This window comes from Gymnogyps californianus, chromosome 3, assembly GCF_018139145.2.
Source record: "Gymnogyps californianus isolate 813 chromosome 3, ASM1813914v2, whole genome shotgun sequence".
NCBI lineage: Eukaryota > Metazoa > Chordata > Aves > Accipitriformes > Cathartidae > Gymnogyps > Gymnogyps californianus.
The window spans coordinates 67500670-67965918 of record NC_059473.1 but is presented as its reverse complement, the minus strand read 5'-3'; the positions used below and the strand labels follow the sequence as shown (position 1 = coordinate 67965918).

At 39.3% G+C, this 465249-nt stretch overlaps 1 protein-coding gene across 3 annotated transcripts; it reads right to left on the bottom strand.

Annotated features, from left to right (window-relative positions):
• Positions 1 to 3049: 3049 nt before the first annotated feature.
• Positions 3050 to 420016, bottom strand: PTPRK (protein tyrosine phosphatase receptor type K). Of its 3 annotated transcripts, XM_050893028.1 has the most exons (33): positions 419856 to 420016; positions 328886 to 329008; positions 279617 to 279888; positions 226970 to 227051; positions 225019 to 225134; positions 210653 to 210827; positions 173837 to 174130; positions 98601 to 98903; positions 88075 to 88184; positions 86634 to 86835; positions 83599 to 83704; positions 75321 to 75594; positions 72305 to 72341; positions 39296 to 39434; positions 32335 to 32495; positions 30148 to 30183; positions 27103 to 27114; positions 25748 to 25932; positions 23893 to 23980; positions 23016 to 23092; positions 22804 to 22821; positions 20329 to 20365; positions 18499 to 18596; positions 17661 to 17777; positions 16747 to 16901; positions 15492 to 15627; positions 13465 to 13614; positions 12719 to 12892; positions 9581 to 9712; positions 9228 to 9353; positions 7096 to 7259; positions 5633 to 5768; positions 3050 to 3191 (listed from the first exon to the last, which is right to left on the bottom strand). In XM_050893028.1, the coding sequence occupies exons 1-33, from the start codon at positions 419965 to 419967 to the stop codon at positions 3138 to 3140; spliced, it is 4401 nt and encodes a 1466-aa protein (XP_050748985.1). In that variant the 5' UTR covers positions 419968 to 420016; the 3' UTR covers positions 3050 to 3137. The 3 variants fall into 3 exon arrangements, with proteins under 3 accessions (XP_050748985.1, XP_050748983.1, XP_050748984.1); XM_050893026.1 differs by lacking the exons at positions 22804 to 22821; positions 27103 to 27114; positions 30148 to 30183; XM_050893027.1 differs by lacking the exons at positions 22804 to 22821; positions 27103 to 27114; positions 30148 to 30183 and having other exon boundaries at positions 39296 to 39431.
• Positions 420017 to 465249: the final 45233 nt, after the last annotated feature.

Here is a 465249-nt window from a genome sequence, read left to right as displayed (position 1 = left end):
AACCTATGGACTGCTCCAGGGCAGAAGCTGCCGACACATTGCGATACTGGTGCTGGTGGCTTTTCACTGCCTCAGACAGTAAAATATTTCCCCCTTCAAGTGCCCAAGGTTGGGAATACTTCTCTCCCTCCACTGCACACTCGCTTTATGAGAATACCTGTTCTCCCTCTGGGGCAGGTTTTCATAGTCCCCCTACTTCTCTCTCTTCCATCTTGCACAGGTGTAAGAAAAGGATACCGGAGCAACATCTATCCAGGGGAACAGAGCTGGTGCTCCCAGAAAACAAAGCCAGCATTTGCTGCCACTGGGTGAGATAAGAGAGGGGAAAGAGCTGCTACAAGGAAAGCAAACTGTCTCTTCCTGATTTTATACTAAAAGGCCGATTCTAGTATTGTCTTTTGCCTAAGAGACCCCCAAGATATACCACTACTGGAGAATGATATTTCTGATCTGCTTCTCACACATCGTATTCCCTCTGCACACTTTTCCCTGGTCTTGCAAGGAAGAATGTCCCACAAGTTTTTCAATCACGAGCTATTGCAAAAGCTCATTAGGTCACCACAGTCAGCTACAGTGACAGAGATTACGTGACTCTCAGAGTACTTGAACAACATAGGCAGAGTTCCCATTTGCAGAATAACCACTGGCAGCTATAATACCTCCTAGCTGAGGGGGATGCTCACACGGAGGACTCCTCTGCAGGCACAGTGTGCTGTGACGCCAGGATTCATACTGGCATTTGCACCAGTCATGCCTAATGTACAGGGGAAACTGGACGCAAAGATCTTACCAAGGGTTATGAAGTACTGACAGGGATGGACCCCACCGTCCCCAACACACGAGCTCTCCCTGAAAATAACCAGTCATTCAGCCTAATGGTAATGCTACATTTTTGATCAAGAAAGAAAAAAAAAACCAAACCCCATAAAAATCACTCCGTCAGTATGGAAAGTGGCTTTTGCATTCCACAACCCTAACAGCTACTCATGTCATCTGTCAAAAAATTAATCTAGACTTCTAGACCAATCTTCTCAACACCCTTTATGGACAACAGAGGAAAGTTCTTCCAGAGTCCAATTCATCTACTCCCAGACACACGCCTAACAGGCAGGATGCATCAGTCTGTGGAGATGTTTCCACAAAAAGTGGTGATCAGACAGCTAGCTTTAAACGATACATCTAGCACTTTGACTGCCAAAGCTAGCTGAACACCTTGGCCTCACAGAGAAAGCTGGGAATGTTGCAATTCTGTTGCAGGCAGCCTATAATCCCCTTTCCAATGTGGCAAAAGAAAAAAAAGGCAATTTTGAGTATTAAGAACCCAGACCCAGTGAATGTTTTCAAACCTGATTTGTTTACCTTGCTGTTCATAGGTAGGAACTAACAATGGGGGACAAAAGAAAAAGACTTTTTTAGATCTGGAAGAGGTGGAGCTATGCAATACAGATAGAGGCACTGAAAAAAATCTTGAGAAGTAGAATTTCTCTAAGCATTTCTCTGCCATTTATAGTGTTGGATGGGTAATTCCACGTGTCTGAAGTAAAGGAAGAAACTTAGGGCATACAGATGACATGGAGTCTTCTCAAATACTCCCTGAGACACTGAGGTGAAAAATAATATAATTTCCTCTTGAGATTTTCCTTATCCAAAAATATCGGTCTTCCGGGCAAGAATGACTCCTTAACAAGGACAGTAAGTGAGAGGATATCAAAATAGGAAATAATATAAAATAATCTTTAAATAAAAGTTTAATTCACTCTTACTTTACAGATTATTTAAAAGCACCTTATCATTTTACTGTCAGTTCTAAAAAAGACCAACAAGAGACTGGACTGATTTTAGCTGGTAAAATGTCGGAAACCTTGTGAACAAATGGATACAAGCTAAGCAAAAGCACAGTAATATTCTGTACACCACAACTATAATCAGAATCTGGCATTGGTTTATTCAAATTTTGCTTTCTTGGAAGCAAAGCTTACATGTTCGTAAACATCAAAATAAACATTGCTTAATTTTACAGTTTGCTAAACAAATACTTTTTTACCCTGAAGGGCATATGCAGAGCCATCTATTTGTCTGGCAGTTCTCCTGTTGACCTGTGCTTCAATATTTTTTTAAACAATTGGTTCCCTTGCAATTTTAATGGTGCTTAAAAATTTCTTCCAATATTGTGCAAGTCACAGGCAAGGCCATTTTGATGTGTGCCCTTCCTTACATAGTTTTTTGATCAGTACTTAACTAATGCGACTGTGAAAAACTATACATTTTCAGGAAAATGTTTTGATTTTGGTCCTGTAGTTAAAGACCTTCTATAACTGAGTTGTTTACGTGGATTTGAATCACAAGCATGTACACAACAAAACCACTATACCAATGTTTCCTGGTCTATGCATAAAAAGTATGTCTTCTACTTACACTAAAACATACAAAAAATAAACTACAAAAATTGTTTACACTTGATTTCAGCAAAAAAAGCTTTCTTCAAGAAAAATGATTCTTCTTTTTTCAGCCATCAAAAAAGGAATGCAAGTAAACAATAAATACATGTGCTTTCTCCATATAGACATATTTACACTTGAGTCTTTGGCTTATGTTTAAGTTTCTTTATAAAGATCTTTATGTGATCCAGCCATCATTGCACATTAAAACAAAATAAGCCAGGTTTTTTTTACTATATATAATATATATATGCAACACTTGAAACGTATAAAGAATGAACCTTACTATCAATTTGCACTGTTATTGTACTTTAACAATGTATCAAAAGAAAAAAAGAAAAATTAATACCATATAGGAAATATTGATACATGCAACAGATAGTCGCTCTACTGTAATTGAGAGACGGCTGCATATACAAACACTGAAAAGTCCTAATTTGAGCAAATCTCTTCTGACTCTGGTTTTCATTAAATAGTATTTATGTGGCACTAAATGTTGATACTGTATACAAGCATAGAAACAGATTGAGTTCTTTTATTAAGATACACAACTTCATAAGAAAAATACTTTGCATTTAAAATTTAAAATCCCGCCCACCCCCCTCTTCCCCTAAAATCTTTCTTCACAGGATCAAGAACTGTTGTCAAAACAGCTTATTGAGATTCATGTATTTAGTGAACTTTGTCACATCCGTCGGACTAAGAGGATTCCAAGTACTCCAGCGCAACATCGTAGCAGAAGCGATATTGCTCCTTTTAGGGGAAAGAGGAAAAAAAAAAAGAGAAGTTAAATTAAGATTCTAAAGTATTAGCACCGATATCTACAAACAAGAATAGTCTTTGCTAACTACTGTGCAATTTTACCTTCAAGCCTGACATGCCTGAGTTTTCTTTTTTTTTTTTCCCTACTACACAAGTAGATTACCAGCTCTGATTTAAAAACTCACCCTAACCAACGAACTGGAAAAAAAACCTGACCATGAAATGCAACGATTTGCTTCTCTGATTTTTTCAGCTTCTGAACTGGTTTATCAGACATGAAAAGTTCTCCTATCAGTCAGAGCATTCTTGCAGTGAAAGCACCTCGACTCTGACATACCATTTATATTTAAGTTAGCTGATACTGAGCAGTTAACCAGTGCCTGCTGCTTGGACGGCCAGGGAATGGCTCGGGAATGCTGAGCTGTGATACAAAGCTGCTCTGGGCCCACAGCCCATTTGTACAGTTGTGTCGATGTAACATCCAAGAGATCAGATGCACATTTAAAAGAGAAGTTAAAGCTCAAAATTTCATCATGGTTAGTATTTCTCCTTAACAAAGCTGCTATTCAGAGCTGATACTGGGGGAGAGGGAGGAGGAAGGAGAGAGGAGAGGGCAAGAAGGAAAAGAAAACCCAAGGAAATTAATTCAATCTCTATTGTCCCTGCAATCTAACAAAAGGAATCTGCTTTTCTGATTTATTTTTGTTTGCAAAGGAAGCCAGTGTGATCCATTAGCAGGAAGTGGTGGGGATATCTTAAGGGCTTTATTGCGCTGCTCATTTTCGTTATCTGATCATGTTGCTGAATGTAGGGCACATGACAGTGTTATATATTGGTTTTCCTGGTTTGTTTTCTAACTAGCGACTCAACAGCTGCTGCTGTTCAAGAGTTCTGAATAAAAACCCACACAACAGAAACACCTAACTACAGAAATTCAGTAACTGCAGATTAAAGCTACAATGGAATTCAGGACTATTTTGAAATGAAATATAAGTTTACAGACCATTTATCAGAAACACACACAATCTACCTTGGCCTCCCTTTACAGTGACACAAGTAATTTTCCATGTGATCTGACCTGTTTTCTTCACAGCAGTGAACTGAAATCCAGGCAGCAATTCAATACGTTGTGTCTCAGACATCCATGGCACAGCAAACTGCAAAGTATTTGCGGCAAAACCAGCAATACCTAGCCCAATGTCACTGCTGCTACCGGATGCTCTGTCTGTTAACATTTTAACCATCTTCTTAATTTATGTGGTGGCAAGGGATGGAAGTGATGCACAATAATTAAGCAAATCATGCCACAGAAGCTACTTGATACTAAGCAAACACCGACACCTGGAAAAAAGGGCAATATGGGAAGAGGCAGCTACAGCCATTTTGCTCAATATGCAAGTTCACAAGGTCAGAAGCCCTTTTCACTATGCATAAACTGCAAAATATTTTTAATTTCAATCAGCATCCCTGATATTTATGCTGTAGGCAGCCATCTGGCTGAAAAGTGACACTGGCTGCTGACAGTGTGATAGTCAAATGGCAGAAACTCCCAAACACTGTCCAACCTGCTTTCACATTCACCTACAGGAAGGAAAAAAAACCTATTTGGGAGAATTTTTTTAAGGACTTCCCACAATGTTCAGTTTTCGTGACTGAAGTGATCACACGGATGGATATGCACTCATACTGTACGCATAAAGATTGACCAGAATAGTGAAGGTTATTTTGAGTTCTGGCAAGATACATACAAATATTTAGTCTTGTGGTTTTGCTAATTCAGGCTCATATTGTTTATATTAGTTCATTGTTTGTATTGTTCATTATTTAGGTTGACTGTTGGACTCAATGATCTTACGGGTCTTTTCCAACCTAAATGATTCTGTGATTCTATATATTCATTTGCAATGTACTAGATCCAAGTCTTTGATTTTAAAGTTCTGAGGTATCATTTTGACTACTACAAATCTGAGCAACAAACATTATCATTATTCAATACAGCTTCCAAAGCAGCAGTTGTTATTAAGAAGCAAAATATTCACATCTCCAGCTACTAATCTGGACTTTACAGCTTATTCCTACCAAGAAGAAATGCCTTGCTCCGTAAAATTTCAAGACAGTTTGTGTGAGCACAACCTGCTGCAACTTCTCTTCAAATAGACCAGGTTATTTTGGGAGATTAAAGTGCATTCTGTTAACTCAGAATGTTTTCTGTGAAAAGCATGGTACCACTACAAGAAAAGTAGCGTAAAATGCTTAGCCTGGTCTCTCATGATGCTGACCTGTGTGTACACTCAATAAACGTCCCTTTCTTCTTGTGGCCCAAAACAGGTTTTCTCTGTTTTGTGGGCACAGGATTGGGAATGCGGCTCACAGAACAAGAGAGCCTCTGGCTCCCTGGCTGTTTGCAGTAACCCCGACGGGCTGGTGCTTACCGGAGTTTCTACCATGTTGGGCTTACTGTTCCGCAAAGTCTTCACGGCGTGGAAAACGTCCACCACGTTCTGCCTTTTTACCATCTCAACCACAATGCCAATGGCACAGAACATCCCGCTCCGGCCACCGCCGTTTCTGTACACAAGGAAAAGAGTTGGTTAAATGTCACTGTGGCGTAAGAGAGCATCCAAAACCCATTTCTGTTCTTTCACTCTGTAAGCACGAGTGATTCCCAAGTCCCACAGGGAGACCAGGCTTTAGCAATCTCCTTGCAGCTCCAGTGGGTTTGGTCTGAGACATTTGCTCTTTCTGACCTTCCTATCAATTACTTCTTTTGAATTCTGCCCTTACAGCCCACCATGCCGCCCAGCTATGCTATAGCCTAATTTACATAGGCATTAGAAACAAAAAACTAAGTTCAATGGCAAGTACAGCATGAGAAATCAAAAAACAAGTTCAAAATAAAAAACCAGGACACAAGTACAATATTTTCCACTTAGTTCTGGAAAGAGACTCACTTAAATTATCCTATGGTATGAGCATTATCTAGTCAGAATAATGCCAAGGCATCACTGATTCAATACCTTGTTGACCTTTGGGGACACTTCTGAACTATTTTAATCTTCATTTCAAAGAAATTAAGGTAGGCATTTCTTCTTCTTAAGTTTAAATCAGTCAGAAGGTTCCACGGATAACGAGGAGGGGTGGGCAGAAAGGGGCCACAAGTTAATTCTGAACATTTAAACAGAAGCTTTTTTTTAAAAGTAAGGAGAAATGCATAATTCAATTTCTAAGTTTTAAACTTTATATTTTAATAAGGTAGGAGAGAGATTGGTCATTCTCTGCGTAGGGGAAAAAAGATGCTGCCTTTTCAAAACTCCCAAACCAGCTCCCACTTAAATATCAGGCTCAGATAAGCAGCCAGCGGTCATTTACCAACAACAGTTTTAGGATTATGTACTGCATTCTAGGACTTTTCTCTGATTTCATATATCCATAGTTTTCAGTCTAAAACCCCCAAAATATAGCAGGCCTTCTGGAAAAAATGCAACACACGATATGCAAGAGAGACACAAAAAATAACTATTTGGCACTTAACATAAAAGACTTCCTTACAGAAACCGTACAGAAGAAATTGTTCTGTACACATTTTATACCTGAAAAACATGCTATTATGTACAGGAGACAATACACAGTATCACTGTAGCATCATGTCCAAAATACTCATTCCCATGGTACCTTGACCTGACACAGACAAATCTGAAAGCTGACCAAAAGCCAACCTACAGTAGCAGTGCTATTTTTTTGTTTGGGTTTGGTTTTTTTTTTTTTTTTAAATAAAAGAAACAAGGGCATGTGCAAAAGAACGTAGCCATAAGAATACTGCTTGAACTTAAAACAAGAACTAATTTATAAGCATGTTTTTGAAGAGCATCAATTTGACTTTCTCCCAGTTACTCACAGGCAATGGATGATGGTCCGGCCCTCCCCTTCTTCACATTCCTCTTGCCATTTTTCAACCTGGAGAATTAACTTCAAGAAGGATCTCTTGGACGCTGGCACATCTCTGTGAGAAGCCCATCCCAAATACTGGAATTGCTGCACCATCAGATAGCCCTCTTGTGGCTGAGGGAAACCAAAGAGGTTTAGGTCAATATGGCACCTTTACATCTTGGTTTAGAAAACCAAAATATAAAACTGTCATGAAATCTAAGTGTTTACATTATGGACAGATTCCAACGTGTATATACATCACATGGTTGGGCCTCCATTAATTTGTATCACTTGAGCTCAAAGATGATGTCAAAAAAAGAAAAAAAGGGAACTACATTGAAGACAACATCATAGTTTATCAATCCACAGTTTATCAATCACTAATGTAACCTATCCTGACTTCTTCTAAATGGACAAATTCCCTAGATTCTACGTGTCAAGGGTTTTTATCCTTAACATCAATAATCAATTAAAAACATCACTGTTAAATTCTTAGACCTACAGAAATGAAGAGACATACCTTTGGCTCCCTTGCATGAACTGACCCCATTATAAATAAACAACAAGTAATATTGGTGCACAAATATGACTATTTTCCTTGAAGTCTTCCCTTTTTGCAAGACTATGATAATCATGAGAACCTTGCCGCCAGTCTTTGAGCCTTCCATGTGCTAGATGCTACACAGGGAGAGCTTTGAATAGAATTAGACTGTCACAAGAAAGGCCTCAATAATTGGAAGAATAAATAGTCTGTTCTGTTTCTTGGAGCTGAAGAAGACGAAAAGGAGTAGGAATGTGGATTTTAGAAAAGGAAGAACACAGCAGAGAGATATTTAGAAGCAAGATGTAAAGACAAAAAGGCATGGGAGACAAAGAGAAGCAGAGGAGTAGAAAATCAAAACATTGTAAAAAAGAAGAAATGGAAAAAGTGAAAATAAGAAATGAAACAAAAAAAAAAAGAGGAAGTCTCAAAATACAACAACAAAAGCGCTATGGCGTAATATTTGCCAGTGTGCCTACACCTTAGCTTCCTGTAGCTTCCAAACAAGGTATGAAGAGCTGAAATTGTTTTTCTTAGCTCTGAATACAAGCAAAATAAAAGTTTGGATAAAATACTGGCCACACGCAAACTGATCTCTGCACTTTGAAAAATGAAAATGTGACCAAAATAGAAAAAAATCTTTTTATACACAGTAATCAGTTTTCCCCACAGCTATTCTTCAACATTAATGAAAGTTAAATGTATACTCCAAGTAGCAATTGGTGGCATGTAAGTTCAGTATTGGATGAAAGATATGAAGTAGTAATGGTAAGTAAAATAGGGATTGCTGGTTAACCGTACATATAATGATGGCACAAGCATCTGTAACTCTTTACGTGTAGGCAACATAAATAAGTGATTTATAGAGGTGAGCTAAAGAAGAAGACACTGTGTGGCAAACAGGGTTTGAGAAGATGCTGCGATAGTGCGAAACGCTATGGGACAGCAAAAAGACAAGATGGTGCAAGGTGTGAAAGAGCTGACAAGAATGCAAGACTAGCACTGCTACTGAAGTTGAGAAAAAGATGATAAATGTAGGTCGAGGCACAGTGGTGCAGAACCCTTCAGAGGCAGAGGAGCTTTCAGAGTTTTTTCACACCTCGCTTTGCAGGTTGCCACAATCGTCCTTTTATGTTGTGGTTCTCGCATCTTAGGCTGAGAAGGTGCTGGCTGCATAACCAGCCTCAGCACTCCTGTTCCTGATTCACCACAGAAAATGTCTTACAGAAGCTATGAATTAAATACCTGTCACTACATGTTCATTACAGGGATATTTCTTTCACTGTACACCGATACACAATACTTCTCATACATCTTTTACTCACCAGGGAGAACGCCACAGAACAACAGTCATTTACCTTACTGCTCTCTCTGCTTAGTGTGTAGCTATAGAAAAGTACTAGAAATTAGTATTAGATATCGATGCTTGACTGACTCTTTTCTGGGTAATGTCTTAAGAACATTAGTATTTTACTATTATTCAAAATTAAAAACCACAAGAGCCTAGAGAGCGTTAAAAATGACATTTTTCCATTACATATTGTTATGATAATGCTTACTCTTGTTAGATTGCATATCCTGAAAATTCGGTTTATGACGTCGCAGTCCATTGAACACGACATGCATTCCACTTGGATGGGACCGTACCGCAGTATCCCTTCCTCGGGCCAGTATTGCGGGCAGCCCTGCGCCAGAGCAAAACAGGCATAATTAAATGGCAAGTTACAACTTGAGCATTGCCTTATTCCACTGCAGACATCTCACCTAATCTTTACTGAGCAACTAGTGTTAGTTGCTGTAAAGCAGAGAATAACTGTAAAGTCACTGCACTGCTCTACATTTTGATCATGTAGTGGATCCAGAGTGATTAAAGCATGCGACAGTACATGGAAAACTCGAGCCCCAAACTAACCTGTGCTAAGTCGACTTCATTTAACATCACAAGAGAAGTACAGCCGTAGTCGTACACTAGTCGCCAGAAATCTTTCACAGTGTTTGGTAAAGGATGTTGTGTGACAATAAAAGCTGCTGGCTGCCTGTAGCTCTGTAAAGGCAAACGATTTGATTAGCACTGGTAAAGGAAGTACTTCCAGTCAAACACTGCAACAGAAAAAAACATATAAATAGAACAAAGCTGTGATATCAATTACACCAGATTTCACCAAAGCTGATGTTAAAAATACATTATCGTCTCCAGTAAGAACAAAGAGGTTACTCTGCTCAGGTCTGCCTTCTGCTTTGTTACAGGCCAAGCCCTGTTTCAGTTCAGATATGCATGGGGCACTGAAGATGCTCTTCAGGGCTCTGCTGAGCTGAGGCTCAGGCAACTCTGTTCCAGGCACTGTGTCCAGGAGACTGAGCAGGAAACCTTCTCCCTGTGTTGCAGAGAGGGGTGCAGAGGTCTCAGGTCACCCCACCCACAGCAGGTTACACATGAGCTCTGTGACTGAACCAGGGACTAAGCTCAATCTCAAATTCTGTTTCGGTGCCACAGCCACAGGGTCACCCACAGAACTAACCTTCAGGATTACCGGGGCCCATCTCCAGCAGAAAGCAGAACTTAAACAGCAAAATACTGTTTCCTGTCATGACAATAGATTCCATTTTCTGTATGCTGCATTATACACAACTGCAAATAGGGATTTCCAGCCTCGCACAGCTTAGCTGAGATGCAACTAATAGCAGAGGGGCTAATTCCCTGCAGCACATGTATTACGAGCAGCAAGCAGAAGAGGAGAGACCAGAAGTTTTTTGCAGGCAATTTGCAACTATGCACGGAAGAGTTCTGCAGTGAAGGAATACAGATATGAACTGGCAAGGAAGCACTGATAGGTTAATGTGAGAAACAGAGTAAGATGGTGAATATCCTTGTAGGCGGATGGGATTGTAAGTCACCAGTTTGAAGATGAAGTGCTGGGACTGCTGTATGCAACGCAGAGATCCCCATGTTTAGCATCCATGCTGGTACCAAAAGCAGTTTGGCTGGTTTTTTACTGAATTAAGTAAATTAACCTAGGAGAAAGACCTGGTTGGGTAGCTAAACCACTTTTGGTATGGAAGCTTGCTTGTTTGAAGATTGATATGAAGGATCTTCATGTGCAATATATCGACATATCCTCGAAGAGCATAGTGTGAGGCCCAGAAGGAAAAAATACAATTCTTTTCACCCTTCTACTTGCTGTAAATTGCAAAGATAACAAATTAATGTCTTTAGCATCAGTACTTGTTTGACAACAGAATAAGGAGGCTGACAATTTTTTCATCTATGTTTGCTATCCTTTTCTAATGCAGGAAGCATATTGGGGTAGTAGTGGCTTGTGTCCTGCTTCCTAGATCTGCCCAGGGAGCAAAGAGGAACAACCAATATGAATTCTTCCCTTGTATTTTTAAGAAATAAAACAGGTACTAGCTGATGTCTTCCTAGCCCTCTTCCCCATCATTTCTGGTCTTTCCCGAGATAAGAGAATGTACAGAGTCTGAGATGATCAGGTTTTCAAAAAGAACAGGCAGGAGATCTGCTGTCACACTGGGAATCAGACATCTTCTTGTGGGAACACAGGGACAAGTACATTGTGGAAAGGGGAAAGATTCCATTTCTGTTTTGCTATTGAAAGTTCCCTTTCCTCGCCCAGCAGTAAGGTCCTCCTCTCTGAATAAATCAGTCTTAAAAAAAACCAGAAGAGAAAGGGCAAGAAAAAACTTCTATTACCCAAAGTTTTAACCTTGTACTTATAGCCTTGTTGTATGCCTTAATTGTAATATATTACTTTTTTTCTGCTGCTTTTTTCCTTTTATTACTACCATTTCTGTCTTTCCTTACTCGCCTCTGATTGCTCATCCATTAATACATTGCTTGGTTCCTGTTCCCGCCTGCCACACACTGTTACACACTCAGAGTTCTCCTGCCACCCAGCCGTTCAGCCTGTGTTGTCGTCCTTTCTCCCCAAACCACACTCCTCTATGCAGCTGTGTGGGTTGGTCCATAGCACATCAATTTTATCCAGGTGCTTAATGTAATTTTAACCGCAATTCTAAACAATTTTGGTTGCTACCAAAATTCTGCTCACTGCCGTAATTCATCCATTCAGCCCCAGTGACTCCCTAATAGATTGGTCTCACACATGCTACTCCTCTATTTTTCTGGCACAATAGCTAATTGTGAGATTAGGGACTGCATTTTGCTAGCAGTTCAAATGTTTCCTGCACTAGCTCAGGCAGAACTCCGGGATGAATATACCATTGAGTCCTGATGCTTTCTGCTGCTATTTGCCATTTTATTCCAGCATCTCTTCTTGACACTGCAGTTTCTGACAGCGCTTCATTTTTGAGGAAGGGGAGATGCTCCTAGAAATCAGGCCACTTATTTAGTATTTACTGTAAAGGTGGCTTTAGGGGCCTAACTTTGGAAATGCTAATGGCAGGCAGAGGCAGGTATCTGACAGTACATGTGATGAACTGCTTTATCGATCAGACACCTATAAGCAGGTTCACCTCCATTTTTCCCAGTAATTCAACTTTTCCCCTGACAATACTTCTGTCACTCAAACTTCAACTTTAGAGAGCTGCAATTCAAAATATGAACAAAAAAACCCCAACCCTATCCCCAAACATGCCAAGGAAACAGGTTTTTTTCCTTCTTCCCCTGTCTCTCCTGCCTCGATATACATAGCCTGTTTTATAAAATAGCGATAGTAACCTCATGCTCAGGTAGGTAATATTTACTTCCCAACAAACAGCAGATTTTTGAGATCCTGCTGAGATTTGAGATTTGGAGGGCTAGAGGCTAGAGCTTTATATAATGCTGTTGAAAAGGGGAGATTTCCAGTGGGTCCCACAAGGATGCAAAAGACTAAAGGTAACAAACCTTCTGAACAAGCAACACAAGCTGGTGGGGTTTCTTACCCATTCCACCCACCCTTCCTCGTTAGGACTGTTTTAACTGGGCATTACAGTAAGAAAGAATTACCCTTTCTTAAACCAGCAAGTGGTCTCTCTCATATTACACAGCTTTTCACAGCACACTACGCAGACAAAGAAGATAGTCTCTTACGTCCATAAGAGCAGCATTGATGTAGTTGCTGCTCTCCCCATCAATAGTAATTAAGAAAGGCAGACATCTGTCAGGTGGCAGCATATCCATGAAGCGGTTCTTGTCGTGGTTCCTTGGCAAGCAGGCTATGCTGCAGTCCTCCGCTTGCAGGCGAGGGGTCACAGAATTCAGAGTCTAAGGGAGAGAGGATGATCGCTTTAGCACGCTGAACTAACAGACAATGGACTCAAGATTCCCCAAGTTTTAATTTAAAATATTGCAGTATGGGAAAACGTGAGGCATTAGCAAGAAGACATTAGCAAATAAGAGCTCCTATCTGTTTGATGGACGTGCTGGGGCTTTTCAAGGGGGGGTTAAGCTGCAGGTGTAAAAGGCACTCCGTGTAGCACTGAACACATTCCACATGACACCATCCCCTCCGAAAGGAATAAAACAAAGAGGATCCTTTGGAGCCCTAAAGAGCTATGCCTTAGCTGTGCAAATGCAAGCCAAAACCCTCTGCGGTTCCTAGTCAGTGCTCTTTACTCCAGACAGATATTTACTGAAATTTTATTCAAAGCAGGATATTCCATATTTAAAACAACTTGGCAAAGCACATAAACACGGGTGCTTTATTTTGCGGACTAAAAGTAAGGGACCAAATGCTATAAACATGATATGAAAACCCTTTCCCTTAAAATAAATTAAATGTATCCAGAGGCAAAAAAATCATTGTCACATGAAGAGTTAGTAGGAACTGTGAATACCTGAAACTCATCTTTGAGATGCGAAGAGTTTGTCTGAGAGTCTATTCTAATCATATCAAAATAAGCAGCTTTGAATTCACAGACAGGAATGGCAGTTTCTCCACACAGGCAAGCTTCTAGAATGGCATCATGAATAAAGATGTACTGCTCCTAGCAAATTAGGCAAAGAAACAAAAATTATAGCCATTTAAAAACAATAGATCTTTTCTTCTTTTAGGATAAACAGATCTCCTGCATGCTGTAAAACTCATTCAAGGTAGTGTCCATCAATCCATTAAATAACGCTTCAGTACAAACACATTCTTGTCCTAATTGGGATGCAGTTAACAAGCATGTTTTCTTCAAAACCAATTTAAATTCAGTAAAACTTAACAGAACAGGCATAGCAATTTATTTAATGGGAAGTTTTCAGTTTTCTTGTGGTGCTTGTGGGTTTCTGCGTATATGCCAGTGACTTGTTGGCTTTACTCATTTTGTTTTTTTAAAAATAGCTTTCAGTCTTACAATACTAGCAGAAAGTGTAAATTGCTTCTAGCACTACTAGTGTGATTAGCAATTATTTGGCACGCTGCATTCTGCTTATGTGTGTGCAAGCTAGTACACCAATTGTCTGATAGCTGGCTCTAGGCCAGTAAGAAATTCAAGTGTGTCCCAACAGGAACAGCATTTCTTCCTGTTTTTTTTCCTGACTTGCCTTGAGATATCCTGAGTCCTAGACAACTGCATTACTATTTCAGTCAGGCCTCCTGTCAATTTTTACACAACGCCTATTATATTTACTCACCCTGAGCGTAATAGATGTAAATCATGTCTATACAGCAAAGTGCGAGAACTGTGCCAGCCTCACCTAGCTATTGTGGACACCGATGAGGTTATTAACAGTACAAACTTTAACATGTGCCCGTAACAAAAGCACATGTCCAGGGTCCATGGTCGTATTCTGGCTCTACAGCCTGTGCTGCCTTACCACATAGCTATGGAGCTATTACCATCACTGTTGTCTAGATGACCATCACAAGAACTTGCTGCAATTACAGCTTTATTTTGCTGTGTAAGTATGAACCTCTGAGAGAAGATGAGAGGTAAGAGGCAAAAGGAGAGAAAGAGAAAGGAACAGCTGTAGGGATGTTAATTCACATGCAAGAGCAGATTAAACTGGGATGGTTGAAGCAGTCACACTGAAACACTCCACCCCACGCACTTCCCCAAGGTTAATGGCCCTGTAGCAGGGGTGGTTGATCGGGAACATTTATTTGTTCAACTGCCACAGGTTGCAGCATGGAATAAAAGCTGCACCAAATTACATTGATATGCCTGGCTGCCAACTGCAGAGATTTGCACATGGTCACAGGTGAAATAACTTCTTAGGTAGATGTCCACTTAGAGGACAGGAGAGAGAAGTGGCAAACCACTTCAGGTAACCTACCTTAATATAAATCAATAACCTATGTTTCTGTGGAAGCTCAATGATACTCAGGTGGCAGAATGGGAGCTGTTATAGCTTCATCACTAAGGCAATTGTTTTACTGTGGAGTTGCTGAAGGCATGATGAAAGACAAAAAGGGTAGAAAAGGAAAAAGGCTTGGCAATGAGGTTAATAAAGCAAATAAAAACAGAGTTGAAAAAGGAAAGTGAAATTCACATAAAGTTCCACAGGTAAGTTCAATTATGGATTGATTGGAGATAGTCTAAAACCCGTGGCAACCTGATGAAATTCCAACTTTGGGTTCCTGGAATTGGTAATACCAGAGCTGGAGAGAGACGTGCCAGACAGGCCTACAGTAGAGTTTTCCCTAAAAAATCCTCCTTGCTTTCCTTTTGTTACAAAGTTAGGCAGGCACTTGTTTGTGTGAAGTCTGAAAGAGCTGGCACCATCCTGGCTCTGGGTGCTGTTTGCATTGAGCAATGCTGTGCAATGGAGATAACCCCTCAACAGGGCCACTGCCGGCTCTTTTCAGAGTAACAGTGAAATTCTGACCTAATATGTTTCAGAAAGCATCAGGTGCTTTGAAGGTAAACTGCCGTACCTCTGTCTGTACCATGTTGATGCGACGGGACCGTAAGGCTTTGACACAGTTGTAGATATCCACAACACCTTCTCTTTCTGCCATATCTAACATGATATCAATCACAATATAACAACCTGTCCGTCCAGCACCAGCACTAAAAAGAATCAGTAAATACTGTTAGGAATAGCCCCGTGAGAACACATACAAACTTTATAAACCCATTACTGAGAGCATTTTTATAAAGTCATTCAGTTCTTTCATCACAACCACTATCTAATTTTTATCTTCTCTCCTGTTCATAATGTCATTTAAATCTTTTGATGTGCCCAAAACAACTTTTTTCCATCAGATTTGATCCACTAAGTAACAGCAAAAAAAAAAAAAAAAAAAAAAAAATTGTTTCCTCCTTTTATCACCCAGATCAATACTTAAAGTAAAAAAGAAAAGTTAGCTAAACTGAAATCTGGAGGATGATTAAGCTTATGCTCTTCAAAATATGACAGATCTTTTTTTTATTTAAGAAGACTAAGGATGATTTTTAAGTGATATATTACAATAAGAAACTCAAGTGTATGTTTTACCAGCCAAGCTTTAAGCTGGTTCAGGCAGCATATTTAACAGTATCCAGAAGAATCTCTCTTGATTTATTTTGATTTTATATAAAGCTACGGACAGTTTTTGCACAGTGAATTCTTAAAATCTGTAAAGGCTGAGTAACTTTATCTATAGAATGTAATTAAACATTTCATGGTGCTGAAAGAAAATTCTATTTGTCAAAGGACTGTGTCCCAACAACACAAACCTTGCAAAACTTGCACAGGAAAAACAACATTCTGTATTTGTTGCCATTAACCTCATTCCATCTTCCTTCATCTACTTGTTTACTTTCATTTAAATTAATAATCTGTTCAGACGTTATCTGCAACATCAAGCTATCAAAACAGCTGTATCTACACTTATTCTTGAATGCTGTCACAAAATTGTTGCAGGCTACCTAAAATGATAGCCTGAAGTATCATATGATTTAGCTGGTGCAGCTCTTGCAGGAAAAAGAAAATCTCTGGCTATTCTATTTAGGAAAAGTGTACTAGAATCTGGTTATTTCCAAACATTGCTGTAGACAGCCAAATCCTACTGCAGTGTGAATTAGGCAATTCAAAAAGGGAACAACAAAAACAAAACACTTCAAAATGATGGATGCTTCACAAGAGACTACTGTAAATAATCACATACACAGCTGTGGAAAAAATCAATCTACCTCTTCTGTACACACCTGCAATGGACAACAATAGGCCCTGCACTAGGAGGGTTAGATAATTTGACTCTCCGTATAAAGGAAAGCAGGCCTGTGGCATTGTAAGGAACTCCATGGTCTGGCCAGCCAGTGAAATGAAACTGTTTGACTTCACGGATTTCATTGTAGCCCCTCTGTAAAAGGGAAGGGGAAAAAAAAAAAAAAGTTTATGAAATTCAAAGTATTTCATAGACTAGATATTTTCTGACTCAAATAATGATAACACACACTGATAGAATCTACGTGCTGTTTTCATCATTTCACCAACTATTTAAAGCAAAGACCATACGAAGCTTAGAGATGTCATTTTTTTTTCATTTTGAAGTTCGTAATTTTTACTGTTGCCATTAAGTATGCTAGTTTTGCCTCATTAGATTTTTTTTTATAGACTTAGATGCAATTCGCATCGATTTTCAGAAGTTCTGCTAATTAAGACAATGGCACGCTACATTTACAGGGAAGTATAATGATTTACCAGAAGACCACAACTGTATCACATATATTGTATTCACAGAGTTTGTTCTTTGATTAAGTGAGATTGACTCAGCAGCATTCAGGTCAGAGTGAATGGAGATGAATGAGAGGCATGACTCATAACCCGGTACTTGAGCTCAGCTCAGAAGTGTGGCTACAGAGAAGAGGTGACTGTCAGAGAGGGGAGGCTAGCAGTCAACATTTCTGGGGAAATTCGAAATCCCACAGTGAGACGTGTGTTCGGATAGCACTGATGCAATGCATTACTCCCATGGTGAGGTAAGGCTGCCTACACTGTGGACCTGCTAACCAGACAGAGGGATTTGGTATTGTACAGGAACACGCGCAAGCATAGCCTCCTCCATACTCCTTGCTACCAGGGAAGAGTATTTTGCCGAGCCCTTTCAAAATGTGCTCACCCTTCCCAGAGTGAAGGTCCTGACGACGTACTCTGCAAGGGGCTCCATCTCTACACAAGTCACTTTGAAGTCCCCATAAACTTCTGTGTCGTCAGGCCAGTACTTGTAACACTTGACCTAAATACAAAATGGGAACGCATTTTACATCAAAGGAAAATAAAAGCTTGAGGATATGTTACTGCATGTATGGCATTACATCACATTTATTTCCAAAATGACTATGCACTCATGTGGCTTGTCATGGCTAATGGCTGTTCTGTCAAGTTAAGCGCTAGCTACAAGGAGTTTCTGCTGCTTTACACAGCTATACTTAGATGCCAAATTCATTTCTAAATGAGCATTTATATTTTTTTTAGTGCTGAGCCATGGAATACATTTCCACTTATGTTACACTGGGATGCATCTCATATCAGTAATCGAACTGTTGCAAGTAATCTCAGATACTTTATATTACTTCCTGAGGGATGTGTTACTGCTAAACTGTAAATAATTTGCTGATTTCCAGCCACTGCTATAGAAGGACATTCGCTCACTAGTCCACTTACTCTGCTCATTTGAGTGACAATATACAAATCTATTTTGCTGAAATATGAATTTTGGATTCAGACAATTTTTCACTACTCATGAAAGCAACACAGCATCAGTCTTCTTCAGAAGTTAGCTTTGGTTTTACACAATACCGTAACTGCAACAATGTCTGGACTCTCCCCCTTCCCCTCCTCTCAGGATGCAGGGTTGTCCTTCACAAGACTCTTCCACATTCTGCTGATAGTGTGTCTTGTCAGCAGGTTTTTCTTTAGGCTTGTAGCATTACAAGAAAAACAAAACAAAAACTTACTCTCCCAACTTCCACTAAATTTGTGACCATCACAACACAAGCTGATTGCTCCTGCCATATCATTCTCCAAAAGTCATACACAGTCTCATGAACTGGACCTGTAAGAAAAAATTCCAGGTAATACTCTGCAAAAAAAATAACAGTCAAAGCAAACGCTAAAAATAAAATCCAGTGCTTTTCAGAGCTGATACACATGAACACACTTGCTCAAAGATGAAAGCTTCGTGAAACCACATCATCATTCCATCATGCCAGTTTCCAGACTATATTGTTATTTCTAACCAATGCTGAATCTTCTCAGTTTAACTGAATTACCACTTGAAAGAAATTAATACCAGGTGTTTCACATAGCAAAATGCCAGAAGTTGCTTGAAAACTACAAGGACACAGCAATGTGTGACTACATCTATAGTTACATTTCTAGGTTTGTTTTACATGTGTTAAATATAAAGTGTTGAGTGTGAGTTTCTTCAGATGTTCACCGAGGAGATGCCCACACCGGAGTGAAGTATCAGTCAGAAGGGCCCGTGGTACAGAACCTGTGCACTTACCATCTAGCTCCCAGCAAAGTGCGCAAGCATGAGTAGGCGCTGAGCCACAAACTTCCCACTGAAGGGTATTTAAACTAACTTAACTACTTTTCTGTGAAGCAAATGAGGAGCACTTGTTTAAAGCTTTGCCTCCTACTCTGTTGCAGAGATAAGACACGTTCAGTTGAGTGACAAAGGCTTCTACCCTGTTACAATCATCTCAGAAACAGCTCCCTGACCACAGTTCAGCAGTAGTATAAATATTACTGTATATAACACACATCTGAAGACTCAACCATATCCCTTCATATGCTAGACCGAAGGCTGCATACTAAAGCAGCAATAAATTTTTGTGTCCTTTACACACTATTATGTGCAATGATTTACATAGTAAAACAGAAATAAAATACAAATGTAGACTTAACTGCCATAGAGAGACCTATTTAGACAGCACTTACACAAAAATAAAAAAAATGTGAACAGAAATTTGAGCATTCTGCTCTAAAACAAGCCTTTAGCTTGTCTTTCCTGTGTGCAGCTACAATCAACCCAGGGCACAAACAACAGGATATTTCCAGCCAGCTACCTGATTATACTCACAGATAGAATAATGACACATCTAAATCTAATTATTTTTACTTTAATTCATAGCCTCTGACATTTCAATGCAATCTTAGACTAATCTATTTGTTTTTCCTCATTGTGAGGAGTTTTATCAGAAATAGAAAATTAATAATTTCTATAGAAATTCAATTTTTTCCTCTAACTCCCCTTTTTATTAGCAGGTTGTTATATGATAAAGATTTCCCTCACTTCTTCCTACAAAGAGGCTTTGTCCCTCTCTGGCCTTACTTTACTCAGATTTTCTGAGATAGCGTTTAATTTATCATTACTATCTTCACTGTCTGCATCCTGGACTAAATCCTAGACAGTAAAAGAATACATTGTAATATGGAAAGAAAAATGCCTCAAGGCAGATTGAAACTGTTCTCTTCTCTGTCCACGTGCCTCTTTTCTCTATTCATCTTCATAATTGGAAATCATGGTAGTAGCTTCTGACTTTATCAGCTGAATTTATCACTGAAAGAGTTGCTCAATAGCTAATTAACATGATAAATTAGTGCAATTTTTGCATTTATTCACATTCCACCTGAACATGCTATGTTAATTTACCATAACACAAGATGAGAACTCACAATGTTGGATATGCTTTATTATCATCTACTTCCATTTTACCAGAACACTGCTGGACACTACAGACAACACTTGTTTGGTTTGATTAATGCTGGCAGATTCTTACCTTGGGTTGCAATGTAGTGACTTGGTCTCTGATATCCCTAAAACAGCAATACAAGTTGGTTTCAGTACCATATTACTAACAGAGAGGGTAAAATAAAAGCATAAGGGTACTACAGAATTCTTATCTCTAGACAATATTTTCAGAACAAACCAACATTTAAGAGCAGCATGAAGCTCAAAACCTAAAAAAAAGTGTTAATACTGAAAAGGTTCAAATGACAACAGATAAAATGGAAATAAGAACATCTGACTTGAACAGACATTGTAGTGTACTGGGAAGGAGTATTCTAGACGGGTCCCTTGGGCCTAAGAATTAGTCCTCTACTGACATTATGTACCCAGTTGAATACATTGGGGCGTTTATTTATAATTTAGTAAAAATTGTCTTTGCCACCAGATTATCTCAATACTTGATCTGTGTTCCCAATTTATCCAATATGAAGAAATACACACCTTTTGTCTTCTTCTAAATAGAGAATTACTGAAAGGCACAGAGGTATGTACTCGAGCCATAACTAACAGGGACAGAGCTGGACACTGTGGTGTGTGCACAGAATCAAGGTCCTACTGCAGTGGAATCTTCTGCAAAATATTTTGCGCTACTGCACAAAGTGTGCATCAGTTATACTGGACATGATACACACAAGTATATACACATACATATATATATAGATAGATAACCCTACACGACTAAGCCTTTCCAGTTAGCTGGGTCTATGCCAATGCTAGCGGTACTGTACAACATCAATCATCTGCATACAAAATACAAGACAAAGAGCTGCTGCTTTTGAGGAAATAATTCAGAATATATTTTGACCGGTGCCAGCAACATTAGCTACAAAGAGGAAGGAAACTTTATTATTGCTGGTGAGAAGACAATACAGAATTTCACAATGTGCAAATGTTAAAGAAATAACTCCAATTATTTTCTAGGTTACAGTTTTATTAGGCCACTTGATTCAAGTATTGTGTTACAGGGGAGCACGAGTCCTTGGATTCTTGGTATTCACAAGATGCTACTAAAGTGAAGGATTTCAATGTACCCAAGGAGTTTATATTGTTTTCCACAGACTGCTTCATTATCCTGTCTAGAGTGAGAGCACCTTCCTCTGGGGCTTATGAAAAAACTTCTGAGTATCTTACTCTTGGCTTTACATGAGACCAAGATTGCATCAAATGATGCAAATGCCTAAAAAGTTTCTCCTGGAGTCCTTAATATCAAGCCCAAACTTCAAATTATGAAAGTGGAACCTGTGCTACACTGTTTTACACTCAGTAATGCTTTCCAGAAGAAGGTAAAAGTGTCACTTTAAAATTGCAAAGTGCCAGTTTTAGCTTGTAGCTTTCCTGTCTGGTTATAATGAGATTCAATTTACTCCTAAATAAGAGAAACAACATCCTCAAGGAACTGGAATTATTACAAATCTGGGAGAGTTTTCTTGTTTAAGGCCCCAGGCAAAATATCACAGGCCTAACACTTCACAGAGATTGCCATGTTAAAATATCAAAATAAAAAGACAGCAATACAGCTGGGGCTAAATCTTTATATCCTGGAAAGTCAAGAGGTTCTTAAATAATTTATCAACTAACAGCGGACAGGAAAAATTAGTAAGGTGCAATTATAAAGAAAAGTAACCAAAGCCATGTATTTTAAAAACACTTGTACTAGCTATTCCAGTATCTTTCAAATTACTTTGGAATTACTTTGAATACAACAACTTGTTTCTTCCTAAGGCGTTAATTAGATAAGTTATATTTTGTTAATCAAAACACCTGGCAGAATTTGTTCAAATTTCCTGTTTGTATAAGGTTTTTTTAAATTTATAATTTAATTTGTATTTTAATCAAAGTATGGAATTTCAAACTTTAGAGGTTTTCTGCAGAGAGGAAATTTCTACTACGTTAAAATATTTATATATATCTATATATGTTTGTGTATATACTTTGTAACACCTAAATTAGCACCTTAAGACAAACGTCAGCTAAATATTGTTTGTCTAAATCGTTGTTAAAACCAACCAACCAACCAAAAAAACCCCCCACAAAAGGCCATCATCCCTCCCTTTTTGCCAAACATATATTACGGCTACTTCACAGGTACATTTTCAGACGACTACAGTACAGCATACTATCCAGCTTCTCACATATAAATGGGAAGGGGAAAAGAAAAGCTAGTGGCCAAAATCATCATAAAAAAAAGTGAACAGCGAATTCTCTTTAACAGACAGGTTCACCTGAGTTATCTAACAATATCTAATAATATTCGGAGCTATGTTAAAAGGCTAAACTATCCTTTCAAAACAGGTACAAAAAATATTCACACAAAAGGAAATTTTTTAAAGGAACAGATGAGATAAATTAGATGAGGCATGCATAGTTATCGACTGATAAAAATAGAAGAGGAAAGTAATTAATAACAATATCTATATTAAATATTTACAATAGGATGCCGTTATTCACATAAAGTGGTACTTACATCCCTGTACAGCCAAATCTACAGCCCAAACCAAAGTCAGATGTGAAAGAAAGCACAACAATGTCAGTGAGTACTAGGACGTAGAACAAGGGAAGTGTACATTTTGTTCTTAATAAAAGAAAGCTTTCAATAAATTTGTAGGCATAACATGCAATAGTTTCACATAGAGAAGCTCGCAAATTGAGAGGGAGAAAGCTGTGCAATCCACTCACATCTATGTAGTTGGCATTAATGTAATCTGAAGATGGATCATCTTCAACAGGTTGCAAAATCACCCTGGAGTGGTCATCTGTAAAAACCAAGCGGTTACAGTGCCTTTTTGAAGTGTGATTTTTAAGTAAGATATTATGGTAAGTCATCTAGAAAACCAAAATCAGCTGGCATAAGCACCTCACAATTTACAATCCTTAAATAGTAAGTGTTTACACGGAATTACAAAGAACCATTTTGTCTGAGGTCTCCAATTACTTCAAAAACACTCACTAAACTTCATTAAGTGTAGCTGAAAGGTATCACACTGTTACACGTGTTTACAAAGACACAAAGAAACCAGGTTACTTGCTCAAAGTCCCTTTCAACATCAGCTCCACTGATGGTAATCTAGAAAACCAAAAATCCTGATTACTGTTTCCTTACTTCCGTCCCCAGCCTGCTTAAGTTCATGTTGAGACATTAAAAAAAATAAGGAAGTCACAACATAGGGGTTAGCAATGCACCTGGGATTTGATGAAGAGGTAACTCTACCAGTTCATGGACTTCTCCCGTAGCTTCATTCCTGCGTGTTCAATTGCATTTGTAAAACAATAACAAATTGTGAATTAACAGAATTAACATCCAAATGAGTGCTACCTTGTCGCTGTTGTATGCTTACCACAGCTTGCACAACAGAGATGCAAATACGAAATTCAGCCTGAGTTATAAAACGAAGAAAGTTGAACTGTGAAGGACAAAAAAAATGCTGGAAGAGGCACTGTCCTCCTTCTCCACTTGGGGTATTAAGCAGCTATGTCACTTGTAAAGAAAGAGAGAACACAGCACGAGTAACACACGACTATGGCTACTGCTCAAACCAAGCACACTGATACTCACATGCTATAATGTTTCCATAGCGGTTCTTTGTTCTGTTTTGATCCTTCTTAGCGACATCCCAAGAAGCTGACTGCCCCTCAAAGAAACTCTATAAATAAAAATGTTCCGAAAGAAAACATTCTGACCATTAATTTATCTCCAAAAATAACAGTTTAAAAGAACTGCCCTACCATAAAGTAAGCTCAGCTTTGCTCGTCCGCTTTGGTCACCCAGGCGGTACCATGGTACAGAAATATATCTAGAGAAGAAGGGAGGCTCTCTCCCTCTGACTGCTACAGGTCAATGGGCAAGTCACTGAGGGACTCCAGAGGGATTTCAAATCCTGGAATCGCTGGAAGGCTAAACTTGCTCAGACATCCTTGCTATGGAGGAAAAACAGTAAGCTGAGAAAGCACAGGGAGACCGATCACCCTTCTTACAAGACACCATAATATACAGCCTGTTCACTACAGCATTACATTGCTTTCCTCATATTGCTTAGTAAAACAGCTTTTCTTCCTACAGAGCCATCAGGAAGTCTCCTTTGCCAATGTTCATTGTTCATGTTGTTTTTCCTCATATCCCTCCCTCTAGCCACTAGCAAAATTATTCTACATTTTTGAACTCTTCTTAAGAGTTTGATCTCTCAGTAGTGATAGAAGCAGCTTTTATTCCTCCTCGGCTTTTTCTTCATTGCCCGTAGATATTTTACAGCTGTTGCAGGTCTATGCTATTTCCTTCCGGATGTTCTCTTATCCTGATCTGGGTAAATTACCTCCAGAAATTACACAGTAGCCACGGAAACAAAACTTTAAAGCACACTCAGAAGCCCAAGCCAGGGCAAAGATGTCCTGTATGGTAATAGAAGAAGTAGCAGGTAGGAAAACACCTGATGTGGCATCAGGGACCACCCTCCCCCCCCAGCAGTGGCTGATACTTGGGCTTAGCCCTGAAGTTAGGCAGAGCATAACGAAGCGTATTTAAGTAAAAGAGAGGAAAAGAGAATAATATTCTTTTAAAAACCACAAATTTATTTATTCCAGTTCTTATGTTACAGTAGAGACAGCTGCAGAAAGAAGAGAAGGTTGAAAACTGAGTCAGAAGAGATTACTTACTCAGAGAAAACTCATTTAAACCCAGCTGTATTGCGAGCAACCTCGGCAGTACCATTCCCATCCTTACTGTGTGTCCTGCCTGATATTCTAATCCCAAAGAATCACAACAGATTCAGAGATCAGAAGCGAAATGAATCTGTACTCATCTTCTACCTCCAGTGCTGGGAATTTTTTGCTTCCATTTTAACATCAAAGTTGTAAGTAGACATGCTCAGGCAGGTCTAATTAGAACTTCAAGATGTTACTACCCTCGGCACGTCTTTACTGCTTCTCAGCTGGAGTGTAGTCCCAGTACTGCCCTACTGAGGTGCTATAATAAATCATGACAGTGCTTCCAGCCAGTGCTTCTTGTAAAACCAGCCAGGTTAAATCTTTACTTTAACCTAATCCAGGAGATCTGCACTGAAGATGGCTCAGAAAGCTCACATAACTAATTACAGCATTTCAACTAAAAAGCAGCAACAAAAGGGTGGCAACTTCTTACAGTATGACGAAAAGATTCAGCAGGGCATGTCTTCTTATACCCTAAGGAACACACATAGTTTTTTTTCCAGGCACTTGTAAAGGCTCAAACCATTGGACTCCATTCACTATTTCACTTTTGGGTTACATGTATAGGAATCTTATGCCTGCTTATCTTTATCTGTTTTTCACTTAAACCCATGACATTTAGTTGCATCCTTTTGCAATGCAATGCAAACAAAAGGCTGCCCCTTTCACAGGGATTCTTCCTAGCAAAAACCCACCACTGAAGATCTCACCTCATACTCCTCTTTAAATCCATAGCTGTCAGAGGTCTTCATTAGGTTAATATGCTGCAGGAGATCAGCCACCCTGATGGCAGGGTGCAGCTGCCCAGTCTGGTATGGGGATTCTGTGCCTTCACAGAGGTAACGAGGGACATCCAGGAGCCGGCTGGACTCTGCTGTCGCACTGTGATTTTCATCTGTATTCACAAGAAATCAATGCATTAGGTACCCATGGGGCAATAACACCTGCTGCTATACATATCAACATCTGTTTTCAACCTCTTCCTTCAAAAACATGTCTAATTTCTGAGAACACAAAGCACTTACTCTCCAGCACATAAATACTGTGAAGTACATAAAGGAATTTAACTGCAAACACATACAAAAGTTTGCAATCCTTCATCCTGCAATAAAGATGTCTGAAGGGCATTTTATTTGAAGCTACAAAACTTTATGACATTAATGTACTTGGGAACTCCAGCCTCTATATCCCAAAGTAACTTTTTTAATGGCTAATATGTATCAACAGCAATACTACACCTTAAACAATAAATTAGAATAACTCTGTAGTGGTATCAGCACATCATTTGTCTAAAGCCAACAAACAGTAAATTGAGATCCCAGTAAAAAAGAGAAGCAATTATGCTACCGCTTCACAACACCACCTCCATTTGGGAAGATGAATCAGCACTTCAGAGTGGTCATTTTAACTCAGGTCTTTTAGTAGAGAAATGAAACTGTTGAGTGTGCTGATTTCAGCCACAGTTTTTGCTCTGTATAAACAAAGAAGTATCCTTTCATGCCCTATGCTACAGCAATCCTCATATCAAAACCAAATGTCAAAGCTGCATCTTGTCACAATCCCTTCTGTGAAATAGTTTTTGGGTTTTGGTTTTGTTTTTTTTTTTTTTTTAAATTAGCAATCAGCAGTTCAAATGAATTTACAGAGAAGAAAAATCCTAACTGAAACCTTTCTGGAAAGTAGCTACTGAAATGAGAAGTGGGTAGCCGACCCCTCCTACACTTCCTTGAAATCAGTTTACCATTTTCCTTGCAAAGGATCCATATTAGGAAGTAAAACACTCCAGGAAAAAAATGAACACCCCAAGGGTTGGATTTTCTACAATTCCACCAAAATGCAAACCCCGTTAATGCCTTCTGAAATGAGATCTCCTAGTAAGAAACCTGATTCTTTGAACAGCCACATAAGTTGCTAATTTCAGTACATTTATGCCTCACTAGACTGCCTAATAATGTGAGTGACATGCAGCAGTCACTTTTTATTGTAGTGTTACCCATATTAAATCATACACATTTCAAACCACCTCAGGATTTGTAGTTCTCCCCATTCCTTGCAGTACACTTACCAGTAATAGGCACTTTAACCCATTGAAGCAGCAAAAAACAATGAGTGAACAGAACATAAGAAATTTATTTCAGGACTATATTAGAAAATGACTAAAAGAAAATGACATTAAAAGTTGTTAAAGCTTCACAATAGGCAACAATGAAAGCCGTTTTAAAAATATAAGGGCCACATTATTATGCCATCAATGTAATGATAGGGACTTGAGAAAAGCAAAATTGTCATACTAACTTAGTGCTAATGTACACAGAATGGAGAGTAGCATTAATAACCCATACATGAAGAAAAAGAAACCTAGTACAGCTACAAAATAATAAGAGCTTCATATAAAACAACATGTTCTATAATTTAGAGCCCATAAAATTTTGCTCATCTCTAAATAAAACAGAGGAAAACTTTTGTGATGCTGGGCCAAGCAAGGGCTACATGGAGATGCAGTAGGCCAAATGATCTAGTTCCAAAGGAACAAGCTTACAGGTACCCACCCCCTTCTACATGGTGTGCCCAAAAGCTTGTCTACTTCTCTCCACTATTTCAGTCCATGCAATGAAAAATATTACCTCTTCCAACTAGCATTGCTTTGCTTATACCAGGAGACTATCATGCTCAAAACACCATTACCAGTAGATGGAAATGCAGACAGGAGCTATTAAACTGTTCTTCAATTAATCCCTTGTCCTCGCTGTTCACAGCTGCCTGTGTCTGTGTGTGCCACAATGTAGTGGCAACACATTGACCTTTGGAATATGCTTATAGCCTAAATGAGCTATTAGGAATAGCTTGACAAGTATCACTAGATAGTATCTATGTAGCTTGTAAGTGTCTGACATAAAGCTAAAAGATACAAGACGATCTTAGAAGAATTTTAGGAAAAGACTCATTTTCTATGACTACAAGTCCATTGACCTAACTTTGGGAAGTATTCAGAATTACTGAGCCTACCTCTTTGCTCTTTCAGGCAACGGTGCTATTTCACCACCCCTCATAAACTTCTTAAACCACCTGATTAGGTTTCCTTGGGCCCAAAGTGGAAGGCTCCAGCATCTAACTGCTCTGATGGTTATAACCTTTCTAAGACACTACTGTAGTCAAGAGAATGGCATTTACAACATTATGAAAAGGAAATGGGCAGAATATGACTTGATAAATCTCCCACATGGTGAGTAGACTCAGCTTGACAAAGACCAAAGACTACTCACAAATAGCGATTTGCTGTCACTCTCAAAGGACTCTACATCAAGATCTGCAAAGGCTCCTTCTGGGTATACTTTCTATCAGTATTTTTACCCACAACTTGCATAATGGGACAGAAAATACCCTGACAGTATGGGCAGAGGGCACTGAGGGGTAAGGCACCACAAGCACTTTGCAAGTACAGGATCAGATTTCAAAGTTATCTTGATTATTTGGGAGACAATGCAAAAATCAACAAGGGGAATTAAACAGTGAATGCAATGTACTGTGTGCAGGAAAGGGAAGTCAAACATGTAACTACAAAATGGAGTAATGGAGTGGGTAACAATAACAGGGATTTCAGCAGGTAACTCAATGCAAGTCAGCAACACAAGCGCGATAAAAAGGGCAAAATACAGTTCCGGCAGCAGGAACACTACAAGTAGGGCATGGGGGTACCTATTCCACTCAGCTCAGCATTGAGACTTCTAAGAACTGTACCTGATTTGGGGCACCACAATTTAAAAATTCGACCTACGAGTTGGAAAGTGTTCAGAGGAAAAGAATGATAAGTTTAGAAAACATCAGGTACAAGACAAGGAGTGAAAGAACTGGGTTTAACTCAACTAGAAGAGAGACAATTGAGGACACGTGAGCCTTTCAATAGGTAAAAGACTGTTTTAAAAGGACAGGAGTGTGTCAGTTCTCCGTATTTTCTATGAGTCTCTCAGAAGGAAATGGCCCAATCCACAGCAATGAAGATTTAGTCTAGATTAGTCTAGTTAGGAAAAACTAGGAGTGAGCAGTAATAATATTCAGTAGTAACACACAGTTAGTAGTAACTAATACTCAGAAAATTGAGCTTTGGGTCCCAAATAATACTCATATGGATCTGAATTTTATTTCTGTTTAGGAGGAGTGAGGCACTGGAACATGCCACTGCAAGAGCAGAATTCTCTTCACTACAGATTTTAAAAACACAATAGACAATCAATTGCCAAAAAGAGTCTATATTATACATATAATGTCCCATCTCAAAACAAGAGGGATTAAATTGCCTCCAGTTCCCTTTAAGCTTTACTTCTAGGAATCTAATTTTCAACTTTTGTTTATATTCATGTCCACTTCCTGATATTTGTCTTTTATCCTAAAATAACCTCAGCAACTGACTGAAACTCAATATTGCACATTGTGTTTATCAAACCAAGCACTTGGGTACAAATTATACTTTTATCTTTATATTTTTAAAAAATACTCTAAAACATGCATTCAGTATTAGATGTGACATACAAATAAGCAGCCTGGCCACTCCCAACATCTATTCTTCTTTTTAAAGTAAGTACAAAGTTGAAAAACTTACTAGTTAAGGTCAATTGAAATACGTAATTAATATAGGTATACAGGAATATTTGTAGAGAACCTACAAAGTTGTTGTTTCTTCTTGGATATTACAGAGGTTTTTCCCTTTTCTATTTTTCTTTTCATTCTTGTTAGTTAGAAAATCAAGCTTTGGGTGCCAAATAATGCTAATATGGATCTGAATTTTATTTTCACTTATCTCTTAATAGAGTTCTAGTTTCACACGTCAGTTCATTGGAACTCCGTTTGAATGCTCTGGGGAGAAAAGTTTTAGTATTTTCCATTTACCTATTTCCTCATTTATTCTTCAGTTAGCACTGACTAGGAATAACTTCTTAATGAGAACATAAAATAATTTTTATTCTAAAAGCAGTGTCAGTTTAATTCTGAGTGTAGAGGTATTTTCTGACAACAGCACAGCTATCTTTTACATAAAACAAGCTGTTTCAACATTCAACCATGCAAGGAGATGAAACTCATGCAGGAATGGATAATGAAGGACTAGGGTCCTCACCTAACACAGCTGTCGGCACAAGTGGATCATTGGGCACTGTAGGAAAACAAAGCTCATGAAGAAATACATTACCCTCAATTTGTGTATTTTTAAAAATAAAAACAATATTCTTCAGAGTATAACCAACTGACAACTAAACCCCATTGATTTTGTTACAACAGAAAACCAGAATGAACACACAGTTCCAGAAAGCATCCTGAATAAAAAAGGAATGAAAGGCAGTGATTTTGGACTTCAGAAATGTAATGATAAAGGCAAAGAGATTCTTACTGAAATGAAATAAAGAAGACATTACATGCAATTTAGTTTTTGAAAGGGCTCCTCCTTCACTATTGTTCTTTTGCTTCACAATAAAGGCTCACTTTCATAGAACCAACTCCTTTCCTTTTAAACCCATTCTCTCATGTAATACTTGAATAGCTCATCTCAAAATAAAATGGTATTTCTTTAAAGTCTTCCAGGTAATTTAAAAAAATTATATACATATTTACAGTTAATAGCTTTTTTTATGTGCAATGCCAAAGATACTGCTCTTAATGAGTATAGGAAAATCACAGATACACAGATGCAGATGTTTGAATAAAATTCATAGAATTTTATCATTCGTTATCACAACTAGAAGCGTGCAGAGACAAATGCGCTGTTTCGGACAGAAATGGTGGAATCCAGAATTTGGTTTTGTTCCAATCTGGAACAAAAATTCAAAATATGAACAGCTCTGTGACAAAATTGAACTCCAGTTCTCAAACAATCTGCCTAAAAGTTTGTCGCATAGCAGGAAACCCCGGAAGCTTGGAAGGTTCTTTGCCTCAGCACAGACGGTGGTCAGGAGAACTGAATCCTCCAACACCCAAAAAATCACATACCTAGGGCACCGGAAAACAGTGATGCCAAACTTCTTTGCCAACCAACCAGGACAGCTGTGGTGGCTGGGGCTCATGGGCTCTTGGCGTCACGTTAGTCCATCTAGAAGGCTGCCCAAGTGCCTAGCAGCCCTGGCACACTAATAGCCATGTAGCTTCCTGATGAATACTTTCCCTGGGATCCACCATAACTTAGTCCAAATCGAACTGTCTTTGCAAACCTGCCTCCACAAATTTCAATGCCAATAAGACATCAAACTTGGGAGAATTTTCAAACAGTTCCAGCCAAAACTGTGCAGAAAACCTCACAGGCTGATACTAAACTCCCATTTATAATTGGTTATGAGACATTTAAAATGTTAGCACTCTGCAGTTTGGTAAGCTTCAATAAACTGAGCAATAAACCCTCCTCCAAAATCCATTTCCCTTACAACAATCAGGAAAGAAGTTAAGAGCCTTAAGGGATGTATTTCGCTCAAGCATGGTAAGCAGTATGGGAGCCAAGAGAAGGGAAATGGAGTGCCATTCCCAAAAGATGGCAATTCAGAAGCAGCTCAGGCTGCTCAGATCTGTTTAAAGCCAAGCCACAAGTCCACGTGGCCGTGAGAAGGTAAGGTTCCTGCCAGCTGCATGGCAGAATTGTGTCCCTTTGGTAACTTACACACTAGTTTTGAGGTATTCAGAGTCTGCCAGTGGAGTATCTTGCTTTTGTGCAGGGCGTAGTGCAGATGCTGGGAGGCAGGCGTGCTGGACAGCGGTAGCTATAACCCAGACACTTAACAGTCAGAAACCCAAACTGCCAAACTTTGTCAAAACCAGACAGTTGGCAAGTCTACAAAAACGGAATACAAATATAGAGCAAATTTGCAGATATATTAACAAGCTTGTTCCTAAACTTCACAAACAGCAATGAAAATTGTCAGTTTCCTTCTGTTATAACATCCTTACTGCCAAAAGAAAGAAATTAATTTGGACCTCATATTATTATTCATTACAGACATGGTGTTATGCAGTAATATTTAACATGTTGGTATTAAATAGCCTCATGAGGGAAAACTCAATTTCAGTTTTTAATTGAGATATTCTAGAAGTGTAATATTTTCCCTAGAACAAATATCAACGCATACTGAAAGTACATGTAAATATTTAAGTAATTGGCCACATATCAATAATGATAACATACGAACATCCCTACTCAACCTTTGGGTTTACCAGTGTCCCTAGAAAACCTGGAGCTTGCAACAACTTTCCTTAAAAAGTAGAATTGTTTTCCGTGTTTCTATATTCACCTACACTCCAAAGTATCTATCACTGTTGTACTTACATCGGGGGCTGAAGTTATGAGAGTCCATAAATGTGATTGAAAGGGGATCCTCTGCATGCAGGGTGCTCTGGTCAGCGTAACTCCTATCCATCGCATTCACCATGTGTGTCATCTCCTGGCGGGTGGTCCCCATGGCATCCTTGCGCTTCTTCGCAAGTTTGCTGCCCAGCCAAAAAAAAAAAACCCAAACCACCTTAATATTTGATGAACACTGATGTCTACAGTAATCATTATCTATAATCCTGAGTGACTGAAAAGTTTGGCTGATTTTCCTGTGTACAACTTTTCCAGCATGAAATTGATAAAACTATGCACCCTGCTATGAAAGAGTCATGATCATGTGTTTTCTGTACCCTGATAATATTTTTTTTCCCTGTGGAGTAATTACACTAATATAAACAAATTAGAGAATATAATTACATTTTAACTGAAATGATAAATAAGAAGCATCTGTGCATGCAGTTTTATCAACCACCTCCATTTAAATCTGTGTTTTGATTTTATAAATGGATAATTCATTCCCTTTGCTTGCCTTGTTAGGAAGAAATCATTTAACCTTCTAAATTACTTTGTTAGTCAAAAAACCTACGAAATAACAAAAGAAACATAATTATTTGATATGGATTCATATTACCTTTTATGACAAAAGTTGTTCTTCCCATTCAGTACACAAGATACAACATGATACCACACTTTGCTCCTGATACTGAACTTTGGTTCTTTAAAAAACAAACCAACCCCTCCTCACCACTCTGCCCTTTCATGCGGTTTGGGAACATCTTAAATTTTGACATTAACAGTCTTACACTCTGAATGTATCACAGTTAAACAGCAACCTAATCTGTACAACTAAACCCCCCAAATTAACAGCCAATGCCCTTGAAGTGCACACTTCAGAAGTATCTCTCAATTCTTTCCTTTTGATGAAGAACTGGAAGTGATTTTCACTGTCTCCAGAAGTCAGATGGAAGCAGATAATACATTTTAATTACCACTTAAAAGCCTACTACTCCTAAAGCATATATCTCAAGTAGTAGGAAGTATGCAGAGCAGCATGAAGTGCACCTTGGTTCTGCAGGAACCTGTGACATACATTAGACTGTTCTGAAATCTCCCTGTTTTCATCTGAAGCTGTGACTGCAATATAATAGCCAACCTGCTTATTTGGATAAATCTGACACCATGTGGGAGAGACACAATCATCACTGAAAATATTGGGTTCTTGAAAATGTATGTTTAAAACACAGCTTAGCTTCACAAGCTTTTTCTGCATAAAATATCAAATATCCTGTTAACTGTTTAGACAGTGTTTATCTTACATTTCTCTGACTAAAAGGACTGCTTGCTCTTCCTCTATTCTCCAATAACTTCTAATATTCTGTGCCGCACTCTAACAGCAGACAAAAAGAGTATTAGTGTAAATTATCCATCCATTTACTTGTTAAGTCCTGGGAACATCCACCAGAAAGGACCTACACCACTCTCTAGGGCAGGAAGCACTTCATGTTTTTGCATATTTAAGAAGATCTTAGAGGACTGTTTCTTAAGTTAATAGTCTTGGTTCACAATAAGGGGCCACAAAGTAGGATCTAGATGGACAAAGCACTCCTGAGAATAACAAAGATTCGTTCACCGATCAGACTCATGTCCTTATTTTGTTCCGCCTCCCCCTTTCTTTTCCCCATTTACAGGTAGACTAGTTGGAAAATTACTACTCAATAACTCCCTCGCTACAAAAATCCTAAAGGTGGTCTCTAAACCTATCATTTTTTCATCAAACCCTTGTGGTGTACACGAGGGTTCTGTGTGTATCAGTTGTTCAGTGAAAACTAAAAAACCAGTGACAGCTGGATGTCCTGCCTAAAATGCTGTTTTACACATTTACTCCACACATTCCTATTTACTTAAGAAAAGATGGTTTAAATGATACTCTGGTCAAACAAATGAAGACCATCAGAACTTCCAGAAGTGAAACTGCTTGAGCTTTATAGCTGGTTCCCAATACTATCAAAGCTTTCACAAAACTTGCATTTCTAGTTCAGACTGGTTTTTTAAGTTTCAAAGCCTTTCAGATAGTCTCTATACACTGAACATCGCCTTTTTCTAACACCACCTCAGAAATGGAACAAAAAGACTATTACATCTCATCTCTCGACTATATTAAGCCCTTCTTTGAAGCATCACTTCGTAACAAAACTTGCTAGCTACGCTAAATGAATCAACAGCTATTAAGGCTTTCAAGTTATTAGCTTATTACAGTAGCTACTTTCTAATTCTTATGCTCTGCTTCAACTCCTAAAAAGGCCTATTGTGTTGTAGCACTGCAACCCAAAGCTGCTGGAAAATGGGAGGACAGCTTTATTGTTCAACAGCTCCTGGCTCCCTCGGGGTTTGACTTCTTTTTCCTTTCCTTTTTTTCCTTCCCTCACTCAGCTAAAGGCACATGCAATCTATGCTTCAAAGCAAATCGTTAGGTTAAAGCACTTGAGGCTGACAGAAAGTGTAAATGATTCTCATTATCTGCTAAAGGATCCAGTTGGGTGAACCTGTGCAGGTGGGTGTTTCAGTGGGAGCTGGAGGGGAAAAGTGCTCCATCATAGGATGAAACTGTGAGGTTAATTATCTCAAGCTGAAGCAATTGTTATTTAACAAGGAAATTATAATTTGTCACAATAAACTGGAGAATGGCAGTTAGCTAAGCCAGCTTAGCTTTTTTTTTTTATTTTTAAGTTTGTTTAAAGAAGTCAACTAATCTGCTTAAAAATGTGGAAGAGCGTCATTATCAGACACCACTGGTTCATCAAAGCACTTGAGTGCATTCGTAGATCGCCTCTGAAGTCAAGGGCTTTATGCATTTATTTAAAATTAAGAATGTGTGTAACTGCTTTGCTCAATCACAGCCAAAACTGCTGCAGCCCTCACAAAAACTCATTTGGTCAACACGTATAAAAAAAGTCAATTTTGCTTCAATGAAGCAAAACTTTATGCAAACCAATGTCATGAAGGAAGATCCACACTTTAAAATGTGTGTGCAAAGCACCCCACAAGCAATAGATGCAGACCACTTCACAAAAAATATCTCTGTTAAAAAAAAAAAAAAAAAAGATTGGTACCACAGAGGCAGATGTGTTGCTCTGCCATTGGTAGGGCAGAGACATATTTATAAAGGTCTGGCATCTGCCTACAATCTGCGTAGGAAAAGTGGTGCACAGGATCACTCCTGGTAACGAATAGGCTAAGAAAGAACAATTTGTGATTTACAAGCACAGTTTTCTAGCTAGGAAACGGGAAAAGAATTTTTTTCCTCAGTGTGATGTGTTGCTGTGAATCATAACGCAAATTAAATTATGATTACAATAAACTAAAATGATAGTTATGGGAAAAACTGTAGCAAAAAGCAAAAGTCTCAATATACAGTTAGAAATACAATATCCCTTTAAAAAAACCACAGGGTAAGAGTAACAGGAACAATGATACAAGCAATTTTTCAAGCCTGAAAATAAAGAAAGGTAACTATCAATAAAACTTTAGGAAAAATACAGAGACTGTTTTTCTTTTTTAAAAAGGGATACTGCATCTTTAAAACATGTAAAATAGTAAGTCACCCGCATTCTACTTACAGATAGTAGGAGTAAGAATAGTAGCTCCTCCTGGCAAGCAAATCACAGACAGTGGAAAAAGAGAAGCAATGGTGAATGAAAAGCGTGACTCTGTCACATTCAATAAAGCAGAGAAATGTGCGTTTAAAAAAAAATTGAAAAATTCATGTTTCTTTGGTTAGCATTTCAACTTGCTCATGCACAAACTAGCCTTACTTTGCCATGCAATTAAAAAAAAATACACTAGCATATAAAAATGATTTGTTTTGTAGACAGATCACTTGAGAAAATTACATGCTGAGATTTCATTTATTGCCAAAAAAAAATTGAAAATTAAATGGATTGTGTATTTTCAACATGCAGTTCCGCATAATATGATTACCACCTAGATGTCATGACAAATGAACAGCTGTGTACAAATCTTGTGCAGTAAATATGCTTTTTACATTTCATTTACAAAAACTAAAGATTACATTAATAAATACATTTAATCAGAAAACAAATTTCATGTCATTCATTTTAACATCTTTATCGGTACACAGGTGTATACGTATATGTTTGTATGCATACTATATGTAGCTATATGAGCACACACATTTTAAAGAATGCACGTTTACAACAGATATGTGTGTACTGACATATATACCACACATTTCCTGAATGCAAACATATGTTTTCTATTTTAAACTTTTACAATTGGAAATGCTGATGTAGTCATGCTAAGCATTAAAAATATGGAAGGTAAACAAATGGAAGGAAATGAAGGACATTTGGAAATAGTCCAACAATGACTTAGAAAATAAAGATGGCATTGCTTGTTAAAGATGCAGTATCCCTTTTCTTAGTTCGTTTGATTACTCCAGTAAAACTCTGTAAGAGCTGTTAAGAGCTTCATTCGGAAAAACTTCAAACCAATTTGTAGAAAATGATCAGGCAAAGCCTAAAACATCTCAAGCTCGTGAACAAAACTGCTTAGTACTCCATTTTTCAATAAAATGTAATGCTGCATTTAATCAGATTGAGATAGCGATGGCTGTGCGTATGACTTAATAAACCAATGAAAATGCAGAAACCATTGTTTTATTGACTTTTCCGTGTAATAAGCTGCGGTCAATTCAGGTACCAAAAGGGATACTACATAATGGATCACTGCATATGTACACTACAGAAGATGATACAAACGGATCGGTTTTCAGTCCCACTACAACTAAGTGAAGTGTGTTTATGTACGTGTGAATGTGTCAGGGTTTTTGCAGCTGTTCCTGGCTTCATTATGTGGATTGCCCTGATTCACTAGGTGGACTGAGTTAACTCAGGTATACAAAGGTTTTCTATGCTTTTTGCAAGAGACCTTGACTAAAGCTGGTACTAAAAAAAACCTGCCCACTTTCCCTAAGCGGGGAGGGAGGGAATGGCACACCTATAACATATGCGATAGACAACCAATTAAATTATCATGATGAAAAATTGCCAAACATTAAAGATTCATTAAACAGGTTAATTTCTCACCTATTTTGAATAAAAAATAGTACATGAGTTTAGAAATGTTATGTGCTTTAGAATGATGATCAAATATCATTCCTAAGAGGGTACTGACTTCACAGGTTCAGAAAAGGGAAGGGGAAAAAAGGGGAAATTTTAAAATATCATTTCACAGACATGATTAACTTACTTTTATCAAACAATTCAACAGGGAAAGTACGAGTCTAAAAGGACTCTGAATGCAAGAGGTAAAAAGGATAGGAAAAATGAACACATGGAATTTTAAGCTTATTTTTTTTGTTACCTGCAAAACTAGTCAATCCCATCTGGAAGTGACTGACAATATATAGTGGTAGACAGTCTCTCTCTCTCACACACACACACATGCACACACACAGAGTCTTCTATTATACATAAGGGGACTACTGCAACACGCACTGAGAAGATGATACTCCCCAGCACATACCTTGCAATAAAGCTATAAAATAGAGATTTCTTCCTGAAAGCTGAAAAACAACGGGTTTTTTTGTTTTCCAAAAGTTGTGTAAATAAAGAACATTGGCTGACTGTATGTCTTTTTTGCATATGATGAGTCGGACCTTTTGCATATGTGTTAATTCTCAATCACAGAGGTAAACAACAGAGAAAACTAAAAGCATTTTTGGGAAAAATCACATATGTAGCTAACTAACACAGAACACTATAAGCATACCTAATGTTTCTAATGCAGACGTTTCTTCTCCAAGTTATATATCTCCAGGGATAATTGTAAAGAGGCAATAAATTAAAAAAATCTAATGCAAACCAGTAATTATAACACATAGAATGATTTTAGGTACAATTCTAATTTTTTTTCTTAATCTTTAAAAATAATAGCAAGTTGCATTTCAGAGGAACATTCACAACATTTACAAATATACTTTTCATTAAGACTTCTGCAAAAGGCAAGGGAATGCAATGCACACACCACTGGAAGACAAAGGTCTCGTTCTACCCAAGAGAAATCAGCTTGTGCCCTGCGAAGGGGACCCACCAGGGAGGGGGTGCACAGGAATAGGGGAATTGGTTTCGATGCTATAACTACGAATTTATAGAGCCACATTATGAGCTTTTATGCCAGGTTAAAAGAGTTGCAACTACTGGGAAGTCGAGACTTTTCAAAACTGACCGAGCAATAGGGTAGCACAATTTACTACAGGTAGGAGCATTTGGATGCGGAGTTAGCATTGTACAATGCCAGAAGATGGCGATATTGCTTACTGTCTAAGAAAGCACTGAAAAAATTAAAATTCATTCAAATTAATACACTTTTAAACAATTTCATGCACTAAGGACTTGCTAGATAATTTTACAGTGATGTGGTATGACTTTTAAGAAAAAACTCCAGGTTTACAAGAGCATAAATAGAGGTATAAAATTACATTATTTTGCAAGTTGGATAACACACAGATACAAATAACTCATTAGAGCTGCATATAGAAAATCACATTCATTAGGTGTTTACAACATGAAAAGTGCAGTAAGTTATTCTTTTTTTCTTTGTTTAAAAAAAAAAAAAGGCTCCATGAATTTCAATTCCACTCATTTTAATATTCTATACACTCCAACTGCAACTTAAAACTACTTGGAAATAAATAAATATGGGAAAATGTATAGCTATTGGACCCCAAATATAAAGAAATCCTCTCTTTAAATCCATCATAAGAATCACAGCAAAAACAACAGGAAACACAAAGAACTCATCCAAACACTGATGTGAGCTACTGGTCCTGAAACCCCCTTTTTTTTTTTTTTTTTTTAAAGACCTGTAAAAAACACCCATTTAGTTATTGTTTGATATGGAGGAAAAAAAGAGGGATCAGCACAGATTATTTTCTTACCTTTTTTTCACAATCAATATGACAACAAGGAGAAGTAGGATGAATACCAGAATTCCAGCACTTATTCCTGCTATTTTCACCACTCTATCTGTTTGTTTAGCCGGATCCGGAATCACCTCAGGTTCTTCTGTTGCTGCTGCTAAACGAATCAAAAAAGAAGTTGCTTAAACGTGTAAGCACTAGAGACAAGAAAATAATCATTGGTGATAATTTCCAAATACATGTGTGTTCTAAGACAGTAGCCAGAATATAGATACTTGCATCATGTGTTTATACATCTACACATATGTATATAGACACATCATAAATTTCAACCTATATGCCATACATTTGCAACACCAAGTATATAACGATATACGTGTGTATACAGGTGCATATATATATATATACAACTTCACATATACAGAAGTGTATATGTATCTGGATTTCCAAACAAGTTACTGTATTACAAAGCAGAAGACAAAGCAGAGACAATCTATCAACTAAATCACCATTACTTCCTTTAATGTTATTTTTTCAGATACTAAATATGGAATATTTAACATTGACTAGTGAGATTACGTTAACTCACAAACAGTAAATTAAACTCTCTTTTCCAAGCTGCAGCCAGCACCCTAAACTCTAGTCCTTCTCTCCTTCACCCAATTTCAGTCCACCTTTGTATATTAATTCACCTTACAGCATCTGGCCTGAGATCTGCATTCTACTGGGAATTTTGATTCTCCAAATAAGGTCATCCACAAAGCCAAGCCTAAAGTCAGCAGTAGTTTTATTTCTGTTTATAGGCCCTAAAAAAAAATAAAAAAAAAAAATCGCTGTTCTACAGAGAGATGAAACCACTCTGTAACACAGCTGAGTGGGCTGAGACCACAGGTTACAGCAGAGAGGAAAACAGAATATACATGAAAGCACACAGCCATTCAGTCTGCACCTCTTTGCATCACAGCCTGGCGTACAAAGGATCGGGAACGTGGGGTTTTCTGGCCTGGCAAAAATATAAAAAAATATAAATAGGTTTCAGCCAGGGGTAAAATCCCATGAGGTGTTTACTTGTAAAATAGGAAACGGCTCTTCAGTTCTCTAGTTCTTACTTTTTAAGGCTGTGGCTTAGCACTTTGCCTTTCCCCTGCTCACAGGCATGGATGGGTTGCTCTCTCTCTGACCCTTCTTCTTTCACTCTCCACCCAGCATGCAGCAGATGCCACTTAACCTCTCCTCCCTCACAGCAGCTGCATGTGGAGTAGTTACAAGCTGTTGGTATCATCATGCCTATGTCATTACACAGAAAATGTCCTTTACTCTGAAACCAGGATGCTTCTCAACAGACCACCAAAACAAGCAGAACGAAAAAAGAGGTGAAGCCACACCAGAGGAAGACTACCACTCCCCTGAAAATCTGCTCCATAGGCCTTTCAGAAAGCCAGTGTAGTCAGTACTAGGGATAATTAGTATCTAATACTTTCTGGTTTTAACCATATTACTCAGACCATTTCTATTCGGGTTCCATGTGCAGAAACCCATATTATCTTTTGAGGGAAGGATCATGTTGTTGTTTAAAATCACTCTTTATTACTTGTTTCCGTAACCTCCATCTCAGCAGTATATGAACCACTTACAAACAACTTACCCTCAGAACAACCTTCTGAGTTAGGAACGTGCTCTCTTCCAGACACTCATGCGAGAGCTAGGCAGACAGTGAGAGATCTGGCAGTGCTTTAATCATAAAACTTAATCATCATCATAAGACTTCATCATCATAATCATCTCTCTCCCCTACAGCTTGAACTCTATCTGCTGAGAAATACTAAATGCTTCCTCCTTTGTGTAAATACATGCCTGCCTGCACACTTGCATACACAACCTGCGTGGACTCAGTACTATATATTTTGTTTGTATTATGTGTGGTGTTGAGGTGTCTAGGGGTAAGAGTCAGGATCAGATAAGTGGTGTGTGCATGTGTAGCACTCACACACAAGCTAGAATTAATGCGGGATGCACATATGATGCTGTCTCACAGAGGAAACGAGGGGGATGACTTTTGAGGTGGAACTGGAAGAAGGTGTTCAAGTTCTCAATGCTTAAAATGAATCAACTCCCAGTCTACTGTTAGCTGGGCTGGATATGACAAATATGAATGAACATTTGATAAGCAGTAGAGCCAAAAGGCCAATTAGTAGAGTCAAAAGACCAATCAAAGCTAAAATACAAATGGCTTTATATGCCAACAGGAAAAAAACTCATGTTTGCTGTATGGGGTACTGAGAAACAGCAAGGATATGGGAAGGGTAGAGAGGGGAGCATGCAGGAGTGGGATAGTCGCTGTGTCTGGAATTGCCATGAGTACCACATGAGCACAGCTGGATAGCTCTGACCTAGCAAAGGTAAGAACTGCTCGAGCTGCAAAATAACTAAGGCTTGAGAAAGAGATTTAGTTGTGTGGATGGAGATTTAAGGCCAGGTCTTTGAGAGATTTCAAAATACGAATCACAAGGATTGGATGTGACCTGAAGATGCACTTCAAAAGTTGAAGGCTCAAAAATACATCCAAAAGTATAGGCTTTGAGCCTTGATCAGCATGGTGGTATTTTCACAGGAGTATTAGTGAGAGATGAGAGAGTAGAGGGGAAAGAATAAGACCCCTGTCTCACACTTCCCTGGAGAAAGACAGGACCCTTATTGCTTGATAGAGCAAGCTGCAAGGTGCTTCTGAGTCATGTTTAAAATTATTGCTTGGCCACTCACAATGTTATTTCATTCAGAAAAGTTAGCTTGGAGAAACAAATATACACTTCTCAGAAAATCTGAAGGAAAGGTTACTGAGGGAGTTTACTTATTTGCCTAACTTAGGCACTGATGTTCTATTATATATTCTGTAAGAAATTATTGAGTTTGGATCATCAGTAACTGTTCAAAATGCAGCTCTCTGTCCAAGTTTTTTGAACAACAGTGGAAAGCCAGGAGGATATCCACTGCTTGTCCATTTATTCTGGTTTCCTTACACTAAGGGGTTTGAAGTAAGAGCCACTAACTCATTCCATGAACTTTAATGCTGTTTATGAGATAAAGCTGGTGCCCACTAGAAATGTACCACAGAGTCCTAAATTAGTGGAGAAAAATTATATTGAATAGTCATAGACTAAGCAAGCATATAACTAGTGGTTGAGCCTCCTATATCCAAAATGCTAAAATCTATGGGCAAAATGCTACCCCATCTCCACTATCAACAGAAAAATTGCTTTTGACTTAAATGAAGCCAGGATTATTATACGTATGTTTCCAGCAACAGATAATATATGCATTCTCTAGACTAAATGTTACATTTGGGGACCATATGAAAACAATTATAATTCACACTGTAATCTATTATTTCGGTGTATGTGCTTTGCATGCAATAAAGTATATTATTTTGAGGAAGCCATTGAATGTAGCATAGAATCACTTAATGAAACTTATGAATTTGAAAGTATTTCATATTACTTGTGTTTTAATTTTGATAGTTCAAAGTGTATTGTAATAAGCATGTGTGAGCTTACACATACACAACTAAAGGACAAAAACACAGCAACCTTGTGCCTATGTGTTAAACTTATGTGTATAAGCCAGTGCCACCTGGTTGCTGATTGCACAAGGACTACAGCAACAAGAGAAATTCTGCTTACTCTGAGAATTTACTCTATCCTCTAGACTACAAGACTGTCAGGATTTTTCTTTCTCTGAAGTGGCTCTTCTATAGGCTGAACTGCTGGTTTTGCCAAACAAAGCAACTCAACTAACCAAGGCTTCACCAAGACTAACCAACATAGTGGCCTTCTATGATGGAGTGACTACATCAGTGGACAAGGGAAGAGCTACTAATGTCATCTATCTTGACTTCTGTAAGCCTTTGACACAGTCCCCCGCAACATCCTTCTCTCTAAATTGGAGAGATACAGTAGTTAAAAATTGAATTACTTCAATAATTGGAGTTAACTACTGTATATTTCTAAACAAGGTAAAAATGGTCTAAAATTATTTAAGTTATAAAAAAACCTGCTTTACTAATTCCTAACATTCCTTTTTAGCAATCTAGTCCTGCAATCCTTTCTTATATCTTGAACGGCAGACTGTATTAAAAGGTAATTTATCGATTTGAAAAAGAACCTTGCGTGGTAACAGAATGATGATCATATGAAAATGGACTCTCTATTGGCTATTAATTCCTTTGGTCAGCCTTACTCTAATAGACCTTCAATTAAGTGTTAATTTTTACAATATCCTTGCATATTACTATATTTTTCACAGTTTGACCCTGTAAGTCTTAGAAGAGATAATCCTACAGTTTTCAACCAGTGCAAAGTCATCTTGCATAAAATTTGCAAGAAGAGTTTCTGATCTGAAACAGAGTTAACTACTTTTTTCCCCCCATAAGAATAGCTGCCTATACAGAAGATTTATGAACTAGATTGGGAGGAGAACACTGGATTTAGCAACCTATCCACTCGCCTTTCTTCTGAACTAACGAACAGTAACAGCAATCGTATTCCACAGTTCTATTCACAAAGTTCATAAAAGAACTCGATCCAGTGATTCTGGCTCTGCACATTGCCAATAATAGTCACCATAGAAGAAGTCGTTTTCCTTGTTTTCATAGATACTTAAGGACAGCTGACTTCCCATGATCAATAGCACGAAGTTCAACTGTGAACAGCACTAAATTAGAGTAGGATTGCTAACACTCTCAGGGACAGTAAAATTCTAAACAGTTGGTGAGGTAGAGTCCATCTTATTCTCACAATTTCCTGATGAACTTAATTCCTCTAAATTTTTTTATCATGTTTTTAATCAAATACACCTAAAAATCCAACACCCACTTCTAAAATTGAGTGTATGCATAATAGTCATACTTAATTCTTAAAGTATACTGTGGCATAAGGAATCCAGTCACGGCACATATTGCGTTCCTGTCTTCTCCTTCCTTCTGTGGTTCAGAATTTACACACAGCCTTGCAAAATTGTCAGAGAATTTATGAGACTCAGCACAAAATCTATTCACCTATATCTTCCTAAGGAGATGGTGTTGGAATCAAGATAATGATATTCTACTCGCTCATCCAAACAAAATTATTCAAGCAGAAAATTCTGGTAGGATTTTGCAGGGCTGCTTGTATGGTACCACTTAGAGAACAGCCAGCCTTCTAAAAGACAGCTTTTAAATCAGAGGTTTTGAACAAGATTTTATACGTAACCTTCTCACCATACCATTTGACTCTCTTAACATTCACAGCATTTTATGCTGGGTTTCCTTTGTGTGAGGGAGGGAAGAAACTGTGTTTTATGCATCATTAAAGCTGCTATTTTATTACACTGCATTTTCTTTGAATGTTAATTTCTGTTTATGGCAGATCTTTGAATTCTCACAAACTGGTGTTATTGCTGCATAGCTTGATATTCAAAATAGCTCTGCTCAAGATAATCTGTTCTGCACCTTTGTTATGTGGCACTCAAAAACTTTTAATTAAAACCAGGAATGACGTCTGAATGAGTTCAACAAGGTAACATCAGGATAACATCAAATGAAACTGGAGTTCCAGTGAGCTCTGGAGATATGTCAGTCTACCACCCGAGAAAAGGGCTCTTTGAGAATCTAAGCGAGATTCTCTGATGAATATTTTCTTCTAGACTGGTCTGCCCTGTGTTTTAACCATCTGCCCAGAAAGACCGTTCTGTCTCCATCAGTTTTGTTGTGTTACTGCTTTGCTAGAATGATAATCATTGTGCAATTAAGGAAATTTTTAGAAGTCTGAAAGTTAATTAATAAATTCAAGTTCAGAGAGAAAAGATCCATAACCCCTTTTAGCTTAATTACATTAAAGAAAAAAGTCTCAGCTGATTCTATTTGCTGAAAACACTTGAATGTGCTTTTGGAGGGATGGGGGAGACGGGATGTGCAACTTGTTCCAGCAAACTATGCACACAATTCATGAGGTCTTACAGATTTCCTCATGTGAGCCAGTTTGGTACACTGCTGGCCTATCTTTAAGACTTTTCTTTTTCAGGTTGAAAGCTGGAGATACATTTACTGGGAAAGGAATTCCCACAATTCTCCCTTCTCTACGTCTTCCAAAGAGCTTCCCTCTTGGAGCACAGCTTCTGGGAGATGAAGGCATGCCAGAAATTCACTAGGGTTTGGGTACATCTAAGCTGTTGCTTCCAGGACTCTAAATTACAGCTTTTTAGGATAGCATTATTAAAAGGAAAAATTGTATTTGATTACGAACAGAAAACGTGATTCCCCGAGCTGTGCTTTGAAGTGTCAGGTTCATCCCTGTCACCATGGCAACCAGGGTCCATGGCTGCCCCACGGAAAAGAGTTTAACAGGCTCTGCTGGTGAAAAGGGGGATGCCTGGCACCACCAGCCTCTTCTCCACACCCATCCTGAAAGAGGAGGGTAGTGAGGTGATGCTTAGATAAAATCTGCTGCCTCACTTTGTGTTGCAACATACTGTGCCCATCTTTGTCCTCACGTGTGTCCCTTGCTGGGGGAAAGGGGGAGGCATCACAGATGCTACCAGCTATGCCTAACAGAGGGGGTTCTCAAGGCCCCAAAGCTTTGTGATATTATAAGTTAAGCCCTCATACAAAAACAATTAGACACCACTGTTCTCTACATAAAAAGTCATTGCTGCAGAAATGGACAGAGACACTGTTTCACAGGCCCCTGTGGCTCCTTCAGAAAGAGCTTTTTGATCCCTCTCAAAGGATGGCTTACGTGCAAAAATGAAATAAATACAGGTTCAGGCTAACCTCTAGTCAGATTTGGGATAGCATAAGATGCTGTAGAAGTTAAGCACAGAAGTCCCACAGGTGGCTCCGCATAGAAATATGGTACCAGGTAAACAGGTGACCACCTGCTTACACATCCTGCTTCCAGATAATGCAGAAAAATATCCTGAGCTTATGCTACTGGATGCTTTTTAAATGACAAACATGCAGCTTATAAATATTTATATGCATTTCAATTAATTAAACAAACTAGCACAGCATATCTTGCCATACAATAATGAGAATGCTACCTGGAAATTCTAGTATATTATATACATTTACATATAAAAGACCATTTCCTGACTGGTACTGTTAAGCCCTCACAAGTGTAGATACATACTGTTTTTATAAGTCATATATAATTAAAAAAAAAAATAAATCTATCTCATCTTTATTACTCTCCAGGACTTTCAGATCAGTCCATTGACTGCTACTACTTTGGTAGGAAACTACAAGGAAACAGAATCAGGTGAACCAAGTGTCTGCTGCTACTAGGGACTGAAACTAAAATTAATGAGGACTTACTCTTCCAATGTTCCACTGAAGCAATTTAAGTTCACAATGACTACTCTGAAAACACTAATGTCTATGAATTTATAACCAATTATGAAAGAGTTGACCTTAAAAGACTCAGAAGTATCAAGTGAAGAAAGTGCTGAATCCGTTTGCCTCACTAGCTGTGAAACCTTGGACATGTGCAGATGAAGAGAGCCAAAGTAGGAACAATGCTGAGGAGACAATGTTCCAGCAACACTCTGCCCTGCTGTCCACAGGTCACATTGAAAGAGCAGATTAGTGCCTTCAATGCATTTCTACTACATCTGCCACTAAGACATACTACTTGTGCGTGTACTTTATAGGCACTTTACTATCTTTCACAGTAAGGCAAGGATAGGGTTTTGGTTATAGGGAATGAAGATGCTCAGTGCATCTTATAATCTACAGGTTGTACAGCTTTTGATTTGCAAGTTATTATCCTCATGCAAGAAACAGCTGTTTATGTAGAGGTAACTAAGCTAGTTTTAAGCGAGCTGGCTCAGTGATGCAACCCTGTCCCCAGGACACAAAAAGCTCTGGGTGAATGCAGATGGCAACTGTGACAAGGTATTTTACACACGGGTATAAGTTGAAGTTACACTGTCAGCTTCTAGTTCAGTTGTTTTAACTGGGACAGGACACAAGATAAAAATGTGGGCTAAGGCTTCTGAAATGGCATCTCTCAAAGCAAAGAGCAAACTCCAAGGTCAGAGGAACATGGCCCTTCCCTGTCTTGCAGCAGCACTGCCCAAGAAAGGGGAGACGACTCCTGGCTGCAGCCCGTGATGAAGTCCAGGTGGCAGAGCTGTGCTTGCCTCTGGAACTGTCAACTCCAAAACATACAGAACAAATGATGTTGTTGGGTTTACACAGTGGAAATATATCCCATGGCTAAATTAGAGTCTATTCATTAGTCTATTTGACACCTGAAAATCCATGACACAACCTTTTTTTTCCCCTCCCCTTCTGGCCTGCCTTACCTTCAAAACAAATGAGAACAAACATTTGAAAGGAATCAGAATACTGTATTTCGGGGGTTTGGTACTGTGTTTTTTCAATCTTTGAAGCTCCCTCTCAGGTCATCATTTCAAAATTGTCACCAACAGTGCAAAGGCTAGAGACTTACCCGGAAAAAATCCTAATCTGTGCAAGCACTCAGGTTTTAGAAAGCCACAGGATCTCCTAAAATATAAATTGTGGACAATCCTAAGTGCTTGTTTCAAAATACCAAGTCTCATCCTGTAACAGCTGCATGTTTGAAATGCTGGAAAAATTAAGAAAAATACCTAATGCAATCTTCTATTATTTTGAAATATGGTTAATTTTCTGTGTCTTGAAAAAAAAAATCAGTTTTTAGAATAAGACTTTCTTAAGCCACTTGATGCGCTTCTTTCAGTAGCCGATATGGAAATAGAGATCTAAAGACTCAAACCAAATTTTTTCATTGCATGTGTACTAACAGACCTTGAAAAGGGTATGTTAAAAAACAGTTGCAGAAATACATAACATACATGCTGTAAAGTATCGGACTGAAACAATGGAATCTAAACCACTATTTCTCCCTGATATTCTGGAAAGGGATATTGGTCGAGAATGGTCCCCTAACGCTCTGATCCACCTGATCACAACCATTTAGCAATGACTTGTTGGATGGACTGTTACCATTTCTTAAGGTCACTGTGATTACTTCCTAAGTACAATGGGTCTATTGTTAGACCTGTTGCAGCATTGTTTCCTGAGAACATATAAAGGCAGCCAGCCTTCTGGTAATGAGATCATTTATGAAGTTTTTTTAGGGGGGGAGGGGGAAAAGGTGTTAGTGTCTGGCCACTTTACAAATTAATCAACTTCCAAGTTGTAGTCTGAATAAACAGCCTTCTTTCAAAAACATGTGTTTTTAAAAATAAATTCTCACTTGATGTTACTTATAAAATTCCAACTATGCAAAACACTGCATTAAGAAATTATCTGGTTTTGACAATGACTCCTATAGTACCTGTTAGCTGAGAATTAAACCTGAAAAGAAAATGACTATAAAAGCAATGTTTGGTAACAAATATACAAAATTCCTCATCTTTATGTGCCTTTCCACCAGGTAACATTTAAGAAGTTTAGCAGAGAAAGTACATTATAATGATCGTTATCATTTATATATGCACACAACATGGTTTATGGGGGCAAATATTACTCTCAAATGTCTGAAGTTCCATTTTGCTATATTTATGGAAAATAACATTCTGTGAATAACTTCTGCTAATTTAAGCAACTATAAAATTGTAAGTGAGAATTTACTGGTAGTGTAGGACTTGCAGAGTTATTGCAGACCTGTGCAATTACACTGAAGGCAGCAAGGACAGCTTAACTCTCCTCCACCACAAAACTGCAAACTCTCAACCCAAACTATACTCACACAAGCTCAAAATACAGAAATTCCCAACAGCCTTTAGCTGACTGAAAGCTTTGACATCTTCTGCTACACCAACCATTTGCAACACAAACATGTTACCTAAGCCTTAAACTCTGTGTAAGAAGTTACAAGCCTGTTTATAGGCTTGTTTACCGCATTTGACATCTAGAAACGCAGCCGTAATGGCACTGCAACAACATGCAGCTAATGCAATGACAACTGTATGAAAAAAACCACATTGATGTTCGCAGCTCTGGGTTGATTGCCATTGACTACCGAGTTCAGATCAGGACCTGTAATGACATTAAAAGCCTTTCATATTGTGTCATTGCCTCTCTTTCTACATATCCTTATATTACTAATATTTCAAAGAAACTTTCAAGCAGCAGGAAGAGGTGGCAGTCCTGCAGACTACAGGACAAAACATGCCTGCAAGAAAAAGGCTGTTAATGTGTATTGCCACTTTCTGAACCTTTGGCTTTACTTTTTCACATTTTTTTTCTTTTCATACAGAAGTCTTGTTGCCTTCAAACCTTAAACTCTAATCAATTTCTCTCTTCTGAAAGAAGTAAGAGACTTTTTGTTATTTCCATTATTCAAGTAAATACTCACACAAAACTGTGACGGGGGAACCAGATGTAATAAAGAGCCTCCATGATTAAAGTTAGATGAACTGTTTATATCTGGTATTACACTGGTTCATAAAAAGTAAAGATAAATCAGTTTTTAATTGCACAAAGCTTACTCTGACAGAAGGCAGCCAGGCTGCAGGAAAAGTAGTACTGGGTTGTGCAGTATGCAGAACTAAAAGGTATCAGTTTGAAAGTGGATTTGTGGCCCCCTCGGCTGCGTGTTTTGTGGGTAGTGGAGCATTTAGTTGTTTTTATCCAGAGGATGAAATTAGCTGCTCTGTATTGGATACGCCTTGGGCTGTTGCTTTCCCAGCTAGCTTCTCCAGGAAATACAACCGTATCAAAGGAAAAAAAGAATGTAGCTAACAAAAGCTTCAAATTCACACAGAAGTCAAAATAAATGAAGCCAACTATAACATGCAAATATTGTATTATGATTTATGTAATGGGTTGCTGGCAAAGAAGATTACTGTACTGGCATTTATGCTTTAAATCTGGTTTTAGGGTTTTCAGTCAGTTGTGATCTGATTAAAATGTGACTGATTTGGAGGAGAAAATCACCTTAAACTGAAGGAGTGCCAAGAACTCTTGCACATGAGGTGGCAAAAATATCTATACTGAGGCACCGGGCTTTGCCTAACAATGAGCAAAAACAAATTTGCATTTTAAAATAAGAACAAAAATTGAATTAAATAGGGACTGACATGAAAACAATGTGGTCTAGTGTTCAAAGACACAGACTAAGGCACACCTAGATGTATCTCACTAAAATTGTCCCTTTGGCAAAATGTGATTTGCAATTTGAAACACACAGGGCACTCCACAGTGTGAGCTCCCATTTATAAGTGAGTATTCCTGACCATCCACAGCGAAAATGGCCTTTCTTCTCTTCAAGGAAGTGAAAAATGGCTTTACTCAGTGACGAACTTGATATGAGTTTAATGAATGACTCACTTCAGCTTCTTATTCCTTAAAACCCAGGCAATATTATCTATCAGCTTTCTTAGAGACAGCTAGCCAAAATTTTCAAACTTGGGTAGACGAAGTCACCCTGACATATTCAGACAGCACCAACACAGGAGATGACTTTCAGATGGCTTGAGCACCTCTCATAAATCAGATGTACTGCCATATTTTAAATACTGTTTGAAAAGAAACGTACACCTGGGGAAACATATTAGCCAATCAATGCAATGACAATATCTCCAGATAAGACCTCCTCTTGCCTAACTCTGGTGTAATAACAAGACTAGTACTACACAAAAACATAGTGCAGTCCTGTACGATCATGTCTACTACTTACAAAATATCCCAGAAGTAAAATTAAATACAAAACTGTTTGCATACATCAAGCATTTAAGAAATAGAAAGTGGAGAATAATAATGCATTTCTGAACCAAACATTAAACAACTTGGTACTACATTAAACTTCATAAGAAAACTATAAAAGCATTTTTTGATCACTACTACACTTTAGAAGGTAAATGTTTATCTAACAGTTTTTTCAGCAGGACAAAATGCTGAAAAGGAAAAGCAAGAAATAAAAATGTAATTTGATCTAAAATCACATATAACACTAACTTGTTTTCACCATGCAATAAATACAAATCTTAGAAAACCTATAGTATTAACGGTCAACTGTGTTTGTTATCTCACTGATCATTTAGGGGTAAATATACCTACCATCACCCTACTGAGAAAGGAGAAGGGACTTAGGAATCTTTCAGTTTTGTAGACCCAGGGGTTTTACTCAGTGTAACTGCTAAAAATAAATGTTTGATTCTGTGCTCCCAATCTTGCACCAGGGCTGATATATTTCCACTCAGCTACACGTGATACTCTCCACGGAAAATAATTTCACCTTCTTTCACCTACAAAAACAAGTGCAATACCCTGTACTTGGGATGGTAACAACACACCACGGTACAGCCTGGGGGTAGAAAGCAGCTTTGCAGAAAACAAGGAAGGAGAGAATTGATCTTGTTGCCATCTTCGGCTACCTCATGGGTGGGTGGATGGATGTAGAGAAGACACAGCCAGACTCTGCTCGGAGAGATGCACAGCAAAAGGACTAGGGGCAACAGACATGACTTGCAACAAGGGAAATCCCAAAGCAGACAGCGGGGGGTGGTGGAAATCACAATGAGGGTGGTCACACACTGGGACAGGTGTTTAAAGAGGAATCTCCATCCTTGGAGACATTCAAAACTCAGCTTGACAAGGCCCTGAGCAACCTAATTTAACTTCCAATTTAGATCCAATTAAGCTGCACCTGCTCTGAGTAAGGGTTTGACCAGACGACCTCCAGAGGTCCCTTCCACCCTGAATTATTCCAAGATTCCTACTTCATACATGAAGACACCAACTGAGACTCTGTTCATCTCATTGCTCTATGCAGTCATTATTGCCTTGTTTTCATAAATAAATAAATAAATGCGTGAAGCAGTATTCTCTGAAACACAAGAAATGCAATTTTCACTTTGTATTTCTTCCAGTTTCAGTACTTCACTTAGATTCACATGAGGCTTTTTTCTAAAGGCTGTTGCAATTTCAAAAACAATCCCCTAAGATTCAATCGGAGCTGGCTCCTAGGCACTTTTTAAAGTTGGCTGTAGCTTTACGCATCTGGCCCTGAGTATTTAAGAAAAAAGCTCATGCTCTGCTTTGCTAAAAGATTCTCAGTGGCCACTGATTGCCTATAAAGATGAAGACTGCTCTTCAGATCCTGCCTCTCAACCCAGCGGAGAAGAGACATTAGATGAGTTAGTCCTTGCTTACCAGAAAGCATCTTGATCAGCTGATGTTTCATTAACTGAGAAAGGGGATAGAAAGTACCCTTTCAAGCTGCTATTAACATGGCTACATACTGGGTAAAAGAACTTACTGCCTATAGCATGTGATTGCTTTCCTCCCTGAAACGCTCTCCTCATTTGCTTGTGGACCTCTCCCCAGGGGCCCCCCATGGCTGGAGAAACCTTGCCGTAAGAAAGAGTGTAGAGATAAAAGAGGGGTGATTCAGGGTTTAGCGGCAGAAAGACAGCTTGTGGTTAAAGGAGCTGCCCTAGGTCTGACAGGAGAATGAAAATACAGAGACATGGCAAGGGAAATGAGAAATGAAAAGAAAAAGAGCCTGGAAAACAGATATGCAGAACAAGGAAAACACGACGAAAAAAGAATTGGACTATTAGGAAAACAGAAAAAGAAAAAAACAGCAAAAAGGAAAACAGCAAAAGAAAGCAAGCATAAAATACAAAAAAGAAGAAAGGGCAGTGGTTGATATAGAAAATCTTTAAAATTCTTTAGTTATAAAAATAAGTGATTTTTGATGAAATCAGTGATATTTGGTTGTAAACGTTAAACTGATATTGGACTTGAATTGTATTCCCTTGCTACCTGAATCTGAGCGATACATGCCAATGAAAAGAGGAGCAAATGCAAACGTGGATCTCTGTGAGCAGAAGAGGTGGCTTCTTTCTCTCCCTCTTTCCAAAGGCACAATCCCAGACCTGTTACAAGCATTACTTTGTGCGCTCTAGAAAGGCCATCCCCCATGTTGGTCAGCAACAGGAACTCCAGATGCTACTACACATACTGCCACCACACAAAACTACCATGTAACTCTGCATAAATTGTCTGCCTTTTTGTGAGATGGGCAGAACAAGAACATAAACAGCATTACAAATTATGACTGAAATGCACTGTCAGATCTGCATGGAGTGATTTACAGATCAACCTCCTTGTGATATGTATTACCTTGGGTCACTGCTACTAAGTCTTCAACTTTAGTTGTAGCAAATATGTTCCTTTCTATTTCTTACCATGCAGGTAAAAACAAACCAACCAACCAACGTCACTGAAATGAGGGAAGTGGTGTTACCTTCTACTTAACAGAAAAATATCAACGCAGACCTCGTCATTTAACCTTCCTTTCCTCCCCTCCAAATCAAACAACTCCTGCCTCAAACTATTGCACTGCTTTGACCCTTGATGCTTCTTATAAGGTTTTTAAGCCTGTATACTTTTTTCTAAGCATACAGAAATTATTTTGAAAGTAATCTTTACTGACCAAATGAACGAATCAAAATGAGATTAAGCATAAATATAAGCAAAGCAAAGACCAAATTTCAGAGTCCATCTACTCTTTTTAAAATTTTTGTTATTAGTATTGTAAACACAGAGGCATTTTTTAAAAAGTGTGAACAGGTTTTTAAATTCAAAATGTTCCACTTTGCTTCAATTATTCTCTACATTCAGCTACTCTCTCGAGATCTGGGAAATCAAACAACTCCATATGCATCTGAGAGTGGACCATCAGTGGAAATCAGCAGGGCTATGCCAGTATGGACAAATGGAGGAGTGGTCCTACTACTCTTAATACAAACTACTAAAACAAAAAAAACTTATTTCAAGTCTCTTCATCTTCTGCTTCATCAAATGTAGTGAAAAAAGACAACAGTTTACATAAAAGCAATACCTGCTGCAAAATTTTTTGACAATTTGTTAGATGTATTGGCTCTAAGCTCCCAGCAGAATCACACACAAAAAAAAAATCTTATTTTCGTTCATTTACAGCAAAATGTATTTATGCCCACTAACCAAAAAATACTTTATTAAACATTCATAGATATCGTAGGTATTTATTAAATCAGTTTCATCACCAGAAGATATTTTTATATAATATCAATTTTCTATCTGTTCATTGAAAGCTTGTAAAGCCTTTTTCAAGAAACAGTAAAATACATGAAATGTTTTACTGCATAGCAATACACTAACTAAATTTCATTCTCACTCAGCTCATTGACTTAACAATGTTTACTTAGTGAACCTGAATTCAAAACAAGTTTCATTGCATTGAACCATCTTACACTGATCTTGACTTTTGGCAAGGCTACAAAGTACCATTAATATTTAAGAAACTTTAATTACAACTGCTGATTGAAAACCCAGTGACAGCAACAGCCAAATTTAAACTCTCTTTTTTTGAAGAAGCCAAATTTTCCTCATCCTGTAGCCCTAGAAGAATTAGGTTTTTATACTGGCAGATACTCCCTCATTAAAACCAAATATCCTTCTCCCATAGCATTGTCACCACGCCTGCACTACTGCAGGTGGGTAACAAGCATAAGAGATTCCTGCTCAGTGTTTTGCAAAGACCTTTCTCACATGTTTGGCCCATCAAATACTCTAGTAACAAAAGATTTCAGCTTGGATTTCATTCCTGTCTTTAATGTTGGATGAGGAAAGATTACAGCTGAGATTAGGGCGAATTAGGTTCAGAGCTGGGTTATCCCTTCCTTTTCAGACAGGGCTCCTTGTGCACAGGGGTCTGTTCCAGTCACGATGAAATGAACAGGAATGGTTTGAAAAACACTTCTAAGGTCAAAAGAAATCTTTTCACCTTGGCTAATATCTTAAAAATTTCAAGAGGGATGCGGCCAAAACAGTAAGAGAGTAATAAACAGAGGCTTTTCAGGGAGGTTGAACTCAAGGAATTTGGGGTAAATGCAAGTGTAAAGTAGTAGCTCTGGAAATAATATTTTTTCTCCTTTTCCTTCAAAGGCTCTGTTCTTAAACTCCAGTTAGTTTCAGATACCTGACAGGGAAAAATAAACAGCTCATCCCCCTGTGCCCATTGGTATTTTCTTCCAAATTTAGAGCCAATGGAGGATTTCATTAATATGAAACTTCAGAACATCAAATTTGAGTCATCGCTGTAGGCATACGTAGAGGAAGAAATTTTGCCCAAACTTTCTCCAATCTTCTCCTTGGAAAGACAGTACGCTGAAAAGCATGACCATAAAATGTAAGCATTCTTAGGAAATGTACTGGGTCTGGCTGGGATGGATTAAACTTTCCTCACGACAGCCCGTAGGGTGCTGTGTTTTGGATTTGTGACCAAAACAGTGTTGATAACACAGGGATGTTTTAGCTATTGCTGAGCAGTGCTTGCACAGCATCAAGGCTTTCTCTGTTTTTCATGCTGCCTCCCAGCAAGTAGGTTGGGGGTGGGCAACAGGTTGGGAGGGGGCACAGCCAGGACAGCTGACCCCAACTGACCAAAGGGATATTCCATGACATATGATGTCATGCTCAGAAATAAAATCTGGGAGTTTCATTTTTCCAAAGTAACCATAGCTAGGAGACTGGCCGGGCATTGGACTGCCTGTGGGAGGTGGTGAGTGACTGCGTTTGTATCACTGTTTAAAAAACAAATAAATCTTTCCTTCATTTATTAAACCATCTTTATCTCAGCCCACAAGTTTTCTTACTTTTACTCTTCTGATTCTCTTCCCCATTCTGCTGGTGAGCAGAGTGAGTGAGCAGCTGGGTGGGTGCTTAGTTGCTGGCCGGGGTCAATTTCCCCACCCTCCAAAAAGTATACAGAAAGGGGAAAAAAAGAGCAACAATGAAAATAGTTTGAAATCTTATAAAACAAAACAAAAGAAAACAAAAAACAACTTATACCATTGGCCATTTATATTCAGGTTGGTCATCTAAAACCAAAAAAGTTATTTCTTCCTCCCCAATTAAAAAAACATATTTAAGCTGCTCTATTCAGTTAATTACTACACTGCAATTTGCATGCCATCTCTCCTTCTAGCTGAACCTTTACAAGTCTTTTCAGGTATTAACTTGAGACAGAGCACTCCTATTTAACAGCTGAAAAAGCTGAAACAGAAAATAAACAAGCCTGGGGGTAACAAGGATCTCACACTTGAGCTATAAATGTTTGCAGATAAAGGTAATGTTTGGCATAACTCGTACTTTCCACCGTGTCTTTTTCCCCCTCCTCACTCTGCTGCTTTTACACCAAGGTAAGATAAGGTCATATCAGGTTTAGCAACCTAAAAAAAAGCAAACTACACTTACTGGCACTTCTTAACTTTTTGCTATACCTATCCTTCCTCTGTTTTTTTTTCTTGATTTTTTACACAGTATTTCAGGCAGCTTAAGATTAAATGATTTGAATGACAGACTTGAAAGGTAAAGCACTCCAGTTTACCACTACTTTTTTTTCTCTATAGCAACAGAGGATGAATGAAAAGGGAATAAATGACACAGTAGTCCTTTCATACTCCCCCCTTCTTCCAAGAGCATTCTTTTTTATTCCCCTCGCTTTCAATTCAACCCATTCACAAAGGATTAGCATAACACATCTTTTTATGCTTGTAAAGGTTACAGCTGTAATCGCTTCACCTCATCACTTTACTTAGAAATCCTGTCTCCAGAGGAGTAATTCGATTACTCACGACAATCCAACTTTTGCCTAACCAAATAGAAACTCATTATAATGCTCTGCTGGTGCATCAGTTGACTATGAGTGGATGGGAAAGTAAAACCCAGCAACATGAATAGTTGGTGTGAAAGGAAGAAAGCAATTGTCGCCTAACAAAAGGCTATCAACAAAAGACAGGAGGACTAGCAGAAATTCTTAGTCCCATGGGCAGGGTAGCCTCCAAACTAGTAATGACCTGTAGCTTTTAAAAGTCGTGGTTTTCAAATGGGCATGGAAAGCCTATAAATTGATGACAGCATCCGATTGCTTCCATCTGACTAGTCTTCAGCAGGTACTGGGCAAGTGTGTATAAAAACCTGAGACAGAACTTTTATTCAGGCTGAGGAATCAACACCATCTTCTGTTGGTGGAAAATACCTGTATATGCACACATGCTAGTCCTTATGATGGCTTCTCTTGCTCTCTGCTTCTGAAACTCAAAAATGTGCATGAAGCAATCTGACCACATACTGCTTCGGAGTAAAACTAGTACCATTCTTAGCAACTGACAGTGGATAAGAATAAAAGAAAAAAAAAAAAGAGGACAACTGGCATCTCCAAATGATTTCCCGTTGTCCATATGCCCACCAGCATAAATCTAAGAAAAGCTCATGCTGATTGTGGCACAGAAGGACAGCACTTGGGGCAGAAGCACAGATGCCAGGATCATGCCTTCTATTTAGAAGTAGAGCATTTTATTTTATTTTATATTATTTCTGTAGAGTGATTTAAGATGCCCAGATATAATGGGATAAGTTCTCAAAGGCAACGTTTGTTATGCCAAAGGTTTAGGAGCATTAGGATCCAGCTGACAAATCGTTAGCTGTTAGATGGGCTCAGGTCTGTTTTCAGCTTTCGGAGCTGAAAATCTTTTTGATTTTTATTTTTACAGATTCCTAAGGATTTCAGCACAACATATGGGCAGCATTAAGGGCATTAAGGATTTATAAATTCGTATCATCATTATAAAAACACACAAAGTCTGAAATATATTTGGGATTAAATGCAATACATACACTACTCGTGGTCAAATTAAATATTGATGTGTTCATGTCTGCGTTAAGAAGAAAAAGAGAAAACAACCTGTTTACAGTAGCCTTATGAAGAAAACATTCCAGACTTACTCATAAAGAAAGTAGTTCACTGCATTTACTTTAGTGTGATTTCTTTTTAATCTGGAATTTCTTTTTACTTAAAGTTGCTCTTTTACATTCTTCTAGGCACTTAACCTTTATTGTGATGTGTGTGTACTTTACAGTGACTGGAAATCAATAATAATTCTGATACCAAGTCCTTTTTGTCTTGAAAAACTTAAAATATCCCTAAGACAGCATCTTTCTTCAATACTACTCATGGGAATTTACTAATAATCACATTGTTAGATACGAGTGGAGAAATTGAGTACATGAAATAAAAGCCAGACTTTAAAATGGAAGTAAGTCCTCAGAGCATAGAAAAAACAGTTCGTTATTGTTATCTTGCAAGTTACTGTTCAACATATACACAGCTGCAATAACGATGCTCACTCTATACAGGCAAAGTATCTGTATTTTTTCCCTTTACTCCATAGTTAAAAACCAGAGGAGAGCAATCCTCCAACCAAAATCTCATGCTCTGATCCTAATGAGACATCCAGTGCCAAGAAAGAAATCTACAGCTACACAGAGAAACGGGGCAAGATCCAGCATCCAGGCTTGAATCCATAACATATCTCAAGAAATGCAGCAAATCGTTCAGGTACAAGAACATACATTCTCTTTTGTCTCCTGACATTTGCTGATTTGCCATTGCTTGTTTACCGAAAATTAAGTTACAATATTAATTTTTATATGAGTGTGCTGTTACAGAAACGAGCTATTCTGTTTGCAGAAAAGCAGCTCTGATACACTGTGCAGAGAGCACAGGCATGGCTAGGAAAGGCAACGCTGTGTATTACAATGGAAACAAGACCTTTCTCTTTAATAAAGAATTCGCACCAGAAAAGTTGAAATACCTTATATTAAACTGGACAGTAATAATAATAAAATGGAAGACAGTGGAAAGGCCTCAGCACAAATATGAAAGCACGCATTCATTTCATATGCCCTATCCCAAACCAGAAACAAGTCCTCAAAGTGTTTAACCAAGTTAGAAGTACATTGTGGGACTGTAAATATCATAAGCTAGCCATCATGCTTACAGATAAAGTAAGGATTTTTTTAGCGTTCCTTATGATGATATCTTTTTTCACTTCGTTGTAAAAAATCTACTTAGACATTAAATCACAAGACAAAGACCACATAGTTCTCAAAATTAATGTTACACAAACACCAGCAGGATAGGAAAATGGCTGAGTATCTGTTCTCAACAAAAATGAATTTAAAACACAGTAGCCAGTTTCAAAGCTGGCAAAAGAAATGTACCTTATATCTGTACTTAGCTTCCGGTTTAGGGATGTTTCATTTATGTTTCTATCTCAAACATTTATACAGCAGTATAAATTGGTTCTAACTACCTTAACCATGTTCAAACAGGGAACAGCTACATCTTGAGAAGGGAGATAAAAAGAAGACTTACAGTCAGCTTACCCTGCATGATTTTATTTCCCCTTTAGCCTAACAAATGTTAAGAATTTGTTGCAAATCTTGCATTTCTTATCATGTTGTGGCCAGCGATGGCAATGACAAAATTTGGCTTGATGAAATACTTCTGTATTGGGTAGGGCTCAAGGAGCCTCCATACATGGCTGAATGGAGTATGCCGTAGAGCTGATGTGTTCTGCTTTGAAGAGAGGTTGAGCAAGCAGCTCAAATGTGGAAGGAGTAATATTTTAAGAAATTTTACCACTTGATAAACAGCAGCTGTCACTTGGTTTTATAGTTTTGAAAAACTAGTCAAGTGTCTTGTTCAGCATACAGACACATTCTAATTTTCCCAAATCTCAGAATGAGTAATTATAGCAATCAGGGCTCCATTGTTCTGGCAGCATGACCCCACCCCAGCAGTGACAGGGGCTACACCCCACGGTCAGGTCCCTGACAGGTTTATTGTGTGGGCCCAGCTATGCACAATGTGCTACAAATCTGCCCAAACACCTTATCACCTTGACGGGCTGGCTGGTGGCAGACGAGGCAGTACACATTTGATGTAGGCTCAGGCAGCAACGGTACCCCAGGTGGCTGTTCCTCTTCTCCTCCAAGCTATAGGCACTAGTTCATACAAAAGTCTATCAGGTTCAGGTCCAACAGCTGGGTCAGCAGTCAACTATTAAATCTAGAAGTCCCACATCCTCAGACTATACTCGAAACACAGCTATGCTATCTCTGAAGAACAAGGGTTCTGCTGAGCTTTTCTAATCACAAACACAAGATGACTCAGGAGACCTGCCATGAACAAATGAACAGGCCTTCTTGCAGCTGAGCTTCTGCAAGTCAACCCACTGTCCTCCAAACGCTGCAGCGCTGTGTGCCTATGATCTATCACATTACATTATGATCTATCCAACCACTACAGACCTCCTCCTCCAGCAAACCAAATTATTTTACCTAAGTAATTGTTTGCATTCATCCAAAACAGTTCCTTGAATGGGTTACTCAAAAAAAAAAAAAAAAAAGTATAAAAGGTTTGTACTTCCCAAAACGATTTGGAAAAACAGTTTCAGCTGCTTCTGTTCCATGGGTATAAAATTCCACTGTCTCAATTTCACCACTACTCAAAAAGGGACATCCAGGAAGTTATGATTTCTCTTGCTTGATTCTCTGCATGCACAAATTGATTTCACTTTCTGAGTCTGAGAAAACTCTTCAGTTCAGTTTGAATTCAATCTCTATTAGTAAAGCTATTTGATTTGGCCAAGTAACATCATTCTTCAGAGCTTATGCCGAGTAAGCAATATCTTTTTATACAAAGGCAAGCAGATTATCAGCTTTCATATTTGGACAAGCATATAATGAGATTCAGTTTGCCATCTCCAGTCCCTAAACTGCCAGCTACTTATGTAGAATGAGGGTTTCTAAATTCTGTTCAAAAGCAAAATAAGAACTTGGTAGATTTACAAATAGGTAGTCACTGCTGCAAATAGCCACCAGCCTTTCCCATCTTAAGTGTGCGGCATGATCTAGGCTGAAACACGTAAGTGGCTGGTAACGGCAATGGCACGCTCCACAGTCCAAGTTACTGATCAAAAATCCAATCTAACCCTGACGGTTAATATCTGACCACTATTCATGGGGACTTGCGACATATATTCCTCATTAGACAGAGTATTCCGAAAAATCAACCTTCCTATCTGGTATCTATAGCAGAATTTTCTGTAAATGTGTAAGTAGAAAATGAAATGTATTATTACATACAGCAATTGTCAGCTTTGATCACATTTGAGATATAGAGGACAGAGGCTTCTTCCAGATGTTTCACTGAGCAGATGAAGCACCCAGTGCCCAGGTTTCACAGTCCAGTATCTTAAAAATGTTTACACTAGGGCAAGGAATGGTAACCCTTTCCATTAGGTGTACAAAAGGAAGTACTATGAAAGATGAACACATGGATGTAAATCCCTGTATATACATTATGGCTCACTGATTTCAAGCAGAATGGGAACTAGCTGACAACCTTTCTAAATTTTGGAATAATATCAGGTACTAAGCCCTTCAGGATTAAATCTTTATGAACTACCAGAAGTGAGAAACACTAAAGAACCACGAGAAAATCTGTTTACATCTACAGAAAATAATGACAGCATGTTCAATTACTAGTCCTTATAAAATTTGTTACGAAATTCTACGGAATGCAGCACCGTCATTTCAAAACAGGAATGATAGTCTCAATTCAGCAAAATCTGAGAAATTAGAAACAGATCAAGGATTAATTTGAGATTTGCTTGATTACGTATTTTCTATTGTAATGGGTCAACAAAACAAGCAGACAATTCAGATAATCTGGATGGTGTTAGTGTACATAAAAATTAAGGTTCACATTAAAAAATGCCTGTACTTGTGCAAATCAACTGCCTTCCATACATTGAGGCAATCTGAGTGCCAACTACAGTAACTGTAGAATCCTACCCTCTCTCTCTCTCTCTCATATGGAAAACAGTCATCCTTTTACTGTTGTTAAAAACATGGATATAATAGCAAAAACTCCTTCAACAGTTCCAGCAAATAGTCAACAATTTGGTTTTCCTGTCATTATCTAACAGTTCCAACAATAAGATGTACAATCAGAAAAAGTTTTAAAAATTTGTCTTCATATCATAGAATCATAGAATAGTTTGGGTTGGAAGGGACCTTTAAAGGTCACCCCCCTGCAATAAGCGGGGACATCTTTAACTAGATCAGGTTGCTCAGAGCCCCGTGCAACCTGACCTTGAATGTTTCCAGGGATGGGGCATCTACAAGTTCTCTGGGCAACCTGTTCCAGTGTTTACAAAAAATATGATTTACATCTTCCATAAGTAGCCCTTTGAAATGGCAAAGTCAGAAATACAACAGCACCAGGGATAGAGAGAGAGTGATTATGATGCCTGTTTTCCATCAGTACATAAGGACCTGGTTTTATTGTCCCAGAAAGACACCCATTTTCATGATACTGTGAAGTGTAGATATAATCTGTTTCGCTACCATATTCACTTATATCATACAGTGCCATTCTGATTTTATTTGCATGTTATGATGGCGTAAGTACCTATTCTTTGCCAGAGCAGAAAATCTTCAGATGTAATTTCCCACACTGTGAAACTGATGACACATAACTGAGGATTTGCCTTAAACTTGCCCATTAACCACATCATTATGCTACCTCTAAGCTTTTCGCTGCATTTCAACTGCCCATAGAAACCAGCTTTGGGCAGTCTGTTGTCCAACATGAGAACTAGGTCTGGCATAACTGGACATCCTGTACTCTTGCTTCAGTGCTGACAATGTGACAGCAATTTAGGAGTGCGGCACTCAAGGTAACATCCCACAGTTTTATGGCAGCAAGGGCATGAAAGCAGTGCATTGGAAATGGTTTGGATGCTCGATGTGGAGACCATAAACGGTCCAAGTTTTGTAGCCATACAAAGAGTGGCAACAACTAATGCATAATAGATGTTTACTTTTATTTGAAGCCAGATGTCTCTTATTTCAGACATGCTGCTTTAACGTCCTAAATACTATATTGGCTTTTGCTATTCCCTGCATGACTTTGCTATTAACTGTGGTGTTTTGAAAAAAGTATGCTGCTGAAGTAGCACTGCTGTTCTCACAAATTTCAGTAATGTATTGTCAGCACAGACTACTGCCTCAGGATATTTTCCACCACAGCAAGGTTAGAGCAGGACCTCTTTTTCCTCTATGCTAATGGCCTGGCCAAACCACTTGGCAGAGGGGCTGAAACAGTCAATAATATGTAGTCTGCTTACATATGTGTGAATAACCAATACTCGGTCATCAGCAAAGAGCAAGTAACACAAGTCAGCAGATATGGGACCTCTGATTTAATGTTCAGGTTAAATATTCTGGCATCTATATGGTATTGAATGTGGTTACCTTTCCTGTTGACTCAACAAAGTAAATGTTAATCAGAAGTGGCAAAGGATGCAATCTGTTTCATGACCTCTTTGACAGTAAAGGGTTCTGGAAGTCCATCCTGATCAAGAACCTCCATCACCACGTCACTGTGAAGCACAGAGAATATTCACAGTCCTTTCCAGACTGCTGAATTCGCACAAAAGCCTCCACACACTTCCAAAGTCAACAGCATTGAAAACCACACACAGGGTCATAATTCTGTTCCCTATGCTTTGAATTTACCTGGCTACAAAAAGTGCTTTAATAGTGCCTGTAACTGCCTCCTGCTCTGACAGACAGATGTGCAATAACCACACAATTTCTAGAAAGATCGTCCCTCCTGCGAGGTTCATCTGCATACCCTTCTGGTCAGGATCTTTCCAGAAATAGTGTGGTTAGCACACAACTTCCCATCAGAGCAGAAAGCAGTTTGTGCTCCTGAACTTCAGAGCCATCGTCTCCTTACACAGCTGACAAAGCATCAATCTCTGTATTCAAGTAATTTGGCAGCAGTGCCAATCAACCATACTGACTTGCTCCGCAACACATTTGACAGTGTTTAGGAAGCGCTACTACGCTTGGCAACGCTGCTCCTTGTTTCTAGATGACTAGCTGTAGAACTTCACTTAGCACTCTGTCACAGATGACAAGCAAACAGTTTAATAAACCCTTGTAACGTTCATGACAACGAAGTGGAACTTCTTTTCATTTAGTTAAAAGTGTTTGATCAGATACAGAGAAACACAGTGATGCTGATTTTAGGGCCATAAACAGCTTTCATAAAAATCAATAAGCACATTTCTGATTTAGATGTTGCTGAAGTTCTGCATTCTTTGGGCATCATCCTTTTCTGAAATTAAGCCCTGCTTGTCCTTCCTGCCCAGGTGCACAGTGAGCAGCTTTATTGCTCAAAAATACTTTCTTTTCTATTCAAAATATCTGTGTTAGGTAGCTGTTAATACAAGGATGGATAATTGCAAAGGTTATCACCTCTGTGCTAAGGTGTCGCATATCGATGTAACATTTTATGTTTGTTTTTCATAGTTGGACTGAAGCAGCTTTGACCTTGAGGTTCAATTTCTTCAGGCAGTTTTAAACATGACCTCAAGACCTTTTGGTTGCAGCCGAAGATGGTGAAGACTACCTCCCCCTTGCCTTTCACCACTACTCCAGCACATACTGTCATTTCTACCCTGCTTTCAGAACTGCTCGTGCAATTGTTCTAACCTAGGAAACATTTAAAATTATTTTGACTATGTTAAGTTAGTTTATTTTGGCAAATCTGAGTGAGATCAGTCATTTGTAACAGGGGTAGCAATGTGCTGCTGACAGGCACTTTTTCCACCAGCTCTGTGACCACCAGCCATACATACTCTCTAAGAATTTGATTTTCTATCTGTGTTGGCTTATGTGTGACCTACTGACATCAACTCCTCATTATTAACGATCATATAAATCTGCCACATAAATGATTTTTACTTCACCAGTGCTAAGTTGTAGCGTAGGAAGGAAGCTGCTACTATTTCAACATTGAATGCATCCATGATGTCTTCTGTAACGACAGCACATCAGAACTACGGGACAGCGATGACCAGCGAGGGCTCAGAACACACCATCACTACTGTAGTGCCATTCAAGTTTTCATTACCACTTCCAAAACAATGTAGGACTTTCCTACAAACTCCCAAATCCAATAGATGTGTGTATATTAAAATCTCCCAATCTAATGCACCATTTCACGGAACCGGTTTCAAGCATGACTGATTTTGACCTCATCAGTTTGAACTGTAGTTTCTGTCCTGGCACTAACAACGGTGGTAAGATACCTGTATGTAGGGATATTTCTAGCATCAGCAATTGGTTGCTTTATTGGGTACAGAATTCAACTTACAAGTCAACGATGTGTGTGGCAAAACCTACTCTGGACTGTCAGTGTTGACTGGCCCACTAATGTGGAGAAAGCATCATTTTGGCTGAAGACTACTGACTGGATGTAAAAAGAATTGATAATTCCTAGAGACCCCTTTCTCCTCCTTTCTTTGAAAAGGTGAAACAGCACTATCCCTTAATGGGGCTGCTCTAAAGCTCCACTGCTGCACAGATAAGCCAAACTCGTGTCGCTCCTGGGCCAAACGTGCATGTGAGATGCCTGCGACAGACTGTTAGAGGCAGCAATCTCTGCCTGTTCCACCTCACACACCCTTCAACTCCAGGCATTGCAAGGGGCCATTTTATCCAACGGTACAGTTATTCACAATATAAAATGAAAGTGGATACAGGCTGTCTGTGTGAAAAGGGGCTAATGAGCCCAGTCCTATCAGGTGATGATAGAGTTTACCTTCTCTGAACACTTGTAATTTTACAATGACACAAGGAAGGTAAAGATAGAAGAAAAGGCAAGTAAGAGATGATGAAAGAACAGAAAAAAGGGGAGCTAAAATAAAAACCCGCTGCATTGTTAGCAAATGGTCATTTTAAATGGTTATTTTAATTGTGTATCTATTATAAGAGGAATCAAGGATTTTCTATTGCAGTTAAAAGTCTAATGGGCTTTGTAAAAACAGTATATTTCTACCTTTATGTCTCCATATTCTTTACCAATGAATGCAAAACATTCAATGCCCACAATCTGATTCATGAAATAATATTCATAATAGCCAAAGAGACCTAAGAAACCAGGTACCTACTAAAAGAGCATATATGCTAAGATGCTGATCCTTCACCTAGAGCAGCTAAGGTATCAACATCCATTCTCTAATATTTAAATATAAACTAGAATCCTCTACCTGAATTCTTACTTTTAAAATTCTTATTCTTTAGGAAACCTTTAAGGTTCCCAAGATTTCAATCTGCTTATAGCATCTGCACAAAGTAAATTGTTAAGTATCTAGGCCAAAAGAAATACCGAAACATTTCAAAATCAAGGAAAGCTAATATTTATTATATCTTTGGACTCAAAATTTCTTCATTCTGATGGTTGATTTTTTAAAAACACTGAAATGTATCGCTAGTGTTTCCTCTTATAAACTTACCGATTTAAAAAAAGCTAGTTTTCAAAACCAAACTAAATTTAATAAAAGAATGTTTGCATGTAATACATTTATTCACTAAGCAATGTATTTAAAAATAAAGTTCTCTAGTAAAGCGATTAGACTTATTAATTGTATTTACTAGATTTACTCATCCATGAAACTTTTCTGACCCAAAACAGTCAACTACTCTTTCAAAACATAGTAATAAACCCATATGCCTGAAGACTTGGGAAAGGGGCCAGAAACTAGAAAATACTTCTGATCATAATTATTCTCAAATACAGTTAAAATAAATGGTTCAGCTCAGGCAATGGCATAAGCATAAAAAAAATTAGGTAATTTAGATTTTTTTGCTGTTACCCTCAGAAGGGACCCTTATTTCTTACAGATGTCAAGCAACAAGCAGAAAAGAGTACTTCTCTTTGGGGCCTTATAATAAAGAACAGGAAAAACATTCTCTGAAAATTGTTGTCCCATGTGTATCAATCAGGTAGTTTCACCTAATAAATCCTCTTGTTACATTAAATTCATTTTTACTCAAATCAAATTTTGGTAATTGAATTCCATGATTTTGTTACTCTCCGCACATATATGAAAATACCCACTTTATAGGTTTTGTGTCTGGAAATCTGGAGGTGTCCCTCAGTTAACTGCTTTTTTTATAAGCATCATCAAGTATTCCATCAAAGGACCATTCAATTTTTAATTTACAACCAAAGACATCAGAACTGGCGGATGTGGTTGCTTGGTGAGCCACTGCAATTTTGCATACAAAAGAGGAAAATATGCCATGCTAATATTCTGTTTCCATCTTTGGAAAGCTCAGCAAGTCAGTTAAAATCTCCTCTTTGTGAGATAAAAGACATTATGCAAAAGACCACTGAAGTTTAAACATATTAACAGCTTTTCCTATGAATGACTGAAAAGAAAGATGTGTCTTAGGCAACATCTCCATCCTTCTCTAAATTTATATTGCCACTTAGGTCTCCAGTGCCTATTACGATGGTACAGCTAAAAGTCATTGTAGGAGCATTGATCCAAACATAAAAACAACAGTGAGAGAAGCTTCGTTTCATATACATTTAGCATCTGACATCTTCCTTCATTTGTGCATTAATCAGTAACAGACATAGCTGAGCATCCTGCTACAGGAGGTGATTCGACTTTCACAAATTTCCCTAAGAGCAGAAACATCATCAGGAACAATTTCAAGGAAATAATTATCGTCTAGACAGATTTATGACTTCTAAAGACCTAATCCAAAGCACATTAATGTCAGTGGAAGGACTCCCATTGTCATCAAAGGCCTTTGGATCAATCCCCAACTGCTGTGGGAATGAATTCAGAGCAATAATGATGGTGGACTAAATGCACACTTGCAGTTGAAATGTTACCACCCAGACCTTTTTATTCCTCAAATCAGATTAAAAAGTCATTTTCTGCTATTTCACAATTACTTCCAGATGCGCATCATCTCAAATGGCATTTTCATCCATCTGTATGAACCAAACGTGCATAGAGATAGACAAGTTCTATACTGCCTGAACTAATAATACAAATTAAAACCACAAGGGAAAATAATTTTGGAGGTGAAGGAGTTCATGTTTTAAACGCAGAGTGAGGAACCTTGGACTTCATTTATTCCTTCTAACCATTTTGGGATAGAGCTCCCAGGCCCACCACTTCTTTATTTACTGCCACAGTAGATTTCTTCTAATTAAATTTTCAATATTTTTCTCTAGTCCCCTAAACAAAACAAAAGAATACACGTAAATCAGTGTTAGCCTCAAACTTGGCAGCCTAAAAACTGTCAGAAATGTCAACTTCACATACTCTCTGCTTAATAACAGCTCTGCTGTCCCTTCTGTCCTCTTAATGTCTATTTACATGCTAAATAACTTGAAGCATCACTCTTCTCTGACCATGTTAATCTGGTTTCATTCCCTTAGCAGTTGATAACATTTTAGACTGTAAAATGAAATGCCAACATTGTGTGCAAGTGGTAACCCATTCAAAGTTTTACACAGTCAAACTCAACTCCAAGATGTGACTGATCAGTCATCACATCGTGTGTTACTCTGAAGTGCATGCCATGGAAATCACGCATCTTTTATTCACTCCTCTAGCAATACTTTGGTTAGGCAGGTTCAGTTATCACGTATTCATTGTGATATGAGCATGTTATGGATTGGCTGAACTCTGCCTTACCAAATCAGTTTTAGGAAGTTTGAGAACTTTCTTTAGGAAATTGTATCTAACACTTTTTTGTCAAACAATGCACATTTCCTAGCATAATTCTATCTTTGCGTTCCTAATGAATATCTGACCTATTACCTCAGCCTCTGTAGCCTTCTCTGTACTTCAGAAAACAAGATTTTTTTTCCTCTTTCTTCAGTTACTATGTGTGGGAAACCAGATTATTAGTGACTGAGTAATGCTACTACCTAGATTCAAGAAATAATGAGGTACAGAACAGTTAACTGTTGTGTTTGTTGGTTTTTTGTTTTTTTTTTTTTAAATTGATGCTGATCACTGATTACTAAGAGGATCTGAATGGGAAGGGAATTCAGGTTGACAGAGGAAGGCAATATTGGCTAAAAGTATCCAAGGAATTAAAATGATTCACAGTTCATACATTTTCTGGGCTACACTTGTAATGGAAATGGTGCTTTAGGTATGTTCTACCCGCCACCTGTGTCACAAGGAGTTATTTTTAACCTGGTTTCCTCAAGAATCAAAGCTTATGTGAACAGACTGTGTACACATGTGCAACTTTCATACCCTCTTGCCACATGTAATAACTTGGGACTCTCTTGGCCAATTCAGTCCAATCTGCAGAAGGGCAAAAATAATGTCATTAAATTCTTACAAGTTTTGTGGAAATACGTGTCCAGATAAAGGAGGAATCCTATTATTACCCTAAATCAGGGCCATCAGAGAATCACTCTGGCATTCATCCTTCATCTGCAAGCACACAGGAACTGCTCAGGAGACTACTTTTTAATCTGGTGCTGTTCCAATATTTTCTTCCATGAAAAATTAACTCAGTGTATTTTAATACACCAGACACTAGTAAGCCTCTCAGATTACTCTAAAAACATTTTTTTCAAGACACACCAAAAGCAGCAACATACTTTAGTCATGATTTGGCACCATCTGTTAGATGAGTTCACACTTCAGTGCATGTTGTTATCAGAAGCACATGAGAACATTGCACCTGGAATATATGGACTGAAAAGGTATGAGTGCTTCAATTTAAATTTGCTGACTTCCATTAGTCTGACGCCAATAAACAAACTATTCCATCAATTCTCAAAGGTAGACGGCAACCCATGGGAATGATATGTGCAAAACCCCTTATATATTAAAATACATGTAAATTACGTTAATAGGGAACTGCCCAAGCAAACAAAAAATTAGTCTGGGAAATAACGCATCTAAGAAAGTTAAATTATCAAGATTATAATTTCAGGCATATGAACTTCTCCAGCACTAAACCATGACATTACTACCATATTTTTTTTCATCTTTACATCTTATCGGTGTGAATATACACAGTAGATAACACCAGACCCTTGAATGAGATAAAAATGAGAAAGTACCTTTGCTGGTAATACTGAACTTCACTACTAGGGAAATTTTGTCTTGCCTTTACATGCACCTTTAATGTCATTCCCCCCTGCCCCCTTCCACCCCAGCTCTTTATGATTTTTATTGACTTTTCAATATCTTCAAGGCAAAATTCAGTTTGGCCAGCTGTAGGCTGCTTCAAGTCACAAGAGATGACACAGAACTACACACTACTTTTATAACTGAATACATATTTCAGACAATTTGCTGGATTTTAAAAGGGTATGTTAGCTTTACTGGGGTGCATTAGGTAAGGTGAGCAAACTTACACACTACGAAAAAAATCAGCATAACCAGATGAACATATACACAAACCAACATATTAAGTATACTTTTCTTCAAGTACAACAAATTGTGGTATTTTTACAATGAAAACATGGGAAAAAAATTTCAGTATCAGTTTTTAAAAAATGAATTAGAATACCAGTATAACTCATTTCAGAGGTATGAATGTACGCGACTTTGAAGTGATGATGCCCTATTAAGTGCATTCCTTCAGAGCAAGAGAAAGCATTTGCTCCTAATGTTGCCTCCCCCCACATTTCACATCTATCAATTACAATAAAGTCAGAGAAAACATCTTCGTTTTTAATTCCACATTCAAGGAGTATAGTACTGACTTATCAGGCAATGCAGTTAACTCAGGAAAACTCGTCTCTAGCCAGAGTTGCAAAGGCAAGATTTATGGCATGATGGTAAGAAACCTGCTACTCATTTCCCCTTTCCCTCAGACTACAGCCATTGGGGTGAACGTGACTGTTACAGCAGAGGAAGGCATACAAGCAACCACCAACAGGACTACTGCTCCCATGAACGTTGCTTTGAGATCAGTGAACTGAGTATGGTTAAGTAAAAAATAATTTCCTCATAAGCCAGGTGAATTCCTTCCCCGTTTTGTTATTACTATCCAGAAAATTTATGATGAGAGAGACCACTGCTTTCCCCTTCCTCAGTCCTGCAATATTTTAGGTTGTTTTTAAGCCTTTCAAGACTCTCCCTTGACTCAAATCCTAGCAATACATGCTTGTGGTACATAAATATTTGTTTATGCAAATATATTTTAATTAAAGCATTTAATCTTGCCAGGTAAACATAAGAAAGATAATGCTGATGTACTTTTCACAGAAGACTTAGCTCACGGTTTTAATTTCCTGTTTTTATTAGCTTACCTCACTTGACGAAAATATTAACATGTCTTGAGAAGTACATTTTATTTTCCAGTTTCTCAAGAAAATGTTTGGTTGCTACCACCTCATTAGAGGCACCAGCTTTTAATTGGAACAAGTTTTAAATTGAAAGAAGCAATTGAAAAAATGGTGCTGATGTGCCACCGCAGTACTTTAAATGCCCGCTTGCTCATATCTGAAGGGTTTTTTATGCTGAATATCAACATGCACTTAGAGAGAGACAATATAAGTAGTGCTGGGCCTCTGCAGAGTACTCTTTCAGCATTTGTAAGCTGCTTTCTTGTTTATGCTGCCAGAGTCTTTCAAACAACTCTCATGTTGCCACAATCAAGCAACCAAAATGAATGGCTATAAATACAGTCAAAGCAAGAGTTAACAATAAGCAGAACAACTAAGTCCGCATTTGAAGATGAAACAGCATTTTTGAGTGAGCAGTATGTGATTAACCCGCTGTATGTGGGGTCAATATGATTTATTCTCACAGTTATGCAGTCAGTCTTAGCCCTGGGCCTCGCTTGCTATCAACGACAGAAGCCTTCCTCAAATCAGCCCTCCCCTATGTCTAGCTAACACTCGGAGCTCTTACTTAGGAAAATTAACTATCGTGTCCTTCATTTAAATTATTTCCACCCCTGCTTGGAAATAATTGTTAGCATAACAGACAGTTTAACTAAGTGCGCTTTCTCGTCTCCAGTCCATCTATCTGCCACCTGCAATGCTCCAGCAGCCTAAAAGCAGATCCTGAAAACCACAGACAGAGGAACAAAAAAGGAGTGCTTATTTTGTCTAAATTCTGAGTATTGCTAGAACAGTAGTCTCTTGGCCTAATACCAAAGAATAAAAAGCAGTAGCCCATTACATTTTAAGACAATCATGTGGTTCAAAATAGAGGGATAGTACTGGCTTTGGTTCAAACATTTAAAAGAAATGCCACATTTCATTAAAAAAGCTACTTTGTGTGGAGGGACGAACCTCTTACCTTTTGTAGCTATTCGGACACACTGAGTTTTGGTTTCCTGTTGAGGAGGGAAAAGTAAAGAAAGCAGTCAGATCAGGTTGCTTTTTCTTGCCCTCCCTGCTCCACACATTCGTCCTAGATCTGCTGATCAGCTGGGGCAACCCAACAAGGTGGCTCAGGGCTCTGGGCTTAGCAGAGGAGGAGGCTGGGTGATTTTGCCTTTACAAAAGCTGGATGAAAGCTAGACATTGGTCTGTACTATCCAGGATAACGATGGGGTGAAAAGGTGCAGGACAGCCCAAATGTAGCAAAATTTCAGATTATTCAAATCAAATGGAAATCATGCCATAAGAATACAGAGAGAGGGTGCAGTGGAAGAAACGGGGAGGACTGGTGCTCCTATTTATGTCATGGCACAGAAATCCTGAGCCAGTGTTGACCTCCAACAGCATCGTGCAGCAAAGAAGGTACATTTGCTCAGCAGTGTCTCCAAATTTATGTCTTGCTGCAGCCTGACAGTCTTGAACAGTCACCTGAAGCACATCAGCAACGCGCTCCCTCATGCTTCTGAGTGTGGAATGAGCACAGAAGCAGCCCAGGTATCCCTTCACATATGACACAGTTAATCTACAACCAATATAATCTGCCCAGGAAAGACAGTGATTTGACAGCGATGTGCTTCAGAAGATGTTGCACGTGCAAAGACAATTTGTATGTATTGTACTCCCCCCCCATCCCGAAGTTTGGTCAGCAATTAAAACAAATGAACAGAGAAATGACTTGGTTATGCACAGTTTGGACAACTTGAACAGACAAGCGTCACTCATAAATGGGCTTTCTGACCTTTCTGTACAATGTGCAGTCATTTTAAAGGCAAACATACTGAAATAGCATAAGGTTGCATGAGAGGATGCAGCTGCTGTTGTATTAGATCACTCTAAACAACATTAGCATGTAATTAGAAAATATAATAATGACAGTTTCATTCTATAAAATATGCTCCCTCTCGTCCTGCACCTCCCCAGCACTCCATCCCCAAATATATCCCCTGGGATTTCTCTCCTCTTGAAGATTCCTGAGGAACAGGTAAAATATGTTGATGCTGTTTTGTAAACACAGCTTGTAAAGAATGAGTGAAGTTGTGAGTTGAGGCTTCCCATAAGTGTTCCATAAAGACAATTTTTCAATCTAAATGAAAGCCCCGTAAAGTTTATCAATATTATCTTCCCTAATTAGCATTCTCCCCAGTTACTGGATTTACCTGCCCACTTTTGTTCAAAATGTCTGTGAGGATCACAGAGTAACCCTCATCCCAACCCTACAGTGTATTTCAGAGCATACTTTACTTCCCCTTGACTATTTTGGTGATCCCACTAGTTTATAGTAAAGCAACTGTTTAAATACTCTGCAGCTCAGAGGTTATCTTATAACCACTAGATCTCTGTCCCGGCAGAATGCATTGCAATCCCCCCAAAACCTCCCCCCACATCCCTCTAGGAACAGAAATCTGATCCAAAGTTTTAAACCATACCAGAGAAAACCATTTTAGGATTAAACTCCCTCACAAACTGAAACCAGGTTAAAGTGAAAAATAATGTGTTCTTCCCTCATCTTCTACTTATCGGTCAAAATGTAAAAGTCAAAATAAAGATCTGTTTTCGTATTTAATATTTTTATTTCACTTTTTCCTCCCATTCATTTCTTGGGGAATGAAACAAATTTCCTTACAATTTAGTCTGCTGGAAGCCAACAAAAGCAAAGGGAATTATTTGTAGCAGGTGAGGGAAATATGGATGAGTGTCTAGCAGTTACCTTTTATTTTGCTTTGTTTGCTTCATACAGGTCTACAGATAAGAACTAAAAAGAGGGAATGGTCTCTTCCATCAGAAAAAGCATCCAGTTCTCAAGCAGCTCCAGTACTGTTTCATTAGCTCCTGCTTTGTCCCCATTCTGACTTGATGCATACGCAATTTTCATAACCATAGGTAGAAGGTGAGATTTTCTTCAAAAGGCTCCAAGGCAAGGCTGCCTGTTAGCTAGGATTTGTTTAGTCACCGCAGAGACCCAAACGTAAGGAAGGGTAAACATGGCTTCTGCTCCTTTCCGATGGCTCTGGTGCGTCTCAGTGGCTATCAATCTAGCTATCCTTTCTAGTTCCTTTCTGACCTGCCTGGACACTTCATATGGAGATTCCTATGGACGTATTACTGCAATTTCCTTCAGTTTTCTAAACCATAAATCAAAATTTTAGATTTTTAAATATCTGAAGCTTCTGTGTCTACCACATTTTCCTTCCTCACTGATCATTTCCCCCTCCCTCATTTCTCATTTACGAGAGGAAAAACTGTTCAAGAGCAACAGCACAGGGCTTGCAGAGCCACAGTTGTTCTTCCCACCTGGAACCTCCCTCCCTGGCACCTTTCCCCCTTCCATATGCATACAGAGCCAGCATCAGTACTCAGCAACAGAGTTAAAAATGAATCACCAAGGAGGTAATGAAGGTGAGCGACAGCCATACTTCTACTACTGCACAGCAGTGGAGCAAGCCTAAAGTACAGCTTTTCAGAAAGGCTCTTGTAAACACACCGTGGGCCTGGGGTTACTTTTGCTCACGCAAATTTTTGCTTTTTATTTGACATTCAGGGCATGAGTCTCAAAAAGTTTGTAATGTTTTATTAGCCCACTGAGCAGCCCAAATTCTGTTTATCCTGCAGTAATTTAATCTTCTGAAGTGTGCAAGTATTGAGAATTGGGGAGAGGGCTGTGGATGTTATTTACCGAGGAGGCAGAGTCACAGCACTGAAATTACTTCACTCAGACGATTACTACGAGATGTATTAAACTCTCATCTAGTAGCAGTTACTATGATACAAGGGTGGTGTGAAATGTGAATGGCATGCTGCCATGCTGTCACAGCATGGAAGGGATTACAGCAGTGCCACTGCCAACACCTACTATGTCCAACTCTGACAGTCCTAATTGTCACCACGGGCATGTCTTTGACTCCCTCCAGGAGAAAGGTGTGGTTGGCACTTACCTTCTCAACACTGCTCATGGCCTGGAAATAGATGTTGTAGCCTTTCCGAGGAGCCAGCGGAGGGTTCCAGAAACCCTGGTAAGTCCTGTTGTCACCCACGGTAAAGGGTGCTGGCTCTGGCAGGTTTCCTGGGGGCAGCTCAGCAGCAAAGTAATACGGCGACCCTCCGCTAAGAGCAGTCTGATAGGTGACGGGGATTTGGTAGCACTCCATGGCACCTGTTTCTCGCTTTGTTCGGTGCGGGTGCAACTCCTCAACAACGATCTGGTAGGCACTAGTGAAACAGAGGAAGACCAGCATATCTTCAAGGTCACCTGCTAGGATCAACTCTCTAGTCTCATAAAAATATTAACGCAATGGCTTTGTGTAAACTCAGAAAGAAAACAAAGAAAAGAAAAAAGGAAAAGACAGCAGATGCATGGATGCAGAGAAGAAACAAAGGCTTGAAATATAGCAAAGTTATCTAATTCAGCCACTGGAAAGAAGCAGCATTCATTTTTTTCAGGAAAAACAACAATACAAATCTATATACAACCTCCTAACAATGATTTTTTTTTTTTGAGTTTTTTTTCCTTTTGAAGAAACACAGGAATGAATCTGACTTTAAACTACAATAGATTAAACTCTTGACTAATCGGAAGCATCTGAAGTTAGCATTTTCCTTTGAAACGATATTAGAGAAAGCTGAGCTTCAAGGCCCAACATAATGACTGCCTCCAGGTTGTGCTTGAAGCACCAATTTGCAGTTGTCATATCATTAGAGACAGAATGTGCTGACAGGCTTCTCCACCTCTTGACCTTGCTGTGGCTTCTATCTTGGCTCAGAGCTATGCAGATCTAAAGTACAAGTGACATGGTGTAATACAAGCACAGATGGACAGAAATCTGTCCATTCCAGCAAAATAGACTGCCTCATTCCTCTACATTTGTCAATGATAAAACGTTACAAATTGCTGAAGCAGATGGCATTCGGCCTATTAAAACGCCATCCCAACCTCCCAATACCTCTCTTGAAATGGTCCATGGCTTGGTCACTTTTCAAAATCACCTGCTCAAAATAGAACAGGTAATTATAATTCTTCTTTCTCCTTAAGGGGGACTACCTAACTGCAGGATGTTACCAACTCATTATCAGCTTCCTCTGCTCTGCAGAAGTACAGAACTTACATACTGCGAGCAGGAGGCAATTCTTCAGTTTATAAGAAAAAAAGAAAAGAAAAAAGTTTTTTTTGGTTTTAAGAACTGTATGTACACGTACACACACGTATACATGCACACAGTTCCTCATTTATATGCAGATACATTTGAAGACCTTGTGAAAGATTAGTAAGAAAATATGCCTAAGCATGTAGACAAGACCTGAAGGTATTCAATTAAACTGGCAGAATTGCCTGTCTTGGTTTTGTTTTAAAGCTTTCTAAACAAAAAGTAAAATTGAACGGAGTTCTCAAAGCGTCACTGCATTGCTGCAGGGACTCTGAAAGGCAAAGACAATCCTCCTTCTTTCAGAACTTATGGGGCAGCATTAAATTATTTTGTCAATTTTCTCTGCTACTACTGCCCAGAAAACCCAATAACTGTAGTGGCAGAGATGAAGTATGTTACTGGGGAATGGAAGAAAGGAGAGAAGAAAAAATAAGAAATTAGTTTCAGGTCTTTCTTGAGCTGAAAGAAAAAGTTAGCATCCCCTTTTCCTAGCACCTAAAAAAATTAAGGAGGAAAGCCTCTTCCCTTTCAAGTGTCCAAGAGGAATATACAAAGTAACCTCATTTTTGAAACTCTGGGTAAAAAGAAGAACGTAAACAAAAAAAGTGATGAGTTAGTTCCAGGGATCTCTGTTTCTCATAAACTGTCTGTGAACTGAGCTTGGTTATAAATCACCTCCTGTGGTAAACTCCATGTATTAACCATGTCCAGCTAACGCGGCCTGCACCAACAAATCACTTCCACAAGACCCCTGCGCACCCAGAATCTTTCTTTATGCTTCAAAATTAATGTACTAGCAAAAAACCTAAAAGCATTGATATTTTACAAACTTGACAGGATGTAAAATATTAAAAATAATTTTTGTTTATAATGCCCCAAGGGAAGAAACGACTACTGGCGTTCATTCCCTCCCTGGCCTGGCCCTGGACCCAGGCAGGGTTAAAACCACCGCTCCCGAACTGGGCGGCCAACCAACTGGAGGGTACTGGGAACACAGGCACCGTGTCTCTGCTCCCTCCCTTCTGCAGTCTTCTCTCGTGAGCTGCCAAAGGACTGGGACCGACACAAATTCTGCTCTCTGAAGTGCCAGGAGAGCAGGAAACTTGTCATCCGTGACACCCTGCCAACTTAGGAGGAGAAAGCCAGCAGGGAGAGCGGAAGGACAGTGCAACGTCTGCACGTGACGGAGGCAATCGTCCCCTGGAACAGCCCGGTTTGGCACACAGCTCAGAAGCTAAGGTCCACCACAGTTATCAAATTAAATCCTTGTCGTGGTTTAACCCCAGTCAGCAACTCAGCACCACGCAGCCGCTTCCCCCTCCCCTCCCAGTGGGGTGGGGAGGAGGAAGGGAAAAGAAAGTAAAACTCGTGGGTTGAGATAAGAGCAGTTTAATAACTAAAGTATAATATTAACAATAATAATAATAATGAAATATAATAATAATAGTAGTAATGAAAAGGAATATAACAAAAAAAGGAAGGGGGGGAGGGGAAGGAAAAAACCCCAGTGATGCACAATGCAATTGCTCACCACCCGCTGACTGATGCCAGAGCCACGATCCGCCCCTCCCAGCCAACTCCCCCCTGTTTATATACTGGGCATGACGTTCCATGGTATGGAATATCCCTTTGGCTAGTTCAGGTCAGCTGCCCTGGCTGTGCTCCCTCCCAGCTTCTTGCACACCTGCTTGCTGGCAGAGCATGGGAAACTGAAAAGTCCTTGGCTTAAGATAAGCGCTACTTAGCAACAACTAAAACATCAGTGTGTTATCAACATTATTCTCACACTAAATCCAAAACACAGCACTGTACCAGCTACTAAGAAGAGAGTTAACTCTGTCCTAGCCGAAGCCAGGACACCCCCCCATTTTAAAGACTAAGGGCTAAATGAGGCATCTTTTTTTTTTTTTTTTTTAAAAGGCACATATCTTTTTTAAAAGGGCAAGTCTCTTTGGAGACCGAAACAAATCAAAAAATCAAAGACGAAGCGCATTAGAGTTAAATATTGAGGTAAATATTTGGTTAGTCCCTTTTAATAGCATTCTTTAAAAATATGCAGTAATTTTTGAATCTGATACAAAAGGTATGACAAAATTTTAAGCATGAGATCACATAAAATGTGAATGTTCTGAAAAATTTTCAAATAATTTACATAAAATATGCTCTCTTTCAACTAAAATATGCTTCCAAAAATAATGCTTTTTGGGCCCCTGATCGGAAAAGCTACAAAATGTGGAAAATAAGAAACAGATATACACATTGTAGCCATCTGCATTCATACAATTACTTCTAGTTAAAGAAAGAATAGCAAATGACAGAAAGTCTTTAAAGTCTCCAATGAGGCTTATTTATTTGTTTATTTATTTAATTTTCACGAAGTATTTTTTAAATAAAAGATGTGCCTATCCTCTTTGGAAAGGGGATCTGGCAGTATTTTTCATGCAACATTATAGGCTAACAAGACGGAGGAATACAGTCATTTACCTCTGGGCCCTTTGTGATACCATCTGTTCAAACCCATTTACTAACACCACAGTGTCTCCAAAGCAGCACTGTTACTCTATGTACACATAACAGTGTTCGGAAAGGACACCCTGCTGTAAGATGTTGTCCTGGTTTTGGCTGGCATAGAGTTAATTTTCTTCTTAGTAGCTGGTACAGTGCTGTGTTTTGGATTCAGTGTGGTGGATCGCTGCTTGGGCATCGGTCAGCGGGTGGTGAGCAACTGCATTGTGCATCACTTGTCTTTTCTTGGGTTTTATTTCTCTCTTTTTTTGTTATATTCCTTTTCATTACAATTATTATATTATTACTATTATCAGTTAGTATTATATTTTATTTTACTTTAGTTATTAAATTGCTCTTATCTCAACCCACGAGTTTTACTTCCCCCCCCCCACCCCCCGATCCTCCTCCCCATCCCACTAGGAGGGTGGAGGGGTGAGCAGCTGTGTGATGCTTAGCTGCTGGCTGGGGTCAAACCATGACAGATGTGAAGAAAGCAGCCAAAGTGAAATTTGCAACTTGAAAAGCAGGGTGTTCACTGGCTGCAAATGTGGTCTGATAATCAGGCTATAAGTGGAAGTTTAAAGGCTATGTACACTGCTTATCCTTGCATTTTTACATATTACTAATCCTAGCTTCAATTATCTTACGTTTTCTACACATTTTTTGTGTAATGGTGGGAATTCAATTACTGAGAGAGCTTTCTTGTGACTGGAGCTGCGGGAATTCCTACAATAGCAATTTTTTTTCCAGTATTCCCATACAGCAAAGAAGGAATAAAACAGAGAAATACAGATGGAGGAGTGGAAAACCTAGATGAACATACTCCTTCTCACTGATGACTAACATAAATTCTGAGCTACTCTGAAGAGTAATACAAATTCCAGAACCTGCTACATAAGTCGTCAGGATCATAAAAATTATTTTCATGTCAAAAAGCTTTTTTTTTTTTTTAACTTAAGAAAACCTGCACAGTACCTCCCTATTGACCAAGATGATTACAAACAGCCAAAAGAGGTCCCTGCCAACAGATCTTCCTTTTCACCCCTCCCTAAAAACTCAGGCTCTCAAAGAGGTACGGCAGTGATGAACACGTTGTTCATACTTCAGCCCTATTCTGACTAGGCTTTAATATCAGCTAGAGAGTTCCTTCTATGTGCCTAGTGGAGACACACAGTCCTCTCCTCTGACGGGTGCCAGACTGACTGACAGCCCACGTTACAACCCCAGCTCTCGGAAGTCCGACTGACAACTAAGTTTTAGCTGCTCCCTGCCATGGTCCACTTAATTAGTCTTGTTGCACAATGAAAATAACCTCTTTTCGCATATGGAGGTATAAGAAAAACACTTTATCAATCAAATAAAAGAAATTTAATCATTAAAAAGTTGTCTATGCTGATTCTGATATATGTGCTTTGTAATCCTCATCTGCAGTAGGATTTGAAAACAAAAGATCGTTTTCCTGGCACTCAGTTAGGATCCTTCAGAAAAACTACAGTGACAAATCATATCTTCAAATGAATCACTGGAGCACCACTGATGCTACTGACTGGGATCTCATCCACAAGATTGATGGTGAAACAGTACACGGTTCACAGTGAGCCTGAGCCATCCAGCCCTGTAACCCTTTGCATTTCTAGTTTGTAATCTGGTTTAAAACTTCAGGAGGTCATACAGAATGCTAGGGATTACACGATAACACTTGACAGGGAAGATATGATTAGAGTCATGTTTAAACTGTGACGACTATGGCATGTGGTGTCTTAAAGAAATGATTGACAGCCGTGCATAGATTTCAGTTGAGTTAAGGAACATCTGTTTCCTGGGGGGCTGTGCTGATGGAGAGGCTGAGGTACAACAAAATCTGATCATAGTATAATTGTGTTTGTAAAAGCAAAAGAGTATCAGACTAAGCTTTTTTTTTTTTCCTAATTTTTTTTTTTTTTTTTTTTTTTTTTTAAAACATGGACCTACGGCTATTAAATAAAATGATGTCTTGACCATCTACAGCTCCAGGGATTAGAGGACGGGGTGCAAACAAATCTTTTCAAAAAGCCAGTTGTATTCTTCAGTGTCAGGCTAAAGAACAGCATTTGAGTCCCTTCTACTCAATCACAGCTGCAGGCACGGTGATGCATTTTTTCCTGCCTACCTAGTAACACTCATTATGGCAGCAAGCCAGCTTGTAGTGGAAACACAACTGCAGTGTGGATGGAGTGAAGCTTCACTAAAACGCATCATAAAGTTTAGCGAAATGCATTGAATCAATTCAGAATTTCAGTGTGCTACATTTATCTCCCCTATTAAGAAGCTGCTGAAAAATACCTGACTGCAATATGCATAACTTCAGGAAAGGGAATGGGACCATATTTTCTGCATTCCCCTGGAGAATGCTCCTCATTCCAAGTAAGGAATAAAACACCTGGTTTGTTTTAAGAATAAAGCCCAGCTCTCTGGTTATGGTGAAGGACTTACTTCCTTAGCCTCTTGATGTCAGAAATTTAATGTAATCTTTTAGGTTTTAGAAATTAATTAAAATGGAGAGGGAAGATGGGAGACAGGAAGAAACATGTATGCTTTTTTAAGAGCATACTCAAACAACAGTTATTAATAGTCTATCAAACTATCCCTATCAAACTATCTATTAACATTTAGTACATAGATCCTTTTTGCCACCTTCATAGGCCACAGTGACAAGTTCATGCCATAGAACTGAGGATGCTGTAAGGAAAATCAAGAGAATAAATGTGAGGTGGTGTGCTGCAGGTTTACTCTGCAGTGAGTTACTCGCCTGCCAGTACAGTGCAGCGAAACCAGAGCTCCCTGAGCTAGGTACGAGTAATCCTCTAGCCACATCGCATCACACTACCAGTTCACGAAAGAACCCCCCCCCGGGATGCGAGAATGACCCCCCTCAGGGTGAGCGGCGGGACTGAAGGTGGGAGCTTGCTGCTGTCTGCACACATGTGCCACAGACCAGCTGCTGTAGAGAAAATGTGCACCACCGTCAGCAGATCCCAGTGGTGACTGGCAGGTGTGCTCTGGGCGAGCCTATGCATCAGCCCCTTGGGGGACCAGGCACAAGACTGAAAGGATTTGGCACGGATTAGATGATAGACAGATACCACATTTCTCAAACAGGGATAGCTTTGGATATGGCCAGTAGCAGGACACCTGGAAGGCTTTAAAAGCACCTACAAAAGGCGTATAGTGACTTTAAGCACCTGCATAACTTAGGAGCATTTTCAGATCGCAGGTCTGGTTTCTACTGTATCAATTCAACAAAAACCCTATTTTAGGAATCCAAGTCCTGTACTGAATGTAGTCCTGTACATTTTATCATTCTTCACACCCAAAAAAATCCTAGGTTTGCTCCAGGGCAATCTTTCAGAAACTAATGATGCATGGGGTTACAATTTTATTTATGAATGTAACACATCAATATCTCCTATAAAGGGGATGAATCTGGATTATCTTCTATGCCAGAATATAAATAAATAACTTGATCATATTAATCATAAAGGTGACTATATGATAAGCATATAAAAATGCTTATAGGTACATGACTGATCCCCACAAAAACCATGTAAAACATACATTCCTCTTAATGGAAACAGACTTAGGAAACAGTTAATTTTCCTGTACTTTTAGGGCTCAGGCACATTGCTCAACATCAGCTGAGCCACGGTAACCAACTTAACGTAACACGGAATGAAATGCATTAGCCCGTATTTCTCTAAAATGACACAAGGGTAAGAGCATGAAAAGGTTCTGATGCTCAGTAGCTAATTAGCCCCCAATTAGTCAACCCTGTCCCTGAATATTGCTGATGCAGCCACATCAGTAAAACACAAACGGAATCAAATAATATCACAAAATTTTTGCACTAACAAGTAGAAGTAAAGAGCAGGATGTGGACTAATCTTTGCAAACAGAATTAAATTACCTCTCAATAGAGAGCAGAAAGGGAAAGACCCCTCGAAGTTAACATAAATGAAACATTTTAATATGATTATGGGACACGCCAAATAAAATTTAATAGCTTGCTACATGATTTCTAGTAAGAAGCACTCTGAGAGGAAAAAGGTCAAATAGTTTGTATTCATCACTATTATTCTCCCATCTCCTCTGAGCTTCCAATTTTCCAATCATACATATATGCTATAGAATAGCTGATTTGAAGCACTGGAGAGGAAGCGTTATTTTCAAATCCACTTTCTGACAAACACCTTTCAACCTCATATTTCAGAGACACTGTGAGAAAGTAAAATGAAATGATAATAGATAGGAGGTGCTCCTGGGGACCCTAAATCAAACAGGATAGACAGCTGGATGATTCAGGACATGACTATGTTTAAAAAAAATAAAAAAAAATTAAGAATTTTTTCTTTTTAATTACAGATCTATTGGCAAGCTCAGTCTAGCTAAGAAAAACAATAGTAATGTCAAATGAATATCACCTGGAAATGAACAGCTCTATGAGCTGTGAGACAGCATATAATCACCTAAAAAAATCTCCTCTTGATTTTTTTTTTTAAATTTTATTTTATTTTTTAATTTTTTTTACCTGATAGGTGCACCTTTGGCCTGTGCTGGTCTCAAGAGTACAGTTATTGTAGTAGCAGTTTCATTGAGAGATGCATCGACTCCTTCGTAGTCCGGTAAAGTGGGAGCTGATTAATGTTGAGTGGGAAGGAAAAGAACGAGAAACAAATCAGTGAAAACATTTTGAATTTTCATGAGATTGCAGCTGTTCGCAATATAGTACAAAGTCACAATCTTCATCAGCTAGGTGAGTCTTTTTTAATGGTTTTCCAGTCAGGCACAATCTTTTACTACAGCATGAATGGGACTTCACCAACAATTGATAACCCCATCCCTAACTGCTCCCCCTCAAATCATTATACCTATCAAGTTAAACAGGTCTATTCAAGAAGGACAGAAATAGATGGAGGATGTAACTGCCAAGAAACTCTAAGACTACAAAATCCCATTTTGGCTTTGCTCTTTCTACCTTACAAACAACTATATTCACCATCTTGAAGACCCAACCTCTACCACCTCTTTTTCCTCCTCCAACAATTTAAGAACCTTTCACATTTCCTCTTAAATGTCATGGGAGACCACACCAATACCAACCAGAGTGCAGGAAAATTGGGCTTGGACAGACATGCATCTGTGGACTAGAACTGGATGGGGGAGTCTATTTCCATGCCCATTTCTCCTTCCATTTCTAAAAATGGATGGCCAAGTTGCTCATTAATCAGTTTCTGAACCACTGCAGTTTTCACACCAGGGTATTAAGAAAAAACAAAATCAAAGTCAAAACTAGGAGCAGTTCAGGAACTGATTCACCAATGGACTGGCTGTCAGGCCTTCATGGCAGCGTTATTTGTTGTGGGTTGGATGGCTGGTGTTGGTGATTACTTCAACCATCCAACTTCAATCTGCTGCCACAAACCTGTTACAGTCCTCACTGGTAATACTGTTGCTGACTTCAGCTCTAGTGCAAGGAAAGAAACAGGATTTCCTGTGACTCAGAAAATAATAGATTTCCATTAATTACTAATCTTTAACAAGCTTGAAAAAATATCTGCATGGGTTTTTTTATATGTGGCTGTATCTTTATAAAATTGTTAATGATGCCTGTATATTTCAAAATGAACCTTCACAAAAAAAGATGTTTCCTAGCAGGATGTCAATCATTTAAGTCATAATAATTTTACAATAATATATCAATAGATAGAAGAGCACTGAAAGATTAAAAGCCTTGCTTCATTAGTCCCAGATCCTGGATGAACATAAAAATTGCTCTTATTTCAGGAAATATTATTTTATAGAAATAATGTTCATTTAATGTTCATTTATAAATTACTGTTTACGTCATGTTCACTAGGATCGCGGCAACCACTTGTAAGCTTGGTTAAAAGGAATAATTTCACTCCTCATTAAAATAAAGCTAGCATTTCCTGAAACATATGCGTTGCTTCGTAAAAAGTATCAGTTATGCAGAGTGAAACTAGACAACAGTTCAGCATAAAGCAAGATAAAAAAAACCAGGCTGAAATTCAGATACAAAGGGTGTCACAGCCTGCCTTTAAGCTCTCCTATTATTAACCATGTTTTGCCAACTAACAGACCCATACTGTGTCTAGAAAGTGTGGTAGACTGGATTCTGGACAAAATTCCCAAAATTTCTGGGTGGAAAAATAGGGTATACCTGAAGAAGCCTGAACACGCTGTAGTCCTAAAAAATCCAAACATGTTGAGGTGCTTATTTCTGAAGCACTGTCTGGGGGACACACATGCTAGCAAGGTATTACACAGTTAGACCTTTTTTTTTACTGCTCCTACAAAGAGGTTAGAAGACAAGTATGCAAGTACTACACCACCGCTATGCCTGAAAATTTATGAACTGGAATTTGTTGTGAAGAAACACGTTAGACTTCAAAACAACCTGATAGCTAGATAAACAGAACAGAACATGTCATTTGGGTTGGGGTTTTCTTTGGTGGTTTGGTTGGGTTTTTTTGAAGGGGCTGGGGTATGAGGAGTGCTAGTGCTTATGTGCTGGGATGGAATTCAACAAATTGTTCCAGTTAACTATGACGACTACAGCATTTCACTTGCTACATAATTCAAGGAGCTCTGCCTTGAATTTTCTCACATTTTGATTTATGTGCATGTTTTTGGGAACTGGGTGAGGAAACTACGTGAGTAGTTTCCCATAGAAACGGTAGGTGCATTCCAATACATTATTAACTTCCCTTTACAGGACAATATAAGTTTCATTATGGCAGATAATAAAGAAAATAGCCTGCTTTGTGCTGTTTAAATTTCTAAATGACTGACTTCTTTGATCTCTGCCAAGCTCTGAAGTCACCATGTCATAACATCAACAGTCCTTTTGTCAATATAGCATTGACTTATCTTCTGCTATCAACTGCATAAGCTACTGTCTTATTTTTTGAGAATAATACTGGAATTTAAGAAAATAAAAATACTAAAGCATTCCATCTGACGTTACTTTCTTCTAGAGTTTGCAGTGTGTTAAGACGAATAGTGTCAATCTTGGTGCGTTGCAGTAAGTGAATAAAGGCATGAGGAAGCAGATCTATATGAATCTGGCAAAAGAAATTCACACTTCCACCCAACCGCCCCAATTCTGTTATAGCTGTGTGCTGCTAAGTGGAGTCACCTTGAGTAAGTCAGTTAATTTTCTGCGTCTGACTTTACTAATCTGCAAAACAAATACAGTACTTAGTGACCTATGGAGTGCTGTGAGGCTTAATTAGTTAAGGTTTATACAGCACTTCAGAATCTTTAGACGAAAGTACAAGATTACACAAAATCAAACAGTTAACAACTACAGGTGTGCAATTTCTACCTCATGCAAGGATTTATCCCTGAACTTATGCTACTGTTTGGCCAACACACTCAAAAACATTTTCAGTAATATAGTTTCACAACACGATAGGAATTTTTTTGTGTTTTTTTCCCATTTCATGATTTTTCAAGTCTTACAAAAAAAAATCCAAAAAACATTCCTCGCCCCCTTTCGTTTTTATTTTTTTTTTTTTTGCTCTTGTTTTTTGTTTTTACCTGAGATGTTGGTTGTTACATTGATTGTGGTTGCTGGTCCAAACCCTTTGACAGTGCTTGCACGTATGAAGAACTGGTAAGTAGTACCAGGATGCAAGTGTGAGAAGATGTGGTGTGTGCTGTTCCACAGCTTCGACACAGTTTGTGGAGGTCCTGCGACCGGAACTGCAGGATCAAACGACCGTATACTGCTATAGCTGACCTGTGAAAACAATTATTTTTGTAACAATTGTTACAGTTTTTGGCACACGGGGATTAGGTTAGCTTGGCTGGAAAGGAAACAAAAGACACATGCTCATCTAGCTACCCAGCTATCTTGGGGATACCATAAGGACTTGATGTGTATTACTGTAGAGTCTGCTTCCCTTGAAAGGCTATGCAGGTGCCCTTCATCTCTCTCTCTTTGTGATTTTAGTTCATGTATGGAAAATTTCACCGTTACATTTAAGTTAGGACACCCCCACCATCCTCCCCATCTCCACCAAAACCCTTTATTTTTCACTTCCTGTAATATATTTCCCTCTCCTCTTCTAATAATCATATTTAAATGCTGTCCAAACCAAGCTAACATATTTAAAGCCAGCAATGATATCTTAATGTACTGGTTTTGACTGGGATGGAGTTCATTTTCTTCACAGCAATTCGTACGGTGCTGTGTTTTGGATCTGTGATTAAAACACAAAAGCTTGCACTTTTGCCCTTCTGATTCTCCCCCCATCCCACTGCGGGGGAGTGGGCGAGCAGCCGAGTGAGGCTGAGCTGCCCACCAGGGTTAACCCACACTATTTAAAGAACTTTTTTAGCATTAAATAGATAAACAAACAGATTTAAGGGGTTTTGTTTGGTTAGTTGGTTTGTCTTCCTCCTATAATTCACTAGTACACAAAATTATATCCTCTGTTCCTCTAAAAAAAAGAGTGCTGGAGAGGATGGTGCTTGTTCCTCAAATCAGCTCGTGTTTCCTGCCAACCTCCTGTGGAGGTCCCCAGAAGGCTCATATATTAAATATGGAGGTCTCCTTGAAGGGTGCTATCTAAAGATCTGACAAAGCTAAAAAACATTGCTCCAAATTTAATAACCATCTTACTTTTCACGTAACCTTCTCTTCCAACAAAGAAGATATCACAGATCATGGCTGCCATGGCTTTGGAAGGGTGTATTGTAATGATACAAGATTTTTAAAACTAGCACCTCCCACGTGGATTGTAATATTGTTATACTCACATGCCAAAGCCACTTGACAGGGCCAGCCAGCCAACAACATATGCACCATAATTATGGTTTTTGAATATCTAATCACTACATAAAATCCCGTATTCCGTAAATGAAAGCAGCATATAATTGAATAGCTGCCTACAGAGCATAAACACCCACCGTCAGCCACCGCTCTTGCTGCACTTTCCTAGCCCTATCCTATGCTTGTTAGCTGTTTAGTGATTACCTCATACTGAGTAATGATGCCATTTGGATCCACAGGTTCCTTCCAGTTGAGGAAGATCTTATCTTCAAAAGGAGTTCCTTTCACCGACTTGGCAGGTATAGGGCCTGGCACTACAAACAAAATAGAACTTTTAAAAATAGGAAATTCAAGAGACAGAAAAATTAAAGAGATGACAGAACATCCTATTAAAATGAAAAGTGAGTGCGGGTCTATTTTTATTAACATTCATTCGCATGCAGAAGGCAGCGGTAGAGAGCATGAAAAAGCACTTCAAAGCGTATTTTGTAATTTGCAGTGCAGAGAGAGCATGAAGTTGAAACGTTATCCCCACATATGGTTTTCAAAACTTCATGCAAAGTCAAATTGTCTCGTAATATAGCCAGGGGAAACAGTTCAAGCTAGATTACAACTTCAGGGAACATCACTGAACTCTGTAATAAGTGTTTCTTAGGACAAGGACTACATGGTTTTAAAATCCTTCTAAAAAGAAAAATCAAAGGCAAGGAAGAGCCTCTGTTATACAGCATCTTCCAAAAGAGAGAAATGCTTACAAAATAGTTTTCAGTCACCCTGTCTTAAGATTTGTTGTTTTAAAAGAAATCCTCGTTTAAAGAGGGGGCTGGGCACGGGGCAAACACACCAGCTCAGCTGCCACTTCTTTCAGCCACTGACACGCTTGTGCTGCAGAAGGATCAAAACTGCTTACTTCAAATCTTTCCAATAAGAGACATTTTCAAAGCTTTGAACTGAGCCACACTAAGATGACCCTACTTTCTTATTTTAAATGGAACCAATATCCCTGGTGTAATAACAAGTCTGAAGTGTCACCTCAGGCCTCTTTGCCTGAGTGATTCACAGCACCTGGTAATCCCATCAACATTAGGCAGGAGTTCTTAGTTATCTCCCATTTCAGCTTACAAGATATTTTTGCCTACACATACAGTTCCTTTTTAACCACAGCAGCTCACCTAGATTTGAACACATACATGCTGAAAGAAGGGTATGAAGATAAGAGAGCGCCTGAAGAAACCCTGAACGCAAAGAAACACCCTCCCCCCTCAAAAAGCCAAAGTTGCCCAAATCTGCAGTCTTTCAAGCTAAAATGTTACTTCTATTTAATATATTCACACATATTTCTCTCCCCTTCTTAACCAGCCTATTTTCTTCAATGCAACTTTCAGTGAGCCTCACGCATGGCATTTCTTGGGTATTAATTATCAAAGCAGACTGAAGTTTTACAAAGAGTAAAAATAAATTAAAACCCGCTGGATCAAAGGAAGCGCCAGGCACTGTGCTAGCAGCACCAAGGAGTGAGTGGTCTGTCCCAATAATGGGATTTATTTCAGTCTACATGGAAGCCATAAATGATGATCTGACCCTTGGTACAAACAACATAATTTGGCACATTAATAATAAATTCATGGAGTCGAAAAAGCCCACAATTAAACAGATGAGAGCTTCACAGAAACTGTTCATCCATCTGTCAAACGAAGACTTAGGAGAAGTTAACTAAAATCATACACTGCTGCTTTGCTTCAGTGTCCCGATACAGACGGAGCAGTGGATGAAGGCTGACATGCCATGACAGCCCCTGTGTGTTGTGCATAGCATTGAGAGACTTGCTGTGATGCACACGACATTTTCCTGGGGGGAGGCTGGGGGAGGCTGGGTGTGGGTGTGTGTGTGGGTGTGTGTGGGTGGGTGTTTGAGAGAGAACACAGGAATGCACCAGGGCATGTACACAGAATATGAAATTTGACATTAAAGCAAGTTAAAGCATGCAAGTTAAAAAGAAAACAGACACAATTGCTCAAAAACCTGCAAAATACTTTTTGCGTGGTGCTTTTAAAGAACATGTTTCATATTCAATTGAAACTGGGTGCAGGGCTCTACGTTTGAGGGTTGCATAAAGCTTCCTACATTTTCTGTTTAAACACCCAAGTGGGAGAAGCTTCTAAGCTCATCACATTGCCTGACTGTGTTTTCTTCTCCTGTAATATAAAATTCGTTGCTTGTGGCAGCAGCAGCAATGTTAAACTGACTGGAACTACATGATCCCAGTTAGTTTCATGCTTCTCTTCCCACTGGCATGGGAAGGGCACAAGAACAGAAGCTAGCACAGTGATGAGCAGCTTGCTGGGAATCCCAGTAAAAATAAGGTCAGAAAGTAAAAGAGAGCAAGTGTCTAGAAAAAGAGAACAGTAATTCCCACGAACCTCACCCACCCCCGCAAATTCACCAAAAATGAAGCTTGGGATCATCTTAAATTATTTGAAAGCTCAACTGGAGTTAAAACAAAGAAACACATAACAGTTCAAATGCCTAGAAAAAGGAATATAAATTAATTTTAGTTTCAAGGAAATGTTTTCATGGGTCTGAAGTTATTTTTTCCCTTCCATTTTTCAGTTCAACCACAGTAAAAACGTCTTTTAACTGCACAGCTTTACCAAAGGTGCAAAGGGAAGCGAGGAAAGAGAAAAGCAGGAGCAAAGGAATCTGCTTAAAGAACAGAGTATCTGTGAGCAGGCCCATAGATTCATCAGTCAGGTTAGTCAAAATAATGCTTAAACGTCCTCATTTGTGCTTTTATGTCTTTGTTCTCAGGTCAGTATTAGTTACAAACAGAAATTTTAAAAAGGCTGAAATTAGTAAAAAAACCCCAAGCAAACAAAAAACCAACAACAAAAGAACAACAGCAAGGTAACCTGTTGGTAACACTACTTTGAAGACTCAAACTGCATCTCTCCATGTAGGCAGCCATTGCTGTCTTTTCCCTACAACTCCCAGCAGGACTCTAAGGACTTAGGAAAGACCTTAAACTTCACCTTTCCAAAGCAGTGTTAAAAGCCTTCCCTTTTATATGATATTTAACAAGGACTCAGGTGAAAAACAGCCAGGTAAACATAATCTTTGTGCTGATAACAGCTTTTGGAAACCTCCTCACAAACAGCCCAAAAGGCTTTCTTCAGGCTTGCGTGTGCATCTCCAGAAGCCCCACTGGCTCACCTCAGTGCCTCTTTACTGCCTTCTCAACTCCCATTCTTCTTCCTATGCAAGCCCTCGCTCTTCCCCTTGGACTTACGGACAGTCTATACTAAATCAAAATACTCAAGACTATTACAAGTGTATATTAAGGTGAAGTACGTCACTTAAGATTCCCTATCAATGGCCAGGTATCTGAATAATTCAAAAAGTATAAGTAGCTGCTAGAGGAGCTGGACTCAGACCTTCTGACCTCTGCACCCTCTCTTTAAAAAGATTCTGGTCCCATTGATTTTCTTTCCATCTGCTGACCTTGTGAAGTGCGACCCCACTATCTCTCAGTGACAACAGTAAACACTCTTTCTTTCACATGCATTATTCTACGCTAAACTTCCAACAAGTCAAGATTTACACTTATCTGAAGAAGTGAAATCCTTTAGGTGGGTTTAACTGTACGGATTTCAGAAGCGATTTTTAACTTAAGCAAAAAGAAAATCATTTTTCCTATTAAAAAGTATGCAAACATAAAATGCACACATATATAAAAGTAACAAAACAAATTCAAAGGGAATTTCAGGAAGGTTTTATAGTGGAAACATCACAAGCTCTTCGTTCATGATTTAAATGCACCTCCAGAGCCCTTTTAATGAAGCTATATATTCATACAGTGAATAGCTGATAATCTTTTCTCCTATATAGACATGGGATGGTGGACTTTTATAAATACTATGCATAATAAAAGTACAAACCATCAATCTGACATCAGACCAATTCATTTTAGAGCAATATATTTGCATTAAATTATGTCAGTCACAAATAAATTGTTATTCACAAATAGCGTCACCTAAACCTTGTTCCATACTAACTTAACGGGAAATTTGTGTTACAATACATTACTTCTGGAAGAAAAATGTATTAACTGACACCAACCACTATAAAAATGAATTTATATTGCTTCAGTTTTCCTGCTACAAAATAATGAAAGTGCATGTAAACAGAGTATTTTTATTATTATTATACTCTGTGAAAGCTGTGCAGAGTATTATTAGGCTATATGGTAAAGCCTATGTGCAGATATATGCACGGTTATACTGGGAAAAATTCCTTTGTGGTACTCAAAAAGTAAAGTGTATCAGTAGCAAACTTACAGCCTTTCTCTGAAGGTGGATGCTCATTTGCAGGAGATGGTGACAGTCAATCTCTTCCACTGTTTCAATGTTACAAGCAATTAAAATGGCCCACCTTTCTGTTGGCTTTTTCTGAGGGATTTACCATTTTAACTTTATGCTTTGTTACAACTCGAGACTCAGGCTTAAATAGGAGAAAATTTTATATAATAAAAAAAAGGAAAAAAAAATCAGAATTGCTATTACTAGTCTTTACCATAAGAATATTTACACCGAAGGCGGTGACAAAAATGCTCAAGTTGCATGATTTGCAGTGAAGAACAAAATGCTATTTAGTGCATAGTGAGAAGAAAACTGGTTGCATATTAATAGTCTCCTTAAGTGCACATGCTCTTTGGTTAATGATCTCTCCTCCTGGAGAAGCAGGGCTGGCGTGGGCTGGGGTGCTGCCCTCCCCAGATGGTGGGCAGCAGGGGGGCACTGGGCCACGCTCCCCGGGGCGAAAGCCCACAGCCCTGCACAGGTCTGCGTCACCCACCCAGGGCCACTGCTGGACTGCACGGGCACTGGCCCGCTCACGCCTGCGACAGTCCCCATACCTTCCAGTCTATATAAAATTACTAACGTAACAAACATAAATGCTTACAATCAAGCTACTAAGCAAGGCGACAGAGGCTAATCAGTCTCAGCGGAGGTGGCAATCACTGTAGGTATTGGCGCAAATATCAAATGGGGTTAAATCCACGAGTTCTGGATTTGCTGAATTCGGGGGCTCAGGCACCTAACGCGGTATTTTGTTTAAAGCCTTTTTACACCAAATGCCAACTCCAGTACTCCTCATTTCTGGGATTTGGAAACATTTCTCCATGCCAGGGTGAAATAACGTCACATACTCACATACCTTACATCTTTCTAAAAATATGCAAATCAATATTCCGAGAGTGCTTTCAGCTAGCGCATGGCTTGGGAATAATGGGAACTCGTGGGCCCAGGTGTAAGCCCTCATGCCACTGCAAACTGCTGAAATAGTCACTAATTCTGACCTATTTGCAGGCATCATTATGTCAAACACGCTGTTTCAACAAAGAATCTCATATGCAGTATCACTTTTTCAGCTATAAAGCTTCTAATACAGGTATCTAGAGGAAATGAAAGTAGGAAGTTGTTTCGACCAGGGTAAATCATTCTGCGTTTCAGGGCCAATTTTTCCTGAGCTATTAATATAAAACCTAGCTTATATGTCTAGTCTCTGCAATAGCTTAAAACAGCTTACTTAATTTGTTGTTTGTTCAGTGTCAGCTTAAAATAGATCCCTGCTAATAATTCCAATATTTTTCTTACTTTCTCACAAATCAACTTTTCTCATGTCTTTAATAAAAAGTGCTCATGAGTCTTTCTGCAACCACTTTTTCTCTCTCTCGATGATATGCTGATAGCAAATCTTACCTACCATCTGAAAAAAAGAATTGGAGTTATTTTCACAAGCTGAAGGACAAATAGGTTATCCTAGGCTCCTTTTATCAATGGCAATAGGTCAGTTATAATCAGTTTCAGTTCACTGCTGCTAAAGACATAAAAATTCCTCCCTTATTTGACTATATTGACACTAAATTTTGCCGCTGCTCATGACATGTATGTCACTAGTCTCCCTTTTAGATCAAGGACTGAGGTCAATACCTTTAGCAGCAGCATTTATGGACAACTTCACATTGAAACTTTTATCTCTTAGTCATGGGTTTCTCTTTATTAACTGCAACCATTTGCCAATTTTTTCCCAGTACAATTAGTATACTGGGTTCACTTGACATCCATGCACATGTCACTCAGCTACATAAGTTACACATTTTTTGAGACAGTTTGCCATTTCAAGCAATCTTAGCAGCATTGGACATACTGCCTACTCATCTCACTGCATTAACTTTTCTCCCAGGTGGGCTATTTTTGTTACTTTTACAATGCTACTAGTAGAGTTTTATATCTATGTTTTCCAAGCTCCTTGAAGCACTGTTTGTTTGTTTGTTTGTTTCCTTTGATCGAAGCATATTTTCTACCTCCTCTTCCCCCCCCCCCCCCCAATATTTTCCTGGGGTGCCAGAACAACTTGAAAAAGCACAAAGGAAAAGTGTTTCTCATATCAAACAGTAAGTGGAGAAAAAAATACTTTTTTTTTTTTTTGGTAAAGGCAACTTACAGCCTTACTATCAAACACAGAAAAATACTAAATGCCAACTATTTCCATAAAATCCTCCCTCAAAGTTGGTGGAAGGTATTTCTTCTTCACACATTTAGAAAGTACATGAAGTATTTAACTTTTTAAATTTTTTTGCTCCCTAATTATAACATTTCTCCCTTTCTCTGCTGTTTCCCAGAGTGGTGAGCCTGCTGGAGTCTTCCCAGGAGCATGAGTAACGGCTGGACAGTTGGTGGCTTAACTCTGCATCGCAGCTCTAGATATCTCTGCATGGAGCTGAATGAGCCACACTCTCTGAAAGATCAGGGGGCCTCATTTGTGTCCAATGAGCGTGTCCTCTGGCTCAGATCAAAGCTTTGGTATACTTTAAGCCCCAAAATGGGTACTTATCCTATTCCAAGTGATCTTTTTCAATTAGTTGTTTGCCCGCTGTTAGCTGACACACTCCCTTACTAGTTATAAAATCACCATCGAACACTTTGAGCTTCACTATTTGCTTTCTCTGTAGCTGCTCTTTCAGAGCTAATGTCACTATTCCTGTTAATCCACTGCCTTTTGCATCTGTTTCCAATTAAAAATTAAGGAAGCATTTATCTGCTTTAATCCCATTCACCATCCACTGCTCTTAGAAGGGTCCCTCTGAGTTCGCAGCACCCTTGTGAACAGGCAGCTCCGAGAATGCGTGCATGCTGCTGATTCATGCTAAGAACCAGAACTGCTGGTTCTTGTACTTTGTTCGAAATGGCAAACATTATTTCTGCCCAGCATGTATGCATCCCCAGATTGTGCGAGCCTTCCTCTTTTTTCTTTATCAAATCCTTCACTGTTCATCTCTTATACAAGCCAAGTGAAGCAGTGAGTCCCTGTCATGGCACAGATAACGCCGAGTGCCCGCCTACTCAGAAGACCTTTCTCCCAAATCCTAGTGATGGTGTGATCTCTCCCCAAAGTGAAAGATGGTATTTCACCCATAAAACACTGACAAATTTCCTTGTTTTCATCTTCTTTTTGCACAACTTGTTTAACAGTGTATTGCTCAAGGGCTTATTTTTTCCATGGAATACAGCTCTTTGCAAATTACTATAATATAGTTTAAAGATTATTTCCATCTATCCAAGTTAAATAGATATACTTAAAACAACCAAGTATTCAGATCTAGCTCTGGTAAGAAAGGAGGCTATTTTCACACTGATATTCCCGGCTTTGCTTTCTTGCAGATACTGAATTACAAGCTATTAAAACCTTCTTCATTTGTCAGTCACGGCTCTGAAAGTCTGAAGTGCAGCTTCTGAATCTTACCTTGTCCTTCTACTAATTGTTTGCTGAGTTAATTCTGCTCCTCGTACCATACACTGCTCAGTTATCACTCACCACTCTGGGAGGTCTGGCCCAGCTACGCAGCCTTATATAAATGTGAACCTTTGTGAAAGACAACCAGAGATCCTCACTGTCTCATACCAGAGCCACGCAAAAGTCTGAGATCCTCTGCATTTAGGGAATCCCAGAAGTTCAAATATGTGTAAAGCTCCTAGCAGAAGGGAGGAGGTGAAACGACAGAAGAAGAGAGATGAAAGGAAAGATTAAAACAAAATAACAACAACAAAAGAAAGAGTCAGAGAGCTGGAAGCATAGGGAAGGTGGACAAAGCACCAGAAGATGAGGGCAAAATAGTAAAGACAAAGAGAGACAAGAAAATGTGGGGGAGACACCTTTAACTCCAACAGTCTACAAAGTTTATACTTGATTAGCAGATCCTTGTAAGAAAGAATGGCATTGGAAAGAACGCTGCACTACAGAAAAGCTAACAAAAAGTTAATTATCTGTTTTTGTCATCTGGAGTTTTCAAAGTTTCTATCAATGAAAAGTACACAACGTAAGTGGACAGTTTCAGATAATCATGTAATCAGTGGCTATTTCTAATTAATGTTATTTGCAAAAATGTAGGAAAATATTGTGATCCCTCTATTTTCCTTCTCATAAACGAATCACTGATAATGCCCCCACTATGTAATTAACATCATGCTCATTCTACAAAACCTGTAAAAATCATCATGACAATCAGGCTACTTCGGACCACATGTGAAATATGTGGGGCACAGACTCATGTATCTCCCTGTAGCTCTCATCATCTTAGTCTGAGTCCTGCTTTAGGCTGCAAACTATGTTTTAAAACAGTTTCAGACAGATACTTGATCACTTGGGCATGGACTAAACTAGCAGCATACACACAGGCAGTCAACTACAGACTTCAGTTTACTTTTGCTATGAGAGCTCAAGGGGAGACGCAGGTGTGAATAGACCTTTGATCCTCTGAGGTGGCTGAAAGCCCTCTGTATTGCACATTGCTTGCATGCTCTGTGTTTTGAAATACATGACAAAATGGACACAGACTTTCAAGTCAATCAGTAATGCACAATTAAAAATCTGCATTTCGTTTCCAATAGTATCACTGACTAGACCTCATAAGAGGCAATTTTCAGGTCACAAGCATTATTACCACCAGTGCATCTAAATATAGGTACCTTTTAAAATGTATTAATCCCTCCTTGAAAACAACTTCTGTTTGAAATAGCTTACCTTAGCAACTTCTGTTCACTGGGTGAGGCTTCTTCTACACTATGGTACCTCTGACACCAAAGCTGAGTCTAAACAAGTTCACTGATACCACACTGGCATACTAGCTTGAGACCAAAACCTGCCTTGTGTGCATCATTTTCCAAGAATAATCCACAACAAAACCAGAAGACAAAATATATGCACTTGACTCTGCTCTTGACAAGCACCACTATAGCGACCAGCCAACATCTCCGCACATCCAACTAGATAAAGGCTATCAGAAACCATAACCTTTCTTGAAAACTCAATTAAAAAGAAAAAGAAATCAATTTTCTATGGACGTAACAATATTACTACCACTTTTTTTTTTTTAACCTCAAAGAAAATAACAACCACAAATATCTATAATATAAACACAGATACAGAAATAATTCATCATGGATTATATTTATAATTAACTTTTTAAAAAAGTAATGCTAAAATTTGAATTGCATGAAATATTCTAAGTCTGTACTTGTCAATAAATCTTCATTTGATGCACCTATGTCTCTATTCTTTACAGCTCCTTATATTCTACCTATTTGATAAGCTGTTCTCTCTTCTTTATTGCAACAGTAAACATATTCCTCTTCTATTTCTTGTAAAATTGAAAATATATGGCGAAAATGTGCTACCAGAGTCTAACCTTGATTGCTATCCATATATAAAGCTATACTCTCTCCTCCATTTTACAGGCAAACACACTACCTTTTCCAATTTTATCTTCTTATGTATTTACACTCTTACATTAGTCCAAGTATTCTTTTTTTGTTACTGATGGCAGTATCTATTTTCATATCTATTTTTGTTGTTGTCAATATTTAATGAAATCTAAATATAAGAAAAGGAAACTAAAATTGCTCTTTACTACCACATTTTAAATACTATTAGGGAAAAATACCTATTTTTCATTTAATCTCTTTCATACCAAGATTCATAACCTAACCACTGAATGTCACCATTAACATCTACATCCATTCTTTATTTCTTCCCAACTAAGGTAAGTTCAACTGTCTTGTCAATGAAACTTCATCACGAGTATTTTAAAGAGGAATCATAGAATATCTCAAGTTGGAAGGGACTCTAAGGATCATCGAGTCCAACTCCCAAGTTGTCAAAATAATACTTTAATCTGATGGGTGGCTTTCAAACAGTTAACAGATACTATATACTGTAACCCGCAACTTAAATTATTGCTCAAATATATTTGCTGAAGAGGTCTTAAATCTTCAATAGAGTCTTTAAGCACTGAACTCAATATTTAAATACGAATTTACAGAATTAATTTAATTTTCAAATACTACACCTAATACTGTGAAGAAGCCTTCACCTAACACCATCACGTGTTTCTTGTCACCCGTGTTAGCACATTTTTTGAATGACTGGGAAGCCACCCTCCTTTTTCTTGTGAGAGAGAGATTGAGTTTGACTTGCGCTACGTGGACAGTTTGGGCTATATATGCAAGGTGGCAGCTATAATACTTTTAAGGCTACTGTTTTAGGGCTAATTAATACATTAATAGAAGAGAACTTCCATCCTTTGGGACACGTATTGTAACACACAAAGTCATTTCCTTCCACCTGCCTAGACTGGACTTGGATGTAATTTCTGTAACGGCATTTACACATACCGTCTTCGTCTGTCTGGATAATGGTCTCCTCGCTCTCCTTCCTCCCTTCTGGGTTGGTTAAGATCATTTTGAGGCTGACATTCGTGTAGGGAGGCAGGTGATCCACAACGTGCTGGGGTGCTTTGGGGTCCATGTCCAAGCAGTCGGCCTTGCTCTCATTGTGTCCGCAGAAGTAGTGGTAGCATATAGTGACATTGAAAGTGTGGCAACGAGTGATGTTGTAACCCAGAGATTCCCAATCCACAGCGATGTGTCTGGCCTGGATCTCAGCAATCTTCAAGGTTTTGGGTGTTCTCATAGGTTCTAGAAAACAGAATATAATGAAGAAAAACATTGTTAATGTTCTTCATCTTTGCACTGAACTGTAACTGGTAGATGATGCCTCCAGGAATGTGAAAGCAAAGGAGATACCCAACAAACACAGACTTATTACTGGAAGAAGTATCATCCTTTGTACAAGTACCCTGAAGGGAAAAAACCTGCCAGTCTCTGGTTTTTTTACTTCATTCTTCTCCGGCCTCTCTTTGCAGGTTTCAATCAGTGATTAAGACTTAGCAACAGTGAGAAAAAGAATTGTTAATTAACAGTGCGGCGATTGAAAGCAATTGAGAATACAGGCAGCAGATGCAAGAAGAGTGACCAAAAGGCCACCCAGCTGTCACCACTGCCTTCCCTTCTCGATTTCCCCCTTACCTGTGTAAATTAGATAATACATCATAGTGGTAAAGAGTCAACATTCACTACACTATGATTTATCATGCCACCAAGCAATGCTGTATACTAATTATACTAATTACCTTATTAAGCTAGTAGTTACAAAAATGATGCAGATATTAATTAATGTTCATTATTTTATTAATGAAGCTATTCATTCAAGCAAAACCCCTCAGAAATATTACTTTTGGATATTCCCATTGTATCCTGCTTCTTTCGGATCCCCAAACTTTGTCTGGACATTGCTCTGAGCTGGTAATCTCTGACCTGCTACCCAAGCTCAGCTGCTCTCCACACATGCACTTCCACCAGCAGAGTACATGATGCTCCCCAAGCTGTCATCAATCTTTCGTTGTCTCTCTAGTGCATTCATTCCTCATGCAAGACTAACTTTTATCGTTGAACTTAATTAAAATGATTACACAATGAAAATCATGACCATGACTATATATACTAGAGTTTCACTGGAAATATACCAAGGGGATCTCTATACCCTGCTAATACATCCTTCCTCACCAGAGAAAATAAAGCCTGCTGTAGGTACAGCTTCAGCCTCGTGTCCTTGCTGGTGTAAGGTCAAAATAGCTGAGATTATTCAAGGAAGTGAAATACAGGATTTCTCTTTCTGGGCATAACAGTTCTTTGTAACTTGCATTTATGAAACAAGAGTCCCAACCAGGCTAACAACCAGCCAAAAGCACAGATGGTATATTGAAATAAGGAAATGTGAATCAGTGTAATCTATTCAGCATGCAGTTTGCCAGACAAACTGCAAACATTTAGTTTCAAACATCAAAACAACCAAATTCTAAATATAACATAAAGGTATTTCTAGTAACACGATGAGTGTTAAGGATTAAAAATTGTCGCTATTTGTTTCCATGATCTATCCTGCCCTTTCTGGATTTTGAACAAGCATGTTCTCTTTGCCCTTAAGTACTGATTTATCATATATATGGCAAAAATTACAAATGAGTAAGTAGACTTCCTGGGCAGTAGCTTTCTGAACATATTGTATACTGTGACAATAGAGATCTGAAGCTGAAAGATAGCATTGAAAAGGTCTTTGAGAGATAAGAGACTTGAAGAGGAGGAGGAAAAAAAAGGGTTTTATAGAGTAAACAATGGCTGGTGCTTTAGCAAGTACAGACAGGTGTGAAGCAGTCATTTAAAAAAAAAAAAAAAAGTAGCAACACAGTAGATCTACTGAAGGAGCTGGTAAGAGTCTTCAAAGAATCAGTATTTCCTTGGCTACTGCAAGCACTTAGAAAAAACCTGAACAGAGTCAGGTGTCACAGAGGAAGAGAACTGCCAAAAGAGGAAAAAAGTATATATTATCAGCCTTCTCCTCATATGAATGACAGTGAAAAACCCAGTTATACATACTCTGATTTAGAGTTTGAGGCCTAAAAGGGTAAACATGTCCTTCACCAAGGAAGTTTTGTATTATAGGCTTATTTTTCCTTCTAAAATGAAATGATTCTTCTCATTTTATTAATTTCCTCTTTATTCTACTAATGCAGGTTGTGCCTTCAACCACCCACACCAGAGACGGAATTCAAACCTGAATTTAAAATTTATTGGAGCCTCTAAAATAAACACAACATAATACAGGTTGTCTGGCCATGAAGGTTGAAACTATTAATGTTTGAAGCCGACTAATCAGTAACAGAAAAGGTACTCCATTTTCATCTTGCTTCTTTCATGACAAGACTTAAAACTGCATTCACACTATGCTGCACAGCACTTTCAAAAGAGAAGAAAAAAAACCCCAAACCTTTGTTAAAGAAAAATTATTTTACAATTCTATGCAAATTTTACAAATGTGTCACAGTATCAGAGGAGATACTGAAAAGCATCCTTTATTCACCTGTCAAAAAGGAAAGAATGAAAGACAGAGTGTGATCTCGCTTTCTCACAACTATTCCCTTCTTTGGCAGAAATTAAACAACTTCTGCAATATTGAGATGGTAATTAAAGTCTGCAGAGTCTCTCAACAGCTTTAGTAAACTCTGCCAACTGTCCCACTGCTCCTAAAATGATGCTTTAAAAACACAATTTTACTCTTGCTTCTGGGCAGCATTCATCTCAGGGATCTCTAGAGGTAAAGACCAATTGTTTTAAACTACCACACCACAAAGCCTCCATCTGTAACACCTCAGTAAAAAGCCATCTTTGAATAATTATATTTCTCAGACAAAACACTATTGAATTTTTGAGTAGGCTTCCCAAAAATCTCAGCATCTCATTAAGAATAACTTTGCTCTCGATGGAGGCAAAAAGAAGTGCTCATCTGCCGTTTTTCCCTTTCCCCATCACACTTTAGGGTTTGCATTTCACTCAAACATTTCCTTAATCCTACTGGGATTTAATTTCAATTTATGCATTCTCTTCTGATCTCTGGATACTTTTTCAGTACTGCTAATCCCAGTAAATCAATTCACATCTTGTCTTCCCAGTTGTTTTCCCACCTTTCCTCTTTCAGTCACATCTAGAACTTTTATCCAAAATACATGGACATTCAAGCCCATGACTTCTCACTTCTTTGTTGAATTACTCATGTCAAATCGGCACCCTATGTCAAAGAGGGAAGAAATAAGGCTGTCTCAAAATATCTGTTCATTCCTTAATCTATCAGCTGGAGTTTCAATCATAATGGCAGAAAGCACTTAATATTTTCCAAACATTAATCTACCAATTACCCCTGTGAGACAGGTAAGTGGTATTAATCCTTTTCTGCGAGGAGAAAGAGACACAAAAAGGTTAATAGCTTGTTCAAAGCTACAAGGTGATTTACTGCCAGGGCCATAAGAAAACTGAATGGTACCCAGCTCCCGGTCACCGGCACTCTGGCCACCAGACAGGACCAGCAAGCAGTAGCAATTCAGAGAGCTCATTTACACTTTATTTGCCAGTGCTTCCCCAGAAATGCTAACTCTACTCCACAACTCTAGTTCTTTTTTAAAAGAGTTTTTGCAGATTTTCTTAGAACAAGCTTGAAAAAGCATAACAGTGCCCAGACACTAAGTGAATATCTGAGCATAAGGACAAGTTACTTGAATAGCAATAGTTTGGTTTATTCATTTTGAAAGATTTCTTGATTGAGAGCTTGGAATTTGAGTGAAACAGCATATTTTTTGCATTAAATCTTGTATTTAAAATTAAAATTCTGGGGAGTATTCATAATTTATTTTTTCAAGCCTTTTTCTCCAGCAGAAAATATATTTAAGACTGGAGGAAGTTCCTTGTGGTGACAGCAGAAAATTCTCAGGGCTTCTGCTGTTGCAGGAAATTCAATATCCTGTGATTGTATCAAGCTCTTAAACGTGAATATCCTGACTGGCAGAGTCACGTCTTCCAACAGAAATATGGCAACAAGGCATATGGAGGATTTGGTGGTGGTGGCGGCGGCAGGGTTGACCTTCAGATCCTCCTGAGCCCCTCTGCTGATGGCAGGCTCCCTTCTGCCAGACCCTTCCTGCCCATGGGCTGCTGCTACGACCTCCACTCCATTCCCACCTCTGCTTATGGCCAGCTTCTCTCTCTGGCCATTGCTCTCAATGCCTGGCAATACCCAGCTCAGTTATCTTCCTCCTCCTCACCCTCCATTTATCTCTTGGCAAATGAATACTACCAAGCACTCGCTGACTCAGATCCATCATCCAATCTGACTGTATTTACTCTCACTGAACCAATTAAAACCAGAGGCATTGGGAGAATATCGAAAGAACAGAAAAACCAGAATAATAAAAGAGATATCTACACTTATACAGATTACTAAGTCCTCATGCCTTATCAGAAACCGCATTAAGTAAAAGAATTACATGCACTTGGCACTCACTCACAACAATTTATGGATCAAGAAGATTTAACCCAACTTTATGGGATAAAATAAAGAACAGTTTTAGTAATTCTCCAAAGGTTAATAATCCAGGGATAGATGGCAAAAGAGACAGAACCTGTTGACCCCATACCACCGCTCAACTGCAGGATGATTTAATAAGACACTCCAGATAACAGATAAAATGAAATTCAATTTCTTTAGTGCTTGATAAGCAACACGTGATACGACAGGTCAATATCGGAGCCTCTTTGTAGAGATTATCTTCACTTACACAGAGATGGCAGTGAAAACAAAAGCCTTCACAGTTGCAGAAGCAGCAAGGTGAGAGCATGCATTTCCTCAGAACCTATTTTTAATGATAATATGTATTACCCCTGCTGTCAGAGACAAACAGATGTCCCGAAGTTGTGACAAAAATCCCATAAAATGAGGCTAGTAAAGCATGACAAGTCCTTTGCTTTTGCTGCCTTTCCTCAGAAATCCTAAATGTTGATTGCAAGACACAGTTTCATTTCCATTTACCTGGCAGGGGAGGGGGAGTGAGATCTTCTGACGAGCAGACAGAACACACATTTGTTCACATGAAACGGAAAACAATCAGAAAAATTTTGAAGCACAAATATTTCAGATAGAGACGGTGCTTCTTGAACACCACCATATACTGCCTATATACTGTCTGTGTATACAATTCTTTAATTGGGGTTGGCTTTCGGATCCTTCCCTCCCCCTTGAACTCCTTCTGGTACGGCATTACACTGAGGAGCCGACTTCAAATTTCTGCTTTAATCACACTGAGTGAAATTCATATCAAGTTTAAGAGAGACCCAGGTTGCCTTCATTGGTGACACAGAAGGCTAAAACTAACTGGACTTGGAGGGTGAGATAACGCAAAAATTTGCATAAGGTTTGAGGGAAATGCAGAGAGATGTGGGGCTTATATTAAATAAAAACTCTGACATACAAAAGCAAATGTATGACCATTATTAAAGAAGTAGAGTAAATTTGGTTTAAGATAGTAACCCTGTAATTTAAACCCCAGTGTTCCTCATGGAGGCTCCTTTAATTACCTTGCCCTTACTTTTTAAAACAAAAATGACATAGAAAAAAAAGTCCTCATTTTTCTGCTAATATTCTCAGGCTGAACAGCCACTGGAATTCCCCAAACTTTTCTTCTATGAGAACATGAGCCTCGCTGTCCTGTGGCTTCTCCTGACCTTTCCAGGATAGGTCTCTCCTTGGCATGTGGGAAATAAAAGAGGATTATTCTAAGATGTCACTGTGGCTCCTGCTGCTTCCTCGGTTCATGCAAGGTCCTACAAAAACAAAATGTTCCCAAAACTCCAAAAAAAAAAAAAAAAGTTACAGTCCTGCTGGTGTAAATAATTCTTCTAAAAAGACCCCCGATAAGAGCATAGAAGAATGGTATGAGTGAAAAACACTGGAGGAAGTACAACCCAAACCAGAATAGCTGTCAAATGTGCAGTAAGAAAACAATAAACAAAGGTTCCTCACTTGCTCATTTCAGTTGCATTATTCTCAATTATTACTTGATGCATCACGTAGAAAGGTTTTATATAGAAACTAAGTTCCCTCACATCACAAGCTTGGTTAAGATTACTGTATATAAAAGTGTATCACTTATCGAGAAGGACTGGACTAGAGTTACACATTTCAACGGACAACCAAAGTCTGAGCAAGAACTATGCGCATCACCTATGATCACTTCTGCACTTCTGTGGGTGATCTGCTCCCTGTCAAAGAAGCATCCTGTAATTAAGTTATGTTATGAACAAAGCTAACAAAAATCCCTAGGTAAGGCGAGCTGTCCTAGAATATCCATGACGAAACCCTTGTGTTTCAAGGATTATTAATCTACAAATCCAAGAGAATTTAGTTCAGACTAACTCCCAGTAACTCCATTATTTAACAATATGATGACAATACAGGAAGACCCAATTTATTCAGACATCCCAAGAATGCCATGCATTTCAGTCTGATTTCCTTGAACCAGTCTGTCTTTATGACAGAATAATCCTTGTAAATTCCATTCAAGTTTCTTGTCTGTAACTCTGACAGATTTTTGACCATTTGTAAGTAGAGTTAAAGGCCAGCTTAGAGTTAAAGGCAAAAATCAATTAACAGCACTGGCCTCAATCCTTTAACAACTACTTAATGATAGTTCATGAACTACTTAGCTTCAGTCAGGCACTCTTTCCTACCTACTTATGTGTATTCCAAGCCAAACCCACACAACATCATATTACCAACTGGATCAATATAGACTTTTCATATGTTATTGGAATAAATTATTATTCCAGATATTCCAGTGCTGGAGTATCTGCATTCCCTCATACTCAGAACACACAAAAATCAGGACACCCGTCATGTACGTAAATACAGGTTGGAAAGTCTAACTCAGTTTTGTTTTTTTTTCCCCCCAAATGTTGTTCCATGTCAGCAGTTTAGAGGCCTGACTTCAGGCCACCAAATTTGAAAACTCACGCTTTGAACCTTTTTAAACTTAGAAGCATTATGAAATAGTGAATGTCAAAGAAAAAGAAATCAAATGAAGTTGACAGAAGTCGTACAATTTGAAGTCATTTCAGCAGTCTGACAGAAAATGAAAAATTAACAGGTACATATTCCCACAATAAAAATCGACGGGACTACTGGGCATCTCCTTTCTCAGATGTGTAACACATACAGAATACAAAACAAACATGGATGCAAACATAAAAAGAATCCACTTTGTGTACATTAGTATGTCCATCTATTAGTCATGTGAAATATGAACCCAGAATAAATGAAACAATGGCATTTATACTGTACTAGCACTACAGATTTATTTTGTTGCAAACAAAGGTTATAATGCAATTGCATGAAAATCTATGAGCTTTTTCTCTTTTCACTTCATCTAGTGACTGACTTATTAAGCCAGCTTACAAATTTCTTATTGACCACATACCTCAGGGAGCTGAAGAAAACGTCTGAATTATTACATAGATAATCAGCTGTACTACACTAGTTTCAGTAGCAATGAGGGGATATTCAATATATTTTAGGACGTATCTTTTTGGATGCAAAATATAGCTGTCCCTGCTTCAGAGATATAGTAAAGAGATGAATATAACTGCACTACTGACAATTATTTGCCCGTTCCCTCTTGATAGTATGTTTATTCTATTGCCTCCATGCATGATTAACAGTTTGTGCATGCTTAGCATGTAATCAATAGCTGTGAAGTCTTGTATTAGCTTTAGAGATTAGACATCCCTTGATAATAAATTCCATTGATTTCTCCAGTTTAGCTTAGCTGCAGAAATTCACTCCCCCCCCCTTCCCCCCTCCCCCCCGAGTTTAAATTAAAGGGAGATATACAGTCTAGGAGTAGAGAGGAAAAGCTGGCATGACCTCTTTAAGCTCATTCCTCCAGATGAACAAAACCTATCTGGTGGTGTAAAACATGAATCAACATGTCAACAAGCATCAGACTGCAAGAGTAAACACAAGGAAAGCCTGACATTACAAAATTCCTAGGAAACCTGTCCAGGACTGAAATGGTGAAGTTTAATTGTGTAAAGTCAATTACAAAATTAATAGTGATGGGGAAAAAAATGAACCTTTGACTTAAATATTAGTGGCATGGATATATTAAATCAGAATGGAAGACTCATCATCTAAAACAATAACAATTACATTATAAAGAATATATTAAAAAAGAATGTATAATACGAATTTACACACATGAATACACTTTTTACCCACCCTAACAGTGAATCTAACCATTCAACACTATGAAGAAAGCATTTACAAACATTTATTTGAATATAGATCACCAGTTTGCTTAGATGACACATTTTTCGTTTCTCTCCAATGCACATTCATAAACACCTTTTTTGCGGTTTTGTTTACAAACAATGTATTTAGGAGCTTAGGATGTTATGAGTATTATGCAAAATGCCTAAGTTGGAGTAGTGTGAATAAGCAAAACAAGAGTTTTCTATGGATATCATTAAAGCTTCAGTTCCTTTCTCTTGTATAAAAAAATTTCAGTCCTCCAAGCTAGGAAGCATAAATATCACCATATGAAATAAAGTGACCAAATGTGGAACACAGTCTCTAATAAATAAATAGCAAGCACAGAAGAGAGACTCAAGACTGTGAAAAAAGTTAGGGCCACATTCACCTCTGATGAATAAGAACTGAAAACTGCAAGCAGCAATCACGATACCCACTTAAAACTTTCACATATATACGTGCGTGTGTATATACACACACAGATACTTGTGCACATACGTGCATTTCCCCCCATGCAGATAAAACACCCATCAAAACGCATCCTCTCTCTCTGCACACCTACTGAAATGTTCTCAATCCGATTTGCCCCCGTTCCCATTTCACCCCACCTGGTTCCCGTAGCCCCTGGGGCCCTGACTGAAACCACCTACCCTCCAGCCCGCTCCCTGCAACCAGCAAAGCCTGGAATTTCAATCCAGGTCACAGCCCATGAACTTGCCCTTCCAATGCTGTGTTTATATGGTACAACCAAGTAATAACTATATGTTGCACTTCGCTCTGGCTCTGCCCCTTTCACAAAACCAATATATACCAATATATATATCATACTACATATGTATCGTATAGTGATATATATCTGTCATATAATGTATACGATAAACCTTGGCTGAAACAAAAATTCATGAAGTGGCTTAAACCCAGAAATGACACTGTATCATATAATGCATCAGTTGTCTGTCTCTTGTCCTGCCAATGAAACAATTCTGGTATTTATTTTTTTTTCACTCCAAATATCCAAACTTGGGGATTCAATTGTACAGAAAAGTTTTCCTTAACCACTTAGAAATGTATTTAGTAAATTGGCTTAATTTTCTTCATTGGTTCATATAAAGTTAAGAACACAAGTTGAAAATATAGGAAAGCTTGTTTTCTTTGTAAGTGCAGTCAAAAATAACAGAAGTGGGCAAAAAAGAATTCATCTGACATTAAAATCTTACAGAAAACCAGAAACCATTTTCAAAGGTACTTTGAACTCTAAAAATGCTGTACAGTGGCAAACAGGCAAATTCTTTTTTAAGTTAGATACCTGACTACCATGAATTTTTACCACCTTTGAATTTTGATGAAACTTTGTTACTTAAGTCACTCAGCCACCTGCGAAAACCTGACTAAATACAGCTACAAAATTTCTCAGTCTATTTTTCAATGACCAATGCCAAGTAACTATCAAAATGTAATATCTGTCCCTGTGTAAGGAATCCTTTTTCCTTATGCCTCCAGCACACCTTAAGCTGCTATTTCTTTACAAATATTTCATACAACAAAAAACTTTTGTGCATTTTAAGCAACCCGATTTCTATTGAACTGTCCCTTGATGTAACTATGAGAAAAAAAACGTATTTTTGAGTAAATGGGCAAAGTACTGTTTATAATTTTCTAATGGAAAAGTCATGAAATATTCATTAGAAAATACAGTCCAAAGTTGTTAATCTTCAGAGGAGTTGGGTTTTTTCTTTTTTTTTTTTTTTCTTTTTTTCCTGAAAAGTTCTTTAAAATGTTTGTTTTCAGAAAGGAAAATGATGACTAGGAATATTTGCTTTTTATGTTGACTTGTGCTGTCTGGGCAGAATTCATATGGTATCAGATCTCTTTCCTACCACCATCTGGCTACGAAGGTTTGCAAGGCCATTTTGGGAACTGGAACCTAATCCTGCAAACCTTTTGTTCCTGGAGCTGCCTTTGCTCAAAGGAGTAGAAGTGAGCTCAGGAGCACCTCTTCTCTACCGTGAAATAGGGTCCTTGTGACAAAGAATGCAAATGCAAAAATGCCTTGCTTGCAAATGGAGGCACTAGCAAGCTGGGGAAGTGCTTTCTAAAACAGGCCATGAAATCTAAATAATATATTTCTATTTAACATTTAGCTGCATAAAATACCCTAAAGAAATTGCCCCGCTGCTTTACTTTTAGCCAGCTAGTGTTTCGCAAAGCTATTGTTTCCTGTCTAAGCAGAAACTTGGAAAACATAAAATAACTCACCCTACAGTAAAACAAGGTAATTTATTTTAGAAACAATTTTCTCTTTGCAAACTTCCTCTGGACACTTCTGGTTTATTCCATGATCCCAAGACATGGAATGCTCCTGAAAAATGATCACAGAGTATTTTCAGTCGACAGTAAAGCTGGATGAGTGATAACAGAAAAGGGTGGCAAACCCAGCAGCTTACTGGAAGCAACAAAAGAAAAATAATTTTAGATGTTGTTGATAGTAACTTATTCTCCTTTTAAAATGAGGTGTTTTTTCTAAAATGTGATTAATTAATGAGCAACTGATCTTGCTTTATACAGAACAGATGGTGCAAAACCAACAAACCTAGTTTTCATTCACATGCAAATGTAAAGGATTAGTTCTTCATTTACAGGAGTCGTCACCACTCTTTACGTTGTGTTTTCTTATTCTAGATACCCATCTAGAGATCTATCTAGTTCAAGCTGTCAATCATATTCAATAATTTTGCCACGTTTTGACTTTGAAAAAGATATTGTACTAGCACAGTTGTCTTGGCTTCGCTGTTACAGCAAAGCAACTGCCGATGTGCTACTCCGACCAGCACTACTGTACCAGTCACCCAAGAGAGCGTCAATCACGCCTGCTGAGTAAGTGGAGCATTAAATTATTTTTTTATGCCTATGTTGTACATGCTGAATCACTGTCATCATACAATCACAAAAGAATACAAAGGAAAGGCAGCCAATTAGTCAAGTCAAGGCCACACAGGCGAAAGCAGTATTAATTTGGAAGTGCAGGCTAATTGCTGGACACCAGCATTATGTCACTTAAACCAGATTTATTGCTGAGTGTAATAAATGCTTAAGAATAAAAAGAACAACAATCTCTTCCTCCCAACTTATTACTGAAAGGCTTTAAAATTCTCTTGACTGTCTGTTAGGCAATTTTAGAGCTAGCTTCTCTCTTCTATAATTTTTTTTTTTTTTTTTTTTTTACACTTCATCTAACTGTTAACCTTTTGGAGACTGGCATAATAAGCACACATGCAATCTACTACCATCCCCTCTTGTCACCACAATCAACCCACTAGCTCATAACCTTTATCGACAACCATGATAATTTGAAGGAATAAGAATCTGCTGTAGAATGTCTAGAAATATAAAATTCCTCAGAGTTGGTTTGAAGACTGTTATGACTGGTAATGAAATTATTTTTTTACTTACATTCCAAATATACCTGATTCTTGACAGCTTTTGCATTCCCTTTTGTGGTCATTCTGTTCATATTCATACCCATTTATACCAGCTAGTGATGCCAGCCTTAATCTCCCACTGGCCATGTTCTCCATAACCATCTTCTCCCTTCCTCCTTGATTTGAACCTTAAAGTTACGGCAGCTTTTGCCTTCCCAAGTTCACCTGCTACTTTAATATTTAGGCAAAATTATAATATCATTATTAATTTAAGCTGTAACAAGGACACGTGCTAACAGGAAAAAAAACAACAACCAAAAAAACCAAGCACATGTTTGCCTTTCTCAGCAGCCCTTCACTTGTTGCTTTTGACTTTGATATCTGGAAGACAGATTGAATCACGGCATCATAGAACAATCCAGCTTGGAAGGTACCTCTGGAGGTCATATAACCCAACCTCCTGCTCAAAGCAATTATATCAGGTTGCTTAGGAACCTGTCCAGGCTATTTCTGAATACCTCCAAGGAGGGAGATTCTACATCCTCTCAGGACAGCAGGCATGGAAGATATATAAGAGATATAAATGCAACTTCAAGGCTTGAGCTTATTTCTAACTATCTGGTGTTTGGAACAAGACAGAAGAGCAGAGAATTCCACAATTCTCTTAAAAACCTCAGAATTTTTTGAATCTTGATTCGCAGCATCTGGCACTGACCTCCGTTAGATGGCAAGACTGCAAGCACTTAAGTTTCACTTTGCTTCACCTTGTATGACATACAACTCTGCAGTTTGCAGAACATCAGAAGCACTGCTTCCTATAAAAAAATATTTTTAACTGCAATATTTAAGTTAAATGTGCAAAAAAAAGTTGAACAGAAGAATTCAGCTCTCCTCTTTGCAAACCACTTAATGCTAGAGAACAAACTGATCAATCTACTGTACTCTACTCTGCATGTTTTCCACCATTATTTACAGAAGTTTGGCAAGGGGCAGCTGTCTAAACAAAATGGGTTGGGGTTGTCCTGTTTAATAACCCTTAGGTTACCACACATATCTAATATAAATTTGTTGCTGGGCGTTTTGTTTAGAGGGATTGGGTTGGATTTTACTTCTACTGGACATTATAATAGAACTCAAGAACAGAACTCAATCATCACAAGTGTGCAGTGATGCATGTAAGTACATTGCCTTTGCTTCTTAATAAAATCAAAAGGAAGATGGGAAAGGCCAGCAGTTTAAATCTGAACGTACTGGGCACGGAAGCCAATGTTTTGACATCTAGACAAAATCATGCATATTGGAGTCTTGTAAGAAACTGGCTAATATCCTTACACTTTTCTGATCTGTACTGTCATTATAAACACCAGTATGATTAATGAAATTTATGCTTTCAGTCTCTGTTCTAACTGCTATAGTACCATGGCAGTGCAGTGCTCTTTTCAGCACTACAACAAAATGAGTAATCTGTATTAACTGGTTTTGAGCAAAGGCTTTATACAGCGATTGAAGAGGTTGATAGAATATATGATTTTCACAGCTAAGCATTTAAATCAAGCCAGTTACTGAGAGGGTGAAATAGTTTATTTAATAATGAGGTCTATCATCAGATATTTCTGCCAGGGCTGCAGGACTGGCTTATCTAAGTGACACATAGTCTGCAGTAAAGGGGGCATATACTCTGAAAAGAGAGTGCTTGAAATACAACCTGTGCACAACTCCTGAATGGTTTCAGAGAAAAAGTCACCACAGCTATAGAAATTTCTAAGCAAAGAATGTAATCCATGCTCTACTTGTAGTTTGGCTCCCAAGAAATGTGTCCTTCAAGAAACACATCCAATAGGCATTCATCCCAAAGGGACAACAGACTGCTTGTCTTCTTTTGGACACAAATGCTACTGCCTAATTAAAGCAAGGCGTACAAAATGAAGTTTCCTTCATTTGCTGAAGAGCTTGGTGGTTTTTTTTTAAGCTACACTCCATTTAAATTCAGATATTTTTTTCTAGACACAAAAATCCTCAAGGAAATTTATATGAAATGTCTAGTCGGTTTCTTTGTTGTTGCTGGCTCTGAACTCTCATTCTTGCCTAGCTATCTTGGTCAGGCCATGACTGAGTAGCGTGCTAGGAAAACGGCTATCGATCTTAGAAAGGATCCAAAATACTCTGAGTTGGTTTTAATTATTTTTATCATGATTAATAGATCCTACATCAATTCAAATTTACCTAAATACAAAACATCAGAAAAGGAAGTTATCCACAGACTCCTAAGAAATTAATTTAAATAGCCCAAAAATGAAACAGCTTTGTCTTTAACAGAACTGGTTGGAAACAGAGTTTTACGCAGCCTGCTGTTTACACAGTGGTTTAAAAGCCCAATTATAATAATCAGCATTTGGCATTTGAGAAGAACATGTAATAAAGCCAAAAGATACCAGATGATACTGACTCCTTGCAAAGGTAAGTGAAGTTGTAAAATTTGTGTTACCCTCATCTCCATTTGAGTACGAAAATCCAACAACTTTCATTTCCTTAACATTCCTTGAAAAAAGACAAGAGGATGAGAAATCATTTTAGTGATACTGTTATGAAGTAAAAACAAATGACGGAGCTGTAGCTACGATTATAATTATGACTATGCTTTGGTACCGCACAGCTGATAATATCCTAGCATTATGTGGCTTGTGCTACTGTTTGAGTTCAATTTCCTTCAGATAATGTATTTGGATTCCATAATATACCTCTTTGGTGAAACCAATAACTGAATCCAGTGGTAATTCCTCAGGGAGTTATAATTTATGGCAATTGTCTGTTCCCACCATTTTTCTCAGTAATTTGTTCCAGTGATTAATAGCCTCACTGTTAAAGATAAATAAGTGTGCCTTACTTCTAATTTGAATGAGTCTGACCTCAGCATGCAGCCATTTGAGGTTCTTATATTTTTCCTCCTCTAGAGAAAAGAGGCCTTTTGTACCCGGTATTATTTTTCCCCTATATACATACCGTATATTCACCTCCCCCTTCTCTCTGATAGACTTAAATGATTGAGATCTTTAAGTCACCTTCTGTAAGGCTACATCTTAAACCATGACTCTTTTTGTGGCACGTTTCTCCATTCCTTCCAAATCTTCATCAGTGTGTTGAAAGCACAGACACCAGATGTGCATGCAGTATATCAATACTGGTCATACCTACAAAATCACATCTTTCCTCCTAGCTATGACCCTGGTTCTCGTCATAGCACTACACAAAGAACTATTGCTTATTGCTGACGTATATCCCCCGAAATTCTTTTTGGGTTTCTGTACTACTTCTTTCAAATACGTGCATTTATTTACAGTTGTGTGTAGATAGTAAGCCATATTATCTATACTATCTCTACTTTAAACTATCAGAGGAGGGAAAAAAGCAAAAATCAAACCCCAAATTTAAATCTCAAAGCAAGTACAAAATTCTAACAAGTGTAACGTCATAAACTTATATAGTGAGCTATCTTGCCTTTGCAGATTCTCACTTCACAGGTCAAAATGCAATTTTGATTGATTTTGCAATCAAAAGATGCAAAAGATTAAAGGTAAACACAACAGGCTAAAGTGAAGGGCAGCAAACCTTATCTACAAACATCTTTACTAATTTACTTTGCTTGTCGCCCAAAATGAAGACTATGTCTACACACATTTGTCTGAATTAAAATATGACAATTATGTCATATTATCAACCGCAGAGAAAAATAAAACAAAACCAGAAAAGAATGCCAATGCAGCGGGAAAGGAGGTTATGCCGTCTCCCTATATAAACAACACAAAAAAAAGAAGTCATGCCTGACTGCAAAATCATACGATTTTTTTCTTAAAGACTAGTGTCTCACTGAAAGTCACTGAAGCTTCCCCAAGGACAACTTGAATTAGAGTCAGAGGCCAAACGTAAAGACACCTCTCTGAAACATAATCCTCTTGCCCATTTAAAATGCTCCTGCAGCTTCTGGTCAGGAAAACACACCGCTGGGATTGCACTGGCAGTTTTGCTTGTTTTTCTTTAGTGTTTTCAAAACCAAATAACTCAAGTATCTGAACACGTATCAACACAACTAAAATACAAGCAGATGGGTTCAGCTAATCTCCTTTTGCCACTCTGTATCACATTTTTTCCCTTCCAAAAAACTATCTTCTGGCATTATCAATAGTGTTTAAAAGACAAAAATGCATTAGAAATTTAAGTGTTACTTCTGTGGATTTATACGAAAGAGGACTCCTGGTTGCTTGCTTTTCCACCATCCTTCTGAGATACTCCTGTCCAGGCATGAATTTAGGTATAAGAATGCACCCCATGTCTTTTCAGACTTAGGCTGAGCCTGAAAGCACAGCACATTTGTCAACACCAGTACCCCATAAGAACCAGCCAAATTTGTTCACAAATTAGCTCTACAGAAAAATCTAAGCAGTAATTAGAACAAGGCAAGCATTTATATGTCACCTGGATAGAAACAAAAAAGTCTTCATTCAGAAAACCATTTTACCAGAGTCCTTGTCCATCACAGAACAAGAACTGCTCAGGGTTGTTCTGGACATGTCCGACAGCTCGCCAGGGTCTCCAGCAGACTCCATGCTGGAGTCCAGCAGAGTCCATGCTGTCTCTTCGCTTTCTCCTTAAACACTCCTCCTCCCCGTGCCCCACCTGGCTCCCTTAATCCCTATACTCCAAAAATGCTCCATCTTAAAGGCTTACGTGTGTTGGATTCTCCTACCACAGCTGAAAAAATAATTCCTGCTCTTGATTTGATCTAACAATGTCACCAGCAACTCCAAATACAGATACAGCAATTCCAGATACTTGTGTCCCACACCAAGGCAAAAATCTAAGACATTTTGCATTTCATTACTTGCAAACAAGAGACACAGAGCTGAGGCACTCGCTGTGAACATAAAAATGTCACAAAATGTGTCTATAGTCTTCACAACAATCAGAAAAGCATTTTAAAAATCAGCATTAATATACTTCAGACTCTCTACCTTCTCTCCACCAGTGCCAAGACCTCTCCTACCTTGTCTGTGTTTCCCAGGCTTCGACCTGAATGGGGCATCTCTGAAAAGTTCATGTCCTGTACGGACAAAAACAGACGGGATGCAACACCACCCAAAATTACGACTGGGATGCCAGTCTCCCATTCCCTTCCGCCCACTTCCCTTCCACATCAAAACGAGACATGCTAACAGAGAGGAAACATTTCAGGTCCAGACAGCCTTAGGCCTACGCTGCGTGAAGGAGTGGATTGCCTCCTCATCCATTTTCCTTTAGTCTTGCAATTGAATACTATAAATCAATAAACAAGCTGTTAAATTGACTTTTTTTTTTTTTTTTTGGTCAAGACATTAGATGCTGAATTAACTAAGCCTTAAATAAAACAGAATTCCAGCAGAGGAAATTTCACAGTCTGAATTGAACTAACACAGTCAAAAAATTCCCCACGTTTTCACCCTCTTCTACTTCACACTAGGAGCTGATGTCTGGGTAAATCAAGACAAAATCTCTAATAACAGCACACGACAAAATTCCCAAACACCTCAAGGAAAATCCTACAAGTTATGGTTACAGCTAATTCATAACACACTATACAAGTACCTTAAATTATTCTTTGTACTTTATTTCCTGCCCATCTTTAAACTTCATTTGTTGATATACTGATAACTAACCTTTAAAAAGCAGCTTTTGTAATTCCTCTGTAGATAATCAGTATATTGAACACTTATTGTCACATTTATTAATTATCACATTTCAGAATCAACTACTTGCCATATGAAGGTGAGGTATGTATTTCCATCCGTATCTTTCAGCTGTTTAACAGATGTGTCTCATGTCACGGTTATCAAATGTCCTGGAAAGCCTCCTCCAACACACTTTTGCATTTGTCACTGGCAACATCAACCCCCAGTTTTGTGTACAAATATTGTACAATCAGCTTCCTTCTCAGGTGTGCTATACACAGGGTAACTCAGTAAATAAGGAAAACATCCGAATTACTTCTTTCTTCCTCCCCAAACACACAGAACAAAATAATACTTTGTAAAAAGAATGTTTTGATAAGAAAAATCTAAAGATTTTTTCACAAATGCAAGCAGGTTAGAAGTTTTGTAATAGCAACAATGTACAGCACAGACATAGCAATCCATATGAAATAATAGTTACAGAAAATTAATTAATTCCCTGTAATAGTGCCAGAATTAGTAAATCACTGTTAAAGCCCTGATATTGTATTTCTAAAACTGGTTATGTTTTGCTAGCCAATTCTGTCTCTGAATACCAGCCCAATAAACCCAAACAAGTAAAAGGTTGAATGTTATTTTCTATTGCAATGAATCTCTACCTAAACTTTTTTTTTTTTTTTTTTTTTTTTTAATAATTACTGGAACTATAAAAGAAGTGAAACTACAATCTGTATAAGACAAATACTCCAGTTCAGGACACACAGTACTCAAAATTAGTAAAGTGCTTCCTAACCCTGAAAGTGGGTTCAGCAGACTGACTCAATGCTGAAACAGTAGGAAACAATTGTCACTTAGCACTGAATTACACAGCAATCGAAGTTGCTTAAACCAAGCTTTAATTGATTAGTTCTACTATGTACCCACTGCATAATAAACCAGCTGCCCTCAACAGTTTATTATCACTTATGATAATAAACGAATAAACTAAAAAGGCAACCCAAATATTTAATTTCATACTCTCTTAACAGAAAACAGGAAAAAAAAAAAGAGGAAAAAGCTGTATATATTTTTAATTTTTTCTGGTCTTTGGAATGCACCTAGCATATTTTGTTTTAAAAGAATTCCTTCAATTTTTCTTTTTATTTCATACTGCCCTATACTTTCAGGCTTTGTAGTACATAACACACAATTCTTTCCCTTCCCTCAACCATACGGGATCAGGTCCGCAGCATTATTTTATTTTCGCGTATATGACACTTCTGTAAGAAAATAGCAAACTATCAACAATCCTGTTTGCCTCTAATGTATAACTGGTAAGTCAAGCAGCATTTGTCAAAACTGTTCCAAGAAGATCGAATTCTGTATGCTCAGGACAGCCTTTCAGTTTGGAAGTATGTCACGTTATAAAACCAATTCAGTATAGAACGTCTTTTTGCTGAAATGGTACATTTCCATGCTCTTTAGTCAGAATAGAAATTGAAAAAAGAGTTTTTTGAAGGTTATAAAAGAAAGAAATTAAGATATAATCAGCTCACACGTTCAGAGATTTCAAAACTGTCAAAAATACATAATCAGCGATGGAGGAGATGAAACAGCTGCTGTGGCGACAGAGGGACTCAAAATGATTGAGCGAGCCAGAGCAACAAACTCACAAAGTGAAAAAAATAAACCTCTTACATTTCTTTTGCATAGCATTTGTTTTGCATTTGATATTTACTTCCCAGCTACTCCACGTGAACTATTATTAAATAAAAGCCTTCACATTTGATATGCCATGAAGCTGCTACAATTACTCTCTGATAATCTTGACAGCTTACTGCTGACCTTTTGCCATTTGCTACGATTTTGCATAACAAGAATAATGCATGTGATATTTTTACTACAGGAAAACTTACAAAAGAGATAAACATTTCAATGATTAGGAAGGTTTCTTTATGCTCCAGGTCTCGAGATTCGAGCAGCCGTCGAGACGGACATGACTATGGCCATGCAACCCATACCATGCCCTGTGCAGGCAGCAGAGCCCATAGCTTGAGTGCTGCACACCACCCAGGCCCTCTCAATTCTTATAAGCATCATAGCAGGCTTTTATACTGCACAAATGTATGTAACCTGTGCCACAGCATTCAGCTGGTAGTGCTTACAAACATTAAGGTTTCCCACTCTATTTCAGTTTATATCAGAGAGAAGTTCCCAGACTCGTTTCCTTCCCCCCTTCAACACCATTTCTGCTCCCTCTCCCCTAACATGCATCTTCTGGCACCTTGAAGAGAACCACTGCTGTGACCCCTGCCACATTAATTTAACATTAATTAAACATCAAATTGTTTAATAAATAGTAATCTTTGATGCCAAACAAATAAATTAGGCTACAAACCTAATTGCCTTAATCAAAATCATGCAGTGCTGAAATGATAATATTGAAATAAATCTTAGGTTTTGATAGTTCTAGGTAGCAAATATCAAGAAAGGTGAAAATTAAGGATCAGCCTTTGCTCTTGGTTGTACACCTTATCCCCTCTGTCTGTGGAAATGGTAAAATTTTATTAACTTCCTATTTATCTGCCAATGAAAAGTATTTCATTTTCCATGGATTCTTTTAGTTAGCAAATGTTAAACGTAAGGCACAAAACAAAGAACCTTCAAAAAATACAATTTATTGCTTCTGTAAGTGTTCTGTATATGCAACTTATCATCTTTGGCAAACTTTATTACATAAAGCTTACAGTGAATTAACACTTTTTGGTTCTATTAAAAAAAAAAATCGGTTACAAAATGAGCATAAACTTACAACCTACTTACTCAGTTTTGCTCTTCTGGCCACAAGTCATCACAATCTGTACTAGAATCCAATCCAAATTACATGCAATTTACTCTCCTACATATGAAAAAAAAAAAAAAGTAATTTTGAAAAAAATCAAAGGAGTTCTTCGTACCAGCTGTCTCTTCCTCCCTGAATGCCTGCCTATTTGGACTTTGCATCTCTCAAACGTCAAAGTGAGTTTTAAACCCATTGTAATGTTCGGTGGCTTTTTCCAGAAATCAGATTATATAACACCTGCTCATCTCTTTCACTCCACATTCTTAGATTTGGTATCAGACCGAGGAGCTGAATTTAGCTTTCCAACACCACATGCAAAAGGAGAGCCATTAACCTCCTTGTAAGTTCATAACCACAAGTCACTTTGCAGAGTACCTCTAGTGTTTAGAGACACCTCGTTTCACAATAAAGGGCAGTTAACACCTGTAAAGTAATTATATCTACCAAATGTTGTTGGCCTGAAATATGAATATATAATTGTTCCTGCCATCTGTTAATTATACTAGTTGAATCACTTATTTAATCATATACATTTACTTGACATCTACAAACTTTTTAATAGCTTTCACAAATGCTACCCTGGCGCCCAGGCAGAACTAAGTCACCGTTTATGTGTCCCACAAGGAAATGACACGGTCATACACGAGGCCAGATTTTGCAGCGGCTTGACAAGATGAGAAGGCAGTTAGTGCTAGGCATCTCCCCAGCCTGTCCATGCCGGCTAACAGCTGCAGGGACCAACAGGGGGTTACCAGCGGGGGGAACGACACGACACATCGTTCGTCAGCAACAAGAATGGCTGGAGTGAAGACCCAGGGGAGAAGGAAGGAAGCTGGCGTGTTGGGATGTGGAGGGAGCGACAGTACAACCTGGCTTACTAAGAAAGCCGCCGAAGCGTTCCTCAGGTCAATGACTGCAGCTTCTGAACATCTAAAGATAAGGAATCCATGCAAAATGTTGAGCGGTGTGCCCACAACGTACAAACCACATCACAGCTTTGGCACTGGGCTCGCTCTGTCCTCTCTAGTCCTTCTAAAGCACCTACCAGTGTTGTCCAGCTGAGGCTGCTTTAAAACTTTGCAGAACTGCAGGCAAAATTGAATTTTGCTGTTCTCCAAGGATACAAGGAGATACAACTTGCAGTGCCCTTGCTGTAGTGGTGGAGGGGGCCTTTGGAGGCGATCTCTGATGAAAACACCTCCCTCACACCTCAGAGCTAGTCCCCTCAGCCCTCCTAGAGCTTACTGACTCGACACGTGCATCCCCCAGCCCAAACAAGCTCCATTCTGCCTCCCCCTGACTCCCAATGGTACTAAAAGCATGAGCAAGGTGGGAGAAAGGAAAAGCAGACCATGACCTGTCTACCTCTGCTCTCAGTCTAGGAGGGAGAAATGAAAAGAGCCGGAGGTAAGCCGAGGTTCCCCTTATTAACACAACTCATGCTCTCAGCCTTGGATAGTAGCTGAAGCAGAGGTGGGAACAAAGACAGTAAATCCACAACCACACCAGGTTTTCAGACATTTTACACAGCTTCCTCCTGTGCCTGCACCTGCAGCCACCTTGTCGCTAGCAAACTGTGTCCAGCTACAGTAAGTCTAGGAAAAGTGAAATAAGGAAAATAAAACAACTTACTGGAACATGTAGCATGATTTTCCTAGAAATTGCTTTAATATCAGGGACAGGAGAAAATGGTGCTGTGCATGCATATTTTGGAGATCAGCAGCCTAAATTACTCTGAAACTTTTGATGCAAATGTCAACGTCTCTAAGATTACCTCTCTGAGTTTCTGTTGCAAATACAGAACCATTACAATGCAAACCAAAGCACTGCTGCTAACAGAGCACTGCAAGAAAAGCTGTCCCCAGGTAAAAAAAAAAAAAACCAAACAAATAAACCAACCAACAAAAAGAACACTCACCAAAATTTAAGGCAGGTTCTTATCATTTGCACATTTAAATAATTATTTTAATAGGTAATATTTTCACGCATATGGACATTTCCTCTCTTCTTTCTATCTTGGAGAAAAAACCCTGAACTCTAATTAAGGAAAATTTAACTTTTTAAAAAAACCCTTTGTATCAGTATATCATTAAAACTAACAGTAGGTAAGAAACATGCAAAAAAATTCATGCAAGTGTGAGGACAGCTGTCATCTCACAGAAATCAATTTATAACCTGGTACATTAAAGTGAGCCCCATCTTATCTCTCCATCTTCACAGCTGGTTATATTCCACACTGCTCAAAACTGCTGACCTTTCCTAATGCTGCCTAAAAATTTCCTCTGCTGCTTGAACATTAATCCAGAACTCACAGTTGAACTCTGCTGGTGATCAAGTTCAAATAGCTGGGACAATGTTTCTAGCCCGGTGTGGTGGTGGGGGGATAGCAGCTGCACAGGCACAGGGAATATAATCTGGTTGGCCCCAGAAGCCTGGGAGACACTGGGACAGGTACAACTCGTGGTCATCTCTACCCTACGAGACAGCAGCTCTGCCTAACAGGGAAATAATGGTACTTCTCATGTGACAAATGCAAGTACAGCTTGCAGAAAATCAGCAGCACCCTTATGTTGGACATAAGTTGAGACATTCTTGTAACATAAAAGTAGTTTTTTCTAACAATTCAATTCAAAACCGAAAGAAACAAATTCAGAGAAATCTACTTACTCTAATCTGCAGCTACTTTGCATATCCCCTGGTTGAAGAATAGTATCTATTGAATCCTCTAGATAGAAACTGCAGTGAGTTATTTTATTGTCCATAATACCCAGAAATGGGCTACAAAAACCAGAACCTTGCTTAGATCAGAACTACAAGCGCATTTTTTGCTTGGAAAGGCAAAAGGCATATGGCATGTGGTGTCTCCTTCATTTCTAGTGGAGATCCTGTATTTCTCAAGCTTCCCCACTTCTCCTGGGAAGCAGCTGCAATACACCATCGCGCTTTCCAGGCAGAAAGTCAACGCATGGGGCTGGAGCCATGGGTCAGTTGAAACACACATCCATCCTCCTCCTTCCAGGAGGAGGAAAGGGACTAGAAAAGGCAGAATGGGGTACGTTGTCTTTGAAAAAAGTCAACGAAAAGCTACCAGTGGTCGCATCAGGGTGTTAGGGGGTCTGGGGGCTCCCAGGGGGCTGGGAGCGGTCGGGAACCCCCAGGGAGGGCTGGGCAGGGCCTTGCAGCTTGGGCCCCTAAGTATGCAGATGCTATCTTTCTGTGCACACCACAGAGACCTCAGATACCTTCAAAAACTTCTTTAGATAGGCAAACGATGTCTCTATAGAAATTAGGAAAAAATTAAGTACAATTGATTTGAATCAATTATGATTAACTCAAATGTTGCAATTAATAAAGAGGTCAGCAAGTAACTTAAAAAATGCTGAAGGGATGCCTGGGTGTAAAACAAAGCCCTAGACCATAATTGTCTCTCCCCATCGCTTGGAGGTTCCCTATGTAAAGACAATTTGCTAAAATGTCAAACTTTCTCTAGAGAAATGAGAAATAAATTGAAGTCACACACTGTGACTTTTTCAGCAAGGATTTAAAAAATTAAGAGGATTTCATCGGGTATCACAAATACATCACCAAGAGCTATGGGGTCAAGATCTAACATTCTAGCTATGCCTGTATTGATCTTACCATTTATTTTGATACTAGTTTTCCCTTTTTCTCAAGCAAGTGTCACTTTAAAAGCATGCGAATGGTATTTGGTGAGGACAAGCACTGCCGGGCAATCTGCCAAGGACTATGAATGCTCAGAGGCAGCCGAGAAAGAGAAATAGGCAACGGTCTGAACACCAATTCAAAAGGAAAAAAAAAGAAAACTAGCCCGAAACTGGAGATTCAGGGAAGACATTGGCAAAAATCAGTGTGGCACGGATAGAGCCAAAGGATCCATTTAAATACACTTACAGTACACACAAGTAGCTCAAGTGAAAGCAGACAAGTTTTCATTACCAATCACCATAGGAATTTTTCATATTGTTAAAGACAATAAAACTGCAAATGAATTCAGGAAAAGCTATCGAGCTTAGAATTGAACTACATTCTCTGCTTAGACGTCTTGGTAATTAATAGCTGAATTTGATGCTAAACTGCTTATTGCCTATTATTTCCTTCCATATGCCAAAGCAGATAACTATGCATTATTTTCACATTTGCAAGTCACACAGGCACATAACTAACCATATCAATAGTGTATTAAACATGCTAGAGCAAAATTATTAATTTTCTATGTCGAGAACTCCTTTTCCCCCAGCATACACCTCCCTCACCCCTCGTGTGGGCTGAGCCATGCCTTTCGCCCAGCCCGGTGAGCTGCAGACAGTCCAAGGGCTGTTCTGCAGACAGAGCCATTCATTCTCAGCATAGGCCTATATGCCCTAAAGTTTGCTTGCTTTTTTTTTCAGGTGTACCACTGGGTCTAATAAATTATATCGTTTTCCCCCATAAAGCTACCTCCCTACATCATTGGCCGTCACAAATACAACAGTGCTACTATTCCTAAATATTTTGCAGGGTAAAGTTCCCTTTGACTCCAGTTGTAGCTGAGAAAAATGAGTAGTTCTGTAGGTTGCTCCCCGGGACCCCAGTGCAGGGGCCCAGGTTAAATTCTATCAATGGCTATTTGTGAAATATCTGGTTTAATAAGACCTACCTAGAATCACCCCAAAATTTCCAGAGAATCTAGGGTTTTGAGAGCAGAGCTCAATTTCTTTCATCAAAAAGGGATTCTTTCTCTTCCTGAAGTCTTTTGCCTCGTTTGCCAATGAGTTTCAACTTTCTACAAATCCAGTAAGGGTCTTACTGCCAAGAGACCCCTTTGTTAAATAACTGATTCTTTACAAGACACCCCAGAGCACAATCATCCTCTTCACTGAATGAGCTAAAGATTACTGCTAACGAGACAATTGCACATTATCGTTGCGTACGCTGAAGAGGAACAAATAAGGGATTGCACTGGCAATCAAAACCTGGCATTTCCTAACTAACGAAGGCTTGACTTTGACACCTGTGTACAACTTCTTTTCCTTCACAGAACAGTTTGTGCAGATATCCACCAGAATCATCAATAGCTTTTGAGCTTTCAAGTCCCCAGCAGAGACACCTGCAGCTTTGAGGCAATGGGGCAACAGGGAGGGATTGACAACCTAGTGCAGATACATGGAACATCACTTTGGAGGGACGACATACTTTGTTGTCAGTTTTGCAGTTTTATGTTGGCATTTAATAAAATAGTGACATGCAGTGATCCTGGACTACATTTCAGGCTCGCTTCTCAGCTTTCTCTAAATCTGATCCTTTCTTATGTATCTTCTAGGCTGTCCACGATCCACGTCTAATTTTCCCCCGACTTCACTTCTCTTGCCAGTAGTACTTCTCCCACATAGACTCTTTTGTTTTGACCCCAGGCTTCTCATCACAGTGCTCGCTTTCCAGTCTGCCCTACTTGCAGAATCACACAACGGCTGAGGTCAGAAAGCACCTCTGGAGATTGTCTAGACCAACCTCTCTGGCTAAAGTGGGGTCAATTGGAGCAAGCTGCTCGGGGCACTGTCCAGTCAGGTGTTGAATATCTCCACAGATGGCGACTCCAGAGCCCCTCTGGGCAACCTTATCCAGTGTTCAACCACCCTCACAGTAAAGTTTCTTCTTATGTATTTCCTTTATTGCAGTTTGTGCCCACTGCCTCTTGCACTTTCAATGCATACCACTGAAAAGAGCCTGGCTCCATCTTCTTCATTCTGCTCATCAGGTATTTGTACACATGGATAAGATCCCCTTGAACCTTTTCTTCTCCAGACTAAACAATGCCAGCGCTCTCAGCCTCTCCTCTTATAGCAGATACTCCAGTCTTCGTGGCCCTAGTCATCCCATGAGCTTCCTCTTTCTAGTCCCATCTTTGCTGTCTGCCTCATCTCTGTAACCTTTTTTTCCCTCTTAGCAGATCCCAATCCCCTTGGCTCGTGCCCAGCTATTTCCAGCCCCTACTCTTGGCTCCTCTGCATTGCTGCTTTCCAGATCCTATTCAACCTGCGCTCTGTTGAACTGACCTTCAGTCTCTGTTCTCTCCCTCATACAGACTTTTTGCCAAGTTTCTTCCCATTTTGCAGGTTCACCTCTTTTTTCTTTTTTCACTCCCTTCCCACGATGCCAGGAAACTACCAGACTATGAAGAGCACGGGGACACACACGTGTGTCCTACTCTGTTCCAGTGTCTAGATGGCAACTGCTTTTAACAGTCCAGAACGACAGCAATAAAGATCTGCTCAGCCTCTTACAGTACTGGTCAGCAACGTGCTAATGTAGACAGAATCTACGGGGAATTAGACTTTGAGTTCTTAACAAGTCTCTGCTGAGATGTGATATTTCAAAGGCTTACAACTCTGACAGGATTCTCACAGGAATAGAAAAAGCCACTCCCTTGAAACAAATTCCTTGCAAAGAGTCAAGTCCTTGCTTGAAAGCTTAGAGACATCATACTGTTTCTGTATTTTTGATGCAGACAAAACATATATCCCTTAGCCCTCACTTTCAAAAATCTCTAAAATCTTTTGGCTGATTTTTTTCCCATGCAAAAGACAAGTAAAACTCTAAACATCTGGCATTGAAAATTTCAACCCAATGTTATATGCAACTGAGAACAGGGCAAGCAATAAACATTTCTGTAACTAATGGGAAGTGGCAGCCAGCTTGGTAAACACTGCCAATCCCACAGAACAGTTCCTGCACACTTTTACTCTTAGTCTTGAAAGAAACAGTTTCCATTTATAAAATTGAGTTTTATCAAGTTCAGTCAAGACCTATAGACTTCTCAAGCACAGATACTACCAAATATAATCCTAAATTAAATTTAATGATCTTGAGTAAAAGCCAGGAGTGCTAGGAAAAGCCTGTATATATTTTAGGATCTCTTACAACTCTTTTGCCCACACCTATCTTCCCTTTAGTCTTTATGTTTTCTGATGTAAGACAAGTTAGTTGAGTACATTAATCATGTTCACACTCTGAAAGAAAAAAAAAACCACCATCCAAGGGAACCAATGAAGCATTTCTTCATATCCTTTTATGTGTAAGGGTTTACTGAGTGTCATCAGATAATGCCACATGCAGACAATTGTCTTGCTAATCCTGAATATACAGCTCGACATCAACTGCACTACCAGAGGTTGTAACAATTCAGTACTTCTTTTTCAACACAGTACGGTTTTTAACTTAACTTTACATAATAAGTTTCTTGAGTATATTTAGGAGGATAGGAACTTTTTTCGTCTGTCTGTTTTTCATCACCACCAAGGATCCATTTCTAACTAACCCACATCACAGCCCAGAATGCTGCTTTTTGTGAGTATAATTTGATCAGTGGAAAGATACTTTCCAGTATCACCATTAAAAAAAGGTGCAGAATGGATTATCCCACAAGTTACTTTCTTAATTTAGTGTCAGAATAAATTGCAAAATGCAAGGGAAAGGAAGAAATTTAGAAGTGTGAGAATATACACCTAAGAAATAGCAAGGTGTTTATGAATATTTGCCACCTTATATAATCTTACAGATTCATAAATCAGTGTTATTCATGGGACTGCAGGTGGAAGCAGTATTTAAGAACAGATGTTGCACTAACTTTCAGTTTTCAGCGTCCTTCAAACTTGCATAAATAAATCCATTTATACTTTTCACTAAAATGGACCTCAGTAGAGTCTTACTCACTCAAGCTACATTTTGGGGGATTCAATCCTAAAATTAATGAAACAGCAGGGGTAATGCATCAGAAAATATACTGTTCTCACTGGACAAATATAGCATAGCTTTAAATTCCTCAGGAAGTTTGTAGCATATTTTGGAAGAGCCAGGAAATCTTGCAATAATGGGAACTTTCATATCAGTCATCCACCGTTAAATCTTTGCTCAGAGGTAAGGACAGATTGCTACTCTGCATGGATAAATTAGGAAATACAGTGATGAGTAAGACCTCCTCCTCTTTGGAGAAAGTCCATGCTACTTTAAAGTAGAAATCTACAATGGATATGCTATGCAAAAGATCAAGTAATCACAGCAGCCTTTGTATAATTAAAAGCAGTTCTAATTCTGGCATTCTTTCAAGCACTGGAAGACAAGCGAGTGTCTATAATTATGGCAGTTTTCCAAATCTGAGATGTGCCTGACAGGAATAACTCCTTGCCTTGGTAACTAAACATGAACTACTAATGGTGGGAGTTTGAAAGGAAACCTGACCTAACGGAGATCAATAGGAAACTTTGGCAGATTAGGTATGCATTGTGCTCTGTCTGTGCACAGGATGGAGAGTCATTTAGATGCACATAATCAATTAATTAGGCATCACTGTTGAAATTCACTGGTTTTCTCCTGAAAGCTTCTCTCAACACTGACCTCTGGAATAGATAACAGCATTCCTATCTCATTAAAGCTATAGCTGAAGAGCTTCCAGTTACTGGGGGATAAAAAAAAAGGAATTTGACAGGAAGCACAATGTCATCCCTTAGGCACCACAGCACAATTTTGTGATTAAAACCCCCATTATAGTGTATACACAAACAATATGCATGCAAGTAACTGAATTTTGTAAAAAGGAGACAATTTCCTTCCTCTTCTCTTACAAACGAAGTATAGTTAACCATTTAAACACAAAGAATATATCTCTACCACTTTTTCATTATGTCAAATTCGTGGTAACTAATGCTGCAATGTTTCATAATAGGATTCAGAAGTTATAAGTGGTGTCATTAGCTGCTCTTTTTTACTCTGATCTTTTCCCCAAAGTAGATGACTACCCTGTGTAGTTCATACACAAAACATTTAAATAAATTACTCATTTATGCATATGCATCCTTTCTTTAAAGATAAAAATAGGGCTTTTCTTCATTCAAAAATGATAAAGCACTTCCACTGTTATAATTTATTACGGTAATTTAAGACAATGCAAAAAACCCCAACAAAACCCCACAACAGAAATTGTGCACAGTTAAAGGACAATTTTACAGATGTTTAAAATCCTACAGTCTTAAAGTGTTTTTTTTCAAAGGTATATTTCCCCACACAGCTTGAAAAACTAAGGAAAAATAAATCATGACTGCATGATTTTGGATAGGGGTAATGAAGGACAGAAGGGAATGCTGGCTAATATTTAAGTTCACCCACTGGTTAAACTCTATACATGTGGTTTTCCTGAAAGTTAATGTTTGACACCAGACTGCTCTAAGTTTTAACATGGATTTATTTTCAGTGTCATTGCATGACTAATGGAGAAGAAACAGGTCTATAACCAGATGCAGAGTCAACATGACAAGAGTGCAGACAGAAATAACTGAAAAACTCTTTGCTGATATTTACAGTGCAAGTATAATGAGTCTAGGGTTGATAGATATGTACAAATAATATTTGTAATTATTCTGACCAGAGCAGACTTTCTACTTCATTACCTCAACGTTCTTGAGAAAAAAGGCAGATTTTTTTAAAAGGGCCATTTACATTTTCACCTTGGAGTCCCACCAATCAGCCAACAAACTGCCTTATTGCTAAAATAACAAAGAGCTAGGAAACAGTGATATTAAACAAAGGTCCATAAGAAAGAAGATGATGATAAGATTTGACCCTCTCCCTTAGCCTGCTGTTTAGGAGGCAAGTGTAGCATGTGACATTTGAAGTGCCTGTGGAGCTTTCCCTGTTGACAGAAAACATCAACAAACTATATAGCTCTACTACATTTTGAGCAAGCAAAATGCTGCCTTCAAAGGTCTTGTTACAAGATGATACAAAAATACAGTTCTTTTTAATGAAAATGTGACCTATAGGAAAAGAGAAACAGTGTTTCCTTTATTAACTTTCTTCTCATTTTCTACTCACCAGGCAGGAAGAACTCTTTCCATGTAAAAACTGACTCATCACAAGGCCAACTACAAAATCTAGATAGCTGCTAGGCTTCTAAAAAAAGCTAATGCCACATAGCCCAACAGATTTCCATACTTGTTCATATCAGCACCTCCACCACGGCAGCCCCTAGTAGCTATGGAGGGATACTGAGTCCCTTTTATTCAAATATCCACCAGGTAAGGATGTTTGCTTTCCTCAGAAAAAATGTGTGTCGTCTCTTCAGGGGATAAACATGAGTGCATTGGGAAAAGCAGAAACCAGACTCATCCTTCTCTTCACTTTCAAAGAATATGCACGGTGTTGTACACATGCTTGTACAGCAGGTAGCAGGGCAGACAACCTATGATCAGGATTCTTGAATGCCGTGGCTGTGCAAATGATACATACCTGCCTGCAACTGCCATCTAGCATTGGCTAATCCAATTTAGTTTCACGCATTTTCAGTTCACTCTCTCAAAAGCTTTGTAATCCCCAAAAGGCTGCTCACAATTTTACTTGAAGGCCACCAGTATTTTAGATTCCTAGATTTCTAGAAGAAAAACTCTGAGACATCTTCCCTGCAGCCTGTGTCACGCCCAATTTATTTTACCAACAGCTGTGGAATTTGTTCTTCAAATTCTACACATCTGCTATTAGAAGGTGCAAGTCACCAAGGGTATAAAAAGGGGAGCAACATTGGAAATGTCCAAGAACTAACACATCTTCTTCCTACTAACATATGGCATGGAAAGCAACTGGTAGCCAGCAGCCAAAAGGAAAGTAGGAGGGAAAAGAAAGCACACCATGACTGTGGACAGCTGGGAAGGTCACAATGATGCCCACTTGATTTATTTAAACTTTGGAGAGCGTTTCCTTTCAAAAACTTCTGTCAATGCAGAGTGCATAGCTATAGGCACATCCTATAACCTCTCTGTTTTTCTTTCAGGCATGCTACTGTTCTGTCTAATCAGGATAAACAATTCACTCTAATGAAACTTAAATGTATTAGTGACAGTTGAACATGTTTTGCATTATATAGCTAGGAAAATTACATCTCTCTCCCATATAGAAATTAACTTCAATAACCCCATGAACAATAATTACAATCAACTAACACGAAAACACAACATGACAAAATGCACCCTGCAATTTATCTCCTCAACAAAATTATGCTGTACAGAAGGGAAGGTATTCCATCACTTAACTCAGTACTGGTGCATCAACAGGCTAATGAAGTTCCTTCACTTACTGCAGATTCCTTCAAATCATTAGCCACTTAAGATGAAACAGATGCCATACACATGGCCTCTTTTAGGCATTAACATGAATGTAATCCAACTGATCTCTATACCATGATTTTGCATCTTTTTATTTTCTGAAATGTAAGAGAAACCCAGAACAAGATAGCTATTACTTGCAGCTCAAATAGAATGGTATGGGTTTCAAATGTGAAGGGAAAAAAAAAAATCCAACCCCACCTTTGAACACATTAATGGGACTAGTACTAAAACAATAAGAAATATACACAAACTTTCAAGAAGTGAAGTTTAAAAGGGCACCATCAAATGAGTTAACATTTGATTAATATTGCTTGCTTTCATCTTGACATGACAAAAAAAGGAAGAACATCACTGGTCATCATATGCAAGTGTATCCATGACTGTAAACCAAGTTAAATCACTGAAAGAGACATTGTTTGAGCACCAAGATGAAAAAGAAGGAAAACATACGAAATTAAGATGAAAAACCCAAAACTATCTATGGTAGATAAAATCTGGGGTCAAGAAACAAAAGCAGTGTGTTTGTGTAAGAAAGAATTGATAATAATTGTCAAGAAATGTCTTCCTTCTTCCACCTTTCCTGCAAGTACAGGTAAGGAAATAGTTGTACTAATTCCACTAATTCCAATAAAAACATAATTAAGTTACCCTTCATGATAAGTAGCTTAGGTCATAGTCAGATCTGTATTTAATACAGCTTTAGATGTGTTAAAGAATAACTATAGAGAATATAAAAATAAAAATAGCATATCCATTATTTTGAAATATATTTGAGAAAACTGGAAATATAAAGCCATGAAATTTACCATGTCAAACCATACTGGACAGAATATTTGAAGAGAAAATCACTTGTAGTTAAACAAAAAAGCAATTATCTCTACCTCTGTATTTCATCAAGATATTACAATTTGCTATGAAAAGAACTAGATGTTAACTATGCACGTTTCATTCTCATAGTCTATCTTCTCCCCGTTTCTCTCTGCCCATCATTTTATAAAGTGTCTCCTAAGAGTTAATAAAAGTGTCTTTTTTGACCAGAGAAATCAAAATAAGGGACTAAAGAAAATTTTCTACTTCAACACCATCCTCCTTTACGTTACTTAAAATTTCTGTAGGAAGAAAGGCATCCTCTAGTCCACAGGAGGAGCAATAGTTTGCAAATACTTCTTTCAATATTGAAAGGGTGGTGAGACACTGGAACAGGTTGCCCAGAGAAGCTGTGGGTGCCCCATCCCTGGAAGTGTTCAATGTCAAGTTGGATGGGGCTTTGAGCAACCTGGCAGGGTGGTTGGACTCGATGATCTTAAAAGGTCCCTTCCAACCCAAACCATTCTGTGACTCTACATTCACATAAAAGGATGACCCAAATAGATGTTTGACTAACGCTCGCTCAATGAGGATCAGTGTTATAGCAAACCATGCACTGAAGATAATGATTGCAGCTCAGTTATTAGATTGTAGATGTTGAAGAACAGCAAAAAATGTTTTGTAGCAGACTTATCTCTCCCTTGCTTAGTACACATTGACTGGAGTGGGAAACCCCTTCACAAGCACTAGGAAGCCCATCCGAGTAGAAAAGGAAGTACCTGTATTCCAGTTCTTTAAGGATACAAATCCAAGTTCTGGACAGCTAGCTAGCAAGTTAGACACCCTTGGAAAACAAACAAAAAAGCCACCCCAAAACCAAACTCCCCAAAACACCATCAAGACCCCAAGAACAAGCACATGCTTCTATTACTGTCTTTGTAGCCTTAAACTTACAGAGTGAAAGATCAGGATAAATTAGTAGCATTTTCCTAGAATATATATACTAAAAAAACAACCCAACTCCTTAATAAGGACAGTGTAACACGGATATTATTGTCAGGGCAAAGAAAAAATGTTTTATGAGTCCCATTAAGTCATATACTTAACATACAATTAGGTTAGGCAGAGAAAATCATCATACTAAGGAACTGTACGTACTGGTTTGATTAATTATTCCTTTCTTGAAACAGCTGATTTATCAGGAAAGGTACTTCTCCGCTATATGCTGTAGAATGCTAGAATATATACAATCTCTAAGATGTTTTAATGATGATTAGCTTGAGTGGATTACAGTACACTGATAAGTTAAAAAAATTTAATGCATTCATAAATTGAATTTGACTTGATTTTAAAATCTGATGTTATCATGACTTTACGTGTGCCTCGTAAAGAAGGTGCAGAAACTTAGGCTACCAATAAGAAATTCCAATTATGTTCAGCAACTTCTTAAACACCTACCTGACTTGGAAGCCAAGAGTGAGTTAACAGTCGTCTTACAGGATAATAACGTGAATGATTTATATGAACATTACTTGTATACTTGTGCCTGGACTTTGATTCTGTCTAAAATTAAAAGTAACAATTGCTCTTGTTCTTCGTGATGTCTTTATCCTAGCCAACAAATCTCAAGACTCTCTCATAAGGGGAAAGAGGTGGGGGAGTGCAGAAAAAATAATAGTAGAAGTAGCTGCTGATCAGAATGAAATCATAAACCCTTCAGCCAAAATCAACAACAACCTACAAGCTTGATATCCTCCAGTTATCACACCAATAGGAGGGTGCAAGAGTAGCTCTGTGCAAAAGCTCAACCAGCAGCACAAATTCATTCATTTTCAGTTTTAAAATTCAAATTGAGCTGCCTGCAGAGAAGCTGATAAGCTCTCTAGTAGAGTATAAAGTGTACACAGACCTTAAGATCTAGCACAGGTGGATTATGTGTAATGAAGTAAAAGGAATAAATATCATCTAGGGTGAACGAATCCATCACAACTCTTACCCATGCAAGCAAAACAAAGCACAAAATGCAGGCAGAGTTATGAATATAAATATCTCAAAGAGTATATATTATATTTACAAGAATGTGCCTCAGAGTTCTGTGTTAAATGTAGTTCTACAGTACACATTATGTTTTTAGGAGAACATAAAGCAGAAGGTAAGGAGTTTTGTTCTTCAACTGTTGGATTAACAAAGAGTGACCAGAAGCAGGAAGAAAATTTTTAAAAGGAGGTAAGTTGAGGAGCATAAATTGTCACAATTCTCAATATTTCTTTTAAGGAAAAAAAACCGAGAACCCAAACATGAGAAAGAGGTGGTCATCCTCCCTTTTTTACAAAAGGTCTGTTAGCCAATCAGCCATAACACTAAGCACTATCATACCTTCTGCACAGCATTTATCTTTAGACCTGTCACCAAGATAAATCAGTCATTTATTTCAAAACAGTGGGTTTCTTCAGAATTACTGTTTACATTCACACTTTATACATGACTTAGTTGAAAAATGAAATAAAAATGTGTTTCGTTTTTTGGGTGGTTTTTTTGTCGGTTGTTTTTTTTAAATTACAGCTAACAGGCAAGCCCACAGCAGTTAAAGAAGAAACATCAATATTCATTCTATTCAGTTGCCAAGTTGCACACATGATAACCTGAAAATGTCCTAAATTTCTTTGCACCATGAAAACATGAATGTTGAACCAGAGCTTAGATCTGAAAAAGACCCAGCATCCCAGGCACATGTATACTACTGCATATATATATGAAAATGTTTTAATTTGGACAAAGAGCTGCTTCAGCATTTGTATTTTCATGTATTTATTTTCAGTAATAGATTACAGTTTGACAATAGAAAAATATGTGATGTCCCTGGTAAAAACTGCAAAAATTCTGGGGGAATTCTGATTTATCAAGTAATGTCAAGAACATATTACAGGTTGTAATCATCACTGTCAAAGCCAAACCCAACAGTGTCTCGCATGACATTTTTCAAGACGAAAATAGTAGTTTTAATGATGGATTTCTCACTTTAAATCAACAAATACCATAATAAACACCATTTTTTGTTCATTTGTCATAGCACGGCAAGAAGACTAAATGTTAACAAATTCAAATTTTTCTAATATTAAAACAATGCTATATTTTGCTATATTTACTGCTATTGTCTTTCATCCGATCAACATTGGAGTGAAATGTACTACAGCAAGCTGCTAACACACCAAAGTGTAATGGAATCAAGGAATGAACACTCATACCCACCTCCTCTTCCATAAAACTGACAGGAATTCATAAAAAGCTGTCCGAAACTACGCCATGTCGCAGTGCTGCTTTGTCTGCTAAACACTGATTATATTGCAAGAGTTTTGGGAGCTGGCATCAAACCAGAGCAATTACACCTCTATGGAGGTGGTCCAGTCTAATTTGTCAGAAGGACTGGAGTTTTACAAAGGTGTATTTGCCTTCTTATCTCCCCTCCTCATCTCATCCTGCCCCTCTCCAAATGGCAGCTTGTCCTCTCCAATCTTTTAACCAGCACCAGCCTACCCTCACTGCACACGCATCAACCACAGCTGCCCCCTCTAACCCAGCACCACTGCGCTTACCAAGGCCCAGGAGGTGTAAAACAGGAGAGGAAGAGGCAGCTGAGACTTATCCCAAACAGTGAAGTTGCTGGTGCTGCTGTTGAAGGTGGAAGGGAATCAGGAAGGCTGCTGGGGCTAGAGGAGGCTGCCCTGACAGCTCCACTTTGGTTGCAGAAGCCCCATCTCGGTGCTTGTTGGTCTGCACCTCTTCTCCCAGGACAACTCCTCCAAACTAACAAAAGACTCTATCCCACTCTGGCCTGCTTGAATAAATGCTTATTTATTGCAACTCATGTACACATTCAAGGTTGTCACGCGCTTTCACGTAACACCTCCATCTCTGACAGGGCCACAGCTGTGAAGCAGGTACTAGTGTTATCCAAGTTCCTGGGTGCTTTCTCCGGTTGGCTTTGGTCCAGTTCCTCCTGAAGAAATATAAGGCTACTTATTCCTTATCTAAAACCTTTCCTGACCACAGTTCCTCCAAAAAAAATGACAACCATTAAGCTAAGGTGGCTAAGCCAACAAAGCCCCATGTTTCCTTGTATTTTGACCTCTATCTCTGTCAGTCCCTTGTTTTAATCTTAGCTTCTAAATTATTTACAGCAAGGACTGGCTTTTTTTCCCCCCTCACACTTGTACTGGGTACAGCAGAGAGGAGTCCTATGTTATTTCAGAGGAAAACTGATGATTTTCTGCAACACTGAGGAGACAATTTTTAAATCTCCTAACATTGGAAGCAAATGAGTTAAAAAGGAAGAAAAAACATGTATAATTAGTTAGAATAAACATTAGTGAATGTTGTTCACTGTGATAATTCACAGCATATTAGCAAATATTCTAAAGTATTTTGATACTCTTAAACCATTTCAAAAATAGGAATACATTTCAAGAAAAAATTATATGGTAAGTGAGCTGGAGTGTAAATTAGCATTGGCTGTAATTCTGTTCCATTAAATTTGTTATTTTGGGCTCACTACATATGGGCAAATTCTCAGAAAACTAGTGCTTCTTTACTGCTGCATTTGCAAATGTGTACTGGGGCAATGACAAGTTGTAGAATTAATACTTTAATATTCTTTCTTGAGCAGTGAAATGAGTTTCATATCTTGTTTGCAAAAATCTACACGCAATGTGCAATTGCTTCAAACATGAACATTTTTCAATACAAATGAACAGCCTAAAAAACATCCACCAGAGGGGCAAAATGGAAGCACTCTCCCCGTTTTGTTATAATTAGCAAATCATTTACTTTAGCTCAGTACCACCGTTATCTTTTGAGATATAGCTTCCACGTTCCTTCAATCTAAGCTGAATTTTAACTCTTGCATACAAATGAGCAAACATGCCAGAAGTTGACTGAAAGAGCAGATTTGGCTTTCAGATTCTCAGCTCTGAAGCAATTCTGTTTTAGCATATATTCACAATTTTCATTCCCCTCACCAATTGCCCCTTCCCCCCTCCAAATTAGACATAATTTAGTGGAAAGGTATTGGCGATTAAACTTAAAAATACCTGTTCTAACATTAAAGTCACTACCTTAAGAACAGCTGATTTTAAAATTCAGAATGGCCAAATAGTAAATAGATGCAAAAAGAGTAATAAACACCAAGATAGTTCTTGCATTGGAAAGCAAAATGTTGGTGAGTGTGATAGAAAAGACACTTTCAGGATTTGAAGCTGTGGATGGAAGATTAAGATCGCAAAATTTCTTTTAGGGCCTCAAGTTATCTTATTAGTTTTCATATAAAGCATTAATAACAACTCATTTTTAGTTGAAAGCTCAGATGATATCCATGCCACGGTAAAACATGTGATGCTGCTTGGCTACATCCTATTTTTATGCTAACAGCACAGGTACTTATGTAGGAGCAGAGGTGAGGCAGCACTGAGCTCTGCAGGCAGGGACCCTCTGAGCTTGCCCAGGTAGGGTTTTCCGCTTTTGCAGAGCTCTCTGCTCCTTTAGCAATACTCCTACCAGTACATAAGGCGGTTAGTTTAAAACCTGCCCAGGTTTACACAGGTTTCAACAAGATTATGTATGTCTGCCAGGCAGATAAAACCTGAATAGGAAGCTGGAGAGAAATCCCTGAAGGGATGGCAATCATACTTAAGTATGTATATTACTTAATCATACTTAAGTAAAACATTGATTTTAGCATGTTATAGTTTCCTTTAATATGAAGGTTAAGAACTTCTCTCTACTTAACAGTCAATACTTCTAAGCATTCCCAAACCTTCAGACTTTCTTAAGTTACCCTGAAATATGGTGTGGTCGGTAGGGGCACATACTATGTTTATGCCTTGGATCCAGCCTTATCCTTTCTCTTCTCTCCCAGCAAGTTCGGTGTTCTAATATACTGTTTGCACAGGATTTTGGCTTAACTAACAGCTCTAGTCATGGTGAATACAGCTCTGTAGCTCAATCAGCGAGTGCATCCATCCCCTTCGGTGAAGCAAATTACTTGCAGGTGCCTGTATTCTGCAGAGGGGCACATGGGTTGCGCTGACAACCTGGCAGCATTTCTCCCTGATTTCTGAGAACAGAGATCCATCATGCCCTTTCCTTGCAGGACAACTCTAGACTCCCACCTCCACATCTTACGTGGGGCCAGGATATCCAAAATATTACTCAAAGGCATAAGCTCTGCTTGGCACCAGTTGCCTGTGTATCTGCTACTGTACAAGAAAGTTCATTCTCCCTAAAGTGACCTCAGTCTTTGTTTCTGCTTTCCCTTAAGAGTCCAGGTCAGAAGATATTGATAAAATAACTTAAAGTGTAAACCCAAGAACTAGGTGACACAAAACTAGGGGAGTCACCAGCCCTGGTTGTGATGGTGAGGCAAGGCATAGGTATTTCAGAGACTAACGAGATCAGAAATCTGTGTTTGCCAACAGCGACAGATCGTGGGAGGTTTGGCCAAAGTTGGGCTGCGTGGTGGTCTGATCTGACATGCATAACTAGCTGAGGTTTGTTACGCACAGCCGTCTAGAAAACTGTTACTTACAATATACGAAGGAAAAAGAAAGAATGCTAGACATCATGAAGCAATTCAGTGGCTCCCCAAATGTTATAAACGTAACAAAATAGAAGGACAAAGGCTGCGGTGGAAAGGGTGTATTTTGCAAGGGATAATAAGGGAAAAAAGGAGAGCCTACCCTGTCTCAGATCTTTTTGTAGTGGTAGTAATCATCATGAAAACCATCAACACTTCTGAACAAAGACTATGCCTGATTCCTCCCTGTGGACCTGTTTGCAGCTATACAGTCCAAAGCATGACCATAAACGGTATTCCAAAATAACAAAAAGTGCAAGAGGGAAGACGGGCTCAAATTACAGATCTCTAAGACAGAAAATTCTCAGCAGTCAACCAACAAAATAGGTTAAATAGTCTAAATATTCATTAAGTTCCATATTTCTTTCCCTATTTTCATTCTTTTTGCTCTTTAAGCTGACAGATCGGGACACTCAATGTAAAACATAATGTTAAAATCCTTTGTATAATGTCTTTTTCTGTGCCCAGTGGTATCTGAATTTACCCAAATGCCACACTCAGTAACAACTGTATATATTAAAAAGGTTGTTTAGGTTTTACATCCGGAAAACTATAATTCTATCCTTTATGGATCATCCAACCTCTGTAACATAAAATTTCATTCTGTTTTCAAACTCTACTAGACCAGAAACCACCAAGCCTGCTGAACCTTAAGCCTGATCTACAGGACTGTTAAACTAAAATGTGTAATCCAAGTCAGGCATGACTCCAGCGCAGGAAGCTTAGCCTTCCCTTGGGTCTCATTTCCTCCTCTCTTGCCACAACAGAAGCAGCTTGCTCATTCTCCTGACTCTCACTTCACAGACTCATTAGCCTATTAACCAGCTGGATCTGATAAGCGGGCTCCAAAATCACAAAAAAGCCAAGGGCACTCTGAAGTGGGGAGGCGTGCTTCGCCATGTCCCTGGCAGTAGCCCCGCAGCACGGCTTTTCCCAATATCCAGTGGAAAGGACAAGGGGTGCTGTGTAATGGATGCTGGGCAGGCAGGGCAGACTGGAGGGGAGTTTCCCTCCCAACCCCACGCTCCGTACAGCCCCCCCAAAGTCTGACATTGATGCTTCAAGTTTACCTGGGCTACTTCAACAGATTTAGGAATAGTTCAAAAGACATTTTAAAGCAATGATGAGCCATGCAATTTGGGGCAGAGGGGAAAGAAGTAAGCATGCTCTAGATGTTCATTTCTGACAAGCTAGGCATAATGTCATTTTATTTCTCATCTGCTATACTTTCATAACAGTATTTTATCCCTTTGAAGGCTGAAAGAAAATACTGAAATACCATGAAAATAAAATGAAATGAATACCATGAAAAGATTGGCAAATCCAGAGAAGACCACCCATCTCCTCCTTTTCCCATGAAAACCTCGGTACAGATGTTCTGTTCTCTGGTAGCAGCAGCACAGGAGGCAAAGCAATGGAAAAATCCTATGGGCTTCTCCTGACCCCCTGGGGCAGGCTGTGCATGCTCTTTCCTGTCTCTCAAATACCGCCCACTGTCTTCAAAAAGTAATGACTGTTAGGATATTTTAAGAAAGTAATGTTACAAAATACAGATCTCATGGAAGTTGCTACTGATTAGTCACCATTTTAGGTAACTTCAGTCACCATTTCATGTGCAAAGCAGAACCATGATAAAACTTGTCAGTTTGGCATGTAAGGATGGCCAAGAACCAGAACAAAAAGTCAGTGTTGCAGCACGAAAAACAGATTAGGAACTAACAGATACTATTAGTATCTACCTTTCCTTCTTTTGTTTTGTTAAGCATGTCCGTGTTTTCTTCTTTACCCAGGTTGTTATTCAGACAACCCTGACAGGATCCTAAACGAAGGTTTACCCTTTCAGAATTCATTTCTCGGTCCATAAAATACTCCCCTCAACATGGCTAGCAACGTCTTCGGTCTCTTTGGTCTTAACCTTGCATGCAAACACAGTTCAGCTGAATTGCTGTAATTCTGCTGGGACTACTCAAATGAATAGTTACAGACGTTTTTATTTCCAGGGCTGGGATGTAATGATAATGCCACCTGAATTTTTAGAATGATCAGAGCCAGCGCTAGAGAAATTCTGACAAACGTGTGAAAAAATATTTCAAAAGCAGTTCAGACACTTGGGGTTTCGGAGTCACTAAGGTGCTTTTTCAGCTATCCTACAGCTTTTGTATTAAATTCTATGCTTTTGTTTTATACGACAAAGACCACATCAAAGTTGCCTCCACTATGAAAAACAGGATCAGTTAGTGAAGGCTGAGATATTCAATAACAAACAACACAAAAGAGATGTCACATCCCTGTAGTCTGTACCACATTCAAACAGGGGTTTTAGAGTGACTTTTTTGCAATATTCTTCTGAAGGTTGTCAAAAACACGGCCCACTCAAGCTAACTGTTTATAATTAAGAAACATGAAGGGAAATAGCCTGTGGAACATATCAGCTAGCCTAGTTTCTCTAACATTAGCAAATACTCAAACCACACTGATGGTAGCCTTAGAAGTAGCCTGTAAGAGCCAAATAAATGACTAAGAAGCTACTAAATCCTATTCAAAATCCTGCTAAAGGCATTACGACTCTTGACACTCAAGTAAAAGGTTTTTTGGGGTTTGGGGCTTTTTTGGTTGGATTTTGGGGGGGGGTTGTTTGGTTTTTTTTTGGGGGGGGTGGTGTGTTTTTTTTTTTTTTTTAAACAGAAACTGTTTATGTGTTCCACCTTTATGTCACAGCTTTTCAAAGTCTCCTCAAAAGATTCAGCAGAGAAGGGGTTACACATTTTTGCACCGCTAAGAGTCTGACTGCTCAGCCAGAGGGGGAGCAAGAAGCAAGGAATTACAGGGCAATCACCCTTAATAAAGTTACAGATGGAAAGATAACAGAAGCATGTTGGAAATGAACAGTCACAGAAAGATTTGTAATTAAATTTGTTCGGGGATTTTAAGGGTTTGAAATAGCTGACAACCTGACAGGGGAAGATCTACCATTAGAACCAGACTAGAAAAAAAAAATTTTAATTTTTACAAGGGCAAACTGAAGAGAGTGAAAGCAGCCCATACTCACATTCCAACAAAATCCAAAGATTTAGTAAGGATGAAGAACACATTATAATTTTGAAAGACCATTTCTTTCCACGATCAGGTTGCATGTATTGTAAATCACCCAACAGGATATAATTAAGCAATAACACATGCCAGGCATTAGTTTTTGAGCAGTCAGAAAACACTATAGATTTCAGTAAAAAAAAGAAACCAAAACAAAAACCCCCATGGTTTACTTGTTATTTATCACAGTTTGTACAGCTTTCCTACCGCTACACTCAGCACGCACAATATATATTCACTCTGCTGTAGAGTTGCATGAAACTACGCCAATCATATCCTATAAATCCTTAATTACTTCTTGTGCATAAATCAAGGCCAGTTCTGAAGACAATCCAAAAGGCAGAATCTTCTCTGTTGAGATCCCTGTAATCTTTATATTAAGTTAAGCGTTATGGGTGATAAAAGTAAACCTTAGCTTTCACTAAACATGTACTGACACATTTTTATGGTTGAGAAGTCCTCTGTCCCATCCTGTAATCATTTTGTGATTCTCCTAACAGCAGACAGCCAGCCGACCACACCACGCACAGGAAAAAACACCACAGTGTTTTCTCCACAGGTCCAACTGAAAGAATGAAAACAACAGTGAGACATCTTCTTCTTAAAATATGCTCGGTGCTATGCCTTGAGGTTTCATTTGTTACAAGTGAGCAGCAATTGTTCATTATAACTCAATCAATTTATATTCTACTGCAAAGTTATTACTCTGTGTGTTGCAATTTAGATTTAAGCTTCCGTACCTCTGGCACGTTCCTGAAGAAAAGTAACTTCTAAGCAGATCAAGATCAAGCAGCAGCAATATTGCAATAACAACAGATGAACATGTGCTCTTAAATAAGATTACACTCCTCTCAGAATAAGGGACCTCTGAATAAAACAAAACAACAACAAAATAATAGTTTTGTATACTGCGAAATACAGTTTCACTGGGCGTTTTGGTGAATAATCGCTCTGCAGGGACATACTAAAGGTTCATTGTTCAGCTCAACTCCGAAGTCTTCACTCACCTGAAAAAGGCAACATGAGATACCCACCTATGTAAATAAGCACTGCTTCTGGAATACTAACTAGGGTTTTTAAAAAATGACTTGTGCTATGTAGAATAACTTGTAAAAGCTAGTTGTGAAAACAGCAAGTAAACACCTATAACGATTTTCCCAGTCTCCTCCCTTCAGAGCTCCTCCCTGCCCAACAACTCCCTCTGCCCACCAGCAAGGCCGTTTTACTTCCAGGAAGGGTTTTGTAGCTGTAACTGAGATTCTGTAACTCAGGTTGTTCTTAAAACAGAAAACTAATTGGGAATATTGAACATTTCCCACTTCCTTCCCTTTAAAGGTCTGTTCCTGTTCTGTCCCTCCACGTTTGGGGTGAAATGCTACATGGGCCTCCAACCTGATGCAAGTCAACAGAGATCTTTCTTGACTGCACCTGTGGCCACCCACCATGGCTCCTGCGTTTCAGAAATCACCCCCACAGAGGTGTTGATATAACTGTGTTTATGTTGTGCTGCAAACCCAGTCAAGGAACTCATCTGGCTTTCAAACACCAGTAAGCAAAGATCTCCACTCCTATAGCTTAAATAGTATTGACACCAAACACTTTGCTATGAAACTCCACCACCAGGCTGCCTTCTGCATATTTGTCCTTCAATTAACTTTTGCTCAGATGTGTGTGATTACTGAACACAGGGATAATTTTTATGCTTTCCAATTTATGAGCTTCCAAGATATGATTTTTGAAGCTAGCATATGCATGGGACATACAAATCCCTCAACAATCCAGCACAGTATTTATATCACCTGGGAGATCTTCACTTTTATCTCTCTCTCCAAAAGCAGCAATGTGCAGAGGTTGGATTTCATAACGGTTCAGACAAGAGCACCAAAGTATTCTTTGCTCCACTGCTCCTGGAGTAGGTGACGGGCTCCTTAAAATACACCAGCCATCACAAACAGAAGAACAACCTGTAGCTGAAAAACTGATTTTTTTATTTGCTCACTATAAAGACCTATCTATTGACTTACAGCTCCCCACTGACTTTGCCTATTCTACAGTAGAAACACAGGGCTTCATGTTGGTCTCAGGACAGAGCATACAGCTATAATAATGGAGAAAAGGCTTTGGTTCTCTTGGGCAGAAATTTGCACAAATACCACAAGGGTCTGAAGGCAACACTAGTTTTACCTCCTGCCTGGCTGTCCTATTCCTACTGCTTCAGCCTTCACCCCTTCATCACACCCCCGACAGAATTTACCTACATTTGTAGACTAGCTTCCAGGCTTAAAAAATGCTTCACAGCCATCATCTAATGGGGATAACAGCTTGCAATTATAAAAGATTTCTCAAAAAAATTTCATACTAGCATGCTTCATGGATGAAGATACATAAGAATTACTGCGGCACTCAATTACGCTACAGCCAGCATAACTGATATTGCACAATATGGGCTGAAAAGTCTCTAGAAATAAACAATACTTTTATAATGTTGCCAGCCAAGACAGTATTAAACCACTGGTGGCCCCTAAATTCTGATCCTGAAAAATGTTTCCTTGTGAAAACCACAATGTCATCAAAATTTTGCAGACTCATCAATAAATGCTTGGATCACTGTGTCAGAGAATAATCACTTAAGATGCAACTGCAATGTATGGTAAAGGAAGTAATTTTCTTCTGCTGATTTCTTCAGCAGTTTGCACCAATATACAGTGTGTATCAATTGGTTGGTTTGAAGTCTGACCTCCTTTGGTAGGGGCAGAATTCCAAAAAATAGTGACGAACGCCGAAAATTAGACTGTGTTGACAACTTCAAAATATTAATTCTTTAGCCATGCTATACTTGGTCCCAGCACACGCTACTAACACAATGCAGTTTCACAAAACTTCATCCGTATGCCAAGAAACCCACCGAATAGGTGGTCCCCCCCTCTCCCTTGGAGGAGGGACGAGCCCTGGCAGACCTCAAGGCAGTTCCACTTGGACGAGCGTGTGCAGCCATGAGCAACTGACCTGCCTTTGATCCCGGCTTATGCTCTTTTCCTCCTCCCTGCTGAAAGTTAGAGATTTTTGGAGCAACTACCGGGGGAGGGGACACCTAATAGAGCATTCAAATAATATCTCCATCTAAGGAATCTGTTGGAAACAGATAAGCTAAGAACTTCAGAAAGATCAGTTAAGGGAACAGCATATGCATATTTAGAAATTACAAAGCCACTTTAAAAAATCATGGCTGTGAGCCAGGAACTCACCACAAGTTCTTCTTTGCTCAGCTCAACATCAGCAGCCTTCCAAATAAGACACGTACGCAGTACACTGCACTACTTATTAATAAACCCCTCAGTTCCACAAGGGAACCTCAGAACCAAAAACATAAAGCTAGACAAATGCCTTCCCAAAGAACGTGGGTTACAGTAACTGCTGCTTTGCAAACAATACAGGGTGCCTGCTAGCTATGAAGCAGTTTTAATAGTGGCATTCTGGTCTTAACTGATGTAAAAATGGCAGCTTGCTGCTGCTGCTACATCAAACACATTGTTCATATGTATATAAAATATACAGTGTGCCTAATGTTCGTGGCAGGACTAGGAAAAGAAAGTGCTGTGTCTGGTTTTGCAGCAAGTGAAATTAATTTCCTTCCTTTTTTTTTTTTTCCCAAATGCAAGTAATGTAGTCACTAACCTTCGAGCGCCCTTTTTTCCCCCCAAAAAAGCAGAAGTTTTCACACTTGTGTATCCTTTGGTCAAAAGCAATCAAACAGATGAGGACTTTTTTTAAAAAGAGGAAAGGCAGAGGAGAACTCTGAACCCCCCTGTCCAGCCAGGTGCGGCTGCAATCCCCAAAGTACACATTGTGGATTGTGATCTCTGGATGAAAGATAACATCCACTTGCCAAGTTCTATTATAAATCTGTGCTTTTATGTTAGAAACTTGCTCTAAGCTCAATTTCTGCTACATTCAGCCTTTATGTATCTTCACTGAATAAGGAAAGAGGCAGGAAATACATACTTGAGATTATGAAACAAAAGCAGCAGATTTCTACACTGTACTGTCTCTGACCTTGCAAGTTCCCCATGTATTTCTTACTCCTCAGGGTAGACATACAGGGTAGGGCTCTGAAACACAATACATTCTATTTTGGAAAGAGGCACCAGCATAACCAAAATAGCACTTTTCCAAGGCTTAATAACCACAGTTTACAAAAGGGTTATGTTCCAGTCCTCCTCACTTTTAGAACTAAATAAGAAAAAAGAAAAATGGAAAAAAAAAAATCTGAGGGAGGCTCAGTATTCTGTATGGCATCCCTGCCTTCCTACACAAGGAAAAGAAGATTAGTCACTGTCACAAAATTCTCTTTCAAATACTGGTTGTGCCTCCACCCGTGAGTCATTCACATTAACTTTTCAGGACAGAAGGTAGTTTTCCATTATCTCTCTTTATTTACACAGAGCATCTCTTGTGGGCAGAGCAAATTAGGTTCTCTTCTCTTATGACCCTTTATTCACAGCAATTCCCTGGCTGGATAGCAAGAGAGATACACAATGACAAAAAGAACAGGGAGGGAAGGGGACCTCACGAACGGTGCAAGACAGGCACTGCCTAGGAATGAAACTGCTTACTGAACCAAGTCTGCTTGGGAACAGGTGCTGCCAAAAAATCACCACCGAGATTTCTTCCACACGCTACTAATATCCCCGTGAAGGTAGCTTTGCAGTATTTATCTGTCTCTTCAGAAGTTAGTTCCAACATGCATCTCATGAGGCCATCACCCCGAGATCAGCTTCCCACAACACACAGACTACCCCAGAAATTCCTGACTGTGGATGTGGCACGAGGAAATGATCAGCAACTATTCGAGAGAAATCACAGCTGCGGCTACCTCTTTCCAAATTTATTCAGATAGCTGTGTATCTTTGCGTCATTTAGTGCCAGATTTCACTTTCCTGCATTTTTGTCAAATGCTTGAGACTAAGAGGAAAGGTTTCCGGATCAGATTATCCAAAAGAACCCCTGGACTCTTGCAGGGAGGAGACAGGGGACAGGCAAAAGTCTACAGACTGCTTTGCACAGTGGTGCTGCTAGGGCTCCTGCTCATTCTGAAATGCAAAGCAGGCTAACCTTTGGGTATTGCTGCTCTTTTCTGCTTTTGGATTTTGTTTGCTAGCCTGTGTATGAGGCAGCACCTATGTATATATGGTCTCATTTCCCTCCTCTATTTTACTGTTAATGTCTGGAGTGCTCTTTGCAGTATCCCACAGCCCACCAGTGCTCCAAAGATAGGTGGGAGAAATGTTTCAGAATGTCTTCACAACCATAGTTCTGGTCTACCACTACATTTACAGGTAACACCTCTTGCACATGACTGTCCTTGCTTCTTCTGCGGATTGGAGTTGAGAGCCTGCTTGCCTTTCTTTCTCAAGAGTGTAACTACTTCGGGTTTTCTCTAGCACTCACCGTCAGAGCTTTATTCTCCAGAAGTTTTGGTCTGCTCACAGTATCGTATTTTATTTGACACATTTCCTGCTTTATCTGGGGTTAATTGCAAGTCTCCTAATAGTTTACCTGTGTAAACTGGCCATGGTCTGCGGTTTCTAGTCAAAGCCCTTTTCCATCCTGTGACACCCACCTCCACCATGAAAACAGAAAAAAAGTAGACAGCCAAGTACAGCCAAATTTTCCACACTTTTACCTTCCTCCTGAGCTCCCTTTTGGAGATGCATCACATCTTATGCAAGTGCTGTGTACTTCACGTTTCTTCTCCATAATTCCCCAGCTTCTTTATGACTGTTTTCTACTGCAACTCTTTACTGCAGTTAAAGAACAAGGTGCTTGAAAACTCTGTTAGTTGTCCCCATTTCCATTAGCTTTCACCTGGGCTGGACTTCTAAGATCTGAATTCTTCTATTGCTAATGCTGACTTAGTTCATTCATGCTTTCCCACTCTATTCAGAAACTGCTTGGAATCAAGAAATTTGGGAGAAACAGGCATCATTCAATGCTGAACTTTAACTGAAGCCCTGCCTAACATAAGACGTCATATAACATGACTAGTTCTAGCCAGTTCTCTTAAAAGCCAAACATCATTACAAATCATTAATATTTCTGCTGACTCAAATGCTGACTAGCACTCAAATGCACTAGCAAAGTAGTTAATCATGTATTAAAAGTCACAAACGAATGCACAATTAATGCTGAAATTCCACTATCTGCTCATGTTAAAAATATAATTTAAAATAGTTAGAATCGGTATTATATATAACACTAAAAATCACACGTGGAATTTAAATGCAATGAAGTTTTTAAGAATGCAAAATAGTCACCCTAATACAACACTTCTGACAATCTCTTTTTCCCCTTCTTCATCAAAGATGTTTTTTTTTTTTTTCACCTCTTCTCCCTTCTGAATCAAGTCGACAAATGCAGAAAGCAAGAATTTCTGGAATACCCTTCATTTCCATGGCAATAGATTGAGAGATCAAACACAAGATTTTCAATTCCCAGCTAAATTTACACAGTAGAAAAGACCAGGGTACTAAAAAACCTCAAACTCAAACCTAACCTAACAAAAACCTCCAAATAATAATAATAATAATAATAATAATAATAATAATATAAAAAAAAAATCCACAAGCCCCCTTATTCAGATCCAGCATTTTAGAATAACAGGATAAAAAACAAAGACTATGATAATCTAATCAACTTGTGATTTTCCTTTTCTGTGTGCGTGAGCAGTAAGTCTTATGATAAAAGCCTTCTTTTGAAGGCTGACAATTGGTATGATAGATTTAGAAATCCCCAGTTTGTGCACAAATGCAAGCAAAAAAAATTTTTCCCAGTTCTCACTCACCCTACTTCTCCACGTATGCCTACAAGATAATTATGTGTTTTATGATCATAGCAGGAAGCAATTTAAAACAGTACTATATTTTAATTTTTATTTAAAATGATGTAGTGTCCTCATTGCTTACTGGGTTGTCTTATAATTATTTAGCTTAGTAACAGCCATTAAAAAAGTGGATCCATTACTTACTGAATGACATGAGACACGTGGTTTGTTTGTTAAATATTGTTTCTTTTTCTAACTTCTTCCTTTTTTGTTTGTTTTTGTGTTCACTGTCATATTGTTCTTAAACACTAAAGTGTTTGGCTAAGCATGAAACAATACAGGCTCATGAGCCTGGCATTACAATTCGCATTAATGCATGTCTTCCCATATAATAAGCAGATTTTCCCAAACTTTCATAACTTCACATAACAAACAATTTTAAAACTAACATACTAGAAAGAACTTTAAAAAAGGCCTTTAGAACCTCTCGCGAAGCGGTCAATAAAGTGGTACATACTGTTTAAAAATACTGTTTCTTTTCAATATGATACAGTGACAATTTTTGAATAAATCAATGACTAGGCAAAAGCAGATTTGAGATTTATGACATAAATTTCCTTTCTGATGACTACCACTTTGAAAATGGGCTTTCACTGTTCTTGGTTCACGTGACTTTTTTTTAGCAGCTGTTAAAATACTTGCACTTAAAAATATGGCTTCTTTCTAGCAAGCAGCAGTCCTTCACAACAATTTAAAGTTCTAAGACTTCAACCAAAAGGTCTAAGATCTCTGCAGAGAAAAGCTGCAAATGTTAAGACCAAATTTCCTTCTGGTCAGAGTCCCTTATCTCACTTGCCAGGCTATCCATACCGGAGTCATAAAACATCCTCAGAGGTATGTCAGATGAAGCTACCAATTAATTATCAGCCAGAAAGTGATACTAGATCTACATGGAAGCACCAACTTTATACTACCAGTTAAACACTGGTTCGGTGGTCAGAGACCACTGATGGAGCATCTCCACTGAGTTAGCCTGTGTACAATCTCTGCAATTGCAATAAGGTTTATAAACATAGAGCTATGAGGAAAATGAGCTAGTTGGCTAACATTTTAAATGCCTAGGCTGAATGCCTCAGTCCGTATGCACCTTTCCCCCGGGTACATGACTTCTGGTGCTGAAAAATCTTCTAAGCTTTAGAATCCCCAAAACTCCCCCTCCTGCTGCCCCAGGGTCTTCTGTTCCTACCACAAGCCTCAAAATCCAGGTTCACGTAGGTACAAGCAGTCCCCTGAAGCACACGGCAACACCAGAAGCAAACACAGTGCGATTCTGCAGGCAAGCTCAAGAGTTCAACGCCAAATCGCAACTTCCCAGCCACAAAACAGAGGCGTTGGAGAGGGACCCACTAACTGGGAGAGCTGTTCTGCACTGGCATGGTTCCCCAGGGAGAATAAACCTTGCAGGGCTCATAGCAGAATTACCCAGGCACAAGTGAAATGCTGAATTTGGGGGGGAAGCCAGCAGACTTGTGAAGCATTTCTTCGGTATTTTTGTGAAACACAATAGGCAATTTCCCCCTTTCCTTTCAAAAGGAAAGCACTACTTCACATAAATATCCTCTTTGGATATAGGTAGGGCTTTTGATAGCAAGTGGCAGGTGAAATTTTCAATCAGAAACATGGAGAGGCTTGGCCCTGAATTAGAGGATAAGGCTTCCCTCCGGAGAAAAGTACTCATTCTCCTCCTCTGTGTTTTCTGGTCCCCTGAAAATTACCAGTGGCAGTGAACTATTCCCTGGCTGTGAAACACAGGGGAAGGAAACAAGGTACTGAGATGTAAAATGAAACAATTCTCTGTATGACCCCAAGGAACGCTCATGTACAGAGCTGTGAGGTATTTTCACTTCAAAAGACAAAAAAAAATGACGGGGGGGGAAGAAAAAGAAAAAAGGGGCGAAGGAAAGACAAAAAAAGGAAAAATTAGTTTCAGTAAAACTGAAGTAAAACTTTTTCTCTGGATGTCTCACAACATAATTGTTGCCAGGTAGTTTTTATCCTTTTAAAAATTTAGCTTAGCTCAATTTCAAAACAAAACATTGTTTCAAAATCAAAGAAGTGGAGCCATTTCATTTTGAAACCACTGAAAGGAAATATTTAGGCTCCCAATATTTCTCCTCAGCTGAAACTACCGGATGAATTGCATCAAAACAAGAAAATAGCTTTGATCAGTACAGCACTGTCTTTCACTTAATACACTATTTGCATAAACAATTTCATCAAGCATTACTATGAGTGCCATCGAGACCACAGAAATAAGTCAATCTGCCTACTGGGTAATCTGCTGTGGGATGCAAACTACGCCGTTGCTTGAATTCAAGGACGAGATGGAGTAGCCAAAGAGAAAATGACATTCCCACTGGTCCCCACCCACCTTCCCCCCACCTGGTGATGTGGCACTGCCACCGGTGTCTGCTTTAACTGACTGAAACAACAGGACCAAGAGTTTTCATGCGGAAAATACTTGGGATGTATCTGCTTTTTCTTCCCAGAGAAGGACAAAGCTAGAGCCATCACATATGGTTGGAAGGTCCTGCTACTGAAGACTGCCCAGACCAGCCATGAGGATCAAGGTTAGGAAGGGCTGAAAAGGCACAAAGTCACAAAGTATGCAAATCCCTGGAAGCATAACCCAACCTAAAACTGCATCACCACATTCCTGCCCCACGGCCAGTTTCGCATTCCTTCCCTTGGGTCAAGCATTAACCCCAAGCTACCAGGTGAATCCAGCTGAAGCCGGGTGAGGCAGCACGGCTAGTCATTAGCTACATCACCTGGGATGAGTTTCTGCAGCCAACCAGCCACACCTTAATGGAAACAAATGCCAGGATGGAACGACGGGACCATCTGCCAGGAGGAGCAGTTGTCTGTTTTGGATGGAGGGCAACTTTGCTCAGAAGCAACAAAACGAGCTCTCGCTCCCCGCAGACAAATAAGCCGAGTCTGCACACCCGCCCCGGCACCGGCGAGCGAGCAGCACCACGCTCCGGTGCCCAAGTCCTGGAAACAAAGCGAGGGCGTTCTGAAGCAATTGGTTTCTGGCATGAAATTTCTGCAGAATAACAAATGGTGGTTGGCTTCATAATTAACAGTTTCAGGGGCCTTCTAGAATATGAATCAGAAGGAAACAAAATTTGAATAATGCATTAGTGAGAGTTCATGTTCTAGCAGCCCTATGTGGATTGTCAGTGTGCATTCCAGTAGCTCGTTATGATTTATCTTCATCAGCCATGGGCTGAAATTACCAGATTCCAATTACTTTGCTTCCGTGTTCAAGAATAAAAAAAAATAATGTCAGGCCTACCACAGGAGATGGTTTAAAATGCCCGAGGTAAAGAAAGTAATCTACTGTTCTCTGACATTCGCTGCCTGAAAGTCATTCACATTAACAACCATTCAAACCTGTTTAGTGCAAACCAATTGCTTCTATTTTCCTCTTGTCAGTAACATTAGCTTCAATTCAAATTTAACTCTCTGAAAATTTCAAAAAGTAAAATGAAATTCATTGAGGCTTGACAGGGACATGTAAGGGTCTTGACAGAACATACTGCTACTGAATTTGTCTTCCTTAATCTGTTAATTTTGAAATTTCTATTTTCAAGGGAAAAAACCTGACGATCTGCACTTCTTTCTCTATCTCAGGGAAGGTAAGAGATTTATGCTGATGTTTACCAGACTCGCATTTTAATACTACTCCTAACACAACAAGGACGACGGAGGCAGAAAAATAGATGTGCTCAATTTAAACTAACAAATTAAGTGATTATTTATGAGCACAACTTGAGGTTTAGTTACACAGCAAAATACATTTAATAACTTAATATCCCATCACTATGAATGCTTAGACTTGTATAACAGGTCATTAACTTCTAAATACTTTGGGCTTATAAGGTTAATGTCTACAGTGAGAAGGGGAAGTAGGTTAGATGGTTAAACAACAGTAGCTGTCACAGACTGCTCAGATAGACACTGAGACCAGCTTTCATCAATACTCTTTCTTCATACGACACCCACTAGTAAAATGCTTTTATAGTTTCTCTTATAGTTAAATTAAAAAAAACCCAACACAACCCACAAGACATCCACCCAGCCTCACTTTTTTTGGTATACTGTATTTAAGAATAAAACACACAGTAGGTTGTATTACTAATATGAATTTAGAAGACGCTCTGAAATATGACTTTTCATATGGGTTGGGGAGGGGGAACTGCAAGAACAGAGGGTGAAAACTAATTTTTATTTTCTTTTGTATTTGTGAAATCAGGAAAGAAAACACATACAAGCTTGTGCTGGCTGTGATAAATTCAACCACATTTCAAGCAAATTAGTACTGTTACAGTCCTTTATGGCATGGCATAATTCAACCCAAGAAAAAGCCAAATCATCTCCTACATGCTACAGAAATGAAAGTAGTAAAGCTTGGTATGACATAGTTAATTGTTTCTAAGCACTGTACATTCATTATTTTTAAACTAGCAGTAAAAAAAAATTACAGACAATAATTAACTTTGAACAGTTTGGGGGGCAGTAGCTGGTTTACAGGCTAAATCAGATGGGTTGATATGAGCCTGATGTCTACAGCTTAGACATCAGATCCTGTTACACAAACATGACATTTCTTTACCCAGCCAAATAATTTTCTGGTTTTTGCAGTGCATGTCAAGATGCCAGCTCCCTTGGGAAGACTCCACTGTTACTTTAAGACAGGAGGCTTGGCATCACCATAACACATCAAAACCCCAACACATTAGTTAATGGTTATGAACGAATTTGACCTACTGCCTTATATTAACATTAATATCACTATTTCTACTGGTGGATTCAGCATGAAGCTGGGAACTAGAAGCTCGACTTACAATTCCAGTTTTAGTGTTTGTGCCAGTTGGCCTGTACCGCTCTCTCTAGGCGGTTTCATCACAGATAATTTTAAAATATTCACATTTCGTGACCTAGGCAGAATACACTTTTGCAGACGTATGTCCAAGGTAAGGAGAGAGACAGATAATCAAAACCTTGGTACTGCCCCGAAAGTATTAGCACTTCAGCAGTTAGTTAATTAATGCCTGTCAGCCAGCAATTCTCTCCCCAAAAATCTCCGCCAGTACAATGAGCAGATCTCATTTTCTTCAGTGAAAAAGTCAAGCAGCTCCGATTAAATTGCCAACAAGGGGGATTCAAGTTGATATGCATGACTGGCTTCACATGGCAGCAGGCAAAGAGGCCTTGTGTGATCTTTTCTGTTCTCCCTGCCAAAGGGAAGGCTGGGGAAGGTAAAGTGGTACCATCCATGAGAGGTGCAATGGTAAGAAGACGAAGGACAATAATGCCTCAAGCCATCTATATGTAAAGCAAAGTTTGCAGCCAACATACAGGTACAAAACAAGATAAAATTATTAGAAGCAAGTTAAGTAATGTACAACCTTGTTTGGTTTTAAGGAAAGAACTCACCAGTACTCCGAAAAATATTTCGAGATAAAAACACATTCAGGAATGCAGTGGGATTTTCGGAAGTCTTAAGACACATAATTCTAATTATGTCCATACAATTGATGTACCTCCACACTTCTGAAAATCACACTTGGGAGGTCCCTGGACTGATTTTATTTTCTTGCTCGTCTGAGTTAGGCTGTCTCAAGCACTCACGTGGCAAATCCCACATTACTTCTTGCATTACAGAACTCAGGGACCGTTTTATGTGGCATATATCACGCTGCTGTCATAAAGCTTTGCAAGCACTCTAGCTCTTTGGGATTGGAAATGGAGAAAATGAGAAGAAAATATTTTTGATTATAAAGCTCAAAATATTAGAGTATTTAAATTCTCAGACATCAGATACATTGGTACAATAATATCATACAGTACTTTATTGCTGATTTCCCACTCTTTCTAGGCATCAAATATTATTATTACTTGTTATTTGGTACTGGTAATAACTTGGAAGTTGATTATTCTGACTAATTTATTTTTATGACACTTGATAATTTGTTTTTTCATTTTTGACAAAAGGGAATACGACTCAAAGAAATTATTTAATTTTTGCTATTTTCACTTTTCAGTAGAATGAGCAAACTTTGTCTTTCAAAAGGCAGGCTTCTTACACAGGAAATGACTGCACTCATTTATTACCTATATCACATTTGCAGTAATTCAATCTGTTCTCTTTCAGTCAATCTGCATTGTTAGCTTCTTGAGTTAACTGAACTTTAATGTAATTCTATACCCTTGTTTCAGCTCTTATTTTCTGTGGAAATTGCACTGCAGCGATAGGAACTTTAGGAAAAACAAACTAGTTATCTTTATGATTTTCTTTCAGCTGCCTGAATCGAGTTATTTAGAAAGGCAACACATGGCTTTTCGGAACGTATTAACTTGACACAAAGATTTTACAATTATAAGTAGCAGAGCCAATGGTTTTTCAGAAGCATACTGAAGCATTCTTCATTGCATATATATGGAAACAACACAGAAGCAAAATTCATATCATTATAGAGTATCTTCTTCCTAACAGGAAACATAACATAATACCTCTCAAGAATAATCCCGGTGGTGCAGCCTCTACGTTTTGAGAATGTATGCAATTTCCTGACCCAAGGTTTGCATGCTGAAAGCTGAACTGCCAAACATTTTTGAATATTAATAATAAATCTGAAGCGTCAGCTGAACATTCTACCCAAGGAATGCAATATTCTCCAAACACTGAGTTTTCTAGTGAGTCCAAATATAATGAGATGGTATTTCCAAATAAATTTTCAAAACAAACAGGTCATACCTGATGGCACTGTTATGCACTGAGGTCATCCCAATTAGCTAGAGCTTTGGTTACACCAAGAATTCTGTGGCCATTGCAGAGCATAAAGTGTCTGACAGGTTTATGTCAGATTTTAAGCCAAGCATGCAGTTTCATTCTATTGATGCTTAAAGCAAAGGACAAAAATCATAAAAATCGTGTTACCAAAAGCTCAGGAAGTTGTGCCTTGGGAGCCCCTTCTCTTTATTTTCAACAAGTGCTGAACACATCCTTTAAAAATCGGGCACAACTCAAGATACTCCGCCTGAATAATAAACTGAAACGGTCAATCACTGTTCATTATTTTATTTTGAATATGGTCATTTCCTTGTTTCTTTTGCATCAGAAGTTTATTAACAAGAAGGGAAAGGGTTGGCCTCCCATCTTCTTCCAATAATTTGTTTCTTCTGCCTTGTCAGCAGAGGACAAAAAACATATAAAACCAAGAAAAACACAACTGTAAAATTATATGTATTGCTAAGGCAGTTTGGGACAGGTATTACAGAGAAGAGTGAATACAAGGGGAATAAAAGCAGACGCTGATGCCAGTAGGACAGAACTACAGCCTTCCTTTGATTCACAGTAGTCCACATCCATAGATGTATTTCAATTTCCAGGTTCAGTATCAGATACTTAACTGGAAATTGAAATCCTGAAACAACAGAAAGGTGGAAAGTGAATACCCGAGGGTCGGACAGTTGATGTGAAAAACATGTGAAGTGGTAAAGCACATCCAATTCATTGCCATCAGCACTAGGGAAAAACGGCTGAAAGGAAGAAAATTAAGTACATCAGCCTTGCATGCTCTGCCTTGTTTTATATTTTCAAAAGAAAAAACAAACAAAAACCCCACAACCTCTCCAAAAAACCCACCAACCTACCCATCACAAAACACCTTAACTTTTATCTTCAAGAAAAAAGGGACAAAGGACTGGGAGTTTGGGATAAGACCTTCCCAAAGACATACTTCTGTAACTCACTTCTAAAACTGGAAGCTAAATTTATGAAGTGAATAAATCTACTCTTAAAAGAAAAAGAAAAGTATATGAAAGCAAGCAATGTTGAGTAAGAGGAAAACGCTGTGTGGTAACATAAATGCTTGAGAGGAATATAAGGTGAAACAAAGTGCAGACGGTTTTATCTTACATCCCTTCACTTTGGACCAGATAAAGTTGAGTCATGTTTCAAATGTGGAATATTCCCAATATTGTAATTAAAATTACAGCAACAAGGAAACAAAATCTATATAGAATTACTTCCACTTAATAATAAAATATATAAAGCTAAATTACTTTAGTGCCAATTATATTAGCATACTTGGTAGCAAACATTTTTAAATTAAATGTGCTTTTCAACTTAAACACTAACTGCAAGAGTGCAAAAAAATACAGCCTTATGGGCTGTCATAAGAAATAGCTTGAAGTTAGCACTTTACTTAATTATACAAAAGTGTAATATGAAATCGATTTCTTGTGTGCTGTATTAGTGCCTCGCTTATTACAAAATACTTTTGTATTGCCTTTGTCAACATAAATTAGACTTGCACAATTTTTTCCTAAGAATACTGTTAAATTAAATTTAAAGTAATGCAAAATTGGTATTGCGCTTATATGCTTTGCAAGTATAATACTAAACTGATGAAGTAAATGTATAAATGCCATTAAACCATTGTATTTCCTTTCTATTTTATAATGAAACTTTAAAAATCAAAATAGTTCTTAAAACATGTCTTCAATAATCTGCACCAAGAGCAACCGAGCGATCAATTTGAAATAAAAAAGAGCAAATTTGCATCCCATCTATAAAAACTTTAAAACTTGCAGCAACTCTTTATTCATTAAAAATCAAACAGCAGAGAGAATGCTACCAGCAATTAATTTTCGGCACGGCTTGCATTATCATTTCAAGGTCAGGTTTCACTGGCCATGCCTCAGTGGGAGCTTGGTTTTGAGGAGATCACTAAACACCGCTCGCAAGGGAAACATCATTAAACATGTACTTGGAACACTGAAATTACTTGCAATAGCAACAACTGAAAAACTCTGCTAGCCTGTCTCGACCCATTTACCCTCCAGACAGAAGCAAGTGCCTTTCAGTAAGCGTTCACGAGCTACCAGATATACCACCGATTGAATACTTCAGTCTACCCTTAATAAAAGTTTGACCTTCTGACCACAGATCCAAAGACTGGCTCAGTCCTGATGATGCCAGATGGGAACACAAAACCAGTGACCAATACTTCTGGGAAATATTAAAAGCAGAACACCTAAAAGGCAAACTATGCACCAAGGCGGGCTGCGGGGAGGAGAAAGGGCAGACGCTCTTGGCTCCAGCAGAGATCAGCAGCAATCTCGACACACGGGATTACTACAACACACGTATAACGCAAGAAAATCCGATCTCTTCGATTATCAGCAACTGGGATATCCAAACACTCATGCCACAAGCATAATTTTCCATCTCTAGCAATTCTTTTAGGTTTTCTCAAAAATCCATTCCATAAACTTTAAAAAGATCTTTAAAAAAATAGTAGGTTACTTCCCTCTGCCATCTTTAATTGGATTTTTTTTTTAACTTCCAAACTGCATTTATTTATAATCTATATGACAATTTTTTTTTGTTTTATTTTTACTCCTAATGTAACTCTCTGACACAACTGTTAAGGTTAAGTAGTCCTTTCTCTCACCACAACCTATCCTTACGACGCAGGGGTTTCTAAATAGTAAAGTGAATTCAGGTTGCTGCAGATTCAGGTAGCTGGTGTAATTTATCTACCCCACTACCATGACTGACTGAGACCAAGACATGACTATGATGCAGAGGTGACAATTTGGAAAAATGCACTGAAAATAAGTGGCCACTTCTTTGCAAATGATACCTGGCAGGAACATACAGTTTCGTCTATTTTTTCAAATTCATAAAATACTGCAGATATGGATTTTTTCCCTTCAAAATGTATTGTAATACACTGGAGAGAGAAAATAGTTCTAACCATCTGACTAGTTATTAAAGATGATATAACAATGTACAGAAAAATGTTTCAGTAAGCTGAAACCAATATTTTTTTTTTAAAAAGCTATCAGAATATTTTTTTTTTTAAATTTATATACATTTCAACACATCTGTGTGTTTGTGTGTGTCGTGGCTTCAGCTGGGACAGAGTTAACTCTCTTCTTAGTAGCTGGCACAGTGCTGTGTTTTGGATTTAGTGTGAGAATAATGTTGATAACACTCTGATGTTTTACTTGTTGCTAAGTAGCGCTTATCTTAAGCCAAGGATTTTTCAGTTTCCCGTACTCTGCCAGCAAGCAGGTGTGCAAGAAGCTGGGAGGGAGCAGAGCCGGGGCAGCTGACCTGAACTAGCCAAAGGGTATTCCATACCATGGAACGTCATGCCCAGTATATAAACAGGGGGGAGTTGGCCGGGAAGGCACGGATCGCGGCTCGGGAACTAACTGGGCATCGGTCAGCGGGTGGCGAGCAATTGCATTGTCCATCACTGGTTTTCCCCCCGCCCCCTTCCTTTTTTTTTTTTTGTTATATTCCTTTTCATTACTATTATTATTATATTTCATTATTACTATTGTTAGTATTATATTTTACTTTAGTTATTAAACTGTTCTTATCTCAACCCACGAGTCCTGCCTTCTTTCCTGATTCTCCTCCCTATCCCACCGGGAGTGGGGGTGGGGAGGGGGGGACGGGGAGTGAGGGAGCGGCTGTGTGGTGCTTGGCTGCTGACTGGGGTTAAACCACGACAGTGTGCATATACACGGTTTTAAATCTCAAAACAAAGGTTTCTCTATTTCTTTCAAATCTTTTTGCAGAAAACACTGCGAGCAACCCCTACAAATGGTGACAGATATTCGCAAGCAATTGCTGTAAGCAATCAGGGATCGCAAGGTTTCAATTCAACACTGAAGTCCAAACAAATCTAGATCTTTTCCTGTCCTTGAACACAGAACAGAATACTGGTCTGCCTTCTTTTATTTTTTTTAAAGCAGCTAAGCAAGAATGACTGATTTTGAAACATGTATTTCACCATGACTCCTTCAGGAACTGTTCATGTTGGTTCTTCCCTCTATGCCTCGGACAATTTCCATACAAAAGGCAGATGAGAAAACATACTGCCCCTCACTGCCACATGCTGTTTCCTGACCCCAGCCTTCAAGGATGAGCTGCCCCTTCTCTACTCCTGCCACTCAGTTACAGCAGTGCATGTCAGACTTTGAACAGCACAAAGGCAGCAAGGATTTGCAAGGCATAGGTTGGTTCTCATGTCCTGCAATGCCTTGATCTCTTCCCCTGCTTTCCAATACAGTAGATCTTAGCTGCTAAACCTGGGTCTCACCACCTTAATCTCCTCTAGTTCCTTCAGCCCATACAAGTCTGTACCCTATGCATCTTCCCCTGAAGGACCTGGGAAGCCAGGAACTGCCTCCTCACTTTAGTGCCTCATGGAGGAAGAAACAGAGTCCACCACCCTGCCAGACAAGATGAGCTGAACTACATGGCCCAGAAGCAGCTGGGAGAGGAGAGCTTCAGTAGCTACGTGATGGTAAAATCTATCAACTAGTTCATTCCTAAGAAAACGTAAGATAGCAGTGAGCATTTCAAGACCTCTCTCGCTCTCCCCCTTTTTTTGTTTTTAAATAGGAAATGCTGTCCTCTTTTATAAGGACTTCAGTTGATGCTGACATAGTAAAGGATGGGGAGGAAGGGTTTTGGTAAGCAAACGCTGGCCTCACCACTTCTGAGATTTGCTCTGTCAGTGTGTAACTGTCAAGGGAGCAGAAGGATCCTTCAGACAAAGCAAAAGGCCTGAGGGCCAGCAGCTACAGAGGATGCAGTCTGTTAACTCTTCACACACACACAGCAGTACCACCAATACAAACCCAGAAGCTACTGATTGCTACAAAGAAATTGATTTACTGATGCTCCAAGAACACCACAAAAACAGCAAAAAAAAAAAGTAGGGATCAATGAGGTGGGCACTGACTATGCAAGTCCAAAAGATAAGAAGTCACAGGGAAACAGACTTGGTCGTGTCTGGCTTTACACCCAAGATCTAAATAGGATGGGGAAAGACATGTTGATGACAAAAAAAATTTCTGTAGCCTTCTCAGTGTTGGAAGGCTACTTCTTCTAATGCAATTTAGCTTATGAAACAAAGGTGAAGCTTACTACAGGGAAACCTGCTACACATGTTTTAACTTAGCTAATAAACATCAGTCAGAGTAATGCTCTAAAATGCACAAGCTCAAGCAATTTAAGTGTTTGCATGTTTTATGCATTTTAAGGCAAATAATTCTCTTTTAAATGTCAAAACATATTTTTTATTAATTTTCTTTTTCTCTAACTGCCAGCAGAAACTTTCAAATGAAAGAATTTGAAGGATATTCTTGTCTGTTGTTGTTGTTTATAGCAAATTATATGCACAAAAGCTGTATTACAGTAAGAGAGCAAAAGTAAGTATTCAAAAGTTAAGTAATGCCACCTTTGAGATATCAGTAACAAGCTTAGTTCAATTTCCTTATACATATGCATTATGATATTATGTTTAAACACATGATTTTCCTTAAGGCAACATAGAAAAATCTATACATAAAAATATAACGTCAACTAATGTAGGCGGCACAAGCTGAAGAAAAGCAATAAATACACCTGTGTATGTATTTCTCCTGTATTCCTTGTATACAGCTTTTAAATAATCAAACTAGGTCGCAAAAGGCATATCAGAGAACACACATTACTGACAGATGTAGGAAAAAGTAAGTACAGCAGCATTGGTGTCTTACTGCATGAGCCCTCACACACATTTTGTAGGTAGAAGCACATAGTCCACTAGGCATTCATCAGAGAACATCCTGAAAGGTTTGCCTGGCCTGTAAGCTACTGATGTTTGCCATAATATTAGCTTCACAACATACCATTTGATTCAGCAAATGCTAGGGTAGTTTATCTATCAGTTTTCTGTATTGATGCAGTCACGGTACAGAAAAAGTGTCCTCAATTTGCTCTGTAAAACTAAAAAAATCCAGTTATCCTAACTCTTTAACCAATGGATCTTGTAATTGCAGCTAAGAAAAGCTTACACTACTGCTTTAAAATGAAAAGAACAGAAACACAGGCATACTAAATAGATATTAGGTTATTAGAAAAGTTATTCTGGTTATGCATAAGATATTGATTTTTTAAAATTTTGTTGTATCTGACTCAGATCAAGTATTTTAAATTTTCAAATCCTTTAGATATGGAAGTAGTGGGTTGTTCCACCACACCACAGGTTAAGAAAAAGCAGCAAGTTCCAGGATGGCATTGACTGTTACTGGAGGATGTTTTTTATTTTCCCCATTTTTATAGATGATAACTGAATTTCTTCCTACATATACAGAAATCTAACAGTTGTAACAGTAGTATCTATTAATTCAGAATTAAAGCAAGTTTACTATAAAATGTATTTCATCAATATGCAGAATATCATAATGACAGTGAATATTGTCATTAAAAGGCAGGACTTGACTGATACAGAAGATGTAGAGGCGCATCTACAAAATTCTGCCATAAAACCCAGCGCACACACACACGCTGCTGGGAAGACAGCGGAAAAAGAACGATCGCCTCTCTCCAAGGTATTATGAGAATTAGTACACAGCTACAGGCTACTTGGTTTAGACTGGAGAACGGACTCCAAAAGAGGAGCCAGTTTGAAGAAGGGCTTGAGGTTTCACAGGTTTCCTAACCGACAATAACTTACAGGCTACCAGAAACAAAGTCTCTCTCTTCTAGCATATTCTAGGCACCTCCATGGCCAGCTTCAAAGGAAAGTGGATAACTATTTCCCCATTTCAGTCAGTATACAAAGCCCATTCACTATATATTCTGAGCTCCAGCAGAGAAACAACTTGACAAGTCAGAAGCTGAAGCAATATGTGTCAAAGAGATTGAATTCCACTTTCATATTAGTACAGAAGACGACAGTGCATGATTATTGCTTGGAGCATGTGGTTGTTTAGGGGATAATGCTAGCACCTTAACACTGAGAAGTAATGGAAATTGTCTGTCTTGTTCTCATTTTGAGACAGTCACTTGTGATATGTCTTGTTACGCTGCCAGGTCATTTCTCTCTTCAGGCTCCTTAAATATCACCTGTCCAAGTTGACAATACATCTCTGCAATGATGACATTATGCTTTGTCCCTTGCTAAATAGCTAGACACTCACTTTGCCAAGGATGAAAAGTTACACTTTACTTGCAGAAATTAAAACATTACAGGCCGGCCACTATGTTAGAGCTCTGCTTCCCAATGCTGCCTCTCTGCAAGGACACTCAGCCCCCCAGCATCAAGGCATCTTACTCTGCAGCAGCCCAGGCTCGTGTCCTCCTTTATGTTCTTGTTCCTTATAAAGCAGACTATTCCTGACATGGCTAAACTCAAAGAGATGGATTCAGTTATTAAAATTTCAAACAACAACAAAAAGCATACACAATGACTTCCATGTTCTTTTAAATGCCATCACATCCACTGAGAGAAACTTCTATTACAGAAGTTGCACTGCTTTGAGTACCCCATTTTCTCTCACCAGCAATTGTTCTGTGCAGAAGACAACTCAGCAAACCCCGCTCCAAAAAATAGACCTTCAGCACCAAAGACAAAGGAGTTTCTTCATAAGCTGTCAGTGCTATGTGATACTTAACCCCCACTACAAGCCCACACCAGACGGAGTAAGGCATAGGATGAAACACAGAAAGAAGGATGGTGAGAGTAATAGTAGGATATTTAAAACCAGATTTTTGCAATCCAAGGTTGAAAAACCATATTGTAAAGGCTACAGGTTTTTTGTAGTTGTTCCTTATTACAGTTGCTGCATATTTTTTTCCTGGCCTGAGTTACTGTCTAGACAGGTGGAAGGAAGCATGCCCATCACACCTGAGAGCCTTACGCAGAACTACCAGTGCAGGATGGCTGCTCTTCAGAGGCTGGAAAGAACACACATGGGCACATGGGTGTCCACTGAGAGAACAGGTGAAGTGTCTAAGAGATTAGTTTTAGGAGAACAAAGTGTATAATGGAAGCATGTGACATTTTCTAATTTAAGTCTGTCCACAAGGCAGACTTTCAGAGTGCGCTGAAAGAGCATGGCTTCCACAGAACCTGCTCCCCGTGGGGCGCAGCAGCCCAGCTGAAGCCCCGCCGCCTTGGAACCCACAGCATATCTATTTCCAAGAGATATTTAAACCACCTAGAGTCATCACAGAAATCATTGTACAGACTCAGAATTCCCATCTTAAACTTGCAAATCCTTTCTTAAACACGGAGACAGTAAGCTGACTTGTGAAGGCAATATTGAAGAGTGGTAGCACTTTTGTTTCCACTATGGGAACCAGATCAAATTAACACGGGGGGGAGGAATCTAAGTTTGTGAACTGACTTTATTTAAAGCACACGGCAACTAGTAAATTCAGGACTAAATAATTCACAGTAAGACATAAAGATCATGGTTATATATGTTTATTGATTTCTATACAATAGTACTGTTGTATATATTTTTTTCTCATTGTAAAAACTATGGGTATATGCTCTGAATGTGCCCATCAATAAAATGACAATGAGAAATGTCTGCCATCTTAATTTGTCTTTCATATATGCATTCACCACCTTTTCCAATTACTGCTAGGCAAGATAAGTCATATCTATGAAACTTTTTACTTGTTTCTTTTCTGTATAGGTTCTTATTCTATATTCATCACTGTATGATCTGCGAACCTTCTACAAGCACATTACCCAATGTGAATAATTTCTACAACATATTGTTCATTCCCTCATCCATTGTTTAGACAGAAGCACCTGTATTTTTGCTTCTAACTTTTAAATTGTGTTTCACAGCTGAAGGGAAGGAATAGCTGGGGTTGGCAGGGGGAGGGGGTATGGCTGTGTTCCAAAAAACCCAAAAAGCTGAGCAACAGAAAAATAGAAGTTGATAATGGCAACCTAAGAAGTCTTAGAGGTAAAGCGGCACACACACACAAAAAAGAAACATGCTCAACTAGCACGATCCTGAATTATGGCCTTTCAGAGGGTAAGAGACAAGTGCTAAGACAGCCAAAAAAAGATTAAGTTCAGGAATAAATTGATCTCCACTGATTTCTATACAGTATGACTGCTGCATTCTTCCCACACTCCCTACCCCAGCCCTTACTGTATCAAGTGAACACCAAGAGCAGACTCTGCATGGACAGCCACAAAGAAATTTTGGTCACACTAAGAGCTGAGTGCAGAGCAGTTGCACTTGTTTATTCTCAAGTGGGGTCCATCCACAGGACCACAAAAATTACATCAGTAACAAAATTTGTCACTGAAGGAATAAAAATTTCTTCTCTAACATATGATCTTCATTGTACTAAATTCTAATTACAAACTATTTATCTGTGGAAAGAATTCAGACAGATAAAACCAAGATCTCATTGCAGCCAACACAACAAAAGTAAGAGAAGTGTTTGCTCTGAAAAAAAAAAAAAAAAAAATCACATGAGGTAAATGAACATGAGAGAAATTGCTGGGGAAAGATGCATATTAACCCTGCTTTCCAAATGGCATCGAGATGCAAAGTGAACTGATTTGTCAAAGGTGACAGAACAGCCACCAACAGAAAGCAGGTTTCTTGAACTGCAGTTCAGCGCTGTCTTCGAAGGTCGTTACTTTAAGGAAATACGGTGCAACTGAACTAGTTTACTTATTTGTAATCATGTAAGCTGCTACAAGTTGTAAACTGTGAATGCAGCACATTGCATTCCCAGTGGGTGCCCGTGCTTTGACATTTCAGCCTAATTGGTAGAGTTCATTTTGCAGACAAAAGAAGGTACCTTGTCAAACGTATTTTCACCAGTCCCTCACATTGAGCATAATTCTCTAAAAAAAAGGTAATAAACTGCAAAATGTGTGCTTATGGTACTGTTAGTATCTGAAATGTTTAATTATCTGAATGATAATTAAACATGTTGCCATTTCCAAGAGTAATGAAATAGCTTTCAGCAATTAATGACCTGGAAAACAAAATGCATAAAATGAAATAGTTTTGAAAGGTAATATGAAATGAAAAATACTAGTATACAAATGAAATCCTAGGCTGTTTATGCAGTGTAGTTGGAGATGTGAAACAAGGAAAATAAATTTCAACCACATGAGAAATCATTGCCAAAATCACTTCTGCGTCTCTAAAATCAGTATTAATTCTGGTCACGTCACACCTTAACAACAAGATTTTGTTTCCAGATTTTAAGTTTCTGCCACAATTCTCTTATTTTGGTTTCCTAATCCTCCTGACAACCTGTTGTACAACACCATACCTTTAATTCTGTAGAACAGGATGCTACACAGATTTGGGGAGGGGTTGGAGAGATGGAGATGAAGGGCTTGGGTCAGAAGGAAACTGATTTGGTAAGCAATTTCAAATATGTGCTTTCAAAAGCTTTAAAACATTCTCCAATACTAAGAAAAGGGTGAGAAATTTTGCTCTGGTTTACACAGCCAAGGACTACAGGAGCTCTTTTAGTTCCAGTGCCCAAGCGACAGCCTGAATGGTCACTGATCCCCACGTCGTGTCAGCCCATGCCTAGGGCCTGAGCCCCTCCTTTTCCCACTCTGTACATATGGACTACTTTGTTTTTATTACACTGCAGCTGGCCTACCTGAAACATAGATTAGCATCACTCTATTCAAACCACTGTAAATTAGTAACCCAATTCTTTTTTGGAGTGGGTTATTTCTACCACTTTCATAATTTTTTGCAATTTGCCAGCTTTATTATAGTTATATTTTCTTTATAAATTACATGGAACTGTTCCTGATAGGACCCAAATAGAAACGTTTATTCAATTAATCCAAAATTATCAGCGGTTTTGGATATATCAGCCAGTTCTTCTCCATTTGAGTTGATTTTATTCTGGTTTCTTAATCAAAATGTTTCATATCAAATTAAATGCATTAGAGAAGAATAATATCGCCTTTATTAACCAAATCTGTAATCTAATTTTAAAAAAATCCAGTTATTCTGACAAGATCAGTATTCCATAAACCTGTTGACTGTCTCTAATTATATTACTTTCTTAATTCTTCATTAATCAACCCTTGTATTGGCTGTTCCATTATTCTGTTTAGAATTAAAGTCAAGATGACAAGCTTTTAATTAAATGGGTGATCCTGATCCTTCATGTCACTATTTTTAATGTTTGTTTTGAAGTCATCTGGAACTTTCCAGGACTGCTCCAGGTTTTTTTTTGTTTGGCTGGTTGGGTATTTTTAAAACAGCAAAGAAAACCAGGTAACATTAAGAGTCTTGACAAGCCATTTTAGGATTCTGGACCTACTGATCACCTGAGGTGTAACTTGACATCAGCTGCTGCTTAATATGCTCCTCAATTTATTGTTATAATGGAAGCTATTTCATTATCATACCATACAAAAGCATCACATGGTCCATTCCCCCTCAGCACCAGCAGGAGGATTTACTGACAAATAAAATGAAGAAAGTGAAATTCACTCAGTTCTGCCTCACAGAGTCTAGGTTCAAATTAGGAGGAAAGAATTATGCTGTCCACTTTTAAAATGAAGCAAAGTTGAAAAAATAAAAAAAAGCAAACAAGAATTAAATGAAAAACAAAGATTCACCTAGCAGAATAAAGCCCAAAGAATCAATGCCAATAAGAACCAGGGCTTTTGGGAAGCCTGTCCTAATCCTGGGAGGACGTTAATCTGAACTTTATCCAGATCTCACACTAGCATGAATGACATTATATTTCTCTGTAATGGCTTTGGAGGAGAAAGACATATCGGGGAGAGAGAAAGAATAGTGAATACCTTTGGGAAATCTCATCAACATCCCTCCCCCCAGCACATGCTGCTGGTACTGCTTTCCTCTTCCACCCTTCCACATCACCACTCCTGCTACTCACAGCCCTCCCTACCTACTCCACACTACTTCGCTGACAGTGCCAAAGTAACAGTGAAAAATTAGTGTGCTTCCAAAACTGTACATAAGTGCTGCAACGATCAGAGCAACTTTCAAAACCTTATTAAAATTTTCCCTGTTTAATTTTTAATAGATAAATGAAAGTACAATAAAAGCCAGTCCTAGAAAAGTTCGTTTTATTTAGGTACTTATCAATTCTCAAACACTATAAAAGTAATATTGCACTCCTAAACAGTTGAGACACCTTAATTATGAAAGCAAACTAAAGTATCAAGCACACTAATGAATCATACTAAAAAATTATTTATTTCAGTTGAAATGAAAAATAGAAGTCGCAGTTCAAAAAAGAGCTCCAGTCTTCTGAGAGGGTAAGATTGTCTCAACCTGCAGTCATGTTCTTTGGAAGCGAACACAGACCAAAAATCTGTGAATATCAGTCCCCAAACTCTGGAGAAGCTATAATCAGGCTCTGAGTTATCTGGCCCGGGTGCACCCATAGCATTTCCAAGTGCTGCAATATGAATTATTGCCCACGTCCATTCTTTTACAGCTGGAATGGGCGCCGTGGATTAATGTACTGCAATACATTTTCTTGCCACAGACAGTGCTCCTCTCGGAAGTGTGATCTATTGACTAGTTACATGCACTTTGGATAAATCACGACAGTCTCAGTGCTGTGGCACGCTCTGCTCTGGGAAAAGCTGCCAAACAAGCTGAGGTGAGACAGGAGATGGAGGAATCGCTTGCAAGACAGGGGAGCTCCGGGCAGGGTTGGCAGCTGCTCCTTTTCCTCCTCCAGCCTCCGTCACACAGCTGAAGTGGTATCCTGACCTAGTGTCCTTAGCCAGAAAGAGAGCCACTAACTTCATCTGAAGGACTTCCCTCAACTTGGTGGACTTTGCACTGAAGCCCTGACTGGCCAGCACGTTAGGTGCCAATGACCATAACCACATCTTGCTGTAGGTAACTTGTCCCACCCTGCCCACTGGTAGAGACTTCGGAAAGAAGGCAAGGGAAGTGGTCACCACACACAACAGAGGCTCTGAAAGTGGGTGGCCATGCTAGAGGAACCCACCTACCTAGGTCTGCTACCCTAACCCTAAGTGAAGAGCGTCAGTGTGATTTACTGCCAAATATGACACTATACAATAAAGAACTAGCCATGCTTATCCCAAAAACGAAGCACGAGAGAATTCAGGAAACCCATGTCTCATTTTATAACATGGCACTGGCAGTGTCGCAGGAAGAAAGTTCCCAGTTAGCACAGAGGGAGCTTGCAGCTGCAAATACCAAAGAAATGATACTAAGCAAGGCTGAATATAGTGAACAAAAAAAGCTGAAAACTAATTTAGGGGAGGTCAGTGTCTGAACTTGCAGTTTACTGCCAATTCAACTGAGTCATCAGCATTGGGCTCCTTTGAAAAAGAGGATACCATGCTTAATTTACAGAATCTGACAAGAACTTGGCTAGGCAGTCTGCCTGGTCTCCTGCTAGGTAACTCAGCTGCACTACGGTCCTTTCTTATGGATATAAGCATCATTAGGATTCTGTATGTGGTATGGGTATCTGAACAGTGGCAAGCAGCACAATAAGCAGAGTATGGTCGCCTGTGCCAGCTGATGGTCCAAATCAGATAGCTCTTCTACAGGATGCTCTCTCAATAACAATTCTGGTATTCATTCCTAAAGGGAATATGATAAAGTTCCTCAGTCCAGACTTTCTCCATTGTTTAAATACCTTTTTTTTTTTCATATCATAGCCAACTGATAAAGCTATATGGAACAAGAGACTGGGGCATTTAGTATCTGATAGCGAGATCTTAAATGTTTCCAATTACTACCTGACCAAAAGCTCCGAAACAGTCACGAGTGTCAAACATTTATAACAACAACAGCAACTTACAAATATTGGTGTAATGTGGGCCCTTCTGCAATGACAAGTATAAAATAATTTTTAAAAGTATCACATTCATTTAGTTTGAAGTTGTTCATCTTTAGTTTATTCTAAAAAAGTGTTCAACTTGTAAAGAACAAAAACGAGTAATAAAAATGTAATTTAAGCGCTCAAACTGTATTTAAGCTCCTCTTGAAGCTATATTGTAAGTCTCTAACAATATCTACTTTGAGGGGAAAAAAGGTAAAGATTCTGTTTGAAACATTAAGATAACTGCCTTGCTGTAAAGGTAAGTATTTTCTCTCTGTCCACTTTTTAAAAAATTTAAATGATTGAAAATTACACATACATCTGTACTTTTATTAGTTTTCAAAGACTTAAATAATAATTTAAGATGCACTACTGCAAGAGACACAAATAAAGAGCACAGCTTATCCTTTCAGTGCCGTATTTTCCAGAACCCTCCTGTGATGTTGACTGTACCCAATTTTACAAGCCCATTGCTTCACATACCAACACCCTAAATTCTCATGTACAGCACACAGCAAAGCCTATAAATCCAGCTCCCCACCTTAAACCCTACACCTGTGTCCTGGTTTCGGCTGGGACAGAGTTAACTTTCTTTTTTAGTAGCTGGTACAGTGCTGTGTTTTGGATTTAGTGTGAGAATGATGTTGATAACACTCTGATGTTTTAGTTGTTGCTAAGTAGCGCTTATCTTAAGCCAAGGACTTTTCAGTTTCCCAGGCTCTGCCAGCAAGCAGGTGTGCAAGAAGCTGGGAGGGAGCAGAGCCGGGGCAGCTGACCTGAACTAGCCAAAGGGGTATTCCATACCATGGAATGTCATGCCCAGTATATAAACAGGGGGGAGTTGGCCGGGAGGCGCGGATCGTGACTTGGTTTTTTTCTTTCTCCCCCCCTTCCTTTTTTTTTTGTTATATTCCTTTTCATTACTATTATTATTATATTTCATTATTACTATTGTTAGTATTATATTTCACTTTAGTTATTAAACTGTTCTTATCTCAGCCCACGAGTTTTACTTTTTTTTCCCCTTTCCTCCTCCTCATCCCACTGGGAGGGGGGAGGGGGAAGCGGCTGCGTGGTGCTATAGTTGCTGGCTGGGGTTAAACCACGACAACCTGCAAGTGTAAAAGGCAAACACCACCAACCGAAGTAGCACTGTACGCATCCCCACATCGGCACAAGCAGATTCTATACTGCACCATCCTTTTCATTCCACTCATTTTAAAAATCAACTACAATTTTTATATAACCAGAACAACATTTTAGTTCTCCAGATAGCCATGCAAGGTCACTTTCTCAATGGCAACATCGCTGGGGTCCCTCCGTGAAAAATCCCAAGAAAATGAACAAAAACCTTAAGATTGCTTTTGTTTTTCAATGTTTCCCCACGTTTTGCTTTTTTTTTTTTGCTAGAGGTGAATTCAGGAGTATGGTGTATTCTGTGTATATTGTTTTCAAAATTAATAAATGTGCAAATTGAAAACAAACATTCTGTGCTTGAAAAAGGCAGGCAGAAAGCAGCCCAGCTCCCAAGCCTTCAACTGCAGGCGATCATATGCCAGCATTGCACCGCTGAACCAGCACCTCTGCTATCGTGCCTTGAGGCTGACTGTTAGTGATAGCTAGGTCTCTGTGATGGATAATGGTTTTGAACAATGAAATAATAATAAAAATAAAATAAAATAAAACAATAATAATAAAATATCATCAATATGTATTGTTCCATTCCCAGCTCTGATAAAGCTATAAAGCTTCCCCTCCCCCTTACTCATTTTATTATCAAAACCAAATAATACAGGCAATAGTTTACTAAAATCAAGTCATTTGGAAAAAACTGAAAACACACAGGACTCCTTCTCCAACTGCTCTACAATTCTTCACGTTTTACTGAAAATCACACCCTTGCACTGAACTTCAGTAAAGTAGGAGCGAGCACTTCCACTGTGTACATATATTAAACTCTGGACAGGCTGAACTATTGACCTCCTTTGCCACTAAAATATCAGTTAATCATAAAACTGAGCTGTGAGCTGTTAATCAGAAGCAGCAGCCAATGTAAGAGAATAACTTCTAACTTACAGTTGATCAAGCAGGCTAAGTGGACAATTTTAGATTACCACATATTTTCTACACCCCTCCAAAGGAAAGACAACCACAACTCAGAGGATACGCTCAGGACAACACACCCCAAAGCCACAGAAAACAGCCTTAAGGATTACTTCTGATTAAAGTGCTACCCTCTGCCTTTTACTTTGGTTTTAAAATGCTTGAGAAGTGAATAATTTGAGCAATGACACCAGGCAAGAGGTGTAGTCCTGCTGAAATAAAGCCCAGGTGCCCCGTGAGGATTGATGGGGAGGAAGGAGCCTTCAGCATCAGCAGCTTGAAATTATTTGTGCCTAACCACGCGCAGCCGGGAACACAACGTCGTGCTCAGCACCGACTTCAGCTGTGCTTAGAAACAGAAATACAAAGCATACATCTGGCTATTAAGGAGGATAATGTCAGAAAATAATGTTTTGCTTCACATGTTTTAGTCTTACTTCAGCCGTTTAAAAACACTCAGTGGTTTCACATATTTGACTGCTCAGCACTATCTTTAATTGCAGACTGATAAAAAACATGCAAGTTTTCTAGCAAAATGCCATCACTCAGCTTCAGTACAGGACAGATTACCTAGGAGATGCCGGGTAGACAAACAGGCTGTTGGAGGACTTTTAACTAGTGGAAGAATTATCTCTTCATTAGAAAACAATTTTGTTTAGCATTAGCGGAAACATTTACTAAATGAGTCACCAGACACTGGTTTTTCTATGAGGAAGATGGAAAATAATCTAAATACCTAATAATAAAAGTGCATGTCTGGTACAGAGATTAAGTACAATCGTCTCTCATATCATTCAGAAGTAGGATACATCTCCAGCAAAGCACAGGCCAACTGATCAATAATATGTTATTAAGAAATGTCAGGAAATTATAAATACTGAATGAATTATGGAAAAAATCATTTTCAATCTTCATGTGAAAACAATGCTAATATTTGCTTAGATATTAAATAAACAGAAAGCAGAATACTAATCTATTCTTATTGATGTGTCAGTGAGTTTGCTATTGCTGCTACTTGGAATGTAAACATAAAAAACTCATCAGATCAACGTTAGCTAATGTGTGCTTTTTAATCTGTATAGAGCGCAGTCAAACTTCATGCTGAAAATTCATTTATTTCCCGCCACTCTGTTTGACGCTGAGCAGTTAATCAATTATAACTTGTTTCAGAATTTGAACTAATATGTACAAAACTTATGGAAAGACAAAATTGACAAAGAACATCGACACAAAAGAGAGCGTCTGTCTGAAAAATAAGTGATCTTGTCAGAAACAAGAATTAGGAATAATTGAAGAATCTCCAGAAAGAAGATATTGCTGCAGAGATGTCATATAACATAGCACGGTAAATCACCTGCCAGTCACTTGTGCAATACGAGCAGCAGCAGAGACTGCAGGGTGAGCTATTCCATTATTACCTTTACCTTTTCTTATAAATCTTCTCTTTGGAAAAGACTAATTTTTATGTTTATAGTTTGCCTTCTACGAGCAAAATATTGAAAAAAAAAAATCATATTGCCTTGGGCTTGCAGTTATCTTACAGAAGCCTTGGGAAAACACTGCAGAAAAGGAAGGTCTGTCTTCATTTTCCAGACAGGTGAGGAGGCAGCAGGGCAACCTGCCGCTCAACCCGGTGCTGTCCCTGACTCATCCCTGATGCTGGGCACAATCCTTCAGTCTCCACAAACCCTTGCTGACTCACCTTTTTCTAACTGAAACTGGTTAATAGTAACATTTACTCGCCTTCACTTTCATGGACTAAGAAGAACCAGTCTTACTGCAAGGTAAACAGCTCAAAATTTTATTGTTATTAAAATAATATTGTCATGGAAGTTCAGGTTTTTCTTTTTAAGTTTTTTTTTGATCTGATTAATTTCATAGTAGATTAAATTGAGTTGAAAATTTGTCTCAAGCCAGACTAGATTTTGGTGCCTTATATGTGAGTGTTAAGTTAAAAACAAATTAAAAATAAAATCACACCCACAACGACACTGTTTCCCCTAACTGGCTTCTAAAAATACGTCACATAAATCATGACTTCCTTTCTTTTCCTTCCCCATTAAAAAGCTTCAGTCTGTCACAACCTGGGTAAATGAAATTATATTTTTTCAAGCACTGGGAAAAAGAACCTGAACATTCGGGATTTGTTAGTCTCAGCTCAGCCTCTTTAAAACAGAAGCTGTTTTCAAATTCCTACTTTTTCAGAACAATGCTAAACCAATTCAGTACAATAAATCAATGCTTTAACCTTACTTAGATCTCAATGACTGTCATCTTAACTGAGATGGACACAGAGACCTTTTTACTTCACAGGAAATACAGATTAAATTATAAATAAGATCACAAGTTCCAAAAAATGCCTTCAGTTTAGTCTTGCTCCAGCTGTGTGCCTCAGCTTCCGACAGTACTATGCCCAATTTCAAAAGAGACTGTCTAATTTTCTGGGATTCATACCTATTGACCTAGTCCGCTTGAAGTTCTGGCTTCTGATCCAGACCCTGACCCTCTTCCTTAAGTAAGCAAAATGAGTGGTCATCCATGCTTAGATGAGAACTTGAATAGCTGTCCCACTGAGGTCTGTCACCAACTTGTGAAAAAAATATTTCATTTCTATTTCTGTTTTATATATGCATACATACATGACACATGGAAATCTGCAACTGCAGCTCTTCTTTATTATTTTAATGCAGTTTTGAATAGATGGTTACCAGCACTCTTTGCTAAATCTAATATAGTGCAAACTTTAAAATACTGTCAGGCCCTAAAAGTCCTGAGATTAGGGAAAAAAACCCCACGATTTAATTTCCGCTTATTTGCCTCCCAGTCTGATGTTCAAATCTATAATTTTTCTCCTCTGCAACTATGAGACGTAGGTATTTCTTTTTATGAAAGCGGAGATTAAAATAACTGTAAGTAGCTTTAGAAGGAACAGCATATAACACAAGTTGGCAGTGCTTAACATTCTTGGTGCTGGCCATGCAGGGGCACTCTAAAAAACCAGAAGCAGACTGCAGGATTCAGCAGCATATGATTTTGGTGGTGGTAGTCAAAAATGGAGAAAACACTCTATTAATATTTGCAATTGTATTTTAGAAGTTAGAGATTTTAGTAGTTGTATTTTAGTTCTTGGAGATTCTGGCAGGCCATGCATATCTGCTTGGAAAAAGAAAAGTTACACAAAAGTACACTACATTTTTTTGTAAAATTCTATTTAACAGATTTTTTTTTTTTTTCCCATGCAAGTTCCTTTATGTGCAAGTTTACTTAAAATGTAAGTGAAAATATGGAGGCGAAAAAACAGGTGGTTTGTCCTTTCCAGAAATGATGAGGTCTCCTTCGTTGCATGAGAAGCAAAATGTTTTCTTAGCTTTCTAAAATCCCGCCTTCTAACCTACCCTCCCAGTGTTAGCAAACAGCAACCCAGACAGTGACCAGGCAAAGCAGGGGACACAGCAAATCCTTATTGGCCCAGAAACTTGGGGATCCTGTGGGTGCCAAGGGAACCCTTAAGTTCTGCTACAAGTTAATTAGAGCCAACAAGCCCGCCAACAAATTAAATCATTAAATAGTTTTGTTTGTTTGCTCGTTTTCCAAAGCAGCACTCACCAGCACATTTTGTCCTGGTGATGAGTGGTGGTCCTGGCTGTCCAGTCCCACCTTCGCCCGGTCTGGTGAGCAGGACCCGAATCTCGTATTCGGTGTCAGGGTCCAGGTGCCAGAGCTTGTAAGTCGGTGCATTGACAGCATGGGTTTCGGTCCAGGTCCCAGACGTCATTCGGTACTCCACTTCTTTCAGGATAATGGGTCCATCCCCAATGATTGAGTTGGCATTCAGCTGAATGAGCAAGTACGTGGGCCCAACGCCCAGCAGCTGCGGGGGTGCTATCGGCCGAGGCGGCTCTGTAGGGGAGACAAAAAAAAAAAAAAAAAAAAAAAAAAAGCCAGTGATAAAACAAAAGCTGGAAAATCCATTAAGAAGAGGGCTCTTTCCACAGAAAGTTGTCAGGTTTTGGTCAGCAAAGATTTCAAAACTCGAAAGCAAAATCAAACTGACATCATTGAAGAAGAGTTGAGGAGAATTTTGAGCTGATGGAAGCGAGTGGTGCACCACTAGCATCTGCCCAATGTTATTTTTTCCATTTAAAAATCTCAGCTAGGGACCACAAAATCCTATCTGATTTATATATTGCTACTTCTTAATATTTTTTCTGAAAAAATCTGAATTCATGCTCATGCATACAATTTACTATACCAATAACTTGAGATTTTTAGAAACATAACTAATTTTCTTTTATTGTCAAAAGCCACATATGTACTTTCCTTAAAGAAACAGTTGCAATAGTTGATACACTAGCCCTGCGCAGAATATTCTTAAAAATGAGCATCACTGCAGTTCATTTGAAACCCACCAGATGCAGTTAGGGTAAAAGATACAGATGCCTATTACAGGCATTCAGAATACTCAGAACTGAGCAAAACTGCCAGGAGAATGACAAAATAAAGATGTATAACAAAGACATATTTTATTCTTCAGTAACTTACTATTGATTCAGAAACTCAAACAACAGGATGTACGTTGCCTTTTGTCTTCCTCTGTTCTCATCAGCTTCTGCCTGTCTAAATGTTTCAACACAGCTGCAAAGTGAAAAGGTAATGGCGGACCAAGCAGGGAGGTGAGGTCCCCCTTACCCTGAGAAATGTTTACGTAGAGGAGCAGCACATTGCCTCGGCGTGGTTTATTTTAAGAAACAAAACACAAGCAACATGTACTTTTCTAATAAAATGAATCCACTGATAAACACGGAAGGTTCATTTTCATTCCAGATGGCTCATATTTCAACTAATTTGTTTCAGTTAATTAGGCAACAATACTAAATTCAATGCACACAGGGGTTTCACACAGCAGCAACGCAGAACTAACAACGCGGCAGCTCTGAGCAGGTAGAGGGGATCTCATGGCCAGTACATTAAAAATAACATTTAACCTGAGACCGTAAGATTTCCCTAGAAGGGGGCACTTCTCATCACCACTCCCCCCACTCCTCCACACAAGAGAAGTTAAGACACAGAAGCATTACACATATTCTGCTTCCCGGGAATGACCCCACCAGTGTCACTGTCAGAGCCCATGGGAGGGAGTGGTGATGGAGGGGCTCGCAGAGGGCCTCCAGATCTCCTTTGACATCCCACCCTCCCTGCCTGGTGAGGTTCAGCTAACAACTCCCTGGTTCTCTATGTCCAGCAGTAAAGTTTCCCCTCCAGATACCAGAGCTGGCTCCCAACAGTGTATTTACCAGCTCTGTAAGCATCCAAGTTTCCCACATTTTGGCACAAAAGAATTTCTTGCAGACTTTTTTCTAAATTAGGTGCGTCTCAAACCACTCAGTTTGGAGACCAGAATCTGTGAACGTGCCATAGCGGCTGCAAGCAGAGCTGATTTTCTCCTCCTGGAGTGAAAAGGTAAATGCTCTAAGGTGTTCCCGTTTCTGCTTTGGGATATATAAAACTCTAGAAAGTATCTCAATTAATTATTAACATGTTTTACCCTGTTTTGGCAAGAAATGTGCATATGAACTAATTTAGATCCTTAACGGCATCAAAGCTCAGAAATGCAGCCGGGCTTAATGAGGGCAGTTATTTGCTGTGGAACTAACACATTAAATGTCAAACTAATGAATTCTAAGGTCAGTGTATATTACGGCAGAAAACATAAACGTTGATGAGCATGATGCACTACCAATTCTGAATTATAAACCTCTAAAACATAAGGCTATGTTTAGAAGTATACACTTTGATTAAGAGCACAATTATCACAAATAAAACCTCACATTAATGAGACTAATATACCATTGGATATTAAATTTTTATGTTAAGAGGTAAAGCGTATTCTTATATTAGCATATGCATTTTGTTTTTAAGCTCTTGAGGACAAGGAGACTTATTTATAAAGTCTCTCCCAGTTCCAATAAATTATGCATGAATTTTAATCAGTTAGCAAATGAACAAGTAATTGTTCTGCAGCATTATTAATATTCTTCATAATACAATATACTATCAGAACCAGAGGTGAGGTTCAACCAGAAATCCCAAAAGTACACTAAGTATCAACTGAAGCATGCAGTCCCAATATACCAGGATAAACTTTTCTGATGTTACCCAATTAACTTTCTATTAATTATTCTCATTCGTTATTCTATAACCAGATCCATCAAATATTCCCCAATTATAATTTGAAATCACATAATTTCCTTTTATATATACAGCAACCTGAAACTTTTACAGTTTAAAAATTGCCATTGATAACTAGAAGACAGAACAAAGCCATTATTAATGTTTTGGTTGCCATTCCCGGAGCAAATATCACATGTATCAACAGTACTCCTCTTTCAGTGGGTTTTTAAACATAATTTACCCCCTTCAAGGAAGTGATGTTGCTGGCTTTTCACTCTAGCAATCTGGGTCCACCTAGTAGTAAATAACACAGTTTCAGAGTGTCCTGAGAAGACAGTCTGCCAAAAATGAAAAATCTCTTATATGAGATATGAAAAAAAAGGAGGTGCGTGAAAGGGAACCCCAAAGAAAATCACCCTCAGAAGTCTGGTCTGGTTTATAAACAACATAAAAACTCAGCTTCAGCCAAGCCAAGCGACAGCTTTGGAGCTGGGAGCCTGGATCGGAGGTAGCGTTGCAGGAAGCTGAGGCTCACCAGCTACCCATCACGGCAGCCTCCCTCCTGCCGGTCCCTGCCGAGGCACTCTGCCTGCAGACGGCCACCACTCAAAGGCATTTTGTGGCTTCCAGTCACCCACACCCGCAGCCAGGTCAGGCAGCACGGTGACCTCCCTCCATCCCCCCGCTGCCCTGGTCACTGCAACCAAACTGGGGAACTGTACCCTTTATTTCTGCCAAAAACCAACCCATCCCTCTCAATTATTACAAGCAGATGTGGCTAAGGCACACAGTGTTCCTAGCAAGCAACTTTCATTGAGCACGGCTCCCCTTTTCTCGGCCATGAATCCTCTGTGGATAGTCAAAAAGGTTCTAAACAGCATTTTTATGAAAAAATATTTCAACCCATGGATGGTTTATTAACTCATCAGTAGAATCACGATTTCAATAGGTATTTAAGACACACTAGACAGTTTGAACGAAGACCCTGCATGGTGAGTTTCATTTCTTCCTTTGCTAAGCACAAAATTCAGAATTCCTTTTCCAGTGTAACTAGTTTAATGCCTGACTCATTTTCTGACTATATTTTTTAGCCACTGCTTAAAGGTGTTAAATCTGATGAAATCCCTTCCAGTATGCATGGCCATTAACATCTCTGAAAGACCACATAAAAAGACCACTTGTACATCTGCAAGACATTAAAGAAATGAAAGTATTTTCATGCACAGCATTTTGCAGTATTTGGTCAGTTCTGGTTTTGACATAAAATGCCTACAGCTAAGTTAATCAAAAATTAAGACTGACATTTCATCAGTACAAAGTTCCCATTCTGCTGAGCTACTAGCAGTACATTATGCTCACATCAGTATGTATATGACATTATATATTAAATGTACTGTGATATTTAGACACCAACGACTAGAATAAGCATGCAGCATCAACCCCAGCTATAAATCTTCCTACAGTTAAGCAGTTGTGTCATATTCTTAATATTAAATATTGTATGCAAATAATTACGTATTCATAGACAGAAAAAAGAACCAGAAAAGGTCACTAGTGTTATTAGTACAGTAACTAGTATGCATAAAACTTCCTATATTCCCAAGTAACATATGCATACTATGTTGCTTAATACTATTTACCCAGACTGGGTGACAATAGCACTACTACGTCGCCCTCCAAGACTAAACACCTCCTAAATTTAAAATAAAGGAAGGGAGTTTCATTAGTATCTTAGTGGTAATCATATACTGTTAGCGATCAGTTCAAAGCAGGGGAAAAAAAAAAATCAAGCCAAACCAGAATCCTACAAGTTGTTCCACTTTGGAGGAAAAGCTGATACTGGATGTATATTTGATAAAATCTTATTTATTTACATGAAGTCAGGTTTTGCTGAGCATAACGTACCAGTCACAGGAGACTGTTGCCTTGCTCATGGCAGAAGGGTTTGGGGAGGTGGGGAGGAGAGGGCTGGCCACCACATAGCCTGAACATGGAAGACAGGTGCATGCCTTCATTCTTGCCACTCTCCATCCCACCCCTGCCTCGTATGGAGCCTCCACACATTAACACTCTGCATTAACAGCCTGCAAGCTCCCTCTGCTCACACGTGCAGTGTGCGTTCCCTCTGGTGACGGCATGTTCAGCCTTCTCTGTCAAATACCTTACTCTAAGCTATACAGTTGGTATGCTGATGTGTATCAACCGTTTAACCCGATACATACAACAGGGGTAATCATAAAAAGCTTAATTTTTACAAGTATAACAAAGCATTCATTTATTAAAAGAAGCCAAACATCAGCCTCACCTCTCCAGAAATTAAAATCAGTATGTCTTAACTATGCATAAACTGTCAAGAAAGCAGGTAAATCAAAAGAATACAAATTTCCTTTAAAATTTTTCATAATTCAGAGAAACAAATAAACAAATAAATCCACATAAATACAGCTAATACTGGATGTTCTGGGGAGTACAGCAGAGATGCCTCCACAAATGACTCAAGACTGACTCAGCTCCCACCTAGATCAAACTCATTTCCTCTTCTAGGGAAATTTCCTGCAAAGCTGTTTATGTCTGCACATTTATTGCAATTACTTTGGGTTTCTAGTTGAGGTTCAGTGCCTGACCCACACTGGCTACGTATAGTTAGAGCACAATCTTTGCCATACGAAGCCCCCTGGGACCAGGGGCCCTAGGGATTGCAGTCTGAGACACCCAAGGCATACAGGCAAGTGGAAAATCCCTGCTTGCCAGGAGCTGGACCTGTGCAGAAGCGTGCTGGTGCCTCTGCACTGGCCTCCAGATTGCACATGGATATGTCGTGGCAAAGCTGTGTCAGAAGACCCATGGCACGGAGCCAGAAAAGCATGGGGAAGCAGGCTGCTGATCCCATGCAACAGCTATACTGCTTCAGTACCCTTCCTGTACTGGAAGATTACATACAGATTTAGGGATTCACATGTTTTAAAAAATATTGAAAAACTGAAGAACCAGGAACGTTCGTTTAAAAGTTGGAGAAAATGTATGAGATTTAGCAGAAAGAATTACGGCAGTCAAGTACTAGCAGGGAAATAAAATTCTTGGTCTTAAAAGCTGCTTAATCCAATGGAAAAAAAAAAAGAATTAACAAGATGCAGTGACTGAAAGCTTAAATTCAAATACGGTATTAAGCCACAAATTTAACTGTGAGAATAGTAACTGAAGAACAGTAACTGGTAATACTGTAGGAAATTCTTCATTCTCTGAGTGTTTTCAGTGAAGGCTGAATGTCTTCTTACAAATTATACATTAGGGGGAAAAAAACAGAAGATGATAACAACATGTAAGGCTCTGAAGAAGTACAACTGAAAGAAATTACGTGGTCATGAAGGTGGTCACAAAGTGAGCTATGAAAAGATTGAGAAAAAAAACAAATCATGGAGACTTTCAGCACAAATACTGGGTTCCTTTTATTTTTAGAAAAATCATTCCACAGGTGGCATATCTTTAATATGAACTAGAAATACTTTCATTCAACTCTCCAAAATGGTTAGGAAGTACTGCTCTGCTAGGAAAAAAATTCAGAATTTAGGACAAAAAGGTTTATTTTTGACTTGTGCCTGCCTGAAAGGACACCTGGCTGTCTTCTATGCTGACAGCAGCCTGACAAGACCTGTTGCCCTCAGCACCCACAAAAGCTGTATTGACACAAACAGGGAGCTTTGCCAAGGGGAGAAGCATTACAGACAGCAGTACATGCCTGATGAGAAATTCTTCTACTCAGTTAAAAAGCCAGGTTAATGCAGGGGATTGAGGGATCCCAAGCTGAAAGCACAGATCTGACTAACAGCAGAGGTATCATGAACCTCAGAGTCACAGAAAGCCTCTGCAGTTTATTTTTAAATTTCCAACAAGATCTCAAGTTTTCACTTTTCTGCATGACAGACTACACTCACAGCTCAGTCTGTCACCCTATACATGCCATCTCTAGTGAGCAGTTAGGTTCTTAATGGTTTTGTTGTATAACACACAGAAGACAAATAAAAACCCCAACAGCCTATGCATCAAAGAGATTGCCCAACGCACTGAGGACAGTTCATTAATGGGAGCTGAGTAATCTACTGGGCTTCTGAAAAGAAAGAAGAAAAAAAAAAAGCAAAAAAAAAAAGCAGTCACTCTTCTAACTTATATTTTATTTTTCTGCATCATTAAGAACACACCTCTAGATGTACATTGCTCTGAGACCTTCTAACCACTAGCCAAGACTTCACTTGGGAAGTCCCATAAACAAAAGTTTCATCAGAACAACCTTAACTAACCAACTCAAAGATGCAGACACACACGCACCCTTAAGTAGAGAAATGCTGTTGTTATGGGCTTAGCTCACGGGATTCTTGCTTGCACACTGTAGAGCGGTACTTGATTTTCTCACCTGGGCAGCCCACCTTATTCTCGTGGCAAAGGAGGAGAGTAAGTGTAAGCCTATTCTCGGCCAGACATACTATGCATCAGCTACAGAGATTACTCCTGCCCAAAAGACACGATGCATCGCAAAAACATCAGAATAAAGGAGCAGGTGCACAAGCAAGTCTTCAATTGCTGTAGGGTTGCCCATGGAAAAGGGAGGGGTTGGAGCGAGAGGCAGCTGCCACAACAGCCTTTTCTGTTCCCAGCCGGCTCCCAACCTCTTTTTTCCCCAAGGGTTACACTTTTGTCTACCACCTTTCTAGCTCCTCAGTTGGGCAGACTGTACCAGTTACACACCACCAGCTGGGCATGAGCCACCACTGCCCAACCCATGCTTGGTCCCGTGTCTCACCTTGAAAGATACCCAGGCACGGTGGCAATCAAAAACAGGCTTCAAGCAGGATGAGCTCAACTGCAGGCTGCGCGTGTTGCACAGGCTGCAGGAGGGCACACTTGCTTAAACTAGCTGTAACGCTCAAAATAACATACAGAGACCTCACAAGAGTTTTAGAATCACCTCCTCTACTCCAAGACCAAACGCTGGTTATAGATTCATACAATAAAAACTCCACCAGCTGCAAGCCCTTTGGAGTTCTCACAAGCCTTGGCCATTCTTCAGGTTTAATTAATATTTCCCTAAGCCACTGCTTGACTTCTCTATTTGTTCATAAACTCATTTACTGGTTTTGCAAAAAATTTTTTTGTTTGTTTGCTTGTTTTCCCCAATGGTCAAAAACGTCTCTCTGCTCATCAAGTTTAACTCATTTTAACAGCTGCTTTATTTTTCTACATTGTTATTTTTTCCGATATAAAAGTTTCTATTGCTCCCACCTTTGTCTTCTGCAGACAGCTTGGAGGAAGCATTTATTGTAGGTTCCTGCTGCTCATGCAAGTTAACAACATCTCCCCCCAAAAGCATACTGAAGAGAAAGCAGCAAAAACCTTGTCAGCAAATAACTGACTTTAACATATTACGCCATGTAATGATTTCATGTAGAAAATCATGTAGAAATCGGTAGTTTTTTACAGTTAAGTGTTCCAAATAGCCACAAGCCTCCCTTTACATTTTTTCAAAAAACAATCAAAAGCTAATTCAGACTTATCTCAGCTGCTGTCCTGCGACCATAAGTGATGGCGGCTGCATGGAGAAACTTGAACAGCTTGTGATCTAGTATTCTGCCAGAAACCTTTTTCCCCAGCTCTTTTTTTTCTTTTTAATGATGCTTATGCAGACTTAATTCCTGTGACTCCAGAAACATTCTCTCTGTGACTTTAAAATACAATTTATCACAACTGTTCAGTATCTGGCACTAGTTGCTAGTCCTGAGGTTGAGACACAATACCTACAAAATGTTACATTTTAATTAAGAGAGTTAGTTGTCTGGAACAAAAGAACTCATTCTAAGCAATAGCTTAGTGACCAGGTCGTATGAAGTGATTTATCCAACTCACTTCAGAGAGTCTGCAAGACCATTTTCATCGTCTTTTATTACTTGGAATGGAAAAACTGAAAAAATCTATTTTAAACAAACATTCAAAAGAAATATCTGTAATACAGTGAGATTCAGGTTATTACCTAGAGAATCAGTTACTGGAGAAAAACCAGCAACAAACAGAAATGGCAAATTGAACAGCAAGCTCACGACATTGGCTTAGGTAGGATACTGACATATTTCACTGTAATATCATCTCTAATTTTGGGTCTGCAAATGGGGATACTATGTCACAAGCGCACCTCAAACTACTGACTTATCTTTGAGCACCTGCCTAGTATATCAAGTCTGTGTGGTAAGTACAACAAAGTCTGCAAGCTCGCGCAGCTAAATGTATTTAATTTAAGTAACGTGGCAGTTACTGACCACCTAAAGTGCTGAAATAAGAATTATTTCAACAGTGAAAACTGCTAACTTCTGCATAGTGATTTTATGTCCTATGCATCACTGTGGCATTTTATTCACCTTGATTTGAAACACCACTGCATTCATTTTATTATCTTCCTTTAAATAAAAGGAACAGTGTGCAGCTTTAGCATTGTCAGCAGAAACTGTAAACAAGGTTAAGCTCATGCCCAGCTTACATGTAAAAAAAAAAAAAAAGTCTTTCTAAAAACTGGAGCATGTCATCCCTCTGCACAATTTATGAACAGAACACGTATCTATTTATTGAATGATAGTAGGCCATGCTACTCTGGGAATCAATTAGAAGAGTATGACATATTTTGTCAAAAAGATTGCATTGTGTTAAAGACATCTATGCATTACACTCCTCCAGGAAAAATGAATACATGTAAGAAAAAGAGGCGCCTGTAATGAGAAGACATTCAAATCTAAAAAAAAAAAAAAAAAAAAATCTCAGTATAAATGAGTCAGCTATAGAAATGTCTCAGGCAAAGACTTCATCACAATGACTTCATTATCCACATGTATCAGTAATTCCCTTGAGATCTCAACGTTGAGATTCTTGTTGGAAAGAAGTATTTTATCTGTTTCATTGTCAGGAACCAGCAGGTTAAGAACAAAATTGAGTGCCTTCTTCAAAAATTGGTACTTCCCAAGAAAGAATTACTCTCAACTCTACAAGGCTTTGCAATGGGATATTCGACAATACTGCATTCCGCATGCACATCCACATGCTGTCAATGATGAGAAGGAATAAAACTAGAGATTAGGGAAAGAGTGCCTGAGGAAGGACAAAATACTATTTTAGGGACTCCGGGATTTTCTTTTACATAGTTAAGTAATGAGAATATAATTTTCTTTTTCTTCCTGCTTCTCAAGTACTTGATTTTTTTTTTTTTATTTCAAGTTTGAACTGGCCCAATAAACTGATATTGCAAAGATTTTTGCATTGTTGTTATATCTGTTGATTCTATAGTCACACTCACATTCAGTTTACTGCCTAAACAAACTAAGCGCAGAAACTTTCTGTTGGACAAATGTTACAGTGACATATTTATAATCAAACTCAAATATTTCAAACACCCTGCAACAAAACTACAGCATTTCAGTAGAATTCAGTGCCAAAAAAAAAGAAAGTTTTTTTTTCCTGGAGTTCAGTGAAAGCCATCTGTCCTACCTGCATGAGGCTATCGATAACAACTTGGAATTACCTACACGCAGCCCAGCTGTATTTCTTAGGTAAGGTGGAGCTTTCAACTGATGACATGACTGTGCCACCTAGGAGATCTGCACTTTCCTGCGTACTGACTGACCCTCCTGCCAGGGTGTTTGCCTGTCCTAGAAGACTCCTGTATGTCACACTTTGGAAATCACATTATATCCAGCCAACAGTAATCCAAATTTTTATCATCAGCTTTCCTGCATGCCTTTTAAATGACAGAGAAAAATGTTTCACATGCTGTTGGGACAGTGTCATGGCCAGGCAGAATTCAAAACTGTATCATGCTGTCCTGGTTTCAGCTGGGACAGAGTTAACTTTCTTTTTAGTAGCTGGTACAGTGCTGTGTTTTGGATTTAGTGTGAGAATGATGTTGATAACACTCTGAGTTTTAGTTGTTGCTAAGTAGCGCTTATCTTAAGCCAAGGACTTTTCAGTTTCCCATGCTCTGCCAGCAAGCAGGTGTGCAAGAAGCTGGGAGGGAGCACAGCCGGGGCAGCTGACCTGAACTAGCCAAAGGGGTATTCCATACCATGGAATGTCATGCCCAGTATATAAACAGGGGGGAGCTGGCCGGGAGGCGCGGATCGCGGTTCGGGAACTAACTGAGCATCGGTCAGCGGGTGGTGAGCAATTGCATTGTGCATCACTGGTTTTTTTTCCTTCCCCCCCCTTCTTTTTGTTGCATCCCTTTTCATTACTATTATTATTATATTTCATTATTACTATTGTTAGTATTATATTTTACTTCAGTTATTAAACTGTTCCTATCTCAACCCACGAGTTTTACTTTTTTTTTCCTTTGCTTTCCTCCTCCTCATCCCACTGGGAGGGGGAGGGGGAAACGGCTGCGTGGTGCTGAGTTGCTGACTGGGGTTAAACCACGACACATGCTCTTTAAGTGCAATGAGTTGTACACACTGCTGTACCAGAAGGGTACTGAAATATGAAGTACCTGCAGCTGAGAGGAACAGCTGGCATGGCTTTGGTTTCCAAGCATTTACAGTTTTATTTCATAGTAATTACAGAAACTTCAAGCATGGAAGAGGTGAGTCATGGACATCTCACCTTCCCAGCCCTCCCCATCCTCTGTAATATACCTGCTCACTTGGCACCTGAGATACCATTAGCATTCCCAGAACTGCTCACTGCCTTGTAGTACCTGTGCAGGTTTTTATGTATGACAGCCAAGTGCCTGCAAGCCGTTTGCATGCCTACAGGGCTACGTGCCAAATCACTTGCTTGGGGTTGCTCCTACCCCACCGCCTTGCACTGTTCTCCCTCAACTTTACCTGCCCAGCAACACCCTGGGGCCCATCTAGGCAGCCCCAATTCCTCCTCCTGTGTCTCTGTGTCTTTCCATTTCTGGTTATTTGATCCATCAAATGAAGGAAGCTACGTACTTTAAAGACTGATTTTACTGTAAGCATTAACCCAAACCATGGACTTTGATGCACAGAGGTGGGAGAAGGAAGGAAGGAAAGCTGCTCACACACCATATTATTGAGGCCAGACCCTTACAAATGCACACAGGACAGAGGTGAGCTTAAAACCCTCCCCTTCAGACCGGCAGGGCATCCAGGAACGCCCGTAGAACAGGATAAATAATGTCTCCCTTCTCCAAAGCTCTTACTCAGGTATCCCATTTCATTGACGTTAAAAAGTTTCTGTCAGCACTTCAATACTATCATCAAAGGAAAAATTGATACAATGTAGTATATGGGTTACACATTAATGATTACCTAGAGATTTCGTGTGTGCTCAGACTATTCAAGTCTATGGGGAAAAATGACAGAATCCATCACTTTGGAGCAAACTTATTTTTGAGGGACTGTTTCCTTGCTCAAATCCCTCTATTTCTATTCATAACCTTTTCCAAGACACATTTAGATGTTCCCACCAGCAATGTCTTCACATTTCTTATTACAGCATGCCCAAATATTTCTTGCCAAAAATGCCAGAAGGCAGCCCTCTGGAATGACAGGGAAGGGGGCTAATTTTAGGAGGCACTGAGACACTTCCCTCGATCTATGCAATGAACCAACAGAAACCAAAATGGAAACCCACTTGGTTAATTTTTACACCACAGTTTTACATCACAGATGTGAATTACACATCATCTAACGCCTACCTGAAAGGGCAACCCTGCTCCTCCGCTTCCCACCATCAGTGTCGCTTGCAGTGCCACTCATCTACTCTACATCCAAGGCAGTTTAAAACTGATCGGGGGGGGTGGGAGGTACATGGAGGTTTCCTCCTTTCCTTGGTCCCTGAAGCAGCTCCCAGTGGCTTCGGACAAGAGCTAGTGTCAGCACAGAAGCAAGAGCACAAGTCCAGGTGCTTGAGAGAGAGGAAAAGGGAGGGCAAGGATCGAGACTGCCTTTTCAGGACGTGCTGGCCATTACATCTGCTTAGCTTTACCACGAAAGCCACCTTCAGAAAGGGGCAGGGGGGATAGGGGTAGCCAAAAGGAACCAACACCCTTGCCCCAGCACCTAGTCAGATGGTAAGAAACACCTATGAAATGATGGGAATAGGTAACAAAGCAGCTGCCCACCTTCTCATTGCCAAATGGATTTTGACAGTGATGAAAAGCCTGGAAGAGCTTTCTAGAAAAACAGACCAGAACAAAAATCCTCACCACTTCTTCTGCATGCTAATAAGAAACACATTATGATATATGTTTCTTTAAAGGAATGAACAGAATATAATGATTTATTAAGAGTTTTGATAATGCAGTGTTGTGAAGTAGAAATGGAAGAGTGAAGTTGGTGATGAAATTCTTACATAGTCAACAGAGAGGGGTGATCACTTCATTTATATCATGAGAACAGCTTCACTCCTGAGAGGCCAAGTTGGTTTAAGGGCTTATTTTTTAGCTGGTGCAACAAAAATGGGGAATGAGAATATCTGCCTTTGAAAGAGAAAGTAGCACACTAGATTAACGGAAAATAGGGTAGCTTTTTGACCTAAAAAGTATTTAGGCTGGTTTTATTGGGATATTTTCATAATCTACTTTTCAGGTGGAGCTGTTCTCTTAAAGAGTTTGAAAATGTGTATATTGTCAAGTAAGGTAGCATTGCTATGAAGAGGGTGTCCTTGTAGTTAAATTAACACCCGGTGCATTGAATTCCAAGTTCACTACAGGACATAAAAGCATAGACAGCTTAAAAATTAGTATGTGCGTTAGATGATATGGATTATGAAAATATGTTCTGAGGAACAGTTCGTAGAAGTTTTTTGTGAGTTGATACTATCCTATTATCTTTGTTTTGTTGCAACAAAGATTCAAAGTATCAATATGACAAAAAACTACCAATCATTTACTCTGGAATAGCAACTCCCTGAGTACAGTAACAGGGTCTAAATTTTGCATCTCATTTCTACAGACACCAACATTTGCTTTTCTGTAGTAATATTTATGTGCTTAGTGTGACCGTTTACACTGGGAAAAATCTGACTAGGAAGTCACCAATTGTCTTTCTGATTTCACGAGAAACAGACCCATTCAATCATAACCTAACTGGACAATCAATAAAGGCCAGCTCAAGTGTCTGTAGATCTACAGCACAACTAATCCACAGTGCTCGATGTTCACTCATTAGCAATTAAGAATTAACCGTACCTTAAGATATGGGCTGCATACCTTATCCATACCACTGATCTGAGAGGCACAAGCTCTTGCACTCGAGTTTGTAGAAACGTTCCCTCAGAACAAATGGACAACATGATGGCAGACCACTGGGGAAGCTTGGCTTTGAAATCCAGTCTGCACTTCCACTGGGTGGGAGGATGGGGCAACACTGTTGTTAAATACTGTGCTCATCACCTAAAGAGTACCATCCTGTACAACCCTCCAGATCTGCCTGTTTATGTCGAGGCATCTGCCTATTTATGGCTAGGTTTCAGTAAAGGACAACATTGGTGACTGAAATCATGGAACACCCCCAATATGAGAAACAGCTCAGTAGGGTAGGGATGTTCATGTTGGAAAAGAGATGATCTAGGAGTAATATTGTGACAGTGCTCTACAAAAATCACACACCAGAGAGATGTTAGGATTCAATTAATCTTTGCCTTTTCAAATACAGCAAATATAGGTCATCAAGTGAAGCTAACAGAAGGCAGGATCAAAAATAAAGAAGAAAGGAATGGATCTTCATGCCGAAAAAGGTAGCAGTCTCATTGCCAAATGGTGCTGTGGGCAAATGAAGGCTACGCCTTACTAATCAGACAACCACCAGGCTCAATATCGTTGCTGAAGGAATGAGATCCTGAGAGGGTATCAGGTATCAGCTTATGCTTATTAAGCTCTTTCTCCTCCCGAGAAGTCCTCCTCTGGCCACTGCTTAAGAATCCTGATTTAGTTGGATCCTTGGTTTGAACAGTTGTGATTGTCCCTTGTTGTGCCCCTGTATTCTGTTAATCTCCCTCTATTTAAATACAGGAATTTTGATATTGAATGGCTAAACTGAAGACAGGGGTATCATATATGGGGCAAGATAAATGGTAATTTTTTACACGCTGCCCTAATTCAGGCAACTGAGCTGATTCCCACCTCATCACAGCTTTAATATCTGAAATAAAATATGGCTCTATAATAGTCAAATTAAAAGAAAAATTTCATTCTTTTTTGCTACCTTATTTTAACCTCTAAGTTATCTTATTTTTTGATGAGCAAACCTGAGAACGTACAGCTTCTTATGCTACTACTGCATGTTTTAATTCTTGAATATGATGCTAATCAACATCTCTTCAGGCTGAGCTAGCACACTGAAAGTTCAGTAACTAGCCTTGTGTATTCACGTAAGAAAGGCAAACAAAATCAACAACACTACAGAAATAATGAGAGAAATTACTACAGCAGAAATTGGACGGTACAGCTTTCCTCTCCAAATACAAGATCCACTGCTAATAATATAGTTCATAATAATATACACCATTATGGAGATTGCTACCTTCAAAGATTACACAAGTAAACTATGTTATTTATTAAATTCAGATTGCCTGTGCATACAGGCATTTTGTCTAAGACTCTGTTTGCTGGTTCTGCACGTTGAACCAAGCTGCTAAGAGCACATTACAATAGTACTTGGAGACAAAAATAAATCAGATGTCACCGTATTACCCGTTAAACAAATAGGAACAGTACCTTAAAGAAGCCCTTACATTTCACATAAATATTGGTAACAAAAGCATGTAACCATGGGGAAAAAACGTTGCATAATTTTATCAGCAAGCTCTCTTGGCCCCAGTACACAAAGCTAGTAGCACTTTTTCAGGAATTTTAAATACTGCTTTTCATGACGACAAGGAAAGTCATGACTCTTCCTGCCAGATCCCAAAATCCTGCCTCAAAGTTTTGATGTGTTCTTTGAAGGATTTTTGTTTGTTTGTTTTTAAATAACAGCAAGCACCAGGAAACCTCTCTCATGGGACTCGCTACCCTTCTGATAAATGTGGTTTCAGGGAAAAAAAACCAATTCTGTCAACTCAGTCAGAGGACTGGTGAAGTTGCCCCACTGAACTCTATTTAGGCTTCTACCTCTGGATCCAAATAATTACCTTGCCTGCTTTCAAGAAAGCCTCTGCCTGTTATTCACCCTCCTCCCCACCTTGCAATGGGAAAGGCAAGCTGGGTTTACAGAAACATTCAGAATAGGTGCACATAACTTTTTTCCAAGCATAACAAGCCACAACACAGTATTTTGACATTTTAAAAAATCCCCTAAACCTTCCCATTTTATTTAAAATAGTTTTTCCTTCCAAAATTCACTTGAGTTTTACTTTAACAAGTTAAATGGTTTGGCCACTGAACTGAGAAGTCAGCGATCAGCTAGATGTGTATCTCCAAGCTCTCCCCACCGACACGCTGGCACAGCCTCTTTTCCCAACTTCAGAGGCACATTCTCAGGGTGCAAATCCTTCTGCTTAGCACCCACATCGAGCCAGTGAAAATTCAGAGGCTAGGCAACTCTGAGCACAAAGCCAATTCTGGCTTTTTCTCCAGTCCTCAAATAATTCCTTTCTCAGGGCCACACAAGTGGAGGAAACCTATTTTATAGTTAACTTTGGTTACAGTCAAGAATATAGAGGTACCACAAACCAATCTCACACACAGATATTTTATACCTTCCTAAGTGCACAGGCTTAGAAATTGAAAACATAATAACTCCACATAAAAAAATCTTCCTTCTCCTTGGGAATGAAAGGGGCTAGATAGGCTGAGGTTGGGGTTGGGTTTTTTGTGGGGAAGGAGAGGGTGGGGGTGTGTGTGGAGGAAAACACTCAATAAAAGTTCAGAGGGTTAAGATTAAAAAATTGAATAATTCATCCAAATTCAGCAAATAGCTGCATTAAAAAACATTCACATTAGCATTTCCAAAATGACATGTTTTGACTTTTCAGCTTAGTTGCCTGTGGGGCACTAGATAATAACATGGGGCATTCAGAGCGTAGTTCAGGATTGTGTCTATAGAGAAGTGGCTTATTCAGTCTCTCAGCATAAGGACGTTCCACATCCATTCCTCTTGTCTGACTGAAGTGGAGCAAGGATTTGAGCAGAGAATTCCCATTGCCCAGGACAGCGCCTTAACCTACAGGTTCAGGGATTCTCAGAAGAGTCTCTACATCCCTCCTTTTGAAGCTTTACCATTTTCTGCAACACATTCATTAAGTCATATGTCTACCTAGAAGGTTAGCAAGAAAACATGGTTTTTAGTTGTGGCTCCAATTAGTGCAGCAGTATTTTTATCTGTGGTGGTAGTATTTTGTGAATAGAGGCATCCAGCTTATCTCATTCGCCTTAAGATACTAAAGAATTAAGAAATAAAATGGCAAATAAAGTCCAAGCTGATAAATATAAAGCAGTGGATGTGAGGGGAGGAATCCCTTATGGATCAGTATAATCAGAAAGGAATAATATCTCTGTGGGGAATTTCATGACCGTATCACCTCAATTCAGACAAAAAGCCAGATAAAATATCAGTGATCATTAGGAACAGAACACAAAAGAAAGCATAGTATCTTGCACTACTGTGTAAACTCACACTGTTCTCTCATCTAAAATAAAAGATATAGATCTGGTCTTCCTATCTCCTGCTGGATGGGCTAGAAGACAAGACACAGAAAAGGCCAAAGAGAAGTTATCAAAGACCTAAGAGATGTGGAGATATTAAATAAGTCTGGATTACTCAACATGAAAGAATGATGACTGAAGGAATACATGCTAGATGTTTATGAAATTACATGCGGCATGAAAAAGGTTAATATGGAATGACTTTTGCTATTTCTTGCAATGGAAAAAGATGGTGCATAACAATTTTTAACGAAGAGTAGCTTGCAGCTTCAGAGGGAAGTACTTTCTTCTCTAACTTAACTGTGGGAATTCCTTGCTGCAGGATGATGGGCAAAAACACAAGTTCAAAAATTATTTGACAACAAGGTTCATCAAGGATATTACACACAAATATGTTGATATAGTCTCTGGCCTGATAAATCTAAGCTGTAGATTGCTAGATGCTACGATGATGTATGAAGGGAGCATATCACTGTGTGTCTGTCCCATTCACATCTTCCCCTAAGCTTATATATTAAACTAAGTAGATTTTTGGCCCAGTAGCAGTGTTTTCTCAAGTTGCTATCACATTCTCCAGAGGAAAAAAACCCAGCAGTGGTCAAGTTACTGATTGAATGTTGGACAAAGAGACAAACACAGGCTTCAGTCCATTCTAGGTGAGTGCCCTCTGCATAAAACTATAAATGCTCCAGCTCACCTCTTCTTTCAGGGTGTGAATGGTGCATGGCTGCATGGCCACATTTCCTTCCCATTTTATTATAAACCATCAAGTGTCTTTTTTTCTGATGCTTGAATAGAAAGCTCTTTGTTTTAAAAGAAAAGCTACTTTGCAGAGCTAAAGCAGTATAAGCTAACCAACTGAAAAAAAAGATTAATTTTCTGTTGATTCACATCCCTGAATGGTTAACATAATACAGCTATAGTAAGAAGAGCATAATTATGTTGTACCTGCAACTAAGTCATCCCACGTACATAATATCTTACAAAAAAAACTTTCTCCCATCCCATCATCCCTTTAATGTGTTGCGGAAAATAAACAGTGAAGCTAAACAAAGTAAGCAAGTCAAATAGCTTGTTTGAACTCCTTTAACTCTTCCTCTCACTGCAGGCCAATCCATGAGTATTACTGGGGCTTACAATTGTTAAATACCTTAAAAGAAGATAAAATTACCACTTGTCTACACAGCCTCTCCTGCCAAGGCAAAATGTTTTGCCCTGCTGTCTGCCTTTGTTTCACAGTCAGCATAAACAGTTCCCCCACTGGTAAGTATTCTAACCCTGTGGTGTTTATACTTTCCTTGGCCTGAATTATTTATCATTTCTTTCTCTACAACACTTAAAAGAAAAAACAGGTAATGGAAGGGGGCCAGTAACATTGTTGAAGCTCAAAGTACCCTTTGAAAACACGAAAGCGACCTAGGTATTTTCCCTTTGATATGTTGTCTAATTTTTCTCAAGTTATTTAATAAAGTGTTTCTGTTCATGCCCTGTGTCATTTATACCATATATTAACTGAATATAAAAAAATCCCCACCCACCTGTAATTCCACCTAAGTCTCTTTAGTGGCACTTTCCTCATCCAGGTTCATAATCCTTTGCTCTTCAGTATACTACTTTTGCCGTTGTATTGCCTTCTCTCTTCTTCTCTGAATTATGAACACCTTAACAGGGCTCTCTGGTTGCCTCCCTCCTTTTAAATGTCTTGTTGAGCAACTTGAATTACTTCTGATATCGCAACCAGACACTTTTTCTTCAGCAGAAGAATATTTTTAATTCAGCCTCAACAAAACATTTGACGAGTGCATTTTTTCCCCACTTCTTTTCTTTAAGGGTTTATTGTGGGTGAAAATTTCAAATACACTTTATAGCAGTGAAATGATGTGTACATAGCTATCTTATTACTCATTGACTACTACTGGTACAACAACTACACAGATATGTTTGCTTTTCCACACTTTAATTATACTTACACAAATCATACTAGCTTACTTCATTAGGATATTGTGGAACAGCCACTCCAGGTGCTATTGTATTTATGTATTTAAGTGTCCTGATTAGCATTCTGAACTTGAATTGAATTGGACATTCAGTTTAAGAGAGACATTTTACTTACTTTCCTTAGCCTTTCTTTTCCTTTTTATGTACTTTTTTTTTTGGTAGATTCCTGCCTCTTCTATACCAAGTCCAACTGTTCTTTTTCTTAACAATCCGAAGATGAGGTTTACTGCGGGTTTTTCTATTCCAGGCTATTACATTAAGGCCCATCATTCTGGTATCTGGTTATCTCCTCTACTATGACAAGATAATGTGGGCTTGAGGGAACATACTAGTACCTCCTGTCAGCCCTCTTCTGTTATATCAACTCCTCTTGTATGTTCATACAAGGAAGCTGCTACAGGAAAAAAAAAAAACAAACCACAAGACAATGGTGTTTATCTCAGGAACCATTCCACACCACGTTGCCCGGTAGGCACAAAGATTTTTGTAGCATAGTTAGGATGCGGTTTCACATTATAGCTAAGCCAACCTAAGATGACCACATCGTCATGGGGAGTGAACTACCACCTCTTCCCTGGTCTTTCCATCTTTTCCAGACCAGTGGTTCTACTGTTAGAAAACTATCTTGACATAAAAATACCCACTTCTTTCTACAGTGTCTGTTTTTTGTTAGTTTAGCTCCCCAGTCAGCTCACTGCAGAGAGGGACAAGTATGGTTCTGGTGGAAAAGAAGCAGGAATAGCATGTCGCAGGGAGTGGGAGAGGGAAAAGAGAAGTAGGACCATGCCTTTTGGCGCACCTGCTGTAACATCAGACACTGATGCATGTATACAGCCCTTGCCCATGCCTACATACGTATTTCAGGAAGGGTCCAACAAGTAAACAAATGAATAATCAGTGTATGAACCTGTTCATGAGGCATAGAAGCAGTCAAAAACAAAACATGCAAAAAATTCCTTCACAGATTAGGAAGCTTCATTAATTATGGCAGTACGGAGATGCATCTTTCAGAAATCAGGTTGAAACCAGACCAAACAGTGACTGATAGGCTTCAGCTCTTTACTGAGTGCAAGTCCCTCTGGAAGGCCTCCTCTGTACCCCAACGCTGTGAGTCAACACAGGATTCTTGCCATCAAAGGATCGCTTCAATGATTCCCTCTCAATCGCTTAATATTCCAGAATCCTGTGAAATTTTTAATCCCCCACAGGAATCCTGTGAGCTCTGCTAAGCAGGTGATAAATCCCAGTAAATTTCAATAAGGAAACCTCAGGTGCCAAACCCCTGAAAGTCAGCAGAGCTGGAAGTGCAGGAAGCGCAAGGACACTGAACTGACACCCACAGGAAACAGACTGTAGGTACCTGGTCCATTAATTTCTGTTAATTGCCTGAGAGCTCAACTTAGTTTCATTTGCTTCCACTTGGCATCTGCTTAGTCAGTTGGCCAGAAGGCTGTCGTCTCACTGAAATATAGTTCGTCTTAATTATCAGAAGTCCTAATGGTGCAAATGTCTTAGGGGACAGTCTCCTTAATAAGGTGACAGTTTGCACGTACCATGTACTATTTGGCACACACTAAACCCCCTCCCTCCCTTTTTTAATGTAAGCAATAGCAGCTGTACAAAATATTCAGCTTCAAAGCAAGAACATTCTCCTCCTTTCATTACACATTTTTAACAAATTCTTTGTTCCAGCCTGGAAGCACTGACGTACCATTAAATTCCTATTTTGGGGTTCACTTTGTTTTTACATAAAGGGCAATAAAATTTGGTCAAAACAAAACATGAATTAAACCACTCTTATCCATCTGCAACTCCAGCAAGTTGCTTGGTGAACTTCTTGAAACAGCCACTTGGTTTGGCCTGAATAAAAAGCCAACCTGTGCTCTCTCAATCAATTCTTTAACCTTTTATATTATTCAAAGAATAGGCTAAAGCTGCTCCTGGAACAACTGGAAGTGAAACAGGAGGATCACTTTGTTTCTAATTGTGAAAATGTCACTGATAACGAGGGTAATTTGGATGGAAAAGAAGTGTCACTGGGGCACAATTCTTTCTGTTGCAAAGTCCACATACTTAGAGGTCAAGTATTGGAAGTGTTCCCAGGAAAAATAAAACTCATGAAATATTTCTTTAGGCAGCCATGTTGAATGAAAAATGCAAGAGGAAGGTCAAACAGATTCCTGAAACGGCATTAAGAAATAGCTGAAGTTAAAGAACTTAAGCAGTAAAAACTAAAAATGAAAAGGTGGAGGCAGGTTCTCATATAAAACAAAGACAAATCTCAGGAAAGAAGAGAAGTCTGTAAGCCTAAACTCAAAATATATCTTAAACATGTCTGCAGCCAGCCAGAAACTTGGCATAGTCCAATCTTTTTCTTGAAGTGTCCAATTATATTGCCTTTACAAAACCTTTTGGAAAAGGAGTTACTCTTTCTAGTGAAATAGACTTTTTAACCACCTTTCAATTACCTCATTGTCATTTATTGGCACATTCAACCTGACAGCATTTTCTCTGCTCCACTGATAAAAGTAGCAACCAGCAGGTAGGGCACAAAAGATGGCAGAGTTAAATCACATTGCAGAAAGTCCAGAGGGTCTATTGGTGCAAAAATGAAGAAATAGAGAGAGAAGGCAGTGGCAAAAGTGAGGACTGCAGCATGCCATGGTTGTGAGAACTAGTAGAGAAGGGTATTAATGGCAACCTGTCTGTGAGCGTGCAACACATCACTTTGTTAACTTGCTGAAGGACAGCCAACGCAAGGAGTTAAGAAGCATGAGAAAACTGGTGAGACAAGTCCCTTCCCTGCAGAACCAGAGAGGAGAGGTGCATACTCTTGATGCTGCATTAATGTGATGCCAACCAAAAATTAGTAGCAAAGCTGATTCAGTTATACTTTCTTGGGTGGGAGCATAGGCCAAATGGCCTGGTTTGAGAGGATGACAAAGTGGGACTTTGTGGGCAGCAGTCAATGAGTCGACAGTCATCACAGGAGTAAGGCTTGAGTCCCTTGCTTCAAATAACAGGCTAAAGCTGCTCCTGGAACAATGGGAAGGAAAGTATCTTTGCAGAAATACTGATAGCAAGTTTACAGCAAGGTTTTTTTCCTCACAGTTGTCTACTCTAAGAGCTTTTTGGAACACATGCCATGTTTCACCTAAGTAAAAGCAAAATGGAGAAAAACCTCACAGACAAGGACTCTGGCTTATCCACTATCAAAATGCTGAGCTCTGTTGATTTCATCCAAGCTGCTTTAACTTGTTCAAGAGCAGGAGTTGTTGCTTCAGTCATTATTATAATTGGAAAAATTGTGCTGGCTTCCCTCACGCTTTTGTCTTCAGACACCGCAGAGATCAGAAGTTGGTTTGAGGGCATAGGAGGGTGATCTGCAGAGATGCTGCTTTTCTTCTCCCTATATTCTGAACTCATGCCTTTCCCCTTGCCCTGGGGCAGGGGTGGACTAGACTAGAAAGGGACAAAAAGACACAGAAATACCAGAGGATGTTTCTGGCAGGCTTTCAAGAGGAAAACTCTAAACTGTAAGATGACCCAAGCCTTCAACTACAGGAACACGAGAGATCTCTCCTCCTCTTCAGTCCACTAAGGTGACCAAGTGCTATGCTGCATACGTCCAAAGGAAGAACTGTGCCACAAACCCACATATTAAAAACAAAACAAAACAAAACCAACCCCACCCTACAACTGTACCTTGGAAGTGTCTGGCTACCAACATGAAGCAGTGCTTCATACACTGCCAGACAGCTGCTCCTTTCTATACCAAATAAAGAGAAGGGGAAAATATTCCCATGGCTGGTGATGCAACCCATAGATCACAAACTTGATCACACTCAGTATATCTTGTTTTCTCTAGGACATGCAAGTGATCCAGTCCAAGAGAAGTGGAAAGTCAAAGAATAAATCATTAGTCAAGACATTTCCAACTGCTGTCAACGCATTTCAGAGTGAAGTTCAAAGCAAGCATTAAAAATCATGAGACTAAAATCTCAATTTTTAAGCCAAAGAAAAGTATTTGGTTTACTCCTATCTCCTTTCAAAAGCAGTAGCCTTTACATCTCCAGTTGTTAAAAAACACAAATTATGTTACCGTGAGGATGTCAATGTAAGAATAAAACTGAGATTTTCACATAAACTGTGAACTGCAACTTGAAGTTAAAAAAAAAAACAAAGATTTTTATTTTTTTAGATTTAATCCTTAGTAGATAGTGAAATAGATCAGATAATCAATATAATACACTAATCTTGATTTTCTCAGGAAATGAGTAATCTAGTCTATAGACAGCTTTACAAAAAACATGTATGGCATTGACTTTTTGTAGTATTCTTTCTTGTGTCCACAAACAGGTACAGTTCCATATGGCTTATGGGATCTACCACAAAACAGACACAAGGAGCAAAAAGCTAATATAAATACTCAAAAATTTGAATAAAACATTCCACTAGGTTACAGAAATTATCTTATAAGATGCTTGGCAATTTCAAATAAAGCTTAAATTCAGTTAAGTTATAATCCATTTATTTGGGGAAAAATCTAAACAAAAACTCTAAGTTGAGCGAAGTATTTTTACTGTTATTTATTTATTCAAATTAAGTAATTCACACAAAGTTAGGACTACCATTCTTAATAATACTAGAACTCCTCATCAGATGTCGACCCTACTTTATAGCCTCGAACCCACACCATGCAATGTCTAAGCCTTTCAGATCATATTGGTTAAGAACATATTTTGTACTTAAATCCTCGTTTCTTGGAGGATAAAGGTAATGCATGTAAGCTGACTGTTGAGAGATTTTTTCCCTATCATCCTCCTTTCTTGGAGGATAAAGGTAATGCATGTAAGCTGACTGTTGAGAGATTTTTCCCTATCATCCCTGCTAATAATTTTTATTAGGCTGTAAGGTTTCTAATATAAGTCAATTCTAGGCAATTTTTGATTCCTAAGAAGGTAGTCTCACTTTTTTCTAACGCTGTTCACTGAGGTTTCTCTCTGTTTAGTCCACAAGCTCATGAGTGGAAATTTTCTCTTTCATTTACTAGTAAAGAATCTAGAAAGTGAAAAATTGCACTTATTACCCTGTATAGAAAATCAGCTGGCATGGTAAATTCAAAATGTTTGGCAGTACAAGATATGCTACAAGTTTTAAAAGTTAAATGGCTAAGAAAAAGGGACACAGAATAACTACATGAAATGTTACAGATGAGGTCGTGGACACAAAACAGTTTAAAAAAAAAAAATAAATAAAAATCACAGTTTAGGGAAGAGCTGAAAATTCAAACTTCGGTCCCAACACAACAATGTAATCCTCTTCGAGGAGACAGGGCACAAACTCTGTCATTAGCAACATGCACATACCTGGGGAACAGGGGAGAGAAACACATTCATTTTCCTTATAACACTCCTTAAATCTTCTCCAAGACATGCCTGTTTTCAGTTCCATATCAGTCTCAATGACAAGCTCTCTAGCAAACCAGCACATCCAAATTCAACACTGCATCTCAGCAGGAAGAAATTTTCCTTTCTGCACGTAGCTAAGCTTCCCTCTTCTTCAGGAGAGGCAGATATGTTTCTCACCATTTTCTATGTAATTCTGCAAATATACTGTCTTCCAGCAGTTAACACTGCAGGATAATCCTGCAATATGAATTATTAAACAGACAAATATTTAAAACTCTTTAGGAAAGAAAAAAAACTTCTATCCAAACTATTCCGAGTAAACTTTTTGTAATTTCTTTAAAATTATCTTCAAATAACTCCCCAACCAAAATGATTAAAGGTCACTAGTACATTGCAAAGCATATTTTAATGAGATAAATTCCATTATAATTGCAACAACTATTCCAGCCACAATTTAGACATAGAATCCAATTATCCATTTCATTTTCATTTACACCTCATGGGCTAGATCATTTATCATGTTTCATGATAATGATCAGAAGGCACATGGAAAGTGATTTCTGGAGGTAACAAATTACCTACCATATTAGCATAGCTTACAAGATCCTGTCAACAAGTACTATGCATAAATATGAGGTAATTAAATTTACAATGTGCAGGAGTGTTTGATACGCTACTTGCTTTTCTAGCAGCTGCCAAAAAATCTGGGTTACTAAATTCAACATACCAGTTTAGTTGCTTAAGTACAGTAATTTAGCTCTTCATAACACATCAGGAATCATTATGCCACTAGAACACCAACAGGTAGACAGCATGCAGTGGGCTCAAGATCTGGAGATGAATCTCTCATCATCTGGTATTATTGCTTCTTGCCACCGAACCATCCATCATGTCTCCAAGACAGCTTGGAATGATAGCGCTGGACCCTCACATTACTGCTCCTTGAACTCTGTCTCATCCATCTTTCGCATCATTCCCCATTTGCAGCTAAGTATCATCTCCCTGCTGCAAAACTCAGTGTGAACCTGTAATGCCTTTAACCTTCAGTGCCACTCTAATAGTAATTGATTTCTTTTCATCGCAGAGACAGTACTCAGTAAGACTATGTACGGCTGCCAAAGCTGGGAGATGGCCAGGACAGCACTACAATGCAAGCATCTTATGCCTTTAGGAATATGACCCATTTCCAAGGAAATATTCCTATATTTCCATAGCTAGCTATTTTATAATGCCTGTATATTTATCAATATATAAAATTGGTATAGGAATATATATGCAGTTTGCGTTCCTGCAGTTCATCTATAATTTAATAGCAAGATTCACTCAAATGCAGTTGAAAATTAATGTCAGGAGTGGCTTCACATTGTATTTTTGTTAAGTGATTCAGTATTAGAACACTATCAGATTTTTAAATACATACTAAAGCACACAGGTGCACCTGCATTCAAAAAGGAACTTAGATTAACTCTACATTGATCATGGCAAGACTTCACTAGCATGATGACTTGTGTACCATAAACCACCCAAGACTAAGCGTTTTAATTCAGCTTCATCTGAATGCTGTTATAAAAGTTTAATAAATCAAAATGATCAAAATGCCCCCAGTGGCAGGTTGGGATTCAGTTTCCAATTCAAATTCCCTTTAATATATGGCTTCTCTGACATACTGCATTTTCTGCCATCTATGTTGAATTCCAAATGCACTCCTTTTCATCATTACCATGCATCTACTCATCGGCACACTTTTTAACAACCCTGCACAATACACAGAGATGTCAAAACCTAGAGGGGTTTTCCCCTCCCCCAAACTGGAAAATGATGGCAGGTAAGGGAACTTTGTATACCCTTAAGTAAATATTTTCTTAACCTCCCCTCTAACGTCAATGGCATTTAAACTGAGACAGCTCATCCTGAGCTGCAGTATTCAAACGAAACATTTGATTTAAATAAGTGTAGAGACAGATCAGATACTGGAAGGGAAATTATCCAAGTAAAATACGGCACTGATGTGGTGGGGCAGTCTGGAGACATCTCTAATTAAGATGAGAAAAATCATGTTACTGCAAATGATCTTCATGTCATCGCACTTGGATAAAACACAGTTATAACAAACAAAGAAACCCCCTTATTTCCTCCCTGAAGTGACACCTGCCAAGAGCTTTTTCCTCGCCTCTTTCTTGCCTTTGCACTGCCTCCCATCAAGTCTAAAGGCAAACAGGGATCCCACTATTCAGAGTGATTATATTTTAATTTCCCAAATGCTTTATTTGCTGTTTGGATTCACCTATGTACTTTCCCAATAAAGAGGCACATGAGAAAATGACAGAGGTATAGGACAACACCTAAACGGCGAGACCAGGCTCACGCAATCAATCATTAATGCCACATGTGTGGTATCACCAGCAACACAATTTTGAACTGGGCTGAGTGAAGCCACATCATATCTTGGCTTTGCTGGATTAGGCAGAGCAGGTGACACCCAGCTTATGCTGCCTATAAGGGGGCTGATAATACCTGGTCTGCCACAGAAGGAGAAGACCCCAGAGGAACGTTACCTAAAGCCGGCACTAAGCCTGCTGGCACAGAGCTAACTCCTCTGCAACTGTGAGCCGCCAAGGCCAAGTTCATCCCAGGTCACTACTTCCCATTATAGGCTTCCACTGATTTTGATTGACTCTACAGCTGTATTTATTTTACTGCCAAATCACAGCGAGGTCTCCACAAGACCTGACAAGAACAAGTAGCAGCCCATTGCCTGGCAAGCAAAGGAGGGCCCTCCTACCCGCTCTGGGCTCCTGACCCTTGGACCACCTCTGGTGAGCTGATTGCACTCCCCAGTAAGGCAGAGATATCCCAGTCAGGCTGAGAGGGAGCAGCTCGATGCCTGTTTTGTTTGTTGAACCAGCCACGGAAACGACCCAGCTCTAGAGCCAAGAGAAGGAGGAGAGGGATTGTGTGTGGCTAGGGGCATGGGAGAGGACCAAGGAGAGGACAAAGCCTCCCTCCCGGCCAACAGCTGCCCTTTCACCCTCACTTTACCTGAACACTAAACACAGCAATCCCTTAAAGCCCTGCCCAGGCCCAGCCCTCCCCGGCTCTGCACTGCTCCCTCTTGGGCCAGCACAGGCATTCCTCCTCCACTTGGCAAGAGGGATTGGGATTACAAACCTAACTTCAAAAGTTCTTTTTCTGGGTTAATCTTGGTGGAGAAAAAAAAACAAATGCTTTATGAACTGATGGGATTTCCCTAACACTGCGCTAGCAAGTGGTGTGGGACAACAGGAGCAGACCTGCAGTGCCGAGGACCCGGCAACCCTTCTATGTCCGTTTCAAGTAGTTTTGCCTGGGATGAGCTTTAGTCATTACTGAATGCCTACTGGCAGCTGGAAAGCATTACGTGCCTACCTTTTGGTTCACTTCCCTCTGAAAGAAGGGTAGTTCCCTTGTTCTGACGGGAACCGAGGGCCAGGAAGTGGGGACAATCCGGACATTTGCTTTGAAAGCACATTCCTGTCTGAATGTGTATGTACATGGTCGAATACGACCGTCAGAAAACCAGTCAGGCCTGCTACATGTTCGTTCCTGGACATAAAATAGTGTTGCACCTAATGGCACACCTAATAATTAGGAAAGATACATGAAAAATTATTTGTAGTTCTAAAAGTGATCAGACACCTAGAAATGTATCAGCTTCAGACAGATAAAAGCAATGCTCAGAAAGAAATAAAAATAGCCACGTAAACATCGATCTGGCTAATTACCAGCATCCCCAGCCTTCCTCCTCCTCTTTTTTTCCTTTATCCTGCTGGTTTCCACCCAGAGCCTGTGGAAAGAGAGTTCTCATGATTTCCAATGAGAAATGAGTGGAAGAGAGAGAAGATAACAGGACTTCCACTGGGTTTGCTATCCCATGTGCTCTCATACGCATGGGATGAAGCCTTGCAGGAAACGTAACAGGAACTGCTGGCAGCTTGGACTCATGAACCAAAGTGCCACACAGCATCAGCATCCACCACGGATGTCAGGAAAAAGTATACACCAGGCAATGAAAACCATAAATAGACAATGTCCCTTGCACCGAATTAGTTAATTAGTTAACCGTGAATCTGTTTTGGTTCCTTCATGGTTATTTTTTAATAGGTGATTTTTAAGTTAACTATGATGATTATACAAAGATATTTAGCAGTTATGCAAAACTCTACAGGGGTTATAAACCTATACTTTGACACAAGAGGTTATACGTTATCCATTCCTACCTGTGAGTGATAACAGGATTCAGTTTGATTGGTTCAGAGGGGATCTAATAAAAATAAAGATTGAGAAAAACCACCTCATATCAGCTCAATCACATTGCATGGTCACTTCTTTGATGTAGCCATTAATCTTGTATTTTGTTAGTATCAGATAAACTCTTTTGACAGGCTCTGTGGCTTCACATGTAGAGGAAACAGCATACTTTCAAGAAGAAACAAGTTAAGACGAGCAGTATTCTCCCTCTGCCTCTGTACTTTGCCCCTCTGCTCTACACTCACACGTCCTCCCCCTGAATGAGAAACTAAGGCATAACACTAACGTCCAAGCTGAGAGGGTATTGCCCCTTACTTAAAAGATGCCTGAAGCACAGACTCCTGGGAAGGTAAAATCCTATGCCATCAAGGGACACCTCTACATCTGCTCTTCTCTGATACTCTGCCCCAAATACCAGCTACTGAGCCCGGACACAGGCAGGACATGGGGCTACAAGACTTTGGTTTTTCCTCTGATCCAGATCAGTCACCTTAAAGTTCAGGGACTACAGTAAGAAGATGCGAACCAGTGCTGAAAAGGCTGGCTTTTGCCTAATGAGAGTATTAATTTAGACTATATCAAGTAGTACAAAACTCATGTCTTATAAGATAAAAGCAAAACGTCTGCTTTACCTTACATGTTTCAGATCTTCCTGAAGAACAAATCACAGAACTACAATAAAGCAACAGTTCACATTAAAAAGACTTCAAGAGGATTATAAGGAGAAACACTCTCCACCCAAACTATGCCAACAGTGCAATGAAGCAATGCACACCAAACAGGAGAGTAATCTTTGTCAAAAATACAAAGTTCTACTTTTAGTGATAGTACCACACAAACTTTAAAAAAATCATATACACATGAAAAGACTTCGAAATGAAAGCACCTTGATTCTCCCTTAAAAAAAAGTAAACAGACTGATTGCTACAAAGCATTGTAGCATTTCACATTTAACATGTTCATTAATGATCTGGATGATGGGGCAGAGTGTACCCTCAGCAAGTGTGCTGATGACACCAAACTGGGAGGAGTGGCTGATAATGCCAGAGGGTCACGCTGCCATCCAGAGGGATCTCGACAGGCAGGAGAAATGGGTTGACAAGAGCCTCAAAGTTCAGCAAGGGTAAGTGCAAAGTCCTGCACCTGGGGAGGAACAACTCCAGACACCACCATATGCTGGGGGCCACCCAGCTGGAAAGCAGCTTGGCAGAAAAAGACCTGGGGGTCCTGGTGGACACCATGTTGAACATAAGCCAGCAATGTGCCCTTGTGACAAAAAAAAAAAAAAAAAAAAAAAAAAAAAAAAAAAAAAGGCTAATGGTATCCTGGGCTGCATGAGGTCAAAGTATGCCAGCAGGTCGAGGGAGGTGAGCCCTCTACCCAGCACTGGGGAGGCCACACCTGGAGTGCTGGGTCCAGTTCTGGGCTCCTCAGTACAAGAGAGACATGGACATACTGGAGAGAGTCCAGTGAAGGGACATCTAAAGATGATGAAGGGACTGGAGCATCTCTCCTATGAGGAAAGGCTGAGAGAGCTGGGACTGGTCAGCCTGGAGAAGAGAAGGCTCAGGGGGGATCTCACCACTGTGTATAAATATCTGAAGGGAGGGTGCAAAGAGGACGGAGCCAGGCTCTTCTCAGTGGTGCCCAGTGACAGGACCAGAGACAACGGGCACAAACTGAAATGCGGGAGGGTTGTCTGAACATCAGGAAATTATTTTTCACTGTGAGGGTGAACGAGCACTGGCACAGACTGCCCAGGGAGGTTGTGAAGTCTTGATCCTTGGGGTTATTCAGAAGCCATCTGGACACGGTCCTGGGTAACCGGCCCTAGGTGGTTCTGCTTGAGCAGGGGCATTGGATCAGATGACCTCCAGAGGTCACTTCCAACCTCAACCATTCTCTCATTCTGTCATTTCAAATGTAACCCTGCACAGTCAAGATTGCTCAACAAAGAACGACGGAATTGAGCCTATTCCAAAGACTCTGCATTTCTGTTACCTCCTGCAAATCTAAGTCTCTTTGGCTTCTTTTAAAAATCCAGTTAAAACTATTTTCTCCTGCTTCTCCAGGAAAAGCAACTTTCCCATGCTTTCTGAAGAAAATGAGCAATGCCTCTATTAATTACATAAACCAGAGACAAATGTTGCCTTAGCAAAGGAGACGAGCAGAGTTACTTGCACAGAAGAGTTGCCTGAGGAGAAAGCAAGGCTGCTACTCTTTCTGGTATGGCAGATGTATGAAGAGCTCAGGACTCCTATCTGGCTCAATTTATTAATTATGAACATACAGACTTACTGAGGTATTTTCCTATATTCTTGTTTCAGTCTTCTTATGTAAAGGAGACAGGATTTGACTTCAGGGTGACAGCCCTTCTTTACTGCTGTAGGAAACGGAGGATTGAAAATCGGAAGATTCCTGTGTTAAACCCGCTTAAAGAGGATAAGATCTTAATATGGTAGAGAAATTAAAACCAGAGGATGCCACAAAAAGATCAAGTTAATTGGATCCTGGACTCTCTGAAGGATGCTTACATCTAAATACACACCCAAAATATAACTTCTGTTTTATTAGTGAGGTTTAGAAAAACTTTACAAAATCATTTCATTATTTTTCCAACTGCTGCAAAGTCATTAAGACATTGTCATCTGCTTTTTCTACAGGGATAGAACCATGAGAAAATTAGGCTTCAACTAATGGGAAAACTTGGAATATAAAGTAGTTTTGAAGGGGGGCTGAGGGTCCAAAAGAGTATCAGTATTAATATCTGTACTCCAGGAATGCACCTTATGAACCAAGCATAGCAGCCACATGGGTCTTCCGACTCACAACTAAAATGTCTGCCTACTCCTGTAGAAGTCTAGTGATGGTTCAAAGGGGCACTTATCTTGGTTAAGATAACGATGTAAAGCCCACAGATTTCAAGAACTTGGACTGTGGAATCTCTCTCCCCAGTTTCCCCTCTGCTCTGAAATTCAGTGAATTCAGAGAAACACACACCCAAAGACCCAGCTCAAGACTCTTCAAAGATATAGTCCAAAGCCCTATTACATATCACCACTGTCTCCTGGAGACTGATTTTCTGAACACATTCCAAAGTATCACTAATAACCAGATTTGTCTAGCATTTATGATGGTGGGTGATATGAACAGAGGTGCAAAAAAATAAAATCTACTATTCATCAGACAGAGAACTTAATAGAGAATAGAGATATGGGCCATTTTGCAAAATGGGTACAAAAAGAGTTAGCCTATTTGCAAGCAGGCAGTATATATTCAGACTACCTGATGCATTTATTTCTATCTGCCACCTAGTGCTCTCCTTGGCATATTTTTAAGTCTGCTATTAAACTGAACAAATAAACCAGGTGGCAAAATTGAGGACACAAATCTGGAGCAAGTCCAGAAATTTCACTTTTTTTCCAGACAAAACAAGTACTAGTGAAATGTGGAAAGTGAATTTCGGTCCACAACTCAAATGGAAACACTTCAGAGTTTTCTTCTAAGAGAAAAAAAATAATGCTCCTATGAGAAGTACTTGCCAGGGGCAAAGTCCATCTTCACAGTGTTCTGGCGTCACCGGGGACCAGCCACATTGCTCGTTTTCCTATATAAAATCCCTAAAGGGATTTCAGACAAGAAAGGCAGAAATATCCCTGCCAGACTTACTTACCTAATAAGAACCGCTCCTGATGGCAAACTAAGTCCAGTAAGGGAAACAAAGACAACTATCATCACAAACCCTACCAAAACTTGAACCTAATGACTTAAGAGCAGAGACTGCTTGCCATGTCAAAGCAAATACAAGAAACAAAATAGCCTTTTTCATATTAATAAACTCAAACAAACAGGTCAGTTTACCAGAACTTGTGATTTCTGGAAGAACAGTCAGAAGACAGTAGAGGAAAACATGTGGAGGAAAACTGTCTTTCTTTTCTATTGCTAACTTGGATTTACCAGGGACATGAAGACACCTCACTATAAATCAAGGTGTAGGCCTCCCCTTGCTTTGACCCCACCACAGAAGAGCTGTTTGGGTTGGGTGAAGAAATGTTAAAAACTACATTCACCTAGTAAAAACATTAAAAATTGTTATAATTTATGACTCAAATAAAACTTATTTTATTGTACTAAAAAAAGTACACTGCAGCCAAAGAAAATGGTGATTTTATTCATGGTCCCTGCAGGACTGCCTGAGTGTAAGACATTCCAAACAGGGACAAACTAAATTTGGATTATTTTACAAAGTTTTGCTAACAAACCAGATCAGAACGCAACATCAGCTTCATCTCCTCCTGACAGCCACTTTTAACATGCCAGGTCAACCAAGAAGTTGATCACAACTGCCGTGATGAAAACTACCTCGTTTCTTGATGCACAAGATCACTTTTCTGATAAATATTGCCAACTTCAGACAAATATTCCAGTAGTTTTTTAAGAGCTCTGAACAACGACACAGTACAAGAACTGATTACAGGGCAAAGTTCTTTACTGACTGAAGATCAGTACATTTGGTGCTATAACTTGGAAAGTCTACACAATTGTATATATCAAGTATACACATGAGCTTGGGCACAGGTGATGTCTGGGCACTTAATTTCTACAATTCCATATTAAGAAGCAAAAGGAGCAGAAAGACTTTGAAAGCATGATACACTTGTTCTCAAAATCAAGTAAGAAACAAGTAAAAAGAAAGAAACTATCAGTGTTGTAATGTTCACTCTTACTTACATATCACAGCTACCGTTCCTCCCAGCATCTCCCTCAAGTGCCAGTGCAGACAACCCTGAAGACTTCAAGAAATTACCTTCCCAGAAATTGCCAATTTACCAGCCACCAAGGGAAAATAGAAATAGATGATTAATCAGATGGACCTGTTCAGGAGGATAAGTCAACTAACAGTAATGACAGCACCAAGCTTCCTGTAAAAGGAAGGGGAAAGGGAGAGCTCCTTCTACACATATCCAAGAATGACAGCAATGGCATAGAAACCATGTAAAAAAATCAATACAACACAGCCACTGAGCTGGGAGCTGAAGACCAGCTCTAAGCAAAGGTGAGACATTAAAGCATTGACTGGAACTACTTTTGGTAAAATGTCATAATTGAATTACAAATCCTATCCTAGTCTGATTTTTCATCAAAAAATTAATCAGAGTAATTGAGTTATCCTTTTCAGGGTCTTTAAATGTATACCATCCCTCCCAGGTAACTACATTTGTAATAAAGTTCAGAGCTCCACTGAAAGTAATTCTTCTGTTATAGCTCAAAATGAAGTAATGATGCTTCAACGTGATGTACATTATATAACCGGAAATTTTCATTACCAAGACTGACTTATGGACTGCCGATCAGAAAAGTATCAGATGCCTCTACACCTATATTATGGTACCACATTTCTGTACAGATGTGGAATATGTAAGGATCTCAGCCATGTACCTAAACGCCCAGGTTTTGAGTTACTGGGCAACAACTCCTGTTCCTCATCCCTCGCTCTCTAATAACCAGTGTTGTCAATAAAGTTTGGCTTCTACAAACTGAAGACCTTATCATTACTCAAAATGATCTGGAAGCAATACTAAAGCCATGACAAAGTAAATTGTGTTTCATCATTTTTTCCCCTCCTCTGGCTGTAAGAACACACAGATCAATACTCTTCAGCATGAGAATTCTGCAGCGAAATTTTCATTTGTTACAAACAGCAACAAAAGGGCCCCAAGCATGCCCTGTCACTTCCAGTTTAGAAGGAAACGCACTAATAAACTCTTCCCCGTGGGTCATCTTTGACAATGGGCAATACTATGCCAGCTCTTATTAAAGGCAATTCGTATCAGTGGCCCAAAAATTTCCTTTAAAATTATCATCTTTTGTATCCATGTAGCAGGATGTCAGCTTTAAAGTGCCACTGAGATATAGGACCTGTCATTATGGTTAATTTTCAGTACAGTTTTAACACCAGGGTAGCTGATCCCTAAGGGTATGCTTTTTTGGCTAACAAGATTTATTTAGTGGTTATCCAGACAAACAAGAAAATATATTACTGTATATTGCTTTTCAAATATAACAGCAAGCAATAAATCGTACTATAAAACATAAATCTTTGTTCTCTACCATGATGTCAAATAGATGAGAATGTTTTTAGAAGATTAATCTTTTCTTTTTTTTTTTTTTTAATTTTTTTTATATATATGTGCGCATGGGTGTATATACACACACACGCATATATATATATATTTAAAAAATAAAGAGTTAAAATTCTTGGGCTGCCAATCCAAAAAGCACACAAAAAAGTAAAATGAACCTTAAAATATAAAACCTATATAGATGTTGTATATATAACTAGATATCAAGTTTATGTTTCAAGCCATAAAGATGGTAGTCTCTATCAAATGACCTAAGCTTCTCAGCAGGACAATATGCTGCATTTAAAAAGAGAGTACTATGACGTTTGATATTGTTACCTTATTTTTTGAGAGAAATAGTGCTTTAAACACCATTTTATTGCTCTATTATACTAGGAAAAAATAGAAAACTTCATTTATTGGATAAATACATTGATTTGCCCTGCTTTTCTAACAACAAAACAAAAAGTCTGTTTTCATGCTGTAACAGGGCTAATTTCATTTTATTAGGATGAAGACCATCTTGCACTTTGCTAGACAAAAGGTATGTCTAACAGAATAAAAAAAAGCTGTTAACATACTGTCTAAATCCTCATATGGTCAGCAAAGCCCATTTTTATTGATGTTATATAGAAGGCATAAAACCTAGTTGACCTCAATCAACTGGTCTCCCAGGGAAAAGACCTCTGCCAGCAAATGCCAGATACCAAATATCTTAGAGCATTTCCTATGCTACTTTTATTTCTACAAGCTGAGGACGAACTTGCTTTCCCTGTCCCAGCACCAGACAGTGGCTGACTCCCAGATGTCGACTGACCAAACAGCCCATTGCTGGACCACCGAGTCAAGCGAGAGCCCATTGTGCGCCTGACCCCTGCACTTACCCGGCCAAAACAGCCCCTGCACCAGGCGGCAGCACCACAGACAGATTTTGTACTCCACCTCTTTTTCCCAGTTAAAAAACATTTAGCCTCACCACAACTAAGAGCTAAATGGGCAATTTTGCAGGTGGCACAATTAGGCAAGGAGAGGCTTAATAGCTCATCCCAGGCCAAACAGCAAGTGACTTTTGGAAGTGAAAACTGAACTCCTATAATCAGCCGTATCCTTTGCCAGTCAAAATTAAATACTTCCAGAACATAAAATGCATAAATAAAAAAATCACCGACCCAACAGTGCCACACACAAACTATGGTTGTACCCCAGCAGGCTTCTGAATGAATTGCAACAACAACAAAAAAAAAGTATTTCAAGTGGAAAAAGCAAGTTTTTCTTTTTCTTCCTCCTACCGCAGAGGTCGGAAATCATCACAGAACATCTCCATAATGCTCTCAGTCCTTGGGTAGGTGAAAGTTTACAACTATTTTTATATACCTGTCTCCCAGGTAACAGAACAATGTATTATTTGCCGTACTACCAGTCTGCTCAAAGCAACAGATTTTAAAAGGGAATGTTAACTAAGTACAGTGGAATCTCTCTTACCTGTAAAAGCATTTATGAAAAGTTAAGCAGTTTTCACCTTAAGTTCAACAAATAGCATCCACAGAAAAGCATACACGCATGTTACACACATTGCAGGATCAGGGTTTTTACACAGATGCATTCTATGGAAAGCAATTGTAAGAAGTTTTGCAAACCAATCTTTCATTTTATGACAATTTCAGAAGCTTCACAGGGCTATCTTTGTATGATCATTTCAGATCAAGGCATCTGTAGACTAAACAAAAGGTGTAAGTAGAAAGCACTGGCATTAAGAGCATTTAACTGGATAAAATGAAAGCAATTAATACTTTACCTCGAACAATAAGTTGAGCAAAATTTGACACTCCAGAACCTCTCTCTGATTGAGTTACACAGCGGTATAAATCCTGGTCAGTTTTTGTCACCTCTTGCAACTTAAAGGTAGCAGCAAATCTTCTGTGATTGATATTTTTAGTCTGAGCAACTGGAATATCTTCCCCATTTCTTCTCTGAAAATGAGAGTAACCAAGGCAGAGTTATCTCATAAGAATACAAAAGACATTTATCATGTTCATCATACAAAGAGTACATAAAAAAATCCCAAATGCATTCAGCCCATGCTGCACTTCCATGGTAGAAGAGCTCAGTGCTGAGGTCCCATCAAGAGACAAGCAGTACTCAAAAGCATTTCAGAATCAAGTTTGGAGGTGAAAAGCACCATCAGGTTTTCGCACTGCCACAAAACATGACCATGACATACTCAACTGCCACTGCTTCATAGCTGGAACCATCCTAGGAGAGCCCAGCAGTAGCAGTTGTACTCCTAAGAAAACTCATTCAACTTCAAATAAAATTATAACAGATGCACTGGGTGTATTGTAAGAAATATTTAAACAAACCTGGCACTGAGAGATTTCACAGGTTTTCAACAGCTCTTTTTCAGCAACCAGCCAATGTTTCCTTTTTAATGCTACCTTTTATCTGTTCAAATTCAATACCTTCTAAAATTGTACCTTTGTTATACTAAGCACCACCTATCTACCTAAAGCTAGTTGAAATAAAAAGGGGAGGGAAGGAAGCTGCTAAAAGAGGAATAATGTATATCTCATTTAAAGGAAGGAGCTTGAAGAGTTCTGAAAAAATCATAGCTACCACAAATCACTGAAAAATTTAATCTGTCTGGAGCTGTGGGGCAGGGTGAGAGGTCAGTAAGGTAGAAACAGTTTGAGCTCTTTTGTGATCCTTTTTCCTTATTAACATTCACATTAAATGCTCAATTTTGATTTTAATCATAAAACAGACCCTCCACCAAAAGTTAGCATTAGAAAAAAACCCCAGAAACATGCACCAAGCGAACAAACGACGTCACGGCTCTCTCCCATGGATCAACCACATGGTATTCCTCAACGAGGATACAGTTTCTGAGCACTCAGCTTTGCTCAGTCCCCAGAAAGACATCATCATTTTCTTGTAACTGCATCGCCTGCTGTGCTTGATACGTAGCAAAACGTGACCTCCATGGACATTTTTAGCTCTAATCAACCCCTGGAATGAGAAACTTCATTGAGGTCTTAAACTCCGAGCTTTCTGTCTAACACAAGAAGTGCTACTGCTGAGCCACAGAATTTAATAACCTGAAAGCCTGTAGCAAAATACAAAGGGGAGAAAAAGGAGATGAGTTAATGCTGCATGTGTATATTAGCCAGCCTCCTATCACAGGCTGTACTTCATAATACTCAAACACTTCATTTTACGTCTACCCTTCGTGATCTTAGCATGGGTTAGTCACTCTCTAAACAGTTTTGCAGTAGATTAGCTGGGGGTTCAGCACTGCTTCAAACTCACTGAAACAAGTATTCATTTTAACTATTAATATGTTTAAACAGATGAATTTTAGCTTCTGCTATCTTTTTTGCAGCAGTCGAAGCACCCATTCCATGCTTCACTGCAAGCCTTGGGTGAAAATGTTCATTTATACCAACCCGGCAGATTCAGTCACTGGTATTCCACTACAAAGACCACGCCATCACCTTTATCAACAGCAGGTTTATTGGTATGACTCTTCCTCATTTCATGAGGACACCACCCAGGTTTTCACCCCCCAGCCACCCTCTTTGCCATTACTCTAGAAACGGCAGGGAGTCGCTACCCAGGGGTAAGCTCAGCCTGCAGGGCCGGGCCAGAAAGTACAGTGAGATGCAAAGAATGAAACCAGATCTCCAAAAGAAGATGGCGCATGAGACACTTCCAAAAGGCACTCTCACTGCTTCTCCCTAAAACAGTCACCATCCCGTAACCACCAAAAGCCTGCTTATCACATGGATGCTATCTGACAGGGCTTTCACAGGGCAAAAGCAACAGAGGTTGGGCACTTGGAAACCTAGATCCACTGCAGTGCAGCCGAGTCGCCCTGCGGCAGGCAGTGGCTCCCTCCTCAGCTCTGCAAATATCTGCCTCCGATTAAGAAGAATTAAGGAAGTTTGCTGATGCTTGCAAAGACTCCTATGAATGAAAGGCCTTATTGAACTTCAGGGATCAATGAAATTATTAAATTCCAATATCACACAAATAAGGGGTGATGTTAAAGGCTTTATTTTGGTGCTGCTTAAGCAACAATAAAATTATTTTGTGGGAGGTGCACCTCCCCCTCCGGTTAGCTGGCTTCTCCTGATAGCAAAAGCTAAATCCAAAAGCAGGATTTTCAAGCTGCTTCCCCCCCCCAGTTTTGACCAAAGGCTTGAACTCTCTGGAATGATAACTTAATATAAAACTTGGATCTAGTGCCTTGAAGTAACCAAAATAAACAAACCTCATGGTACTTTCTTCCTCTTGTGCTTGTCTGTGCCCTCCCACAGCACGGGCTCTCATCGCCACACCACAGCAAAGGGAAGTCAAGCTTCCCCACTAAACGCAAACTTGCCATATAATTCTTAAAATGACCAGGCAGCATATAATAAACAGAAGGTGTATTTTTAAAAATTATACGATAACAGACTTGACAAGTAACCCATGTAATGTAGTCATTCTTGCTCTGCTATGAAGGGAAAAATAAATATTAGCGAGTTTTCTAAAATGAAGGACTCCCTTTAATATGTCCAGTGCTTTAAATTTGAATGCCAAGCTCTCAGTCTGCAGCAGAGAATCACATCCAAGCTTGCTGTGTAAAATAATTTACCCTCGGAAGCTCAGAACTTGCTTACTTAAGCTCGCCTGCACGCTTCATGTTGAGAAACAAAGTGAATTGGGCTCCCGCTTAAAATGAAATATTAATGCACTTTCAGAGCAATTAATCAAAATGAAATTTAACAAGCTTTACGGTTCTACTCCAACAACAAAAACTAGGATTTTCTTTTCTATTTACATCAGTGATTTCCTACCACTATCTTACAAGGCTTAGAGTAGTTGCTCAAATTTCTCTGTATTAGGATTTGTTTCTTGGGAATCCAACTGCACAATTACATCTTTGAAGTCCACCTGCATGTACAGCTTATCATTAAAATATTTTTCAGTCATTAAAATGATAAAAAGTTCAAACAGAAGAGAATTCTCACTTAAAAATGAATGTTAAAGAAAATACCCTGCATTCATTTCAGTGTGTATCCCTTACACCAGTAAGCCATTAGCCAGTCAGAGTTCAGATGCACTGCCATGATCTCTTAATTAAATTCTTCTTTTTAATGTCAGGGCATTACTACTGATTTTAAAGAAGAGGTAAGAAAGGCAGCAGTGCTCTCTGCTTATTAGAGGGTTCCTGGTACATACTGTTTCAATTTATGTCCTGCTCACACTGAACAGAGCTTGAAAATGCTGCTCAATTAGGTTTTAAAAATTCAATTTAAAATTAATGTGGAGTTATACTAATAGGTAATGGCTGTACCCTGTGCGATCCTTGGTTCCTCCAGTCCCTTGCTGTCTGATTTGATAACCCTGAATTGCTCATTTAGGAGAGGTCACCACCAGGCAGTTCTCCTCCTTTTGTGAAAATAACTCTGGGCTTCACAAAGAACTACGCTCTATAAACACTTGATTAAAAGAAATATAAGCATGTGGAAAAACCTCCTTAATTCTGGCATTTCAGGCATTTAAAATTATGACCTTAAATAAGTCTCTATGACTTCAAGGTTATTTTTAATTTGACAGGAACATGATTTTATTAATTTTTTTTTCAGGCAATGAAATGAGATCATCTCTATTTTAAACAAAGTCAACAGTAGTGTCTACGCAGCTTAAAAAACAATCATAGGCAAATTAACAATTAGCCTTAAATTTCCCTTTTCTGTCTCATGAAAGAAATCAAGCATTTAATAAACATGAAATGAAATTTTAGTGGATCTTCCAGAACCTGAATGGAACGAGAAGCATCTAAACCCCAACATCTTATTTAATTGGTAGAATTTAGGTGCATTTCTAATTTTCTAATACAAATTTAAAACTTATCTGCATTTCTCTCTCAACTTTTCAGTGTGTGGTGGTTTTTTGTTTAAACAGCAATAAGATACCATAAATTTCTGTGGTGACATTCCCTCTAAATTTTCTTTTTTTTTTTTTTTCATATCAGTGATTTTTATCAGCCTGGACAGCTCAACCTTACACATCCTCATCCCTTTTTTAGTGTAAACACCTTAAAATAGGTCCACTCCACTGCTAATAATTACAGTCAACTCTGGTTGCTTTCTCAGACTCTCGGCTGGATGCCGGGATGCCTCCAGAGATTAGAAGATGTCAACACTTCGGCTGCAGTGACACACACGTTACTCAGGCAGCAGCGCCCACTTCAGTGGGCCCCCCACTCATCCCCTCCTCGCCTTCACTCCCATGCTCATGCAGAAAACTGACCCAGAATAAAAAAAACGTTCCTGGAAAACGTACTCTCTCCCCATATATTATCATCACCAACCGGATTAGCTCATGATCGGATTCACTGCGTGGCCACAGGGAGCGGAGGAGAGGGTAGGATCCATGCGGGGAGCAGGGCGCAAGCCGAGAGTTTGTCTAAGCAACTCGGATCCCGAAGGTGCAATCAAAGCTTCACTGGATAGCAGAAGGGCTGGAAGGATGCCCCCAGCAGCCCAAGGAATTACCCCTCGCTGCCCCAAGGAAAAGGCAATTTGTAAATAACGTGCTCCAAAATGTTCCTGGTTTTACTCATTGCGTAAAGGGAGAAATGTCATTTTTTGCAAGAGGGAAAAGGGTCGAATGTGGATAGTTTGAATGCCAGCAATAACGCGCAATCTCTGCCAAAAGATGTTTTCAAAAAATAAAACAACGTGAGGGGAATAAACAACACAAATAACTACACTTTTAAAATTTTACTTACATATAGCTGTCTGGCACTTTTCAGCACACACAGCATATGCTTTTACATCATTTAGGACACAATTTCCAAACGGAGAAAAAGCTATCTTTTAAAAAAAATTCTTTATTATTATTTTCATTTTATTCTTTTACACAAATGTCTCTATATTCTTGGGACTTTAAAACTTATTAAACATACTAGAAACATAATAAAGCATGATATCTATTTATCATAAGAAATGATAAATAAAATTTTAATTTTTCCCCACTCACAAAAGAGCAAATGACTGAATACATGGGATTTTCTTTTCAGTCGATTTGATATACAAATACATGATTTAAGCCTAAGACATCATTTTTTTCAAGCTGAACATGAATTGGAACTATAGCTTAAATAATAAGCCTAGATAGCCCTATCTTCTTCTTAGTATACAAGAAGGTGAAGTAGCAATTTCTTTTGTTTGATCGATTTTTAAAAGAAAGCATGTAGTTAAACTTTTTTTAGTAGGAAATTAATACAACTTGCTTTAACTTGCTGGTCTCCCTACATGCACGGCAAACCAGACTAAGATTCTACTTTCCAATGAACTACGCATTCATTTATTAGCAGGAAAAGCAACACAGCTTTTCCCATGCAAACATATACTGAAGATCTTGAATAAATGTGACAAGCCAAGTTTTATCCTGTGTGCTGCACTGCAGTACAGAAAAATCCATGATTACTTTAAATGTCTTGGTTACATGCACTGCTGTTACTCAAATTTGTCCACTTTGAAGTAGCTCAATTTCTCTCGTGTTGCATTGAACCTCCTACTGAAGAAAGCAAGGGTTCTCATGAAATAATCTAACTGAGAACCATCTGGCCCTTCAGAGGTGGCAATCCTAATTTATTTTATTATAATAAAATCCACCAGAGGCAAAATAGCAAAAGTCATATTACAGCGTCCCTGGCCGTTCCACTACACAAATAAAAACGACACTTGTTTTCTCTGGACATTTTAAAGCCTCTTATTTTGAACCTAATCTAACACATGCCACAAAAAAAATCTATATTTAAAAAAAAAATAAAGAAGCTTTTCAGAAAACTATAGTTCTTGAATGCAGTGTTGTTAATTTAAAAAAAAAAACCAACCAAAAACATAATTCACAGAAATACGAATTCTGGGCACAGTGATTAAAGATTTGTATCACCTTGAGCAGTGTGTGCTGAACTACAGTATTCATCCTGCAGCTCGAAACAAAAAAATCTGATTAGTTAGGAGAAGACAATGAAGGAAAAAAGTTGCAAAAAAGCCCACTACTGAAGACCAACACCACACGAGACAGTTCCTCAAACACTTCTCAGCAGACGATTTTACCCTTTTCTAGAAGCAGCCAAGTATACCAGCTGCTCTTATTCTTCTGTCATTCATTAAGTCCTGCAGCTATTTGAGGAAACTAGGGCCTGGGGTATTACGCTACCTACCGCATGTCACACCGCTGAGGAGCAGACAACCTCAACGCAGGCGTTAACAGACAAGACTCACAGGACTCAACGGTCACGGAATTTATAACAATACATGTTTTTATAAACATCATCTTAATTTCAGGTGTCTCATTTATATCGGTTTAAGCCACTGGCTGGCTGAAGAAACACTACCAGGACTACACAGAGTGACCAAACTGCCACCACAGCTGGCCTAGCTGTAAACTGCAGCGCAGCAGCAGGAGAAGGCGGCGCCCGGTGTAACAGGCGGTCAGTGAGCTGCCCCCGGCACCACCGCAGGTGCAGGCAGCGGCAGGGCCTCCCCAGCGCCTGATGGCCCAGCCGCCGCAGGAACGGCAGCGTCCCCAGGGAAGACCTCCAGGGACGACAACCCCAAAAGGCTGCCGTGTAAACTAAATGACTGGCAGCTACGCAGGCTGGAGGACTTAGTTAACTGGGGCAGAATTAAATTAAAACCAGGAGGATTACAGTATTTCGTGTTGCTGAAACCTAAGATGACCGGGCATCTAGGGAGAACTCCCATATTTATCCAAGAAGCTGATAAATTGAGGAGGGAGAATGGTTCATTCAGGGTTAAATGACATAGATAGCATCAAAGGTGAATACAGAGTTAAAAGACAGGAAAAAAAAAAACCTTTGTGAAACAAACAAGTTAGAAGGAGAATCTCAAATATCAAGTTATGAATACTGTATTTTTCATTGGTGAATATTCTTTATAACCGTGTCAGAGTCAGCAGTGTGTGATACAGAACAAACTACAAGTCAAGTCATTTATAAGGAGCTTGATATATCACTTCAAGGCAGCTTTTCACACATCTTTGAAAAAATGTTTGGAAAACCAGAACGTCTATCACAGAACATAAATATGATGAGGTGAAAGTGCAGGTAAAATAGACAAGTCAGTGCAGAAGAGGAGCCCTGTCCTCTATGCTTCCCTATTCTGTTTCTCACTTTCAAAAACATCTTTTCTGTCAGTAAAAGCAACCAATGATGAGACAAATGAGGGACGTGAAGTTTCCATGCAAGCCTCAAGTGCAACAGAAAAAGAACTTATATGCTGCTTGGCCATTGTCAGTAATCAAGATAAAGGTAAGATGATGTAGATTTGAGTGGCATTTTACCAGCTGAGGAAAGAAGGTTTGGTATAAACAGCCCAATTTGCTGTATAAAGTAGTACTTGTTTTGGGCAGATGACGCTGATGATCCAAAAAGTCTGCTGTTTCCCCGGAGGCTCCTCAGAAGTTCACCCACCTCTCCTGCCACCCAGGGAGAAGAGTGAACCCAGAGCGATTGGTCCTCTCTCCTCCCGCAGCCTCCACACAACATCATGGCTTCGACTCCTCCTTAGGGCAAGCAGGCCTGACTGACCTATTTCTGTTCAACACCAAAAAACATCAAAGTTGACAGTTGGCTAAAACCAAAAAGGGGACCAAAAATCTCCGTCACAGTTCCACAGCTGAAACCCTGCGGGTGCTAACAAAGCACCTTCTCTGAACTTTCTTTAGGCCCCACAAAAGAGAAAGCAAAATAACAAAGCTTCTCTAACATTCAGAGTGTACTCAGCTCCCCTTAATTTTCAGGGGTCATAAAATTTGTGCAAACCAACAAAAACCATTCTTCAAATGTAATGAAAATGGTGAATAGGCAGGTGCACTGTAACAGCAAATGTTTTATCATCAAACTAAAGAAACGGTATCTTAACCAGTTAATTAACTGTATCAAAATGCAATGGGATCTCAAAAGGCAAAGTTACATTAGAAAACTATGAAAAATTCAAAGTAGAAAAAACATGCAAACTACGTAAAACAAAGTTAAATTTGATGTGACTCTCCTATTATAGATACGTTTTTTTCTGAGACCACGAGCAAGCCTCCCAACACTTCACTGCAGCTAAATGGTTTACGCCAAAGGCCCACGGCCCATACTCAAACCCTCCTGCTGAATACTGATCCATGCCTTCACCTTCTGGGTAGAGTGGGAAGAAAGGAATTGTGTGGCACAACTTCTTTCCTCTGAGAGGAAATACTATCCTTCCAAAAAGCAACACAAAACAGTCAATGTTGTGTCCCTCAACCTCCTGCCAGAAGCACAGGTTCTCATATACACTCTCCAGTCTAAATTCATGAAATACTATATTGGTCCTGCACAATGATCTGCCCAAATGCATCATCACAGGATACCATCTGTATGTGCCCAGTCCAAAGACTTCTTAAAGAGCACTCATACACAGTATCTAGAAGAAAAACGAATGCTAAAAATCAAATCATGTTCTGTGGCAACCAGCGCCAAAACCCAAGATGCTGGTAAACAGGGGATTAAGGGTTATGGCAGTTTCGTCAAGAAAGGGAGCGGAATATGGCCAGTGGTATGAGCCCGAACAGACAACCGTGCAGATGCTCGTTCATCCTCCAGTAACAGTTGGTACCGCTGGGAGGTCAGCCCGACTCCATTGTTTTTACAGCAATTTGCATTTTATTTTCCATAATGCTGTTTAATTTCACTTTTTCAATTATTACTCTCAGGCAATTGCTTTAATTATCTGTTATTCCACAAGGAACGACATTTTCCTCTGGCGGAGAGAGGGGCTGCATCAGACCGCATTAACGCTGACGAGCCTCTCCACAGGCGAGAGCGGGGCTGCCTTGCCAGCCCTGGCAGCCCAAGTGGAGCGGCGGTTAGCCAGCACCCACAGCTATTGCTGACAGATTGGCCCGCTCGCCACCGCTCTGACGGCAATCTGCACAGGATTACCAGGCGCGTATTAAACTTTTAAATGCGTGCGGTACCCCCTTTGAATTTCAGATTTGCCAAAGCAAATGGTATCACCGCAGACCGTGGCAAAACACATCCGACTGCAAAGCCAGAACAAGCCGCTTTCCCTAATCCAATGCTATGTTAATGCAAAGCTCAGCAATGATGGATGGACTCATTAGTGCCACAGTTATCGCCATCTGAACCAGGTGCCAAGACATATGGTTTAACAGATGTTCTAGCAAAAAGCTCTATTCTCCACACTGTGCGAGTGTCCAGTTAAACCGGACATCGATAAGACACTGAAAATCGTATTGGGCTTCTGGGAGCCACAATTGTTCCCAGCTCAGGAAGCCGTTAAACACAGCCCGATTATGCAAAAAACCCTATTGCTCTGATATCCCAATTAGAGCCACAGAACAAATGCTGGACAATACGTACACCGCTTTCTGGAGTCTTTGTGTACCCAAACGTTATTTATTCTATTCAGTCAACTCTATCTCTCCACTGTCTTAGTAAAGAAACGAAGCTTAAAACCGTGGAAGCTTTCTCCACACAGAAATCTCCAAATCAAACGGGCAAACAGACCATCCCCACCCCACTCCTGCATTTTCATGTTTAGAACGCCCTGTGTGCGCTATTCTTTCGAACATTTAATACTTCACACGTATCCATCCTGAGCACAGGATTAACATGCAGAAATGACTTGTTTGCAAGGTTATTTACTGACGTAACTCCACTGGAATGCATGTCATTTCACAGAGAAAAAAATAGAATAAAAAGGGGGTCCTATTTATACTAATTCAGCAGATCAATGTGCACAAAGCAGCAAGGTGCATCAAATGTTAATAAACGAAAGAATCCTCATTCTTGAAGTGTCTTTTCAAAGAAAGACAATTCATAGGCTTTAGAAAAAAGAAAATCAGCAGACGTGGGCAACAACTGATCAGTTATGATGTCTATACATGCTATATTCAGTCTTTTAAGATTACACACACACTTATGTTCACCTCCTACAGGAAAGAATTTTTCAGCAAGAACTTCTGCTAACTCCTGAAGCTTATAAGATAGAGCATACCAAAGCATAACAGGTGGAAAAGCTAGGTTACCACCTTGGGTTTGGGCACTCTTATCACACAACCCAACTGCTTCAGTGTATATAGTGGCACCAAACTATAGCTGTTGGGGTGTGACATATTACAGTGGAAATTTTAAGAGGAGGAGGAAAATCCTGAGAGAAAAAAACCCACAGCATTACATTCAGAAGGGGATGACAGGCAAAAAAGATAATACACACCAAGACTGAACGTATTTCAGCAACAACATCAATGCTCACTTTAAACAAAAACTAAGGACTTTGAAACTCTTTCAGAATTTGCTAATAATTGCAGGTCATAAAGAGAATCCTTCAGCTCACAACCGTAATAGATTCGATAGTAGATTAGGTTGAAAAGGTGAAGAACAAAAAAATTTGAGAGCTGCATTTCTGTCCCGCTCCCACACCTACCATACACACTGTCACAAAAGGTGTGTTTCAGATCATCTTGTTCAACCAGTTAAATCTCTTTATCTGTGCAAATATTTGCTCCGTATTAATGCAGCTGCAACTTTTAAAGACTTCTGTTATCTTTACTGCTTATCTGTCAATGCCAGAGCTCTGACTGTCCCAGACCTTGGTCCAGTGGGGCTGCAAAATGCAGGGGTGGGAGGGAAGGGGTATGAAAGGGGACAAGAGACCAGATATAATCTAAAACAAACAAACAAGAGCCGAATCTGCAGCTATGAAAGTCAGGAGAAGTTCAATTCAATGTTAATTCCTATTTGTCTGAAATGCTTACAGACGTAGATTTATAGAAAATGGAGTTGATGAAAAGACTGTCATTACAGCAGTAAACACACAGGAAACAGTGTATTGAAATGCTGTGCCTATTTTTATCCATTTTTATTTTCAGAGACACAAAGGTATGTGCACTTAATTATATATACACTGAGAAAAACATAAGCATGGAAATGTGCATGCACATAGATCATCTACTATATGATCACGGCTTTTTCCCAATAACTGAAAAAAAAAATTAAAGTTTATGTAGGACACTACAACGAGACACACTACCGAGATCCACTTTTACTTCAGTCGTTATAATCTTTCCCTCTTCCCTGCTTCTAACCAAACATCCCCATCTTTTTCCACCTGCTGGCACTATTTATATAGGCAATTCAGACATGAATTAAGGTAAAAAATTAAAAAAAAAAATTAAGAAAGAACAAAGCCAAAATGAACTGTCCTCCCCATCCCCAACAACAACAAAAGTCCAATTTGGGCCAAAATCTTTTTCAGCCAGATAACTTTCCTGAACTGACTTACTGGCAAGCTGCAAAAGCTCCAGTGTCAGTGCAGAGAGGGACGAGGAGGGCAAAGCTGAGACTGCGGCAGCTCAGGTCGAGCCTGGCTGAAGCAGCTGCGGGACTGCATGACTCTGAACACGGAGCAAGGTGGCTGCTATTTTTTTTTTTCCTCCTGCTGCTGAATTTACTGCAGCCCTTCTCCGAAACAGAGGGCTGGGAGAGCCAGAGAGCACTGGTAGAGTCTGTTACGAAATCTGTGCCTGCACATCTCTATTACTTCAATGCAAGCAAATGAGATCTTAGATCATTTCAGATACAAAAAGCCCTAGTGTCCCAGATTGCACCTCAGATCTTTCCTTATCAAAGAATGTGCTTTAATAGCAAATTGTTTGCTGCTTTTTCTTTTTTTTTTTCCCCAAGGAAATATCTTTTCTCTTTCAATAAGGACATAACCAAAAGCTATTTTCTCTAACACAGTGTACTTGGAAAGTGTCTTCTTCCCCCTCCTCTTCCATTTTTCATTTTTGCACTTTTTTTTTTTGTTTTTCCAATGGCCTTTCTTGTTATGAGAAAAATACATTCCTGGAATGTTTCAGCTCAGGGCTCTCAAAAACAATTACTTAGGCATTTGATTTGATCTGCCAGTTCTTCCTTTCTGGGTATTTGGGCTTCCTGAATCTCCGGTTTGGTCAAAGGTTAAAGTGAACCTTTTCCAAGTCACACTCCGGAGCCTCACGAGGCCCATACATATCCACCCCGGGTGTTAAGGAAAAGAAGTAAGTTCACTATTAGCTGCGCACAACAGCAGTAACTTGCTGTGTTATCTAAGGAAGAGAATTCAGAGAGGTAGAGTTGCTGATTCATGCATCTGTTGGGCAAGTAGCATGGAGGGATGGAACGATGAGGGAGGAAGAAAAAAAAGGGTCACCTTTAAATTGGTGAAAATTTGGCACTGTTTAAGGGAAAACGAGAAGTGGAACAGAAGTTCAAGTATATAATTTTAGTAGCAAGGTATCTTCAACAATATCAAGGCACTTCATAAGCACAAGCAATCAGAGTTATAACCTCAAAGGTACCTTATCTTTCGCACTGTGAAAAATTACCACATCTGTCATCCACATACAAAAAACCCCCAAACAAACCACCCATGAAGTACATGGAGGGACAAAACATATGTTTTCTGAGTTGTTCTGCCTGCTAACTGGGCTTCTCAGGGGAGTGAAAGTTAGAAAGGATAATCTGTCAGAGTTATCTGACTCCAAGGAGTGAGCGACAGGGAAGATTTCCAGCTGGCTGTCTCCATCGGGCCTTTCTGACCCATGATCAGCTCAAGGTGGTGCTTCACGGTTTGTTGGTATGCTCCTATTGCTGTAGTCCTGCCTTTGATATAGCAAAACCCAGCTCAATTTCATTTTGTGTGCTTTGTGCGCTCTATTTGGCAAGTCTCTGAAATCAAACTCCTCTTCCTCAATGCATTTTATGTTTGCTCAATTTAAACAAGTTACTACTCAGAGACATGGAGTACAAATTACTCCTATTGCTGTGATACCTTTTCACTAAATGCAATGCAGTTACTGCTAGATTTGTGTTCCTTTTTTAATGTTGTGGCATATTTGTCCAGTAATACATTTTGCATATTGGATTTTTTCTGATCTCATTCTATCTATTAAAAAAAAAAATCTCTTTAAAATTTTAAGTTTATCACATGCCTATATGCAGCTGTTACTCAAGGTTTGTCAGCTCCACACTCTATTAAAAGAAAAAATCAAACAGATTGAAGTAACTGATTATGGTTCATTTCAAAGCACAACGCTTGCCAAAAAATAGATATTTTAAAGTTCTGATTATAGTTCATTTCAAAGTACAATGTTTCCAGAAAGTATATACTTTACAGTTCTGAAAATATACAGAAATACACATTTTAAAAAAATAAAGGTTTAAAGTGCATATTTAGAAACCTTTCTAAAGGAGTGTTGGTGCTTAAAGTTTATGTATAAACTAAAGTATACACATAAAGGTACACATACAACTAAAGTGATTTTTTTAATCCTTATTAAGTGGCAAAATTTTATTTTTTAAGGAGCAACTGTGAAACTTCGCCATCCTGCTACTTAATCAGTGGTCTTAACTGTAAGTAACCCCATCCCCACACCACAAAGCAAAGCAGCTGTTTTGGGGTGATGGTAGTGTTCATTTCTTCCTTTTTCTTGTTTTTTAGTGAGAAGGGTTATTTTCTGGTTTTAGTCTTCTCTTAGATTCTAACATACATACTACTCATAATTACACACAGATAAAAGTTGACGTCCCTTCTATTATGGAGACAGAGAAAAAGGACATGCAACAGTCCTTTTATGTTGTCCCATTAAATATACCGCTAAGTAAAACTGATATGCACACAGAGGTACAGCCACATCCCTCCAGCCACCTGCTTGGACAAAGAATTAGTTGTAATTTATATGATAAAATAATCCTCAAAATTTATGACAGCTGTGTTACATCTGTGTTTTACTAGATCCCAAATGACAACTATGTGCATTTAATAATCATAAATTTTGATACAGAGGAGCTCATCTACAAGGAGAGAAGGCCCTCAGTGCCTTAAAGACCAACCTTCCTCCACTGTCCACACCAGTTTTATTTTTTAATCTAAGCTTTTTAACATTACAAAATTGATTACAAGTTTCTCCATTTAACAGAGAAAAAATTGTATTTAAACTAAATACTTTACATGCAGAAGAAAAAAAGGCTTAGGAATTTGAATATTTCATCTCCAGAAAGCAGCTTGTCCTCTAGCCAAATAGACTTGCATGAGTTAGCCTTACCTGGAGCCATAACTTGTTATTCACTGCATCTCTCCCCGTAGCAATGCACTGAAATGTAGCATTCTGACCTGCGTTGACCTCTACATCCCCCAGCCTCAAGAAATGTGGAGATTTATCTGCAGAGGGAGAAAACAAAAATTACACAAATAATGCTTATTGCTAAAAAAGGTGCCAGCAACATTATTGTCTCCCTGAAGATGCATATTATAACAAACTTTGGCTAAAAAACAGAAACAGAAGAGAGAAGATGATTTGTTTCATCTCTGTTCAAGAAGATAGAGTGCTTTCAGTCCTTTCCCTTCTCCCCTGGTAATTCTACTAACTTTATGTTATACATGAGTTATAACAAAGTCTTTTAAAAATCAAAGCCAAGGGAAGGAGATTCAATGCCAAAATGTCAGGAGCACTTTACAAAAATTATCCCGAAGACTTTCGATTGCATGAAACCCATCATACTGAGAAAAACCCAATTAGCAGGATACCGTTCAGGCAAATACAGAGATACTATTCAGATTATTTGCAATGTAACTCAGAGCTCTGTTGTTTTACTAAAAGAAATCATTTGTGCCATTGAATATAGTATTCCAGGAGCTGACAAATCTATTTCCCGCACTGACAAAGCCCCCAGGAAAGCTCAGTGGCACAACCACCTGAAGGATTTATTAGACGTAAGAAAGCCGACAGACACATTTAAGGAATGGGTACATTACACAGCTCTCGCCTATCCCTTTCTCAAGAACTACTAACGAAAACAGTAGCTGAACTGTTACTTCTTTGTGCTTACTTAAAAAAAAAACCCACCACACAGGAAAAACCAGCAAATTGGAACAAACAGGGTTTAAACATCAGTAACAAAAAAGAGCTTATCTGAATACTGTATCATGCTGATAATCTGCCATCACGGCTGTGCCCAAGTGCCTTTTGTTTTGGCACTTAAAAAAACATAAAGGAAAAAAAAAACAGAAATAAAAAAATGAAAGCCAGATACTGAATCTGAGCAGAGCTTTGCCAAGTACAGACATCAGATAGCTGGACTGGCTGAAATATAAAGAGGTTACTCACTCAAATATCCTGTAAGCTTGGTAGCCCCTGAGAGCTATGGCCTTAACAGGTTTGAGGTAGAAGAAAACAAAATGTGAGGTTGTCATTCCAACTTTACTATTTGGCACCATTTTGTAAATTTGGGGGAGGGGGTTGTTATATCTTGATCATTTCAGAAAGCAATTAAATTATCAGCCATGAGGTACATTACAATGAAATCACATTTTAGAAAGGGGATGTCTAGGGGAAGAGCTGAAGAGTTGAACAGAATCAAATTACCAAAAAATGTGATAACAAGTGACAGAAATGCACAGTAATAATTTCTTCCTCACAACTTTTTATTTGTAGAATATTCTCATTATCGCAAATTGTATTTGCATGTGTGTAATTCCTCCCCAGGATTAAGCAGGGAAAGGCAAACATAAAAGCCTGAAGTCTGTCCACAAAAACAAAACAACAAAACCCAATCCTTCAGTAGTTCAACAGCCAGAAGCCTTTTTTTTTTTTTTTCAAATCTGTTGTGTCCGTTTGAAAAAAAAAGAAAAGAATAAGGGCATGAAATCTGATAAACATCCTACATGCATCTGCCAATTCAGTTTTCTTTAATCAGTGAGTATACACATTAATATTAAAACCCATTTTGATTATGCACACCAACTATGGTATGACTAAAAAGACACTGAAGAATTTCTGCTTTTGTATTCCTGTATACTTTACTTCTGGCAGACAAAGATTTTACCCAGGTAAATCACTATTACAAAACTACATTTTCCCCTGGAAGCTGCAACAAAAATACTATTGAAAGAACAAAGAACATCAGTGATCAAGTGACGAAAACTCAGCAGTCTACAGCAATATCAAATATGTCCTGAAAAGACAGAGAAAAATGCAGCTCTTAATCATTACTTACCACAAGGGTAACTCAGAACCTGGATGTCATCAATGGCAATGTAGCCATTTCTCCCATCTGAGACTTCAGCTTCAAATATTACCTGTCAAAATGGAAGAAAAAATGTTTACAACACTCATTTCTACAGAATTCCCACAGTGGCAAGCGCGTAGATATAAGACACATTGCCTTTTTCATTTAGTTGAAGTCCCTACAAGGTTTGACGACTAAATGGAATATTTATTACTTAATGTATTGCAGTTCCATACCCATTCATATACATGACTTGCTTTGGATTTGCTGCTTATGGCACACCAGAAAAGCAGGTTTATTACCTCAATTAACAACATATTGCTTTCACTCCGCTAAATGTATAAACATGATTCAATTCTGAAAAACACCATTACTTTCAGACAGGTTCAACATCACAGCACACAACTGATCAACCAATTTTAACAAAATTTATATTCTTGTCGAGGGTCACAGTATAGCCCACAGTCTCCTGTAACCTTCTGCAGCATAATTGCACAGGAAAACATGCAGCAGCACAGAAATAGTGCAGCACTCCCCAGTGGCAATGAAAAGAACAGCTGTAGCATGAGATTTATGTAGTAGTCGTTAACTTCATTCATTCTTGCAAGGCAATGGGGAAATTGCTGTGCATGAAGGAAAAGAAGAGATTGTCTTCACATCCAACTTCTTGTCCCACCCAAAACAGGCAGTAGCAACAAAGAATTGCTCTTGGAGTGCTCCAGAGCACAGAGCTGGTGTTTTGCTACATCCGTAGCTGACCAGAACAAATTTATTGTCAAGATTCATGCTTCCATGTATGGACGAAAAAAGAGAAAAAAGTAGAATATGGTGAAAGTAAAAGGAAAATAATTAGAAGGAAAAAAAATAAAGGATGAAGCATGAGTGTCTAAACTAAAAGGAAGATATGAAAGAGGAAAGCACACCAGTAAAGACTGAGTCAAGTGATATGATATAAACTTGCAGTCGTGATTGCCCAAAATAAGTACCTGTTGGGGTCTCCTATGCAAGACAGGCTTAGAGCAAGTCATCTGCTCTATACATAATCTTTTCAAGTAGTTAGCATCTCTTATTCTTGGATACAACGTAAAGGAGCAGCAAAGGCAATGGATTAACAACCCGACGTACCCGGTAGGTGAGCGTGAGAATACTGTCCCCATCAAGCACCTTTCTCTTAGGTGAGAAGACCTTCTCTAAGGTCTTCTTACTGGGGATCCGCATGGCACCTTGCTAGGAAGTAATGACCTTCACTCTTCAGCCTCAAGGGAGTCCTGGGAGCAAGCAGCTTCCATCTACCTCCAGAGCTCCTTTTGGACCTCTCATTCACAAAAACTTCCCTCTTCGGCAAGATACCTGGCATTTATGCAACTTGGCTCTGAACGCTGCATCAGGAACACTTCTGTGTGCTTATGCTCCACTCACTACATTTCCTCACCCTTATATCCCACCCAGACATGAAGTGCAATTTATCTTCCCACCAAAGGAGGCAGGGACCCCAGGTGGCCTGTTTATACTCAGAATTAATTCCACAACCTCAAAGCGGGAAAAATAAGGAAAACTTCCAAGGAAAGGTGGATATGGGCATGTTCATGATGTGGTCCATAGGGTCGCCCAACTTGTGCTTTTACTGCAGAAAGAGGAAGCCTGTGGGGCACGTATACTTTGACAGCACCAGGCTACAATCCCTCTTCCAACTTCTCCAGAAGTTCTTGCTGGGTTTCTGGCTGCACTTCTCTCCACTTCCCTTTTTTTTTTTTTTTTTTAAATAACTTTATTTGCACCCCAATGCAATTAAGTTGCAGAAACCACTTTATTCTCTGCCTCCTCCTCCTGCCTTGGCCAACAACAGCTTGATGGAAAGGAATTTAGTGTCTGGGGGTCCTACTTTCAACTCCCTTGTCCAATGACCCTTCTGACGAGAGCACTGTTAGACAGTGCCCACGATCTCCTCAGGCATCTTCAGAGAGCTGGCACTTGTTCCCAGTAAGGAACATCAACATGAATATCTTCAATTCTTTAACAATTTGGATTAATCCTCTTTTTTTTTTTTCCTTTTTTTAAATGGTTGTATGGTGTGGAAGACAAACAACTCAATAAGAAATAAAGATTATATTTAAAGCCCTTCTGACAGACCAATTTCTTTACCACACAATACAGTTCTATCACATACACAAACTCTGAAAGCACTTTGTTTCTCAAAGTGCAGTTAAGAAATTTGAGCATCAGTGTTAAGAGCTGGACTAAATTTACACCTCACTCTGAACTGGGTTGTTATTAATTAATTTGGAAGTAACTTAGATCCAGTTCCCAGGGAAGCTTGGCCTCATGTAAGTGTGTCCTTCCCCTGTATGTTCATACCTTCCCACACTGGGGGCAGAGGGGAGAAAGTTACCTTTCTTGGGACAGAGCTGGGAATGAATTTACTTGTTTTTTTTCTACTTCTTCCAGATTAATTTAATTAATCCCCACCCTCCAAGCACAGGAAGTTATCAAAAAAAGAAAAGTTCACAGGAAAGAGTAAGATTAAGATACGGAGATCCATAAGAAGAAAAAAAAACAACACAGCAAAACAAAAACCATGAAGCAATACAGAAATGCAAGAAGCCTATAAAAATGTTACAGGGAGTAATGTTTATGAGGTAAGTAAAGGAAAAATAAAATTATTAAAAAGACAGATATTAGAGAGCTGAGATTTCATATATACAGTGCTGAATTATTTTTTATTTACATTCATAATTCGTATAAATACAGCTATGAAACATTCATAACTATAGACACTATATAGCAAAAGGTGCAGCTCAGTTGAAAAATTCTTATCAGGCTTTAATTTGTTAACATCTGTTCACATTTAAAATGGGAAATGGAAACAGGGAATTGCATATATAGGTGAAAACAGCAATTTAAAATGCTGACAAGTCAGACCAGAACCTGAGGTAGTTCTTTTCCTCACATACGCACACACTGCTTGAGAAAAACCAGACTGTTGAACTATTCCTTTTATCAGAGAAGGTTTATCCCAATAAGACACCAGTGCTTTGGGAGTGAATCCTGCACTTACTCTGCACTGCTGTTCAGTTTACAGTCCTAGAAAGAATGGCTTAAACACTTTCATTTTAGCTGAAAAATAATGCAGATTATCACTCTAGCCAGAAAACATTAGTTGCCTGTGCAACTATAAATGTCGTTCCACTTATTACAATTTAATTGCATGCTCATCTAGTGCACTTCTGAGAGATGCTCGCTTCCTTTAATGCAGAAGAGAGACTGTTTTCGGGGGATGAATCGGGCTTGCACAGAGCAGGGCCGTGGAGACAGCTATCCTGTCTCGTTTGTACCAGTCTCATCGCAATGAATGAGAACGGGAAACGCTGAATAGCTCAGGTAATTCAAATGCTACTCAAGGGAATTAGATTTGATCCTTGAATTTTCTACACAGTTCCAAGGTGATACTCAAATAGTTAGTTACTTCTCCAAATAAAATGGCATGTCCTTGTTTATGAAGTGCCTGCATTCAGATGCAAATGAAGATACAGTGTCAGAACTCCCTGAACTGGACATGCTCCTATGTATTTACCCATCCCTAATGCATGTCTTGTCCATCTATTGGTCCATTTTCCCCCTAAAACCACGCAAGCTTTTAGTGAACACTATCATTTGGGAAAATCCATACGTCTACTACTGACAGCATTAAGAGCCTTTTCCATTTGTCTGTTTTGTACCTGGCTTCCTTTAATGACCCAAATCAGTGAAAAATTGATCCCAATCATCCTGCTATATTATTCACAACTTTGTAGACCGCTATTATATGTCCCCAAGTAATTTTGTCTCAAATTTGAACAGTCCCAGATCATTCAATCAATCTCATATAGAAACCATGCCCTTTTCTTTGATTATCCTTCTCATCCTTCTCTAAAGCTCTTTAAGAGCAGAGCTGGCACACAGTAATCAAGATGTGGGTGAGTCATAATTCATACAACAGCATAATATCATTATCTAATTTATACTGAACTTCCTTAACCATTCTTAACACTTCATTTACTTTTTTTGACCATCATTGGGCTCTAAGCTGACATTTTTATGAACCCCACGATCTTGCTGCCGAGTGCCAATGGCAAGCTTCGAGTCCATCGTTCTGTGTGTGAAATTAGGATTTTATGCAGTGTGCATTATTTTATATCTCGTTATCCACACTAAAATGTGCCTGCCATTTTATTGCCCAGTCACTCACAGTTGGTGATATTGTGATGGTCCTTCTACAAGTCCTCACAATCACATATTATTCTTGCTATTCCAAAGTAGCTTTCACCTACAAACTTTTGTCTTCGCACTGTTCTCTGGCCCCCACTCTGTTCCCTTATAAACATGTTGAAAGGCACAAATCTCTATAGGATGCCTTGGTGACTACTTCTGGGCATGACTGACAATTTATTCCTTCCTTCTCTTTTTCCTCTTAAACAATTATCTATCTATGGAAGTATCTTTCTTCTCACAGAATGGCAGCTTAGCTTCACTACAAGCTTTTGTAGAGGGACATGGTCAAAAGCCTTTTGGAAACCTAACTAGCCTGTATCAAACAGATCACCCTTATCTATATGCTTGCTGACCGCTCTAAAGGGCTCCAAGGTTGAAAATTAAGCGTATGACATGCAACATACAGCAAAAAAAAGAGAAAAAAAAATTCTAGTTGTTTTGTGTCAGGCACAGCAAAATAGCACATACTTTGTTTTCGCATCCCAGCTCTAAAATGCAAACGATGACCATCACTCTTCACTTAATATTATTCCAGAAATAAATGTTTTTGAACGACTTAAATACTCAACAGTATTTGAATGCAATGGAAAAAGTAGTAATTATTACAGCAGAGACCCCTAAAGGGATTCAGTTGCTGAAGTTTAATGCTTAAGAAATACTCAAACCTTCACATTCCTACACAACCCTAACATTGCATCCTGTAATCACTATAAAGACTAAGCCTGCACTTGCAGGAATATACAAAACATACATCTTAAGGACTGGCCCCACCAAATTTTTAACTCGTCAGGATCCAAAAATCTAGGTATCCTCATTATTAGCTCATTTGAGGCACTGATCAAAATAAGCATTCCCAAAGCATGTCTAGTCAATTAAGTACAAAATGCAGTCAGGAAAGAGGGAGAACAACTCTGTAGCCCAAAGCCTACCCTTAGAACATAATTCTCCCTAGGTTTTGTAAAAGCCTTTTTCTTGTAAACTATACACCACCACCACCACCAAGCAGGGTATTTTCAGTACAGATTGAGACCTTCCTTGTCCTTCCTCCATTTGACTAGTTCTGACTACTCGTGGTACTGAAGAAGGCGAGAATCTCCCACAGTTGACAGCAGTCCTGTCAGACCATCATATATATGAAGTAAACATCCATATATCAATTAGATAAAAGTGAGTATTAAAAGGTTTAGTTACAACAGAAATGTAGTATTTCACTGACTATTTTTTCCTGCTAGGCTCTAACACACATCATTAGAGAGAGCTGAAAAGGAATTTGAGATGGAAATGGGGGGGGTGGGGGGGGTGGGGGGGAGAAACAGTTAGATCTTGTAATTTCCACAAAGCATTCAACTTGCAACACATTTTTGTTCAGCTATAGGACAGCTTCTACTAGCTCAATTATCTGAAATCAAACTTGTAAATAGATCAATTCCAATGCTTGGTGGAAAGGTGCATTAGAAAGCTGTAAGCAAACAGAAGGAATCATGTCTGTGATAAATTGCAGTACAAAGAAAAAAAAACCTTCAACTAGAGTTCAGAATTACTGGAAATTTTGTGCTCTTTCCTCACTGTTCCAGTACACACAATCCTGATGGTGTGCATATTGACTTGTTTTTGTTTTGGCACCTCCCACATCAATTTCTATTCAACTTGTGAATAAAACAAATGAAGAATAAACTACTTAGAACCCAAAGAAGCAGGAGTTATACTAATTAACGTCACCAGATACGAGTTATATTAACCTCACCAGATATAAAGCCTTAACGTCTTTCATAAGAATATAAAAAGAAAACATTTTAAATTATTTTTTTCTACTTCATACACATCTCCTTCATTGATTCATTTTAATTTTTGTAAAAGCATAGTAGAGTGACTCCAGATACTTGAACCTAGTACTTATACTAGAATTGGTTAAGACTAAACAGCACATAGGAGCAAGTTTGTTTTGTAGTAAAATAACTTTCTGCAGATGAAGAGCCACAAACAGCAAGACCAGCTATACATAAGATAAAATACTAATGAATCCTATTTGCTGACAAGCTTCTAGTTCTATCCAATGTTTTTGCAGTGTTAAAGGCATTTTTAAATACTAAAGCAAAGGTTTTAATTACCAAGAAACTAAAAATTAATATAAACATGAAAATAGTATCATGTTACAAAAGAAATACTTAACGGAAGCTAGCTGAAAGAAAGGGACAGCTAAGCAAATTTTTACCTAACATAAAAATTTTGTTGACATAATAAAAAGCATTTCCCTTGTGAAAAGTATAGATAATTTTACTGAACTAATTTAGAAATCATGAAAAACTAATTACTTCCATATGAATGCTCCTCAAAGTCATGCTGTGAGGCAGCCTTTGCTGCTGACAGGGCCCATGAGAATTTCCAGCACAGCAAATCAAACACTTGGGTGAAAACTTTGGGATCTCAATTCTGCCAAGTCAGCTAACACCCTATTACTTTTTTCCTCAATAACACACCTCCTGAGATTGAAAACCAAAGGAGTTAAGGCTATCTTCTTGCTTGTATCCTTACTAGCAGAGCTGGTCAGCTCACAGATTCTTCGACCATCTCAGAGTCACCCACAGGGAACCTTGACATACACACCTCCCCTCATCCTCAAATTCGTATTTAAGTTCCACTCAACATGGGAAAGCCTATACTCCGGAGATTCATCTCAGTTCACGCTCTCTGGTGAGGAACCACCCAGAAAACATGCCTACCAAGGGTCCCAAAGGGTAATCCTTCAGAGAATTTATTAGTTGTAAATAAGCTAGCTCCACTACTCAATCCCAGAAAAAAAAAGAAAAAAGAAAAAAAAAAAAGGGGGGGGGGGGGGGGGGGGGGGAAGGGGGGAACCCAAACCCTAAAATTGTCTCTTTACATGTAAGCAAGAACTGTAGGTGAGCTTTAGGTGAGCTAGACAATTTAAACATAAGGAGAAATAGTAACAATATTTTACCTCCACAAACAACGTACTTGTTGCAGGAAAACACATAATTAAGATGAAGCATAATAAACCTTTGAAAGGGCCTGTATGACACAGTTATCTGATGCAGGGGAAGCTAGAGACTAGACTCAGTGACCCTGGAGACCCCTATGTTAGTTAGGAACACCAGGAAAAACCTCACATCCTTCCACTTATCTGTGCTTATTTCTCTGAAGTTGCTTATGCCAAATGCTTCTAGGCTCATGCCTAGAAAATGTCTGGATGAAGCACCACACACAGAAGAGTTACAGCTGCTCTGGCTTTGGAGCAGTAGTGGTTCATCATCTGGGAATACTTACAGTCTTACAAAAACCCACCCTGCTCTTGACTGACTCAAGAAGTTGAAGAAAAAGCATCCTTACATAGTCTGTAAACACAAGATCTTCAATAAACCAAAACATTTGTTTAAGGGTAAAAGTTCTTAAATGATTGAGATTTAGAAATAATAACACTGCATGCAAAGGCATGACTTTTAACCATGGGAAACAAAAACTTTGATAGCTGATACAGTAGCAGTAAGAGACATGTTAAGAATCAATATGAAATACTTAATACTTCACTTATTTTTGTGATAGACCAAAACTTTAAGAAAATACTTTCCAGTAGGACAGAAGCAGTCCTTCTGAACATGGGTAGCCACTAGAAAATGCAGCAGTACAAGTCTGGCATGATACCACTGTACTTTTCTAAACCTAGAGCAGAGGTCAGTCCTTTCTGACTTTCAGTGACCCTTGGGAATTCCCTACCATGTGGGGAATTTTTTTTTTTTTTTTAAATATGCTCCATCTCAAATTATATATATTCCCATCCAAATTACTGATACATTTGAACACACTCAGTAATCATAACCATTATCCCTTGAAGTAATATCTGCATTAATACTATACAGATAAATAAAATTCTCAGTTTCCCAACCACAGGATCTTTTCCATATTCAATTCAAAAAAACAAAAGACAACTTCATAGAATTAGTCTATGAAGAACTGCAAAAAACAAGCCAAGCAGACAGACTAAAACCAGCAGACAGAATTCATAGGTTCACGTTGCATCCTACATATTGCTTTCTAGAACAACTTTTTCCAGTCAATATCAGAGAAAAATATCTAAAATTGCTTATTTTCAGAACAGCAGCCAAAACAATTTGAAGCAGCTATGCAGAGAGTCAAATCCATATCCATGCATTTGCTAGCTTCACAAAAAGATGCCGTTCAAAACCACTTTTTAATTCCAACAATCACCAATCAAGGTGCTGACAGGTACCTTGCCTCCTTTCCTCTCCCTTTTCTTTTCTGCTCCTCCATAATAAAACTCAGTTGAGCTATAACTGAAGCTATCACCCTCTGCCACTTCCTCCAAAAGGGTTCATACTCAGCCTGCTTGAAGAACAGCCCCTCCCAGAAAGGAATTAAAGTGTAAAAATAAACAGTGAAAAGATACAATTTTGAACGAAAAGTCATTCTTGTGAGGGGTTCATTCACAGCAGAATGCAGATGAGTATGAGCCTTTTTCAGAGAATAAAAACAGTACCTGGCATATTTCAGAGACGTATCTTGCAAAAATACTTTAAAAAATTATTTTAAAAAAGCCCTGAACATGGGTTCTTGCTAATATGAGAACAGAGAACAGTTGCAAGCAGAATTCCGTGGCCAAAGACATCCAATTGTCCTAAATTACACAGTTGCTAGTGTCAGGAAGCAAGCAAAAACCAAAAAAAGGTAAAACTGCACAGTATCTCCTAAATCTGTGTCACCATGAACAGAGTGTGGAATAACATCAACACATCTTAACTCAGGAAAGTTAGGACAAAATATGTTCTAATACAAGTGGAGGGCAGTTTAATAGATACAGTTTAACAGATACTTAATAAATACAGATCAAATACTGCCAAGGAAAAAATCTAATAAAAAAGAAAAAGCAACTCAAAGCAATGGACAGGTTATATCAAACAGTACTGTACAGATATTCATTGCATCAGCACTTGCCTACAATAATACTGAAACTAGCACTGTTTGTGTAGGAAATTACTCTGACGTGTTCTCTCCACAACGTACTTCAAGATGCATTTGCAATAGTTCTGTCTGCAAATTCTGTATATCATGTTATTTTATCCTCTCTATTTTTGCATTAATCACAACATGTTGGTGCTGGACAAACACAGAAGATGACAGCCATCTGTACAAACAGCTTATGTCTAAAGACACAGGAGGTATGACGTCAAAACATTTCCTTGCTCTCAGTCTTGCACAACACCCACTAAGCTGAACTGAATCTGGCAGAGTTCAATCTGGCAAGGGAAGTCAAGGGCAACAAGAAGGACTTCTGTAAGTATATGAGTAGCAAAAGGAAAACTAAGGAAAATGTTGACCTGCTGCTGAATGGGACAAGGGCCCTGGTGACACAGGACATGGAGGAGACTGAGGTACTGGTTGTGTTCGTCACCTTAGTCTTTGCTAGTCAGATCAACCTTCTGAAATCCAAGGACCCAGAGACCAAGAAGAAAGTCTACAGCAAGGAAGACGTGCCTGAGGACCAGCATATACTGGGGACCACCCAGCTGGAAAGCAGCTTGGCAGAAAAGGACCTGGGGGTCCTGGTGGACACCACATTGAACATGAGCCAGCAATGTGCCCTGGGGGCAAAAAAAAGGCTAATGGTATCCTGGGCTGCATGAGGCAAAGTATTGCCAGCAGGTCGAGGGAGGTGATCGTTCCCCTCTATTCAGCACTGGTGAGGCCATACCTGGAGTGCTAGGTCCAGTTCTGGACTCCTCAGTACAAGAGAGACATGGACATACTGGAGAGAGTCCAGTGAAGGGACATCTAAAGATGATGAAGGGACTGGAGCATCTCTCCTATGAGGAAAGGCTGAGAGAGCTGGGACTGGTCAGCCTGGAGAAGAGAAGGCTCAGGGGGGATCTCACCACTGTGTATAAATATCTGAAGGGAGGGTGCAAAGAGGACGGAGCCAGGCTCTTCTCAGTGGTGCCCAGTGACAGGACCAGAGACAACGGGCACAAACTGAAATGCGGGAGGGTTGTCTGAACATCAAGAAATGATTTTTCACTGTGAGGGTGAATGAGCACTGGCACAGACTGCCCGGGGAGGTTGTGAAGTCTTCATCCTTGGAGATATTCAGAAGCCATCTGGACTCAGTCCTGGGCAACTGGACCTAGGTGGCCCTGCTTGAGCTGGGGGTTGGACCAGATGACCCCCAGAGGTGCCTTTCAACCTTGACCATTCTGTGATTTTGTGAAACTGTTGACCCTCCAAAACAATCTGATTTCACTGATATTAAATAGAAGGGCTAATATTCAGTGTTGACTATATTTCTTCCAGACATTCACTGTAGTTTGGATTGCATATAACCCCCTCCTCTTTAGAAAGTGTGAACTGAGAATTTTCATGTATGCATTTTACAATTATTAATTGTAAAATTAATATTAATTGTAAAATTAAGCAAAAGAACAAGATGGTTCTCAAGAGTATGATGCATTGAAAATATAAGAACCTGAAGAAGAAAGTGCTTAAACCAACTTGTGCTTCTGTCTGCATAAACTAATAACCCTTTTAAAAAAATCAGTTTACATCTCCATAGATACACAATGGTATCCACAGCTTTTTTCTCTTTAAATTTAAGATTCTTTTGTAAAGTAAAAAACAAAAAAACCACCACCCAAAACAAAAAACAAAACAAACAAACAGAAAAATAGAATCACTAATTGAATCTTTCAGAGTATATTAACTGACATCCTCGTACATGTCACATCTAGAGTGTACACTTGGGACCAAGTTTTGGCGATTTTGCCTTCAGCGAGACTACTTAGCAAGACTACAAAGAGAAAGACCTTGAAAACGCCTCTAGATATACCAGATATGCGAGACCTCCAGATACTCAGATTCTATTTCAACAAGTCTCTCTGAAAATTATCTTCCTACTTCTGAAAACATTAGACCAGTAACGTTGAAACCATTTAAACTGTCACTATGACTTGGTTATATGTAATATCACATGCCTTGCTTAATGGAACCAGGCAAGTCAGACTAATTTCCTAGTTAAAGCAGAAACTTGCATTTGAGATTGTGACAGTGAAATATTTCTTTTTCAAAGTACTTCTACATCAGAAATGGGTAGTAAAGATGATGAAGCACCAAAAGTAATGGCTGTGGAATCTGTCTTGTGATATTGCTAAGATAAACATTAGTCAGGAATGATACAGATCTAGTTTACCCCACCACTGGCCAAGGCCAATATGTTACATTAACTCATAAGGGATTTTCCAGATATATTTTTCTGGGATATTTTTAGAGCTTTCAGGCATTATATCATTAATAAGAATTAAATACAGAATCTTTGCAGTTTCTTCCATTTATTTGGAGCAGAAAGCTATAGCTATTCACCTTACATTCTCAGTTTGCAGGGACAAGTATGAAAGAGCTACATGCTATTAAGGAGCTGAACAAATGAAACTGGATCAGAGTGCAGAAGACAAGTTTCTGACAAGTCAAGTCAGGCACATCACAGGAAGATAAAAATCAACAAGACAGAGACTTGGGGGCAAAGAACCTCCTCTGTCCCCCTTAAAACCCTTACCTTGAATATACGTACTAAAATCTTATTAGTCCTTTTCCCTTCTACCTTCCCTCTATTGATCAATCCGCAAAGACATCTGCTACATTGACTGGCCTTTGAGCAAACAAACTAAAAGGAAAAGTCAAACAAAGGAATGATGGATCCTAAATTCAAGAGAAAAGGGTCTCTCCATTCTGAAACAAATCCATTTTCATTTTTTAAGTGTTGAAGATTAATACTGAAGCAGACATTCTTTGTTTGTTCTATAGGTGTACTGCATAAGCTATTTCAGTGATTTTGGGTACCAAAATGAGTAATGCTTATGGTCTCTGGTACTGCGCATAAATTTATCATTTTTCTCCACAGAAAGAGGAAGGCAAAATACTCACTGCCAGAATGAATATTGTCTCTTGAAAGACAGAAATAACCAAGAACCATTCATAGTCACATTCTTTGAACTTTTTCAGTATAAAGCACCAACTTTTTTTTAAATTGTTCAGAAAAATAGCTATGAAGCACCAAGCAATTACTATTCTTGAAACAGCTTAGGTTTTATAACTAGCAGAACAAACCTTCTACCACAGCTCCTTTTAATTTGAGACATATATTTTTAACGTTCCTATAAAATAATTTTCTAACAGATGGATTATTAAATGGCAGAAAAAGATTACATAGATGAATACTAACCTTTCACCTCATAAAATTACAATTTTTATCTACAATAAGCAGATAAGAGAGAAGGACGTCCTTACTAGTAACCTTCTGAAGATAAATTTCAATCCCAAAACAAACACATTTTACAATCTCTGCTCTCAAGGTTCATCGTCCAATATTGTAAGCCATTGTAAGTTATTAAAGAATGTGCCACTGGCAACTACAGGAAAGTCAAAACCTGTATTTAAGCTGCCCTTTTTTCCAACAGGGGGGCAGGGGCACTGTCCCACCAGTGGATCCAGTTATAACTGTATCACAGCATGCTGCATTATGTTCAACATTGCACTTTTCGCTTACATGATATTTTATAAAAGATGACAAAGGCGATTCTTAAGTGGGAGTAAATCAGGGATTGCGACTGAAACTGTGATTCCCTCCTCACCAGATTCAGGCTTCTGCAGTCACAGGCAATTATCATCACATTCAGTTCACAAAGGTTTGCAGATCATCTGTTACACTCACCACAGGCCACAAGAAATCCCCAACATTTAAACACAACTTTAACAACCACAGAGAAATCCCAGGCAAAAGCCAAGAGTACACTGCTCCACCACAATAGATACTGAAGGCAGCGCCAGTGTGTCTGCAATAAATTCTCTACTGTTTCCTACTGGAAAATCCATGTAAATTTAAATTAGCAAAGATCACCACTGAATACACATTTACTTTATGCTCACACTTAAATACATATGCAAAAATACTTATTTTTACAATTCTCAAGACGACCTACAAAAATCACCCCAAATCCATCTCTGTGTGAAAAACTACAGGCCTTCATCTCCTTACAGAATTTCTTCTAGATACCAAGTCTCACAAAGCTTTTAAATAACATCACAAGCCTAAACTGTAATGCAAAGTTCAACAAGACATATACACACAACATCTATATACTAGAAGAGAACAAGGCATCTGATTATAGCATACTAAAACATTTCCGCATTTAGCAACTGATATATAGATGTATGCATGCATGTGCTTACATGTACCTACTTTGAATTTGGACAAGGTATTGATCACACACAATGAACAGGGCATTGTGTCCTAGCAAACATTAACTATGTTTATCCAAAGAATGCTGATAAACTGTCAGACTGTTGGATGCCATTTTTAGGTAGCAACATTTTCAGATACTCTTTTATACATTCAGCAACACGGCATTTCGAGCAAGTAATCTGGATTGCATAAAAGCCTTTTGCAAAGAGGTGTCAAAATCAAGCTTTCTCTAATTGCTCAACTGATCCACACAGAATTATCAGATTCCCCTCTCCTCTCCCTCGGTTACAGCAGATCCAGTTCTTTTCCACCTAACCCTAGGCTCTCCTCCCCACGCTTCCTGGCAGCTTTGGATTAATGGCTATTGATTGCATGGTTTTATACCTGCACCTGACCTACAGCACTGAGTAAGCTCTTCCACTCCACAAAAGAAACGCTCACTTAACCCAAAGGTACACTGCACAATATTCTACCAAAATAAACACGGAGATCCTAAAATAACTTTCAATGCATGCTTTATATTAATATGTCCTTTAATAGCTCCTCAATATTTTTTTTTCAATGTCAGACTTCCCAACAGTCTTCCTAGGAAATAAAAATAAGAGAATTTCAGGGAAAAAATTAATGTGCAACTTTCTCCTTATGCCAACTTTACTTCTCCTCATTTTTCCTTTCCTTATCACAACATTCTCTTCTATCAGACATTTCTTGACAGCTTTGTGTTTTCCAGACTCTCTCCTCATCTGCCTTTACTTGCTACCTCACCCATCTTGTCCTCCTCACTCTTTCCCAACACAATACACTCAGTTTGCCCATCTGAAAACAAGGCCCCCTCCAACTACAGCTCCATATTCCTTAATTCTCTCTGTCTCTCTTTTCAATGAAGTTGTCTCCAAATGCATAATTTCACTACTCCATTTCCTTGGTTCATCTTTCCCAGCAAAACTACCATCACCAAAATCTATCCCCCAACAAAGCTAAGATTCATTTCCATCCTCATCTGACATGTTGACTTACTGTCCTCTCTTCAAAAATTGAGTGCAGTTGGCTTCTCTAGCACTATTTTCATTTAGGTCTTCTCTTGGGATGTCACCTGAGGTTTCTCTTGTCCCTGTAGCATTGGGGCTTCATAGGAGCTTTACTAAGCCTTTGTCTGTCTCATTCTTTCCTTTCTCTTTTTTTTTTTTCATTCCCTTCCTCCCCTTGACAGGGGATGCCTGTTATTTTGCCTCAATCAAGAGAAGACAATGGAGAGTCCAGAAGTTAAGTTCTTTTTCCATTTGGATATTAACTTGTGTAACAGCGTAAGCTCCTGAAGTATTTAAGTGGGAACAAATGTCTTGCCTCTAAGCATAAGTTGTGAGATGGAGCGCAGGACTAGCAGAGCTGAAGACAGAGCACCTTCGATGAGATACATACAACCTGGACAGCTGCAGCACAACTTGCTTCTTTTAACATCCCTTCCATTTCCTACCTTTGATGGACCATACTGATATGGCGATGAATCCCAGAAATAAGTGCAGAAAGTACACACTGACTGAAAAGCGATTTGCTACCTTCTCTGAGGAAAAAGCAGCAAACTAGTCAAAGTGCAGAGCTCCATCAGAGGTGTGCTCCGTCAGTTGGACCACATTGCTGAGAACAACCAATGAAACAAGTGCAGTAACTGTTAACAGTACTGACACCCTCAGGCACTAAAATAGTTATAAACTGAAATGTATTTCTACTACTTTTGAAATAGAAAACTAAAATGGTGGGGAAACTTCCGGTGAGTAAGCAAGCTTTTTCCATCTCAGTCAGCTGAGTGAAAGGCCAGTGCATGAATAAAATAAATGGGACAATGACACTGGAAACACAAACACTGAGGCATCACAAGGCAACAAAGACACCAAAGTAAGATGCAGTTAGCACTAATCCCAAACTCCAACTGGTTACTCCGTCACATCTGGTGTGATGAGCATCACCATCACATCTGGTGATGCCCATTGCTGTCGTGAAAATGGGCATCACCAAATAAGGAGGAAAAAAATACACAGACAATGCCTCCATGTCACACTATGAATAGTCCAAGGTTTTACTTCGCTTCCAAAACATCCATTAATATGACAGCCAGTACCTAAAGAATTTTGGGAAGAAAATAGCCACAGATTTCACCAGTTATTTGTATTGTTCACGTTCTTCAGATTCTCTTCTAATAATCTGTCTCTAATCAGTTTGGAAATCAGAGTGCTTCCTTTTGCTGCTGCTTCTCGAACGCTTTCTCAACTGATAGTACTTTTCTAAGTTATTCTGCCCATTTCCATTTCACCCACAGATGTAAATTGAACTCACCTCCCCCCACATACACACTTTACACTGTATATAAGAAAGGCAAATTCTACTCTCACTTGATATGAACAGACCGCAAGGATAAAACTTAACATAGCACAGTAGTCTGAAAAAACAATTTGATAAACAGGATTTCCCTTTGCTTCCAAGTACTTCAGCCATGCGTTTCAGACCCTCTCTCCTTGCAGTTGCAGACCAGATATGCCAACCTCGTTACCCAAACCTCAGCCTGAGGTTTCGCAGCTTTCCAGTTACATCCCCCAGCTCTTTGGATTACAGAGTTTCCAAACAGATCTTATCTCCCTGAGGTGTTTATATAGCACCAACAATTATATTCTCTCAGTGGAGTGTGTCAGCCCTGTTTGTGTAGTCACCATCCTGTTGCAAACCAGGGCTTGAGATGTGCCAGTTGCAGAAGGCTGATAAAGTCTCCATTATTGGAAACCAGATACCAGAACACACACAGTCACATGCAAAACATGCTGCCTCCCGCACTGCACTTTTTCCTCAACTAGCCTGACCTGAAATGCCAAACATTAAATTTTGTATTTAATCACTCAGGCAGGTAAGTTATATTTTGGCTATGGATACATAACAAATAATATGAAGAGTAACCAAGTACTTATACAATATTAAATAAGAAGCACCTGGGAAATTTAAGAAAACTGGTGTGATTAGATCTTCTGTCTCACGGTGGTGTAATGCTCCAGACAGGTTCAGTCAGTCATATGTCAGCTAAAGCAGCAAGACTTTATTACTTCTGAAAAGCAATCTGGAACTGTAAACCTGAACAATAGATTTAGCTCGTTGCCCAGGTTTACTTTAGACCTCAACTCCTGACATTTGAGCACAGAAGCTCTACCCAGATTTAATTCTTTTAAAACAAACACCACACAAAACCTATCCTTTTTAATTTATTTCATAACATTTGCTAAAATTACTTTTGCTCACCTTGCTTAGAGAACCATAAATATGATTCAATAACTTTCACGGGCAGCTCCTTTATAGGAGGTAAAGAGAAAATGTTTCATTAACTAAGACTAACACCCCAAAATATTACAAAATATTCAAAGATCACCTTTATATTATCAGCATATGCTGAGAGCTATAACCCAGTGATATTCCAGAGGATAGTTTCTCCTCTATAATTTGAATGGGAAATAACCAGTGTACCTTGGCAAAAGCTGACTTTCATTTTGATCATGGCAAAGAGTGATAGGACAGGGCTGTTCAAAGCATTTCTATTCCCCTCCCTTACAGTGATTACTGTTTAATAACGGCAAACACGACATATTGAGTAATAGTCATTTTGTCCTTTGGCAAAATAAGCTATCCTTGGCTTAAGTTTAGTCAATCCTGTGCACAAAAACAAAGTCAAACATCACGGTCCTGACAAAAGTAAGTGATGAATAAGGACAATACAAACTAGAAGAAAAAAAAAAAACGGTGTGATCCATCTCTGTGCTGTAAACAGGTCTTTGGATGTGAAAAAATTCAAAGTATTTATAGAACAATAAATTCAGTGGATGTCAGAATATCTAGGCAACTCAGGTGCCATTCATCTTGTGCCTGAAAGGTATGTAGAACAATCCCTTCCTAACAGTCATGACTTCTTTTCCTCCTTCCTCTTTATCTTTTACTACCTTACTGTAAGTTGTTGAATGCCTCAATTCTTAAATTCAGGATGCACTTCTGAGAAAAATGCTTTCATTTTAAGCTCAACAATTTATTGCGTACGTGTCCGGGTCTTAACACACACACGTGTGCATGTGCACACAGATATTCAAGTACAGTTTATTCATAGTGGGACATTTTAAAAACGTCTTAGTTCATTCAACCCTCAAAACGCTTTATATCTTGTATCCAAACAAAACTTTTGATGAGCACCAGAAGGTAAGACGGAGGTACACAGTTAATGCCAAAAAGTTATTAAGAAGTTCCAGGGCTTTAAAGCACACTTCCACAAACTGCAAAACCCAGAGCTTTACCAGCATCTCTCACTATGCCTCAAATACCACCCTGCCGCTATTATGAGTTAAAGAAATACAAAAATAAATAAGCTGGACATACGTTGAAAGGCTAGTTTTGATCCTTATGAAAGAAACTAACTAAACATATACTTATCAGGTACCAAAACCAGACAACTGGTGACGTAGAATAGTACTTAACTGTAATGGAAATACATAGGAAATACAAAAAGAGCTGCTTTGTAATTACCAAACATTTTAATTTAAAAGGCGGAAAACCCAGAAGTATCATTAAAGGGAATGCTCCTGACACAGACACAGCATGCTTATTTCCACACAGCTTTTCTTCAGCAGACCATTGTGCCTCTGCATGGTTAAGTTACTACAGCATCTCATGCTTTTACCAGTTTACAGAGCTCTAACATAAACCATTACACTAACCAGCATGCAAAACACGGCTCATTCATTCTGAAGATACTCTTTGAGGTGCTTCCTCCAGTGCATCCTCAAACATAGGCTCTTAAACATCCATACATCAAAAACTGTAAATATTTACTATGTAGTCTCAGTTGTTCAATTTTTATTTAGTTTCAAACCCTTCTTTTACTCAGTGAACAGAGGAGGAGCTAATCAAAGGATAAACCAGAAAAAAAAATCAGGGTTTGGCTTTTTTGGAGGTTGGTTGGTTTTGGGTTTGTTTTTTTTTTTTCCCATTTTCCAGCAGTGCTTTTACTGAAATGATAGGATTGGATAAAAATTGTCACTGCAGCAACAGTTCTTAAAATTGATGCAATGTGAAATCAAGCTCACAGCAGTTAGCTGAAATTAAGTTTCTTAGTGCACATGGCCTGAGGAAAGCGAAAATGAAGAAAAAATGGAATATTACACCTAGATTTTCACGTCATCTCTAAAAACTAACCAATGAAGAGTGTATTCCAATACTTACACGTGAGCAAGACTATTACTCATGTTAGGTAAGAGTAGCTAGACAAGCACATGCTACGCTTTATACAACATGTAAAAGTTGAGAAAAACACCATTAATAGCCTTGTTTATAACAAGGGCTACCACCACAGATCGATACAAATAATTTTACACCTAAACTACATGAAAGTAATGACTACAATACTAACAGACAGATTTACAATGTTCTTTTAAAATTTAAGCAAGATCTAACATACTCAAAAATGAACATTTCTTATACTGAATTCACATAGTCTTTAATTTGTTGTCTCTTTTGACTTAGCTACCTTTTTGACCAGTAAGACCAAAGTGAAAAAAAACCACCTAGGCCATTAATGAATAGTTTTGGCAATTAAATGAGGTCAGGTCACTTGACAATTTGTTATCACTGACAAACCAAAGGGTAGCGTCCCTTTTCATAGGCCAAACTAGTTGTAGTAAGTCACTTCATGAGAAAGACATTCCATTAAAAAAAAGCCATCACTATATTCAAGATGATGTCTTCGTATGTATGTTTGCTCAGTTCAAATCAAATCAAAGTACACATAAAGAGAGATGTAGAATTATAGAATCATTTAGGTTGGAAAAGACCTTTAAGATAGAGTCCAACCATTAACCTAACACTGCCAAGTCCACCACTAAATCATGTCCCTAAGTGCCACATCTACACGTCTTTTAAATAGTGGGATGGTGACTCCACCACTTGCCTGGGCAGCCTGTTCCAACGCTTAACAACCCTTTCGGTGAAGAAATTTTTCCTAATATCCAATCTAAACTTCCCCTAGCACAGCTTGAGGCCATTTCCTCTTGTCCTATCAGTTGTTACTTGGGAAAAGAGACTGACACCCACCTCGCTACAACCTCCTTTCAGGTAGGTGGAGAGAGCGATAAGGTCTCCCGAGCCTCCTTTTCTCCAGGCTGAACAACCCCAGTTCCCTCAGCCGCTCCTCATAAGGCTCGTGCTCTAGACCCTTCACCAGCTTCGTTGCTCTTCTTTGGACATGCTCCAGCACCTCAATGTCTTTCCTGTAGTGAGGGGCCCAAAACTGAACACAGTATTTGAGGTGCAGCCTCACCAGTGCCAGGTACAGGGGGACAATCACTTCCCTAGTCCTGCTGGCCACACTGTTTCTGATACAAGCCAGGACGCTGTTGGCCTTCTTGGCCGCCTGGGCACACTGCTGGCTCATATTCAGCCAGCTGTCGACCAACACCCCCAGGTCCTTTTCTGCCAGGCAGCTTTCCAGCCACTCTTCCCCAAGCCTGCAGCATTGCATGGGGTTGTTGTGACCCAAGTGCAGGACCAGTGCCTAGCCTTGTTGAACCTCTTGCAGTTGGCCTCGGCCCATCGATCCAGCCTGTCCAGATCCCTCTGTAGAGCCTTCCTACCCTCAAGCAGATCAACACTCCCGCCCAACTTGGTGTTGTCTGCAAACTTACGGAGGCTACACTCAATCCCCTCGTCCAGATCACTGATAAAGGTATTAAACAGAACTGGCCCCAATACTGAGCCCTGGGGAACACCACTTGTGACTGGCTGCCAACAGGATTTAACTGCATTGACCACAACTCTTTGGGCCCAGCCATCCAGCCAGTTTTTTACCCAGTGAAGAGTACACCCGTCCAAGCCATGAGCAGCCCATTTCTCCAGGAGAATGCTGTGAGAAATGGTGTCAAAGGCTTTACTAAAGTCTAGGTAGACAAATGTACAAATTTATTGTATTTTTGTTTTAAAGAAAAGATTACTTCCCCAAACCACCTTTTTCTTTTTCTCCCCCCCCCCTCCAAATTTTCCCTGACCATCTCCTCTCTCTCTCTTTCTTCCCCTTTCTGCAAAGAATACAGTATCTTTTGCTATCCTCTGAAAAGATCTTCAAGGATAGTAATTCGATTGCCTCCATTTAAAGTTTTCCACTTCATTCATGAAAAGCCATGAGACTTCTATCCAAGGCTACTGATATATTTTTCAAACAGATATGTGAAAGCTTCTTACATAGACAATATCTTCATTTGTAAGCCAGTACAGTAAAAATAAAGCCAGAAGCTGAAAGTGTCCCACAGCTGGCAGCAAAAGTCTGGAATAGAAACTTAAATTACTTAAAGCCAAAATAAATCAATATTCTTGAGTCACATGCTTATCTGAAAATATCTGTTTTAATGTCCCTTTAATTCACTGAGGCTGGAGCCTGTCTATAAATGTTAAGCATCTTTGCTGAAAAAGAGCATGAAATCCTACTTCTTAACTACTATACCATATTTTCTCCTTGGAAGGTGGGGAAGTCTTGTAATTCTTCATTTGTGGTTGTCCTTGCCAGCAAAGAATATGCCTTGTCTGGTCGAACCAGTAAGACCAATTTACCTTAAAGTCACTTTTCAAAGACACGTGTTGTTAAATACTCCACTGAAATAAAAAGTCTTCAGTGTTTACGGGGCAAATTTCTCAATGACTGAGCAACCAATTCACTAAGTGACTTCAGCAAATCCAGCAATTACATACATCTCCAAGAACAAAGCCCTTAATCCACTCCTAAAAGACAAAATAAAACATATGCAAAACAAAAAGCCACGTGTACACAGTATGTCTGAACAGTGGGCAAGCATTTCTTGGCAATCTCGCTGTGCTGTTAATAAAAGCATCTTGCTAAGCATAACAAACTTGTACAACTACAGCAAAGTCTCAAAGGATGTGAAACAATTTTTTGCCTTCTCCTACACTGCCTGTTGTGCACCACCTGTTGACATGACACAAGGATGACTATGTTCTCCACTTCCTTCTCAGAGTTACACAGTCACTTATTCAAAACCTTCATTTGCAGTCAAATCATATGACCCTTTGCTCTTGTCCTGGATGTATTTGCAACCATCACTAGTTTGTTTTCTAGTCCCACCTTCCTGAACTACACGTCTCTGCACATACAGGACCTTTCACTTAGCTTTTCTGCTTCTTCTGATTTTGCATTTATTTTCCGTGCTCACATTCACCAAATACGATAACGCTTCTTAAGACAGGTCTGAACTCTGACTTTCTTAGCTGGATAGGGAGCAGTTTCCCAGGCTAAGGCTTGAAAATGCAGCCTGGTACACTGCTGCTGATAGATGCAGCAGGACTTGCTAAAGGAGCAGGTTTGCTGCTTTGCCCACAGACATGGAGAACATACATGATTTGTACTTGGAAGCATGAGATTTGTTGTATTCTGGACCATGAAGCCTTCCTGCCTCCTTTACTAATCCTAACTCACTCTATTTCTGAATTACAAGTTACACAAAGACTGTTTCATCTCCTCAACTATTCCACTTGCAAGTCAGAAAAAAAAAGTGAGATTATTTAACAGTTATTAAAGAAACCTATTATCTCACATATATATTAATTGTTAGGAATGCACTTAAGTCTTGATATGACAAGTGAGCAGTTCTTAAAAAAAGATTTCAGTCTGTGTTTCAAAAAAAAGCATTATACTACAGGCAAGGAAATACACTTTCTTAGCCTAGATCTAGCGCATTTTGCCAACTTGAGATAAAGTACTGAACTTAGCTGTGACGCTAACTTAATACTGATTTTTTTAAAACTCTCTTATACACAGGTTAAAAAAATAAAACAGGGTGTGCTGGTTTTGGCCGGGATAGAGTTAATTTTCTTCAAAGTAACTAGTATGGGGCTATGTTTTGGATTTGTGCTGAAAACAGTGTTGATAATACAGAGATGTTTTCATTATTGTTGAGCAGCGCTTACACAGAGTCAAGGACTTTTCTGCTCCTCACACCACCCCACCAGCGAGTAGGCTGGGGGTGCGCAAGAAGCTGGGAGGGGACACAGCTGGGACACCTGACCCCAACTGACCAAAGGGTTATTCCATACCATATGATGTCATGCTCAGCATATAAAGCTGAGGGAAGAAGAAGGAGGGGCAGACGTTCGGAGTGATGGCGTTTGTCTTCCCAAGTAACCATTATGCATGATGGAGCCCTGCTTTCCTGGAGATGGCTGAACACCTGCCTGCCGACGTGAAGTGGGGAATGAATTCCTTGTTTTGCTTTGCGTGCGCGGCTTTTGCTTTACTCATTAAACTGTCTTTATCTCAATCCACGAGCTTTCTCACTTTTACCATTCCGATTCTCTCCCCCATCCCACCCGGGGAGGGAAGTGAGCAAGTGGCTGTGTGGGGCTTAGTTGCTGTCTGGGGTTAAACCACAACACAGGGATAAAGAGGAAGTGGTCAGATGATGTCACTATAGCAGCAAAGACTCCAAGAAGTGCCAAATTTCTCCCATTTAAAATGAAAACCGAACTGCCAGAGTTATTGGGTTAGGGACCCAATATAAGTAAAATTGTATAGTCTGAAAAGATATACAGAACTTCACTATAATCACTACAAACGTATTTTTAAAAAAACAGCTAGAAAAGATGAAAAATACAAGGCAATCACTTTGATGTGAAGCCTTTCAAAAGTAGAGCCCGAGTAAAAATCTTTAAAGAAATTAACGTTTGATGCACGAAATCACCTATGTTACCAGAAGTACATAATTATTCTTGAAAATAAAGAGTATTTTTATCATAAAAGAATTCAAAATGCCTGTATCTAAGAGAGCAATTATTTTATCTGGTAACATTTACCTGTAAGTGATACAGTTTTTACAGTGCTATAAATATACATATGCATATTAATGACCACATTATCAGTTAAGTGACTGAAGTCTGTTCAGTTAAAAGCAAGAGCAAAACCAACAAATCTCAGAACTGTATTCTTTAAAGAATAGTTCATAATCTGTCTGGAGTACCACCTACCCAGAATTATTCCTCCTTACCTATGAAGGACCAATGTGTATGCTTCAGAATATACTGCAAGCAAACAAACTAGTGTTTATTTTACTGGCATCATTTTGTTTGTTTCAGTCTTTACTTAGCAATATCAGGCTGCTCATATTTCTGTAATGCTTCTTTTGATTCACTGTCATTTACGTTATATATTTTCCCTTTGTAAATAAGCTGCTTGCTGCTATAACAACATGCCTGCTATGAATCAATAAAATATACATCTATTTTATACAAATCAAAGAGCCATCACATGTCAATGACTGTGAAGAGCACTGCCTAGCATTTCTGTTTTCAGTCCATGAAGATCACACACAACTTACACTCTGCAACCTCATACAGTGCTCAGTTCAAACATATGTGTTGTAAACTACTGCTTTTTAGGAGTCAGCTAGTGCTTTGCACCTCTTTTTCAATTTTTACATTCCATACATAAAGAGGTTTTTCTGCCTTCATTATTTTCCTCATGCCTGTCTATGTTTCAATCCATCATGCAAGCGAGGAACTCGTTCATTCCTTCTTCCTTGAAAGCTGCCTTGAAAGCCCCTGCAGGTTAAGAGCAGCTGGTTTTGTTCAGGTGTTGAGAGTTGGCTCTTGCTTTTACAGGACAAGCTGTGCTTGTGAAATACGTCCCAGAGTGATATACTGCATCCGTACGGTCTGGATGGTGTGCAAAGTGGAGACTGGGAAATCAATAAAGTTAAATATACAAATGTTGGCATGAACATAACACAAGTCTAGAACTGAATCACTCTGATGCTAACACAGTCCCATAGAGAAATGAATGGGATTATTTCTGTATGTAACCATTTCATAAAGATTCCTCCACTGCTTCCAACCATACAACCCTATATAAGCATCCCCTTTCTAGCTGTCCTGGTTTCAGCTAGGACAGAGTTAATTTTCTTCCTAGTAGCTGGTACAGTGCAGTGTTTTGGATTTAGTAGGAAAATAATGCTGATAACACACTGATGTTTTTAGTTGTTGCTAAGTAGTGTTTATACTAAGTCAAGGATTTTTCAGCTTCTCATGCCCAGCCAGCAAGAAGGCTGGAGGGGCACAAGAAGTTGGGAGGGGACACAGCCAGGACAGCTGACCCAAACTGGCCAAAGGAATATTCCATACCATATGACATCATGCCCAGTATATAAACTGGGGGAGTCGGCTGGGAGGGGCGGATTGCTGCTCAGGAACTAACTGGGCATCGGTCAACGAGTGGTGAGCAATTGCATTGTGCACCACTTGCTTTGTATAGTCTAATTCTTTTAGTATTACTATCGTCATATTATTATTATCATGTTTTTCATTCCTTTCTGTCCTATTAAACTGTCTTTATCTCAACCCACGAGGTGGGTTTTTTTTCAATTCTCTCTCCCATCCTGGTGGGTGGGGGGAGTGAGCAAGCGGCTGCGTGGTGCTTAGTTGCCAGCTGGGGTTAAACCACGACACCAGTTCACCCAAAACTGAGCAGCCAAAATTTTCTGCAGCAAACAGTTGCCCTTGGGTGACTCCAGTAGCAGTGCATGAGACTCCATACATCAAATGCTGGGACAATATAAGGACTTATTCCACCTACAAACTTAGTCCGTGAAAAGGCAGAAGAGTGACAATATTCCCTTCTAAAAGATTCCAAATACAAATCATAGTTGCTTTTGAATATCCAAGACCTTGCTTAATTAAGAATGTTCTACAAGAACACAGTACTTCCAGGATTACCATTTCGTTTGTCACTGCCTCCTCCCATAAAAAAACAACTCAGGTAGACAGAGGTGCTGTAAGTACACTTGTTTCTATGGATTCATAGAATAATGTAGGTTGGAAGGGACCTCTGGAGATCATCTAGTCCAACCACGCGCTCAAAGCAAGCCAACTTCAAAGTTAAGGCCACAAGCAACCTGATTACACAATCAAGTTTTTGGAGATACTCCACCACTGCTCCACGCTTAACTACTCATTTTCCCCTACATCCAGTCAGAAACTTGTAACTGCTGCCTCTTATCCTTTCACCATGCACCTCTCAGAAGAATACAACTTCATCTTCTCTTTAACATCCTTTAGGCAGTAGATTCAAGGTCAAAACTAGGAACTTTAGATACTTACATTTATTTGGCTTGCAGCTTGCTTTTCCACTTACTTTTTGAAAGTATGCTATATATCTATATGCTTATCCACATACACATATACTTCGTGAAAGCCAGTCACAGAAAGAGGAGGAGAGGGTCAGAATCCAATTCTACCCACAAGAAAAAGGAAGCCTGTCATCCAAAGATTTCTGATTATTAGGAGGAGAGATCTCAAGCTCTATTAATTTTTTAATAACATGTGCCCTTTTAAGCAGCAGTTCAGTGGTTTCCATCTTCTAGCTAATGAGATATATGTTTCCTTAGCCAGAAGATGCTGTCAACAAGATGACAGTGAGAAAAGTTGATGGTATCTCTACATTTTTTTCCTTCTTGGTATCATTATTTATGGGACACCAAATAATGGGAACCTCCATTTTATTGCTTGCGCTTTCAGGGTCAAAGATGGTTAAAACAGAAGACCAAAAACTATAGTCCTCAAGAAGACATCTTCTTTAATGTACCAAAGAAAAAAGTTAGGAAGAGAGGATGACACTTGGCAACATGGATAGCATTTGACATCTGAAAAACCCTTTATATTAGAACTTATTCTGAAGTATTTGAAAGTTGAATAGATTGAGAGTAGACAACTTTGCCTTTCCTCTACGTGGCTTAAAACCAAAAAAGTACATTAAACTATTCCTATTTGTACCACTTGAATACTTACAGCATTCGTCTCTCTTGCCTCTGTAAGAATGTCAGAAGTTTATAAAAGATGGTATCCTATTAAGTACTTTCCAAAGCAGAAGCTCCAAAACTCTTGTATTTTGATCCAAAATATAATTGTCTAAATGTGAGTTCCAAAATGAAATATAGTTCTAGCATTGCTCTTCACACTTTGATCAGTATTACATTTATTCATAAACCTATGAGTCAATCAACTGGTGTTAAAGTTACCAAATATAAAACAGACAAAAAAATAATTTGAATGAAATTATTCTATATTGTATAATACTACACAAAAAAAATATTTATAAGAGAGTTTACCTGATGTACATACATGGTAAGAAAATACCCTTTTCTCCAACTGTTGTGAAACATACATTTCATGAAACCACATATTCACCATATTTCCTGCTCTTTAAGGATCTTTTCCTATCCTGAAAGTTTAGGGAGTTGTTTTGCTTTGTTCAGTTGTTTACTTCTTTTTTTCCTTTTAAAACCACAGTTTACATAGGTGCCATACAGGCACCGTTTCAGAATAGTCAAAACCAGATGCTATTAGAACTATTCCCATAGTGCTTTCTGTTTCATTCTTTATGTATTATTCCTCTCTTAGCAATTCCTAATGTTCTGTTTTTCTTTATGATTACCTTTTTGAGCAATGAGATTTCACAGAACTGTCTATGACTCCAATAGCTCTCTCCTCCCAGCAACAGTTTCTTTGCCATCATCCGTGATCATCATGAGATACAAATTATTAGTTGGAATTCCCCCTCAAACCCATCACTTATTCTGTAATATTTTTATTATTAAATTTATCTGGCTCACTCTTGTCCTGGAAGAGACTCTTTCACATCTCTTCGTAGACAATTTTAGTTCTGACTATCCAAAATAATTTTGAATGATCTGAAAAAGATTACTACTTGCTTAACCATCCATTTTCTAATTCATTTGTGAACATGCTGAACGGCACAGCTTCCAGAAGAGATCTTTTCAAAATTTCAATATCAGCTTTTTTCTCACCTTCCCAATCTACGACCACGAATTTTACTCCTACCCATAATTTCCTATTTTATAGGCAACTGACTTGTAAGTTGTCTTTTTGACATATTTCACAAGCAAATTTAAGCCTTGGCAAAGAACCTTTAGTCAAAACTTTTCATATCAAATCTCTGAAAATATCAACTGAATCATCCTTACACATTTCCTCACACGATTCTTTTCTAGGAACTCAAGGATCTATGAGGAACAACTTATTTCCATACAGTAGATGAAGGCTTCAGTATACTCCATTTTTGTACACTTAATTCACGTCTTAGCTATTTGTACTGGCTTCGGTGAGGATGCAGTTAATTTTCTTCGTAACAGCTCATATGGTGCTGCATTTTGGATTTGTAACCAAAACAGTGTGGTTAACACAGGGATGTTTTAGCTGCTGCTGAGCAGTGCTTGCACAGCATCAAGGCCGCCTCTGTTTTTCACGCTGCCCCACCAGCGAGTAGGCTGGGGGTGGACAAGAGGTTTGGAGGGGGCACGACCAGGACAGCTGACCCCAACTGACCAAAGGGATATCACATGTCATATGACATTGTGCTCAGCAACAAAAGCTGGGGGAAAGGCGGGGGGGGGGGGGCGGCAGGGCGGAGAGAGAAGGGGAAGTGGTTTTATTTTTATTTCAGTCATTAATGTTTTGGGCCTGGTATGTTACTGTTTTACATTCTTGCTCCCTTTTTTTATTACTCTCATTAGGACATGACTTGCATTGTTTAAAATATGTCCTCTTCCTTGTAATAGTCACCTTCACTCTGGTCTTAAAACATAGCAGCTTTTGGTTTTAGTGGTGTTGGGATATTCTTGGTCCTCTTACGTTTATTCTTCTTGACCCCTCTTACACAGGAGGGTTGTTCCATGTTACCTGCAATTGCTTTAACCTTTCAACTGCTCCTTTCAATGTATTTTTTTGTTTCGCTGTAGAAAAGTCTCACTACTGTGAGACTGGTCCTATGGAATGCAACGGGATCACTCCTATGGAATAGCTATAGCGATAATCATAATTTGAATTTTCCTCTGCTAGATAGAGGTTTTTCTATCTAGATAGAGGTTTTGATAGGTTTGATCTAGATAGAGGTTTTGGTAGGTTTCCTAACTAGCTACCTCAAGGAATAACCATTCATAGAAGTGGAACCTTACTCTCCACTTTGCACCTCAATATCTACCCCACCAACCAGTATTACTGGCTTAGTATATCCCATTAACAGTAACCATCCTGGTCAGGTCAGGAGTACAGTCCTAGGATAATATTTCTCCTAATTTGGTTCACAATGTCTTTCACTTTTTGAGGGGGTTTCTCGGGGCGGGGGGGGGGGGGGGGGAAATAAATCACAATTTTCATGCTTTTATGGGGCTGACAATTTAAGAGCCTGATGCTGCCCTGTGAATGAACTGGTGCAGAATCCCTGCACCCAGTTACACTCCTTTAGTGAGTTATTTGCTTAAGAGCAAAAGATTCTTCCAATATCTCCATAAGACAGATAGAATATTACTGGAATATTTCTTCAAGACTTTAATTTTTTTCCTCTTCTGCATATCTTACTCTTTATTAAAACTTGACTAAAGGAAATAAAAAGTAGAAATTAATCTACAGATTCAGCAGAATAGAAGATTTTGAGCTTGTCAGAAGACTCAGGGAGAAAAAACCCTACTCTCATGTGAAGTCACACTAATTAAAAAAAAAATCCCCAATTAAGTATACTTTGCCTTCATTTTAACAAAAAAAAAAATATTGCCCAATTAAGTGTACTTTATCTTCTTTTTAACAAAACCCTTAGCAACCAAACATTGTACGACTTGGTTGCTATGACAAAGATTATTATAATTAATATGGTTGGAAGCGAAATAAAAACTGCTGTGCACTGGAGAAGGTATCATAACAGGCCACAATGATAAAAGGTCATTAGATACTGTAGCTAATAATAATTAATGATAAAAAATGATAAATGATAAAAAAATGATAAATGATAAAAAAATGATAAATGATAAAAAATGATAAATGATAAAAAATGATAAATGATAAAAAATGATAAATGATTAAAAAATTAATAATAAAATAAATGAATCACAAGTGAAGCTTAAACTAAACTATGGACTTGACATCTCATCTACCACAAGCAAGACAAAACAGCTGTCTAGTGCAAAACTCCGGTTTTCAATCCTTCAAGTATTCTTCAAAGAATAGGAATGCAATTTCCCCATATTTAACAAACTGGCTTCATCAGTGGGAGTTGTCTCTCTTTACATTCTAATATGAAAAACATACTTAAAGTTGTCTTTTGAAAACTTACAGAAGCAGATGTTAATGATAGCTTATTCCATTTCAGCTTTCCCATCTTTACTACAAGGTAAGTGCTACTTCCAAATACTTTTAAAGGTTTTCAGGTTTTTAAAAATAATTTAAATAACTAATTTTTTAAAATAACCGTCCTTAGATAGTAGTGGTTACTATGAGGGTAGTTACTAAAGGGTAATGATAATTTGAGTAAAGTGGAAAGTGAAGACTATGTTTAGAAACATACAGCAAAAATTATTTTTCCAGACCAATATACACAATTTGGTATCAATTTGACCCAGCAGATCTAAATGAAATTTTTTTTAGAGTAACCAGTCAAACTGCATTGTGAAGCCCATTTAAACAGTAAGCAAGGTTTTGAAAGTGAGCACTCTAAGATAAACAGTGACTGACACTGATTGATTAAAGGGATCTCTGTGACACAGCACACATAACAAGTGACTTTTTTTTTTTAAGTTAACACAGAATACTTAGTTTTTAATATATAAACCCATGAAATCGCATTTCCTTTTCTTTTAGAACCCCAAGAACAGATCCCTACTTGTTCCAAAAACACTGTAAAGTACTAAAAAATACAGATGCTATTTATAGAGTTATTGTCAGATCCCTCATATACTTGGTTTTTAACAAGCGTCTGTATTGCAACAATTTGTAATTTTCAGCTTTTGATCATGTTAAGAAACACTCAGGATTCACAGATAAGTAAAAGTAAGTGTTTTAAATGGACTAATAAATTATAACACACAAACTTCAAAGACAAAAAAAAGATTACTTTCCTGAAATTTGGATAGCTTTGGCAACATTTTAACAAGCGGCTGACACCATTAGCACTTTCCCAGCAGCAAGGGCAGGTTTCCCTTCTTAATCTCACTGCTCCTGCCTGCACAGTCCACATCCTGCCTTCTGCCAGCAAAGCTCATCAGATCCTTCCAGAAGCCAAAGCAACTCTGCTCTACTGACTTTCATTGCAGGGTTAGGTTTTTCTGCCAGGCTAATGGGTTAAACCAGCTGGTTGGTCCAACGAGTCCCAAAGCGTGCAGGGCACAAGCAGTAGCCCTGCACAACCACAAACAGGGGACAGACCCTCATGGGGCTCCGGGGCTGGCAAAAGTGCCCTCTCCTCTTCTCCAGCCCTGCTTTCTTTCAATGCTCATGCAATACAGGTCTACACATGAAGGAAACAACTACGTTCAATAAACTAGAATTGTAACGAGTTCACCTTTTCCGGGCAATAACAAAACTAAAATCACAGATGAAGCAGCTTCATACTTTCCTGTGACCAGGTAGTATTTCCCCTACTAAACACTGGGAAGCTGTCCAGGGCCAAGGGGACTCTGGCTGACCCACACTGGGAATGGTGGGGAGAGGAACACGTTTATAAACTTGCGTGAAACTGCAGGCAGGCTTGAATGCCTCGTTTTACAACCATGCCCCAAGGGTGTTCCTACTCCAGTAAGTGAAGTTATTTTATTGTCTCCAGTTCAAACTGCAGGTCCTGGAATTTCCAAATGTCAGTCTTCTGACAGTTTTAATCTGTCTGTACCGCTCTCCTGTAGATCCTACCCACAAGGTTTCCTGCTCTTTAGATGAGAAAAGTGGGTGAATGAAGTCTTCCAATGGAAAAAATAAAGAGTTACTTCTCTGAAGATGTGCTGTAATTCAGGCAAGTAGCTTATCCAGTATCGTATACTAAACTCACTGTTAACCCTAACTTCAAATGAAAAAAAGAGTTATCATGAGGAAAGAATACTAAGGTAATATAAAACTGAAACACTTCAGAAAAAGCAAACGAATCCCCAGTGAAATGGAGAAATAAAAACTACATGGAAGCCACAGGGTTTCCAAACCTCACCTCTGACAGCTACGCCATGCACCTTGCTTAAGAGTAACTGCAGCTCACGCTAACTTAACAAGATGGCAATAAACACCAGAAGTATTTGCCCTTCCAAATTACTGTCACCCTTAATTCCTCCCAAATGTTTCTTATTAAAAAAGAAGCACTTGTACTTCAAAATGACCAACGACCTTAGATATACTTTGAAAACAAAAAAAAATTCCCTAGTTCTTTGCTGGGACAGATGTTTAAAAAAAAAAAAAAAAAGGCAAGCAAGCTTCCAAAATTGTAGAGGATTTCATTCAATTGCTGCAAGGTACAGAAAAATGACCCTTTGGGCAGAGTAACTAAGGAGGAGGTGTATTGCTCAATACACTTCAAGGAAGGAAGGTTTTCCCTCATCTTCTTACAAAAATAATTAGGGGTTCAAGATTCAGTAACTCCCTCAAAATTGTTTAAAAATCACTGTTCTGCACAGCAAGTTAAGTATTTTAAGACCTTTATAACATCAGCAGAACTAAGTACTTCTCTATTCAAATAGACAAAAAAAAAAAAATCACTTCAAATCCTGACTGACATTCTGTCTTGCAAATATCTGTGTCTGCTCTAAATAGATGACAAGGAGTTGCTATGATGTTTTTCTCAGAACTGTTATTTAACATTTTCCAACTCTGCAAAGGCATGAGAACATTAAAACTCTTTTGTTGGAAGCAGAGTGTTTGAAAGCTCATTGGCAGAGCAGTTACATCCACTTTTCAAGAACACATGATAATTCTCTCTCTGGTTTCCCCAAATAGAGGAGGAAGGAAGAATGCAGAAAGAAGGAGCAGCGCACACAATATGTTTTTACTTCCATCTGCCATCTGCTAACAGTTTCAGCTACTTGGATAAATATGTATTATACTCATCAGATACTCATCAGGAAAGATTACAGTCTTGTCTACATGCAGTTACTCAGTACAGCTGTTCACGAACAAGTCCAAGGTGAGGGCATTCTTACAGAACCTGTAGTTAAGAGTGCACAGAAATACGGTATTTTGAAATGAGAATACCCAAATAAAGAACTATTCTATAGTGGGTGCTTATGAATAACTAAATATAAACCAATCCACATGATTCATCACAATAGGGTCTACTTAGGTGCTCACCACTATTACACAATGCAGAATCTGCCAGCACAGCCTTGTCCTTCAGAAATCTGAGGGAGAAGGAGAAATTACATGTCTAACAAGCGTAGCTACGTGGACAGATGCAGAACCTTTTTCCTGTTATGTTTCATATTAATTTAGGAAGTTGGATTAAACCACATCTCTATCAAAAGGTTCTTTTATCTTGAGAAAAGTAATTGCTTTTTCACTGTAGTTCGGCTGCCTCTTTGGCAGACAAACTGTAAAATCTTCGCAGCTTCGATGAGCTCAGTTTAGCACCACTGTCTTCTCAGATCCTTCCTGCCTTGGCCTCTTGAATAAGTGAAAATAATCTGAACTAAGATGACATGATAGTACACTACCTATAACTACACACTGGGAGTAATGATCTTTTATTTCTGGTGGAAGTGATTTTAAGATGAAAGATGGCAACTGCAGCCTTGTGAGAATTTTTTCAGTTTTCTCCTGAAATTGCCATTCAGCAAGAACAACAAAACCCACAACGCACAGGGCACTGCTGAGGTAGTCCCAAGTAGAAGCAAGTCAATACGGCCCTGACTCGCAAAGTCAGCTTCTCCTGAAAGCAGCCCAGAAACACCGTATCTGGACTGGAAGGCTAACTATTTTTAACATGTGCATGTTCAAAAGGCATGCAGGAATACCAGACTACATAGTGGTTTAAAGCATATACCTGCTAAGTGTGAATTAAGTTTGTCTCATGTTCATACTTGGGGAAATTGCAGTAGTAGATTAACACAAAGAAAGATCATTGAATATTTTTTTTTAATTCTTGCATTAGAAATAACCACTGAAGACACCAAAAAAAGTTAAGCCTCAGCGCTGCTAACTGACATTACATATGGCAGTACTAGCTTAGTTCCATGGACTCCAGTTCCATACAGCACCTAAACACACAAAACATACTCACCGTGTTATTTTCAAGCAAAACATCTCATTAATTCTCATTGTTTACTGTATGAAAATGCTTGCTAAGTGAACACCGTGTCTATCAAAAAACTTCAGCATGCAGGCTGCCTTAGTATTATGAATAATTCCTTTATTCTCCAGCTGCGCACTGCACTCAACATCTGTATTTGAGTCCTTTGATAGACTAAGAAGGGCGTAGCATGGACCATGTCTCCGTCTCCGCTGTGATGCTAAGCAAACTGGTACGGCTGACTGCGTAACAAATTTGAACGTGAGAGGCTGAGCATGGTTAGCACAGTGGACTTTGGGGACTTCTTGAACTTGCAGTTCCACTGCAAGTGGAATGACTGTAGTTGTCTGTCAGCGGTCACACTGTAGTGCATTCTGGCTGTGTTTTATTCCTGACTTGGGCTTATACGCACCTAAGTTGTCAGGTTTGATTTCACTGGGAAGGTGCTGATAGACCACTTTTAACAAACCCGACGCAGATCAGCTTTAACTTTATAGTACGCTGCTCACTTAACAGATCTCATCCTCTTTTCTGTGTAACACTGACAACCTAGAGCTGCTGCAGTGACGCACGTAGATACTGAATCTGTGTTACCAAACACTCTTAACAGGCTGATTTCAGTGATGGATATGTGCCTGCAAGACATGACAAAGATGAATGGTGCACAAAATATCTAAATCAGCTATCAAGGACCAGTTCTTAAAAACCGTTTACATTTCACTTCAGGAAATGCATGTCCTGGGATGTTGCAGCTAACCAGAAGAGATAGACCAATTCATGTTCAAACTGAGTTGTTGTTAGCTGTTTTCAGGACCACCGTTTTCCTTGGTCTGCACCAGCCTTGGCATATTAGCTCAATGTTAATCTTTAGAAAAGACAGCTTACAACCAGCATAATACCAACAGCACGTTTACAGGAAAGGAAACAAGTCTGAAGGAACAAATTACTCCTTTGAGAAAAATAGCAAAGATTCATTTGTAAAATTAAAATACTGAACACTGTAATATGGGTGATGAATTTGCAAATTAGGTAGATGATGACTAGGAAGACAAGGTAGAAGAAAGTTGCCAGAAGTTTGAATCTTCCATAATTTGGCAGAAGAGGCGTTTCATGCTGCCTACGAAGCTACCACCAAGCACGGTGGAAGAGAAGAGGTAACACAGCAACACACGATCAGGGGATGGAGGGGAGGGGAGTATTTTTTATTTTAATTGGCTTGGGAAAGAAAAAACTTGAAAGAGAAACTAGAACACCATCTTTAAAGTTGCCTTTAATTACTGCTACCTGCCATGGCAATAAAAGTAAATAGGAAATACTATTCCCACTGCTTTGTGGGAACTTGCATTCAATGGCAGCCACTTGATGTGTCTTCCTAATACTAAGAAAATCAAAGCTTAAGTACATTAGCTAGCAAAAGAAACAGCAACAAGTGAAAACATATTAAAGCCCACTAATAACCACATCTGGATTTACTAACAAAACCCGCAGATCCTAGCTTTATTTTAAATAGGGTGTGTGAAAATTCTCACTGTAGAATGTCAGAAGAGTATCAACCCCTTACTGAAAAATTTTACACCAGAACAGCATCTAGACTACAGACTTATTCAGCACCCTTTCTTCATGATTTATTTGAAAATATTGTACACAAAAAATTCTACAAAACTTTCTTTCCTGAATACTTAGTATATTTCTGCAGGCAATCTGTATCAGTTTTGCAACCGAATTTTATTCCTATTCTCTACACAGCCAACTTCACTTTGTAAATATATTAAAGCAGAGATAAAACAGCTCCTACAGCTCTAAATTGTAAATTTATAATTATATCTTAAATATCATCACTGTGGAACTAACGGAGGATACACCGGTAAAAACCTCAACATTAAATAACATAGGTAAAAATTACTTATCAACTTGAATCACAATATTTATATGAAACTAAAGAATTTAGAAAAGCAATTAAGATCTGCTATAAGCTCCTTTGTACACCATGAAATTTTACTACATTTAAATTACAGTAATTGAACTAATGAAAGTGAAGCAGTCAAATGAAGCCACATTTTAACTTAAACACAAACTGTGTCATTTTCTTTAATAAATTAATCTGAATTTGAACTATATGACTGCTACCAATGGAAAATGGGAAGTCCACCTTCTATGCTTGGTAAGTTTTCTTAGATCATTTTTCAGATGTCCAGCTTTAGCTTCATCTAGCACTTTTGGAGAAGTGCTAGGAAAAAAAAACATTTCAGCTTAGGGCTTTTACACAAACAAGTTCCATTTGCAGTTGCACACCTCCTCTACGTGATCTTTGGACACATGAAGTTTCTGGCCCTATTCTCGCTCTGGAATAAATCGACTCTACCAAACAATACTCAAATTATTAAACTTCCCAATTTATATGGTTTGAAATTCACCTGTTTTTCCATTTTTATGAAAACTGTACTTGATTTTTTTGTTACGATTTAAAAAAACATTAATCACAAATTTTTTTTTTTTTTTTTTTGACAAATAAACACACTAAACCTGTTGACTACACTTAAGGAAGCAGATCCTGCTCTCATTTTGACATATATTTTCTGAAAGCAAATATCTAATCATTAACAATTTTTGCCAAAAATAAATTCTCCCTAGAAATGCTCGTGCATTCACTTCTTGTCGCCATCAGTGCTCCAGAGGCAACTTAACTGGCCATTAAATAATGCCTCCAGAAAGATTTGCTGCCTATTACCGATGTCCCAGCTCCAGAAAGTTGCAGCTGAAGTGACAACTTTCCATCATCCTCCCCGCCTTTGCCTTCTGGTGCTGACTGCTCCAGCAGCTTGTGCTCTGCTGATGCTCGCATTTGGAGCATCAAATCCCTGCGATTTATTCCTGCCATGTCTGCCTGCAGATTTCCAAGAAAAAGGCCCTACAGCATTTTGTATTTGTTATGGGTTCAGAAAATTCCCTTCCCGAACAAAAAGGCTGGAGACCTGGCTTAAGTAAAGTCAAGTCTCCAAACAGCGCTGGTGCAAGCTTTTCTCCCAACCGCCCCTGAGAAAACAACCTCCCAGATCTTAAATGGAAATACAGCCTTTTGTTTCCCCGCAAATCAATAGGGCTGGCTTGCCGAGTGCAGCGTCAAGTTACAAGTCCCAAATAGTTTTGTTGCAGCCCGGATTAAGCAAGCGGAGGTCACAGCATCAAAGGCAGCGCCACGCTGACCTAGGGGCTAAAAAGTGCTGGAGCCTCCTGGTCCCCAAACCGCTCCCTCGCATCGCCCCCCCTGTCCCCGGGTACATAACCCTGCCCGCTCTCCCACACCCACGTGGGGAAGCATCACACTCTTCAGCGACCATAGGCAACTCACCAGCCTCACATGCAAAGACTTTATTTTTGCTGTGTGGTTTGGTTAGGCTTTGTTTGGGGGGGCTTGCAATTTTTTAGGTTTTATCCCCCCCCCCCCCCCCCCCCAATATTGCAAGAACATGCTCAGGGAGGAAGCCAAAGAGCAGCAAGGGGAAGAGGCAGCATTTGCAAAATGACACAACTTATTTTTCATGTGCTGTGCTTTGCCCCCATCCTGGCCCAACCCAAAGTATTTTTCCCTCAAACTTATGAGAAAAGATTGTTGTGAAAGTACAAGGATTTGGAACGCATTAGCCAAATATTGCCTGTTAAATGAAGCTACCAAGGTGGTTTCCACAGAGGTGTTCTGTAGCAGGGAAACTGCTCTGCAATCTCAGCCATACACAGCACTTGCAGAACTGGTTTTAACACTACAATAGACTTACTGTAGCAAAATTACTCTGGATTTAAAAATGGACAAGCTAGTTTTCCCAATTTAATTAACAATCTAATAAAACTGGAGAAGAAAACTACTTAACTTCGTTGTGACTTTACTTTTAAGTAAAATATAAACCCTCTATGTGGTTATTAAGAATATCTGTACCTGGATTACATTGACATTTTCAGATTCACAGAAAAAGAAACTAAGCTTATTGCCTGTACTACTGATCCTGCCACTCCTTTTTGAGAAAGAGCAAGACATACATATGCTCAAAATAAAACACTCACTAACTTTAGAATTAGAAATATAAAGACATCTGTATTTCAGCAGACTTCCCCATTACAGATCGGACCACAGTCAACAAGGTCCTGAAGCATGCACATTTTTCAGTACTATCTTACCACACATAATACCCTTGACAAGAGAAAAGAAAAAAAAAAGGGGGGGGGGGGAATAAATTTCTGGAAAATGAAAGCTCTACTGTTACAGTTTTGAGAAAGAAAAAAAAACCAACCTCTTTCTAATTTGGGGGCAGTTTTATCAAATATATTGAACCTAACTGATGGTTCTGTAAAGCTGCAGCCAAAGAAAGTGTGTCTAGTTTAACTGTTTTGTTGTGACAAAATACCCACTTAACACATTTTTCTCTTTCTACGTGCTATGCAATATTTATCTAACATATGTAAACAAATAATACATTAAAATGCATGCCATGTTCTATTTCACTAGGATTTCTGAATCAAGACAAACGTAAAACTGAAACTACTCACATAGCTTTTTGAAAAATATTGGTTATACGACATGTTATACTTCGGACAAATTAGTAATAAATCAACACTTGAGAAATGTAATTCAGACTGAATTCAATGCTACCGAGATAAGTATATCTGACGTTCCAGCTCTTTATGGAAAACCAGACACCTGCTGTTAAAACTGTATTCCCTTTTATTCTTCAAATCTACATGGTGTTAAGATCTCATAATTACGTCCAGGACCAAAAATGGTACTTTACTTTAGGGTTCATTTTTATCCTTATAAAAACAAAAGAAAAAAAACCCCAAAAAACAAAAAACTAGGCACATGCAAACACATGGTGATATACACACAAACCTCATCACATGTACACCAATCATCACATTTGGTGTTTGCCATTTTTGGTTAAAATAGAAACATGCCAACCAAGCAAATTCCAGCTTTGTTCCGTGATTTCTATGTTAAGTTGCACAAAAAACCCCAACTGGTCTCCTGTCAAGGTCTATGACAGAAAATGTTCTTTTGTAACCTGCAAATTTGACTGCAACGCATTGCAAGCTGCTTGATATTTTAACCTGTATCGAAAAACCACACCACCACATTGTTAACTTATCACAGTTTTCAGTACATTACAAAATAATTTAATAATTCAGTTCATATAGGAGAGAAATTTGTTCAACATGGTAGACTCACTCTTCTTTCATTAAGAGCAGTAGCAAACCAAACAACAAATTGTTACCCCACTTTTAAGGTTTACATTAAAAAACACTGGAAACATGGTAAGAGGAACTTGTTCCCTTGGCTTACCATTATAGATAAAAGGGAAGTGGGTTTCTTTTGTTGGTGATATTATTATTCATTATTATTAATTACTGTTTTATTTATTTTTAAGAAACTTGATGTTCTTTGGGTTTGCGTGTTCTTCACAAGTACAAGCACAGCATAAAGGGCAGCACATATTCACTCTGCCAAAGGAGAAGACCAAATATCACACTGGAAGCCTGCGATTACACAGCAGGGTAGGGACCTGTGCCAGCGCAGAGGGAAGACAGACACCGACCTCCCCTAGACCCTTTCCAAGGGCAGCAGCTGGGAAGCCTGGAAAAGGGGTGGTGGCAGGGGGAGAACCAGCGTCACAGTCCTCTTGCCTGCAACCATGGGTGCAGCAGGAAAGGAAAGCAAGGACCACAGTGCTGCCACCCTCCCTGCCCTTCTGAAGGCAAGTCTGAGATTAAGGGAGGACCTCACTGCTCCTTGGCTTCCTCTCCAGACACGCAGCCCAGTGGCTGCGCTGTAATGAACCAAAATTAGAGAAGCGCCAAAGTTCAATTCATCAAAGCTCAACATGGCAATTCAAGCACATCACTAGCTGAAACTGATTTGGTTTGGGTTTTTTAACTACAAAAGCTCTGAAAGAGTGAGCCGATCAGCAATGCAGACACACAAGGGTGCACTTCTATTTGCTACAATAGGTAACACAACTCAAGGAAAAAAAGGGGGAAAAACCACAGACTTACACAGATTGCAATTGTTTCTTAATTCATTTTGTGAAGGCTAGAAAGTTTACAGTAATCACCTAAGCATGGTAGAGAAGATGGGGGTGAGAAACGGGTTCACTCACATGTGAGAGGGTGAGCACGTGAGCATGTGTGTCTGCCTTTAAATTCACAAAAGGAAAGAAAGAAAAAAAAAAATCACAGAAAAGAAAGATTATCTGTTTCCATTCCTGCCTTAAAGTCCACAAAGTTAGTGGACTTCAGTTTTTGTGAGGTTTTTGGGGTTGTTTTTTTTTTTTCATTTTCAGATGAAATCCAATTCTGAAGTTAACCAGTCAACTACAAATTTTGAAATCAATCAGGTCCAACCAAGTCAACTAATGATCAAACCCACCAAAGTTACATGACATGAACATAACACACACTCACAGGGCAGCAATCAGTTGCCACACACACACACACACACTAGAAATAAAGTATTTTGCTGCTGAAGTTTGGCAGCTGGAAGATATGATACTCTCACTCATTCCTTTCTCTTTCTCTTCTATTGCTTCTTTTCTTGTTCTGTCTTACAGCTCAAGACCACCACCACTTGAGTGCCACCACAAAATCCCTAATATTTGATTCCTCTTCCAGAACTTCAAAAGTGCACTGGGAAGGCCGGCATTATAGGATTTTTTTTAAATGGCTTATGGGCCCATTTTTTTTTAAAGGCTTATGGGCCTTATGGACAATGAGTGGATTGAGAGCAGCCCTGCAGAGAAGGCCTTGGGTGTGTTGGTTAATGAGAAGATCAACATGAGCCGGCAATGTGTGCTCCCAGCCCAGAAAGCCAACCGTATCCTGGGCTGCACCAAGAGAAGCATGACGAGCAGGTCGAGGGAGATGATTCTGCCCCTCTAATCCGCTCTCGTGAGACCCTACCTGGAGTACTGCGTTCAGCTCTGGGGCCCCCAACATAACCCCCATGATCCAGAGGAGGGCCACGAAGATGATCAGAAGGCAGGAGCACCTCTCCTATGAATACAGGCTGAGAGAGCTGGGGTTGTTCAGCCTGGAGAAGAGAAAGCTCTGCGGAGACCTTATAGCAGCCTTCCAGGACCTAAAGGGGGCCTACAAGAAAGCCGGAGAGGGACTTTTTACAAGGGCATGTAGTGATTGGACAAGGGGTAATGACTTTAAACTGAAAGAGGGTAGATTTAGATTAGACATAAGGAAGAAGTTCTTCACTGTGAGCATGGTGAGGCACTGGAACAGGTTGCCCAGAGAGGCTGTGGATGCTCCCTCCCTGGAAGTGTTCAAGGCCAGGTTGGATGGGGCTTTGAGCAACCTGGTCTAGTGGAAGGTGTCCCTCCCTGTGACAGGGGGGTTGGAACTAGATGATCTTTAAGGTCCCTTCCAACCCAAACTATTCTATGATATGATCATAAAATCATTCAAATTGAACAGAAATGCTTTCCTTGCTTGTAAATTATTTCATTCCATAAATACCAGCAAACCTCTACTACCCCCAGTAGACTAAACCTTCATAAAAGAAATAAAAACCTGCAGCATTGACATTTCAGTCACCGCATGCAGCACAATAATAAAATTTAAAAAAAATAATTATTTGATATGTTTAAAAAGAAAGAATTAACAAGTTATTTTCTTCCAACAGACAACACCTACTGAGGAATGCACAACCTGTGAGATAAATTCATTGCCTGGCAAGCATAGTAAAGGCTACATTTTGCCGTAATTGTCAATTTTGTTATCCAAGCCAAAAAGTTGATCACTCAAGACTAATTTAAAAAAAAAAAAAAAAAAAAAAAAAAAATCTATGCTACAAAATTTCTAAAGGTAACAACTCACATAGGCACCAAACAGGCACACACCACTACCCCTGGTAAAAACAACAATCATCACACTGCAGCAGGAAGTAAAGCGACACTGCCACAACCCCATGAATTCCTCTGCTCTACATTAGCAGGGATGCCCACACGATCTGCCCCCTCCACCAGCGTGGAAAACATTTCTTCACTCTGTCTTGCAGTTGTCAAGCACTAACACACCATCCCGGCTCAACACAGAGGATGAGCTACAGGTTGAGTTCTGTTTGCTGTTGCTTGTTTGAGACACCGGCAGAGACGCGGTAATCCTGGCTTGTGCATCAATGAAACCTCAGCGAGTAACTGTAAACCCTAAAACCAAAAAGGTTTCCAGCTACAGAACCTATTCTAGCAAATGATTGGTACGCAAAAAGGTCTTGTGGACCACATGCAAAAGACTCCAGAAGACCCTGAGGGCAGGAAAAAAAGAAGAAAGAGGGGAAAAAGAGGGCAGGAAAAAAGGGGGGGGAGGGAGAAAAAAAAGGGGGGGGGAAGAGGGGGCAGGGAGGAAAAAGAGGGGGGCAGGGAGGAAAAAGAGGGGGGGAAGGAGGGGAAAAAAGAGGGGGGAGGGAGGGGAAAAAAGAGGGGGGAGGGAGGGGAAAAAAGAGGGGGGGGAAGAGGGGAGGAGGGAAAAAAAACCACCCACACCAAAAACAAAACACCAGGAAAAAAAACCAGCCTGGCTCACAGGATTGCACGGTTTCTTCTAGGTAGCCAAAGTACTTTGCTAAAGTAATCCACTCCAACAAGTTTCATACCAATTCTTTAAACCTTCTCGGAGTTGCACATACAGACATTTAAAGAAAATAGTGAAGGAGCTCCACAACTGACCAAGAATAAGAGAGGGAGCTTTCAAAGAAGAAAATAATATGTCTGCAAAGACTACAATGCAACAGTTCCTGGCTCTGAGCCCAGAGCACTATCTGCCTGACTGTGCCATCGTCCTGTATCCCACAGGGCAATTATTAGTTTGCAAACTTCCCATCACTACCTTAAAGCCAGAAAATTATTCTACTTCAGATGGTGTCTCAGAATATCCAGAATAGGGGTATAATTTACTTCACTGTGGCAGGAGGGGGCAAGGAGGGTGGGAGTGTCTTTAAAATGCTTTGTAATATCTTTTGGGCAAAGGGGAAAATTCAACAATACTGGTTTGTCTGTTTGCTTGTTTATTTGTTTAAATACACAGACCTTGCATAATTGATCAGAATGTGATCCTAGTGCAAAGTAATTGATATACTTCTTCCCGATCTTTGAATTTTGAATATTTTTTCCTTCAGAGCAACCATCTCGGTTTTTCAATGTCACCTCAAACAAAGTCTAAACTAAAGAAAAGAAGTATATACAGGGTAGAGAGAATTATAAAGATATTAGGCATTTATTTCCCTACAAGGGGGTCATCACCAGTCAACATGGGATTCCTATTACATACTACTCTGGATAAACAAAACTTTTTGACTTTACTCCAAGCCTCAGGTTTCTTCACCATTTAACATTAGAAAAAGAGAAAATGTTCAAAAAACGCATCAAAACAATGAACACATTGTAGCATGATGTGCAAAGACTCAAAGAAAAAAAATCTTCCAGAGCATTTCACCTTGCCCTAAATCATAAAAGGCAGGAAAGGACAAAAAGAAAGTTAAGTGGCTGCATAATTCTCAGTATTACTTTCTTTCCAACATAGGCATTATTGGGGGGGTGGGGGGTATCGGGGAAAATCCAGATATCTAGCAGCATACAATGCTTCACAGCAAAAATTACCTAACAATACATCTTATCAGTGATGAACTGATGAGTTCAGACTTTTACGTCAAAGTCCCTGACTCTTCAAGGCCTATAAATTTGGAGGCTGATTGGTTTCCAATTTTTGAATTGCAGAGATTTTAGTGAACTTTTTGACAATGATTCAATATTGCATTACTATACTTTTTCTCTTATTTACTTTCACTTAGGGTAGTCTGGAAACCCCTAGAAGAGCACAATTCATTACTTAATCTTTTCAGAACCTGTATAATGAAATAAAGTATTATCAGCTTCTGCTTTCCTTTAACCATCTACTTCAAGCATATATCACTGATTTCTGCCATAACCCTCTTTCATTCATTTCACTTTTCATGTGAATAAAAACGTATTTTAAGAGCCAAGGGGAAGAGTATATCATTGCCAGGTCCTTGATAGCGTGATATTCACAATTTTTCTTCGAAAGGGATGGGATCTTGCAGAAGCTGATAAAAATACGACAAAATCTGAGCTTCTTACATAACAAGTAATTCTGCTTTCCAGCTATAGACAAAAATCCTAAAAAAGAAAAATGTTGACAAAAGGAACCATCCAGAATTTCTTTATTTACACACCATGATTTAAGTCAATCTTGTATTTCTGAAAAATTGAATCGGGCACTCCGAGGTGGCTGATTAGCAATAGTGTGTTTTCCACTTCACTGCCTGACAGTGCTCACTGCATGACAGGGAGGGTAATGCTACAGGCTTTTCATAATCTTGGTAATCAAGGTTAATATAAAATTTGCATACCACCTTGCTGATGAGTGGAATGTTTCCTGGAAGAGCACTGAGGTTAAAGCCACATATATTTCACCAGAAATTAAGCACTGGCTAAAAATATTACATATTTATCTCAAAGTAAGTCTTCATGAGTTTACAGCCAGTCAGTTTTCCACTCAAGACTTTCAGGTAATTAAAGATAATTTATAACGTGGACTCATACAGCACATTAACCTCCAAATCTTTCATTGTCTTTGGAAACACCAAGCATCTACTAAATTTTCATCACCTTGCCCTGAAGATATCCACTATCTTGCAGGGAATAGTGAAAAAAGTCAAAATGCTCATCAGCTTCATTGACACTACGTTAATCAAAGGAAAGAGAATTGAACATCTGTTATGTATAGCCATACAGTTCCTTACAATACTCCAGTGCTTCAAGTATGACACTTCTACCCTAGTTTTAAGTTCAGATCATACATTTAGCAAAGGAAACCCAGAACATGGTAAAACAAAAGAAAGCTACTCACAGACTGCAATATAACAGAAAGCAAAGCAGTGGAAAAGACAGAGTTAAAAAATTTAAAAAAAGGAAAAGGGAAGGAGTAAACTTAGAAAAGCGTGTTATTTTCTGAAGAGCTACATTATTGCTAAAATTTCCTTTTTAGACATACAAACACTTTAGCCTCAAAATTCTGCAAATTCGTTTTTTCTTCAGCACAAGACTAAGGATAGAGCAACATAAGTGATTCCTCAGACTCCATAGTTCCTTAGCCTGTAAAAACCAAGGTGTCCAAAGTGATTTCTTCTACACCACTGCTGGAATGGAGTTCTCAGTGTTTTGTGAAGGCAGAGCCATCTCTGCTTGCAACAGAGAAGTACGGCTTGGGTCACTGACTTAGACAAGCTTGACAGATTTTACCTAATTAACAATAATCTCTGTTATTTTTAATTGTAAAAATTCTTTGATACTAATTTATCGCATTTGCCTTTTTTTAAGGTAGCAGACCCCAAAACAAATTAGGTAGCTCCAAAATAGGCTAACAAAAATTAAATCCACCAAGCTAGGAAAGCTATTATATACACCTCCATAGCACAATTTAAAAGTTCTTAAGAAAAAAAAAAAAAAAAGGACACAACACAACATATGGGGGAGAAGACAACAGCATATATCACCACTTTTACTTGCTTTCCCACCACCATCATTCCCTTATCCCTCAGGAAATTCCTGTGCTCATAAATGAACTAACTCTGGATGAAAAAAAAGCACGTTGTGGCTAGTCTGTAGAACATACCCTGCTGAAACAATGCCACAGACCTGAACTAACAGTCAAAACCACCATTGTCATTTCTAAGAAAAAAGAAAGAGCTTCCATGAAATCTCCAATACTTATGGTGGGACTGAAAACCTGGAGGCTGGGACCTCAGCCATGGCTGGGCTTGTCTGGGCAACGCTCACTTTCACTCTGTGCACTATGATTTTTCCAGTCTGAAGACTGCAATGAGACAGTATTTGTAGAAGTCCTTTGAGAGCTGTAAGTGCTTTGTGATCTACAGAACGAAATTATTAATATGTTGCTGGTAACCACTCTGCTGGAACTTAATCTTTCTTTGTCCTCACAAAATTGATAAACATTTCAGAAGAAATGAGACAGAAATGTGACAGATATGCTTGCACACTTTCATGTTTATCCTAACAGTTAAGAAAAGATGGTGTTTTGTTTGTACTAACAAGTCTTGGAGAAGCAGTAAGAAAGTTCATTATAAAAAAAGCATTTCTCTGAGTAACCCTTCAATAAACTGTATAAAGAAAGTCTTTTGATTAAGTGTTGTCTAGCAAGTAACAGTCAGGAGAACACTTAGGGGTTTACAAAGCATTTCTGACAAGAAAACAACATTGTTTCTATTTGGAGATACTTCCAAAGGGGTCCAATTTTCAACCATTAGTGATAGTGGTAAGCAGCGAGACAGTTAAAAGTGCTTTTAACTGATGAAAACTATGGAAGAAAGAAGAAAAAGGAAAGAAAGAAACAGATGTATAAGCCATTTCATTGTGTATTAATGAACTAGGAACAAAATAGTTTATGGACAGTTACCCTAAATTCTTAAAAGCCACCAAGTATTGTCAAAGGAGTTATTCCACAAAACGAGCGCTAAAGAATGATGCACCCATACGAGGAGAATTTCAGTGCCTTATACTGCCTACCAAACACAAGCTGTTGCAAGTTTAAGGAAAAAAAGCTATCTGTCTCAGTTTAATAAATATTAAGTTAGTTTTCATTAATTATAAAGCTAGCCAACCTTTTACTAACACATTTTACTAAACAATTTTTATATCTCTGCTAGAATAGCAGATCCACTCACCAAAACAAAAGTTCTAATTCATACTTTATTTCTGTGAATCCTTAAAAACTGGAAGAATTTAAAAGGCTTAATTTGTAAATTCCAATTTTAAAAAGTCTAAAAATGTCTGTTACCCCAAGTTAGATTGAAAGGAGGTGACAAGGGGAAAAGAGCCAAGACAAACGGGCACACGGCTGGTAGTGGCAGATGAAGTTAGTTTTCATTTCTACAGCCAGAACAAAAACTTTCACAGAATATGACCAGACTGGTTTAGGTGACCACACAATATAAAAGTTACATTTAGTCTGCCTAGGAATACAGAAACAAATTAAGTACACATCCACTTGGAGGTGGGGGAGTGGTAGGAATAAAAGGGGCCTTTGCTCTTTGTATAAAACTTAACCATGGCTTAGCAGTTCAGGCCAAAGGTCTACTTACTCCAACACCTTTTCTTTAAACAGTGGTCATAAGGAAAGGTAAGAACAGGGCAAGAATGTACATCACTTCTCTGTGCCCCATTCTCTGCTCCTCCAGCTACTTTCAACTCATGAGACTTACTGGACTTGTTTGCCTAATTACTGATTTCTGATAGTTCTCCTTCAAGAACTTGCCCAGCGTCTCCTTAAGCCTACATACTCCTCTGGCATCCACAATGGCTACTTCTGACAGAGACTTTCACGGGTCTACAGCCTGCTGTGTGACCCACCTCCGTTTGCTTCTTTTCAGCCTGGTTCCCCCACAAGACCAAAAAGGCCCCCTATTCCTGAACTGGAAGAAGATTCCCCTTCATGCCAGCGATGGTTTTGCAGAGCTCTATTATATTGCCCTGAATTGTGTCTTTTTCCAGGCCAGAGAAACTTAGTCTGTTTGAGCATTGCCTCTCATGCATGGCTACAGACCGCTCCTCTGGCACTGAACTCTTGCTCATGCTGAGATTTCCACAAGATGGCTTTCACTGTCTCGCAACTCAACATCCAAGACTTACACAGCAAGCTTTAACATTAACTGGTTGGCTGCTTATCAGTGTTTCTTAAAATTTTCAAATGTAACACTTTCTATATTATATTCTCACCTTTAGTCAACAAACTTACACTAGGTCCAAATTTTATTCATGCAGTATGTCTGTTATATTATTTTAAGTAATTTTCTATATTCCAATATATTTTAAATAAAATCCTTTGAAAATATCAGTCCTTTGGAATGCTCACTTTTTTTCAAGAGCTTCTTTGGATTTTCTTGATGCTATGTAGTGTTTCAAGGTTAGAGACCGTATACAATCAAGGACATCTGTCTTATAAATAGGAAGTGGGAGTTTGGGAGGGTGGGCTGCTTCTTAAGTTGGCCTATAACTCAGTTTTATGCAGTTCACACAGGTTGTATGTCCTTCTGTATTTTCCATTAGCATTTCACTTGTTGCTTTCCTTTCTCAGCTGTATCAACTGACTAGATCAAATCTAATCCCCTGCTTTCCCAAACTTTTCTGCATGCAGCTTGTTTACAGTCTCACATGTCTGCAAGTTTAGAATAGTGATCTGATATCCAAAAAGGCAACAAATTCTCATATTTCACAAGCAATCTGTTTCTCACCTTATCTGGCATATGGCTCAATTGTACACACCATTAGTGAATCTTCAACCAGTCTACCATCCTCCTGTTATACCTCTATTACAGTTTCCAGACCTTTTAAGATCATAAAGGAAAATAACTTTCCAAGATCTTTGAGCAATTTAAACTTTTATAAATCCTATAAAACATCAATCTTAAACTAAAGAACAGATTCATTATCCAAACCAGGATTCACAATTCAGCAAGAAAATTATTTGGCTTTCTAGAGTTTTCCTGCACTTTTTTTTAAATGCTCACTGTCGTGGTTTAACCCCAGCTAGCAATTAAGCACCACGGTGGAGGTTACTCACTCCTCCCCCCTCCTCCCAGTGGGATGGGGAGGAGAATCAAAAAAAAAAAAAAAAGAAGTAAAACTCGTGAGTTGAGATAACAACAGTTTAATAACTGAAGTAAAATAAAATAACAACAATAATAATAAAATATAATAATAATAATGATGAAAAGGAATAACAAAAAAAAAAAAAAGAAAAATAACCCAAGAACAAGTGATGCACAATGCAATTGCTCACCACCCACTGACCGATGCCAGAGCAGCGATCCGCCCCTCCTGGCCAACTCCCCCCCACCCCGTTTACACACTGAGCATGACGTTCCATGGTATGGAATATCCCTTTGGCTAGTTTGGGTCAGCTGTCCTGGCTGTGCTCCCTCCCAGCTTCTTGCACACCTGCTTGCTGGCAGAGCACGGGAAACTAAAAAATCCTTGACTTAGGATAGGCACCACTTAGCAACAACTGAAACATCAGTGTGCTATCAACATCATTCTCACACTAAATCCAAAACACAGCACTGTACCAGTTACTAAGAAGAAAATTAACTCTATCCCAGCTGAAACCAGGACAGTCACGCATCATTAGTCTTCCTGAACTGATAAAAGAACTTCTGCTTGGTGCAGCTCAGTATTTTTACTTTGCTAGCTATACTTCCAAGTGTAACCATCACTCCTATCAAGCCAGCATCCTAGCCAGCCTCTTTGTTAAACTACAGAGCACCATTACTGTATAATGAAGTTTTAAAGAACCATAAAGAAACCAAATAATTTTTTACAAGTTTGAGATTTATGGTTCCAAGTCAAGAGTTTCTTTATCAGTTTCTGATCAAAGGTTACAAAAAACAGAGAGATGTAATATAAAACCAAAACCACAAAGCCCATGGTTCACATTGCAAAGTGGACCTCACATGTGATCAAGCAAGGATGTGACCCTGTGGGAGCAAAACAAATTGGGGGGGGGAGGAGGAGGAAGGGGGGCAGGGGGAAGGGGGTGGACACGGACACAAAAAATAGGAAACAAGGGACTTTTGGGAAACAGTGTTTGAAAACAAACAAAAAAAAAACCCCAAAAATCCAAAACCCCAAATTCAAAAAGGATGACATGGGTAGCAAGAGAAGCGGAAAATGACTGTGACAGAAGCAGAAAGGAAGAGACAGCCCTCAGCAGTTGGATAATTCCTACTGTGCAAAGCAGGAGAGAACTTGGGAAATTAACAGAAGCATTAGACAAAGCAACACATCCAGACAGGAATAAACATCTCAACTAAAATAAATTAATGAGTTACAGTAGTAACCAACACAGACAACAGAAAGACAAAACTCCCAGACAGTTACAAAGTTTAAACAACAAAAAATCCCAAAATAGTTTTCCTTTGAAGCAAACTTGAGGCAGGTCAAAGGTGGCATATTTCCAACGGAGTGATAAAAAAAGATTCCAGAACTAACAAGGATAAAAATCAAATCATATCCTCGATCCCAAGGGATTCTCTAATCAAACCCTTTTCCTTGACAGTTCATCCACGTGTTAAACAAGCAGAATAGAAGATGCAGATGCATTGCTAGCAGGAGAGAGAAGACAGATCATATCATTACAGGACTGCCGAAACTCCCCAAGTGCAAAATATGACAACTGAAGAATTACAGGCCCCATGCTTGGAGAAACCCACAGGAATGGTCCTAACATGGAATTAACATTAGAATTTCATGTCATTTATACTGTAGACACTAGAAGCTTAAATCTTTGCAAAAAACTCCCATGGACTAACAGGAATATAGAAAGGCACTACCTTGGTTCTTAAGCTCAAAGTTCTTGAACCACAAATAGGCTCAAGGCTGGAAGTGTATTCTGGGGGAGGTATGACCATGAGTTTGTCCTGTTCATGAACTCTTCAACAAGCTTCCACTGTTATCTGCCATCAGAGACAGGATACGAAGCTAAATAAAAATTCAGTTTGATCCAGTAAAGCTACTATAATAAACTGCACTACGTTTTGTCAGAAAATAAAGAATTTAAAAATTAAAAAAAAACCCCATCACTCAACAGAATATGGTTAAAAAAGGCAAATAAATGGATTATTTGAAAAAAAAAAATAACCCCATAAGTAAAAGGAAACATTAAGTCCATCAAAAATGCATAAACTGTATCTATACTGTGTACTAGAGTGACACGCAAAAACCCTCTGCTGGTTTTGAACAGGAAGCAACAGAGCACAGCAGAGCACAGAAATACTATTTAGGAGCTAATTAGCCTAGGCGCAGCACTTTATTAGTACTATTAACGTGGCCATCCTGCTAACTTCCAAGTCACCATACAAGACTTCCTTATAACGTAACCTGTGCTATTCAGCCCCTGCTAATCTCTACTCTCTTCCCTCAATTAGAAGTGAAGGAAATGGCAATGAAGTTGACCTGATTAACAAAGTACATGCAAACAGTTGCGCTCCGCAGTGATCTTTAGCAGTGACCTTGCTTGTACAGGCAGGGATCCAATTCCCAGTTTAGTAAAGAACTACTTCCATCTTGTTATAAAAATCAGTATGTATTTCCCTCAGTGCTAGCTAAACTCATCGACCAACAGGTAGATCAAAGTGCCAAAATCATGAGCTAGAGCTCTACAGCAAAGACCTCCTATGAGAAAAATGAAAAAAGATTTCCATGCCGAAGAATAACTCAACTCAAAACTAACACTTAAAAAAAAAAAAAAAGGAAAAAAAAGAAACAATGAAGAGTGATGTTGACTGAGGCCTCTCAAAGGACCACTTAAAACCACAAAAATACCAGCCCTGTTTGTGCAAACAAGCAGGCACGCACACACAGCATGCAGATTTCCCCTCCTGTTCATAAAAGCAATTGTGCAAGGCATACACAAATCACAGCAGGTTGCATTAACAGTTCGCCAGTCCTGCTCCAGATTTATTTTTAATTTAAAAATAAACTGTGTTACACATTATTTCATTATTCTGCTGGATGACCAAGGAAGGGAAAGAATGAATTTAAGCGCAGTCTATAGAGAGATAATGTGAAGGCTATAACGTAAGTGAAAAATGGCCATGTTGCTAAGATAAGGCTCCAACCACCAATCTCGTTGTCAAGCCTGGCCATCTGTCAGCAGAAACCTGATTTACTGCATATAATACTGCTATACTTGATTACTGCTATACTGCTATAGAAGGCTCCTGGTTTTTTTAAGCACACCAAAAGCTACTTTCCAGCAACATAAAAGGGTTAATAAAACACCTCCTCAGAAGCCAAGCTTTATGAAACCAGGTTTCAGAACTTTAAATCAAATTTCACCCAGTTTCAATGTCACTGATAGATTAAATTCCTTTATAAATAAAAACATTAAAAACAGGGAAACAAAAACTGAAGAAAAAACATAAAATGACAGTAAATTACATCAGTTTCACCATATAAGTAAGGCTGCTTGCACTGATGCTTGTTTTTTATGGAGATTATTTTGATAGTGGGCAACTGCAAAGAACTTTAGAAAAGGCACTTTGAAGAAACATTCCCACAATACTACTATTCAAGAAAACCGTTAATAAAGAGGCCACTTTGCTTCATTTGATAACTAGTCGGGACATGCAAACTGTTTGCAAGAGCACTATTGACCTGAAGCGTCCTTAGACGTGGGCCTGTAAGCACTACATACAACAATGACATGACACCTCATGATGTAACAACTCAGATGAGTGCATCTAACCCAACTCTTCCCCCTCCTACACACCAGGACAAAAATGCCTGTGTATGAGATTCATCCTTCACATCAAATACACACTGAGCAAAACAGCTGCAGGTACTTTCTCAGGTTAATCAAACAAATCAAATAACAGCATCCAGTAATAAAAAGACGATTTTTCTCTCTAAACAACAGCCCTACACTGCAGGTGGTTTTGTCCCATAGCAAGCAAACAGGAGAAAACACGTCCTGAGCAGCTGCTCATTAGGTGAGCACTGTTCTGCCTGCACAGCAAATGAAGGAAATGTCATGTGGGAAAAAAACACAGTTTACGGTCATGTAATTAGACACAGTAACACAGGCATATCCAAAAGAGGAGGGAAGACAGGTACAAATTACAGTTGCACAGGCAATTTATTTCTGGGTGTTTATAATTTTTGATGTTCTTGGACTTTAACCTTACAATTTCTTTTAACGAGGCTTGTTTCCAGCTTATTTTTTCCCTATTATACAATAACAGATAACTTTGAATGATCAGCTCCTATAAAAAATACCCATCCCCAAATAATTATTTATTCTGAACAGAACACTTCAAATAAAGACAGTGGGAAAATACTCTATCAGAACAGACCAAAACAAACACAAACTGTATAGGACCTTGCCATAAATGTTCTAAAGCAGTGAGAATTTATTGCAAGCTTACCTGATACTCGTTGGGCCAGAAAGTGCTGACAGCCAACTCCGCTCGAAGCCAGTCTTTGCCAGTGGAGCCGGTAACATTCCAGATGGGATTAGCCAGTGGCCCTTTGTTCACCCTAACCAGGATGTTCAAAGTGCCCGGGTTTGCTCCGTTCTTGCTGTACAGAAGGTAGCTGAAATCAATGCAGTGAGTATCGTTTTCTTTCATCGTTGGAAGCTGGAGTCGAGTCTTTTCTCCGGGATCATGGTCTGAGGAAATCACTATCATATATGATCCTAAAGAAGCGGGGGAGTGGGGAAGGAAAAAACCAAAACAGTAGTAAGGAAAAAGATAAATACTAAGAAACTGATTGTTCACTATGAAAAAGGATGGAATGCATAGGTTTTCATATCCCAAAATCTCAAAATTCAAGTAGCAAGAAATCCAGCAAGCTATAAAATGCCTAGAAACATCACTGAAGCAGTATCTATAGAAGACATCATATATCTCTGAGGACCTATCTAGATACTTCCACCTACAACCTTTTCTCTCTCCTATTTTAGGATCAGGTAATTGGAAATAGGATCACAGGCGGACTGAATAAAAATAATGAGAGGGGTAAAGGATCATCATTATTCTGAGGTCACTGAGGCCAAAATTCTCTCAACTTGCTCCACAGGTTCCCTGAAAATGAAAAATATGGAATAATAAGGTCCACATTCCTCAATGCAGCTTTATCACACCTTTTTCTACCCAGAAGAAGAGGCAGACTTGAATTTTAGATACATTAGCAATAGAAATAGCTCACTTAGGACACCAAGCCACATTTGTCCTGAAAAGTTGGGTTTGCTGCTCCCTTTGCCAATGGATTTGAGGGGATAACAGAAGTTTCTATAGCTGGAAGAGAGACCATCTTATAAATTTATTTTACAAGAATGCAGAAGACAGAACAAGCTGAGTCCGTCTAGCTACAAAGGCAGAAAGCAGAAATCAGATGTTTAAACAGGTTATACGGACATAATGCTGAAACAGTTTGTCCTGCTGTTGTGCAGAATGGATGGTAAAGACAGGGCTACCATCTATCCTAGCTCTAGAACAGCCCCATTTCTTCAGGAGCAACAACCCCATACAAGGTACTATCCAGTGAATGAACCCCACAGAACAAAGCTTCTGAGACACAGCATGCCAGGCAAAACTTTACGACCAAGTGAGAAAATCCAACTCAGTATACAATCTGAATCCTTCTTGCAGGAAGGCTTCCTAACCTGAACTTACCTACCCTCCTGCTTAATGATTCCAGAAGTTTCATCTTGACAGATTTTCCTTCTACTTTCAGTCCTAAAGAGCACCACAATGAAGAGCCCTTCCTCCTGAAGAAGGTTCAGATGAAATCCATCAAAAATACAGTTCAAAAATTAACTTAAATTTAAAAAAATCATAGATTTGTGAGCATTTGCCCAAATGAGTAGTCTCACAGAAGTCCTGAGAGTATGTACATGAATGAGCATTTATTGGTGAAAAATCTTCTCTGAAGTATATATTTGTATAAATTATTACCATTTTGTATGTCAAGTTTTGTCCTTTGATTTTTAGGCAACAAGGAAATATTGTGTTCTAGTATGTCCTAAACAGTGGTATTAACCATTCTGAAAGTTTTTGACAAGCTGTTGCTCAGGAGAGGATGAAAATTTATGTATATGGATTAAGTCATCTGTGTGACACACTAATTTACTAGCCTGTAAAGCAATTCTGTGCTAAAAAATTTATAACAAAAAAGAAAGTAATACTATAGAATGAAAGCAGCTCTTAAAGTACAGTGCTGAGATCTTTATTTTTAATACTAATCTTTAAAAAAAAGTTTAAAGAAAATTCTACTATAATGTAACATGAGTAGTTCATATTGAGAATTATATGTAGAATCCATTATTGGATTTATTTTTATTAGAGAGTTTGGCAAAGTATCAGTTTCTGATCATCTCTTTATCATTAATACTCATTTATAAAGACACAAAGGAAACATATTATACTATTTAGGTCTGCTGTTATTAGAAGTCTTTAATGATTATGGTCTAGAATCAATTGACAATCGCAGAAGAGCCGCTCAAAAAAGTGTTTGTAAACCACGTCCACTAGTGTGTAGTTTTTATACCCTTTGACTCTAGAATAAACTTAGCAATATGCTTGTTTGTAATCTCTTTCTTAATAACACATACGCTCTTATAAGCATCTGATTACTCATGACCGACACACTACAGAATAATATTTTCAAAGTTTTGTTAATAAATACTATGCATGTGGTGGGGGGAGGCTGTGTATCAGCATTTGATTTTTTTTCCTACAGAAGAGTTAGAAAACTGAAAAGGATCAGAGAAAAATTACAAAGACTGCTTTCCACACTGTTTGCAGATTCTCCATAGCTGTCTACATTGCCTCTTAGCCTTTGTTACATTTATCTTGCAAATATTTTTAAGCAATACACAAAAAGCAAACCATTTCTTCCTACACAAAATAAACATTTATTTTTAACATTTCTAAAGCTAAGATCAGGAAGCAGATAAACCTTCCAACTTTTTCTGAAGGGAATCAGGGAGGGGGGAGGAAGGAACAGAATATAAGAATTGACCTTTGCAGAATTTTTGAAATGTTGTTTCTTTCAACTTATCTCAAGACAAAACCATTGAGAGGAAAAGAAAATCACAACCAAATTATAACAAATAAACTAGAAGTATTTCAAGATCTTGTTCCTGTAGTCTTTGGAAGCTACAACATACATTTTTCTGCATATCAACACATTTTTATAGTACTCTACTTTTTTCAGCCTCATTATTCATCATTTAAAAATACTCAGCAGTAAATCTGCTTGTATCTATCTACATGTGTTAGTCCTACAGCATTTCATGAAATGCTCCAGACAGCATTCATAAACCATTTATCACAAAGCCAAAGCATCTGTTCAGCACCTTGCAACTACTTCCCCTTGCCTCTGTTTTTTAGACTTGGATGCTATATCCCAGTGAATGTACACAACCTCGCTCCTTCCTCAGCCATCTACCTACTCCAAGAAAATCAGAAGCCAATACCAATTAAACTATACATTAAATGTATATCTTTGAAAAACACAGAAAATATTTTCTTACAGCTTTTAGAAGAAAGTCATTCTTTATTTGTGAAGAAATACTATAGGATTGAAAGAGCTGGGCTTTTTTTTCCCATTTATACATGCTTGTAGTATCTTAAGTCAAAACTTAAAAACCTTAAGTAAAACTTAAGCCCTAGATACTCTCTCTACAGTTTCTACAGTTTTTTTTAAACAAGTATTTCCTTTAACATTGAAAACTGTACTTTGTAGTACTATGCATGTAGCACAAGTTTCTGCACAATCCATTAAAATAAATGAGGCCACACAAATAAGAATAATAGAAATTATAGAAAGAATAGTGTTCAAAACAAAAGATTTATAATTAGATGTCCAGCAAAGTTTGAGGTAGCATAGCGTTGATGAGACCAAGCTATAAAGTTTTCAAATTTGAAAGGTATTAGCTAATGCTAGACTACTTTTATAAAGCAACATACACTGGAAGAAGGATCACAGTGGGGATGCATCGTTATGAAAATAAGTACTCACAGTATTAGCACCAAATGCCCCTTCAGGTACCAAAACAAATGTACATATTTCATAAATGTTGTTAGAGAGGAAGTAAAATGTAAATAGGCAGATAGCATTTATATTTATGTACAAACGATGAAACATAGGCATAACTGCATATGGGAAAAAAAAAAATCACACACACAGGAAATAATAAATCTGTAATACTGTATTATCACCAAGTAAAAAGTTTTCAATTAATAGATGTATTTAATAAAGGGATGACAAAACAGCCAAGAGGCCACTTCGCAGAGCTAACCAACAACTTGGATTATTCTTACTGGTAATACTGGCAAGGTACAAAATCAAGAGGTGGTATGCAAACCTCAGCAAACTTCTTCAAGCAACAGGGAACAACTACCCACATATTTAATGTTAAAACAGAAACGACAAGAGGACAGGTAATCACAAGCTAGACGGTAAGATATTATTGGACTTGGCAGAAATGTGAAGTATAAATGAGGGAAATGCTCACAATCTTATTAATTCCCAAAATTAACTAACTACTTGAGATTTTCAATGAGAGTTTAGACCAAATGTTAGAGCTAACTATTCACAACGGTGCTCCAGGCTGGAGCAGGGGAACAGGGTGAGGAGGAAGGAGCAGCAGAGACCAAGTGCAATGGATTGACCACAGTCCCCAGTCTCCATCCCCCTGTGCTGGGGGGTGGGGTGGAAATTAAGTTAATTTTTCCCCAAGTTGAGTCTGTTTTGCCCATGACAGTAACTGGTGATTTACCAGAGAAGTGATCTCCCTGTCTTTGTCTCGACTCGTGAGCTTTTCCACCTTATTTTCTCCTCTTGTGCTGTTGAGGAAGGGAGCGAAAGAGCAGCGGGGTGGGGGTCTGGCCAGGGTTAACCCACCACAGTTGCCAAAAAGGTAAAGAGTTAGATAGTGTTAGCTAACTGAAGTTAGATACTGCATGTACTAGCTGTTTTATTAAATCCCAGTGGAGACAGGGTCTGTGATTTTTTCCATCGTTATTGGCCTAACAGATCGAGCACAAGCAGATGTAAAACACCATATATACCTACTTCCCTTGCAGACAAGAAAGGAAAAAAACCAACTGACTTGTGCTCTGTTTCCACTAGGATTTTACAAGAACAAAGTCAATGCAAGTGAGTTACCTCATTAAAACCCAAAATTGTTAAAAAAAAAAAAAATTAGAATTCTTATTTTGGACAATGAAGAAAGAGAAACTTAACATGAAAGAGCAAAAGTTCATTTTTTCTTCTTACAAGACAGAAAGGATGAATTTCATCTTTGGATGATGCTGTAACAAATTAGAGGTGAAAAGTATCCAAAGTCATCATTTACACCTGGACAAAGAGCCATTGCTCTTAACTATTCCTTTCACTGTCTATTTTTCATGATGCCCAAGCACAAAGTCTTCAGTTACAATGGCAGTAGGGCAGTTACAAAAAATGCATCAGTAACATTTTTCTTGAAACACATAGTTTGACATGGATATTGCTTCACCCTTCTTTCAGTAATTCCGAAGAGTCTTCCCCATCCTTGCAAGTTTACAGTCTTCAAAATTCATAAAGCATGTTCTCTTTCCCCCAACACACTCAAGTGTTAATTTTTCCTACTTATATGTAGTTTATATTTCTCCAAATCAAACTCCACCCTCTCATTTTTGCTTTTCTTCTCTGAAGTGCCTTCTACTTATTTGCCAGTTAATAGCTCCTAATATTATTCCTGATGTAAAAGGTCAATCCAATTCTCTCCCGCACAGAATAGAAACATCAGAGTATGAAACACCTAAATGGCGCTGCCTCCTAATCCTTTACCTAGCTCATGCCAAGAATTCAACTTTAGAATCTGACTTTCAGGAAGATTTTGATGCCTACTCAGCACTTATTCATGAACTCGCTAAAAGGAATCTACACACATATGGAGTAGGAGACATCAGACTTTTCCTTAGCCATATTATTAAATATACCTGTATATTCCTCATAGCTTTCACTATGTTTTGTTTATTTTGATAAGCACTGAACTTGATGTCCTAGCTCAGTGGCAAGGACAGATCATTTCACAATAAATGAATTCCTTAACTAATTAGTTGTGAAAAGCCTTATTTTTTTATCCCCTACTGAAACCCAAGCTTTCTTATCATCTAGCAGTTAATTGCAGGCAAGAAATCATGCTAAAATTAAAAAAAAAAAAAAATCCTGAAATAAAATATGCTTGATGTAATGTACCAATGTGGCAGATCAGTTTCCCGATCAAATTATTTTCTCTCACTTCATTGCTGCCTGAAAAACGGGCTTCTATTTGAAGTGTGAAACTTGTAATTTTCAGCAGGCTGGTCTTCGACTCCTGCAAATCCTCCTTCCTCCAAACAAGTACTAATCATCAAACCATCTCCATTTCGAGGGCACACTGTGGTAAACTCTCTGCCCGCAAGTGTGCTCCTTCAGTTACTAGCACACGATTATGTTATCTTCAGGTGAAAAAAAAATATTTCAGAAAGTTCTGAATTTCATATGCAACTAGATTTATGGGTACAGAAGTGGATTCAACTTTGTGGTTTGCTGATGAGGAAAAAAAACCCTGATATACGTCCCATTGTAGTAGGGAATAACGTGAAGATGCTTAAATAGATTCACAGAAAAAGATCAGGTAAAAAGAAGTCTTCCCCACAAAGTTAAAAGAGGAGGTTGTCTTTACTTCATGATAACGTCAATGACATGAGGTAGAGAGTCAAGGTACTTAAGTGCATTATCCTAAAGCTCAGCACTATGTGACTTTTTTATTTCATTTTTTTTATAACGACTATATAACGTTATAGTCCCCAATTAGGTTTCAGGCAACCTTTATGAGAGACAGTGGGCAATGAACTGACACTGAAATACAGAACTAGCCTTGCAACTGGAAGTAGATTGCAAACAGAAGTTCAGAAACATCTATATTAATTCACAGAAAACTTACATTTCCCACACACTAGTATTTATGCTTATTTTGTTCTTCAGAGTAATATCCCTGTGATCATTTCACAGAGGGCCCTTTACATGTATTTCTGTAATTTGAAAGAAGGGAAAAAGTAAAGGCTAATGAGAAAACCTCAAAGCTATTAACTTTTTCTTCTTGCAGGAAGGATACTCTTTTCAAAAGAAAAAAACAAAGCCAATGAATAAATTAAATATAATCCAGGTAAACCTCCATCTGCTGGGGTTTAAAAAAAACCCTCAAACCATTATAGCCTCCTCTTCCTCTTTCTCCTTCCATTACCCAACACATAGTGAACATCTGCCACCCTAGGACAGAGAAAAAACAATATTAAAGAAATTATGAAGAAAAACTAGAGACAATATTAAGCTTTCTAATTTTAATGCCCTGCCCCATCAGTTCAGTTTCATGTCTTAAGGAGTGTGTCTAGAACTAAATGTAAAGATACTATAATCCCACTTAAAATACATTACTTGATACATGCACAAAATATGCAATATCATTATACCCTGATTTGCCTGTCAGTCAGCTGCTTTCATTTAAAAAAATTCAAAAATAATGTTATTGGTGTAAAAAACACAAAAGTTCTCCACAATTTCTTTAAATGGCTACAATTCAGAGGTAATCTTTCCACACACTTCACTTGCTTGCAGTATTATTCCCTACACAAGACTCAAATTGTTGAAGGCTTGTTTCAATTTCTTTACAGATTGTCAAAATGAAAGTAGAAAAAAAATCAGGATCACCAATTTCAACTTCACTGCATAGCTCACTGCCAATGCACCACAACTCAAATGCAAGTCAAGACAAGACTCTGAATTTACTACAAAGATTAAAAACAACAACAACCACCACACAACATGAAGACAGGGTAAATTTTTCTGGAGAATGCAACCCTTTCCCCCCCCCCCCCTACTGCCGATAGAGAACGAGAATTATTAAAATAACCAACCCGAAACAGGTCATTAAGCTACACTGTGTAAATAAAAGCAGAGTACTCACTCATTCAAACAGAAACTCAGCTTAATGGACTGCAATAGCTCATCAGTTTTGCACAGACACTGCAATTTCATATGACGAGAAAAGGTGACCTGCCCTCCAGCCTGTACTTGATGACGCCAAAAGCACTGCTCTACAGCAAGGTCATGTAACTGGGATTCCCCCTTTTTCCACACCCACAGAGGTCAAGCAACAGGGAGACAGTCTGACACGGCAGCACAGAATAAGACCGATCCAGGCAAGGTAAATAAAAGCAGCACCAGGTCAGCCACAGAATTAGTATCACAGGCACCGCAACACATTACCAGTATTCACACCTATGATACTACTGGCATGATACTACTAGCACTCATGACTCGTCTATTCCATAACAACAGGAAAAATGTTTGCCAAGTAAAAGGAAAAAAAAAAAAAAGAAAGAAAAAAACCCCATGTTTCAAAGGTATGCCAGTATTTGGAGCAAAGTTTATGAAGAAGTTTTGACTGAAAATCATTCCTCAGGCTGTGAGCAGCTACAAAAGTTCTGTTCCTGTTATCAACATTTTACGTATGAATAAACATGAAAAATTTACACTTTTGAAGTGTTTGAATTCCTAGTTTTCTCATACATAACACCAGCTTCCTGTGGATTTGTTTGTACTGATGCAGAGAAAGAAAACATCATGAGATACCAGTTTCTGAGGTATGATAATTTAAGTCTTTTCACCCTGTTTTTTTCTTGTGATGGATCCTTAGCAAATACATAGGCTTTAAGCACTCCAAAATCTGAGACAGAAAAATGTCAGCAACTGAAATTTGTAATGCAAGCTTACAGCGTCTGTACAAAAGAACATTTATCTAACGATGTGCTCCTTTGAACAGTTTCTTCCAACAAAGCATTCAGAAAATGACATTTGATATGGTGCATCAGGCAAGCTTATAAAAGGACAGTGTTACTGAACGGTAAGCTGCATTTAAGTAACCAAAAGGCACATGGAATAGTTTTGTATTTATTTGGCAATTAAGCGAGGCACTGGGTCATGAATTTGTAACATCAGCATCCATGAATGAATGGCTAAGATGAAAGTAACAAGAGCTCTGAGTTGTCTGAAATTCTGTTGTAAACCCATAAATATCCCACAGGTGGTGGCACAGCGACTGTAGGATGCTTCTCAGTCACCCAGGGGCTGACCTGGCTGCCCAAGAAGCAGCATACATTGGTCAGCTATCTGTATGGAAGAAAATGTACTTTCTAAGCAAAACTTCCAAGAAACTTCCAACTCCAGAATAATATCAACTCAGTATGAAGTTATCCGATTGGGATATCAAATAACTTGGTACCATTCGTGCCTTCACAGCCTGAAGCCAGTAAGGTATTCCAACGTGCAGTTGCTCCCGGAGCGGCAGCTGACACTGCCAAACCTCAAGGCATTCTGCACCTCCTGTGGAAAATTCATTCCCATGAAGACACAGACACCTACAAACACCTGCAACAACTTCACTATATGAAATACAGGTGCAGAAGAGAGTTGAAATCCATTTTGCTTCACCATTGCTGTAAACTGCTCTGATACTGCTTGACTGGATAAGATGAGCAGTAATGCACAAACAGACTTTTCCCTGCGCTTTAGTTTTGTTCCACCCATTTTTGTGGCAGACCTTCCAGGATGAAAGACCAGTGTTGGTCATTCTGTGTCCACCTATAGGACTGCGATAACACCATATCATCACCGCTACTGAACATAAACTGAACTCCCAAACAGAGCCTCAAGCCAAGAGGCATTTAGATTTTTCAAATGCTGATTAAACAGACACACTTTTCTTTACTGAGAAGGTTACAAGCAGACAGCATTCAAATTATCCACTTCCTCTGCGGGGTATTATTTATTTGGAAAGAAATTAAAGTGAAATTTGAAAATATTAGAAGTATTCTAAGGCAGACAGTCTTACAGAAAATGTGAGCGCTAAGCATTTGCTTAAGTCTTTGGTGTGCTGTGCATTTGCTGTGGTGCACAAAAACAAGTTCGTGGAGAATGCACAAATGTCAGCCAAGGCGACCTGAAAGCTCGCTGCTGCTGAAACACACAGGGCTTTTCCTCCCAGCACACGGATACACCCATGTCCTCCTCCATCTGTGCTCATTGGACCCCTGCATGAGCCAAATCAACACCCAAATCCAGCAAAAAAAGTGACCCAGGACTCCTGTCCCCCTCTTGAGAGAGGCAAGGGGACAGCAAAGTTTGATTTCTTCCCAGGTGAGGGAAATGAACTGACTCCTGGAACAGCCCAACAAGCACCAGAGCCAGGTCAAGATACAAGAGGAAACTGAAGCTGTAACACATACACAGACAAAGGGGGTTTTTCCCCAGGAAAAAAAAAAAAAAAAAAATTAGTTAAAAGTAACTTCTTTCAAGTAGCTGGAAAGTCTTTAGAGAAAGACAGCTCAGAAATAGCATTAGGATTATTTTCTCTTCATTGCCAACTAAAAAAAAAAATCTTGCAAACTCTTTAGGTTTTTTTCCTCTTCTAAGTACTAAGTGGCATTTAGATTTTAACTGAATGGGAAAAAATAATTTTTGAAGCAGCATTCATATTCAGAGTGTCTTTAACACACTAATCATTCTTCCAAAAGCAACAGTATTTAACGTGCATTGAGAAGATACTTATTCCTATCAGCTTAAGACACTAAAATTGAAAATAGAAATTAAACTGGCAATTCCCTGGATGAGCGTGTGACAGCAGAAAATAAGAATTAACAATCTGTTGAGAATACCACTCCCAAGGATCACCAACAGTTAAATAAAGGCTCAAAACTCGTAATCATTACCATACACGACAGCAGATTACAATTGTTATTACAGACCTTTCAGAAGAGGAAATTTATGCCCTGTATTTCTTGAAAGTAGTCTTAGAATTTATTTAAAGCATGGGAGATTTATAAAATAGTTTCATTAATTTTTTTTTTTTTGGTAACTGGAAGAATATTCATTCTTTTATATTGGACTACTGTTGCTTGGCACCATATAATAATTTTTCCTGCTATGAAAACAATTTTCCTCAGAACACTGCTTTATGCAACAGCGACCTGAAGAACCATCTTTTACTTTCAGATTTTATTCCTTTTACAGGGATACACAAGGAGCTGTATATCCCTTGATTAAATGCACAACATGAATTAAGAACCAACTACTGATAAGAGTTACCACTGACAAGAGTTTTGAAAAACAATATAGAATGCTATTTAAATCGTGGAAATAATACTTACCTGTACATTCAGAAGATAGATCTAATAGCAAATTGTTACCTCTTCTTCAAAATATCACCCGTCCTCCCCTCTGAAGTAGGTACCTTACTTTGTAGTGATTCATGTTCCAGTTGAGAATAACCAGGAGTTACGTCTTTATCAATACAACTGCAGTACTATTTAGTGAACTTAAGTACTCGCTTAAGGAAAAAAAACGCTGGAAACTTTGAGGTTTATTATTTCCAAGGAAGTCTTCAATCTGTCTTCAGACCATCAACTACACACGGTTATGCATATTTGTAAAATAAAATCTTAAACAATTTAACAAGCGTGGTACATTAACACTGAATGCCCCGTAAAGCTCTGGATTTTACATAGATGGAAAGGAAAAGGCAAAAAAAAGAAACATCTACAGACAGCTACTTCTGGAATTTCTTTTGATTTTCCAGTTACTGACTGTGATGTTGATCTTGCAAGCGCAAACAGCCCTATAGTGCATCTCTATGATAACCATAATAAATAACTCAACACCACCTAAAGAGAACAGTCAAAATCCACAGATCCTACATATCCAAAAAATGCACTGAGGAATCCTATCCAAGAATATGAGGATTCATAATCCATCATATTAGATACCATGGAAACAAGATTAAAAACCCTAAATATCTGCTGTGCACCAGAAAAAATTCATACAGGCAATAAAGCAACAAAAATAGACAAAAACCCACCCAAACCAGTTAAAACATTTGTCTTGATACTCTAGGGAGGCTTAGAAAATACATTAAAAGCTTAAGTTCAGAAATTGAAATTAGAATTCCTTTCTCTCCAAGATGCTGGAGCTCACAGTTAAAACAGACGCATGGGTTTCATGGCGTGTGACAACTCTCGTCATGCTTCACCTCTTCCTAACAGCCCTCCGCTCCACAGACGTCAACTACTCTTCTCTCCCAATACTTAAACTCATTAGCATTAATACATTACATCCAGAGTACAATAACCTGTACTTAGTTTGATGTTTGCTGCATCTCCATCAGACATGGAGGAGGCTAGGATGCCTGAGAGGTCATAATATTTTCCATGTGAATTAGTTGTTTTAAAATAAGTGAATAGATAAATAAATAAATAACCTCTCCCTATAAACCCTTGCCTCTCAAATTATATTAGCAGCTCAATTGGTTTTACACTCTAGTACACACCATCTTTCTTCTACAGGGAAATACTTTTGAGATGGATGGAAACAACCCTATCTATTATAAAAATCACTCATGCTAACATACCAGCATTTTTTTTTATACTGTTTTGAAAGAAATAATTGGGCTCAATGTTTAGCAATGGGAAGAACAGCAAGGAGAAAGACTGCATATAAACTATGCTGGTTTAGAGAAGACTTGAAGTTCACAGCTATTAATGGGGTTTGGTGGTTTTCCTTGTTGTTTGGGAGATTTTTGTTTTGTTCTCAGAAAACATCTCAGTTTATGAAGATCAGCATCTTTCCTCTTGACACCACACTTTCCAATTAATATAAATCTGAAACAGCTTTTTGCTTCCAAATAGCTAGTTTATACATGCTAATGCTATTTAAATCCTCCTTTATTTTGAATACTGAAGTTCACAACCCCAACAAAATACACTAAGCATATTCATCCACGCCCATAAAACATTCCTCTACCTGCATGAGGTTACTAGCTAATGCTTGGCATCAACTAATGTGATTAACCTAAAGTTCTGAAAAATACAAAACTGAGAAATCTACCAAAAGATGTACCATATGACAGATGAGAACCTAGTCTCTGTTTCAGACAACTTGTGAACTTTTAACACTAATATTCATTAGTCAAACATTCTACTTAATTATTAGGACTAGGAATTGAACCCATGTTCCAAATGTAATTTCATGCAAATTTCTTCTGTGATTGAGTTATTTCACATTTTGGTTTCTCCAATGACACAGTACAGATACCAGAGTACCAAGTCATCCAAGGAGCTATTTCATTTTCTTTTCTTTTTTAAACTGCAATTAAGCTTTTAAATAAAGTTTTTGCACTTGTACGTCCTAAGGGGCTGTGTAATTTATCCTAAACTAAGAGTATAATTTCAGTCTCTGAAACTTTTCTTTCAAAATTACAATTTGCCAAAACCATAGAGGAAACCTGAAGTTGTTAACGACTATGAATCATAATACTGCCTTCACATGTTCTGAACGTCTGTTGTGGTTTAACCCCAGCCAGCAATTAAGCACCATGCAGCTGCTCTCCCCTCCCTGCTCCCAGTGGGATGGGGAGGAGGATCAGGAAAAAAAAAAGGTAAAACTTGTGGGTTGAGATAAGAGCAGTTTAATAACAAAAGTAAAATAAAATATAATAATAACAATAATGATAATTATAATAATAGTGATGAAAAGGAATATAAAAAAAAAGAGAAATAAAACCCAAGAAAAGACAAGTGATGCACAATGCAATTGCTCACCACCAACTGACCAATGCCAGAGCTGAGATCCGCGCCTCCCGCCAGCTCCCCCCTGTTTATATACGGGCATGACATCCTATGATATGGAATACCCCTTTGGCTAGTTCGGGTCAGCTGTCCTGGCTGTGCTCCCTCCCAGCTTCTTGCACACCTGCTTGCTGGCAGAGCATGGGAAACTGAAAAGTCCTTGGCTTAAGATAAGCGCTACTTAGCAACAACTAAAACATCAGAGTGTTATCAATGTTATTCTCACACTATGCTGCTACCTAGCCCTCTGTCATTTCTACTGCTTTCCTCTGAGCTTTCCCAGAATGGGAATTCTCCTTCCACACTCCAAACTGAATAGAACTACCTATTCTTCTAACCGCACTAAGAAAAAAAAAAAAAAACCGAAGAGACCATTTTATATCTTTTTATACAGAATATCCTATACAAAGCAATCACAACAGCTGTCTTTTTCACAACAGCATAACAATGTGGACTCGCATTTAATTAGTAATTCACAGCAACCGCAAAAACCATTTGTGCAGATCTACTACTTCATCTTGCACTCATGCTGCTGATCATTCCACCCAAGTGTAGTTACAAGCCTGCACAGTTTCACCAAATCATTTCTTTTTCATTGTTTTTCAATTCTTCTTGTTTAGTAGTACCCCAATCCATCAATCATTTTGAACCCCAGATTACCCTCAGATAGGCTCGCAGGCTTGGTAACCTGGATATCCTCAGGAAGTTCAAAGGACACTTATTGTTCCATCATCCACAGCACTAGTGAAAATGTTAAGAACGACTGGACACTTTCAGTGTTTTCCAAGCAGCTTTTCACCCACTATAAAGCAGTTTCAGTTTCATCAAGACATTTCTTCCCTAAGCTTAATAGAGTAAGCATCACAGGTTAAGACGTGGTATCTACTGCTTCACTCTCTTCTCCTTATATATTTAGAGAAATAAATTTGCACATCATTAAGTATTATGGAACTTCCTTCTCCATACTCCCCAGCACATGCACCTTTGCTTATTATCACATAAAATATACTCTCATGTTGAGAGGTGGTTATGGGGCTCAAGATCATCAGCTCTGCTGGACAGAAGACCGTTTCAGTGCCTACCCCTAAGCTGTCCAGGTCAGCAGCAGAAGCAGCTACTCCCTGGCCTGCAGGGATCAGTGAGGACACCTGCCCCCAGGGCACTCACAGGTAACTCCATCCAGGCCATCCAGGCAGCCTCCGCACGCCTGGCTCACTCGCCCCCGAGCCCTGTGTGTCACCTCCACAGCTGCGAGACACAACCCTCCCTACACCCCTCCTGGTGCGTTCTCAGTTCAGAATGTTGGGGGTGGGAAAGGGGGGGAAGCGGGCTGCGCTTCAGCAGCTTTTGTAGCACGATGCCAAGGCTATCACTGCACACCTCAGGCTAGCCTTTTGGAAGGAGAAGACGTGCTGAAATGCTGGCGGACAACCTAAGGCATGAACTGGAAGAGAGTGCAGCATCCACGCTGCCAGCCGAGCAGTGCCCAGAACTGCACCTCGAGGACTTGGGAGGCAGGTAACACCAGCCCGGCACAGAGGGCTGCACAACCAGGAGCCACAAGGGAACAAGGAGATCAGCTGACAGCATAGACATACCAGGTTTTCTTTAGGTGCATCTTATTGAACTACAGACTATGGAATGCAAGTGAAGAAACCCACAGCTCTGGAAAATGTTTGCCCCTATTGAAACAAAGTTTACTGCAACACAGCTATTTCCATTTTGAGTGTTAATTCATCAAGCAAAAATTGGAGACTAACAATAGAAATTATTTACACATATTCTCATAATCTACTTTACGTAGGAATCAGCTGTTTGGGTTTGGGGTTTTTCAGTTGGCTGGTTTTGGGAAAGCTGCTAGTAACCAAGTGTGTGACTGCAGACGGAGAGAGGTGAAGTGGAGATGGATTCCAGTGACTACAAATGCAAAAAGCCACTCTGACTCTACACATCTGCAATCTCAATTTCCCCCATTCCCTTCTCCAATGTTCTCATTATTACACAAAACACAAATAAATAAATAAGCAAGCCCAGAGATTTAGGGACCCACAGGAGCAATTAGGTTGTAGAACTTGGGTTGGTGTAACTGCTTTGTCTGAACAAAAAGCAAAACAAAAAAAACTTAAATGCCTTCAGAAGCTAAAAATAATTTTGTAAAGTCTATACAGCTAATAAAAACCATTCATTTCTTTCATTGTCAGGTACTAATTACCATTTTAGTTGTAAATCTACTAAGAAACTTATCGGAATAAAAATAATACATTGAGAGATGTAAGATATATTTTGAAAGCAAGTACTTTTTTTTTCTTTAATATAATCAAGCTTTTTTGTAACATGCAACATAGCAAGGGTGAGGCAAGGCTTGCAGCAACCGTATGGCTCAGTCATTTAGCAAAACAGGAATTAAGGCAGTGCAGGTGGCTATGGAAGTATTCAATGATGTTTAATTTTAATGAACCAATTTGAACAATGTGTGATAAAATCAGCATATAAAATGATGCACATTGCTAGAAATATCAAGAGAAATGCCTCTCTCCTGCAAGGCTCAATAGTTCTACACAAAAGGCACCTTCAGAGATTGTGGGTGTACAGGGATATGGGAGGGTGAAGCCAACAGAAGTAAACGAAAGCATATATCTAATGCATGTAATATCTACACCTATGTAATGCCAGACACCTGTAGTTTAAAACAATTGCTCCAAACTCTGTCCTTAATTTTACGCTTCTCTTTTGCCAGAACTTATTCAGTTCTGTGTGTCTCATAGCAACTAATCAATTGTCATAGTTTATTTTTGTAATTTATATTCAGAGAATATATTAATTTTTGGCAAATTAGCATTTGCTTGAGAATGCTAACGCTTTCATATTACATGATATCCAATGAATCAATAGTTTCCATGAAAAAGGGAACGATAATGTTATCTAAACCATGCTACTCAATTTCAAAATCACAGATGGGCATAACTTTTGGGAAGGAAAACTACCAACAGACCATAATTTTTAATATCTGCCACAATTTCTCCTTTAATTCAAAGGTCAGCAAACACATTTGCTACTCTGAGTGATCAGTGCCTTACTGTCTTTATAAGGTACAATTAGTTGGACTGCTATTTATCATCTCTAACAATTAAGAAAATTGCTCCCATCTTCAAAGAAGCAAAGGTTATAAAGTTTCACCTCCAGTCAAAGCCTTAAAAATTTGATTACTTACTCCAGACTGATAGGGGCATCACATTGGTATGATAAGAAGATTCTATAGTGATAAATCACAACACTATTGAAAGTGCCGTGCTGCCAGAGAGACTCACTTTAAGCAGCATACTGGAAAATTTCCATTTGATGTAATAGTGAGTCATATAACAAGGCTCTTACTCTTACCTTTTCATTTCAGACTAAACACACACCAGCCTGTGGTACCCAAAGTAATGAAAAGCGCTGGAGTAATCCTACATCACCTCCAAACACGTAATTGTCCCATCAGATTCAACAGAACCATCTTCACCTTTCATGAATCATTTTGTGTGCTGCATAATTAAGCTGAGGAAGGAATGAGACAATAACATACATACCTACACACAACTACATAGGCAGACACTTCAATATTGCTCTGAATTATTTCTGAGAGTTAGCCAATTTAATAGACAAATTTAATACCACACATTTCGCTGTTAGGTTTATTAATTTCTACTCAGGACCACTCATCACTCTGAGATGAATAGGCAAGAAATTCTTCTCCACATTTAAGCCCTATTCTGCTAGCTAGTTCACACTCCTATGGCAAGAACCTTATTGCCCAGAACAAAATAAATGGGGGTGGGGGGGTGGGAGTGTTTAAAAAAAAAAAAAAAAAATCAACAAAGAGCAAATTCAGTAAAAGCTAACATATAACTATGGCTTTCATCACCCTGAAACTCTTCATAAAAATCACATCAAATATGCTGGTGGAAGAAAAGTATCACAAAACCAGATGAAACAGCAGAGATGAAAATTAATATAAATATGTGAAAGCAAACCATAGCTAGACAAAAAAAAAACCCACACTTTGTTAAAAGGGCCATCATCAGGCCGCAGAGAGGTTAACAGAGTTCTACAGGATCATCATAGTACAAAAAAGCAGTACAATTCTGCGAGACTGCTTACAATACAATGCTGGGAGATATCTCAAAGTAATGGAGAACGAGTATTGCAAACAAAGGAGTAAAGGAAAGGAGAGTAACAGCTGAAATACAGTTGTAAAACATGAAATGTCAGGAATTAAAGACTTTAGATGTAAGACTCCAACAGCTTAAAAGACAGAGATGCAGGAGAAGAGGGGTTCAAGAGAGAGATAGCTGTAGTTCAAATAGTGCTAAGCAGTGTACAACTTCACCAAGTCCAGCTACACATTATGGGTGGTTGAAAGATGATGCTACATGATCCTAAAGTCCTCTTAAAATAGAACTTTAACTAAATGATTTTGCACATTAAACCTGAGGAGGATCTTTTTCCCAAAACTACATGTCCTTGGAACATTATTTCAAGAGTTCCAGGATACGTTTTTGTTATACATAGATCTCACACATGTTTAGAAAGCAAAACCTTCCACTTTTAGGCTACCAATTCAAGAACAGGACTGCTGTTGTAGCAAATATCTGGCAATATAATCCTTCAGTAGATAGCATCAATTTAGTGACTTCAATACACTTAAGGCCAGTATCTGCCTCACAAAAACCACTCTCTATTACTTTAATTTCAGTAGAGACGTCATTAAATGAATAAGCAATAAAAACAAAGTACTTAAGGGTTTTTGTTCTGCTTAAGTAGGCAACACAAGCAACACATAGAACACTAGACTGGGAACAACTCTTCCAGTGTTTGTCTGTGGATAGCTAGATATTAGGCCTCCAGACTACAAAAAAAACTTCAAATATTTCATGAGCAGTGAAAATAGCCTTTAAAAAACCCAAACAAGCCCTGCTTGGGGCTCTCCTCGACCTTCCCTGAGGAAGGACTGAATGGAGGAGAATGCACCCATTGAGACTGATGCAGGTTTTCTGAAGCTCTCTGTCCCTCTCCGAGTCCTTGCGGAAAGGCTGTGGAAGTAACTATTAAAGGGCTGCCAAGCTTGCTTTGCAACTTCTCATTTGGAGATTAACATAACATTTGGATATTTTCTTTTTTATTATTTTTCTACTCGCAAAACTGTTCCTAGTTCTCTTATGAATCTCTGATCTGCTTGTTCAGATACAGATAAGCAAGGCCTGTAACATTCCTGTGGATTTATTTCAGAGGCACACATGCAAGTGACAAATTTTATTACTTATTCCACTTGTAGCTCCATTTTAGGAATAAAAAAAACCTCAAACAATTTCCTATCTTTCATATTAACTGATGTTGTTACATATTTCTGTAAAGGGCTTAGCTACAGAGAATATATAGATGGAGGGTATGGATATCTTACAGAGGAGTAGGGGAGGTACAAAGAGTTTAAAATTGTTGAAATCAAATCACAAGGATTCCCAGTTTGCCTCTCCAGTGTCTTATGTCTCTTATTAAGATTTGATAATCATACAAAATAAAACTAAGTCCAAAATGTAGAGGGGCAGAGAAAAGAAAACAGTGTCTAGTAGGTAGAACAGGCTGGAACAGAGGGCAGAGAACAGGAGTTAACTGGATAGTTGAAGAGAAACTGTCACTTCATTCAGAAATAATTCTGAGTATTAGGGGTTTTAATAATAATTCTGAGGTTTTAGAAAGACTGTTCACCCTTTCAAGTGCCAAAGGAAAACACAAAAAAAGACCCTTTTCTCACACATTTGATGCAGTTGTAATGTGTAGTATTAAGTGAATGTTATGAAGCAAACTTGCATGCTACTGTATGATGACTATTTTCCTTAAAAATGTGCATTTATAAATTCTTGATTTAAGGCACTATAATAAATCAGATTTTGAGGAACTGTCTTTGTTTTCTGGGTTTGAGGGGGCAAGGGTGTGAGGTGAATGAAAGGGGTTGTTTGTTGTAAGTTCTTTAGATAAAATATGCCTTATACCCAACCCACATTCACAAGAAATCCCCAGCTTTGGATGGGGGGTGGGGGTGATGAAAACTCATTTTTCATTCCTCCAACGTCAACCAATCATACTGAAACACTACCAACCCTTTAAAATATGTTATCATTCACCTTCTACCAAGAAAAACAAATCTCAGCAACTGTGAGACCAGCACTAATAATGAAATACCTGAGAACTGCAGTTGGAGAAGTGGACAGCATGGCCCAGCGAACACAGCCCTGGTCCCCTTAACGCTGTTTGTCACCAGACCTTTGACTATTCATGGGACCTTTCCCACTTATGCCTAGATTCCCTTTTTGTGAGACAGAGATAAAACCTCTTCCACCACTGATGAGGTATCAGTTTTATCTTCCACCTTCTTCCTGCTCTCCAGCATGTATATTCTGCTGCCATTTTTGCCAAGCAACTTTTTGCCACGCCGCTGAAGTGATTCAATATGCCACAGCTCCTTTCTGGTTCATACAAATTGCACTAGGTCTTTTACAAAAAGATTTTGTCCATGCACATTGCTTCCCTAATACAGCCTGCTCAATACACAGTGCTTTTCTTGTGAAGGCAAATGCAACATGGCACTGAACTGGGCCCTATGTATTAACCTTAAATAAATCAAATTATTAATATATCTGAAAAAATGCATTTCACAGGAAACTAGACAAATATTAGTCCATATCCGTCCTAGCCATGTAATGCATAACAGACTACTCACATGAAACTTTAAGCTGTTTTGCCAAACCTGAACTCCCTGCTGAATTTCAGCTTCTTCTGAAAAATATCTAAGAATTTGCCCTCTTAAGAATATCTAAGAAATTGCACCTCCCTGGGAAGTGGAGACAGAACAACACCAACAAGGGCTGGTAACAATGCACTGAAAGCAATTTCAACGTGTATTTCATGACACCCCCCATTGATCAAGTCTATAAAAACTTTGAATCTAAGAGAAGAACTGATTACAGCTTAATTTTATTACTGAATAAAGTCTGTTTGCAAAAATAGCAAAACTAAGAACCTGTGAAATTACCACTTGTAAAAAAAACAGTTCTTGTCTAGCATGAACACCCTCCAGACTACTACAAATGACAAGGAAGGACAATGCTCAAGTTTTTCCAGTACTCACTGAATGCAAAAAGCTATGTATTTTTTTAATTTACTTTTTCAGACAATTTAGTACTTCCAATTGGCCAATCAATATGTTTTAATAAGCTAAGAAATGAGACAAATCCTTCAAAACACACATGCACATATCTAAAAGCAACGAGCTGCTTGAGCTTATATGTTACTGAGCAGACTTACTAGAGAATCATCTCCAGTGAGTTACCGTTCAGCTTGCTAGTTCTATGCTTAAGATGTTTGCTAATAGTTAACCAGGCACCCTCTCCAGTCCATGCAACTCAGCTTAAAAATATTTATTTAGAAAATGAATTATATAAGAATCTGAGTGGATATGCCAATTCTGTACATATAAATTTGTTCCTCAACCTAAAGAAACTACAGTCTAAATTTAGGGAGAAACATAGTAATGGGGAAAACATGTACCAAAACAAAGAAATAAAAATGTTCTTTAGGAAGACCATATACCTTACAAGGGAAATACATTAATTTTTGTTTGTTTGTTTATTTTCTCAATGCAAAAGAACAGGTAGTATATACACAAAAGACTTGACCATTTTTCAAAGTCTATAAAGGGAGATGCCTAAGATTCGTGAATGAGTCAACTCCGCCGTGCACAGCCTCCTAGAAGCTGGCTACCACATTCCTCTGCCTTGTTAGTGCTCAACTGCTGACAATGCTGAGATTGAAGATGCATCTCTCTGACATTCCTAATTTCAGGACCTGTCTGCTGCTGCCTAAATTTTCAACAAGATGGAGAAGATACTCATGGGCAGAAAAACAGCATCCAGAGTTTTTTCCCATAAACTCTTTATGAGACTATCAAATCAAATCTTCTGTGTAGTAGAAAGGGATGCAAAAAACACGATTGTCCGTTTACAGCTAGACAGCTTGTCAACACTTTTGTTTGTAATTTTTTTATAGAATATTTTTGTCTGAACCAAAATTCACACCTTAAATGAACGAAAACCAAAGCTGAATGTTGCTTTCCTGCTTTCCAGCGCAGAAAAAGGAAGAAAAGCAAAAAGAGAATGCTCTTAAATGCACTTTAAAAATTAATTATGTTTTGTTTCAATTACATCCTGTTACCATAAAAATATATTTTTAATCAGTTCTAGACAGAAAACAGTACTCTTGACTATATAAAGATGCTAATCAGTGATTCATACTTTTCTGATTACTCAACAAGATTTCTACTAATTTGAAGACACCACAGAACTACACATAACTTACCACTCAGAAAATAAGTGACAGGTTGTTTCATGAAATGAATGCAGCCTCACAGTTGCCTTCTGAGCTTCCTCTAGTTCAAGAATCTCTAATCCAAGACGCTGAAGGTGTGATGCAAATTAACCATCACTAAATCCCAAAAGGCCCCACACCTTTCAGAAGGTGTATCCGAACAACAACAGTTCTGCAATAATCCAGGTTTCCTCTAAAGAGCAGAATCTGAGTCAGTTCTCCTTGCTTAACAGCCAACCTTTTCAGCAACATCCATGACTACAAGCTAGTTCCTAGCACACCTCTTCCAGCTGCCACTAAGCCATGCAGCATGAAACAGAGAATATTCAGGTCCTGTTATTACCCACCACAGAAACAATCATAGTTTTACAATAATTTCCATCCCTATTGTTTGGAAAAAAGCAGAACTTGCAGGAAGCTAATTAGAGGGGCAGTTTCACAAGCCACTTTAAAGCTATTTTTAATACCCTTTGATCCATTTGTGGGCCACTCCACACCAGGTCCATCTCCTGGTAAAATCAAAAGTTGAATACTAATCTATCATGCCAAGGCCTCTGCTTCCCAAAGGTAGTTTAGAACCAGCCACTTTCTCTCCAAGTCATGCTGGGATAGAGCTGGAGAAAGCAGTAGGAAGGAGCTTCTGAAATCATTTCTTACATTCTTTCATGAAACATTAAAAGAACATAATAATTGTGACACTGGCCATTTGGGATGTTTAAGGAACAGCACAAGAAAAGGACTAATCTTTTCCCATGTCCATTCTTCCAGCAAGCAGATCAGGAACTTCCTGAGCCACACTTTATAACTGAACTCTTGTGCTAAGAGTCCTATCATTCATTAATTCATCCAGCACTTGTTTTAATCCAGCTATACTTTTGTCTGTCAAAAAATATTCATTATGCGCAAACATACGTATCATCCTTCATTATGATGTGCTGCTTGTTTTCATTGTCTCACCCTACTACTGGTATTCTAGGAAAAACTACTCTGCATTCATGTATACTGTTTGTTTCGTGGTTTTATGTAATGTCTAACATGCATGCTCTCTCACTTCTCTTGTCCAAGCTGCTCTACACTAGTTGGTGTTTTTCAAAATTCATTGCCTTCAAGTAGAGGTAGGAACTGAGCCATCACTCTTTATCCCTTTATCATTCTTTACGCTGTTTCTTTATCTTTGTAGATGTGTTATATCCTTTCAGATAACACTCAATTCAGTCCTGATCATGTAAAGAGATGAAAGCACCATTGATTTATACAACCAATTTGGTAAAGAAAATTCCATTAACCCAAGCCCACCACCTGACCACACTCTCCTTAACCACATAATACATCTCCCACGTGCACACAATAACGGAGCAAATTAGCAAAAACAAATGCTATGCAAGAAGGTTTACAAACTACTGCAAAGCTAAGGCTCTTTCAAAGAACAGTATTTAACAGATCTGTAACAGCAGTATACATGCCAATGTATGTCCGCAAAGTTAATTCTACTAAAACTCAGTTGAACTGGAAGATCATGCCACCTGCGCAAGCATCAACCATGGACGTACTGTCATGCGTCGAAGAGCTATCTAAAATTGCCTAGGACAGAGGAGTGCCAGCAATTATCAGGTTTTTTTTCCCCCCATCTAGCACAAGAATTTCTAACAAGACCAGTCTCTCTATTGCATCTACCCTGCATTTGGCAAGGTCCACATGCAGCACAAGACTCCAATTTTCTTGTAGCCTACAAACGCTTTCCATTTTCCAACTCAATAGCTTTCACCGTAGCACAATATTTGACTATTTGCCAGGCACTTTTTACAGTGAACGAAGACTCATTCCATAGTTTGGATAACTAAATTAGCACATTGTACTTCACACACTTTAATACTTTGTTTGATATCATCCAGCCACTCAATGAGAGTCTTCTGCAACTCTCTGGAATAAGCTACACGTTTAATCATCCTAAATATTTTACATGGCAACTTTTTAGTCCCGGAATCCGCCCCATTTCACAAAACATTTCTGAGGTGGAACCGCAAAGGTCACAGGACATACTTTGGAAATCCTACTGATAACTTTTCCCACTGTGAAGACTGGCTATTTTTCCCACTTCCTACTCTAGTCCTTTTCAAAGGCTAGCACCAGAATTGTCACCTTGTAGTGTCAGCAATGGTCAGGACACCAGCTGATACTTCCACAATTTCACACTGGAGTTTCTTTCAGATGTCTGGAACGTTATTCGCTGCTGCCAGCGTTCCTTGCAATGGACAGTATCTGCTATGGGGACTTCCTATAAACACAACCATAGATCTTCTCATGCAGAAAAGTTCCTCTACTGTAGATATACAGTTCAAATAACACATTCAGCTTCCCTGTAATAAGGTGACCTGGAATGTTATTTTTAATCCTTAATATCTGTTCTCCCCAACAGCTCCCTCCAAGCTCTTAGCTTCTGACATCTCACAAAAAGTTGGGGTTTAATTAAAGTCTAAGCTTTTAGCAAGTTCCTACTAAAAATCTATCTTGGACAGCCGTATTGCAACATTGCATTTAATGTTCCAGGGTTTGTACTGTTTCCTGTTTTCCTCATTGGTACATAATTCACACTCCTAATACATTTGATAAAAAAATAAGACCTTGGGCATTACCGGTAACCTCATTCTTCAATTATGGCTAACAAAGCTTGAATTTGCAACTCAAGCCCTCTGTCAGCCTGTCAGCTTTCTTTCCAGCTTAATTCCCTACTTCTAAAATTATCAGAAAACCTGATGTCACCATTTTATGCACACAGACATATGATATAGCAAAGACCACACTTATCAATAGCACTTCTCTTCATCTTATTGTAAATACGCCCTCATTAGAAAGATGGGATAGTAAATAGTTTTCACTACTTATACTAAGTAACGCTTATGAATCTGGACTCCGGAGTATTAAGCAACTGCTTGTCCTTGCCATGGCAGGAATGTAAATCCAACAGTTCTGTGACATTAGTAATGACCTTCACAAATCACACTACAAGAATTTTATGCAAGACTCGAACAATTTAAGCTCCACTGGTTTTCCAAGCAACTTACACAACTCAGTCCTTGCACATGTGTGAAAAACTGAAGGGTTAAAGAACTGAAGACACACCACCATGGAGTAATCTGAGCTGGAAGAAGAATTAAGTACACCCATGTTGCTTGTTTGTTAGTCAAGAAAAACTTGTCAGCCAGTGAGCAAGGCAGTGCTCCAAGTGTCACGAAAGCACTTAATTAAGCTGGGATGACAATTTCACAGTTTTTGAGATGGGCAGAATGACACCTTACCTCAAATATCCAGTGCCTTGCCACAGCTCCTCCTGGAAGAAATTTAGAGGGCTGAACCTAAGCATGCCTTTGGAACACTTTACTTTCCTTGGGTGGTCTTCAATATCTTCACACTCTCATCAAATAACTGAAGTACCATCTTGCTTCAGCCCATTTGATTAAAAAAAAAAAAAAAAAAAAAAAGGCAAGTTCTGGATTACAGCAACTACCTTCCCTTATTTGTCTCATCCCCCTTGCACAGATGATGCAGGAAGTTCTCTATATTACATCAGGCAAAAAAAAAGGTAGAATTCTGCTTTACTCAAAAAATAAAGCCTAAAATGAGAACAGCCTCAAGGCAAACTACACGTATGTCACAGTATGACCACTCCAAGGTGGCTTATAAATAGTAAATGCGTAAGTCACTATTACTTTTATTATGATTTGATCAAACTTGGTAAATGTTTATACCAAATCTTAACAGAGTGCTATGGCACAGTAAGTTCTTAAGAGACAAGAAATAGTCATAGAATCATTTAGGCTGGAAAAGACCTTTAAGATCAAGTCCAACCATTAACCTAACACTGCCAAGTCCACCACTAAACCATGGCCCTAAGCACCACATCTACACGTTTTAAATACCTCCAGGGATGGTGACTCCACCACTTGCCTGGGCAGCCTGTTCCAATGCTTGACAACCCTTTCAGTGAAGACATTTTTCCTAATATCCAATCTAAACCTCCCCTGGCACAACTTGAGGCCATTTCCTCTTGTCCCATCCCTTGTTACTTGGAAGAAGAGACCACCACTCACCTCACTACAACCTCCTTTCAGGTAGTTGTAGAGAGCGATCAGGTCTCCCCTGAGCCTCCTTTTCTCCAGACTAAACACCCCAGTTCCCTCAGCCGCTCCTCATAAGACTTGTGCTCTAGACCCTTCACCAGCTTCGTTGCTCTTCTTTGGACGCGCAAATCCTGCTATGAAAAAAGCTCATACTTAAAATTTTTCTTCACTCTTGGAAGAACTGCAACTCTAAGTCTATTATATTTAATTTCTCATATCATCTATTACATAGACTTTCTGAAAAACTTGGCTTCAAGAGGTGGCAAGAACAAAATAGATTTATTCTCCCTTTTGGGACAATTAGAGCAAATAACTACAGTATGCATTCTGGTTATTATTTCTGCATGATTTCAAAGGTTTTCCTATAAATTGTCCCAAGAGAGTAAACAGCATTATTAGCTTGATTTTAAAAAGTTAGAAAAATCTGTGATTTAAGTCTAAGCTAACAACTAGTACTAGGATTTATATCTTTATATCTGTTCTGCAGGTTTAAGCAAAAAAAAAAAAAAAAAAAAGCGTTGGTATCAAAATCATACATAGTTTTCCTGTATTTTAGTTTTTAGATTTATTCCATTAAGTTTTATTTTGTTGTTCACTGTAGTTCTACAGAAATGAAAATATACAGGCTTTACATAATCATTGAAGGAGTATTTCATATACTGAATATTTTAGAAAATATTTCAAGATTTTTTTAAAAAAATTTGAAGAAAAACACATAACAAAAACGCATTCTAGTTAGGATTGGCAGCATTGTTATTATGTAATTATGGGTCTAAAATGTTAGTTGCCATAACAACTTGGAACAGTTCTACATCCATTATAAATCTTTTGCTCTCTTCATATGTATGCTTATTTTTAACCCTGACTTCCTCCTGATGCACTTTTTGCTAGGCAACTTCATTAGCTAAACTCCTACTGTGTCAGACTGGCAGATACAATTGCAGGCATTCCCACAGCCAAACAAACATATTATCTTCACACAAGCTGCCAGATGTGCCATATATCTTATAAATGTGTGTTTGCGCCTCCTTTAATTATGTTCTCTCCTCTTGGATAGCAAAAAATCTCCAATTTCTCCATCCCTTTATAAAGTGCTTAAAGACTTGAAATTACTGTATCGTGCCAGTTAACGGCACAATGCACTGCAATTTATGCATACACTTAATACAATATGGCAAGTCATAAACCTCAAACTTTAAAAACACTAAAATTAAATTATACCTACCTCCTGCATTTTACAAACTTGTACTATCTCAGAGTAGATGAAATCTTTCAAAACGATTTTTTACAGCTATATTTAAATTAAAAAAACTTAGACAAAGATTGAAGAAAATTTGAACAAATCTACTCTTCCCTCCTCTCCCTCTCTCACAAATCGCCGATATTGACATGCATGCTACTTATTTGTAGAATTTTCATTATAATGAAAAGCCGTAACAGTAATAAAACTGTCTGTATTGCCCCAGGAAACTGTATATAAATTAACACTGCCAACATGAGAAATCCACCAGAAAAATCATGCCAAAGTTGTGATTATTAAAAAAAAAAAAAAAAAAAAAAGGTGGCATAAGATGAAGACGTTTTGCTTGAGTTACACTTACTGTGAGCAATGGTGCCTGTTTCAGGCACAGGCACAATGGGAAAAGTAACACAGGAATCATAACAGCTGTGTAACACTTAAGAAGGGAATGGTTTTTCCAATGATCTTCTAGTTTTTTCCCAACAGAAGTCTAGACAAAACCAAATCTGCCTCCATATACACAGACCACAACAATAAGAGAGCTCGGCAATACTTTCAGAGCTGAAAAGTTCCTTTGTCTTGCTGTTCAGGAGCAGTAAATCTTATTTTTAAAGTATTCCACAGTTACAGAAAATAAGAAAATCAAATTCAAAGATTTCACAGAATAAGAGAAGGTTGAAGTTCGAAGGGGCCTCTGGATGTCATCTGGTCCAAATCTCCTGCTCAAGCACGGCCACCTAGAGCCGGTTGCCCAGGACCGTGTCTCCAGATGGCATCTGAATAGCCCCAAGGATGGAGACTCCACAACCTCCATGGGCAACCTGTGCCAGTGTTTGGTCACTCTCACAGTAAAAGTGTTTCCTGATGTTCACACAGAACCTCCTGTGTTTCAGTTTGCCCATTGCCTCCTGTCCTGTCACTGGGCACCACTAAAAAGAGCCTGGCTCCGTCTTCTTTACACTCTCCCCACAGGTATTTACATACACTGATAAGATTCCCCAATTTCCTAGCTCACTGATGTGCAAGACTATACATTTGGCCAGATTTAGAGAAAAGTAACATAGTGCTAGTGTTAGGCATGGAGCCTACCAGATGAAAGAAAGCCCACGACTTAAAATGAAGCTTCATGTAAGAACAGTATATTTAAGCAGGCCATCAAGAGAAAACCCTTGGGTAGAGGAACTCTTAAAAGCAAAAATATCTGCTTTTGGTAAAAACATCCAATAGTTTTCATTGGTGATCTAGCCTTTTATTTCATTCAGACATAGAAGATCAGCTGTGATCTTATGAAGCTCAAAGCATCAGGAGACTTGGCCTTCATCACACCAATTTTACCAGAACAAAATCTGAGTCAGAAAGCCATACAGTGTCTCTGTTCTCCCTCATTATGATAGGACCACAAATTCCAAATCAAACACATTCGACCTAAATTTTGCCATATACTATGGCAACATTAACCCTCTTTATGGTCTGGTTTGTAAAGCAACAGGAGCAATTCTTTACCATTATATGTTGTTAAATTAGTCTTCTGTAAATAAAAAGCAAACAAATCATCCTGCAAACTCTGGGTCATTTTACATACTCCTTATTTACATTGCATTCCAACATGCCCACCTACTCATGAAGAGTTTCATCTTCAGGACTTCTTTTCAGAAGAATTGATTTGGTGAATAACTCCTTGATTTATATTTCAAAGGTCAATTAAGAATTCTGCAAATGGCTGGCATCTCATCAAATTGAGAGAAGATTAAAACTTGAGTCATTAGGTTTTTTTGATAAGCAGTGCAAATATTATGATAAATGCTTGCTTGTTCTTTTGCCTCAGGCTTCCTTAGTGCATCACTTAGTCTCATTTAGCACATAGGAAGGTACTTGGGGGAGGGAAAGACATGAAGGGAGTAGTAGAATCCTTAAGATCTTGTGCATATATATTAATGGAAGCAAACAAACTGTTGTAAAACACTGAGGTCATGTTGCTGCAGCTTTGGATGTCCTTTTATTGTATGACCTTGTGCCTATGTACGTAAGGGTAGGTTAAAGCATTTCAGGAGAGTGGGAAGAGTCAGAGCAAAAAGGGGAAGGGATGGCTAGGAAATGACAAAGTACAAAATCAACATTTTTCATCATTTAGGTGATGAAATAAACTAGTTACCATTTTAATTAACATGGAAGGTCAAAGACAAACATCATTATATGTAATTTTTCTTCCTATTATAAATTTCAATCAAGTATAGAGGCATTAGAGAAGCATGCAAATTACCATAGGTTTTTAAAAATATTAAAATTAACTTGCTTATTTAATGCAAAAAATACTCACTATCCTATCAACTCCAAACATGGGAAGAATTAGTATACGTATTTCAAGTTCACATCTTTGATCAGAGTTTGTTTTTTCAAGATCTATAGCATTTTAGATCTTACAGAAAACTAATATGCTGATGACATTACAGAACGACGACTTTGTTGTGGTAAATGATGAATTAAAAGCAACTTTTGGTTAATGTTTAGCGTAAAACATTCCCTAATACTCTTGGAAATTATCTGAGGGCAGACTGGTATAGGAGCTGAATTTAGTAATGGAACATACAAAACTGTAGCAGTCCACATTAAAAAATACTCTTATTTTAGATTAGATCATGCCTTTGTTTTATTTCTCAAACTTTATTTCAAAATATAAACTTTTAAATAAAATTATAAAGTATTTATGAAACCTGCCAAATAATTTAAACATTCAGTCCATCAGCTTCAGACCTTATAATCTTGTCAATAAAATTCCTTGACTATTACTTCCAGTTTTATATTAACTTTGGATTTTCTTTTTCTACGTAACTGTCCAATCTCACTTAGAATTTTACAGAGAAGTAAATCACCAGACAAGGAGTTTTTAGTCCCACATTTACAGTTTATATTTGGAGGAAGGGATGGAAGCACATAACAGATCTTATTTTCAGCTGATACTTAGTCTTCTGTTCCTTTAAGTCAATTTTCCTCATTGTAACTCCCACGTACCCCCAAAAGATTTCAGTACATTTCTAACAAGTCATGCTGAGTCTTGAAGTGAAGGAAGACAAACAGATCAAGGAGATGTAACACCCTCCACACCCCCAACAAAGCTTTTATACCACTAATTTAGGGATAGTTGTTTTCGTATTTTTTCATCTTCAACAGGACTAATACAGTGACCCAAAAAAGAAAATCACATTCTAAAGGCTATATGATCTCTTCTGCACACATGCTGCAGTATCCTGAGCAGTTATCTACAGGATTGTGGGTAGGTAAATTATAAAAACCCTTATGCAAATCTTTAAAGAAATTATCATTTTCTAGGCTATTCTGAAAGTATCATAGGTTTTACTTCCACAAGATTCTGGCTTGCATCATTTTCTTTTCTTTCCTTCCAACAAACAGAGGGTTTTCTTCATGATTTTTACAACTAATTCGGTTTTTTTCTGTTTTACTTAACTTTGTAAGTAAAAACCCAATGCAGCACACCTGAATAAAATACAAAAAAATGTAACCTACTCCATACTAGAAGAACGTTAAGATTTGTAATAAACAAACTTCATTCATCTCAAACTCAGTACCTATTCATTATGACAACGATGCATCGCATTACATCTCTCTCCAGTTCAGTAAAACACTGTTGAATAAAGGTGAATGCTGAATAAATACTTTTCTATTCTCCATTTACACTCTTAAACATGAAATTTGATTCCCTGTACAGATCAAATCTTTATTTAAAAAAAAAAAAAAATCAAGTAAAACTTCAACTTTACCTTTTCAAATGTTGCTGTAGTGATGTTAGATCCTATATGAGTGATATCAGAGTTTACTTGGGAAACAATCATAAATGCTGTCATAATTAGGATTTCAGTTAAGGATCAAAGAGATGGAGCAGATGGGATGCAAGAGACAAACATTTAAGTGCAAATATCTTTGTTAACAGGAAACTTGTTAAGAGGAGCTATCAAAGCACATGGAAGATAAGTGTTCATCTATTTAAGTCAGATATATTTGAAAGTTTCTCCCAGCAGGAAAGTCAGCTAGAGTCTCCAGCAATCCAGTAACAGTCAGCACATGACTCAAAAAAGAGCAGCAAAGATTTTTCCCAGTTGCCTTTTCAGAAGTTGATAGGAAATACTTAGCAAACATCTGTACGAGTACTGCTTCCCTCTTCTTTTAATGCTATCACTATTTGTTGCTCCCATTAAGTAGAAAACACAATGCTGCATTGCGACAACATGTTGCTCTCTCCTCAAAGCTACTATTTCTGGTTTATTCATGGAAAAATTACAACCCTCACTAACCCCTAACTGCAATTTTCACTTGCTTTCTTGTAACCCATTAGCTGACCCTGGGAATCCTACCTGAGGGATCGGGTCAAATCCCTGGCTTAACGAAGGCCTGCTCACCAAAATGCTCACCAAAATAAACACCTGCCACAGCTGTCATGATGGCAAAGAAAATACTCCTTTTGCTCCCCTGTCTTAAAAAGGCTGAAATTGCAGAATATTTCTACTCCTAAAACAGACTCTCTATTGTACATGAAGCTCCAGAACCAAGAAGCTAGCAGTACTGCAGCTTTGTATAGTTTAATAAGCAGTTTCATATGATGTTTCTTTATTAAAACCTTATCAACGCATACCTTAAATATATAGATATTATACAAATAATATATAGTAACATACAAATATCACAGGTCCCTTGAGGAGGCATGCGTGTGTCTCTCCAGCACTGCTGCAACCTTCCACATGTGGGGATCACACCTGTAACAGCCAGCTACACCGGCCACACTGGACCAAGGAGAGAGAGAGGCTGAAGTGCTATACGGTTTTCAAGCTATATATGGTTTCAAGAGTGACCACAGCTGGAGCATTTGGTCCCTACTCCACTCTCAGGAACCTGCTTGCTGGTGCACGTGACTGAGCAGGTGGGGGAATCCCCTGAGATCTCAAACCTGAATGAGGCTTGGAGCAAAGGGAACCTGTCTCAGTGAAGTGGGGAAGGAATACAAAGGGGGTGGATGATTTTAGGAGATGGGAGGGACAGGCTGGCAGAGTGGAGGAGTACTGGGCTGGTGAGGGGTGATCCTCGCCTAAGGAGATGGTGCTGAACTCTTGGCTACACCACAATTCCCCAACTTGCAAATCTGAAAGTTTTGGACATCCATGGTACAGACTTTAAAACGCTGCCACACTCTGGGGGGGTGGGGAAAAAAAAAAAAAAATATATATATATATATAAATCTTTCCACCAAGCAACTTCCTGGAAACTGAATAAACTAAATTCTCCCCAAGACAGACAAGGACAGGCCTATCTGCCTTCAGGGTTTTGCATTCCAGCTCGTTGCTCATTTTGCACCTTCATAGCACACATCCATGCAATCACTTCTCCACTTCAGACTGAACAGATAGTTCTGTTTTCAGATTGCACATGTGGAAACTAATAAATACATACAGAAGTTACAAAACCAAGATCTGAAGTAGGCCAATTAGAGTCACTGAAAACTAAGAATTGACAAAACAAGCAACAAAAAAATCTGAACTAACCAAAATTGTTTTGTTGTTAACTTCTCTCACTGGGGAAAGAAATATTTAAAATAGGGCTGAGGAGAATTTATATCACTTCTGCTTACAATAGCTACATACTACTATGTCTTTGTTGGCTGGGTTAAATAGCTATCAACAATTAAACCTCTTCCTCATGCAGCCACTTTCTGGCCATCCTCACAGGAGCTGAAATTTCTTTCAGATCAACTGAAGAGACCGTCACTCTTCAGTCTCACCGAGAGGCACTTTCTGAATCCTTAACCTTGCTCGCTGCTCTGTTCTCTGTTCTTTCCCATTTGTCAGCATCTGGTTTTGAAATGGACAATATCACAAGGGCAAACACTTACTGCAGATGCAATTGCATCTGCTCACCAACAATTTATACTCCAACTGTACTTACATCTGTACATGGCTGTAAGATTGCCTGTGACCCCCGAGATCTTTTCAGTCATTGCTTTTCAAGCTGCAGTCCCACAAATACACTTAGTCATAAATAGCTGACTGAACACAGGTACCAAAACAAAGAATACTCTGTGAATAAAACATGACCTTCATAAAGAAAAATTAAAAATTCTACTTATGCTACCACCTTTAAGCCTCATTCATCCCATGATACTGCTCTGCTGACAATATCATATCAACTGCCTCCCAAGCAGATTATTTTAAATGGCACCAGAAGTTTTGCTTCATTTTTAGTCTTCAAAAAAATCCTAGCTCATACAATGACAACATCACATCAACAAGCTCACAATCAGATTTAAAAAAGAAAAGCACAAAAACTTGGAATAATCTGTAGTCTTTTTTTAAAAAAATCTAGCTCATCTTAAAAAATTAGTATCAATAGCCTGGAAAAGTCTTGAATCAAGGGTTTGATTCAAAGGGTACTGCATGCAAATTATACCATCCTACAGATTTAACATGTATTTACTTTTCAGCAGTTGCCATCTGATATCCCAATTACCAGTGGGAGAAGAAGGTATGTTATTACCTGAGTAAGGAGTGTTGCACCCTGCCTATTCCTGAGCAGAATTCTCAACTCGTTCAGATCTGTACTACCATTGCCTAGTATTGATTTGCAGCAGGCAGAAACCCACATCATTTTCCTTCTATTTTGTTCAACTCGCTAGTCTATTTTTCCTGTTTAATTTTCATCATATTAATTTTTTAATCATTGATTTACATTCATTCTTAATCAGCATCCTCATATACCTGCTTTCGTGGAGTCACAGAGTGGTCCAGGTCAGAAGAGACCTTTGGAGGTCTTTCTAGTTCAACCCACTGCTCAAATCAGGCTAAACTACACAGCAGGCCTATCAGGTCTTTAACACCAAGGATGAAGATTCCCACACTCTCTCTAGGCACCTGCTCCAGTATTTGACCACTCTGATGGTAAAAAATGTTTCCTGATATCTAACCAGAATTTCCCATATTCCAACTCACATCCACTGCCCCTCATCCCATCACCATGAGAAAAGATATGGCTCCACTTTTTCCGTATCTTCCAATCTGGCAGTTCTAGACAACAAACAAGGTTTCCCTTGAGCTTTCTCTTCTCCAGGCTGAAGAGGCCCACCTCTCTCAGCCTCTCCTTGGATGTCCTGTGCTCCAGTCCCTGACCAGCTTGGTAGCCCTTTGCTGGACTCCTTCCAGTTTGTCCATGTCTCTCTCGTACTGGGGAGGCCCAGAACCAGACACAGCACTCCAGATGTGTCTCACTAGTGCTGAGCAGAGCGGAAGGATCACCTGCTGCGTACTGCAGCCCAAGAGGCTGTCAGCCACCTTTATTGCAAAGATGCATTGCTGGCTTATGGCCCACCATGACTCCCAGATTCTGCAAAGCTGCTTTCCAGCTAGCTGGCCCCAGCACGTGCTGGTGCATGAGGTTGCTCCTCCTCCCCAGGGTCAGGACTTTCCATCTCCCTTTGTTAAACTTCATGAAGTTCCTGTCAGCCCATTTCTGCAACCTGTTGTTTCTGCAACCTGTCCATGACCCTCCGAATACAGCCCTGCTCTCCAGCATACTGAAGACATTAAACTGATCACCAGCAGGACTTTGCACCCCTGATCACAACTTTCAGTCTGGGAGTCCAGCCAATTTTCCACTTACCATCTACTTGCAGAGCCCATATCTCACCAGTTCAGTGATAAGTAAACTATGAGAGACTGTATCAAAGGCCTAGCTAAAGCCAAGGTATACAACATTTACTATCTTTTCCTTGTCCATTTCACATCACAGAAAGCAGTGAGGCTGTGCAGGTATGATTTGCCCTTTTTGAACCCATGTTGGCTGCTCCCACCAATGCCTTTCTTGTCCTTCATATGTTTGGAAACTGTTGCTATAATGATCTGCTCCGTCATCTTCCCAGGGGAAGGCTGCAGACCACCCTGTAGTTCCCTGTATCCTTTTTCTCATCCACCTCAAGGATGGGTGTGATACTGCCTTTTTCCAGTCCTGAGAAGCCTCCCCCAAATGCCATGACCTTTTGAAGATAACAAAGAGCAGCCTTGCAATGACATCAGCCACCTCTTGGATGCTTCCCAGCTGGTCCCACAGACTTGTGCATGTTAAGTGATCCCTAACTCTGTCCTCACCTCCTGCAGGTATGGCCTCACTCCCACAGACTCTGCCAGGTTTGGGGATAAGCCTTACCTGTGAAAAATGATGGAAAGAAGGCATCAAGTACATCCACTTTTCCCTTGTCACTAGGTCCCCAATCTCACTAGGCAATGGGCCCACACTCTCCTTGGCCTCCCTCTTGCTGCCAGCATACTTATGGAGGAAACCTTTCATGTTGTCCTCCACCTCCCTTGCTAGCTTCAATTCCAGATGAGCTTTGGCTTTCCTGACTCCATCCCTACCTAAGCAGGCAATGCCTCCGTATCCTCCCAAGTAGCCTGCCCTGCTTCGGTCTCTGTGCACTCTCTTTTTGTGCTCGGGCTAAGGCAGGATCACCATGTTCATCCATGATGGCTTTCTGCCATCCATGCCTGCTCAACTCTCTGCACCAGGCAACAGTCCATCCCTGTGCTCTGAGAGGCTGTCCTTGATCAACCAGCTCTTCTGGGCCCCTCTGCCCTTCAGGGCACCTCCTGATGGGATCCTGCCAAGCAAGTCCCTGAACAGGTCAAAATCTGCTCTTCAAAAGTTCTAAGGTTGTAATTCTGCTGTTTGTCTTGGTGACTCCTCTCAAGATCTTAAACTCAAGTCTCATGGTCATTTCAGCTGAGGTTGCCCTCAACCATACTCCAACAGTTCTTCTGTGTTTGTGAATGTAGCACCTCTCAGAGTCTGTGACTGTGAGGCTTTCACCAGCTGCACAAAGAGGGCTTCATCTATCTCCTGCTCTTGATAGGCTGAGATGGCAGACACTCTCTGCAGTATCACCTGTGCTGATTTATCCTCTGATCCTTACCCATAAGCTATGTACTGTTTTGTAGCTTTGCTTCTTTCACCCTCCTTAATCAAAATCTTTATATAAAGTCTACATGAATATTACATGAATATAAGTTTATATAAATATAAATTATATATGTAAATTAAATTGTGTATAAGTAACATGAATTTTATACAAATGCAAGTAAATTTACGTGGTAATTTTAAGGAGGTTTTTTTCTTTTCATACTAGATCAGCTGATCAGATTGCAAAATTTATTTATTCTAGAGGAAATAATCTGATTTTTTTTGTCTAAAGTTCCGTGTACACTTTTGCCCATTATTGCTTTAAGCTATGGTACACCGACCTCTTTATTGAGTAGGCTGCATTTGCTTGATGCAGCAGTTCTCTCTGTGCGGTTACCTGCTCCTAGGTAACCATCACTTTTTAATTGGTGAAAACCTCATCTTCCTTATACACTTAATGAAGTTTTGCAACAATGTGCTATCAATACACTCAAAAAGTCTGGACTATATACCTGACTGAAACCTCCAAAGAAGCTACTTACATGATTCTCCACATTTGGAGAGGGCACTTAAACACAAATGCATATATCCACTGTCTGACTCACAAGATGAACGGACTCATCTCTTGGTTTCACACAAGGGCATTGGCAGGACCACGCAATGAAAAACTTGGGGCTAACAGGGTGGAAATCAGATTATATTTATCATGAAACTCAAAATACAAGCTGCTGTTTACAGCTTACAGGTGGCATGACCTAACAACTCCCTGCCTGCCTCTCCTCTCATTTTTATGCCTCTCCTCCCTCCAGCTCCTTCGTTCCCTTGTGCTGCTGGCTCTGATGCTTGTCAGACCTTTCCATGAGTCAACTCAATTCACTAAGCCAGCCGAATCCAGAAAAACAACAACAACATTTTCTCTGGGATAATGAGTTATATCAGCTCTCAGTAAGCTCTGATGAGTAAAGCTAGCTAGGGAAGCTAGCTGAAGCATGAAGACAAGGGAGGAGAGGGAGTAAAGAGGAGCAGAATAATCCCATTACTCAACAGTAAGGTATCAGGCTGGCTCACTGTGACCTGTGAAGCTGCAGCCTACTTGGAAATTTATATTGGCTTAATATCTACGTGCAACTGCAGTCTAATTAGAAAGCAGAGCTGTTACTGCCAGTCAGGAGGAAAATGGTAAGAGCCCACCTAAAAAACCTGGAGCCAAAGCAACCTGCTCCCAAGTCACTGTAAGCAACAGGTACAAAGAGCACGGGAAGCCATCTCTACTGCCTGCACAAGGGACACTCGCTACTGACACTGCAGATGTCACTCAGCTGCATGTTTTCTTTATTTCTTTTAAGAAAGTCCACAAGTTCAGAGATATCAAGGCGATCCATAAGCTTGGCACAAACACACACATAGTGGGAGAAGCCGACGGAAGGTAAAGGCTGGGTTAGTAGATGTCAGCTATACCGAAGAGGAAAAATCAATGACAACAGTTTCTTCTGTTTGAACGCCACGTGCTTGCTGATCCCTCATTCATGGGAATTAGTTAAGAGAAACCAAATGCACAAGAGAAATGGTTAGTTCATACTGTTTGTTCACTTTCTCTAAAATAGTATGGTATGTCTGATTTGTATTTATACATGGCTAGGTTTTCTTCCTCAAGGGAGTTTGGTTTGACCCAATATAGAGTAAATAGCTGTTACATCCTGACAGTTGCTCTTTAGAAAGACAAAAGAAGAGGAGGAAGTTTTTATTTGGGTGTTTTTGTGGGTTTTTTTTAAACCACAAAATACTGAAGCATTGACAAAGTACTCGTGAATCCCTTGGTAATCACCATTTTGGTGCATACATGATTCCACAATATATTAGGGGCATGAACACAAGCACGTCTTCCCAGCGCTGTGCAATACACATGTCCCTGAACCAGTAACAGCTGCCCCAGTGCAGCATACAACCAAGGTAACTCAATAACAGGTGGAGAGCTGGGCCATTTCTCCTACCTCAGGAACACAAGGTTAGCTGGAGTATCTCTGGATAGTCCAGCACTGTACATTGTAAGTGTACCTGTAAGTTCTGCACTTTTATCCATTTTTTTTTTTGAAGCTGTGATTATACTGTAGAATAGACCGAGAGCTTTAAAAGCTATTTCCTCTGAAACAAAATAAGAGCCAAATGCATCTTCCCTTCATGAAATAAAGAGCAAAACCAAAAGTGCACCAAAGAAAAGAAAATAGAAAAAAGGAAAGGAATCCCGCCCTTGTGCTTTTATTAGTCCAGAGTATTTCTTAATTACATCTCCTCTGACAAAGTAGGGTCCTGATACCAGGCATTTTTTTTTCAGGTCTGGTAGGACATGTGTAAAATGTTCAGTGAAAAAGTAGACTGGCGTTTTCATAGCTGTCTGGTAGGATACTTGTCTTCTGTATACTTTTCCACTCATGCACAGACTCTGCTACAAGCAATCTATTTCAAGACCTACTAGAAACCTCTGTTCTTTCTGCTTATACTTCGATAACTTGACCTGGGTAGAGTATCACTGTGTCTATCCTGCTGTTGTGGATGGCAGGGGGAATGAACCTTAGCTTCCGAGCTAACTGGTGACAGCTGGCTTTGTCCATGTAGGCCAGGTTCATCACCCTCTGGAGAGGACAGGCTCATACCTGGCTCACACCTACGCCTCATCATACCTAGCCCAGCTCTCCTCTGGAGCCCTGCTGACAACCGCTGTCCACGTGACATTTTTTCTTCAGTTCACACTATCAGAAATAGCAAAAGGGACATTCTGCGTCCACCCAAGAGATGTATTCATAGCATAACGCCTCAGGTGCAGCACGTGCGTCGTAAACTGCAGGACATGAGGGGACACTTTGGGACACAAGCACAGCTGCAATAGCATTAGAAGACTGCCCTATTTGGGAAGCAGTAAACTTGAGGCAATGTGGCCACTACTTAAATATCCAAAGTTCTCAGCACCTAGACCCAGGTTTCTTTTTGGAAGAAACTCGATGGCTTGCTCCAGCAACAGGCCCTGAAGAAACCAGCACGTGTGCTGTGTTGATAATGAAGAGGGCTCAAGCTCTTGCAGGAAGTGGGAGTAAACCAAACTGACACTGCAAGTATATGAACTGAAAAGAGGGGATGGGAAGAGGTGCATTTCCCTTCCCAAATCACACACAGGCTGCCCTGTAGAACACCCATCATCTCCCTTTGGATAGACACAAGTGCTGGCCCTCCCTACAATACGTACTCCCACTTGTACCTCCTCAAGAAAGGAGGAGTTTGGGGTTTCAAACACCTCCAGGAAAACTCAACTTCTTACCAAGTATTATAAAACACATATGTTGCCTCCACCAGAGGACCATGTAACTTTTGATAGCTAGGCCATCTGAGCCTGTGACGTGGCTGACAGCTCTGGTGAATGGCTTATTGAAGGAGACAAGAGTCCTTTAAGAGGAAGGGTACAAGGGAAAAAAAAAAATTACTTTTTTATTTTCCTTCTCTAAAATAGACACTATGTAAAATGCAAATCAAAGTTAAAAATGTATGATCTAATTCAAGTTGTCTTGCTTGCTAATTTTAACTACAGTTTAAATCTGATTAAAATCCACCCACCTTTGGACAGAAGCAACACATTTTGGAATGAAAAAATGCACTACATTTTAAAAGTAATATTTTTTTCTAGTGGGTCAAGTTCTTCATGGATTTAATTTCTGAATAATATTCTAAAATCTACACTAAAACATATTTAAAGGAGGTTACGCTTTCAAGTCCAGGAGGAGATGGGAAGAAAGGAAGACAGCTTTGGATGTCGCTGTATCTGTGGCAGCAACATTACCCATGCTAATGATTAAGCAAGATTCAGAAACAGACACAAACATCACATATGAGGCAAAGCAACACAACTGAATCTGTTCCCATACCTGACATAAACCTGCTCCTTCTCTAATATATCCACCTAAGCAATTGCCTCTTCACAGCCTACATACTTGTAAATGAGGTTTGTGTGACCCCCCACACGACGGATTTGTCTTTTCAAAGTATCTCTATATAGAAAGGTGGGAAAGGGAACAAAATAATCCCAGCAAGGATGGAGAGGGGGGAAAAAAAAAGGGAAAGGGAAAGGGAAAGGGAAAGGGAAAGGGAGGGAAAGGGAAAGGGAAAGGGAGGGAAAGGGAAGGGAAGGGGGGAAAGGGGGGAAAGGGAAAGGGGGGAAAGGGAAAGGGAAAGGGAAGGGAAAGGGAAGGGAAAGGAAAGGGAAAGGGAAAGGGGAAAGGGAAAGGGGGGAAAGGGAAAGGAAAAAAAACCCAACCCACAAGCCTTACTGATCATAATTAGCTTGATAACAGCAATTTAAACAAGTACCCATACAAGTAATGATAGAAATACCCAAATCAAAAATCTTACTGTTTTCTGAATACAGTTGTTTTATTAGTTCACCACAACCTAAGAAAAACGTTTGAATCTTCTCAGTTGACTCAAAATCTGTTCTGTAAAATAACATAGTTTTATTATTACCGCAGCTTTAGTCACTATTAGCAAACATCAATGACTGGCTGCATCAGCATGGACTTGCAGCAAAAGCACAAGGGAACATAAATTACATACTGAGCAGCAAAAGGGTTAGAGCTCAGAAATCAATATTTAAGCAGACAGGAAAATTTCAGGCACTGTACACGAAAAAATGTGGAGGAAAGCATCGCTTCCCTTTGGTTTCCTGCTATTATGCAGCTTACTGAATTTCACCTCATCTTACTTTAAGGTTTTTTGTTTGTTTTTACAGGCGTTGCTTCTTCTGTTGTTAGGGTTGTCATTGCTCAGGTTATAGATAGGTAGGTAATTCAGATATTAGTTTCCAGGTGCATAATAGGTCCTGTATTAAAAGTGGGATTGGGAATGCCCTTACTCTGCAGTGAATTCAAAGTATCTCACAGCTTCACTTTCACTACTAAGAGGCTTCGTCTCTGATGTGACAAAAGTGAGAAGTTAGCACGTGGAAGGGGAGATCGTCCCTCAGATTGTGAGGTACCCATGCACAAAGGGTTACCACAGCACCTTGACAGCAGAAATACATGGTATTTCTGAAGCTTACTACTTCAGAAATAATAATCTGCATTAGCAACCACTGTACATTACTCATTCTATTACAGGGCTTTTTTCTGTCTTGTCTGAACACCATTCTTTTTCACACACCATGGTGTTTTTCCTTCACTCCCTCTCCCAAATAGTTCCCAAGCCCTGTTTTTATTTTCCCTCTTCTAAGTAGTAAAATTATTTACTTTCCCCCCCCTACTTCTAACCTGGCTGCTTCTACATCTTCTACAGGACAGCCTGTAGTTATATTGTTGCTTGAATCTGGCATTCATTGGACTGCTAAAAATTGCACACAGGTGAGTGGGAGTGGAAAGCAGAGCAATAAGGCTTCCAGTCAGGGCAACCTACAGAAATGTCAAAGCTAAAAAGGAGCAGCCAGAAACATGCAGAAGGAAGGGAAGAGAAGGGAAGGGAGGAGGCCACCTACACTTACAGCAAATTGAAGCGGCCATGTAAACATAAGTTCACATACACTAGTTGTCCGCTTTTTATCTTTTCTGTGAAAGGGTCCAGCCAAAGGGAGCCAAACAGAGAGTACAAAGTCACCAGATGTACTGACCCCATGCCACGCTCTGTGGGCAGGAGCGTGCGAGCTGTGCTCATGCTCTGAGCCAAACGAAGCCACATGAGAAGCAGCAGTATGTTAGCTCAGGTCTGGCCCTCCACTACCCTCCAAGATAGCCAGAAAACTTGAAGGCAAGGCAAACTGTTGTTATCTCCAGGAGGGAAAAAAAAAAAAAAAAATATATATATATATGTACACACAAAAGCAGGCTGAGAGTGAAAATGATGGTAGGACAATGGTACAACAGGCAGATACAGTACTCAAAGGCAGAGCTGGCTTGCTCCTCTCCATGCAGGGAAGCAGCGAGAAATCAAACAAGCACTACTCCTCAGTTGTGCTTCGGACTTCCAGCCTTGCACACTCTGAACACTAAATGCCTCAAATAATCTGGAACACCTTCAGGCTACCAAGGTGCTATTCAAACCCTGTTTTCCCTGCAACTCTGAAAGGCTAGCATAGCAACATTTTGCTTTTTGTTCACCCTTCACAATGCTACCAAAATAGCAGCTTCAGGTAATGCCTCTTACTGACAATCAGAGTTCCCCAAGCAGCAGCTGACTTCATATAAGCAACAAAACACTTCCACTTACAGCCCAGGCTCCTGACTAACAGTGGTAAGAGCTGACAAGAACTGGTCATTTCTCCCCCCACCACCCTGACAGTGCTGCAGTGATGGCCAATACCATTTGAATATCTCGTGATACAGGTATTGGAAGCTAGAAAACTGCAGCACGCAATAGAAGGCTACATCACAAGCAAGAATACTATTATGAATGCTCTGATGGTACCAGCATGGTAAAGGTGGATTTGCCCAAGATTAACCTACTGCTTCGGAACTCTATCTATAGCAAACAGATTTCTCACCTTGCTTTAATTTATTACTCCAGATTCAGAGTAATAAACTAATACACTTCAAGTACTGAACTAAGAAAAAAAGAAAAAAACGAAGAAAGAAAAGGAACAGTTTCTCAGAAGGCAGCATTTTATACAGCTTCCACTGGAGTTTGGTTACATTATACTCAAAAGAACAATGACAGATTTTCTGAAACGTAACCAATATCAGTAAAATACACTCATTTGACACATACAAGTCAGTAAAAAGATAAGCTATTCAACAACAAATGAGCTTTTTGGAAATCCATATTGCATGGAAGAGGTATGGCTGAACAAAATAATATTATAACTTTAACAAAAAAAAAGCACAACCAACCGAATATCACTCCACATAAGCAGGTATAGCAGCTGGCCTTGAAGGTGAAGTATATGTTGTACAAATACAGCAATTAATCTTTTTTAAGTCTTCTGTCTTTCACCACTCAAATGAAACAGAATAAATCCATCTGTGTCAATGAATGAAAAACCAACACATAGATGTTACTCATATGTGAAAGTCATTCCTATTACTACAAAAACCTTACTTTTACTAACCCCGTGCCTAAATTTCCTGATAAAAACATGGCTTATCTGAATGTACAAAAGCACTGCTACACTGTGCATTGTCTATAAAGCCTTCCCTGAACCCCTCTTCACTTCATACCACGTGAAGTGTGCTTGAGAACAACAGGGAATCCTTGGAATTAGTCAATAGATTGATTAGTGCACTGTAGTGAGCGAGCCAAATAGGATCAGGATGTTTACAGGTGTTCTTTAGCTAGACATTAATTGCACTGCACTAACAAGGTAGGCTTCTTTCTGCTAAAGATGCTACTAACAAATAATACAGACAAGAAACCAACCACAACGCTTACTGAATAACAAAAGCAGTAAAATACGCTTTTCTGATCAAGGAAGTACTTCAAATAAATTCAGCTCTGTAGTATATTGACAAATTAAACAGGAAACAAGTATCAGTTAACTTTTGGGGCCAAGGAGCATATGAAGACTTAAGTATGTACGGAAGAAAAACAAACATAGTCAATATATTGTCAATAAATTCCCTTGCGCACAGTTTCTCTGATCTATTACCTTTACACTGGCCATGCGAGCCATACAGCAGCAAAACCTTGAAAAGTCAGTTCTCAACTGCTCAGCTGACTGGTAAACTTTGTTAGTCTGTCTATTAAAATAAAGAGACCGTCCTGGTTTCGGCTGGGATAGAGTTAATTTTCTTCCTAGTAGCTGGGGTTAAACCATGATAGAGACCCAGAAAGCATTCTGTTTGAACTTCACCCTTCTGTAGTGCAAAAACAGTAAGCTGGTGCATCATGTGTGGAGCAGCGTCTCTGTGGAAGAGCTCAGTAACCCAGGACGTGGTGAGGGTTCACCTGCTGCTCGCTCAGCTCTCACCTTTCCAATGACTCAAGAAACACCCAGCTTTCACCAGATAGTGCTTCCCAGTTAACTTTCGTCTGACTGTACCCACATACATATCCACATAATTTATATGTATTCATGGGTAGGTGGTTTCATTTCTACAGGAGAAAAATTCAGGTTTAAGTGAAGTAAAAGGCCAAAAGTCTCATCTATATGACCTCTACATTACAGCTTTCTTTCCTGAGCCACACGCATATGAGATCTATATTAAAATACAAATTTCATGACCTTCTGGCTCCCCTCTCTCATTTATACACTTCATAAACACTTACATTGGTCCTGTGCTGAAATTCATTTTGGGTCACGCAGGTGACACAAAAGCTATTTCCTTTCTGTACAAGGCAGAACTTAAATAGCACACAACTGACCTTCCAGATCGCAACAAATACTCAACGCTATTTGTACAGGAAAATTAAAGTTGCACGCAAATCTAAGGGTGTAATTTTCATATTTCTTTCAGGTGCCCCAGAAGGTTTATACAAACCCTGTACCCACCCACGCCACCGGCTCCCATGGTCCTCATCAGCTGCACCAGCATAATAACTCTTTTTACAGCTGCACAAAGAACTGGGTTAACGAACTGACCCATGCTACACACTTCCCCCCCCCCCCCCCCAGGTTATTATTTTCAATCCACACCAGTTCACAACCACATGCACATCAGAGCAACTGAGAAGAGGCAGCAACGCGAGAATGCCTCCGGGAATGACAGGACACGGGAATGAGCAGCCAGAGACATTCTGCATAAAACCCATATATAAAGAAGAAATTACCATGAAAGTGTGGCCTAAGATTACTTGTCAACACACTTCCTCCCATGTTCATTGCCTGTCACCATGTATGTTCTCCATTCTGAAATAACTGTGCAGTCTTCCATCAGGGACCCCAAAACATCAGCCTAAATCAGAATATGTAATGTTTTACTTTTCAGGACTGTTGCGTTTCTTTTCCTTTTTTCAGAGCAGCAAATTTAGTTTTATCCTTTAAAGTGGGGCAACATGTAAGGCCATATGTAATTTCTGCAAAGCAAAAAAATCATTTCTGCAATACTCTTCACTGTAAAAAATAAAGTTTACATTTGCAAAACACACTCTAATACTAAGGAACTTCTTTAGAGATTTAATCTGTTCTCCTTTAGTCATGCTAGATGACAAGTGCAACTAAGGAAGTCCCCTGCTACTGTTAATTTATTTTCCTCAGATTTCTAGAAAACCAATTAAAAAAAATTAGCACACATCCAATCCGGGCACATTATCCATCTGAGAGATCAGAAACAAGATGTCCATCTCAGCACATCACTATTGTCCACTATAATTTAGACATTCTTCAAACTGCATTTGTATCCAGGAGGGTAATAGCCCTTACATTAAAAAAGCCCTTCATTAAGTGTCTCCCCATCACACAGCCCATTACAGGCTCTCATGCCCTGACCCTGTGTAGCCTCAGAATAATGCTGCTTTTAACAGGCAAATCAAACAGGGTAAATAAACTATCTTCTCTATCTACGGGTAAAAACATCAGTAAATGTATTATTAATATGGATAAAATCACCGCTTTGCACATCCCCAGTGATATAAGAAAGCACTATTATTTACTTTGTCTTCTGCAAAATGACGTTATCCACACACAATGAATAGTCCCCTAAAATAACTGGAAAAAATCCATAGCCAAAATTGGATTTCATCTTAATAGAATTCTCTAATTTCTATCCTGTATAGTATAATGTATAAAAATCATACACCTGAAAACATACCGCATGCTCTAAAGGGTTTGCTTCAACATATAGAGGATGTCTTTCTTCAGAGGTACAAAGACTATCAGGTAAATACTTTGACTTCATTTTTGTCGCTATGTCTACAAAAATTTAACACTTGGTTACCAACCTTGCCTCACACAAAATGCAAATCCAGTTGTGGAATCATTTTTACATAAGGAACCACTCAATAGTCTTGGACCATTCAACCTAGAACGATGTCAGGAGAAGGGTGTGTATTTTATTTAAAAGGTACTTAAAAAAACTGAATGGGTTGAAGAAGGTGATTAGGAATCAGCTTTGCTCACTTCCTGTACAAAGAGGCCAACATGTGTTGGAAGAGCTGCATCTTCCCATGATTTGTAACAAAAGCTGGCACTCTGTTATAGGACACAGCAGATACTAGAAGGCTTCAAGGAGCCCACACACAGTAAGACAAAGCTAACAGGGCAAAAACATGAATTCAGTGAGAACATCACAAATAAAGATCGCTTCTAGTTGAGGAAATTCCTAAATGCCAGACAGCTGGAAACTGGGAGAGCATTCAGGGCACGATCACCACTCATTTGTCCTACCTCTGCATTCTTCCCTAGGCAACTGCTAATGGCTACTCTCAAAACTAGCAGACCATTAGCCTGATCTAGCACAGTTGCTTTTATATGCTCTTAGAAACCTAATGTTGGACATCAGGTGTTCTCCAAGGTTTTAATAAGTAATCCAAAGGTTTTATCATGTAAGCTGCAGTTCAAACAATTTACAAGTTGGTATTTAAAGCTGTACACAAGCACCTGCTCTAAGTGTTCACTTTATTTTGAAATTAATCATTATGTACTGCATTTATTTTTCCCATAACAGAAGATAAGTGGCTTTTGTCTCTGCTCATAATCTGAGAAATACAATGTAGGTCAGTATAAAAAAATTCTGAATTTGCATTAATTACTCAGAGGTAATTACACTTGCCTTACCAACAGTGTTTACTATTGGTATACCTGCAAAATGCTTTCCATTAGGACAAGTTTTCACATTTTCATAGCACTCCAAAGCATGTGCCATTAGGTCTCAAATTTCCCATGATTTACCCTTCTCCAAAGCACAACATTGAGCTAAACCTCTCCCTGGAATCAAGTAAAACGTGAAGTCAATTGTCAAATTTTACCCGTTTCCTATTTTTTACATGTCCTTTTCTATTTTTTTTTTTTTTTAAATAAGACTTTCTGAATCTACTGAAGACTAAAAATTGACATTTGAAGATTGAGTACAATCCTTTATGACTACAATGGTTCTGGGCGAATCTGGTAAAGTTAGAGCCCTGAAAGCCACATACTCAGCGTAAGGGTATTATCTTTTCAACATACTGGTAAAACAGTGCTCCTTCTGAGACAAAACTGTACTGGAATACCGAGGCCAAGGCCAGGACACTATATTGGATTCCAGAGATATGTAAGAGACAAGGGCTCCAAACACTACAACAGGTGTCCATGGAGAGGATGTCAACGTGTGCATTAAGGAGCTTTGTGCCTAGCTGAAGGATTATAAAGCCTGAGAAGAAGAGATGTAGAAACAACAATCTCTATCCTAGCACTTCAGTTTCTGTGCTGCTCAGTTTTTCTGAGTGTCCCTTCTCTCCTCTCATTCTCTGACTGAGCAGGAAAAAGTGGGCTGACTCTGGTCCCTAGGAGATCCTTGGCTTCTACAGGTTAGAAAACCCAGCATTTTTCAAAGTGAAAACAGCAGCAGTTTAATTTTACCTATACCTTCATTACCACATCTTATTCTACTTGGATAACTTCTTCATGAGCAGTGGACTGCTTTCTAACCTACAGTTTCAACAGTAATCAGGCAGGGTCAACAATGTTAAAAAACTGCACGGCAGATGACTGCACACAGTTATTTCCCTTCTGCTTTTGCCTGAACCTCTTGCTGCTCCACTTCCTGCAGACTCACCGGAAGAATTCAGTGCTCCTTTTAGAACTGTGTTAGGTTCTTAGAGTTAATTTAAAATCACGCTATTTCAAACACAAAAGAGCTTAAGTATTTAGATACAGCATAGATCTTCAGAATCTGAAGACTGTGAACTTCTTAAGGGCAGCTCATCAGATCAGACTGCTCACTTTTAGTCTGGATCTCAATTACCAAACATCAAGCTTTTAAACAGTGGTCCAAGAAGTCTAGAATTCTAACCAGAGGAAGGAAAAAAAATAACAATCAGAGCTTCTTCTGTATCTGTTTTGGACTATCTCTGAAACTTTCCTTTATTCTGCTAGATTTTATTGAGCAGCCACAGTTTCACATACAGATGTGAAAAAGAACTTCCTCCAGAAGAGTTCACGTGCTACACTCAGAGGAAAAGGGTCTGTAGCAGAACTGAACAGAAATCAGGTGCCAAAGTCAGAGAGCACTGTGTCATTCAACTCTGAAAACTGTCTAAGGATGACAGGTATGTTATTTGGGAGAAGCAAGAAGAAGTTATCTTGTCATTTAGATTCATTCAAAATACAATTCCTCAGATTGCTGTTCTTCCTATACAAGGTGTGCTTGAGGTCTGAGAATACCATCACGAATGCCGAGGCTTCAGGGCTTAAATTTACTCTTCCCTATGCAAACTTGAAGCACCAAGCAGTCCATTAAACGAAGTGTGGAACTTGCTTAATTAACCTGTTTTGTAAGATGTGGGGCATGGTAACAGCTGCTCATATCAGTGACTCCAAAGCAGGGTAACCTAGCTAGTTAGCAGTTAAGAAGTAAAATTACATACACTAACAACCATTAATAACGCACAACAATATATAAAAAGCAGGGGAAGGAATGATGCAGAGGTTAGGTTACTTCTGTGTGGCAACATTTCCCACTCCTTCTCCACACGTACCTCACTTCACAAAACCTTTTAGATACAAATAAAATAGCCATGACCTTTTTTCCTCCTCTGCATGATTAATTACTTAATGTATTATTAATTGGAAAATGTCGCTGAATTTCAAATGCTTTCATTTTCTCAGCATATCATGCTGTCTGGGAAGCACCGATTAAGCTGTTCATCAAAGGTGAGCAGGCAAGGTCATGTAGGCTGTACCTCTTCAGTTATTCATTACCTGTCCTAAATAGTAATTAACAACAGCAATATTTCCATAAATCAAAGCTTTTCTGATTACCTTCAGATGATGAGCGGTTGGGGGGAGGGAAGGAATCAGTGTATGGGTTTTTGCACGTATCCTTTTTTTCACCATCCCTTCTAATGCATACCTGAGTAACTCAATCGATACATTAGCTGTCGTTCAAGGTGCGGATTTTCACTGTGAGTCAACAGGAATTCCACACAGAATAAAGAAGAGGTTATGGCTTCCTCTCTCCCTTCCATATGCCCCTCAACTTTAAAGGGGGATTTGATCTAAGAAGGTTTCTCAGTTACCAAGACTGTTATATTTATTATTTTTGTTTCTTTTTATTACCTCCATTATCAAGGTTAAAGTGGAGATCACAGAGTACGGCCTTGAGGCCATATGCAGTAAGGCTCTGAGCTTCTTAATAGACTTATCCCTTCAGTATCTGTGGGATTTCTCACCTTGAGGCATCTCAGGCGGCAAATAGTGAGGCTCTTGAGCACTGACATGTACCCAGTCGAAGTCATCGTACAAGTCTTGGTGGTAGTCACAGGGTCCAGGACCATCGTCGAACGTACATCCCCCTAGGGAAGAAACTTATTATTAGTTTATTTAAAAGCAGAGCTCTTCCAAGAGTCAAGCAGAGGTGTTCCTCCTGGGAACACCATAACTACGGAGCCCACGCAGCCTGTGGCACTGTTCACAGGCTTGCCTGTGCAAAACTAAAACCCACAAGCAGGTCATCCATCAGTGTTCCCCTCTCTTTTTTAAAACATCTCTGCTTTACACAACCAATTTCCCCCAAGAGCACCTTCTGTCAGAGCACGAGATCACAGGCTGTCACTCAGCCCAAGTGAAACCTGGCCCAGTGTCTGCGTGACAAAAAGCAACACGCTATCTAAACTAAGGGGGAAACAGAAAATAATGGACTAGGCTCAAAAACTGAAGGTGTAAATCAACAACTCTGATGCACTGAAAGCGTAAGTATCCAAACACCGATGAGAATAAATACTGTGCCCAAAACAAAAACAGTCAGACAAAATAATTAAAATTACTTAGAAATGAAATAATTGCTGCAGAATGAATTGGATAATCTTGCTTTATTAAATTGATCTAGCATAACAGAACACAAATTAAAGGCGCTTTTTCAGGGTCACACAAACAACGGATAGAAAAACCTTACAACAAAAGTTGTGTGGAGAAGTGACAGGGACAAAGAAGAAGGGGAGGAATGTAAGAGATGGGGGGGGAGGGGGAACCCAAAAATTCCTGTGTAACACAGTAATGGCTGCCCTATTTCATTCACTAAGTTTTTTATTATGTTCTTCACTCAAGGCAATTAAGTAGGCCGGGAAAAGGAAAGAAGAAAACACGATGATCACAGAAAGAGATCAAGGTTTGAGAAAGAAGAAATAAAAGAATCAAAAGAGCCTGGTCAAAGACAAAGTAGAGTGTAAATGCAAGAAAATACAGAAGTGACGCATACAACTCCGCAGCATCTGTTATCTCCATTCATGGCCCACAGTCCTTGAGTTTGCTCCTCCTGCTCAAAAATAAAAGGCAAGACCAGGAGAGAGTGAAAAACACAATGCATTCATCTTTATTTAGGCAGTATTTTTTAATCCAGAAAAGAAGTTATATAAGAACTCAAGAATTAGATTATAAACAACTCTTGGAAATCAGGGGAGATATTTCATGCATCCTCTTCTCCCTGTCCTCAGTAGTTAGGGCATATAAATCCAATTAACAACTGTCGTTACAACAAAAGTGCCTCTTGTTAAGAAGACACCTCTAGAATAACAGCAGCATTTGTGTTGACTTCATTGTCTGACTTTTTGAATACAAAATATGGGACAAGTACTGCAAGTGCCAAGAACAAAAGAAAAACCCTTATTATGACAAATTCTAGTGTCACCGTAAGATGAGTCACCGCCACTGCATCAACAACGAACACCCTCCCATGCCTACCAGGCTCTCACCAGCCCACACTACACCCCAGAGGAAAACGGGCTGGAGGTGGGAAAGGGGAGATAGAGGACCATGAAGAACTACAGCCTGTGCTCATTTCTGCCCTCTGTACAAGACGTATCACAGCCTGGAACTAGGATAGGCCAGAGGATAAGGAAAGGAGGAACGGGCATGTATGTCACCAAATTGAGGATAAAAATATTTTTTACCTACCCAAAATGGACTATTCAAATGTCACATAAGAGGCAGAGAGTTTGTAAAAACAGTGTTCATGTTTGGGGAAGGGGAAGTCCCTTTTAATAAATTTCATCAGCAAATCTAGAGTGTGTCCCAAACTGAGATTATGTTCATCTTCAGTTAGAGACAACTCAAATAATTCCCACAGTTCTGCCTAAGTATTTGTCATTTTGAATAAATGACAAAAACAAGTTTTAGTTAATTCTAATTCACTAAAAATCATTGCCAGATACTCATTCCTGGGCACTCCCAGAACCATTTGTTAACCAGCGTTTTGGCTGGCAAGGACAACACTAGGAGAGAAAGAAAATTCTACATTGTAGCAAAATTTCTGCTAAATCCTTGTACCATAAAACGTTAAAACTTAATATTCAGCTCCACATTAGCAAAACCTTCTCAAATGTTACCCTGTGACAACATAAGCACAGCATCAACAACAAAAAAGCCCCAACATTTCATACTCTGTACTAAGCTGGTTACTATATCAGAGTCCCTGTCAAAGACTGCAAGGCACAAGAAGAGAAATATTTGTGCATGAAAGAAACATTTATGCCTTAAAAGTCCCAGCTCCAATGCCCTATTACCACCGAGAGACTTTTCTAATTAACATCTATCATGATAAAAGCAGAAAGGCTTAGAACATAAATCTTGGGGTTTGATTTAACTTACAATACACTGCTATGATCACTCTACAGCAAAAATGTACATTTCCTTTGACATTTAATTGATAAATGAATAGCAGTTTCCCTTAAAGGGAAGTTATCACTGACTGCTGTCCCAGCACCAAAATGACATATGGCTTTGAAGCACATGCCTGCAGGGCACCCATTACCCTGTTTAATGGTTTAAGTGCCCCCAGTATATAAATTTAAACTACCAATGAATCTTGTAGACTCATTTGGAAGATGAATGTCCTTAATTGCTCGTCTTTGTGCCCACTATTAATTTTAGTTATCACGGTTCTGATTAGCAATAACAATGCACCTGTTAATACACAGCAAGCAATCCAAATCTCCTTGTGCGGAGCACATCACAGCTGCATCCACAGAACAAGCAAATGTCCATTTATCGCATACACACGAACAAAGTTTATCAGGACAGATTATCAACCCACTACAAAATCCACCCTGTAACAACTGCTTAAACCAATGGCTTCCTCTCATGGAGCACACCACCTCCTCTTACCAACATAATTGTGACATTTCAGGGCAAGTAATGTAAAAGTCAAAGCTGTAGTGATTTATCCAGTATAACACAATGAGACAGACTAAGCGTTTTAACCCCCCTGCAGACTGCTCCTTATGACTTAAAACATGAGCAAATTTGGATCTCCCCTTCTCTGTTTTAACAGTCAACTGCCTGCATGCTGTTTCAGCAACTCCGGGTACTAAGAAGCAAACCTCGTGTAACATGCTGTGTGGAAAACACAAGAAGAGATGGTGGGTGAAACATGCAGTGATATATTTTGTTCCTAGTCATTTGTTCAAAACTATATACATTTTAAATCAATCTTTAACCACTCAAACATAAAACCACATCTGACAGAAGTACACCGTAAGTCAGGACTTGTTAACAGCCTAACTCAGCTACTGGGCCACTCTCCACGATAACGTAACAGCACTGTTCAGGGAAGAAAGTGGATCAGCTTGATGAATGTTCCATACCTTCCAGTGAGGTTCAGCAGCTGAATTCAAATACACATGCATATTTGTTGCCTAACATTTTGACAACAGTCTGCTAATATCCTACAAATGACAAGTTAGTAGTCTCCAGCTCAGCCACTTGTAACTTCCCCCAAAACTCAATAAAAAGGTACTTCACTACCAACCACTGTCCCATTACATATCACCACCACGTTCCTTTAGCTACAGCTGATGTATAACCTCCAATTTATCTTCAATACTACCTCACCAATGGAATTTGTGCATACCTACCAACACACACGCCATGCCATAAACAGTGATTTGTGCACCTCTGCTCAATCTCCTGGCTGGAAGCACACAGCGCTGACATTCAAATGCTCTTGGACCTTGCAGTACCTAAATCCACGTTTACCTTAGATTTCTAATATCATGCTTCAGAAAAAGGTGGCAGCAGCAGCGATCAAAGCAATACACCAGACTGGTCCGACCTCAACAGCCTGATCTGGGCTTGGGGACTGGCACGCAAGGCAGCATCTCCTCCCTTCAAAGGATGCTGCCATCAGGACATGGCCTAGAAGGGCTGGATGGGGATGAGCAGCATGCTCTGCTGAGGGGCAGCACCAACCAGAGCCATGACTTGTCACACCTGCGGTGGTGGCAGCAGCCGTCAAGCCAGCCTCAACGATCAATTTAACAAAAAGAAAAATCAGGTAGTCCATCACAAACAAACACCCTATCAACAGCTGGAACTTTAAGCTAGGAAGACAGGAATTTTAAGTCTGGATGGTTATTTTGTCAAACTGCTAACTGTATTTTGGGTCAATCCAATTTGTTCAGTTGCTGAGAAAGTATTTGGGAAACTTTTACGTTCCACAGAAACCAAGCAAATCGACAATTCACTGTTTTCCATTATCTTCTCCTATAAGCTTCACTATATTATTAACTTCAGCTTCAACACACTTAGAACTCTCACACATTCCTCTTCAACAACCTTCTAAAAGATAAGTGATAAATCATGCTAGCCTCATAAAAATTTCCTGACTACATGTCCATTTTCATTTATAAAAGATAAAGAATCTTAAATGTTCATTATAAAAAGAAAGATATGAATATCCCACACTGAATTCTCAGAAAAGAAATTAAAGCTCCACTAAATAACAAGGTCATTAAGATTAACCTAAATTTAATCTTAAAATTAATCTTAAAATCCCAAAGATTAACCTAAATTTAATAAAGATCACACCTAAATTTAATAAATACCCAAGGTTTAAACATCACCTGTTGTGGTGGGTTGACCCTGGCTGGATGCCACGTGCCCACCAAAGCCGCTCCATCACTCCCCCTCCTCAGCTGGACAGGGGAGAGAAAATGAAACAAAAGGCTCATGGGTCGAGGTAAGGACAGGGAGATCACTCAGCAATTACCGTCACGGGCAAAACAGACTCCACTTGGGGAAATGAGTTTAATTTATTACCAATCAAATCAGGGTAGCATAATAAGAAATAGAACCAAATCTTAAAAACACCTTCCCCCACCCCTCCCTTCTTCCCAGGCTTAACTTTACTCCTGATTTTCTCTACCTCTTCCCCCCCCCGAGCAGCACAGGGGGACAGGGAAGGGGGGTTTGGGTCAGTTCATCACACGCTGTTTCTGCCGCTCCTTCCTCCTCACGGGGAGGACTCCTCACACTCTTCCCCTGCTCCAGCGTGGGGTCCCTCCCACAGGAGACAGTCTTCCACAAACTTCTCCAACGTGAGTCCTTCCCACGGGCTGCAGTTCTTCACGAACTGCTCCAGCATGGGTCCCTTCCACAGGGTGCAGTCCTTCAGGAACAGACTGCTCCAGCGTGAGTCCTTTCCATGGGGTCACAAGTCCTGCCAGCAAACCTGCTCCAGCCTGGGCTCCTCTCTCCACAGGGCCACAGGTCCTGCCAGGAGCCTGCTCCAGCATGGGCTTCCCACGGGGTCACAGCCTCCTTCGGGCATCCACCTGCTCCGGCGTGGGGTCCTCCATGGGCTGCAGGTGGATATCTGCTCCACCATGGACCTCCATGGGCTGCAGGGGGACAGCCTGCCTCACCATGGTCTTCACCACAGGCTGCAGGGGAATCTCTCTGCTCCGGCGCCTGGAGCACCTCCTCCCCTCCTTCTTCACTGACCTGGGTGTCTGCAGAGTTGTTTCTCTCACATCTTCTCACTCCTCTCTCCGGCTGCAATTGCTGCTGTGCAGTAACTTTTTCCCCTTTCTGAAATATGTTATCCCAGAGGCGCTACCACCGTCACTGATGGGCTCGGCCTTGGCCAGCGGTGGGTCCATCCTGGAGCCAGCTGGCATTGGCTCTATTGGACATAGGGGAAGCTTCTAGCAGCTTATCACAGAAGCCACCCCTGTAGCCTCCCTGCTACCAAAACCTTGCCATACAAACCTAATATACCTATAAAAAGGTATTTAAAGATGCTTGAACTTAAAGACAAATTACATTTTTTAAAATTTTACCATTATATTTACTTAGCAGCAACCCTCAGTACTGACACTGCTCTGTGACTTTGATTTATCCTACCTCCTTTCATACGAACCCAGGAAAGAAGAGCTGAACAGATTTTTGCCCACCAGGTAAAAATATAAATAAGCTTAAGACTAGGAGAAGCATGTGTCAGTAACTCCCACTGATAAATGGACGTCCACTACAACTTTACAGTGGCCTCCCAGCTCATCAGCTCAGGACAGAAAGGAAAACTGATTCAGATTTTGAACTAACGATCTTTATCTAACAATTCCAGTGTTCTCACCATACTTCCTAGAGATCATGTCACTTTTACTATTTAGAATAGAAACAGTCAGTTGCAAATATTACATTAAATTTAAGATATCCAAAACATTTATTATGAATGGCATTATAGGCATGCTATACTGGAGATAGACTGACTTCTATATAAAAGACACTATTCCCACATATCACCTAAAAATTCTGTATGTCAGTTTTCATATTTAATTAGACCTTAACAACTCCAGTGCCCTTTAAAATACACTCAGAAAAGCAATAGTAAAAAACCAATTCAAAATGTTCAGAAAATTACTAAACTGCGATAAATTAAATACCTATTGATAAAACTAGCTGATTAAGAATAACACATATTTACTGGCCATGCATACCATCTTTACAAAAAAAGATGACCTTTAGCATCAGTGGTAGCAGAAGGGAACGGCTGGCATTCACTTTTCTAAATCCAACAAAGAATATTTCTTTGTCTTATGTCACACTTTCTACAGAATTAAAAATAAAGAAAAAAATTAGTATAACAAATTATACGCAACAGGAACAAGGCACTTATTTTAAGTCTGCTATAATAACAGTATCTGTCTGCTAGAACTCCCAAGTACATTCTCACCAAAATCTGGCACCAAGTTTCAGAAACTAATAAGGGAAAGCAATGAAAGAAAACTGCATCTTCTGGATTTGGGCAGGGGTAGAGACAAAGGAAACTGGAGTACATGATTAGGTTTCTGAAACAAATTGATTTTAGAAGCGTTCTTCATTACCTATTTCTATAACCTATCAGCATTGCAAAGGATTTTTTTCAGCTATAGAATGGCAAAAAGGACAGTTGAAAGAACACAACTTTACCGTTTATTTCTGAGATCTGTTCTTGCATCCACCTACTTCTGGTGTTATGCAAAATACACTAGTAACATCTTAAATTTCACACTCCTCAATTTTAAGGAGCTGGTTATACGCCCAGAAATTCATCCACTAAGAACAACCAGATCACCAATACAGGAGAAAAAAAAAAATTCCAGCATGAGAGAAGAGTTGTACTACAGGCACACAACAAACTTTCGTCATCACAACTTTGCCCTTACACAGGGCTCAGTTACCAATGGTTTCTTTGGGGCTCATATGTACAAAGGTGTCACACCAGGAATGAAATACTCCTTTCTCATCCAGCTCAAATGACTAGTTGGAACAATCTGCTCCTTTTATTCAACAGCATGCTTTTATTTTTCTCCACCACCTGCTGTAAAAGCACAATGACGAGTTCTAAATCTATCAAAGTAGATAGCTCCCTGGTAAGAACCCAGTACAAAATTATGTTTATCTGGGATGTCAGGTAAAAGTCCTGTGAAAATTGAATTTTTCTCCTCACATTGATTGGTCAATTCAAAGCATGAAGAGTATAAAGGCACTATAGCAGGTCTCTTGTCAGTCATATATCCAAGAACAGGTTCTGCTTTTAAAATCGCCCACCTACCACATTAATTTACCTGTTTCTATCACAGCATGCCTTGAAGCACAGGATGTTTTCACCTTCTAAAGGCACTACAGTATTTCTGCTACGAGCATTTTAAAACACATTGATTGCAGAGCATTCAGGCACCTATTAAGAATATACTATGAATTGCTGTTAATGCAGTTTGAGAATAATTTTTTATGACTTATGTTAAAATGCTTATGTTCAGTATTACCTACTGAAATGTAACTCTGAAATAACCTTAATTAACCTATGGCATCTAAAAAGGCAGAAGGTCAGAGGCACTATTTAATTTAAAAAAAATAACCATGAAAACAGCAGCACTTAAGGAAAATGACAGATTCTCCTTCACCACAGGGAGAAGTCATACTAAATACTAAGAATATTTATCTTCTTTGCAGTAGTATCTTATTTTGTAGTACTAGAATTCATTACACAAAACACAACTGATTACAGTTAAGAGCAATAAAAGCCAAGTAAACTCAATTACCTACAAACGCCTTTTAAAAATTTTCTAGCCTTCTTCCCACTATGAGTATGTTTTAATCATCCTCTTAGCTTATTAACTTGAACATGTAACTCCAAGTTTCATCTGAAAGCACCAATGGAGTGTAAACACCAACAGCTCAACAGGAAATATGGCCGATTATTCCTAAATCAGCATTGTTTTATTTTCACTATAGGGCTTTTGTTGGTACTGCTAGAACAGTCAAATAATCTAAATAACGTATTTATTTATATACGTAAATAAACGTAAACTTTTCAGAAAAGGAAGCGGACTAAATCACTCCTAAATCACTACATGCTATAAGTCACCTTGACATTAAAAACCAATCCCACCCCCCAATAGTCATGGAGTAGTACCATAACCAATGGGGGGGGGGCCGAAGGGGAGAGGGGAGGGGGAAAGGCTAAACAGGTCATAATCAAGTCCAATCTATGCATATTTTTTTTCATTTTGCATCTGTCTTCCATATTCCTTATTAATAAAACATAGTGGCTTATTTTAGAAAGGAAAGATGGAAACTTGAAAAATGTTAGGTACAAGTTACCAAGAATGCAGGAAGCCTCATGTGGACATCCTTTCCTGTAATCTTCAGGGAAAGATCTCGCTATTAATCCCAGCATTTATCCTAACCCTAAATTTTGGGAGAGCATGAAGATTCACAATTAGATGTGGTCTACCTGGCCATGCCATTTATTAGATTTCTTCTATTAAATTAGGTTCCTTCCCTCTGTACCAGGCCTGGAAAAGGCTTCTTATTCTCCAGTTTCAAAAAGCTTCATATTGACAGGCAACAGGAAACCTTTCAATGCTTTACCAGCAGGAAACAGGATGGAAAAAGGAAAGAGATGAAGGAGGGAGAACATCAGTCTCTATTACACTATCTGTCCTTCTGTTTCCAAACTAAGCAAAATCTAATCTAAACAAAAGTGTTTTTAAATTTCCTCCTGTTCTCCAGGGAAAAGAAGGTTTTCTGTTCTTTACTGGAGAGGCGACAACAGGTAGCTGTGAAGAGTCACAGTTGCTTAATGTCTTTTTCATGTTTTCTTCATCCTTCCTTGGCACGGGCAAGGCAACAGAGAGCAAATAGCCCCGCATATGCAGATCACTTTATATAACTGAAGCTACCAAGACAACTTCTATTTCAGTTCACAAGATATTTCTGAAACCATGAAGAGATTCAACAGTTTCATGAAATTATGAACAGTGTCAACATCCACAAAACACCAAAGCTATTTCATAGTTCAGCTTATAGGCTGTAAGCTTTAGTATTCTTCAGGTGCACTGAGCAGACTTCCAACCAATTGCACTGGTGACAAGGAGTTACACCATTTGAATACAAATAACTGGGGGGGAGGGGTGGAATCATGTACTTGAGATTAGTAAATTTCTTCATGACCATACCAATAGTAACTAAAACACCAGCAAGCAAATTCTGTGACTTCAAGGGCACAACTGAGAGCTCCAAAATGAAATTAATCACTTTATTTATGGATATGTGGTCTTACAACGCTGCTTCTGAAAATAATACCTTTTTCCAAGACACTGTTAGTGCTTATTTATAGAAAATCTTATGTAGATATCGCAGTCTCTGGCATTTCTCCTAAATGTTCTCACAATATGCTGTTAAAAGTTAATGGGTAAGAATGCGATTAAACTCAGTAGGAATGCTGAATGAAGACAGTCCTACAACCATTACATTAAATCACAAAATTTTCTATAGATTCAGAGTGCTAGGTTATTTTCTAACCTACTCTCCAAGAAAAAAAAAAAAGCTGAAACAAGGACTTGGAAGAAAAAAGTTTATAGCTAAACTTTTATCTCTACTAATCACGTCAGCAATTCAACCACAAAAGCAGGCCTAGCAACTACACTAGCCACCCTATTACAACTTTGACAGTTTAACCATAAAACAAGGTGACAGGGGAAAAAACAGTTTATTTAAAGTTTGTTCTAAAAACTATCTCTTTTTATATCCGGTATCAAAATTTTGTTCAACAGACAAAAGCAAGAGTTTCCAGCTGGACAGTAGGAGCAACCATTCAAAAAAAACCAGGAGTCTCATTTGAGGACAACAAATGATCACAAGTTACCACAGCATCAGTGCAGAAGCCAGACAAACAAATGAGGACATGAGGGAAGAGTGCGTAAGTTATACAGACTAAACTATAAAAGGAGCTCAAGGAACAGGGGGGCAAAGAGCTCAAAAGGAATATGGCCAACATGAAAACTGAGAACTTCCTAGGGGGAGGTGAGCATAAGACTGTGCATAAATTTTAAATGGTCATGCAAAAAGCAAGATCAAATTAAATGCAAGGAAATGGAAAAAGCTCTGATGTCGAAAATGACAGCAGCTGTTACAGAAGGTTATTTCTGAAGCCACAGAAGGAGGTAAGTCCAATGAGGTGGAGAGATGATTGAAGAGTTCGGTCATGGTATAAATCCAGAGTCACAGGACAATGACAAGAACCTCTCAGAAGAGATCTTTCAAGAAACAACATCAAGGTACTTTAAGAATTAAGCTGGCGGTGAATCACAGAACTCAGGCACATGAATGAGAGAGGTAACACGCAATATTGAGATCAAAAATATATCTTCACACACAGAAGCACTGCTAAACTAAAAGCCAAATCCTTTTGTATCAGAAGTGCAGTTACTGCTCTAGTTTCCCATTTTATAGTAAGAAAACAGTCATAGGCATTTTAATATCTGGCATATCTTTTCATGCAATCCAGCAATATTCTCATGAAAGAAAGGCTAGAAAGAAGAACAATGTAAATGTATTTTGAAAACACAGTGAAGGTTTCTATACCCATAGGAAACAGCCAAGCTCCCCAATCTGGAGAAAGACTTGCTCAGATACAGACCAACAAATAACAGATTTCAGATATACTGGCCCCCAATCTACAGAATCAGAGAACAGTTGAGTTTGGAAGGGACCTCTGGAGGTCATCTGGTCCAATCCCTCTACTCAAGCAAGGCCACCCACAGATGGTTGCCCAGGACCACATCCAGACAGTCTTTGAATATCTCCAAGGATGGAGACTCCACAACCTCCCTGCGCAGCCTGTGCCAGTGCTCAGTCACCCGCGCAGTGAAAAAAGTGTTTCCTGATGTTCAGAGGGACTCTCCCTGTGTGGGAGACAGTGTCAAAAGCCTTACTGATGTCTAGGCAGATGATACTTGCTGCTGTTCTTCATGTGCCTGGAAATGGTTTCAAGGATGAGCTGTTCCATTACCTTCCCAGAATCAAGGTTAGACTGACCAGCCTGTCCTTCCCTGGGTTCTCCTTCTTGCCCAATCTCCTATTAAATATTGTCTCATCTTAAACTTTTCTCAGTAATATTTCATATTTTCTCTGGTATCAAAACAAAGCTCTGCACATCCTTACAAGTTTTAACACCTTTTATTCGATCACACAGACAAGTACAGCATTGCCCTCTGCAATATCGTGTTTAAACATGGACTATAAAGTATCAGAGAAAAGCTGAGACAAAAAACAGAATTGTATGAAAACTTTTCATATTAAACAAGCTGAGAGCAGCAAACACACAGAAACAGAGAATTATCTTTCTTTCTGATACGTCTTTTACTTTTCCTCTTTAGCCTTACAAATCTAAGTCTTTCATTAAAGGTGCCCTACGGAATCAAATGAACTTCAAATGGATGATTCATTTCACATGCTACTCTTTGTATTAGTTGTTACTTCATTCTTCAGCAAAGTAAGATTTACCAAAATATTTCACAGACTCTCAGGAAAATATTTTAGGTAGATTTCATTAGGAAAGAGTTGTCTGACAGCAAAGGTATTTAACACATTCAGAGCACACATACAGAAAAAGAAGATGCTAACAACTCACTCTCTTCCTTTACATCTTGTGGGTAAGTCACTGCTTACTGCTGAACTGATTTAACACATATATTGTGCACATAAGCATATAATGTGTCTCTTATCACAATTAGTCCTCAACAAGACCTCTGATGAACAAACTACACAAGTCATCACATCATTTTGGACAAAGCTTACTGATATGCCATTACTGATATACCCTCTCCAGACAAATTTCAATAGGCGTGTAAAGCTCTACCAAGAAATCACTATTTTAGGGTAGAAATATTTACAATCAGAATTGTATTTCTACTACAATTTAACAAACAAAGAAAACGTTATTTTGTGACTCCCCAGGCAACTGAACTCAAGGATTTGAAACTTATATTTTTATCTGCAAATCTGCAGTTCAGTTTCAATAGAAGTAACTATTAGAAGAATACTTAGCTGTATTATAGTATTTTTCAAGCGGATTCAAGTTGTATTTAATCCCTCCACTTCTTAAACGGAGAAGTACTCTCACTGAGGTGGCTTTGTGAAATGGTGTAATAGATAAGCCTGAAGGTTAGATGAATCCTACTTTAGACTGTGCAACAAAGTTGTAGCATTTTGGAGCCAATCATCTGTCCGTGTCCTGAAGGCATACTGCCCAAAGCACAGTAAGGAGAACAGAGAAACATGATTCCTACAATCTCACAATTTCAGCACACAAGTGAAAATGTATCGCTTTACGTTATACATTGCACAGAAGTCAAGTACAAGAAAAACTATGGCTGAAAACTGTGCTGGTAGGCACTGATAGGGTACCAATAATAGTCTCTGAGGAGATATTTACTACTCAGTCTTAAGGTTTTAAGGCTGAATTAGATATTTTCATGAAAACATCAGCTTGATGCTAAATAGTAGTTAAAAGGTAATTCAAAAGTTAGAAGTTAAAAGGAAAAAAGTTTAGAAAAGAATACTGAACTTTGCAACACTATAAGCCACATCCAGACATTATGTGTTGTTCTGGTTTCCATCTCCTAAGGGTTATAGCAGAAATTAAAAAGGCTTAGAGAACATCCAATAAAGATGATCATAGGATGCTTAAAGTATTACACATAACTTAAAAGACTACGAATTTTCAGCCAGAGATGACACAGGAAATAGGACAGGGGCACCCTTAGTGACATGAAGAGGAGACAAGAGATTAACTACTTTTTGTGTGTGTGCTAACATTACAGGCCTTCAAATGAAGCTATGGTGTGTCAGGATCAAATTAAACACCACAGTGCTAAGCTGTGGGACTTCTTGCCACACAATGCTATGGCTGCTACCGATATTCGGGGCGGGAGGGTGGACAAAATCACTGGTATCAGCTGAGAAAGACTAACTGAGCACCTTTGGCTCAGAAGACCACATGCCACTAAGACAGTATTTTGGGAAAGCATACCTACAGACTTGCCAGTGACTAGAAGAGAGTATAAAATCAGGGCATTTGGAGAAAAGATACTGAGCTCTATCAACCTTTGGACCAACACATTGTACTGAATAAGAAGAAAATGTTTAAGATGTACAACAAAATAAAGCCATAACTGACTATTTGATGTAATTATGAGGCTAAGCTATCTCAGAAAGCAAAAATGGGACACTAAGAATTAAGGAGGGAGAGAGGTAGGGATATTATATTGAACGGAAAAGAACGAGATAGAAAGAGTAACAGGAGGACTACAACACAAATCAGTAGTGAAGAAGTCTGAAGAAATCATGTCCTGAATACGCATTGTTTTAAGTAGCCTAATAGCTGAAGGTTGGTGCTGGTAACTCTCCATCACTCTACTCTCTCCTACCACGTGCAATCACCGATGGGCTCCATTAGTCAGAGTATCGCCCAGTGCAGGGAAGCGTATATGGGTCTCTGCAAGGAAACAGCTATACACAGCTCTGAGAATGAGTTAATGATGCGGATGTACTCCTGATGTAATAACATAAAGTTAAAAGATATACATGCAGTAGTTTTCTCAGCAATTGTCAACCACATATGTATAAACCCCCAGTAACTTTTTTCCTTAAACAGCACTTGAGAGCTTAGCAACTGAGGCTGCAAACTAGACTCTGGAAAAGATGCTGCATTTTATGATTCACTCTTCAGAGGACTAAAGTATGGTCTGTACTCCCCATTCCTAGCAGAGAAAGAAAAAGGGAAAAAAAAAAGTCTTAAACTTCACTCTTACACTAGCTTATCTATTTCAAGCTCGACAAGGCATTTACACATTCAACTAGAACTTGCGCAAGTATTACATGCCCATGTTTTCAGAACATCTTTTCAGTCATCCTTTGCTAGTGTATTCACAAAAATGTGTATATGACAAAGTATTCACTTTTTGGTATGCAATTACCTAAAAAGGGGCAGTTTGCTAGTGAAAGGAAAGAGAGACGGCAGCAGGATAAGCTTCTAAAAAGTATCAGTTAAGTTAAAATTCATACTATATCTCATCTGACAATGAAAACGTCATGGAAGGAGGAAACATCTGAAGAGTTTCAAGTTCGGGGTTTGCTTTGTTTTTTTAAAGCCAGGAGAATAAATGTTAATTGTTTCATTGGGCAACGTGTGTCCTGATGCTTGCATCACTTGTCACTATATATACCAAAAAAACCAAAACAAAACAACCAAAAACCAACCAAACAAAAAAAACCCCAAACAAACAAAAAAACAAGCCACCACACCAACCCCTCCACAAAAGAAGCATTCTTCTCTGACTATTTTTTTTTCTGTACTATAACTTAAAGAAAGCTAAAAATTGGCTCTGCACTACCAAGTTATCATTTTAAAGTTAAAATACAGAACATAATGCAGAGCAATACAGTCAGAAGAAACTACTTCATAAAGACCAAAAGCCAAGAAAAGCATAGAAGTGTTTAATACAATATAAAAATCAATATTTACTAACCAACACATAATCTGGATGCAATGAATAAAGCAACAAGCATAATAAAATTTTGCTGATTTTAAATTGAAACACTTTAGGACCAGAAGAATAGATGTAATTTGTAATAAAATAACAGCCTCAAGGTGTTACCAAAAGCCCCCCCCCGCCCTTTTTGCCATATCATAGTCCACCCCACAAAAATATGAGACAGTGGAAAAACAGAAATGTTTTGTTCATACCACCCATACCAGTAGGTCAATCACAATTTCATAAGGAACAAGAAGTGACAGGTATAGACTATTCAGAATTGCTGGTTTAAGCTCAAGTACAAATTCATGTCACCCACTGGCATGGTGGAGTTCTGTCCTCTTGATCCCTGTAATTGTGAATATTTGCATACACTTCAAAGGGACAAAGATGGACTCCAGGTCTTCTCATTTGTGTCTCGTCTCTGTGTATCCTCATCTACAAATACATTTGCAAACACTTTCTCCGCAGGGTTGACTCCATCATACCACTGATCTGAAGTGGTCTCCTTCTGTCTACACTGAACCTCAGCCTGCCTTTCTGACAACATCTGGCTATCATGAGCAGCGCAACACAGTTACAACAACCCTTTTCACTCTAATCTTGATCTCAGGTCAGCACCTCTTTTCTCAAGTATTACAGACACCATCATCCATCATTCACATCTGCATTCAAGCCTTTTCTTGTGTCCTTCACTGCAGCTATGCCTGATTTTTGAAGGGTAACTAAAAAGCTTCTCCGAGACACACTTTCTCTGTAACTCTCTTCCAGCTTTCATCTCCCCTTAACCCAATCACTTCGGCATCTCCTCTCTGCCCTTGACAAATGTGTCTTCTCCCACTCTTATCTATTCACAGTACTGCTGAAAAGACTCTCTTTACAGCCCATCGCTTTGGCTGCCTTCCACTTTCACTTCCTCTCTCTCCATTTTCACAGAACAAACTTATTTTTGTAACCATTCACTGTTTATGCCCACTTATGGAAAGCCAGCCAATTCAACTCAACAGAACTTGTAGCAGCAACTGGCAGAAACCTATTCCTTTGTTGTTGAATTTGCTTTCCTCTGGTTTAGCTGGTTAAAACAACAGGCGCCAAAAAAAAAAAAAAAAAAAGGAGATGACAAAAGTCCCTTGCTAGAATAAGGAATAAGGTAGATGTGTGTAGAGGGAGATGAGAAAGCATGGAGTGTTGAGCACGGGCAAGCAGACCATTTGGTTGGCTAGGTTTCCTGCTTGCGGCTGCCCCTAGGTCTCCAACTAAAAAAAAAAAAAAAAAAAAAAAAAAAAAATCAAAATCACACACCATCCCACTCATCTAAGTTGCCAACAACATCTATTTAGAGTCAGAATGGCCCACCTGGCAAAGGCACAAGTGTTGTATGTACCTAACAAACTGCAACTGTTCTTTAAAGAGAGATTTTTAAGTATAGCTGCCCTGATACCATCTCTGGGGTTGAGCATGAAGAAGTGCTAGTGTATCTCAAAACTCAGAGCCAAATTGAGAGGCCAATAGCATTATTCTGCAGTCTTGCACTGCGTGCATCTCCTACCAGCTACAGACCAAAGGGACCAACTTTGTTAGCGCGTCTTTCGCTAGCCGAAGAAAAGAGAGAGATGCTGTCAGCACCTTCTCGTACAAGACAATTCCTTGTAATGTTTACATGCATTTAATGCCCCCATATCAGATTTCAGGAGAGGTATAATTCAGCAGTGATTGGTCTATCCTTGGATGGCAAGTGGGGTCTTCTGTCTCGCAGTGACTGTGGCGCCCATGCACCATTACACCTTTGTCTTGTTCTTTATATAGTCCAGTTATATGGAAAACACTCCTCATCTTCCAGTCCAAATTAGTCTCACCTAGAGTTAACTTGGCAGACACAGCATTACATATGCAAGCTCTGAGAGACAGCCTTCATTTTTGTGATCCAGGAAGGGATGTATGCTGCAGGGGGGCAGGGGAAAGTTGAGCCATATCAACACCATTTTGATCCCATTATCTCAACTTCTTGCTTGTCCATAGCCCTCTCACTAAAGTGAACAATCACCTTCTGGTGACAGAAATAATCACCTTCAAATCAGGATAAAGATCAGTTATATTTTTTAGAACTAAATCACCGCTCAGAATTTGCTGCAAGGTACTCTAATAATCCATCTCATGGAGTAGCCAACAAGACAGAGCTAGTTTTTAGCACTGGCTTTATTCTGAAGGTCTCAATTTGACACCCCATTTTGCAAGCTTATAGTAGAAAATGCTGATGGCAGATGCCATGTTGTTCTGTTTAGAAGGTATACTAAGACAGTCTACCAACAAACCTATCCAGAATAACTCCTAAGTGATCCGTTTCTACTGTGCTACGCCCTTGTAACCAGCCAGTTTCCAGTGTCTACAGGAACAGTTCAACTGAACAGACCTTAAGAGTCAGTATGAGTACTAGTGCTCCACATTTTCAAAGCTCTAATCAGTGTTACCCTTCCATCCATACAGTACAGTTATCTATGCTGACGACATCTGCCTGGGTACCTAATCTCAATCCTTTTCTAATCCTGAGGGAACCACGAATTGCAGACTGGCAGTTACAGCAGACTCTTACTGCAGTTGGCATATTTTCCATCTCTGGTAATGCTTTTGCAACGCGGTAGCAGAGCGTTTCCAAAAAAGAGCTCTACCAAAACAATCCACATCTGTTCTCTCTCAGCATCACTCTCAGTAGGTCTCTGACTTACCACAGCCATCTGATAAAATTGGATGCAACACCCTCCCACCAAGCCCAAAAATCATGATAATAGTCTACACAGCAGCAATATTGAATCTACCCAGGGATCACTCATACTCTCTGGACATCTGCTCTTGAGTGCTGCTACTCCACAGCCTGAATATCACGTATCACTCTGGGCCCACCTACCTTACATGTAGTTAGCTGTCATGCAACTCCGCACTACTATGAGCGTCATTTCAGACTACAGATGGCATCTCTACCCCAGCTGCCACTGCTGAGTCACAGTGCTCTGCCATGTGCTCACTTTGAATACGCATTTGCTAAAATAGTCGCAAAGATTGAAAGCTCATCTGACTTATTGTACCCAGATCTGTTTTGGTATCAAACCTCAATTTTTTCTTACTGCCAGCTTTGTCACGTTGCTGTTTGTCAGAGGCAACTCACTAGAAGAGGATAAGATACCACTCAGCAACCAGGTTTTCTCTGCCTCGCTACTTCAGGATGCTCCTGAATCGCCTGTGTGCAGGCAGAGAGGCCCCTGGTGCAAGGAGGCAGCGCGGGACCCAGCTAGGTTCCAGCTGAGCGGAGGGGCCGACGCATCTGCATGCAGATACGGCGAGCGGCAGCCTCGCAGAGGACAGGCTTCAACCCAGAGCAGTCACAGGCTAATGCAAGAAATTTCATTTCCAAAACTGCTGTGGCTTGGTTTTTGTACATACATCAACAACAGTAGTAACGAAATTTGAAACTTGATTACTGGAAATATTTTGCTACTTCCTCCCTTCTAATCCATCTACTTCAACCCACTCAATACTACTACATTCAATCCATAAACTAGAGAACTAGAAAATCCCAAAGAGGAAAAGTGCTAGAAATAAAAAGTATTAATTTGTTAGTTAACAGGGAACACAAAATGAAGGAGACTGACTGCCAGAAAATACTTTAATTCCTTCAGCATTCAGTTAGAAAAAGGCACACGCCCCAACCCATCGCCATGCTTTGTAAAGAAAACATTAGGCAAGATAAGTGTTCTCAAATATTATTCAAGACAAGTGACTACCTACCGCATTATAGTTACGCAATTAATAATACTAAGAACAACAAAAGAGAGAGAGAGTCTTCACTGACTCTGAATCAAACACCAAATAACAACCACTAAAAGTTAGGATCCCACCTAATCCTCAAAACTCATTTGCCACAGCAGGAATAGCACTACTAGGATACAGTGGGTTTTATGAAAAGGAACTTTCACCAGGTTGATAAGGCGAGGCAATTCCCCCCACCTCTCCCCATCATCTTTATATCTGTACATTGTACAGAGGAAATGTAAAAGAATATACTAACTCTACACCACCAATACCAATCATACTTTTTAGAAATACTGAAAGACAATTAGAAGCAGTTAAGATGGCAGGAGACAAGAGAAAGAACTAAGGGCATTTTTCCTTAGGCCAAATAGTTTTTAGTATCAATACTACTCTGATGAGGGTTCAAAATTTTGTGTTTTCCTGCCCTCAGGAACAAGCAGACATCTTCATCCTTTGATACAGTCATTTATTTCTTTGCTGCTTTTAGGTCTAGCAAACCAGAAATTCACAACTCCAATTTCAGAAAGTAAGCAGAGGAGGATCTAATTTGAGTTGGTTTTAAATTATACAGCCATAAACGAATTAAGTTTATTTAATCAACATTCTCAGGTCACCTTTAAACCTCCTGCTACCGATTCATATGCTAGACTAATTGCTTCAGTTTCATCTTTCTTTCCTCTGAAGAGGAAATTCATATTTGTTGCTGTAGACCTTGAAGAGCAGAACGAGGATGATCTTACTTTTTTGGTTCTTTTAAAGTCTCAAAACAGTGTTCAGTTTGTACTATTTCCAGAAAAAAGCTAGGACCTTAAGTTTCTAATTTTTCTATTCAATCCACAAGTTGCAATTTAAAAACTTACAGTCAATTTATACTTTTAAGCACTTTCAAATATTAGATCAGACAAGATGAATATCAGAAATCTACTAAAGAACCTGTCATTTAGGAATTGCAAATGACATCATCATCATCAAAGCCCACACAGTAAGCAGTGACAGATAAATTATTCCAATTGGTCAGTGACTATGTAAGACCCCAAAACTGCCACCTCACTGACATCCAAAACTCATCAGTGAATTATCACACAGCAGTCATAGTCTGAGGTAACCACAGGAATACCTCTGATTTAGACCTTTTACCAGCTGACATCTCACAATGTTATTTCATGATGAAAATTAAATGCTCTTACATTTCTACAAGATGCAAATACTGGTGCTCTAATCTGTAAGCAACTAGCTGACAGAAAGAAAGTAGTCGGAATTTTGAACAAATATACTACTTGGCCTATGGGAAGGAGCATTGAACATTGCTGCTGATGTAAAGAATTCAAGAAGGAGAAAGTGTCAGTTCAAAGAGTAAGAAGCCAAGGACCAGCACTGGAGTGACACAGTTCTGCCCTAGGACAGAACCCTGCCGCAGAGTCCTCTCGTCAGCTGTGCCTGAAATATGTAAAAGCAATGTGAAGTAAGCTTTAGCTGTTACTCAGGATTAAATACAGTAGGAATACATAAGTGCAGATTGATGCTAAATTTACAAGAACTTTTTAACACAGATTTTTTTTGAGTCGAGATGTTATGCATACAGGGGCTGTTTACACACATGTTAATGCTTCTAATGCAGCAGCCTTCTTCAACTCAGGCTGTTAAAAATAGAAGGGAATGGGGAGGAGGGGAAGTGTTCCTCTGTATCAGCAGTATCTTACTTTAAATGGATAGGATGAAAGGAAAAAAGGAAAATTAAGAATAAGTATTGAAATGTGAAAGAGAAGGATAGCAGTGAATAAGCATTAGATGTTATACTACAATTTTTTTCCAAGAAAAAAAAAAAACAAAAAAAAAACCCAACCTGATATTGAATTCTTTTTATATAAGCCATCAATTCAAATCAAACAGAATGAATACTTGGGAAAAAAAAAAAAAAATCAATAAATATTTCTAGTTAGAATCACTGTTGCTAATTACTTCATGACAAATTATCACGATAAAATGTCAAACTTCCAATTTAGGGAGCAAGCCTTAAGTCATTCAGTGCCTAAAGATACCAATTACAAAAGTAATAAATAGCTTTAGTCAAGTTTAGGTCAACTCATTTATACAAAGAAGTCTTCAAGTACTGTTCTGCAGAAAAATACTTTATATACCCTCCTAATACAAACAGGGGATGTAATAGCTGTAAAATTCCTGCATTTCTTTTGTTAATCAAATATATAATATTAGAATTAGTAAAAATATTCAAAAATATACTTACAACTAATATACTCAATAAAACAGAACACACTCAGGGGCACTGACAATAGGACACTTTTTGTAGCCCTGACAAATGCCACTGCTCGACGTTTCACTCCCCTTACTCTGTTACATAGAGTGCTGGTGATCAGACAGGAGCAGCTACTGCTTTGGTGCAATATGGCATTACTCTCTTATTTGGGCTTTACTGTAAAAGGCTTGGAAATTTTCACCTACCCTATTTGAAGTACTCTGTCCCAATTCTTTCTACTCTATTTTATTTTCATGAGAACCAAGTACAGTAAAAACTAGAACAGTTCCAGCTTTTATTAAGCACTACCTGTACCACAGTTGTCTGTCTTCAATAATATAGCATTGTGCTTAAAAAACAAAGTTATTCTTACAGATCCATTCGTTTTCAAAATCTCTCTTGAGAGATTGGTAGGCAGTATCTGTGAGGAAGCTATAAAACAGGGTGGATTAACAATTCCTAAACAATCAGAGTTTTGTCTCACAGTTCATCTCTCAGCTCACAATACATCATGAGGTTTGCTGCCTTTAACTACTGCAACAGCTCCTTGCAGGGCCACTGCTGTTACTAATCAGTTTTTCTGGAGTGTCAGAACACTAAATTTCCAGTGATGATGGTCACTGCCACGCTTTCGGCTATGCATCAGTCATTTATTATAGCTTCACAATTTGCTAGCTGAGAAAAGAGCAGCAGATAGTCAGCTTTAAATTAATAGAAAGACAGTACCAAATTTTTAATTTATATTTTTATGGAACTATATAAAATTTATTTATATGTTCTAGATGCTTAGGATGCTTGGATATCGTGTCACAAATACAAAACCTTCCCAGAAGAAAGTGAGAACATGAAGCTTCTACGACACACAGGAGCATCAATGTAATCACCTACTTCACCACCCACTCTTCTGGTTAGTAAGTCAAAGCAACTGACTGGTCATTAAAGGACTCAGACCCAACTTACTCTACACTTAGTACTTCCTTCTTGCTTACTAAGCAGAGAGAGGAAAGCACAAGTCTGGAAAGGAAGCGAGCACCAGTGAGCAACTATTACTTTCTATCAAAGTTCCACAATCTCTCCTCCATAATACATGAGCTGAGAGGGGACCAAAAGAGCTTTGACAGCATACACGTCCCTCTTACAGATTTCTCCAATTTGACTTTTTCTTCCCAATGGAGCACTTGTGATTGTCTTTCATCTTATTTGTCTGTATGCTAAGAATTGTAATTTTCCTTCTATAATTTATTCTTCAAATAGCAGCAAATGAAACGCAAAAATACAAAATAGAGAATTCCTGGGGCTTATTCTGTCCTACAAGCAAAACGTGGGCACCCAGAACAGCAATTTCTCATCCTAGACGATGAGAGGATATTAGCAGCTGGCATTACCTTTTGATTAAAACGTTAGTATAGATTCAGCCTAGAAGTGAAGATACATTGACCTACTGCTAACACATAGCAACGAGCAAGAAAGAGTTCTCATGTATGACAAACAAATGTGATTTTATCTACACAATGTTTTTAAGACTTTTTGTGAACTATAAAAGTGTTTACTGATGTTTCTCTCTCCTCTCCAGAAGATATTTTTGTGCTTTGTCCTGTGATGAAAAGCAAATTCAGTCTCTCAGCAACTGCACGTTAGTACTTTTCTAACTGTAAAAGTAAAGCTTAAAAATTTAGAGTTTTAAGTAAGGGGGGGGGGGAGTGTTTCTAAAAATTTGCCAAAAAAATCAGAATTCTAAATCTAAAAACTAAAAGCACAAGAATAAGTGTCCAGTACAAGAACTGTAGCTATGACTTGTTACGTTTTTTTCTCTTTGACAGTCAGTGTTTAAGGAATGAGACAGTCTGAACAGCTTAGCTGTTTTGGTTTCTGAGGCTAGAACTTGGCTAATGGAGTAAAGAACACTGGGCCTAATTATGTCCTTTATTAATTAAAATGCATATGCAGATAAAGGTTTGTCACCATTACCTGAAAACCGTCTACTCTCACATCGATGTGCAAATCCCACTAATTACTGAAATCTACAGTCTTTTTTTGAAGAAACAAAGCCAAGTCCAGGAAGAACAGTGAAATCTTTCTCTAACAAACACAAACATAAAAGATTCCCTTTTCTAATATGAAAAACTGTCTTCCCATCATCAAGTAAGTGTTCCAGTTACTGCATCCTAAGTAACACACACAAAATTAATCCCTGCTTCTCCAAAAGTAGGTGGGCTCCTCATTAACTACTTATTAGAGGAATGAAACTGCCGCTGTCATTTCAGCCACGTGCCCACAGCCCTAATGCCTCCCTGCAGGCTCTCCTCCAGCTTCTGCCATTTGGTGCAACCACAGAACATCAGGTTACGGAAAGCAGTGATTTGTCAGGCTCGCTAAACACAGTCAGCGTGTCCACACTGGGCAGACAAGGACTCACTCTGCCCCAGCTCCACAGCAGATGCGACTTTGCCCTGCCAGCGCTCTGAGCCACTGGAAAGCTTTGTAACTGTGTTAACGCAGTGGCCAGCCTGAACTAAAAAGCCCTGCTTGGAAAGAAATCATATTAGCCTGGTCTGAGCACTGTGCTGGGTCAGCACAGTTCCCAGAGGAGAGCTAACGTGATGCTCCTCAGGCTCAGATCACGCTCTGCCACGTCTGCTGCAAAACACTCTATGGGCATACCCAGTATGTCATCTGCGTGGAAAAAACTGCAGCGGAGAGCTGTCATCACTTCTGAAAAATGGTCATAACAGCTTATACTAGAAATTAAAGCAGGAAAAAAAATGTTCAGTTGGAATGCAATATGTTAAACACTCCTATCAAAATAAGACATCATTTTAAGTGCTTAACATGAAACCATAAAGCCAGTAAATAACAATAGTTTTATATCACAGCCTAGCCAAAAACGTTTCCAGTTACAGTGACTTTTTGGGTTTCATTTTTCACAGAGAAGGAATCGAGAAAAAGCCTCAAACAAAAGTCATGATGCTTCCTTGCCATGAGGACTTAATGGTAAGTATCCTTCCCTGTCAGCAGGAGATCCAAACTTAAAACATTCTGCTCAAAGTCGTAAAACATTCTGACGCAGTTTGCCACTTCAGAAAAAGAATGAGTCTCACCGGAGCAAAAGGCCAACGTAACACAGAAAAATGGTCAGATTTACATTAGCAATAATGACAGTGGAGAGAAGTGAACTCTGACCTCCCAATACAGAGTACTGTGCTACCAGTTAAATACCAGATTTATGAACAAATCTTTTGTCAGAACAGTTTTGCAGGTCTGACCTAAATTTATATGCAATTCAAGGCAACTCAACTAAATTTAGAAGCAGACAAATGCATTAAATAGACATCTTCTACATTTGTTTCCTGAATTACCACTCTCAAATTTGTGCTCACACCTACAAATCATTTTGACCTTTAAGAAGGCGAGCTTGACAACAACATACTGTACTGAAACAAGAAATAAATGCAAAGTGATTTTAAATCTGGAGTTGTATATGTACAGCTCTAAGTAGAACAAGAAATTCCTAATGCGTTTGAAGAGCAATAAGCAGTGTATTAACACTGCAGTCTGGGGGCATTTTACTGAGCTATTTCAACAGAAAACAGGTCAGACAAACCAGCGCTATTTGAAGAAAAGAGAGCGTGATCTACACTACTGCTCCAACCAGTTTTAAAACTGGTTAGAAAATTCTCAATGTATACAGCCCTAAAGGCAAAATAATCCATCTTAAATGCCCTGGGAAGAAATTAAACAGTGATATTCAAGCTGCTGCTTCTACTGGCACCAGCCAGAGATTCCCAAATCCAGCCCTGCTGGTACATGTCATGAAAATAAAACGACAAAAGATTCTAACGACCAACAACAACAAAAAATTGATGAAACTGTAAAAACCATCAGAAAAGTCACCATATAACAGATTAAGCACAGAGAAATAAAACTGTACCTGAGCACCTTAAAAAGATATTTCAATTTAAAAAAGTAAATGTAACTTCTGTGCCTCAAAATAAGAATTTATTCTTGGGGGGTGGAGGTTGGGAAGGCAGGGCAGGATGACTGACAGCTCTTTACATGGAAGAACGCAATTAAAAGATTAATAATGCCCTGTTGACCACAGAAAAATTTGAAGTGTATAATTTTTGGACTTCACCATGGTTTTAAAAAACTGCCTTTCCATGCTTCTTCTAATATTTCTTAAATAACATGTCTAGGACTGCAGCACCTAAGAAACAGTTATTAAAGTGGAGTCTGCACAGTTGACAGTCTCTTGTCCAACATACTGTCACTACATGTCTCACAGCAGATTGTTTCAAAGCAAAGACCACTTTTACAGCAGCTAATCAAATTTCAGAAAGTTGAAGTACTTTGATAGCCACGACATTGCTTGAAGAACACAGGAAAAAAAACAACGCAGAAAAGATTTTTAGTTTATTTAAACTTTTGCTCTACATTAAAACACTCTTCAAATATTTAATTAGTACATCAAGCCCTAATCAAGGTCCACTACGTCTTTCTCTTCATAGTTATATGACTAAATCTTTCCAAATATAATTACATTTCCTTCCACTAGGTTGTTCTGATCTTCTTGGATGAAGAAGCCCTTCCTTGCGTTTCCATCTCTGAGTAAACCAGACTTACTTCCTGTAAGTGAAGGAATCGGGTAAGAAAGATTCAGATTAAGCCATGAAAAAGATTATAAAAGGTAGCCTACAGAGGTTAAATAACATTCTGAAATGATAATCACCTTAGCATGGCAAGTCTCTACATTACAGTTGTGCATACTTTGGGTTTTTAACATCTGATATATTGCTGTTGGTATATGAGACTACCTTATCTCACACAAACTACTTCAAAAGCAGTTGGAGAAGACAGAGTTAAATGATCATACAACAGCATCACCTGTAACACAAGTGTAAAATCTGAGGAGCATTCATTGCAGCAGAAGTCATCAGCCATGCAAAGAGGCTCACAAATGGAAATGCCCACATGGAATCACAACAGATTTGTACTACAGCTCTGCCAAACTCTGCTTCATCCTGGCATCATTCTCTGCGCTCACATCAAAAGTTAATCTCCTTCCACGAAATTCTTCTTGAATAAACCTGCTTACTTTACATATACATGAATGTTTTTCAACTTTATATCCATGTTTCACATTATGCGAATGTTATTTGTCACTTATACGAAGTCCAAAAGTTTGACTTACTAGGTATTTTCTCCAACAGATTTTCAAATGACTAAGTAGCTTTTACAACAGTTTCAACTCCTCGGTGCAGGTCTTCTTGTTTCTTATACACAAACTCTTGATTTTGGAACTACAATAAAGCCGTGAACCAATAACTGATTACTTACTGCAACACTGACATTTTTCTTTCACACTTATTTGGGGGGTGTAGCTACATGCATCATCTTTTTAGTCTGTAACATTACGTGCATTTTTTTTTTTTTCAACTAGCCTACTAAAGCCACTGAAAGTGGTTATCACATTCATTTAAGGACACAGAGATGTAACTTCTTAGTAATATTAAGAGATATCAATTACTGTCTCCAGTGCTATTGGTTTAGAACAGGTTTAGAACTCCTATTCTAAAAGGAAAACCTTAGAACACACAAAAACACTGAAACATCTACCTTAATGTCTTCCTTTAAAAAAAGCTGGGGGTTGTTGATAGATGCATCTAGTCTACTTGTGGCTGGGCCATGGTAGGTATAGTCATTTTAGAGAATAGACTCCACAAAGCATAGAGAAGATCCAAACACTGGAAACACTTAATTTCTAAAACCAACGCAGTCTTTGAAGTCTGCTTGTGAAACGCTAGCATGCTTACTTCTTCTAAATTCAAAAGGCTTGCCTAAGAAGTGAAACATTAAAACATAACTTTAGGAACAAAAATTTGTTTAATTATGAAGGTCATTTTCTCCTTCCTAGTAGCAGGGGACAGCAGGGGTTCAAGGATACAGGTTGCCTGCAGGGGTAAAAACGCACTCTTATCTACCATTAACATTTTTGCAAAGCCTGCACTCTTATCAGTACCGCTTGATATTGGCTGTCCCCAAGGCCTCAAAATAATTGACTGGAAGCTATGTTGAAAGAGTCATGTTGTGTCAGCTCTGTGATAAACTGGCCAAAGGGAGAAAGAGGGTTACACACACGGCACAGCCCGAGTTGCAACCTGTGACTCATTAAGAAGCTATTCAGCACTTCCAGAGCAACCCACGAGAGGGGAAGAAAATGGATGTCTTTTGAAAGCTAGGATTATACTGCCTTACTGCACTGTTGTCAATCCAGCCTTGCACTACAGCTAGCTATCTTCTTTCAAGTCTATTTGACCTGGAATTCTTGCGGGTTTTTTGGTAACTCTTAGCAACGATTCATAACATTCTTAGCAATGACAAAAAAAAAAGACAGAAAGCAAGTGTTCAGCAACTTAACGCACAACCCCCTACACAAACCCCACACCTCTTTAGCTACCTGTGTGGCCACTGGCTCAGCAGTGAGGATCCAGGTGAAAACAAGGCTTTACCAGCTCCCAGTATTTTCACCAGCAAGTTTATTACATTCACAGTGTTCTACCACTGAATGATTTCAACTTAAAACAGTTTTTTTTCTTTGATCCAGTTCAGCACTCTGGGATTTTCCAGCAAGACACCTGACCCAGCAGACTAACGAGCCGGATACGCTCACTGCAGGCAGCACACACTCAACCACCTCCCACTGCCCAAACCTTGGGACGCACCAAGAGCATTCAGAAAAGACAACAGCTTTGGTACTCAAAGTCGAAAGTGGCACAGGTTGCTTAAGTAACACACCTTTTTTTGTTGTTATTGCTGTTTACAAGCCACACTACTAAGCCTGATATTGAATTTCAAGTTCTTCAATGAGCTTCCACTTCCCTAGTTCCAGTTCCTGGAAGATGAGAGTTTTCAGCCTGGTCTCTGCAATATCTCCTAAAGATTTAGGAGGAGAACAGCACTGAAAACAATAGCCCTGATCACGTCTTACTGCTACTGCTTCTAGTACGTATCTTTTGATTGGTTTCAACAAAATAGCTTAAACAACTATTCTGCAGCTTGAACCTTGATATAAATGCAACACATTATTGCTAAGTAGCATATCTTATTTGAGTTTAGAGTAAGGATTTTACATTAACGCAGCATAAGAATTAAGGCCAGAGCCTTAAACATATATAAACATATATGAGTGCCTTTATATGTATCTAATTGACAGATATCGACACACACATTCACACATTTCCAGCTCACACTTTACCATTAATAACAGCATTTTAAGAGCTATGGGGCAGGACCAAACAAGGCTCTACTCATTCAACAAAATCACCATCTCCAATTAGCATCAAAAAGATCAGTTAATGGTAACAACAACAACACTGAGTTCATTGACAAAATGTTTACAACTGGTATCTCTATATATCATTGAGGTATGACTAAAATTCAGAAGACAGATTCCCAGGATATCTCTGTTCTAAACAGCTGAGGCAGTTCAGTGAAAAACAAGAGTGTTCAAGATCCAACACACACATTCAATCATTGACTGACTAGCGCATTTGCAAGGCACTCATTTTAGTAATTAGGGTGGGAAGTCCATTAATACACTATCCATTACATAACAATCTGTAAGCCTAATGGCTAATGCGGGGGGGAGGAGAAGATTTATTGTGGAAGGCATTCAAATTCAAGTGAGCATCAATAGGAAAAATACTGAACATGTTACACAGCCAAGGTATATTTTATCACATACAGTTTAATATATAATCTTTTTGGCTTACTTCTCTCTCTCAAACACATGCTCACTGAAAAACCACATTTCAAACCCAAGAGTTGCACTAACACCAGATAAAGCTATTTTGCAGAGCCCAAAATTGTCTTTAAATATTTAGGACAAGTTTTATAAAACATTGTAAGATCACAAGATTCCTTTGTGGGTATTTTAAATAGTCAGCCAGCATTTCAAACACTCTTACCAAAAAAGTGCTCAAAAGCACTCTGTACAGATGTTCAGTATTCATTATGCATTTTTATGTCTTTATGCATGCTGTATTATAGATGAGAATTGGCACGAACGAACCAAGTAAAGACAAAGCCAATAAACATTAACACTGTTTCCCGCGCTACGGGTGATTATACATCAATGGCCCTGTACTAGCATGATTCAGGATGTAAAGGATAGCGAGGATTTGCAGTGCTGCACAGCTGCATGCAGCACTGCTCCCTCAAACCCCTGCCCCTCCAGCCCCAGGGTACAACTGTGCCCTTTCTCTTTTGGGCCCAAGGGAGGGCACAGGCTGGGGGTAAGGGATGCTCGCTGTCCACCTCTCTGGAAAAAGCACTCAAGCAAAGCACAGCCACGACACATATGGTCACAGTGGTGATGTTTGCCGTGTGAGGGGCCTGAGGATTACACGGTGAGAGAAAATAAAGGAGGAAAGGAAAAAAAAAAAAAAAGAGCAGGAAACCAAGAGGGTTCCTTACGGCCAACTGACAGAGCCCCCAGATTACCCATGGCACACATATTCAACCCAATTTTTGCTGCCTCCTCACCCAGCAGGGATGGCAGCACCTCAGCAGAGTATTTGGTATTGGCACCATGGAATATTCTAATTCAAAAGACACCATTGTGACCGCGCACCACCACTTCATGCACTTATATAAGCCTGATAACGGCAACTCCACCTGGAAGCCAATTGACCACATCATCTGTTTCTGTGGTTGAATAATCAACATTCAACATTTAGATTTTACTCTGAAGAGTAATGCAGAAAAACAAAGGTGCATTTAAGCCAGCCCATTGTCTCTAAGCAAATTAACTGTCATCAGGTAAAAGTTCATTCCTCGCATTCCCTTAAAAGCATGGAAACCTTCCCAACAATTTCTGTCCATAACCAGGTTCTCACAGACTAGGCTGTCTCTTTGCAGCAGACTAGCAAAGAGAGCCCTGACAAAGGACTCCATTCAATACAAATCTAACAAAGAAATCATAAAAAAAGGAAAATAATTAAGGAGGAGGAGAACGTATTATTGGGAAAAAAAGACCTGATAACAATTGCTGCCTTGCTTACTGAAGAAGGCTCCACAATTCTCAACTAAATAAAAGAAGTTTTAACTAGGAAGGGAAAGAAAAGCAGGTCCCATGACAGTCCCCTGCTGCTAAAAGCAAAGAGGAACTAGAAGCACACCTAGAAAAACACCATCCTTACTTCACTAGTAAAAGATACAAGACTGATTCATCTTTGACATGACAGACTACCTTTTCCAGTTAAACAGCTGAGTCCACATGACTGTGAACCAGAGTCCTCTCTTTAAGACTCGGGATGAAATTAAGATAGATATCATTAACTCCAAATCAGACTTGGCCAGCTCTATGTATCTGCTTTCCGTATCGCAGCGAGTAGATCACGGAACAGCAAACAAAGCAAGCTAGTTAAAATCTGTTGTACTCACATTAAGTGTAATAGTGAGTAACGAATTTCTCAAGGGCCTATACAAGCCTTCCTAAGCTAAAATATGAATTAAGGGCTCATGTCATCATGTACATTTCTTCACCTTTCATCTGTATAGGATTAACGTTCATTAAACACCTACATATTCAAACCTGAGAAGAAAGTCTTTTAAGTCAGAAGGGTCAAGCCATAAGCGGTATATGAGCACACACGTGCAAGAGCTGTGTCCCTCTCAATCCAAACAAGAGGAAGACTCCTTGGAGTGTTTTTTCTTAACATATATATAAAAAAAAAACCCAAATCATATTAAATGACAGGCATAACCAAGTATTTAAGATATAACACAACGTGTTTTGTTTTATAAATGACACAAAACAGAAGCATTAGAAGGTGCTACTCTGACAACAGTGTAGGAATAGACAGGAAAAGAGGAAATTTGAGAAAGTAGTACAGGACAGAAAAAATTATATAAGTCTGGAGGCAATGGGAGGAAATGCAGGGAAAGAGTACAAAGTACTAAAAAGACTACCTTTGTCACAAGGGACAAAATAAAGCCATGAACTGCCAGTGTGGACAAAGGGCAGGAGAAAGCAGGAGACAACAGAACACAGAAGCTTTTAGTCTGCATAAAATCAGGACTGTTATTTAGTCCAAGTCTGCTTTAAAATGCTCAATTACAAAAAACCCATCCAAATTAACATGGATATTGTAACTCACAAGCTAAGCCCAGATAAGGCATCCTTATTTTGGTATGGGAAAAAAACAATACTGGTAACAGTATTGATTTATACTGATACCAGTATAAATTCATACCAACAGGGTACACATGAACTTTGGCATTTTTAGAGAAGATTACTAGCCACTCAAAATTATTTTGAAATCTCACCACAGCTCCAAGTCTATTAGAAAATACTGCAAGCATAAAGTATATACCACAGAGGCAGTACAGACATTTTTCACTATTCTAGCAAACTCAGATATTAAGCTAGCAGGCATCAGAATTATCTTCCATCCTGATTTTTAATATATCTGAACATATATTTTTTAATCCAAAAATCAACTGAAAGGAACAGGAACTGGCAAAGTGCAAGAGGCAAGTTTTCTTGAGAGAACATTAAGTACAAGAAAATAAAATTAATTTTTTTTCCTATACTAAGAAATTGAAATAGCATATTTCTTCATTTAGAGAACCACTTTTGTTTTGAAAGTGCCCTCTATTTGTCTTTATATAGTGAGTGATTAAACTTAAGGCAGGATGTAGCCCTGAAAGAAGGATAAACAGCCCTTGAAATCTAAGCCTCTTGGCTCTTAAGAAAACTGTTTGTCTGTGTGATGAGCCACTCCTTCCCCCATAGCAGGTATTCAACTCCACCGCTTTTTTGTACATAAACATCATCTAGGGTAGCGTTTTGCTTCACATTTCCTTCCCAATGAGCCTGAAGTTCTACTGAGGGTGAGCACCAATACACATTGGCCACTTGCAATTTTTAAGACACCACTGTGGGGCGGACACCCTGGTCTATGCTAAGGCTGCGAGCGCTGGAGCTGTGCCAACAAGAACTTGTGCAGAAATGCTCGCACAGCTGCAGAGCCTCCATAGTCTCGCCAGGTGACCAGACCAGACTTGATCTGAGTCCACACACAATTCCTGACTACCCAGAAAAAAAACCCCACAAGGCTTCAACAGCCTCTTCCGCTACTGCAGTATCAGTGTGCAATCTGGACTTCCCAAAGGCCCTCTAAATCCCTCCGTGCCGGGAAGGCGGCTGTGTGTGCACAACGTCCCCCTGCCCCTGGCCTCTCCTGGCCATTCCCTCCAGCATCCATAGCCTGTACCTTCTCCTTCACAAAGAATTGTCACTCCACACAAAGTGACAGAGAAAGCAAAACATGCGCAGGCCTGAATTTTATCTATGATGATTAATCCTACAGAAGCCAAATTGCAGTTACTGAACACACGTAGAATACTTTACATAGCTGCATCAAGAAGAAAGGCTTGTAACCATGCAATGTTGCACTATGCCGGTCATGTGCAAGCTGTCAAACTCAAGCATCGAGAAGGCTTTAATACAGACAATAAATAGCAGAAGGCTGGTATGTCTGTGATAGAAAATAAATCGGCAGCCCATCTATTTAAATGCAGTTAAGTTTCAATTGAAACTAAATTACAAGGTTTGAAATTAGCCACATTTCATGACCCTGAAGTTACTCCTTCCCTTCTCCCCATCAACTTTAAGACCTGGCCCAACTTGGAAATAACCAAATGCAAACTAAGAGTAAGAAGTCTAGTAAGATCTTTAAGAAAGGCCTTGTTTTACTTAAACAGGTATCTATTCTACATTCAGATGGTCACAGAATCACACAAAACTGGCAGAAGATTTTCCAAGTGACCTCAAATAACTAGGCTGACAAATCCCATCTTCCACAGTCGCTATTACATAAAGTTTTACTTCAGGTATACTTATTCCATAAGAAGAAGTCTGTGTGATATAAATGCCTTCTAAACAGAGTTCTGGAAAAGCCATCTTGGGTCAGACAGAATGGATCAAGCCACATGAAGAGCACCAACAGGACTGGCAGAGGGAGAGCAGGGGTTTCACAACCTTCATCTTCACTGAACGCTAATCTCTCACTCAGCTTGTTCACCCTGTTAAAAGGATACTCTATGCAGAAAACGCTACACTATATTGTAAACGAAGGGGTTGACCACACACTCACTTTTAATTACATTGTGCTAACCCAAAGTTTGTGAGAGCACACAGTTCTGAGCATAGATCCACTCTACTCCCACAATCTGTGTACTGTATTGCAAACTGACCTGACCTGAATGGGTCCTTCTCTATATCCTACATATTGCTACTCCATGAGCATCCACCCTGCTGGTCCTTTCTTTAGACTTTGTATTTCAAAAATATGTAAGAACAAAAAAGCATGAAACAAAACTGGGGGGGGGGGAAATGAAGACATTTAACTACTTTTCATAATTTCATACAATTATCTTTCCAGTGTGACAAGACATATTGTTTCAGTAGCTTCTGTCCAATCATCAAGGACTGAGCTGAACAAACAGTAATTCAGAATACATATGAAGACATCCAAAGTGAATTAGATAAAGGTCAAGGAATAAGAAAACTGGTAGTGCCATGACTTTGTCACAACAAAACAGACTGTGTTCTGGCAGTGCCTGAAGAGAGCCCCATTAAGGTAGGGGTCATCCTGGTGCCAGAATGGATACCACTTGGAGCAGGACCAGCTGAGGGGGCACAGACCCTTCAAACCAGGCACTGACACAGACAGGAGAACATGGAAGAAGCCCTCGCCTAGCAAGCAGCTTTCCTCAGTCACGGAAGCTGCTCCCCATTACCATAGGAAGGATGCAAGATCTCAAAGAAGAGAGAAGAGTCTTCCATCATTGTTATTAATGTGAAGAATTCTGCAAAACAGTTTCCAGGAAAGAGTTCTTGTAAACTTCTGTGACACAACCATCTGCCTCCCATTTGCCCTCTTCCCACTTACCTCCCAGCTGTGCTATTCAAAACTGGGGACAGGCAGGAAATATAATTAAAATTCACCTTCTGATAGCAGCACATGTAAAGGTTTCATCGCCGGTTTGGAGAGAGCCATGTGATTTAAAACTCAGCTTTTCTGAGAAATATTTTCAGTAAATGCAAATCGTTGGGGGGGGGAAGCCTGCCTAAGTGCACACTCTACAACATTTGCCACCTTCATATCAAGGTTCCCAGGCATTAGATAAAAGCAGTAAGACACTATGATTTTTAAGCATCTCCAGGAATAGAATGTAATTTCCCAAATCCTACCATTTACCAATATTTATTACAAGATGCATAATTATTTTCTTGCCTTAATTTGAGGATTCCAGCTCATATATGCTACTTTACTAGCAAGATACATGCTATACATATAGTGGATATGCTCGACTAGCTTTCAGTAACCAAAGACAAAAGGCCTGGCTTGACCAAAGGTTGTTTAATCCAACACAGTCCTTCCCCACCTCCACTCACACACAGTCCTGCTCAGTCATCATCCTGCTTCTAAGTAATATTCCTTGCCTACAGCTTCACTAGTCCAAAAGCCAGCTATCCAATTCCTGCCAAGGAACCCAGCAGAAGAGGGGGGGAAAAGGCTAACCCACTGCCACCCACCATAGGAAAGATGAAGCTCTGGCTGCAAACCATTTTCCCTCAGTTTCTGTCAAGAAATCAACTTCCTGGGCTTCCCCTGTTCCCTTCGACTTTTCTAAAAATAAGCAAACATACTGACTCACAAATATCCCAGGAAACGGTGGTGACCAGATAGCCCAGATGACTATTTCTGCCCCTGGGGAAGCAAAATCAGCACCATTAACCAGCGTTAATGATAAGAGGCACTGTGATGAGGCACTGAGAAAACTACCATACGTCAGCAAGCATGCAATCCCTTTTTCCATCATTAATTCACATTTAAAACAAGGCTGAAGTGGCTGTGTTGGACAACTCACTGAAATTACAGTCACTTAATGAAGTCCATCACTACACAGAATTAGTAAAAACACAAATACTGCTTCCTCCTTGTATGCATACGTATATTGGCTTAAGATGCGGAGAAATCAATACAAGCAGATTTTAGCTGGAAAGGTTTAGTGACTTACTTTTCCCTGGTTCTAAACACTGTTCTGAAATTCTGCCAGAAAATACCTAGAGGGGAACTTTCAGTATGTTTGCTATTAATTCAATTTAGATTGTCATGAAATATTGTCTAAAAGGACTTTTTTAAAGAAGAAAAATCCTGAAGAATTAGGAACAGCTTTGTTTCCATGTTCTCCACAGAGAGGGAGAGGGGTAGGAAGAATCACCAGTAGCGTAGTCTCACCTCTTATTTTAACAACCACTAATGTAAGTCAAGACTGCACTGACATGCTTAGACAATTGTAGGCTCTTCAAAAGAGAAGAAAGCTTTTGTTTAAGAGAATTTTGAATGAAGTAGCTCTGTACAGATAATTAAAAATTTTCTTATTTGTTGAGCTGAATTAAATACCAGCTTGCACTGCTGTATCTCTGCCTCCCTCGCTGTCTCTTCTGTTAATAAGAGAAACCAACAGATGGAAATGAAGTTTTAAAATAGTTTTTCTATGTACTCTGAAAAAGAGCACAAGCATTTGGTTTTGCAAGATAGAAAATGATATAAAAAGAATACGAAAAACGCAAACGGCATTCAAAATGTGAACATGTGCAATGTTGTGCTTTTAAGCCACTCTTACAGAAATCTGCCTCCAGCCAAAAATAGCAAGAGCATCACTGTAAACTACAGCCATTCAAACCAAGATTGCTATACTCTACCCACCCATCAAGCTGCTCCGACCCAAGATATTTGGAAAATGGAATGCATAATTCCAAACACAAATCTTAAATAAATTAAATCTGTACAGATGCTTCTACAGGTTTAAAGTGGCCTTAGTTCAAGCACTAAACACTTGCCTAAATTAAGTTCAAGAAAGCCTTTTAGTACCAAATGAGTACATGCAAGGTTGAAGTATTTTATTGTTTGTTCAGCCAATGCACATAAATTAAGTGACAAACTTCCCTTTGTCAAGCCCTGAGAATGTTTTAAAATTTCCATAAATAGGTATATCTACTTTCAAGACACTATGAAATCACTATTAAAGCGCCTAAGGAAATTCTGACATCCTGCCAGTGACTAAGAATGACTGGAAGCCCAGTGCACTATCTGCAGAGACAACAGGGGCACAGAGGGGAACAGGAGGAGGAGGTGGGGAGAAATGCTTGCTTTTCTGTTAGAAAGGTAGGCAATACTTTACCTGAGTGCTTGCAAGGCCAGATTGTTCTTTTATAGTTTCTGTTGGTAAAGCCAATGCTATATACCTGGCACTCTCATCCTATTTCTTCTCCCTCCCAGCCCAAACTTCCTTGTAATCCCTTTCACATTCACTCTAAAGCTGTAATCTCTGTAAACCTCATTGCTTTTCTTTTTCCTGCCGATTCATCCTTTTCCTTCTCTATTCCAGACACCCTCCCCTATGAATCATCCTCTTTTTATTTCTGTCTCAAAAAATCTTGTTGCCCCAGTTGTCCACATTTCCAGGGTCTGCCCAAAATACAACATCCTTATTCCTTTCCCTCAAGACACAAAAAAGGACATGCACTATCTCACACACTCTCCCTGCCACCCATCAGTTGTTTTTAATTTATGAAATTCAGTGTATCAACACTTTAAAACCTAATTAGAATGAGGGATTGGGATAGAGAGGTGTCCTGTGGCACAATCATTCACTCCAGCCCACTCCCTCAGCAGCGTTGCTCAACATGTCATCCACAAAGCAATGGGGGAAGATGGAAGAGTTCAACAGTCTCATGAAGAACTCCCTCCCAAATGCTTTCAGTGCACACAGAGATGAAAAACCACATTATTATCACCATAATTTTAATTGAAATGTTTATAAACTATGAATAAGAATGAAGAAATTCATGGACCCCACAGCTGGTCCATCATGGATATTTTAAAGAGGCCTGATGTTGCATTGAAAGGCTATACTACATTTGTGTACCAAAAAAAAGTGCCAGTGTCAAGGATGAAAGATTGGCATCAACATACCTGGTCTGGTCTTATGGTTTTTATGAGGACTTAAACTGACTACAGGGGAGTGGGTGTTGGATGGGAGGAACATTTTATTTAGAAAACATGAATTGGTTCTAAAACAAAAAATATTTTTAAATGTATCACGTGTTTTAAAACCAGGGCAACTCAAATGGCTCAGGCCTTTTGGACCTTGGAGATTTGTCAGACTTCTACCCAAGATCACAGCCAGCTGGTGTTTTCCACATTTTTGCAAGAACTCTTTTACCCTTTCCCAGTCTCTTGTGAAATGGTGACAGTGCACTGCTGCAGGTCCCCAGACATGAGAACAGCAAGTAGCAGTGACAGGCCAGTCAAAATGAGAGCTACTGCGCTGCTTTAGATAAAAGTTAAATGGAGTAGTCCTAGATTAACACAACACCATCCCTGTTATCCTCTTGAAATACAATAATCCCAGAAGTTTACAAGCACAATATATTGAATGAATCAAAGTTGACTGCTCAAAATTCCTAAAATGTTGTGTCAGGGGAGGACAGAAAGCAGAGTGTTCAGCCTATTTGATACATAATCATGGCAAAGCTTCACTGTTTTTCCTTTGAGATACACCTTTAAGAGTAAATGAGAACACAAGGTATATACCACAAAAGATCAGCATTCGCTTTAATTCTGAACTAAAGTTTAAATATACGAGAGATTTATCACCAACCGATCTTAAGTCCCTTAAAAGTGCCTTAAATAATCTGTCGTACAGTTATGTCCCAGTCTATTGGGGAATTTCTGCCAAGGTAGGTAATCTCAGTGCACTTCTAGAGAGAGGACATTTGTAAATTAAAACCTCCTAGACATTTTCTGCTGTCTGTATGCTGATGTAAGGATGCTGTATAATACTGTTAAAAGCACGTCCACACCTGCCAGCTGCAGTAGATGACCTCTAACTTTCTGGGGCCACCTTGGCCTCCAAACACAGCTTCGCTAACTTGAGCAAAGCTGCACAGGCACACAGTAATTTTTGTGAACTAAGCCAAGCGTTATATGACAGACATTTATCACACTTAATTTAAATCACTTCCTCTACAGGCAAATATATTTAACTAGAAAGTTGCTATTGTGACTGTAATTTGGTCCTCGTGTTATGTGGGGTGGGAGGGAAGACTCAGTAAGTACAGAAACTAAGCAATAGTAAATATATCAAAACAGTAACTAAATGGAAACATTTCTTCCAAACTAGCTTGTACACATACTTAAGAGCAAGCAATAGCTACTAAAAAGGAAATACATTGTCTTCAACTATGGCCTAATATAGGGCTTCAGTCAGTGTTTCCAGTGCAGCATTTTTGCAGCCAGTAGTCTTCCTCCTGCCACCTCCCCGAATAATCTCTTTATTTAAAGATAAAAAGACATCAAATAAAACTGACTCTGGAATTGCCCTTCAGTATCTCTAAACTCATGTTACATTGTATTATTTGCAAAGTGACATATTTGTCTTTTGAAAGAGACAGGCAGGGTGTTCGTTCCCCAAAAGCTGACAGTCAGTTTCACATTTGTGCCACGGCAAAGAGCATGGCATGACAAAACGCAGAACAGATCAACTTCAGGACAGTGCTTCAACCTTGAAAGTTTGCCTGAATTTTTTTCAGTCTGTTAAAACAGACATCTGGATCTCTTACTGAACTAAGAAAAAAAGACAACAGTTATACAATGTTTAAATCAAGAGAGTCGATTAGGTTCAGATATGTTTGAAAGATGCATTTAATCAATCAATGACTAGCCAAGGATTAACTCTGATCTCTCCAGCCTGTGCATTTTACCTCTCAATGAGCTCATGAACTCAACACACACAACTTCCATAACCCTATTCAGCCTTGTTCAAAAAGGGGTGGTGGAAAAAACACTGTAATTCTAAGAAAACAGTAAGAGTGCTGTACAGTTATTGCAGAGGACCTACTCTGGTCCACAAAGTATTTGTTGTCTGCAACGAGATAAGAAGTCAAGTCAGATCCCAAGTTATGCCCCATGGGCTGGAAGTTAAAAACACATTTCAAAAAAAGGACAGATATATCTGAGAGAGAACCAAGCAAAAACGCAATCAAGTAAACATTATAGTTACTTGAAAAAATAATAAACATTTAATTTACTGTCGTACAACTTTAGTTTTCTAAGAAAATAACGTCTTCATATTCCCTCATAAAACATGACTACCATTCACTTTCAGTAGCCCTTTTTGATAAGAAGATACCACATGCTTCATCTGCCATAAATTCTTCAGAATAGTTCTGTTACATACCAAAAAGCAATTTTTTTTGCCTTCCTATTGCTTCCTATCTCTCATAGGCCTCCAAGTGCTGCTAAGAATCATTTCATGGAAGAGAAAAAAAATTTCAAACTTGGGCCTGCTAATCCCTCTGTTTCATGAGGACTGGTGAAGGCTTATCTGGAGAGTGTTAAGATATAAGGAAAAGCAGTTTCTAGTGAATTAAAGAATTTGTTCAGTTCCAGAGAAATGTAATAGAGACTACAAGTTTTTTTAGTGCTTTCTAAAGACTTGCTCTTAGTAGAAAGACACTAATATACACACACTGACTTCTCAGGTAAATAAACAGAGAATTAGTGAGACTGTTTGGGACCAAAAATATAAAATTAATCAGATAATTCTATTCTTCATAGAGAATACAACTATACAAATAGGTTCCTTTTTTACCATATATCCATTACCTATCCATAAGCCTCTAGTCCATACACCTTCAAGCAAGAAGAGTAATGCCACTGAGTATTTTCCTGTAGGTCTGAATACTGGAGAATTCTAACTCAAAAATACTTGGGTTTTCCAATTGCCTTTTTTTTTTTTTTTAATCTAGAAGTGATTCAAAGCCTGACTTTTCAATTAAAGCATATTTTTATTCATAAGAGTCTTCATTTTAAACAATTACACACATTAAGGCAGTAGAAAATAAAATTCAATAGCTGAAATAGGGGCACAAAATTTTTTAACCTTATATCTATACATCTCTCTCTCCAGTAAAAAAATACGCACTCTGAATTTGCCCTGTAGTTTGAGAACTGCAGGTTCAGCAATAAGAACAGAGTGTTTGCAATACTGAGATCAAGCTGGGGGGACCAATTCCCTCCCTGAAACTCACTGTAACGTGTGTTATGGTAATACCTGCTGGGAAAACCCCTTCTAGAACATCAGGACTAGCAGGAAGACATTCAAACACCTCTGCTTTTCATCCTTCTCAATGCCAGAAAAAGATGCAATAAATATCTCTTTAAATCTTCCAATAGACTTTTTACAAATAAAAGTGAACATAATCACCATTTCTCAAGTTTCTATCCTCACAAAAGAGGAAAGGTAGAAAGAAGAAATGTACATCCTCCCACACCTGATTTTTATTTATATATAATTGTTTTTATACACTAGAGAGAGAGTGTGCATGTGTATATATATTAAAAATATCTATACGCACACACCTATGTATTTATACACATGCACGCATGCGCACTTTTGTCAAACCAGAAGAGGAGCTGACTTGGAACGATATTTAACCTAAATCAAACCATCTCTCTCTTTCATTAAAACTAGGTACCTAAATGTCAGCTACAGTGTTAAAGTCTTTTCCAAAAGCAGGAATTAAGTGAACTTTCAAAAATATCCATAACATATTATTACATTATATATAATTCCTTGAAAACAAATGGTATTTCAGGGAAGAAAAACTGCATTCTTACTCTTCTTCCCCTCCTTGTTCTATTTAATCCTTAGTCCCTTACTTCCTGAAGGAGTAATGGAGTCAGTATAGAAGAGTGGTAAATTTTAAAATCATCTTCCATTACCCTCAGTGCTCTAACCTGTCACACCTGCCCAGGAGCGAGGTGTTCAGAGAATACAGCTAAGCCAAGGAAAGCAGGCAGCTGGCACCGCCTGGAGCGAGGGGCTGCAGTTCAACCTTAAGGCTGCTGCTTGGATCCTTTGGCCCCTTTGCCTGTTTGGGAGCACTCAGAACTAGATGAAGTTTTCTTAGTAAGCGGTGCCGAGAGGATGCATCCACTCGCGCGTGCCCATTTCCCATGGCTGCAAGAGGAAACGGGATTACGAAAGCATGAAGTTCCGTAACACTGGTAATCGCCCAGAAGAAGCTATGACACACACTCACACGCTGGACACCCGACTGATGTTCATGATGTAGGGACAAAAATCTACCATGACTTCATGAAAATCACTTCTAGTATCATGTTTCCTCAGCCACTTTTAATGGAAAGGCTACCTAATCTTTTCAGAAAAAGCTACCCCCCAAAAATCTGTATGAACTGTTGCCCTAATGATGTTCATTTACAGCTAAATATTGATTAGGAGAAAAGTCTTTTACATTCCTTTATTATTTTTATTCCCTCCCCTTTTGATTGCTTCCATGCAAGGAAACATGCAGGTACATTCTTTGGCGGAGGGAGTTTATAAATCACTTTGTGGAACATCTTCTGGTGTCATTTAGACTACAAGCTGGGGGGGGGGGGGGGGGGGGGGGGGGGGGGGGGGGGGGGGGGGGGGGGGGGGGGGGGGGGGGGGGGGGGGGGGGGGCGAAATTCAGTGGACTTTCCTGAAGCAGTATTTTAAGCTTTACTACAGACCACCACCAAAACACAGCCCTGCCCGCTCACCTCCTCCCCCAGGAAAGAGGATGCAAAAAGGAGACTTGTGAAATAAGGCTTAAATTTAGATTGGAGGGTTGTTTGGGCTTAGGGCTTTTTTGGTGAAAAACAAAAAACACAACATATTGAGAGACTTCACATACTCTCAAGCAGATAAAGGAGGGCAACAAATTCCTGCAAGTAAACAGGAGAAATTAAATCCTCTGAAGACAGGCAGGAGCTACCACTGCTCAACAGAAAGCAGCCTCTATCAGCAAAGGCAAATAAAACCAATGTACCAAACCTAACTGCTTCCTGGGAAAAAGAACAGAAAAATATTAGGAAAAAAATCTGCAAAGCAATTGCTTTTGCCACGTTTTCTACTCACTATGTCTTTTATAAAATATATCTGAGAGGCCATTTTTAACCAAACCATCTAAAAATCAGAATTACTAACTCATTGATAGATTAGATACTACTGATTTAGGGTCAAAACATGAACAGCTGGGCTTGAAGAGCAAGCATATCTGTTATCTTTTCACAAGGAAGCAAGAATGATTCAAAGGACTTGGAAACAAACGAACAAAAACTGAACCTTGATCCAGTTGTAGATGTGTTTTCTCCCAATATAACCCTTTTTTCCCCTCTCTTCCTGTTGCCATTCCTTTGTTTTTCCACTGTTTTCATTTAGATGAAGTTTTCTTTTTCAAACAGTGCAAGCTAAATTTAATCTCATTTATTGCTTGTAACTTTTATTTATAATTGCTCCTGTCCTTTTTAAAATATCCTAACCAAAATAAGCTAAGGGGGAGCCAGAAACAGAGATGGAAAGTGAACAAGTTCAAAACCCAAAATATGTGGGGTCAGTCAAGAACAGAGCTCCTACAGACCCTCGCCATCCTCCAGCAGCCTCCCAACACATATGGTGGGAAGAAACAAAAAGGAAGAGGAGATTTCTTTCCCCATCGCTCCAAAGCGATACAATCGCCATTAGCCAAGAAAAGGGAATGTCTATTTTTGATTCCTTCGCTCTTCCAGATGAGCTTGGTAAAAGTATTGAAAAATAATGCAACAAAATATTTTTCCCTTACAAGCTACTTAATAAACAAAAATATAAAAAAAAGGACTGCAATTGGAAAGAAATTATAATACTCATACACTTCATACATTTATATAAACACACTGTAAGCCCTGCCAATTTAAGAGACTCTTCTTCCACCACCCACAACTACTTCCTTTTATCTTATCAGAGAAACAGCTCTTCACCGCTGTAGGCTAATTACACCATCTGTTTAGCCCCAGTACAGTAACACTAAGACATGGCACATTAATTCCTTAACTTTCCCACATGGAACTGCCTTGTGTTGCCCTCGTACTCGCAAAGACACGGGCTGGGCAGAAGGAAGGGGCGAGGGGAAGGATCAGCCTCACGTTATTTGTATTCCCTCTTCCTCCACCACAGCTCTGCTGCCAGGCTTCACAGGGATTTAAGCAATCTGACAACTTCTCTCTACTTCACCTCAGTACAATAGTGTCAGTTGTCAGGATCAGCAACGAAAAACATCAATCACGGGCGCACACACAAAGGAGGAGGCAGAGTCTATGCAAGTTTGCGCCGCTCGTAGTATCAGGCGCGCTGCCTCTCTCCGCAGCGGTCAGAGATCGCTGAATCTCAAGTTAGAGCCTTCCTGGGGAAACAGGAGATACGCAGCCTTGCATTAAAAAGCAGGATTTCTCCAGCTTTTGGAAAACAGGACACCCCCCGCACCCCTTCCGCCTCTCCAAAGTGAACACGCCCTGGCCCATCCACCAGGACTAGACACAGCATGCAAACTGCCGGCTGTCCCCAAGGTGGGAGACACTACCCAGTATCTACCACGCATGCTGGTGTGGTCTTCACCACAGCTGGTGTGCTGGGAGAGGTCTTCACAAGATCCCTAAACCCTTTTCGTTTTCTTCCTTTCCTCCCCCTCCTCCTCACCCCCCAACTCCTTTAAATAAGCCAGAACATTTAAGAACATTGCCACTTGGAATTCCTTATTTAAGTTAGTCCCAACTAAAAATAAAACAGTAACTTTGGGGTACGAACCACTGCAGGCTCAGGCAGACAGCGCAGGATTTTGTCCAAGGCCTGCACTATCTTGATCAATGTCAACAGCCTGGGTTCAAGCGTTTGTACCTTTCCACTGGAGACCATCACTCCCCGCTCCCCCCGATCCATCAGGCAATAAGGTTATTTAACCTCTCTCTATCTCTCAGATAAAATTGCATAGGAAACAGTTTACCCAGCTGATTTGGACAAGTGGACTGAAGACTGAACACATGAAGAGGGGACGCCGAATACATGAGAGGGCAGTCATCTCTGCACGGTAGCAGTTACAAGCAGCTACACGCAGCAGCCTCTTCAGCCAGCAAAGCTTCAGCAAGAAGGGAATACTTGTCTGCATCCTTGCAACTCGTAAGAATGTTCTTCTACAGCTCTAAAAGTTAGAAAACTTGTACCCAATTTCAAATGCATCTGGGATTCTTCGTATTTCCCTCCCCTCTTCCCCCTTAGAAGCATTCCTGCATTTGTAATGTGGTGATACAAACCCCCTATTACAAAGACATGTTCCAGTTTAGAAATTGTTTTCATGAGAAAAAAAGTTGCTACTGATAACTATTAAGATTACACCAAAGGTGAAAGGAAAAATCCTTAGACATTTAACACCACTTTGCATTGCTCAGCCCGTATGTTTTATTAAGTTATTTATAGATTCCTGTTCCTGCTATACGTCATAGGCTTGGGTTTTATTTGTTGGGGTTTTTTTTTTTTTCTTTTAAACAAGGCATGATGGAGGCTGGAAAGGGGAGAGCCAGAAATAAGAGAATACTTCATCTTACAGAGATTGCTCAAGAGGATATTTACCTTCATCTATAGAACAGCAAGGGCACGGGTCACAGGGAACAAACTGGGACACAGAGGAGGAGAAAAAAGCAAAGGTGAATTGAGACCAATTACGGTCAATGTCTCTGTCCTCAGATCCCATCAAAAGTGAACATCAGGAGGTGTGAATGGGATAGGGACAAAAATAAAAGTAATATATGCTTTCTTTGCTAAAATATTATGCTTGTATCTTTGCTTATCATTTCAAATTTAGAAACAAAGTACACAGCTATTCTTAACGTTGCATACAGAAATTAGAAACGTTTTCATCACCATATTTCTCCTGACCTTTTTAGTGACAAAACTACTCAAAAAAGGGAAGCAAGGAAAAAAAAAAAAAAGTGGTAAGTTACTTCAATTATGTAATTGCAAGTAGAGAAATGGTAAACGCCTGGCCAAAACCATCCAGATTTCATCCCACTATTCAGTAGTGCCTTACACAAACCTTGCCTATACAGAACAAACCTTAATACAGCCACAGCTCAGTGAAACTACCCTAGGAGTGGGCTGGCTCGGATTCAGGGACTCCTAGATGGTGAGGTCAGGGATACACTGTGCAAGACACACTTCATGGAGCACTGTACTTGTTTCTATTCTCTGAGGCACTTTCCAATCATAGAGATAAAAAATGTAGAGCCAAGCATTCAGAGCTATGACAGCTGTATCTGCCCTTCCAGCTAATGGAACAGTACCAAACATCAACACTAGCCCGTAGAGAGGAGGATCTCGCACAATGACTGCTGTCATTTAACGCATTCCCTTCCCACTCACCGTCAACAGCAAGGCCAGGGTAAGTCACCAGGTAACTTTATTAACCAGGTAATCCATTAACTTAAATTGTAGGACAGAAAGTACATAATCTGTATTTATCAATTCTGAAAAGGTGTTCAGTAGTCTCTTTTCCTTTTCAAAGTCATTTTGGTACCATAAACCTGAAAATTTTGCCAGACAATCCCCAACTGAAAGACAATAAATGTTGCGAAAACAAGTGCATTCCATAACATAAAAGAAATTCTACTAATCAGCCTATCGTTTTCTCTTACCTTGATTTATAACACATATCTTTATGCTTAACACATGAATGTAAACAAAATATTTATATTTTACTAGGAAAATAACAGTTGTGTTTGCTTAAGAGGCAGGTCCCTGCAACAATGCGCCTTTCCCATATGTACCACCTATTTGCTCACAGAAACAGTCCACACACAACTCCTGTACCCCAATATATACTTGGTATAAACCAGGTATCCCAATACTGGTAATCCTAAAAAAAAACCCCAAAAAACAAAAAAAACACCGAACAATTCTTCCCCTCTCCCCTCCAAGAACATTGTCATTCAAATATAAGTGAACCAAGGCAGTTTCATCGTCGCATAAACTGTAGCTTATTAAAGCACAAACAAAACTAGCTTTAGTTTTACATGAAGAAAGGGATTTATGGCTTGATGAGAAACAAATTGCCAAAAACCCCACTGCAAACTTGCAACCTAATTAAACGCCTTCTGTTACACATAGCATGAAAACTACCACCACTGCTTTTTATGCCTATAAAACCACTCTTCCTTTTAACTGTTATTTACCTCCTGTCGACCAAGTGTAGAAGTATGCTGGCATGCACCCTCCAGGATTTGCATAAGCTCCTACAGACAGTATAGCTCTGTGTACTGCCACTCTTGTACTAGCTTGCAAAGACACGTATCTGTATCCCCAGACAGAGGGGTTTTGTTTCTGGGTGGCACACATCTTTGTCAATATTAAAAAAGCATTGTCAATAACTTAATTGCCTTGTTATGTCAAGTGTAGTACATACCATCAAAGGTTAACAACATAGACCATTTCCCTCACCCCAAAAGCTCACTAGAGAAGTCAAACTTCGGAAAGATGACTCCCTTGAAACATTTGGCAGTCAGACAGTCAGATTAAGTAAGTATACATGGAATGCTAAGCACCTCTTTAGTATTTCATTATCTGCCCAGCATATAGTGCCACTGTATCAGATACAACACTTAATTTTGCACTTTTTAATTTTGAAAGCAAGTATCCACTAACATTTGAAATTATTTAAAACAGAACTCCAAACTCTTAAAAACAGACAAAATATTTCAACTGTACATGAACACTGTAAAGTATCAGTCTCTCAGTGAACCAGAAAATAAAAAATAAGAGAAATATACTCAGCAGTCGAAGCAGCACAAGTCTTGATGCTTTTCAAGATCCTGCACATAAAGTAAAATTCTGACTGCTTCAACGGCAAATTTTCACTCAATATCTGTCTGCTAGCACATCTCCAAGTCTTTCAGGAAGACTCCTTTCACAAAAGGTACAATAATTAACTGTAGGGTTCAAGGCAAAACACAGGAGAGCACTTCCCAAACTTCAGAAGTCCTTAGCAGAATTCAAACACCTACTATACAAATGCATATCCAATTATGTTTTCATATCTGGAAACAACAGTCAGCTTAGCTGCTAGCCAAAAGTTTTGGTAAAGAGTCAACTAAGACAAGGCAGGGGACACTGACTTAGCATAGGCATCATAAAATTGATTGGGGACCACTAGAGAAGGGGAGGATGACATCGGTAACAAATGGCAATGAAAAAGCTTCCCACTTGCTGTTGTCCTCTGAGGTTAGGTTAAGCTATGTAGAAAAAGAGTTCTCTAAACTTTTCCTACTGGCAGCAGTACCATAACTCCTAAGTATTAAAAGACCTTCTGAAGAAAACAAACCTGACCTTTTTTCACAACAGTCAAATGTATGCACCCTGACAGAACAGATTTGGTAACCTGGTGAGAGTCAATCTAATCTAGTAACACTTCCTGGCTCAGAAAGGCCCCCAGAAAAGGTTGCCTTTAACTACTCGGAAAGTTTAAACTGTCAGTAGCGGGCGGGGGGGAAACAAACCAAAAGGAAAAAAAAAAAAAAAAAATCACAACAGCTAAGCACAGCATAGACTCTTCCAAGAAGCAAACAGTCAAAATCATCTTCCAGTAATCTGGTGGAAAAATAAAAAGACAAGCATGACAAAAACATGTGAATCTACACTCTGAAAGCAAATCTTCACATGAAATACTGTCCAGATACAAGGCTGCTTTAAATTACCTTCTGAGAAGTCTGAATTTACATCACAGATGTAGCTACATCAAGACTTTCTAACGTCAAATTTTTCATACACGTTACTGGTTGCTCACGAGACTGGTTTGTTTTTGGGTTTTTTTTGAAGCCACACACCATCCCCTTCTGCTATCACCACTACACTTATTTCTTCACACCTCACATTTTCTTACATACGAGGAAGTAGAGCTCCTGTAGAGTTAGTTTATCCAAGCACACTGATCAGATAAAGGAGAGATTACAGGCATCTAGAAACAATGTGTGTTAATGATTACTTGGATTTTTTTCATTCTGTTTTACAAATCAATCTTGCACTCTAAAAAACTCCCCGTGTCTGAATATTTTTGGTACAAGAGGACAGCCATAAGTCTTTCTACGGACATCTATAACTATCACAAACTCACACTATTTTTCTCTCCCTATTTTCAAAGTATCTTTAAAGTTCTTCAGGATGCATTACTCAGGTTAGTTTCTGTCTTACAGACCTCCCTCCCAAACCACTTCCTTGGCAGACCACAAAGGCAATGCCATTTTGTACTTGATTATGGAAGTGTCCAACTGTTTTTAAACCCGTGTTTTCAAATAACCTCCATTTCGCAGCAGAAATAATCAGGGGTACTGCTACTATCCCCTACGCAGAATCAGGCACAGTGAGTAGTACCCTCAATCTCTTGCTGCTGCTGCTCAGTAGGTTCTCTTCAACTTTGTGCTATATTACAAGGAAGAAAACAGCTCCCAGTGCTTCTGTTCCTGCTTCCTTGACTATCCATTAAATCCTGTTCCAACATAACTTAAGCACTAAGTTCTTTCCACATGTACCGCAGCATACACCGAGTCCACAGTTGCTACAGTCATTGGCATGCTTGAAGTTCATGCCCTACCTTATCCTGTGACAACTTGTTCAAATACCTATACTTTTAGCTACACAGTGAAGTTGGAAACAAAGTGCTGCTAAGAAGGAGGGAAATAAAAAAAAAACCCAAACAACCCTTCATTTACTATTCATTTTCTTTTTAGCTGAGGAAAGTATAGCAGAATTCAAGCTGTTCTGATCCACAATATGAGTTACCAAAAATATGCAGAACGCAGTGCTTGGCAGATGCTGCTCTCTCCCACTACAGCGCCTCTCAGCCCTTCAGACCGCAAAAGATGGGTAGAAAGCCTTACACTTTTTTTATTCAAGCCTACCTAGTGAGAAAAACACTGTTGACTTGCACTTCCCTGGTGCCTAAATACTGAAAGCAAACCCAGTCAGGACAATCGGAACTCTCCAAAACAGAAATCACCACGTACCTTTAAAACAGACTGGACACAACCTAACCCACTTGTATTAACTAATTGCTAGAAGAACAGTCAAATATCAAATGCAGCATCCAGGCACAATCACCTGTAATAACTTTTTTTTTGGCCAAAGTATTACTTCAGCTGTGACAGCCAGAATACTTTAAAATTTGAAAAACTGTGATTCTAAGAGGCTAAATTTATCCACAAAGTCTCCAACTGACTTATTTTGGCCCAATAAGATCTTCTGCATGTTAAATCATGTCAATAAAAAAAAGAATAAAATTGATGCTCTTAGAAGTTGTTTTTAAATATTTAGAACTAAATTCTGATCTCAGCGATTTTGGTTCATTGGTGGTATCCCATGATACCAGTGCAGCTCCTAAACATAAGATATTACTTTTTAATAGCTCCATTAAACATGTTTCAAGATACAAAACAATTTTGTGAGGCCTGGGGGAATAAAAAAAGAAAGGGAAATTATGCTATGTGTGAGTCAATTATGCTATCTGTGAGTCAACACTAGCTCCTCTTCACACTGTATCTACACAGCAGACTGTTTCGTAACTGTATTCTGCCTTGGACTTTTTGACAGCACATGATCATTAATTGTTTCTTCCTCCTAGACTCGCAAGGAAAAAAGCAGAGGAAAACTATCAGGTTTTAATAGTTCATGGTAGGTGGTATATGAAAAACCTAACATGTATTCGAACAATACTGATTTAATCTATGATAAAACTTTATTATAAGGTTGGACATCACATTATCCACTAGCATCCAAATGGTTTTATTTATGCAAGCAGTGTTTTTAAATATAATTTAATATTCCCAGTCGTGAGAGTGACAGTGAGATTCATTCCCTTATTCCTTAAAAACTAAAACAACATGGGAACTCTGAGATGAAAGCTCCATGTGTGATCACGCTAATACATTTTCTGGGAAGAGACTACTTACAAAATCAAGAGGATGATTCAGCCTCTCTTTGTGTACTCGTTCTTTCATTCTTCTGCAATTGAACATAAATTTGGATTAACCGTTCCAGCATTTTGTATTATCTCATTTTCCACATCATGTGTTAACAACTTTTGGACTACTGAACCAGGACCACATAAGCAGTTGTGATCTCAAAGTGAAAAGCCCAATATCCCGTTACCTCTATCATAGAAATAAAGTTTTCATGAAAACTTACTGTAAGCAAATTTCACAGAAATTCACAATAGTTTTGTCTAGTTGCTTTTGTCTATTGAAAATAAGTCTCAAATTTATACAAAGTAGCTTTCTATACCCTGGTCTTACATCCATGATTACTGACAAACTAGTTTCTGAAGAGTCTTAACAACATCCGAAGCAAGACAGCAAGTACCTTCTTATTTATTTATATTCGGTACGAGAATTAAATGTCCCAAACCTCTTGCAATAGTTATTACAGAGAAACTGTAAAAGTACAGGCAAGAATAAGTAGCTTCATTCACAATTAGTCAATTTTACTTAGCAATCCCACACAAGCAAATAGTTGGCTGTCTAGCTAAGCATCACATACCAATTCTCCTTTGAAACTATGTGGCAAAAGTGAAATAACCGCAGTCTACACAAACAGGAGGTTCTGCCTCCAAAGGTGTTTTCCCAGACTGTCTTATTCCTCAGTTCCCCAACTTCCCTGAAGTTACCAAACTGAAATGCAATCAGATAAATTTAGACAATATTTTGCGTGCTTGCAGACCACGAATAAAGCCATTAAAATCCCTACATCTACCACTTCTGATTCCCAGTTTGCAATACTCACTCATCCTGAGCACAAAATACCCTAACGGAAGTAACACAGGTTAAACTTAACAATGACTACAGATCTGAATAATTAAATTGCCCATTTTATCAGAAAAGTGCCAATATCATCTTTTTCAGTTTCTGACTGAAACTAAATCCTTCTTAATCTGAGATGCAATGAAAATACATCAGTATTTACCACTATCCTATACACTCTTACAACTTGGCATTTAAACCACTGATAATGGCATCTCTCCCTCTAGGAGGTACGCAACCAATCTGTCAAGCATATCCTATTTCAGCAAATCTTTCTAACCAAGCAAATACAAAACTCTCAATTAGGTGATTAGCCAGCATATCTTCTAATGCATTAGTTGTCAGTGTTGTTTTCCTTTTATACGAATTTGGCAAGCATTCAAGCCTGTCAAGATCTATGCTAAAGCTGCATTTCTCTATACAAGACCTACACTTTAGTTCTGGTGAAGCCAACGAGCATAAACAGGTACTGTCCCTGAAAAGGCGGCCCTGTCCTCAGACACTCATCCTGCCACTGGCATCAGAGAAACAATACAAATGAGCAGGACAGAAGTCAAAACCCTCCCCTTCTGGCAGCAATACACAGTACGTGCAAACAACAAGTTTTTATTACACAGTAAGAACAGGAAACATCCTTCGGGCTCCTTCTCCACCAGTACCACCATGTCCCCAGTAAATCTCCTACTCCCATAAAGCTTCCTATGTTGGGTTTGTTGTTGTTATAAAGAGGAAAGATCCGCTTACAAACAACATAAATCTTTCCTTTTGTAGCCCTACAAGTTCTTTCATGCTCTTCATTAAGGGAAAAATACAAGTCCCATACAGGCAAGTACAGAACAGTAAAATCATCTGGAAAATAATCACTAGGAGTAAACGTCTCCAGGAAGAGACAGTGAGGAACGTGGCCTGACTTCAGCATACCTATGTCTACATACTCTACACCTGGATTGTGGACTGCCCATCCTATCTTCATCACTGGCCTTCGCCTGACTGTAAGTCACTTAAATCTTGTTTCCTAATCTATACCACAAGAACAACAACAACAACAACGAAGTGCAAGTGTTCCCTATGCCAGATTTTCTTTAAAAAAAAAAAAAAAAAAAAAAAAGAAGAGAGAGAGAGACAAACTTTTTTTTTTTTCCTTCCTTCAATCTGTATTTCACAGGTTTAGTGCAAGAGCAGCCAGGTAAAACCAGAGGATTTGAGAGTTGTAAGGTGGAACTAACAGCTGGAGATTGTATTCACCTAACTGTGATAAGCAGCAGCCAGACTAGTCTCCCTGATTCTTTCTTAATCCACCACGAGAATGAGTGGACTTCAGCCTAGCGGAGGATTCCACCAGAAGCAAATATTAATTCCTTCCAGCAAACATTACATCTGTGTGGAAGGGCACAACACCTCCTAACGCAAAAGAACTTTTAACCTTTCCCCAAAAGACTACCTTTAGTCATGGCTGTTTTACAAATGGAATCAGACAACTTCCTTGCTCAGATAAGCCAAGTATCAAAAGGCTTAACTGCACCGGTGACAGAATGTGTGAAGTTTCCTAACTCTTGCTAAACGATCAGCTCAACAGCAGCGATGCTGTATTAAAGATTCCATGAATTTTAAAAATGCATTTTTAAAGCATCCATAGGAAGGACAAGCCCATTAATGGCATACTGAAAGATTATTTTTCAAGCTCCTAAGCTTTTAGCTTGAGCAGAGAAAAGGAATCTGATTCACTAACCAACAAGCTAACAAAAGACTAAGAAATACAAAGAGAAAACTCAGTATTTAAGAGGACAATCAACAACATTTCCCAGTTTATGCCTTCTCCATTTTATAACAGGCACACGAACCATGGACACAGTATATATAAGTACATTTTTGACCTGTATCTAATCTTTTGTAGTTAGAGGGAGATAAATATATCTACACACTCAGGCAATCGCCATGGGTATTTCAATTCTATTGGAAAATATTCTGCTAATTTTAAAGGGTTGAGTTATACAATGTTGGAGGAAGAAATCTGGTTCTAGGCTTATTTAAAATGTTCTAAGCACCACCTCTAAAAATAGAGGAAAGTTAAACATAGCTAGAAGCACATTGCATAAAACAAATATATTGCTACACCAGTGCTATGAATAACTGGTAGGAAACACTTTATTGTCTCTCTGTTAGCATCTTCAGTCAGTGGGACTAGCCATATACACACAGTGCAAGAGAAGCAAGGGAAATGGGACACAGTTTGGCAAGAAAAAAAGAAAAAAATAAATCAGCAAGCTAACTACTATGTTAGCCCTTAGCTATTAATAGAATAGCCATTAGGATAGCTTAATAGTTAGCTATTCTTCAGCTATTCCTTGATTAACATAATTAAATAAAATTCAGAGTGATTTAAAACCTCAACCCAGTTTGAAGCTGACTTGAATACAAAACTTGAACTTGAATCTGAAAGTGTATTTCTTTCACGGGTGTCTTCCCCCTTCCACCTTCACTTCTTTCCAGGTGAAGAATGTCCACTGCTTCATCACTGGCAGAATGCTCTCTGCAAATCTGCATACAATGATTAATTTTACATATTAACATAATGGCCAGGAGACCAATTTGGGGGTGGAGTGATGTGGCAGGTACACCCGCCCCAACAGACTGAAACTTCTTGACTACTGAAAGGAAAGAGCTCTCTAGAAGTAGCAGTTTGAGGGTCAAGCCTCCCAGCCACATGGTGACCATGGTCATGTACACACCTCGTTCAAGGGATAGGAAAGGCAAGGCCCTTCGGTCGACAGACAAGGCCCTCAGCCAGTGAAATGCCTCGGTCGAGAGAAGTTTCTAGACGGCTGACTATATATGACCACAGATCAGATTCGACCAGGGTATAAATGGAGTGCCGCCAGAGGGCAAATTGAGTCGGTCCTCCTCGGAGCAGTAGGTCTGCAGTGGGGGACTCTCCCCTTAGGTTGGGACACCACCTAAGGAAACTCCTTGAGGTTGAGAGCCCTTGCCTTATTGGGCGAGTGATTGCGCATTTTGGGTCATCATTCTAAAGCTTAGGAATTCTTAAGTCAGCTGCGCACTATTAGTACTGTTTGACAGACATCCAAACCTGTAGTTTACTAATGTTTGTTGGAGTGCTAAACAATTTTGATTAGAATAAATCTCATTTCGAGTATCTGCCTCATCTATTTTGAGAGACTCTGCGACAGACGAAAGGCGGGGGGGGCACGAGGGTAATCATGAGGAAAAAAAAGATCTTTTTTCTAAATGGAGGTGCCAAGGAAATGTCATTTTCCTAGCTTACCATCTATATATCTGAGGATGGTAAAGATGTTCAGTCTACAGTGATAAACATAACTGTCGAGGCATTTCAATTCATATAAGGCCTGGGTTTCGGGGGGGGGGGGGGGGGTGTTTTAAAGATGACAAAAAATCTGTTCAGAGATGCAATTTAAATCAACAATTTAAAGCTAACCCTTAATCTATAGGTAACAAATTGCTGCAGTCTGTTCCAATGTATTTACATGAATATGTTTGACTGATGCATTCAGGGTAGAAAAAGACATGACAAATTAAAAGAACTAGTATTCGAATACAGAACACAAAGCTATTTCTCAAGACAAGATTTTTGAAGGTTGCATGAACTTTTTAGTGAGTCTTCCAATACCACTCTAAAAATCCATATCTAGAGGTATATCAGACTTCAGATCTTCAATAATGCATCTAATAAAAAAATTGTTCAGAGGAAGTGACTGAATAAGGTCACAGTAGGTTTGGGGGTTTTTTTGTTTGGTTTTGGTTTGGTTTTTTTTTTTACTGGAATCAAACTACGACACCAGTTATATAAAACTCAATTTTTTTATTGTACTGACGAGCCCTCTCCCCTCTTTTTGTTTTACCTTGAAAATACAGCATGACAGAACAGTTACATTTGTGATTTAATCACCTGTTTCACTGCTCAAGTAACACAACAAGCAATCTGTGTATACCTTGTTGCAGTACACAAATAATAAACTGATCACATAAGACTCTAACATTAGTGCACAGTAATAACAAAAAGTAGTATTTGGTCAATCAATTTTTCTACCCATTATTCCCATTTCATTTGTTTGGGGTTTTTTGTTGGTTTTGTTTTTTTTTTTTTTTTAAATGGTTAAAAGCCATAATTGGAAGAGTCTCCTGTCAAGTACAAAAGTAATTGATATCTGGACTATCTAATAAGAGTCTTTCAGCTGCAGGGTACATACAGCTTACTGGAGCACGCCTCTATATTTCCATATACTCAAGACTGACAAACGCAATCATCTCCTGTAATTCACAATCAAATCTTTGCTACTCTATAGCATGTTTTGCTGTACTGTGCAGTATACGACATTCTTATTTACTGAAAACAGTCACTCCTGTTTTCCATTAATTTGTATACACGAAAGTATCTCCTAAGCATTACATTGTCAACTACACGTGATTCTTTGTTCAAAAAATTTTAGGCTCACCATGTTTTAAAAATTAAGTAGATCACTTGCCCTTAGAGTAGTAACACACAAATCTTTTGATATTTCCATGGTCTGAGGCGTACCTGATCACAGAAAAGATGTCTCGTTTTCAGCTATTTCATTACATTGCTTCCTCTATCAGGTGACAAAAACAAAAACATTGCTGACTATCTTTAAAGACTGTCTTTGGAACATGTAGAGTCTCTCTCTGATTAAGCTTTAAAAAACTGTACTTCATTTCCTATTACAATCAACTGGTTTATATAATAGATCAAAGTACAAATAACAGGATGTCAACTTTATGTTGCTTGGCTACTAAGCACCATATTTTTTTTATATTTTCACAGTGACTAGCAGAGGAATTTCAAGAATTCATTCTTATGCTGAGGCATGCTATCAGCCACCGCTGAAACAGGCCTGGTAATCCAGTCTGTTTACATGTTCTGCTACATGCAACGAGCATTTGAAAGAAATTCTTCTACATGGACTATGGTAAAATTTATCTGAAGGCAGCTACCATTTCCCTCCTAATTCCATTAATTTCTTTTCCTTTTAAGAGAACCAACTAGACGGGACACTCCACCGATGCAGACACTGTCCCAACCACAGAAGAACGCAACACAACCAAACACAGAATAGAGTAATTCGCCTGACTGCACTGTAAACTTAAATGTATAGTGTTTTGCATATATTGGGCAAATAAAACAGTAGGTAACCCAAAAATGAAAGCCAACTTTAGGTAGCCAAGGCTTAAACCTACAGAGTCACCCCAGTAGCAATAATTTTGTAGATATGTTGAAAATATTTTCTCAAAAATAGTAAACTACTTTTTTCCACTGAATGAGTAGTTAGAGTGACAGATACGTGGACACCCTGCCACCAAACATACTAAGGTTAACTCTTCTAGGACTGCATTGTGCCATCCCTGCTCTGGGCCTTTCTCCTCAGAGATGCCAAGTTATCGCTCCTCTGATCAATACCAGACACCATCACAAATTGCTGCTTCTCATTGTTTTCACACAGCTGAATTCCTACAGTTAAAAAGATCTGTAACCACATTTCACTTATAAATGTAACTCTGAACTAGGACTCCTTTGGAGTTGACAAGGCCTACTCCCTGGCTGTAGGCATCACAGGAAAACAGTGCTCTACAACTACTGTAAACTCCATTTTCTAGGAGATAGTGGACAGGTCTACAGAGCCTCCACAACTGATACCAGGTATAACTTTGCCCCTTTTAATTTATGGTCTCATTAAAAATCTATGCAACATGTTTTCAGCAGCCTTGAAGACAGCAATGATGACTACGAGTGGACTAGCACAAGCATGGCAAATGCTGCAATGAAGTCTTCTCCCAGGGGTTAAAAGCTTTTCAGTGTTCCCCTCCTCAAAGTCACTCGCTTTGCTGCTAGGCTTTGAAACATACAGATTTGTGAATCCACTAACTACATACTTTCTCCAGGTTTATGGGAAATAAAATTTTCTCATATTCAGTTGTAAGACTGAGACTCATCTCACTAATAATGAGAAGAGACTACGGCAACTCAGTTTACAGGAAGCAAAAGGTATGCCCTACCATAAAACCTTTAAAACAAACAAACAAACAAAACCCAAACCCTCCATGTTATTCATCTCATGCCCAAAAATAAAGTCACTGAATACTCAAAGATAACCTGAGTTCTTGCTTTACTCCTCCCCACACACTATCAAAACACTTCTGAGGATATTCCAAATCAGAATAAACAAAAACCTGCTAAACATTTTGCTTCTTGCACTTTATGGAATATGTCTTCAGGGCAAAGCTACCTAGATTTCAGTCCACAGCCAATATACATCAAAGTCTCCAAACTCCATGGCATGGGAATATGGTGAATATTGCCAAGCTACATCATCTTTGGTTTAACACTTTTTTCCACTATCTGACCCCAGAAGGACTGTTAATAACATGTTAAAGAACCACCCCCCCTCCCAGCTTAAAGGGCAGTGCAGCGTTACCCTTCATCACACGGTTCGACTTCTTCATTTGTCTTTGAAAGCATTGTGTATAAGCAGCTGCTCTTCATAGTAACTATGTCCTTTGATTAACTGCTATGAAAGCGTCTATCAATAGGATATCTTTTTATCTCATATCTTCTGACAAACTTTGAAAATCCTTTTACAGTGGACTCTACCCTCAAGGTCTGAGTTTAAGCTGCACCCTCCTCGTTAACTATATTATAATTACTCTTAGCCAAAACCTGTTTTTCTCCTAGCACCAGAGCTCCACTCGACAATGCTGACAAGGCATCTGTAGACTGAAACATCCTAGCAGGCTCACTCCAACAGCGTAATGCTTTAGAGGTATTATTGCACAGACCTGATTAGTTCAAAACACTGCACTAGCACGTGTAGTGTCTCCCTACAGGCACATCAGAGGTCACAAAAACGGTCCTTCAAAGTCCAAGCTTGCCCTTATTAGCATGCAGCTCTGTGTCTCACTGCCACGCATTTGTTCTATTTATACCCTAGGACCTCTTGCATGCACTGGATGAAATCCACTCCTGATATAACCCTTGAAAACACCAGTCACTACTAGCATCAAGGGGAAAAAAAAGTTTCACAAATTGCTCATTTTGATTACAGCAGCCAGCGCTGAAACCAACTAATGTCTATGGTATGTTTCCCCCCCACACACACTTCCACACCAGGAGTTTTCAGAAATTTTCCAGTCGTGTCTCAAATACATACTCTTTCTTTTTGTTAGCAGCCACTCATAATAACCCTCAGCTCAAAACTTATTTTACTGGTAAAACTTCTCTATGGGCAGTTTTGCCTTCATGGTCTTTGCTTCTACCCTCTGAGTTTCATCTGGCCTAGGAGCACTCAGGAGACCATCTCTGACCCACTGAATTCTTTCCAGTGGCTTAAATGCATGTCTCCCATTTTTAGCAATTTCACTAAATTTCTTAAAGGAATTACAATCAGAGTCAGAGTTAGTATTCAGCTTTTTTCCTTTTTTTTTAAATGAATTTTAATTTCCACAGTTGCAATTTTGCATACCTCCTGTAAAAAAAGCTTGTTTTCTTTATCAACATGTTGTGAGTGTTCCTTATCAATTGCAAAATTAAATTCCAATTTAAATTAAACTAGCATCTCTCTCAATATTCTTCAAAGCCTTGCCACTAGGCATTTGTCCCTCCCAGTTACATACTCCACTAGTCCCAAGATACATGCCAACAACTACAAGGTTTCCTTCTCCTGTCGTCTCCTAACTTACCAGTACTCCTTGTATGGTTTTGAAAAAGGACAGTAACTACTCAAAGTAGCTGATGGTCCTTGTGAAATCATCAGCAAGATTCATATTTAGAAGCTGCTGAGAAAGACGTTTGGAAAATACAGTTTAAAAAAAAAAAAAAGCTGCCATATGATCTTCCTACTTTCTAAAAAAAAGCTTAATAGGAGAAAAAAAAAAAGTCGCCCCCAAAAACTTGGGGAATTTTTTTGCCCAAATAATGACTGCAGCTCAAGATAAGCATGCAATATTCCTAATACCTCCCTGAGCTTCCTTTACTCCTTTTGACAAAGCAGATTCTACATGAGCAAGTCTCCTGAAAATATATACTAGTGATAAGCAGCAAGTTCACAAAGAGGCTTGTCAGCCTTGCTGTACCATACAAAGTATAAAAGTATTAATTAGCAAGTTTTCAGAATGATAACTCACTCTTCCCTACAGCGTGGAAAACAAACAACAAAAAGAACAGTCAAGAAAATAAACTACATCACTTAACTTTTACACTAGCACACTTCAACTTCTATTCCTTCCTACCTCAGGTTTCCCCTGTAACACAGGAGGCAGGTAGCAATACAAATGCATTAGCACTACTGCTTTAAAATTGTTCTAAAATGGTTGCAAGTTTTCTAAGTGGAATATAAAATTAATTATCAAAGTGCAACATAGGAAAAGTTGTACAAGATTGCATAAAACATTTGTGCACAGAACTATGGAAATGTTACTCTTCAAACATTATTCTTTCAAAAAAATTAAATACCGGAAACAAATCTAAACCCCTTCCTCTCGTAAGGAAGTTTCTCACTGTATTTAGCATGTCAGAAAACACACAAATTCAACTGCAGCAGAGCATTCCACAGCTGCCGGTACAAAGGACACACAGCGAGTGTTAAGCATTAAACCAACACAAAGAGCAAATCGATTTTCCAGAAGAGCCTCTTAGAGCATTTCAGAACTTCAAAATGGAGGGAAAGAGGCAGGAAAGGGGAGCTACAAAAACTGAACTGCTTTGCTCTTCTGTAGATAAGTGATTCAACACTAGGTACAGATGACAGAGAAAACGTAAGAAATTACAATTATTGTATAATAATGAGTTATGCTATTTATGACTTTGAATAGGAAACTATTTCCAAAGTCCTAGGAGTCAAACAGACATACTGCTCAAAATATACAACTAACACTTCTATGCAAGTTCGCACTGAAGTGACTGCTTGTACATACTGTTTCCTGAAGCAATTTTAAATGACTGAATCATATCATTTGATATGCAAAAACTTTTAGAACTTAGTGTATGTGGTCCCAATATCTAAGAATTAAGACAATTAAGAAGTATCTGGACAGCCAAAGGGGTTCCCCTTGCAATTCACCCACCAAAGGCGGAGGAGGTCGGCTCCAGCCTCCCCCACACTTTGGAGGTGCGGGCGCACACCTAAGGCATGGGCCCTTGCAGAGGCTGTGGGTGTCTTGCCACACAGACAACAGCAGTCCTATGCCACGAATGCCTCTTTCCTCGTGCCCGTCCCCGGACCAGCAGCAGAATTCGAAAATTCAAATTTAACAGCAGGACAGCATGACGCTGTCTTCGACCAGGCACATTTCAACAGGGAGCCCTTGCCACCGGCCAGACACACCTTTGATTTACTGACAGAGGGATGTCAACCTTAGCTAGTGAAACTGTATGCAAGATTGCCCTTGCCAAGCATGCTGTGGGCTTGGGAAAGACAGGGTGCAAGAACTCTTACTCATACAGCACAAATTAGTTGCATAGGCTTGTAAATTGGTCAAATGCAACTTACATTTTTCATGACAACATGAAGACAGGAGTGGGAGGGAAGGAAGTATTTCACTGCTATGCTTCCACATTCAAATTCCCAACTGTTTCAGCTACACCAGCTTTTCAGTAAAGCTAATAGGCTCTCCTTAATTTTTAACATTTCTCCAACTTCGCACCTCAGACTCATGAATTTCTATATTCTAAACCTTTGGGAAAAGAGGATGGCTGGTAAAATGAAATCCAAGAGATTCCAATTTTGCAGGTGACAGATAAGGAATTTAGGAGAGAAAATTTCACACAACCTTAAATAAATCGGTCACTATCTGTCTACACCATACCCTAGCTTCAAAAGAATATGCTTATTAAAATTTAGACACACACATTGCTACTGTATTACCTCTCTTCTCCCTAGTTTGGGCTAGTAAAATCTGAAACCCAACCAAAAAAAAAAAAAAACAAAAACAAACCAAGAAAACCCACCACTTCCATATATACACCATTTTAAATAGCAGTCCTCAGGAACAGACGTAAGTGAAGGAGCAGCCACGACAAGAAAACGCTCCGTGACACCTCGTTAGGCCGGGCAGTTCCACAGCCGGAGCGCGAGGAGGGGCAGGGGGCCGGCAGTGCCGCCGGCGCCGTGCGTCAGCTCCACCGGCTTGGGCGTGTTCTCTACCGCCACCTGCTGGCGGCGGCCAGCCCTACGGAACCCGCGACGGCGGGGAAAGCTTTCCACTTGGGAGGCGGAGGGTAAAGAGGGGGGGACATGAAAAGGCGGTGTCGAAAGAAACTCAGTAGCGGGGGGGGGGGGGGGGGGGGGGGAGAAAAAAGAAAAAAAAGCCACCACCACCAACCCGAAAAACCACACCAATATTTGAGGAAGGTTGAACATTGGTTTTTTTAAAGCTTCTTTTGCTTCCCCCACAAAGGAGGAAAAAAGGCTTGGTCAAGGCAGGAGGAGAAGCTATCCTGCTGAGGATACACAGAGACTGAGAGCCTGAAGTCTGACAAGCTCAGGCCAACCGATTCCCAACAGCGTGGTGAAGAGACGAAGCATAAGACCACAAGAGTCTCCCCCAGACTGTATGAGTTTTTATTGAAATGGGAAACAATAAAGCAGCTTTGTCTGCGTCAAAAAAAGAAACCATCAAGTACCTACAAAATTCCTGCTCCACAGCAAGCCTAAGAGCCTAAGCTCTGCAAGCTGAGGAGAGCTCACCTGGACATTTACATGTCTGCTGACTCTTCTTGCTACCTGCCTTCCTGGAGGCTCCAAAAGGGCCCCCAAACAGGGTCTTCATGGGTTGTGCTACCAGGAGGAGATACCATACACTGACAGCCTCTACAGCTTTCAGTCAACTTCATGGCTACGTGAGCTCATCTGGCAGAAAGTTTAAACCTCACTGTAGCAGGCAATGTCTCCCCCATCCACCATTCAGACAGCTCCCAGCTAGTTGGAAAAAGACAAGCTGGAAACGCCAGAAATCCCTTCAGGCCCACACTCAAATGGCTAGAGAAGAAAAAGGTGCTTTTGTGCAAGGTGGGGAGAACCAAAGCATTCGCCTCAAGTCTTTTCATAAGACTTCTTTCTCCAATGCTTTTTAATCATTTTACTTCCTCGCACTTGGTCACTGATTGACAAAAGGGATGTGCTTCTGCAAACAAGCCAGACACAGCTTTAAAGAAAACTGCTGCATATATGAAGCTTGAAATTCCAAAGAGAAATGAAAGTTCAGAGTCAGAAAATACAGGAAATTGTATGCGCCATGTAGAAAAACCAAGAACATAATTTTTCTCGTACATTTCTTGTCATTGTACCTAATTGTACTTAAGACTACCACCCAAGATTTTATGTCAACAAAAAGAAGATAGAATTCATATGTGCAACACCTTGTGAAATCACACTATTTAAACATCTGGCAAAACATATTTATTTTGTGGTTACATTTCAAGTTTATGTTGCATTTATAATTAGTGCACATATAATTACACAGAAGAGCTTTTTCCCTAAAAAAAAAAAAATAATTAACCACAACTCTCACACAAAAAACCCCAAAAAAACCCCCACCAACACTTGGAATTTATAAACATGACTTACAAGCATCTGAAATTGTCTGATGTTTTCTACTATCTCCAACATAGGCTGCTTATAGAAACAGATCTTATAACAACATCGCATGTAAAATAAAATGTGACCAACTTTGTTTGTTAGAACAATTTACATGCACTTGCGTGACACCACACTATGAGCAACTCAACTCTACATTCCTGTCCAAACAAATCTAATCTCTTCCTTACAACAAGCGCTCCAGAGCCTTCAAGTTGATTTTACCCAAGAGTATTTCTGGGCTATCTTTGGAATGCTTGCGGGGGGGTGAGGGACCAGGAGGGAGTGGAAGAAACACCAGCAAGTAATAAGCGAATACGAACAGAAGTTAAACCTTACTCTGGGTATTGACCAAAAAAATTATGCCATTCCTTATAAATCATTGCTTGGCTAACACAGACGTTCACCAAAATGTTTACAAAGTTAATGCTGTCCTGTAGATTCAACCTCTATGAAAAATGGCACTTTCACCGCCTCTACTAACTTATGTTATTCCATTCATATGTGCTTGCACATTGGATCATAAATTATGGGCTCATAACCTGCTGTATGTCCAGCTTTCCTATTTCCCATAAAAATTGCTACTTATAATGGGCAGGTAGAGGTCTTCTACTAAGCTTTGATCAAAAAAAAAAAAAACCCTTTTAAAATCTGAATATAAAATCAGGAATTTAATCTCTTAACTCAGATGCAGATTATACCTTTTTTCCCTGCTCACACTCTTTTACCTCCTTGATTTAAGCTACTGTTCCACAGCTTGCCTTGTGTCTCAGATCATAAGCTTTTTAGAGAAGGGAAATGAGACTCATTTTTTGTGTAGGAAAGAGCCATTCACATTTACAGCTCTATAGAAACAACAAACAGCACGCATACAAATTCCCTCACAAACTGCTTTGTTAGAAACATTCAAAAGTTTAAACAAGTTTCCAGTTTAAATCTGTGCCAAAACTTAGTAGTAACGTAGTTTAGGTTTGCTCTTTGTCTTTGCTGTCACCACCGCTCATAGTAGAAGTCCGCAGACTTTGTACTACTGCTCAGAAGTTATGAAACTTGGTAACTTGAAAACTTTACTCCATTATCTGCAAGAACAGAACTCAAACAGATAAGTCAAAAGATACAAAAATCAAGAGGAATATAAAGAGCATGTTCTCAAAGGGTTTCTTCCACAGATGAAGTGTAGCAGTCAGCGAAGAGGAAGATTACTTCTTCACTGCTCTCAGTTAGAGGTTTTCCCACTGCAGACCCGAAAGAGAGAATGACTCTGCCTGCGATGAAGCACAGTACCAGCCCATTAATCAGAACTAGGTATTTTAAAGTGACTACTTTTCAAAAAAGATAGATTGCCATTCCTCTAAATTCCAAAGTTTGTTTGTAACTACGGCTTGTAAGCACCTGCGATTTCATGTTTTCTATTACCTCCAACACAGACACTTTGCATTTGTAACGTGTGAGATTATGAAATGCATTTGTGTAATGTGAAGTGTGATCAAGTTTATTTCTTTTTTTCTGTCGTGCATTCTGCTACTCATTTGCAGACATTCTCTGAGAGAAGGTATTAAATCCCACAAACCTTATTTAAAAACAGGGAAGTTATAACATCGAATTTCATAGCTTTCATAAAGCATTCAGCTATTATATTGATGTCCATGGGAACATTATAAATAATTTAAGTGAATCCTACTGGTCTCGTCCTCCTTCCATGACTTGAACAAAGGGATCTACACAGATTTAATGACCAACAAAAATTAATTAAACAGGAAGGGTGAGAAAATGCAGGCATCTATTCTGAGATCTCCCAGAAGCACTGAAGTAATACGTTACTTTGTAGTAGTGGACAACAGTGACTCTTACAAGATCTAGAACCAACTTTGACCTTTCAACAAGATTCAAGATGAGGGCAGTCTAAAATTTTACCTCTAAAAGTAATTTTGTGGCAAAGTACTAGTTAAGAACGTCATATTTAAAATGCTTGCTGCTCTATGTACCCAGACACTGACCTCACCTTCTTCACAGCCCCTTTGCAACCACTGCCGAAGATCAGAGATCCCATTTTCTTAGGAGTCTGACTGGTAGAACAATCAATGTTCTTAATTAACACAAAGTTAACTAACTCAGAGTTAGTCTCCAGCGCATGTTATAAGGACTAAACAGCAACCAAGCGTTGTGTCTTTTGACAATTATGAGCAAAATTGTATTTAACAACACATGAATATACTGTTGCCAACGTGGAATAAACTGTCACAAACTCAACACCTCGCAGACACATCACAGCGCCCAAAATCTAGACTGTACAGACAAGCATAGCAACCTCTCTAAGCTACATTTATCTCTTCCCAGAGAACCCCTTTATTTTCCACAACTGCAAATTGAAGATGAGTCAACCATGAGAATAAGTCAGCACCACAGATTCTAGTTTGCCTGCACAATACAGAACAATAATATGAAATCTTTCTACTGTTTTTTCTAGATATAGCCAAGACCACTTAAACAAAACAAAAAAAGTGAAAAGAGTTTCAAAGCTGTATCTTCAACTCCAGTTTCACTGTTTGCAGTGAGATCATTGGGACGTTTCTATACAAGGCTTCTTTTCTAAATGCCCTTGCAGCGCAAAATCTGATTCTGAGCTTAGGCATAAGAACACAACGCTAAAATTTAGGTGATTAAGTCAGGGAAAAAAACAGATTAAAAAAATAATGTTTTCTAGGAGCAGTCTGTCAAAATCAGATACTTGTGTATTTACATCCCCAAGGTCAGTACTGAATATGACACAAGTTATTTCCTAACTAATTTTCTACAAAGTGAAGGCCACAGCGGCCACTGGCAAATGGCTTATTTAAAAAAAACAAAACAAAACAAAAAAAACACAACACACAGAAAACCCCAAAACAACAGCAACAACAAAAAACCCCGCAGCTCTAGTAAATGCAAATGTGGTAACATGTTAATGGGTAACACCGCTGCTGGTAACACAGAGAGGCTGTATAGAGCATTCCCTAACCACGTATTCCTGTTAATGGGACTATCAAGATTACTTTAATTAGTATCACATGCCCATTTCAAAACCCTTCAAAAAAACAGAATGTCACAGATAAAATCCTACAGTTACAGTCACACTTTCTATACTGTGCAGTTAATAAGCTCTAGAGTTATAATCGCATAACACTATCCCTCCTCAGTCACTCCAAGAAAAATATAGATCTGTTCAAAGTGTTATAGTTACAACCTGGTTTGCATCTACATCAAATGGTACATGGAATCCATATAATAAAATTGATGAGAAGCAGCAGACTATACCTCCATACAACATTGTCAGGACCAACAATTCAGAAAACAGAGCCTTGAAACCACAATAAAAAGAATAAATCTGCAGACAGTAAGTGTTGATCATTTACATCTTTAATGCCACCCAATAATACTACACATGTAATTACAGTGGAAGGATATAATTAGTATGATTTATCTAGAATAGGTAGCATTTTCAGTCTTTTATGAAAAAGAAGGTACTAACCTACAATGGCAAACTACAGATCCACTTTTACAAAAATACTCTCTGGTTTCAAATTTCTGAACAGAAATCACTGTAGAAACCTTCAGATGCGACTAATGCCATCCAGAGTGATCTCAAAGTTACCTTGAGTGAAAAAAATGAAATTGTTTCACTTCAACTATTTCATTAGCCTGCCCTTTTCAAGTCTTTCAGCATGATATTAGTAACATCAGTAACAGACTGCCTCCCTATTTGCCTAACACTAAAGGAGGACTACTTAGGAAAAAAAAAAAATTGCAATAGGAAAAACGCATCCAACATGCTGGCATACTAACTATAGCATGCTCATGTTTATAAAAAGGTTTCCACATGCTATCCAAAGAAAGTTACAAACAGCCTGACTACTAAATAATTTATAATAGGGGAAGCATACATTTTAAGTTGAGTCTAGAAAGGGACTTAGATTTGATTACCAGTTCTGACCTTTTACCACTTTAAACCACAGTAGAAAAATAACATCACAACTACAAGCATGCAAAACCCTTTAAGGTAACATTACAGCCTTTTTGAGCAGTTGAAAACAGATATTAATAAAGTGGCAAAGAGGCCACAGGAAACATAACACAGGAGCTAGGAGATGTTTTCATAGAGAAGGCTTACAGAGGATACCGGCATTTGAGTTGGTCAAGCCAGCACACGGCTGAATATGGGAGTGCACAATTTATTGGTGTGCATCTAGGACTGGTGGCAATGAGTACTGCAGTGTTTCAGGATGAAATAAATGGTATCCTTTCCCCAGAAGTGGATGGAGGATTCTGGAGGATTTCCAGCCTTTTAGCTGCAGCTGTAACTGTGGGGAGCCCAGGGACAAGGAGTGAGCACTTCACCCTTGCTCACCAACAGCAGGCCGTCAACCCAAGCTAAAGCAATACACACAGCCTTAACTCTGAAGCCCTAAAAAGCTACCCAGCCATGTTTGATGGGGAAAAAATTGAAAGGGTTCTCAGTAAACAGAAGGACAGATGAAGGGACACCATAGGGGCACGATTTAACATTCATCACCCTTACATAGTGGCCAGACAACTGTGGCCGTGCTGGTACTTGCGCTCACCCGAGCCATGAAGCCAGGGTTCTGGAGCTCGCCGAGATCGGAGCTTGACCCCGCGCTCCCAGGATCACAGCTGGCCCCGCTGCCTCCTCGCGGCACAGCACCGCTCCTGGCCCTCCCTTCCACCTTCGCAGCACCTCGGGGAATAGTTTCCTGCTGGATTATCAGGCTGGACTGGCAAACCAGGAACAGGCAGGTTCATGCCAAGGAAAGGAGAAGAGAGGCATCACGGAAGCGTCAATTCAGGTCAGCTGGCAAGGAACCGACTCCTAACCTTACCTCACTGAAAACCAGGAAAAGAAAAACTGCTTGACATCTTAACCCAAACGTGTTATTAACATTTTTAAGTTATTTAGACAACATTCAAAATCTACTGAAGCATGAGGACAAGTAAAAAATACCCTTACTTCCACATTCCATTCATAGAAATGAAGTAGGCTTGGAGACGCAATTACCATAACCACCTACTTTCCAGAGCACTAAACCTACACATAAAGTTCAACCCAAATGCTATCCCATGACAGCCTAAAGCTACCATGAGTAATACTGTCTTCCACAGCTCACAAGTCAGAAGCTTCAGCCAGTCTTTTCCCACTTTTTTCCAGAGTCTTCGCAGGGGAATTCATTACCATCCTCAGAGCAGGTTGAGCAGGAAGGTCACAGAAATACTGAAGGAGACAGGCAAAAGCACAAATCCCTGGTCCCAAGGCAGCCCCGTACCTGCTAGAGTTTCTGTTTCAGAGGAACTCCAAGATTCTCAAGCATCTGCCTCCAGATGCTAGAAAACTTCAGCTGGGCTGGAAGCGACCCTCCAACCAGTCCCAAAAAAGCACTATAAAACCAGCTCCAAATTATACATTAGGCCAGACAAATCTATAACCACATGATGGAGTCCAACTTGCAGTTGATTATCCCAGAAAAACCCAGAAACATAGCCCCTGAACAAAATTATTTCAACTTGCCAGCATGAAAAGTAACCCTTTCAGTTTACTCATGGTTTCTCTCCTGGTTTCCCTTCTGTTTGCATTAGTGAAAGCAATTGGAATGACTGCTCAAGAATTAGAAAAAAAAGCAGGGGGATAATAATCAAATATGCAGAAAAGAAAAAAAATTATATAGGGATACATACATGCACTTTACTAATGACTTTTAAAATGGTCCTTGTCTCATGTAAAAAGAGGAGAGTGAGTCATGTTTAATTCACAAATTTGCTACAGAAGAAGGCAGGTATAGCTTCAGTGAAACAGGTATAACAGCCTTGCAGCATCACTTCCGCAATGCTCGAAAGATTTCTTGTTTAACTAAGGTGTTCCTAGAAACACAAAGAGGGAAATAAAGTACCAATCTTCCTGAACGTAAGCAGATTTTTTTGAGTTTTTCATCTAATAGTGCCAAATGCTCTACAAAATTCCCTGTATGTTAGAAGCTTGCATCAACCTAGCCTGAAAACAAAAATATTCACACTTCTCATTTTTTCCCCTTCTTGTTCAAGCTAGAAGTATGTAATATCCATAACACATATGGCTCCGCAGTGAACTGTGACTTCAACGTACTTACTTGACAACGAAGAAAGCCCCAAGGCCCATATTTGTAAGAATAAAGCAGATCATACTAATCTGGCTCTAGGAATTTAAAGACTGGTATCATATTGCAAGTGGCTACCCACTTGAACATAATTTCTCCTCAGGTTTTTCTTTCTACTTGAACTGCCAGCAGTGTTAATCAACTCATTCAAGCAGCACATATTACCACTACAGAATCCAAGGAAAGCTCTAGATCCTACACAGAACATTCTCCAATACACAAAACCACACAGAATTTAAATTTAATTGGTTTTGACATCCTTCTAAACAAACCAGTTTCCACTAGCGAGTTGGAAGCCTACACACAATATTCAAAATTATTTTACAAATGCAGTCTTGAAGGCTTTATAATTTTTGTTTCATTCAAAGTAGTAAGCCAAAAATGGGAGATTTTCTTGGGAATGATAAGAGAAGTTTTAACTGGGAACCACAAAGTTTGTGCTAATTGCTTTGGGTAGTCCTGAAGTGTTCTCTGAACAGGGTTGCTTAACTTGTCTAAGCACAGTCATTTTAAAAAGAATAAGCAAGAAACACCCTTTACAGCTGAAGCATTTTCTCAGAAATTCCAGGGAACTGTAAGTTTCAAGTATGTTCAACAAGATGTAACACTGCCAGTATTTAAAAATTGGATTCAAAGGTCTAGGCCAACAAATACTGTCTTAACTTTTTTTTTTTTTAAGTCCCTCTCTTACAGTACTATGTCGTGTATCTGATCAGAATTTGACCCCTGCCTAACTTCATACTTGTTTTAAATTGTGGAGAGTGGGGGAAAAAAACAAACAAACAAACAAACAAAACAGAATAAAAAAAAAATCAGCCACCTTACTAAACACAATCTCCTTGCTTTGGTGCTTCCATTGTTTGTTGGCTTCTCATTCTTTCTTCATTTTCATTAATATTGTGGTTTTCCTATTTAAAAAGCATTTCAATTATCCTTGTTCCTGGATTTTTGAATAGCAGGGAGTCATCAGGAGTGATGTACTATACAAAAAAAGAAAAAAGCTAAAACGTATCTGGGTCAACTGTACTATCACTTCAGTGGGAGACATTACTAGCAACCAGTGGGAAAGAGGTTTTTTTTTCACATCCAAAACAGCTAAAGCTCCTGATCTTTCTCAAGGCAGAACTTTAAAGCAAGCATTTTGTGATTATCTGCATATTTGCCTTCAGAGTATATTTTTATGACAACAGGCTGCTAGTCCTGTGCGGTTTTCCAGAGTGTGCACCAAATTCCTCATCAGGCTGAAAATGCAGCACGCAAATGAGGAACAGAGAGTGACAAAGCAAGACAACACACAATACGTACAGGGGATACAAAAGTGGGAGCAAAACCCTACAATCACAACAGCCTCAAAGATTAGCATTATGTAACCCTGAACTGAATACATTTTAAATGAGGGACTATTCCTTCAAATATGGTAAACACAATAGTAATTGCAGTCTTAATGACATCAAGAGCGATCTTTACATGTAGCGAGCGTCCCATGATGGAAGGCACCTTGTCCATAGAAATTGCTGAAGAATTCTGTGCCAGTTAAGCAAAAGAGAACTCCTAATCTGCTCTTTTAATCTTCTAGTTAAGCACCAAGCAATACAATAACCAGTCAAAATTACTTACTCAGATATTAAAACTTTACACTGAATCTACACTAAATTGTCTATATGCTACAAAATTTTGTACTGATCTTGTACAAAACAAAGACTGAAGCTTTGGTTGCTCTAGGAACAGCTCACGGTTTTGGTATAAGGATAGGATTTTAGGATCATAGAACAGTTAGAAATTGAATGCTTCTGCTAAAAAAAAAAGTAGCACGAAATAATTAGCAGTCTTAGCTATGATACCATTTAGAAAGGGGTAATGAGCTTCGATCTGAACGAGTGAATTAAGTCAGCAGGCAGCTGGAGCAAGACGTCACTACGTTAAGACATACTCAATGCATGGTTAAAGTTAACACAGTGAAAGGGGCTTCCTTTAAAAAAAAATAAAAATTTAAAAAAAAAAAAAAGAGACAAACCCTACACTTCTGGAACAGAAACTGCTTCTGTTTCAAATTCTAACTTCACAAAAAAAAAAGTCACTCAATTTATCATAAATTAAAACCAATATAAACAGGTAAACTACTTTTCCCAAGTACCAAATATTCTGAATGTATTAGCTCAAAAGTTTTGACAATATGAATGAAGCTTGTTTCCTGAATATTGGTATACATCATATCAAATGCATCACGCACAAAGGTGCTATTCTGTGGGTTGTTTGGTTTTGAGGGTTTGAGAGACGGGGCATGTTTTCCTTGGTAAGCAGCAGTTTGTTTCTTGGTTTTTAACCATGAGAACGTTGCCTGTAATAACTTCAGAGCACATAGCTTCAACGAGACTTAAACTAATCCCTTTCAGAATCTGCCGACACAGTGTACTCGTCACTCCAACTCCCGCTGGATTTGGTTAAAGCAGCTGAAGGAGTTAATTTCCCCCTTCGCTGAGCAAATGCCCACAGAAACTGGGAATGGGAGCCGGGGAGGTCACAGCCCAGCACATCATCTGTAACCATCACCCCCCTCGGCAGAAGCCAGGCTGTCAACTGCGGTCAAAGGAGTGGACACACTTCCCTCTCCATGATCTGTGTTTTGGTTTCAAGCTCTGATGGGGGTTACTGGAGCAGACAGTCGAGGATAACAACTCCTTAAATTGCCCCCAAACAGATCACCAGATGCCTCAGGGACCTTAGCTACCTGAATTATTTCTGAGGCTAAAGCCAACCAAGTGTCAATGAAAGCACTGCACAAACACATAATGCACTCCTGCCGATATACCTTAATACCATAACTTTAGTTAAGTGACTGTTGTTTTGTTGGGGACACCCCTTCATACATATTTCCTTATTGATATCCTGAAAAGCAGCCTTGTTCTGAAAGCTACCCTGTCTACAGAGCTCAGCATGAATAAGCAAAATACATCAACTGAGTTCTTTCTTCTTCTGATGTAGCCTAGTTGGAAAACATTAAAAACGTACCTCCCTGATACACTGAGAAAGAAGGCTCAACAGGGCCTTCGGAGGCTTCCCAGGAGAGAAGGATAAAACAGGGGCTCAGCATTAAAAAAAGCGATTTGAGGTTTATGCCCAGCAGAGCAAACAAGGGCTGGATCATAAACACTCTTTTGCCAAGATTAAAATAAGGTATATGTGCCCTAGGATGACATATTGAAAATTAGTCTGAATTAACTCTGAAGTCATTTACTTCACTTTGAAAAAACTTGTGTAGCCTTTTTCCAGAATTAGTCTACTTTAATCCAATTTACCCTAATCCATTCCTAAGGTGAATTATACTAAACTGAATTTTAATATGTCATTTTAATACTGAATGAAAGCAACCCACAAATAAGTTTAACACGATTTAACTAAACTGTTTTAAATTCATTTTTCATTTGAATGTGACCTTATTGTTACATATGGACAAGTCACCTTCATCCATGCTTTGAAAAAAGGCCATCTGAAATAGAGGAGTTGGGCCTGACAACATGGAACAACGTGTCTATGGACACTGTGCCAGGCAGAAAACTTCACATAAGGTGTCCTCCCTGTTGGAAAGGCAGCTTCTCACTTGGCCACCTCCTTAAAGAGCCAAGGGTTAAACAGGTATGAGGGGTTTCACCTCAACAACTCTTGTTGAATACAACTGTAAGACATCTTTTTCGTGGAACAGTGGAAATCACATGGAAGAAGTTGCAGACATCCTCTTCCTAGTAGAGCTATGCTCACTGAAGAACAGAAGCAAGCAGTTCAATTCCAAACCCTAGCTGTCTTCATGCTTGACTTGCAGGGTAACTTAAGTTTGTGAATGAGTCTACATTAAGAACCATAAATCTTGCTCAACTCACAGCTTTGGAGAAGAAAAACGAAAAAAAAGAAAACAAAAAAAAAGTGCAGGTATTTCTGCAAACCCATTCCTCATTGGCAACAAAAACTTTTGAAAGTTCTTTGATACTGAGCTAGCTGGGAATGCATCACCTAAAAAAGAAGAAAAAGAAATCCCATCCGACTGTTCAGAGAAGGAGCAAAGATTATAAAGGTTATGAAAAGTCTCTCTGGAGCAGAGACCAACCAGCCATTCTGCCAGGCTGGAGCGTTTTCAACCTGCATTGCCCTGTTCCCACGCCCCATGAAACTGCAGACTACAGATCTACTAGAATCAAGGAAGTGTTGCTTGTAAGGCACCTCTGGAGGCCATCTAGGCCAAATACCCCCTTCAAAGCAGAACTATGACCAACACTATAACGTCAGCCGTGGTTCTGTCTAGTTGAGACTTGGAAGCCTCCATGGACAGGGATTCCCTGGGGCAGTCTGTTCTGCTCCACCACCCTCCTCCACATGAACAATGTTTCACAGCCCCCAATCTGAGCCTCCCAAGCTGCAATTTGTGGCCACTACCCCTTGCTGTATTGTTTGCTGCTATCAAAAAGAGATTGGCTCTGTCATCTTCATAACTGCCCTTCAAGTTCTTGCAAGCTCCTGTTAAGATTATCCCCTTACTCTTCATCTTGAGACCAAACAAGTCCAGATGCCTTCAGGTGCCCGTTGTAGGTCACACCATCCAGGCCCTAACCATCTCAGCTTCTCAATCTCATCAGCTTCTCAACACACTCCAGTTTCCCCACATCCGTCTAGACCTGGCAAGAGGGCAAGATCCCCAATACCCAACAAAATACTCCAGACATACCTCACCAGCACTGAACAGAGGGGGACAACAGCTTCCTCCAATCTGCTGGCTACACTCCTCCCAGTGCAGCCCAGTATGCTATTCACTTTGTTCACAAAACAAAAACAAAACAAAACCACACCCAAAAACTGGCTCATATGCAGCCAGGTATCAATCCCAGATCCCTTTTTGGCAGGGCTGCCACCCAGCCTCTATCCAGCCTGCACCCAGACATGGGTATTCCTCCTGCTGAGATTGGCCCATGCACTGATGTTCTTGGTCCAGACGCCCTTCATGACTCCATTCAAACTTAAATGATCAACCCCAAACTATTCTGGCTTGCAGTAACATACCATGTGTCATGACTATCGTAGTAGAATAAAGAGATGCCACAACTCACTTTGTAAATCGTGCCATTTCAACAACAGACAGTCCCTATCAGAAACAGTTAGGAGCACTGGTCATCCTCCATTAAAAAATTGACATTGAAAATGAAAAGACAGCAACAAGTAGTAGAGTAGGTATTGTTCCTATAACATGAATTACAATTATGCTGCTCTTCTGAGCGCCTAGTAAAATGCACACCTTTGAGAGTTTACACCCGCACGACTTCTAGCAAAAGCAAAGCTATACACCTGAAAGTTTTGCAGTTAAAAATTAGAGGGGTAGGGGAGGATTTGAAAATGTTTCCCCATCTTCAGATTTCCCCAGCATGCAACCAAATATATCTGATCTGGAATTGTACTTTGAGATTGCTAGTTTGATATACTAATACTTCCCTGACTTCTTCAGTGAAAACATGCACTAGGAGAACTTGAAGAAAAAGGGGCAACAAATCTTCAGAGTTTGGAATTTTAAAAAGTGTCTTTCAACTGATCTGTATTTCTAACCTGATTCATCCATAATATGAACCATAATGCTAATATTCTGAGTAAGAGCTGGCTCAAAGTCAATTTCTGCAGGCATTTAAGGAAGTGTCAAAGGAACACATTTGTCCTAATAAATTAGAATAAAGTTTTCCTTAAACTAAGCATAAGCACACACCTACCTTTTTTCTAAAAAAAGGTTGTGTTTTAACATTGAAGTGTTAAATACAAAAATATATTACACAGTCTTCTAACAGATAAACATAGACTATGGAAAGTTTGCACTTCCCTCCTCCCCAAGGGAGATCTAACTTCTGAAACTCTGCTTTCAGGAACTGTTGAAATGACAGAGGTAGAAAGAACTGTTTGATATGTCAATGACGACATCGATCCTCCATTGCTTAAGTAGAAACCTGATCTGCTTATTACTTACACTGTGTAAGAAAGAGGATTAAATATAAGAAGAGTGAAAGAGTGCCACGATTTGCTTTGCAACATTAATAAAATGTTCAATAGTAGTTTTGTTGCTAAGTCTGCTCAAGTAAAATGTTCAAATGGCCTTGGAAGAATCTATTTGACAACAGAGCATTAGTCTCAAAGAAAGTCAAGGCTATTTACTATGCAGGTGCTATAAGATCATCCCCTTGGTACGGAGAATGCATGTTTATCTTCTTTCCAAGTCAGATTTTCGTTATTCTGTGTGATATTAATCTCCATGGGGGTGGACACCTCTGTGAAGGTGCAATGGTTCATCTCCCGGTTCTGGTCAATTCTTGTTTTAATCTCATTTCCAGATCAGAGTCTTCACACGTAGCGAGATATTAATCTCTATAGGGGCAGACATCTCAGCCGGCCTTAGCGCGCAGATCCCTCTCTTCTGGTCAATTCTTATTTTAATTCTAATTTTCTGTGAGTTATATTCCTCTTTCAAGTTTAATATATTCTACTTCGCTCTTCTCAACAAGTCTCCTCTCTCCCTCCTCTGCCTCTTTTCAGAGATTTTCACAGGAAAACTACTGGTTTGGTCCCTTTCACCAACCATTTCCCTCAAAATCATTGTAGGTGTTATTGGTGTTACTGCCAGGTGGAGGTGTTATTGTTAATAGGTGTTATTGCCATCAAGACTACTTGCAAACATACTGATAATGCTTGCCTTATGAAGGACTAGTTTTCTCAGTGGAGTTTAATTTTGTGCGGCCTTGCCTCATACAAAATTTTACTTGCCTGTTTCAGGATGGGATAACCCGACAGCTAGGTAACAAACTAGGATGTAGGTTAGAACATTAGAAATTAAAGTATAATGCCTCATCATAGACTTTCTGATTGACAGTCAAGTCTCTGGACATGCAGTCCTCCTGCAAAATGAGGGGTGTAGTAGAAACAGACCTCGCAGGAACATCATGAGGCTAAAGTATTTCAGGTGTCTCAAATATTAGTCTCATAAGGGGCAACAGAATCTCACAGGAGGAAAACAGAACCAGAGATCTTTAGCCTGCATGATATCTGGCCTCAAACATTGAGACCATATCTTTGCTCTTCCCACTGAATATAGAGCATTGTACTAATACGGTATTTAATTTCACCATCTAAACGAGCTTTCAGTTTTCCCTGCAAGGTTTGCTTCTCAGCCTTGAAAACATCACTTTCTCATCACCAAATTAACATGTAATCATCATCATCTCCCATTTGCTCACCACTTGAAAAACCTACTAGCCAAATGGTTAAATCCAAAACACAGAGATGCATGTTTGTAAAAAGGGCAAGAGACATTATTTCAAAAATAGCACTACTCTTTCAGAGCATGTTTCTCTTCAATTTTTTTTGTCCCACTGGCTTTTATATACTCTTTTGCAGGGAGCCTAATGTCCTACCTATTTTTTTTTAAAATAAGCTGTACCTGTGTTAGGAATTTGGTTCAAAACAGCAGGAAAAAGTGAATGCCCTGATTACCTCCATTTACCAAGCATTAGTTTGTTTCTCAGCACAGTTCTCATACATATGAACTACACCACCACATTCAGAGAAGAGCAAACCAGAAGCTCCATGTCTGAAGCGCTCCAGCACTTCACAGGGAAGCTTGGTTCGGAGTTAGTAGACTATACACCGTGAGATCCCTAGGAACACAACACTTGTTTTCCCTTTGGAAAACTTCAAGTGCATAGCAGAGACATTTGGCCCACAGGAAAAAAACTATCTAATCTGAGGCAACCCTGCCTGGCTACACCACATGCAATGGTTCTGAGATCCTCACTTTTCCTAATGCTTCAGTTTAGTGGCCAGCATCTATTGTACCAAATTGCTTGCCAATGTAGACACAGTCACAGTCTTCCTAAGACATGGCAAAACAAAATTGCCCTGACAGTTACTAGCCTTACAGACAAAACGGCCAAGATCCTTCTGACTTCTCACCGTAGCAGCTCATAAAAGTTCAAGAGCAAAAAGGCAGTGCAGCTAAGTGTGCAGACAACCCTACCCAAACATAACCCTATTTTGCCTTTGGAAAATTTTTTTGAAAATGTTTCTATTCACAGCCATTCAAGTTAAAAGCTTAAATTAAAAAAGGAAGCCTTCCTACTTATCCAGGTGAGTGGATTTGCCAAGTCTTCCATTCAAAACTTTTCGGAAAGCAAACTGAATTACACTTCAGAACATTAATCCAAGCTTTGACTTCATTTAATTCTACCATGCATTTGCATTTTCATACATGGTCCTTATGGCTGGCTGTCTGCTAGGCTACTATTTTCTGCAATCCATTAGCCAGTTTGCAAACACTGATTACAGTCCTCCATTAAGACTATCTTTTCCCATGCACTTCATCTCCTGCTATTGCAACATTTCATCATGCCAGAATCTGTAAACTGTGTCTGAGAACAAACTACTCTATGTCTTAGGTAAACTGATCAATCATATATGAAAGAAACCAAAAATACTCCAGGGAACCTAGAAGTATTTATATATTTTACCACATACAAACACATTCCTCAAACAGCCACTGGGTCCATTTATGAGCTATACATCAATTACTGAACATTTACATAGAAGATACAATCATTGGTAGTTTATCTTCTACACTGCTAAAGGCAAATCCTCTTAATTGTAACTTATTTAGACAGAAATTGTCAATATGTGCAACTCTAACATTCTTAATGTTGTTACACTTTCTCTACTTCTTCCCCTTCCCCCAAGATGAGAGAAACTCTGAGGTCTGATTCCACCCCCGCTTTTTTTTTTTTTTTTTTTAAATTGGGTTCTAAACATCAAAAGTGTAAGGAAATAGCAACTTCTCTGGGCCTAAACATAGCCAAAGTAGCCTTTTACATAAGAAGGCCCCATTTTACTTAAACACTGAGGCCACATACTGCCTTCTCCTTAATTCTTACACAAAGAAATGTAAATTTAATCAGACGCTTGATTACTATAGTTGGGATACAGTAAACAAGCAGGTGAGAGAGAACATAAAAGAAGGGCAGGAAGGATACTGTCACGAACAAGACACAGTCATCTCAGACACAGAATTTCTCAGGAAAGGATTAGGAAGTAAACAGAAACCAGTTTTACCTGGATTCCTCCTTGAAGAGGCCTTTTTAATATAGTAAACTGGAGGATAAAGATACCGTGATCTGGGAGTTTAAAAAAAAAAAAACCACACCAATAAAACAAAGGCTGAGCAGAAGCAAGGAAGAAACTGGAGAATTATCAAGAAAGTTACCAAAACTCCCTGACTTGAGGCTAGGAGCCTGGAAAGTGAGGTCTTCAGCAGGAAGGTATTCATGCCACAGGCAAGTACGCTGGTTTGTTTTTCTGTCCTGTTTAATCTGGCAATACAGTCAACACACAGCATGAGTGAAGTGGTTGGAATTTTACTTATTACTGCCCCCACACCTACAACTGTCAGTGTAACAAGATGACGATAAAATATGACTTATTCCAAAAGTACAAAAAGCTGAAGAGCAGCAACAAGCATAGGCTTCTTTTGATTCTCAGTCCACCTTTTGCATCTTACAGAGATCAAAATCATCCTCCTCATTGATGGCACACTACTGAAGAAACTCATCAACTTCAAGATCTTTGCAACGGATTTACAGACCCTTCTGCCACTTTTTAATATTACACTTTCTTCTTCAAACACTTTGTTTTGTTTGCGTGGCTGCACAGCTGCCACCATGTCAGGACTCAATCCTCAACCACAAGGCAATAACTGATGTCATGTGGAAGAACATGGAAGAGGATGTGGGATCATTATGGGGTTTTTTTATAATACAAATTTTTATTATAAAATTGTGATCCCAGGACCCAATTCTTTTCCCCCAAACACAAGAGCAGTTGCTTTTCCTTTAAGAGAAGTCCCCTGAAGATAATTATATGGATTTTGATGCCATAACAAGAAGAGTAATACCATTATGCCTCCTCTATATTTCATAAATCAAAGTAAGATTAGATTACGTTTTCCCTATTTTCAAAGTAGTATTCATGGCAAGAAATTCTCCAAAACTACTTTCCACTACAGTTTTGTTACAAGCACTACACATGCAGTGAGTGCCCAGGGAACAGTATTTAGTAAGAACTTAAAGTATGAGGTAATCAACATCAGTACTGCAGTGCACCTCCAAAGTGAATCAAATTGTTATTTTATTTAGGAGATAAATAAACATTTACCAACTTCATTCACTTGTTCCTGTGTCCTCTAGGGACTGACTAATATATAAACTTATTAAATTTGAGCATTTTCTTTGGCATTTGCTTCAGTTCGTGGTTGCCTAACGTTTTTTTAGGTTTAGGCTCACCATGCAAATGCTTCACATCCAAGTGCAGGGGTTGTTTTGTTTGGTTTTTAATCATGCATTCACTTCCATTAAACAGATCTTTTTCTCATTCTCTTAACTTCAACATTATAGAATAAGACTGACCTATAAATTACTTAAGGTTGCTTTCAGGCAACAAGTAAAGAATAGGTGTTTTAAGAGATGGACGGCCAAAATTCTTTCCCTGAAACACAAACTATCTAATACTTGTTTTCATTCCCATTTCCATGCTTAAGCAAACAGAGATGTTTATAGTTAGCATCTGGATACTATCACTATGCAAAGCCATCCAACAGATTATTTCAGTGTTCCTAGGATCTGCAAATGTCATTATTAATCACAAATGCTACTCTTTCAGGTTCACAGCCTCATCACGCAGCCCATAAAGCCCAGACCAAAGATTTTCAAATACATGGTTTCTGTCAAACTGAAAGTAATGTACAGTCTCCTCTCTTCTGAATGCTCATAAAGAACATCTGTGCAGCCTCTCTAAACAAGAGCATAATCTTGCCCTTCCCAAATGCTGGTCACTTAACGCAACTCCTTGTTCAACAGTTGACAGAAACACCAATAAATCACCAGAAGACTTGCACATTTGGAGTATAAACTCAAAGAAATACAGATAAGTGAGCCAGAGGGAACAACCACCACCCCCAAAAAAGCTGTTTAGTGTATCTACTTCAACGTGTTTAAAACAACCTATAAACTGAGCCTGGTAGTTAACTGCTGCTGTGCAGACACAAGATACACAAACCAGTGAGGAACTCGCTCATCCCTGAAAGGACTGCACACCTGGAAGCCCTTCATACCTTCAACATGACTCAGAAGGAGCTGTTAACCTACCCTGTAGTATTTAAACAAATCAGTATACAGGGATTTCAAAGGAAAGGGAAGGGAAAAGAAAAAAAAAAAAAAAAAGGAAAAAAGTACTGAGAATAACACACCACCTAAGAATGCAACACCTTCCCACTTATGCAAGATGAATCAAAGCATTAAACTAACTTTATCAAAGAAAAAAGCTAAACAGCTTGGCTATTAACAGCATCCAAACTCAGTAACTACTAATAGAATTGTTTTAAAAATATTAAATTTTAAAAAAAAAAAAAAAAAGTACTTTGACTGACAACTTCTCACTGCCAGGTTTCAGCCACCTCAGCCAGAAAAAAAATCAACTTTACATTCTATGACATTATACCCATCTATTTAGTCTGTGTTTACCAGGGAAATTATATCCCCTTTCATTACCAAGCTTTGTTTCAACTGATTCAGAAATCCAAATCATTACACACTAAAGGTCTTGCTCTCACCAGGAAATAGTCTGTCCTTATTTTACACTTACATATGTACATACATTGTAGCTTTATGTATGTAGCAAGGAGATGAAGGGTTTTCTTGGGGGTGGGGGTTGTTAATAGTTTGTCATACTATCTGAAAGAAAAGGTAGCAAGGAAGAGGAAAGCCAACCCCGCAGAGATTTACAAATGCAAGAAGCTTAATATAAACAGACCTTTTGCACTAAACAAGACCACACACACAAAGTATTCATATGCTGAAGAGCTGGCAAGCCTGTGGAATTAGTTTGCAATTTCTAGTATTTTCACAAGTTGGTTCAGGATGGATTACTAGTAAAAACTATCCGCAAAAAGAATACTTGTTTGGCTTTTCTGAATTGAATAAGGAAAAGACAAAAAAGATCATTTTATTACATTTCTATTGTGAAAAAGAGGAAAGCCTCTTTCACTGGCAATTTTCTAGCCTGAAAAACTGAACATTGAATGCACCAAACGCTGTCATGTGAACAAGGACAGATACAGCTAAGTAGTTAAGCGAAGGAGCATATAAAAATTTCCTGAAAAGTCTAATGATATTTATCCTCGTTAACCATTTTTTAGTAAGGAATCTCATATACCTTGCCTTCCTTCAATTATGGCATGAAACCCTGTAACATTGCCATAAAACTCTTCCAACAAAAACCAAGGAGAGCCAAGGAGATTAAAAGGAGGAGGGGTGATAAGAAGAATAGCGAGAAAACGACAATCCACTTCTTTTTTCAGGGACGGGGGAAGGGATTATGGAATGGTTCGGTGGTTCTGAGTTTGGTTCGGGGGTTTTTATTTATTTAATATTATTTTTAAACAAGCACCATTAGCTCCTCTGTAAAACATATGACAAAAAGCACTGAAAAGTTAATACACCAATGTTTTGGTGTATTGTCTACTTAAAACATATACAGCACTCAGGTTTCAGCATACTAATTTGAGAGATACCTGAAGAAATGTCTTCTACGAATATAAAAAAAGTATTTCTTCAAAGGAATCAGAAGTTGAACAAAATATAAAACTGCCTTTGGTATTTCAGATTAGTAGGTTTTAACAAACTGTCCCTTTAAAGCATTTTAAGTACAGTGATGGCAGTCAGCACTGAGAACTTATCTCTGCTGTATGAAGTCACGAACTCGGCCACATTTCTTCAGTGCTCTCATGGCTGATAAGTGCCTTCACATTTAAAAAGAACAGGCAAACAGGACAACATTAGGAGAACCAAGACAACTGATACTCCCCATTCTGATCTTACTCCAGCCTAATACCACACAGAGATGATACGGATATAATGAAGTGATAAAATATCAAATCAGAGCATTTTTCTAATTAATAGCTACGGGGCAAGTCACCACCAGGTCTTATAATTTTAATTTTTCACTGTGGCGAAGAAGACAAAAGCAGCCTAAAATTTCAGAGCTTCAATACATTTTTTCTTTATTACTTAAATCTTTAAATCATTTCAGAAGCAACAGGTATCCTAAATCACACTATAGGATTCACAAATAAACACGACCTGTATTTGGAAATAACAACAACAACAAAAAAAACCCAAAACACCAAACCAGTAGTTCAAGAAGTCAGCTATCCAGTCAAAATTTTCGTTCTGAGCTGTTTTAAATTCATTTGAACTACAGCCATGATTGTTCTTCATAACATTTTGCTCTTCTGGTTAATATTCATCAGTCATTTTTACTGTTACGGAACAAGTGTTTACACACAAAAGAAAGCATACAACTCCACCTCAGAATAAATTGAGTAACCAGTGTGTAATAATTAGAATGAACAGACCGTAATTTAATTGCAACAGAACTGGGTTTTAAAGTATACAAGACTGTCTCATAAGTCAATAGAATTAAGTTCACGACATGGTAGTTGAGAAATGGCTTCTTTTGCTACTCAATTAATAAATATAATCACATGGTTTTAGTAAATGGTAGCAGAAGTAAATGACTTTCTGGCAAACTGAAGGGTCCAATCTTTCATACACTGGCTAACAAAAATAACCTCATATTACCCGTAGTACTGAGCAAAGAATTTAATGTTTTCACAGTACCAATCCTCAAGAAATAAAGTCTCTCAAATCTTTTACTGAGGCTTGCTGCATTACCGTAATACTTGGTGCATTACCGTAAATATCAGCCAATTCCATATACATACAATCTTCTTAAAAAGAAGAAATGCCTGACAAGCCCATGCACAGCACCTTCTAGCTTAAAGCAAGTTTTTACAAGTTAATTCACACTTACGGAAAATACTGATTTTTTTTTTTTTTTTTCCTCTGGACTATTAAACCAGAGAATCTCTTTTAGACCTCATCCACACTCAAAGGTTCTTTTGTTTGTTTGCACACCTACCATTGAGTAATTTGGGGGAAAAACACCCACACATATCTATTAGGAAATATAGCTATGCCAGCAAAAAATCCTAATGCAGTCCCAAGTTTTAAACCTACCAGAAAGTAAGTTTACAGTTATGGCTTATTCTACTTGAGAAAGTGATTCAAAGTTATCAGTACAAGGTTGCCCCATTGCTGTAATGTTTGCTGTGATTTTGGGGAGGCCTTCCTTCCTTCCTTTTGGCAGTGGCCAGCACTTCTCCCTCCTCTATAAGGAGACTCAAATGTTTTTAACCAGAGACTAGTGTATCATTTATACATCATGTTATTACTCAATAGTGGGTCTTGCCGCTATATGCTTATGCTGTGTTCTTACCCCAGAATACAGTTACATATTACAGATGTTTCAACAAATACATTGACTCAAATTCCTGATCGTCCACCCAGTGCTTTAAGGACACATTGCCCCTGCTGAGGCTCAATTCAGCAACCTCAATTCTACAACCACTTTATCAACAGCAGAAATTATCTTAACTTCACAGAACTTTTCGTCTGCAGTCCTTCAAATAAAACAAATCGCAGCACTGTGCCATTAGTTCATTGTTTTCATACTAGGTAATATATTAGATCCTGTTGAATATTTTTAGACTGTTTAAAACAAAACAGTGCAAAGGCTGTCAAGGCAAAGATTTGGCCACGACAGCAATCACAAAATAGATTTGGTTAGATCAACAAATAAATGATTCCTAACTGAAATACATGTAGGGATTTGTTAATAAAAACCTCCAACTTTTATGGAAATTAAATTTCAGTAACAAAAAGCAAACCTAAAAACTTCTGTTGTTTCAAATTCACTGATCTATACTCAGCTTTTACCTTTCAGCAGACAAATGCAGCTTATTTACAGAGAAATGCATCAGATATTAAGTCAACTAAAAGGAGCTCCTTAAATGTGTAAATATTCTTTACAATGGACAATTGTAACCTTATTTCCACAATTTTAATGGTTATTGAGCAGCATAACATTCAGAAGGAAAAAACAGATTTAAAATAGTTTCACATGCCACCAACATCAGCTTTTCAAGTCTGAGGGTACGTGTGCATGTACTTATATAAAACCCTACAACAAACAGCTATTCTTTTGTCATATTCAGTGTTTTGGGGCCTGGGGCAGCGTGTGGCTTTTTTTGCTTGTTTGTTTCTTTGTTTAAACACAGTATTGAGTTGACACACATACTAATAACTTCTTGTTCAGGAAAAGATTTCAGCATGTTTCTCTTGCTTCTAATATTTATAAAGCTTCTACAAAATGCAAACATGACTTTCAACTATATAGCTTCCTGGTAAGAGTAGACTGTAAGCAACTTTAAACTACATGGTAAGCATGCACTATAGGTGACTTCAAACTGGGTAGTTTGCATAGTTTAAAACTATGTAGTTTAAAGCCACCTGTAGTCAAGGCTTACCAGGAAGCAGCACGAGGTAATGGCCTTTCTGACCTACAAAATTAGGTCCAGCAGGACCTTATGCTCAGCCAGATACTACAAAATTCTCACCGATGCCGTTTACCACTTCTCAACTGGCTCACCCTGGGCTTTAGAAACCACAGCCATTTTTCCTCTTCTACCGACATTCACGTCTCATGGGCAATCCTATTTAAACACCCCATGGGATGGGGAGGGACAGATCACACAGAGAAAAAGGTGGAAACCACAGAACTGGGCTTTAAACAGGTTCCTGCTGCACCCCAAACCAGCCGTGACAACATCCTCTAATTCTAGGCTGGTATCTAGGTGTCACCTCCTCCAAGCCCTCCACTGCTTGCCATCACACCTGCTCTCTACTAAGTGCCATTAATAGGCCACTTCTTGCTTATACATTTATATAATAAATGCCTTAGCTATCTATTATACTGAAAGAACATATTTAAGCCCAGTTTACTCAAAGATGCACGTCAGGGAAAGAGGCACTAGCACTGTGTCATCAGTTTGCGTGCAGTCAGCCAGAACACAGCCTCAACCACCCTCACCCAGTCTAACCCCACCAGCTCCAGAGGCAGCGCCGGGCCTCTCTTCCCAACCCTTTCCATGCCCTCCTGCCTCCTCTTTGCACTCCCTCGGGTGAACAAAGCACTGCATGGCAAGCAGAGTGTAGAGCCAACGTGACTCAAAACAGCACAGGTTCACCTTACGTGAGCTGTGCTGCGGTTACAGCTTGTTGTCAAACCGAGCCATCCCACCATCAACCCTCATCCTCCCATACATCAAATTTATGTGGCCACACATCTGCAAGTCAGCTAAACTCACCGATCAAAAGGAAACTAATCCCAAGCCCCATCTTTCCTCCAAGAAGATTCACATAAAGCTAAACTAACTCACCCACAGGCCACATAGTGGCCAGATCTAGCACAGGCAAAGACCTGAGAGCCATTCAAGTGATGGAAATGCCCCCCTCTGCGGCAGCAGTAACTTAAATTGGTTTAACGGCATTGGCAGATTGTAACCGAAGCTCCAAATCTGAGTGCACACTTCTGGGAGCGGCACTACAAAGGCATCTTTCCATGACAATAATAAACTATGACAGATGGGATCCCATCAGCACTTGAAAACACGAGGCGTGTCCTGACTGACTCAGTTATCAGGACTAAAGTAAGAGTTTTGGAAGCTTCCTATTACACATTCAACAGGATCTGTGTTGCAAAGGGAAAAGTAGGGATTTCATCAAAACAGATGCTAATGTAAAGCAAAGCTGACACTTAGTGACGTATCCAACTCCTGAGAGGTAAGATGACCTAAAGGTCTTCCAGCTAAAGAGGTCACACAAAGACATCATGAAGACTCCAGAGTAAGAAGCAACTATACAGCAGTGTTGCAGATCTCTGCATATTAATCCAGATACCGTCAATCTTTACATGTAGGAGGATAAACTCTTTTTAACTCACTTGTATTAACAGCATTTCAGAAAGAGGAGACAAACCACAGTGGTAAGCATTAAACAGGTTAACTCTCCCAGACATCCAACACAAAGTCACAGGTCCTTCAAGAGCATTGCTTAAAAGCTCTCCCCGCCCAAAAGGGCTGGTTAAAGACTCTCCCCTTTCCAAGATTCCCACTGTCCACTGACACAGCCACCCCACAGACCATTATTTAACCACAAGATCTCAGCTCTTCAGTAATGAACTAGATAGTTCCATAAAAGTGTCAGCCCACAACCAGGAGTGGGACAAATCGTCAAAAAGGCAAATGCCAGGAACGATCACACTATGGATAGGGAACGGAACAGAAATCATTATTAAGCACTATATAAATCCATCAGGCAGCTGTCTCTTGGATACGCTGAGCAATGTAGAACTGGAAAAGAATGAGAAGGCTGATAAAGGATGAACAGAAGATATGGAATGGTACCTTCATAGCAAGCGGCTACAACTGGACTTTTCCAACTAGAAAAGGAATAGTTGAGAGAGGGTGGAAAAATCCTGCATGGCATGAAGAAAGTAAGTTGGGATAAATTATTAACCATCTCTTAATACAAGAGCTAGGAGATATTAAATACAACCACAAATTTCAAAAAACAAAGGACCATAGCTTTTTCCACACAACATATAGATTCCTTGTCAAAGTGAGGCAAACGCTAAAAGCACTACAGGCTGAAGATGTTATTAGGCACAACCACAGTTACAAGAATCCACGTAAAACATTAAATACCAACACATTGTCTCTGTGGAAAGACAGTACTCGGAGGAAGTCACTCACCTTGCCAAAATCCTTCTCCCGAGTGCCCACCGTCAGAAACTGGATACTGGGCTAGGTGGACCTCTGCCCTGATGCTGAGCAGATTTCTTACCTCCCCCCCCCCCTTTTATTTTTATTTTTCATTATCTTAAGTAGTTCTTAAGTAAGGGCAAGACATCTATCTGGTTTAAGATGTGCTGTTTACATCGCTACCAAACCAATCAAGCAGTACCATGATTTCTCAGACAAAAGGGACTAAACAAGACTTCTGGGGTCACTGTGTTCTGGGTGCTTTCAAACCAATCTGAACCAGTTAAGTTCGACTTCGAAAATTTATATACATTTTATAATTGTAATATTGCATCTGAAAATACAGAAAGACAAGTGATCTCTGAACCAACAGTGCCTTGGAAGGAGCTGAATGTAAAAAGGAAAGCAAATGAAAACATTTGGGAAGGAGGGGGTGAAAGCGAGAAAATAACTTCACTTTTAATTCCACTCATCTTCCACATAATTTGTCAATACATTTTAACAGCTTGGTGGAAAAAAAAGCTACTGAGAAGTCTCTTATACATACACGCCTACCTGCACAAGTGTCTCTTGTATATCACATGCAAATTGTAGCACATTCAAGGATAAAATATGACTGAAGCAACTTTTGCTGTTCTGACAGCAAAGGGCTAATTTAATCACTTAAAAGTATTTTAAAACATTTTCAAAAAGCCCTTAATTTTTTCTACTACATGATTACAAATAAAAAAATGTAGATAAGCTTATTACAATTTTCATATATTTCTCTGTAAGTATATTTAATTACAAAATCCTTACAAAACAAATAATATCTTCTACTTTATAATATCAGATTTCTGAGTTAGATTCTCTCCCAAAGACAGACTATAACTATTTTATCGGGGGGGGGGGGGGGGGGGGGGGGGGGGGGGGGAGATTAATCCAGAAATATTTACTCTTGCATGTTCATTTGTGACACTGTAACTACTTTGCATGAGAAAGTCTGAGGAACAACTACTCTAATAAAGGACTTGAACTTGTAAAACATACAGTCCTCCTTTTTATGCTTAACTATCCCTATGGTCTGAAATACCACACTTAAACAACTTCAGGTAAGCTGATGCGTTTCTAGAATTTTTATCCTTATATCTTTCATTTAGTATTAAAAAACCCACACGCTTGCACAGACACCATCAGAGGCAGTGCAATGCTTATTTCCATCAGCTAGTTGACAAGCCAGCAGCGTTCTTCAAAAAAAAATTTTGAAATATTTCCTTTTTTTTTTCAAAATTTGAAAACATGCAAATTGCTAAAAATAATACTCAAAAAATATAAGTTTAAAGTGATCGAGTTGTGAAAACAAGCTGAACTTGTTCTTTATCAAACTGTAGGAGTTGCAGATGAAAGGAGGTGCTATATAAGGAATAGCTAGACTTCAACAGAGAACGCACTGCCAAAACATTTTGGCCTAGATTCTGACAGGCATGCACCCAAGTTGAAGGGTCACGGAAAGCAGCGGTGTAAAGAAACAATCTACAGAGACCAGCAAACATTACACTGTGGATTATGGCTGGGCTGGGGGGCAGAGAGAAGCTGCTTGGGGTTTTTTTTTCCATTTGAGATCTCTGGGGAAAGACAAAATATACAGTGTTTCAACTGCGTGCAAAGGGGGTGGAGATGATATACAAGCACAATTTTTAAGACAGCAACAAATTACAAGATGTATCTTGTTCCTTTTCCTAACTTGCTGCTGCTCCTCCTCTTGCCTTCTCATTTGCTTTCATGGAATATGTTATGAGGAAGAACAGACAACAACCGTCGCGCACACATGCTCCTGAAGAAGGCCAACTTTCAAGAAATTCATACTCTCTAATTTGATCAGACCCTTAATAAACACATCAAAATTTTTACAAAGAATTCTGGATCTGGCCAACGTTCACACTCCGGAGTAGTACAAAGCACCATAAAAAGGAAATAAAAATCAAATTACAATGAGAGAGAGATTTGTGAAAAGTCCAGACTGAATTAATAGCTTCATTAATGGCAAAGAAAAATTAACAGTTTTAAATTCTTACAATTCAGACAATAAGAACAGTAATAAAAAGGAAGCTGAAAATGAGTTAGGGTCAGTTTAACATGGAAAAGTACAGGCCATTATATTAAGGTGAGGAGAGAGGAAGGCAGTCAAAAGAAGATGCTTGAAAAACAGCACTCCTGTTAAACAGAGGAGATGACTGAGGAAAACAGATGCTCCTGTGTGCACCAAACACAGAAACATCTCATTGTAGGCTACAGAGAGGCCCTCACTGGAACAGATATATGAACTCCAACCTTTGTGTCCTGCATCCACTAACACCAGGATAAAGATGTCTCATCAACAGACACACAAACACACAAACACTTCAGGGACTGCTTTAGAATAAGGAACAAAACCAAAGTTTGTGGTAGTTATCAAATTCAGAGCCTTCAAACCAAGATTAATCATAAATAAGTGTTCAGTAGGGCACAGCTCTACATGTGGATATTGAATGTATTTAATAAAAGCCCAAGCACCATACCTTAAAGTGAGTACACTGAAAGCACCGTCTACTAACAAATCTATTTCTCCGAACCTTCAAGAAAGCCTGAGCAAGTCTCCAATTAATAAACCTCTGACCAGTGCAACGCTTCCGTATTTTTGATGGTTGGCAATAGAAACTAAAGTCTCTAGCTGCTGACATGCTATTAAAAAAAAAAAAAAAAAATCATGTTTCCTAGATACGATTGTTCAAGTCCTTGACAAGCTTCACCTACTCTGGTCAGAAGGATATTGAACATTCTTCTCTGCTTACCTAACACATACCCCACAGTACCAACTTAGCTTCTTGTGCTTGCAATTCCAAAATGGGCTGCATGCCACATTTTCAGCGCGAAGTACCACGGACCATATAAGTTATCAGAACTTCCTACTCTTCTTACGCCAGTGAACAAGCTCATAAAAAAATCTTTACGTAAGAGTTACCTTTAGTGTTAACATTAGCCTGTTAACATTAGACGAGTTACAGTAAAGCAAAAATCACTGGTCTGATTTCAGTATGGTTTTGAATGAAAAGATGTTACACTTGAGCTTATTTTATTTTAGCTATTGCTAAAACATACCAGCTGCATATATGGTACACCTCCCTTACCCTGGTAAAAGGTTTGTAGATGCTTACGTAATCTTACAATTCTGATACGCAGACATCAAATTATACACACCAAAGTCAGCCACATAGGAGGGATGTAATCTGTTCAGACCAGCACAATTTCTCTTACTGCTTCAGCACATTTCTTAATCGACAACACATCTCAAATGTCTCAATTAAAAACTAATTTATAGGAGGACTGGGGGGAAAAAAAGCCTCCTAACTACACGAGTCCTTACAAAAACTGTGCTTCCAAGTCTCATGAGTGTAGATACTTTTATTAATGGCAGTTTTCAAATCAGTATCCTATGATAAAGCCTTCAAACGCTTGTCCAACTGATGCACCCAGTGTAATTGCAAGTACTATTAAAAAAAAAAAAAAAAAAAGACCCTGAAGTGTACTTCTGCTAGTCCTTCACATAATACTTCACACCAAACAATAAGAAGAGCACGTTCACGCTACAGCTTCACCCTAAGCAAACGAAGGACGCTTCATTCTACAGCAGAGAGGGGGTTCAGGGTCCGGCACACGAGCCCCCGCTGCCCGCTGCGCCCCGCATCGCCCCGGCACAGCACGGGAGGTGCTGCCCCCCTCCCCTCCCCTGCCCTCCCTTCCCGGAGCGACCGCCCGCCCGCCCGCCCCAGCCCCGCCGCGGGCTCTGCCCCGAGGTTTCCCCCGAGGCCAACAACTCACCGCCGCACCGGCCGCAGCTCCCACCGCCCGGACCCGCGGGCTTTCATTCTGCAAAACCCCGTGGGGTGGAGCGGGGGGGGGGGGGAGGAAGGAAGGGGCGAGAAATTTGCGGCTTTCAAACAAAACAGACGCCGGCCCCATATGCTGCCTTCCCTCCCCTTTCTCGCCCACTACTCTTTTTTTTTTTTTTTTTTGGGGGGGGGGGGGGGGGGGGGAAGGGGGCGGATTCCGGTAGCTGGCCGTAGCCCGGGCCGTGCCTCCCCGCCGCACGGCTCGGGCCGAGGGGAGCTCGGCGCGGCGCCGCGCCCCGCTCGGGCCGGGAAGCGGCCGGGGCGCCCCGAGGGCTGAGCCCCCCGCGCCGGGCAGGGAAACGCCGGGAAAAGTTTGCGCGGGGGAAGGGGCGGCAGCAGCTCCGGCCCCGCCGCCAGCACCGACGCCACCTGGGAGGCTGGCCGGGGGGGAGAAGGAGGAGGAGGAGGAGGAGGAGGAGAGGAAGGAGAGTTTGTGAGGCGCCCGAAGCCCGCGCCCTGCCCGCCCCTGCGAGCCCCGCGCCGGCAGCCGGCGGACACGCGTGGGTCCCCTCCCCGCCGTACCGCGCCCCACAGAGCGGCGGCGGCGGCGGCGGGGTGGGAAGGAGGGCAGCCCCTCGGCAGCCCCACCGCCGCTCCTCGAGGGCGGGAGCCGGGTCCCGGCGCGGTGCCACCCGCGACCCCCAGCGACCCTCTCCCCCTTCCCTCCCCTTCCCCGGCGGGCACCCCGGGCGCGGCGCGACCCCGCCGCGCCGCCCGCCCTCACCTGGGCGCCGAGCGACAACTCACCTGCGGAGAGCTGGGCCCGGGCCGCCCCGAGCAGGGCGGGCGAGCAGCCGGCCAGCAGGGCGAGCGCCGCCAGCAGCGGCAGCGAGGCGGCGGCACCGGCCCCCCTGCCCATGCCGACTTGCGGAGAAGTTTCCGAAAGAGGCCGGGGCTGCCCCGGCCCGCGGCGGCGGGCGGAGCTCGCCTCGCCCGCCCCTCCCGCCCCGGCGCCTCGCCAGGAGACCCCCCGCGCCGAGGGGCGCCCGCTGGCCCCGGGGCCGCCCGCTGGGGCAGCCGTCTGCGGCGCGACGGGCGCAGCAGCGGCGGCGGCGGCGGCACCACCGGCTCCCCTCGTACTCCGGAGTTACTTTGCTGCTGGGCGAGCGGGGAGGGAGGGAGGAGCCGAGCGCGCACGTCCAACCCCCGCTCCCCGGCACTTGGCAGGGGGAATGTGGGACTCCGGCCCGCAGCCCGGCGCGGGCGGAGCGGCGCCCGGCAGCGCCTCCTGCTGCAGGCGCGGGGGCCAGCACCGCCTCGGCTCGGCACGGCACGGCACGGCACGGCTCGGCGCTGCCCGGCACGGCACGGCTCTCCCCGGCACGGCTCGGCTCTTCTCCGCTCCCTCCGGCACGGCGCAGCCTGGCTCGGCTCGGCGCGGCTCGGCACAGCGCGGCCCCGCAGCCGCTACCGGCGGCTCTGCGAGACCCCCCCGCTCGCAACCCCCCCGCCCGGGGGGGGCCCTGCCGCCTCCGGAGGAGAAGGGGGAGGCGAAGAGGGGCGAAAGGGAGAAGGCGCCGGCGGAGCTGGCGGGGTGGGGAGGTCGGGGCAGGGAGCACGGCTGGCGGGCGGCGGGTCCCGGGCGCTGTTTGCGGGGGAAAAGTCCAGCCGCCCCCGGGTGTGATTTGCTGGCTCTCCCTGCTTTTAGAAACGCGTTATAGATCAGGTGGCGAGCGTTGCGTTATCGTCGTGCATCAAGCAGCCTGGCTGTATCTTCGAGTCACGGTTTGTGTTTTTTCTTTGCTCCCCTCTCTTTGGCAACACTTGTCTGGCTCGTAATGCCAGTAAAGTCTCATTGATCGGAATTGAAATTGTGATAAACGGTATTGCCATTAATGCTATCATTTCCACATGTAATAAATAACTGACCTTTTAGACAGGTCTGTATGCAGCTATACCACTCCGACACCCGCAGGTTGTGAAGCAGGATCTTCTCGCCAGATCCAGACTCCAGGTATGCCATATAATAAAGGCCTCGTTCTCTGTCTCTGAAAGCACTGCAGGTCCGTACGCTTCCAGAGCTTAGGACCCTAAAAAGCATTTGCAATAACAGATAAAGGCACCAGTGCTGGAATTTCTGTTTAAATAAGCATAACTTCCTCCAAATCTTTTAACCTATTTTTTTATTAGTTTTTCTTTTTTGCATGGCAACTTGTAACTAGAGATGTTGTATAATGATTACAACAGAACCTGAAACCACTGGAAACTCACAGGTTTTATTGCAAACTTGAAATTCAATCCAGGTTCATCAAAGGTTTGCTGTGATTCAAAATCCTTTCCAGCCAGTGTCTGGCAATTGATAGGTTCGCCTCTAAACCCCGCAAACCCTCATGTTTTCACAGCAAACAGAAACACAACAGTTTGCTTTGTTATACAAACTAACGTGTACTTCACCCCCACCCCCCAAAAAAAACCGCAACACTAAAACAGCTCTGCACCTGGAAACCCCTGTACTTCATTTGGGTGGAGTGGCTGAAAACCAACTTGCATGCTTACTGTGAACTACAAAATGATGTGCTTCAGTGAACACTGGCTCTTTGTTTGAATGTCGAGAAGGATGGGAGCTGTGTGAGGCGGATCTCACGACACCCGGTGTTTCAGGAAGGATGGGGCCACGTACTGGGTCCGAGTAAACATGGGAAATTCTTCCCATGCAAGGTGAAGGAAGGTAGTGTGCTGGCCCGGCTTTTGATGCGTTAGGCTACATCACCATTTCTCTTGTTATGATGTGGAAACTTTTAATGAAAAAGATGTACCAAGTCATCTTAGTATAGGGGAGGGGGAGTACACAGGTATCTGATGCCGTCCTTTATGCTGGGAGCTATAGAACTGACACTGTAAAAATTACTTCAAGCCAGATAACTCGTGAATGGTTTAGGAGGGCAGGGGAGAGGAGGACTAATGCCTGCTTCCCCTTAACCTCCATGGTAGTCTCGCAGGTATCTCCGGTGGCCAGCACTGCCGATTGTCACGTCCGGAGTGTGAGAGAGGTCGTTAGGTGATGGTGGATGTGCAGCACCAGGTCACTGCTCCGTTTCACTGCTGTGAGGTGATGGGTCCCGCTGACATACAGTCATCTGTGCTTTATCCAGATCGTTTCCATATCTTCCAGTGGGAGTCTCCTGGGATTTCATCCTTTCCCATTACTCACATTCCTATTAAAAAGCAACAAAGAGGATTTTGATTGCTATTCTTTCCTCGACAGGAGAGTTTGAGCTTGAGAGGTATGGGCGAGATGCCCACATGACCCTACATTTCCTTCAGATATGTATCTGTCGAACTATTATGTGTAGTTCACTCTGTGTGTCCTTCTACTATACTTGGCATCCTGACAAATACTTAAACTTACACATCAGGTTTGAGATCATTTTTATGTTATATGACATGAATGGATTTATTTTTGTTGCAGCTTTTACATTTTTAGATCTCCTGTGCATCTTTTAAAACCTGTCTGAGCTAACAACTTGTATGCTAAATGTAAGCCAAATGTAACAGCAGAAAGATGGAGAGACCCCACAGTAATGTCTTTCCCTCCAGCCCGAGGGGTATTTGGAACTTAAGGAAGGTACAGTCTTTACCCTGATAATTACAACCTGTAAATAAAGTGTCAAATCAATCTCTGTCAAATTCAAGAAAGTTTGGTTCTGAAACTCTACTAGATGCCTCTACCCACTTTGCATTCCCGGTTAAAACTTCCCCGTTGTACTTCTGGGTTTTGCTAAGCCCATCATAACATATTTTTTAACACAGGCTATCATTTGATTTTGTTCATAATGACTGACATGTCTAGCATAATATCTCACAGTAAGATATCTTAAATTAGCAATATTCCAATGCTATATGATAGAATACATACCTAACGTGGTATTTTCCCATGGTATTTGAATAGTACGTAAAATACAGTTATGTTATAGTAAAATACATATTCCTAACCAGCAAAAATATTTCGCTCTTCCCTCTTTTTTTTCAGGAACTTTTAACCATTCTCCTAGAGCATGAGGGGATTTCAAGAGGTTTAAATGAAATTTTTCTAGCCAGAAGATCAGATAGTCAAGGATTCTCATTATCCTGCTGCTCCCACCCAACTTTCCACCCCTCTGAACTTTTGCTTCCTTTGTGAAAATCTGCTCGCTTATTTTCTGAGCCTTAGCAAGATCCAAGGCCTTGAAGATCTGGCTCTTCAAGGTTGGAGATCCTAGAGAAAATTGAGAAATGTATTGACTCAGGTTTTCTTGGTGTTATCCAATAATGCCCACAGCAGGGTCTTCATTGTATTTTGACTTCTGAAAAAAATATCTCTAGTAAAATGTACTGCAAATTTCAATTAAATGTATTATTTTACTGCCTAGTGCTCGCAGAGGCTTTTTTAGAGCATACTAATTCCACAGAGAACCAGCGGCCAATGCTCATGTCGTAACAAACCATGGACACGTGGACTGGAGAGAAGGAGACAATGCTGAGAGTCTTACTGATGCCTTTGAACAGTCTCCCCTCATACGGCTGCTTTTCGGATGCAAATGTGGGGCAGGCAGAGGGTCTAAAAAGCATGGGGATTCACTGCTGCATATCATGTGGGCACAGGTGGACTAGGATAACAGCTTCCAAATAGGAGCACCCCACACTCACCCAGCTACTTGTGGTACATGGTGGGAACAGGGCACGCAACAGGGGAACTGCCCTGCGACTGTCGGTCCCCAGGGGCACCTCTGCAGCTCTTGCTCACGTTCTCCAGCCCTCCTGTCATCGGAGTTTGTGACAGGTTTGTGTGATTAGAGAGAGCTGTGTGGCATTTCCCATCCTGAGCCTTCTGTTCTCACTTGACCACCATTCTCAGCAATATCCACCTTTCAGGCTAGAACTTTCCATTCATTACCCAGAGACGGGATATTACTTTGGTCTGCTTGTCATTTCTACAGTTTTGATAAAATAGCCTGTGATTTTTAAAGAAGAGCACATTCCCTATTATTGACCAAATCCTGTCTTATTTTTTCTTTGAGCAGACAAAATACGTGACAACTGAAATATAGCATGGGAATAGCCTTCAAGAAGGAGTGAGGCATGGCCTTGTTCTGAAATAAATTGTTTTACTGAGTTCCATCCCTTCAAAATTACATTGTACTGTGCATTCCTTATGTCAGGGTCCAGCCCAGAAAGAAACTGGTCTCTGAGTTTGTCTAAACATCAAATAAACTGTTCTGTAAAAGTCTCTATTTTAATAGAGTTTTGTTCTGTTTGGATAAAGCAAGGGACATCGCGAGCTGGTCTTTTGGAGGCAGCTAGTAGGTGAAGCACAGTGTATCTATCGATGATCACGAATGCATTAAACTCCTCAGAACTGTTTAGTTTTAAACAAGTTCTTGGAACACATTTTCTGTATGTACGAGTTTAAGCAAATACATCTCTCCACATTACCTAGAAGCCTTTTACTAGTCATCTTCTACCCCCATGCCATTCGTCACAGCTTCATGCTCTTATTCTTCATCAAAAACATAGGAGGAAACATAATTCTGTGCCATTGGGGAAGATACCAACAAGACTTAAGAAGTTTCTGAGGACTTGCAGAGGTACATTGCATTTCTGTACTGATTAGCCAGTTCTTTTTAGATTATTGTATCTGTGCCTGCTACTTGCAATGGTTTGAAAGCATGTAGAGCTTTGAAGTCCACAACACTGAAGCTGAGCTTGAACTCAGTTGAAGGTGTTCATTCAGGTTTTGGAACAGCTCCGAAAGGGCACTTGACGTGCCCTTCAAAGATTCGTAAGAAATTGGGAGAAAAATGGACAGATGGCCTTAGGGCATGTGTTGCCACTGAAGTAGAGCAGACAAAGAGATCCAACAGTAGCGAACAGTTGAGTTGGATGAGGTCTCACAGGTGTTAATCTGATGCAGGGAAAACTAGAAGCTGATAGAAAAATGAATGTAAAAGGATAATATACAGGTGGGCCATCTAGAGGGATCATTTTAGCAGCGGCTTTTCAGGCTAAATAGTTGGCTGTGATCAGTAGGATAAATCACACAGTATTGCTTCTGTTCTCTTACTAGGTAAACCTGCATATATTTGTGGCTTAATTGGGTAAACAAGCACATTTAAAATTCGGTGAGTAGAGTGTTCGTAAAAAGTTAATGGATGACAGAAACAAACTGAAAGTGAAATCAATGTGATCCAAAATCACATTGCACTTTTCATCCAGCTTTTACCCAGTCTTAGCATGTTGTGATTGGCACAAACAACATGACGATATTTTGTACACAAAAAGAAATGCAAAGCTGGGTAATTTCCTCTTGAGAACCTTTAAAGAGCACGCAGTTTGTGAACGTTGTCAAGTGATAGGCCGGGAAACACTTAAATATCTCTTTCCTAGGCTTTTTTTTTACAAGGTTTAAGTGATTTGGAGGTCGCAGAGGAGACATCTCATACAAAACAGACATCAGAAATGCATTTGTAAATGTCAAACCCGGGCCCCATTACTGACAAAAAATTCGACAACTTCATTTGAACGGTGTGATTCATCTAGGGAGGGTAATGACATGCAAGTTGTCCATAGCCTCAAGACCTTTCACAGTGCTGTTATGTCCAGTTGTGCTACATCCAGTGATCAGTTTATTAAGGGGCCTTGGAGGCAAATTAATTATTTAGATGTACAATAAATTGAGAATTCAGTCTTCCCTCCCTTAATGGAAGTAGCGTTCTTGAGATTACCATTAGATCCTCAATACCAGACATTGCTGAACTCTTATCTGAAAGAAGACCTATTTGAGAAAACCTTGAAGTGAAATAAACAAAGCTTATAAATCAAAAATTACTTTTAAGTAACGCAGAGCTCTGTAGTGTTTGGCAGGTCTGCGGGGATTGGTAGTCACTTTGTTTGGCTTATCCAGGTATAAATGTCCAATATAGATTACTGCAAAACCTGTTACTGAAATTAAAGAAAGCTAGACTTGGCTTGGAGAAGAGCAATTACTCTCCCTGTAATAATTGTTGGTGTTACAGTGGTGTATTCAAAACTTTTATGAGATCCAAATTCTTACATGTTTCCACCTTTTCTTGTCAATTGGAAATTGATACATATGAGGGTAGCTGAGGAGTCTGCCTGAATATAAAATGATCTAGAGAAAACAATCCTGAGCATAAACAAGCACGAGTAAGTGACAGTATAAAAAACATTACCCATTCCTCCAGCACATTTATCTATTAAAAAGGAACATATTCAGATTCTTGCTGTTAACCAAGAGATGGCTATGATTTGAATAAGAAAGAGGCTCAAGAAGCCCAGTATATGATTCAACCTTACCTTCACAAATTTTAATGATAGCCAGGAATGAAAATTGGAATCTGCAATCAATCAGTCTGTACTCAAGGGAATAAGAATATGATTAAAGACATTTCAAGTCCAGCACTATACTCACATTTATTTTGGCAGTCTCACTGGCTACCAACTGAAAGCAAAACTGGGGCCCGGGTATGTGCACTTCATACTTGTGGCTACGCTGCTGGTCAGTGACAGCCCACCTGGAAAGGAAAGGTCACATCTGGCAGAGGTTTTCCGGCATTACCTGCAACAGGGCAGGGAAAGATGCTAAACAAAATATAGCCCTCTCTTCTTCAGCCTACCATGTAAATTTGTTGGCTAGGGTAGGGATATATGACCTCTCAAAGACCGGAGGAATAGATACTGAATTATTTCTTCATCTCATATAAAACTGAGGAATGCTTAATGCTCTGAAGATACTTTTGCAGAAACAATTGCTAAAAATTCATGGGTGCCATCTTGTCTATAGTTTTAGGCAGATTTCATCCCCGAGGGAAATTAATCAAGCCACATTAATACATACTCAGCAGACTCACAAGTCATAACTGACGTCTGATATAATGATTGCTCATGTCATTCCACAAAAGCTTTCTCTATTAGAACAGCCTTTCATAAGACACTACTAAACTTCTCTTCCAAAGTGGAAAGTCTCATCAGATAAATCTTACAAACTCATAAAGACTTTGTCTCTGGGGTCCAACAGCTATTTTCTGGTTGCTCTTAGAATATTACTGCCTCAGTTCTGTGTACTTTAACTCCAAGATTTCAGTGTGACTTTCAGGTATCTACCATAAAGCCCTAAGTTTCCACTTTTATGTTCCTTCATTTCAGAGCTGAAGTATTCTCTTCAATTCCCAGTTTTTAAAATAAGCTACTAAAATGGAAAAGGCTACCTACTCCAAGAATAGATGTGTATATATCTTTTCCAAAGTAGGTTAACTTCTGCCCGAAGAGTTTATCGGCAGTTGAATTACCGTACTTTGTCTTTGCTGGATGGCAAGTGACTCACTCTGAATTACTGTATGTCAGGATGTTGGAGCCATGTGTAAAGTTATTCTATTCTTCTTTTTTTCCCTTTTTTTAGTTCTAAATTTAAAACTTGCATTTCTTATATCCAGTTTAAGTTGTGTAATACCTGGAATATTTCTTCTTTCTCTAGAATAAGTTTGTAGGAACAAATCAGAAAAGTTGGAGAAAACAGCATTGTGAAAGACAATGCTGAGACAGGGTACTGTAATACATTTAATAATAATTTTATTAGAGTCTGGAGACTGTTGAAAAGTAAAAACTTTGTAGAGCAGAATTAGTGGGGTTTACCTGAAAACTTGTTATAGAATTTGTTGTTTCCTGAAAAGAAGGTTCACACAGCCATTTGAGAAAAATGTTTTACCTGGCCCGATTGTTCATTTTGGTTTTAAAAATATATCTCCACTGGATTCTGAAATTCTTTTCATTTAATGCAGGTCCAAGGAAAATGTCTTTATATTTTATGTGGAATAATCTGGCAGCTTTTATAATGAACTTGGCTGCTTTTTTTTCTGTCTGTACTGGGGTGATTCTTTATTATCATGGCTATCGCTTACTCAGCTGAGCTGTATTACTGTCTCTTTTATCTCAACGATGACAGACTAGGGGACAGAAAAACAGTTCAAGAATACTTATGGCAAATACAATGCCAACCTTCATCAGCTATGAAAAATATATTGTACTACATTACCATCCTTTTATGTGCTGTAAATAAGCCCACATTCTTTGTTTTGCCTAACTCCTTCCAGATGCCACTTCCCTCAAAAAAATCACAGTCCTCAGGTTCTCAGCAATATTTGCTTGCAGATTGAAAGGTGTTTATGGATCTTCCTTTAGCCTACAAGAAGGTAGTTTCTCCATGTTCAACAACTGGATCGATATGTCTTATTGTTGGCACTCTGCATTTTCCCATCCTGTTCTTGAACTGCCATCTCTTCTGGCATAGGGGCATTTCGGATACCAACAGGAACCCTACATCCTTATACTACTGATAGCAGTAGTAGCGTTAATACAGTTTGCAAAGTGGTGTTCCTGTCTAAAGGATTGGCCATTTTTCACCTCGAGCTTGGGTTTGGGTAGCTTATTATCTTCCTAAGTCAAAACAGCCCCAGGAGACCTAAGGCAATCTGTAGGATCTCAGCCTGTTTTTCTCCACGTTCCAGTCTGTTCCTCTCCCCTCTTGGCTCCTCATCCTCCGGAGAAGAAGGGCAGAGTTCTCTTCAAGGCTCAGACACCTCAAGGAGGTGTTTAAGAATGAATCTGACCCAAAAAAAAGTGTATCATAGTAACTTTTAGCGGACCTGATCTTGAGGCTTTCTAAATCAGCATGGTTTTGGTCTCCAGGAAATTCCAAAATACTTTTTAGGTCCTATTCACAATAATTTGGCACATTTGTCTAATTTTTGGTGTCCCAATGAGAGGCAGCGGCTAGCTGTTTACTTCTCTTACAGTGCCCACCTTAATGCCAGCACTTAATGACTGCAGACTACGTGGCACCGCTATAATGATAGCACTAGCGATAGTACCACTAAAACAACAATATCATTAAATCATTTTCCCAGAGGAGATAATAGAAAACGATGAAGCAAAAGAAGAAAACTATAAATATAAATTATGTTAGTCTTGGAGAAAATCACTAGTTTATTCAACAGGAAGAAAAAGACAACAATTATCAGAAACCCTGCAGTTCCTACAGATGAAGGGTTAAGATTCCCACGAACTCTGTCTAACTACAGGTTTTATTTGGACAAAATATAGATTCAGAGAGAACCTGTCCTTGCACAGCTGAAATGCCCTTTCTCCTGTTTCCTTTCCCACTGGAGTAATTAGCTATGGTAGCAGTTCAAAAGTGGTTGCCTGGCATTTATGATTAGAATTGTTAATTCCAAATTGCTAAATATTTCATTTAATAAGGAGTATAGTCTGCTTAAAATCTCACTTCTGCCTACATTTTTACATTTGAGGTCACAAGTAACATCTACAAATTACTGTACCTGAGAGATTAGAGAGTATATGTTCCCCCTATTTTTCAGCATGCTCACATGATGCATTTTATAGCACTTCAGGTCTAGTTATTTGGTTGTTTTCTTTATATAATCAATGAGAGCCCTGTCCAGCAACACTGGCTCTCCATGTGGTACTGTGAATAGTCCCACTGAAATCAGGGCCTCATTCATCATGCCTGATGATAATGACTTGCTAGATTGGACCAGATCTCATAACTCCCCGTCTACCCTTTCTGAGGGTGTTTTCAAACCATTTGGAAGAGAAAAATGTGTATTGAAACACCCAAACTGGTAAAAAATACAAAGTACCCATAAGAATTGATGAGATTTCAAGATTTAGCTTTTACGGCCACTAGAAGGGATCATTGGTTGGCTTTCTGTGTAACACGGTCAGTAATAGTGTCATCCAACAATACCCTCTGTTAAGTGACCACATTTGTGCTCAACTAAATCAAAGGTCTGAAAAGGCATTCAGTCTTTATTTTTGAAGAGTCTAAGTCTTTAACCAACACTTTGCCTCATAATGGATTTCAATGACTAATCAACTTAATTTTGAAAATGTGTCAAGATTTAAGTTCCAAAAATTGTTCTTGACAATATCTCTCTAAATTAGTCTTTGCTTTTGCCTACACTAATTACTGTTTTATCTATATACTAGAGATCTCAGAGGGGGTTGTCAGTAGTAAAATGATTAAAAATATATTGTTAGCAAGCACTTAAGTTAAAATTATTTTTACTGTAATTTTTTAATCATCAACTGTCAGGGATTTGAGTCATGGCTGATTTACAATGAAATCTGCATTTCTAATGCCTGGAGAAGATAGGTTATTCTATTGGCTTACGCTCTCAAAGAGTACTCCAACAAGTCTTTGGGATCACAAAGTGGAAGCCTACCTATCCAGTCATAAATTATAAGCAGTCTCATTAATTTATTTCAGGTTAGCACATGAAGGGGTTTTTATAACCATGGTTGCTATAAGGCAGGTAGAGTGCCTAGCAGCATGCACGGATTCCAGAGAGGTTTGTGATCTTCTCATCCTGCTGTGTTCAAAGTTTTAAGGATTGTCTTGAAGTGAATGTTTGATGGATAGCATACAGTGCTCTTCCATCCGGCACTGTGAGTCATAGCATTGTGTATTGTACCAGTTTATTCAACTTCCACAGACCAGCATATCCCACACAGAGACCTAAGTGTTTCTTTTTCCTTTCTCTAAGGACAAACTTTCTGATTCTACTTTATATTCTTTATCCACAGCTTGTGAAGTGCAATAGAGTTCCAAATGTGGAGATGGTGACTTGACTCTGCTTTTTTTTTTTTTCCACGTGGAGAAATAAGCCTTGATTAATGATGAGTTTCTGTTCACAGTGTTCTTTCTTTTAAAAGGCAAAACCTGTTCTCTGTGTGTGTGGAAGATGACAGATTGACAGCCCTGGGAGACTGAAAGCCCTCTGTTTATCCCCAGTACAGCTACAGCACAACTAGTAAAAATGCAACTTTCTGTGAGCTACCCTGCCAATGTATTTCAGCCCCGATCTACATGGCCAGGGAAACATTCAGGACACTAGAGGTTATTTTAGTTATCCAGGCTATGCAGTCCTTTGTCTTTGCCGAAGCTACCCACCACTGTGATGGCAGTTTCTGTGATCTGGATGTCTGAGAACATCAGCTTTCATTGAGCGGTCATCGCATGGTAATGACTTTCATTTAAGACTGATCTGGTCTGAATTTGAGCTGTGTTTCATAGATAAATGCCTTAATGTCTTGTTTCCAATCACCTGAGCCTTCCAGCTACTCTGAGTGTCCCTTGTTTGAAAGGAAAAGAAAGAGGGGTTATATTTTGCATTTGTTTGACTGGGGAAGGGGATCTTGGCTAATGATACATGGGGCTGATCACATTCATTTCAGTGCTTTGGTGCCTCTTTGAAACTGATGAGGCTATGCCATGAGTTTTTTGTGACTCTTCTTGCATGATTATAAAATTCAGTGAGTTCTGAGGGAATAGCTGGGGGAGCGGCCTGAGCATGTGACAGTGAATAACATAGTGAATGAGTGGTTATTTGCACACTGATTATTGCAAGAGATTCTCACAGATGCAGATTAGGAGGATTAAAGACCGTAAAATGCTTTAGTACCATTTTGGGAAGTGGTACACTGGAGATGTAAATGAGAAGATATTGTTAATGATCGGTTTCTTAGCACATTCCTGTTTCAAGGAAGCCAAAATTAAACGGGCATTCTGCGGTGGGGATAGGAAAAGGAGCGCGTTGGCTGGGTACACGGCTGTCTCAGGACAGCAGGCGTTGGTGAGGGAGAGGATGAGATCAAGGCAGGAATACTCTTGTGATCAAAGAGAAACAGAAGGCAGGAAAAAACATGCAGAGGAAAGGTGACCAGAGAAACTCCTCGGGAACTTTCTTCATGTCCTATGCCTGGCATTTAGTACTGAGAAAGTGAGTTTAAGATTATGTGACTGTGGTGAATTTTGATCCGGGATCTGCTCAGGCAGCCCAAGTGAAATACACTTTTTTTTTTCTCCCCCCCCGCCTTGAAAATAAGGTTCTGTAGAGGCCTGGTGCAAGGAATTCAGCCATTGCAGAAATTACTGAGGGGACATTTGGTCTTTGTGAACATGCGGTGAAGTGCTACCTTGCACTACTACGGTTGCAGTATATGATTAATATTGCAATTAATAGCTCATGTTTCTCCCCTGTGCACCCAGATACTGAGCTGTCTGAAACCTGATTCAAGAGATCTTGCTGCAGCTGCAGTGTTCTTGGTACAACTCCCCTGTGCTTTTATAACACCGTAACTAATATTTCATTGCTATTCTATTCCCAAAGTCCCCAAATCTTATTTTGTCTTTTTTTTTCTTTTTTCCCATTTTCTACAAATAACATTTGCTGCAAGGATGTGAATATTGTCTCCATGTCAATGAAGGTCTACCTAACGCTGAGCTCTGTTATTTCTGTATTTCCACACTGAATTCTAGAGCATGATAGCAATTCCCTCTGTCCTCCAAGACAAGGAGGGAACTCATACCATGAAAGATTGAAAGAGTTTGGGCCATTGAAGGTCCTTTGGAAAATCTTACCATCCAGCTCTAGAATCTGCACAAGCCCAAACATTTCACGTATATGCCTGATGGAGAATTTTGACGCTGCTTTCATGTGCTGTAGGATTTTGAGAACATTAAGGAGCTTTCTGGGAGCACATTTAGTTACTCACAAAAAGTGCAAATTCAGGATAGCTGGGGATTTTTGGTAAGTTTGCTGGGGGTTTAACTCATCGGATACAGCTTTTTTTAATGGCTCCCTGAGAAATATGCAAGATACAGGCTGTGAGTTTGCTCTCCTACCAAAAGGGGTTTTTTTCCTCCTTGAATGGCCAGTACAAATATCCACATGCCTCATCTATGAACATCATGTCCCATCAGGAAAATCTCTTTTCTCAGTAACCAAGAAAAATATTTGCTCTGTTTGCAATTTCATGTGCTATCATGTGATAACAAGACTGTTATTTGAAAAAACTCTGTTGATTTTCATTCGTATAATTACAGTGCTTAGTTGTCTGTTGAAATGTTCTTTGGTCCCCAAGGCCATTTTTATGTAAAGCCAAACTCAGTAACAAGTATTTTTATGTCTTATTTGAATTGCTATTAGCATATGAAGTTTTTTGCTATTTGTAAACTTTTCTATCAGTTTGGTTAAAATTTGAGACATAAATTTAGTTCAACTAGCATCATCTGAAGTGTATGTACTTCATTTTTACATTCATTTTGTCAGCTATACATCCCCCATACCATATGGTATGATACTCACAAAGAGAAGCTAAATCTTTTCTGCACAGTAATTGTTTTCATTTCTATTAAAAGAGAAAGGCACAAATAATAGGTACAGTGAGGGCATGCAATCTTTGGCATGTCACTAAATCCTTGATGTCTATTAAAACCCCACCTAAACTTGCAATTCCCTTGACAGAGCACGTAGGAAGGCCTTTCTCCATCTGCTGTTTTTGCTGATGAGATGCCAAATGTCTTTACAGATACTCTCATAGAAAAGGAAGGAAATGCAATTACAGGAATCATGCTCTTAAAAGCACCATTTGAGAAAAAAAAAAGGTGAAGTGATTTTATATATACTAGATCACCTCAGAGAATGATTACAAATGATGTTCATTTACAATAGAAAAGAGTGATAACTGATTTTTATATATTGGTGTATACAAAAGACGATGTTTGAAATGTCCATCACTCTCTGCTAATTCAGCCGTCCTCTTGCCTTTAAACTTACAGTTTAGCACAGAACAAGAAAATAGCTTTTATCAAGCTTAAACAAATCTAGTAGAACTAACTCAATCTGATTATTTTAATGAGAGGACAAGTGCTTTAAATGCTGTGAAAATGTTACATCTTAAAATCATCCTAAATATTTGCCTCAACCTCATCTAGAACAGCTTTATACAGTGGCATTGTATTGTTAGACGTATGCACGCAGATGTGCTTTCAAAACAACAGCAAATTGTTACAAAAGAAACAGTGCTTGTTTTGCTCATTTGTAATGCACTGGTATGGAAGTAAAGCATTTCCTTAGAGACTGAAATGATAATTATACCTTTTTTTCTGGTAACACGTGTAAACCGAAATGTCCGGAGCCAATCAGCTGACATCTTTTGACATTTTTGTTGACTTTTTTTTTTACACAGAAGTAAGCATGACAAACAGGATTCAAGCAGTTTTAGACAGGGATTTCTTTCATATTCACAACCGTTTGCTTGAATTGAAGTACAATCTTAAAGGCATCAAGTTGCTGAAAGAGCATCTATGAAAATAAAACTGTCTTTGTGAACCATAGGTGATACATTTTCTGTGTTCTCAAATATAGGTGTAAATTGAAACAGAGTAAAAGTAGCAAGAGCAAACAGGAAAAGAATTAAAACACTATGTCTTTGTTGTTTCATTTCCTTTACTACAGAGTGCAATCAATACTTTACAACAGGGTTAATATGGTCTCTTCAAACATGCTATTATTCTTTCAAAATAGCACAATAACTTTATTAGTTATGCTGTCTGCAGTCTTTCCAATGTGACAGGATTGTGTGGGTGTTCAGATTGTAAGTAATTTTCTTGGTGCCCTCTGTTGGAGTATTTTCCATGAGTGCTAACAATAGCAGCTAGCACCACACAGCTGCACGAAATTGGAGTGGTGGAAGTTCTAATTCTAATTAGTATAATTAACACAAACAAAAAACCGTCCCACACTGAGAGACTTACTGTTTCTGCTTAGTAGTTATTGAATATTCAGATTCCACATCTGCCGGTCCTTTACTATTCAAGTGAGGTTGTAGTGGTTGATTTATTATTTTTTTCCAGCGCCAGTGACATTCAGGTGCACTGAAAGGTATTTTAAAACATAGCCTAGAGACTGATCTGGTAACTAGTTGTTTGTATTCTTTCTTGTACCTTACTTTTGGAAAGCATCTGTTTTATAAATAAATAAATGTGAGTAAGCGTTGGCCCTGTTTGGTGTAGCAGTACCTCCTGCTTTTGGTTTCAGATGAATTCTGTGTTCACAAGGCAAGAATAGAGATTGCTTCCTTTGCAAGAGAATCAAAATTGAACAAGTTTAGAAATAATCCCTGTGACCAGCTACACCACTGTATCGAACGTCTCAATCAAATGGTCAATGGCCAGCCTTTGGGAGGGGAGGAAGAATGCCATCAAACTTATTGTTTGAGGAGATTTGAATATCCTGGTGACTCACTTCAGAATTGGTTTGGATCCCATGGTCCCAGGGAGTATCATCCTAGGTAACTTTGTCAACATCCTAATCCTGGGCAAAAATCTTTTCTTCTTTTTTAAGCTTGCTCAGGTCTTGGTATTCAAACCACCTGCACATCACTATTTCTACTTATAATCCAGGGTGCCAGTATCCTGGCAGAACAGTTTTTTGTTTGTCCTTCATGATACATATTACCTTAGTAAAAGGGCAGAAATGTGATGTACTTGCTTACAATGAGAAGTACCTTAGTTACAAGTAGCTGCATTCGTGTAGCAAAGTGTTACTCAGCACTACTTTGCTATGCAAAGGAATACTCAGTAGCATTCAGTACTACTGAATAAAAGTGTTACCTATATGGCTGGTCCCAATGGACAAAATATGGCAGAAGTCATAATCTGAGAGGTGATTAGTGAACACAGAAAGGACAGATATGTTGGCTGGTGCTTATGAAAATGGAAGAATTGAAGAAAACGTTATCTTTTGCAATTAGGTCGGTGTTGGGCAATCCAGACTGCCTCACCTGCCAAAGTCAGAAGTGGTCATATCTGCACAAAGTGATAATTTTTCTATCCCTTTCCTTGTCAAGATTGAGTCAATCATCATGTGACAGACCACCCATGTGTAAAAAGATATATGTCTGGTGGGAGCTGATATGGAACCTGCAGATGGGCTTATTGGCTTTGAAAAGCAAGTAATTTTCCATTAATACTTCCTGTAGAGGATAAGGCCCTGATACCTTTCAGATGAGCTGTAATTAGGCCATTATTTGAGGTCTCAGATACTGCAGCTGATAACTGTGCAAGTTATAGTCTTTTTCTAAATTGCCCTTTCATCTTTCAGTCTGACTTTATGTCTGGATATAGCACTGAATGAATCACTCATGTTAATTAATAGTCAACATATTAGCTGCATGAGTTGTTTATCATTTTTTCTCTCTACGTCAGCCTCACCTCAGATATCCATTATTAATAGTAAACTGTTTTATAGAAGCACCCACTTACAGTTAGGTACTGTGCAAATATGTATAAAAACACAAACCCACAAAGCATAGAAACTGAAGAAATTTAGAATTAATTACCTTATTACTCCAGCCTGACTCTCTGCAACATCAGCTAATTCTCAATACAGGAATTTTGTTTCTGCAACTTACCTCTTCCTTAGAGATTTCTCATTCTTTGTATGTGGTCCAAAGAACATGTATTTCCTCAACTATTTTTAAATGAAACAAGTATAACATTTGTAGTAGCCTTTTTTACGTGAAAGGATCTAACTTTGGCACTTAGATAATTACTAGGATTGATATGTCACAAATGTACATTGCTCAGTTATAATATTTTGAAATATTCATTTGGAGTCCTGTAGTTCATCTGTGCTTCCTTTCAAGTGTTTCTTACATGATCACTTACCCTTAAGTAATTAGTAAGAATCAGCTGATCTGAACTGGAATAAGTAATCCTTGGTATGGATCTCATAAAAAATCAGGTATTCCCCAAGAACTACAGAGAAAAAGAGAGTTAGATATACAGAAAGAAAGAATTAAACATACAGAAGAATGAAAAGTGCACAAGCATCAGTGAATTAGTAACTATATGCTCTCATACACACATTTTCTTACTAGGAATTGAAAGGAGCTTGGGAGTGAGAGATCAAGATGTTTGCAAGAGTCTTCTGAAGGACGTAAATAGATGGGACGCCATAAAAAAACTGAGAGCTGGAAGGAAAGAAAAAAGCTTACCAGGTTTTCCAGAGGGTTGGAGGAATATGAAACCGCAGTGAACAGCAGAATTTGGGAAGGCTGCAGGAAGATGAGAGCAGAGCAACAGCCTGAGTGATGGGCTTTTGGTTTTTTTCTGCTGTGGAGCTGAGCGTCCAGTAATGATGGAGGGCCTGGGAGCAAAGATGAGAGGAAAAAGATAACTCCCAAGGGGAGAGGTCTGGAGAATTTCTTCTGGGATAAACAGGAAGGCAAAAGATTGAAAAGACCTGTTATGATAAAGTACTTCAAGAGTGAAACAGGACACAGGGACAGTGTGAATGCTCTATAGCTGAGGTGTACAACGTAGTGGTGGGGGAGCACTGAACAGAGAATTGCCCTTCTAAAGCACTAGCACAGAGTTTGTTAAGATGGTTTTTTGTTTATGGTTAATCAAGGGAATTGCAAGCCAAGTTCTGACTGATTAGTCCTGTCAGAAACCTGTGTCAAGTGTTTGTGCTGCCTTAGCAGACAGAAACATCCTGACTGCATAGGCTTTTGTGTTTGTTTTCCCTCCAACTGGTTATATCCTTGGTCTAGAGGAGATAAAAGTATTAGATGAGAAGTGTTAAAATGCATCTCATTACACTGCATTTACACCTGCTGTTAGCCTGATAGAGGTCATACAGTTAAAAAAATCCAACAGATAAACACAGAACATTCTCATGGTTTCTTGTGTTTTATTCTCCTTAAGTAGCTGCTTGCATGGACCTCTGTCAGGACATATAGCTAACTGGGGCAGAAAGATGTCGCTGCTTCTCACTACCTGCTACCAAACACTAACAGAAGATAACTGCACGTTCGTTCTCTACTTCACTGCAGTACAAAGTCATTCAGGTAAGTCTTATCCGATAGTCACCTGAAGCAGACCAAGTTTGCAGGGAAGCAGGTGCGGCATGTCCCCTTGATCCACACCACCAGCTCTGTAGAGTGCTGGCAGGTGTCTTAAAATACTTCATCCATTTGAAAGCGAGTGTGTCTGTGTCTTACATGGCAGTTGCGGTGGTGGAATACTTTCTGGTTTGTTCCTCTTTCAGTCTTGCAATAGCCAGTAATAAATAACTTCAGTCAGTAGCATTAAAGATAGAAAAATAAAATTGTAGCTAGTATCCCATATGTTGATTTGCAGCTAGGATGCAAACCCTGCCTTCAGTAACATCTGTGTGAAACAGCTCTGCTATCCAGCTGCCATCACAGTTTTCTCTTTGGAAAAAGGAAAATACATTTCTACATCTGAGTTCATTTGAGGTACACGCTCCAGAGGGGCCAGTTCTAGCATTATGTTTTCTGAAAACTTATGCCAATCATCAGTAAGACTTCAGATGTACCAGTAAAGCTTGTTATATAGAATGTTACTACACTAAATATTTGGTGTGTGCTTTCTGTGAAACAAACCTAATTTTTGACCCCTTAGGTTTAGACGCAATAGACGTATGCCCCTGACATTGCTGTCTTCACTGAGTATTTACTGTCACATAAAACTAATCAGTGAATTATGTGGTTTCATGGAAGGGAGAAAATACTTAAGTAAGTAAATTAACTGACAAAGATTGTGAAAAGTCATGAACTTTCCAGAACTGAGGTTTTTATGCTGAGAATTACTGTATTATAGGGAATAGTTCTAGAATTACCATAGAAGTGGGTGTCACAGTTCTGCAGTTGAGCTGGTCACAGCATTTCAATATTTTTTTTTTCTGTTGAAATGTGTTGTTTCACAAGTGTGCCATTTCAACACAACATTTTGAGAGAGGGTCTCCCACCATCATTAGCACAAGCACCCATCATGGAGGAGATCTAAGGTCAGTTCTCTTTTCTGATGACTCAGAGCAAAGGATTTCACGCATCTGAATTTCACACATTCAGAAATTCAGAGATTTCTGAATAATCTGGACATTGAACTTGTAGGAGAGATGTCCCTTGTCTCACGTTAATATTATAGCAAATGGACTCATACCTGCTTTCTGAGTCAAAATGTACTTAGTAAGTCCAAACATACCATTCACATGAAAATGTTCAGAAAGTGTTTTTACCCTGTAGGACTGGAATCATATTTTTAAGACACAGTCATTACATTAAACTAATTTCATAAACTATAAGTACTAGAAAAGTCAGGGATACGTCTGGATTTCCTCTTTCCAAAACACAGAAAAAGGGGCAGTAATACAGTTATTGCCTCTTTGTCCTTTTCCAGAAACAAACATATCCAGTTTTTCTGCCTGTTGCCTGTGTTCCTTATTGCAAGCATTTACACCATGCATATTTCTATGTTTTTCTTTGCATGCTGGTTTTTAGGATCATTCAAAACAAAACCAACCAAACAAACAAACAAAAACCAACCCCAAACCCAAAGAGTTATTTGTTTTCAAGCTAAACTCACCTCATGCCACAGTTACCCTTCAGATATCCGTTTATTTTAAATGGAGCTAGGCAAGGGATATTATTTATTTAGTAACTGCAGGTCGAACGAAACTGTATTAGTGTGGCTTATGGGATGCATTAGTAGTATTGCAGCATTTCAGAGCCTTGTCATGAGTTAGAGCCATGTGGTGTTTCATGCTGCATCCTCAGTGCAGGAGAAAACAACCCCTCCTTCAAAGATGAGATGGTCAAAGGACACCAAACACATACAAACAGGTCTGGAGGTAAAAGGAAATAATGTCTCAGTGACTGAACATCAGTTGCCCAGCTGGTTTTGAGGATACCTTCATATAAAAGAAATACTGGAACTGCTTATGTATTTTGAGTTCTGGTTTTCACATTCTCTGGAGAGGAAAATAGCTTGGAAGCAGATTTATCTGCACCTACAAGTTCTTGATTGCATTTAAATTCCTTTGAAGACCAGAAGTATTTACAAAATACTTCTTCCTTTCCTAATGTGAAAGGGAGCTCTTTGCCTATGCTGCTATTCCTTATTTTGCACTCCCAGACACTTTAGCTCTCGATTTGCATGGAATTTCTGATTTTTTTTTTTAATTATTTTTCCATATAGAAATACCTTCAGATTGCCAAGGGGCTGCAAATTGTAGAAAAAAGCAGGATGGCATATCAGTTTATTGCTGCTCCTGCTGGTATTTGTGATGAGATGCCAATGACAGGCTGGGTAAGGTCTGTGGTGCCCTTGCCCCCTCTTTCTGGCACTGCTGAAGCTATAAGGGAACCCCCCAGGATGTCTGTCTGCTGCACAGGAACGTGCTGTCCCCACCCCTCCGCAGACTCAGCGCACCCCCAAATGTATACGCACAGATGGCCCCGAGCTCAGCTGGTGTAAATCAGCGCTGCCCATCCGGCAGACTGTATGTACTTGCTGTAAATAGATGCTCTGCGTTATATATCTGTGTCAGTGTAAAACCACATTCCTGCAATATTGGGGCTGAGAACTTAAATCTATAAAACTCAGGCAAGTAAAATTAAAGTTGCAGTCACTTGCTCCTCTTGACATACAAAATATGGTACTTCATTACATGTTTATTTTTAGTGCATGTACAATGCAACATGAGGGACTTAATGTTGCCATGGGAACCATAACTTTGAATTCCTGACTTTTTATGCATTCATTTTTTTTCCTACTATGTTTTATTAAAAAAAAAGTGTACAGAAAGATCATGGACAAAAAAATATTGGACGGAACTCCAGTCAGTGGTACACTGGTATGATTAACATCAGGGGGAGAATAACAAACCTAAAATAATGTCAGTCTTAAATAGTAAACAAAATTATAATTGGCAAAACATGATGAGTTTGAGTATACTAAATGGATCTGGCAACAGGATCCCATACTGGTGCATATATATGTCTCAGATTTTATATATCTGCCCCAAATTTGATTGAACTAGCACCTGAGCACGATCATTTTTCTGCCAGTCTGTTGCAGTGGAAAAACAAATAGCTATCAAAAGGAACAGAAAAAATGGATCTATACTCCTGTGTGGAGATTCAGCCCTAGTTGCTGAACATGGTAAAAGGTTAATTTTTTTGTATATGTTGATTTTTTTTAAATTCTTTTTTTCTCTCTCAAAACATATTTATCCTGAGGCAGTTCTATTCTATCTGTCTTTATTGCACAGTCTACACTGTAGCCTGTAAAGAGAGTGTTATGACCATTGTACCATTTTGTAACTCTAGAAAGATAAAGACACAGCAGTAGATATGTTAATAGACACTTTTAAACTTATTGTTGCTCATTAAGAAGGAGATTCTTCTTTCAGCTGCACATTCAGACTGCCTGGAAAATGGAGATTTCACTACTATGCTGTGGGCTCCAGGGAAAAAGTACCTGAGACCTATAATTTATCTCTAATCTCTCCAAAGGAAGGGGCTGATACTGATGGAGAAGGTTCATTGCTGTGCCTTTGAATTCCATCCAGCCATAATCCCTGCCTGACATAGCTCCATCTGTGTGAATTTTACGCCTTATACAGTTAACAGCAATGTGAAGAAAGTCTGACGCAGTATCTCAGAAGACGTTATTTACAAACACTGGACAAACATGCAGTGACCTTGCTGTGCCTATAATGCTTTGGCTGGTTTCTAAGAGTTTCTGAAACACAGTGACTAACTATTTACAGTGAGTAAGCTATTTTACAAGCTATTAGAAACATACTAGTTGATCCCTATATAGTGCATGGGTATAACTGACAGGTCACGGAAAACTAGTGCTTTATTACTTCTGTGCTTTATTGGATGGCAGTGTCTCTAAAGAACATCCCTGGTGGAGATAAGCACAACCTTTAACATAAAAGGATACAAAAACTTAGATATGCTTAAAAGTTACTCGCAAATATGTATGTTCTGTTTACAAAGCTCAGAGATGCATTATAACATCTTTCTGGATAACAGTTATCAAAATAGTATCTGGGAGAATATGCAGACATTGCATGTCTGTACCAGACGCTCCTCTGAAGAGTTTAGGTCACTTGCAATAGCTACTGGGGTCTGAGTGTCTTTAGTGGCATCACAGAACTATTTTGGCGAGTGTATTGTAGGTTGAGTACATAAATAATACACAAATAATATCCAGAACTGTGCTTATCTGTTCACATGTTTTCTCTACAAACAGATTTCTGTGTGAACGAAAAGGACAGTGCCGGTTTTATCTGGTATAATGCTGAAGTAATCTACTGTAATCGTTCAAGATGATACCCATGAACCATGACGACGTTTGCCGTCTAAGACCCTTTCTTCCCTGTGAAGGCTGTGCAGCAGTGTCTAACCACGGCTAGCCATGTGATCACGTTGTTTCTCTCTGAAGAACATCCATCTTAAGACTGTACTTAAACAAGCCTGGGCAAGATTTTAAATTCCCTCTTCCAAGCAACCACTTGTGATTGATCTGATCTGTTACTGTTGCCTTTCTCTTGGACAACATAACATTTAAGGTTTTGTTGTAAGCTACCTTTATCGAGAAACAGAGCAAGAATCATTTGCAGGTATTTTTTAATAAGTCTGTTGATAAATCTATCTTTGGGAAAATGGTAAGAGTTCCAGTCTCCCAGTTCAGTATATGCTGTTTATGGTTTTATTAACTTTACTGCAGTGATATCCAAGGAATCGAGGATTACTAATCGTCGTGGGTGTTCTCCAGGAGTGGGAAATCCTGGATAAACAGGACTGCTGCTGGAGGGAATGTTCTTCTCAGACTGCTGCCCTGAATGCTGGTCTGCTACTCTATTGGTGGTTCCACCAGTTTCCTTTATCCTTGCACACATCAAAATAATGTGAAGAAATCACATGGCCCCTTTTAAAAACTGATTACAAGCACCTGACCATTCAGGCTAGTTTCTGTTGATTAAAAAAAATGGCTGTATATTAGGGATTATTAGAGAGCTCAGAGCATTTTAAAGGGATCCAACTGTTTTTCTGTGCACTGTGATCCTTTTCCCCTGCATTCATAACCCGAGGTCCGTCCTCTGCTACACTGTGGAGCCTAAGAGAAAGTCAAACAAAATGCTTCTTTGTGCTCTCTCCCTTCAGCCCCGGCTCTGCCCTCTGTTCCAGGCTCATATTTGTACACAAAAGCATACACGTCATTCATAGCGGCAGAAGCAAATCTGGATGAGCCGAGTCCCTGGCGGATGTGGAGCCAGAGGGCATGATCAAGCATGCAGTTGTTGACTGATGGCTTGTTCGCACAATGTGAATCTGAAGTAATTCTTTCTACTAGATAGTTTAGCTTATTGTTAAAAGAAAATTGCTTGGGTTTTATTTGGGTAATGTGCCTGCTGGAGGGGGTGTGCATAAAAGTTTTTGCATCTGAGAGCACTGAGATGCATAATATTAGTGTGATCATGATGTCGTCTTATTAGTAAGACAACTTGTCCTTTTTTGTCAGTGAATTGCAAAGATCTGTCAAGGCCCAGTTTAATCTACTCCCTGTAATAGGATTTGTCTGTAGCTTGAGGAAACAGAAGCTTGTAATGCATAGGGTTATTAAGAGTGGGATGTAAGCTATTTGAGACTCTTTAATAAAATATCAGTATATTCAATGAATATGGAAAGAGGGATCTAAATATTTCTCACTACAACCTTCAAATATCTTGGGAGAGGAGAATGATACCAATTAAAACAAGGGAAAAAAAGTAATAGCGCTCTGAATTCTAGCTTTCCTCAAAGTTAAATATTGATGTAAGCTAGAGTTCAATTCAAGAATCTCATTGCCCCTGCTGTAACCATTAAACTAAATCCCTGTCCCGTTCCAAGACAAGGTTAATGTATTTAGGGAACCTTGCGAACAACAGCTTTAGTTGCTTTCATGTACACCCATGCATAGCCCTTTTGCAAACAAGGCAGTTTTAAACAAGGCAAGATAGAGCTGCCAGGAGGTACAAAGTATTCTGCCCTGTGAATTGCCTCACTTCCTATGTAACAAGCTTTGAGACAGTTGAAAGTATTTGCAGTCCCAAACCTCACTCACCTCCTCCCTCGATGCCTTGACAGGAAACACAAAAATCGAAAGCTTTAATTGCCTCTTTTTAGAGGGAGTTTTGGTGTCTGGAGCAAGCAATCAACACAAAGTGATTGAATTTTTTTGTGGATAGAGCCATTAGGAACAGGGCTCTGTTTCGTATCCTCCTGAGCATTAAGGTACACTGTGGTAGGAAACAGACTGCTTTAACATAACATTTCTGATCCTCCTCCACAAACACAGTTATACCCATCATATGTACAGCCATATCCCCATTATCGGAGATTCCTGGAACTGGAGTAACTTAAAATAAACTAAGACTGGCATCTTTTAGTCAATAACATCTTTGCAGCCCCTATAGTACATCAAATTCACTGTTTACCTTGCTGATTAATATGACCTAGTCTGTGTTATATCTAGACAGGTTAAATACCTAGATTGTCAGTCACTGCCAAAATGTCACTAAATCTATTGAACTGAAATCGCAAATAAGCGACTTGGGACACTTCTACTCACTTGAGATACTCCCTGATTGTGGTCCTCCAAAAGTACCATAGGGCAAAAAGTATGTTTCGAAATGAAACGTCCTGGTTCCCCTGACTGGTTGCCTCTGAATACAAAGTCTAGATTCAGATCTCTGCATGCCTGACTCAGGGGCTGTGCCGACACGTCAGACAGAAGTAGTCCTCAGTCTGTGGAAAGAGAGAAGGGAGGGGTGAAAGGGGCAAATTTCACTTTCTGTTTGTTGGGGTTAGGGCTGTTTTGGGGGTGTTTTTTGGTACCTGCAGGGTTTTGCAGGAATGGCAAAAGTATGGGAATAAGTATGGTAAGATTTTTTGGTTTTAATCAAAGGAGAATTATTTGGGGTTTGTCATTATGAAATGAAAATCCTCGTTGGACAATGATAAAAGAATGAGATGAAACAAAAAGGGATTTTTCCCTAAGGAATTATCCTTAGTTTAATGACTAAGAATTTGTTATTAATTAACCTGAGTTAATCTGGAAAACAAGGAAGTTGAGCTCCCTCTGTAAAGTTATTTGCTAAAGGAAATAGGCCTGGATATTATCTCAGATAGACAGAAGGGAGAAGGAGTATAGGTCATTTTCCCATTAATTATATTTGAGACAAAATCATACAGTGAAAGCATTAGAGAGAAATGTAGGCCAGTCATGACTCAAATATATTCCACTGAGGCTTTCCCCAGGTCAGGAGGAGTGTAGTGTGCCTTCAAGGAGTCCAGGACTCCCAAAAGGGTTTGTAAACTGGCTTGTGGAGAGAGCGCAGATGGTTATTCTTGTGGCCTCACTCATCCTCTGTCAGGAAGCTTATTCGTGTTGGGAACTGTTGCAGTGGTGAGACTGCTCTTGAGGCTTAAATTGGACCTTACCAAAGAGCAGCATGTCTCTTATCTGTACTCCTTCCCTGAAGTGTCTCAGGTTACTCCTCTGAATCCTTCCTTCCAAAGCAGATATTACCTCTTTTTTATTAGAGAACGTGGAACATAAACCATCTTTTTTATTGCTACTCTGTTTTGGGTCCCAAAGGTTTTGCTTATGATGAGCAACATGACATCCAAAACATTTCATGACTTCCTGAAGAAATTTGAAGTCTGTAATTTTCAGTGACTTTTAACACAGCAGAGAATTGAACAGATTGAGAGCTTCGCTCACAGAGGGACTCATGGAGCACAGCACTGAGCGGTGCTCAGGGGGCACCTGCAATAAAGGTTGCATGCCTGTAACCTAGGGAAAGAAGCAGCTCTAAGATACCTTGGCTCTCTGTTAACTGCAAGGAAATCTCAAAGAGAGAAATAGGATTTATTCTTTCCTCCTTTCACAGAGATGAGCGTTTTTCGCAGCAAACCCTTCTCAATGGTAGGGACCTAGGAACCAAGCCCTTCCCTTTCTAAGTCAGAGAAAGCAGAGATGTGCCATTTCCCTCTTCACTGCTTCCGATAGCTGATGGTACAGTGAGGGGCAGCATGCAGGGTACAGATCAGTCCTTTGCCTGAGCTGAAGCAGGAATTTGAAGGTTGTTTCAGTTTCTCAGAGAAATGTGTTAACCACAGGCTGTAGGGCAATCCAAGGAGCATCTGGAAGCCTCCCAAACTAGGAAGTCTATGGGTGCTCTATCAGGCAGGCTGCAGTTCACGCTCTCCGACCCAACACATTTCCACATCTGTGCACCAGAGAAAATCTTCAAAGAAGAGAACAGGAGAGACCAACTTTAGAAACGACTATAGCCTAGTGAAAAACATGCTTAGTGACAAACTAAGAGACCAACAGTCAAGCAAGAATGAAAGTTTTCTGTGCATCTTAAGTATGTTGACTTACTGGGCATAAGGGAAGGAGTTAGTAGTGGGAAATAGCTTCTCCCGTTACTGCCAGGGGTGTGGTATGTATTCCAGTATTGCCAAGTGCAGTTGTAGCTGCCAGTTCCCCATGCAGATCAAGATTGTACCCAGGCCTGCACCTACCTTCCAGGTAAATGCTCTAATGGCTGTAATGATGTAATTAGAGGGATCGCTTCCGTCTCTTCTTTGCCTTTTTCTTGCATTAGACACAATTCCAGAAAACCAACACGATCAGGCTTTGTAAAAGCCATAATTAGGGACAGGGAACACCTAACTTCCAAATTCTACTGAGTTTTGTGGGAAAAAAAGAGTTTTGCAGAAAACAAAGAGTTTTGCCAAGACTTTATGTGAATAGGATGAGAGAGCGTTAATGCTCTTAATGCTTAAAAGTTGAACTAAGGTGGCACCCTCGGGTCTTAATCATTAGATTACAAGAGAGATGAAGGTCTAAAACATAGACATAAAACCAGATAAAAAAGCAGTGTTTTTTCAAAAGCAAAATATCCCTAATTAATTAATTTCCCATTCAAAATCTGAAATGTATCTCACCTCATAAACACTCAAATTGTTGAAAAAATATAAGTAATGAGTTCCAGTGGTGTGAGAAAAAACAAGGACTGACAAGAGAAGGCATGAACAAGGTGGCAATGAAGTTCTGCAAGTGAGGCTATTTCTGGTTGTAAATTATTTTAATAAGGCACACAAGAGAGAACCTGCTTCCAATATAATGGTGGAAGGTCACTGCTAAGCTTACTGCGTCTTACTAGAGCTAGAGGCTGCTAAAAGATTTTGGGATTTTTGGGCCAAATCCTTTGCTCTCCAGACCCTCATATAATCACAACAGTAGGATTGCAGAGTGGTTCAGAGTGCAATCCTATATGTTTCAAACAAAGTTTATAAGCAATGAGCCTGTGAAATCAAGATTCTTAACTTCAGAAGGTTAAACCTTCTGTTGACGTCATCTTTCCAAAGATTTCAGGACTAAATAACAGTCTGTGGTCCACGCAGCTGCAAGGGAAGCAATGCTCCACACTTATTTTTTAATCTTATTTGCAACAGTAGATAAAATAGCCAATCTTCATGCACACATACACACATGATAGACACTCTGTTAGTGAGATATCACAGATCATACATCAGATGCAGTGGTAACAATTCTAATAATATTGAACAAAACTGAGCAAAATTAACCCACGGGGGAAAAAAAAAAGATCCTACATTGCAATCTATTATTCTGTTGACTAATCTATCAAAGGAAAGAGCACTTGCACCATTTGAAACTACACTGGCCATTTTTCTTCCCATATAGGATCAATATATATATATAAATAGCTAGGTCACAGTTAGAAAATGGGTTTTAGATAACAGAGCTGAAGCTTGAAAGTTGGGCTGTTGATACAGCAAGTGCCAAGATTCCTTTAACCCACAGATTCACTAAAAATTGCACAGATCTGCAGAAAACAGTAAGAGGTAAGAAAATCTCTATAAAAGTGAAATTTCTCTCTACTGTTGGATCCCTTTGGCAACAGTGCTTCACTTTGTGAGTGGTGCTTGTGGCTGGATAAGGAGCTATTTCCTGCAGGATTTCTTCTTGAAAGCCTGAACTTTCCCTATGGGAAATTTTTGTACAGGCAGTAAATGCTTTGCAGGCCATTGTACACTAGCTTGCCAAATTCTTTCCTCTTCCTAACTAACAGAGATAAAAAAGTATCTATCTGTGGTATTTTGAGAAAAGGAGTTGTAGCCCTTTTTCTCCCTCTACAGTGAATGTTAGGAATTTTTCACCTTTATTTTGATCTTCCCCAGACTGCTGCAGTTAGGAGGTAGATTGTGTCTAGAGCAAGAAAACTGTGTAGTGTCTAGTAGACTGCACTGGCCAACTGTTACCTTCCTAAGTTCTAGAAAAAATATCTCTCTGAGTTTAAACCCAGCATAATAATCTGCACCATTGTTGGAAGACCAAGCATAATAGCAGTGGACAAAAGCAAGGTCTGCTTCCTCTCAGTGGTTACAATCTCTGTTGCATCTCATACACATCACAATAAAGAAACAGAGACCACATCACTGGTATGTGGTGTCAGGGAGAGGTTGCCACAGCACACGTGGTGTTGCTCAAAGAGAGCCAGTGTTGAAGCTCTAGTGCTAGATCTCTGGTATAGTCTAGAAGAACTTACAAAATGGAAAAAAAAAAAGCATTTGTCTCAGAATCCAGGTGCACAGATGTATTGGGTTTGCGTGGCAAGGTTTTGGTAGCGGGGGGGCTACAGGGGTGGCCTCTGTGAGAAGCTGCTAGAAGCTTCCCCTGTGTCCAATAAAGTTAATGCCAGCGGGTTCCAGGACAGACCCACCGCTGGCCAAGGCCGAGCCCATCAGCAACAGTGGTAGCGCCTCTGTGATAACGTATTTAAGAAAAGGAAAAGAAGTTACAGGGGAGTAGCAGCTGCAGCCAGAGAGAGAGGAGTGAGAAGATGTGAGAGGAACAACTCTGCAGACACCCAGGTCAGTGAAGAAGGAGGGGAGGAGGTGCTCCAGGAGCCGGAGCAGAGATTCCCCTGCAGCCCGTGGTGAAGACCATGGTGAGGCAGGCTGTCCCCTTGCAGCCCATGGAGGTCCATGGTGGAGCAGATATCCACCTGCAGCCCGTGGAGGACCCCACGCCGGAGCAGGTGGATGCCCGAAGGAGGCTGTGACCCCGTGGGAAGCCCGCGCTGGAGCAGGCTCCTGGCAGGACCTGTGGCCCTGTGGAGAGAGGAGCCCAGGCTGGAGCAGGTTTGCTGGCAGGACTTGTGACCCCATGGAAGGGACCCATGCTGGAGCAGTCTGTTCCTGAGGGACTGCACCCCATGGATGGGACCCATGCTGGAGCTGTTCGTGAAGAACTGTAGCCTGTGGGAAAGGACTCACGTTGGAGAAATTTGTGGAGGACTGTCTCCTGTGGGAGGGACCCCACGCTGGAGCAGGGGAAGAGTGTGAGGAGTCCTCCCCCTGAGGAGGAAGGAGCGGCAGAAACAGCGTGTGATGAACTGACGCAGCCCTCATTCCCCGCCCTCCTGTGCCCCTCAGGGGGGAGGAGGTAGAGAAAATCAGGAGTAAAGTTAAGCACGGGAAGAAGGGAGGGGTGGGGGAAGGTGTTTTTAAGATTTGGTTTTATTTCTCATTATCCTGCTCTGATTTGACTAGTAATAAATTAAACTAATTTTTCCCCAAGTCGAGTCTGTTTTGCCCGTGATGGTAATTGGTGAGTGATCTCCCTGTCCTTACCTCGACCCATGAGCCTTTTGTTTCATTTTCTCTCCCCTGTCCAGCTGAGGAGGGGGAGTGATGGAGCGGCTTTGGTGGGCACCTGGCATCCAGCCAGGGTCAACCCACCACAACAGACTATCCGTTCTGAGATGGACTGCAGGTTCACAGGCAGCCTGCTTTACAGCCGTCCTCACCTTCATTCTGAAGAATTCAAAGAATGATGACAAAATTACACGATATGATGTGATGGTCCATTATCTTTTCAGTAAAAGTGTGTACACAACAGACACTCCCAGGTGAAGCCTACTGTCTGAACCTTGAAATGAGAGGGTGGGGAGAGGGAAAAAGAATATGGGAATACATGTTCTGCCGAGAAAACCTGACCTTTTATAAAAATAAAACAGAAATGATGAATGCATTGAGCAGACTGACAAAAACAGTTCTTTGGACTTGCCACAGACAAACCTTAAATGACTGTAAATTTAATTTTTTTATATATCTAATCTATGTAATTCCATACATTAACTATATATACCCAGTGGTGAAAACTGCACATTCAGATACAAAGGTCAGTCTCTTTAATTCTAATAGATCAGATTTGGAACCTCTTACACCTCCTCTGCAAACTGGGCTGTAGCTGAGAAGTGAGAGTCGAGCTAAGAAGCCCGTGACACCTCTGGTAGCATCAGAGTCCATGGTGCAGGATCCAGGCTCAGCATCGCTTACCAGGGCAGCAGCCTCCTCACTAGGCACCCTCCCCTCTGAGCTTGCCTTCCAGCCCTGTGCTTGTCAAGCACCAGTCAGAGATCAAGAGCTGTGCATAAAAACCCAAACGTTTGTTGTATGTGCAGATATTTCCAGACATAGTGCAGAAAATTCCCATTATTTTGCATTAATTAAAACTCTTGCTTAACAAGCACTTGTTTGCAATTCTGTAAATTTCTTTGCTTTTCATTAGTGCAAAATAATAAGAAATAAGCATGTGCACTTTTGACACATTTCATCTTAGGAAGTCAGAGCACTTCACAAATATTAATTAATCTAACAACCCATTTATTTATCAGAAGCCTTTAAATGTTCTCAAATCATAAATGGTGCTGTACTGTCAGTGTAGCCTGTGTTGGTGATCTCAGCCAGTGCGCCTGGGATTAATCATTCTGTTCCAAACAGGCCACGGCACATAATTTTTTCTAGTATATATGTTTGACAAAAATGACATAAATTAATATTATTAATTATTGTAAGTGGCTTTAGACCTCCTAAGTGCAAGAAGCTTCCTTCTAGACTGTTGTTGGATTTATTTTTTTAATAATGAAATTGCATTAAAGAAATTGAGGGTACAAATTATTTTTCATAATTTAAAATGCCTTGTATTTTAACAGGTAAGGAAGAAGTTCTATGAGTTTCTAAGGAGTTACTGTACAATTAAGCACATCAGACTTTTTCCCAGATTAGTCTCAAAGCAGTGAGTTTAACAGCCTAATCCAATAGTCACTGCTTTTGATGATATGCTTTTATACTGGCTTCAACCAGATCAGGATGGGATCTGATGCAGTATATCCTCTTTTCAGCAAACCAGTTGTTAACATATACTTAAACTGTGTTGCTTAAGAGCGCCTCTGAAGAGAGATTGCCTTGAGAGTATGCTTAAGGTTCAGTATGTGCTCAAGTACTTTGGTGAACTTTAGTACTTTAAAGAATTTAAAACATTTTGACAGGAATTCAGAAATTAGAAGGATTTGGGCAAGTAATTAATTGCATTTGATGAACGACACTCTCATGTAATAAGCACAGGTCAATAAAAAATAAAATCTGAATCTTTTTTTTAGAAATGTGGTACCAAGATGTTGTGGTTTAAACCCAGCCAGCAGCTGAGGAGGATCGGAAAAAAAAGTAAAACTCATAGGTTGAGATAAGAACAGTTTAATAACTGAAGTAAAATATAATATAATACTAACTAATAATAATAAAAATATAATAATAATAATACCTGTAATGAAAAGGAATGTAACAAAAAAAGAGAGAAATAAAACCCAAGAAAAGACAAGTGATGCACAATGCAGTTGCTCACCACCCCCTGACCGATGCCTGAGCAGCGATCCGCCCCTCCCTGCCAACTCCCCCCTGTTTATATACTGGGCATGACGTTCCATGGTATGGAATACCCCTTTGGCTAGTTCAGGTCAGCTGCCCCGGCTCTGCTCCCTCCCAGCTTCTTGCACACCTGCTTGCTGGCAGAGCATGGGAAACTGAAAAGTCCTTGGCTTAAGATAAGCGCTACTTAGCAACAACTAAAACATCAGCGTGTTATCAACATGATTCTCACACTAAATCCAAAACACACTGTACCAGCTACTAAGAAGAAAATTAACTCTATCCCAGCCGAAACCAGGACACAAGGGTGGTAAAATTACGTGTGGGGAACAACAAATAATCTTTAATCTAGATCATAAACAAGCCTTTCAGTCTCCTGTTACATGGAGGTATCTGGATAAGGGATAGAGATACCTATGTGTCCTGCTTTCGGCTGGGACAGAGTTAATTTTCTTCTTAGTAGCTGCTACAGTGCTGTGTTTTGGATTTAGTGTGAGAATCATGTTGATAACACTCCGATGTTTTAGTTGTTGCTAAGTAGCGCTTATCTTAAGCCAAGGACTTTCCAGTTTCCCGTGCTCTGCCAGCAAGCAGGTGTGCAAGGAGCTGGGAGGGAGCACAGCCGGGGCAGCTGACCTGAACTAGCCAAAGGGGTATTCCATACCATGGAACGTCATGCCCAGTATATAAACAGGGGGGAGTTGGCCGGGCAGCGCGGATCATGGCTCGGGAACTAACTGGGCATCGGTCAGCGGGTGGTGAGCAATTGCATTGTGCATCACTGGTGGTTTTTTGTTTGGTTGGTTGTTTTTTTTTCCCCTTCCTCCCCCTCCTTTTTGTTATATTCCTTTTTCATTACTATTATTATTATTATATATTTCATTATTACTATTGTTAGTATTATATTTTACTTTAGTTATTAAACTGTTCTTATCTCAACCCACGAGTTTTACTTTTTTTTTTTTCCCCCCCTCTTTCCTCCTCCTCACCCCACTGGGAGGGGGAAGGGGGAAGCAGCTGCGTGGTGCTTAGTTGCTGGCTAGGGTTAAACCACGACACTATGGAAAGTGAATAAGACTCAAATGAGAAAGCTTTGGTTGAAAATCTTGTTTCAGAAAAATTCCTGTGCAGACTGCCTCCTAGTCTTGAAGGTACCTGATATAACGGGCCTGTCTTTCTGTTAGACCTGGAAATAGCGTGGAGTCCTGTACTCCTGCTCTGGAGCATCCATGCTCTGTGCCATGCAGAATAAGCCAGGCTCCAGTACAGAGGCTGCCTTCAGGTACCCCATTGCACAGGTATGCTCTGGCAGGCTGGGAGTCCCTCACAAAATGCAAAATCACTGATCCAGAAAGGAGGACATTCCTCCAGACCCTCTCTCGCAGTTGCGTGCCTTACTTCTCGACTGCAGAGCAATGTGCCCCCAGCCCCACAGGGACTGTGTGCCCCCTCGCGTAGTGCCCCACTTCCATCAGCAGCGCAGGGGACGCACAGCCATCCTAGCTGCGCTATCCAGACTCACTAGTCTGGTCAGAGCACTTCCTTGGGTGGTGGGAGATGTGGGTCTGAAACCTCTAGCTGAGGAGGTGTTGAACCGAATGTGTCCATTTCCTGAGAGAATGAGTTATTTAAAAAACCTTCAAGCAAGTGCTTCTTCTTGTGGAGGTTTTGAGACTGTGAGTCCTCGTTAGATCCGCAACATTAGAGAGTTGGGTATTTTAGATAGTCCTTAGGACTCAGTGGTTTTTGGTGTATAGGCAATTCCACGTTCAGTGTATGACTTTTCTTGATAATCATTTGGGGTGTATAATGATCCTGTGTAGGCTATAGGGACTGCAATTCTGGGTATGTGTGTTACTTGCAGATGCCTAAATAATTTTTTAGATCTATTTCTAAGTACCTGAAGTAACCTTCTTAACATAGCAAGTCAAATTCAACTTCATATCACAAAACTTGAGGAGAAAAAGATCAACAAAACTAACTGTTAGAATAAGTGGAAGAAAAAGTAGGAAGCCACTTATTGGAGAGTTGGGGAGTCTAAAATAATTCTTTGCTAAAGGAACTGAAATAATTTTATAAAAGTGCTCTGATGTGTCTTTGAAACTCCTTTTCACATAGAGATAGCAATCTTGATTCTCAGCTGGTATAAACTGTCAGGGATACATTGAAGCCAATTTCCTCCAGCTTCTGATGTGGCCCAGAGATACTATCTACTGCTATCTATACTAGTATCATCTAGTATCATCTATACTGGCATCAGGATGAGATGTACATGTCTGCATATAGCTTTGTAGCTGACAAAGACACAGAACTGTGCTAACATAGAAGAGAAAAATAACTAGTACAGAATAAAATGAATACCGATGGCTGAAAAATTCTGTATACCTGATAATGCACTGGTTACTCTTTAGTTTCTGTTTTTGTTTATTTAAGAGGTGTTTTCTTCAAACCGCCTGATAGTTATATTAGCTTCATTTATAGACTTTTTCCAATGCAATACAAGAGCATATTCCCTCCTACTGAAGGCAGACGTTGTAGTAACATACCTAATATACTGCTACTGTTCCATGCAGAGAGGATAAAATACATGATGCAGTCAGGGAAATGGCGGTTAAGTGTGATCATTGTGCTGTTTTTTGGCAACAAAAAATGCTATGCTTTTCCTCCTTTAGAAATCCAAAAATTTGCAACCAGTCAGTCAGAATGCAAAGGCTAACGTGGACAAGTGGCCAAGGTTTATTTTGCAACATTTTATCAACAGTCTTATAGAGCCTCACAGCTCTCAGAGAGGTTTTGTATGGTGTCTTCCTCTTGTGGAAAGCACGCGCGTGTGTGTGTGTGTGTGCGCGCGTGCCTATTCTCCTAAGGGAGTTTTACAAGACTTCTACATGTGGATGTAAGTTCAATGATGCCAGCCCGCAGGAACGCAGGTCTGGAGATGTGGAGTGCGATGGTACCGGCCGCATCACTACTGCCTGAGGGGAGAGATTCCAGTAATTTTCCTTGCTGTTATGGGAAACGCCATATGTAATTCCAGTTTTGACAGGTTTTTCTGTAATTGGTATTTGGCTATTGGATGCACCTTTTGCTGGAACAAGACACTGCCCCTCAGGCTGCGATCCGACAGTCTGCGGCAGTGCTGCTGCCCCTGCTTCTGTGCTAATGCCGGAGTCTGCACAGCTCTGCATGGGAACCGTGTGGGGAACTGACCTGGTTTAAAAAAAAAATCCCACCCCAGCATCAAAGGCCTACTTTTTTAGTTGGATCCAGCACAGGATGAATGGCTGTAGAAATACTCGTGCCAGCATGGTGGTGGGAGAGCCAGGGGGTTGGGAGCAAGTGCCTGGGGAGGAAGAGGTGGCAGCTTCTTGAGGTGACTCAGCTGATGCAAACTTGCCGACTGTCCGCTCTAGTGTCGGTGTGTGTACTTGCACCACCGCTGCTCTGACTCAGGTTTGTGCTCAACCGAGCAGATTTAAATGACTGCATGAGGCACAAGACAAAGGAGAATTTCACCTTTTCTTATGATCATAAGCTGTGAAATATACCATTGCCGCCGGAATGCTGGAGCTGCCATAGCACTGCATCCAAGCCCAGGCAAGGTCTTGATGTGCTAAATGCAAAGGTAAAGACTTCTCACTGGTACTGACTTACCAGTCAATTTGCCTCCTGTGTACACAGCACCATATTTTTAACACCTCTGCCACCATTCAGCATGTGGAGTATGTTCTGGCATGCATTTTAAAATGGCTGTATCACCACTGCATTAGCAGGCAGGCAGTTTGAAATAATATTTGAAAGACCTGTAAGCAGACAAACTCTAAAATTTGAAATTAATTTGCCTTGAGTAGATTTGGCCTGAAGATGGGTAGAAATCTGACCTGTACCAGTCAACTGTAGTTCAGCTTTAGCTCCACAGGTACTTGCAGTCACGCTCATTCTGGCATTATGCAACCGCCGTTCCTGCACCCGTGATACAAGGGCGAGATGTGTATAGGTAGTTCTTTAGTGTGATCTGACTCTTTTTTAAAAGGAAGGTTATAACTAGGAAAGGATTTTCACTAGGTATGTGGTGTTGAAAGTTTGATTCTTAAAATCACCTCTTCTGAAAAATTCTGACATCAGAATATGATTAACTATGCTATTCCTGTCGCATCTTATTTCAGGAAGTCCACAGTAGTGCCATGGAAGCAAGAGAGTATTATTTTACATAGCATGCAGATTTAATTTCGAAATGTATGCTGACAGCCTATGTTACTCCTTCTGTCATAATAAAACAAAGTAATTAAGTTTGGAAAACCTCAAATACTCTTTTTACTTGATCTTTAGAGCTGCAGAAAATACTTTTACAGTCAGAAATCCACCTTCTTTGCTTGTGCTGAGATAGTAGAGAGCTACTGGCCTTCCAGCTCTGTCTTAGTGTACCAATGGCTACACAGTGGACATTTTATCTGTTAATATAAGGTTAGACCCTGAAGTCCATACATGCTTTTTGTTCCAGCACAGTTCTCCCTGAAGTCAAAAGATTTTTTTTTTCTGAATAGGACTGATTAAACATGTCAGGAATTAGATCTGTATTTGTTTAGTGCCAACAATGTGTTCCGTACTGTCAAGTATGTAATTGTTTCTATCTCAGGCATTTAAAATGTTTTATATACTCCAGTGTCTACAGACTAACTCAAATAACTCCATGTTTTTTGATGAAAGACTCTTTCAGATTTTCCGTAGGGCCATAGCAATGACCGTAATTTCAGGATGGGGTTTCAAAACCTTTGTGAACAAGTGATCTGTTTTTTTCTTCCCCCTCCCCGGTCCTACAATGAAACCCTGCGTGGGATTTCCTTTTTCTAATTGTGAAATTAAATTATTGCAAAGGCGAGGAAATACAAGCTGAAATTCAGGACCTACTGAGTAGCAAAAAACTTCCTATGGAAATGGAGCTCAGAACTTAAATTAGAAACCTATCAGTTCATCTCATATGAAGTTCACTTATCAAAGGATATCCAACACTGTGCTACTAAGGATTTAAATACAGTAATACACTAGGAAAAAAGATCTCTGAAGCAGTGAAGAAGTAAGTGACCTCCTCACCACTGTTTAGATTGTGGGGAAGTTCTCCAGCACAGCTCTGAGTCAGGCCCGGGGCAGGTTTCCTTGGCTCCTGAGACAAAGGTTGTGGTCCCCAGGACTGCAGAGGTTGACAGGACCTGCCATCCTGTCTGGTCCCTCTACCCTTTCCATTAGTGATCCCAATCTCAGTGCTTCACCTCCCCAAGCTCTGCCTTTCAGGGGACAGAGCTGGGAGGCCAGAAGGGCAGAGGCAGTGAAGAGCCGAGTACCTTGGCCTCAGGATGCAGAAAAGACAGAGGCAGATCCACTTTGGACCTGACTTCTGAGTTGGCCCTGCTTTCAGCAGGAGATTGGACAAGGTGACCTCTGCAGCCCCCTTCCAACCTAGGTTGTTTGTGACTTTGTGTTTTTATGAAAAAAACTACTTTGCAGTGTGATTCATTTGAAAAGCATGAGCAATTTTTCATGTAGCATCTATTTATAGTTATTGGATATTCTTAACATTCAAAAGAAATTTCAGAGCATTTCTACCACTCAGTTCTTCAGCCTTGCATTAATGGCAAATATTTCTCTTTTGGCTTTGCCTCTGAAAATCTTATTGTATTGATATATGGAAATCGGCTCCTGATGTCTGAATAAAATGGAGTATGCATGTCCTTAAGCAAGACCACAGTGCTCCTAAGTCATCTGTGTGATTTTAGAGCCATTTTGTCTGTTATGCCATTAGCGGAATATATATGACCAATAAAGATATATTGAAGTGCTGCAATTTATGAATTAATTGTTCCAAGCAACTACTAAGACTAACATTAAAGAGGTGATTCCCCTATACCAGAGATATAGCAAGTACCTGGTAACAAATATATAGTGGTAACAAGTGTATGACAAATAATCAAAGAAATGAAATTGTTTGCAAAGTAAGAGTATATTTAAAGAGTCAAATCCAGTCCAGAAACAAAAATAATTCTTTCAGTATGTCCTTTGAATTGTAGTTTAATAATAGAGACAAAAATGGCTGAGCAGGGGAAGGAACCTATCAGTCAAATTGTGATACCTTTACTTTCAAAAAGCATTTTATTTCACAAATAGTTCTATTAATTTGGTATAACAGATAGGAGAGTATCACAGTTAAGTCATGCACGCTTGAGGTTGTAAGTGAAGACCTGAGGCAATGTTAGCTTTAGTATCACAATTTTTTCAATTGGTAAGTCAGAAATAAACACTGTCTGCTCTCAACAGAAACACTGAGGACAGCAGGATGTTAAATGTTTTTGTGTATCCTGTTATTTAGTCAGCTCAGTGTTACTTTTAAAACTTGCAGAGTCTTCTGCAGGCTTTGTGTGAACAGAAAATAGTCACAGACAGCTATTCTTTTGCTTGCTGAAAATTAGTATCAAGCACTTGTACAATACAGTCTAGACAGGAAATTGCCTTGTCCTTCAGCAGAAAATTGATTAGGTAATTCATTACATCAGTCATCTAAGACACTCCATCCTTTGAAAATTTGTGTTCTGTGGCTCTGATAAAGGTAAGATCTATAGGTGTTCTCTTCTAAGTAGGTGAGTCATCTTAGGCTGGACATTTCACACATGTTTTCTTAGGACAGCAATTCTTCTCTGTGGCTAAGCCAATTGAAGAAAAACATTAAACTTACCTGATGCTTATCTGTAGGGTGCTCAGGATACAGGACAGAATAAGCCTCCTATAAAGAAATTTTGGTACTTCTGTTCCTCTTCAGCTCGCAATCAATGGCTTTTGTTTGTGTCTGAAATGTTTGCACTCCCCCAAGAGAATGCTTTCAGTAGAACCTGAATCTCCCCGAGGTACTTTCTTTTCATTGCTATCTATTGATTTTCATTTAAGTGTGTAGATCACAGCATATACTTTAACTCTGCAGATCAGTTCAGAAAAATTCTTGCTTACACGTTGCATTCTTCTTCTGACGCATTAGTGTTTTCATGTTAATCACAATTATCTGGCTTTTAGCATTTGCAGTCAGCATGTGACACAGGTGAACCTAAAAATGTGCCCCATGGATTCCAGCCAACAGAAAAAAATAAGTCAGAGAGTAAAGAAATGCAGCAATTTATACCAAATTATAACCAGGAAGAATTCAGAGGGCAGGAAAGCATGAACAGAACAATAAATGACCTGAATGTGAGTATATGACATGGCAAAAAGGACAGCAAATAATAAATCAGCCTTTAAAAAGTAGTGAAGAAAAGAAAGGCAATAAAAGAAACAGTTAAAAAAAAAAAGATTTTTAAACAATGATTCACAAAAGGGGTTTGTCCTTTTTTTCCCCCCTAAATATGTAGTTTTACAATCTTGATTTGGACAGAAAGCGATTCTAAAAAATGCTGAAAAAGGTAAGAAAGTATCCTTCAAAAAACTGAAGCCACATCCAAGTAAGCAGAAGAGAAGCAAATGTGAAAAGTGGCAAATTAAGCATAATGACACAAATTACAGGCCAACAATAAATGTTTTAGGGACTACTTGCTAAACGCATAAAAACTAACAGCATACTCTTCCTCAAAGCCATTGGGAGCGGGGAGCCTCCCTTGGGATCAGTAAGGCCAATTGACATATCAATGAGAGGATAAGTTACAGCAGAAAAACCAAAGGGATTCTTGCATGTTTCCTCATCCTGGAAGACCTAAAAGATTCACACTCCAGAAGTCGTCTTTATGAGGACGTATCAGAAGATCTGTTTTAAACTGAAATGTCTGTGGAGGAGGTTATAGAACAAATTTACAAAATGAACAGTAGCAAACTGCCAGGACCATATGGTATTTACCCAGGAGATCTAAAGGAAATTGAGGATGAAATAGCTGAACCACTGTCTTCCTGAAAACTGCCTCTATACTAAAGACATGGAAGGTGGCAACTATGACAATAACTTTTTACAGCATCTCAGCTAGGGATTCTGGGATTACAGACCAGTTATTATGATTTCTGGGAAGTAACACACAATGTGGAAAAAATAATCCTAACTTACATGCAGGGTGATAAACTCTGTACTAGCTGCTACCACTCAGAAAAAAAGGTCTTGGATATGTAACACATAATTCTGTGAAAACGTCAGTTTCATGTTCAGTAAAAGTCAGAGAAGCAACTACAAAATAAGACAGAATTTTTAGGTATTACACTTGTTCTTCAGCATATGAGCCCCTTTGCAAAACACATGCCAAAAGTCTTTCCTTTTTCTTTTTTCATTTGTTCTGATAAACATATTACCTCTATTTCCAAGCTGCTTGCTTTGATATGTCCTTGGGCCACCACAGCAAGAACAATGCTACCAATAAAAGAGCAGGAAATTATTACTGCAGGAATAGAGAACAAAACAGCATGTCAAGCTATGACCATTTTTAAACACTGTGTTACGTTTCTGGTCTTCCCTCCTATCTCTCATCCCCAGAAGGGACAGGGCAGAACTAGAAAAGGTTCAAGGAAGGACAATAACAGTGATCAAAGAGATGGAATGAGTTCCATAAGAGGAACAATTAAATTGTTTAGGACTGTTCAGCCAGGGAGAGACAACTGAATTTTGTACTGCTCTCATGGCCTGGAGAAGGTAAACAGTCTATGGCTTTTTTCCTACAAAAGCTAGTGAGAGCTGAAACGATATTTTTGAGAGGTAGGCTGAAAATGAACAAAATTAGTTATACTGTGGAACCCTTTCCCACAGGATATTTTGATATTAAAATTGTACAGCTGTTCAGAAAGCTAATTAACAGAGGAAAAATCCACCAGATACTATATGCATAAAGATAATACCTCTCATTCAGGAATTTGCTGAACCTCTAATCGCTGGAGATATTGAAAAAGTATTGTGAGGAAGTACTGGCGTATTCTGGCTTCATTTTTACATCATTACCAAGATATCTGTTCTTGGCCACTGTCAAAGAGGTGTTACACTTCTGGATGGACTTTTGATCTTATATAGTGAGCTATACTTATAGTCCCTCATTTGCATATAGGAATACCCCATACAAGGTTATAAGGGATATCAAGGTTAATTTCTGAAGTCCTTTATGCCCTGGTGTGTGGGCAGAGTCTCAGTCAGAATCTACCTTCTGTTTCTCTTAGACATAAATGTGGCTAGATTTTAGGTATGAAGGGAATGACATGACTACTACTAATATTTGGCCTCTCAAGAATGCAAACTGCTTCATCAGATCTTGAAGAAATGAAAAAAAAAGTGTTGGTCTGAAATAATAAATTATTGTTTTGTATTAATTGCACACAACATCATGCCTCTGAGGAAGTTTGTGAAATTCTGTGTAATCATCTTGAAGAGAAGATAGAGCAAAAATAAATGTCCATACATTTGTCCAAACATCCATAAATTGTCCAAATGTACAAAATGTCCATAAGGAAAATCTGTGCCCAGGAATCATTCGACTGAGGGTGAAAAATAAAAAGAAGTAAAAAATTTTAAATCTTTCCTGTAGTTGGATTTGTTTTCAACATACAACAAAAATAGATCTCCTTTAAGGCTTAGTATCTGTAGACATTACACAGTTATGAAGTCCAACAGAAAAGGGAATTATCAGTGCAACTTGTTGCCAAATTAGAGCTGGAATTTTAAATTAGAAAGAGTTCCTCATGTGTCTTAAGTGTGGCCATTTTCCACACAGAATTTCTGATGAAAGTAGTAGGAATAAAATGCTCCTTCACAGTTTGCACTTTGCTGATGAGTATTTGACTTTCATGACAACCCTTGTTTTTTAAGGGTAGAAATGAATGCAAACTATTACCTTCTGCTTGTTGCTTGAGACCTTACAGGAATTAATTGCATGCTTTTTGGTTTCTAGAATCAACATTGAAACAAACAAAGCAAAAACCTAGCATGAATGAAAACTTTGCTAGCAGCCCCCAATTGCTGTGAATCAAATGACTGGAGTCTGATCTCACTTTTTCTCCTTAGAGACAATCCATATTAAAAAAAAGTTGTATGGACGAGTAGGTAGGGACCTATACATGCAATTTAAAAATATGCCATTATAAGAAGAATGAGTAGAATATTTGGGCAGGAAATAGAAAGACAAGATTTCTTTCCCCAACCTTGGCCAAATCATGTACTTATCTGTTCCTCTCTTTTTCTCTTACTTTTTTTGGCAGCTTTATATTTATGCCAGCAGATGTATATTGCCAGCAGTGTAACTCCTTCTCTGCACTTCAAAAATTCCTGATAACTATCAGGATCGATAATCAATATCGGTCTGGCTGGACCTCACTGATTCAGAGAGATTTTACCTAGCCATGAGACACTAGCCGGTTACAACTTTGTAGCCCATTGTAACACCAAAATTGGAAAGTTTTGAATCTTTCATTGTGGTTTGGGCACAACTGGTGGCAATAAACATCAGTGTGGTAATGGGGAGAAAAGTTTCATTTCTGTTTGCTGGACGTCCTGTTTTCTGAGTCTCAAAGGTGATAAGCAGGTAGCCTTTGCTTCTGAGACTGGGCTGGGTCCTTCCAGGCAGTTGGGTGATTTTCTGGATTCAATCAATTTTCTGAAGAGTCTCCTCAATTGAATTTATTTTTTCTCTCCAACCACAGCCCCCGTTCAGCAGACTTACTAAAGAGAAGGCAAACAATAGCAACATCAGCTCCCTTTTGCTGGGAAAAAAGCATCTCTGTGAAGCAAGGGGTGAAGCTAGCAAAGAGAAATTCAGTTTACATTTTTTTCTGCCAACTAATGTCTGTGTAACCCAAGAGGGCTTAATTTCACAGTCATGTTAGTTTGACTCATTTAATGACAACTGGTTTTTCAAGTTGCTTTTAAAAGACGAAAAATTCTATGAAAGGTGCACAGCTCTGGCAACAAGCTAATAGAGAACAGCCTGCTACAGCCCAAAGTATATGAGCCCTCACTTGCCAATCTAACAGTCGTTCCCTGTTGGTATGATTGGATTATTTCATTGGATTATTTCCCAGATGGGCATTAATGTGTTTGTAGGGCACATTCAGTTAAAGGGTCAATGTTTATTAAAGCTGCAGATATTGCATTTGCTCCGAGCATGTAATTAAAAGAGCAGATTGCTCTCTGTTTTGCCTTTCATACGGTAGGTTGCATCATAAAACAGCTCTGGATGATTTTGTCACCTGTTTTTGTCAAGAGCTTTAAAGTAGAATATATTGTAGGCTTCTTATATGAAATGAAAGAGTATTTTTCCATAAAGCTAAGGTTTTCAAAGATTATGATTTATACTGTAGGCAGGGAAATTCCATATTCCCTCAAAGACCTCTACCTTGATTTATGGATTTGTTGTACCTTCCTCCCTCCAGCTGCCTGCTTCTGCTATTTAAGGGGGGGGGGGGAGGGGGGGAGGGGCAGGGCAGGGGGAATCTTCAGTGACATAAACATGACTTAGGTCTATAATTTCTAAATAGATGATACTGTACATAGCTATTCTTGCATAAAAGCAAGATTCTGATCATATTGTGATCCAATCATACTTTTTAATGTGACCAATATTAGTAATACTCATTGTCTTACAACTGCCCCTCCCTAAAATATCAATGGTGTCTATTTTCAGGAAGCTGATACAAAATTATTTTTTCTTACCTGTCCGGTCTCATCCAATTCCATTCTGCACTTTACATTATAAATTCTAAGATTGTTTCAGTTCAATGGTGAATGAAATTATGGTTCTTATATATAATATATTATGCATTATGTATTAGAAATTAACCATTGAGTTCAAGCAATCTTTTATCAGTAGTTTTAATAACATTAAGCAGTAAAATACAGTAGTCCCAGGCATTAAAATGCTATGTTCATTGCTCTCATACACCACTTCTACCATACAAAGTCAGTATTCAAAGGCTTTGTTTCCCTTATTCTGTCTTTAAAAGAAAGTCTCAGAGCCACATCCCTGGGTTCAGCCAAGAAGAAATCTGCAGACCTGAAAAATGAAGGCAGAAAGACTTCTTGGTTTTCAAAGTAACCTTTTGACCATATGCCATTAAGAGGCTAGATCTCTTCTAAGAGCCTCTTCCAATTGTACTGGCTTAGCACTACTCCAGAAGCTTACCACGTCCAATCACCCTAAAAGAATCCTAATCAGGCCTTAGGCTAAAATGCTGCATTGACAGAAAAGGTGGACAGCTAGTAAGACGTTGCATTTGCTTCAGCTGATGGCCTTGTCAAATAACTGCATTTCCAACTTCTGGAGTTAAAACAGATTGTTACTGAAAATCAAGGTCAGTCTTTTGTTCCCAGGTAGGAAAACAAGTTAGGCCTGCAAGTAAGTCTTAGATTGTAGCTTTGACTCACATTCGAGAGTTTGGATCTGCAAGATGAGCCTGCATGGACAACATTCAGGGATGATGCTTTGCATTAGACATTTATTTAAGAAGCATCCTTCAGAGCTGCTCATGTTGTCCATTGTAGGAGTATAAGACTTCTTCAGGACTTCTGATCCAGCTTTTCCCTCTTTGAGATCTGTGGCCTTAACAGCTCTCAAAACTCCTGCAGTTTGTGTCGTCTCATCCTGTTTGGTGCTGCTCCAGGGCCCTGAAAATAGCTGTGCTGTACTCCTGACTCCATTGCTACATTACACGCTGGCCTGGAGATCTCTGTATGGCTGTGTTATGGCAAGACTGATAATAAGACTTTCATGATGTTGATTTTTTTTTATTTGGGTGACTAACAGAGTTTGAGAGCATAAGAAAGCATGATGCTTAACTGATTCGAATTGGTATCTTAGGGCCTGATCATCTCACATATTTCATGCACACAGCCACTGTGAAATGTAAACTATCAAGCTCAGATTGGGTTTACCTGCAATAACTAAAGCAGATATATTTTATTTGGTAGTAACTTGTTTTGTTTTGCATGACTTCTGTTCCTAGAGGATTAAGGTTGGGCCCACAATAGCAAGGTGTGTGACTGATATGATTAGAAAGATGATGGGAGCATTCACTTTTTTGTTTTTAATTCAAATGACCACCTGTGTTAACCAGCCTATGAGTTTAGTTACCTGTTTGCTGATTATCATGTAAAAGCAGCGCATCGAACCAGCACCACTGAACTAGGAGAGAAGGCTGCCCACTTACATTTCCCTTGCCCTGGCTGCTACACCAGGCTAACAGCAGCCTGTGGAGGTTTGGGGAAGTTGTTTCTTTCCTAAAAGCTGCTGAAAACACACAGGGGCAAGTTGCTTCTGATGTGCAAGTGAGAGGGGCAGGGACTAACAGCACAAGCAGAGAATGAGGGGATATCCAAGAAGAACAGGGAGCAGAAATCTCACTGGGCCTTAACTGTGATGGAAAAGTCTTTTTCTGGGGAGCAAGGGGAGACAGTGGAATTTGTTGCAACCCAGTAAGTCTCTAATTTGCACGGCTGAGGGTGAGACTGAAGGAAGGGGTCTGCCCAGTAATGACGTCTGGGGCACAGGAGAAATTTGTTTATAAATCATCTGTTTCTGATCTACTTCACTATGTTCATTTAAGTTCCTGTGCTCCAATAAGAGCTTTTGGAAATCAGTGCTCCAGGAGTTCTGGGAACACTCACAAAAAGGTTGACCCACCTTTGATTTGGATTGATTTAGGTTGACCCACCTTTAAAATTTGACCCATTGCAGATTCCCATCAC

What these genes read in the sequence shown, in the direction of transcription:
- PTPRK (XM_050893028.1), bottom strand. Translation starts at nt 419,967, where the DNA reads ATGGGCAGGGGGGCCGGTGCCGCCGCCTCGCTGCCGCTGCTGGCGGCG. An exon ending in ATAACAAGTTATGGCTCCAG is followed by an intron (nt 210,828 to 225,018) that starts GTAAGGCTAACT and finishes TCTCATTTTCAG; the next exon opens with AGAAGAAATGGGGAAGATAT. An exon ending in TATCCAGACAGACGAAGACG is followed by an intron (nt 88,185 to 98,600) that starts GTATGTGTAAAT and finishes TTTTGTTTGTAG; the next exon opens with TGCCAGGCCCTATACCTGCC.